The following is a 422430-nucleotide window of genomic DNA, read 5'->3' on the forward strand; positions in this document are numbered from 1 at the left end:
CCTCTGAATTGGCTTTAGTTGAACCATTTTAGTTGAGTGAGTTGAAACGGTTGAAATTCCAATATATTTTACTCTAAATAAACAAAGTATAGAAACAAGCAACATACAGTTAATATTGTCTGCATAGTCCACAAGCACATAGAGCCTCTTACTTGATATTCGTTAACTTTCGTTAAGCTAAAGCGTTCTGCCCGGTCTTAGCCTTCGATTCTCTGAGAACGCCGAGAACGATATTGCTGTTCGCGGCTTTTAAGAGTAATTCAGACTACTTCGGATTTTTTCGTGAAAAGGAATTCGTAGATACAATGACTTGCAGCTAACGAATGGGAGCTTTGGCATTCGGCTTCTCATCAAGTACTCCTGGGCCATGCAGACATTCTGACAACCTTGAGTGTCCGGCAGCCGTAACTGCCACATTTAATATTTAAAGTCCATCTTTTAATAAGTAGTTTCTAATTCTTTCCCTTACCATAATGACCGACTAATTACCGATCAAAGGGTCCGTTCTGTTTGATGTTTGGGTAAAACACTGCAAGCAAACTTTCACAACGTTAGTCGCCTAGTAACGTGTCATCGGAGCAAACGTCATATTTGTGTCATCGCAACCAACCCATTATCCCCACTATTATGAAACTCGAACTCGAAACACGATCGTTCGAGTGAACACAGTAAGAGAGAAAGCAGAATACAGCAAGCGAGAAGGCAGAAAGAGAAACCTACTGCAAAATGAACTCAAATGACCGTTCGAGTTCTCGATTCGAGTTTCATAATAGGGGGGTAAATCTTCGACCACGTCATGTTTTATCAGCATCTCGTCTTATGCATATAGGGAGTGGATGTATACAACCAACCACTCCGTCAACGTGTTAACGGGGAGCATGATCTCGATGTCGCTCTTCTTTCTGTTCTTCTGCGATTTGTCGGTGGTATTTGGGAACGATCTGTTCAGTAAAGCCTTCGTCATGTCAACCATCTGTTTCCCTTTCATCGGCTGCATGCGAATTTTTGTTTTTCTCGCCAATCGGCGTAAGCTCCCTAATCGTTTGGAAGTGGCCCGAGCCACTTATTTAGTCGGCGGACGACAACGAGAGAATCGTGTCCGTAATTGGTACACCGAGGTATTTCACAAGGTATTTTTGCTATACTTGGGAATTTTTCTGGTCGGTTGCCGGCCCGCCATCATCTTACATGCGCCGGACTGATGACCATCGACATGAAGCTTTTCATGAGCGTAAGTGAAATAATAGTAGCATAACAACGAAAAAGCTCTTGTATTTCACTGTTTCCTCTGGCTAATTCTCATCGTCAGGTGGTCAAGAAAGTTTACTCTCTCTTCATGATGCTAGAGAACATGTAAAAGCAGCCAGGTCGCCCACTGTCAGCCCACTATTCCAGAAACGAAGCAAAGCCAAGCAAAGCCAGAAGCAATGATCATTCAATCGGCACCGCTCGGCGATTGAAGATCATTTTGATTTTAGAACCGTCATTTTAGAAGGTTAAGGTTGTTTCGCGTCCACTGTCAGTGGTTTTAACGCTCATATTTACGGTTTGATCTGATATCAGCATTTACTGATTTCATTTGCAATATTAAAGTGTGTAACCTTAGCGTAAATAGTAAATGGAACGTCTAAGATGAAATTAAAAGATACATAATGCAGGGGAAGGCCCACTTACTGTTTAAATTGAGGTCCCATATTTTTAGAAAAACTTTTTTATAACAATTAATAAACGTACAGTTCGCAAATACTCTATAGATTGATTAAAACAATGTGTAAATTTGAATCCGCAAAAGATACATAAAATTTGTAACGACTGTGATACGTGAGAGAAACGCATATTTAAAATTCTATTCATCATTCTCGATGACCATCTTTGCAAAGCGTGCAGACCTTGCTTAATCGTAAGCCGTTTTCGCAGACACTTAATGTGCAAAAGATTTGCGCTTTTAATTTGCAATCGTAACAAATTTCTTAATTTCAAAAGCAATGGGGGCCGACAAAAAAAACCTCATTCCGGAAAGATTTATATGCGGCATCCGGCTTCGGGCAGATAGTTTTGGCAAAAACAAACGAGTTACTTCTTCGTGGAGCACCAGCCGCGCCGACAAGCTGCTCCGTGCAGCACTGTCGTTTCTCTTTAACTGTCGATTCTGCTTGACCACTTCGTTCTACCCACTCAAAAAGCGGTAGAAAAAGGAGCAAACCTCGAACGAATATCTGGGGTCAAACAAAAAACAAAGAAGCATAATTGGAAAAGTTTTGCAATAAAAGAATTGTCCGCAACTTAAAAAACCAATCGAACTCCAAGCCAGCCAAATGATGTGTTTGTGGGACAGGTTCGACTTGTTGACGATCCCGTGTGGCCACACGCCACGGGCTCGGCTACCAGCGATCGTCCACCATCGTCCGAAGGCCCCGCCCGTTATGCCCCGTGCTAATTGCTTCAATGTTGAGCAGCATAAATTTTCCCGAACACGGACGATTACAAAATGCCACAGCCGGCATGTTGCAATCGAAAACTGAGCCCGTTCCTCTGCGTGAGTGCCATGTCATACCTCGAAGATTTCGCTTAGAATTCCGAGAAGCTCCCTTTGGGGTGCACTCCCGGCGACAGAAACGCACGCTGCAGATCATTCAGATTCGAAGAAAAACTAACAAACTAATATAAATGCATTGGACCGCTTCAGCGTGCCAGCCCGGCACGCACACAAGCCGTTAGCGTTCCGTTCCTGGGATGGTTGCCGAGTGCCGTGTTCTGGGCCGGGTTGGCACGATCGAAAGTTCTTCAATAGCTTCAAAATTATTACTTTCCAACAAGCGCAACCCGAACGGTCACAATCAGCGCCACATGTGCCGATGAGGAGCAGCTGCTACATATTTGCTGCTGCCAGCATCAACATCCATCCGAACCGAACATCCTTCTGCCGTTCCGTCTATCGTGGATAATGAATGAAAAAAGTTTCTTCACTGCACACAGTCTGTCGGTGCCAGTTTTCCCGTCCTGCTGCTCGACGACCGTTCGCTCCGTTCGGCGGATGTGTTCCCCATACGAGAGAGAGCAAAAACGCGACTAATTCAAGTTCATTTTGGACCCTCGGGTGGTGCGAAGGATGATAAAACATTGAAGCGAGAGACTCCCGGCCACGATCGGTTTGAAGACAGCGGGACATGGTCTAAATCGGAGACGTTTGCTAAATCAGAATGCAGTTACAAACGCACGAAGTCAGTGTCGGTGTCTTAAATTATGCAAAATTTAGTCAACCTCGGCGACGGTGGCAAAAACCATCAAAAGTGCCCGTTTGGACCCACGTGCCCGGTGCCGCATCGGGAAACCGTCACGCTTCGGCGAACGATGCAATGCTACAACTTGTACGATGCCATCCTGCGAAATGTTTTGACTCTCCACACGGGACATCTGAGCCAAACGGAGCACCAAAAAATCAGGAACAGGATACGGCAAACATTTTGATGTTCCGGCGGAAGCAGTCACTCGGCCTAGAAGGAGTGAACATGTGACTGTCATTTCCCGTGAAGTATTGTAGTGATTTGGATCCCTAAGTTTTAAACGTTGTGTGTTCAACACGAATCAATTGTTTGAAATGACATTTCAATCAGCAGAAATTTACAAAATTATTGCCTGTATCCGATTATTAGGTCATTATCACGATCCCTTAAACGCGCAGCCAACACTGTTGTCCGGAGTCCTTTGCCGCCGTAGAGCAACGTGACTCGTTGCCAGAGCCAGACCGGCATCGAAATGCACTCGCCAATATGGAGAAACCCTCACATCCGCTCGGGTCCTTCATCAATCTCGTTCAACGGCAGCCACCGAACGGAGTCTTCCCTTTTGGCCGGCTGCCAGGGTTGGCCGCCCTTTGATGGTCGGCCGACCTGACACGGTTGATTTAGCATCGGCTTTGCGGTTGACGAATTCCTTTTGATACTCCGGCCAAAGCCGGCCAGCGACGTAAATGTCAATGCCAAACCGCAAAGACGCCGAACGAACGAACGAACGAACGAAGGAACGAATGGCGGAGTCACGGTTGAAGTAATACCGCCAGACACTCACCACACCGGGAGACCACTAAGTAGCGCCACATATTGGCACGGGCCACCCTCTAAGCCGTTGCCGCTCGCTCTTAAATGGTGCGAAACCGAGCCGCAAAGCCCTCCCGAGCGAAGTGCCAGCAAGCCCCAGCCCGGCCGGGCTCGGTCTGGAAATTGCAACGATTAATTTCGAATTTATAGCCAGCATTAGCGCTGCATAATTCCCCCCGAGGCCAAACTTTCCCACCGCCCCACTCCGTTCACACCTTGCCACGGCACGGGAGTTCGGCAAGCCACTGCAGTTTCACACTTTCTTACCTCGTGGCGTGGTGTGAAGTGGAAGCCCTTCACAGGCCCTGACCTCATCTTCACGGCTTCTCGCACGGCTTCTATGCTCGATGCTAATTTATTTATTGCCCTCGTCTCGTCGCGCAACTGCCTCGAGTGCGATCCGAGCGCATCGTTCCCGGTCGGTAGAACCCGTTCAAAAGAGGCGACAAAAATCTGGACCACTCGTTCGTCTCCGCCAGACGGCCGGCTGGTTTGATTTGTAATTTATGCATTTTTCATTGAATTTAAAATCTCACCTCAACCGTCCACCGAGAGACGAAGCAATGAGGTGACGAGTCCAAAACATAGTCCCTACTTCTTTCTTTCTCTCTCTCTCTTTCAGGATCCATCTTTTCACGGTGCTGCTTATTGGCATTTTTCTTTCGCCGTCTTCACCGTAAGGTGAAACAAAAAAAGCGACCACACCGCGCCACACGACCAGTTGGTCCGAACGGGAAAGCACTTTCTTCATTAATTAAACACCGATTCCACCTGCGAAAGGGCCGTATATTTCAATTAGGCACCCGCTCAAATACGAGCTGCGGTGCAGTTGGTGCACTGATCCTGCCGGGGCGAGATGGCTGCCCCTTACAGTGCCGTAAATTTTTAACATTCTAATGCACTCTACACGTTAGCCGTTTCCTTTCGACACTTTTCGTTGCTCCATTTAATGGTTTCGTGTATGCGTAATAAATAGTAAGGGTAGCTTTAACATAAGGCACCAAGCGTCTCCATTAATGTAATTTTAATGTTTCTTCTTCTGTTCAGTTTTGCCTAAGTCAAAGAGGTCATTGCTGTTCAACGTTGCATCAACGGCCACTGAACGCAACCATCTAGTCCATCCATTCTACCAAGAGACATTACCAACCGACCTTGGCCGTCTCGGTGCATGTCTCATCGACATTCAATCAATCAGAATCGGCTATCAATCGGCATTCAGTCGCTCGTAAATCAGGCGCTTAACACGCATTTTAATTACAGTGCAAACCGCGAGAGACGTTTCCGATCGATTGTATCGCGTCGATACGCTCCACCCAATTACAGGTTAATCGGTGACCGGCCCACGACAGCACGTTCGAACACGGTGTGCGTTCGCACGAAATGAAAATGGAAAATATTAATGGCACGCACGTTCCTGCATCGCCACTCTTTTTGCGCACTCGAGCACGTGTTCACCGGTACGCAACTCGCCAAGCGCCAGGCTTAACTCGGACGAAACTCTACCGAAAAACACCGGCAACGCTGAAACGAAAGTGGCGTAGAAATTGGGCTTTTCCGTCGCGAAGGAAGGCTGTGTTTAGATAGCATGTGAAATTTTCGGAAAATTGTGGAACACTTCATGGTTAAATACCAGGAAGACTCAGCAACTGTTGTGCAATTAGTAGAAAGCTTATTTATGCTTTACTATATCAGGCAGAGCTACATTATTAGATTAAGGTTCCTTTTTACAAGATTGAAAGCAAGACTTTCCAAATTTTTGTAGTCACGTGTTTGGAAGCTTTATCATATTTTTTAATTACCTCTTTCTCATCATTTGCATTTTCTATTACTTAGAGCGTTGCAATCTTTCAGCACAGTATCAATGTTACTTTCCGCATACCAATTCTGGACAATGCTATGTATGCTACTAAATAAAATACTGTAAGCCGCTTTTGTAGATACTCGTCGATGTAAACTTGTTGATTCCTTGAGCCAGAAATGTTTCGAGTTATTAAATACTAAATTTTTGCCCACATAAATTGTTTAGAAATTAAAATAACATTTAAGACTTTATGTATTCAAATCAAAAAGACATTTCACAGGATCTATCTAGTATCAAGGACAAATTTGGATTTTAAAAAAACAACTTAAACTATATACTTTTTGCAGATAAGATTATTAACGATGCATTAGAGGGGAAGCAATATTCTCCATTGAGCGAAGAAGTCATCTACGCTTAGTGGCCACGGATGCGATCAAGCAATACTCTAATAATCATAAAACTACGTAACACGCATTCTTGGTGCAGGTTAAAGTGCTTACACTGTCCCGTCCTGTCCCTACTTTTATGACGGATTATGTACCGCGGGAATTTCTCACTCGCACCGAGTCGCATCAACAACGGGGACACTGCGGACAAATATTGCAATTTGTTACGGCTGGATCCACGGGAGGCTTCCAACGAAGAAGCGCGCACTCCAACGAGCGGCCCGCGAGCCGGAGGAATTTTCTCATAATAGATTTCCACTTCACTTTCGGCCCGGAGACCCGAAATCCCGATGCACGTGCGCACATAAATCATGCATTCAATATTGCTTTACGGAGCCCGAGTGCCGTGGCGTTCCGTGGCTCCCGCTGGTGCCCGGCTCCACCGGAGTCACGCACCGTATTCGGCGAAGCGACATAATTGTTGCAATTAACCCATTCATCTTATCCACCCCCGGCCACCCGCGCGAGTGTGTCGTGAAACTTGTGCCAAGTGGCGCCTCCGATGATGCTGACGCATCCCTCGGTGCCCTCGGTGTCGCGGCCGGTTCTCGCGAAAAATGCACCCGGGGCGGCAGACGGCCAAAAACTTTGCCGGCCCGGCCAACCGGCACCGCTTCGTGGAGACAGCAAAGCGGTGCAAACCCCGCGCGGTGTCCCGTGGCCTCCTGCGGTCCGCAGGCGGAACTCCGGACTCCCGTAATCGTTACGGCTCGCGAAAGGTGTTGTCCTGGGCGACGATGAAATATGCTAAAAATTTATGCATAATTACCTCCACTCCATCTTGCCGGTGCCTGTCGTACGCGGCTCGACGGCAGAGTCGCCGGGCGCTTGCCATGACACCACGGTGAGCAGCAGAAAAATGGCCATCGGGTGTTCCGGCGTCCTCTGCCGACCTGGTCCGGTTTGTCCATTGGATTTCCACAATTTATGACCTGCCCCGCGCAGCACCGGGCACCGCGATGCTTTCGTTTCAATTTTGTATCCTTTTTGGGTGTTTGCTTTAATTTTTTCCTCCCTCGAAACTCTTTCTTAATCCTTCGCCCTGTCGCCATTCCGTGCGGTGCATCCGTGGCGCATCCAGTCAGCCAGTTTGACGTTTTCATTTATTGGCTCGCCACGTTACATCTTTATCGTCCGTTCGATCGGTCCCGCATCGAGCAGGTCCATCGGCTCGCTTGCTTAGGGGCCTCCACCGGATGGATGACATTGATACGGTCGAATCCTGGCGCATTTTTTGCTTCCTAATTGCGAACCGCCCTTAGAGGAATGAACTATGAAAAGGAGCCACTTATTATGTCCATTTTCGTCCGATAAAAGCTGGTCATCGATTTGCCATTTTCCATACCCATGGAGTTGGAATTTCAATTATCAGATGTCAAAACTTGTTAAACAATCCAAGAAACAGTATTTGAATAGAATGGCTCCAGGTGATTGTTGTAATTTGGACATTCCTATCGGGGGATTATGCAGCAGAAATACCCCATCGACAGTCAGTCAATGTACCGATAAATATTATTCTCCATTTAGGCCGCTTCTCTCCCGTACCCGGGGCAACATTCCACAGTGAGATACACGGGGGACCAATATTGAAATATTTCTAATTCCATTGAGCTTAGATTGAACTGAAAACAACGTTTTGGCGGTAGCCGGCAGATACCTTCTGTGCGGATGAATGACAATCATTTCGCAATGATTCGCTTACGCTCACCTTTATCTTTACCTCACAGAAGGTGCTTTTTCTCTCAACGCAACCTTAAAAATATTAAACTGACTTTCACATTCGTTCTCTTCGTTTCTAACTTCTTTCTCCAATCTTCAGTTTAATCAGTTTAATCTTCTCTTTTTTACAAAATTGTTAGCACGGCTTTGCTTCTGTAAACAATATTCAACAGTAAATAACAATTGCTAAAGCAAGAACATGTATTGGTAAGTATTAATAGAATAGCAAAAAAATACAATTAGCAAAATCGCCACCAACGACGCACTCATAAGTGAGCAGTTCCCAGCGTACGAAAGCGTTCCAGTGAAACAAACTCCCATAGAAAGAACCATTTCGACATATCGCCTTCTTTTCCCAGCGAACCATCCAGCCGCGGCCATCGACTGGTTCCGTTAGCCATTTTCCAGCTCGATTTCAATCGATTGGAAAACTAAACTTTTATTTCCCAATTATTGCCAAAGTCCCACGTCCACCGACGGAATCGCTCCGAAGGTCCGGCAGTCGCCTTGCGAGGATCCGGCGTAAACGGGCTCCGAACTGCAGCGTGCACTCAAACAAATTGAAAATTGAAACCCCGTACGCCTTTCTGAGTCAGCGTTCGATGGCAGAATTACGCTCAGCATCGTTGCTGACCCGCCATGGATTGACCCACGTACGGTTACTTCCGGTGGCAGATTACTGACCATGTTGATGTCTCGCACTGGCCAGTTCCCGGATTCTCGAGAGCGTAATATGTCCAATTTTCGTTGCACTAATATGACAATGTCGCCTGGTACATTGGTACGAGCACCGAGCACCGGACAAGATGGAACAAAAAGTAAACAGAATCGAACACTGTCCAAGTAATGGTGCCTCACGTGGGCCACCGCTCATTGTTTCTATTGTCGTCACCAGAAAAAACCGAACAGTGCAACGCAGGAATGCTTGGAACGTGGGTCCGGATATCCGGCCTCGTTACCCGTTCCGGGAACGACGCTCACGATCAAACGGATCCATGACGTTCATTAAACGACGAAACAATGCTTACGTGTGCTTGTGCTGAACTTTTTTTCCGATTGGCGAATTGTTGCCAGGTCAAGTTCACGATCACGGACAGGTCCAAGAAACGATGAAAGAGTGTCAATGGCATCACAAGAATGTATTCATTGTGAAATTAAGAAAATGTGGCATTACAATTGAATCTTGCTGCTCTGCCGACGTTCAAAGTATCATATAAGATTTCCTTGAAAATGTTACACGTAAAAGTGAAAGAAAACGTTGGAACAAAATTGTATCCAAAGATTTGAATTAAAAGTACCCTAAAGTAGATAGTTAACAAACGCACTTTTTGCACGTTCAATCCGTTGCTAAAATAGTGAAAACAATATTAAATCGTGACAGAAACTACACAAATGTGCAACACGAAATTTGAAAGACCGTTCGGCTCTTAATGGGAAACAATAATCAATAATTGTATTTTTTGCTTTTGTACTAGGTATAAGCAACTTCAGGCAACAAAGACGATGCGTATTTCAATGCTCTTGTACACAATGACAAAATTGTTACAGTGAAGATTATTTCAAGCAATTGGGCGATTACCGTCTAACTATTCTGGTGATTTTCGCTAGCACCAATTAATCCTTGAAAGAAGCCTATTTTGTACTGCTACTTAAAAATTCAAAATTACTTTTAACGATCGGTTTAAAATTCAAGATTATTTGCTTTTCGAAATGCTGTTGCAGTGCTGCCATCTAGTGTGACCTGCGCAACTGACGTTTCTGCGTTCATTATCAACCCTGCCAAAATGACAAAATGACGACTCGCCAGGTTCTTCCACTTTATTTCGGCTTAATTCAAAGCAATGTTCGAAAGATTTCATCGTGAAGTTCCGATGAAATCTTTCGAACATTCAAATCTTTCGATCCACAGTTTTAGCAAAAATGTACGGACTATTTTCGACGTTTTTCTGGTTTTTGATTGAATTCAACATGCTATGTGAAATACACTCGTTCAAGTATAATAAATAACCTTCTTTCACTATTTTAAGGTACTTAAACACATGAACTATGCAATCTGCATTACACCAAAATGTTTTATTGCTTTAATCGTTAATGAAAATATCGATTTTATGATAAAAATGTTAGGGGAGGGGCGGAGTGATCACCGATACCAACCGTCGACGAGCAGAGCATAGGGCAAGGCCCTCATATTCCATCCTTTCGCCTTCGGTGCTTCCGGTGTTAGCTATGGTCTAGCCAAATTTTCTCTAGTCACTGAACAAAACCAAGTAAGGCCACTTGCACCTCTACACGGTTAATAAAACTTGCAACGGTTGATCTTTGTTTAAATTTCAAGTGAACGTTGAAATGACTTTTTTCTTCTGCGAGTGAAGGAACTGCTAGAATTTGGTGCTCGAAAACGTAGCCGAGTTTTGCTCCTTTCCACACTAGCGCCACCTGTAGAAAATTTGGAGCATCAACGGTGGTTGGTGGTGGTTGGAAAAGTTGGTAAAAAACGGTGCCAAGGTAAAAAACCGATCCGCTTAAGGCTTATGTGGCGAAATCCGTGTCGTATGGGTAAATAATAATCGTAATTATAATTATATACTGGGTTAAATAATCGAGATTTATGAAAATGAAGAAGTCGGTCATTTAATTTAACCCGGTAAGTGACAAAAATCTGCACCGAAACGTATATATTGACGTATAGAAGGAGAATCAAGGTAAGTGTGGTTTTATCACCTCTTCGCGAATTTAATCAATAATAATACCTGAGGGCCGTTGAAAAGGTATCATAGGCAAAAACAAGAGTTCTTCGTTTAAAACTAAATGAAATTCGTAGTCTCATTAAAGAAATCTGAATAGTTAAACAAAATATACGCACGGACAGTACACCCGAGATGAACATCGCGCATCAAACAATAGTAGTAGTTAAAACAATATCTAGACATTTATAGATAACATTATCTATTTACCCCTTTTTTACAATTTAAATTATAAATCAAATGGCCGTAAATAGTAAATAAAATGGTCGATCAAACAAATTTCTTGCATGGGTTTCTGGATGCTGCGGTCATTTGCTCTAGGTTTCAAAAACTAAACTTGCGTTTGCTCCAGTCGAGGCGCTCGGTACATTCATCGTCGACGCGTGAACGCGTGTGATTGACTGTTAATTGACGGACTGTGTGTCGGGTGAGAGATAAGAGTGCAACTGTGGACTGCGGTGATAAGGATGCATTTTGTGGCAACTGACCGTGTGTTTCGTGTGTGACGGGAGCAGGTCCCGACGCAGGTCTCGAGAGCGCACAGCTCACCAAAGTGCAGAAAACAGTTTGTTGTGTGGCGATTCTCTCGCGCCCGTGTTTCGGAAAGCAGTTTTGCTGGGAACAGTGTGAACTGAGATGTGAGAATGGAGAAGAAACCTTGTGCGAATCGATGTTTCTCGTAGCTCCCCATCGTGAGATACTAAAATGGTTTGTTCACGTTCTTCTGCGGTTCTTATGCTGCTTTTTGTAACCCTTCGTTGGTTGGCTGGAAAAATCAACGCTTCCAACTTCTCATCGGGCGATCGTGATGATCGCTCAAACCCCGTGGCCGGTGGTCGTTTTTTTCTTCTCCGGCGATCTATTTTTAAACCTGGCGCCTACTGAAACGTCTTGCCGGCCGTCTTGTTGGCTGGCCATTAGCAAGCCCCTAGAGGCGTTACACTTCATGTGAAGCACTTCCGAACGAACTGAAGGGAGATTGATTGTATTTCCGTCAAATTAGCTTGCTGATAGGTAACTCCGTACCAGGCATATTTGAGTTTCACGAAGCTGAACATGTGCACAGGATTCGAAAGAAAGAGGCATACCTTTGGCTCCAAAATAACAAATTATTTGATTGTTTCAATTGAAACGACTTCTGAAAAAGTTCTAGCTTATTCGAATTAAATTTATACTCTCATTTTCAAACCAGGGTACATCCAATAACATCCAATTGCATAGCGAATGAACCCTTTCAAAGTGCCCTCAGTTGATCGCTTTCATTCGAAAACCGGTGGACAAAGAGTCATTTTTCATCAACCCATCAATTTTTGGCCACTTCCTCCACTGAGCCACACAGATTCCATCGCGAAGTGAACCGCTGAAGTATCGCGCATAAAACATGTGGCGCACCACCGCTTATGAAGGGACACATGAGTAATTAGCTGGCCCTGAGCTGGGGCGGATGTTCCATCGGAAGTGAAAAGCGGCGGGTCCAACGGATGGTGTCATTTCCGTTCCGAGCAACAGCACGCTTCGGTCACGCCCGTTAACAGCGTTTGAAGCAACTCGCGATGATCAAACCGGAACTACGTCGCCGTGCTGGGTTTAGCCCTTTAATTATTGAACGGCAACTAGTAATGGACCGCGAAGTGGTTATGTTGCGATCAGCCTATTTGGCGTTCCTTGTTAGCCAGAATGTTTTGTAAAAATGTCAGAAAGTCCACAAACCGATTAACCGCTCCACGGTGCGATAAAGCAAATTATCTTCGAATGCTCCGGTGTGATGGGGTGCGCAGAAAAAGCGTGTACGGGAAGTAGATAAATGGGTTTCCACTTTACAAACGGTGGCCCCCGCGGGAGGCATCGCATGCTCCACTGAATTCGTACTAGTTCCGAACCGGTTCCGGATGCCCGTTGCTCTTCTGTACCCGCTGCTCCCGGCCGTGGACCGTCCGAACCGGATGTAGAACATTGGGCCACACAAAAAATAAAGCAGCCACCGGAAACGGGGCACACGAGGAATCCTCAGCATCGTTTAGCTTGCCGCTGCGGGTTTCGTCGTCATTTTTCCCACTCCTCTCGAGGGCAGTGGGGAGGGGGGGAAGCACAAGCAAACCAGGGAACGCATTGGACCCGCGGTTGTGTGATGCGGAACTGCTGAACGTCGGAATCGATAACAGCAGAACCGTCCGCAGCTGCCGAGGGCGCCGGAAGCTGCTAAAACCCCGGCCGGTTCCATCTTTCTATCGCTCTCCGCTTTCCACTCTCCTCCGTTTTCTTCGCTTCATCCGATGCAAATTGCAAACCACTTCCGGTGCCCCGGAGGGTATTCGCAAGGAGAAGAGGATACTTGTGGCTTCGAAAAAGGCTTCTTTCGGAGGTCCTATTTCGGTAGGTAGAATGTTGATATTTAAACCAACCGACAGGTGGAACCGTGCTCCTCGGCCCCGGCTCACGGAGCCCCCTTTACCGTGCACGGTGAACTTAATTATAACATCTCTCGTCCGGCGTAATACGACCGCGTAAAACAACTACAGACGCACGAATGTCGGCCAAAAGGCAGAAAGGCCGCCTACATTTGCATTACAGTACATTGATACTACGGGCGGGCGGTGGTGGTCATGTGTGGGAGAGAGAAAATTGGACCCTTCCGGTTGGAGTTCAAACTCCCAGCTCCCGGCCCACGGGTAGTCCGTAGTCCAGGTGCTTTGAGAAGGACAGCAGAGTTAAAGCGTGGGCTTAACACGTTACATGAAACCAACGCGCACACACGTCCGTTGGCCACAGCCACGGATACACACGGATCGACGGCGCCACTAAGCGATCCGCGATCGAGGGCGCGTTGCCCGATCGATCGTTGCCGTTGGCCAACATCTTGGCACGTGCGTTGGCCTTTGCGAAAAGAAAATTGTCCAGCAAAAACGGATGGGTTTTTCGTGCCCGCGATCCATACTTGCCAATGCATACTTTCTCGCGAGGTTAATACGTTGATTGCCGTTGTTCCATTGCTTTGTTTGCTTCGTTGTTCGGTTCGGTTTCCCTCCGTTTCGCAGCCGTTGGCTGGTGGCAGGTAGGTGTGTTTTCACCACCGACGCGATCGATTGTTTTTTCACCGCGCAACAATGGAATGGCGCCGGCGGCGACGGCGGCTGCAACACCATTTCTCGGCCGGCCAGTTTCCATGTTCCGTGCGTGCGTGTTGCGGCACGGTAAAGTGTCTAAAGTAGGTTTATCGGTTTGAGCAACAGAAGTGCCTCTGCAACACACGGCCGGCCGGCCAGAATGGCCCTGAAGCATAATAAATTGCTGGCCCACCAGACCAATAACACAACGCAACTGCAGACGGAAAACAAGCGGAACACAGCGCAACATCGCAAGTGTGTTGATATGAAAGTACGGGAGCAAGGTAAAGGTTTGGCCAAAACAGAGAATCCTATATTTTATTACAAGCTAATTTTTTTTTTAGTAACATTTTGGCCTTGGGTCACTCGAAGCAACAGCCATGTTTCATCGGGATTGACCAAGTTCAATGTTCAATTTTATTCGTTTGCATAATGTAATAAGTCTGTTTTGTTACATCGCCTGGTGTAGCCCAATACAGAGTGATCCCTCGCCGAATGGGTTCACTTCCGGACGGTTCAAAGCCACCAGGTGCTTCGTTTCCTTTGGCATATGGCCCTCTCTTTTGACGTTCCTCCTTGGCATATGGTGCCCAAACCCGTTGAGCTGGAATGCAAATGATTCGAAAATCTGCTCCACAAAACATGCACTTTTCGGAGTGCGTTTTATTTGATAACCAACCAACGGGTAGACGGTTTTTTGTCAGTTGGTTCTCCCCTCTCGTCACCGCTTCCGCCGCCTATCGTGCAGTCAAGCGGACACTTCGAAAAGACAGCTGCCGCTCGCTCTGTCACATGGCACGGTCATATTTGCGTTGGAGTCATATGCGTCGCGCGGTGCACGGGGACATACCTTTCACATGACTGGCCTTCCTGGCCAGTTTTTTAACCCTGCTATTCCCTCAGCTGCACCCGCGCGCGCCACCCAGTCGCCCTAGCACCACCGAGCCGATTCGATCGGATTTTCCAATCCATCCGGGCACATTCAACGGACAAGCGGCGGCGGGGGCCTTTGCAGCTGGTAGCGCAGCAGACAGTGGGTCAGACGCGGGGTGGCAGAGCCGGGCGGAGCAATGTTTGAATTCCGCTCCGTCGCCTTGCCAATGCACGCACGCACGCACAGCAAAGCCCGCCGAGGGATGCAGTGAGCCCTGCGCTACGCGAGCGTGGGAAATCGAGAAAAAAGTGGTACACGCATTATACATGGTCCGGAGCCCGGGGCCGGAAGTAAGCCTAGCGACCCGAACGGCGGCGACGAACCAGGGTCCCTTCCAGACGGAGGATGGCGACGACCTAGAGCATATCGGTGGGCTGCAGCGGTGCAGTTGCAGTGGCCAGACTAGGCACGAATGACAGCGTGAGCGTGACGGCGACAAACGGACCGCTAGGCAAAAAAGGAAAAACGATCAGTCGGCGCAGGGTGCAAGGGTTTGCTTTTTTATATGTATAAGTATATAATTATTACCATTATTGCTCTCCCCATTGCTCGGATGCGGCAAACTGTGGTTGAGATGTTGACCACGAAAAAAAGAGGGCTGACAATGGCGCCAGAAACGTATGTTGGGTTGCTGTTGAAACTTTGAAACACCGAAGTAATGGTAAAGTTTGGCACAGCTAACTGAGGCAATTCTTCGAGCAAAACCGGACCTTTGAATGGCGGAGTTGTAGGGTTGCGATCGAAGTAGGTGTATTTTATGTAACTCGCTCCTTGAGCTTCGTGTTCGAGTGAGAAAGAGAGAAAGAGACAGCGAGACAAACTGCAGACGTCGCCAATTCGCGGTATCAGCGGCATCGTCTACACACGATTCGTGTGATTCGCAGCCAAGCTCAAAACATGCGGAAGTGGCGGACGGAAGTGGACAACGGAGAAAGAGAGAGCGTGAGGGAGAGGGGGAGGAAGGGAGAGCGCGCGCAGCTGTGGTTGCGGCGTGTTTTCAGTGCGTCGGAAGTATGTTGTGTGAGAAAGCTGAGCCATTCATTCATTGCTCAGCGAGACCGTCAAAAGCGAGAGCGAGAGAGAGCGCGAGAGAGCGTGGCGGGAGATAAGCGAGAAAGAAACTCGAAAGACCCACGCGCGAGAGAGAGTGAGCACAGGACAGCGAAGGTGAGCGAGTGAGTGAGACGCGAGTTGGGCAGCAAAAACAAAGGAAGCGAAGCGGCGGCGTAGAAAAAGAAAACAAACCGTACTAAACGGCCACGACGCTAGGGGTGGGTTTGAGGGGGTATGAATGAATTTACATGAATGAATGCTCTGCCGCCGCGTCCGTTGCCTACGACACTCCGCGGACCGGACCGGCGGAGATTAACCGGACGCGCGGGGATCGAATCGAAAAGGGGGCCACGATGCACGATTGACGTGAATTCGAATTTCACGACCCACACGGCACGGCACGGCATGAGGACCGCCCTGTGAAGGCGCCAAATATTTCATTCAAACGAACGTGTCTACGTGGTTAATTGGCGGATGGTTAGTGTTGTTGAATGCAGCACGTGCAGGGCAACGCCGGACGGGGCGAGAGAGATGCACCGGAGCGACAGACCATCGGAAGCACACATCAGCCTCCTGTGCACGGGTGCGTGTGTTGGTGTGTGCAACAAAAGCAAAAAACCATCAGAAAACAAACACATTATTGCATTCGCAGCCGAGTGTCACGTCGGGTGTGTTACGTGCCCCGCTCGGGAGGGGGGCACTATGGGGAAAAGGCGATCAAAAGCCATCTTTAAAATGTGAGGCTTTTAGTTATGCTTTCCTAAAATAGATAAGTTATCTGTGACCAATCCGAAGCAATCATCTGTCAAAGTCGAAAGAGTAATAAAAATTACTCATTATTGAATTACGCATCATTAGAAAGGTAATAGATCCTTGATAATAGTCAACTTAAACGTTTGTAGAGAATACCACCTCGTGCAGTTTTTATGCCTTTTCTATGTGCAGTGCGCTTCTTTTAGGGCATATGCATTTGATAGCAGTCGGTATATTGAGAGACTATGCTCAGATCCTGAGCGTTTTCTTAATCTAGATAAAGACGTGATCGAATGTTTTATGAAAATCAAGGATCTAGGAATTCGAGAAATACGAGCCAATAATTACAGGTTGTTTATCATACTTGAACGCGTATAGTACACATAAAACGTTGAAAGAAGTCCGTAGATTCTTCCTAAACCCCAACATGTCCGCCGACCCCATACAAATTCCCCACAGTGGTTGGGGTGAGGGGGGTCTGCTCCGAAGACGTCGCGCCCCTTACCCTTCCGCTTGTGACCTTCAATCGGACGTCTGAAGCTTTCGTTCGATGGCGCGCAGTTTATGTGAGCCGAGGCTGGCCCGGCCATAGGCATCCCACACCAGGAAGGAACTTTGCGTGGGCCGCGCGACGAGGCGACTGAGATATTCCAGGTTTGGAACGTTTATTAGGCGAGCCAGACATCACCCCTATGAGTGCCATGTGGTCGATTGCGCGACAAACGACTCCAGACCTTTAGTGTCCGGCCCCTTTCTGATCCATCCTGCTCCGAACAGCAAACACCGATCGCGGCTGATCCACCCGTACGTACTCCGCCCGGTTCGGCACAGCTAGTGGCAGGACGAACATTCCGGTGCAGGTCGTGGAATATTTGCGGTGCTAAGTGTCCGAGTGGCTTCGCGGCGCGATGAAAACATCATAAATTTTGACACATCCTGTCAGAAAGCGAACAGCAGGCCAGCCGACGCTCGTATACGCACGCTCGCTTACGCACACCATTCCACGGTGAGCGTGTGTACGTGAGCTTCGGTCGGTGAGAGAAACGCTCCGAATCACGGTGAGCAGCGGCCGGTGCAAGCGCGTGAGAGAGAAAGAGAGCGAACGTGTGAGAGAGCAGTGAGTGAACAGAAATCTTGGCATCGCGCTCGAGGCACAGTGAGCGGCGCTGCTCAGTCCAATTCCAGTGTACCTCGGCGAAAGAGGTGATTCTGCTGATTCGGGGGCTGTTGCATTCGGGCGCCCACCCTTGAGGAGAGCGACACACACTGATTGTGTGTCCCAATTGTTTTTCTGTTCTTTGTTAACACAGATGTGATTACGGTGCTGATGAGTGAGAGATTGCGTTAACTCGAGCGAGCAGATGAAGTGAAAGTGCGACTGGCTGGCTGGTGACCCCGCTCCTGTATATGGTGGTCCGCTCTCGAACGCTTTGACAGTGTTGGTGCTCCGATTTATGAATCAAAAAACGTTGTGGCATACCTTTGCGGCGGTGGGCGCGGTGGCGCGGGGAGCGTCCACCACAGTGGTGTGCTGTGTGTAGAAGCGAGCCGCTGGTTCGCCCGAAGATTTGAATGAAGCTCAACCGCGGTCACACGGGATTCGGCCTCCCTCTCTAGGCGTGTGCGTGCTAGCGGCCCAATCCATGGCCAGTAGAGGGATTTGATGAACGCAACGCAACCCCCGGACCGCCGTCGCCGGAACGGATGTCGACTTGAATGCGTGGGTACGTGTTTACGTGTGCGTGAGTGTGTGCGTTGCTGTCGGAACGAAATCCGTACCAAACGCGATCCGATTTCAGCAGCGGTGGCGAGAGTCGTCGTCGTTTCCAGCGCATTCATTCGCTCACTAACACAGTGACACCGACGCTAGTCGCTCTCGCTCTCGCTCTTCGTCACTGTGCTGTTCACAACAGGACCACAATATTCGTGGACGGTTCGGTTTCGCATTGGCAGCAGCAGCAGTAGTAAGCCCAGAGCACAGCAACATCAACCCTTGCACGCAGTAGTAAGTGACCGCGCCGCAGAACAGTTACCCCGTGGTGTAGTGCCCGTGAGCGAACAGAAAAAAGGGGAATTCGAACAGCAAAAACAAAATAACGCGACACAGCAAGAAGCGGCCAGCCTTCGACCGAGTCCGCTCTGGCCATCGACATCCGCCCGTTCACATAGTTATGGATTCAATATGGCTGACGATACACGTAAAGTCCGTGTCGAGGAGCAACTGAAGATCAAAATAGGTAAGTAGGCTCTGCGCACCAACCGACGGGTACGGGCGGGCGGGTGTACGTGCCAAAATATTGTCCACTCTGGCCATCGCCAGTGTTTTCGGCCGACGACAGCATCTACGGAGTGACGTTTGAGTGTGTATGGGTGCTTGATTGGCATGGTGTGCCTGCGGCCCTATCGCTCGAACTTCTCGAGTTTTCTCCGTGTTTGGTGGCCTCGCTGGCTAGTGTTTTGGAAAAAGTGCCTCTCTGTGGCGAAGGAAACGGAAGAACCGGTGGGGTGGGGTGGTGTATCGCGAACTCGGAAATGACCGCCAATCGTGGACCGCGGACCCCCGCGCTCCTCCGATGTGAAGCTATCAATGAGAAACATGGATTCGGAGTGAGCTGAAAGAAGCGAACTGAATGAGAGAGTGAGCTGAGTGAGAACGAAATGATCGAAATCACACCGTTTAGAGGTTCACAATTCCAGCGGTTGATTCCTCTTCTAACGAGTGTTTGTGTATGTGTATGTGTGTGCGTCTGTGTGGGCAGCAGCGGACAGTGAATAGGAAACAATACTAACACAGCGCAGTGCACGCACACTAACGCGCTGGGGGCCAAACGAATGTCAACATCCGCGGAGTGCAACGATCGTGTCTCACTAGCATCCTGCCCACCCCCCGACCGATGAGGGGGAGCAGTGGGAGTTTGGGGGATTCCGACACACCATGCAACCTTCACTAGCAGCTGGCCACGAGAACACTGGATTCCTTCGGCTGAATCCAACTTCCGGTTCGGTTTATGCTATGCTGCTGTCCCCAACTGCGGAGAGATTAAGGTTAGGCGGTTATAGCTGCCCGGATAAGATGAGCGATCACTTATCACAGCAGAGGACAAACCCTACAGGACACGGTTCGGAGTTGGCGCCCTGTTTTAAACCCTGAAACCAAATTTTCGGACTTTCACCCACCGTTTGGAAATGGAAAAATTAAAGCACCAACACACATTGATCACTCCGCCCGGGCGCACGACCCGTGCACTACCGAAGGATCGCCGAAAACAATAGTAACCCACAATGGTGGCTGTTGGCGGTGGAATCGGCGTGGATTTCGAGACCCATTTCCCAGGGTCCCTGGGAAAGGGTTTTGCTTTCTTCGAAATGGCCACCCCGCGCGCCCAAGGTGTAGCGCAGCGGTGGGACGCTTTCACGGGCGTTACGTTGTTGTAGATTGCAAGGCGGCAGGTGGTGGAGGTGGTAGTGGCGGCTTTCATAATTAAAACGTGTGTGAAAAGTGACAACCGTCGCCCCGCGCACCACGTCGGAGATAACGCAAAGTCTCTTCCAGCAAGCAAGTGAGGAAGGAATGAAATTAAAAACTGACGCTGATTGTGCGCCACGCCGCACGTCCTATCGGGGAGGGAGGCTCCCCACACACCCCAGGAATGGTGTCCACCGAAGGGTTGGCGCGGAATGGAGGAAATAGAATATCTTGGCCGAGATACTCCGTCAGCGCACGGGCTCGTCGTTATCGCTGCCGCGGACCGGGGAGATGATACGCGGAGAGCAAGCAGGATCAGGCGATGAAGTGCGCCGAAAGATTCCCCGGAGACTGTCAATTGTTGCAAACAGCTATCTTAAGACGCCCCCCATGCACACACGGGCGGGAGCACCCGCTCGTAGCACCGAATTCGTAATGATGGAAATTTCCCCACAATGCCTAGGGTTTTTCGAAATGTCGATCGAAACGGCGAGGAAAAGCAAAACAACCGATGGACTACAATGGAACGGGCGCCACCCATCAGGCCAGCGGACGACTGACCGTCGGGTGCCGGGTGGTGCACCGGAACCAGCCACCCCCTCCGCGCCAAAAAGATAATTAAGTTGAATGAAATAGAAAGTGAGTAAATTGTCGATGCGATGCCGAGAGATGCTAATTGCCGGCCGCCCGGCCAAGGCAGTGGCGGGCAGGGCCTTCAACCCCTCCGACCGACCGACGGCGTAAATTAGGTTTCGCGGATTCGCTGTGCTGCAGTGAAATCGAATTCGATGTCATTGCTAGAAACAGCTTACGAAATGATCGGTCTTGCTGCTGAGCGGAGCGGTTGTTGACGACGATTGGCAACGCATCTGCCCACCGGTGCAAGGTTCCGGGTGTTCCGCGTGGCGAAACGCTCAGTGAGAACCGTGTTCCGCACAGAATGCAACATCGAACCACAATAGTGACGGTTTCAAGACAATCTTCTTCGGGCGCTTCGGAGTGTTTCGTAAGTGCAGACATCCACCGCTGACAGAAGCCGGCCAGATGAGCGAGCAATTCTGAAACAAAACCCTGCCATTAGCTCTCTGAATGGCCAGGAAAATAGTCCATCGCGAATGATTCACCGTTTGGCTCTACAGCACCAGATAAATGGAACATTATGTTATCTTGCCCACTCGCAGCCTCTCGATCTTGTTGCGAAAGTATCCTTGGCCGTAACACAGGCGCATTGCGTTATGCTGCGGATCGGGAATTTACTTGGCCGCCTGTGTCCAGTGCTTTGGTGGTCGCCAGTGGCGCTATTATTAGACTCCGACTCGGACGCCTTTTCGCTCGCACCGGAAACGCTAATTAGCGGCCGCTTATGCGCAGGAAGTTGCAGTCCATCAGTGGCCCGAGTGTCGTGAAGCGATGCGCCCGCAGAGAGCGCCACGGAAACGCGTACGGAGATTGCCGTGAGTCATGGGAAGGCCAGTGAACGTCACGCACGCAAGATGGCCATTGTGACGGGTGCACCGTATTGGGATTTTGCAAAGATGATTCATCGTCGCGACGGTCAATCGGGTTCTCTGTGTTCCGTGGGGTTGCGGTAAACCCCTTACTAAATCGGGTGTCTTTCGAGCGATTTATCACCCGTTCTTGCTTGTGGCAGGATCAATGCCCGGCGGTCCCCACGGTGACACCGCAGACAACGGTACAGTTTCCCGTTGTTTTTGAGGCCCTTCAAAGTGTGCTAAAATTATGCACACACCTTCGCGAGTAGCACTCAGGTAGAGTGACTCATTACCCCGATGGAGGCCGCTCAATACGGGCTTTCTGCTCCGATTGACGGGTGCACCCGAATCACCGATGAGCAGCAGCACCTTAATGACTTAATTTAGTTTACTTCCCAGTGTAATTCGGGCCTTTCCGGGTCACCAGCACTACCCGGCTACCAAGTCAGGCCCCGGGAGATAAGCGATCAGCTCCTGACAGGGATACCCGCCCAACGGGTTGCGAGTCTATTTATTGGGCATTACAAACGTTACTGGGTTGCGCTCAATCTGTGTGCAGTTTAACATTTTACGGTGCGCCAATGGATCAAGCGGAAACAGGGAAAACCACCGCCACAAAGAGTTGATCGATGGATGGAGGGCAGCGCGACGCCTATGTAGGTAGCAGCAGGCCTCCCGTTGACCTCAATCGCGACGCACCACAACTTGCTGTGCGCCCGATCGCGTCCCGATCATATCGTGTCTCTGTGGTGCAGAGCCTTAGGCCTACATCTCTCGAGCGCTACTGCTGCCGAAACGGGGCTGCTTGCGGAACCTGCTCCGGTACCTGTGCGTGCGGTGCCATACCTTTAATGGTTTAATTAGCACATTCGCCCGCGTTCACCATCAACACCCGGGGGCCCCCGAAAGAGGTTGAATGATTACTCGAGCGGAAAGGCGTTTGCCCCACCGTGTGGCACGTGTGGGACGTTTATGATACAAACCGGCCGCGTGGACACCTCCCCATTTGCGAAACGTTCCCGCGTGGGACCTGAGGCGAGCTTTAGCGGACCGACTGGAAAACTCGACTTTAACAACTCGGAACACTACTTGCTGGATGCGATCTTCGTTGGCAGCGCTTGAGCCACTCCATTTTCCGAACCCGCCTCGGAGACACAATCAGCCCAAGTCACTAAAATGTCCCTAACTCCGTCAAACACCTTTTTCAGGCGGCCATCCTCTGCAGCCCATTGTTCAATCGGTGTGGGCGCTGGGGAATGTGTTTTATGCTCTCGGCGGCCAGCCCTCGTGCGACGACCACATCCCACGAGACAGAAGAAACTTTCAATTTTTTGAAAGTTACTCTCGCCCCGTCTGGCACGTTTCGTGTGGCGTCTTCTCGGCGGCGCAGAAAGACACTGATCCGGCCGCGCGAGACTCAGGGGGCTCGAAAACCCCGTGGAACAGCCCGCACAGACCAACCGTCGGAAGACGTAGTTAATGGCCCCGGATGACGGCGCGATCGATCGATCGATCGGCTGGCTAGCTGGGGAGCGCCTGTCCGCCTTTTTGCTTCGTTCGCGAGACCGGATTTGCGCGCGCAGTTCCGGTCGGTGCCGCGCAGTCGCTCGCCATCCTACGTAGATTAAATACCCCACTCGTTGAGTGCTGGGCTGGTGTGGCGTAATGCTCAAACTACGCGTGAGGTGACAATCGCCGTTTTGGGCGTGCGACTTAGGCTTAGGGTGGTAGGAGGGCACCTTCAGGCCCCCGCGGAACATTAGAAGATGATTGGCTTTTTTTTTCGCCGCCTTGCGTCGTCTTGCTGTTGATCGTTGTCCGCCCGAGCTCCGGAGCCGTTCGACGAGGTGGCTAGTTACGTGTGTCTTACGCGAAACCTCAGCGAATGTATCGTATAACCGATGGAAGTGTGGGCAAGATGTGCTACGGTGGCCAAAAACAGCCGGGAACTCGCTTTCAACTCGAAAACTATTTATTTTTCCAAATCTATGTCATTCCCTTTAAAGCTATCGCTATTATATGCAATACATCTACTCAACTATGGACTGAAAAAGCGGTAACGCATCCATGGAGCGACCTCTTGAGTTTAGCGAATAGACAGCAGCCGCATGGCGAATGCGATGATCACGAAATGATCATAAAAGTTTAATGCAACAACTTTCTCGTGAGGCAAGAAACAAGAATTGTCCCTCCACAAATCAGGTCTTGTTTCACTCACAGCATTATGCGAAGCACATCCCTTAAATAGTATTCTTTGTTGAGAGCTTGCCCTCCGTAGTTGCTTGTCTTGCCATTGCTATCGATCCAGTGGCAAACTATACTAGCAATACATGGAAATGAAGTGCTGAAGGAAATAAATAGTTCAACCGTTTATCCAATAGGCTTCGAACCGCTTCCACGAACCAACACCTTTCCAGAATGTCAATGTCTGTTTCAAGAATTGGTGACAGCATTAAAAAACGTGGTAAAGCAGTATAAGGATTGTCCCGTTTCGGTCGTGAGATTGCCATCTAGGTATTGGTTCCAAAAGATCCAACACAGTGAGTTTCCAACCCAGATTTCGTTTCATAAGCAAAGTCGTTGTGAGAATCCATCGTCATAGAGTCATGTTGCCAATACCACTTTAGTTTGGTTTGAAATACGTCAACGCGGAGTGTCACGTCGAGACCGGAAGTTCGCTCCAACCCATCAAACCCCGTCATACCAAAGAAGTACGTACTATCGCACGTCGCCGCCGCCGTCAGAGTCCTGAACCAACCTCCCTAGCGCGGCGTGAGTACGCGAAATACTTTGCGTGCCGCGAACGGCGGAATCCAACTACGCAACTCTCCATCCGGTGTGTGCGCCGCGTGGCTACAAGCGGAGAGTTCTCAACCGCAACCCCCATCCGGTGTGGTGGTGGTCGGTTAACCGCTCGTTGTGCGCGCGCTGCCTCTTAAAGGTTAACTGGACGGCGCGGAGTGTCACGTCCGGTCCGGTACTGTCGCGCCGCCGTCGTAACCAATATATTGGATCATCATTGCACTTCGCACGATCCGCCTTCTCTCTCTCTCTCTCTCACGCCGGTGGGCGCGCACACATACAGATAGTTGTCTACGGCGAGCGCAAAATAGCCCACCAGACTCGAACGGTGCTGGCGCGAGCGTCACGGGCCGGAAGTGGCGCTGATACAGACGTGGGATGATAATGGAGTGATGAATGGAGTAGAACAGGGTTTTCTGAGCGCCAGAGAGACAGCGCTAGCGGGAGATCCTTCCCCCTTTTGGAGAGAGGGGGGTAGGGCAGTAAAGAATGCTCCGCACGCGCGCGTCCATCACTTATCGGGCAGGAAATTACTCTATCGCTAACGCACGCTTGACAGTCACTTAACCTTAAACAGACACTCCTGCTCCGGCCCCTGAGCGGAGGTCAACACTATCAAGACACCACCCAGCTTCTCTGGTCCCATCCTGTGCTGTGCTCGATTGGGTCACGTTCGACTAGTCGCGCCTGCCCTACGGAGGATAGCCACTGCCAGAGTACACCGTAAATGGCAAACGGGGCGAAGGATGGGGCCGGCGTACCGGAAGTGGGTCGTTGAAGAGATTGTGTCAATGCTGTGCCAATGCTGCAATCGTACTCTCACCCATTGATGTGCATTTCGAGGCTTGCTTTCGTCCGGCATGTCGAGTGAAATCAAGAACTCGGTTGCCTTGGTTACCATTTCGTGTTGTTGTGTAATGGCGGACCATAAATGCTTCATTGGATGTTAGAATTGGACTTGAAGCAACACTTGTTTATGGGTTTAGTTGAGCCAATTCTTGTCCAAGCAAAACAGCTGTCAAAAATTGACTGATTACTAAAAAGGGGCCGAACTTTTCAGCATAAGTTAGTGACATGTGTAGCAACCGCAAAAATGCTTGAACAGCCCTCGTATGTCCAGTGATTGCGTTTATTTTACTTCGGGTTCATTTTACGTAGAAGAAGGACTAAGTCCAGACGAGAAGATGTTGTCATAACGAGAGCAGAACCAAACGTATAAGTACCATCGTCACAACAGATTGATACTTAATACTGCTCCCTTTTCCAGAGTGTTATTGCATAATGTTTGGTGTTGTGGAAACCCGCTTCCGCTGCCAGCAATCGAACCTGGCCAAAGGGTTCAGAACGTGAGCCCGACGGGCTACAATGTTTCCGAATCGAATGGACGTGATAACATTTGCTAGCGATTACCACCCATGTGTGCCATGCGCTTCGATCGCAACCCGAACAACAACAACAACTACGGTTGCGGCAGCTCAACCCCCCCTGGCTTGATTACGCGGTCGGCCAACGAACTGGTCGCGACCAGAAGAACCAGAAAGGAGGCCTCTCACATAGCTACCACACGGTTCGGAACTTCTGTTGCGGGAAAGAAGACGAGGAGTCGGAGAAAAAATGTCCCACAGGAAGCCAGACCGTGAGAGACAGGTGGTGGCGGCGGTGGTGGTGGGACCACTGCACCGTGTAACTCGATACACAACCGGCAGCCACTTCCTTCTCGCGCGTCCCGTCCCGGTTCCGTTCTCTTAAATATCCCTTAATGAGACAACGCGACCGTCGGGAAGGGGCTTCCAGGTCTTTTTTCACTTTCGTCCCCGACACACACTCGTCGTGTGGTTCTTTGCTTTTCCGTCTGCTTGTGTGCGTGGGTGTGTGTGTCTTCCTGCCACCTCGTACGTGTATGTGTGTCGGTGAAGCACCCGTTCCCGGCGGTCTCACGGTGCGTTGTCCATCGGTTGCGTTTTTTGCCTACTCAGATTTTATGCTTCGAAGCGTGAGACTATGTTGCGTGGCGAAGGAATTCACTTCCGGAACTGACACGCTACCGCCGCCACCGTCGCCACCGTCATCGTCGGGTCCGTTTCCTGTCGGGTCGTCCGCTTTGCGTTCCACACATACAGTTCTTGATCTCCGGTGGCGCTCCTACGCCCCGATGATGACATTAGCATTAACGCGTTCTGTGTGAGGAAGGTTAACATACTAGGCTGTTCAATAAGTTCGTAGCTTCGTTAACAGAGAGCGCAGCCCAGAGCCTGATTTTTGTGTTGTTACATTGGTACACTCTTCAAATGAACGTATGTGAAATTTCATTTCAATCGGTCACTTACTTGTTTTTTAACAAGCCATTTCGACATGTCACAGTATTTTTTTACTGCTGTTATGACGTCATCATTTGATGAAAAACACTTTCCGCGCACGATTTTTTTTGGTCTGAAAACAGATGGAAGTCGCTAAAGGCCAAATCTGGTAAATAGGGTGGATACTCCAACAATTCGAACTTGAATTCATGGATTTTTGCCATGATCAATATGCTCTTCTGACAGGGTGCATTGTCCTGATGAAAGAGGATTTTTTTCTTCTTCAAACCGGATATTTTTTCACGAATTTTCGCTTTCAGTAGGTGTTAAAGGTTAAAACAATAATCAAAATTTATTGTTTTATCAGTTTGCAAGTAATCCGGTAAAAACATTCCATTCGTATCGCAAAAATTGATGCTTACACCTTTTTGCGCGACTGCTGGACATGAACTCATTTCGGAGCTGAAGAACCGAGTTCACACCACTGTTTAGCCACTTGGTTTGATTCAGGATCATAGTGATGGACCCAAGTTTCATCCACAGTGATGATTCGATGCACAACTTCCACTTCATCACATCGAAGACGCTTTAAATGTTGCCAAGAAAGAGTTCCAGAAAGTTTCTCGCTCACAGCGGCACCCGTTTGAATCCAGGCTTAACCAGGAGTGAATTGGAAGCAGATCCATTCTTGCCTTTCGCAAAGGATTTCAATGCCGTCTCGAATGCGTGGACCAAAATTAGGAAATCAAGACCACCGCCGGGTGGTCTTGCGTTGTTAGGGGGTTGTCATAATCGTCTATTGCATCACCCTCTCGCTGGCGAGTGCGGCCGATCATCATCGTGCGGGCAACACTATCTTCTCGCCAGTTTCTTTTCATCGTCGCAGTCCGTCGACTACGAAGTTCTCTCGGTGCATCATTTCCGGTCGCGCGATAACCACCAGAGCCAGAGCCGGCGCGATCGGAAGCGGGTCAGGGCGAGTGCCCCTCGATGACAAGTGGGGCCAGTGTGTGTCTAGCGCCGCCGGGCCCAACGAGAGCAAGGATGTGTGCGTGTTTTTGCTGTTAATGAGCTTCATTCAGCTTCGGGCGGGCGTTAAATGGTGTGTTTAAAAATACGCAACCCAGAGTGTGAGAGAGAAAGAGAGCGAGAGAGCCCTGGCCTCTCTCTTTAATAGACCACTTCCAGGTCGGTTTATTTGGCGATGGCTTAGCGGCAGTGAAAGGGGTACCCGCACCATGTTTACTAAGTGGATTGATAATTCACGCGCCCTGATCAGAAAACGGGGCTCTGATAGTGAAGTTCAGCCACTATGCTGGAGGTTGCGCTGGGCAAGATAACGAGATGTTTCCATTTCCGAGTTCAAGTTGTCCCATAATTCCCGTAAGCGTTATTTATCAGTACCAGATCTAGGTCTGCGAACGATCGATTCGTTTTGGAACCGCATGTGTTTAACCGCAAGATTCGGAAGTTTGTAATCCGCGTCCAAATTCGAACTTCCTCAACATTCGGTCAAACGCCCGTGGGGTATGCCAGAGAGTTTAGCATCTTTTTCTTATGCTTCCTTCGTTCGCGTAACTCCCATTCCGGCTGCTACCGGGCACGTTCGCTGTCCAAACACTTGCTTCTCAGCCTCCTCACTGTGGTTCTATTCCTCTCCCTTATTGCGTAAGCAAAGGCCATGATTAAGCCACACGATGCTCGCTCGCGGTGTGTGTGGTTTATGCGCGTTGGGGCACGTTTCCTTTCCAACGGTCCACCCCGCAGCAACAGAAGTGCCTGTTACGCCGCGGAGCACCAACGCCATATGGGTGTGTTTGATATTGACGGCCGCTGCGTAACGAGCTCTCGAGGGGATGGTAAGTGAGGTTTTTCCCATTCTCTGGAATCGGCTTCGAATGAAGTCCGTATTTGCGCAATCGACGACTGGCTCTCTTCTGCGCCCAAGGTCACGCCGGGGTCCGTCAGCCCACGTTCGTTCGTGGGGCACGCTTTTCCGGTCGGACCACGTCAGACATCCGGAGACGATGGACTTCCTATCTCTCGGACATCTGGACGCCTCAGGCACGCAGCGTGGTGCAAGATATGAAAACAACCTTTTTCAGGTTTAAATTGGTATTTCGATTCCGCACGGGGAAGTTACCGCGAGCTGGTGAGCTTTTGACGGTGGCCCTCAAAGTATCCTCGATACAACCTTGAACTGGAAACAGCTCTTTAAAGACCCCAGCCAAACCTTCAACCCTTACAGACGAAGCAGAGTGTGCAGTCCGCCCCGAACGATACCGGCCGATCCGGGGGGGCCGCAGTGGGTGTGTAGGTCACTCAGCCAATCGTTATCGTTATGAATGAAAATTAATATTGACAGCTGAATGGGGAGCGCAGGACCGAACCGCCACCGGGCGCTGTGTCCTGCGGAACGTCTCCACGTTTGATTTCTTGTCAATTATTGTCAATCGCGTGTCGCATATGTGCATATCGCGCGTCCTGACCATCGTCGCCACGCTAACTAGCGAAGAGTAGCTCCCACAGCCTGACATCATTCGGACTGTGGCGGAAGAATGTCGGAACGGAATTGGCATGCGCCGGCGCACGCCGCGTTGTGGTGGTGGCCGCCCAATTCCCCCGGATGGGGTGATGAAGCGTTCATTCATTCACAACTCGCCTCATCAGTATCCGATTCGAGGTTGTTGTCGTCGTGCATTCGTTTCGCCTCTGATCGATTGAAACGAAGCAACCTATTTACTGTCGCGGGTGCGTCCTTGCTTTGGTCACGGAAATGTGTGGCCGTAATCGATTTCTGGGTGATCCTATCCGCCGATAATCGTTTGAAAGTGTTGCTTCAGAATTAAATGCAAGTTTCACAAGTTAATTATCACGAAAAGTAATGGCGGTTGTAGGTTGCAAACTGTGTGCGAATATATGGAATGATTAAAGGAATTCAACCGAGGGGAAGACACAACATTTTAATCGATCGTCCTTTCAGATGGTTACTTTTTTACCATTAAGAGAGTTCTGCACAAATCATAACGAGTGGTGCACAAGCTTCAAGCCATACTGTGGCTGCATTAAATCATCATTACTTTACTCAAACCGTCACCTTGAGCACCGTAGGTAATCGAATTCACCATTTCGTCAGGTTTTTGGCAGCTAATGGCGCACGATTCCCTTCCCACCGAACACAGCATAAACCTCGTTTGCCACTGATCTAGACTTTCAAGTCGTTCGTAAACGGTGTCCTGCCTATGATTATGATCACGCTTGCGTTGAATATTCTCATACGGACCCCACGTCTTCCTCGTCCTTGATTTGGTCGCTTCAAACCAGGTTCGATGTCGTTACTGTTGCCCTGTTTCATTAATTCAACGCATGGAATGGAGGCTATTTTTTAAAGGATGCTTTTTAATATGATTCCAAGATGTCGGATCGTGTTCCAGCAGTTCTGTTCTTACAGCATTTTCCTCTCGCGTTTTAAGCGCTAGTGACGAAATCTAAGGCTTGAGGCTTTACAGTATAAACAGGACCAGTTTCACGAAAACGTTGGAAACTTGTGCCGAAAACGACACACGATGCCAACTTTCGTTCGATCAGCGCAAAAAGAAAAGTTTTCTGCTGCGGTACGTTACGAGGCCCGGCGACGCGAATGGCCGACGGACCCGACCCCTCCCAAACCAGCCCGGTGAAAACCCGAAGTGAATTGAGCAGAGAAACTGTGGATATATCACCGAAATCATCGTTTTCTCGTTGGTTCGAAAACCGGAATTGTGGTGAATCTGCTCGTTACCTCGTTAAAGGCTGGTAGATGAAAATGAGTCGATAAACGTTTCACTTCCGGCGAAAACATCACAACCGTTTCGATCGGTTTTCCCTGTTTTCGGTGTCACACTATATGCGGCCGCGACTGGGGTGCGCGGTTCGTCGTTAGTTCAAGGTTGCCACGTTAACGACGTCGCACACATTATAATCCCTGCGATGACGGGTGAGGACGGTGATTTCATTAGCCCCGCCGCTCCTCGGGCGGAAGTAGAGCCTGAAAATGAATGCAAGACGCGGGCAGCCGATTGCGAAAGTTGGCAAACCGTGGCGCGGAACCGCCGAGTGTAGTTGGAAACGCCCGGCCCTATGACATCATGCGACGCGCGGCCGCTCTCTCTATCGGCTGTCGCCTGTGCGTCTGCCAGGCGACATACTCACTTGCCGTCCGTCAAACTCCGTTACGCACCTCGAATGTGCCCGCCTTATCAGTTGCTTATCGGAGTGGCTCGTACTCCGTTCGCCTGCACTTGACTGTTTTGCAATGTCACTTCAATGTCTCCGAAGTCGAACACGTAGCGCGTATATCTGTCCGTAGCACGCACGAGAGTCGCTTTCACTTTCTTGGTCAAGTTTTCAACCACCCGAACCATGTTGGAACCTGATCGAGATCCTGGGTGGTGGGCTCTTTCGCCACAAGTCATGAGCCACCGGTGTTTTAATGCTTTCATTGTTTCTTTTCTCTTTTCCGGATGACCCTCGGCGCCGCAGGAGAAGCGAAAAGTCTTGTGGGACGCAGCAATGGCGGAACCGGGTCGAAGGAGAACCGCGACGTCTACTGTACGATCGCGCTCGACCAGGAGGAGATCTGCCGGACACCGACCATCGAGCGGACGCTGTCGCCGTTCTTCGGCGAGGAGTACCAGTTCGAGATACCGCGCACGTTCCGCTATCTCTCGGTGTACGTGTGGGACCGGGACCGGCACTTGAAGCAGGACAAACCGTACGGCAAGATAGCGATCCGGCGCCAGGATCTGCACCAGTACAACCACAAGGACCACTGGTTCCCGTTGCGCCCGGTCGACGAGGACTCGGAGGTGCAGGGCATGGCCCACCTGCTGGTCACGATCGACGACGGGATCGGTGTCCTGAAGCATCATCAGCATCACGTCGGTAGTGGCGGCGGCGGCGGCGGCGGCAATGGCGGTAGTGGCGAGTTCGAGGACTATCGCTACTGCACGCAACCGACGGCGACGACGACACTGACGCGATTGCATCATCAGCAGCAGCTGAATCAGCACAATCTGTTCCATCACCATCACGTGAATCATCATCTCCACCACCACCACCATCATCATCACCACCACCATCATCACGGCAGTGAGGCGGGTGGCAACGGGGAGTCGAAGGAGAACAACACGAGCGGGAGCGGCTCGATCCTGTCGTACCCGCCGTCGCCGGTGCCCCACCCGAACAGTGGCACCGCTGCCCTGATGCCGTCGGTTCAGCTGAATAGTACAAATCTAAAGTTTATTTATCACGCGAAGGGAGGCAGCGGCAGCAACAGTTCGTCCTCCGGCCACGGCGATGTCGGCGGCGGTGGTGGCGGCGGCAGCGGTGGAGGGACGCTGCAGTTTACGCCGCTGAGGAAGATATTCGACTCGAGCCACACGGCTCCGCTCCTGCTGTCGATGTACAGCAGCAGCAACGGTGGTGGTGGCAGCACCGGGACCATCAACACGGCGGCCAGTGCCACGCCGAGCCGGATCACGATCAAGCTGACCGAGTGTATGGATTTAGCGCGCAAGAACGGACTGTGCGATCCGTACGCGGTGGTCGTGGCGCACTACGCGAACAAGAAGATGGTCACCAAGCGGACGAAGCCACGCAAGAAGACGATCAACCCGTCGTTCGACGAAACGTTCTCCTTCGACCTGTGCATCGATGCGTGCTCCGGTAGCGGCGGTGGCGGAGCGGGCAGTGGCGGTGACACGTCGTCGAAGAGTGACGCGGGCCACATGTACACGGTGGTACCGCTCGGAGGGGCCGACCTGTGCGAGGTGGTCATCACGTTCAAGCACGCCAGCCCGGGCATGGCGGACGACGTGTTCCTTGGCGAGATTCGGTTGCCGGTGCGCGGGAAGCAGCAACAGAGCGCCCTCCAGCCGAGCGCCTGGTACTTTCTGCAACCGCGCACCAGCCAATCGCGACCGATGCGCACGTGCGCGACGCCGCCCGGCACGCGCCTGTCCTGCGACAACTCGCTCGGGTCGTTGCGCCTCAAGCTGCACTACACCGCCGACCACGTGTTTCCGCTCGCGACCTACGACCAGCTGTACAATGTGCTGCTGCAGTCGATCGACCACCGGCCGATCACGGCCAGCGCGGTCCACATACTGGGCGAGATTAGCCAGAACAAGACGGAGGTGGCCCAGCCGCTGGTGCGGCTCTTCACGCACACCGCCGTCATCGGGCCGATGATTCGGGCGCTGGCGGACCACGAAATCTCGAAGCTGACCGACCCGACGACCATCTTCCGCGGCAACACGCTCGTGTCGAAGATGATGGACGAGGCGATGCGGCTGTCCGGGCTCCACTACCTGCACGCGACCCTGCGCCCGATCGTGGAGGAGATCTTTGCCGAGAAGAAGCCGTGCGAAATCGATCCGACGCGCGTCAAGGATACGGGCGCGATCGAGGGCAACCTGCACAACCTGCAGGACTACGTTAGGAAGGTGTTCGAGGCGATCACGCGCAGTGCCCCCAAGTGTCCGGCGATCCTGTGTGAGATCTTTCACGATCTGCGCGAGTGCGCGGCCCGCTACTTCCCGGCCAACAAGGAAGTCCGCTACTCGGTCGTTTCCGGCTTCATCTTCCTGCGCTTCTTCGCACCGGCCATCCTCGGGCCGAAGCTGTTCGATCTGACAACCGAACCGGTGGTAAGTGTCGAAGGGTGCAGTCCAAGGTTTTAAGGTTTTCTGTCCTTGGGGAGGTGTTGTCGCAATTACCTGGAGATATGGAATCGTGGATAGGCTACCGAGAACGTCAGTTCCTCAACGTTCCAGCATACCATGGAATAACGTCTATGTCTTTTAAATAACGCCTTTTTTTGTATAAAATACAGCCACTGATTGTTATTATCTTTTATTTAGTAGCATACTCCTTCAAATGCATCCAATTTCGTGCAAATCGGATGACAGACATTAAAACTTATGCACGTTTAGGTGTCATAAAATAATCCTGTCATGGACAGTTTGTGCTAAGGGTTAGGGAATACGAATTAGACACATGTGAGGGTGGTGTCATGACTTTCACATTCCGGAACGAATTCCCTGTGGGTTAAACTTTTTTGTATACTTTTTTGACACACGTCATAAATCTATGAAAATGTTCAAATGTTGTTCAAAATTTGTCAATCTGTCATCTGATTTGCATGAAATTGCCTGGAAACATTTTTATCTCCAGGGGAATTGGCATTCCATACGTGTCGAGCGTAAAATTAAGCGTATCTCAGGAATGAAGCGAGCAGATTTTTCTTGATAGCTTCATTGTTTTGTTCATTAGACCTTTAGTCTTTTGACATTTTTCGTCGCTTTTTCAATTGTTCCGAAGGATATGTCTTTCTCGTGTCCGCTGCGAGATTTACTTTTGACTATCGCCTCATGGATACGTTCGAAATAATAGCGACGGTGTCAGTCCCTTTCTGGTTTGCCGACCCTTCATGTGGCAAAATAATGAAGTATGACAATTCACCTACTATTGACAGATAGATTTGAATCGTGTCACTAGAATACTGTTCAAACGGGGAAACGGAAAGAAGTCGGCAAGTGACGGTTGTGAAGTCACCCCACGCCACCACGTAGAGACACTCCCCGGTCGGCGGCGGCAGCATAGGAGTGTCAATAAGCATGTTGTTCAACTTCCGCTCACTGTTTTCGGAATCAAACTGGCCAAGCGGCGCAACAGTTGTGTGGTGCTGCGTTATCGATAAGGCGCGGAGTTGAGTACACTTCCTGTGCCCGTTTGAAGTCGCCACGCACGCCCTGCCCTCCCGGGCTGCATCGGAAACCCGCCGTAAATCAATGGGCGGATGTGCTCCAAAAATAGCGCACTCCATTGGACAACAAATTAATCATGTTGCAAGCCGATCGCGCATGCTTTTTGGGGTGACTTTGACATATTTGCGCACGCTATCTCTCCCCCTGGGCGGGGGTTGGATTGAGCAGTCGGCGATAGTAATCTCTCGCCGGCCGCGAAGACAGCGCCCAGCAAGAGGGATTAGTAATTGTGTATGTGTACACTCGTCGGTCAATTAATTGACGACCGGAGGGCATACTCTAATTAGTTTTGCGCCTATCTTATCGCGCGTTTTCGGCAAATCACCTTCGTCGCCTTCGCGTGCGCAATGACGAAGGGGGCCGGTGCAAGGTGCAAGCCGGCCACGCACTCTCCATTCATGAAAGGAAGTTTGTGAATGAACGGCGGCCTCGCGACCCATGTCAAGGTCGCAGGTGAGGAATGGCTTTAAAATTTACCCCACAACTGATCGTTTTTCTCTCTCTCTCTCTCTGTGCAGGACGAACAGACGACTCGTACACTGACGCTGATCTCGAAAACGATCCAATCGTTGGGCAACCTGGTCAGCTCGCGCTCGGCGCAGCAACCGTGCAAGGAAAAGTACACCGAACAACTGTACAAGCAGTTCTGCACCGAGCATCACGTGGAGGCGATCAAGCACTTCCTGGAGGTGATCTCCACGGTGGGCGGTTCGACGACGAACGGCGGTGCGCGGGAACCGGCCACACTCGAACCGGTGGTGCTGAAGGAAGGGTAAGCCCATTTCCGGAATCATCCCTTCGCGCCCCCGTAAGGAACTTGATCCTGTAAGGATCGAGTCGAGTCTTTTCGATCTCCGTGCGATCTACGTGTGTCCGCGTGTGTGTATGGTGTGTCTTTCCACTCCTTTCGATTGTGTCATTCGCTCTAAATGATGTACTCTTTCGTAATCCTCCACTCAAGAGCCCGATTGTTTTAGTGTCCTCGTTAAAATTTGCATACGCAACACTCCGATCCGATCGTTCACTTCTCTCTCTTTCTCTCTCTCTCTCTCTCTCTCTCTCTCTCTCTCTTTCTCTCTCTATCTCTCTATCTCTTTCTCTTATTCTCTCTATTTTTCTTCGATACGTCTCCTCTGCTTCTTCTCTTCTTTCTACTAAACCTCTTCGCCTTCGCCTCTATCTGCTGGATGATCACTTCTTAACTGTTCCTCCGGACAGAGAGTGGTAAGTTGTGCGTTTCGTTAATGTGTCGGTGTTTAGCTTTCGCATTTTATCGTTTGCCACCGTCGTCTGGTGTACCCCTTTTCGGTGTGTTCAATTCCTGTTTTTCGTTTCGTTTGTATGTTATGCTAGTTCCAAAGCAAAATGCATTATTGTTCCTCGAAACCGCATGCTCTCCTGTTGACATGGCGATGGCAGCCCAAGGGAAGTCAACCGTGTAGGGGAAGCGTTATTGATTTTAAGCTCACCCTCTGTGACCCTTCTGCTCACCCGCATGTGACCGATTGTGTGGGGCACGACACGAGAAGAAAAAGATCCATTATTGCTATACACGGTTGCCCCTTTTTGAGGGCCTGCGCCTCTTCTGCGTGGTTGACCACGGAAGGATTAGGTTTCTGGCTGCCGAACATCGTTTTGATTTTGTTTGCCTTTTTCAAACTCATTGTTTACATCAGGCTCAGGCAAGCAAGGGGAGCGCGAGATTCTCCTTTCGTCACATTATTGCACCAGTGCTTTTCTTTAGTAGTCGTAGTAGTTTAGTAGTGAAGACGGACTAAAACTGATACAATGTTCCCCCCTTTTCCGCAGGATGGTGACGAAACACGCCCAAGGACGCAAACGGTTCGGTCGGCGGAACTTCAAGCAGCGCTACTTCCGGTTAACGACGCACTCGCTCAGCTACGCTAAAGCCAAGGGGAAGCGAAACATCTGTGATATACCGTTGGCTGAGATATTGGCCGTCGAGCGGCTTTACGAGCGGAGCTTCAAGATGCAGAACATCTTTCAGGTACGTGAGCTGCCGCTGTTCCGATGAAGATGGCGATAGTTCCGCGAACCGGGAATCATTACGAACACTGTAGTTCCCAATCGACACACCGTGTAGCTGTATGGATTGTTTGTCATTTTCTGCGTGTCCTAGAAAAGGGGAACAGCACCATTATTGGAACCCCTTCTGGTGTGCGCCACCATTGTTACCGATTGCGTGACACATTCGGAATGTAAAACGCAGCAGAGGAAATGGTTCGAGTGAAGCCGTGCGGGAAAGTAACCACCATGACCCCACCTAAAGGCACAGAGACACCCATAGCACGCACACGCACTCTATGAGAGGCGCATTAGGGCATTGGGCCACAAACGTGCCACTGAAAGGGGTTCCGTTCGTTTTTTTTTCTCTTACGCCCTGCCCATTATGCGCGGGGAGGCATATTTCCTAAGAAACTCCCTTACTTCATTAGCTTCACGAAAAACATCATAAGGCGCTGGTCGGCGGCTGCCACGGAGGGAAAACGCCGCATAATTGTGGGAATCGGTGCGGTGGTAAAAGACGCGCACAAATCATGCTTTCAGCCTCCCCCCGTTGTCCCATGGTCCACAAGAATGAAATGAGACGAATGCAGGTACCGGAGAGCGCAAAAAAGCGCGCACCACCAGCACAACACGGCCAAAGCGGAAAAGCTTCGGCCCGAGTGGGGTGACAGAATGACCACGCAAGCGGCGGGCGAGCGAGCGGCAAGAAAGGCGCGAAACAATGGTTGGAAAGAACAATGGAATGATCCGAAGGAAAATTATGGTGCGCATAAAACTCACACACACACTCACACAGTGGGGTGTCCATTGGGAGGGTTGACTCGACGCTGAAGTTTCCCTTTTATTATTGTTCTCATAGAGTGCCCTCTCGGCGCGCGTGTTTTTCCTCCTCACAGAACGCACCTCGAGCGGAGAGCGTGAAAATTGAGGTCATCCACGGGGCAGCAGGGCAGGGCACCACCGTTCGCTGCCCTGTCCTCCTGCGAGGTTGGCCGCGAGCCAGCGGCAGGCTGGGCATCATCCCTTTGCTGCCCGGGCTAAGGCGCACGCGCGCGCATATTGCGAGACACACTGTAGTGTGTCCACACCGTGTGGTGCTGGGGTTCCCCCATTGGTGGGAACTATCGTTTCTCTCCCCCATTCATGCCCGTGGTAGGTGTGGCCGGGGTCTGGCCAGTGGTGGGGTTCTGTTCACACGCGGCGGCGGCGGCGGCGGCGGCGGCGGCGGCGGCGGCGGCGGCGGACGAGCGAGAAACGTTCATTCATTTGGCGCGCGCGAGAGTTCATCGCACCACCAAAGCACCGAAAGCCGACAGAAATCCGATATCCATTCATGGATCTCAATGCTCCTGCTGGCTCGAGGCCGAAGGATGTGCATGCGCGCGACCGCACGACACGAACATGCAAAACCTACCTACACGCTTGAGAATCAGTTTCCTGGTGGGGTTATTTTGTGTCGTTTTTTACTTCCCAATTTCACGAAGGAGACATGCAAAGGAATCACACCGAGCGGAAGGTTCAATGGCCTGTTCTAGCCTGGCGTGGCATGGCAAGGATAATGGCCCCTGTTTCTGTTCGCGATGAGGCTTATTAGTGCAGTAAACGCTTGAAATGACTCGAACCCGTCGGCGAGGCCAGTCACGTCAGCCAAAGAGTTGCGAAAAGAGGTTGTGGCCGTAGGCGTTGACTTAGTAGGCGCTAACGACATATCGCTTTGTAGATTCAAAGTTGTTCACGGTTGCTGCGATTGAATCGTAAAACCTACCCCACAATTTGATGTAGCATTGGAGTGGGAAATAAAGACACGTCAAGTTTGTCAACTCTCTCGAACCAAGGTCAAAGAAGGCACCGTTTAGTATGTGCAAATGGCTCACTCCAGAGGTCGTTCGAGAATCCGATAGCGTCCGTCGGACAATTGCGTTTCTTCGTCCGTCGCGTGTGGTGCTATGAATTGTGGTGTATTCGTTGTGCATTCATCATCGATCTGGAGTGATGGCGGCGTTACGTATGCCAGTCACACTTGCGCTGCTGCAACAATGCCGTGGCGCTGGCACGTGCATTCTCGGATGATCGTATTCCCCACCTTTTGAGGGAGCGCGGCCTGCGCGAGGATTTAATGTCAGTGATATCCTGCTCGTGTCGCTACCTGGATGCGGCATCGAGATGCATAACGGGTGATGTTATTGGTGGAACGGAGTCGATTCGAAATTGGCTCACTGAACTACCACCGATGAGGGGCGCCCTTAACTACTAATAACCAACCAGCACTGGCATTTTAGCCATCCTCAAATGAATATGATTACACTTTTCATCACAACCCATTGCTTCGTTACAGATCGTAAGGAAAGACCAGCGGCCACTCTTTGTACAGACGGCAAACTGTGTGGAGGAGAACGAATGGATCGATCTGCTGAGTAAAATCTGTCAAAGCAACAAGGCCCGCCTGGACAGCTTCCATCCCCAGGCGTACATCAACGGGGTGTGGACTTGGTAAGTGTGTGCGAGACGATGTGCGGTGCCCTCAAACTGACCCGATCCCTTTGAACCGTTTTCGTTTTAGTTGCAACGAAGGCGACCAGTACGCTCCCGGCTGTGCGCCGGTGTCGCCCAATCCGCTCCAAATGGAGCTAGCATCCGCCCTTGATCCGGCCCGCGACCTTCAGCGGCTGCACTCGCTAATACTCGCCAACTTCAAGAACATCGAGGTGCTGGACCCAGCGCTGAACGGTACGGTGTGCGAAGACCCGGCGGCTGCCCGCCGCACGGTCAAGAAGCTGAACGAGATCGCCGAAAACCTCGAGGGTATCCATCGGCGCTACAAGCTGATGGTGGAGCGCGACTTTCGATACGGCAGCCGCCAGGCACCGATTGGAGACGACAACTATTTGCACATGTCGCGCGTCGGCTTCACCGCCATCGCCATGGCGGCCGCTGCGAGTGCTTCCAGTGGCACCGGCACTACGAACGGCGCCGCCATTCACCTAACGTCACTCGCCAACAGCAACGCCACGAACGGTGGCGGTGGCAGCGGCGGTTCGTCCGTGGCCAATGGTAACGCCACGGTGACGACGATCAGCGTAAGTGCACCACCGTCGCACTACGACAACGGAGTGGCACACTTTTACCCACACCGAAACCATCTGATGCGCAGCGCCGAACCCGATCCCGTGACGCAGTGCTAGACGAATGCGCGGGACAATCATTTCCGACTTAAGCTCCGACACTTCCAAAACTCCACATTTAGGAAGGTTTAATTTATTTATTTTTGATCCCTCTCCCCGCACCACCCGTCCCCGCTTCACCTTCTTCTTCTTTGTTTCCGCATACCGGTTCCGGTCGCATCGGATGCCGCCGGGGTTGCGTTACGTTTTTGGTTTTATTCTCTCTACACTTGACTGAGGAACCGATCCGGGACCGTTACCGCTCCGTCTCGGGGGTGTCCTAGGGCCTTGCGCACAAACTCATGGCCGATCAGCGGTCCCAGGAGAAGTAGCTTGTAGGGACTTGGTTCGGCTACCTTTTTCAATTTAGTGAGAAGACTCCTGGTTGAAGTGTCCCCGTAAACAATGTAAATCAATCATGCCTTTTCCCTAGGCTTTAGATTCTTAACTGCATAGAGGATATTACACGAATTGTACATAAAGAAGCACCTATGTTCCGGTTTGTTGGTCGTTCGAGGGCGGCACTTTAGTGAACCTTCCAAAACGCCCAAATCACTCACCCGCGCGTGTGTAGGCCTTCGTCTGTGCGGCAGAGAGCCGTTAGTGTAGTTAGTTGTAAGAAGACTGTGCTCATAGATACAAAATCGTTGGATCGAAAAACAGATGACGGAGACGAATGCACCTTCCCGCGCGCCAAATCCAATCGCTGATAACTCCTCGCTCTCTAACTTTTACCTTCGTAACTCCGTGACCGGCCCAAAAATCTGTGTGTTTTAAGGAAGGTTTTCGATGTATAAATACACTGTATTATGTTTTCGTCCATTAAGACGCGCAGTCATTAGAATGGCAGTGTTCTTTAGGGAAACTCATCATCTTCATCTTCGAACGCAAAATCCGTGTACAGGTGTGGAACATTGTTTACACAATGTTTCCTTTTAAGATAAGCCCCCTTCATCTTGTACCAATGCCTTTATCCCCACCCGTGGGTCCCGGATTCGGTTTCCAGCGGATGGAGGGTGTATTTTGTAATCTCACGGGAAGCTTCCACCGGTTCTATGTACAATATTGTTCAGCTTCACTCACTCATTCCTTGCCGGACTATAAGTAAGCCGAAACCGTTGTTTGTATAAAACCAAAAATCTGGAGAAAACGAAAGTAGGTAATGAAAACAGAAAAAAGTGAAAACTACGAAAGGGATGAAACAAATAGCGAACCAACTTCTGCGGGAGTCGGGAAAACTTACAGAGAGAGAGAGAGAGAGAGAGAGAGAGAGAGAGAGAGAGAGAGAGAGAGAGAGAGAGAGAGAGAGAGAGAGAGGTAGAATATGAAACCATTCGAATTTATGTAAGACTTTACACCACCCTAAGGCGCCACTAATGGAATGCGATCACCAGACACTACGCCTCAAGGAAACGCCTAAACATTCATTTCCTACAATTTACACTCTGTAGGCGGTAGCGCACAGGACAGGCTCACGCAGCCAACGGCATACTCGAACGGGAACCCTCAAGTAAAAAGCCAGCACCAAAATAAATTATGCATATTTAGTGTTAGGTAAAACAAATTCGTTCTAAAGATACAACATTTGTGTCGAAAGGCGAGTAGCTCGTAAGCGAAATGGGGAAAGCAATCGCATTCAGAACCGTGGGGTTCCCGGGCGGCCAGCGCATACCGATGAACTCCGGAACGTACAAGAACACGCGTATGAAGGCAGATTAGTATACAGCAGCTGCGCTACGGGCCTGGGTGAGAACGGAATGTTTTTTGTGAGGTTACATTTTTAAGATCTCTTTACAAACGTTTTTTACACACGCAAAAGAGAAAGAGAGAGAGAGAGAGCGAAAGAGAGGCGTTCAATGTTCATCACCGTATTGTGTCCTCTGTGTCCTCGTTGCACCCTTGGCATTCGGCATCACACACACAAAAGTGTGTGACCGGAAAATGACTCGTAAACTCCTCCATCAATATCCAATAAAGCTGAAGTTAATAAACAAATTCGGGGAAGCGAAACAATTAAATGGAGGAAAGACTGCAAGGATAATTAGCTGAAGATTCTACCCTCTCTGTTTTTCTGGATGTTAAAAAAATAGTGAAAATTTGGCAGTTCTTTTTGTGTTGCTACTACCAGGCCCTATCGATTTTACGTTCAATTCCGCTTGGTTGATTCTTATACATTCTTGGTCCTGTTTTCATTTCGAATGAACTTGGTTTGGTTTGGTTGTTTTTCGAACAAATGCTGTAGTCCGTTGAACAAAAGCACATGTGTGCTGGGTTGTAACGATATTTTGGGTTCGTAACTGTGCGCTGTAGGACGAAAGCGTGGCACGGGAAACGATATTACACGATCGGTACGCAGGTATTCTAACGCAAGGTGCATACACTCGCTCGGCGATACTACTTGTAAAACACAGAAGCATCCTGGAATACGGAACAGAACGACGCGCACTGTCCTTTCGCAGCAGCTGCTAGCGCGGTACCTTACGATGGTGTTCGTTTCGAATAGGGGGCAAAACCGTGATGCACTAGAATTGTGGAATATTGTAAGATTTGTTTAGAGGTTTAGAGACATATTATTACTATAATAATTATTACTAGATATACATTATTGTAAAACACTATAGGTATATTGAAATATTATATTATTTTTATCATAGATTCATTATTATTATTATTATTATGACATACTTTTTGTTAGAGACAGTATAAGAGCAGAACAACGCGGGAGAAAGATAACTTAAACCACTGGCTGAATTGATGTGAAAACACACACAATTCACCAATCCTGATCCGGAATAAGAAATAATAAAATCAACAAATATGAAAACTAACAACTTTATAAATGAACTCACTGCTTTCACTTTCCTTGAGAAAGAATTCCGATAGTTTCTTCGGTTTATCTGCGGAACTGGTAAAAGTCACGCGCCACAGGTAAGGTGTTTTTGAAAAGTTTATTCTGGTGAATAATTCGAGTTCTTCCAATTTCATTTCCTTCCTATTTTGCTAAAAAAGGCGACATAGTACTACAGTTTAAATGTACACGATCGATACATGCTTCCCAAATTAAACTGTTACTGATTGAAACCAATTTTTTGTCCACGATGAGTTCATTCTTCATTCAATGCTTATCTCAGAAGGACGGTTTGTTTTCAAATTATTTACCAACGAATATTTACGGCTTCACGCAATGTGCTCTCGAATCGAATGAGACAAACTACCAGGGCTTCATAACCGATAGGAGTGGCAATTCATCGTGTGGAGGCACAGATCATGACACCCATACGATTGCCATCGGAGATTCACTTATCTCTTTCATCGCATATCGATGGCACATTTCTGCTCTCCTAATCCTATCGAGGATATCGAGCTCTGCTGAAGGCTTTCTCAATGGCTTCAATGAAAACACAGCACCATTTGCGAACGATACAAACGAGATATCCGGGTAGCCCCGATTGCCGGGTTGCCCGTTTTAATGAATCATTTATTTTCGATAGTTCAAATTATACGTCTCTTCAGTTGCCGCCGACCGTTGTAAATTCCTGCAAGTTTCCGCCCAACTGACGTCCACCGTTTACATGGATCCATACTTAGTCTTTTATTAAATCTGTTTTCGCAATTTTAGAGTTTGATGCATTACAATCCGCTTCGCATCGCAAGGGACCATAAAAAAGTCGAACATACATCTACGCACACGCACACGTCTGTACAGTTTCCTTGTGAGCCCTTGCCGATAGACGAAGAATGTCTATCCGCTTTCTTTTGCTATAAAAAATATCGGCCCTTTCTACCGTTTGTTCCATTTTTGCTACTCCTGCTTCCTTCTCATAGCCCCCGTTTAGCCTTCGACAGTTGGCCAGCACGATAAATATCAGAATAGTCAACTAATAAGCTGTAGTAAAACTCGACGTCGACGTCGATAAAATGGTAAAGCGAAAAACAAAGAGGAAATTAAAAGGCGAAACGGTAAACGAATAGTAAAGCGTGATACTATGCCTAAAGACAGTGGGCAATTAAGAAAATATTGCCTTTTTAGACAACGGAGGCCCTGGCCCGGTGTTTCCAGATTCGTCAATCTCACTCGGTCTGTTTGACCGAGCTCTGTTCCGCGAAGATTTATTCTTATGCAGAGTTGATACTGATGTCCAATGTCCACAATTTTAAGTATTTTATTGTGTTTTAATGAATCTCGAAACGCTGGGCCAGAAACGCTTCGTCTTCCAAAAGGGCCAGTATTGCCTGGCCGGATCGTACATCGTATTTAACTATGCCTAATGAATCCCGTGTTTTAGGTTCCTATCTTTCTCTCGAGCGTTTCTCAATTGCGTCAAATTAAAAGAGGATACATTTTCAACAACAAAGTAATAGAATTGGTAATTGCGGTTGCAATGTGAAAACTATGAGCGGTGCGTTTCCATTTTCGTGCCCCCCGTCCCGATCGATAATGATCGCGACCATGTGCTGTAAGTTTCTTGCTTTCACTTACTTGTCGCCTTCTTAACACTTTGTAAAGCCAAACAAAATTTTTGTCCATACCCGTTCGTCTTTTTAACCCCAATTACTACGACAGCGACAACCTGTACGCCTAAGTCTAGTCTAAATGTAATTTATCAATTAAATGTGTTCTCTAGCTGACTTATATGATAAACGAGTTTCCCGATACCGGCACCGGGATGTTCGTTATAAATTTGCTAATTAGGTCCGCCCTGGCAGGGTGTGCCTGCGGTTTTGTGTTCATTTTTGTTCCATACATCCTAGCCCTGTGATCGATTCGACGTGAATCCTGTCAGCGTGATTTCGGAAGCAAAAAGTCCTCATTTGTGAAAGAGAAACGAGCCCGCCTGGCCTGCTGTGATTTGCTCCTTGTGCCGTTCTGTGTGATTTTGCAGAACCAAAGAAGCCACAACCGGGGCGCGTACGACGAGCGATCAACTCATCACTTCCCCATTCGGTGCCGCATGCTTATTGCCAGATGCCCGCATAGTTGCCAATCAATGTGGCCGGAAGTGGTCCGCCGGCGGTGAACAGTCTCGTTCCGCTACTGTCGTAGCAGTGGGTGTAGATGGCTGGCGTGTACTTGAGCTGCTGGAAGCCATCGATTTCCTCCTCTGGAAACTGTGCCTGCGACAGGTAATGAGGGATCATGCGAATGAAGAAAAGAATACAATCGACGCTGAGTATTTATTGTTCAACTGTTTGACATCTTGTCACTCGTTCGTTTGCTTACCACATAGCCGCGGCTTGCCTTTAGCACGACCGTCCGCGATGAATTTATGCAGGACTCCAGATACTTGCCCGCCCGAATGTCGTAGAACATTAGCATGCCCATGCCGGTGCCAATGGTAAGAATGTTTCCTTGGAAGCTTGCCGACCGGATCCCGCACCCACTGTACCGTGAGGCAATTTTCTTTACCGCCTGGTGGTGAAACGGAAGACGCACAGGTAAGTTGTTTAATCATGTGTTACTGGTTTGCTGAAGGGACAGGGCACGAAAGATACTTTGCTACTCCAAAGTTGTACATTAAAAAGGATTTGCTACACGAATACGGATGAGTTTTTTAATGTTAAAACTTATTTATTTCCCAAGGTTGCACTCTATGAGTACTAGATGAACTCAGTCTCAAAGTTGTCTCTTGGGAACTTGTCTCAAAGTTACCGTGATCAGTTTTACTTCAGTCTCGCTTGAAATGCAAAACATTGTGGGGCTAATTCCTATGTCCGTCTATTTCAACACCCATGCCAAGCGAGATAAGCTCATATCATCAATACTCACGCGCAACATGCTACAACAAAGCAATTAAACAAAGATCAACAAAGCCATTAAAACATTATCATTCTAAACATTCTGACTTCAGCTTGAAACTGATCTTCGGACCAACACTTCAACAGTAAGACCCAGAAGGTAAAGGAACTACTTTCCCCCTCACGTTCTTGGTTTGTCTGAACGATCACTACACGTTTTGGCCGCACACTTCCACAATTATTATACTAGATCTTCAACTGCTTTTTGCCAGATCCACGCATAGTTGCCAATGTGTACCATTCAGGATTATACCCGCCAAGTCATTCGTTAATTTACCTACAGATATGAAGAGAATAAGGAAACTGGCTGCCGTGGGTTCGCTTACCTGTAGCGTCCTCGGGTCCAGCAGCAGTGTGTAGGAGCGGCAGCCGACCGCGTACAGACCGTTCGGTTGGCACGCGATACAAACGTTCTCTTGGCAGTTGGGCAGCTTGCGGGACAGCTTCTGCGAGAACGTTTCCGCGTTGAACAGATGCAGATAACCGTTGAGTGACAGCAGTGCCAGCTCGCGGTATTCGCGATTGAAGCACACCGCCCGGATCTTTTGCGCCCCGCGACAGTCCTTCACCGAGACGGGCGAAATGTGCGCGTACCGTGGCACATCCTGCTCCTGCTCGTCCGCCTCACCACTTTCGGCGGCCTCTTGTTCGCTGCCCACGCCGTTGCTGTTACTGTTGCTGCCACCGACGTTGCTGGTGCTGCTGGTGGTGGTGCTCGAGGTGCTGCTACTACTAGCCCCACTGGTGCTACTGGCGCTGCTGGTGATGTTATTGTCCGCGCACCCCTTCGTCTCGGGAAAATCCATCAGATCCTCGTTGACGCGCCAGAGCGCCAGCTTGGTGTCCCGCGACCCAGACACCAGAAACTGATCGTCGAGCCAGCACATATCAAACACCCAGTCGGTGTGCGCGTTCTCGCCGATGCAGAGCGGATCGAGGGTAGGCAGGCGGTAGATGGCAATGTCGGCCGAATGGCGGGCCCCGGTGGCCAGCAAGCTGTGGCTCGGGTTGATCTGGCACGCGTGAATGCCGGACTGCGTGTCAGGACTGCCGCCGTTTCTGTTCGGTAGCGTCGGTATTGCATCGACCCTCCGCATATTGACGTCGTACACCATCAGCTTATTGCACTTGGTACCGAACACCACCTGCCGGTTGCTGAGCCACTGTGAGCAAAACACCTTGTTGATGTTACCGAGCGAGATCGGTGTCTCCTTGAACATGTCATGCGTGAGGATGTGACGGCTGGCGTACGCCGGATCAATCGAGCGCGATTCGCGCAGGTCCGACTCCCGGCTGCGGATGTAGTCGACAAAGTTGTAGGACGTGTTCAGCACCTGGTTTTGTTGGCATGGCGTTTCCTCTTCGCTGTCACTGTCCTCGTACGTGACGAAATCGTCCGGCTTGTCCGGCTTACGGCGCCGCTCCTGGCGGAGGGCTCGGTTGCGCGCCCTCCGCTCCTCGAGGCGGCTAGGAATGTAGCAGTGCGGATGCGTCCCAGCGACAGGGCGCTTTAGCGTTTTCGACATCACGCACAGTAGCACTGACGTGGGGGATGTGGACAGTAGCCGCGACAACCGACACTCTTCACACGCGAAAGGCTACGTTATCCGTCCCGTTGTGCACCTGCAACGCAAGGCCACAACGGGAGAACTCGACGAGTGGCGCGGGAACTGGCGGAATATGTACCGAATATGGGCGCACGGGAGCGGAACCAGACGCAGACGATGACGACGGAGACGGAGTGCGACGTCGAGCAATGGAGGACGGAACTACGGAGCTCACGGCCTACTTATTCGTGCCACTGTCTTTCACGTGCGCTACAATCAAAGCGTCCTTCGCGACATGTTCGGAATTGATAATGATCGGGAACTACCAATTACAACCAGAAATGCACAGCAACGACGGGAATGCAGTTTGTGTTGGGGTCAGCTTTTGTAATGAAAAATTCTTTCGACATTTTGACAATTATCTCTACTGCACAGGGTGTTCCGAAAAGCGCCCGAAGCCGACAAAGTCGGCGTAAGCGAAATAAAAAAATGAGGTCGCCGTAAACTATTCGAAACTTAACGGTTCGAAATTATTTCCCATACTAAATTATTTTGCCATAGTAAACAAAAGAAACAAGGAACAACAAAAGAATAAAATGAGCTTGTCTAGCATTTTCCCTCTTTAAAATTACTTTCTAAATTCAGTTTCGTACGACTGAACCGAAACAGGCTACAACCCTGGATTGTCTTTTGACACTCATTCTGACAGCGCGGTTAGCGGTTAATACTGATCCTGCAAACAACATAAATCATTTTTACGCAGAAAACATTCGTGAAAAGTAATTAAAAGTAAGTAATTACAATCCCAAATATTGTAAAAAAATGTTGATCAATATCAAAAGGAATCATCGCAACGTTCATCTACGGCAGAGGTCTTAAACTCGCGGCCCGCGAAACTGTTTTGTGCGGCCCGCGGCCACGTTAAACCAGTTAAACCATTACGTTAAACCAGCAGAATTGTCAGCAATAAATCACAAAAAATACTTCTTGTCGGTTCGGCTGCCGGCGTAGAAGTGACTGATACGACTTATCTCATATCCAAACCAAATCAAAGTGCGTAAAATTTAATGAAAAAACATGTTCTTTGTGTGGTGCGGCCCGCTGACTAGCTGATACTTTCCTCTGCGGCCCAGTAACCAATAGATTAAGATTATTTTCCTCCGCGGACTGCAAATTACCCAGCCGATGCCCGGGAACAGGTGAGTTTTTGGAATATCATTTTCTCGCTTATTCTGTATTTCCCTTTTGTCTAGAGGAAGATGTTCAATTTTAGCCAGCAGAGTGCTGCCGAGATAGAAGATTTCTTCGGCGTGTACCTTTTGGTGAGCAAAAGTGCGAATCCGAAATTCAACGGACGCACCTATATCGGCTACACGGTAGATCCGAACCGTCGAATAAAACAGCATAACGGTGGACGCGATGTCGGCGGTGCAAAGCGCACCTCAAACAGGGGACCATGGTGAGGCGCATTTGATGCCGATAAGGAGAACTTTGATGTTAAATGACGCATTATATTCCCACAGGATAATGGTGATGATCGTACATGGGTTTCCAAACAACATCTCGGCGCTACGCGTAAGTAACATGAGCTTGAACGCATAGGAAACATTAGGCGCTGACTGTTGATCGGAATTTTACGATTGTGTTTCAGTTCGAATGGGCTTGGCAGCAGCCTCGTGTTTCTCGCCGGCTAAAGCAAATACCGGAGCTGCAGAAAAGGCTCCGCAAGGAATCAAACTTCGAGTACAACTTTCGTATACTTTCCGAAATGCTACGGATAGGCCCGTGGAATCGGTTGCCGCTCACGATACGCTGGTTTGCGGATGATTTTCATCGGGATTTCGAGGTAATGCAAACCGAATGCTAGCCATTCTTGTTACGTATGTGTGAACGCTTTAGAAATTGTTTCGGTTCCCATCTCGTCTCAGGCCGGAAAGTCACCACCCTTGCACATGCCCATCTGCTTTGGTCGCGTAAAGAAGGTGAGCGGAAAGAAAGAAAAGAAAAAGGAGGCAAAAGGCACTGTAAAGAAATCGGACCGTCCAAAGAGTGGAAAAATAGACGTCAATTACGATTTCGACGAGTATGACTTGCTTGTAATGGGAGGTGCGAAAATGGGCGATGATGTAAAACTCAGTGCGCAAGGGCTGGGCGGCGGCGCTGTGGACAATACGGCAATTAGTTCCGAATCGGAAGATGATGGTGACGCTCCAACAGTGGAGAGCGTTCCCGAAGACCGTCGAACTGATTGTGTTCTTTGTCGCCAGCCATTCGCTGGCGAAGGAGGGCAAAAAGATGCGGAACTAGTTTTACGATGCATTCAGCCACGATGTCACCTCATTTCTCATCTTGCATGCCTTGCTGAAAGGGTATTAGAACCAGGTCAGTACGTTCCCGTTGAGGGTGATTGCCCCATCTGTGAGACACATTTTTTGTGGGGTGATGTCATACGAAAGTCGAATGGTTGTAGCGATTTGGTGGAAGACGTCGATAGCGTAGCTCCACTCGAAGTTTACGATGTATCGGATGAAGATGTACCATGAATTACATAAATTAAACCAAGAAGAAATAAACTATTTTGCCTAATTTAAAGTTGGATAAATGGTTTATCTAACGGTTGAGAGGTGAAGTACGCTAGACGGATTCGATGGACGTACGTATTTGTTAGATTAAACAAAAAACTTGCAATATCTTAAACAGAACTGTTTGGGTGCTATGTAATAGGGTTGATTAGTATAGTGTTTCTCCTTAAGATCCTCGGCCTGTATTTATTTCATTACATTTTCCTTTTACCCCCCAAGAGCCTTCGTTAGAATTTTCTTTTTTTTCGCTGAAATATGAAAGAATTTGGCCATCGAAAGAATTGGGGAAGGTAAGTAAGGAAATTCTCGTAGTAATGCACGAACTCAGTTTCCGTCGGAAGTTCCGGGGAAAACCCTACTCGCGCTTTTCTTCTCGACCTGGCGCAGAGGTTTTCACATGCTGCGCCACTTCTTAGCCATCACAGTGTCTTGGGTGGTTTCCGTAACACGTTGCTTCGGAAAAATCTGCTCCAAAAACGACGACTCGAGTAAATCGTTTTTGTGGAACCGTAGAACTTGTACACGAATCATGCACCAGATAATTAGAATACAAAATCTAGGTAAATTTCGACAAAACCCGGATAGCAGTTTGAGCTAATGCAAACGTTGGCATTAGCTGATGCAAACGTTGGCATGTATCCAACGGAAAGCAAGAAGGGAAACCAATCAGAATCAGAATCCAAAGCCGGGTTGGGCTTTTCAGAAAATTGGCACAGCAATTATCATAGCAATTACCACCTTGATGATCAATTTATTCAACATTGTTCTTGCTTCAGTAGCATCCTTGGTAAAGAGGATATCGATTTAACGCAGAAGTACAACCGATAAAGTAACATTTTAAGATAACGATCACTAGTCTAATGCTTATGATGCCTTATTCACAATAGTTATGAGTGAGAAAAGGACATCTCACAAGCCAACGTGGTCGGAACGCAATCTGAACGCTGTGAAAATGGCGATTTCCGCGCATCGAGGAAACATTTCAACCCTTTGAAACATTTCGCTCGTTTCGCACACAGGCGATCGTGCTACGAGTAGAAAGAGATCGGCGAAGGCGATCGCACGCCGTGTAGAAAAGAAATGAAAAGACTAGCCAAGAAAGAGATGCAGCACGCTTAAGACAGGCATCGAAAGTTTACTCCGCTGCGCGCTACGATCGTTGGTGATCATTTCTGTTTGAACGCCCAACGTGATCGCGCTGTGCCCCAACGACTGCTTTGCCAGGACCCCGGTTCGGTTGAATATCGGTTTTCTGCGTCTTGAGCTTTTATCTTCCGACCGGGACACTCTCGCCCAGTGGTGCTACGTTCGACGAACAACAACCGTGAATCAACCGATATTTTTGAACTCGTGCGCTCTAGTGGAAGTGTGTACGCGTGTAAGTGCATCGAGATCTAAATCGATCTGTACCAAGCACGGGACAACATTCAGAACGTCTTCAGATCTGAGACAGACTTCCGGTTTCCAGCACCAAAAGTGAGCTCGTCGAGCGTGCGTGACAGCGAAAATGAACACCCGTCGGATGTTGGTGATCGGGCTCGTGGTGGTGCTGCTTGTGGCCAGCCTCAGTGAGGCCCGGCGTCGGTTTCCGCACCGCCGGCGGGCTCCATCGCGAAAGACACTGAAGCAGCTGTACTACGAGTCGCGCGAAACAAACACCCCGAACTTTGTCCGGCTCGTCCTGATGCGGCTAGTGTACGGGATCGCCACGCAGATGGGGGTCGAGGAGCGACTGGACAACGTGTTCGGTGGGGCCTTCGTGCCACCGAACGCCGTGGACGACAGTTCCGACTTCTTCGACGTGCTGAGCGATGAAAGTGGCGAAGACTTTAGCTTCGGCCTGTGAGGTAAGTTGGCCCACCAATGTTCGTCTTTGCTCCGGAACACGACCAAGAAACGGCCGGCAGTGGCCACAACCCCGAGGTTCTCTGGTGACACAATTTCAACCCGATGCAACTCCCGAAAAGTATAAAGAAACCCAAACGGGTTGATTTTTCCCACCTTCCACGCGATTCCACACCAACCGTTGGCGCGGCGTCCGATCACGTTTTGTATGCGCGAGAAGTGCGCGCGTTTCGGAATATGTTCCGCCACACAAAAGAAAGTGCCCCCGGGAGCCGGCAGGCGACTTTCGGCCGTGGTCGGGGTCGGCCGAATAAACTCATTTCCTCCGTGGCCGGAGCCTCGTGCGATTCTGCCCGTGCATATTCGATTCCGATGCCGAACCGTACCCGACACGGTGGCGCTCGAACTGTGTCAGAGCCACGGAGGCCGATCGTCGGCCCCGCTGCGGAGCGACTCCGGACGCCGGTGGAACGCGAGGCTCAATTTTCATTAAAGACTCCCCCGGCCCCATCGGGATCAGTCCTCATTTTGAACGAGAGTAAAAATATGGCTGAAAACAAATAATAACGCGGCCATTCACTCCATCGCACTGAAACACGGTTGCAGCCAAAAAGCGGAGTTGTCCTCGTTGTGGGGCCGGAACCGATCGCGCCGGGGGACTGCATGCCGCATGCCGCGGTTAGCGGATTACAATTGTGTGTGCCGTTGCCGGTTTGGGCCACAAAAACCGCAGGACGATTAAAGCGATCCGAAAACAGACGCCGCGCGTCTTGTTCTTACACCCAGCCCAGTGAAGCCCGGCCACTTGGTTTGTTTCGGCGACCCAATTCCCTTGGTGCAGGGCACGGCGAACGGTACAATCGGGGAGACGCTGACGCCCGGCGGCTGGGAAGCTGGTGGGGCGCACGGCGGGTGGCCATTTATTCGTAAACCGGGACGTTTATTTATCTTTTCATCATCCGAGAAGTCCGTCCCGTGGTGTCAGGTGCCGAGAGAGATGATTTAAATGACACCTTTTTTCCCACTTTAACGAGACCCTTTCAGAAAGGCAGCCCGAGAGAGGGCGTCCAGCGAGGTAAAGTAAACGAGGCTAACTTACTGTTTACTGTTCACTGTTTGTCTAAAATGTGTGTCTCTACACACATCGCCCAAGAAGCTGATCGAATTCCGTGAAAGTCTACACGGGTGTGTTATGCGCTCTGCGTGAGTTATGCAGTTGGGACAGGTGAAGACACCGATTCCGGCCATTAATGATATTTATGCTATGGTATGATGGGTTATTAATCTTTGAGTTGGCATCCGACCATCCTTGCTACCATACATTTCGTGCCCTGATGTGCCATGAAAAGTTCGTACTTGCTACAGGAGTTGGCAACCAGTTTGCCAATAGTATCGAAATCTTTTTAGTTCGTTGACAAACGATAGTTTTTTAGGTAAGCAAATCTTTGGCGGGCTCATGTAGTAAGGTTATTAGAAACCTGAATCAGCCAAAAGATGTCCAGATTGATTACACTAAATTATTATGTTGTAAAAATTAGTAGCGAATATTTTTCAAATAATAGAATACTGTAGCATAATTTTCAATGGTTGTCAATAGTATTCAAGTATTGTGCTCAGGGCATCGCATTTCATATCGGCGAAATTAATTTGTTTGTTTCCACAATAATAAATTTACACGAAAATATTCGAAACCAGTCGGAAGTGTAGTAGAACATTAGTGCCTGTAGTAGGTTGTCAAGTCGTATACGATGGCAACATATTAAAATTAAATATCCGTTCGATGTTATGTGAATTCGAGATTCACTCGAGCTGAAGATGGCGAGTGTAAAGGCATTTAATTGAACCGCATAAATAGTCATAGAACATCCATAAAGCCATAAATTGTTTTTACTAATCACCCAATTGTTTCTAAAACACCCCAGTCGACGAATGAGCCGAGGAAAAGTTTGTTTTACTTTTCTGCCGCTACCGTTGTCTTTAGTTCTGTTCATACCGACATGAGTAGCAAATATCCCTTTGCCTTCTTAAAAGCTCTGATCGCCTCTAGGTGCTCGAGTTCAATTCAATTAAAGTATGAGTATGAAAGAATACGGCACATTACGGCTGCGCGAAGAAAGAACGCCCAGCACGCAAGCATAATTACTGTTTCACGCAGCATAGTTTCCACGCGTCGCGTGATTGAATTACGTTCTGCCATCCCCGGGGCGGTCCCGAGTTCAACGGCTCGGGCCAGACGGGCCCGATATCTAGCGCGCCGTCTGAGTCCGTTCTTCGCAGCATTGCACCCCCCGCATTTCATGGTCATTCCGGTGAAGCGAAACCACACGATTGGCGAAGCGCTGGCGGCCGGGCGTGAAACTTTTACGTTCCCCCCTCGCGCACGCCGGGCACCGATCTTGTTCTCAACTTTGTTATCGTAAGCGACTTTCTACGTTTTTCCACCGGCTACCCACGACCGGAAACGGTTGTTCTTATCGTCATTCTTCTGCACTCCGCACTCCGGGGTGGAAATAACATCAAGGCCAAATTGGGGGGAAAATTTCGTGCCCGTTCGTCTGGCGGCGGTTCGATGAGAAAGTGAGCAAAATGTCGGAAGAAACAGAACAAAGTGGAGTTTCATCATTTAAATACCCGACGCTGACCAACGCATCTGTTGTGCGGGTTTCTAACACATCCCCAATCCACACCCGTAATCCACACCAGAATCCGGCCGAGGCAGAGGCAAATAAAGCCACAGCTGATTTGCATTAAAATTGCCGCACGTAAATGAGTTTCCCAAAGAACGCACCAACGCGGCCGGGAGAAGTAATGAAACATCGGATTAAATCACCTCCGTTGGTTCGGAATCTCCGCGCGCGGTGAAAGTGCATTCGCTCCGCGCAAGTAGTACGGGCCAAACGGCCACATCCGGTGGCCAGCGCGAATGTGTGCGGTTAAAGTTTTGTTTTTCTCTTCTGCTTTGCATTTTACTTTAAACACACTTTTGGCGCGCACGTCCGGTTCGGGTTGCGGTTTTGTTTTGGGTGGTTTTTATTTTGTAGTTTAGTAGCGTATTTTCGGTTCTGAGGAGGTGCGCGAGAAAGTGAAACCTGTCGCTCGCTAAGTGATCGCACCCAGTGCCATCAACGGTCGTCCGGGCACCCGGTGGTCGCCTCCGTCGCCGTCGTTATCAGCCGCAGACGGCCACTCCTTTCAAGGCAACCGGAAAAAAAGTCAACCACCTCCGTTACCCTTTTTTTTTTAGTGCCACCCATTGTCGCCCGCTTTCGATCGGTGTCGATCGACGGTCGCCGATGAAAGGTGAAAATAATCGAAAAACGTGATCCAACCATCATCATTACGTTCGAGCGTTATGGCGGGCGAAATTTGCATATCGAATCTCGGCACCCCGGGCCGGCCGGATGGGTATGGAAATTCTCACGCACCGGCGGACACACCGATCGGTCGGAATCACCAAATCGATTAGGCACGTCCCGGAGATTCGGAGCGTATCGCGGATACCGGCCGATATTGTCGCCCTCGCTTGGAGCGCAGCACTAGGGTTCGCCGCTGCCCTGGCCGTTGAAGTCTTTCGATATCGAATCGGTTCAGATGAGACCGTACGGCGGAAAACGTGATGGCTCGTGACACGGCGGTGAAGGGAAACCTTTTCGGAAAACCGAACCATTTCGCACCGGCACCATGCAACTGTGGGGAAGCGTGAATTATTTTTAAAACCAGGTGGCCCTTTTACTGGGACCACGGTGGAGAAAATAAAGCGAGCCGAATTCCGAGCGAAAGTTGACCATCTGAAAGTTTGATGGATTCGTAGCAATATTTGAACGGTTTCGAATAGAATTCGCTTCCCAACCTGTTCTGCGGTTTTAATAATAACCTAAAGTTGCTCAGTTTATAAAATATTATTGAGTTTTATCGGCCCATTATCTGCACATCAGCATATCAGCTGATGCCTAACTTTCCCTTCAATACTTGGGCGAGAAAGTCATAAATTTATGCTAATTGGAAAAATCTATAGCCTAATAAAATGGTCCATAAAAAGGAACCCTTCGAATGGCTATCGTTACCGGTAATAAATCACCGGATTTCCTCTTTCAGGAGCCCGAAAAATGCAAATAAAAAACTCAAACGAACTCATCCTTCCGCTGATTACCACCCAGCCCGGCGTTTCTGTTCTGAGTTATCTGAGGCTTGTGGAGCGCGTGTGAACTTCCGGAACCAGGGTCCGGAGCTAGGAAGAATGGGGCACCCGCCGACCAGAGGTAGGCTTCGTTTGTGGTGGGTTTTTTATTTCTTCGGAAAGTAAAAACCCATAAAAGTGCTGGTTCGAAATTTTGGGTAAGCACCGAAAGTTGAAAGTTGGCCGAATTAGCCGAATCTGATCGGTCGGAGCGTCCGGGTGACAGCAAATATCGATTTCGATTTCTACCCCGGGTGGGAGCCCGGTGGGAGCAAATCACGCATCGGATGATGTCACTGTTTTACGCCTTTGAGCCCGGGTGCAGTGACCGGTGCCGCTTCGGGCCGCCACTACGATTAACCTAGTTTACACTTGGGCCCGGCCTACGGTGAAGCTGGTTTCGTGAAATGCACCTGGCCGAGTAAGATTTTACCCTTAAAGTCGAACTAAAACCGGTGGACAAATGAAGTCGTAAACATAATTTCGAATTCAGTTTCCCTTCCCGGTCCGGTTCCGGTTGGCCCTAGAAAATGGCTCCAGTTTGTGGGCGACCCAAGAAGAGTGCTTCGTCGTCGTTGTTATTGTTTTCGACGTGTGGTCCAGCAACAATTAACCGGCTGTGTGTACTAGCGGCTCACAACATTAATCGAAATTAGAAGCTACTTTCACTCGCAGACTTTCTTGCACATTTTCTGCCACAGCCTTTTTGTGGCGAGAAATTTGAATCTCGTTACGGCGGCGCCAACGGAGCCATCAGAGATAGAGAGAGAGATGAGTTAATAAGCAGTTTTCGCAAATTCCACTTAACCACGGCCCGGCGGCCGGGGCGCGTGGCTCGTGGGAGCTCCGGAACTTCCGAAAACGCTGTTTCGCCGAGCTCGGCGGAGCGTTACGAGGCGTAGCAAATTGGAAGAAGCGCCCCGGAACGCGTTCCTCTTAAAGGGTTCACTTAGCGTCTACTTAACCTATTGCCTCACAACATCGCGGTTGGTCCCACAGACAGAGAGAGCGAGGGGCCACGATTACGGCAATAACTTGACACATTTTCTACCGTGCATCGGAACAGGAACGCGGGTCTCGGGTTGGGCCTAGAAAATGGTGTATTGTGTAACGCGTTTTCTTAGACGTCCGGGGAAGATGATGGCGTGATGATGAAAGGCAGTTAATTTCTGAACCCGCAGTAGGCCGGAGGCTGTTGTCAACCGGCTCTCGGTCGAGGCTTCCGGTGATGGGGCTGGGATGAAATTAACCTCGATAACTGGGACGGAGCCGCCGGCCACGAGCCGACCGGTGAAGCGTCAAGCGGCGTAACTTCGTATGCAACACTTGAACTTGAACTTGATTGAATTAGCCACAGCCACGTTGCGAGTGGCCGGGGGCCCCGTTACGCTACCGTGCTCCCGTGAACCGCCGCCGGAATCCATGTGAAGCGGAAAATGACCGAATGTGTGATGAAGCGATTAATCGCCGCTTGACATCGGCTGGTCACTCTAGTTGGCCATCCTCACGGCCACGGCCATCGTTAAATGGGATCCCCTCGCTCGGTTCATTCGGTCCACGACAATGGCTGGAAATTAGTTTCTTTATCGATGGTAAATTAAAACCGCCTCCCGAACCTCTGTCAACCCGGGCGGACAGCAGGCACCCCGATCCAAGCTCCACGGCTCCCGCCCCAAAGGAAGATCCCGTTCGCCGGCGCGCAATGGAAGCGAGTCAGACCCTAACGGAACGTTTACCTCAATTTAGCCGGTGGCCCACCACAACAGCCGCAGGCGTCCGTCTGTTCTGCCGGTGTCCAGTGCCAATAGCCTCATTGTGGCCATGCCACGCGCCTGTGTGCCTGAGCATGTTTATCCGAGAGGTTATGTTGGGCGAATTTCCCAAAACGATCGAAAGAGTTTCCTGAGCAAACAAGCGTGCTGCGCGCACGGATTGTGCCGGTGTTTCGGCGGCCAATTGGCCTCGAACGAACGCCCCTCGGGCGGCTGGTGAAGTAAGAAGACGGCGGAATGCGGCTGGGAAGAGTTCAAAACTCGATTCTGCAGTTTTTTGGCAACGCATCGATCAAAATCGAACCGCACCGCAAATGACCGGTTGGCTGGCCCAATTTTGCGCTAACCTCATTAGACTCCTGGCATTGGCGGCCGGAGGCTTTTGGCGTCATCCGGCGGTACGGTGCGGTAACCTGGTAAGTGCCTGGAAAGAGCCTCGAGCCACTTACAATTACTTATCACCGACCAACCGGCCAGTGGCGGCAGGTGAAAATTGAGCCATTTTCTGACTCGCAAACGGTTCCGATTAATTCGGAATCCGGCAATTCCGTTAGCCGGTGGCACGGCGACAAACTGATAGCTGCGTTGATTAAGTCCAATTGGCACCGAGTGCTCGTAAATCGGGCTAATTGGACTGGACTTCATTAACGGCATTCCGCGCGCGTTTTTGTGGCCGATAATCACGTGACAACAGAAAGGCGGAACGGTGCATCACAACAATCGGATTCGATTCGAGCACCGCTGGCAGCAGGCGGAGTCCTAGCAAGTGTTCCACATAAGAACATCGAGATCGTGTACCATTGTTCGTATACCATTCTCGCATAAGTAGAATTTCCCCCGGGGTCCACCCAAGCTGGCCAGCATCATCATCGCAGTCTACTTCCGACGGCTCATTTGCATCGACATCTCCCGGTTCGGAATGCATAATCGGTGCCTCGTTAGGCTGCGGGGCAAGGATTTTCTTGCCACCATCGAGTCATCGAAGCGACACTTGTTTGGCCCACTTTTTTCCATCGGCTGGAATTTAAATGTTCTACGCACGGCGGCAGATCGGGGTCTCATAATCGCGGTTGATGGCGTAGGGCTTCTTTCGTTCAATTGTTTTGGGAAGCAGCATCCAGAAATTCATATCCACCGTTTTTTTTCCCATTCTGTTTGTTTTTCGCAGATTCACCCGATTCCGGCGGCTGAACAGGAGCTTTAAAACGGTGGGGGCCTCGGCACCGCCGCCGTCGTCATCGTGGTCGTCGGGAGAGGCAGATACAAACCGTGCCGCACAAAGAGCATAAAGCAACGGATCCCATCGAGCGGCGGAAAATAAAAAGCCCAACAATAAATTCAATCAGTATTTGCGGAAGTGGCCCCGCGGAATGGCGGAACGAAACTTCTGAAACCGGGACGACGGAATCAACGACGAGCAACGGTCTTCGCCGTTAAAGCAAGCAAAAAAAACACATCAAACCATCGGCACCGGTACCGTACTGCCGCGCCGCGGATTGCAGCCTCGATGGCGACCAACGATAAAAGCCACGCCAAAAGTAACGAGCCCCGGGAACCCGTCTTCAACCCGTATTGATGAGGATGGTGCCTGGAGTCCGCGTGTGTCGGTGGAGGGTATAGTTTGGCCTGAAGAAACGACGCTAGGTGGTGTAATTACAGAAGAAGAACTGCAACTGGGTGCCCATCATTGGCTGGAGCATCGAAAAGAAAAGTAAACCCACGGCGGGGCGGTTAGTCGCCAGGTTTGTGTTCGCCACAAGCATCCGCCATTCGCACCGGGACCCTTCTCGTCGGTCATGAGAAGGCGAAAACCGTGGCCTAATGGGGGCTCAAGACCGTGCTCAGAAATACTTCTATCTTGGGGGCCCACACTCTGGGGCCGGTATCGATGCGGATATTTATTGATTTATAGGATTTTTTTAGGTATACGAACCAAATCGGTAGGCTATTAGGGAGTGTTTGGTCGAACAATTGGTCTGTTAACTGTTTTTGGATTTTGCTTGTGTGGTGGCTTATGGAGACTAAAGGGAGCGAAGTGAGAATGGAATCCGTAGGGACCGTCGGGTGAACGGATGCTGTTGTTTCTTATTCTTTCATAACAGCCGGACGGGTCCGGCATATTCTTGGCGGGTGCAGAACGCGCTGGGACCCATTAGCCGTGCGATCTTTTTGTTTTTGCTTCCCAGGAACAACGTTGACCGATTGCATTCGATCGAAGCCGAAGCTATTTTAGTGTTTTGCTCGTTATTTTGAATCACTTCAACGCAACCGTTAACCGTTAATGGGATAAGTGACTATCGTATATTTATTGCATAGCGCTGTGTCGCGGTCCAAAGCTGTAAATAATGTACAATATAGGAAATAAAATAAGTCAATTATTTAAATAATAAAAACAAACGGATTTAAACTTTCATTCCAATAACACGCAGTCCGAGTGAAAGAACGATCATTTTGCTATCCTGAAAGAATGCGGGTGAGTATTGATAAAAGAAGGAACTCGTCTTAACGGTAAGCATTAGGGACCGACTATGTATCTGGCAAAATCCTGATAATCTAAGCACTGAAGCATCTGATTTGCATTTCTTTAGCATTTGATAACCAACGATAAGTGTGTCAAGTATTGGCGCAGTGTTTGAATCTTCTTCCGTTCGCATAGTAAAGATGCCCGCCATTCGGTTGGGGCCCATTAATAAAGAGTTTCACATAAAATATGATCAAATTCCGTCAATTAGCCACGTGCGTCATGCCACGTGAGTACATTTGTACCCCCGTAGAAAACGAATATGAATATGTGGCAAAAAAATGTAAAAGATAGTGCCTCATATATCACCTAATGAATGACGAACCTTGTTTTGCATTTTTAGAAACTAGGTACCCCAACGACACGGTGGCCTAGCATGTGGGACGACTTTCGAGTGGCTTGTGCTTGTCCATTCCCGACACTCAAGCATACTGATGACCTAGCCGAAGGTTTCCCCGCGTCTAAGACATTCGCCAGTGGGAGATGACGCCGTTGGGGGCCTAACGTTGGTAGTGACATCCGCAGGTGTAAGCGCACACGGCCCGAAAGTCGTGACGGAGAGTTGTTTTCTCTTTCACTTACCTAGAATTTCTCTGCCGATGATGATCGCAAGCTAAATGAAAAAGAGTACTTCACGGGGTTGTGCACGTGCACCACCTCCCGATCGTCAGATTGACACTGCTGCATGCCGTGTTAGAGGGAACCAAGCGAAGGTTGCGAATGTATGCCATCGCCAGGAGAGTGCCCTTCGCGCTATGGGTATTCTCCTTAATCTCGGACCGAAACGAATCGTGCCCAGTTGCATCGGCATCGAAGCGGACTAGTGGCAAAGAAAGAAAGAAAGTGTCATCTTCATGGACGAGCCTTTGGCATACTTACGGACTCTCCCGATCGGTTTAAACGTGACCTTTGCAGAAGCTTTTCCGTTGGAACGAAGAAATGTAAGCGGATAGTGCTGGCAAGTGAAAGCAAACATCGTCACTTTCGTTACGGCCGGGGCAACGACTATTGTTTACGTTAACTACTGAAATGGGCGAACATCGATTAGTTGCATGTCCGGTGTAAATTGTTTCGCTAATGACATGGTAGGGATTGCAGTATCCAAGAAAGTTTGTTGCTACTCCCCTAAAGTCCCAACAAAACTATTGTTTCCATTTCCAGAGCGTTGTGTCTTTTATTGTGGCTGTTTACAATCCAAAGATAATAAAAACTTCCGATTTATGCCAATTTTCTTTTGTCGAAAATACATAGTAGCACGACAATTACCAGACAATTTTCACTGTGTAGTCATTAGATTGCGTCAACCTTTAATCAGGTTGAATCTCTTTTGAGCCGATTATACGATTTCTTTAAAGAGGGGAGTTTTTTTCCTTTAATTTTGATGGGAACGAGCCGATCGTTCACCCGATCGAAGCGAGTCGATAAATATCGGGAACCCGTTAGATCTCGTTACTGTGCGGAGTAGGGCAATGCTTTGTTATCGAAAACTGGTCACTGCCCGTGGCATAATAAGCTAGACAGGCCATTGGCAGCAATATGTTTCTGTTTCGCCTTGAGTTTTCCCGATAAAGTGTGCTTCGAGCATACGAACGAGCTCATCGCCATTAAATGTTCGTTTACAGCACTGCGGCTTGTTGACGATAAATTTTCGTTTCGGTCGGAAGCAATTACTCAGATCGTTAGTTCAAAAGCATCTAACAACGGAGCGGTACAATTTCCATTCGATTTGTACCAAACAATTTCATTTGTGTTGCACATAATCTTAATGGCGCTCCATTATGAGCCACCTGGAGGAGGAATAAGTGGTCGGAAATGTATAACTTTTTGTCTTAATTAGCGCTACATCGAGGCAGCATTTTCAGGAGCGAGTGCTTTCAGAGCTAAAATATTCGGGTTTCAGTTATGAAAGATGGTTCCGCTGTTTTGTTGGGATGGTTCCGTTGATGTTTGGAAGCCGGTGATATTTACCCCGCACGGTAACGAAACACGTTCAAGTCTAAAGAAAATGTAGATCAGTGTATAAGAAAACTACATGCGGATTCAGTAACACACTGTTAAGTAATATCACAAAATATCGATTCTTTAATACAAAACCATAGACCAGAGCATAAAATATTTGCATTTGACAGCGCTCAATGGCCTCCATGGCACCAGTGGGAAATATATTACCGATGAAGCTGTTGGGTGGACAGGACAACGCCAACTACTGGCAAGACACATTGCAACAAGGTGTAGGTTTTACTATTTTATAATCTTCATTTACGTCTATAGTAAGCTATACAGTATTTATAAAAACAGTCTTTGTACACCAACGATTCATGTGAAAGTTCAGTGCTTAACAACGGAACCGTCATAAGTGCGCCATTCCGAACAGTGCAGGGATGACAGTGTGCGACATTAAGGAACTTTCTGGTTGATGCCACCGCCCGGCACACCGCCACCGCTTCCTCCTCCGCTGCCAAGCAGACCCAACGGGTTGCTCATCATACCGCCGCCACCGACACCATTGTGCTGTGCCAGCACACCGGCCCCGTTTTGCTGCTGAGGTTGTTGGGACTGCAGTTGTTGCGCGGCACCCGCATTTCCGACGCTTCCGCCACCAGCGACGGCACCACTGTTGGGTCCATTGTTGCTGACACTGTTGCTGTTCATGATACCCGCCGACGATCCGTTGTTGGTGTTGTTCTGGGTACCATTATTGCCACCGTTACCATTGTTACAGTTGGCCATAATCGTGGGTTCGTTCGAAAGCAACGTGCCTTGTACGCCACCACCGACCGGTTGTCCGCCAACGGCCAATCCAGTCAGACTTGTGGTACCTAGGGACGTTAGGCGCGTGCGTCGTCGCGTGTAGTGTTGCCAGAGCAGGATCGCCTGATCGTCAATGAACTTGCAGCACTGGGCGCTCACAATTTCGCGCCTAAAGTGCTCGTACTGTAGCAGGTCCAGAAAGTAGAGACACATCGGGAATTTGATGTACTTGGCGTACTCCGGTTCCTTCCAGTACAGTAAATATTTCAGATAGTTCACGAAGGCCGTATCCTTGAAGTAGCCACGTTGTGCAAGAACTGCGAATGGAACATTTGATCAGCTCAATGATTGGGTTGGAAAGCGATTGCGAAAGCAACTTACAGTGTAAATAGTTGGGATTGGCCAGACATTGAACAAACTCCAGCTCGACCTGAAATCGCAGCTTCTGTGCGTCCTCCGATTCCACGGGCACTACAAGCACACGAAGAAATATTGGAAGCGAAACAACTCTCGATCAATACAGTTCGCCGGCTTTCATTTGGCGCGGACTCGTGTTTGTGTATAGAGCCCCGAATAAAACGCAAAGGATGCAAAAGCGTTTGAGAGTAAGTTTAAATGTTACAACAAAGGGGTAAAATTGTCCGACGTACTGTGCTAAGTGCAGGGTGCAGAATAGGAAGCAAAAAGCTATGTCTCGTGGAGTTGGCAGGCTTACTTGTGCGTACCACTACTGCTGTCGGAGTAGAAGTTGCGTACATAAATTTGACAAAACAGAGGTAGAGGAAAGGCTAGGAAAAGTAGAATAACATAAAGTACTTACATTTACCCTTACCGACCATTTTATTAGCCATGGTATTGATTTGGAATAAGTTTGTTCGAGTAAGTGTATATGTGCTGGGGTGTTTTACTTTAGCAGAAAGGATGCTTTGGCTGGGTATCTAAAGAAAGGTAACTGTACGATGAAATAAGGGCTTGTGCCGTGGCCTCTGGTACGCCTAGCTAACGACGTGAGACAGGTGTGGTTGCCATAGAACGGAGCTTGGATTTCGGCTAACAGGCAAATAAACTCAAAAAGTAGCAAACCCAGACTAATCAGACTAACACGATAAACGATTGAGCAACAATCTCAACGGCTACGGATAGTGTGGGCGAGGAGTTTGCTAATTATTCGCTAGCCGCTTCTTTGCGCCGATTATAAGCTGGAGCAGAAAAAAAGTTGACAAACCGGACAATTAGAGGAAGAAAGAGAAAAAGAAAAAACAAAAATAGGAGCTCATTATTTACAACATAATCAGAAGTAGTGCTAGAAAGGAGAGACGATATATTTGGCGAAGGCGAATTTATGTACAGTTCACCGATCGGCTTTACTTTCCCCAGCACCGATGGTGAGTCCACAGCAACGATCAGTCCCGCTCCTTGGAACTCGGGGCATCGGTGCTGAGCCGAAAGGCGGCCGAAACGGTACATCACTGCGGCTCCGGCTGGCTTTGATGCAGCTTTTTCGTGTCAATCTAAAATGTCTATTGCCAAAACGGGGCCCATTCACAGAATTGAAGAGAAATTTTCATTACGGTCACTAAGTGCTGCAGAAGCGGATGGTGGTGACCTTTTAATGGATGGTGCCCATTTGGGAGATGAGAAAAAAAAAACTATTGGCATAAAGTAAATGGAAAACTATGTAACAATTAGAAATAACGACACCAATTGGTTCTAGGATTATCGTTGATGAGCAGTGCAGGATGTAGGATGTTACCACGGCCGGGAGCCGGATCCATCCGGAAAGAACTAACGAATGCATCAACAGGCTATGAGTGGAGGAACTTAATTTTGATCCGCCAACGCAACATAACTAAACCGAGCGGATGCAAATGGGGCTAGGTGCTCCGTGTGGTGCATTTTGTAGACATCTAAACACAGAAAATTATGGAAAAAAGATGATTTATATTGTTCACAGCAACCAGTACTCACAACCGTATGGGTTCATCATCAGAACCGGACGTTCCGTTACTATCCTTGGGCTAGGTATCGTACCGTAGTGCCAATATTCTTATGCCGCGCTATGTAAAGATTCGCATCGAACAAAGGCACTGGGAACGGGAAATAATTGAAGAAACGTTTGCAAAATACTATTTCTTTAATCACGATTCAGCCGAACAACTTCACTGAATTTTCTCATTTGACGCGTCTTCGGGTAAAGGGCAATATTTTGACAGCAGGCCTATTGACTGCCGCGAACTCATAGAAAACATCGCACCGTTAGGGCTCGAAGCCGACTGAACCAGATTCCTCGAATTTCCAACCCTCAATGCTGTGTGCTTCTAATCAGGCAGTAGGTGGGTCGTTTTCAAGAAAAAAATATCATGAACTTAACAGAATAACCACATTAATAATCTGATTAACAACATATTTTTTAAATCCACCGAAAGCAAAACATAGCCTGCCTATTGACGTTTCATACGTACGGGTGTGTGCGTTAGTTGGGAACGCTTGAGTGTGTGTGAGTGAGTCAGTTTCCGAAGAGAAGGAGAGAATTTACGAAACGAACGGATTGCCAATTTGTTGCTGCAGTTGACAATTGGAAAGTTCGTGGTCGGAGTGTTTATCTTTAAAGCGGACGGACGAAAAACGGACTGTAGTTATTCGATGCAATGATTAGCAACGGTCGAACCTCGAGTGCATAGCAGCTTCCGTCGGGGCACCGCGAACACGGTCGCTGCCTAGCACTCTGTGCAAGTAAACAAAGGATTTCTCTGCTCGATTGCCTCGACTGCCCCCAGATCACCATCATCTCGCCATCATCGCTGTGAAAAGTGCATTCTAGTCGCTAGCTGCAGCCCACGTCCTCATACGGGCATTCGATTGAAGGACAACGACTCGACGAAAATGCCACCGTACCGATACCCCACCAACAACTTCACCTACGTCAGTTCTTGCGTGAAGTATATGATATTTCTGCTGAACTTCATCTTCTGGCTTTTCGGTGGGCTACTGATCGGCATTGGTTTCTACGCTTTTGTGGATAAATGGCAGGCTACCGGGTTGATCAAACTCGAGACGTTCTACGACATCGTGCTGAACCTTTCGCTGGTGATGATAATTGCGGGAGGCATCGTGTTCGTGGTCAGTCTAGCCGGATGTCTCGGTGCGCTGCGGGAAAATACCTGCCTGTTGAAGTTCTACTCGCTCTGTTTGCTGATATTTTTCCTGTGCGAAATGGCTATCGCCATCACGGCGTTCGTATTTCCGCACAAGGTAAACAGCGTCCTGGAGGAGTCGTTTACGGACAAAATCATCACCACTTACCGCGACGATCCGGATCTGCAGAATCTCATCGATTTCGCGCAGCAAGAATTCCACTGCTGCGGGCTCAGCAACGAGGGCTACTTGGATTGGGGCAAGAACGAGTACTTTAACTGCTCCTCGCCGAGTGTGGAGAAATGCGGCGTACCGTACTCCTGCTGCATCAATGCCACCGATATAAGCTCCGGGCTGGTGAACATTATGTGCGGTTACCACATCCAACAGCAGTCGGTGGCGGCGGCAAGCAAGAAAATCTGGACTAACGGGTGCATCGAGATCGTTCGCGTATGGGCTGAGCGCAACTTGTACGTGATTGCGGGCATTGCGCTCGGGGCCGCCATCAGCCAGCTGTTCATTATCTATCTAGCCAAAACGCTCGAAGGACAGATCGATCTGCAGAAGAGTAGCTGGTCATAGTGAATTTACATCGGGTGGGGAGGCGGCGTTGGCCGACCAGTATGATCCGTCGCTCGGACACACGGATCGCGAGACCCGCAACAACATAATTAACCAACGCAAGGAGTAGAAGAACAACAGTGGAGCATTTGCGATCCAAAAGAGCTATGCGAGAGGGAGAGAGAGATTAAAATACGCGAAGGAAAAACAGAGCCACACGCTACAATGGAACTGTCCGCCAACAAGCAACAGTGGGCTTGGGCTTCAAACACTAAGTTGAAGCGCAACAACTCATAAACACACACATGCACACACAAAAAACTATTTACGCCATCGTTGGCTTGCATTTGGGTGAGTAATGAAATGGGAGTAGTGGGCTTTTGCAGTATGTGAGTTTTCCAGTTCACTACTCTTCCCCGTACCCGGCCCAAGGTTGCACCGGAGCACCACACGGTGTCGTGATCGTGGTATGTTTTTATGTGCAAACCTCATCAGTATTTTCATTGAGAAAATGAGGTAAAGGCGTAAAATCTTTCAATGACCTTGTTGCTCGTTGGGCCCCAGAGAGAGTAATTAGTAGCGAATTCAATTCATTCCGATACAGACCCACAACCCTGAGGAAGCATGGTTTCTCGCTGATGACCCCTCACATTTTCCTCAACCACCAAGCATAAGGTTTAGGTTTTCGAATTCCTTATTATAAGAAGCTGCTGTCGTTATCACTCGCATTGACCACAGCTTACAACTGTTCCATACTTGCGCAGTCACCGAGCGTCTCAATCCCACCAGAACACTGCTCCAGTATTCTCATGCTTGTAGCCAGTACTAGGAGTGGAGCAGCAAGATCTTCAACTTCGGCCACGATCAGGGACCAGCGTGGACATGGGCAACAGCGATTGCATTCCTCAACAACTTCCCTGCACAATAACGACTGAACTGCACAAGCGCGCGTAGTGAGGAAGAATGAGATTATCGATGGATTAAGAGACAAGCTTTGCCGAAGGGTTTGCATACCTAGGGTGTAATCTAGACTAGTTACTCCAAAATGCACCGTGTTGGTCGCAGCGTTACATTGCGGACAGGAGATTAGATGTGAGATTTGGCCACCAATGTATAGCGAACACGACGATGAAATGCGTCAACTTATTCAAAACAAAACCAGCGTGCAAAGCTAAGTAAATGAATGAAAGTTGGTTAGTAAGAATGGCGATCATGTGACAATTGTATCTCATTTGAAAATCTCAAATATAAGAACTGTACGGAAACTACTGAGCAGCAGAAGATCAAAAACAACAATGCGAATGAAACGGTGCATTTCGTGATGTTTCTTCCCGTTTTGTAGTCTGTAGGTAGGGGCCGGTTGCTATCGTTGTGGTTGATGGAGGAAACTTCCAATAGAACTGACTGCTGAACTTAACTACAAGTACGCCAATTCTATGTCATATATGTGTAAAGCTCAATAGAACTGTCTCGAATTAAAGACATTTGAACATGAATAAAGGCAATGCAACACGTGTCATATACCATTGAAACGGTGAGGAACTTTCTACAAAAATGGAATGGCGAAAAGCACCGATAAAAGTTAAAAAAGTTGGATTTATTTGTACTCCCAGCCACAAACTGTGCTGACGTTGAGCTCCTGTAGCATATTTTCAGAGATTTAGAGAACAAACGCACCACTACCTTCTCTTGCGGTGATGATCGTGAGAGTGATTCCTGTCTTTATCGCTTTTACGACGACTATTCGGCCAACGGCGATCGTCACGGGAGTAGGGTTTGTTGCTGTGACGACTAGTGTCGTGCCGATCATAATCATTAGTTCGATCGCTTCGGTGCATCTTTGTCCGCAACGAGCTCTGCTGACTTCCGCCGTCGTACGAAGGCAATACGGCACCAAGCATTTGCTGTCCCAACTGAGAAAGCATTTCGCCTAGGAAAACATCAGGTGGCAAGTTCATTGCCAGCGCCATGGCCATTGCTTGCTCGTTAACTACCGTATTTTGGGCGAATAGTACGTTGCTAGTATCGAGACCGCCAGGCGAAGGGCCACTGCTCGAAGGATTGTTGTCAGTGGTGCCGTACGAATATTGCCCCGTTCCAACACTCAAGTGCGATGGTAGAAGCCGGTTGCTGTTTGTTGACATGTTAAAGTTCGTTTGCGGCGAAACGGCAGGATTCGGACCGTTACGAATCTTTCTGTGGAGCGTCAACTTTCGTTGAAACAAAGCAGAGCCTTCAAATAGATTAATCGCGTAGTCCACACTGCAAGGATGAACGTAGGTGATGAAGGCGTACGATCGCTGGCGTCGGTCGCTGTCTCGGGGTATTTTCACCTCTTCAACGGGTCCTGCCTATGGGGCAAATGAAAAACGGTGAAGGCTTATAAAGGTGAATACAACTTCCTTATTATAGCGGATAGCCGCTTGATATTCTCGTACCTGCAGAAACAATTCGTACAGTAGCGCTTCTGTAGCTTTATCGTGCAAATTGCCACACCACAACGTTCTCTCGTCTTCGCTCATAGTATTAGCAGCGCAAAGAGCAGCCTGAAGAAGATTCGTCTTCAAAATTCTAGATTGATTCAATGCCGAACTGTTCGTGTACGTTGCTGGAATCCTTGATGCGTTTATTGCTTGGATTTATTTTTATTTTCTTCCGACTGATTATCTCTGACTCTTCAGGTAATGTTTTGTTTTCGTCGTCGCGCTTAGCTGTCATTGCCTCTACGAAAGCGCCCCCTACCAAGCGAAATGCGAATTAACGAAACGATAAGTTTTGAATTTCTACATTTTTGCCTGTTCTTTGAACGGCATTCAACCTTTTATTTGTCTCTAATAGTCGAAAACCACAATAAATGGTCATTTAATCGGAGTCCAATACCAGCGGTAGAATGAAGTACTGAACGTAATAAAGTGAATCCTCGAGAGTTTCTATAATTACCTGGAAGCTAAGCAAACCCTCGGTATTCGTACTAAGCACAACCTTTGTCGCGAGCGATAATGTACGCATGACATGCTTGAAGTGGTTTAGTTTGTATCGATTGCTGCTGGCTTCCGAGCAAGAAAAGCTAATGAAGATATCGCTGGTCTTTTTAATTTCTATCTCGGTTTCCATTTCCGGATCTCCTAAGGCTTTTAGTTTGAAGTGTGGTGCTGTAGGCGAAATGATAACCTCAATTACGTCTTCGTCATCCAGTTCACTGAACAAGAGGAAAAGCTCTGAGGCTTTTGCGGCGATCTTGCTAACGATTGGGTGATCATCGTCAAAGTCCAAATCCATACAATCGAACGGTTCCATCGTGCGCACTGCACACTCCGTAATCAAGTTGTCCTCTCGATGCCCCTCCAGAATAGCGACCAATGGTGTACCGGGACCTTTGCGCATGATCTTCAAACTTGGATCGAAGTCGCTGCTGGCGAACATACTCAAACAGTCGGTGAATACCTTCAGATTTAACCCAAACGAAGCAAATGGCTCGCTTTCGGCGCCGTCATCGCCCGCTGCCACCGACGGATACGCCGACAGGTTGTACTCGGAAAAGCATGCGCTTTTGACGAGGGCGACCACTTGAACACATTTTGCATCCTCAAGGGTCAATTTAATGCCCTCTTTGCTTAGCTGCACCATCGCACTCTAAAATGTAAGAGGCATAAGCCAGGGCCCAGAAAACTCTCCATAATCTAAACAGATACTACTTACATCAACAAAATTGATTCCCTTTAAAACCTTGTAGAACATGCTAACGTTTTCTACCACCGCCTGGAACTGTATCTGGCTGAACTGCGATTGGGTCACCATCTTGGGATTTGAAATAATCCCTTTTCCGAAGAGCTCCTTTGTTATTTGCATGAAAGTCAACAGCTTTTCGCAGTACGCTGCAGTGTGTGACTGATGCGATGCGGTGATTATTTCCTAATCTTTTCTATAAAATCGCTGATAAATTGCCGCTTCAGATCGACGATAGTATCGTTAGGCAATGGTATGACTTGAATTCGATTCAGTGCCAGGGCCAGGCGCGTCGCTAGAAGGTGTTTGCAAAGCGCTTGGCTCTTGTGTTTCACCACCGAGCAGCGGAAGGACTCGCAGCAGCAGTAGTTAGTTGAAGGAAAATGCTTGTAGACGATTGCAGCGTCTGATCCAGGAACTTCGACCAATGTGTTTGCTTTGTCCGGCGACTGGTAGATAACGATGGGCCGCTTTCCGTAAACAATCAGTAAGGCTCGTTCAAGGAGTGCTTTATTGAACAGGGATTCAAGTTGCAGCAGGTCTATTCTCTCAACTGAAATTGAAATGTGAAACAAAAGAAAACAGTTACTCTTCACAATAGTTTTTTTGCATAAATTTGGGCGAAAACGGCCGATTGACGAGACTCGCTCGCATTCTCCCGTCCAATGTGTGCACACGGATTCGTATTCGTATTCGTAGAATCTACTCTTTCTGGCCTTTGTTGATCAGCCAGTGAACTCTCTGTTGCTGTTGCATACCCAATACAGCACGGAACGCGTGTTTACAATGTATAAATCTTGCACCTGAACTTCCTGGACTGACCGCTGTTTTTTTGTGCCGTGGCGATGTGTTTTCTTTAATAAATCCATTCCAGTCGTAGTCAAACACGCGGCTCGTGGCCGTGTACCTTTGGCGACCGCACATTATGCGGCAAGGCTCTCCCGCTCGCGACTATCTCACGCACACAGAGACTGGCGGTGGCGAGCGAACGAAAATACCGTCACACAGCTGAGATGTACTGTTGTGTGTTTGTTGCCGATGGCCAACAAGGCGGTTTGATTGAGCGCGAATCCGAGGGTTTGTGTTTAGTTGCGACTCAACAAAGAGATAGATCGGGCCACAGTCACGCACGGGGCGACAGGCACAAGCTGGGTAGTGTGCAACGACTTGACGTGACGGTAGTGACAAAGTGGCATCCCAAGAAACAACTATCCGCAAAGTTAGTTAGTTAAATAGCCAGCAGGGAATCGCCCCGCTGAGTAACCACCTAAGTTACGAACACTGGTGGACTTTCTTGACAGTGATTGTAATCTCGTTATCATAGCACGATCCTTCAATCAGTGACAAACGGCGTACGCATATTGTGAACGGTGTTAGATAGCTTCTAAAGTGCCCAATCACTAAGCGAGAACGCGATCGTATCCATAGTGCTGCGATCGTTAACATATAGACTCGATAGCTGCGTGAAGTGCGTGAAGTATTTCGTGAGTGTTAAGCGCACATTCTTTATCGCTCCACTTTGGTGCGTGCGTGATCTCGGCTACAAGTCATCGCCGATCGCGCCCCTAGTGCGGCGGCAATCACAGTGATGTTTGTGCCACACATCAACAATGGTTTAGGGGCTACCCAGAATGTTATTGTCGTGCCGAAAAGGCGAAAGCAATCGGATCGGAGCAGAACTTAAGATAAAAAAGGATAGTGTAAACACTATGGGTGCCAAGAAGATATGCTTTCTTTCAAGAACACACAAGGTGATCGTCATATTTAACGATCACTTTGGTAAATAATGACCACCTGTTTACGACATCGTTATCGGTTAAAAAAGCACATAATATGAACAATTTTGTAGTCACTGGCGGTTGATGGAAGCTTTGACCCAAGTTGATGGAAGCTTTGACCACGTTTATGGATCAGCGTGTCTGAACCTTCAATTTAAATAGACCTAGTTTAATGGCGAATGTGGTTATGTGTGCGCATAACACCAGCAACATAAATACTCTCGTTCTTTCACTCTTGATTGGCAAAATTTAACCTCGGACCTTTAAAGAGAGAGAACAAAATGAGAGCAAAAGCCCCGGAAGATTGCAAGGCACTGCAGACGAGAGAGAGAGAGAGAGAGAAAGTAAAAGGGAAAGAAAATAAGGAAATGAAGTAGAAAAGGAAGCTGCATCTACCACGCGATCAAAACCACACGTACACAGCCACACATACTACTGGCGATCGCTCGCGGGCCAGCCGCTCTCTTAGCAACTCGATTCGCGCAGGTCGCGCCTCGCAATAGCAGAAACGTTGGCCGCGGTGCCAGAACAGCTCGATCCGTTGCGTTGAAACGTCCCGCATTGGTGCGCGCGCACTCTGGCTTAGTCCCTGCGGTTTGTGTACAGTGCGAAGTGCGAAGTGTTGTTTACTATTGAGCGTTCCGGAATAGGAGGAGCTCTCTTGCGACGTGCGCTACATTTGCCAAAGTAATAATTCATCCCTTTCTTGTGCATCGTGTTCCCACCGGTGCCCTCATCCACTCAAGCCCCGTATATTCTTCTTTGAACGTCTGGTCTGACGGACGTGTTATTATAAATTTCGCGACATTGAGGCGAATAAGGTCACCGCGAGTAGGGGAAAAGGGAGCCTGCGGGAAGCTGCGTCAGAATCAGCAGGGACTACGCAGTGTCGTCACGACTGCGAAAAAAAACCAGACAACAAGTGCCAACCAAAAACGCCCTCTTCCAAGCCACACCATAAACGCGCTGTTCGCGGTTTTCGCGGTCCCCCCGGGGAGAACTGCGCCACCTTCTCGAGGGGTTTCAGATAACATTGCTTTGAGGTTCCCTTACAGGTTTTTTTTGTTGCCCGCAGGCGCCAACGATTCGTGTGCTGCCGGGTAGTGTCGATCTTGTGAGTTTCTTTTCGGTGGTAGTGGAAAAAGTCGTGTGCTTTGTTCGGATCTCTTGGCCAACGTGCGCTCAGCGGCATCATCAACCGATATCACAGGTTGGCGCTTTGCGGTTTCGATCGTTTGTGGTCCTTTTCCTTGCCTGGCAACGCGTTTTCACTACCGGATCGACAACAGTAACGGATTGCGACAGCACGCGACACGCGATAACACCTTTCGCGAACAAAGTCGTCACCGGAGGGCATATCAAAACCGATCGGTCTGCCTAATTTGCTCCCACTTCACAACACATTCCTGCCTGCAACGCGAAACACCATGGCCAACGTGCACGAGGACGAAATGAAGCACTGTTACGAGAACCTGATCGTCGTCGACGTCGGTGCCAATCTGACCAACAAGAAGTACACCCGAGATCTCGACTCGGTGATACAGCGGGCAAAAGATTCTGGTGAGTTTTGGGGTAAGCTGAGCAAGGCGGAGGACTCGACAAAACAGTGGCAGTCCGGGGTAGGGGAGGCCCTAGGCCCCGACAGAAACTAATCTTATCGGGAAGTTTACGCCTTTAAAGGGGTGTCGTCAATGTGTAGTGCACGCAACACAAGAACCGTATCGCGGTGAACATGCACCGTTGTTCGGCCGACCGGTTCCGGATCTGGCGGCGACAGCCAGCAATTAACGTTCCCCGACCAAGTGAACTGCATCGGCAGTATGAAATGTGGTCCAACGGCGAAAGGCCAAGAAAGGGATCATTTGTAAGGCGAAGGCTCTGCAATGGTGCCCATCGCTCGTCGAAACACATAACGTAACGTGCCACGCAATGGAAAACTCTTTAACACATCCAAGAAACTGGCCTTCGAGGGCACTGGCTAGTCGACGTTCTCACTTTGCATTCTCCGTACGATTTTCACATTGAATGCAACAAATCGGAACAGGTATGACAATGTTAAAGTTGCGTCCGAAAAGGGCACGTTCATTTTAGCGAAGGCCACTCTCACGATTTCGTGGCCAATTATGACGAGTTCTGATGGAATCGAAAAATTCCATCAATCCAAACACAATCTAATCTTTTTCGCCATTCATGCCGGCCCAAGGCGAAAAGGGGAAACCGTGCTGTGCTCTTGATCGGTGCGCATCCACCCTCTCCGTAAGAAAAAGAAACCCCTCATAGGAGGCTTACTTTGCTCATGTAACCCAGAGCCCCTCGAGAGGAAGCTCGCGGGGAAACTATCGAAATTTTCTGTTGCTGGACACACTGGGAAAGTATTTTCATTTATTTTTCTTTCTGTAAACGATTTGGCCGATTGCGGGTGTTTCTGTTTCGTGCGCCTTGAGAGTTTGGCCGGGGAAAAGGTGGGGCCGTTTATTGCTTGGTCATTAATTCAGTCGCTTCCGTGTATGATACCTGGTTTTTGATCTCGCACAGTCGGAACCATGAAGCAGGCGACGCCCGACACGAAGCAATAAATGGCACTTTTTGTTGTTCACAAAAACCCGGAGACCGGAAGAAGAGCAAATCCATGGTGCTGGTTGGCCCGTGGCTGTCTTACCAGTATTTACACGAAGTCCACCAAAAAGAGTTGATGTTGAAGTGAATTATTTTAAGTATCCTCCTTTGAAAAGTTCAACAAATGAGAAAAAAAGGTTACAAAAATAATGTAGGAATCAGACGAAATATATGCTTAATATTTCGTCTTGGAGCTGTCTAATGCGTTCGCCACTGTTTAAATTTAATGCTTTACAAAAAAAGGGCAACAAATACATTACCGAGCAGTATAAATATCGTTGGAAGCGATGTAGAACGTAAACGTTAACAGTACCAATGGAACGGCTATACAACAGTGAGCAATGTTTCATTTGTGCAGTCTACTAGATGTCGGAGAAGGAACCAGTTATGAGTTGAACGATCCCTGAATCTACATTTTTTCATCGATCTACATTTGCCCTTCATTAGGAGGAACGATTAGGCTTATTGAACAAAACCTCAACCCTGAAAGATCACACACTTTTTAAATAATAAGCTCAAAATAACGATGTGTAATGAATATTTTCCAACAATCATAGTATCTCGTCTTTCTTATGACCGTTCGACTATACTAGTGCGAAGCTTGTCGGAGAAAGATTACTGCATTACATATTTTCATTGGAGCAGAAAAACCATCTGAAAATGGCTTAATCCAGATGCCTGGTATCGCGAGAGGAACTTTCAACGCAATGAAGCAATCGTCTGCGATGCGTTAGGAATGATAGGCGAGAGGCGAAGTATTTCACACTCGGTGGCCATTATGTTGTCGCTTCGGTGAGCATACGTTGTAAATGGAGATTTAATGGCATTACATTAGAACCTACTAACGTTTACACATCAGTTTACCGAGCATTGTGACCTTATTGAAAAAAAAAATGCGAAAATTATAAATGCGCAACGTTGTGTGAAACTATACTCAAATTAACTCTTAAAAGCATTGCACTAATCCTATATGACAATAATTATAGAATGTCTTGCTTTTGACAAATTCCTCTTAGACCCCAGAATGCAGTTGGGCCCCTTACTCCGTCCTAACGGGCCTTCTGAGCATCAAGTGCGCAGCACTGGACAGCTATGTCGGCAGAACAGACACTTACCACTCCACTAACAGATCGATGATGGGCGGCTACTGTTTATGTTGTGCTTCGTTTTATGCTCCGCTAGGTACAAAACAATTCCGGTTTGCCAGAGTGTTGTGCTTAAGAGTGTAACGCTACACAACAAAACTAACACGAACTGGCTGGCCAATCGATCGGTACCGGAGAACGAACTGGATGTTGTGCGGAGAAGCGAAGGTGGCAAAGTAACATTCTCCATTTAGCGTGGCATACATTGCCGATGGTCCGTAAACATTCCTTGCATTGTTAATTATTATGTCTGGCCCTCCTGGAGATGGTGGCAGGGCCCGATGGGGGTGCTAAAATGTTTTGCATTTTTAGCATATTTCAAACCTTTTTAGAAAAGCATTGCCCTGATCTCTCCCGCCTTAACGTCGACACTGATGGTTCAATTCAGTTGGGCTACTCAATCGGGCTATCGATCGTTTCGATACTTGCAGTGATCCGAATTAAAATCCATTCTAAAACCTGATGGTCGTTCGTCTCCGTCGTGAGGGAATTATTTAAATCTGAGGGCAGCAGCTCGAAAGTTCAACGTTTGCCATTTTCTCCATATGATCGGAGTCGAGTCGGAGCGAACACGAAACGAAAACGATTGTGTGCGATCCTCTGCGATAACTGTGAGTCGGGCGCACATCATAAAGAAAAGCTGATTTTCTTTCGGCCATTTTTACGGCTTACGTTTATTTCGAGCCACACGAACCAAGAAAAGGCGCATAGTAATGCAAGAAGGTGGTCTCGTTCCACCGATCGGTGTACTCGAAAGTGGTCAGTTTTCTTGTGTTTCCTGACCGGAACGTGACCATTTCCGCGAGTCAAAGCTCACTCACTTTCGGCTTTCCTTTCGCCGCGGTCTGCATTAGTGTGATACTCAAAAGTGGCATGTAATTGGGCACCGCCGAAGCGGTGAGGCTGAATGCGAGTGAGCATAAAATTATTCCGCGCCCGGGCAAAACTGTGGCCGATTTTTCACTTTTCAGCCTCGTAAACAGTATTTGATTTTCGCTTTCATCGGACCAGCCGGAAGTATGGTGAAGCCTGATTTTCATTTCACACCGAACACACCGTCTCACGGTGGTCGGTGACGATCACGTGTGTGAGCCTCGATCCATTTCGTCCACTTCGGGATCCCGCAGTGGCCACTGATTAATCACTTCCATCCTGCAGCTGGCTACCTGAGACGGTGTCTACATACCACCTGGGCTGCTTCAGGCGTTTTCTGTTCCAAAAATCGTAAAAAACGGAAACTTTTGATTGGTGGCACGTTACGCATTTTTCTTTTGACGTTGGGAACTATCATTTCAAGTGTGCCCCGTTCGGTCATTACAAGCCAACCCCAACCCAACCCAGCACGCCGCCGGGTTAAGCGGCGAGTGTTTGAAAACCATAAATACAGCAAATTAGCTGGTAAAACGCCACGGTGTGGCCATTGCTCTGTCCATCCCTGATGATGGCGGAAGAAAGCAATCATTGTTCGATTGAGTGATCGAATTGCAAATGGAACGCACGCGTGGTTAAAGATTTCGATTTTTTGTTTCTTTTTTTTCTTTTTTTCTAAAAAATGATCAATGCAAAACGGAAAACTTTCTCCAATCGAAATCGGATGTGCCGGCTATTAGAATTCAATGAGAGCGCAGTAAATTAAACGAGGAAGCTATTATCGCACCTCTGCCATGTAAATTAAGCTCTTCCATTTATTTTGGTTACGTATTTTCCTAAGCATAACCCGTACTAAGAATTATGTTAAAAAATGTACGAAAAGCATAGATCGACCTACTGTCAGCTGCGGCTGTTATGTGATAACAAAATTGGCAAAAAAGTTGTGCATAGGAGAGGAATTTCGAAGAACGAAAAATAGATCACTAAATGGTGTGTGCTAAATAAAGATCTAGTTTCCCAACAGCTGTACATTGCTGTGCGAGCGCGTTTGAAGCATGCTCTCGAAAAAGGTAAAAAATGCGCAATAAAGATAGGGTAAGAGAAGAGACCCTAGGCTTAGGCGCGCGTCTGCCGAACCGGTGGCAAAATGCGTCAGAATCGCGATGTCCGCAGGGAGCCTGCTTGTCCCTGATGAGAAAGGCCCTGATCGAAGACCGGAACGTCGGTTTGCCCCCGTATTCTGTGGCACCCAAGACGCCGCAGATGATGCGCGAGCAGTTGGTACTGATCGCATATGATCGCATTTCTAAAATTAAATCCCGTTTCGGTCGCAAACCGTGCGAACGCATCGAAAATACAACATACTACTCTGAAAACGGCCACTCTGCCGCATGCGCACTTGGTTTGTTTGGGACAACACTGGCGGCCGCCGGTTCCACCGGTGATGCTAATCGGTTCACGATCATCGCCACTGGGCGCGTTCTTCAAAATAAGTCGACCCTCGCGGTGAGCTCATCTCCTTATGCTCGTGAAGGCATACGTTGTTTAGGCGCTAGAATGCGTTGTTTTTCACGCTCAATTCGCGGCCGCTGCTTGATGGCAGAGATGGCTTACGCTGTGGTTGCTGATGCAACCAGACCCCAGCTCTATCGATTTAATCCACTCGACGACGCGTATGTTTGCAGTCGGAGCCGAAGAATGTTGAAGTATTTCGGGAAGGGTTCGACAATTAGAATTTTAAACATTTCCCCGGGGAATGGCCGGAATGGGCCAGTGTCGACATCTCACGAGGAAGCGGCGCGTGAAAAGAAACTTAACGCGGGACCACGCACTTGGGCCTTAAAAGTCGAAGTTCATCCATAAATTCTTGTAAACTGGTGCGTGCCTTTAAATGTGAGCGAAGCATAAACCTAAGCAAGAGCACCATTTCGTCGCTAAAGGCCAAATCCGTCGTCGTGGGGCCGTATAGTGGTCAGTGACATTGAAAGCGAACCGAGGGAACAAATTAAACTCAATCAAGAACGTGACACTCGACCAAAGGAATGCACTTGGGATGCAGCCGCTGTTTGAACGTTGAACTCATTGTTGGTGGGATTACTGCAAGACGTGCCGCGAGAAGGAACACTACCGATCGCCGGATGCATCGTTGGGTCGAAGTAGCCATAGTCATTATTTCGTTTTTCTTTTCAACTAATAGAACTTTTGTGTGACTTCAATTATGTAGTTCAAAGTCTGCTTGTTTTACATTTCGGTTACGTGGCTTCAGTCAGTACGACGTGAAAGTAACAGTATTGGCTTAACATTTATTTTCCATGAAACGAAGGTTGGCGTACTGAAGATATGAAATGAAAGTAGTTTTAATTCTACCGTTCGCTAGTTCATTACACCCAATAATACTGTATAATGTTCTGTGCAGCACTTGTGTTTGTAATGTGCCGATAATTAAACATGGCAAATTAAGCAAATATAAATTACATAATACATGATTAATTATTTATTGTCAGTTTATCAACACAATATTGCCGGTTGCCAGATGTTGATTTCGCAGTCCAACTTTCAAAAAATTCAACTTTCGAAACACACGTGAAATTCGGTGGGATGATTGGCCTAACGCCCACAGCGCGCGCTGTCTCGAGTGGGTCTTCGGTGTTCCTCGCAACATACCCACCATTTGGAAGCATTATGCAACCGTATTGCGAACCTGTGCTTCATCGCGAACAGAACATCGCAAACCGATGTAACGCTCCGCTACTTCTAGGCGCGCACAGGACGAAGCTGTTCTTCGGCGTGCTCCCTTTACCAAAAAACTGGTTCTCGCCGTGTCCATGAGCGGGACGATGCGCATGCATGATACCTGCTGCGGTGAGACTGGGGCGCGACGATGCTGCCAATTCCGCTGCCACTTCCAAATATGGTGTTTTGGCACTCACCGCACCAAGGGATGGTCGCTGCCTAGTGGCCCACATGTGACAGGTTTTTCTGTCTTTGCTTCACGATCGCGGCTCGGATCGATCCTTCGCCGTCACAAAGCCACAACCACCGCTCTTCGGCGGTTAATGGCGCGCGCGAGCGAATTGATAAATAATGATGTTTGCATGCCGCGTGGATTGCTTGCTACTTGGCCGTTCTTTATTACGCACTTCCCGCCGGGGTCGGGGTGGCGCGGTTGTAAACTTTACAAGTCGCTAAATCCGCACGGCGGCGGATCGTTGACTGATTGACCTCCGTGGCGATTAATCGAGCGAGCGATATTTGCGCCCCTCAACCTGCGGTCATTTCTCAGAACTGAACTGAACAATTTTCCGGGCCAAGCTTTGTGGGCGTTTGAAAACAATCACAAAACCGTGCACAGTGCGTGCGAAAACAATAACGTGAAACCCGCGACCCACGAAAGGAGTCAATGCTTCGGCAGTGCCATGCGCGCGGCGGCTAATGATGCGTAGCATAACGCAAAACTAATTTAGCGAACGCGCGGTCGATTGGGTGAAGGCCTCCGCGGCGAAGGTGTTCGAAAGTTAGAAATCGTCAGGATCAGAGCAGAAAGGCTTGAAATGAACCGCACTGAACCGGAGCGAACGTTTTGCTTCTTAAGCGGCCCCACCAAAAGCCACGGCAAACTGGAAGCCCAGCATACTCTGCCAGGGGTGGCTTTAAGCGGCGGTGAGTCGTGACACACGTTCCCAGGAAGCGTGGGGCGAAACTATGCTCCAAATTCAATGCCATCCGAAACACGCCACACCGGGCGGGTGTCCGTCTCTGTCGTGTCGAGTGGAGTTTGTGACATCGATGTGTGTGGCTTATGGCGCTTTTATGCGGTTTCCAGAGGAACACCACCGGTGCGGGCGCCCGGTGACCGAGGACACCGTCGAGTGCTCGTTTTCCACATTTTCACTGTCACCACCCCACTGAGGGTGGTGGTTTGAATCGATTGTGGACTATGGGGGCAAAGCAAGATTTTCCGAAGAAGAAAACGAAAATGTTTGAAAATTATTCTCAGCCATAAGTGGCTGGTGCAATATTTGGCCTGGAGTACGGTAGACAAAAGTTAGTTCGAAACTCCGTTCCCGGTCGGAACGGAGCCAGACAGTAAAATTATAACAGCTGTTAAACATGGCACTAACCTGGCGCTAGCACGCGACAAATTCAACCGCGCGCCAATTTATGGTCTCGCTCGCTCGGAGCGCCGAGTCAGAACCCGGACGCTCTACGGCGGGTCCCGCCGAAACAAGGTTTACAACGAACATAAATGTCCGCCGGTGACCCGAAGTTGGAGGCTCACTACACTGCCATCGACACCGAGGGCATTGGTCGGCGGGCGTCTCCAGACATCGTTCCGCTGTTCGGGTCACTTGGGTGGTGCCTGTTGCAGGGCACTGTAAACTGCAAACCGCACACCATAGAGAGGCCATTGATTTTTCGTTTCACGTCGTGTCTGCGTCCTTCAGCACTGTTCAGTTATTTGCATTGCCCAAGTACTTCCCCGCGGAAGACGAGTCACCAAGAACCGAGAATAGAAGTAGTCTCAAGGCCTGCATATTAGAGAATCTGATTGCTGAGGCCGCATAGACCTTAGCCATGCTCAACAAAGTAAGGCTAGGCGCTCAAGAAGGGGAACGTTTACCATCCAATTGCCCGTAAAAGTGGGTTAAACGGGGGTCCCAAATCGAATAGGAACACAGGGTGGTGTACGGTTCCTTCATCAAACAGAATGATAGTGCCCGCTGCTGGTGACACAACACTAATACCGTGAGAGAATTTTTAGTCATTGATTTTAACCGATCAGTCACGTTTTTCATCGTTTCCACCACAGCCTCCGAGTTGACCAGATGTTTGAAGAAAAATGGTCCACGTGCGAACTGGAGATCGATAGCCTCGTTCCTTGTTCAAACCATTCACGGGTCTAGAGTTTAAAAGCGTGGTGGGCAAGGCAAGGAAGCCCAGCGTAATATGCTTCATGTTCGATTCGCTTGAATGGCCCTCGATTGAGATGATGTTGTTCCGGGTGGTCGATGAAAATCATGTAACATCTTCGAGGCCCTTGTTTAGCGCCGTGCATCCAGTGAACGCGCACTACTGACGGCGTTAAATTTTATGCATGAACTAGTTTATTCGACCAATTTTTCACTCCCGACCTCGTTTTGTCGATATTCATCCTTGTCTGGTGCAAGACTATGCTGTAACACTACCAAGCATTGCAACGTTGTTATACTTTTACCGTACGAAAATAAGCACCGAGAGGTGGCAAACATTTGTCTAAACCTCGTCTGCGTGTGGAGTAAAAAAAAGAATTACATTATTAGCGATTCTGATGTACCAAATGTATAGGGACAGCACATGTCATTCACGGTTATGGTGGGCGAAAAGAAAAATTCCACTAATCCGTTAGGAACGTGTGCCTCGTTTCTAAGTGTCTGAGAATGAATGTCTTTCTTTTTGCACAACCGCGACCTCGTGGTATTGGCGGTCGCGTTCAAAGGCCACAGGCCCCACCGCATTACCGCCGGATGAAAACGATGAGTTTTTCTACTTTACTATTCCCAAAGGTAATGGTTGTGTTTCGAGAAAAAGAATGGGCCGCACAGCCACCTGTCGGTGCGTCGTTATTGGCTATTTGGGTGGGAATTAAAAATAGCTCCTTCCCATGTCGTGTTTACAGAAAAAGAAAACACAACCACCATCGTTACATTGCTCTGAGTATTAATGTATGTGACGATAAATCTGCCCAATTGCAGGCGTACAGAAAATTATGGTCCCCGGAACGTCGGTGAAGTCGAGCAAGGAAGCACTCCGACTGACACGCATCTATCCCGGCATCATCTACTCGACGGCCGGCATCCACCCGCACGACTCAAAATCGATCATCGAAGAACCGAGCAGCTGGCACGACTTCCAGATGATTGCCGGCGCACCCGAGTGCGTCGCCATTGGGCCCTGTGGGCTCGACTATCAGCGCGACTTTTCCGAACCCTGCACGCAGAAAGAGATTTTCGAACGGCAGCTAAAGCTGGCCGCCGAGCTCGGGAAACCGATACTGATCCACGAGCGATCGGCACAGGAGGATGTTTTGGAAATACTCACGAGGTAGGTGGTTCTTTCGAGCTGAACCGCAACATGCAACTGAACCTGCGTCAGGAATTGAACAACGAGGCTGTGCCCGCATGTTGTTCCGTCAGGATGTTTCTGCTATCATGTATCGGCCTTTTGCAGATTCCAACCAACACAGCCGATTATCGTGCGAGGTTTCATGGGCACCACGGACGAGGCCTTAAAGTACCTGGAGCGTGAATTCTACATCTCGCTGACTGGATACCTATGCAAGGTAAGGTATACTCCACTTCGAAACATGGGTTCCTTGGGAGTGGGGTCTGCAGCGTGCGCCCACCGGGCGAGTGATCTAACCTGTGTTTTCACTCTTCTTATTCTCGCCACAGGATAAATCCGACACTGGCGTGCGGAAGCTATTGGAAGACGGACGACTACCGATGGAGCGTCTGCTGGTGGAAACGGACTCCCCGTTCATGTATCCGAACACGCGCGCCTCGAAGCTACCGCAGCACGTCAAGGGTGGACTGACTGAGCGCTCGCTGCTCTACCTCCACCGTTACTGCACCTTCCAGCGCAATGAGCCGTGCAGTTTGCCAGCGATCGTCGAGATGATAGCGGCATTTATGAACAAAAAACCGGAGGACGTAGCGCTCGCCACCGCTTTCAATGCACTCAAACTGTTCGGGTTGTCGCAGTGAGGCGTTTCCCAGCCACGGCTATCGATCTATGGCGCAAGCATTAGCGCGCAAAGAGACAACTGAAAACAATCGAACGACGTCGAACCGCGCCACTACGCTGGTCGACGATTTTATATTTATCGCGAAACCATTCTTTTTTTGCTATCGAACATTTAATTTTCCCCCACGTTTTCGGATTGCGAAAGCAATCGAATCTACGAACTCCGTATAAAGTTAAGCAAGTTGTTAATGGTTTAACAGTTATTGTCGCCTTCTTCCTCCAATCCACATGGAAACCTTCAACGGTCGTGGAGGTGAACGGAAGATCGCCGAGTGGGTATTTGTTTGTTTTCGTTTTTGATAATAGGCAATCTATGGGTGATAATACTAAAGTAAAGCAAACATTTCATTCGATTGATTCCATCGAATGCACACTTCTTTTTCATGTTAAGCTGCCTTTTTCCATTCGCCTTCCGCATTAATAGCGTTACTCATCGCTCTTCTTTATTCGTTACTTTCTCGCGAGCACTGTCCGGGCTCGTGCTAGGTAGTATGTTACAACGTTCAGGATGTGTTAGCTGAAATTGTATAGTTGTTAGGCTAACTATGTTATTAACATGAAACCAAGTGAAAGACTGATCGCGGGAGAATCACGGTAGCGTGTATCGGGAGAAGGGAGTATATGATAAACGATCACGAGCGTGGAAGATCATGGAAGCGAACTGCAGAACAAGAAGCTTCGCCGATTTAAGAAGCTCATTCTTAGACGAGAAGTATTGCCGTGTGATCCAGGCGTAGGCTTCTGGGCCGCTTCGTACGGACCACAGACACGATTTCAACTGATAGGAGCGAGGGAACCTGGCCGATCAGAGCTAGAAGTGCCATACTTTATATGTCTCAAATAAGCTACGCTAATGTAACGTTTGATTGTATAAAGTGTAACACTGTTCGTGTAAATTATTACAAAACCTATGTAGTGAGTCAATAAATGAATCATTTATTTTTGTAAACATTGCTCGCTTGTTCCCTAATATCACAACATTTCACAGATAAAACGTGCGAAAGTAACGCAACTACGCTGGCCTACGAAAACTCTACTCGTTCAACAATCGATTGTGGATTGTCCAACCACAGTTGATGGTTTTTGTGGTTATAAAATCGCTTCGAAAACCCACACAGCTTACAGTCAACTTGCAGGTAGCACAGTTTCTTATGTCGATAATCGTAAATATCCGCCGTAAAGCCTGGATTCAAGTGGACACCGCAGCGCACACAAAGCGTACGCTTGATTGCTGGTTCCCTGCAAGCGAAGCGAAGGAGAAAGATCTACAACCTCACCCATCTTAGGCACGGAAAAGATACTCACATTCGCAGTACCGCTTTCTTGCCGACCGATTTGGTCAATTTGCCATAGTACGCAGCAAGTTGTGGGTTAGAGGTTGACATCAACGTTGCGGCCTGGTACAGAAAGTTCATTCTTTCGTAGGTCTCACGACCGGCACAAAGTTTTGCTTGCTTCTTTTTATCATTTGTTGCCACAGATGGTGTGCCGTTTTGAGACGCAGGCTTCTGCTCCCCAGTAGACATTTAGAGGTCAGATATCAATAAACTACGTTTAAAAGGACGACCAATTTGTTGTGTTTGCCGGTAAAAGGAAAACAAACAGCTGTCATATGCGCAAAATCTCACCACAAAATTAAAAACTCACCACTCAACAAGTGGTGGAGCGGAGCATAGCGGTTTGGTTTAGCTCACTTGGAAGACATTCAAAATTCCAATGTAGGAATTGGGAGAGAGCAGATTTATCTACTAAATTTATGAATTGTCGTGGTACGAAGTGATGATCACTCGAATTCAAAATGATGACATAAATAAAATCAATATGAAGACAGTAATCGATTCAAAATTTTGCATTGACAGAAATAAAACATCGAACATAAAATAACTAAGCTTCATACCCGATCTAAGGCTTTTATTTCCTTGGCTCCTTTTCATACCGACTATGCGTACTTATTAAGTAAAATAAAGTAAGATTATCAATAAATATACAACACAAAAAACCGTTTGCAGTTCTTCCGGAAGTAATCAACATTGGACGGACAACAATTGAACATAAAATTTGTAAAAAAACATAAATACACAGATAATGTACAACCTGTAAAACCATACACAAAATACTGTTTCGTTTCGACCCTGGGACCGTTTTGTCATCCCGCATGACACCGTCACGCTACACCACCCCAAAGTGGACAACTTTAATGTTGGGAACCTTTTTTTCTTCTTCCTTTTTCTCCATCTCGCCGTTACTGTTGCTGATAAGTTCTGTAACGATAGAAGACCATACCAAACAACCCAAATATAGTTTTCCATCAACAACTGGGCAGAATAATTTCTATCCGGCGGTGGTGCTACCTTGCATCGGTGTGAAGTCCTTCAAATAGTCCTCGTTCGGATGGCACAGCGGTAAACTTTCTGCCAGCTCACGTTTGGGATCGGCAATGGAAAACGGTCCGTAGCCTACCGAACTCCCACCGGTCGGCAGCATCATTGGTTGTTTTCGAAGCTTTTCGACAATCAGTTTCTCCTTCCGTGGTATTTCCTAGTGAATTGGGAAACTTATTTCAAATCGTGTTTTTTGCACGCACCCAGTGCCTAGCTTACCGGCACAACGGCAACCGTGACGGTGTCAGAGAATTTGACCTTATTCTTTTCGCCTCCATCGCGTTTCGTGATGGCGGACGAGGAGGAGGATGCTCCACTGCTTCCGCCTGCCGAGTTACCGCCGACCATTAGGTGTTGACTGGTGGCACCACTTAGACCTCCAGGACCGTTGCCAATGCCGCCGGGATTCACTGCCGACTGTGACTGTCCCGCGCCAGCGAGGCCGCCTCCATTCGATAGGATCGAAGCCGTCGGAGTGTCCAGCTTTTTTCTCGTCCCATATTTTCCCATCGCAGCCGTTGTTAGCTGCAACTCGAATGGTTGCTGATGGTGGTGCTGCTGTTGTAGCTGAAGTTTCGACGGAATGTTTCCCGAAATCAGCGGGTATTGGTGAATGATGGTGCGAGGGCCATTATTACTGTTCGAGCTGCTCGTCGGAGCTCCTCCGACGGCATTAAACCAAGGTTGCGGTTTTCGACCCGGTCGTCGAACAAAATCTGGCTCATCTTGTACCAGCGGAATACCGATCGTTTGATCGAGAATACTGACGGGTGCTGAATGCGATGATGCCCCACCCGACAGCATGCCGCCATTGGCTTGGACGCCTTGCGACGGGTATCCTACTGGGTGTGTTGGGATCCCACCAAACGCACTGCTCGCAGGAGGTTTAGGAACGACATCGATAACAAGCAGCTGCTGGTGTGGTTGTTGTGGTTGCACCAAGTGCAATGGATCTTGATGGTGATAAGCGGGTGGAGGTCCAATAAAGCGTGCAGTGGTCATTGGTTGCCCTCCGGTTCTCGCCTCGCCATAATCAGCGGTGTACAGCGGGGGAGCAACCGAACTCGGTAGTCCACGACTAACAGTTCGATTCGAAACGTCTAACTGATCCATCGATAGACTGTTGGCGTTGGACGAATAAAGCCGAAAGCGTGCCGCTTTTTCACGAGGATTCGCCAGCTGTCGGGGACGGTTGGCAGCTGTTACCATTCCGCAAGACCCTTCATCCGCCAGCAGTAGTAGGTTGCTCGAGCTGAGAGATTTGCCCCTCAACTTACTCTCTGCTATCCGTGCCTGCTGCTGTTTCGACAGCTTTAGGGCCAGGGCGGTTTGGCTTCGTTGTATGGCGAATGGGGTAATCCCAGCGGCCGACATATGGTGAGACGCGTTTTTGGCGACATACGGTAACGGTGGCCGATCTTGCTGTACGAAGTAGTCCGATTGTGGTTTGTTGACGTGCAGCGATCTACTCGCACCCATTGCCAACGGCGATCCGTCCACCATCTGCGGTAACGGAGGATGCGCGAGTGTCTTTCCTATTGCCATCCCGTTCGGTCGTTCGTCCTTCCGACCCCGCCAGCCGGGATTCTGATGTGTTTGTGATGATTTCGACGAGCTAGATGAGGTGGAGAATGTCCGAAAACTTCGTTCACCAACATCAGTCGCATTTGTTGTACTGACATGTGCCGAACGTGCGTCGCTTGATCGTCCTTTTCTTTCAATGGTTTCTCGACGAACTCCATTTACGGGCGGCCGTTCACTTCGTCTGGCAATTTCTACATCGAACTCCTCTTCAGCGTCTACTTCTCTGCCTGCTTCGCTGTCATCCTCTTCATCAGCACAACCGTCCTCCTCACCGTCACCAGCATCGTTGCCATCATCGTCCCCCTCGTCGTCATCGAAACTATCCGCACACATCGAACAGGATGAATTCGAGCATAGTGAATCTAAAACATAGCAAAAAAAACGGATGATAGTAGCAAGGTCCAAGGATCACTCCCCTTCTTCGTTTCCAGTTGTTCCTTACGTTCACTGTCGCTCGATCGGTCCGTGCAGATGCGATTAATATCTTCCACCTTCCGTAAAGCTTCTCGCGCCAGTTCCGGATCGCCGTCCACTTTCGCTTTGTCGTGCAACTTCAGAAACAGATCCGCATCGTTAATGTCGATCGCCAAGCTGAATGCCTTGTTGTACGATTTGTTGCGCAGCAGGTGATGAAAAAACTTTAACGTTAAGTCATTCACCTGATCGCCGAACTCTTGCTCCGTCTCGTAGCACAATGCCTTCACGGGCACCAAAAAGCTACCTAGGGCTTTCTGCAGCTGTAGTTCTCGCTCGGTGCCAAGGGGTTGTTTGAAGATATAGTTCGCTATCCGGTGTAGCGACAGTAAACACATTGCACCGTACGTGTCCCAGTTAAGGCTGAGTAGGATGTTGATCGCTTTTTCGACCTGATTCAACGAAATATATTTGTGCACCAACACATCCGCCGTGAGCCCGGAGGTGTGCACGTCACCTTTGAGTCCAGCGCCGCCGACAAAGCGTACGCATGCCAGAGGACCCTGCTCGAAGGCACACAAAAGGAACGAATCAGTCGTTGCGTACGGTTCACTGTGATCAGCGAGTTCCGGCTTGCGGGTCCAACACAATCGCGCTAGATTGAGGGTCGGGGCGTGCGGGTGACCGAAATGGTTCGACAAGTCGAAGGTACCGGACGGAATGGCGTCTTCGTCACTCAGCAACTGCATCCGCACGCAGGAGAGCGCTATGTCGAAGCACTGAAGTTGGCACTTTTCGTTCGCTATCACCACCACCGACGAGTCGCTGTGCCACGCAACGTACGTGGGAATCTAAAACGACGATTTGTCGATAAGCCGCTGGACTAGAAAGGATTGTTCAGATCGTCGTAACACTTACGAAAGCGGCCTTCACGAGGTGTGTGATACCACGACCCTCGTCGAAAAGGACGATGGAACCGTCGATACAGCCGAGCATAAGCTTCTCGTGGTCGGGACTGAGTGCGTTGCAGCAAACCTGCGTTTGGAGTGGAATGGAGGTGACCGCAACACGCCGCATCTTCGTTTTGTTGATTTGATAAATGCAACTGTCAATCGTTACCTCACCCTACGCCAGGTGCCCGGTGAAATGAATGGAAGAAAAACCGTTATTTAAGGACCTCTGCGTTCGACTTTGGGGGATCTACCTTTTTGGAAATCTTCTGCTCAACGCAGTGCACCTGGTAGTCGTTTAGCAGTGAAAATTGCACCGAAATCGGATCGTACTCGGTCCAGTAATAGCAAAGCAGCTCCATCCGTGCGCCGGCCAGCTTATAGACGTGCAGATTGGCCCGATCCTGATCCTTTATTGTGGGCCGCCAAGGGTACACCTCGTTCTGGGACGATTTCGTCCAGACGATCACCAGATTGAGGCTACTGCTACATACCAGCCGCTTGGGTACCTTGCGCGAAGTAGAGCTAGCACCGCTCAGCAGCACGTTGCAGATCTTCGGCTCCATCAGACTGATCTTCTCCGGGTGGTTTTTGCGGGTGGTTGGTTTCTGTAGCTGCACGAACGTTATCTGATTCTCGTGGTACGCTACCAGAATGTGATTCTGTGTTATAACCACGTCGGTGATATGCTCCGACACCAGCTTGCCGATCAGATACTTGTCGAAGTAGATCCGACATATATCGCCGCTGAATGGGTTGATCGAGACGTAAATCAGCAGCCCATTGGACAGCATTAGCTGCAGAATAACGTTGTTCTTCCATTTGCAGTATACGAGCCGCCGTTGTCGCAGCTCTTCCTCCAACACACGCAGCGAGTGGCGTAATTTGTTCGGTTTCTTGTTGTCCAGGCTCCATTTTAGGCCACGCGACTCACAGTACTGACGCTTTCCTTCACCGTACAGCGTTCGGCTTGATTCGAGCTTTTTGTCGTAATATCTACAAAAAGAAATAAGTAACGTGGACTTCATTGTAGACCATGTTCACCTGGTGCCAGTCTCCAATACGCTCTGAGGTTGCCGGATCTACGTGGATATTTCTCAGATTCACTGTTTCTTGTTACACGCAATTATGTCCATGAATTTGCATAACGGTTCCCTGAGCGGTACTCGTTTTGAGACACAAACAAGGTGTGGATAATATTGCACCGAATTCCGAACCTTTTGGACATATTTAATCATAAGTACAACGTTCTTCATTATTCTATTAATCCATTCGCCACAAATAATCCTGCAGATCATCGTGCTGATTATCGTGCTTTCACGCTCAAGTGGGGAAATGTTTTATGTTTTCAATTATACATCCCACTTATACACACATTGTTTCCACGAATATGCATGCCATGCGATCGTTCTTGGCCGATGAGCATGCCCGTAAATACGTGCTCGGGTGGCGATCGGTAGGTTCTGTCGGGTTGGTTGTCCGGGTATGTGCTACAATTATGATTACAGCCGCCCTTTTACAATGACCTTTACCGTGCCGAGCTCTACCACTGCGCCGGCGCTATAATAATGATGGACAAACGGTATATTTTAATTGCAGATCACGAGCACGCATCCCCCTCGTTCTCTTCGCGTGGAGGGTGTACCCACGATCGAGATGTTGCCCCGCAGGTGTACAAGGAGGGCAAGGTGTATGCACTTGCCCGAGCGAGTTGCATCGCAACCTGATTGATCATGCTATTTAGCATAAATCATTTCTTGCTACGAAGGCGGCACACGGCGCCGTGAACATAATTCTTCCCTCAAACCCACGCCCCGCGGTCTAGCAGGGGGAATCGGGAGCAGATATTTTCGATCATCGATCGTCGCAACGAAGCTCACGTTCCCTTTCGCGGTTCAGCTACACGTAACAGATAAGCCTTTCCATTTACACCCAAATTTGCATCGAAACAATGCGATGACCACCAGATACAACCACCAACCACATCATGTCGCCACTCGCGGTAAGGCCCCCGCGCAGATTGCTAATTGTGTGTATTTTGTTAGTTGGTGCGGGAAAATAATTATCGAAACACCTTGCGCCAAGCATAGCGCCTTCTTGTGGCCTTCTTCTCAAAACGCGCGGCTTCCAATCGGTGGGATGATCCCCCAGCGTGTCGCACCGTAAAGTGCTAGCATTTCTGTAGTGCTATTTTTCTCTTATTTAATGCGGGGGCTTGCATCGCCGCGCATAAAATCACCTGCTTCCCACTGTGGGGCCGCCGGGTGCACGATGGGAAGTCTCTATGGTAAACCGCAGCACCGTGAACAAGCGCCAAACCACAGCAGATCCTCCCCACCGACGACAAAAGACAATAGATTTAAAGCACCGCATTGCACCGTGCGACGACGACCAAGCCCCTCTTCATTTGGCGCTCTCGGAGTGGGGTTATATTTTTTTTTTGTTTCATCCTCCTCCGAACCCGATTCCAACTTTATTGCATTCGTAGCAATGAAGCACCGGGGACAGGCAAAAAAAAAGGCGATCCAAATTATGCACAACGAGAGCGGTACGATGGGAAAGTAAACTCCCGAAAAGCGCGTGTCTGGTCTGCGTTTGAAACGTATTATCTGTATGTTTCGGCGTAATCGATTAGGAAACTCATCCAGTGGTCTTGACTGCGATCGCAAGTTTGAAACGGAGTTGCCCATTGCAATTTTCGAACAATTTTTTATCCTTTTGTTTCAGGTTTAGTTTCCCTTTGGTCTTGATCATAGTGTTGATCCATAGTCCAATAGAAGCTTACTTCGTCGTGCCCAGATCGCTATCCTTGATGACGATGTCCTCTCTGGTGGACCAGAACCGCAGTTCGGTCAGTAGCGTAAGCATGATGCGCTTCGTCTGCACGACGTATTTCTGGTATGTAAACAACTGCCGCGCGTATGTGTGCGTCTTGGGCAGCACCCTTCTTTACTCCTTCATTCTGCTGCCGAGGATCGCTACGATGATGACGATGATGGTGATGACGATGCTGCGTAACGATGACGACCTTTTCGTTACCGCACCGCACAGTGCTGCCGACTCAAAAGCATAGTTGTATTCAACGTTTCGGCCACGAGTGGCCCTTGGCGATCATTATTACTCGGCGGTTGTACACTAAGAACACCAACACATCGGCACACTGGTAAGGCACAACACACCGATTTCGAAGCAATGGGAGCCACTTTCTCACGGTGAGAAATTCGCCGAAGAACCACTTTTTGCCGTGGTGCTTCGATCCAGAGACCACCCTTTTTCGGTAGATTTGTATTCACTTGTGGACACTATGCACACGACACACACTTCGTCCAGTTGCCGGGAGCACATCCGTTCAAAATTGAGTCTGATCCCTACAACGACAACCTGTTGATTGTTCGGCCAAGCGTGCGACTCAATTAGGGAGCCATCTTTCTACGTTCCACGGGCTAACTGAACTGGTGGCTGTCGAGCCCGCTGTCACTTTTGGCGTTTCACGATCGCGATCGCGAGCTTCGTCGGGCTCGACGCCGCGCCTCGCGCTTTGCCCCACCCTTCCCCAAGACCGTTGCATCATTCACAATGCGGAACAATACATACAGTGGATCGCACACACAGGTGTGCAGCTGTTTATGGTGTCGGGTTAAAGCAAGATTCACATTTTAGTGTGGAGTGATGTACAAGGTAGCTTATTTTCTATGATTGTTCCACAAGTGAACGACGAATAGAGTCAAATTATTGGTAAAATTTCAACAATGTGATCGAAAAGTTAAAGAAAAAGGACTCCTTCAGGAAATAATGGCTACGTTGGTGCGCAACTGATGGATCATTGTTTCTTGGCCACAAACTTATTCGTAAATCAATGATAAGCAACATAATGCGAATCAATGTAAGTAAAACAGTTGATGTAGATCGACTTACGGTTGGCTGGTTGATTAGGTTGATTCTTCGTGCGAACCGACTCGGCGATGCGCTCGAACAACGCATCGATGGCTTCGATTATCACACGCGAATTCATTGGATAAATTCCATAAAGACAAACAGCACTACTTGACACTGAAACGATGCAAGAATACACTTTGTCAGTTCAGAAGTACTGCACGAAGTAATTGAATATTTTATAACATTTTGCGCACCGCTCGGAAGGTAAACATTTGAATGCGCGCCTTCGACGGAAAGCTGTCAAATGTTCTCTACACTTTGCAATGAAATCTTTTGCATGGACCAATAGTGGAGAGTGGTGAAAATGGATTTTCCTGCCGAAATTTGAAAAATTAACAAAATTAGCAAACCTACCGAAAACGCAGTGAATGGTAGCTGTTTTTGCAATCCTTAATCATGCCATCGTAGTTTTCGAATCTTGTGAATATCCCTCCGGCTCAATCCTTCGGAGCGCTCAGCTGAGCCAGTGGTGAGTTCGCGCGACCGGTTTGACAGTTGGTGCTCTGTCAAATTGCCGGTCATCGTTCGGCGAATTCACCGGAAGCGTTCGACCAGTGCTACCAATTGCACCGCGTGAAACAGTTCGAGTCCGACAGCTCCTAGCAAAGTATAGTCTGTTTGCTGGCTCGTTCGACCGTACGGTCGAGATCATCAAGCCCGTCTATTTAATTGCGATTTTAACGTTTATTCTCGCTCGCCCCGACAGCCCGTGACTGTGCGTTCGATCGTCCATCTGTCCGTCCGATGGTTCGTCGTCTGTTCGTTTAATCGTCCATTGAATAATTTTCGATTCGATTCCTCGCCGACGACACGGTCACGGTGTGCCACTAATCCCGGTCGGGCCGGTCTGCCGTTCCGTCGATCGGATTGTTGTTTGCTCGCGTTGGTCGCGGACGAAATTCGTGCACATTTTGCAATCTGTCCTGCAGCAGCAACGAGCTGTGATCTCATCGTGCTCTCGGGATTGGTCGTGCTTGATGTGTGTGCCCTTGGCATGCGAAACGGGTCGTTGGTAGTAGTTGGGTTGTTCGTATGCTAAAATTTATTCTACTTGCTTCACGACACGGTGAAACGGTAGAACGGTAGTTTACACAACATCAGCAGCAGTCATCCTGCACCGCAATAAACTTTGCCAGCTTAAAGAATTCGACGGGACGCCAATTTACCCTTAAAAGGGCACTTTAAGCCGAAGCATCGCTAGAGGGATACGACCGTACGTGGTGTGTGTGGTGAAGTTGGTGAGAAAACCCACCCGGCTGCTAGGTGTGCGAAAGAGAGCTGCTCGTCAAAGACAAAGAGGCAGCTAAGTAGGCTTTTTTACAGCACAAAAAAGTCGTAGCCGAAGCGGAGGAAATAGAGCATCATCATCGCTCGGAAAAGCACAGTGCGCTCAGCAGTGGAAAATTCGTCTCGATCTCATCCGCAACACTCGCTTGAATTCAGACAGTGTGCGGTTATCTACCAACTCCGGACGTCCAATGTCAGAACCTCAGTCTTCGCTGCTGCTCAAGAAACAACTGGCAGGTAGGAAGCTCTCTGGGGTGCCGCGGGACGTGCAAGGAAAAACCCGATAGCCTAGCGCGTGGAGAAACTTCGCATTAGTCACTCCACAGTGTCATCCACCGGATGGCCGGGAGGCATGTCGTAAGGATGAAAATAATCAATAAGGAACCAGTTGTCATGCATCCGATTTGTCCGGTGTTCTCAATACCGTTTCGGTGGGGCTTCTTCTATATGCCCTTGGTGTTGTGTGTGTCTGTGTGCTTCGTTGTGTCGCAGGCATAAGCAGGCAGTGACGAAAGGGTTGTGGTTGCGGTCTGTTCAGAGGCCACTTGATGTCGGCGAGCAAGAACGCAGCTTTGTCGCTTTTTCCCGGATGATTTCCTTTCCAGCATGATAGGGATCGGTTTTATAGTTTTTTGGTTTTGTCACTTTTGTTTGATCGGCTGACAGACAGTTCTTTGTTGTGCGCTGCGGCAGATGTGTGGCCGACCCGACGACAGGCGTGTTATTGCCCTCTTGAATATATGCAAAGCCATAGGGAAAGGTACTGAAGAGACTAGCGCACGACAGATCTTTGTCATCGGGAATTTGTAAGAGAATTAACACGCAAACTTAAAAATATTTTTGCAAATTTTCGTACGTTGCCAACCACTCTGAAAGAACTGTGAAGAGCCGGCAAAGGGATGTCACACGCACACAGAAGCGAAGCGTTGCTCTAAACGTTTTTTTTTTGCAGTAAATTATCTGATCAATGACCTCTTGTGTGCTTCGGATGGGCTGCTGGAGTATATACGAAGGACTCTTATAATTATAATTATTAAAATCTTATAATTAGCATAAGGGTATAGTCTGACAAAATTTCTTATCTTTGTATTCTTCATTTCCGTTCTCATTTTAGAACTGAGCAAAAATCCTGTTGAAGGATTTTCGGCCGGTTTAATCGATGATAATGATATCTTTCGATGGGAAGTGTTAATTATCGGACCTCCAGATACTCTGTAGTAAGTATTTATTGCAAGTTTCAAACATGCGTGATCCATGCTACGGTAATTAATTGGTAGGATAAATAGTTGTAGTAGCTTACGTCATTATTCCGTATTATTCCAAAAAATCTGAAAAAAATTATTCCAAAAAAATTTGAACTGATCAATTTATTTATTTATTTATTTATTTATTTATTTAAGTTATGGCTCAACGGGCAATAAAGCCTAACTGAGCACCATAGTTGAACACATTGGAAAACGCATTAGTTAATGAAGACGAACAAAACGAATGCGATCACGAAATACAGATAAATTAACGTCAAAGTCGAAGAACTCGAACACAGAGTTGAAATGCCGGATGGCGCTCGTCAGCGGCATTTGAGTGCATTTTGCTCTTAGGTAAACCTTTCAAATGAAAAGAAAATATCAAAGTATAGTTCTGCAACGATTCTATGTAGAACACATAATTTGAAAATCCTGCATTGGATCTTTGAATTGAATTTTAATGAAGCGTATTGCCTTAACGAGAAAGCATTTGCAATTTACTCACATAGTGCAAGTGTTCTTTAGTAAAGGTAAAGTAATGTTCATTGTATATAACTATCGGTTGGATTCATGTTCGATCGATTTATACAACCGACAACAGTCAAACCATGCAAAGAGCAAATAATCAATATATGATGAACCTTATCTTTGAAAGCTTTTTAGTTGTTGAAAGTAGCTTATTTTGAACAAATGTATTGAATTGTAGTGCTTTAATCAATAAATCTGTTTGAATTTCTTCCAGTGAGGGTGGATTTTTCAAGGCACATTTGCACTTTCCCAAAGAGTACCCGCTAAGGCCACCGCGTATGAAGTTTGTCACAGAAATCTGGCACCCAAACATCGACCGCAATGGTGATGTCTGCATAAGCATCCTACACGAGCCGGGTGACGACAAGTGGGGCTACGAGAAAGCGTCGGAACGCTGGCTGCCCGTGCACACCGTCGAAACAATCCTGATATCGGTCATATCGATGTTGGCCGATCCGAACGATGAATCACCGGCCAACGTAGACGCGGCGAAGGAATGGCGAGAGGCGTATCCCGAATTTAAACGAAAGGTAGCGCGATGTGTTCGAAAGAGTCAGGAAGATTGTTAGTAGGATTTATAATGCTTTTTTAAAATTGTCTTATATTTATTGATTAATTATTGTACGATTACACTTACCTTAAATGAACGAAAGAAAATCATGGAAGTGCATCTAAAGAGCCGTTATCTCGTCTACCACCACTGTATCTATCCTTCTTATATATTACGACTATTACTAGAACTGCTACAGCAACGACACCGGTCGCTCTTAGCTATCTGTGGTTGAGTGCGAAGATTGGTTGGGGACACGGTTATTAGTTAGAAATGGAATGGCACTGAGAACAAAGCCACGGAAACCGCGGTGGTATTGATGGAAGATGGCTGAACAGATAAACGAATGATGGCGCTTCAGAGTGCAATAGCTATGCCACCGACCGCTACTACTGCTAAATTTGGATTATTGTGGGTCTGTGATCGTAAAGTAGAACCTTTAACGAATCGATTTACTTAGAAAACTAAGAACCGTCGGCTAAACGATAATAAGCGGTATCCTGCGGTGGGAGGCTACCAGACATGGTTCGTTTTCGCCAAAATGAAACGAGCAATTGCTTCTGCTGTCGAGGCGAGGATTCCATGTGCTCGTTTTGAATACAAAGTCCATTTTTCAGTCTTTGTTGACTGGAAAATAATAAGAACCGACTGAATGCTACCTTGAAAGATAGCATAATTACGATGGTCGATTTAGCTCAGGCGCCAAATAGGAAGTGACCAAACGGCAGGGCAACGCAACCTTTTGTTTTTCGTTTCCTTGCATCGTGATTTTGCTTACGTAAATGTCCCCTGTTACTTGGTTGCACTGTTTATGTCGAACCCCGGGCCATCCAATTTATCTACCGTCAAAAATCTTCAGAACCACATGTTTCAAACAAAAAAACAAACCCGTAATTTAGGTAAACGAGCACGCCTATCACTAGTAGCAACTGAAACTGACCGTCTTTTAGCCCAGAACGAGATTTGATTTTATAAAAGCTGCGAGCGTTCAACTGCATTCAATCAAGAATGTAAAAAGGTCGTAGTAAATTTGTAGCGCCAACATGGGCTATCAAAGATAAAGAAACATCCGAAAACAGCGCTATCGTAGGTCAACGGAAGCCTGCAGCGGGATGTACGCTTTACACAGGGATCGATACGACAGAAAGAAGTCGATGCCGTGCGAGAGGATTGTTTCCGTTTACGCAATCATTACGATCATGAATTAGCATGAGGAAGATGAGTATGTTTGAAAAACTCAGGAACCTAAATTTTTACATTTACTCAAATATCGTGCATGGCGAAGCTACGCGAAACAAGCATTAATAAAAACTAAAACATAAAAAACAAGTATCGGCGATTCGATGAAGAAAATGACCCAATAACGCTGACCAAAACCCTGGTATATGCTACCATTACCAACGGGGCAAACTAGTCGAGTGCAAGACGCTCCGCTTTTCTATTTGCATCTCCTGTTTTGCCACTGCAATCGAGTACAGATCACACAGTGATCTCATAGTACTGCGTGACTCTCAATCCATAGATTGGATTCATCTACGACTAATAGTGTAATTTATGTCAACCCTTTTGTATGATTTCCTTCGAACTGTAACTGCTGATGATTGGATACTGTTGCTGCAGTGCTCAAAACAAGATACAATATCGTACACCATCGTATCCATGATGAGCCAACTTTAGTCGCTCAATTGTGTAAATAGCAAAAGATTAGTAAAGCTTCTTTTATCCTTGATTTACTATATTATGCGTATAATATAACCAATGGTAATTATTAGGCAAAGAAATGTCAGTAAAATATTAGAACACAAGGATCTATCAACGATCTTAAACCGGAGCTGATCTTCACATTCACGGTAAGGCAACGCAGTAAAAATGAAAAGCGATAAAATCAGTGAATAGGTAACTGGTTGCGAAAATCAATCGGTGCCTGTTGAAACAAGTGTATGCTTCGTGGAAGATATGTACGAACGAAAGAAAGTTAACGAAAGGGAGGTTAGAAAATTTGAACAATTTTCTAACACAAGAAAACACGACTGATAAGCAACGACACGTGGCCAACCGTGAAAAATGATAATCGTCTGTGTGCGTATGATTCCTGTTGCATCAAGAATGGGTACGGGACAATGAGAACGTATGGGCAAAACTTGTTTCTGAAAAGATTGAGATTGAATATAGCATAATGTGTGCAGCAGTGCTGAGGGCCGAGGATCGCGTGACATTGTCACCAGTAATTAATGTTTGAGGCGACTAAATACCGTTTAAACTATGCGTTGGCATAGTAAAAGACAGCGTAGATAGGTTTAGGGCAAGGGAAAGAGAGATGCATTGCGGCACGTTCCTGATGGCAGTTAAGGTCGCTTGAAATGTACCACACTAGTTAGAGATCAGGAAGGAGTCACAGATTTTGTCTGATGCATGTGCCAGACTTTGTCTGGTGCATGCGTGCGTAATGAACAATATTCCTTTTAGCTCCACAATACCTTGTTTTTAGCGCGATATTGTCTCGGCAGAAGCTACTTTCCATTTCTTATCCTACCTTCGCACAGTTGTGGTCGAAGGAACCGTAATCCGGGAAGAACACCGAAAGATCAACCAATTGAGATGCACAAGGCGGACAAGTGAGAACATTGAAACACAATACAAATAAAGACGGGCTATAGCTGGCTGAGGTTAACTATACACAAAATGGATCTTCGTTAAATTGTTTGAAAGAAATTAGCTGGGGTTGGGGTTGGTACTTTCTTGGGCACTAGAGAAACGGAAATTATTTTCGTTTTACGTTGGACTTGATTAAGGGCGGATTAAAGGGTGCTTTACCTTTGATTTTAGGTTTTGTCGCATATTTTAGGCGTGAATTGTGAAACGTTTACTAACTCGTTTACTGTTCATTTCTTGCATCAACGAGATATGATGAATTAAATTTGATTATTGATTATTTGCCTCACTTTGGTCGGTTGTTTTTGCAATATCTTTGGTTGCTTCAACACTTAAATTCATGCTAATGACCATTTCAATTTAGTATTTACCGTTTCCCGCCTTGTATTTACCGTGCGTTTCTCAGCCTTAATTTTGCATTTTGAATATGAAAACATGTAAACAATCACGTTGTTATTGGTAGTAAAACTAGACGATTTCCCAAGCTTTTCCCGGCTGTTTCTCGTATCCATGAAAGCGCCAAGTTATCAATACAAACACATTGAGTTCATTCATCATAGTATAGGTGAGCTGCAAGGAAAACAAAAACCTCGCGAACGCACGTGCTCGCGGTTCAGCGTTCCGATAGGTCATTGCGTAGCCGAAGCTGTGTACTGCGTAGTACCGGCGGTTTTAACGGACCGGAAAATTGTCGCAGATGTCATTAAACTTCGCCTAAAATCAAATATTAAGTATTGTCGACACGATGGCCCTCCGGTGTGACAGAGTGTTGGCGCTTCGCTATCAAATCCGCCCGTTCAAGAAAGCAGCATAAGTCTTTCCGATATCCGGACCTACGATTCGTGCCATTCTACAGTCTGAGGAAACTAAGATCTCGTGTTGCGACGGTCGAAGCGCGGGTTTACAGAGCCTTCATAATCCCAGTACTCGGTGGGCCGATCATGGCATGAGAATGGTGTACAACGAACCAGCCCATAAAGTCCTCTTAGGTCGTCCAGAGGTACATAGGCCCACTTGAGATGGCGGAATTACAGGCCAAGACGGCGCGGCGGTTGTAGTAACGGCTACCAACGGATAAGTAAATTATGATTCAACAAAGTGTTTCTCCAAAGTAAATCTGTTCTCTTTTCCACTGAACCCGTAGACGAACGGGAAATCTGTAAGGGCACAAGCTGGTGAGGGAAAGAAAGCGATTCTTGCCGTGACTAATAGCGAGGAAACCCCACTTTCCCTGTAGCGGGTGTTGAACGTCTCGGGACGGCGCGCGTTTCAAAACATTGTCCACCCACCGGCGGAAGATTGGGCGCCTTCCCCTTACACACACACTCACAGAAGTCGCGATACCTGGCCACGAAGACGCTCCGGCTCCGAGAGCGTCGGAAGCTTTCGGCAGACCGCGGATCGGATGGCGTAGCATAGCCGAGAAGGGTTTTCTCTCGCTCCTGCTCTCTCGCTCGTTCGCGCTCTCTCTCCCTCTCTCTCTTGGGGCACCGTCGGTACCAAAACACGCATTCGCTCTCCAAACCAGCTTCGAATGCGAATCGAACGCTTGTGTATAGGGGCCGGTCGGCCCGCTCAGAGGAGACGGGTTCGATTAAACTCGATGAAATCATAAAGGCACGATCAGTCGAGTTTCGAATACAGCCGCGGTTGGGTCACACACCAGGCCGTACGGCGCGTGGCGTAATCGACGCAAACGCGCGCGGCAAGTGGACTAGGCAAGCACACAACAAACCGCACCATAAATATTCCCAACAAAGCCAAGTTTTTGCGGAGAACGCGAACTGTCGAGACCGCGATCGCGGTGCGTGCGTGCGTGCTCGAAGGGTTTCGTGTGTGGTCGCGTCCCAGAAGGCGCAAGCTTGCTGGCCGCGTGAGTAACATGTAGGCGCGCTCGGGGAAGACGCGCAAAACCGGCTGCGGCTCGCGGCTTCCAGTGCTTCACGCGGCAGGTATGATACGTTCTTGATCTTGTGTCAGGCTCTCGGGCCCCCTGTTATTGTGTACGAGCTGGTTTCTTTTGTCGTGGCGCCTTGTGGAGACGCTGGGTTAGGACGTTCCGGTGACTAGGCTCGGGCTTGTTGTGATTGCGATCGTAGCTCACACGGTAATCGCGGCGATCGCACAAAGCAACTCCGCGCGCTGCGAAACAGCATTCAAGCGAAACGGAAGACAGAAGCCCAAGCGAAGCAAAGTCCGGCTCTGGTGGTGTTCGATCGAAACTAGTTGTGTGGCTGCAAGATGAGCCCACAAGGGGGCGGCCTTTACGACGGCGACAGGTTTGGGGAAGCAGCGGATACAGCTCAGACGGATCTTAAGCTCGCAGCAGCAACAAAAATACCCCATCACTCTAACCATATGATTTCGTGTGGCGTGTGGCATTGGCAAACGCGGCGTGCGGCGTCTCTCGAGCGTGTCATCGCCGTGGCCGGAGCATTGTTTCGGTACTTCCTGATTCTTTCGTGAGCTACCCAATGCCACCTCAAAACTCGGTGGGGGTCGCGTTTCGGTAACGAGCTGTTTACGCGAAACACGAGCCAAGCAGCCAGAGCAGAAGCAGATGGGTTTCAGAGTTTTCGGAAGTTCTCGTCGGAATCTTCGCGGGGTGGTGAATTGAAAGTTTGCCAGGAAACATTCAAAGACCCCGCGGGGATCCGTGCGGCGACGAGTAAACTTCTGGTGAAAAATCTTGTCAACCAACGAGTAAATTCTTTGACCACCAGTTTGGACTCAAAATTCGCCACTGCTCCTTGGGAAGCGCCGCTATCGATCGGCCGGATGACCGGCAGCATCCTGCCGCGATTTCAACGCTCCATTTCGCTTCCATTCTGGGGCTCGGTCGATGTGCAGCGGCAACCGAGAAGTGCATGAAGCCATTGTTGCTCAGGGTTTGCCTGTAAGAACTCAGCTTGGTGGATTGCAATTAGAGTAAGCTCCAGTATTCTCTTCTACCCCGTGTGGCCCGTTGGCAGGCTGGCTGGCTGGCGTCTGCTTGAGAAAACAATAATCGATTGATTTGTGACCCAATTTAAGGGCCCCAAACAGCCCCAAATTGCAGCAGAACCGAAGCAGACGCAAACGCATACCCCTTTACCGCGATGATTGTGCACTGTTAAAAGTGCATAAAAACAACGGCGATCGATGCCGCCCGCTTTCGGGGAACTGCGGGTGAAGGTGAGTGTTAAGGGCAGCCGCACCGAACCCGTTTTCGTGATGTGCACCACCCCCGACAGGGCTGTGAAATTTAAATGCGGCCCATAAGGGCGCGCGAACTGAAACGGGCCCATTTGCCAGCATGGCTATGTATTTGAATTATTATACGCCGCGGTTTGTGACTTTCTTTTCGCCGTGGTGTATTCGTTTTACGTTCACATTTGCCCCTATTTCCGATCAATCCTTAATTTAAGCAGGGACATTTGATACCCAAAGCTGAGGACCCGGATAACCAGGGAGAATGGATAGCCAAGTAGTCGAAACGTTGGGAAGTTTAGAATTTTGTTTTGTGTAAATGGAACATAAATCCAATCGTTCGGTACACATTTTGAAGCTCACTGTGCGCCACTGCACGGTGTCCGATGGATGGCCTCTTCAACCACTTCAGTGTGCAGGGCGGGCATGCGAACGCTCATGCTGCAGCTGTTTGGTCACAGGGCTCGAATGAGGCTACAATATGCTCTGCAGGAGAGTGATATCGTAGATGAAAGCTGCTATTTTCATGCCCCGCGGGCCACAAGCAACCTTCCTAGCCAACGGGCCTTTATCTAAGTTTGTCTCTTCCAGGCGGAGCCCTTCGGAACGGCTCAAGCTTCTCGTCAGGACATCGGCTGATAGAAAATATAGTGTAAAAAAAATAACTCTACCAGTAGAGTATCCATAAATAAAGCAACATATTGCCAGCGTTGACACGAATAGAACAATAGCGAAAGGGCAGCATAAACGGCAAGCTAGAAGCAGCACGGGTTCAGAGTTTCCTATTTGAGGCTTTCGTTTTTGAGTTTTTGTTTTAAAAGCTCCGAAATTACTTGCCGCGCTCATCATACTGCAGGTTAAGCAAAACCTTCCAACAACAGGTCGTTCATTTTGAGATTTTTGAAACCTTCTTGGAAGACCATATCGTTTGCAGTCCGCGAACCTCACCGGAAGCGATGGAACCCGCGGAGGAACCAAAACCAACGCTCCTGCTTCATTTAGTAATTAGTTGACCAGGAAGAAAGCATAAAATGTTGCAATGTACACACTCCATTTGGTAGTTGAGCAAAGGAGGCCGAGAACAAGCTCCTTACGCTCATTAGCTCTCGGCAGACTCGTATCGGTTATCGCCGTTCAATGAGCGAAGCCCTTTTAATTCCAAAATTGTTTTCCCACCGAGTTCCGTGCGAGCCGAGGTAAGTGTTTTCGCTATGTTTGGTGGCTTTTCGTGCATCAGTTGCAGAAAAAAGGCACCAAAACAGAAGCTAAAAATAACGTGCTGAAGGTGAACAAAAATAAAAATGGAAAAGGCTCAGGGTTGCGCTAATGTTTGGCGGGTTGCTTTGCATTGTCATGGTTTTTGATCGATCAACCGCCGGCAGGAATCGGGGCTGGTCCTAGTAGTTCGGCACCGGTGGCTTACGCCTGCAACTGGTTCCCGGTTTGTGTGGCCAAAACTTTGGTGTTTTATTTTTTCGGTGCGGTTCTCGGTTCTGAACGCATAAAAATGTGGTCTGCCCGTAAGTTCGGGAATTAATGGAAAAAAGGAACACATCACGAATTCCCCGTTTGACGTCAATTCGTGATTACTATTTGGCAATGGCGCCCGTTTGTAAACTGAAAAGTACACTAATTCGAAGGGAGCAACTGGAAAACATTAATCAATTAATATTCAGTTCTGGTACACAGTACACTGTGCATTTGTGCTTAGAATGTGTATGTACTTCGGCTGCTTTTTGACAGTTTTTTTGTATTAACAATGTTGTAACAAAGTAGTCGCATAGAAATATGCTACAGGATGAATATAGTGATAAAAGGCCAACCAAAGGCGTAGTTTATTTATTTTAACCATTCAAATCACAAGTTGGTGAGTGGTGAGTATAGTGGTTTAACATATCCTGACACACTCCATTCTTCTGACGGAATGGAGAACCCTACAAAATCAAAATCCTTATTTTATTCGAACGAAACAAAGTGAAGTGCTGGCATCTAACAACTAACGAGGCTCTGTCTTTGTGTGTTGAAATTAGGATAAAACTTTGCAAAAAAATCAATCGGTTGAAGTGGAAAGTGGATGGCCAATCGTGTTAGATTTGGTTATTTGTGGAAGAGTAATGCCTATGAAAACAACATTCGTCAGTAACATAGATCAAAAAAGGGCGAGAAAAAGAAGCATAACTCATTCGCCACGCTCATCGCATCCTCGAGCATAGTCTCTGGCCTTGCCGTTCCTTGGCACACTTTTAATTATCCCCCCCGCACATCTCGGCCACATTAATTTACATAATTCCGATGTTTTTTTTAATGCTTTCGGATTTGAAAGCAAAACTCAATTACACCGGAGACCCCCAGGCATTACGGGCACCGTCCCGGCGAGAAGGGTTCCTTTGCAAGATGCAAGAGGTGCATTAGATTGTGAGGTCCGCGCGATGCACACGTGCGATGTTGTCGGATGAGCGCGCTGACGTGAAGATGTCAGCATGTCGCACCCGGACCCATTCACGCGGCAAGGCCGCCCGAGATTAATCTCTCGTCATCATCCCACATATCGGGCCCGGCCGCACGTATCCTGTAATTACGTGTGCCGATCCGACGATGGCGAAGAAACCGATGCTGGCGAAGGGGGTCGTTTTCCCTGTCCACCGACCTGCCCCGGCACCAGCACCAGCAACGGCTCGGAGCGCAGCGTCCACGGATAATTAGAATGTGCATGGTGTAAATCATCGCCCTGGCATTTGCCATTACTCACCGACGCCCGACACGCCGGCCATAAATGTTTCTTCGAATGTTGTTTCGCACCGAACGAGCTAATGAAGCATTAGTGCAGGCGTCGCGCCGTCCCCGGCACACCAGAGGCGTCACCGGACCCACGGCTCACCCTCGGTTTCTTTGCAAAAACCACCCAACCGCCTATGAAACGGCCACAACCATTTTCGGTGGACCGCTGGCCGCCGGACCAGCCGGTGTTAGTAAATAGGTACGCTTTGCTTGGGCGGCCTATTGGTTTCGGGCCGGCCAAACAGTTCCCGCCCCCCCTTTGTGGGAAGCTAATCAGTGGAATGCGTGTACTAATGAAGTATGCACATTCGGTTCCAACAACTGGACATGGTCCCACCACGGGTTTGCCATGCGGCAAAGTAGCGCATGATGATCTCCATTTTGTGCCAAATGACGGCCAATAAATGAAGCGGGATTTTTGCAAACGGTGAAATAAAATGCGGTGATGTGTTCCATGCCTATTGCTTCCACCTCAGCTAATCAGTTTAATTGCAACGGACACACAAGTTTTTCACCCACAATCGTACGGAAATCGTACCTTGCACAATCATTTGAATATTGACAGGAGCAGCAATAAGGAAGCAAATAAGGAGCCCTTTCTTGACGGCGATGCCCGACGGGGAAAGCTGAACTTGCTTCCGGAACTATCATCATGGAGGTCATTATTGATTGGCGCTAAATAATAAATACCCGCACCCGGTTCCCGGTGTTCGGGATCGATCGGGCGGCAGAGCTTTGCGTAAACATTTAGCCCCGTACACTGGAGGGCATAAAAAATGTTCACTGTCCTTGTGGCCATCTGTTCTGGCGCATCGGAGCGGAACAGCCGGATTCTAGGTCACGATGAGCCACGGCGAGGATTCACGTCGAAAGCATAGTTTGCCCGATATTTATAGACCCACCGTATCTTCCGTTCGAATTTGCCGGTCTGTGCCTCATGGTCCGAATTTCAATTTCGGCTCCCATTTATGGCCCACATCAAAGTTAATGTGAAACGCGTTTATACGACGTCCACCGGGAAGCTATCCGTTGCGTGGATGTGCCTAATTGCACCACGGTCGAGATAAATATTTAGCCATTATTTTTCCATTTCAGAGCCCGCAAAGGGGACGGCGCCGTTGTCAATCGAGGATTGCATGTGGCCGTCAGTCGAGCCGCATGACGACGCACTGCATCGGGCACGATTTATGTTTGCCGTCAGAATAATGGCCGAAAAAGTAGACAAGTGAATCGATAGGTCATCGTGGGGGTTTGTTCTTGGGGCTCGTGGCTAGCTTGTGATAGAAAGGGCCGTTCGGAAGCAAATCGGAGAAGAAAGTGAAGGGAAGCTGTAGAAGGAAGTGCAAATATCGCGTCAGCAAGAAACCCGGTCAACCTCCTTACTTGCCGCCAACAAGTTCAGAGTGCAGCCGCATTGTGCCGGCTCGTGCGGTGTTTACAAAGGGAGCAGTGTCTGTTGGCTCCGTGTGTCAATATAGGCTTGGCCGTATGATTCGCAAGATTTTCTAAGGGTCTGAACCGCCTCCGAGCCGAGGCGAAGGACGCACCTTTACGCGGAACGAATGGAGCGCTAATCGGCAATCGGTTTCCTTCCAGCGATCGATGCCGCCATCGATGGCAACTATAGATTCAGGTAAGTTCGTCACCGGTCTGATTTTCGAAGGGTTGGGCACGATGATGGCCGTTCGCGTTCGCTGCTCGAACCCATTGATTTTGTGATGGAATAACTTAATTTTAGATCCTTACTATGTTTGCCCACCGCAGCGGCGCTGGGTTGGTGCATTTAGTGGCATCAATGGGGGTTCGTTTCATGTTTAGTTCGTGCTGTTCGTTGTAAGTTTAAAATTCAAGGTATCAATCAGAAAGCGATAGGGGAAACAAAATCGGTTAGTCATCCGACAGGGTCTTATCCAATTTTGCAGTGTTTGAGAAAACCCATGGAGGCACTCTAAAACATCGATAGAAACTCATTGACGTGTTAACTTTAAGCGTCACCCTTTTGGTTGCTGTGCACGATCTGTACCGGCTTTCATAATCCTTATGATATTAACCAAACAGCCTCTCGCCTGGTCTTAACGATGTATCAACGATGTAGAAGTCAACGCTGTATCGGTCGCGTAAACTGAGCCGCCACTTTGCCGGCGAGTTTGCGACTTTTGATCTCTTTTCTTCCCGGGAATGCAAAGTTCCTTCGCGTCTGTGAAGCAGCAGCCGAGGAACCCCCTTGTGCGATGCTGGTGGCAGTTTTGTTTGTGGGAATAGCAGCTCGAAGCAGCAACATAGCATAGCTGCTGTCGTCGGTATTCCGCTGCTCGGCAAGTACTTTGGTATTCAACGTTGCTGTGCTTGAAATATTTTGTGTTATTGAAGCGCATTACACCGGTGCTTGTGGTATGTTTCATAACAAAGCGCCGAGGTAAATGAAATGTGATCTCGAAAAGATTCCTTGCTTTATGAAGAAATAATTTTATGGGGATTATTTAGCTAGTTTACTATTTCTACGCAGAATGTTCTCATTACGTATTGAGATCGCTTCGATGCTGTATTGTAAAGTATTGAAGAGGAAGAAATATTTCTATAACGAAAAGGGAAGAGCAAATGGCCACAGGCTTCAATCATCGCCGTAGCGGGTAGTTCTGAACACGCGATATAACTTTCTGACCAGCGTCATTCGCTGGCGCCGACAAGTAGGATAACTAGAATGGTACATTGTGCAATCGAATAACAAACACTCGGTAATATCCAGCATCGCTCAATGTCGACGATGTTGCAGAACTGCCAGGCAGGCCAGTCATCCGGGTGGCACTAGAACACGGAGTACTTATCAATACGTGGCTCAGTGTAACGTTTCCGTTTTTTTTTCTCAATCCCAACTCGTGCACAGAATTCACAATCAAGAAACTGTTACTGGCCTGGGGCTGCCCACACAGTGTAATAGTCCGGTAATAGTGATAAATTGCACCCGGCAGCTGCATACGAAATGGCACTCACCAGTCCAGTTAATACTTTCCCACCCATGGCAGGGACAGTTCATTCGACAGCGTTTTTATCTTGTTGCGGGTGCACGTGTTGTGGGCTTTTTTTACACAAAAACCGAATTGTTAACTCCTGTCGAGGGGTGGTGTATTAAAATGGCATCAACGCCGAGTGCAGCCAAAGCAAAATAAAAAAAGAAAATGATGTAAACTTCATCCTCAGAAGTCGCGCGATCGGTGCCGCTTGACAGTGGCAAAATGTCGCAGCTCAGTGATGTTTAACATGTAACGTTTACTAAATTTTATGGTTCTTTAATTTAAAGTGCCTATTGAAATTTTATATTTTTTTATTAAAAAATGCACACTCTCCTTTATCGTGGAAAACGTTGCAATTCCTAGGGATTCATGAGGAAAACTGAATCGCTGGTATGACTCGGGAAAATAAAATACCATTTTTATTGTTCTCGTCGAATCAAATATTTTTAACAGTGAGTTAGCTTCTGGATGTACCTTGTCGACGCTTTTTCCTGGCTCCATTCTCAAATGGTTCTCAACTCACCCAAGCAGCAACAATGTCCGACGTTAACCTCCACGAGAGCCTCTGTGCTGCCGGTATTCCGCGTAGTATGCGCTCCGTCGTCGATTCCGGGCTTCCGGACTTTTTGTTTGTTTGTCCATACACACAGTTTCATTTCACGACTCGTGTCACATCTTCGACTTCCACGCCAGCCATCGTTCAATTATCGGTTGTCCCTTCCGTTCGCGCGGCCGGTACTCTCAATTACCGGTTGGATCGATCGCCGACCCGCGAAAACCCTCGACTGGCTCTAATGTGTGCGGATGGATCCATAGTCGGATGAATCTGCGCCACTTGTTGACCAAGCAATCCCATTCACTCCAATTGATCGTGGCCTGACTCCGACGTGCTGAAGGTCAATTGCTGCTCACGGACCGGTCGGCTCTCGTCGAGAGTCCTCGTCTGCAGCTTCTGATGTGGGTTTCTATTGCTGTCGCTCGCACATTTTCAAATTGATACTATTGCATGCGAATAAGGCTGTCCTTTCCCTGTTAAGATGATTAATATTTTCATTTGAGTTTCGTATAAAAACTGCCCAATCTAAAAAAAGCGAAACGTGAGTGGAACGGTTGATCTACACACTCAATGTGCCTTTGCCGACTGGAACTCCATATGAGAGAGGACCCATCAACCGCGAAGAATAATTGAACCCATCGCGGGCCATGTAAGCGCTACCAAGAGCTGGATAAATCGATGCAACGGGACCCGGATCGATGAGACCCAGAACAAGTTAGTGATGTGACGGGTGAGTCGCGTAAAGTTTCTAACCCGGGCTTTTAACTCATCAACCGGGGAGGGCCGGTAGCAACAACACCTTGCCCAGGCATGCTAATGAATAGCCTGCAGCGTCTCCGGCGGCAAAGATAGATCGCCCTTCCGGGTGCAGCCCCCTCGGCGGTCGGCCATATTTGGTGGAAGTGCTTTGTAACCATCGCGCGTAATTGATGAACTCATTTGTCTCACTTAGATCCCCAGCATCAGCCCCATTCCGACAGGCTCCCGAAGGAGTGCCCACACGATGTTCCTCTCCAGAAGACGCCCGGTCGGGGTGGGGCGGGTCATTAATCCGACGCGTCTCGTGGGAGCTACGATATTAATTACCCGCTGGTTTGCAGCAAGAGTTCCAGCCAGGTTCCGCCAGTATTGGAAGTTGCCATTAGCATTGTCTCTGTTGGATAAAAATGCAATCATTTTTATCGAGCATATCGAGCGTCGGGCATACGACTAGCTCTGGCGTCTGGTTCCCTCCTGGGACTGTGCTGTGTGGTGATCGGACTTGGTTGGTTGGACGGTAGTTGAAAAGTTCAACAGTCTACGCAAGGAATAACTCTGTCTGCCAGGTCAAGGTCTTGCGATGCAGAAGGGCTAGGCAATTTGCGTTAATGTCGAACAGTGACCAGTGAGCGGTTTAATGATCAATCTCACGTTTTTCTCCAAATGAGCAATGATCATCTACCGCACTAGTTAGTGCTAATGATCCAACCGAGAAAGTTAGTTTTCTCTCAGCATCGACCTCTGTGAGTTTTGCTTTTAAGCTCCAGTGCATATTTTCAAAACTTTTGTACAGCCACTCTATCTGTTGGAGGCAATTTAGAATGTGTACTGCACCGAAGTAAAACACTTCAACCAGGAAGGAAGGAGAGGAAGAGAGGACGTCGGCCTTCAGAGTACTCAAACGCAGTCTATCAGAAAAGTAAAACCGCTCCAAACATGAAGAAGATGCTGCAACATTGCTGACCTCTTGGGTTTGCTCGGTACAAAGTGCATTCTTCAGCCAGCACGGTTGCGGCACGGTTGCAATCTTTGAGGGTTGTCCGAGAAGTGCCGGTTATAAATAAAATGAAAAATAAACTTAGGCAGATGTGCATTATTTTTATTAGGTAACGCTCTTAGTGAGGAAGTAGCAAAACATCGCATATGGCATATATGGCAGAAAGGAAGTCAGATCTTCGATAGGCATCGCAACAGTGCTGAATGTCGTCGATTGACTTAAAACATCACACAAAGTTCTGGGCAGGACGTTTCCCTAAACTTGAGCACGCTGCAGCCTCATGTGCAACCTTCCAAGCGAGGTCCAAAAAACCAATCAGTTAATGTTTGAATTGCTGCTCTGTGTACTCTGTGGGCTAGATTTAGCTCTACCAGACTGTGACTACTGAAAGCTGATTCGTTAACGCAAAAAATGGCAGACTGGCAAAAGATGAAGCTTGGCTACAAAATCCGGCTCGAAGCTATTGAACGTCACTGGAGAAACACTCAGCCAAACAGCGGCGTTGAGAAAAAAAAAATTCTTTTTTTCGAATTTTGTTCGAAAGTGTATTTGGCCCCGTTACGTTGGGCACTTCTGGGATAGCCCTCGCAGAGTTGCACTTTGGTCGGTTCTCGCTCGCCGTGCCGCGCGTGCCTGCGACGTTCTATTACCGGCCGGTCGTAAATCTTCCTAAATGCATCGAAGCCATTCATGGGGCCGCTCTGCAGATGCTCTGGCTCTGCGTGCTAGGTTCCCACTTCCGAGGCGTTCCGAGTAGACCTCGAGTTTACTGAGGCGGCTCACCTCTGCCAGGCTCCCTTTATCAGGGGCGATATTGAAATTCCAGAATAACATGCCGCAAGCGGAACCGTTTTCGTTTCGCCTGCTGCCGATGGCCTTTTTTGACCTACGATTGCTGATAACCGCCGCACAGTGTCCTGTGCACACAGCACCGAGATAACCTCTCCGTGCCGTTCTCCGTGGCAGCTTCATTGGTCCGGGTTGTTCTAAATGCGCACATCTACAGCAGAGGCACCATCTTCATCGGTCTATTTTGTAAGAGTTGGATGCCTATCCCGTGTTTATGTTTTCCTCGTAGATGCTTGATTATCTGGTGCACTGTCTTCCCTCAGAGAACACCGTTTCGCGACGATCCACAGAAGTAACTAGTCCCGAGTACAGAATCTGATGTTTATCTTCTTATGCCAATCGTTGGTTGTGCTGTAAAGCTCGACTTATGGCACTGCTTATAAAATGCCTCAAAACTCTCGATTCGAAAGTCACTATGGGGTCGTGTTACCGTGCTATTTTGCGATGGACCTTCAGATACACCGCAATTGCGATTAAACTTAGGATTAAAGTACGTCGGATTATCGGATCGTCGGAGGTCGGTGCGGTCGGTCGAGGCTGCACAATCACCGTTGGTTCAAGTTGGTGGTGTTGGCGCTTCCCCAAAGACGAGCCAGTGATGATGCAATCCTTTTTTGTTTGGTTAATCAACCCCATTTTCACTTTAGTTGATTTGGCAATGAACAGAAAATGTCTTTTTTGAATTGTACTCGACCATGAGAACTGACATAAAGGAATGTCAGTTTCTGTGACGGTGAACTGAATTGAATGGTGAGTCACTGGATGGCGGGTTTCAATCACTTGAAATCGGAGCTCCTTGAACGAATAAGATCAATAAGATGAAGCCACAGATGAAAGTAAAATCCGGCTGCTTGTATCAACAAATCGACTAATTGAAGGAGATTTACAACAGCAAATGCTTCTCCATTTAGTGGTGTCCATTTGGTGACAACATAGCAAATGTGATTTAGGTAGGATTAAAAGACAGTCTTCGGAAATGTCTTCGGAACGCAAGGCGTGACTCATTTGATTGCACCGGCCAAAGATGTTATACGCGGGAATCAAGTCGTCGGGAATCAGTCGGGAATCAAACCCTGAAGAAGTGGGTCCAAAACGAACCCATTCAGTATCCATATACTAACGATAACTAGTAACATCATAATCAGCTTTATGTAGCGTACAAACCAAACTTTCCAAATACGTCCCATTTAACGTAGTTTGTAGTATTTTGAGACGAGCATTTGCTGGAGGAACCCCTTGACTAGCTCCTTGTCTTAATTTCGTGTAGCTGGAACAATGCCCATCATGTTGGAAGAAATGCATCACTTAAACACTGCCTCAGTCAAACATGAGTCCAACTGGGGAAATACAGGCGGTACCCAGGCGTGGCGAACGACTTCCAGCCCAGTAGCGATGACCGTGGCCACGCACAGGAAATTGGGTCGAGGTCAGTACCATCCGCCGCCGTAATGGAGTACCATCCGTTCCGTAATCGTTTGCCAGTTGGGCCAAGCTCGCACGCAAGGAAAGTAACCACATCCGCCTCGGCAGCTCCCGGTCACAATGGTCAGTGGTTGCGCTCGTCCGGCTGGTGTCTGCTCTCACGCCACAGATTTGCTGCTTCTTGGCCGATCTTTTGTCGGTGCTTCCAAGAGATGAGCTGGTGGACGGGTTGTTCCTTCTGGTGCAACTCGCAACCTTGCAAGTTTGTAGAACCGACTGATCCGCAGACAGAGACTGACCGTTGAGTAAATGTGGCAGTAAGTTTGATTGAGTAAGTCAATATGGACAATCCATCGCATCGGCCAGGCATTAGAAGAATGACTTTACGAAGGTCGGTAAATGCACTTCAGAATCGGCAGCGGCCAAGGACTTCGCCAATACTAACATAATTTAGAGCGAAACGAGCTGAACTTCCTGTTGCTGGTGCAGAGTGGCGTGTGGCTCAATTTCCTACCTCAGTCGTCACGCGTTAGGTACGCCGTATTGACGCCAATCGTTGTTGATCTTGCTAACGAACTCACGTGTACGCTTTCGAACAATTTTATCTTGTTTGAATCTCATTCTAGGGGGTCTATTGGGTTTAGCTATGTACACAGTTAAAATATCCTGTTCGATAGGATTCATCAAATCACACAGCCGTTTAGAGAAGGGTGACATGAAGGACTCGTTTGGGATTTCAACGTTGAAATAAAACCGGAAACAGCTTAAACTGTTTCAATACGATAAATGTGCTTTCGTTTCGGTGGGATTTGGATTAGCTCGTGCACGTCATTATTTATATGTTTGTGACCCAGCACCCAGCAACAATATCACCTTTCGATGATACGGTGTTTGATGAATTTTATGCTCTCCACGAACCATTTCACAGCCTGCTCCGGTCGTCTGTCGTTCGTCAAAACGGTTGGCATGGCATTGTTAATTCAATTTACAGCGAAACTCTCTGACAGCTGTTTATCGTCAGTTAGCCCACCGCTTTGGGTGCTGTTTACTCTGCGTACCCCCAGTGACTCACCCCCGTGGTAGCGTTGACCATACCGCCAAGAATCAACGGGACGAACGTGAGCGAATGTTTACTCCAGCAGAGATAGATAGTATCCGCGCGGATCAAAACATAGCATCCCTCGTCGGTGTCACACCTCCCGGCGGACGACGTGTTCCGACGAGAGCTACATTTTTGCATTCTTCTACATAGCGACAGTTCCTTGCCTTATTTGATCATTCGCGTGTGTGTCCGATAGATCAATCTTGATCTTGCCCATCTCGGGATGACTTATGGGACGTGACCTGCGCAACGATAGCATTGGATTGAAGAAATCGCGGAAGACCGCCACCTGATAATGGCGAGCAACGGTATTGGAACTGCTGGTAGGGGTCTTTATTTATTGTCAATAGAAAAAAAGGTATCAACACAGCAAAACATAGCAACAAAAAAATAACAACAAAAATTCAATTCAATTGAATTTCAATCATGGAACGCTTCATCATAAAAAAGCAACTTTTATTAAACCCTTACGCAACCCTTCTACAAAGCAATTCTCGAACGTGTGTATTTGACGCATTTTCAGCTCGATGTGCAACATTTTGATAGTCTCGTGTTTCACTCCATCGTCCTGAGCACTCCGCTCCGAGGCTAAAATTCTCCGAACATCGAATCCAGGCAGTCGGCCTTCGACAGCATTTGCAAATCATGTGTAAATATCGACAGAACATATTTCCCCGACTTTATAATCATTTGTTTGAGGTACTAATGAGGTCTCGTTGTAGGAATGTTTTACGGCAGTATATTGACAAACGCAGGAATTGTTTATTGGGCCGAAGTTTGGCCGGGTCCACCCGTTACAATGGTAGTACACGAGACGCCGGTAAAAATAATTTCATTTAAAACCCATTCAAATAATTCCCGTGCCTCTGTGGCCATGTCATCCCTATGCAAATACCAGCATGGTGCCGCTGTGGATGGATAAAATAAATTTACCTTTATTCCGGATTGAAATTGCATGTTTAATAAAAACGCAGAAATTGAATGGCCAGCCAGCAGGCAACGCAACGCAACGCACCTCGAGAACTCGTCTGATTGCGGCCCAGAGCCGTGTCTTCTTCTGTTTTATTTGACTCAACGGTGTTGAAATGAGTTTTCACGCCCTGCAGGTTTTCGTTTCCAATTTCCGTGGCACGGTGCTGTTGATTTTGGCCGGCGCTATGAAACGAAGCGCAGACAGGCGTAGTTTTTAATGAGCGCATTCGGCGAGGCGATTCTATGCCGGGAGTTTGTAAGTGAATCGCGAGGCCATTTATTAGATCGGTCGATCGTGTTTTACCGTCCAAGAGTGTGGGCCTCAAACGTTCCGTGGTGTGATGTGTCAAGTGTCGATACATCTCAAACTCCATGCGATACCTGACAGGGGCTAGGTAGGGCTCTTCAAGATTAAGCTGTGGCCCCATTAGAGCCTCCATGGGCCAGTGCGTTTCCCGGGGGGCCACGAAACGATCCGCTGTTGACATGATCACCATCATCATCATCATCATCGTTTGTGTCATAAAAACGTACGACCATGGCCCAAAATCTCCGGTGTTGCAACTGAGTGTATCCTAAATCCCGCGTAAGTCACTCATCTCCACCGTCAGCGTTATCCTTGGTGTTTTTGGGCCAAAACGCAATAAATCATAAGCATCGCCCACCTCCCGCCGGACCGTCTGGAAAATATGGGCGGAAAATTGCGTCAAAAGATCCGGGCAAATTGTTTTCCTTTTCATCAGCTGAACCCGGGCACAAGATGGGGCGCGCGCGTCGGCGACGTTTATGATGAACCATTATTTTGATGCGGCACACTTCACTGCTCCACCGACAATGGTCCATTATCCGAGGTCCTTGGTCGCGGCAGGCGATTGGCATAAATTTTTAGCACCTCTTTTATGACTCGAGCCATCAGCACAGTGTGCGGAGCCGCGAGTAGTTCACTGTCGTCCTGGGAATTATCCCCGGGAATACCCCGGGTCCATTAATTTTTGGTGACGCCAAAAATCAAACAAGGGCCGAACTCACGCACCAAGCCTGCCTGGGAGTGTCTGTCGGGCTGTCAGATTAGTGGAAGAGTTTGACAGTCGAAAGGTACAACAACGCAGCACAGGATTCGCAGTAGCCGACGGTGAGATGAAGCTGCGGCCCAAGACGGGATGATCCCCGCCAACCCACGGCCCTGACCAAAAGGCCATGCCGAGTGGACGCTAAAAATAGATTATCGATTTAACTTCCTGCAGGCCGGCAGGACGTAGCCGTAGCCGATGTCACCGGAAGATGCTGACGGTTCCCTAAAGCACCTAGCCGGATTGGATACAGCTAGGTGAAATTGGATGCCTGCGAGAGCCGTGGAGTTATCGGGTGTCACCAAGGTCGCTCCTATCGATGAGCAGGTCCAGCCCTTAATCGAAACAAACATGGAGCATCGCGCCACTAATGAAGTTGAGGTTGAGCCGTAGGTGCAGAAGGATTGAGCGGATGATAGTTGTTGACTTTACTAATTTGTGGGACCAATGCGACTATATTCGTAATGCTCCAGTTTCGGAACTTTCTGGATTCCCCATTGGCGGTGTGTTAGAAAAACCTTAATGACGTCAATAATAATATCGCAGCCGCAACCGGAACCGCGGGTGGACCGGAATTTTCTTCATCTCTTCCTTGGTACGTGCGGCCGTCAGGAAAGGATAATCGATAAACGACAATCAATGGCGGGCACGGAATATTATTCAGTGTTGGTGGGAAACAGATTCCCTTCCCAACCCCGGACGTGCCGCGTAAAACAATCGCACCCCAACAGAAGACGCCAGGCTTGGGTCGTTCGCGAAAATTTGTGTGTCGCGACACCGCCAAGTACCGGCGGAAACCAGCACGGTATTGATGGAAATGCGGTACCAAGAAAAGGACGCTCAGCTGTCCCATGTTTACCCGGAAGTTCTTGTTTGTGTAGCATTAAAACCAAAGGGGCCGGCAAAGGAAAAATAAACGCCGCAAACGAGGGACCTCTCCGGACACGGACCCAGGAACAATATGCTTCATGTTTTAAAGTGAGCGAAGCACACATCACCGAAAGAGAGAGTTGGGAGGAAGTTCCGAGCGGTGTGTTTTGTTTGCCCCTGTTTTGGTCTGGACAGGTTTTCCTGTCGCTCTTTTTCGGGAGAGATTCACCCGAATCGATCCCCGTGTGCCGTGTTTGTTTTTCCCGCCGAGCTGCTCGAGTATTTGCGCACCAAGATGGTGGCGAATTTTCCCCACCGCGGACCCGAACTCGGACGGAGTCGGCAATAAATTTTATAAGCTGCTTTATTTATTTTTGGACAAGCCAACAAAACGGGACCAGCGTGGGGACGGGGTCATGCTTACCGCAATCGATATTAATAAGCCCTCTGTACGTGACAGTGACGAAAATAGCCAGACAGTTGTGAAGTTAAAGTTGTGATTTTTATTTTCCGTCCACTTCGTTGCCTCAAGGCGTGCAAGAAGCTGTGTTTTGTCCCGTAAATCAGTGGAATTTGCAATCGGGGACCCCACGGTTCGGAACACCGGAGGGCAGTATGGTCGGTTCCGATGGGCCCCCATTTGAATAATGCGAAATTGGGAAAGTACGCTCACCGGTGCTCGGCAAGCGATTTACGATTTGGTTATTGATTCCCCATTCCGGGCAGCCGGCAGCTGGTGGCGTCGGTACATAATGCCCGGTTATGATTATGTATAAATGGCTGCGCTGAGGTAATGAGCTCGTAATTTGACATTAGCTCATAAAAGGGGTGCGCCTTTTACGGTGCGCTTTATTTCCGATCGATTCCGATGGAAGACGATGGATCTGAGAGGCCAACCGAAGAGGCGGCGACGAGAAGCAAACTTTGTTTATGCTGGCACATTGAAACCGGAGTACCTCGTGCCTCGGTCGAAGCACTTGACTTGCTTGGCTGGTCATAAATCCGGCAACTCCGGCCAAACTGGAATGCGGGCATCAAAGTGAAAAGGGCGCCCCGATGGTTTGAATCCTTTGTCTAGTGGATCGGATTAACGGAACGGAAACGGAGAACAAGATGCCGGCCAGTGTACGATGAGATACTCCGGCACAGGCTCATCTCTAATCATCAGGGATCAAGGGCCAAGTTGCCCAAAGGAACCCCACTTCAAATGATTGGTCCGAAAAGATGTCAAACTTTATAGCGTTCACTGCCACCACCGGCATTAGATTGATGTCGCTCACTTACCGACCGATCTTACATGCGTTTGCGACGTGCTGTTCGCTTTGTGGCCGTCCGACTGGAGCCCTGGGAGTGGCTGTTTGATGTGACCACCATTCGCATTGAAAGCAGTTCGCGGACCAGTCCGTTCGGGAGAAGTGACATTTGATGCCAATTAGGCGATAGAGTGGTCCGCGCTCAGGCGAACAGCTTGGCTACCAGATGTGCCATTCGCTTGTTAGCGGCAGGCCGGGAGTGCGATATAACACTCGGACTGGGATACTGACCATACCGCATTAAACCGTTAAGTATGTGAAACGAATCAAGCAGCTCCACCTCTTGGTTTGGTTCTTCGTTTTGGCCCTTTGACCTTTAAACATATGGCCGTTTTGTGTAGAAGAAAGGCTGCGTAGATGGATTGCCAACAAGTAAGACCGGTGGAATCAATGGTTCAAAGGCAAGAAGAAAAAGGATTGAATGCAATCGGTAACAGGCGTATCGATCGGTTACCCACATCACATCACCATATTATACATTGTTCAAGCTCACGGCTACGCGCAACACGTAAACGTTGATGTTCATAATCAATTTCTGTTAACCAGCTCCTAATAACGTGACGGGTAATGGTACCGTCGACAGCGAGTGCGAATCGATTTCCGAACCGCACCGCTGTCTTTTGCGCAGTTCCTGTCTCTGGCTCAGGTTCGATGTTGCCACTCCGATGTTGCCTATGTGGCCTAGCTTTTTGGGCACACGGAACACGCGTCCCGCGAAAGATCCTGCGACCTGAAAGTGACGTCGTCTTGCGTTGCGTTCGGTAACGCGATACCATGCTCCGTCAGGATCGGAGGTTTTGCCGTATTTTTTTTTTCGTTTTGGTTGGGTAAAGGTTGTCTTCGATTTGTCTATCGCCCGAGCTCGGATTTTTCACGCAAACATGGTCCCGTTGGAATGTGCCGTACGTTACTGAGCGACGTACTTTCTGAATTCATCCTTACAATCGATCAATCGATGAATACGATTTCCTGGAGCACCCGTGACGAGTGAAGGTGAAGTCATCTGATAGGATGATGCACCGGGATTTTCCACATGGATTTCCATCGCATAACAAGTTCCCGGAAAGCGGCTCCCGTTGGATCTTTATGGACTCGACGGATCAAGTCAACCAAAATGCCGGTACTCTTTTCAAAGCTCACCTTTGCTTCCCCGCAGGGCACTCTGGTCTGCTGCGAGCTTATTGCCGTGTGGAACCGATTTATTTGCAATGTACGGTACTCGCGGTTTGTTGCGTGATCGATATCATGATAGCGTTTGGGGCGTCCACACTATTTATTATTTTACTACAACAGGCTCGGTTGACGTATCGTGAAGGAACGACGCAATCAAACGGTGCATAAAGAGTACCGAACCTAGTTTAGCGAGTTAGGAGCATCCGCCGCGTTCAGGCGCTGGTGGCCGATGTCAGCCCATTAAAAACTTTCAAACGATCGCTAACTTTCCTCGCGACGCTCAGCCGGTGTTTCGGTTGATGCTCGCGACCGGCACCACCTGCAGACCGGGGACGAACGGAAAACTTTTGCCGTGGAAACGTTTTGTGTTGCCCCGCGTGTTGCCTAATTTAATAAACCGTTTGATGATGCGGCTCTGATGAGTTGGCCAGAGCAGCCCCGAGTGACACGAAGCTAAGGCGGAAGCGCAAGAAGCTTACTCTACTACAAAGGATCCCGCCATAGGCTGTGTGTTCTCCCAACGGTCGGCAGTCGAAGCAGTCTCATCAAGTGGCCGGCCGGTCGGCCGCAGGACTTGTACGCGAGTGTATCCTTTTCTCGCGGTTCCGCATCGATGGCGAGCATTTTAACGCCAATTTTCGCCGAATTTGGTCGAAACTCGTCATCGCCGCCCGTCGTCGAGAAGCTTCGAAAGTGGCGTTTCCGGCGGCCTGTTTTTCGAACATTGGATTTTTTCCCAGAAAATCTGACCCTCGTTTTTCCTAGATTTTTCTCCTCTTCCCCGTTCTTAATTGGATCTAATGAAGAGCTTCGCAACAAGAAATGGCAAATGCCGTTAACGTGCAGCATCCTTTTTTCGCTCCGTTTTTGGCGACAAATTTCACAGTTAACCTTTAAGCCTGGAGAACGTCACGGGCTCGTGCGGAGTCCGGATGAAGGCGGTGTACCGTCGTTTTAGGAAGCAACCTTTTCCTGTTCTCGTCGCGTTTCGGATGCTTTTTTATTAAATTAGTTTGCCGAACACTTTCCGAAACTTTCACTGTGCTTTGTGGTTCGGTGGCTCCATTCACGGCGCGGAGGTCGCCTGCTTCAGGCTCACGCGTAACCGATTTGCGTCATTTGCGTCGCTTCGGAGGGCAGTTGTCAAAGCAAAAGCTGATATTTGGCACAAATATTGCCGGCGAAACTTTTCACAAGTTATGAAAACACTCAATGACCAGCTACTATTTTTGTGGGCAAAGTTTGTGGACCGTTCCGATGGGTAGTTCCCGAAGAGACCAAGAACACGAATTTCGATCTTCGGCGTTGGGACAGACTCGCATAAACCAAAACTCCACATAATTTTGTTGGAAAAACTGCAAATAAAACCGTTTCTACCGAAAATGGTGGCATCACATGAGTCGGTGATGGCTTTTATTGTTGGAAACGTTCCACACCGCAGCACCGGGTAAGCCAAAGCGGCTGTCAGCACAGTTGAAACGGTTGCATAATTAAATTTCCGGTGATCTTCCACCACCGAGGCAAATCCCGGCTAGCCTGGGCAGCGAGTCCTGATGGGGTTAAGAAAGTAATCCGAGGGTATATTAGTTACTTTGTGGTTGTTTGCTGAGGTTTGGATGATGAGGGATAATTATATTCCATGTTTGGGCTCTTGTGTGGCTCGTTCTGTGGTTTTGCTGTGGGCCGTCGGCTCCCACATTCCGTGGAATCGACGAGCCGGAAAATTGGTTTCCCCCTTTTTTCCGTGTACGATCCGTGCGTTCGTTCCGGAGTTGTGGACGGCTTTTGAAAAGGTTTGCGGTAGAAAATAGAGATATCTTTATGAAACTCGTAGGTACAGTGATGGCCATGAGTGTAGGATTAGCTTTGAGACTGATGTGAGACAAAAGCAGAATACTTCATGAAAGATCCAGACCTGTCCGGAGTTTGGTGCCTCTTAATCACTGCCGATTTGTGGAAACCGTAAGAACTGATGCGAATCTAGCGAAAATGTTCTCACTTTCTACACATCTTCATAGAGATAGACCTGCGGTTAGCATCGGATTAAGTTGTCCAGTGTGCCTAGTGCGGCTGGCATGAAACTGTGGAACGTGAGTCGCGGTTCCCAACCGGACTGATTCACTCCGGAACCTAGCATTTCCGGAAAAGTGGGTCAACCGGTTCAAGGGCCCAGCTGACCTGTATCGTCCGGAAGGAAGGATCCGTACGGGGGCACTATATTTTATTCGGGTGTCCTACCGTACCATGCGTGTGGCTGTGTGTGTTGGCGTGCTGGTGTGTGCCGTCTGAGCGTAATTTAAGACTGTAGGGTCATAGTTTATGTTATGATAATGCAACACCACCACCGGGCCACTGTCGCCGCTTGGTAGAGGGCCAACTGGCGTTTGTTGACTTCTATTACCGACCAGTGTCCAGTAGTTCTACGGACTACACGGACCAACAACGTCGGATATGCGAACCAATTTTCGGTTTTGCACACTTCCTTTCGCCATTATCCTTCTTGCCACGGACTTGGTTGTCCTCTGTCCCGGTACTTCCGGGGACGGGCCGACCGGTAGAGAAAGCTGTCAACGAGATACTTTGTGCTGTTGGGCTCGGAGAAATGGACGCTACTTTCTGCGCAGCGCCGCAACTGTGTGTTGGTACGGACCCGGAGTGCCCTACATCAATCGGAGAGCTGTGTACAAAAAGTAAGGCAAAACCCCGGAATGGATGTGGTGTGTAGTACACACAAACACACAAACACAAGCACAGAGTCCTTCCAACTCCGTGCCGTGCTGGATGTTGTGTGGGGGTTTGCATTTCGTTGAACTGTAATTTCTTAGTCACCACATTCTGTACTTTGCTTCTTCGAAAGGGATGCCGGCCGGCCGCTGGTTTTATGTTGGCGTACACACCAAGAAGGGCACGAACGCGCAAGCACACGGATGGATTTGCCGTCTGGGTACGATTTGAGATTGGATAAGGGCAAATGCAAATAGGATCCATTCCGAGAATGGCGAGCTGTACTTTTAAACAATCGTTTTCGCCCGAAAAAGGTTGTGGTGGTCAACAGCAGAAATAGAGCCGTCCCAACCTGGAATGGAAATAAATAAGGAATATCGACCATAAGCGGTCGCGTTAGGGTAAGTGGATCATCGATAGGCCCTCGAGTAAGCGATACCTTCCCCTGGTGCGGTTCTCGGCGGAACACGCATAAGGCACCGTCGATCCTCATCGCTGCTTGGAATGCACCTCCGAAGGCGCTGTCCAAACGGTGTGGCCTCACGGCTGGAACTATGCTGGGAATTTTCTTCCCCCCTTCGCTTTTATGCACATTGCTAACGTTGGCCTCTACGCGTTGGCAAAGAAGTTGAACACCGATTGGGCGACGTTTCTGTGTCCGGACAAGATGTGTGCCTGCGATAGCCGAGCGGGCGCCCGCGCGAAGGGGTATACCGTTTTTTTTATGATGCTTCGTGTAAAACATAATTCCTTGCGATAAGATTGCGACCGGCCCCGGCGGTCGCCCCGGGACCGGCGGGACCCACCGCTTCCCATGCAAATAGCGAAGAACTTGTTTTGAAAGGGCTTCAGCCACCGGCGAATGGTTCCACCGAGGGGGGCGAGGTTGGCTCGGCGGCACTCCGGAGGCAGATCTACGTGTTGCTTCGTGGAAACGGAAAACCTCGGTCATCATCGTGCCCAGAGACCCGGGCGATGTGTGCGCGTCTTTTCCATTTTGTCACCGCGTTGATAGGCAGTTCAGTTTGCTTATTTTCACGAAAAAGGGATGTTCGGTGTCTGCTTTTCGCTGGATGCTGCAGAATGGAATCGAGTGGTGCCAGACGATGGGCAACGAAATGAACGAAGCTTCGTGAAGATTGTTTCAACTTTGCTGCTTGTGTATCGAACACTTTTCGGGGAAAAAGAATGTTCCCAAAAGCATGTGTAAAGAAAGCATTCGGAGGGACGAGCTACATTTTCTTTCAGAGATTTCTATTGACGCAGTTTACCATAGACCAGGTTTTAACCTTCACACCACTTATACGTCGTTTGTCTGGCGTAGCTTGAGGGTTAGGATATCTTTTAAAATGCCTAAATATCTTGGGAAACTTTCAATAAGATACTGTATTGGTGAAGTAGCTACAGAATAATAACATAATAACGATTTCTACCATCGCTACGAAGTATGCTATCCACCAAGTCCAAACGATCGTATATGATATACTTGAAGCTCCAATTCAAAAGATCGAGATCATCTCTTTCAAGAGTGATACTATCTTTCCAATGACATTTTAACTTTTTCATGCTAGCTACGTGACACGATTTAACTTTGAGCTTAAAACACACTTCTTGTCTCTTGTCCTGGAACATTGGTTTGAGGTCTGAAAGCGATCACTAATCGTTGGGTATCAAACTCGGAGAATACTGTGCGAAAGAACTTCAATGTAAATTTCATACCATTCGGTCATAGCTTTTATTGGCTTACGACAATAAACGATTCAGAAGGTAACAAAGGGAACGTCACTGAAGGAAGCGTTTGCTGTATTTAGCAAAAACAAAGTTTCAAATATTTTAGCAGACGGCGTTCGAGAGTCGTCTCTTTCTCAAAATTATTTATAATTAAAAGCCAATCAGGGATATTGTAAAAGTACAACTCATCTCAAGTCAACCCATGTGTAGTAAGGCTAAGCAAGGGAACTTTTCCGTTAGTATTTTCATTAGTATCGTATACTTTTCATAAAAATTATAACGGAATCATAATCGTTGCTTAACAATAAGTGAAAAAATATTTTTTTTGGGGTGTTAAAATCTTATATTATCTTTGCTCGTAGTTCAAACTTACTGATAGCCGTTGAATAAGCAATCATGACAGGATGATCGGTACAGCTTCGATTGTGAGAATCCTCAAATAACGAAAAACAATGGCAACGAACTTCGCCGGATTCAACTTTTATAGAAAAATGGTTCCTTCATTTGCGCCGAAAGTTTGGTTGAGGAAATATTCTTCCAAGAAATTGCGTTTCCGGAGGTCTCTTGTTCAACCATGTTCAACGGTCTGTGAGCTTGCAGCTCCGGATCCGGTGGGCATCGTTTGGGTTGTGTTGATGCGGTCTTCGTCACCTTCGACCCCAAAATTATTCCGCACCAAGTGAGCGAGATTTGAATGGGTTGCAGTTGAAGGTGTGTAATCGGTATGTAGCCGGATATCGCACTAGGAGACGAAGGAAATTGAACCAGCCGAGGTAAAACACATTACGGAAGCACTTAAAGCATGGTGGTCCTCCAGCTTGCAGGAAAAACGGGCTCCCAGGCGGAGGATGGAAAACAATTACGCTCCGTTCGGCTTCTCTGTCTCACCACCTTCGAGCTTCGTTCGACGGTTGCGAAGCGACCTTTGGGCCGTGTTCGGTTGTTTTTCACAGTTGAGATGAAACTTTATGCTCCGTTGGCGTCCAGCATTGTTGTGTTGTGCTCATCTGCTAAGATTCGCATTCGCCTCCGTGGTGGGTAAACAGTAATCATCAACAACGGATGCCGGTTGGCAGTTGGTCGTTTCCGGCGAACGATGAAAACCAGTCCGGGCATGTTAATCACGGTCGTCTATTTAAGAGCACCATAATATGATCATTCAACAAAACCTACAACATCCGCCAGTCAGTCCGCTATTGGCTAACGCCATTACTGACGTGAATGTTCCGACGACACTCAACATTTCCAAAGTTATGCGTTTTCTTTTATTTCCTCGCAAAGCTGCATATTCTTTCGTTTTCTGGTCGCTTCTTCCCAATAGGTTCTCCATCACAGTGTCAGTGTCAATCAGTGTGCAAAGTGCGTAGTAATAGAAGAAGTAGGCAAACTAAGGTGGAGGTCCCGCTATCTGGAGTGTTCCGAGCGGGTTCGAAGATGTACGCGGTCCGTTTTAGGCAATCATGTTTCGATTGCTTTCAACAGATGGTGTGTGGTGAAACTTTACGATTCGAGAATGGGTTTTTATTGCGCAAGGCCCGTCGGTCGTGTTGTCTTTTCCGGGACGGACTGTTCCGTGGCAACGCGCGGTGACAGCTGACCAAACGGTACACGGCCTTTCGAGGATCCTAAGTGGGAGTTCGACAAGGGTACAACAGCCACATGTTGTTTGGGATCGATGTTTGCTTTTTGGGATTTCTTTACGTTGACTTGCCAGCCCTGACTTACAAGTTTGTGTTTGAGCTTAGACCACCGGAAAACAAACATTCCAGTAAACTGAATGCCGAGTCTGTCCGTAATGGTGTGCGCTGGCAGACTGGCAATTTGCTAAATTAGCATTCATCAATTAAAATTCCAAAAATCACCATAATGCTTTTTTGTAAATGATACAATGTTGAACTATCGTTAAACAGCAACAACATGGAGGCTGGAGCAGAACCCACCGTTGAAAAGAAACTCTTTAGTTTGTTTGATTGATCACTTTCGGCTGTCAACTGGCAATGGTAGATCAAATGGTTTGACTGCATAAAACAATTCCTTCTAACAACGCTTTTGGACGCTTTCGTTCGTTGGACGGACGCCGCCTAGTGGCTCGTGCACAAATCCAATCAAATATTCTTTCGCGCCTTTCGGGCACGTACAGCGCATCCATTCGAGGAGCAAATGTTCACCCTGGCGAGATTTGTAGCACCATCGAAGGGCTGTTAAAAATAGCGGCACCGGGAAGACGAATAACGACGAGTGGCTTCCGACCGGGGATCAATTGAGGCTTCCCAGTAGAATCCTCTGGTCCAGCGGGCCCCACTCACCCTTCGATCAGTGGAGGTCAAATATTTTCCGAGCCCGAGGCTCGAAGGTTACGGTGTTAAAGCGAAAAACGGACACGTTAATCCTTCCCATGAATGAACGGTGAAGGATGCCTTTTTTTGGAGTCCCACTCGTACCCACGATACTTCAGCTAGTGTTCCGAGAAAATGTACTTAATGTAATTTACCCTCTTTGGGGCTGCACAACTACACTCCAACAACAGATTACTTGGTGCTCATTAAACTGTGGGAATTAGGTTTTACAATTCCGAAACGGATGACCTTTCAGTATACCAATTTTAGGAAAATGAATTTTGGGCGCTTGGTACATCTCACAATATTTCAATATGGATCGCACAATATTTTTCTAACATTTCTAGAAATTTAATCTTATTTATATTTCCTTGTTTGTTCCAGGTAATTGACAAGCTCTGGAACATCATGGAACATCATCATGTTTTGCTAACAGTTTGCTGGAGCTGCATGAAGTTGATACTAAAAGTAAGTTCCTGGTTATTTACGTCCTTGTCTTCGGAGCAAATTCGTTCGATTCACCCCTAGACCAATGGACTGTTTTTTATGGAATTTGTTACATATCGGCTTATCAAAGAATTCACTTTTGCGTTGCGTTAGTTTGCCAACCATTATTCATTTAATTTAAAAATTCCCTGCAATGCTGAATCTGCCGCACAATATTGTCCGTTTTGCTATCCAAAAGTGCTCCAAACCAATTTTAACAGTTGTAATTTTAAATTTTAGTTCAAGTTGAACCGAACATTTCTAACATTTGCCCGGTTGTGGTCACACGCGCTCAGTATGCAGCGAATCTCAAGGGCCCGGCTACTTGGCAGTGCTGGTGAAAAACGAGACAAACTGAGCAAATGTTTCCATTTGCCCCGCATTTTTTACGCCTCTTGTTACGCCAACCGTCGATCAAAGGGATGCAAAGTGACGGTGCAAAATAATAAGGACGGCGACGGCAAAAAGCACAAATCTGAACGCGCGCGTAAACTGAAGTGCTCCGGTGGCAGTTGGCCAACGGGGAAGTACTTCAGATGTTGTTGAGGATGGTGCGCTCTTCTTCGGCGACGTATTTGACGGTGGTAGCCAAGCCGTTAATGTGAGGATAAGTCTACGGAAGACACCGTGGTGTGTTTGGAGTAGACTTGCAGTAGTGCGCCTCAAGCACGAGTAATGAACGAGCGCGGTGGCAAGCAGCAGATGCTTTGGACCTTGGAACGTAGTTCGAATGACGTTTCGAGCTCGCGTGTCCTTTGGGAAATCCTTTCATTACCAGGTGCCCCATGATAGGAAAACAAATGCGAAGTGGAGCCTCTAAACGGAAGTAACTCATTGCATCGCATTGTGCATCGTGTCAATTGTCACTTTGGGAAATGTAGCAAAACGAGCTTTGCAACACTCTTCCGGTGGTGCTAAACTTAATCTAAATTCGTGCTCGAACAACCGCTCAACAGTTCTTGCATCGAAAAAAAAAAGCACAAAATAAGCACGCATTAATTTCCAGTATCGTGTAAACTTTCATCGAACGTCTCGGATGGAGACGGTTCCTGTGAGCCACGGTCCCGGGTGTTCTTTCGCATGTCAAACTTTGGGGTCAGCAACTCGTTGTGGGAGTCGGGATAAAAAAGCCTGCTCCACTCCGAAGACAAGTTTAAACGATTCGATTTAATCGCTAGCGCCGAGGGCCACCACCGGGTTGGCCTCGGAGGTGTTCAACGGAAGAGTTCATTTAAAAAGTTTCCCACCATGTGGTGAGAGTGTGGGGAGCCAGGATCGACCGACGGGGTTCACGAAGACCGTCGGCCCAAAGGAAGGCCGGTTACCCTTTTTCCAAAGGCTTAAATTCCGTGTTTCCTTTCCATCAGTGACGCCGGCTTTCGGGGAATTGTGACGACACCCTGACTGTTGACTCTAGCAAACGACGACCCACACTGGCCACACGTTCCAACGGTGTAATTGGGTTGCGAATTTGTGACCTGCCTACGCAGGCTCGGATTTCGGCCCTAGGTGTTGGCCGGAGAGCGTTGGACCTAAGATGATGACGATTTTGACGTCCTTCCGATCTGTGTGGGCACGCGAGGAGATTTTTCTGCCCCGTGTCCGGACCGGTCGCGATTTTCCACCTTTTCGAGCGGCTCGTGGGTGGCCACCCCCGGGGGGCTGTGGCTACCTTCCGAGAAAAGCATGTCGAGTTTGCAGGCACTCAGCTCAACTGCAAACTGGAAAATAAAATGCTGCTTCCGACGGCTACAGGTCTGCGGACGTTAATTATGCATATTGGGTGGTTGGGTAAAGCAAATACGCCTTGCTGGGGAAGCCAGAACCGGAAAGTAAAGGGGGGCCATTAATTATGCACCTGGCGGCAGAAAACTAGCTTTTGGTCCCGTGATGGTCTGCGTCTCGGGGGCTCCGTGGGTTCAAATCTCAGCCCCGGGAGACGCGCAGTCTACGTATTAGGGCCGGGTCCCGGGTGTACGTGGGTTGACTCTGTGATTCGAAACAACTTCCAGAAACTTGTCCCTTTCGTCTTGTCTACGGAGCCTTTGTTCAAGGGTTCTGAAGAATGCGTCATGTCGGGTCCGATGAGCCCGCGGGCGATAAGTGCCGAATTTGGGCTGCAGTCTCGTAACTAATTTACATGGTCGGTTTGGCGTGCGATGATGAGTTTCTAATTGGATCGGCACCCCAATAATGAGCTACTTCGGTATGCTTACCATACGCCGGAGCGCCGAACAGACTTGTTCAATCGAAGTACTCAACAACGCGTCTTTTTACGATACTCCAAAGTGCGGTACTATGCCTTCCTGGTTCCGTTTCGTGACATCAAACTCGTGTGATGCAAACGGCACCCAAGAAGGTCCATGTTCCGGCGGTCCCGTATGTGGTTTGCCATGGTCGCCGTGTTGGTATAACACCGTTCCGGAGCAGGACCAGCACTGTTCCCTGGGGCGCATTGTTACGTTGTGCCATCGACGGTGATGCAGCTACCGTGACGAAGTGCCGTAGTTTGCAGTTGCAGTTTGCCGTTTACCGGTCGGTGAATGGTGATGGTCTCGGCCCGAAGTGCGTACGATAGGTGTCGGAGAAGTGTAACCCGTGGCCAAGTGTGTTAACCCGTGACTGCAGCGGGATTCGATTTGTCAGCATTTCGAAGCTTGTCGTAATGGATGTGCGAATTGTTTGTAAGCGGAGTGCACGATTGGCATCGTACTGTTTGGTGATGTTTCCAGTTCTTTCATTCACCAGGAAAACGTGTTTTCCTCTCGGTCAATATTTTTAAAATTTATGACTTAGTTAAGCCGTTTGTTGAATTTTTAAGCGTACTGTTATATTACGTCAATTGGTGAGATTTAGACATCTCAGACAATTTAGCACCATTTGCTAGACCCAGACCAGACGAATTAGATAATTTGTCTTTTATTTAGTGGCAACTTTCAAATATCGAATATTTTCCTGATCTTTATGAGAGTTAAAGTAAAGAATTTCCTTGTTAATGCATTACTCTTCAATAGTAAGAATAGATCGTTTGGTCGATCAAGTTTTGCTATGTTGGTAAAATGATCCCTCTCATTTATAGGACATAGTTAATCGTTTAAAAAGTTTTTACGTTTGGGAACAAATAATGGTCAATCTCATTATTTTGTTCGTCCTTACATATTCTCCTCCAAATTTAAAAGAAAGAAAAGTAAATTTTTTTTGTAGTGTTGATATTTAATAACATAACTCTGTACGTAATTCTTTACAACCAGTTGAGCGATCCAATCGACATTTTAAAAGGACTAACAACGCTGTATAACCTCAAGCAGCTATACCTTAAGATGACATTGGGTTGCTTTTATACCATTTGAATGACCACATTTGATATCAACAGAACGATACTATCCCGCTGGCATTTAAGGACCGAAAAGCTTCAAGCTGATATAAAGCAACTAAGACCGAAAACAAATCAGAAAGCACAACAAAGTATCAAAGCCCAACGAGGCGGGTGCCCGGCTTGACGTGCTCGAGTTCTTCTCGGTTAGTTGGGCGAAACCTGCGTGTAGGTTTCGTCGCGGCACGCACGCAAACCCAATGCGGCTGACGCAAGTTTCAGTTGCGCACTGCTCCTAACGGCTCCGAAAGGGAGCCGCATCCCACCTGAAAGTGCCAGCCCGAACAAGTTCCGTTACGGCCCACACTGCTGCATGTGATAAAGTCGTTGTTTTTTTGCGAGCCCTGCTTCCGAGATTGCGCAAGTTCCACGTGGCTTCGAGATGAGTGATTCGGAGAAATTCTCGAATTTGAAATCACCAAACTGGAACCCAGCCAGGGCTAGCCCACGTCGGGCGTGTTTCGGTACGGGACGTCGTCGTACGCATGGTTAGGCGTAGGCCAGCTCGGCTTCCTCTGCAAATCGCTGCAGCCTTTCCGAGGCATAAAAGATCAGGGCTCGGGGCTTGGGAAAAAGTGCAACGGCGATCGATGACGATCGATGGTGTCACCCGGAGTGCTTGCAGTGCCGGCGAGCCACGCAGCAAAACACTTAACGCTCCGGAGATTCCAACGCTGCGCCGCGCGCAAGTCACGATGGCTTCAACCGCTACGACCGGACTGGTTAATCCGGTTTAGCTAAGCAACTCTGTGCCACCGCATCGTTCGGCTCCTCTCCTGCTTCCAAAGCTTGCAGTTCCTTATTTTCGCCACCTATCCGAGTCATCGTTACATCGAACCGGCGAGCCGGCGACCGGCCGGCGACCGCCTTGCCCGTGATCTAACGGACGGCGTGAAAGGAAAGGGCGTTTCACACGGACGGCGACTCGGGGTGTCCTAGACTCCCGGCGACAAGCGCGATGCGGATGCAGTTAAGTCGAGCAGATCGAACTTTGCGTGAAGCAACGCAGCTGACACTGGGCACCGTTGGATGGGCTTATCTTAATTGAAATCCAAACCAGGGTGCACTTTTGTTGTGCACGCGCACGGACCCCTCCGAGACACTTGCATCTGCAAGACCGCACCCGCGGCGCGATAGGGTAATTTGCAATTTCTTTATGAAAAGAATTCATTAAATTAGCATACTTCGCCTATCACGGAAAGGGGATGGACAATGTGCACACACGACTTCCTCCACGTTTATCACTTATCTTGCTCCTAAAACAAACAGACGTTGTACCCGATTAAGGAAGCCGCCGGACGACAAAGTTGGGCTTAAATTTATGCGGCTCTTTCGCTCGCGATGCTTCTGAATCCCTCTCTCTCTCTTTCTCGCGCACGGCCCCGATGGTGATTGAAAATGGCACGGGAGTGACGCGAACTGATCGTTTTGAATCGTTCACAACGGATCAGATTGAATTCGGTTCGCGTCGCGCGAACCGCTCTCAGCAGTCACGGAGACCCTTAAGGAGGAATGCAAAACTGTGCAATAAACCGGAGCTCGTGGCACGCGGCAGAATGAGGCCCGTTTTCGAATGATCGAATCGGTTCGCATGATTAGAAGGTATAATTCAATTAACATCCCAACCGGGCCCAACCCGACTGGTCTCTGGGACTTTGCTTCGCGTTATCGGCCGGGTGATTACAGTGTGGGGTGAGCCGCGCGTGTGTTAAGATCCCAGGCCCCATCCCAAATGCGAGCGAGGTGTAAAGCATTGCGCACTGTAAATTGTGGGGCTTGCGTGACTGGCGCACGAAGCGTGGTGCCCGCCAGGGGGTCCTTCGGGCCGGCCTGATGGCCGAAGCTGATGATTAAGCTGTTAGAAGAGAAATGCATCGTTTGCGCTGGCGGTTGGCTGCACAGTTGCTGGCAAAGTTGGAGCAAATAGTGCTGGAAAGCGATTGAAATCGCTTAATCAATTAAGCGGTGCTCCCGGAGGCGACGAAAATAAAAGGCAGCGAAGCTGAGCCGAGTATTGCTGCCAAGCTGTCAAGCCACTAGGGCTATTGGGCGGGTGCAAAAGAATTGCCGTGTTGGCACTCTTTACGATCACTGATTTATCACTCTCATCAAACGATACGTTATTATTACTGCCACCATCTGCATCTCGTCGTGATTGGCATATAAACGAATAGACATTCGGACTCTTATGCTCTGGATTCTTCAGTTTCGAATGAACTTCGTTTAAGTTGTATCGGCATTGTCATAATATAGTAATAGTCATATAGTTTAATCGGCTTCAACTGTCAGCTCAATCGAATGCAAATGGCAGAACCTATCAAGTGCCTTTCGTGGAGACATTCGAACACGCCAAATGTCCGCAGTTTCATTTGCTCACTGAACGTATATTTGCCTGCCAACAGCAAACAGCAAAAGAGCCCACAACTTATGGGTACACCCGAAACTTATTTTTCAAATCAGAATCAAGCATTTCATTTCGGAAAACTCGCTTCATTTGCATCAACCGTGTGCATTGTGTGAAGCGTATTTGACCGGTTTTTCGTTTCCCAATTGTAGAAACATTTTTCCTACGGCACTCTGGGGATCCTTTTTCACGCGCCATTCCCCGGGATACCCTGAGGGGTGCCGTGAGAACAATACATTTCCATAAATTTTTCCGATCGGTCCCGGTCCCGCTTTCCTTCTGCCGTATTGTCGATCCACTGCCGTCGTCACGAACACGAATGTGCTCCTGCGACACCGACGTTTGCGGTGTGTGAGGGACGTAAATTTCCGCCATTTTCCGGACCGTGCCGTGCCGGCGAATCTTGATTTCTTCACGTCCATTATAGTATGTAGTTACCAGCGTTGGGTTTTAATTAAATTCTGTCGCTAATTTGTGGCACCGCCAGCGTATCGGTTTCGAAATCAGTTCGCAGCCACCAGCCATCGTGGCAATCGATTTTGAGTGTTTCACGAAAAACTCTTCTCCCATTTTCTGTGTGACCACCTCAAACCCGGGGTCCTTGGGCACTTCCAATCACCGTCGCGACAGCAGTGTATGTGTGCAGTTGGATTATGTGGCACGATTCGCATGCTTCACAATCATCGTCGGACCCATTATTTCTGGTTATCATTCATCTCCTTGTTTAAATTTTATGATTTAATTTGAACTATTGATTATTCGTCCTTTCCGTTTGTAACTATCTGGGTAGTTGGATTGACCCAAGTGCCTCATTGCCAATTGCTCTTCGTAATCGAATTGTTTGAGTTCTATTAACCGATTTGGATTCTTCGAATGTTTCGTCGATTATGATGTTGTAGTGTTCACAAACCTTACTCGATCTCAACACTCAACGGCTGAACTGTCCACGAACCTGACATCAATTCTTGCTTGAAGATTAATAATAAAACTTTGTAATAATAGCTTCAAGCAAAAACTTTAGCATAATGTCTACTGTTTGCGTAGGAAATACATTTTTGTTGTAGAAAGTTATCGATTCCAATCCAATCTCCAATGCAGAGTGAGTCGTGTCGAACCGGCGTTTCTTTCAATTCTCGCAAGAATCCGAAAAGTCTCGTTTGGGATGGCCTTCCATTCCTTTTTAAACTTTGCTTAATATTTTTCATTGACTCAAAACGTCCACGGAGCAGTCTCTTGAGGCCGTATATTGAATTTCTGCATGCTGCTATCAGGTTTTCGGCTGACCTGCAGTCGACACATTTTCAACATTTCTTCGTCGTTAATTCTTTGCTCTGTACCAGACATGCCAAAAGCCCAAATCTACAAACCCTCCGCTCTCAGGAACATGCTAATCCCATTTAAAGTAAAAATTCCCGATATTTTCAATCCACAGTAGTACGTTTATACCTTTGATTGGGGAAATAAAAGTTTCACCACTTTCGCTGGCGAAATGCCGCACTATTGATCTGCTATCGAGAGGAGCAACATTGGGAGGGAAATCGGCACAAAATCGTCGTTTTGCGAAACCGGTGAAGCAGTTAAAAAATTAATACAAAACCTTATCCTTAACTACCGCCATGTCATTAGCGTTGGTTTGCTTGCGTGTTACTGTTTTCTCGTTTCGATGGTTTTCGGGAAAACCAACAAAAAAACACCAACGCCAACCGGTACGGGCTTTTAATGGTGAACCGTCATATATATTTTGAGTCCCCGATAAGCCTTACCTGGAACGTGGAAGCATTGTTTTATCTTTTCTTTACCGTTGAAATTGTTACGAGTGAGTAACGGGTTTTTAATGACTGCGGCCCCCAGCAGCAGCCAGACGAGTGCAAGAACACTCTGCTTTATGTGCCGCCATAGTCAGCGTTAAGAAACGCGTTTTTACAATGGATTTACCGTCGTGCGCCGTGTCTCGCAAGGAAACATTATGCAGCCGCGATCCCAGCCGGCGGTGGCCTTTCACCGGCCACCGGATCGTTACGGACGAATATGGAACCGTTCGAATCCGTGTATGAATATAAATCTTGCCGCGTGTATCGGGGTGTACCTTCGCCGATTATAAGGACACAGCAACGGCATTAGGAGCGACACGATCCACCCCGCATTGGGCTAGCCGTCACCGCCGCCATATATGGCATTAATTAAAATGTTCGCCTATCCACGGAAGGGCTCCCTCGGGCCATCATCATTGTCGACGCATCGCATCGAGCAGGACCAAACACAATGGACGTCCACCCTGACGTCTTCGGCGCCGACCAAAATGCCAAAAACAAAAAACTCCTTTTTGCGCTTTTGAAATCGGCTCCGCGTTGTTGATCATCTCTCTGTTTTTTTTTGGCTCGCCTCATGTTTCGCTGGCTTTGCGTTGAGCCCGAAGAATCGACTCCCCGGCCAGGGTCCCAGGTTGTTTTTGTGTTGCGCGATTCAAACGCCCGTTTTGGCCTGAAGACCTGAATTAGTTAGCCGTCTTCTCAGTGGCCGCGGCAAACTCGCGGCGAAGTTTCGTTGCAAGTCGATGTGCTTCGCTTGCTTCGATTTCCCGATGGCGCTAGGTTGAGCGGCGTTGATTTCGCTTTCTTTACTCACTTTGGCCAGCGTAAGCGACCATTCATTGCCAAAAGTATCAATCATTGCCGGTAATTACGAGAAGATCCCGTTGAACGCCTGAGTACTGCGTCGTCGTCGTCGTGGCGCGCAGAAATGAAGCAATAAAAGCCAACTCCTCGATAATTAGTCAGATTGACGATTCTCAAGCCGGACGCATCTTCTGTTTGGGCCGGCCCAGCTTGACCGGTACGCTTCACTCGTCGAGTCGAGAAAGGCCGATCTTGCCTTGTAAGGAAAGACTGGTTGAGCACCCGACCCGAAAAGTATCCCCGTGGAGTGGCAATCGGACTGGACTCGAGAGCAAACACACGGATCACACTTTTGCGAGTTCGACAACGAACGCTCGCTCGTGAGCAGAATGGCCAATGGCAGCTCGGTTTTGGGGCCAGCCGGGTCGGTGGTGATATGTCCGGCTCACGGCGGCTCCGGCCGGTGGTCGATGTTAATTGGGCGGCAATTATGTGTTACTGTTTCCCACGGCACCCCGTCAATGCTACCGTCGCGTAATAATGTTGCCGAATTCATCTTCCGATCGGGTGGCCTTTTTTCTTGACCATTTTCGAGGAGCGCAACGCCGAGGAGCAATTAACGCGCTCCATTAAAGTTAAATCACGACAGAGTGACGATCGTTTGTACAAGGGACGAGAAACGAGCCGGACACCATGGGACAGGGTTGGTTCACTGTTTAACGATGCCCTTGCTGGAGGCTTAAACTGCCCATTTGTTGGGTGATTTTTTTGTTTTGGGAGAGAATCGAATTAAAATAACTTGAGCTTGGGTTGATTAAAATTCCGCACGGCTTGAGAGACGCAACATACTAATTAATGCTTCCGCGGCCGAACCAGTGTCTAATGTTGGCTTTCACTGGCCACTGGAGTGTGCTGGTTGAACAACAACTTCTCTCTCTGTCTCTCTGTCTCTCAGGTTGGTGGCAGCTCGACACCGTGCGTCAGTAATGGTCGCACAGCCCATGCAGCATAAATCCAATAAAACTCGCACTCCATTACACTTTTTCGCCTTTCGTAATTAACGCGCCGAGGCAAGCACGCGTCTGTAATTGATTTTTAATGCCCATGCATTACGACTAACAGCTGACCCGGATAAAAACGCGAAGCAGCCGCGCGGCCGGTTGTAAACATGAAAATAAAAACAACCAACCACGGTTCAGCTAAGCTGGCGGACTAAGGCCACGGCGAATGGCGAATGGTACGAATCATGCAGAGCTTTGCCACTGCCCGTGATGAACGTGGCCATAGGGACCACGGCAAGTGATCTTGGGCGGGCTCGACTTCCGGAAGGGTCAGGCAGACAGTTCCTGCAGTTGTGCAAACTGACCGCGGACGGACTTGGACTTGGTTACAGTTCTGACTCTCGGAAGTGACTGTAGATCGAGTGAAACTCCGATAGCAGTAGGTTGGGCATAGCCTCGGACTGACGGTGGGGTTTGCGGCTAAGGCTTGGCATGCTGGCCACTAATCGAACAGCTTGAACACTGGAACACTGGAATGTGGACTCTGTGGATTGTTTATTCATTTGAAGTATAACTTTTGTGTGTTCGAAAATTGGAAACCTGGTCATCTTCGTTTATTAGAATTTCCAGCTTCAAGAAATATTTGAGGCAACAAATGTCAACCACCTTTAGAATTAAATAAACTACATAGAATGCTTTTCCTGTAACCTGCAACATGGAATGCGCGCGTAAAATGGTATCGAGCGTAAAAAAACGGCGTAAAAGTCCGGCAATCTAATTGGATCGACTGACAGGAGAAAAACAACCATTATTAATTCAAGACCAGCCGGAAAGAGTTGAGCTGTAGGTTTTCAAGCTGCTGAATACATTCTGGTCAGCAATCGTCAGCCGTGGGCATGGTAAAGTCTCTGTCTGAGGGTCTTTAACCGTCCGCAGTGGCCAGGATGGTTGATAAAATTACACCTAGCGACGTGATTCCACTTCGGTTGATTGAATTGATCACACGCCACAGTAATTAGTGTCCCTAGAGCTGGTCACCGCGCTCGGGATGCGCAGGGAGTACGTTTTATGGCCGATGCCCCGTCCCCCCGAGGGTTTTTGGAGCTGCACGAGAGGGAGCTGCAATTGAGCCGGGCAGCGGTGCATCTGGCGCATGAGTGCAATTGCAATCAAACGCAATTACCGGTTAGTAGCCGCACGTGGCCACCATCTGTGGTACGAGCGGCGCAAGGCGACTTGCTGACATAGTAAACCACACTCCGTTTCCATGTTTTCTCCATTTCTTCCGAATTTTAAATCGATATCAATTACTTGGAGTGCGATGATAAGAGATGGCGAGTTGAAAGACACTATTGTTGTCATAGAATCATTGTCACTCGTAGAATTAATGCTATAATTATTGGAAATATAATAGAAATCTTTAGAAATAGTTTATTTGAATAATTTGTTTCGGCCTTGAAAAACCCGTTGAACATAGAAGATATTATTCAAAGAAACTGTTTATTATGTGCATCTTGAAATTCCAGTTAGGGTTTCAGTTTTTCAGTTTCATTTTTGAATGGTGTTTCAGTATTATGTTTTATAGGTTGTTACGACTTTGTTTGAAATCCATGTCCCAACTCAGGAAGCAGTTGCCTCTCTTCCTATTTTCCCGCATAACAATTTCCTGTGTTTCAAGTAGTTCAAGTTCAAGTAGTTCAATCGATATCGAACAGAGCGGACCCAGCACGTGTGGGTGTTTCCCTGCAAACAGTGAGCAACATTGCAATAATCATCATAATTACTATGCTGAGACTGTGCTGCGCCCTACACCACTGACACGGAGTCTGATTGAATGCGTACGAAATCATCATTATGATGGAAATTCATGCAACTGAATACTTGAGCATGCATTCGCTTCCTCCCAGGGGTCGTCCTGCGTCTGTTGGTTTCTAGTATTTCTGCTACTCTTGAAACAGGAAACAGTATCTAGATTTTTCAACGGCAACTTTTTTACCATGTTCCCAACGCTCTGCAGTACGGAGACGGGTCGGAAAATTAAAATGTCATTAATCCACAGTCAGACCTCCCAGGGTGGGGCGAACGAGCCTCAACGCTGACAAGCATAATATAGACCCACGCGACACATGTTACTCTGAGATTTTGCTAAACGGAACCAGTCCTGGCGCGATGGCAACGGCGCCGGCAGGCAGGGCCTTTTCACGATCTTGCATACTTTGTTGCAAACTATCGTCTCCTTGAATAATGATGAGCACACGCAGTGGATGTGTAACGATCTGGCCGCGAGCACTGGCGATGGCCAATAGAAGCGGTTCCGCTGATCACGTTTCTTCTAATCACGCTCACATCGCGTCCAAGTGATTTATGTTGTGTATCAATCATTTTGCTTTTCTTTCTAAGGTTTACGTTGTAATTCTGGGGTTAATACTAATAATAAGTAAAACTCTAAATAACTACAACAAATTATAACCATGATACGAAAGTAAGTTTAGTAACCTCATTTTCATGCGAAAAATAAGTTTCACTTTTAAGCGTGTGGCTCTGTTCATAATTGCAATAGTCTGGCTGCGGTGTTTCGTTTAATTTAATTTGCATAATGTTGGCTGTAATTTCGAACGGCGAACATCGTTGGCGCTAGAAGAATGCCGCACATCTTATCAAGTCGGTAGGAATTCGGGCAAATATTCACTTGTGAGAATTTAAGCTTCCCAAACTGACCTGCGACGGTAACAATATTCATGCTTCTTAAAAGTGAATCATTTTTCAGCGAAAATTGTCAAATGCTGCGCTATTCGCAACATTTTTCAAAACAGTCATCCGTACCGAGCAACAAAATGTAGCTGTTGGCAGCAAAAATTAATTTTTCATAATCTTCCAGATAGCGTCCGGATGTTTTCACTTTATCACATTCATGATTTTCAAACGCTCTCCATCGGATGGACGGCTGCAAATGTTTTACTGCAAACGCTTCGTCCTGAATATTGAAAGTTGTCGGAAAGAGCTAAAAGAAAACACGGGGCCGTTGAAACAGTTGCCATCATTTTTTAATAGGATAAGACCAGCACCCATTTGAATGCTTCGTCCTGCTTCTCGATCTGTTGGCAGTTTGTCTTTTGTGCGTGATTATTAGATTGATCCAATCTACGTTAGGAATTCTCTACCCAGCTTCAGCGTGGCCACGGTGCTACTAGATTGGTAACCATTGGATGCAAATTCTGCTCGACACAGCTGCGCAAGCATGGCCGACGTGTTGAAGGTAAACTTGTGTGTTCTGCCAGAGGCGGTTGGTCGTTCGGTTACCGACGTTAAGCCTTTCCGTTTCCGCGCCTGGTTACCGGTCTCCGGTTGAAATTATGGCTATGAATACTGGGAATTGTATTTCCCGCCGCACGGTCCCTATTCCTCGTGCAGGATAAATAAATGTTCTTGCCACTGCTCCGATTCGACCGGTCCGTATGGAAATGTGAGCAGTGCAGAAAGCCTTGATTCAGAAGCATCATCGCGTTGCACCATTTTACTTTCCCGCGCGGATGCTTCCTGCGGCCGAGTATCTGAAAATTTATGGCTCACTTTTTCAGACAATCGCCCAGCAGGAATTTCGCTCCCCGTTTGTGCTCCTTAGTAAATATGGCGGAAAATGACTGCGGGGATCTTTCGCTGCTTGCCATGTGCTCAAACTCTAGGTTCTACTAGGCTCGAGTATATTTTCGTTCATTCTTGCTTGTGTCAGTCCCTTGGCTTACGTTTTATGCAAATTTGAAAGTTTGTTAACGCTGGTTTCGTGGTTGAAAGTGTCCCTCTGTTATAGCAACTTGATTTGAAAGCTTTTTGAAATGTGGAATGCCTGCTGTTATTATTATACACCACACGCAACCGATATACAATTTTATTATGTTTAATGTCTTTTTCAGGTACTTTACGCTTGCGTTACGGTTACGAACAATGTTTGATTACTAAAGCGGATAGATGTTATGAATCCAACACATTTGACGTATACCATGAAATCGCCATGGGCTAATAGAGGTATGTGTTCGCAAACAAATTAATTATCGATCCTAGGGCCAGCGAAGGCAAGGTACAGTTTAAACTGCTTCGTCTATTGTTTACCAATTCCTTGCGGTTAATTAGGCATCGTCAGCCACAGGTTTACCTTTTGACTCTTTAATGCGGCAACCAATTGTGGCATGGCAAATAGAAGCAGCCAGATGGAGGAGCCGCCCAGTAATCCGACCAGTTGATAAGCTCATAAACCGATAAAGCTGATGATGAAGTTAGCACAACATAGTTAAGCGTTGCTCAATCATCAGTCTAGCGATGCGGAAGTCGCAACGCGATAATGATAAGCACATTCCTTAAACATTAATTCGTTTGTCCTTGTAATCTTAAACTGTATTTATTGATGTAGGAACATTTAATTCAAGATCAAGAGCCTTTTGTGCCATAAACGTGATCGTGCATGCTATGATATTGAATATCTTGATTTCTCAGAGAGGATAATACAGCTCAGGGACTCAATTAAGGCATTTAATACCTTCTGGTTGCAACAAGATTGACTCCTAGCAGTGGACTGAAGCCAGCTGCCAACACGCCCAGAATGCAAATGAAGTGAAACGACAAAAATTCCGTGGCCTAGTGCCACACCATGGAAAGCGGAAATTATCTGAAAAGCAAAGCCACGGGGTTGCGCCGCAAGGAAATGGATAAATAAAAGTACAGCCCTGCATGAGCTCACGGCTTTGTTCATTATTTTCCCATTTATTTTAAATTGGATTGAGATGGCACATAATTAAAGTTGTTTCATCATTCGAGGCTTCCGTCGTGAGCAGCTTCAAGCGTGCTGAATGCTTTCTTGTGGTTAATGTTTGTCTGAATAATGACAATTTGCCCTCAGGATACAATATCCGGTTGATTCGTACAGAATGGGAGATAGAATATCAGGGCACGAGGAAGTTGATTCAAATCTCAGGATAACGGGGGCAACGAAACCGAAAGGGACATGTTTTTTTCATTAAACACAATGATATGAATTAAACCAAAATAAAGATTTTACTAAATCTGCTCTAAGAAATCTTGCTGGTAAAAAGTTTTTCGTAAAATTAAATTAAACTTAATTATATGTTTAGCTTTAACACATAGGTACTGAAATTTCATCAAAGCTTATGAACTAGAATCATGTTTATAGGTGCTTCTATGCTTCTAATTTCATGAACTTCGTATTTAATTGACCGTAAATTAAAGCGGAAAACAGTCGCAAAGTGTTTAAATTCTTTTTGTATTGTCATTTTGACTGACAGGCAGCGTGTCATCGCACCGAAACGACACGCATGAGTAGCGCCGACCGTTCGGGGCTTGTTTCGTGTTTGATCCGGACCAAGTACGGTTGAACGTCGCTTCCGGTGAAACCGATCTATTTTGTAACAGTATAAAAAACCCTTTCTTTGCATGGACGATGGCTGGCCAACGATCCAGCCAAATAAGTACTATGTTACCGGCTGTTTAGGTGCGAAGTACGTAAAACAGACAGGTCGAGGCGAAGCACGACCGAAATTTATGCGTTGTCGTGCCACTCGACACATGCCAATTTTGCAAAAGCAATCAATTTTAATGAATTTAACATGATGACTTCACGGTTCGCGGTTGACCGCGGCCCGTGCATGATTGCAGGTAACAATGGAGGCGCCTGGTTGCGCCAGGTTCGTTACTGATGAATTATTGATTTTTCTTCATTCGCAACCTCTCTTCCGGACAAGCGCCGAGAATATTGTGCTGTGCAAATAATTGTAATAATGCCAGAGTACTTCTCTCAACCAGAAGGGTGCACGAACCGGTACGTTAAAGTCCTTTTCGTTGGTCATTAATTAGCTTTCGAACTATTTGAAACTAGATCGATGACTGTTAGGTAAAATTATCGATTAAGCCAAAGCTTTCGGTTCCAGAAACAAAATATGAGTGCGCTCGTAACTGGCGACACAATTTCTGATTGTTTTGCCATATTTGCGGTTTATGCTTCTTTGAGCAACTTGCTGATACTGGACTGCTGTGAAAGCATCTTCTCTACGGTTGATTGACCGACAAAACTCAAGCGTGGAGTTAGCATATTTGGCTGACAAGCTATGCGTAGTTTCCACGGGTTCTCGTTGGACAAATGTGCTGAACCTTACCAGCTGCAGTGTGTCATGACAGCGTGACATGTGCTGAACAGTCTTTTTACGAAGGAGCGATCTAGATGCATCAAATTGAAAATGGCTTCGTCAGTGTGTCACCGTTTTCCAACTGACTACAGCTGACGGTAAGCGGAACTTCGCTTATCGTCCGGAACGCTGTTGCTCCGTCTAAGGATGTTCGCAAGTGGCAATGTGTTGGTGTCGAAAGTAAAACGATGATAGCAATCTCGAACGTATCGATGCCGTTCGCAGTCATCCATCCGAAGCTAGTTTGCGGTTTTCCACCTTTGCGGTACGCCATTCAGGCGGACGCGTTTCCCTTTTTCATTTGCAAAGAACCGACGGAACGATGATGTGCCGTTTATCGTTCGACCGAGATCCGTGCCGTTTCCCTTTTCCATTTTACAATTAAAATATATTTTTGTGGCCAAAAACGAGCTGATCGAGGTTTCGCGTGCAACCTTTGATGTGTGTGGAGCTTTGAAGTTGTCTATGTTGTGTGCTGTGGTCAATTTACTAGCTGCTCAGCCACGATGCGTATGTTTCGGAGGGTACTACGAAAACTAAATTACATTTGCACGGCATTATTTCCCAACTGCGTCAGAGCATGATAACAGACACTGCCGGTACTGTTTTTACGGCTGAGCGGGCGTTTAAACAATCTACGCACGCTTCGAAATAATTTAGAATTTGCTTTGGTTTTACTTGGACTGCAGAGATTAGGAAAGCCCCGCTAGCTGCTGTATCTTCATATCTACGATATTTTACTTTATATTGCGCGATGTCACGCAAAAATCTCGTTCGATCGTTAAACGAAACAAAATTGTGTTTTAAAGTGGGAAGAAACTCAGCACTAATCTGCAATGCAGAATAGCTGTCGTATCAGGTCAAACTGTGGCTCGCTACCAGAAAATACCATCAAATTTTCAAACAACAGTTGAAAATATATGTAACTGTAAATAATTTGCGTACAGGGCAACATACTCTATATCTAGCACCAACTTAAACGTTAGTTAGACAATCGATAGGGTAGCAAGCCTGCCGATTGGCAAAACCATAATAGATATCTTCTTTTTTGGTCTAAATTATCAGCGACACTCCGTCAAAACTCGTTTCCTCGAGTCTTCTGGCGTAGCTCAATCTTCGCACAGTGCTGTGGGCCTTAAAGGCTCGCTGTAGGCCTGACAGGAGAAAGTAAAAGTAAGCCCTAAAAGGTCAGCGGCCAACGTTCCGAATTTCCTGCGGTCTGCACGGTTCACGTTGCGTGTCAACCCGATGATGGGCCGGAGTGGGTTGGGCCAGATTCGAGAAACGCACGAAAAAGCAACCATGAAACGCGGCTTCAGAAAAGATTATGAAGAATGACGGGTCCGTTGAGGCAAGAAATAACGGCCTAGGCTGGAAGAAAGTGCCGTAGCTACCTTCGTTCATCGTTCAAGGGCTGTATTGAAGGTGACAGATCCGTGCGACCATGGTCGGGCTGTTGCGAATAGTGAACCATTAGGGCCGTTCCGTTCGCCTGATTCGCCAAACGCAGCAGCAGAAAAACGAGAAAAACAGGCAACATCTTCCAATCGATGCTAATGAAAACGGCCTGAGGGCAATCTGTTTTAATCACAGAAACACAATTTAATAAGTGTGCCTTGTCGACCTGCCTAAGTCGATTTGGTATGGCTTCCTTTTGTGGGAAAGGTTGTAAAATGTGCGATTAAAGCAGATGGCTCTAGGGCCTAGAGATTGAGTTTCATGCTTTGGTAAGTTTGTTTCGTGCTACTATTGATTGCTATCATTCATGAGACGACCTGCGACGACAACAATGGAGCAGATCTCGCCGGTAATTGGCCAGAGGCAATCTTGTGTTTTGTAGTGTACTATTTTTCCACTCTTTTTTTCAGCCCGTGGCAGACTGAAGCTCGACAAAACGAGGATGATCTACTCAGAAAAATGTATCGATCTATTGCTGGAGGCAAGGTTCAGCCGTCGTTCAATCTTTGGCTCTAGGAACTACTCTCATCCGACCCACCGACTAACTGTTAGAAAGGAATCCTGGAAAACAAGCCACCTTTTAAAGATGGCAAATCTAATAAAACCACCTACCAGCACAAATCGAATCATGTTCCTTAGCCGCCTCTAAGGGGATTGCTTTCATGGTGCTCTCAAGGTTGAAACATCAACGCTACATCACTTCCAGAAACAAGTCTGCAAACGAGGTCAGAATGGGTTGGCTGGAGTAGGTTCACGGACTTGCACGGACAGGCGTACCTCAGCCGGTAGGGTCCGTTCAACATTCGTGCTATCCAAGGACTTCATGTAAATTCAGTGTCAGATCGTCACGCTGGCCACTAACTACCGTCTGCACGCGACTGACTGTGTAACGTTCGAGGTTGAAGTTCGCGCATCTACATGGTCAAGAGGTTAACCACTTGTTTGGATTGTTTGGAAGTCCTGCGATGTGTCTGGGTTAGGGGCCTTGTTGAACCACAAAAAAGGCCTAAGCAAGAAATGGTATTTGGTTTACCGATAATACGATTTGTGGAACTGTGTAACACGAAAGCTAACATGTGAAAACAACAAACTGTTGGTGTTTTTATGTTTCGTTTATTTTAACGATTTACGCTCAATACAACGGGTAAAACCAACGTAAAGAAATGTATCTCGGGTTATTTCCCAAAAAAAATTTCCATATAGGATCAGTCAGCAATAAGATGATCCTCAAAGTAGTTTGTTTCTTAATGGAAGAAAAAAATCGATTCCTTAACAAAATGGAAAAAAATGCGAACTAAGATTGAATTGTTGACTGACTCATCCAGTGTTTCATGTTTTTACTTCTTATCAAAGCTAAAACGCGTTTAGATGCACCTTACCGATGAGTAGGACTGGCCGGAGGGTAGGAATCGAGAGGATCGCTAACTACCGCTAAATTAGCGACGTTTAGCTTTGAGTCCTCCTGGAGGCCGCTAACTCGTCAACGGTCCGTCGTAACGAGATATCTTGTCCGAGATGTGGCTGTTCTAGTGACAAATTAGTGGTCCAATCAAGCGTCGTTGGTTTGCCCTATGTTGTCCGATTAGTTGGCCCGATTGGGCAGCCAATGAGGCCGGTTGCCGATGTGCCGTCGGCCGTCGGTAACGATGATGTCTTTGGCCGCTACACTACAATTTTCTCACGGTTTGTGGCGGCAGAGCTAAGCACTGCACCCAACTGTGCATTCCACTTTACGCACCGAAGTGCAGTGGTGGTCAGAAAGCATCTATTGCTGCAGTTACTTGTATGAATTTTAATTGATTTCCGAGTGCCAGATCAAAGCAGTAACTCAACTCAACGGAATCGTTCAAAAAAACCCAACACTCACTTCACAGTCCCCTTCGGTTAACACAATTACTATGCTGAGCGTAGCACTGGCCCTTGATCAAACGACATCACTTCGAAGGGGATGGGTCGTTGGACCGGCAAACTGCCAAGGTGAAAATGGGTTTTCCACCACCTAGCGCGCGTGCCGTGCGAGTTTCGACCCAACCACCGAAGGGGAAAATTGAAAACCCGATAAGCGACCCGACGGAAGGTGGAAAACTGCGAAACTGTGAAGCAAAAGGTCATCGCCAACCGTGTCGCTCCGGACGACCGTGTCGTTAGTTGTTGGTTGTGCTTCCATGTCTTACCAGAAGGAAGCTGATGATTTTTATAAGCAGGAAAGAATGACGAAGCAGAACGGAAACACCTGCATCCGCTTTAGGTGGAGTACGTTGTCCTACGGTGGCGACGTCAGACGATGGTCCGGATGTGACCAATCCAGTCATTGCACAAAATGAATGGCTAATCCCAAGATGGCTGCACCTAGGTAGCATGCACTACTACTAAATCTTGGCGTACAGTATTTAGTACTCCTTTTGTTAGCAATGTTTAGTACATTTTAGGTTTTCCCTTTATTTTATCGAATCTCTAGTTCATATTGGCAACTCATCATCAACTAACAAATCGAAAGGAGAAAAAGTAGATATTTTTGAAGTTCTTTTTTGCGGAAAATTGGTCAAGATAAAAGAAAATATGAAACGCATGTCTGACAGCAGAAAGATAATTCTTTTTAGCGAATTCGAATCATCTTCGAGCACCGGCTGAAACGAAACGAAAAACCAAACCGAACCTATCTAACTTCTGTCCCCGATCGGCCACTTAACTGTTTTTTCCGGCTTTGTGGAACCGGTCCCAAATCGATTCCGACCGGAGATACTTTTCACCGGCGATGGCGACCAAAATGATTCGCGTGGGAACCCCATTTTCCGGTTCCCCGTTTTCACCGGCCTTGCCACCTTCGAGAGAGCTAACTTGATTGAGTTGCATTATTCGATTCCGGTACACCCGGGACCCTGGTCGGCCCCAGGAGTCCGTGAAGTGACGCGATGGCAAAAACCGAAAAACTCGGCCGTTTCTTTGCCGCCAAAGTGAGACTCGCGCTTTCGCTTTGCGGCATGATTATTTTTTAGCAATTTCCGCGCACAACTGATTCTTCGGCTCGTTGAATCGGTGAACTACTATGACGGTACTTAATGTTCTTTTCAACAATCCTAGTTATCTTCAATTGAGATCGAAGTGTATCGAACTAAAAAGAACTTAGTTTTAACGAGACAAGAGAGCGTCTAACTATGTTGGCCTGTTTTCTCATCATACCGTTCTTTTTGAAGCTGATCTTTGCCGAAGAAGCATCTGCATTGTTCGGTTTATGCTAATCTTGTACATCGCTTTGGGGAAAATCGGTCTAGAACTCAGCATTTAAAAATAGATGAATGTCGTGAAAGTCAAGCATGTCTGCTAGTATCTTGTTTAGTATTAGAAACGTGTTTAGTTGTGTCATTCTGTGTTCAACAAAAAGAAAGGTTGACAACGGCCATACAATCCGTAATAGCTGTGACGGCAGAAAGGAGCATTGTTCTGTGCAGCATGATTTGTTAGCCTTCATCGAGTGATGCTACATTTTGTCGCACAGTATGTGTGCTCCATTGACCCTTAGGTGGGTGCTTTATAGGTTGACTCTTCTTACAGCGCGTGACTTACGCACGTAAAACGTAGAAAAGCAATAAACAGTACATTTCCGCACCATCGTGCATCACAAGCATCAAATTAACCCACGCTCGCCGCCCAATGTGGTGTTCTACAACAAATCGAGTATTACGCAAACTACGTGACGGTGATAAAATCTAATTCATTAGATAGTCTTTCGCCGGAATGAGCAATAGGTTCGCCACCGCTGTGTGATGTTGGGCCACGGGTAAATATACGCACCCGCAAGGCAAATACGCCTCAACGCAAGCGTTCCAATTTGCGTCCGAAATGGCGGGCGTTTCATAGCGCTGCCATTGCAAGTGCCATTGGCTGCGCGGACCGAGAGCCGACAGATCGGTTTCCTCGTAAACCGTGAAACCCACGGTGAATTTTCATTTCCTGCAAAGGTCTAATCGACTGCGAATTCTATGCAAACATTGAGCCGGGCTAACGTGGGAAATCAAAGGACTCGTGAGGAGAACCGCAATGACGCCGCGCATGCCACTTGCGTTATCGCGTCCCGTATGCCGTTAGTGGTATGAGTATATTGGTTTTACTAATAAATACCCGGAGCTCGGATCGCAGAAAGTTCATGCTCGCGTATCGATAACATATTTTGCACTTCAATTCAACCGGAAGCAATTTGCAAAATCTATCGTTTCATTGCACGCAGTGCCTCACTTGTGGGCCGCCAGCGTGTTGACTGCAGTTTCTAGTGCTTGCAAAATGCAAAAGTGCCTGTCAAAATATATTACCACTTCCGAGGGCCGAAATTTGCTGGGCCAATTTTTCACCAGCACGCCAGAGCCATGCATAAATTCCAACAAGCCATAGGTTCGTTGCAAAATGCTGATGTTGAACACTACAGGAAATTGTTAACCACGTCAAATTACGGGTTAGCTACTCCATTTACTCTTCGGTCGGCGTGGCAAGGCGATAAGATCTTTGCACGGGTCAGCTACATCCAGGTCGGTCCGCGTCTGAGGTAGCCGGCGTCGCAAAGCTTCTTCCACGAGCAATTGGGCGTGAGTTGAAGAATGTTAAAATTGCACACGTTTTGTTCAGGCACTTACCACCATTACACTATCGCAGCGCCGCCGGCAGACGTTCAGAGTTTCCGGCAACTCAGCCCATCACATGTTTGGTTGCAAGGGACGTTCTTAAGCCGCTCTCACGCCGGCAAGCCTTACGGGACCACGAAGGATTGACCGACGAAAGTTTGCCGCCGTCGGACGTGTTGGAGCCTCGTCCGAGGCAGCAAAAGGTTAGCCGAAACCGCGCGGTGCACCCGATGGTTGATATAATAATTGCCTGAAAGCTTTCGATGAGATTAGGCTCAAGCGCTAAGAAGATTAATTAAAATGTTGCATGCAAAGTTCGGAGTAATTGCACCACAATTGCACGTACAGGTGTTGCCACGAGGAGTATCCTGCGGTCTGGTGGCAATGGGGTCGGTGCCTAATTGGACGTACGCGCCCGGAGCTGGATTAGCGTTGATTTACGGCACTGTTGCTGAACCGTGAAATGGGATTAGGGCCCCAAGGCAAGGAAACAATCTTTTATCGGCTAGTCAAACAGTTGTTATGGTTTGGCAAAAAGAGTTCTCAAAAACAAAAGCGATCTGTACGTTTGCACAGTACATCACAATAGATAGCAGAAGAATAGCAGTGTTGGCAAAACATGCATGGTGAGAAAGGCATTTTCAAAGTATCAAATTTAAATTACTGTTAGCTGTTAGCTGTAAGCTGTTTAGTTTCTGATTGCACTGTCGTGGGGTCGTCCAGCACAACTAAGCAGACGACAGTCGCTTCGAGCGCCTCGTGGCCAAGTTGAAAACCAAGAATGGCCATTCCTCCACGGAAGGAACCAAAAAGGGATTCAGTAAAATACAATTCACTAAACTTTACTGTTCTATTGTTTTACCATACTGGGTTCCATTGTTTTACCAATAGAATCTCTAGCCACTGAAGACACTACACTTTAGCAGTGCAATTTTTCGAATTTTTGAGGAGAAGCAAATTGAAACTGTTAAATTAATTCATGGCATTAACGGACCGGTTTCCTGCACGTCAAGCACGAATTATTTCATAATCGCGAAATTGAAATCCATGGCGTATGCATTCTTGCTTGTTTACGGTTGCTTAATTTTTACGGATTACTCCTTCGTCCTCAAAAGACTCGTCGATGGCGCTCGCTCAGCTTTAAAGAGGATTTGAACTACGGGTTTAGCCGGCAATCATATTTGCGGATGTTCATCCCGAAAGAATGTTTGTGCACTTACCAAAAAAAATACACTCTTTTCTAAAAGAAGCCATACACAGAAAAAACCCGGGACAAGCTCGCTTTGCAGATAAAAACGGAGTTTTCTATCGCATGCCGTCGAAGCACAAAAAATGCTGCTGCGAGCGAAGCAAAAGTCGGTCCATTTTGAACGTCTCGAGAACGCTTTTGGGCATGCTTCAATATTCGGCACGGTCACTTACGGCTTCCGACGAGCACGCTTCTTCCGTTGGCCAGTCCGTTCCACCGTCTAATGTTCGATTTTACCTGTCTTCTGACATTCTCCAGCTTCTTGGTGGCAACCAGCAGGCGTTAGCGCTCCGAGCAAACGGTCATACCACGACCGTTTCATTATTCATGTTCATGTTTCTGGACTCTGATAAGAAGCTCGCCACAATCTGGGGCGGATAAAGCGTGAAAGGAAGCAGAGGTCCATAAAGGCAGTGTTTTTGTGGAACGAACTTGACGGCAGCAGTCGGGGCGAAATGTTCAGCGAAAGCATCTCCTTCCATAGCACGCTGTCCTTGGCACGGCTGCACGACCACAGCCTGGATGACCATAGTTTTACATGCCGGAAATAATTCCTCGTAATCTCATCTAACACGGGCTATAAATTTTGGAAGGCGTGAGAATATGTAGCCTACCGCAGCACACGGTTAGCCAAGAAACACACACCGGCACCAGTGTCTTTGGAGTGTTCCTGCGACGATCTACAGTTTGCTGTCACCGATGGCGAAAGCCCGATGGCACCAAGAAGTCGCTCCTTTGCCCAACCGCAACCAATATCCATTATGGCAAACGAAGAACTTTTGGCAACGAAAAAGTCATTTATGTGGCACGTGAATAGGTGACTAGCGTAACCGGGGCTTACGGCTTAAGTAGATGCCCGATGTTGGCCGCCGGTCTGTTACGATCCAAATACCACAAGCCTGCCAAACTGTTCTAGGGTTTGGCACGTGTAACCGATTTTTCAGCAAACACCCACAGCCCGGTTATCGACAGTCGACTGCCTGCGAAACAGCCGAAATAGAGTAACACTAGGGTGTCTGGACAGCAGCTCGGTTATTTGAACCTCTGCGAGTTGAGATCGCTCCTATATCTGTGTTCATGTATTCCTTCATGTATAAATAATAAAAAAGAAATACCTTGAACTCCGACGAAGAAATGAGAAACTCATTGATAGTTTATGGTGATTGTTCACTAGGCTAAGAGACTTTGTAATGAAGCAGAATTGGTACTTCACTTTAGACTGTATTGTACCGTTTTCAGCTGCATCTTGGGCCAAATTCAGAAAGACAACTACATAAATATAAACTTTCTACTTTCGTACACTGCTTTTGAAAGAGTTAAAGCACATTTTTTGTGGATAAAATGCTACAACACATCAATCCAAACGATAAGTGTCGTAAAAGTATACCAATATTGTTAAAGAGTTCCTAAAGAAGTTTACGAAGAACAATTTAGCAATCCCTTTATCTCTTCGAGATTGTAATTTTCACACAGTGTACTCTTATGATTATGAGTATTTGAAGCCTTAGCTATTATAATATTTCATAACGACCGTTTTACTTCCACACTAAAGAAGCGAATTTCATGTATTTGCTGACGGCGTAAAATTTAAGATAATCATCGTTATCAAGTTTTAGAAAAGAATTAAGACGTGATATATCATTTGACGATGCCCGTTTCAATTTCTGATGCATCACAATTCCTGTCACAATTCGTGTCGTAACGTATCTACTGCGGATGATGTACGATTCTATAAGAGTTTCACCGTTTGTGGTTTTGCAGAGCACCAATGAAAGTAGGAGACGGAGGGTATCCATCACTCGATGTCGAACAGACCTTATCCTTCGCCAGTAATCAATTTCAGTATCGATCTTAATCGAACTGGTTTAGACGGAGGGCTGCGCTAAAACAGAGCACGATCTGAATGAAGAGCAGACAACCGCAACCATTCATACTGCTACTCATATTTCTTGTCACCGGCGCTTCCCAGTTGTAGTGCTGTGCAAACAATCGCCGCCATCGTGTTGTGTAAGTGTTTAAATAAACCTTACGGTGAAATGTTTCATCATCAACAGTTAATGCACTGGTGCTGTCGGCATCTCATACTGAAGTTCACCAGGTCAAGGGCAATTTCTGTCGCCCGTCGAGGGAATGCCTAATCCGAGGGTTGGCTGTCGTGCATAAGAACGTAATCGCCCTGCTCACGTTCATCAGCTCCACTTGCTCGATAGTTGCCTCTCAGACGAGCTGCTCAAACGATGGCGCATCGCCTGAATTGTAATTGATAATATTGCCGCTTCCGTCCGTATTACCCGGTGCCCGGAGCCGTACATCCTGTTTGCAAGTACAACATTATCCAGCAAGCGTTACTAAGTCCGAAGCAGAAACAAACATTGAAGGCCGATTGAAGTACGTGCACGCTACGGCTATTTTGATTACATAAATAAGCTAATATTAACCTTTCGGTTCAATAGGAGGCGATAGTTGAAGCGTTCAGCTGTGAAGTAGGTGATGCTATGCTTGAGATAAAGGTCGATGCTGCTTTCATCTTATTCAATGAAATGATACAAACAATGAAAGAAGCGTTATAAGGGTGGTTTAGAAAGTAATCGATGAGAAGTAAAAGAAACATAGGATGTAATATTTTATATTTTTCTGCCGGCTGTTTGTCGAAAAATTCTTTCAATACCGATTTCCAATGAAATGAAACGTGATGCGCGTGAATTGATGGTGTTAATATGAGTCCGCTAAAATGTTTAAAAAAGTGTAAAAACCAACATTTAGCAAACGTAATATCTATCGTTTGCTTTCAATCGGCACGCCTCAACGCATCTGTTTTAACATTCGGCTAATAAGTTTATTAAACAAACATGTGTGAAAACGTGTACATTCCACACGCCAGGTTGTTTATTCGCACATGTTATGCAATGTTATTTGAACGACATGCTATGTGCCAAGAAACGGAGGCAACTTGGGAGGTGCCTCTATTGAGCTATTAATTCAGTTCACAAGCCACTACATGATTGGTTTTGCTGTTCCTGTGGGCCGTGCGTTCTGAGTGCGACGTCGATCGTGTTCCCTGCTGCTGGTAACGTGTATTACATTACCGCAGGTTTACAGTTGATTGCGACGTGTATGGTAATAAAGCTAGTTGACTTTAGTCGAAGAGAACGAATGTAATAGTAATAGGAATGGCAGGACAGATGCAAGTTAAACAAGTTTTGAGTCTAAAATGAAAACAACCTTTTTATTTGGCTCATAAACAAATTTTGCTTCATTAGGAAAAGGATACGATCACCGCTGCGAAAGGATTTCATGGAAGCTTTCCTCGGCATCTCACATCGCGGGTTGATTTTTTATCTAAACACTCACACGCGTGGGAGAAGTCGGGCGATGCTTCTCAAAACACGAAGAAAGACTGCGTTCGTCATGTTGTGAAAATGGCAAGGTTCAACTTGAGCGAGAGAAGGAATCGCAAAACTTATTGAAGTGAGCTCATAGACTCAAAGACCACCGCAAACAACCATATGCGACGACCGACCAAGAAGAAACAAGCAAAACTAGCCGTTCCGTTGGAGTAGATTCATAATTTTTGGTAGGAACGACAGCCAGGACGATATGGTTTTCCGTTTGCAAGTCTTCCGAGGATTTTGGGATTGCAACAAAAATAGCAATAACAATACCTTTTCCGGCATTTCGAGTTGTTAACTTCTGTTGTTATTCTTATGTTAACATGTAATTTTAAATCTTCAATCAATTGCGGATGAAATTTTTCCATTTTAGTTAAATGTAAATTTAAGGCCAAGCTTTAAGGATTGTTTTTCAACGTTAAAAGTAAACAGCCAATTACGTCGCATCCTGGATTGTTTTTCGTGCGACCGTTGGAACAATAAAGCTGGTCGCCGAAGGTTGTTTTCGCTGTTCAACACTCAATCACAATCTGTGACAGGATTTACAAACAAAAATACGTCGGAAATGATGGAACTGATTGACTCAGCTAATGCGACTAGATCAAGGCCCCTGGAAGGCGGGCCGAGCTCAGGTTTCCTTCCCATCGGAAGCCTTCACGTTGTCGGTTTCCGGTTTCATCCAGTTTCCGTGCCGTTGGGTGAAACGATCAGGAAGCGTGAAAATTTGCCATGAAACTGAAACGTTACGGCGTGTTGAAAGCCTACCATTTGATCGATGCACCCCATCGCCAGCAGCTCAATACGACGGTAAAAGATCCTCCTAAAGAGTGTAGGTGGCAGCTTTGGATGTTTTGCAATTCTCCACAGGACTTTACAGGACATCTTTTTTCAACGCCGTACTTTTTGCGGTAACATAATCCTGCAAAACACGCGAAGTGAATCTCAAAATATACTTACTTACAATTCGCTCTCCATAGAAGTGTGAGTTGATCCGAATCTGTTGCAATTCAGAACCCGTCGGATATCAAAGTCCGACAACCAAGTCACAAGTAGTATGTTGTTTCGAGACCGGGATAAATCCAGCGCGACCTGTCCACGTCGTAAAACTGCGTGTACTGGAAGGGGGCTACATGCATCAGGTATACTCATATGTTGCTAAAAATAGTTTATCGATCTCTCGTCCACTAGTTGGCAGGTTCATCCCCACAAACGAGTGCAGTTCCGTTTCCGCCGTTCCATTTGGTATCCGTGGAATCCATCCGGATCGGGTTGTGCAGACAGTGAGAATAGATATTTTTTATTTTTCATATATTAGCGGCATGTTGTCACAACTAAGATGATGTTTAAATAACTCTTTTCTTGTTCTATCCATGTCATAACTACGATGATGGCGCAACATAGTGTAACTCTAAAATGGTTAACACGATTATAGCCTGACACCTTAAGCATTGTGACAGAAACGGGCATAAGTTTCCAGCGGCCTAATTTGCTTGGCAAAAGAGTTTGCTAGTAGAGGATTCACTAACCTTCGCCACCTGGTCAGGAGATAGGGAAAGTTTTTCGTTCAACCATGCGACGCTTGCTGACGAAGGCGTCACTGTCCGATGCAATTCCCAACTTTTGCTCCATTAATCTAATCACGGTCCGCCTGGCGCAAGTGCCTGAGAAAATGTGCAACACGTCTTAGCGAAACAGCTTCATTATAATTCACTCGACCCAGGAGCGGTCCAGGTGTCGTTCTCTGCTCCGTCACGATGGAGGAAAGTTTCGCTGCAGCCCCAGATAAGAAAGGGTGCCATATTTGGCCTAAGTTCGTCCATAGCGGCCCAACACAGCCCCGGCAGGGTTTGAACGAAACTGTTGGCAACTCGGCATTTCTCGGTGGAGATGGATTTTTGTTTCTTCTCAAAGAAAAGTTTTTCATTTGATCTGCGGCATCGGAAAGTTCCTCGTTTCCACACATAATTAGCTTGGTCAACCGAGTTTGAAACTCATCCCCTACACACCGGGTTTTTGTTTCGGGTGATGCGGTCACTCGTGCCCTGGCCAGCTGCCTTTCAGCCCTTCACTATTGTTTGCCGACAGGTGCACATGAAAACAGGTTTCTTGAGATGCTTGTGTTTGTTGAGTTTGATGTCCGTTTGGGATGTGTTCGGCGTACAGGAAAAGTTATAAACTGAATCGTGTGGTTGATAACTATTTGCCCAGCTGCCCAGTATTATAAATTCGTCACTCGTATTATTTGCGTAAACAAACGAATGTATACAGAATGTACTGAATTATTCGCTTCAAGGAATACTGATTGAGTAACAGTGCGCCGTTTGAATTTTTATGCTCCACATTTTCAAATATTTGACAGTAGTGACAAGAGATGAGCGTGTGAATTCACGTTTCACTTTACGCTTCGGAGAAAACGGTGGCAGCTACAAAACCAGAAGATTTATGAAAATGGGAATATGTCCAACTGTGCTGCATCCACGAATAATGGGCGGTAAATAAGAGCGATTCCGGCAGTCGGATGCAGCAGTAAATCAAACCAAAGTGTGGTGGGCAGCGAAAAGGTACGCACAGGATGAGAACAGCAACTGGAAATCTGTAGAATCACGAAGGTGGCAGGTGATTTGTAGATCTTCGCCATAAAGATATCAACATGTTCCCCATCGGCAAAGTTGGTTGATCTACAGTGTTACAAAAAGGAAAACAAAAGCCGAGAAAATACTTCGAAACTGTCAGGAATCTTCAAAGAATGTCTCGTTCCAACATTGATTTCTAGGGATACAAAAGAAAAACAAGAATTGAGCAGATTACGCAGAATCCTCTTTGCTCGAAGAACGAAACGAAATGAGGAAATGGAAAACATAAAGCGCTGGGCGCTAAGCGCCAGTGTATCAAGTAACTTTTTTTCCTAAAAAAACGAGACCCCGGGAATCGCGGGGATTCTTGCTTTAAGAATTACCCGTAGCAGTTGCGCTTCAATAGAAAAGCGATTTTCGCGACCCTAAACAAGCGCACGCCAAACACTTGAACGGCATCCGCTCCCCGTTTACGTTACGTTAAGCAGTTTGAAGAGATTTTCGGGGTTGAAGGCCCCGAAAGTGGATGCTGTGTTTGCGTTTCAGGTTAAACACGGAGGATCTTCGAATTTTCCGTTAAAACGCCCGCAACACCCTTTAAATCTCAATAACTTTCATCTTCATTTCACTTTGCCCACGCCCGCACCTGGCCGAGTGGCGGACTTCAAACGGAACGGGCCTTCTTCCTTCTTCCGGTTGACTTATTACGGGACATCGGGGTTGGGACGCTCGAAAAGTTTTGTGACAAACTTTATGCGCGCTGTCATGCTTTGCGGAAACCAGGAGTGAACCCGAATAGGTGTAGCTGGTGGGCTGAATGGTGAACGGAACTGTTTGACATGTGGAGTAAAGATGCTCCTTACACTGTTTGTTTTTTAGCTACTCAAGAACACTAGTCGATGGGTTTTCTCTAGCATTGGGACACTTTTATATTTGTTTCCTCGCAACCCTATGTCAATAGAATCTGTTTGAGTTGGATGCATTGTGGTGCACCAACCAAAGAAAACACCCCACACGTTTCAACAGCAAATACGGCATCAGATTACTTCGGAGTACTGCAAATGTACATCGCACGAGGAACATGCTTCGTTGATATGCGACACGCATCATTTAGCGGCATTTTGATTGCAAAGCGAGAGCAGTACACATCTCAGCTCATAATCTTATTATATTCGTACTAATGAAACTGGAGACTCTTTTTCTTGGGCGTTTGATGTTGCTTTTACTATTCTAAGTTTCATAATCTTCTTAAGCTTAAGTATAGAAGATCATTTAGCGGCTTCACGCATTCAGCGAGATGGTAAGATTTTTCTTCGTACTGTTTCGGATCACTCTACTTTCAAGCCTCGCCTCAATGAGTCGCTCCGTAACAACCTGGTCGTACCTACTTAAATACAAGTTTTGAATGCCAGGTTTAATGGGAAAATCTCGCTTAACACTGTTTCTGCGTTATTTTTGTTAAACGATGCTCACATGATTTTCTCTTTGTCTCAATGAGAAGTTATTCAAGCTATTAGTTATACATACTAACCAACAAAGTTGACAAACAAAAGTCACATATCTATTATTATTATGGATTATTGTTCGATTTAATAAACTCCGGAGCCTCAGTGGAACCCTAAAAAAAAAGTTGTCTGAAACACTACGGCCGAAAGAAACTGAAATTTGCCAAAAAAACGAAATAAATTACAAATTAATTAATCAGTCAATAAATTTAAAGCATAGCACAAATTACATATAATTCTGCAACACACAATTCAAACTGAAACCAATCAAAAGTATAACATGCACGACGCAGTTTAGTATATTTCGATGTAGGAATGAAAAGGAACAATTATTTTCAAATTTAACTTTCATCTTCATTAATGTTCCTCATTTTACATCAAAATCGTAACGAAAAATCCCCTTGGAATTCATTTTTGTAATCAAAATTCACAAAACTGCTCGCCGAAGAGTTTTCAATTAAGCAAATACGACAAATGATTGAACACACGAATTCTTCATGTTTTGCCAAGAATTCGGCGGTTTGTGAGGCGCTGTATTTTATTCTTGGGGAAAACATCACCCGTTAAAATGGTGATATCTTTTGATTTTAACCAAATTCGCGAATTGCTACCTATTCAACCGACCTTTTGCTACGATGATTGCGACATTATTTACTAAGGTGATGCACTGCGGTCGTTTGTTACCCTCTCAAACGGCCCCTAAGCAACTCGTAGTGTGCTCACTTTCCACACCACCATTGATTGCACTAATTATTTCAATGTTTACATTACACTACAAATTGAGGAGCATCGCTGTAGCATCGTGGGTGTGGTATAAATGGGGCTCAATTTGCTGAACATGGCAGTTAATAATTGAGCATCGAAGCACAGCCACGACGCCCAGTGCTTCGAAGATGGGTTAGGTGATTTGTAAACTTACACTCTGCTACGGTTAGTCGTTTGCATAATTAAATTTCCGGTGAATACATCATCTGGTGGAGCGCTGCGTACAATCTACAAGCGGAAGCTGTTCAATAAAGGGCATATTTTATTCACGCACACACTGGTGCTCACCGAACCGAACCGAACCGAACCGAATTGGTTAGCAAATGTTCCATCCTGAAATGGTTACCGATTTAGCATGATTTACCAGTAACTCGAATTTTTCGTAGCAAATAGCGAACACCTATTGTTATTATTTATCAGAACACCTTAACAGAACAATCTCTCTCCAACACTCATTCGCATTGTTCACGGGCCGAACATTCCGTTGGTAGATTAGAAGTCATTAAGCCACGTCCGATGAGGATTCACGGGTCTCCCCCGGAAGTGGTTCCAATCAGAACAGGGTGTTGAAGGGTGTACAAATCACTATTGTCGGCATCGGAAACGTTATCGTTGTAATCTTTGACACCGTTGCAATCTTCGGTAGTCGTTACGATTACAGGAAGCCCGGGGATAATGGAGAATCGAGTCGCAGCCGAAATGTGGCGAGTAAAGGCTGGCCGCACCGGAAAAGGATAAGTGGTGGAATAAATTAAGCTAATCTCATTAGTGAAGTGCTAGCGAAAGACGTAGTTTCGGACACAAGCCGGCCACTAGAACTTAGTGCATTAACCAACATTTCCCTTACAACCAAAGCACGCATGGCGTCGGTTTCGGTTTTTTCTTAATTCGACTGTGGCTGCGGGTTCTTGAGCGTAAGATGGTTTTCAAATTTTAGCATCCATTTAATAATAAAATGCTTGTCCTATAAATTAAGGAATGCCATAAACATTTTTGTTTTCACGATGGGATGCCTGTTAAAAGCCGTTAAAAAGATTGGTTTAGAACGAACCACAGCACAACGCAGCGAACGTGAACATTTTCGAAACGGAAAAAGATACCATCATCATGCCGCGACAAAACCATTTGCGCCAGAAGGTACAGCCCAGGCCAGTGGTACGTGGCAAATGTTTTTTTTTTTGTAGAAAACGAAGCGGACCGAATTGAAACATCAAGATAAAACAAGCCCGGCCATTTTCGGTCGTGTATTTGGCTAGCATCGCTAACGTCTTTATAGTCGGTGTGCGGTTAATTCGTTAAGTGATTGCTTTCTGTCGTCGAAATGACAGTGCGCGCCCCGGGAATTCCTTCGCGTTGCGTGGGAGTTGCTCGATTAGTTTCAGCTAAGTTTCACAACAACAACCGGCAGATTGTCAGAGAGGTGCGTTAATGGGGCTCACTGATATTGGGTTGTGGCAGCGCGCCCTACGCCTGTTTTGCGTTTCATTCAAAGGGACTCAACGAACGTTAGAATTGAATTAACAGAATTTTTAATTATGCTTTCTTTGAATACTCCATTCAATATCATTATGTTGAATGTTATTGTTATGTCAAACGGGTTGTCTTATTCTTAGCCTCGTTACGCTAAACTTCTTACTTTAAAGCTGTTTGCTCTCATAAAAATCCCATGTGCAGAATAAAGCGGATACAAAGTGGTCGTCAAGTGCCCGTGAGTTTTACCAAGGAAATGGCAACGCGAGTGCCAATTCGCAGGAGCGGCCGTACACATTGGCTCAAATCAAATGGAAACTCCATCATGTGAAAAATTAAAGAATATCGTAGATCGTGAATATGAAAATAGACTGCGACAGGCAAACATACCGTTGACAGAATCCGTAAAATGGCCCAAGAAAAAGAATCCGTAAAGTTTGTTCACACCTGCTATGTGGGAAAACAAATCCTTATAAGACTGCACTTGTAATTGAGTTGTGTTTTTGCTAACAAATAGAAAGTATTCAACATCTCTGATGGTTCATGAAACAGTTTGTGTTATATTCACTGATGAGGGCTTCAACATTAATCGTCCGCGGTTGTATTAAAGGTGACTGCACAACATAAGCAAAGTTTATCGCACAGAACATAGGAATTCGTGGCATCGTGCGCAGCAGCATTTTTACTTTGAGCAACTCCTGCTCCTGGAATATCATGATAACGCAAGAATAATCCAACTGTTTACTTCTTCTGCTTTGTTTCCAGGTAAATGGTGGCGCGACTCTTGGCGCGTTCGTTCGTGGCATGGGAACGGTTCGAGGTGGAAGTCAACTGATTGATGTACGAGCGGTTAAGTGGGTGAGCCCATTTTCCAGGAAATTGATATTGGCACAAGCCGGAAAGTCGTTGTAATTAATTTGGCAAGACGAAATTGAAAAATATATCTTCCCGCCCGGCTTTCCAGATATATTATATTAAAGGACATAACAGGCAGTAAAACTGTCTGAGCTGACATTTGGTTATCGTCATGCAGAGACGTTTGATGTTATGCCGACATGATGGTTTTTATGGATCTTTGATCAATTTGGACAACTCATAACAAGTGGTGTACGAGCTATTAAATATTGCTCTTGCTCGCAAACATGCACATTGTGAGGCAATTACTATTTATGCAAAGCTTACAATGTGTCCTAGAAGCAAGGAGCTTCATTAACAAAGGGCGGTTGCGTTGCACAAGAAAATCGGAACAAACGATGAACGTGCCCGATGAAAGTTGCTTGACATCACCGATGCAAAGATCAGAACTCACGACCCACAGTGTGTAGCGTTAATTATGCATATCTGACGAATGACACGGCACATGTGCCTGGCCAAAGTATCGCAGCGCAGCTTAGTCGCGGGTTGGAGGGTCATAAATTATGCACGTCGGCAACTGGCAGTTCCAACGGATATCCGAAGCGACCGGTGTTCCGGTGCAAGCCACGCAAAGCTCGTAGGTATCACCTGGCAAATCACATTCATGCACCATCGAGTTTCTTGCGCCCACGCGATGGCACGCTCCTTCGCTAGGTCGCCAAGACCAGGTCCGTATAGTGGTTAGCTACGGAGCGGTCGTTGACGCTGGCGAAGAGTCGTATTACGATCATTATTTAGTTTTATTTCATCAAAGGTCTCTAGCCAGCACGGTGGTCCCACAGTGAGGATCACCGCCAGTGTAAAGCCGCCACGGGGTGGCCCGTCTTAGAGTCGAAATCTTGGAGTTGTTAGGAACATGTTTTCGTTTGGCGACAAAATTTACGTCTTTGGTGGGTTTTTTTTTTTTGAAGTGCATAACGTAACCGTTATGCCATGCACTTATTCAGCGTGCTTCCGATCTCTATCTCGAAAAATCGATGTTTGGTTCAGCATAAAATCATTATGCTGCGGCATAGAATGTATGCAATTGACGAGGATTGATCTACAAAAAAGGCGTGACAAAAATGTCACTACTCTTCGCCGTGGACAGTGGATTTCCTCATCATTCAGTATCGTGAACCGCGCCACGCAGCAAAACACTTAACGCTCCGGAGATTCCGACGCTCCGTCGCGCGCAAGTCACGATGACTTCGACCGCTACGACCGGACTGGTTAATCCGGTTTAGCTAAGCAACTCCGTGCCACCGCATCGTTCGGCTCCTCTCCTGCTTCCAAAGCTTGCAGTTCCTTATTTTCGCCACCTATCCGAGTCATCGTTACATCGAACCGGCGAGCCGGCGACCGGCCGGCGACCGCCTTGCCCGTGATCTAACGGACGGCGTGAAAGGAAAGGGCGTTTCACACGGACGGCAACTCGGGGTGTCCCAGACTCCCGGCGACAAGCCCGATGCGGATGCAGTTAAGTCGAGCAGATCGAACTTTGCGTGAAGCAACGCCGCTGACACTGGGCACCGCTGGATGGGCTTATCTTAATTGAAATCCGAACCAGAGCGCACTTTTGTTGTCACGCATAGTGAGAAAATATTTTCCATCCAAGGGTGTACGTGTGCACTGGCAATTTGCTGCTTCTTTAAGAAAATACATAAAATTAACATTTTTTCCATAAAGAAACGGATGAACGTTGTAGCTCGCTGTTTTATTGTTTCCTGCTTCACATTCCACGGTGGAGTAGTTTGCAAATTGCGCTCTATCGTTAGAAACACTTTTCCATACAATTGTCGCTGCGTGCATTGGTTAAACCATTAACTTGTGATGTTCATTTAACTCCATTTATTTTAACTAGCCATGTACTATCCATTATTCATATCCTTGCTACTGAATGCTCATTTAGTAATAACAATTAGTTTCACAGTTTTACTATAGATGTAGGCATTGGCGACACTTTTCAACTTTAAGCTTACATTATTCCTGCTACTTTTGTATTGCTATTTGTATTCTATTGTATGCGGTGCTATTATATTTTTAACAGGGCCGACCCCAGATGTGTGCATAAATTATTTGATTATAAATACCCCGTGCGCGTCATTTTTTGTAATTTTAATTGTGGAGCCCAATACGCACGATTGAATAAGCGATGCGAACGTTTCGGACGCGAACTGAAACAGCCATTCACTTGCCAACATTATTGGATACATGCCACTTAAAGTAAATTTATGCGCCACACTAAAGAACAGATTTCTGAGCTTCCCCAACATAAACTCGATCGCGTGAACGTCGCCCCGTGAGTCACCATAAATTTACCCAATTTATTGCACCTTTCGCAGGCTTGCGTTAAACTTTCTCATTCTATCCACCTGTGTTTGCGCCCCGAAAAGCCGCCGCCACAGTTGAGAAGTTCCGTCAAATTCGGGTCACAATGAATCGACGAACTTTGCAACTCGTGCTCGAGACTGTTGCCGTGGAGTTTTACCACGTCCGTCGTGGTACGGCCAGCCAACAAGGTTTGGTTTTAATTAGAACCATCCTGTGATTTGTGTTTACTTTCAAACTCATTTCCGCAACCGTGTCCTTACAAATTTATTCAACAACTGCTTGGTTGTTATTGTTAGAGTGTTTTCAAAATAATCCGGCTCTGTTTTATGTTTACTTGATCTTATTACCCGTCGTGTTTGAGATTTTATTCCTTGCCGATATCTACCCAATAAAAGTGATGAGTGAAGTAAAGTGATAAAACTTTCCATTGTGATCGAAAACGAATTTTTACCCAAAGAGAATGAATTTGAGCTCTTATCCTTTTTTACACACCTTATTTCTTATTTTGTATCGACATGAATATAGCAACTGTGCAATTTCCGATTTTAATCATTTCTCTTCATGACATTTATTGAATAAAAGTGTTTGATTTTGATGCTGCGTCTTACTAATCCAACATCAGGTTTTCAGGCAGGATATATCAAGTAATAATCGATAATCAAATAAAAGTCACGCTTCACAAGACCCCTTGATTAACGTGCCGCGAATGTAATTGATTTTAATGTTAGTCCATTATGACTAACAGCTGAGCCGAATAAGGCAACGTGCGTGCAGTCAATTCTGAACCTGTTTTGAGTGTCCTCTAGTTTACTGTGTCATTACTTCACTTCAGAAACCTATAACGGGATTGTGGCCGTTCACTAAGTAAAGAAGATGTCATGTAAAAGACTCAAATAACGCCACCTCATAGTCCCTAGTCCCTGGTGGAGCAAAGAAGCAATTTGTTTGAACACGCCGGGACGGAGCGCATTATTGAACCGGTGGACCCCTCCTAACGGGCGTCAGGACGCCTACCTACTATTATTATGCTACTGCCCTTTTATTTGCGAAGCCTGCTGATAGCAGCGGTGACAGTTCTGACAGGTTGGCTCAGGAGCTTACTAGCCTCCCAGCGGGAGGCTTATTCGAAAGGCACGTGTTAAAAGAAGTGAAGCTTCGATTGGAATTGACTTTTCGTCGCTCGACACTTAGCGGGTCATCGCGTGAAATTGATAATAGCGGCTATGGTGGTCATTGACGTTGCGATGAATTTGAAATTGTTCTCTACGAGTTGCTTGAACGCTTCGAAACACCATTAGCAAGGCAACGTATTTCAAGTACTTATTTTTCACCAACTTTACACGCCGAGTTGACGAGTTTTCCAACCATGATAACAAAAAACTAATAATTGAATAATGCTTTAACAGAAATTATATTATATAGTGTGAGAAGGTAGGTAGAGGACACGTAACCTTCCGAACCACGGAGATTTACAAACAAATCATGAAAATCACCTAAACGGAGCAGACGTCGTCTTTTTGTCGTCCAGCCAATGCTTCTCACAGAATCATGCAGCAGTGCAGTTAGTTTCGTCCCATTGCGCTGCACCGTTGCTGCTGAAGGATGAATGCTTATGTTGATTGATAAAATTGCACCTAGGGCCATGATTGCACCGGTCATCTGAAGCAGGCATTCCGCCCGTTGATTGAAATGGCCACACACGACGTTAATTAGTCGTTTGCGCCGTTTCATCATCGCCCCGAGATTGTGCATGAACCGTTTTATGGTGCGTTTTATGGGGGGGCACATCAATCGCAAAAAGCTGGCCCATGAATAATACGCTAGCAATCACACAGACACAGACAATTAAGCACAAGCTGCAGTTTCCAACATGCACTCAGCGGCAGAAGCGCATTCCGGCAGGTGATAATAGGAACATTAATAGGCGGTTTGGCGAGCGAGCTCACCTCCTTTCCTAGACTGAAGGTACCGCCTGAACGGTAGAGGTGCTCCATTCTTTATCATAAAAGACACTTTGCAATAAAATACTCGCTCAATTGCGCATCTGAAACTAACAGGACACCAGATAAGAAAAACGACCAACCAACCACCAAAGGTGAAAATTAAACTAGTCGACTTTAAAAAAGTCCTTTTCTTTTTTCTTTGTTTCGTATTTTTCCCAAAGGTAACGTAATTTATTTGGCCCAAACAAACAATTGCAACACGTTCCAAAGTTCAAGAAAAATGTAACAAAATTATAACGCAATTCAATAAGTAACTCAATATACGTTTTCGCAACCGCGATTTTCCCAACGAACAAACGCTTTTCCTGCAGCAGCGGTGGCCGGTGCCGCCGGTCGCTCCGTCGGTCGGTGGGAACGCGGATCGGTAGGAAATCATACTTTAGCAAGTAACCAGTTTCCCTACACCCGTCGCGGCGGTGCGTGGCAGTCAATCTACATTGTAGATACTTCACCTGCAGCTAGTCTGAAGCCAGACGGCAGGCGAAAGGCACTCGCATTCCCACGTTTGGCGCGAACCATTGACTGTTGCTAAAATTGAACATATAGCCCCCGGCAGCCCCGAGCCGTGTGTGGTGTAGACCGTCTGTGTTGAACATACTTTTTCCGGCCACTCCGGTTGCTGCCTTGCCTTTTAAGCTTTGCCAAGTCCGCGCTGTGGCAGTTTTGGGCCAACCGTAGGGGCGAAGCAAGCGTGTTGGGTTCCCTTAGGGCAACATAGTTTTTTTTAGCAAACACTAAAACGAACGCACGCTGAAGAAAAAAGAAGAAGCAGAAGTAAAACGGTTTACCTTTATTTCGCAGATTAATTATAGGTCTGCCGCCGCGCGTCATAGTATTAATCCAAGCGCCCTCGAGGGCTCAATTAAACTGCCAGCCTTGTATTTACTGTTGGTAAACCTTGTAACCGAGGCGCTTTATTTGCAATATGTTTGTACTAATGAATTTATATATGTACAAAAAAAACGTGTCCACTGCTTGGCAGCCCGCGGGCGGGATTATTAATTTAGACGAATCGAACCTTAACTCCCTTCCCTTGGACGGGCTCGGATTTTCGCCGCGATCAATCTTTGGCGCAGTGTTGCCCGAAGGCGGTGATGTGATGTGACATCATAATTATCGATTCAAGTTGAAACGATCCCGTGAGGCTCTTGTTCACCAGTTCTCCGTGCAACGCGTACGTTAAATTTATCTCTTCTTCTGTTTACTTATAAATCGATTAATTAAATATTATAAATTTCTTGGCAAAATTCAAATGATATTGTTTGATGCCGTCTGAGTCACAATGCAAAATACTGATCATCATTACAGAATCAATTTAAAGCATACCGTACTGGCTATCTGCAATGTGAGTGTACTGTCTATCTTTTGTCATAATTGCCACTAAAGTGTTAAAACATTGTAACAAGTCATTACATTTGTTCTGTTCAGTTTCGTCAAAAGCATGTGGCCTTTAACTTGCCTTAGGTGAATGAATGTTCATAACTATTCAACAGGATTACGTAAGTTTATTCATGAGCTTCAGCTAACGTACTCGCGACCTTTGTTGTGGATTCCGTGGAAGTTTCATTTTTACGTTCCAACGAAACGAAAACCAAAAACTCCTTCAATTTCACGGCAATGTAATGTACGGACATCAAAGGTAAAAGCGTCCGTTCATTCTCACCTTCTCTGGCTATCGGCTGCACCAGCAAATGAAACAATTCGCAAAGTTTCTGCGCTGTTCTCAACTGACATAGGCTTACCCAACCTGCTGATGTGAACGCTGACTAACACAAAGGTTGGATTTCAAATACTAAAACCTGACCCCAAACATCCTGACTCGCTGTAAAACGCTTGATGCTGTGGCTGCTTCTGGCACACTTAGCGATCTTGTTGGTAAAACTTTTACACCGAAAGTTAATGCTGACTATTTGGTTGCTGGTGCTTCGGTTTACTTTTCCTCAATTTTCACCAACCTTCTGTACGATGTTTCCACTACGAAGTAAAGACATTTTAAAAATAAACTTAAAGTTTATCAATCGCGCCCTTTGCATTATTCGAAAACTAACAAATAAAAAAATATGAAACGAATACAATTGAATCTGAAATGAATATGAAATAGTTTATGTTTTGTTTAAACTCGCCACTTAATCAATAAACCGTCGGACGGATGTATTTGTTGTGACGAGCAGAGTGATAATCAAAGATATGGAGGCGCCTGGTAATTCATTTGAAATTTAAATTTGCTAGCATATTTTACAAACAACGTTTATTTATTCATTTGGAGTGTCGCACAATGCAGAATATTGATGTCACTCGACCTGTAGCGAATTTAGTAATGATGGGAATTTGTAAAAGAATTACTTGCAACACACAAAGTTTTCTTGTTGTACGGTGCCGACGAAAGAATACATTTTTGGGGAAAACTTTTACAATTTCTTTCGTTATCGGAAGTTTTCATTTGCGTTCTTTTTGTCAGTTTCATTTTCACTTAGCACGTGAATTTAATATTGTTTCGAGACGACGACACAGTCGTTCTGAGCATTCTGAAAAATGGACCGACGCTCGCATGGTGAGTTGTGCTTCGCTTTGGACTAATTGAAATGCCCAATTTTATTCCCTTTCCGAGGGACGAAATATACCCTTCAACAATACGTGCGACCCCTGTTTCGTTTCTGACTTAATGAACAAAAGTTGAGCATAGTTTGCAGTACAGTTTTTCCCTTGTCAACGATAAATTTACACATCCAGCAGCATGAATTTAACCTTCGAAGTTATGCTGAAGCCTTCGTGACTTCGGCGTCACCAGAGTGCTTTTGTTGGCCCACCTGGTAATAAAATATATTTGAACAGTTATAGCTTTTGAGCGCTGACATTAACCCGGCGGCTTTTGGGAGGATGAGAGCACAGGAATGCAGAGCAGTAGTAAGAATACATGAATTGTATTCATAAATGAACAGTCTGATGTATGAAATTAAACTGTTGCCTGTACTACCCGTGAGTCAGTTTTCGATACTAATCATCACAAGGTTATGGTAAATTATGTGGTGCCATTCCAGGTTCGTCGACCATCGTCCTTGGCGAGGCCCTACACATAGTCCCATAGTTTACATAACGGACCTAGCTATGCATTTGATGCTTAGAAAAAGGATGGTTTTAAATAAGTATGTTTATTCGAAAGTGTTCGAAAATTTGCTTCTCCATCGCCCGGGAGAAAAAATGGAAAGCCCGAAAACGATAAATCACGAAAAAACCGCCAGAAACCAGATCCATGTTCCCTGACCTGTTCTGCAAGTCAAACGTTTCCGAGCAAATGAGCAAATGGTTGTTAACAACGCCACTGTTGAGGCCACCGAGCGACCCTACACCTGCCAGGGTCGACAGAAACGTGCCGCGAGTCGCGTGTTGGCGGCCGAGAGCTAGAATTCTTTCAGATTGATGTGTCCCGAAAAAGAAAGCGAAACAATAATAATGAAGAAAGTAAACATGAAAAATGACGGGAGTGATGAAGACCGGACGGCGTCTCTAGTAGTCGAGTAAAACAAGCCTTCGGCCGGGAGGTTCGCAATCTTCTTGGCCCAACATTCGTTGGTCGCATTGAAGGTGACAGGGCTTTTTCAGGGCCGAAAGGGCGCCCCGCGCGATCTGCAGAGGGCGGCCGGCCACTGAGCGAGGAACCGTGGAAGAGGCAAAGTCATTTCGTCGCTTTTCCCGTCAGCCAGCGATCGGCTGAAGGACCTGCGACCGCCGACACCGTCGAGGGCGGCTGGCAATCTATTTTAATAAGTGAAACATAATTTGCTGATTCCGTACATTTTCTTGCTGTGATTGCTGTGCACAGAAAGGGAAATGGAAATAACTAATGTCACGCGAAATGAGACACGGCTACGGTGGTGCGTGCTTATGGTTTAAGTACCCGACCCGGGTGGGCGAAGGAAGCAAACAGAAAAAAAACAACTCAAAAACCTCGTTTTTAACGAAGCGAAAGCTGAAATGCGTCAAAAGTGTAACCGTTCCACGATTTTCCGATAAATATTTCAATCAAACTCATTGTTCAACGGCTCTCCAGTGTGCGATAACAATGATTGTGTTGAAAAATTCCGCCACTAAAGCGTGACTCTGAAATGGATTTATTTTTCATCCATAATTATCAGGTTGAGGCCGCATATAATTGTGTCAACGTCAGGACCAGCCTTTTATTCCTTGCGGTATATTGCTGCTCTCAAAATTATTGTTGAATTTCCAACACTTACTCGCAAAACATTTCATGCGCCAGCATACTTTTGGGTTATGTTAAAAATATTTATGTATATTTATGTATATGTAACCCTTGACACTTTGTCGTTGAACGGCAGTTTAAATTCAAACTTGAAACTAACTAAAAAATTTGTTGTATGAAATTTCATACTTCGTCTTTCTAAACGCATTTCCTTCCTTTTCCAAACTTTTATGTAATTCATGTGAACAGATGTTTGATGTTTTGATTGAATATGAAATCGACAACCAATACTACTCACAATATCTTTCTTACATCGAACTACATATTTCGGGCAGACTTTATCCAAGTTTCACAATTAATTGAAGGGAAACTTGTTAGTTTCCTTGAACACTCCACGGACGGCTATTTGGCAGCGAAAACAGCAGATTTATTTATTATTACAAGAAAAAATAAACGGGCAGTATCCCCTTAATTGAGAATTGATAACTTAACATAACTTAGAACTAGCTGCTGTTCCATCTCGTCATTTGTTTACAGCTCCTCCGAAACATATGGAAGATGCTAAATTAGGGAGCCTCTTCTGAGTTGTTTATTGTTTCAATTAGGATTGAAAATTTGTGCAACAACTGCCATGATTCGTTGTTTTTTTCGGCTTTGTTTTCTCTCGCCCTTGACAAACTCGCTCATTATGTGCTCGACGGAAACGAGCTTGACAAGGGTCAGGCAAGTAATAAAATTATTATGCTGACAGTCTCGTCGGAACTTTATCAAACGACATCATTGTGGGCAGTTTGTACTCACATCGGTACAATAAAACTGCCCCATCCCCGGGCGGTGGATCTGGGCAATGGATCTTCCTGAAGCGCTCGACGCCCCCCGCTGTGCGCTTCGGAGCGAGGAAATTGAAAACCCACGGTCACACGGTGGGCGGAAAACTGCGAAAAATAGAAGGTCACCTCGGCTGGTGGTCGTCGTGCCGCAGCGCTCGTCAGCTTCGGCTCAAAGTTTCGCCTTCCAGAAGCTGTGCCACGCTAAAGATAATACCGTCGTGAATGGCCAACGGAATGGCTGAAGATTGAGCTTAAAAAGAAAATAAACGGAATACTTCAGTGGCACGGCAAGAGGTGGCTTCCATCCGATAAGCAATCGGAACGGAAAAACGCTGCATCTCGCTGGGGCCTGAGTGGGGTAGCTGAGTTAACCCCGCTGTACGGGGGACATTGTACAACTTGTTCACTGTCTGTCGACATTTTTCGAACGACTTCTGCTACGGTGACGGTGTTTGATGATTTTTAGATGACATGTCAGACGATTGTGTTTGTAAACCTATTTTAAGTGAACTCTTCGATGCGAAGGCATCACTGAGGTCCAACAGGGCCTACGTTAGTTTGACTGACAAAGTGACAAAAGTTTTTCTTTCAATCTGGGCAGCAAAAATGAACCTGAAGTAAGCATTAAATTTTAATAGAAACATCATGTTGCTGCCGACCATTTGGGCGAAGCTTTGCTTGTTGGCGACACTGAGCCGCTTGTCCAGGGTTTGGCAAGTTCGGTTGTGCTGGCAACTGTCCCAGTCCACGTCGATGCGCTGTGCGCCAGGATGGCACCGCACGCCAGGCAGCCTCGTCCTACATTTCAAATATTGCACTTTACGGGTAGTTCCACTGTGTGAGAATTACCCTGCTGCTCCAGTGGGTCTGCAGTGTTTCAAGGAAGTTTTCCGGGGCAATACGGCCCCGGAGCGGTGAAGCACATCTTTCGGTTTCGAACTTTATTTGCATTCCGCAACCGACGTTTGGCTTCCGATTTTACCGGAACACAAAGCTCGCTTCGCAGCATCTGATCTTCCGGTCGGAGGTCGGTTGTGAACGAGAAAACGTTCCGGGCTAAGGCCAAGTGCCCTGTAGATCTGTCGGGATAGGGGGCGTTTGATACCGAAGAGTGTGAGTGACACCATTGACTAGCTTCCGATGCGATCCGATGACAAAGAGTCCATCCATGGTCCCTTCGCAACACGGACGTTGGAACAAATAGCGTCCCCTGGAAGCTCGTGTAAGCAACCGAACTGTGATCCACAATTGACGAGAAATTTCAAAATTGGAGGTAGTTCATACACAAAGTAATATGGACTTTCACTGATTAGTAAAGCATTCAAAAATGTTCCTTTGCTGAACTTCATTTATAAATACGATTCGCGGTAGTCTATTCAATGTTTTGTTTTAGCTTGTGATTCATTCAGTTCAATCTGATGTCGGGCCCAAAATTCGTGCCCAGAACACCCCTAGCATGATGTAGTGGGTTCCATTGATATATGCTCCTCCAAATGTCAACCCATTCTGGCGTACTTGCCGGACTTCAAGCGGACGGATTTGGAAGGCTACGTTCGACGAACGATGGTGCTGTACAGCGCCCCATGGAATCTTTGTCATGGAGCCCCGTGGTGTAATGGTGTAACCTGACGCGTTTGTGCGCGGCACTTGACCTATCAATTTTACGCCGGCAGCAGATATTCATCATCCATCCATACATCATCCAGTTCCATACCGTCCATTGTAGGTGGTAAAAGTCTAATTATTCGACGAGGTTGCACCTGAAGTGGTGCATCCGTGATTTTGCTTTATCGCTGTTATTTATAGCAGGGCCGTCAATTTGTAATGAATATGCAGAAGCTTCGAGCAATGTGCCTATGCTGTGGATATCAGAAGTCGATACCGTGGGAGGAATGTTTTGTCAAAAGGTTCACAATTCAAGCGCGGAAGCACATTATGTAGTCGTCTATTGACCACCCAACGATGCAATTATCGAAAAGCCCAACAGCAGATACGACAGACACCCACCCCGATCGATGGACATTAAAGTTAAAAATATTGGTTTGTAACAAGACTGAACTATTGTGTCAGTTTGGCTTTTGCGTTTTAAGCGAACATGTTTCAGTGGATAAAAAAAATCAAGTGGTTGATTTTAATTGAACGGCAGCCATTTTCGTTTTTCACCTTCTGAAACACTTCCACCGAATTAATCTACGACATATTTGTTGTGAAGATTTTATATTATAACTCAGACGCTTCCGTAGAATGCAGAAAACACTTCCGTAGAATTTAGAAGTATTATAGAAAGCATTATATAGCAAGACATTTGCTTCGCTAGTACAATACAAATATCTCAAAGGCATCAAGATAGATGTTTGGTAGAATTTCAACATGAGATAAATTATTTATTGTTTACTTTTCGAGGCAGTTTTGGCTTTTCCATTACCGTTTTACTGTTATTTCAAAATACTTCAAAGTTATATGTTGGGTTTGGTGTTATTAGGACTTATCCTAGTTCTTCCTGCATTACACAGCTATCGCCGCGTAAAAACTCCTACAATCGCCGGAGTAGGATTCTCTGGAAAAAAAGTAGAAATAAAAAGCACCAATACAGTAAGCGGTATCAATACACCTCTTTTTTATATTTATTTTGATACTCAACAGTCACGTGCGAGTTAATTTTTTGACATGACGTTCCTATTGGTTTAGTCAATACTCTCGCACGCTTCTCATTAACTCATCAAAAGCGCCTTCTTTTTGACACGAAATTGACACGTACTGACACGTTACTGTTTCTACGTTAGATTTTGGCTGCAATTTCTCGTTTTTGTTTAATGTTTCAGCCGAATGAAACCTACCCAGTGAAATGACAGCAAGCCCCAGGGAGAGCCTCGCAAGCCTTAGGCTTTCCGAGCTCGGCTTCCGCGTCACATGTTTCCCGTTCGACAATGGGAAGAAAAGTGTGCCTAAAATAGAACCATTTTCCGAGTTGTTCATCGGGTTGTGCGAAAGAGAGAGAAGTACGGCAGCTAAATGGATGCCTGCAGGGGAATATAATTTTTATATTTTTGATGAAGGCTTCACGCGATTGTAGGCTTACTAAAAACGGTTACATTTTTTCCCAAACGGGGTGAACAAAGAAAACAACCTTTCAGCTTTCAACGGCCTTCAACATTTCTGCCATAGCGAGCCTTTGAAGACCCTTGCTCCGGGCGTATTGATTTCAACTCTTTTAATTACCTTCAAGGAAGGGGTCGAAAGAACTACGATCAAACGCACGCTTTAATCCCGGTTATCACAGGCAGTGTCACGCCGTACGGTAATTGATAGGCAGAGTGCTATGTAGTAATGGACCACGCAGTGAGTGCCTGGATTCTGCCGAAGGGTCTATTGATCTATGTGCTCATCGAGCTGTGTACACTAATATGATGGATCATGCTGTAGCTGGCCTCTGGACGAGGGCCTAGCTGAACTTTCCTTCTAAAGCGCACCCCAGGGCCTGGGCTATTTCCAATCAGCCACAGTTACCCGCGTTACCCGTTCTTTTCCGCTGGCTAGCAAATTTATATTTTGCCCTTTTCGAAGCCCAGCCGGTCAGCAATCGGTTTGGTCCCACAAGTTCATCAGAATGACTTTTAAAAGGGATTAAATGCTCTACGTTCGCCACGTTGGTGTTATTAAAAATGTCTTGTACGTTCGCACGTATATTGTTCCGCCCAGCTTCTCATTGACGAGAAAAGCACAAATTCCCGGTATTGTTTCTCTCCAACACGCAAGGGAAACGTTCGTCTAGATTGATGTCTGCCGATGTTTCTTTATTTACTTAACAAGCACCGCTTGACACGTGTCACTTTGAACTCCGGTTATTATTTATCCTTTTCCACGGAACACCGCCGACGCCGACCGGCCTGTACCGGGGCAGATCTTTGAGTGGTTCACTGAGTGGGAAGCAGCCTTTCATCTCGCATGTGGTGATGTGTGCTGTGGACTGCTCGTTGGAAATTGTGGGTGAAGATGTCCCACCGCTTCACTGCTCCGGGCAACACCAGTGGCCCTGTGGCCCAGTGAAGTAACCGCTATTTCTCTATGGGTGCCAAACTGGAGGTCGCAGCCCTTCAGCCAGACTCCATTTGAAAGAGTAGCCAATTAGACGACGAGTGAAACTTTCTCCTACGTAGATTCACCAGGCCGTGGGGCTAATCCTGTGAGGGCCAATGAGAAACCTCAGTGCCACAGCAGCGGACAGTCGGATCACCATCCACCGGAACCAGGAATGAAACTCTAGGTCCTCCCTATTGTAAGGAGTTGCAAGTCTAACTCAGGCACCTATTCTGGCGCATGGATCGTAAGGAAGACATAAGCAAAGAGCGACATGAAATGAAAGTTTTCCAAAAATTTAAATTACCTCATTTCTGTTTCGCAACGAACGCGGCCTCCACGGTGAGGCTCTTCGGCCCGCTCTAGCCAATTCGTGGGACGTCGAATTCAATTAATGGCGTTCATCTAGACGCGCCAAATGCCATTTTGGGAACCCCCAGGGGCCGTCTCCGATATTTGTTGAGAACAACAAACGTCGCGAACTCGCAGTCGCCGTCTCGTGGAACATTTCGCTCGGTTGCGTTTCGCCACTACGACGACGTTTCTGTCCTTCACCGTCTGGCTTCATGGTTCGCGTGGTAATACATAAGCTGAAATGTACCGAGCCCAAGAAGGAAAACCCGTTGTTTTGGTTGGCAAAGTTGGCTTTATTCATCAACGTCATCTCGATGGCCACACAATCATTCCACCGACGTTCTAACATTTCAATACCGATCTTTATTTTTTGCCTCAAAATAGGTCTCACTTTCAGCGATAACCTCTTTACTCGAGCGAAATTTCCGACACGCTGAGTCTGTCTTGATTTGAACGGTATTTTTCCCACCAAGCAGCAGTGTAAAATGAAAACACGAAATTGTGTTTGATCCAAACAAAAATAGTGTCAGTCTTGGCACAATAACTCACAAATTTATGAGTAGAGAATATCATGAAATTCTACCAGCTTTCTTTTGAAAGTTAGTACTAACTGAAAAAGCGATGAATGCAATAAGACTTGCGCCCTTTATGTCGGTAGGCACGGGACTTTTCCGCCCATGTGTTCCGGCTAACAGCTTTAAAGCGTTGAACGGTTTTCCCGTGGAACAAGTGCGTCTCGTAGGGTATTGCTCAGCGAGCGACACGCGCAGTTTGTGCAAATGAGAAATACAAATTTGATTTTGATAAATCAATTAGCCCGGAGTGTTCGCAAGCCTGGCCGGAATCCTGGCCGCGGAGCCCGCGATGCCTCGGAGGCCATGGAGGAGAAAAACCCATCGCTGCGAACGTTAATTTGGGGGATAAATTTCATCAAAACTAATAATAGCTCACGGTGCCCGCACGAATCGTTTCCATCCCAGACCGAAGGAGGTCCTATCCTTCCCCTCCCAGCCAATGATTGATCGAGCGTCGGGGCTGATCCTTGTCCGCTGTCTTTCGCTCAATTCCAGAAACACTACGGTCCTGCCATTGGAATGATCAGACGATTGGGCGCTGTCCATGTTCACCGCAGAGCGCAACCGTATCCACGTTTGGGTAAGTGGCCGGCCGGTTCCCGTGTGGCTCCCCGACCTCCCATTTCACCCGCTTTGCTTCCCCCCAGGCCGGCCGAGCCAACTGCTATGGCCAGTAGCACCGAGCTCAGCGAAACGGAAATGTCTCCTACGGTACAGTCAGAAGCGACGACGACCATCGAGCCAGTAACCGGATCGGACGGAGCAGCAGTCAGTGCCGGACCGCCATCGGTACCATCTTCACCGACCGACCTCGGTGGGCGGAAGTTCCTGGCCGGAAGTCCCGGTGACTTGCCGAGCGTTGCGCTGGTACCGGAGGAGAGCCATGCCGACGACAGCCGCAATAGCAGCAGCAGCAATAACAACAGTGCTAGCATGAAATGCCTAAACTTTGGCCGCCCATCCTCGACCCCACACCACCACCACCACACAAGCGACGAGCCCGCGGACAGTGAGAGCGGGCGGTTCCAGCCGACCCCAACGTTAGATAGCGCCGACGGTAATCAATTCGACGGCCACAGCCTTAGCTGCCGGAAGATGGGTACCAGTGGTTCCGTGATAGTCGCCGGCGGCGACGAAAATCCCCGGAAACCGGTCGCCGCCGCCGTCAGTGGGTTGGCGCGCGGGCTCGCCGACGTGGTCCGGGTGTCGACCAGCGTGCCGCAACCGGTGATCATCCGGACCGAGTCGCCGGCCGAAGCGCGGATGTCGCAAGGTCAAGGTACACATTTCCACTCCGCAACCGCCGCCACTACTACTAACCCCGACCACGCGCATGACCTCGTCCCCATGTCGGTGGCTGTCGGTGTTCCCGTACTAACCGCACCCTGTGATACGTCGGACCGAACCGTAGCTCTACCCTCCGTGTCCATTAGCGAGCCCGGCGACGATCACCTGGATGTCCTGGGCTCGCCGAACGCCACCACTAACGTCCCATGTTCCGCTACCCATCAACACCACCAGCTCGTTACCTCCAGTAACACCACCAACACCACCACCACAATCGCTACTAACACGGTGACGGGGCGGTGTAGTAAGCCGCCACTTCATAGCTACCAGCAACACTACCAAACCTACCGCACGGCTACGTCCTCGACGGCGGTGCCGGTGGTAGCGATGGCGGGTGGCGTCGGACCATCCTCCTCGTCGTCGTCGTCCTGTCGGCCGCACAGCGCCCGCTTCCTGGCGCAGCACATTAAAATACTTCCCAAAACTCAATCCCTCGATTTGGCAGATAACGACGACATGCTGGAGGCGTCGAACCGGTCCGAGTCGCAGCTCGAGATCGGCACGGCCTGCATCGACGGCGGTGGTGGCCGCGGCGGCGGGGTCGGCGGGCTGAAGGGGCGCGTGTTGCCCAAGCTGCAGACGCTCGACCAGACGACGCGCCCGATCTACCCGAACGTCCCGTACAGCCCGTACAACAGCCCGTACGGAAGTCCGCGCAGTGGCCGCCGGAGGACGCCGCTGCGGGAGTCGCGACGCGTGTCGATCGAACAGTCGGGCAGCTTTCTGCAGCTGAACCAGTACAAGCTGCTGGATCAGATCGGACAGGTGAGCCGGGAAGGGAGATCAGATCTGATCAGATCCTGGATCGGATGCGGCCTGTGGGGTCAGGTCCTGAAAATATTACAATTGAGATCGCTTGATTGAGCCTTAGGAAACATTCTACGAATCGTTTAGTCAATGTGTCGATCGACGAGTCTTTCATAATTTTTGTATTTATGAGGCTGTAGAGGACGACTTTTTTTATTGCGTTGTTCAACCAGTTTTAAGATGCGATAAAAAAAACACAGTTTTAGGGTTTGAAACACATTTGATAATACACTTGTTCCAACGGGACTCCAATTTATGAAGTCAAAATTTGGAAGGACTTCAAAATACGCTTTCCACGCGTCATATTTTTTTGGTCTGGAAACAGATGGAAGTCCAAAGCGGCCATTTTTTTTCTACAAATCAGATCTTTTTTCACGCATTTTTTTCTTCAGCTGCTCGAAAAGGTTACAATAATACTCAGAATTTATCGTTTTACCAGATTTCACATAATCCACAAACAAAATTTCTTTCGCACCTCACAATACTGATGGGATCTGTACGTATTACACCTTTCTTACATCTTTTTGGCCGATTTCTAGACACGAACTGGTTTCGGAGCCTTAAAACCCATGTTCACACCACTCTTTAGCCTCTTGTTTTGATTCAGGATCATGGTGATAGACCCAAATCTCATCCTTACGCTTGTACAACCACGATTAAATTCAGTAAACTTCTTTTCTATTGTATTAATACAAGGCGAAGAGTCCTTATACACTTTCATCATTCGTTCATAGATTTCCTTTCTTTTTAAACGTTCCATAAATAAAAAGTTAATGATTGTACGATACTTAGTGTTTCCATTGTAAAAACTACTCCGCTAATGAATGGCTTGTAAACAAAGAATGAATTGAAAAAGTGTTTTGAAAATTATTGAACAACCTGGTACTGCAATGGAGTCCATTTTTGAGGTACCGGCCAGCACTGTGTTTAACAAGCAAAGGAATGTTTTATTCTACAAAATCGTATGATCGCAGTTATACAGTGCCACAATCAGCAACTGAATATGCTTACTAAGGCAGTTCGCTGGAAAAATATTAGAAAGCTTAACGAATTTAAACACATCTAACTAACAACACATCATCTAAACAGCAGCACATTTACCACCAAATTTCTTTTTTTTGTTATTTGTCTTTAAATTTCGAGCAATGTGTCGATCGCATCATCGACAAAATACTGCCATCCATTTGTGGAGCCCATTTTCCAAATATTATTGATGAAGCCCATGCGAGCAAAATGTTGATGATGATCACAAGCGATCGCTTGTTGGGCCTGAGGAAGCCCCTTTAACGTACAATAAATTTCCAAATGTGTCTGCGTGATGGTTACGACGTGGCGTTGAGGTGCACATAATATCTCAATTCATCAACTCGTAATTTTAACGATTTTTAACGATCGATGACATTGATTTACGATACCTATAACGCTCAGCTGGATTGTCAAATTTAAAATCTCACGCTCAAAATTAAACGTACACCACTTCATCATCATATGATCATATGCCAATTATGTGTCAGAGCGGTTTACGTGAGTCAAGCGATTCACGGATCGTCCTTTACATATAAAAGTGGTGTGACCGTTCAGTGGGACGTCCACGACAAACTCTGCCACTCGTTTCGGGAGACCCTTCCACTGTCGTTGATAATGTTACTGCATTTAAAGGCACGGTGCTGCTAATGATGGCTAGATTGGAGAACTCGGCCGAGCGCCTCGGGCGAAGCGATTACGGTCCATCAGCAAATTGGAACGGCGGAGACTGATTTGCACAACTCGATTAACCGCACCGGTTGCCGGTGTCCCGGTGTCCCTTTCCAGGGTTCCTACGGGCTGGTGAAGCTGGCGTACTCGGAAGAAGACTCGACGCACTACGCGATGAAAATCCTCTCGAAGCGGAAGCTCCTGCGGAAGGCGGGCCTGATGCGGCGTGGCCCCAAGCGCGGCACCTCGCCCCTGGACCGGGTCTACCGGGAGATTGCCGTCCTGAAGAAGGTACGCACGCACCGAGCAGACGGTGGCCACCGTCTGCACTCTGGAGAGTGCAGACTGACCGTTCCCAAATTTCCCCCGGGCGGTGGTGTGATGTTTTCCAATTTTTCTGTCCTTATTTCCTTATTGTTTGCGCTGGCTGGCTGCAGCTGGACCATCCGAACGTGGTGAAGCTGGTCGAGGTGTTGGATGATCCGTTGGAGGACGATTTCTATCTTGTTTTCGAGCTGGTGCAGCAGGGCGAGGTACTGAGCATCCCGACCGATACGCCCCTGAGCGAGGAACGTGCCTGGAATGTGTTTCGGGACGTGCTGCTGGGTGTCGAATATCGTAAGTACAAATCCCCGAGCCGTACCCGGTGTACCGGTGTGTCCGTCCGGTCCGTCACGCCCCCGGGTCGGGTGTGATTGATTTTCGACCACCAGAGGACGAGGCCCGGGTGCCAAGGTTTTTTGGCCTCCGGGCGAAGCTAAATCACGCTCAGAAAACAATCAGCACTCACGATCCGATTACGGAGCGCTTAATTGGAGCACCCGGGAGCGTCGGGTTTCGGTATGATTGTTTGAGTAAACGCCCGACGCGCGCCGTTCTGTCCTTTGTGGTCTTGCAGTGCACTACCAGCGCATCATCCACGGCGACCTGAAGCCGGCCAATCTGTTGCTGTCGGACGTGGGCGGTGTAAAGGTGGCCGACCTGGGCGTTTGCAACGAGTTTCTCGGCGAGGACGCGGCCATGAACAATGGGTCGACGGCGGGTACACCGGCATTCCGGGCCCCGGAGACGCTGCTGCCCGGGCAGCACTTCTACAATGGCAAGGCGGCGGACATCTGGGCGCTCGGCGCAACCCTGTACTCGCTGGTCCACGGCAACGTACCGTTTATTGCGATGTCCGTGCCAGGCGTGTACGAGAAGATCAAAAACGATCCACTCGAGTTCCCGCCGACCAGCGGCATCAGCGAGGAGTTGCGCGATCTGATCGGCCGGATGCTGGACAAGGACCCGCAGCAGCGCATCACGCTGCCCCAGATCAAGGAGCACCCGTGGCTGACGAAACAGGCCACCGTCCGGCTGCCGACGGAGGAGGAAAACTGCCGCCTGGTACAGATCAGCGACGAGGATATGAGCAGCGTGGTCAAGAGCATCCCGAAGCTGGACACGCTGATCCTCATCAAGACGATGCTGAAGAAGCACTCGTTTCAGAACCCGTTCACCAAGGGCATCTCGGGACGGGCACCCCAGGCCGGTGGCTCCAGGTTAGAGCGGTTCTGTCGCTCGGGACGCTCCAACTCGGCGCCGGGCGATTACCACACGTCCGAGCGGTAAGTGCGGTTCTCATCACATTTTCCGTCCCTGCGGTCTACAAGATATACTCTAGTGTTTCCCCTTGGGTTTTGTAGATCGATAAAAGTAGCACGTACTGAATGGTTTTTTGTTTTGTTTCCCTCTAGTCAATCATCCAACGAATCACTGCTTCCGTCGGTTACCGAAGGGGTCACAAGCCCACTTGGGAGCCCTGAACAGACCACCATCAGCATCACCTCGGCGATGGACAGCCTTACATTGATATCGGATACTTCCAATCCATCCTCCAGCACTGACAATGACAGCACAACGGTAAAAATAGTCAAAGCTTCGCCCCAGTAGTCAATTGGTGATCTAGATTTACTCGCTGCGCCTCCTTAGACGTACTACACTTTCTGGATCCCAACTAGAAGTACTGGAGTGTGTGAAAGTTTAGCGCCCCTCCGTATTGGTTTCCTGCTCTAGTCTCCTGTCAATATCTGCTCTCTCTCTCTCTCTTCTCTCTCATGCTCTTTCTCTTTTTCTCGATCTCTTCTCTTTGTTTCTGATTGATGATTCTTTGTCTTTCACTTTTTTCTTCGTGTTTCCGCTTTTTTCGATACTTTTTCATTTCCTTCCTTTCTTAAATGCACTTTCAATCTGTACAACCTGTACCTGTAAACCCTTTCCTGTAGTCTCTTCTCAACACTCCGGATCCGGAAGTGTTGCTTTAGTTTAATTTGCCTGTTTCTAGTTACTTCAAGCACACGCGGGATCCACCATCGAGCGGAAGGACAGCGCACGTGTCGGCGATCCCAGAAATGCTCAAGCAATTTGAAAATATGAACTCGCATAATGGAAACCCAACCAGGCCGTTGAAGGTGTTGGCTCCCGTTGGCAAGCAATATGCGAACGGAGGCCGGAATAAAACTACTGTAACGACGTGCAATAGATAATCCTTGATGCAAACTTCCTTCTAGCGTGTAGTGAATGTGAAGAAGCATTACTGTTAAGGCTCGACTTAGATTACGATCGTGTTTCTCTACTAGTTATTCTCGAGCACAAATCACCGGGATCACACTATTATGTTAAAGTCCACCGGGAAGTAACGGGCCTTCGAAGCTTGGCGCCTTTTGGGCACACTGGCAGACCAACTGGCTACGGGAAACTGGTGTTGGGGGTTCGCACAAAAAGAAAAACATGTCCCTCAGCATCGCAAAAACAGTTTTTTATCGACAGTTTGGCGACCTAGTAGTTAACGCTTGATGCGCGTTATCGATGATGACACATTTTGTAACACGTAAAATGTTGTAACATATTCATTCGAGACATTCCAGACTGCGAAAAAAAGGCGGTTACTGAGTGTAATTCAGAATTAAATACGCTTTATTACGCTAAGGAAGGTTTTACTGAAATCCTCCACTCGGAAAGTAAATCTCACTGTCACACCCTATCGTACCTTTGATAAGGAGTCGTTGGACGGTTCTGAACTGAAGTTCAGTGTAGTTTTCAAGGATCAAGTTAATCGAAATGATGGAGCCAATAAATTGACGCATTCTAATCGTTCCACTATTGCATTCTTGTGGGTTTTAATTTTTTGGATAGCTACCTAACATACTCTGCTGTTGCTAGTGGTGCCTGTTGACAGCATAGTACAATTCCAATGATAGAGCTAGGCAAAATGGTTTCCCATTACTTGTGGGGCTGTTGGAATTCATAATAACAATTTTAAATTTAGTGTAATTAGATGTGTTTCCTCCAAAGAAACGGGTTTTAGTGTTAGGTTTTTACATTGTTTTAGTGTTAAATATAGAGATGAGTGGAGATCGTACCCTAAATTTTTGCTAGGAGATCCGAAAACGCACATCAACAACGCGCAGGGTACGCGCCGAGAGCAATAAGACTTTTGTTACGCAAATGCACTGTACTCTTGGTACTCGTTTTTGGAATGTTGCCAGAGGCATTAAAGGAGTGTTAATACAACTGAAACACATTGATTTATACCTTGCCTTTGATACGTCACCGTTTCATGTTGCTCTTCTGTTTTTTATTGTAAAATTCCCCTTGTAAATTGCATCAGAGCTTCTAGCTTAAGAATTGAACTGTTGTAGCTTGAACTGTTGTATTGCATTACAAACATGACCTATTGAGCATAAGCATGTGTTGCCCCGTGATTTAAATACAACGAGAAATTATGTTTTTGGAACCAAATGTTTTCTAGTGCAAAGAAGCAAACCGAAGGAGAAACGATTCAAACATAAACACGGAATGCAATTTATGCAGTATCACAAACCGTGGCACGACCAGAATATGAACCAAGTCCAATGCTTTAAATAGTTGATACATTGCATTGTAAACTAGAGTCAGTGTACCTTGCGAATGAGAGTCGTTGAAGATAGGAAAGATAGAAACATGAGTCATTGAAGATAGGAAAAGGGTACACGTTGTTAGATAAAACCGTTACATTTCAAAATGTTTTAAGAACTGTAGCCAATTGAGCGAAACGGTCTGGCTTAATACGAAAAATTGCAAACAAAACGGTATTGCTAATCATCTTAATGAGATGCTGATAACAATGGATCACAAATCACGCAAACACATGAAATGTGAACATTTTAGCAATTCCCACAATTGAACAACAAAAACCATTAAAAAGCGAAACACAGAGCAAAGCATTTGATCAAAATAACTACGAGTCTGCGGTTTTGTAAGTACATTTTGCTATCTGACCCACTAAAGCATATCACTGAGCACCGACCGAATTGGATTACTAGAAGGATTGAGAGAACAAGGCGCTGTAGAGTATCAGAACGCCCGGAACGGGACACAGGGGTGTTATGAATGAAAAACTTAAGCAAAATCCTACAACCTGAAAGCCCAATTATGAATTACGCTGACACTTTACATATTAAGCGGCAATGGATCGATGAAATCAGCCAAACAATCTAGTTGCGTGATAAGAAGTCCCGGAGAGGGGCGCAAAGGGTCCACGCAATTCTGGCTAAGCTTTCCTCTCGTTGGAACCCTTACGATAGTGATAGTTAAGCAAAGAAGTAAAGATAAAGAGAAGTCAAATATTCTTAACTTTTTTATAATACTATTGCTCTTTTCATATTTCTCCATTTGAGCGTAACCGTTAAGATCCAGATCAATACGCAATGAATTGGAAAATGCCAAAATGCACAAGAATTATAAAACAAGACGAAGAAACACATAAAACCTACTACCTAGCAAATGAAGCTCGTTGCAAGTTTAATCTAACATTCTCGATGGATATATAAAATCCCTTTTCAACGGTGCACGCGTGGAAATGCTTCAATACTTAAACATTAACGGCACACTTTTTCTCTCATCTGCACTCTCTAATTACTTGCACGATAATGTATGGACTTTTCTCTTTCTTCGCCTCTTGCCAGTAATTACTCTAAATACTAGACGCTGTTGCAATAGTCTCACCGGTACCGTGCAAAATATAATCAGTAACTAACTAGCAAACAGCAAATGCAATCGTAATCGATTTCCCGTAGCTTAATTAAGCAGACATTTTTTGCATAAGTTTATTTCAGTTTTAACTAATTGAATTTACTCTCCGTTGCAACTGGACAATCATGCTTGACTATTTTATTTGGCTTCTGGGATACGCGGACAGCCGGAAATTCAATTGGCCCAATTGTTAGTTCGAAAAGCATATGAGAACCCTATTTGTAATTACGTGGAATTGTACCGTAAACTCTACGGTCGCGGTGTGATTAAGAAATTCTGCATATAATTTTATACTATGCATTAAAGCACAGAGAACCGTTCAAAGTTGTTCATTTGGAATCGGCCAAGCAGATTGCCAGTTATTTGACAACCTTCAAGGCGAGCAATTTAAAGTTTAATTATACACAGTACCGAGCTCCTAGCTAAGCACCATGAAAGGTTATACAATCGATTATGCCAGAAAGGGTATATATTTTAAAGTCTACAAAAACTAACAAGGGTATAAGATTGAAGCAAATAAAATCATTCATTCTTCTATTTTCAAACATGTCTCTTCATTGATGGTTGTTGTTGTTTCCTATAGCAAACTGTAAGTATGATGATCGATATATAGTATGATGATCCATACGCATTTAATCGTATTTTAATATATATTTTTCTATTCGGTGGGTTGGCCGATTTCACGAAAAGTGTGCGCTATTACGGGACACTGTCCATCGCGCTCGTGATCAGCGATCCTCATTTGATCATGAAATTTAGATCGCTCCGCAATTTATTTGGAATTATTAAATTTAATTTAGCTAACCAAATGGATCCAAACGACGGATGTCCTTGTGAAAAATGTCTTAATCTCTTATGATGCATGTTAAGGGTTACATAATGGTAAAATCATCCTTAAATTTATCAATTGTTTTTGAAAATTTAACAGCGAATTTTGCTCGAAATCATACTCGAATTTTACAGTTTGCAGATGATGCTCGAAATGGTTCACGTCTTTGCTAATCGATGGACATTTGCTGTCATTTCGGCTTCGCAGTTTTGACAACGGGTTTGACGGAGCTCTTGGCTGTTCACAGTGAGTTTTGTCGTGACGGAAGTGCGGTAGTATTCTGTAGTTCGCTAGTTTCCGAGTTTGTTTCTTTTTGTTTGCTCGCCAACACCCGCATTCATCGTTTAAACAGCGTATGCTACAGCCATGCAGCCATTGTGAGTCTTGTGGTGCCCATAGGGGCTTTCGTTTACCAGCACCGCGCGACAGGTTTCTTCACGCATTACGGACCGTCCAGTTGTGTACACGAAAACGATGGGTAAGCATCTACGGAACCGGGCATCAAAGGGGAGGATCGCGCGGCGAACGGACTTCCAAGCAAAGTGTGTGCTGTTGCTTCCTCAACCGGCTACGATGCGTCACATTTACGACTCTACTAGTCATGCCCCGCGGAACGGGATTAACCGTGTCACTCGAATGCGCCGCAAATACATTTATCTGCGGATGTGGCAAGCGAGACAAGTAAACGCCAATCAAGCAGGATAATCAGCTAACGGGGAGGCAGCAGCCGGGCATTGGCAAGCAGTGATACGAAAGCAGAGGAAAGAAGGGCGTTTCTTCTTCCAAATTGGTCGATGATTGCCTTGTGTTATCAGAGCGGTTTTGACGTTTCGCGAGTGCTGTGGCATAAACAAACGAAAACAACTCCCTTTCAAGCAATATGGACGCCGCACGTGGCGGTTTGCAGAACTACCGAGGAATGCGCGCAATTTTGTGGTTTTGAATCTAACGCCAATCTATTACCGTTTCTTTAGCCACCGCTAATGACACGATCAAGCTGGAGAAACATCTCAAACTGCTGAAGGAAGAATACACGAAGCTACAGAAAAATTACGCTGAGTTGGAGCGTAAATACAGCAAAGCGGCCGCATCTAATGGAGAAAATGACGTGTCGGGTGAATTCAGCAGCTTCATTTCCCGGCTTGCTATGACTGTCGCGACGCTTTACGGCAGAACGACCTATTCCGATATTGCAATCAAGCTCAAGGACAAATCGATGCCAGCGCACAAATTTGTCCTCAATGCGCGCAGTGAAGAGTGGCGGGAGGAGGTGATAGTGGACAAAACGGAACTAGGTATGAGCATACCCCTTTTGATACATTCATATCCTCAGAAAACTAACTCTTCACCATGCGTCTCCCGTTTCAGATTGGTCTGATATGGATGCGGATGTGGGATACGCTCTGCTCCGTTGGATATACACCGACGTGGTTGACTTGCAGCACGATTCATTGGCTCTCGAGCTGCTGAAAACATCCCATCGCTTCAAACTGCCGGGGCTAATGGGGCTGTGCGAAAGGGCCCTTGTCTCCTCAGTGTCAGTACGCTCCTGTGTGCGGTTCTATTGCGTTGCAGAGGATGTCGGTGCCTCGAATCTGCTCGAGTATTGCTCTGGTTTGATTTCGACCCACTGGGACGATCTGACGCCACAGGACTTCGAGCACATGTCTGGCCCACTGCTGTACAAAATGTTGAAAAGTAAAACCAAACATCCGTTACATGCTGCCGTGCGGCTGCTGCGCGAAGACGTCGTGTTTCTGTGCCTCGTCGAGAACAACGGTTCGGTAAGTACTAACTGAAATCCCCACCAAATTAATCATGTTGAATGTTTAACGATGGCACTTGATTTCTGTAGAATGGGTTCATTTATCTATTTTACCCATCGTCCTTACCCACAAACATTTCGTAACCGTTTAAAATCGTTTCGGATTTTTTGAATTCAATTGAATTTTTTCTCTCACAAGAGTAAAAGGCATAGAACAGTTCAAAAGCTCTATTTATTTGCGAAATATTTAGATTCGAGAAGCTTTTGAGGTGCATCGTTCGGATAGCACACTTCAATATCACATTACGATCAGTTGCTGAAACCTGTCGATTAATTTTCAATACTCAATTTCACTATTTCCACTCATCCGCCGGCAGATTTTTACACATCTACCGGACGCGTACGCTCAGTGGTCGATTTTGCTAACGTACTTCATTACGTTAAACACTAGTATAACACCCATGATGTCCGTTGCATAGTTACTGAGTTCCGACGTTGTCGTGGCCGAGTTGCAGTAAGAACCCCGGCAGAAGCAGTACGTGGAGTCGTCTATCGTTTGGCAGCCCTCCGTGTACGGCTCCTCGATGTTATGCTCCGGCGTCCACGCACCGGATTTATAAACCTGGCAGAAAATATGGTGGAGACATGCAAGAGCAACAGTTTCAGAATGATCAGTGATCCGTGCCAGTGAAAGGCAGACGTGATGAACACTTATTACCTGTTCCGTGTTTTTCTGCTGTGCACAGTCTCGACTAACCGTTTCCTGCTCGGCCTTCAGAAGTTGCAGCTTGAAGATTCGCTTCACGCACATGGTGGACCAGGGGCAGTCGACCGTGTAGTAGTCGGACTCGTCAAATTTGGAACAAAGCTGTGTTTTGGTGTTGTTCTGATGCCGGCTCGGAGGAGCCACTGTGCAACGGTAGCATTTTATCGCAGAAACACCGTTAAACTCTATGGAAAGATATTTGTAACAAGAGAGAGCAAAAAAACTATATTTAATATATGGTTACGGAACATGAAGCAAGCCGCAAAGAAAGAGCTTAGCACAAGAGCGCTAAAATGTGAGGCTCGGTCAGCAGTTCGGTTTCGGTGTCTCCATAGGCACCTCTCATTTAGCGAAAGGAAATATATTTAAAAAAACCATTCGTGTTCCCAATTTGCATTTTGCGAGTGGTGTTACCGGATGATGGGCGTGAAAGTGAAATCTTACTTTCTACGATATTTCATAACGGAATGCAACTTGAGAAGTTTACTTTACTCCTCGCATCCCGCTACAAAAACCGGCTGCCGATTGGGATGCCCTTATTTTGCTAATTTATGATTTTTGAAACGCAGAACTGGCAAACTTGGTTGGTCGGTAAAAAATATTAGCGCGTCCTATCGGAAAGGCACAGCTTGAAAAAAGTTTACCAAAATATAATAATACGTCTTCTCAGAAATATTTCGGAATTAAAATTCCCATTTTTTTAAATGATCATCAATATTCATGTTTGACTGTATTTGCTCGACTCTGTAACCGACCGCTGGTTGAAATATTCATCATCTGGTCGACCGAAAACACTACACAGTCTGTTATCGTAGCCATAACACTTATCAGCAGCCAGCCTAACCCAGAGAATAGCCTCAAAACACTCGAAAAACTGCCCGTCCCAGGCCCGACTTCATTACAATGAATGTTTGTATAGCCATCACTATCGGCTCACATTAGCTCTGGCGTGAGCGATTAAAAAAATCTATCGCAGAAGGAAACAATGTAGAAAACCGACCACTTACTCTATGCCTTGGCATACCGACCTCGTAATGCTAGATCGTGCGTTGTGAGAACTTAACATGAATGGATGGACGAAAATCGCTTCCCAAACAACCTGCATGGGGATTCGAAAACATCTTTGAATGACGATTGCATTCTGGGTCTGCATTCATGGATGCTCCCGTTTAGACCGATAGCTTCTTCGCCGACCAACACAGACAAATGGAGAGGCTGTTGGAGGTCGATAATATCAACATTTCCGCCCGGAGCACGTTCGAAGAACTCACTCGGTTAGGATGGCACAAGTGGCCGGCACACTGTTTCTCCCGGCATACATGGTCGACACGCTTCATACGGGAATGCTTCCAGCGTGAATTGCATGCATCGACCTTATCCCATGGTCCGTTTGCGTATCGTCATTCACAAGAGGTTTCGCTCTTCCCGGCCACTTCCCGAACTCGTCGTACTAAATGTACATCCTGTTCAGAGAAGAACGAGAAAGTGAAAGATGGAATCTGATCAACAGCAAAGCCCTTCACTGTTTATGCTCCGGACACGCCGTGCTTGTTGGAAACACTTATAGCAGCCAAAGAACTGAAGACACCTCCCCAGCCACGAACTTGCCATGATTCGAGATCCAGAAGAGGGTTTAAGCAATCTCCAACGAACCACAAAGCCAGACAGGCGACACTTATGACGGCCATACACAGATAACGATACCGTCAGACTAGTGTGTGTATCCGCTTGCGCCTTGTTGTCCGTGACGTCACAAGGGGATGACGTCCGAACGGTTTTTGGGTGCTTCCATTGGAATTGCAAATCGTTCAATATTGTTGTCCTTTCGGGGTGGTGTCAATGAACCTAGTGCGGCTGAGGCTAAGAGCATGTGTGAGAGGGCATAAGAAACACAACCAGGTTTTTCGTGTTAACGAACCGATTATTTCGGATGTAACTTCTCCAATTGGGCCACATCGCTTGTTGGTCCTGTAGTTGCTCGCTGTCCGAAACAAACAGGATAAGCTAAATTTTAAGCAACAAGTAGCAGCTCCCAAGGGCATGTTGTCTATGAATCATTCTTTTTGGATCTTGAAATAAACAAGAACTAGTCGTTTGAGTAGCGTGCGATTTGGGTGCAAACCTTAGGCTGGTTACATGATACTCCGCTAGGGACAAGGGCAGCTCTAAGGCAACAAACCAATGATACTCCGTGTGATACTGTTTCACGTGGAACCACGCACGACAACGCGGTGCTCCACTTTAATCAAATTAATTGAATTCTCCTCCAGTTGCCCGGTAGACAGCAGGATAAAAGGGCTTGACCATTTCCCTGTAAGCTCGCGGCGGTTAGCGACCTGCGACAGAGACGTCTCTCTTTCTCCGATGGCGCCTATTTGCTTCTATCCACTCTGGGAGGTCTGTGTACAGAATCGCCCCGAACCACAACATTGAAACACGCTGCACACTTTACACCAGCGTCAAGTGCAAGCAGGTTATGACCCATTTCCCTAATTGTCCCACTTTAAGCATGGCAAACAAATGGGTGGAAGCCAACGGGCCAGTGGCGCTCTACGATCTTCTCCTTCATACAGCCCGCCGCCTTGTACCGACCAATGATGTCAATGTTCGAGGGTCTGCCTTTTGCGGTGTCGTGGCCCTTTTTGGAGCGCTACCGTTATGGTTAATGCTAATACTATCACGCGCTACCGTTAACAACCAACGCATCAAAAGTCTTACCGACGTAGTGGAAATATGTCCCCATGACACTTGCATTCTGTACTGTGCTCCAACACCTCCAATTGCTTATAATCACCGCTTTGCTGTCCTATGTGCGTCACTGGCACCCCTTTCCACTTGGCACTGGGGTTGCAGTCGGGCCGAACCCTACCGCGGAAGTCTCACTATTCCTCGGATTGTAGCAGAAAAACCAGTCTTTCTGCAAAACGGACCGCGATACAGCAATAGCACGTCACAGCCGTTCCAATATCCAGTGCAGTCGGTCGGTTCGCTCGCTACCTGGTACACCCTTTCGAAGAGAAGGTAGTTGGGCGTCCAGCAACTTTCTCGGACTGGATCGATGGAAAGTTTTGCACACCAGCCTGGCTCCTTATTGGGTGCGCCCGTTAAGGGTGCAAGGTCAAAGACACAGACAGTTGAAAAACGGCAGTCAAGGAACAGACTAAGAAAATTGAATTTGAAACGAATAATTTTTCAGCACTCAACTCGTTGGAAGCCACATCGATATTGATTGGTTCAGAAAAACAATGAAAATGGTTTTCAAAACTGGCATTCCAGTTCAAGCAGTGGATTCCACTGTGTGTCCCATTTTTAGCAGTGCTTGTTGTTCGCCTCCGCTTCCCACGGTTGAATTGGGTGGATCATTCTCGTCCCATGATGTCACTTGCCATAACTATCGCACCCAGTAACGCACTCTGCTCTCCGCATGAGTCACGGGGCAACACTGAACGTGGGTAATAAAATCGAACCTCCTACATATGATTACTTCCATTTCTGTGTCATGCACGGGAGGCTCCAATAATTTGACTCAAGTCGAATTTAATAGTTCATCTACGTGTCAGACACGTGTGCCTCCTAATAGGTAAGCGTATCGGGGCGAGTTGCTTTATAGCGCGGAAATTGAAATTAAAATTCAGCTATTTATTAGTGGACAAGCGTTAACAGGAAACGATACATACGGGTGGGGCAGCGTCCTCGGCGCTAATTTTCTCTTTCGAAAAGAAACCAGCAAACCGGAAGACACGTTACGTTAGTAACATTTTTCTCACACCTTTAACCGGTCGAAAGCGGATGATCATCCCAAAAATAACGCGTGCCTGTGATGAACAAAATCATAATGAATTCGCCACGTTCGGTCGTCGATCGTTCAGTCGTAGGATTTTTGTTATCAATGATCAGGGTCATACCTTTAAAGCGGCCGATACCGCGTCGACAGTGGGACGTCCGAAGCGACATGTGGTCGAAGGTTAGACACAAGGCTGTAGTTTGTATTTCCGCGTAAAATATGCTAATGCCGTTCAAACCGCGAAATCTTCTTCAAGCTAGTTAAATGACACTCGCTTGCGACGCTTTTACACCCTGTCGAGCCGAGCGTCAAGATTGAATCCTACACTAAAGCATCATACATTTCGATCGAAACGATGATCGCCATTCCGATCGTGAGCGAATTCATTGCCTGTGGCTGTCAGAAATGGTTCTCTCGTGCAATCGGCAACGATCGCATAAATAACGCATTCATTCGCATGAGTGAACTATCCACGGAGAGCAAAACAATTGTCTACAAACACAATCCCAATGAATCATCTGCCCGTAAAACGTTTCCTTGTGCTACGCACCATAATGGCGCAATTCTCGCGGCACACTCGGGTCGCATGTTCCGCCCTCCGACTGATCTACATTCCCTTCCGTGAACCATTCTGAAATCTTGTTCTGGTCTGCGCGCTGGCGCGGGACACGAGCACCAATAAAGTGATTATAAACACATAGCACCACGGCGCAAGTCGCGGTGGCATCCGGCATCTGAAAACATCATCATCGCCGCCGCGGATTGAATGGAGGACCTCGGTGGCCATTGCACACCATCTGGCCGCATGTTTGCAGAACGCAGGGCAAAGTGTACCGGGTGGGTTAATGTTTCAAAACAGTTCCGCAACTCCCATTTGAATGACCGCCGGCCACTGTTGCCTTTTGCCCAAAGGCCTTTTGCTTTTTTCAAGTCAAGATCCGATCGCCACCTTCCTGTGTTGCTCTGTATTGGCTTGTTCTTTCTTCTACTTCATCACCGCCACCGGCGCTGGCCATTTGGTGGCAAACCGGTGAGACGAAGGATAATTACCTGTAATAAATATTAGAAGTAACACCACCACCAACAGCACCACGGCCAACGGCCTGAACCGGAACCGGTTGAGCGCTTCCATGAGGTGAGGTCGGTCTGTTTGCAGGGAGAAACTAATCGGTGGTTGGATTCGAATGCTTTTCTCTTAGGCAGACAACCCAAAATCACTTCATCCGCGCGATTCCGCAACCCAGCGGGTATTTTTTCGCCGTTGGTGCGAATGTCGGTTTTTCGACTGCAGACACCGATCGCTGCCTGTCTCTAGGAGTTGATCTGTGCCGTCCGCCTGTTTCACTTCGCGGGAGCCACCTCTCCCACCATAGAGGGCCTGGTTCCCGTTAGCGCTGCGTCTGGCTACTAGTAAACCGTTAAAACAATGCTACACACTGTTTCTCTGCAGAGCGTCGTCGTCTCCGTTGCAAGAGGATGTACCGTTGCGGTCTGGAAGCGGAAGGCGTCACGGTCTTGAATGTTTGCGATTTCCCGAAAGTACTGCTTCCTCTTTGGGGTGCTACTTTTTCGTTCCAGGAACCAGCATGCTGCTACACACACATAAACACACACGTCGATCGACACCAAAACAATCGCCGTTCAAATTGTTGAACGATGGTTACAACGCTGGCCAACAACGGGTGCAGTCTCAGGCAATCGACAATCAACTTCTCCAAAAACTTTCATTAAAGTAGCCCGCGGAGAGTGGCATTAGAATGAAGCTTGAAAACATCATCCATAGTAGTCATGGATGAGAACAAACGCTCGCCAACCACCCCAATACTGTGGATACGAAAAGTTAACAAGGTCACGGTCACTCTCGGCGTCTTGAGGCGGGTAAGCGCCGACGAAAGGGAGGGTCCAAGACGCTTAAAACAACAGAAAATTCACATTCACAACGCGCGTGTCGCGTTCGGTGATGCACACTCTTTCGTTTTTTGCGGCGACTTTAATTTTAGAACTCTTCCACTGCTGGCGAGTTTGGCGCGCGATGATCGTGGGCCGAAGTCAGGACGAAATTCTGCTCCAATTTCGCGAACACCGCTTATTTGTTTCCCTTTCGGCCGGGCGATGTTTACGCGATATGACGAATGGGAGAGCGAATGCTCTGACCTCGCGTTTGCCGTTCCCAATTCTGCTGCCTTGGTCGTCGTCGTCGTTCACGCACTTTCACGATAGGTGCTTATCGAAGTCAGTGCGATGATGAACGTGTGCGAAGCCCGTAGATAAGAGCAACACAATAATACGGCGCGGTCCTGAGCGAGTAACCGAGACGTTCTACTATGCTGTCGCCGCGAAAGCTAACCAACAACTGCGAGCGCCGCGAGATCCGTCGCCGCTGACCGCAGCTTGGCGCTATAGGTTGTGCCTTCAGCGAGCAGAAAGGAAATTCCGATTTCAACGACTACACAAAAGAGAGAGAGAAACGTGCCGAGAGAGGTTGATTCAGCAAGCGGCTAAATATCGAAAGCTTGGCGAAAGGGTTTCGGAATGGAGAGAAAGCAAAAAATGGAAAAGATCGCCCCGCCGGCGACAGTGTAACGAACGGCGAGCTAGCGGATGGCAGACTCCGACGGAGCAGGAAACATAAACGGTGCTTACGAAGGCACCCGGTTCCTGAATGTTGGCCGACGATGAACTAGGAGAGAGAAGTTTTCTTCGAAGTGCAATGCACTCCGAGCGTGGTCGTCGCTGCGGCTCGTGATAAGTGACGTTAGTTTCGACCGCCCGTCGAGTAGCAGTGCCGGTTCTGCGGCCTTCCGACGACGCTGTTTTTTGTAATTCTGGTCATCTGTCGTTCAAGTCCTTCCGTGCATCCTTGACCTATCGATAATGTGCATCGTAAGGTCATCGAGCCTTGGAAATTATTCCAATTCCATCGGAAAATGCTCACAAACGCAAAGAGCGCTCAGCATCTGAGAACGATAAATATTTGATGCAAATCCTCACTCTATTGTAGTTACAATATTCTTAATTGCAAAATCGCTTGTGAACTTATGAATGTCGGTTTTGCCTGAGTTTCAGTTGCTGTTTTGCAAACGCACAGTCTATTTGAAACATTCTAACATTTAATTGATTTTAGATGTTTACTGATCGGGCAGATTAGTTTTGGTTTGTTTTTAAATAATGACCCTGATAGTTATCGGACATTTTACAAATGCATTCCGGAAAACAACACCCTGCACATGTAGGAACTGATAATTGAAATAAGTTGTGAAAATATGTCTACAACCGAAGACGCTCTGTCGGAAACTGGTATGGTCTATTCAACAGCTTCGACACGATTGACGGTCAAAAGACAGACACAGTTTTCTCATTTGAATTTACACAAAAGGGTGCCACATTCCGGAGCTACGGAACACATGCACGATCAGCCACGGACGGGCTAGGCTGTTCAGTCACTCGGTGAGAAACGCATGATGGCACAATTGTCGTCATGCTTTATGCTTCGTCAAAGCGCTGATCCCAACTTTTATGTTGCTTTTATGGACGCAAGTTAAAAGCACTTAAATCCAATGTGTGGCTTGAGCAATGTTACAACCCACGTAGAAAACGTAATACAATTGGTTTTTCTTTTTTCTACGGTTTTTACACAAACTATCTTTATTTCTATGTAACAACATGGCCATAACTTTCGAGTATCGATAAACATGTTTCTAAGTAACAAATGTTCCAATTTGCACCTCAAATGTTATTTGAGTCTCTTAGCTGAATGTGTGCCATGTAAAAACAGTATCTCAATAGTAACGAAGATTTCGTTCGTGTCCGCAGCTCCCGGAAATCGTCAACAGCCTTTCACCCCAAGGCCAGCTACCGCTGGGCCTAGCCTTGATGGGTCGGAGCACGGCGATCGCGCAGACCCTGCTGGAAACGGGCGGTGCCGATATGAACGCTTATACCCTGGAAGTAAGTGGACACGAAAGCTAGTTGCTAACCCCACCGTCATCACTCGAACTCCTTATCGTTTCACAGGGCAACACGCTGCTGATCGATGCGATCAAACGTAGCGATAGCTTCACAGCCCAGTTTCTGCTCGAGAAAAAATGCAATGTGGATCTGGCGACCCGAGACACTTCCGACACGGCTCTGCATCTTGTCTGTACGTACTCGGAGCGTAGCACTGATTCGGAAACGCACCGCGACATGCTTAGTATCGGCCGCCAAATCCTCTCCCAGCGAGCCGATCCGAACATGCAGAATAGCAAGGGCTAGTAAGAGGATGCTGAATTTGTGGGGCTTCGGTTTTTCTTGATTACCTTTGTTTCGTTTCTTGCTCTCCCAGCACCCCGTTGCACGTAGCCATCATGTCCCAGCACACAGAAATGATCGACGAACTGCTGCAGAGCGAAAGTGGTCCGAGCGTCGACACGAACGTCCGTACGAAGGATCAAAAGTGTGCCTTACAGTTGGCCCTGATGCCACCGCACACCGACGGGCCACCGTTCGAACTGGCCCGCCGGTTACTGGAGCGTGGTGCCCGTCCAAATGTTACCCATCCGGAGACAGGAGACAGTTTGCTGCATACACTGGCGAAGCAGCAGCTTGAAGAATCGGCCATCTTTCTCACCGATCACTGCAATCTCAGCCACATCAATCGAGCAGGGCTAACGGTGCTACACGTAGCCGCATCGCAAGGATTAGCAAATCTAGCCCGTGCCCTACTGGAGAAGGGTGCCCCTCCGAATGTGCAGTCCGGAGTGACCGAACTGAAATCGGCCATCCACTACGCGGTCGAAGAGAATCACGCTGCGGTTGTAGAAGCTTTCATCGAGCATCGTGAGCACAATCCTGACACGATCGATTTCAACCTAAAAAACGCCTTTGGTGACTCTCCGCTGAGTTTGGCTCTGTGCCTGGGCTATAATGATTTGGTTCCGCTACTGATCCAGGGTGGAGCGGATGTGAATGCTCGTAACGGACAGGATATGACCCTGCTACACCAGGCGATCCTGAAAGAGGACGCAAAGACGGCCGTCTTTCTGCTCAGTCAGGGAGCAGATATGAACGCGCTGACCGCCGACCAGGAGTCGCCGCTACAGCTGGCCATCCACTGCCGGCTGGTCGAGGTGGTGGATGCGCTGTGCTGTCGCGGCGTATCGTTGAGTGCCCCCGACAACAAGGGCGACTGTCCACTGTGGAGTGCTCTCGAATCGGAGCAGCAAGAGATTGCGTCAGTACTGGTCCGTCACGGTGTGGACACCGATTGTTGGGGGCCGGGGCCGGACGGGTGTCTCCAAACGCTACTGCACCGGGCCATCGATGAGAACAAGGAACAGGCGGCCATATTTCTCATCCGCAGCGGTTGCGATCTCGACTCGCCCCGTCAACCGGGCGCCCAGGGCCAGGGAGGGGACGAAGCAAAGGACAAAGCGTCACCGTTGCATCTTTGCTGCCAGTGGGGACTGCGGAACGTGCTGCATACGCTGATCGACCATGGTGCGAACGTGAATGCGATCGACTGCGAGCTCAAGACACCGCTACATATTGCGATCGAAAATCAGCACGAGGAAATCATCGGCATTTTGCTGTGCCACCCGGGCATCGATCTGAAAATACGGGACAAATCGGGCAACACACCGTTTGCGGCAGCTCTCCAAGTGCGCAACAACAAGGCCGCGCAAAACATTCTCGAGCGCCTGCCAAATGCGGCAGAGCAGATTGATCAACGTGGGCGTAACTTTCTGCACCTGGCGATCATGCGGGACGACCTCGAATCGGTCCTGTTTTTGCTGTCCATTCATGTGGACGTCAACTCACGGGTTCACGACGTCAACCAAACACCGCCACTGCATCTGGCGGCCGCATCCGAGAAGGAAATGCTGATCCGTAACCTCATTCTGGCCGGAGCGCGGTTGAATGATCGCGATGCTACGCAGAAAACGGCATTGCACGTCGCAGCGGAGCGGGGTACGGTCTGTGCTGTGTCAGCGCTGCTACAGAACGGAGCCGATTTCGATGCCGTCGACGGCGATGGTAACAACGCACTGCATATAGCGGTACGCGAGGGACACATTGCGGTCGTACGTGAACTGCTCACTGAATCGGAACTGAACGCCGAGGCGGTCAACTTGAAGGGACGTAATCCATTGCACGAGTTATGCCGTTGCGGGAAGGACAACACGGCGGCCGCTATTTTGGAGCTGTTTCTCGAATGTATGCCAAAGTATCCGATCAACAATCCGGACCTACAGGCCAATACGCCGTTACTGTTGGCGTACATGCGTGGTCAGGCACAACTTTGCCGTATTTTGGTCAAGAACGGAGCCTGCCTGGGCGCGGAAAATCGGGAAGGACTGACGATATTCAACTTCAAGCTGGCCACTAACCAGCTGCTGAACCGTTTGTTGGACGAACTTCCACAGGAGTCACCGTGGGCGTCGTCCGAGTTGTGCCAAGAATGTGGCACCAAATTTTCCATTACCATGCGCAAGCACCACTGGTAAGGCTATTATCGGGATGTTCGCACGTTTGATTAACCTAACCGCATCCCTTCTGTGTTTCTTCCAGCCGTCACTGCGGACGTAATCTTTGCAGCCGCTGTTCGAACAACGACGTGCCCATCATCAAGTTTGGCATCAACAAACCGGTGCGAGTGTGTTCGGTGTGCTTCGAAGTGCTGCAGATTGGCAGTGGCGGTGTCTGAAGAGGAAGCTGATGTGCGAAATTTGTCCTCCGAATTTGGCATACCGCTCATTCCCGAACAAATCCGAACTTCGCAGTCCGCGGACAAGGGGGCCAAAAGACAGTCGGCACTGTGGCATGTCAGATGACCAGCTTTCCTCCACCCATCTATTGGTTCACAATTTGATGAACGTTTCGTTACGATTATCGGACAGATTATTTATATACATAACACGACACAAATGAATACGTTGTCACATTATCAAAACGTATAAATGAAACGATGCGTCTACTGCCTCTCCTTTAATATCACTTGACCTGCCACGAAACCAAACGGGAGTAGTTTTGAAAACTTAGTTTTATTTACTATATTTTCCGTTGAAAAACAAACATCTTCCCGACGAGGCGCGCTGCGATACTTGTTTGTAGCGGGCTGATGTTACATTTTGCGCCATTTCAAATGTTCCGTAGTCGAAAGACACGATATTTCATCACTACTGGGAGAAAACTTCGCCGTTCTGATGGTAACCGTGTGTGTTGAATGTACTGCTGCGCCTCACTTGCGTCGACTCCACCATTTTACTTCAACTTTGAGAACAAAGTCTTCGAAACGCAGTGATCCAGCTCATGAAGATAATCGAACAGCTCCTCGACGCAGGTTTCGGTGGTTTGAGAGCGACCGCCGACTCGCTCATTGCATGCCTGGTACTTTTCCCACAAAACAGGAGCATGGCCATGCTGGGAGCACTTTTCCTGTGAAATGAACAAAACAAAAAGTGCATGAGTACTGAAGTTCGATACAAGAAGGGGGGAAAGACCTTCTTAGCTCACCCTCAGAACGGCCTGAGGATCAACCAAATCCTCCTCTTCCTGTGCCTTCACCGCCGGAAAGAGGGATGCGAACCATTTCCTAGCAGCCATTGTGTCGTTCGAAGCCTGCGGGTGGAAAGGTGCCAACGGGAAAGTTTATGAAACAACTTGGCAATGTTTTACCTCACTTCTTCTCTGGTCTAATGTAAGAGAGTGGAACCGAATGATTTTGTACAATTAACCCACATTCGTGGGCTGGAAGCACAGATATTACCGAAAATCTGCCGAAGTTACTACCAGGTGATGATATAACTCTTGACAAACTTTTAGCCTGACTTTTGACTGTGCCGACGAGAGACAGAAGGGTTGTTTGTATTGTCAGGAGCTGCAGGGCTGTCTAGATTGCTTCAAGCACGAGGTGTCCCGGTAAAAATGATACCGACTTTCGTTCCGCCCCTCTCTGTTCCTCTCTGACAGTAGGCGAGCGAGCAAGGCTTGCCAATCTCGCTGCACTCCTTTCTGTAGATATTTTGGATTTTAGTGTGCAATTAGTGCGTTTCATCTGCGGCAACTATTGCCGTCGTCAGCCGGGGGCTTTGCTAAGTAAGTACCACTCGCGGATACAGTCGATTCGACATCCGCGTGCCTCAGTTGCTAAATTATGTTTCACCTCTCGTTGCAGCGCTCTGCGGGGTGATTGTTTTGTTGTGGAGTATGTTTGTTCTGCGTACCCACGATATTTGAGCTTGAACGCGACGCTTCCACATATCGGGAGCGATCTTGAACAGCAATAAGGCAATCGTTATCCGCCCGGTAAGAATTATTTCCAAAACTTTCATCATTTTCGCAGTTTCCCTTTAGCTCTTCGTAAGACCTTAGACACAGCAAGCTGGCTCGTATTTTGACATTTCCTGGGCGAAGGGGAAATTGATGTCTTTGAGGTTAGAAAAAAGACTGCTTGCTCTAGGATTCATACCGAAACTTTGAGGAGTATGTGTAGGAGTGTAGGAGTGTGTGTATAAAAACAACGTGAAGAAAAAGAAGAACAACAACGAAAGAAAACAACGTAATCGACAATTGTCAGAAATATTGTTTTTACGCGCGTTTCTCTATGAGAGTATCAATAGGGGAAATGATAAACAAACTCCCCGTCAGCTGGATCAACCCTTTTCTGCATCTTCTCGCATGTTTTACTACCTAGTGTGAATGATGAATGGAACAATGGAAAGCAAAGCGATGGCTAGTGCTCCCGGGGCGGCTGGCAACAACAACATTGGACAGCAGAAAGCCGCGCGAAACTTTAAACTATTGGCCGACCCGTTCCTGCACAAGGGCGCACCGAAGGTTTACCGCTACGATGGCGTGGTACCGGGGGATTCGAACCATCCGCCTGTCATTCCGCGTGATCCACGGAACCCGCTGGCCAGAATACGGTCCCGGGTTGAACCGCTCGATATTCCGGTGCCCAGGTATGCCCAATTTGCAATGCATGAAAAAATGACCGAATGTAATGAGCTCCGTTTTCTGGCAGGTTCAAAATAGATCAGCATTACATCGGAGAACCGCCGGCGATTGAAATTACGATCACGAACCTGAATGATAACATCGATAAACTCTTCCTGACGGACATGCTGACCAAGTGTGGTACATTTACCGAGCTGTACATTTACTATCACCCGACGACGAACAAACACCTCGGGCTGGCACGGATTGTGTTCGAGCAGGTTCGTTCGGCAAAGTTGTGCGTCGAACGGCTGAACGGGACGTCCGTCATGGGAAAGATGTTGAACGTGTTTAAGGATCCGTTCGGAGAGCAGTGTAAACGGTTGCTGGAGGAAAAAACGAACGAAAAAAAGCCACAACCACCACCGTCGCCCTGTCCCCCCAAAGCGGCGCCACCAACGGCGGTGAAAGCGCCAGGTGGAGGAGGAATGTCAACCAGTGGTGGTTACCGAGGGTCGAAGGCACCGCCCGAACCGGAGCACGCCCCAGAACCATGGGAAAAGAAGTCGACCACCTTCGCCAACGACACAGAACTGTGGGATGGTGACGATTTTTCTGGTAGCGCTGGTAACAGCCAAGATTCGAGCTACTACAGCAAGGAGAAGAGTGCGAGCCGGAGTCACTACGATGAGTGGGAAGATGATAGCCGCAGTCGTGACAATGCGAAGTACTCCGACGAAAAGGATCGGAAGTATCACCATCACCATCACAAGGGCGGTGAGCGATTGAAGGATCGCGAGCGTGACAAGGAACGTGATCGGTATTCGGTAACCACCGCGAAAGACCGTGATCGTGAATGGGAGCGCGATCGTGAACGAGACCGTGATTGGGATCGAAGTCGCGAGCGACGAGATCGGGATCGTGACCGAGTGCGTGACCGTGACCGCGATCGTTTACAGGATCGTGAGTATCGTGATCGTGAATGGGATTCAAAGAAACGCAGCAAAAGTTACCGCGATTGGTATGGCGGCGAAACGAGAGAGACGTACTCGGGCGCAGGGCGTTACGAAGCGTCGAGTTATGATTATTACGGCGCTTCGTACGCCAGTAGCTCAGATTACGGAACCTACGGTTACCCAGTGCACGATAGTAGTGTCTATGGAACCACAACGACTGGTGCCAGTTCTTCAGCAATTTCCACTTCAAAATGGGCCCCACCTCAGCCACCAGCGCCACCGCCACCTCCGCCACCAGAGGATGATTGGGATGGTGTAGCAAAACCACCGGCGCCACCTCCACCGCAACCGAAAACCTTCATGGACGATGGGGAGCTGTGGGACTCGGAGACAGTCACCCCTCCGCCAGCCGCTCCTCAACCGTCCGTGTCGAAATCGGGGACCACGACAAAAACCCCATCAGTACCTGTGCCTCCGTCTCCCCCCTCGGTGGACATGAAGGTGAAAATTCCACCGTCCGGGGACGACGACAGTGGCAGCACATTGGATCTCGACACGCGAATAGCAATGCTGTTTAAGGAGAAGACATTCGGGGCCGCTTCTTTTCTGCAGCTCAGTGATGACGAGGACGAAGACCGCAAACCGGAAATAAAGCAGGAACCACCGGAAAGCATCGCCGATAGGCCCCCAAGTCCTCCACCCCCGGTGGACGGCAGTGTCGTTCCACCGCCGCCACCGCCAGAGGGGGCAGTGGAGGTTCCACCACCTCCACCGAAACCGTTGAAAGTGGAAAATCTGAAAGAGGAAGGTGCGAGTGATATTTCATCGAGCGATGACGAGATTCTGGCCAAGGACGAAGACATACCACCATCCGTCTCGATGCAGGGAGTTGTAACTGCTGCCGAAATGGAAAAACCAAGCTGCTCAGGACCGCTGCCGGTGGCGGAAGACTCGAAGTCAGTCGTTTTGCTTCCTCCCATGCCTCCTCAACCTCCGCTCCCGATGCCGCCATTACCCAGTGAACCTGCACCACCAGCTCCGCCACCACCGGAACCACCCATTGATACCGGTGCAGGTAGTTTCTCGTACCTCTACCCAACGGCCCCTTACTATAGCTACGCTCAACACTCATCATCAACAATGATTGGAGCTTCCTCTGGCACTTCCGGTTATCACCACGGGTATCCGGCTCCGGTTTTTCCGGGCGCTCCCCTGTTTCCGGGTACACCATACGGCAACATGTACTACTCGGCGGGTAAGAACACTGCCTATCCGTCGGATGATCCGTATGCTCCCGAGTGTGGTAGCGCAATGGCCGGGACCAGCACAATGGAACGTGCTCGAGGTACGAAGCGCAATCGCCACGAGATCGTGATCGATTCCGTAATCGAGCGTGTCGTGGCCGAACTGAAACAGATTCTGAAGAAAGATTTCAACAAAAAGATGATTGAAAATACGGCCTTTAAAAAATATGAAGCGTGGTGGGACGAAGAAGAACGCAAACACAAGGGTCAAGGAGGAGCGAAAAGTTCCCTGTTCGGTAGCGGAACGGATGGTCAAATTCAAGTGACTGCCGGTGCCACCGGAGTCAGTGGAGCGACAGTAGCATCATCCGGATTGTCGAAAGCGGACAAAGCGCCAGATATCAACCAGCTACTCAGCCAAACGTACGACACCCTCGATAGCAACGGAGGTTGTTTCGTTGGTCTCGGATTAAGGGCGACAATTCCTAAGATGCCCTCCTTCCGACGCATTCGCAAGCCAGCGAGCCCGGTGCCACAGGACGAAGACTCGCGGAAGAGCGACCAGGAAGACATGGTGCGTGGTTCGGATTCGGAAAAGGAAAACTCTCTTTCAGCGGCTCCTTCCATCTCAACGACAACGGGATCAACTTCAATTCCCACACAGGGATCCACCGGCGGTGATGGTGGTGGTCAAGAGGATGATTCAACGGCAGTGGAGGCTTCGCGTTCACGCATCGAGAAACGTATGCCGAGCGTTTCATCGTTCACGTCTAGCAGCGACGACGAGTCGAGTGGGAGCGATTCTGACGATAGTCTTGACTCGGGGTCGCTCTCCGAGACCGACGCAGTGCCTGTTGGTCGTTACGGTGCGAAGCGCCAACGCCGGGATCACCGCGACAATCGCATCTACTCCGACACGGACAGTGACGAGCAGCAGAGAAGTAACACCACGGCGTCTCGAACGGCGCCCAGCTTCAGGCTGAAGGAAGGTGCTAGTGCTGGTGGTTTCGGTAAACCTGCGGGGAAGATATACTCCGACTCCGATTCGGATGACGACGTCACTGGTCCACCGCGAAAAGAAGTTCTTCCCCCCATGTCGACGGAGAAGCGCCGAAGTCCAGAACGGAGTCCGCATCACTCCCCGAGCAAGAAGACCATCGACCCGTCCCAACTGCCGAAACTTTCGTTGCACGAACTGCACGAAGACCTGTCGCCGAGTTCCGAAGGAGACGAGATGCTGCTAATGGATGAGCACGAGAACCCTCCGCGGACACCAGGCCGAGAATCGCCAAAGAAGTTGGTGGTGGATGGCGGCAGCAGCAATAACGCCACTGTCGTTCCAACCTCCAGTAATAGCAATAACAATAATGAAGCTGCGGTGAAACAGGGCTCCTCGTCCTACGCGGTGTCTGACCGTATCTACAGTGATTCGGATGAGGAGCGCGAATATCAGGAGAAACGTCGAAGGAAGGCCGAGTATTTGCAGCAGATCGACCAAGAGTTCCAGGAGGAACTGGTGCGGATGGCGGAAGAGAAAGCACAAAGGATGGCGGAACGGAGCAAACCGTCGTTGGCGCCGGTGGTCACGGCTTCACTGGACCCGTCGTGCAAAAAAGCCAACCTCTCGTTCGTTGGCAACAAAATGTCGAGCCTCGATGATCCGGTCACGCCGAGTCTCTCGCAACCACCACCGACCCCGGGGGCCAGCCTCGGATTGGGTGACTTTCAACGAAAAGATCCTACGACACCGTTGGACTTCTCGCTGGACCAAGCGGATCAGGCTGCTGTGATGGCCGAATCGTCCTCGAAGCGCAAACGAACACCCGGTAGCGGAAGAACATCCGCCAAATCCACTGTTAAGGGACGAAAGGGTGGGGCTAAGAGTCAGCTTAATGGAGGATCGGGATCGGGAAGTAGTAGCATGACCGAGTCACCGTTCGCTAGTACTCCACCATCATCAACGGTGGGCGGCGATCTCATCCCGGAACTATTCCACGACTCCGTTACAGCTCCTGCCGCAACGAACGAGTTCTATCTCGGTGACGGCGAAACGGTGCATCGAGCGGTCAAAGCATCGCCAACCTCCTCCGACGGTGGTTCCAGTCAGGCCAGCCAGGTGGCCCTCGATCACTGCTATTCATTGCCTCCGTCTGCTTCACCGTCGTCCTCGTCGCCTCACCCGCAGTCCGATTCCTCGACGCCTGTGGCCTCGAATTCGCGTAACAAGTATGCACCTTCTTCGGAGAATGCTCTGGCCCACGATCACGGTTACACGAATAACAACGATGCAATTGCCACGGGTGAGGCCGCGGTTTCAGCGACGCCTCCAGCGTCTTTGTCTTCTACATTGGTGGCTAAGCAAATCGATGGGCACGTGACAGGAAATGGAGCCGCTTTTTCGATCGAGAAAGCTGATGCGGTTCCGATGAAAGCTCCTGCCAAAGACCGAAAGCAACGCACGGACAGTAAGCAGCACGGCCTGGTTAGGGCAGATGCTCCGGTTGTTCCGCGCGCCCTCGAGCAGTTCGTTCCGGTTCCGAAGTACCGTGCACGTAATCTGCAGACGGAGATGGCGTTGCTGTACGATTTCCTGACGCGCGGGATCGACAACGAAGACATTCAGTACATCCGCCAGAGCTACGACCTTCTGTTGCTGGACGATGCAAACAATTATTGGTTGAACGCGACTCATTGGGTCGACCACTGCGCCACAGATAGGAGCTTTGAGCCGGCGTTGTTGCTAGCGGCGTCGGCTGGTCCGAGCGCTGTGAAGCGACGGAAGAAGGACAAATCGGTAGATCGATCGTTGGCCGACATCAAGCAGCACCGAACGGGGAGCGCCCGAACGGAGGGCTACTATAAGATCGACGCGCGCGAAAAGGCCAAGTACAAGTACCACCATCTCAAGGGTACGACTGCGGCGGCCGCTAGCAACGTCGCCGGTGCAAACCTGGAGCTGGCGAAGGCGGTAGCCAAAATGCAGGGAATTTCGCGGGAAGCACGCTCAAATCAGCGCCGGTTGTTGAATGCGTTCGGGGCCAGCACCGAATCGGAGTTACTCAAGTTCAATCAGCTCAAGTTCCGCAAGAAGCAGCTGAAGTTTGCGAAATCGGCCATTCACGATTGGGGCCTGTTTGCGATGGAGCCCATTGCGGCCGACGAGATGGTGATCGAATATGTCGGCCAAATGGTGCGCCCCTCGGTGGCCGATCTGCGCGAAACTAAGTACGAAGCGATCGGTATCGGCAGTTCGTACCTGTTCCGCATCGATATGGAAACCATCATCGATGCGACAAAGTGTGGCAATCTGGCGCGCTTCATCAATCACAGCTGCAACGTGAGTTCTTGCACTTGTTTCCCACAACCATATGGTGACACCTTCTTTCTGGCATTTCTTACAGCCCAACTGCTATGCGAAGGTTATCACGATCGAGTCGGAAAAGAAGATTGTCATCTACTCAAAGCAACCGATTGGCGTGAACGAGGAAATTACCTACGACTACAAATTTCCGCTCGAGGACGAAAAGATTCCCTGTCTGTGCGGTGCGGCCGGTTGTCGCGGTACGCTCAACTAAGCCGATTGTCTTCGCGAGATCGTTCGCCATGTGGCCGAGAGCGCGGGCGGCCTTTCTTCATTTGTATATATGTATAAAATATTACGTGTAATTAGAAGGCGCGCATTTCACCATCTTTTGATCGTCGCCTTTATTCTACATTTTACTCTTGGTCCATCTGTTACGGTCCGTTGTGGCCTTTTCGGTTACATCCTCAGGTCAGATCTTTCGCCATTTTATGCTTAGTTCATTTGAATACTGGAAAAGCATTCGACTGGCTGCCCAATGCTTTTAGTGCTCAGGAGTTGCCGCGTTGTCCTACGCTTTTATCGGTTTTCCCACCCACTGTATAGTATGTTAAAATCCATCTTCTGTTATCCGTTTTTCCCGATGAAATGTTCACATAGTGGTTCGAATGTAGAAAGTGAAGCAATAGCGCATTGGCGGAGGAACGTGTATCAGTTTAAAAACCACGAAAGTGTGAAATATAATATAAAATTTGAAAAGGAGATTTAATCTTTGAACGATAGCTAAAATTAAACCAGTATGTTTAGTGAAATACTTTAAAACCAATAACGAACAAATCGCTAAACTATAAAAGATACTCCGACACCGTGTACGATTGCCGCTGCTTTCTATCTGGTTGTTATTTGAGAAACGGTTCCATCACGGTTCATTCTGAATGTTTTCAGCTTATCTTGGACCCGAACTGGCGATGCTGTTATAACGGATTGTTATTTCTTTGAATTTCTTTCACCGTTTCACACAAAAGTCAATGGTCATAAGAAGTCATAATGGTGATCAAACATCGATGATCATAAGAAGTACATTGCGTCCTTATTCTTTACAATTTTCCATCGACGGAATTTCTTACATGAACCGCACGCGCCGCAAGAGGTAACACCAGAGCCACCGAACAAAGTCGATCGGCAGCAGAAGGTAGAGCACAGCGAGCCTTCCCTTAATATCCGAGTCCCTAGAAGCACCACTGCACGCTACTTCTTGTTCGTTCGAATGTCTACGGCTAAAATCGTTTCCCAATTGACTAAATATCTAGCACACCGGAAGCTCGTCAGGCAGGAAGCAGTCATCCAGCGGGCGCCTGCCTAGGACGAGTACTGCATGTCCAGCTGCGACTGTGCGATGTCGCTGAGCGCGGCCTGAATCTTCTCCAGCAGCATCTCGCCCTTCCGTACGACCTCCTCCAGCTTTTCGGCCGACTCCTTGTTCTCGGCCTCGAGCCTCTGCAGTGACTGCACCTGCAGTTCGATGGAGCTCTCCTCGCTCGGCAGAGATTCGATGAGTGTGTCAATGTCCTTGGCGCACCGCGAGATGAGGGTGGAGAATAGTTGCGGGTAGTCTTCCTGCGGCTGGATTTGCTGCTGAGGCGTTTGGGATCCGGTACGCTCAAAACCGGCGAACTTGCTCGGTACCGAGCACTGTTGTAGAATGCCGATGCTGTTGCAAAAGTGTTCCGCTTGCTTTCGGGGTAGCGTGGAAATAAAACAAAAGGTCAGTGCCGTTGTACAACGGTGCGCCTCCATCTGCCTGGTACCTGGTTCACCGTGTCCTGTAGCTGAGTGAGTCGGTCAGCCATCGCTTCGAAGACTATTGAATAATCCAGCTTTCCGACGGTTTTGCAGAAAAGAAAAGGTAGAAAAAAGGAAAAAAAAGAAAGCAAACCGCTACGCCTTCTGCAAGGGCAGCTGGCACGGTTTCCGTTGGGTGATGGGCAGTGAAATACGGGAAAGAGGGTACAGAAGTCCGGACGCCCGACAGTGTGCCTTGCGCTCCGCTTTGCCAGTTGTTGCGAGTCGGTTCGTCGGTGATACGGCGCAGTAGCCTTTTTGGGATGGTTTTCTCCGCTTTGTCGGACGGACAATCGAGATCAGTGGACGGCACACATAGCGGTCCTGCTGCGGGTTGCCTCCGGTTACGGAGTGGAATCCGTCGGACGGCGACCGAGAACGCGACTTTAGTCGAATTATGCGTGGCAATACTTTACGCGGACGGATTCACACCGGAGCACGACGAAAATATTAGCAACCCCGCTCGAAATTTGCCAGAAATCAGCATTCGAGGCAACAATCAACAATCAACGAAGAGGCCTTTTCCCACGCTGACAATCCCGTTCCGGAGAGCTACGTTTATGCCGGCTGGTTGAGTTTACAAGGAAAAGATATACGTGCTTAAGGTTTTTAGATTTTCGGTTGAAAAGCGAAAAAAGAACGTGCCAGAGGAAATGGCTTTTAAATCAAAACAAACAACCGACAAACTGGCACTTGGTTAAAATTTGTTCAAAAATTGATGCTCGTTTGTTCAGATTTGTAGATCTGCGTATGACATTAACATTAATGACATCTCCGAGAAACATCAGTTATTCAGACATCGGGTCACATATCGTAGCGTCTGGACCGCCCATTAGACTTTAGATACGCGTCCGCGAACGCTGTGACGAAAAGGCCTATTTCAGCCTATTTCAATTTGCAACAGTCATTGTAACCGTAACCGAAATCATTGATCATTGCGCGCTTGTGTTCGACGTCATAACAATCCCAGTAATCATAGATTTTCGTTCGTTTTTGTGTTGGAAATTGTTCTTATCAAACGAGAAGCAACATTTAGGGAGTCAGATTAGTAAAGTTATCCCCGAACTGTGATCTTTGCTGAAAAACACCTGTAGAGAAGCCTAGCGTTCAACCAACGCAGACCGCACAGTGACGATGGAATCCAAAATACCGAAACCTTCGTTTCTGAACAAACCGGGTCCTCTGAGCCTTCCCGGCAGTGCGCGGTTACCGCTGAGCAGAGATTTGTTGAATCTGCCACCGATGGGCAACAATTCGACAATGTTTGCGGTGAAGATGCGAGGTTCGCCGGAGCCACGGCCCAACAAAGCGGCTGCCTTCAACCGCGCCAAACTACGTCGCAGCCGTTCAGCGACGGATTTGAACCGGATCGACTTCCATCGTCCCAAGTATGTGTCGTCGCTGAGCACAATCCCGTCGAAGTCGGGCACCATCACGGCCGCGACGGTGGCGATGATGACGAACAGTGAGCTGGTGCGTCCGGTAAGTGCCAACACCGGTCTAGGAAGGGGCGGAGGCGGATTAATGCGGAGAAGTCGTTCGGCGTGTGACATCGCCAGAAGACCGAACGAATCAACTACCTCCTCAACAACAACCACATCCTCGGTCAGCTCAACAACCGGCCTGAAACGTCAACCACCGTCGGCCAATGGTAGCTCCGGTGTTCCTGCGAAGATGACGAAGATGGGCATGATTCCACCCTCCCGTGTCGGTTTGACCAAAACTCCTTCTAATAAGATTTCAAAGCCTCCTTCGACCGGAGTTACTACTTTGCGCAAGGTGGCCCCTAACAGCAAGCCCGCGGGCCCCGTTAGGCGAGAAATCGGCGCCGGAAGTTCGAAAGTGGCTCCGGTAGCAAATGGTCCGAAAGCAAGCGGCGCGCCTCCTAAGGGGCCCAGTAAGACGATGACCAAACGGATTCCGCCCTACGACTATAAGGCGCGGTTTGCTAACCTGCAAGAGAAGCATAAGTTGCTGTTGGAAAAGTACGAGAAACTTCACGAGCAGCATGCCAGTTACGAGCAGGTACAGGAGCTATACGACGATTGTAGCCGTCAGTTGCACGAATTGAAGCAGCAGCATGAAGTGCTGCAACTGGATCTGCGAACGGTTCGAGAGGAACGGGACACGCTGGATCACGCGAACCAGGAGCTCACTACGTCGCTCCAGCGCACGGAAGCGGAACTAAAACAATACCGGGAAAGGTTTACGGCCACCAACAATGAGCTGGTCGAAGCGAAGCGGCTGCTGAAGGAGCTCGAAGATAAGGCAAACTTCCTGGAGGAAGAGAACTTTTCACTTCAGGAAACGAACCAGCGAAACGCGGAGCTGCTGTTTCATGCGAACATCGAGCGGAAAGACCTGCACAACATGGTGATGGATTTGCGTGGCAATATTCGCGTGTTTTGTCGTGTGCGACCTCCGCTGCCATCGGAGACGCATCGGCTGGAGTGCTGCTGGAAATATCTGGACGAACAGTCGATCGAGCTGATGGCCATGGACGGTAGCAATAAGCGGTACGATTTCAGCTTCGATCACGTGTTTCACTCGCGTACCCAACAGGAAGACATCTTCGACAACGTTTCGCCCCTCGTCCAGTCCGCCCTGGACGGGTACAATGTGTGTATCTTTGCGTACGGCCAAACAGGCAGCGGCAAAACCTACACGATGGACGGGGTTCCGGACAGCATGGGCGTTATCCCCCGGACGATCGATCTGATCTTTAACGCCGTCAGCGACTACAAACGCTTCGGATGGGAGTACGAGGTAGGAACCGAACTAACTGTGAGCGTAATTGAAAACTAATTTCACCCCGATCGTGCAGATACGCGTCAATTTTCTGGAGATCTACAACGAGATACTGTACGATTTGCTCGACACGACCGGAATGACGAAGGATCTGGAGATCAAGATGGCCAGCGCCAAGAGTAAAACCGAGGTGTACGTGTCTAACATTATCGAGGAGACGGTCGAGTCACCGGCCCGGCTGCATCAGCTGATGAACATTGCCAAGATGAATCGCGCGACGGCAGCCACGGCAGGTAACGAGCGTTCCTCGAGATCGCACGCCGTCACGAAGATCACGCTGATCGGCACGCACCCGGTGAAGGGTGAAACGTGTGTCGGGTCGGTGAATTTGGTCGATTTGGCCGGCTCGGAAAGCCCGAAAACGAGTACGCGGATGGACGAGACAAAAAACATTAACCGCTCGCTGAGCGAACTGAGCAACGTGATTCTGGCGCTTGTGCAGCGCAACGAACACGTGCCGTACCGTAACTCGAAGTTGACCCACCTGCTGATGCCCAGCTTGGGAGGTAACTCTAAGACGCTCATGTTTGTCAACGTTGCACCGTTTCAGGACTGCCTGACCGAAACGGTGAAATCGCTGCGTTTCGCGTCACAGGTCAACTCCTGCAAGATGCAAAAGGTACGCAAAAATAAGATGCTCAACAGCGCCTGATCTGACACCGAGGGACAACTGCGTTCTTTTATTTTTCATTTAACATTTGTATTGCAAATAGCTAGGTTAAGAATATTTTTTACTCTTGAAACATCCGCTTTAGCCGTTAGTTTTTTAAACAAACACATGCTTGCACTGCCAAAAAACGGACACGCTCTACGCGGGCATCATGTGGCTGAGACCAGACGGCACTTCGTTTCAAGAGACCTTAACGTTGTAATTACCGTAAACGAATGTACAATGAATAAAACACGTTTTACCAAAGGTGTTTCGTGTCTACTGCTGTCCGGTACCGCAGATGAGTGAAAGCTGTTCAAACACTCGAAGAGCGGTGTTAAGCATCAAAATCAGTAACGACAGTTCCGGTCCATCGCCAATGCAGAGCACGGTTGCCTCTTTGATCGTGGCCGGGTTACCGATCCGAAAGCCGATTATCCAGCAGCGGGCCGCAAAACGCATCAGGAGCAGTGAAATCGACAACACGACACCGACCAGCAGTGCGACCAGGACCGTTTCCGCGTGAGATGTGTTGTCGCGCGTTAGCGCACGTCGGAAGTAAACCACTTGGCCAACGTTGGCCAATAACACGGTATTGGATGCGGAAAACAGAGTGGTAAGCCCGACAAAGAATATTTCCCGCGCTTTGCACTGGTTTTGTGGCCTTTCCTGTGGGGATAATGCTAAATCAACTTTTTATGCTGTTTGAAACATTAATGACGCTGCCTTACCTCGTTCATTGTGTTTAAATGACTGCAGAGTGGCCAATAACGTAACGGATTAACGCAAAGTTGCTGCAATAAAAATAGTTTAATCAGTTTATGAACCTCATACAAATTTTACAGAACGAATAGTGAATTAGGATGCAGCAGAAACAGCGATCGTCTCGTTCCAATGTGTGTCTGCGTTTGAGTAATTGTTGGTTGGTAGTAATTGTACAGGGTGGTTTTTTCTTTAGCTGATAGCGCCGACATATCCGCCCTGAATACTGACCAGACCCAACACGCCATAACCACCTTATCCACACTAAATATGGAAACTTACGCTTACCTGCCAAGAGGATATTATAATCTAGTACAAAGTCGTAGCTTAATATGAACACTGGAACCGCGTTGTATTAGGAAGTCGTTGCATTCGGAGTCTGACTGCCGAGCGGCAACGGTTGGTTTAAGAGAATCGCGCACTGCGTATTCAGATTGGTAAAAACTTGCAGCGCAAGATTGGAAATAAAAATCAAAACCGTTAACACTATGCTAATCCATTCGAGCACCGACTTGAATCTGGGACCACGCTTTATGCGATGACTTGTCTGTATTCGTCGAATCAACAGAACCCCAAACTGGAAGAAATAAATTTGTCAGCTATGACCGGGTCGACTACCGGATCGAACCTGAAGTTTACCACGGACAGCATAGAAGTGACCAACAGCACCAGGAAGGCCCAGAACTTGGGACCCAGATCCGTACCGATTTGAAAGAGCTGCTCTAACTGATGAAGGTTGACTGTTACAATAGTCACAAGTCCGGCTGTACTCTCCGTGTCGATGTTGAATGACGATGACTCGTCTGGTGGCTGTACGGTTTCCCGATGCTGCTGTGTAGGGTTTCCCGATGGAACAAGTTCGAACGATTCCGATCTACGTTGACGAACTTGAACTTGCGACTCAATCATGCTTAAGACTCCGACAGTTTAGCGAACTCTGCAATAGGCGTAGTTGAAGACAAAGCAAACACTCAAATGGACGTTGCCAAAAGTGTCGAAAGTTCCCACCTCGCGAATGCATTCGACGTAGTCTGCAGTCCTGCATTGCGATAAGATAAGGTCCTAGATGAGATAGTCCCTTTATCGTCCTAGACGAGTGTCCAAAACTGCATTTAGGTTAATGACTGATATCGATATTCGTTTTTTTGCATTATTCCTAAATCAGGCCTCCGATTGTCGAATACAGGTTCAGTCAGCGTATGCCACGTTGTAACGGTTGGTGTTATGTTTTCTTTCATAAAACACTCAATACCAGCATGGTGCAGCGTCTCGATAAGGAATGCGTCATGTTATATTGCCATTAAATCAATTGCCGTTTATCGTGGGATTCTGGTGCTACGCCACAGTTACTGGGTCTGTTGGTCGGTGTTGGTGCTGGCCAGCACGTGTATTTGCATGCTTTTTGTCGCGTTGTAAATTTGTCCCGGTGGAAACGGCTGCAGCCGGGGATGGGCATCGCTCTTCGATTTGTTCGCCGAGATGTATTTCGATAGGCGAATGTTTGGCAGTGGCAGAAAACCGGCGGCCAGAGGCAACACATCCAGCGTGATACTGTGGCTTTCGACTTCCTCCATCGATATGACACCTGTGGGACGCGAACACGGCAAAAGATAAATTGAACTCCGATTAAAGGTAAACGAAAAGTCAAGGAACACAAACCTGCGGTGCGGCCAACGACGGCCCACATGTTCTGATCGGCCAGCACCTCGTACATCAAATCGGCGTACGGATTGTCGTGAACTTTCGAGATGCGCAGATTGAGGTGACAAACGGAGTTCACTCGGCACAGTTCCTGCGGTTCTACCTTCGCACAGATCGTGAAAAGTGTCGTGTAGTCCATCACGTCGAATGTGACACTGTACGGTAGATAGGTTCGTCGGTCAGCCGGCACCAGTGCATCGGCGAAACGCAAGCGGAAGTCCACATTTACGATCGGATGCTCCCGTTCCGCTTTGAGCGCTTCCACTTGCAGCTCGTACAAGTACGAGATGGACAGGGCTTTGCTCATGACCATTTCCTGTTGCTCGAGTGGATTGATGTCGATGATGGTGACCCCCTCGGCCGCACAGGACATCTGCGCCTCGCGCAGCACCAACCGATAGTCACTGACGCCCTTCAGCACGACCTGGAGGAACTTTCGTGTACCGGACGAATGCAGCCGACAGGAAGCGATCAGCGCGGGCATGAAGTGAAGCGGAATGTTGATCTCGTTGCGACTCCACGGCACCTGCAGTGAAACTTTCTGTTCGATTGCCCGTTCCTCCCGTTTGCCAGGCAAATCACAGATCGCTTCCAGCGCGATCGTTCGTTGCTCGAACGGTGCGAAATCGTTCAGCGGTACGGTTAGGTCACGCTCGAACGCGGCCAGCGGAACGGTGCCCGCCAGGCGCAAGCGGAGATTCTTCGAACAGCGCAGTGTAGCTGAGGTGTCCTTTGGAAAGCGAAAGCTTCCGGCTGAAATGAGCAGTTCCACCGGCTGCTCGACACCCGCCACGAGATTCACGAAGTTGAGCGAAGCGATCGACGCTTTCGTGATGGTTTCAAATGTTTCACTTCGAACGGGCAGGCTCTCCGAGAGGAACTCTACGCTCTGGATTTGCACCGACAGCTGCCGGAAGCTCCAGGTGCCGACACGAGTGGCTTTCGTTTTGAGCGTGACCGTGTTTGGTCCGGGCTGCAGTAAAACTTGCTCGCTACCGACACAGTGGGTGAAATCTGAACGCTGCGTCGGAGACACCTTGCGACGAGTGCTGCTGCTTCTGCGTACCGGTTGCTTCACCGGATTATCGCAAGCCACGGAAGCTCCACTCAGGGTGTTGTCCTGCTTGTAATCCAGATGAAGGATGACGGGCAGATGGGCACCGATCTCTGTAGCGCTTGGCTTTGATCCGGCCCCACCTGGGTCAACGCTTTGTTTGGCATTCATTTCGAACGACAAGAGTACCTGTTCGGCGAGCAGTTCCCGCGGAAAATGGCTCTCGATATCAAGCCTCACGATGACAAAGTCATCCTGCACGATGGAGGTGCTGTCCAGCTGGACACGATCGACGCGGAAGTGATCCTCGAGAGAGCAAAGCACGCTCAGTGCGTCGATGTCCTCGTTCCGAATCGTTTGCAGCAGGCGGAGCGATTTCATGAACTCATCAAAATAGAATGTACGCACCAGGAGCTCCAGATCCTGACAGCACGCGATCGCGCTGCAGGTTTTGGTGTAGTTTACGTTGTCCTTCATCTTGCGGTAGCACGAGGCGAGCTCGAGGAGGGTCTGGCTGGCCAGATAGTGCCAGTTTTCCGCCTTGAGTTCGCGCAGCAAATCGGTGAAGAAGTTGACCGCCTTCTGTGGCTCGTTGAGTGTGATGTAGAAGTTTCCCAGATCCAGCCCGACCAGGCGGGCCGAACGGAGGCGCGAGACGTGCTTGTATGTGCTGATGGCCAGCTCGCTAAGCTCGAGATACAGTTTGGTGAACGCCTGATTCGAACCGAGAGCCTCCTTTAGCGTATCGGTAGCCGATTTTTTTGGTTTCCTCGCCGGCGAGTGAGGCTTACTGCGCGATTCCCCCAGTTCCGGTTGCTCAAGCCGTAGCCCGACATTTCCCGACGCAGGCAGACTGTCACCCATGCCGGCTGAAAGATGAACGACCGTGTGCAGTTGCTCCGAAGTCGGCACGAACCCGGGCAGCAGCCCACACTGCTTTCCCAAACTGTGCAACTTCTCTTTGGCCAGATTCCAGATGGGAGCGGAAAACTGGGAGCACTTGTAGATGTCCTTTGATTCCTGCACCTTATCGCATAGGTTAAGAACCTCGAGCGAACACACAAACTCCCAGCAAGCGAGGGCCCCTTCTGGCGTTTCTAGCTTCAGGGCTTCGATTTCACGCAACGTGGCAAACAGGAAGGGCAGCAGACGTTCAGCAATTTCCCACGGTTTACCGGCCGCGTCCAACAGCATGCATTGGCGCTCGAAGAGGTAGCTGCGAAACTCGAGCAGTGTGACATTGCGTGCAACGATCTTCGCCCGCGTTTCCATCATTTTGGCCGGATTGAGCGAGATGCCGTGAAAAGTGTAGAGCGGCTGGTCGAAGATGTGGAGCCACTTTTGCTTCTCGCCAAACACCGAGTTCAGGATAAACTGCGAAAACATTGCGTCCAGCTCGTCGTACTGTACCAGAGCCTCGGAGTGCTGGCCCAGCATCTCCAGCACGAAGGCCAGCTGCTCCTGCAGCAAGAAATAATCGATGAAGCTCCAGTTTTCTTGGATACGATTTTCGCGGTTCGTACGAATGAGTTCTTCGTACTTGACGATGCTCTTATTGTAACCGGTCAGCATCAGGTGGCGGATCCGTTGCAACAAGCAGCGAAACGATTCCGTGGCCTTCAGCTCGAACCGGGCCGGGTTCAGGATGGACAGGCAGCGATCGCCGTTCTTCGAGGCGAAATCAAGCCGTATCTTATCCAGCACCGTCGTGCGGGGCAGGATGTTTTTCGATTTCTTCACATCCAACGTTTCCACCAGCAGAATCATCCAATCCGTCACCCCATAGTTGTTCAGCACCTTCAGCCACTGATCTATTTCCTCCTTCACCGATCCGCGGTACGCCTCGACGTCGCTACATTCGGTCACGTAGATATGCAGCACCGGGTGGTCCACGATACTCCACTTGCCCTCCTTGTATCGTTCGAGTGCTCCCTGATCGAAGGGTTTGAATGTGGCCTCTACGCGGACATTCTTTACCGGACGCCCGTAAGAACGCTTCCATTCGGCCGAGTCCGCCGGGAGAGCGGCCACAATGTGGGGCTCCAAAGTCTTGAAGATGCGCGAATCGCCAGAATCTTTGGGAAGAGAACGCGTGTTGTGTACGTGGTCAAACTTTCGGCCGAGGTTCACAAGTAGTGAACTACTCACAAGTCAGAAGTGGCTTGTCCATACTGGCGATGGGAGAATCCTTTGATCCGGGTCCTTTGAATGGTGTGGCCAACGGCTGCTACCCGAAGTCCACGACACCTACGATAAGCAGCGATAACCAATCATCATTTTTCCCGACCCGCTTGCTCGGGTTGTCGCTTTCACCGCAGGTCGACGATAATAGATTTGACACTTTCAGCTGTCTGCGCCTAGAGAATTGAAAAAAGAGAAGCGCTTGCATCTTTTCCAGACTCAACTATAGCCGAGAGGTGATTCATGCGACGATAGTGAAACAGCATTGGAATAAAAATGTTCGCAATTAATGGAATACATTTTCTATGATTGGCTGTTAAACAAATATTCACATAAACTTTCAGCATAATTTTGTTTCTCCAGGCGAGATCCATACCCGCTGGGCACCCAAATGCTTTCAAACTGTGCTGTGAGTTTTTGACGTTTATGCTGTCATGTGCTTAGCAAACGAAGCGTTGGTAGCTTCATAAACATTCGGCGTTAAGTGCAGAAACAATGTCGGAAAAGTGTGTAATATGTGGCGAAACCGTTGGGTATTTCCATCGGAACCTGATCAAGCTAAAGACGAAGTATTCTGGCACCTCGGTGTGCGGATTGCTGGAGCGTTTTATAGAGCATAGTTTGGAAGATCAGCAGGACATCTTGGCCGACTCGTCCGCTTGTCGGGAGTGCTATAGCAAGATGAATGAATACGATGCCGCACACACAAAGGCGAAAATAATCCAAAATGAAATGCTCGATTTGCTGAAAAACAACGACCTTGGACTGGTGGTCGTGTTCGAGGAAAAACCGTTCCAGGAGGAACTGCAAGATCACCATGAGAAGCCACTGGACGATATCTCTGGTGGAGCTCCGCTGGAGATTGTTTTGGCCGGAGAACAACACAACCAGCTGTACCTTTCATTGAAATGCGGAACATGTGGCATTGTCTTCGAAGATTTGATAGATGCGAAAACCCATTCTTATCAGAACAAAAACCACATCATAGAGGAAATTCTGCCAGCTCTCAAAACTGAGGAGGAATATGAAGAGGAATATATTGGTGTGGACTACACCGATGCAGAGTTTCTAGAAACTGATGTCGAAGGAGCGTCCGAGAAAGAAGCAGACCTCAGCGATGCGCAACGGAACGAAGAACAAGCCGTACACAGTATGCCTGTGGAATGCTTCTTTTGTGACATGACTTTTGAATCGAGGACGGAGCGGAAGGTAAATGTAGCGTCGAAAGATGCTTGCCGTTTGCGCCGGCAACAGTTCTTGAAACAAAAATTGCATCAAAACTTATCGTTTACAGTTTCACGTGGACGAGGAGCATTCGGCGATTGCGGAGAACAAGTGCAAGTTGTGCGGCATTGTTCTGAAATCACGAGCCGCTCTCTCTAGCCACATACTAAAGCACAATCGGCAGTCAGACCTAGTGTGCACGGTGTGCAGTAAGACGTTCACCGTGAAGGCAACCCTTCAGCGTCACATGGCAGTTCACACGCGCGAAACCGCTTACCAGTGTGACGAGTGCGGAAAGCGTTACATCCACTATTCGTCTTTCTACATGCACCAACTGGCCCACAAGAACATACGGTCCAAAAAGTGCAGCATCTGCGGCTACGAACTCCGATCATCGTCCCATTTGAAGCGACACATGCGGGTGAGTTTTTCATCTCAAACTAATTGCCGAGCCGAACAATACTGTATTGTTCTCTCGATTGCTCCCTATAGGCTCACTCTGGCGAAAAACCGTACGCTTGTCCCGACTGTGGCCAACGATTTGCTCAAAGGTATGACATGCTGTCCTTGGTTTCTGATATTCCTCTGTTTGTAATGCTGATCGTTGTGATTCTAGGTACAATATGAGGTCGCACCTGAATACCCATCGGGGAATCAGTCGGTCGCGATACGTGTACCTCTGCCACCTGTGTGATGAAACATTCGATCGTAATATAAATCGCAAAAAACACCTCCAGAGTGTCCACGGGACAACGGTGGAACCTTTGAAGAATACCTCTGCCGACAAGAAAAAGAAACTCGTACAAAAGAAGGTCGCTGTGGGCCCAAAGAAAGTTGAAAGAGCGGTTAACCCGTAATACACAGGCACCGAACACAACACAGAACAGTGCACAGAATGCGATTAAAGAAGGCCGCGCAGAATCTTACCAATGCATGCTTTGAATAAGGTACGGTGAACAGGCGAAGGTATTGTGCTGCACCTATTTTGAGATTATTTTTCACAGCGTTTTAATTTGACCCTATTCAAACTCGTTATCGTTACGCAATAAAAAATGTCTTACTACCTACAAGATCTTCTCCCTCTCCGTCTTGATGGGATAATTGATCAGGGAGATATTTCGAATAGAACAGTCAGGCATAGTTTCGGAATAGAGGTTGAATTCACCGGACTTTTGTGAATGACTACGACCAACGAGCACAGTTAAAGTAGATGGCAAGTTCTCTAATCCCTTCGATACCACAAAGTGATTGAACCGAGAGAACTGCTTAGCTTCTCTTCCTACTCGAACGCAAGACGTTCGCGCACCGGGTTGATTATAAACAAACGAAGAACTGAAGAATAAACATGCTCCATCGGGAGTTTCAAATGAGAAAATTCTTTTTACCGTGAAACAATCTGGGGCACAATGTAGAGAGTCATACGTGGATAGACTACACATAATTTTTTTAGGCGTACGTTTGAGATAATTGGTCTTAAGGAATTTACATTTGGACCCGCGTTGAAAGATAATCGGCACACAGTGCAAAAGACAACCATCCCGCTGTGCCCGCCTCTTGACGTTATCGTGTTAATCAAATGCGATAACTGGCGTGATAACGGCCGTGGGGAGTTTTACTACCTGTTCGATAGAAGTGTCAGCGTGCGGTAACAGTCGGGCGTGGTACATGAGTGCCGAAATGGACAGTGATTGGAACGCGGAGCCATACCGAACGGTTCCGCAAATGGAAACCGGTGACCCCATTGAGGTAGGTGACAAACTATTGATTTCATTCATGAGGCCTAATCGTTCAATATATCTCTCCCCTGTGTCCAGACGAAACCGGCACTGCCACGGTATGACGACACGGTCAAACAGAAGAGTCCCCAGGGGAACACGTTCGTACAGAGCGTGTTTGATATGACACTGATAACGGTGAACTTTTGCCAAATCTGCTACATACTGAAGGTTGGGCCAGGACTCGGGATGTTGTACTATTTACTGCTGGGACTTTTTGGTATTTCGCTCGTGCTGCTGGTAAGTTCTGATGCCAGCGTGCGTTGCAAGGGCACCAATGAAATCGCCATGCGTTTACCGTTTCTAGTTCCTTCACGGATTTATGGGCCTGTTCGAACGGTTAAGATGCAGCAAACCGCTGCCCAACGGATGCTTCAACTGTCTGTACAATGCGTCCCTGTTCATGGTGGTGCTGGTGTACCTGGTCAATCTCGTGGGGAATGTACTTATTTTGAAGGAAGCGGAAAACAAGTGCCACCTGATGCTGGAACATGGAAAGCCGACAACTCAACCTCCGTTGTTGGACACAACCACCGTGACAAATTGATACATTTGTATGTTGCGGACGAAGCCGTAGCTGGACGTTTATAATACTTGCAATAAAATCGTAGGATGTTCCTTTCAAAGGAACCAGAAGCCACTTCAAATCTCACTCGTCACACAGCGCAGCGATGGCGTCCTTTGGCAAGCGATAGAAGTGCCAGCGCTCGGTTTCGGTTAGATCCAGCGCACCCATCCGGCGGTAGAAGCTGGTAGCCGGATTCCAGTCCAGCACATGGAAGTCGATCCGCGAGCAGTTACTGTCCCGTGCATGGTGAGCGAGTGCCTTGAAGAAATGTTGGCCGTATCCGTGCCGTCGGTACTGCGGCCGAATGTAGATGTCCTCCAGGGCCAGAGACTTCCCTTGCCACGTTGAGTACGAGTAAAAGCATATCGCGTACCCGATCAGCTTCCTGCAGTATGATCGACCAACAAAACAAACAACATGGCGTTTAATGGCGTGTTTATAGGCATCGGCGGTTATTCTTTGTTTCACGGCAGCAGCATAAAAAGGGGCGTTTGGCAGCGACCTCGGCCGCCGATGTCACCAGCCTGGACCGCCGGTGGTGGATGGTGACCGTTTGTTGGGTTTCCGCTACTCTCTCGCTCGCCCAGCGAGCCGATTCGGAGTGCACCCGTTCACGGCCGTCGCCCAGCCAGGGATGGTCCATCCAGTGAGTGAATGGGAATAATGATGGGTGGCATCATGGTTAAATATGCTCGCTGATAAGATAAGGAGAGCAACTTTGGTGTGCTGGACGGGGCTGGGGACTGGTTGTGTCCAGCGCATTCAAACGCAGCGACGACCAAGATGGTGCGCCAGGGTAACGGTATGAAAACCGTCATCCGACCAATAATGTGTTATCTACAGCTGTGTGGTTTTTACTCGTAGGCAGTGTCTACGCGGCCCAGGACGTCTGCGGCCCTCGATGTCGATCCGTGGGCCGTCACCGTGGATTGTGCAAACAATTGCGCCTACCACCCAGTTGCGCCCAGTACATAGTCCGTCCGATTGTGTGTGCATAGGAGCGCTGGGAACCGGCACTTCTGTGGATTCGACTCGGCGACGAGCGACAGCTTTGACATCCGTCCAGGCAACGGAGCCACGGGGTTGTTCCCGAACTCCCAGCAACTCGATTGTGGGCAGAGGAAAATAGAAAATAAACAAACCGAAACTGATAGCCCCGGTGGCTCGGGCCCCGCAGGATGGGGCACCCGCGGCGAGGCTCCTCGTTGCGTGGCCTGAGATTAAAAATAAGGAATAAGGGAAAAAAAGGAGGCAACGAAACTCGGGACAAACAAGAATTACTGCCATCGAGCGTCTCGGGGCTTGCGTGGCGAACCCGAGTCCCTTATCAGCAGCCAGAAGCGGAGGCATTTGGCGCACCGCATTCGTCTAGCGATCGGAGAATGGCGGGAACGGCGTATGGAACTTTCTTGTTCGAGCCCTACGGCGGAGCCTGGCCTGGCCTGGCGGAGTGGGGGCACAGTGGTACGGTTGTTTGTTCGCCGACGATGATGGTTGAAATTAAGCTGCCTCACTCCGGGGCCACTCGGTGCGCTGTTTATAAATAATGTCTTACCGGGTTAAAGGTCCGCTACAGTCGGCTGACGTCGACGTGGACGGCTTCTGATAAGCGTCACCCGGCGGGTCGTGCTGTAGCTCCAGTACGAAACTGTGGTACACTGGCCCGTCCTGACATGATCGCGGCCCATCGAGGAATCCACCATCGCGCTCCAGGTCCTCGACGGTGAGTTGCGGTCCGGCTGGCATCTTCTCGAAGTCGGCTAGCTCCTGCGCATACAAGACACTTCCGTGGACATCCGGGTTCGCAACTTTGTCAGTGGCCGCGCTTTACCTGGATCATGGCGATCACCTCTGGTAGATCTTGGCGGACCGTTTTGCGGACCCGCACGCCGGATGCCATCGCTGCCACCGGGGGCCCTTTTTGCCCGTACCCGATGTACACAGCCGCTCCGGATCCTACCGTTTCTGCGAACGGCACACGACTGAACTGCACAAGCCGCGGCCCGACAAAACTCCCGTCCCGTTGATAACTGGTTGAATTGAGTGGTACTATCAAATTAGTTTGTAAATTAAAAATTTTATCTTATCAGTGCACGGAGTACTTTCCTCCGACCGCGGGCTCCGGTGCCCCGAGGCGCCTCACTAATCAGCCATCGGGGCCGGGCCTGGCCCTCGGGTAACCGGCAGGGTTGATTTGGCTGGTGACGCTCCGGGGATGGGATGCGATGCATCCCGTGGCGGTATCAGGTCCCCGGTGCAGCCCCTTCTCGTAGTTATCAACAACAGCTGGTTCGCGGGCGTGTCGTGAGCCTCTAGGTCTCTAGGAAGGCCAGGCCGTTACTCCAGAAAATACCGGCCGATTAACCCGGTGCTTTACTACTGATACCAAATCGTGGAACCAAGCTGATTGTGTAGGAACGATAGTACTACAGGTGGTACAGGCGATCCGGCTTCGAACGGGATTAGTCCTTTATTAGGCCCGGGGGAAGATTCGATGTCCAGGTCTCTTGCATTCTTCCAGCGACCTGCTGTAATCTAAACACGTACCGAAGATGATATTAGCTCAGTGGCAGCAGATCAAAGGGCAACGGGCATAGTGCAGGGGTGTCGATGCCCGCAAGAGCCTCCGGGTTGGCCCCGATGGATCGTCCACTATCTTAACGGCTCCCCTCCATCTTGGTTTGGCCGGTGGCTACAGTTAATTAGACGAAAGCGAACTGTCAGTTGTTATTCGTTCATCTTCGAAAGGTCGTGGATGTTGAAAAACGTGGGGGCCCCGAAAAAAACGGACAACCGAACGAATGATGAAATCCGAGCGGAGCGTTATCATTACACAGCCTCCACAGGATTTGTACCGGTCATTGCGGGGGGAATTACGCGGGAACTAGTGGCGGGAACGGGAGAGCCACGTTGATTCCTAGAATCCCCTAGCTCCTAGGTTCCTAGCTTGTTGACACCTCGACTACGACCTGATCCGTTCCAACAGATACAAAATGCAGCGGTTCCGGAACAGCGAAAGGGGAGTCATCCATCGTCCGGCACGCCTGGGAAGACGCGAGATCTTACTAACCGGACAAGTGGCGCTCTAGCACGTTGGGGTGGGACTGCACCGGGAGACAAACATCTCGGAACGGGGCGCAAAGGCCACAAATCAGTATTTGTGAGCGAGAAAGAACTGTGGAGACGGAGTCGTGGGGCCGCAGACCGCAGGCAGGCAAGCGATTCGTGGTAGTCGTAGTGCGCTGGTCGTCGATCGTCGTCATCATCGTCGTCGCCACCACCGGGGGCAACTGTGGGCCGCGCGTTGATCAGTTCGGCATTGAACGATTGCGACGCAAGCCGCTTTGTCCGGACGATTCCTTCCGCGCGGACTACGGATCCCGGTTCGGACCACTAGTCAGATCTTCCGAGCACTAGGCGCGCGCGTAGCTCAGGGACTTCTCAGGGAGGTTCAAGTGATCTTTCGTTTGGTGTTTGAGTCACAACCGCTATGCGCTGTGAGTTTTGAACAAAATACTCGGTATCGGTATCGTGGTGTGCTTGTGGGTGATTCGGTGGCGAGTTCCGGTATCCGGGCATTGTTTCTCCAGTGGTGTTGTACCAAAAAAAATTGATAAAACCAAACTGAACCCGATTGCAGGGTCCAGCGATCAGCAGGAATGCCGGAAAAGGATTCGTTCGGTAAGTTAGTTTCGCCTCCGAACCGAGCGGTAGTGGTTCCGTTATCGATCGTGTACCGGGCGCACCTCACCGTCGATCGACACCCGGGGAACTCCTGGGGCGATTGTGGCGCCGGACCCTGATAACGGGGCGATATCACCAATCGGGTTGCGCAGTCGCACCGGTGACCAGTGACGTTGCTGCTGCCGTCTAGCTGACACGACTCGGTCCGGGCTTCCGGATCGATCGGCACCAGACATAGCGAGCCACCTTGAGACGACACGCGACCCGCTGATTAGCTATCAGCCGGTGACGGAGTATACTCCGTCTCCCGATATCGGACGCGGTCGCCCCGTATAGGTTTCGGTTTCCGTTGCAACGCCGTCTGTCGGGTTCGGGTGCTGCTGGACGACAGTTCCCCCGGCAAGGTTACCGTGGAGTAGCGCGAGCGGAGTGTGTCATTCGGTGAGGTGAGCCGCGATCCCCAGAGGTGATCCCCAGAGGTCCGCCATGGTGACAAAACGGGTGAACGGGAGAAAATGTCCAGCGTCGAGTTTAGTGCGCGTATTTACACGCAGGTGTGGTTCCCGCGCAGTGGAGCGAATTGGAAATGGCCCGGTGCGGAATTGGAAACGCTCGGCTGAGCGTAGCGAATCGCTGCAGTTCGAAACAGTCGCAAGCCTTCTCCGACGGACCCCGAGGACGGCCTCCGTAGCGGTGCACTCGCCTTCATCTCGCGCTGCACTCGCCATAAAATGCCGGATCACCGACACGGCCATTCCCGTGCCCATATGTGTGCTGCTACCGTACGCACCGACCGATGGGTCGGCCTCAGTGGCGTCACCCGGCGGCGGCGGCGTTGCAGTTGCGCATTACCGACCCGACCCGTCGCTGCGGCATCTGGCCGTGCAAATGAAAACAACAAAAAAACGGCCCCACAAACATCTTCAACGTTCAACACCGGAAAGGGTGGCGGAAAACCGAGCCCCCGAACGTTGCCGTGCATTTTTTGTGCCGCAAATGTGATCTCGCGGCCCGGGGAGGCCACCCCATTTAGCCGGTGTTCCGAGGAATAACGACGGCTAGTTGGTGTTTCTGTGTACGGGATCGAGTTTATGTTTCGCTTGCAAAATGTTATGTTTGAAAAAGTGGCAAATTGCAACGGCAAAACGGCCGATTCGATGACGACGCCGATGGCTGACGAGGAAGTGACTCTTTCTTCCGCACCACGACCACGCGGGCGTTTATCGGATGCTCTCCGGATGGGTTCCGGTTCCGGGTTTGTCGGGGCATATGAATGCAGCCCATTCTGTGCTTCAGGAGTTTGCAGCTAGCGAAATGTTTATTATACAGGAAATTCCGCTTTAACTAGGGGGATCGGGACAACCGCGAACCTAATGACAACTGATCATTAGAGCCAACCGTTTGATTGTCCTTCAAATCAACTCGTTTGACGTCGTTAATAAATTAGAGCTTTTTTTTAAAATTTGTTGCCATTTTACTCACACGTGTCGCTAACATACTCTAACGAGTGAAACAATACGATTTCTCTATTAAATAATTGCCTTCAAAACACTGATCAGCCACGTTGTTTTTCACAACACGAAATGGGCCAGGTTTTGCTTCCTCAATTGATGCTCATTTTGCTAATGGGAAATGTTCGCGTTTTTGACAAGGTTTTAGAAAAAAAATGCTTGCGTTCGATTTTTTGTAGGAAACTTAACCGTTGCCAAACCATTTTTAGCAAACTTTTAGCAAACGTGTACTGTCTTGTCGTATTATACCATATTTTATGGGTGAAATAATTATAAAGGATCTTGCTTTTGAAAACTACATTCAGAGATGGCAAATTAATGCCATTTCAACTCAACGTCGTCCATTGTTGTTGTCCAACGCTGTTTTACAATGAAGCCCTTTGGACCAGGAGGGTCCTTTCTGTGAGTTTGGTGGATCTGTTTATTTGGCCCGCATTATGGTTATTGATTTTTCTAAATCGCCACGCGACACTTTCAAGCTAAAAACTGTTTACGACCTGCGGCCTCGAATGGGGCCGCACGGGGGAATCGAATTTGTTGGACGAAACCCTACAAATATTGACCCGGAATGGAGTTCCCACAAACAACACACGGACTCTTTGCACAGGATAAGTGGCGCAGGTAGAGCCCACCATTCGAATTTGTTGACGATTTGTCAGCCCGTCAGAAATTGGTATGATGCGTTTTTTTTACGGACTTCCTTCGTTTGCGTCACGAAAGCCACAAGGATGCAGTTGAGCGGTGGATGGATGGACACGCCAATTGGCCGGGCGATAATAAAATTGAAGAAACACTGGCACAGCAAAACGGGGCACGAACCGGGAAAGGAAGTCGGTAATGCACATTTTGTACTAACTTCCCGTTGCATTTTGTCGGGGTCTACGCTTCGTCGGCCGTTTCGTTGCGTTGCGCACGCGCATTGGACACGGTTTACCCCAGAGCAGAGTTTACTGTTCCGGGTCCCGAGGAATGGTTACGGGTAAATTTCCTGGCCTCCCGCTCGGCAACGGGAAGTCGGCTACATTTTTAGGATATTTTAAATATTTTTCGCTTCCCATTCGCCATCCGGTTGCGACCTGGTTTAATGCTTGAGTTTAAATGATCCGTAACAAAACTGGCAATAGAATGAGGAAATAAACAGAGGCCGTGGAAGAAGCAGTATCCCCGTTCAGATTGTGACACGTGTCGTGTGGATGAGGCTAATTCAAAAGCGAAAGCCTTGGGGACCTCTTCAAAGCTGAGAAACAAACACTCCTCATCAAGGGTTGGAAGGTTTCTCAAGGGCACTAGGTCCCTTCCAGGCTCGGTCTTCGGGTTCAAGTGCGGGCCGGTTCGGTTCAAAGGTCTCACATTTCCTCAGAGATGTTTCTCAGCCGCAAAGGTGGTGTTAATCGTAACCGAACTTAAGCCATTTCTCGCGGAACCTATCCAAAGCAAATAGCAAAGTTTCGCTTTTGAGGCTCCAACCTCTGATGGTTCTTGTAACCTTACGGGTTCTGGAGGAACAGAGTTAACAACTAATTGTGTAAAGTTTCGCGTCAAAACAAGAAACCACACCAAGCGTAACCTTCTGCCGTCACCGGAAGCAGCAAAAGAGCATAATAAGTACCTCATGACATGTTCGTGATTTATTACACTCTCCGAAAGTCATCTGCGAGCCATCATCGCACATCCGGCTCGCGGCGTATCGACGTAGGGAATGTGTAAACCCCTTTTTTGCCAAAACATCCGTTCTGCGGATTATTCAAATAACCGGCGTCCGACGGGCGGGTTCCGCATGCCATTTGCGGGCCGTCCTCTCCGTCAACAGGAATCCCGTGCGAAGGAATGTGACACTGCGCAGCGGTGGTCGGTTCTGCCCGAAGCGATACGACACGGAGGACATTCTCGGGCACAGCATGCGGCATATTGCGCCTCGGTCTCGGACGGACATCCGGTCGGACGGACGGACCGGGACCGACGGCGCGGCTGCGATATGATCGGCTGCGAAGTTCCGCACGCTCGTGTGCGGTATGCAAATGTTAAACCACAAGCGGGCCGAAAGATCGAAACCAGGCGCCTAGCCTGGGGCGCATCGTGTGTCCTGGGGCCGGCCGGTATACGCCCCCCGGAAAACGGTTCGCTGGAACATTCACTCTCCAGATGGCGGCTTTGGATGTGACACCCATTTGACGAACCTTATCAGTGTTCGATTAGAGCATCTCTCGGTGACTCACAATAAACGCATGAAAGATGACTAACCAGAAGTGTCCTTACTGGCCGTGCAGGAGGTAGGGTTCGGTCAAAAAATCTACCCACAAACATGGCGTGAGTAACACAATTCGGGCGTCAAAACAACAAAACAATACTCAGAGTCTCGGAGTTTGGCAAACAAAAGTGTACCCCGCTGTGAGGCCGATGATTGGAACGATAAAACTGAGAGTGTCCTTAACACACCGTGTACCTCTGATGCGGCATGAATCATCGGGCACCTACACACGAGCGAAGGAAGGACGCACGCGATAACGGCCCATATCTTTCGGTGGGAGTGTTCGAAGATAAGCCCCGAAACATCATGCCTCGACAAGGAACCGCTTCAAACATGCTCCATTCATTCGATTAGCGATAACGGAATGTGCTTAGTAAGTTGTTTTTTGCTTTCGAGTTCAAAGGATTGTTTCGAACCAGATTTTTCCTTGCTCTGGCCAACGGTCCATAAATCTTGGCGTGCTCTTATCATGGGCCTTTTGGGACAGTGGTATCGCCAGTAACTCTTTTCCAGTTAAATTATGCTGTCACACCATCTCAACATAATACGTTGATTACGAGGCGAGGCGAGTTCGATGGACATTGATTACTGCGTTCCCCTTTTCCACAGGGCTGATACGTATCGCTGGAATGCTTACTTCAGCCAGCTCGTTTTATTGAGGGCCATGCGTGAGAACAGCGTTTTTGAAGCGAGTCTCGCGAGTTCGTAGAGCATAGAATGTGTTGGGACGATGATAGACACCGATTTTGAAACGGGTGCTCCACAGAGACTGGCAGTTCTGGATGTGGTCCCAGGATTCGCAAAGTAATCGGGATGATTGAGACGATGCGAAGAAAATACCACGTCGATTCGAAAGTCCTTCTTTAAAGGACGGACTTCAAATACATCATCGCATCCAGTTTTATTAAAAAGGGCTGATGAGGCAACCATTTTAGGTAACGTTTGATAACATTTGTGCCTAGATCATGATCATTCTTAAATTTTTAAGCAACTCTACTGGACTGGACATGGCAATAGAAACATGATCTTGATTTGAAACACAAAGTTGTCGAGTAATCCAGAAGTAACATTTTTAAAAACAATAATACTGTTGTGACGGAAGAACTTTTTTATTACCTCCGATGCCGTAGCCGTAGTGCAACCCGAGAACGTGGTTGCCATTCAGTCAGATCATCCGCGTTGGTCTTGACCTATGTCCTGTCGTAAATCACGCCTGCCACAGCGTTTGCAGCGTTACCTAATATTTAACGGCGAGCGGACTTATTCACTGTACCGGAACTTTCGAACTGCTTCGAAGTCTATTAAAGTCCAAGTCCTGACATGACATAACAGGTTAACCACTGCTAGCCATATGGTCCCAACCGTCCCGAGAAGTAACCGAGATTCAGTTTTTGTGCTCAATCTCTTCCTTATTACCGTATCTGATACACGGTGATAAAAACGTTCCTCTGTCACGCATCGGTTTTATGACCAATTATGCGGCGGTTCTACTGCGGCAAGTGCACCTTAACTCGAGCTCCGCGCTCGAAGGAGTTCAGGGAGATAGACATCAGACAGGACATTAGGCAGAGCCTAATTCAGTCCGAAAGTTATCACTTCCCGGAGGGAATAAATCACTCATCCTAAACGCCACGGCCCGGTGCATCTTTTCGACGCACCCGGGCTGAGCCTTAGTTTCCTCGAGATTCCTTGCGCCTCAAGGAGCGGACACAAGAAACACTTGCTGTGGTGGGGCGCAAAATTTCGCTCGTAAATATTTCGTTAGTTATGGCCATCCTTCGAGCGCGCCGGAGAAAGTCCCGAAGGATGAAGGATGCAGGATTCACGCGCGGGGCCAGTTGTTTAGTGTAACGGAGCGTGAAATTTGAGCCACCGTGCCCCGTTGACACCGTGGCCGCCGGGTGGCTGAAGAAGCTGAGAAGCTGTACAGTGTGGAACGGTGTGAAAACGTTGCCGGACCCTTGTCGCTGGTCTGGTCTGGTTTTTTCCTCTTCGGTGACGCTCGGACTGTTTTTTTTTATTCCACTCTCCAGTGGGATTTACATTGATTAATTGCATCCTAAATGTAGGACATCCCGACATCGGCTACACTGCGCCGTGCCGTGGTGCACCCAACCTGACCAACAATTTGTTCGGTTTCGGTGAGCTTGTTGTGGAATTGAAAAATTTGTTCCCATAACTTACGGCACCCGTTAACGTTAACCCTGCCTATGCCTGGTCGGTTCTCATCATGGGTGCAATTACTGGTGCTCCTCGTTACGATAAGGAAGCCCTCAATGCTCCAGAGGTACGACTCGGCCCGGCTAGTCACTCGAGGTGCGCCAGACGGCGGCCGGGCCGGGCACATTGTTTCGCGTGTGGGCCCCACCGTTTAAGCATTCGTTTCGTTAGTTTCAATTCTCCACATCGAATCGAAGGTCTGATAGTTGGAAAATGCGAGACACAGAGGGGCACGACCAACCATTTTTTCCAACCTCCCGTGTCGGTGAAAGCCACCGGTGGCCTCCTAGCAGTGCCCCATAATGTATGTAATTGGAGCATGCAAATCACACCGTTTAAAAGCGCAACCGGTTGCCAAGAAGCACTCCGTTTCTTGGCACTGCCAGTTATCGTTCCGCTAGTTGACAAGGTAGTTGACCCGGTTCTTAAGGGTTGAGAGCCTTCCCCACCACCCAGAGGGGCTCTCTGACTCGCCTGAGCCCTTCGCCAACATGGCGGTGGGAAGCAGCAAACGGTAGAAGACCTAGCCGGCAGTTACCACATTGATGCTCGAATAACTCGAAGGTTCTGAGTCTCAGGATGTTATGGGTTTGAAAGCTGTATATTGTTGGCTTGTCCGTCCGATCCTTGAGTACGTTTCATGGTAGGATTAGGTACTTAGACTTGGTTTGTATGTATCGACTGGCGCTGTCTTCTACTTGGGCTACGATCATTCACTACGATAACAATTCCTCGTCATTTCTTGTCTCTTTAAAATATCCCTTGATCGGTGTCTTTATTGTTACTTTTTCTTCTTGTACTCGTGTATGTTACCCTTTAAATATCAGTTCTTTTTTTAAATGTCCCGCTTCTGCGTTCGTTTCTCTAATTGTGTTGAGAGTTACTGTTAGTTCCACATTAAGTTAAGTAGTCAATTTTTATTTAGTCTTTTTTGGTAATAAATAAATAAATAAATAGAAGCGTACGGGAAACCTTATCTGGTTTAGGTCACCACCAGCCAGCGAAGTTTAATGCGAGGCGACCCCAAAAATTATGGTGTCCAAAAATATTCGACTTAGTCACGGATTGAGTCTCCCGCACGGCGATAACCCCTTGGGCGGGCGACCACCCGATTGCGCAAACGGTTCCTGCTGCGAATCCTCGTGGCGATCCTTCACTCGGATCCTGGGAGACTTTAAACCAAATCGCCCACCGATTCGGCGAATGGACGCTCGGCTCGGAGCTGGCCGCCATTGCTCGGCCGCGAGGATCGAATCGAGAGCAGAGAATTATTAATTGAACTGCGCGCGCGCGAAAGAGATGGGTAGCGACCGAGATTGCCCTTTCTTAATTCCCACGCTTCGATCGAACGCGTCCATTATAAAGGGGCGGAGCCAACCGACCGATTGGCGTCTCTTTCGCTCTCTTTCTCCGTGTCAGAGAGAGAGTGTTTGAATGTGAAACGGGCGCACTGAATCATCCCGGACGTGTGTTGGTAGCTCGTCCTCGGGTAGGCAACCCTTCCCGGCGATCGATCTACCCGCCAGGACTCCGGGATGACTACCCGTCGCTGTGTATGGTCATGTTGCAGCATGCTTATCGGCCCGGGCCACTGTCAACGTGTTGCGTATCGAGCGTTGTTTGTCATGCACCGGTTACTGAGACGAAATGTTTTGGTGTGTTCTGTGTGGCCAGCCAGTTCCGATCGGATCCTTCCGTCCCGGTCACTCTCGGGGCCTCTGGGGTCTGATTTATGGCCGAAGGTTTGCTGCCCGGGTGCGCCAGGATGTGCTTGCCTGGCCGTTTGTTTGTTTGTTTTTTTCCTGTTCGATTCCCACTCACACTGCCGTGTTTGCTTTCTCTTTCACACTTTCGTCCATGTCCTATGTGGCTCTTTCCGTTGGGTCGGTTTCGTTCCACTCTAGCGATCACCGCTCGCTTTCTTTTCGTCCGCCACTTATTATGCTTTCTCTCCCTCTATCACTCTCTCTTTCTCGTTCTCCCTCTGCTCGGATCCGGCGGACGGATCGTCGGGCCTGATCCTCGAGCAGACGGTGCCGAGCCGAGTTATGGTGCGATCGTGTCGGCGTACAAGTCGGCAGTTGTTGTGTCACCGCAAACCAGTGCGCAACATCAGCTCAGCCAGCAGCAGCAGCAGCAGCAGCAGCGTCTCGATAACGGCCATCACTCTTCGCAACCGATCGACGGCACGAACGACGGGCATCCGGACACGTTCGGAACCGTGGACCAGGAACGCGATCGGCGTTTATCGGGGGCCGAGCCGACCGAGCGCGATATCGGCGGCGGCGAGCCGAGCCTGATAAGGGCGGCGACGCACACAGGTGAGCAGCCCTCCGCCAGTACCGGTGCCCTCACCAACACGCCCTCGGTGATAACGTCCTGCGCGAAGGTGTTATCGGGAGCCGGAGCCGTGAAATTGTCACCGTACGGCGCCGATCAGCTGGCCAGCGATAGCGGCTCACCTCCGCGTTTCTCCACGCTGCACACGGTCATCAGCAGCAGCAGCAGTAGCTACGGTCATTCACCCATCACGCCGTACCACCACCACCAGCAGCAGCAGCAGCAGCAGCAACAGCCACAGCCGCAGCATCACCCGGTTTGGCCTTGCGACCTGAGCTACAAGCCGGTGGTGGACAAGGCCCTCAACCCTTCGCCCGGACCAGGTGACCTGTCACCGCCGCCCCCGCCACCCCATTCATCGCACCCGCGCTACCTCGGCGAACCGGACGGTGGGTCCGATCCGGCGCTCCTGGCCGGAATGCGCGGCAGTCTGCTCGCGATGTATCCTTCGTACGCGTCGCCGAACGGTGCCGGCGGCGGGTGTCTTCAGCTGGACGACACAGCCGTACTCCACCACCACCACCACCAGCACCACCAGCTGCAGCACCAGCAGCAGCAGCAGCAGCGTGACGAGGAGATGGCCTCGCTGCACCACCATCTGCACCATCACCATCCGCACCAGGCGCACCATCACGAGGCGATGGCCCAACAGCATAGCATCGACGAGATGATCGCCGACACGCTGAAGGACGAGCAGTGCTCGATCGTGGACAGCTACCTCACCCCCCACGGGACGCTGTTGGTCGGTGGGTCGGTGTCGGCGGATCACCACCTCAACCAGCACCAGCAACAGCAGCAACAGCAGCAGCAGCTCGAGTACGCCAGCATTTATCACAACAACAACGACAAGAGCGTCATCAACTACAACCACGCGGCCCAGCATCAGCAGCAACACAACCACCACAGCCATCACGCCGGGACCCACACGCACACCACCAGCAGCGGTGGGGAGTCGCGCAGTCCGGACTACTCGCACGAGGAGTACGATGGCGGCCTGCAGAGCTTCACCCAGTTGATCAACGTGCCTCGGGCGAGCGATACCGCCTCGTCCTCGTCGTCGTCGGCGGCCGCCATGTACCATCATCAGCAGCATCAGCAGCATCAGCAGCATCATCAGGCAACGTCCGCTGCCGCCGCCGCATCGGCCGCGCTGGCCAACGCCGGCCACACCACGCCGACACCCTCGATGACGTCATCGCCAACGTCGCCCTCGGATCACCTGGCGCACCCGGGCGCGATGGTCGGTGTCTCCTCGATCCTGCACTCGGCCGCCGCCGCTGTCGCGGGCGCGGGCAACGGCACCGGCGATCCGGCGGGGATGTCGGCGCTCTACGACACGCTCCAGGCTGGCGTCCTTCCTGGCGGGTAAGTCCACACAGTTTCGTTGGGTGAATCGAGTCCAGTGTCCAGTGTGCCGGGGGGTTTAGGTTCTCTAAGGACTCGTGGAGATCTTGGAAACCCGAAGGATCACCTGGTGTAGCTGGTGTGAAAAAATGGGCTGAAATGTCCTGAGCCTAAGAAGGAAAATGTGTTTTTTTGTTGTTGGCAAAGTAGGCTTTATTGATCATCGTAAAGTCCTTCAAGAGAGACACATTCATTCGGGCACCGCTCTAGCCTTTTACAACGGATCTTTTGTAGAGTGATCTTTTGCCTTAAAGTAGGTCTCAGCTTCAACGAAAACCTGTTCATTTGAGGAAATTTTTTTACTAGTGAACATTACTTTGAGGTTCTCTGTGAACAGCCAGTAGTCGCCGGAAGCCAAATCCAGCGAATACGGTGGATGTGGAACTGATTCGAAGTCCAATACTCAAAGTTTGGCCGTTGTCTTGATTGACTTGTGATACAAATTTGAAATGAAATCAATTTGTTTGCTCTGACTTTGCATTCGTTTCTTTGCAATTTCAGCCTTCATTCGCTCCAACAATCCTATGTAATATTCGCTTTTGATGGGATTTTTTTTCTTAAGAAAGTCAATGAATATTACACCACGCTCATCCCAAAATACCATGGTGTCAGCTCCAGCCAATTATTGTGGTTTCGACGGCGCTGTGGGCGAGGTTCACCAGTTGCTCTCCATTCAGAAGTCGATCGTTTTGATCCCGGAGTGAAGTGATGGATGGCTAAACACTGCTCAGAATCATAAATACGTTCTGGTTTCTGGTCCACAGTGAGAAAACGTCAAAAGTTCCTGCAATATGCCAACACGTTTTTAAATATTTTTACAATGTCATCTAACTCACACAACTGTTCGATCATTCAAAACGATTGTGTGAATATTGAGCTCGTTTCAAGCCATTGCTTCGCTTGAAGTGCATTTTTCCGTTTTTAGGACAGCTGCTGCTCTTTTGAAGCTTAGTAGTAACTAAAAATGTAATGAATGCAGTAATACTAACATCCTATATGTGTTAGGCTCTTAAGGACTTTTTAGCCCCGGGTGTTGTTAGGTGTCGCTAGATTCTAAGATTCTTCTAATCAAACTACTTTGGCTGGACTATCACGGAGTCCGTGGAGCGTTCACAGCTCGATCAGGATAGTGTGCCCACCGATCGTAGAATCGGACTCTGTTTACGAACCGTTACTCGTTACTCTTGTCCATCGGTATCAGTGCAGTGCCGCCCCGGGGCGATCGAATCTCCTGTTGCGAAAGTGAAAGTTCTACACGCTTCTCTGACCTGATACGCTGATAGTCCCGCAGCATCAGCAGGGGCCGTTTATTTGATTGCACTGACAGGGACTCGCTCGTTAGGATGGGCCGTAGATTACGTGGGTCGTCCATGGGATCGATTTGCAGACCGCGGGAACTGTGGTCCCGAAGACGCACAAGACCGCTTGGCTGACCTTGGCGGCTGTGACCGATCGTTGTCTAGGCGATAGTCGATGGTTACCAGGGACGATTCCGCAGGACGGTGAGTCCTGTTTTTCTTCTTGCACCACCATCGCGGCGTATCAGTCGCGGGCCCTGTTGAGCAACAGGTCCCTGCGACGTGGCGGTTGTTTGGGGCAATACATCAATCGTTGGCTGCCAAAATGGCCACAGTTGATAAGTCGGTGCCCAGTAAAATAATCCAGCCGATCGACCTCGACACCGAGAGGTGCATGTGGCCAAATCCGGGCGCGTTCTAGGTCCGCGGGAACTGGGTATGTGCAAGGCAGCACCTCGGGCACCAGCTTATCAGGGACGAATTGTGTAGTGGAGAACCCACCGAAGGCTCTCCATCCGGTGGTTTATTACCAGTTCGGGTGCTACTAGGTCGAGTACGAACGTGAGTGTTACTTACCGGATCATGATAATTAGGAAAATCTCACTTTGGTCCGTTGTGACCATCTTGACTATGGTCTGTGAAAAAGACCAAATTTGAGTGGCACGTGGAACGAATGTTCGGAATTTTAGACCGGGGTGGAGGTAGGAGGTCTCTGAACCAGATAGAAATTGGCATCCAGGAGCATCCAAGAGAGCCCCTGGTTTGAGGGAATTGAAGTGTGGCTTCTTGGCATTTCGTTGCTCACGTAAGTTTTTTCAAGACTGGTCCTTTGACGGTCTAGTGGCTACTTGCTAAATGTTTACTTGCTCACCACTCTCAAGCAGCTTCCACGGTGTTTTCCCGCATCGTGATTAATCGTACTCGACTTTCCAAAGCACGGGAACGATAGTCCAAAGTGTCCATCGGCATAGGGCAAATGGGAAGTTTATCCCATATGCTTTGCTCTTTCTGGTGTTCCTCATTTGGACATTGACTTTTAAAGAAGTTGAACGTCGAGGATTTTCCTGGAGTTTTCCACCGTTTTCGCCGTTTTCCACATGGTTATAGACGTGCGAAGCTCACGACCAACAACTTGTAGGGAACTTCCAACTAAATTTAGCGTCCTCGTCCAGGGATACTGCCCTCGTCGACACGTCGACTTAAGCGTGGAGCTCTCGACCTTCGCCAGATCCTCACCTAACGCTGGTCTGTGAAGCGATGCGATGCACCTTTCCAGATTCAGCTACTGGCGCAAAAACCGTTCCCATTGCCCAACTCACCGCCGGATCTTCACACGCGAAGCTCGGCTGCCCGCCTGTAGGTTGTTGTAGCGACCGAAGCGACCGAATAGAGAAAACAACGGCCCACCGCACCCCGTATAAGGGGTTAAAACACTACACAAACGTGCCTCCGGACCCTACAGGCAGCCGCGTATGTGTGCGTGCACCGGGTACACGTGTAAGTGTGTTGCGGGCTCCGTGGCTTCGAGGCACGCTCCGGATGATCGTGCTTTTCGTGGCATTTGTTTCACGCGCGCGACTCAGATTCCGCGACTCCGGGGCGACCTCAGACCGTTTTTCGCTCGATTACGTAACGCGAGAGCGTCATCGCTAGGTGCACCCCCACAACACCCCCACCCCTCACCACCATCCCACACAAGGCAACACACGGCCTGGCAGCAGCAGGAATGCGCCTCTTCTCGATCGGATGGATCCCCGGCCCGGCCCGTTCTAGGGATCGTTTTTGGTGCTACGCCAGAACGTTGGCCACTGCGGCCCAGAGCGGGCCCGGTGGGGTTAGGGGAGGGGCACTTGAACTCACCACAAAGTCACGTGTGGCTCGCGATCGCGATCGGTTAAGTAAGACACACATCGCGGCGCGGGTCGTTGGGGCGAAGTTATTTAACGGTCGCAGCGCGCGTTGTTTTGGTAAACCACTCGCGACCGCGCTGTTATTGTTGTGCGCACTGTTCTCTATTTGGTCCGCCCGGGTCCCAGAAGAGCCCAGTGGGGATCACTCCCGGTCTCGCTCTCTCCTTCTGCGGAGGCCCGCTTGTGTAACAACCGGTGAACCGTGCCATATCGTGCAGGAGAGTTACGGGGACTTCAAAAGACAGAAGCCTAAATCGCAGTCACATATCGTTGGGGGTGGTTCCAAAGTGGCCAAATAAACCGGCTCGAGAGATACTGCACGAGTTGGAGGATCCTGGAGGAGCGCTTAAAAGTAGCTAGCGCCGGACGGTCACGGATCGGACCTCTTTATCGGTGAGCCAGCGAGCGCGATGACTAGCGGTGAGCGCGAAAATTAGTCAACAGTTGACCACTCACTGGCCGCCCGGGTTGTCGTCGCGTACCGCAAAACATCAGCTTGACGTGTGCTGTGTAGTGGTGGTGCCTTTTGGTCGGGACCGAGTTTTGTTCAGTGGCACTGGGCCGTGGTGCGATATTCGTTCGCCAGCGGTGGCCATCGATAGGTGTGCGGTCCTGCGGTTCCGAAGGACACTCCGCCCGTTGTGAAGCAAGTGCCAAGTTGGTTTGAGACTTTCTGTGTGACGGTGTGCTTTGCAGTGAAGTCACTGAAGTACGGCGGACAGTTCGATATCAGTGATCGTGATCGAGCAACGGCACCATGAACTACCGAATGTAAGTGGGAACGTTCGGGGTACCTGTTGGAGTTTTTGGATATCCTGGAGGCTTCGGCGACCTTGGACCACACAGGACCTTGTGCAGTATGGAGCGAACAAGGAAACAAGTTGAGGCAAACATCGCCGAACACTTCTTTTCAATCATCTCAACTGCATTTGAGATGTCTTTCGAGATTTAGGCCACCTATTTCTAATATGCAAGTGGAGTAACCAAGAAGTAGAAAAGTGTCTGGAGGGAGATCCGTTTTAATCGATCTTTTTTTATCCTTCGTGACGTAAAGAATCCAGACCTTCAGGGCGAACATTTTCGGATGCTGATTTCAAGTGTTTCCATGTTTGGAACATTTATATCCTCAGACTTGATAGGAATTGAAAACGGTCAAATGTGAAACCTAGTCAACTGAAGTGAAAGAGCTCTCACTCAAAAAATGTGAGATATTCAACGAAACTCCATCTAGTGTTTGAAATCTGCGAAGATGATTCAGTTTCGTAGAAGAACACATCACCCAACATTTCTCGGTAGCTCGGTACGCCACCGATGGTTACGTCGACTCCTTCTTCATTTTCGGAAGAAAAATGGGCCGATGATGTCACCAGACCAAACGACAATGTTACGGGTGTTCCGAGCCCCAAAGTTGGCCCCACTTTCGATTTCTCAATTTTCTGCCAGCGAATAGCGTCCCATTTCGCAAACGTCAAAATGTTTACTAAATGCCTACAATTTCCAGAATGAAGTTTGACTCTATGAAAGTCAAGTAATTGAGTAGTTTAAAATCCAAACACTAGATGGATCACCCTAGTGAACAAAAGTGTAGACAATGTGATCTTGAGAGTATCGGGATCGAGTAGGATCGGATAGTCACTTCTCTCTAATTTCGTACTTTCACTTGTTGGTCGACTCGGGGATCCTCCCAAGAACTGGTAGCTAAATGAAGTTGTGGTCCACTGGTTGCTCCATATTTCGGACTCAGGTCTCAAGGCGTTAACAAACATCCGTTTCATTCCCTCTGCTCCGCAGCCCATCCTACGGTCGGTGCTCGTTCTCGACGATGCAGTACTTCAACGGCAGCCCGTCGCAGGAAGCGGCCCACCTGTGGACGAGCGGCGTCGGTGGGCTCGACGCCGACTACATGAAAGGCACCCTGCCCGGGTTCCAGCGGATCGCTTCCGGAGCCGGCACGGCCCGGGGTAACCCGTACAGCTCGATCTCGGCGGCACCGTACGCCCAACAGGTAAGCCCAACGGCGGCCCCGACCCAACGGGAACAGGACCTTCTTCTTAACCGTCCGCCATCCATCGTCCACAGAACGAACCATGGTCGCAGGTGTACGACACCAACAGCATCGCGTACAGCGTGGCCACCTCCAGCACCACCACCCCGGCCACGGTCAATCGTGGCCGGACGACCGTCCCCACGACCGCCTCGTCCCACTTCCCGGCCGCCGCCTCGCTCACAGCCAGTAAGTATCCGTCCCGGCGAAACCGATTTCACAGGGCAGCAGCCAGACGACTTCCGGGCGAGTCTAGAGTGACGCAAGGAGCGCATCTTCAGCGCGCATCAGGACCACGTCACCGACGGCGGACGTGCGATTTTTGTTGCACTTTTCGTTGTTTTCGTTTGCCTTTCCCGGCGCACATATCGCGCGCACTGTGAGAGAATGGCGAACCCTTTTTGGTGCCTTTTTGTTTGTTGCCGTGCGTCGTCGTGGATAGCAAACAATAACAGGCCGACCGTTTTTGGGGTCGTTGTTGCTGCTCGCATGCGTGTGATAAGTTGGGGAACCTGAATTCGGACCCGATCTCTTATCATCACGTAATAGCGGGGATTGGACGTGGTTTTGGCCTTTTTGGCAGCGGCGGAAGTGCTGGGTTTTGTCTCGGTGTCGGTTGGCCACTTTTTGGTCCGGTTGCGAGTAGTGCATTTTGCGGGTCTGGCGGAGGTTACGGAAAGCTCACGTCCAACATTAGAGGGTGTAGCACCTTTTTGGGGACAGATGTCTTGTGGGGAAAGGTGGTGTATTGGCCAACAGACAGATCGTTGCCAGGAGTACGCTCCTGCTGCACTCATCATTAGTCCAGTCGGGTTACAAAGTCAGGAACAAGAAATCTTAAAGGGGATTTGAATTCTGTCAATTAAATCAGGATATCTGTATAGGACATAGTTTCAGTTAGACCCTATTTTATAAATTCCATTACGCATAGGAGTTTCCACTAAGGCAAAATTAAAACAAATTACTAAACTGTACGCAACAATCCGAAGACAGCTGCCAGTGTTTTTATATCCATCAACAAACGCATAACCGTTGATAGGGGGACAACAACGACGGGTCCGTACGGGCGGTGGCCAGGTCGTAACATTGTTTGCCACGAAGAACACAGTACGCGGTGGAAAGCTCCTGTCGGCAAGACGGCTATTTGCGGAATTCTGCACGTACGGCGTACGGACCTGGCCTGTCCGGGCCTGGCCGAGTGGGTGATAGGGAGCACAAAAACACCAACCGAAGAAACTCCCCACGATCACGGAACAACCACACGATCCACGATCGTCGTCGCGAAGTGGGAGATTTTTTGCCACCCTTGGCCACTCCTCCGTGCAGTTCCCGATGAATCGGAGCGGATCGAAATGGAGCTGTACGTGTGGGCTGCCAGGTCTATGCGGGTCACTGTTGTTTTTGTTTTATGTGGACCATAAGCGCAACACCTTTGGACATAAATTTCTGGTACCGCGCGCCGCGTGCCACGAACCGGAAGTGCACCGTCACGGAGGCCGCCGTCGATCCTGGTGGCCCACGGAAACGGGTCGGCGTGGGACGTGGGTTCGGTGCCTTATCGGGGCGAGAGCCTTCCGCTGGAAGACCACGATGACCGCGGGCGCTAGTTTGGAAACGAACCATGACCAAGACACACTCATTGTCTCCGTCCGGGTCTTATGGAAATGGTGTGGGCAAAGGCTCATGGGATGGGGTGTGCCAAAAGCGGGAACCACCAGCAGCAGGAAATCGCCACAGGAACTAATTACCAGCAAAGCACACCCAGCCATCGCACCCGGGACTCTATTGTTTGTTGATCTTTCTGTTTTGCTTCTGTTTGTTGGAAAAACCGCCATTTCTGAACTCGCACACACGCATACACCGAATAACACCGTCTTTTGAATTCAACCAGTGGGCCTCGACGCGGACCTGTACACGGAGGGACGAGAGTGCGTCAATTGTGGGGCCATCCACACGCCCCTCTGGCGTCGCGACGGAACTGGCCACTACTTGTGTAACGCGTGCGGACTCTATCACAAGATGAACGGCATGAATCGTCCCCTGGTCAAACAGCCAAGACGTTTGGTAAAAGAACCTGTAAACTAGCGTTTCTTTCTCCATTTTTTTTCTCTCTACGTTACTCGTTACCTACCTCTAGACCCATAGTCTGCCCCAGTCCCCCAAGCTATCTCTCTCCCACTCTCTTTCTCTCTCTCTTTCTATGTCCTGGTCCCTCCGTTTTTTATACTCTAACTCTCCCCATCTGGACGGTGGACTCAAGACTTTCAACTAATCCTAGAGGGACTCCCTTGACCGAGTGTGTTCAACTTAACGCCAAAAAGCCATATGTATTTGTATGTGTGTATGTGTGTGTGTGTGTGTGCGCGTCCATGTCCATCCGCACCCCCTGTTCTGCATCTACCAGTCTGTGGATCGTGTTGCTCGCGAAAAGAAATCCATTCCAATTGTGGGAAGAAGCATCCGGAGAGACATCCGGAGACTCGGACTAGAAACCGGGTTTTTTGGGGGAACCCGAACCCGCAGGGATCCGAAGCCATGTTAGCCACCCCGCCCGGCCAAGCTTTTTTGTCTCTCTCTCGCTCGCGCTCTCGAGCCACGTGTTTGGGGCATCTGCATTTCGGGGCCCCCTCCCCGCCCGGGTTCGTGCCATGATGTTCCGTCGCAGGCCAGTAGTTAGTTTGGCGCATTCGAGCGGACGCACTAATTGGTGGTTTTACTGCTGTCGATTTGTTTTGTTTGCTTGTTTTTGCTTACCCACCGTGTTACCGTAATTGTAATTCGTTAATCGCGAACTAATCCAAGTATATCCATATCCAAAATTGTAATTCCAGTGGCCGCAGAACAGGGCGGGGATCTCTATAAGAACAACTATGCCTACAGTAACTTGACCACTCGCACCACCGAGGAAAAGCAAAGCCGGCGCATGGTAGGTTTTTCTCTTCGACACACGATTCGGAACGGATTTCTCGTAGAGCTCCCTCTTCCTCCATTATTGGTTTGCGTCTAACGATCCCGCTCACCCACTCGCCTCATGCCCCCCCCTCTCTGTCTCTCTGTCTGTCTATCTCTCTCTCTCTGTCTGTTTCCTTTTCCGTCCCAAGTCCCGTAGTCACACCGCTTGCTTCCCAGGAGCCCTCACTAACCAACGGCACGATCCCTCACTAAGTGGCCCTTAGTACACCCTTAGACACTAATGCCCGCAGAAAAAGGCCCCACTCTAGTGGAGGTCCCTCTCGCACACACTGCTAATCCGTTGTTTTGATTGCCCACATCTGCAGAGCTCGGCACGGCGAACGGGACTGCAGTGTTCGAACTGCAACACTACGAACACCTCGCTGTGGCGGCGAAACCAGGTCGGTGAACCGGTATGCAACGCCTGTGGCCTGTACTACAAGCTGCACAACGTCAACCGTCCGCTGGCCATGAAGAAAGATAACATTCAGGTAATTGCCGTTTGGTCCCCGCCACGTCACAAGTATTGCTCCAGCGCTAACGCTCGTTTACTTTTTGCTGTTTGTAGTCGCGCAAGCGGAAACCGAAGGGAAGTAAGAACAGCGACGGAAGCACCACCAAAACCAAACTGAAATCAGAAGGTAAGGAACTCCCTTTCGTGCATGTCTTTCGAACTAGTCCATAGAACGCAAGCAAATGTGGCCCTGATTCCAAAAACATTCCGCCCAACTAGCTAAGGGCAGTTTAGTAAAAAGAATGATATTTTACGAACGGCATACTTTGAAACTTCCCTGAATGTGAGACAAGCTGTTCTGTAGTAATGAATTTTGGAAAGTGGAAAAGTTTTGCTATGTGAGGTCCAAATCAACATTAATTCGTGGTCATGTTGACTCGTAGGCTAACTTAAACTTGACGAAAGACAAAATCATTCAAGAATCCTTATTGGTTAAATAGTTCAGCAATCTACAAACTAATCCAGAAAACCTAAAATGGCTAAATTAATCAAAACAATAGCTGAGGATTGGATACATTTATTTTATTGTGTCAATGATCCTTAAATATTCCTTCATTTTCACGTATTTTTGATTGATTTTTGTGGTTGTGGATGATGATGATAATTTATCAATTTTCGACATAATTTTTTTAACTCACGCAAACTTGTTGATAGAACTACTTTTTGAAAAGTGTGAAAAGAGCCATAATGAAATAATGTACCATAAATTAAATAGTTGCTATAAATTTACCGAACGCTGTCGAAGCTAAGTGTAGCGCGGATTGCATACCGCTAGGCGCCCAACCGGTTACGAGTGGCCGTTGTGGAAGTTCAAATTTTTATGCTTCACTATCATGGTAACGGTCCTGCAAAGAACACATATTCCATAGCATTTGTTCCCGAAAGTTCTTCCACTAAACTGGATTCTTACCCTTTAGAGCTGAAAATTGTGCACATCGGCGAGGCGTCCAGCTATGACAAGAGCGTGCGATCGTCACCGTCGAGCGAGGGAAGCAACCAGTCTCCGTCGCACCACGGCCACCTGTCCCCGATCTGCTACACGCAGCAGGTACCGTCGCCGATCACGAGCACGCCCTCGAGCGTGGCCAAGTACGGTGCAGTGCAGCCGAAGAACAACAGCAGCGTGTACATGTCGATGTCTTCGCCGTCACCGATGAACTCACTGTTCGGTGGTGGCAGCCCACCGAACGCGGTGTCTTCCCATCAGTCTCCGCTGAGTCCGGACGGTGGCAGCTACTCGCTATCGGGCGTCGGAGGTGCAGGCCACCCCGGAAGCAACGGGTCAACGATCCCCAAGTACCACCACCAGAGCCCACCGCAGTCACCGGTCACCGACCAGATGTACTACGAGATGCTGCCGGCGGATGTGCACGATCAGCACCCGTTGGGTACGATCGTCAAGATGGAACCGATGGGCGGGAACCACTATGGCGGTGGCGGCGGCGGCGGTGCATACCAGCAGCAGCACGATCACCACGACGGCATCCTTGGCGGGCTTGGGCACAGTCAGAGCCGCAGCCCATCGTCGGTGGCGGAGGACGACGGCGAGCAGGCGCACTCGTCGCAGCAGGATTTGGTCGAGAGCAAGCACAACATCAACCGTCCCACCGTCGTGTCGATGTCCAGATAGGGCGGCCGCTGTCTGTCGCGCCACACCACGAATCTCGCTTCGTCTCACTCAGAATCGATACTTGCCAAACGCCAAATGAACTGAATGACGCAAAAGACTCTACAATCGTTGCCGACATAGATCTGAAGAGTAGCCGGGCAACGAGATACCCTCTTTTTAAAGCACAATTTATTTAAGCGTCTCGAATGTCTCTGAGCTCTTCTTGATCACGGGATGTGCTAAACATTTCACCGATAGGACACTAGGTAGGATCATACCGGATCTGTCCGATAGGACAGGCACTAGCTCTTAAGGTAGCAATAAGGGACATCGCGCGCGCGGTGATGAGTAGCTGTAAATAGGATACAGATTAAGGTGATCGAATCTCGAGCCCTGGTGCAGGAGCAGGCTGCCTGGAGGCTTTACATGTACAGCAGACCCCCTAGAGCCCTCTGATAGATACTTCGCAATCGTTCCAAATTTTAAGTTAGATCAATGCTCTCATGACTCCCGGACCCGGAGATTCGGAACGCGAAGGCTGATGTATCGGGTTTTACTAGAAATTAAAATACTTTGAAGCTTGTTCACCGACTTTTATAGATTTTAAATGTTGTACCATAAATAAATGTCTATTAACAGTACGTCACAGCTTTGTTTGTCAGTTTGGCGGTCGCCACAATTATTATTGCACACACTGGTTGTGTTTCGAAAGGCATTAAATGGGACCACAGCATAATGAGAGCAGCAGCTTGTTTATCGTGTAATCGATCTCGTTTGTTTGCCCACTTTTTGTCGCAGTAAAAACTCGCAAAACGACGCTGACAGAGTTCTGCAGAACCAATCGGCCGGTGAGTCATTTTTTTTTCTTCTCTTTCGCCCTTATCACTGTAATCGGCCGGACTCTTGGTGTGTGCGTGAGCGAACGCTGCGCCGGAGACGTGGTGGTTATCTGACGCCCATCGCACGTTATGGGGCGTGATATAGATAAGCGCCTTATGTGCCTCCATTTTCCTTATGTACTGTGGCCTGCGACTGGCCACCAACTGTGGGAGGCTTTCGCTTTCGCACACACGGAAACACAGAGGGTAACACGGGGTTTATTGGATGGTGAAAACAGCGCCGATCACTCGCTTGCGTACTGCGGAAAATGGATCAACGGCCACTTTATGGCCGCTTTATTGCACCGAAAGTATGCTTCGAATGAGAATCGATCTGCCTCAAACATTACGTTCATCACTTATTGCACCACTCGTGTGGTGTCCACTGGAATTAATCACACGTGGAATTGGGGTCAGACACAGATTTCACGTCGCGTCGGACGTCTCCGGGAGTATTTCACGTGGCACACCATTTAACGCGTCACTTAAGGTGTCCGATCCAGTCGGAAAAGCAGTGGGGCCCCCGTGGGCCCGAAAAAAGGACGCGCCGGTGAGCGAACCCTTGTGGGTCCCTGGTCTTGATCGAACTGAGACACGCGGCTCGGAGCTAGTGCTCGAAAAGTAGCACCACACCCGATAGGAAGCAGGAAGGAAATATTGTAATGAATATCTACGATAATCATATTATAAGATAATAAGTTTGATAATGTTATTTACCGTAGCATAGCGTGCAGCGGAACTGTGCCAAGAGAGCGGAGGCCAAATCTGACCGGCAGTCTTGGTGCGGGCCCGTCTGCCAAGCCATTTTATCTGCTTACCCGGCGGGGCCCCGTTCCTTGGAATATGGCCGTATCTGCCAGATATGATAGTGTCTATCTATAGTTATCTGCACAATCGCACTGATTGTCTATATCTTGGCTTACGGCTCAAAAGTGGGCCGGCTAAGCGAGCGAGTGCAGAGGGCCACCAAAGGGCCCTTCCGTTCCAGCGTAAATGCACTAAAGAAGCCCGGGCCCAGAACCTAGAGGGAATGAATCAAACTTCTTTCACTATCATGGACGAACGCGTTCTAGGAACGGTTTAACGCCACCAAAACGCGCCCGACTCCCGGCGTCCCTTACGTGGGACCCACAAAAAGGGCTTCGTAAACATATGACCCGAGAGCGATGACAAATATTTGCGTTTAGATTAAAAAGCGAAAAACTTGCATCGAGCCTCATTTTGTCGCTCGCCGTAGTTCTGATTCATCTTAACCGGGAATCGGTGAAACCGTTTTTTTCCCTACGATTCCGGACCGAAGCTAGAACTGAGATAGAACTGCAATGATTCACTTGTATGAGAGTGCAGTTAGAAGAGCGGTAGACAATTGACCCTTCAGAAATGTGTTTTATTAATAATGGAATTGGTGGGTTTCGTGGAGACGACATTGCTGATTCTTGGACCAATAAGAAAATAAAACTAAGTGCATGAAGATTTACAAATCACATCCGGATTCGGTTACGTCAATCGCTAACCGGTTCAGCTTAAGTTTTGAATCGCAGTTCGCAGTTACACTACATTACTATCGTCGATTGTGCTATCAACACCCTAGACCCCGTCAGCCAGCGATACACAACTATCCATCTAAGGCCACACTGCGGAAGATCGTTGAAAAATATGAAAGAAAGTGTAATCCTTGAAGATCTTAGGTCCCATCGTCACTACTCTCCTTTTGGCAGGGCCACTTTCCTTTCGTTGGGCTAACGACTGGGAGGAGGTTATTTGATCTTCGGCATGTACGGATAGGCCGGCCCAGAGAGCGGTCTCTTCTTCCAACAAGCAAGGGAGGAAGATCAAACCGCTACAAGCCCTGTCATTTCGTCATCATCACACAGTTGGAGTTCCGCGACGGAAGACGATTGATCGTCCTTGGAGACCTTTGACTGTGAGACTTAAGTCTAATAATATTAGAGCGTTTACAGTTGAATAAATCCAAACTGAATTGACCTACGTATGCAGGGCCTCAATCCGAGAGGAACAAACAGTGATCCGAGTAAGAGACGGAATCAGTGTGCAATATTTGGTCATTGTGTGTCGAGACATTCCAGAATTGGGGCAACATTCCTGAATCCCTGTGTAGAGTTTCAGAAATGAAATGTACATTTAGTCCACTTTAGTTTAGTGCTTGTCCTTAAGGTCCTAAGCTTTCAGGTCGAGTGCTTAGGTCAGTTGAAACAGCCAGGCTCTGTTCTGTTCCAGTAAGATTTCTTGCACTTTGGCCAGTCTACAAGTATTTGGTAATAACTACCCGTGAGCCAGTCGCATGCCACCGGATGTACCGCCTCACACTAACGACACGGAAACGACCAAGACGGGCCCGAGTTGCCGGTGCACCGTGGGCCATTCCGTTTGGTACACTACTGCCGCTCGGCGGACGGGAACCACTGGCCACCGGAACGTGTGGAGTAGTTAGTTGGTGGCCACCGGCCCCCTATCTGGCCACTTCGCCAACACAGCCCGAGATATAGGTTGATAAAACTGTTGTCAGAGATAGGGGAGTTATCATCCGTTTGCATGTAAGAAGCAATAAGGCTGGGCATGATAGGAGATAGGCTACAGGTGGCGCCTTCCCTCACCCGCCCTCCTTGCGGCCTTTTCTCACGCTTCGCCTCCCGGAGAGGGAAAACGGATTCTTCCACCTAGGTGAAAAGCGGGCCGAGGAAAGCCGACGATCCTGGCCCACGGCCCGAGTGGGGCGATTCGGAGCTCGGAACGTGACACGCCCGGGCCGCCCACAAGCGAAGGCCGTAACCGTGGCAAATCAAGGCACAACAACAAATTGATATGTTAACTTATCAACCGGCAACACACTTCACTATCTATACTGAGATATAACTTTTTCAAAAAAGACCCGGCCCGGCCCGGCCCTGCTAAATTTTATATTATATTATATTATCACAATATTACGGCGGTCCCACTCGGAACGTCGGTCTCGGTGCCGGTCGGTCGGACCGCCACGGCACCTGGGCCTGGGCGGAAGTTCGCGTTGCTCGAGTGCGGTCCGGAGGCTCCGGAGTTGGTGAAAATGTCGGTCAAGAATTGCGTTTCTGGCCAGTGTGTGACGAGAGCAGTGGAAGAATCAGCCCAAAGTTTTGGTAGTGAAGTGTTGTGGATCCAGGGCCTGGAGAACCGGGACCTGAGTGGAGGCAAGTTGGGCAACGGGGAACCGAAACGTTGCGGAAGAAGTTACAGTGTGTCGTGGGGACGTGCGCACGACTCTTCAGCCCCCCCAGACATGACGTGGAACGTGTTCATGGCCAGCCGCCGCCGGCGGTGGATTTACGACGGTGTCATATAATTTATTTCGCCCGCCGCTGGACGTCGCTGGTCTTCGGGAAAGAAATCGGCCGCCGGATTTGAAGGGTGCGTTCCGTGTGTGTCGTGGGGGACGGGCTCGAAGAAAAAAACGAAACGGCACCTTACACTCGCGACGCTCCGGCCTGTCCCTGAGCCTGTGATTCCCCTTGACGGCGGTTCGACGTTTATGATTTTATCGAGAACCTTTACCGTCCCCGTCCGATGATAGTCCGCGGGTCGGGTGGCAGCGAAAGGTGTTGGTGCGGTCCGTTGTGTACTCGTCGTCGTCGCAGCACAAATTGGACCACTTACCCGGGGTCGGGCCCGGGAGGTTCCACCCGATGGAAGCCCCGATAAGCAGCAGGCACCGAATGTACGCCGCCGTGGTTGCTCTTATCAACCCCCGGTGCTGATACCCGGTCTGTTCACCCTTACGGCTGTACGTGACGTGATCACTCGGGGGGTGATGTTGCAATATGGCCGACGATAAGCACGCGAGCCTATTCGTGGAGCGCTGGATCCCGATCCCCGGTGAGGATGAGTTCTGTGGGAAACACACCTCAGCGTACCGGAGTGTCCGCAATTCAATCGGCAAGATTGATACGCGCCGTGACACGCGATCAATAACCATACTGTCAGCCGAACGCGACTCTAGCGAGTCCATTGTGACGTCGAAACAATAGCCTCTCGTAGCCCGGAGATCGGGGGACGCACTTGAACCGGGGAAGTGAACATTCCAAGCCTCGAGATTCTCCGGGTCCTGGAGTGCGTCGCACATTTACCGGTCAGTCTGGGCCGCAATCCTTCGCTGGTGGAACATTCCTCCGTTTTTTTTCGGTCCACCCCGGGGAAGCTCGCGGAAGCTTCCAGTGCTGCTGCTACGGCGGACGGTAGTGCTGTTTGTCTCAATGGTTTGTTTTTCCATCGTGCCTGGCCGCAGAGCCCTAAAAACATACAGATAAGATAAGCGCTAGGTATCACCGTGCCAGGATCGATACCCGCGGACGCCGGGAGACGCTTTTCCTCGCACAGGTTGGGAAATGTGTTTGACACACTCGAAGTCGACCTCAGTCTCTCCCGGGGACTATCGATCACTCCGCCCGGTAGCAGCACCGCCGACTTGATCGCTCCAGATCGATGACTAACGGAGTTTGAAGTCCAGCGATCTGCTCGTGCCTCGAGCTTTGCTCAGTGCCGGGCCGGGTCGGGGACGCCGAAGCAGCAATTTGCAGGCAAATAACAAATTTCTGCCCGGCACGAGCCAGGCTTCGGTGCGGATTTTTTGGAAGTGGATTTTTGCCTTCCATTCCCAAACTAAAACCTCGGACGATCGTTGCCGTAGCGTTGATTAGCCGGCTGTGGCCTAGTTTGGCCCGGGCCCGGCTCTTTTTTCGGGCCCCCGGGACCGTCAATTTGTACACACGCAAAAGGCACAAACAGTGCGCGCCGTCCATCCTGTTGTGTGTTGCGCCTCGGAAGGGCCCCGGTCCCGGGGTCCCCGGTGCCGTGTGCTGTCGGAGAGGATGACAAAACGTTATGCCCGTCGTCGGTCGGTCGGTCGGTCGGTCGTGTGGAGACAAACAAACCCAACGGGGCCGGAGATGCCGGCCCGGACTCTCTCGGCAAGAAGTACCAGTCGTCGTCGTCGTTGCCGTTTATTGCAGTACCGGCTCGACTCGGGGACGTGATCGGTTTTTGGGTAGTGCGGGGAGATCTGCACCCCCTCTGGACAAACAGAGGTTCGCTCGCTCGAGTTCCCGTGGCCGTGGCGTGGTGCCGGATGGACCGGTGGTGTTGATGTTGATTTTTACGTCCCATATACGCTCTGCCGGCCGTGCTTTTTTGGTGTCGTTGCTTCAAGGGGTCCCCAGCGAGGAGAGGCCCTCGTTCCGCGGCTCGCAGATCCTCACGGGCCGTGGCCGGGTGCGTCGGTGCGCTTGAGAGCTGGTGGCTTCTGACAACCGCCGCCGCTGACAGATGCCTGTCAGAGTGAGCAGTGAGTAGCCGGGTGTGATCGCGGATCGGATCGCGCGCGATCGATCGGTGAGAGTGAGATCCCTGAGATTGGGCGAGCAGTTGATTGATCCACCAGCACTCCGGGACCGGTGAAGCGCGATTGCGACACCTCCTGTCGCCTGTGTGGAAGTGTGCGCGCGTGTGAGTGTGGCAAAGGGTGTTGTTGCTGGTGCTGGTTACAATCGGAAACATCGGCCGATAAGATAAGCGTGCTCGGGCGGCTTGGGCGGCGGTGGCCCCTGGGGGGGGGCGATGGCGGCCAACCCCCGTCGGCGGAACGACGACAGGCGCGCAGACAGCCGACACTCCGAGGGCACCCGATTGGGCTTCGGTCGTGTGGTGGACGCTCGCTCAGACCAACCTACATATATATATATATATGAATTTATATATATATGTTTATAGATTTATATAAAAAAAAAACAATTTCGCCTTTTTTTCTTTTCGCGTGCCTTGTTGTTGTTCAATTTTCCCCATCAATTCCCGCGCACCGCCCGGCCGCTCCCCCCGGGGTTCCCCCCCGTTCGGCTGTGTACATAATTTGTGCGGGGTGCGGTAGTCGCCACACGCGCCCCAGTGTATGTGGTCCTTAGTCGCAGTGAGATGCTCCTTCTGGTGTGATCGTGCGTGAGCGTGCACCACAGAACTGGAGCCTTCCGGAAATCGGTGAAAGTATTGTTTTTGTTGCGAACCTAGTGAGTGAGTGAAACCGAATCTAGAGCCCGGGGTACCATCACGACACGTGGTCTCCCTCCCCGTGAACAAAATGGCCGTTTCGTCCGAGAAGGTTGCCGATGTCGCGGGCACGACCAGCGGAATGTCGGCCGCCGTGACCGCTACGACCACGACGACGGTGGCGGCCTCCAGCTCGGCCGATCCTGGCCACCTGGGGCCGGCCACCAGCAGCGAACAGCCGGCCAACGATCCCGTCAAGGTACCAACGATCGCGATCGCGTTTTTGGCGCGAAAAATCACGACCCAGCCAGCCGGCGGTCGGCTGTCAGCGGTGGAATCTTAATCGCGGTCCTGGGAGATAAAACATTTTTATCGGACCGATGGCCGGGACCACAGATACAGCCAGTTATCACCTCCGGGGGCCGCGTCGGACGGGCTGGTCTATCGATGGTCTCCTATCGTCCGGATGAGTAATCTGTTGGGAGTGCCCTGGCCGGGTGATAAAGCGAGATCCCGGACGTGCGTGGGCCCCAGGCTCCCTAATAGAGTGGTTCGCAAGGCAAAAAACAAAGCGGCGCGTACGTCAAGGGCACCAACTCCAAGGGACTCCGGAGACTCCGAAGAAAGTCATTTCTCCCGAAATCTTTCACCTTCTGTTGTTCGGCAGGTTGTGCGCCACTTAGCAGGGCCATAAATCACATGCGGGCGAAGAAGACGAGGGACGACACCTCTCGGGCGCTTGTCCCTATGGGTCTGTTGCGTGTCCGACCACGCAATGGCCACCACCTCCTGAGGGCCGAAGACCCGAAGACGCAATAACCATAACGGGTGGCGCCACGGGAAGCGCAGCGGTCACTTTCCTGTTTCCTGTTGGGACCAGTCGAAGGTCAATGGGATTCTGCTGCCAGGAACCCAGCAACGGGAAGGATTGGCTCTCGGGTTCTTCGGTGACCTTTTTTTGCCCCGGATAGTCCAGGCGCATGCTTTCCTCCTATCGCCTTTAGGCTCACTTTTGTGCCATTAATGACTCGATGTCGAGCCGAGATTTACGGCGGTGCAGAATTGAGGAGGTTTGTTTATTGTGGCTCGGCACGGCCCGGTCCTGTCGGTCGGTGGGTTCTATAATTGGAGCAGGTCCCATTCATCGATGCATTGACTTTATTAGGGCTCATGATGTGGGCTTTTTTGTCGACAAGTAAACGGACTGAAATCGACTGAAGCCCTTCGTTTTGGTGTGTTCCGGTGGTCCTACGAAGCTTGTTAATACGAGATAGCTCAACAATGACTTTCCAATCTCAAAATTGCATCTTCGATGGCTTCAACAGGTGATCAAACGGGGCGATATCTGTCCGCATTAGCAGATTGTGAAGTGAAATGAAATCTCTTAAACGAAGTTGTGTAATCATCAAAGCTCGCGTTTTGCTATTTGAAGATTAGTGAACTGGTAGCTTGGTAGCTGCAAGTGGTCAGTTGCCTCACGGCCTATTTTCATGGGCATGAAGCTTTTCGCTACTTTCGCGTAAAATTTAAGGATCTCTAAATTGGGAAGGGACCTCAATCGTATCGATCATAAGCTTGCTCAAACTGTTACATCGATGCAGTTCAATTCAAATGGAGTTTTCATTGTTTGGAGTTCTGTGTTCATACGATCGGCAGTTATTAAAAATGAAGCAGATTCCTTCAAGTTTGTGCACAGTATTCTATATTTATATTTATTCTTTTTATATCTCAGAAGAACGGATCAGCCCGTATTTATTAAATTTACTTAATATTATAGTCAACATAATCTAACTTCACAAGACTATCTTAAGAAACATGAGGCATTTCCTCCACTTCAGAATAGTCGGGTTTGATTTGTTGTATATTTATTCATCCAACTATTGTTTAATTCATTTATTCACCTGAATGACTCCTAATATTAGATTTGTCATGAAAATCCTAGACTTTAGTCTTACATGTGTTTAGTACTCCCGAGAATAGAAACAACAACGAAGGCGTTCCTTTTAAAGACTTGCTGAACTCGGGTAGAACTCGATCGGATCATGGAATCCCCCGAATAATCGAAACATAAAGATTTCTCCACCATTTGTGTGCCTTCGACGTTTGCGTTTCTGTTGGACGCAAACTGCAAACGATTGTGCTGTTAAATTGTTCTTATTAAATGTTTGAGATAAAACTAACAACAGTTAAATATTATCAAAAGAGGGTTGTGTTTTGCTAAATGAACTAATATTATGAGCGAAGTGATAAAGCGAGTAAATTATATGCTAAGCTAGTGGGCCGGAGAGTAAGACGACTTACAAGATTCAGGGGCATGTTTTGTGATCTACTTGACCTAATGAAACATTGAAAAGTTGATCATCTCCCCTCAACTCATCACAGTTGATTTGATGTTTAAAATTACTAACTGAAACGAAGTTGCGGAACTCAGTCGAAACGGACGATCAAGAAACACGAGGCCTACGTCTCAGTCCATCCCAGGACCAGCACCTGCGGCGGGCTTGCGACATCTGCCACGACGCATTAGGCTCACTTGAGGTGCGTCCATCTCGTAGCTAAAGGTCGCTCATTGGTTCAGCATGTCCCGCGCACCTACGAACCTGCCCGGGAATTACACGCATCGGCCCTGGAACGGGTCACCGGCCATGCATAAAAAGTTATGTAAAATTGGGCAGATAACACGCTTGACCGTTCGCCCGTGTTCTGGCCACGGATTGATCCACTCAGCTCGGCCCAGGACGATCTATTTAGTCCGGGTTCCGGGGCTATTATCGGCATCTCCGACGGCGACACGCCGCAACCTCTGAGAGCATCTACGCTCTTTGGGGACATTCGAATTTCGATGCTCTTCTCGCCCGACGACGAGAACGAACGAGACAGAGGCGCAAGGGATCTTCGGGTTGTTTCGATATTTATAGCCCTCCGATAGTGATATCTTACTTGTTGGCGATCGTCCGGTCGGTGCATTCTTTCGGACGCCTCCGACGAGTGTCGCGCGATCGCGCACGCAGGTTCGTAGCTTGATCGATGATCTAATTCCTGGGCGCGACACCAGAGCTCCGACCGTTGTGAAACCCCAGCCGGCGAACATTCCAGCCGAACTGACTCATAGGTGAAAGTGCTGGCCGGGTCGGGGTGCCCTTTTCCCCTTATTGGTTGCGTTGGCGCCACGTCGCATCAGGTGTTCCTGCGACAACGCTCCGTGCGTCGGTGATCGATGGGCGATGGGACACTGCGGGCGAAGTGCGGTGCCGGAATGATATCGAGCGAACCATTTAATTAGAGCTCCATAAGCCGGTGGGGTCGATGTTTTTTTATGGAGCCTCGTCAACGGTATTAGACGTGGACAGTAATTTTCGGACGTGTCCGGGCAGCATGATTTCGGTGAGGCGTAAGGTGCCGAGGTGTGTTTAATTACCAGGCCCAGCTCCGGACACCCAATTCGCGACGGGCCGAAGTTTATCGAGTGACTTGGTTTTTTCTCTCTCTGGGCTCTGTTTTGTTGTTTTCTTTTTCCTCCTTGACTTCGTTGTACTGGGCCCCCGGAGATAAGGAGCAAGTTTTATGGTACGCTACCTGACATTTATGAGCCCCCGCGCTCATTCGCTGGAGGTGCCCGCGTTTCGGTCGGTTCTTCTTGGGCGATTCTTTCCCCCCGGGACGAGATTAGGGATCAGGTCCGTAAGCGCAGTGCCTTCAATTTTTGGCCGGCCGCAATTGTCGCGCGTCGATAGAATTGTGGAAATTTCAATTACGAAGTCACTCGCCGCGCGAATGACACGTCGCATCCGGGGAGCCATTTTGTTGGCGCAGTTTCGCAACCGCCACTGCCTCGGTGTGGACACTTCACGCGACGGCAGACACTTGTCCCGGCGGTAAATGGCGGGCGCTCGTATTTTGAAAGAGGTGCGTGGACACATACCCGGAGGTTATCGGGCGAGCACCCCGTAGGTCGGGAATTGGATAAGATACGGCAGCATCGATGGCCGGCGGCACCGGTATCGAGTCGATAGTGGAGCCTTTGGGGTGCGATAATCGGACCGTCGCCGTGAAGATCGGGTGGCCGAGATGGTGGCGTAAAGACGTAAACGGTCTGCGTGGTGGAAGGGAATTGTTGGACAAATGGCTCAAAATAGGATGTCGATCGGCGAGCGGGTATGATTTTGGGGTCCGGATCCGGATATTCAGCCACGCGCCGAGACTAGATTCCTTTCCAATACTGTATCCATGACCGTGGAGTTCCTTTATTTTCATTGGAGCCGTTGGAGGCGTTGTCATAAGTTTTGATAATAAGTTAACGGGAGTTATGCAAAAACTATTTTCTATCTTAAAGAAAGGACTTTGTTTGATGAGTCGACTAAATTAAGTCAATCACTATGAACTGGTTGAAACTACGACCGATCCGGTTCATGATGACCAACTCCATGCGGTTTAAAGCCTAATAACCGATAGATAGAAAGAGAAGAAAACACCGATTACATTTACGGCGGTTGACACATCAGTACTCGCTTGCTCGGATCCAATTTAGGACAACGGTCTTCTATTAAAAAAATTTGCTGAATGTTTTTTTTTTAAATTTCTTGATGAAACTTTCAAATGGTGCCGAGGCTGTGGAAGTTCGAACGCTACTTGGCACTTAGTTCGTTCGCTCAATTTGTAGTTTAGCACTTTTAACATTTATGTTTTGCGTTGCCTCGGTCGGGAATGAATTAGCATGGAGGAATTTGTTTGATGTGTTGTTGTGGATTTAACGCTACACAATTCCATACAAAACAATATCGGCAATATCATGAATGTCATATTCACCATCAAAAATAAAGATTGGTTTCAAGAACAGCTACAACTGGGGAAATCTCACTGCAACGAGGGACTCGGTGGTTCAAGTTGAAATATTTCCAAGTGTTCGACGTTTGATGCGAAAATTGATTAACAAAATATTGATAACTAAAATTGATTCTTCAAGGAACACGATTCGAGTCAGTAACAGCTTATTGCAAAAAGTTTGATTAATTGGATAAGAAGATCTTTATTATCATTTATACTTCACTTTCCTTTTTTGAGCATCATGTTTCTTAACTTTATCACCAATTTTGCCAGGCAATTGGACAGGCTGTTCCATCACGAACCTTACTATTTAAAAGTTAAGTAACTCCTCCATTTTTCAACCAATTTGAACAAATGAACAAGATTTATTTAAGGTATACGATGCAGTTTATGTAGGCAAAACAATTAGAATACAATATCGGTCAAATGACCGTCTTCATTAGACACATAAAAAACGGGCATTTATAATTGTTTTTGTGGATTTTTCTTTGTATTTGAGTGTATTTCGTTCGTAATAGCATTTCCGCTGTGATATTAGCTTTTAGTTCTTCAATAGTCTTCGGTTTGCTGGCATACACCGTAATCTTAAAATATCCCAACGGAAAGCATGCACAGTTTTCGCAGCTTTCCCAGTTTAACGATTATTTTCAATGCAGGGCGCTTCAATTTCAGCCCGCTTTTTTGGCGTAAATTGCTTCCTAACCAAAACGGTGTAAACTAACGTTTCAAAATGGCTGATTTGTAAAAATTGATTGAAAAATGGCGGAGTTATTTAACATTTCAATAGTATGGGTTGTGATGGAAGACCCTGTACAATACAGGATGAACCTACTCTCTGCCGAATACTTCTTCTCTGTATGTCTCTCAAACGGTGTGTTATTCGAACGCATTTTAGTTTCTCAGGCTATGTCAAAAAGGCAATGGAACTTTATAGCGATGGTGCCTGCCTAGAATAAGACAGTAGAACCAACGGAATCCCGAATTGCTTCTGATTGCTCGCCCAGTGCCTTTACTGGGTTAAAATATGCAGAGAAAGATCACCAAAAGAGCTTCATAAAGTCGTTCGACAATAATTCGTCCCGTTTCTGTTTGTGATTACAATAACCTTTTCATAAAGTTGGTTGATTACTTTGCCACGCTTTGCTATGCCTGGACTTTCCAAGACAGTACCATGTATGGGGCCTGCTTCATCCTTTAAATCCATTTCCTTCATCGTTTAATAAGAATGTGACAACAAATGCCTGCCTGCCTGGTAAACATCAATCGGACAGAACGCCTTTCGTGGAGATCCACCTTTCCGAGGACTGAGAATCGGACGTCGGAAATTGCGTCCTATCGCTTTTGGTCCACTCCAATAAAAAATAATTCCAAGTAAAGGTGGTTGCCGAGTTAAGCCCCGCGGTTGCGTTGCGAACGAACCTAGTGCCCTTTCGTCAACACCCGCTCACATCGGTCACCACGCGACACCTCACGAGAAAGGTCACCAAGGGACCCGCGGGCGAAAAGTGACCTTTAGCGTTTAGTGCGCCCTTATCTTCTGCCCCCCCGGGAGATAGGCCGCGAGCACGTGACACGTGGCCGGTGAAGGCGATGAGTGATCATCCCGCATAACGACGACTTTTTCGAATTCTTCGTCATTCGGGGGGCACCGAACGGCACCGAACGTTGCGCGAGAGGTGCGTTCGTCAACACTGTGCGCAACAACCGGAAGGGGTTGGAAGGAAATTGCAGTACGAAAATTGAGAACGGAAACCACGTACGCACAGCGCACCGCCGCCGCGCCGGAAGCGTGTTGTTTGGGCGGAAATGACCGCTCGTTGGCGCGTTGGTTTTGCGGGCGTTGCCCTGCGCGGAATCCCCGTACGGTCCGTGCGTGCGTCACACACCGTGACACACTTTCTTACACTCGCCCCCTTCTTACCGGCCTTCTTCCCGTCCCCAGATGGAGGTGTCGCACGAGCCGACGCAGGAAGCGGAACAGAGCGCACCGGCGACGGAAGTGGCGAGCGGATTGCACCAGCCGCAGTCCGGGACGGTGATGGAGCAGGAACACGTCAACGGGATGATCGTCGTCGGGTCCGAACTGCACCACCACCACCACCACCAGCAGCATCACCAGGCTGAGCGGAACTCCCCCGGCGGCCAGCAGCAGCAGACGGCGGTCATCATCAACCAGCATAAACAGCGCATGATCACGACGACGGGACAGATCAGGTAAGGGGACTGGGGTGGGGGCGGGGGACCTCACTGGACACTCGTAACACTCCAATAAGGGTCGTTTCGCGCAGGGAGATCGCTGAGGGTCAGGAGCCGCCGAACGAGTCCTCGGACTACGACGCCGCGGTGGAGTACCACGCGGCAGGGGCGGGCGCGGAGCACGGACACCCGCAGTACAGCTACGAGCCGGCTACCAGCCAGGAGCAGGGCGGCGGTGGCCCTCCGCAGGTGAAGCGAGAATCATTAATCGAGAAGGAAGCCCAGGCGCTAGCGGCTCAGGAAGCGACGGTCATTCCGATGCAAACCCAGACCATCTACGTGGAGTACAAGAGCGAGGGGCCGGGTGGGGACGGGGAGGGCGTGCGGTACGTGAACCCGTACGAACCCGAACCGAAGTACCACCACCGCTACCTCTACCCGCCGTCGGCGCCCCAGCCACACGCGAGCCTCGGTGGCCATGGCCACGTGACGGCCCACCACCCACATCACCCGCACCAACACCCGCACGCGCACCCCCACGCACACCACGGACGCGGCATGGGACCGACGGGGCACCACCCTGGACACCACCCCGGCCACCACCCGCAGGGCGGACCCGTTCAGGGCCAGTCGATCGAAGTGGTACGCTAAATCCTGTCAGCCACTTAGAATCGGCAACCATTGAATTAGCTCTATCTCGGGGTTGGATTGACTTATGAAACATTTCAATGAAGGTATTTTATTGTATGTTGAGAGAAAACTTTCAGAAATTTATTCTGTCGGTCTTCGGATGCGAATCGCGAACTTTCTTTGGAATGCGCGCCATAATTTTCTGCACAATTTGCTGGTCCACTTCAGCGGCTAATTTGTTCCAATTTCTCGCCATCTCTGCAGCATCCCGCATCACCTTTCCAGTCTTCTTCAACTTCCAATTGATTATTGCCCAATGCTTTTTGATTGGGCGGGGTTCAGGGCAATTTGGTGGGTTGATATCTTTGCGATGAAATCCACCTTATTGTAAAAGTACCACTGAACTACCTTCCTGCTGTAGTGGCAGCTTTCCAAATTGCTTTTCCAAAAGAACTCGCTTTTTGAGGCACTCTTCCTTGATGAGCCTATCGTCGTGTTTGTGATGAAAACCTTGGTTTTCCGTCCACAGGTGCAAATTTCTTGCAGATCATTAGTTTCCGTGAAAATTTATTGGCGAATACTAATTAGAACTCAACCGAAAGTCCAGTATTTGCCTTGATTGATCTCAAAACCTTCTAGTTCAGCTGCCGGTCGTATGTTTTACTACCACGTCTACTCTGAATCTTTCGATCTACGGTATTTGGTTTCCCAGAAACGGTAAAGCACAGCGTAAACGGTTAATTTTGCGATTTTTAAAGCAGATCACTTTCAGCACCGAAAGTCGATTTTTTACTGAAGACATAACAGTCAGAACATTTGAAATCCGATCTCCAGGGATTTCCGCCGCTTGAAGACATACAGCTTTTCCCGATTCTAAGTGGGACAGGCCCCCTTCCCAACCCCTGCAGAACCCCCCCTTTCATTCCTCCTCTTCCTCTTCCTCCACAGCAGCAGCTCCCGCAGCATTCGTCGGCGGTGGCCGTCGCGACGCAGTCGGGTGGCGGGGCGACGATCCAGGTGCAGGCGCAGGGCCCGCACCAGACGATCCAGGTGTACGAGACGCACGACGGGCCGGGGGGCGAGGTGGTGCAACACGTGGCGGCGGACGGCACGGTGGATGCGAAGGCGTCCCACTACACCAACCTGGAGCCGGTGCTGTCGTCCGCCCAGAACTACTACCTCACGCCCGACGTCTACACGACGGCAAGCGGTCCTGGCGGCCCTGGCCCCGGCGCCGGCAACTATACCACGTTCCTGCCCCCGAAGGAGGCCATCTACTACCACCCGGCCAGCCCGAACACGGTGCTGTACAAGAGCGACCCGACCCTCACCTCGTCCTCCATCGTCACCAAGCAGATCCAGTACACGTCCGCGCTCCAGGGGCCCGGCCCGACCTCCATGTACGAGAATCCGGGCGCCCACAGCAGCAGCTCGCCGTCCGGGGCGCAGCAGATCTACTCCAGCTACTGGAACGGGTCCAGCGTCGACTACAACCCGGTACGGCACCTCCGGTGATCCGGTCCAGATCCCTTCCGGTCTAACGCCGCCCTGTGTTCTACTCTCCCCACGCAGAACTTTGCCGGGACGATCGTGACGATGAACAATGCGGGCGACGGGGTCGGTGAGTACGCCGGCAACGGGCAGCACTGGCAGATCAGCTCGCTGAACGAGGCGTACGACATGCAGCCGGCGGCGGCGGCCGAGCACCGGGAGTGCGTGAACTGCGGGAGCTCCGATACGCCGCTCTGGCGGCGCGACCTCGTCGGCCACACGCTCTGCAACGCGTGCGCCCTCTACACGCGCCAGAACCCCGGCACCAACCGGCCACCGGCGCGCTCCCACAAGTCCAAGCAACCGGTGGTAAGTTACTACGGCTCTGACCTCCGGCAAGACGTGGTAGCTGCTGACGATGCTGACATTCGAGAAGTTCGAGGGGACAGTTGGGATGCACTATCCTCAACATTTCTGTTGATCCCCAATCGTAGGCTCTCCCCTTTCGATCTAGGGCCTCACTTTGCTTCTGGGTCAGTAATCAGGGATCAGTAATTATAGGGCCAAATACCGGGTCTGAATGCTAACTAAGGCTGCCTACTTGGCCTTTCTGGAGAATGTTGATTTTTGATGTTATTGTGATGAATGTTGGCGATGTTGAATTGTGTAGTTTTTGGATTTTTGATTCGGTTTTTGGTGGATTATAAAGACTACGAGCGTAGAGTTCTGAGTTCACTTACCGCGTGCTAGAATATGGTTGATCTCTTTACCCTATGTCGCGTCAACATTAGTTTGGAATTTTATTATTAGTCTTACTTTGCTTCGTCATAGATCCTATTTTTTGTGTGTTTTGAATCGTGGTTTGTTCATTCAAACTCAGTTTTCAAACATCCATCAGTTTGGTTAAACAGAAATCCATTATGTTTTCGTGAATTTTAAAACTTTATTTAAGATGTTTTTCTTAGGATCTGATTTACGTCAAATATGTACCGTTTTCTTGTATAATTTGTTGCCAATTTAAAGGTAACTTCAGAATATCTTTCTCATAGAAGTCTTGGCCCTTATAGGCGAAGAACTTCAGTGATTGATTCAATTGATTAATTGATTGTTTCTTGGTCCGAATTTCTTATCACTCGGGAAGTTTTGCAATGCGTGGAAAAGGGGATAATCACTTGGAATTAGGTCCGGACTATGTGGTGAATGCCGTAAAATTTCCAAACAAAGCTCGGGGTTTTTCTGGCCAGTAAGAGCTGTAAAATATACTGAATTGTTTTGGTTGACTTCTATTGTTAACACCCTGTAACTCACAAACGAGCAAAAATTTGAAACTGCATGATCGATACTTTGCGAGGTGGAGGCAGTTACCGAGAAAATAAGCGATTTCTTTTTAGCCAAACTTACCTTTATCAAGTCCATTGACCTTTCGTAATTTTGGGAGCTCTGGAGTTGATTTTGCTCTCAATTAGACAGTGCTGACCGACACACAAACGGTGGTCGGATAGTGTGCGATACGTGATGTACTCGTTAAGCCTTTCCATTCCACTCTGGGACGGATACAACGGATTCGAGCCTTCATCTGGCTTCTCTTGCTGAATATGTGTCACAATCAATGGAGCCACTACTGTTTTGTTTTCTCACAGGATGTTTTAACAAGATTTTTTCAAGATGTCGAGCTATTACATGTACATGATAGTTTCATGGCTTAACAAGTTCCACTAATTGCTAATAGAAAATCGTACCATCTCTTTAGTGTCCAAAAGGTAAAAGGACGAGGTCAAGCAAAACATTCACGATCACTTGCAGTATCAAAGTATCTGAAATATTCAAGAGAAACCACGAGATTCAGACAGATTCAAACAGATTCAAGAGATCACGAAAAACCGGCTCTAAAGATTCCGAAAGACAGTTACCAGAAATCATTTATGAATGTACTGTGACAGTTCTAACCAACTGAACAATGTTTCATTGAGTTAACGGCCAAGAACGGAATGACGTTGATATTTAATTATCGAATCGATCATTCGTTCAATTTTTTTATTCTTTATTTGTTTATTTATCCATTAACTAAATTAACATTATCAAACGCAAACAAACAAAACAGCAAGCAAAACATGGCCCTAAAGAACGCCACAATACAAATGATACACTTGTTTGATGCTACGACTGATGTCGGGCGAAGCTTAGACTTCAACACTGTATTGGAACTTTATTTTGCGTTATCCTAACGTTCCGAACGCCATTTAATGTCTCAAGTGTGCACCAATTTCTGCACTTGTTATTGAAGACCCCGGTAACACCGGTTTTTTTGAGACGTGTGATTATCGTTTGTAATTCAAAGAACAGGCAATATCTGTTTTCGGCAATAAATTAGGGGTAATGCTGATAGTTGTTTTGCTGAATACGAAACATGGCAATGATTACGTATCTACAACAATGGACGATTGGTCGATAGCTATGTCATAAAAGTCGGGCAGCTATTCCAAGAATTAGCGGTGATGGAAAGTATAATTTTATAAACCATTCCTAACCGAGTTACCAAAGGAGATCTCTCTGTGGAACCACTTACTCCTTTGGGCATCGTTGACTAGTCAAGGATTGAAGGACGCAGGTTTGGGTCATAGCTCGCAACTGACACTTTGTTTCCTTCCGTCGTCTTTTAGCAGAAAACACCGCCGGCCCAGGGTAACCGGCGGTCGGGAGTGACGTGCGCGAACTGCAACACAACGACGACCACGCTGTGGCGCCGCAACAACAACGGCGATCCGGTGTGCAACGCCTGCGGTCTCTACTACAAGCTGCACAGCGTCAACCGGCCGCTCACGATGAAGAAGGACGGCATCCAGACGCGCAAGCGCAAACCAAAGTCCGGCCAGCAGGTGCCCCAGATGAACGGCCTCAACACAGGTTCGCGTTCGCGCGGAGCTTCGCGCGCGTAGATCGGCTTCATTTCCGTTTCCGTTTCCGTTCCGTAGGTAAGCTGCTGCCGTCGATGATACCGGCCCAGTACCATCAGCTAGCGGCCGAACCGAAGCTGCTGGCCGGCAACCCGGTCCATCTGTCCACCCCGCAACCGATGGAGCTGAACAGTTCGCCCAGCCAGGATCCGCGCTACGTGACCGGCGGGTCGCCCGGTGGCAACGGCGGCAATCTGTCGCCCCATCTGTCCAGCCACGTCCCGAACAGTGCGCTCGGGCCCCGCCACATAGCGACCTCGTACGTTAGTTGCTCCTCAGCCTTAACCGACCCGACCGGACCGCAGCTAACGCTCTTCCGTCTCGTTCGCAGAGTGCCATCGTTAGACGCTAGTCGAGGAGCCAACGGGGAGATCACCAGTGTCATCACGAGCACCGCCGTGGCGGAGCGTTCCAGCAACTAGCAACCGGCCGCCGGTCGGATCGCAGCCAGCTGCCGCCATCGAGTGATAGGAGAGCGCGTCACCTTCTTGTACCAAATATTGCCAGACGAATAGTTCCGCCAAAGGGAGCTGGACTGGTTCGGGTTAGTTAATGTCGCCCGAACGGGCGTAACCAAAAATAAAACAAAGTGTCTAAAAAATCTCCACTCTGGTGCGTTTCATTAAGGCCTAGGGCACCCGGAGTAGGGTGCATGAGTCATACTCGGCTTTGAAGGGTTTTTGAGATCAATTGTCGTTTGCTTATCTCCCCGAATGGGATCGTTTATCTTGGATGCGTTTAACTAATTCGAGTGTAACGGCTTTTCGGGTAACGGCCACATAGAGATAGACAGAGAGAAAGAGAAAGAGAGGGAAATAACAGCAGAATGTCTGGAAGGTAGAAGATGAACAGAAATTAGTCTATGAGGTCGTTCGAGGCACACGGCACTGGAACTATGCGCCGACAGAGCCGGGCGTATATTAGTCGGCTTCGCAAAGGGATTTCGAAGGGCTCCGCGTACCTTGAAGGATCGTGAGCGATCGAATGATTCATCCTTCAAACGATGGTAAGGTTGCGTGTAAGGCGAATGTCTGTTCCATCTGCTTCGCTCGAATAGACGAGTTCCTTGGCGTTTTAGGGACACATAGTGCGACAAATATATTACACGGTTTATACACATTAAGAACTTATTGCGAAGTAGGTTCTTTGAGGTCGTTAGTACTTCCTGTCCTTGTTCGCAGTCGCGTAGTCTTAAACATTATTTCATTTCATGAAAGGTCTCCAGAATTGTCAACTGAAACGTTTCTTCGTCATGTTACAAACTGTTTGTTTGTTGATTAATATTCGTTGTTAGTAAATTGATTACTCATCGATTATTCCTAGTGATCACATTTTTTTTCTTTATTCTTCTAAATCAATGTCATTACCCTTAAAATGATCCGTACTCTATGCAAGACATCTATATCTACATTAGTTCCAATTTTCGAAACGGTTCTCACCTATTTACTGTAAAATCAATGAAGCGGCCTTTTTAGTTTAACGAAGACAGAAGTCACGTGGTGCTAAGTCAGGCAAATACGGCGATTGGTCGAGCTTGTAGCGAAATGATCGCGAAATCTATGAGCGAAATGACTCACAGTATTATTGGCCGGTTTGGAAGGAATTCATAATAATTTAATAACATAATAAACATTGTCTTCCGCTAGGTAACGTTATACGTCAGCCGAACTCTCCAACCATTCAGGAGTTGTCCTCGAAAGCTCAACCTACAAACGATATAACCATCAAATGAATGTTGCTACTCGTGGACGCACCGTGTGTAGATCATAATGAAGTGTCCTGGCGCTTTATGAGGGCTTAAAAACACTTCGAAGGTTCCCAAATGCCCATTGGATGGTGCCTTGGATTTGGACCCTACAGCGAAAATCACTAGTAACCCATTAATTAGAAGTGAACGTTAAATAGGCTTCAGTGCGATGCACGTTTCATCATCTTTTAACGATAAACGACACGGGAATGGTAAACTTTGGCGCAATCAATGGGCAGCACGAAATCGGTGCAGCTTGCGTTCCTTCCCGGTAGGCGCCACTTGGAATTGATCTCCGATTAATATCCCCGCAGTTTCCAGGGCCCGTAGACGATGGCTCCGGCGGAGAATCCAGAGGAGCAAACGGCCAAAAGGAAACGTCTGATACCAACGCCCGGCCGGCGCACGGGCTTCAAAGTCCTCAGCGCCAGAACCGCGCAAGATCGCGATTAATGCGCGATGCCCGGAGTTGGAGGGGTTTTGCATTAGCGGAGGTCGCTCTCGCATCCGCAACGGACGCAACAAGATCGGCTCCATCGGCACGGTTCGGTTCGGGAAGTTTAATCGCGAAAATGCAGTGCATCGCGGGCGCGGTAGGGGCTTGCGCCAGCGAGGAGCGGGGACGTGGACGCCAGTGTGGCGCACCGGCGCATTCCTGCGGAGGGCGCTTCGCCGGTACTTCGGAGGTTTACTTGATTTACGTTTATATAAGGAGCGGGAAATTAATCAGATAATGGTCGCCATGATGACCACCATGATGATGGCATTGTGATGGGGCCAGAAGGGGCCAGAGGTGGGCAGAAATGATGCATCGGGAATTATGAGAAAGGCGGCGGGCAGTCGGCGCCGCCTGGTCCACTTCTTGATTCGATTCTTCGGCCCCACGAATCGCTGCTGGGGCTGGGTCGGGTGACCGATGCGTCGCGACATGCTTTCAGACTACAACATAGAATGGCTTTTACCGGAACCGACGGAACCGACGGAGAGGTTCTGGAAGCGGAGGAAGCTGCACACACCACCTTCGGCGAATGTTGCGGCGCGGCTTGGCGAATACACGTTCTGCCGACCGTCGACGATGGCCTTTGCTACGACATTGTGCTGAAAGGACCGACATCTGGTCTATTGTGATGCTGTGCAGGCTGTGTTTGAGCTCATTCTCGGCCATTGTTTTCTTGGTTAGTTCAATTTGTTAAGGAACTTGAAGTCTAATGTTGAATTTGTGGCAAGTAATGCATTAAACAAAGGACAACGAATATCACGCAGATTTGAGGATATGATCCTTTGAGAATGGTTACCCGCTCGAATCGGATGCTAGTCTTTGGCCTTTGTGTCTCCAGATTTAGCTATAGCCATTTAGTTGAATAAATAACTGGCTACTTGTGTTCATTTTCTACATGTTTTTCAGTTTAACATCATCAACTTGAAAAGAAAACTATGCGTTGGTAACAATTGGTACTTTTACTAAAATAATATTTTAATGCAGAAAAGAAACTGAAGGAGATCCTAATAATAACAAGACCCAATTAACACTTGAATATGTCTCAAAACTAGATGGTTATCATTTCAAAAGGCGGCTACAACCACCGAGTTAATGAAATGTAATGGCTACGTCAAAAAATAAAATGACAGACACTGCTTAAATAATCTCCTAGTATTTTATATGATTCTGCCAAAAATAAAAATAAGATTTAAATCTTTTCGACTAATAACATGAATTAGGACTTAATCAAGAGTTAAGAACGTTCACCGTTGAAGGCTTTGAAGGCTCGTTGAAAAGAAACGCTTACATGTCGCTTTAGTTCACTTAATTTCTTACACCGGGTTTGAATGGTCTATATTATTGACTATCTATGAGATTGCCGGCAATGAATCCGCAAAGCCTATGTCGTTGCTGAGTACCCTTTCGTATGTTCCTTTATACATTTTCATTAAATTCAATTTCTTCAGAAAATGCTGGCCGTAATGATGGTGCTTAATTTTCCTATGGGAAGTTTATGGGGTGGTAGAGTAGATGGCACATAGTACAAGCCCCTGATGGGCCCCGGATACTGAGTGAAATAAAATTTTGATGGCCGAAAGAGTGATCGAGGATTGACCAAAGGTAATTAGATCTTCACATTCTTTGAATTGTTAATGTTGGTTCAAAATCTTTTCCCGAATGGTGACCGTGGCTGTTAAAAATGTTACAGTCTTATTGAGGCATGTCGTAAACAAATAATTGCTGAATTATGTTTCACTCAGCAGAACCTTGGAGCCACTTCTTGTGCGGGGTGGTCAAGCCATTGTGTGGTAAGCATTCGCGGCACAGCCGTGTGTACAAGTTTATGGACTTTTAAATACTTCAATTAATATTTATGGTGAACAATAGCCATAAAACTCGCGTAACCGGGAGTTCATAAATATTAATGGAAGCCGGCTGAAGGGATGCCGAGTTTCCTTGTCCCAAGCCCTTGCACTATCGAACGAAAATGGTGGAAAAGCGACAGTGGCAGCGTAAGGTGTATCGCGCAAAAGCCCAACTAATCAATAGGCATCCTTTTTTTCTGCTCCCTGTTTGATTAGGGACCTCCGATTAGGGGTTGGGCTAGGGAACCCTCGTTAGCGCCGCAGCAAGATGGATGGCTGGATGGATTTTCGGGCGAGCTTTCACGTTCGAATGCTCAATTCGACACCTCTAATAAAGTTGTGAGAATGTAATATTCATACGGAGGGCGCACAGCGCTGGCCACGGATAAGATAACACATTCCGCGGCACTCGCAAAGCGTGCAACGGCAATAGTGTTTTATTGGCATGTACTAAACCGGCGCGAGTCGTTTGAATAAACAACTGTCGGGCAAATCTGATGCACTCGGTCCTCGGTGATGCAGTGACCGGTGTGGTATCTCCCAAACTAGCATGTCATTAGGCTGCAATATAAAATAATTACCCCTGACAAGAGGCTGGTTTGGGCCCAAAAGTGGCGCAAAGATCCGCGGTGCTCCTTCTTATTGTGGCCATAAAACCAGCCACTGCTATACGTTTGCGTTGCGTTTTCATTTAATTCAATTCCAAGCTGTAAAGATGGACATCTGAAACATCAAACATTTATTTGCCGTTTTGTACAGCCATTTTCGCTGACATGCATCAGATGACCAAGAATCAACATTTTGCTTTAACATAGAAAATGAAACTGTGTCGTGTATCGCCAACATCGTTTGGAATAAACGACAAAATAAAACGTACGAGGTTTTCTTGTGGGTTTCCACCATTTCCCAGCCGCTAGGTCATACAGAACGTCCGGCAACTCCCTCGGTTGGTCTCGCTAACCGATATCTATACGTTTCCAATCAGTCACGCAGCCTGTACCGAAGGTCCTACATTTGGGCAAGCTCTCCCCGCAGCCCGCGGCGAAAGAAATGGTCGGCTTCGCCTTTTCCGAAACCTTCTTTTTGGCCGCCGAAAGAATGGTCTCCATTCTGTTTGTGGCGTAATAAAAAAAGCCAACCCGGGGAAATGTTTTCCATCTCATTACTTTCTTTCTTTCCCCAGTTTAATGCCAGCGCACCCGATAAGAATCCATTTTATTACGCCAATAGGCCGCCGAAGATCGGGTTGCTCGGGCTGGCCATTCCAGGTTTCGGGGCTTGGCTCGTGTGTGTCGCAGAAAGGGCCTTTCTCCGTGTGGCCGAAAAAAATGTGGCCCTACGGTAATGTAATCATCCTGGCCGGGCCCGGTCCAACCAACCAATCGCTTCGCATTTGTTGCATACCGCCGGGTGGTTATGGGCCACCGACAAAGGCCGGCTGGCGTATGAGGGTGGCTTTCCGGTGGCGCTAGAGCCTTTCGCTGGGGGAATCACTTTTTACGAGCCGTACTTGGATCGTAAAATTTCCGAAATAGAAATCTTTTCTTCCCTCGCTTGGGTCGGCTGGCTTCGGAACCGGTCCAGAGCATCTGACAAAACTTGGGACTTAATGCTTCGCAAGCCTTTCTGGGGGAAAAACAAAAGTCTCTTGAGGAACTGTTCCCAACGGTTGCTCGTAAATCAACGTTTGATGGTTTATTCAAATCCACCGCGAGACCGTTAGGAAGCTCGCCAAAATAATCAACGGCCGCGGTTTCAAACAAACAATACCCGAAAGCTTCCCCGGTGGGCCCATCCCTGCTCGGTGAAACAATTGTGCATGATTTCGCTCGTACACTTACGCCCCCCGAGAAGGAGTTAATCCCGCCACTGACCGGCTGCAGCCGCGGCCCCCGATTTTATGGCAACTTATCGAAAGAAATGGTGGACTCGCGATAAAGTAGCGCGTAGGAAGCCATCATAAAATGGCGCCATAAGCGGAGGAGTATTTCTGGAGGCCTGTTTCTGCGCTGACGTTGAGAACCGGTAAGCGTTCGGGGTGTGTGGCATTATCGGAGAATAAAACCAAAATTTAATTGACGCTGATACCGATACTCAATAAAACCGAGCCCGTTAATAGAGTTGCTACCGGCGGCGAAATGCAGCGCAAGGTTGACGGTTGGTTGCAGTGCACGATCGGCCATACCCGGCCGATAGCTGGCTAGCCTAGGTGCCGGGGTGAAATGTCTTACGATGATTGGACTCTGCAAGTGGCCTTTGGGGCCGCGTGCACCCTGTCTTCGAACGAGACTGTATTTACCGGCGACGATTAGATAGAGACCGATTGGTGGCCGTAATGAGTTCGTAAATCATACGGCAAAGGCGGATCGGCCGGATTCGATCGTGAAAACGAGCTGCAACGCGCACGGGATTCGAAAATTTATTTCTTAATTTGACACAATACTTTCCACAAATTGTTCAGCTAGCTTTCACGCAAAATTGTCATTACGATGGTTTCAGTTGTTGTTTGGTGGATTTCGATAAGAGAAAAGTACGTTAACTTCAACCCGTTGCATGTAGGGCTCTTACAGTCGTGACACAGTCGATGGCCTAAATTCGTTAACGAGCCTCCAATTGGCTGGGCTAACGTTAGTCTACTGAGTCTACTGAGTCCACTGAGGGCACCGTTCTGATCAATGTTCTTAATTTTAGAAAAAAAACAATGTCCACCATCGCTTGCGAGTTCATTGAAGTATTACTCACCAGCCTTCCGGCCGGTCTTTCAAGCGATAAATTGTGGGATAAACACCGTGGACAAAGCTAATTTCACGCTGGCGGCGCAGCGTCACCGAGTCGTGATCGGTCTGTGGGTTGGGCGCATTAAGGGTCAAGCGGACAGGGGACGAATAAAAAAAAACCTACACGGACCATTTGGTAGGGCACGGGTCGTTGAGTCGCAGTCGGCAGTACCAGCAACAGCCTTTTCTAGCTCATGCCATAAATACCGGCGATGTTGCCGTGTCGTGCCATTCCAAAAAGGATCCGATCCCTTCCGATGTCCTGATCCTGCTGGTCGGATGCGGTGCGAACGCCTGCGCGGCACCCGAATGGATGAATGGCCACTGGCGACGCTGTCAATGCGTTACGCAACATCCAGGGCACGGCAGGACGGACTCCAGGCCTTCAGGTGCGTCGTCGCTCGTTCTTCTGGACCTTCGAGTTCGAGAAGTTCAAGAGCAAGAGAGAGAGAGAGAGACGAGCGGGACTACGCCACGGAAAGGCGCCATGGGTTAGATGCATTTTTATGTGACAGTTTTATGTGTCTATTGTCTGCAATCTGACGTTTGGGATCGATTCGGAGGGGCCGATCCTGGGACGCTTCTGGATGGCGCCTCCGAATGTGAGTCCGCCGAAGTGACCTACCGGATTGCGTCTAGCCCGTTTCGGAGGTAATACGCTGGTGTATTAATTGATGGCGTGCGAAGTGTCTGAATTCCACTACAAGTTTTTGATCGACCTAAGGCTTCCATTGAAATTTTGGAATTTTTGTCGTCAGCATACATTTAAAAAAACATTATCGTCACAGGCACGAACAGGCGTGCGTATATCTTTCAGGAACAAGTTCCATTACTAATTGTCGACCTGCTCCTAAAGTGAAAGTGATCATGCTGAGCGTTTCGGTGTCGGTTATCACGTATCACGCGGCGTCGGAAGTTCAGGTCCGATAAGCGACGGATACGGTACAGAAGTAATGTGTCCGTTGATATGCTAAGCAACTGCCACGTGGCGGCTGTGCTGGCTTACAGCATCGAAGCCCAGGCTGCGGAATTGAATTCTTTTTGTTGCCCAACAAGAATTCAACAGAAGGTTTTGGTTGAATCGAACTGAAGTTGGAACTCGATAGTCGGTAGGCCAACGTAGTCTGATATCGAAATAATTTTAATAGAAACATGATTATCCAACATTGGTAGAAGTTAAGAAGTAATCATTATTCTTCTTGTCACGCAGTTTTATCAGTCGAAGAAACTTTCCCCCTGAATTAGACGTTTTCTCGTAATCTAAACGCAATTTGGGATTGCTTTCGGCTGGCTCCGGGCGATCGTTTCATTAGTGACGCGGTATTTTATGGAAAGAAACGATGAACCGCGCACCGTGTCGTCGGCACCGTTTGGTCGCCAGGCGCGGTGGTCGATCGTTGTTGGGTCACGAAAGATGACAGCACGTGCATTGTGCGATAAGCATCGCGGGCCGCGGACTTTTGGAGTAAACTTTAGAGTCGCCGTTTGGTCGTTCTCGCAGGCCACGCAGCCCTGCAGCGGTCTGTAAAGATAGGGCCTAAGTGATGCGTAAATAAGTGAACGCCGGAAGGTAAGTGCTCTTGGTGAGATTTATTAAACCGCCAGACCCCGGGCCGGCCGACGTTTGTCGGGAAAGCAAGCGTCGGGCAAGTCATCTAATGGCCATTTGTGCACTAGATGTCACGGGTCCTGACCTAGCCGCACGAGATCAGAATGCCAGTCCACTGGCCATCGTGATGTACTGAAGAAGTAGTTTCGGTCACCCACCAAAAGCCTATTCGCCTGTCCCGGGGCAAAGCTGTAATGGCGACACTAAGCTCCGCCCACCGCTGAACTGCGACGTTTCGCTAAAGCGAGAAAGTCAGCACGCACAAGATATGTAGCGGATCCGCTCTCTCCCAAGCGATACTACCGTTCTGCGGCTGCTGGATGTGTTGGTGAATTGCTTGCGCATTTTCCTTAGCAAACACTGAATGCGTTTGTTTGGTAGTGTTCGTGGGCTCGTCCTACTTCTTCAGCGTGGGGCAAAGAAGGAAATGACGGAAACGCGCACGCAAAGCCAACTTCGGTGACTCAAGCCGTCGGACCACTCGGACGACCGCTTTCAGTCGGTGGCCGTTATCGAGAGGGATAAGACGGAGTTTCGAGTTTCGGCGATAATCGATGCGCTCCTTTCTTCCGACCTCCGGGGGCTGTGCGGATCTTCACCAGCTGTGTCTAGGATCGATCGAAGATTGCGTCGAACGATTGGCGAGCGGATAATTGAGTTAGTGACTGGTAATTGGGCGACGGTTGAGTGACCTCCAGCCACCGGTACAGGGATCCGCGAGGTGCCACTGTGTTTGTGTATCTGTGATGGCGACACTTTAATCGGGAGATACAAGATTAAAACTCCATAAGTGATAGTATTTTATTGGTGCAATTTCCCGTGTGCAGCTACTTCCCGTGAGCATCGTTCACCGGCGAAACAAGTTGTGCAATAGAAGGTATACGGATCGTAAGATAGTGACATAAATTCGTAGTGCTGAAAGAAAAGTTTATCTATTGTGTAAATCAGAGAAGGTATTGATTCACTCCGTTTCTACATCAAAGTATTTAATGAAAGTATATGGAATGGTGTAAAAATTACCGTTCATCGAGAGTCGAGTTACGAGACGCTGTTGTAAAATAGACCTACATTGCAAGGGAACACACTGCCCACCACTTCGAAAAACTGTTGTTCTCTCTTGCGAAACTCACCTCACTGGCGATGCATTGCTGCTACTGCAGCGCTTCATGGTAAAACGTTCACCCTGCGGGGGTAAACGCCAACAGACCAGCGAAGCAGCGTGTCAATTTCATCTGGGTAAGTTAATTGATTTGTACCATTATGTGGCCAGTGGCCAGGTATTTTACTACGCAAATGACGGAATCACTTTGACACCTTATTTACGAAAATGGAAGATGCCTAAGCGACGGCTCCTACCATCGGCTGCACCCGGGGGTTGCGTGGTGCACGCTACACGAACGGCGAGACCGTGAAAACGGGACCAATAGAGTGTGCGAAAAAACGTTACCTTTTCTAACAACGAAACACGCAACGCAACGCTCCTGCAGCTCGTAGATCATTAACTTTAATGGCACCAATTAGGGGACAACATAGTTTGAACGTGGCGCTCGGCGAGAGAGCAGCTGGTGGTCCGTGTCGCCGTGCGGCCAATCAAGAGAGATCATAATCTGCGGATCTATAAGTATCCGGAAAATGGCTGCCGATGGCCAGTTGGTAGGCGATCTACTTTGTTGCTAATTGAGCTAATCCTGCTAGCCACGGCAAGGACCAAGAACCGTGTTTTATTGCTTAGTATATGAATACCTTTTTTCCAATGAAGAATTTCAGTGCCATGTCGTATTTGCTTCACACTTGCCAGCGTTAGTATTCTACGTAACAAATCATAAGTAGTGTTACTTCCTAATGTTACAGTGTCTAGAGTGTGACGGTTTGATTTTTATAGTCTCACAAAGCTAGCTGGAATACCTTTTGAAACGCTTTGGTTGTAGGGTTTAGTTGTTACAGTCGGGTTCAATATTTGAAAAACGAAACAAAAAAAAACAAATTTAAAGTTACATTGGCTTCGATCCTTTCTGGGTTCCTTCCAAACAAACTGGAAGTTATTTAAAAGAACGTTGATCAATCCAACATTATAATTGTTGCGTTTCATTGAAAAATGATGCAGACTCATAACTCTTATAATTGATTATTAACGCATGATGCCTTCGTTCGGAAAGGGGGTTGGTAGTCTTACTTTACTAAAATAGATAATTAATTCAAAAGCATCGAAATAGAATTTATTTAACTTATAATTTATTCATAACATGATAACTGATTAGGGACTTCAAAGTTACTCTGATCTCTCTCTCTTAAGAGACGAATGAAGCCCTGCGCTTAAAATCTCTATAATAAAACAATAACAACAACGACTTCAAAGTTTTTCGATTTTTCCAAAAATAGTTAAACAACTCCCTGTATCTAAAGAGAATTTCAGAATATATTTCAATAACGTTCAAAATAAGTAAACTATCTCAATCTCTGATCTCAATTTGTATGAGCTTTATAGCTTATCTTGATGCGCTTTAGTAACTCTTAATGAACGATAAATACTGTACTTATTTGTTATTGTTTGTTTGTCGTTCCCTTGAAGTTCTCGGTTCAATTGAATTGCACACACGACTCATAACGAACCCAGGAACACCCGTGCTGAAGGCTCTCTTGTGAGGTCGCTATTAGAGTGAAGATATTTATACGATCGATCCATCATAATCGGTCATTAGCAACATACCTTATCGTTGTCGATTAGCTCATCAAATGTATGGTTTAAATTTATTAGGCTAGTCGTGCTTGTACGTGATCAGGAAAAAAACGGATCTAGCGGTATAAGGCTAGAGCTACGTCCTGCTAAAATCCCACACTACTCTTACACCGCTCATTGAAGCCGCTTAATGCGAACGATTCATTCATCTTAAGCCAAGGCCAATCATCCTGCGCGATAGTAAATATATATATCGAACGATGATTCATCGTGTCAACCGTTTGCCATTTCCGTTCTTATCGCAAAGGATCGTTCCATTCATGCCCGCATACCCGGCGAGGAAGGAGTCCACTTCTCGGGCCGCGCGTTTATCGCTGACCATGCACGTGACAAGCAGATCAAAGCGAACTTACCGCGCCAACTTTGGGCAGAATGTGTGATGGAGTAAACAATACAATACTGGCGAAAGTTAAAGGAAACAGGCACATGCTCAGTGATGGATGTTGAGAACCGCGGTCCAATCCATCCTTAGCCCATGTTCTTAGTGAGCACAGAGAAAGAGAGAGAGAGGTACATAAGGAGCAGCTGAAAGGCTGACGAAACGGCGGTCCAAATAAAATCCGGGAGCTCTCCATCAACCGGACGCGACCACCGGCGATTGATCGTGTAGCGGGGCGGAGAGGAGGCCAATCTCGGATCCCGCCGCGGCAGGATCGCCCGCTCTCTAAACCTTTAAGTCGAAAATCGTGTATCTATTTTGGCGGCAAAAATTAGTCAAACCGTCGGCCGTCGCCGGCTACCAAGGAATATGCTCGCTCGTCTCGGAAACGTCTCTCGGTCTGGTTTTTGGCAACCAGTTTTCGCCCGATCAAGTGATCGTGCCGGCGGATGTCGTGACCAGTGCGCTGCGCTGCTTGTCCGTCGCATCGGATTTTAGCTTCAGGTGGCGCGTTGCGACAGTTGCGAGCGGTTGGAGTCGAAATGAATGAATTGGAGCTTCTTGAATGGTGACGGCGAAAGCGAACCTTGATTAGAACCACCGGCGTGGGGCCGTACGATCAAGTGGCTTTCGGTTGATTGAAGTGAGGGGTAAGAACCTTCAGCCCCTGATATCTGTAGCGCAAAGAGAGCATACTTTTGCTGCGATGCTCGATTTCAGTGCTGTAAAGTGGTTTATGGTTCATTTCGCATTCCTTTCGCCATGCGCCAACCTCTAGACGTGAAGCTTCCGCTGATCGTCAACGATCGCGGTGCACTAATGGATATCTCTCTATCTTCGCCACTACGGGGTCCACGCGCTCATCTTGGTCGCGCGAAACAGGTTGTGGATCAATCAAACCGAACGTGCGGTCGTAAAACTGCTTTACGACTGTTTACATTTTTATCTTCGTAACCTGTTTATGGTTTCGGCAGGTTGTGTGCCTGTGAGGTGTTAAATGTCCACCGGGTGGCCAGCATGCGTGAAACGCGCACGGTTGTTTCCGACGCTGTTTTCTAAACCGCATCATTAACTAAGCGGGAAATCGAAAATAACCTTCATCGATTGACGGTTCCCAAAATTCCGTTCCAGTCTTCTGGAAAGTTCACCAAACGCGCAGTTGTCGCTTAAAGAAAGGTCAAAATATACAAATTAACATAGCCTTTCTTTTACCTGGTCAGGCTAAGTTTTATCACCCGGCCCGGCGCGTGCACCGGAGATGATTAAAAAACCACGGCCTCGACAATTTAAGCATCGACCGTTGAGTGGAATGTGCTGTTCTCGTGGACACGGAGCATAAATGGTCGCGCGCTAAAACGCCGCAGAATATTGCTGCATTTCGCAGCGTTAATGCATCCTTTGGCAGCACACATCCGTGTGGCGCAGTCGAAGAATGCAATGCGTGCGTCGGTCAACGGTAATAAATCACAAACCAAGCCGACGGCAAGCCGGCCATCGGCTCGCTGTCGAAAATAGGCGAAGAGGGACGAGCCGGGGGCCCGGCAAGGCTGCTCAAAGTCCTTGATCCGGCACGATCAGATTAATGGTGCGCCGGCTAATGCATCGATCGTGCGCCGTGGTGACGAATTCCCACTGACGGGCCCGTCGGTGGGATTATTTTATCCATTTCACTCTTTCTCTCTGATTCCTTCGTAGTCCCGTCGACGGGGTCCCGATGATTGATTCTTCACCTCAGTTCCTTTCGCGGCTCACAGTGCCCGGCTCATCAGACACTCCATTTAGACAACATTATACACCCGGCACTGTCACAACAGTCCGGCGGCCGTCTCTGGTTTGATGTCACATGTGCCTGCCGGTCCTTTCGTCCGTTTCTTCCACCGTTCGTTTTATGCGCCACGACCGTCGGCTCGTAAAGCTCGGTTTTAATGCTCGGCCGAGGGAATCGTGCGAGAGCTAGATCGAGTTCTAGGCCGACATTTCGATCCATCTTCGTCGTCCGAGCCTTCCCGAGGACCATCAGATGACCATAATTATGGTTTTATTAGGAAATAAAAATTCACTTAAAACATTACGGTTTCGGTTCGGTTCGCTTCGCTTTGATGGCATGGCGGGCCACGCCGTGTGGATCGTGTGCCAATCGCCGCGCAAAGTGGCCGCGGTCCGCGGAACGACCGCGGACACCTGGCCTAGAGCGCGGATCGCGGCGCGGCGAGCATTAATATATTGTTTTTTTTTGTTATTGTTGGAATTTTAGTTTTGCGCCGATGCTCTTCTTCCATGCTCTCCGTCGGGATATCTTACCACCACGGAACACCTTCTCTTTCGTTTGATGTCCGGCAAAAGCGGCGCCCCTTCTTTCGGTTGGGCGAGGAAATTATTCAAAATACATTGAAATCCATCGGCTCGGACACGGCTCTTCGGCGGTCGCTGGCTTTGCTTTTTTTCTTTTATTTTTCGGTGCGATTTTCGGCCAGCTCGATTGGCCATTGGCGGTGCGGTGCTTTTGATTTTTCGCCCCACGATCCCAGCCCCGAGGACGCGTCCTTAAGAACTCCAGCCGCTCCAGGTCAGGCAGCCGCCGGGGCTCCATTAAGGCTGGCTAGGCTGGCCGGTCGGACGGTCGGCCGAAAAGTCACACTTCCTGCCGAACGGCCCGATTTCAAACGTCGGCCCTCGAAAGCACTCCGAGCGCGGTTTGCGGGCGGCCACTAATGTGTGGCGACGACGCCTCGGGACGCCGAGTGATTGTTGTGGTTGTGTTTGTTTTGTTACTCCTTTTTTCGGCCGGACCCGTCGGCTGTCGGCTACCAACCACTTTGCGTGCCGCCGTCGACGCGATGTATGCAAATTTTATGCGACAACAATTTGTTTTAATTGATCATTGATTGAAACTTTCAATTAAGCCCACTCGGTCGTGGCGGAATTTCGGAAATTTATGATTTTCCTCGGGGGTACGGAAAGGAATCCCTGGAATGGACGGGTGGTGTCGGGGGACCAAGAACGCCCCCCCAAAAACCTATTCAGGTTATTGGTAGAGTGTGTCGATCGTTTGAATGGAAAATTGGCCATCCTGGCCCCGAAGAAACCCATGGAACCAATCGTTTGCGCGGGATGTGATGGATCAGGATCTGGCAAACAATAGCAACACAATACGCGACACAGCGCGAAACATACTCCAATGTCATCTCTCTCTCTCTCTTTTTCTCATGGGTTTCCCTCGCGAAAATGGGGCGCGTGTGCAGACGCGCGCGCGCGCGGAATGCTGATGAATATTGAAACACGTAATCCGTGCGCACCACGCGACCGCAAAATGTTTCGCAAAGTAAAAGTGAGTTTCCTTCCTCGCTACCCAGCACGGCCAGGAATCCAACTCCATATTTCATAGCTCCCAACAGTGTGTTGCCGGGTGGTGGGTCGTTGGCGGTCAACAGGCGCCCCCCACCGCCCGGGGACGCATACAAATTACGTGAAAAATGTAATAAATTTAGATCAGTTTACTAAAAGCTTTTGGGGATTAGGCACGACCTGTGCTGTGTGTTGGCTTGGCCCGGTTTTTCTGTTTCTTCCTCGCTCAATGCGCTGTTGCGTGCACTGGAGGCCGCTGTTCGATTTCGGTGACAGCCAACGGTGCTTAGAATAATAGTTTGAGTTTTTAAATAGCAACTTCAACGATATTTGCATAAGCAAACATGAGCCTGGCTTAAAACGTTGGCCAGATTTCGAATGCACAGTTTTTTTCTTTCAATAAGCGTGTATTCAACAACAAGTTCAGCCAAAGTTCATTCTTATTGACGTTGACGATTTAATTGTTTTAAAGCCGAAAAAAATAAACAAAAAGGACAAACAGGTAAACCTAACTTAACACGAATCCCGGTGTTATCTACGAGGGTCACTTGATATGTTTCCAACCTCAACTAATTTGGTTGTCAATATTTTGACAGTTACTCACACAAATTGCAGACAGTTTGAACGCCCAGTTTCGTTAAGAGCTTGAAAGACGATGAGTGTTTGGGATGTCGAAAAACTGCAACTACCGGCGAGAATATCGCCAAAGTTCACCAAATGGTGCTAGAAGAGCACCGAATTGAAGTGAGAGAAATAACCGAGTCTGTGAACATGTACAAGATATGTGTTTGTTTGATTAAAAAAAAACATTTAGGCACGAGAAAGCTGTCCGCGCGTTGGTTGCCGCATTTGCTTATGTTTCCATCACGTTGCCCAGTGGTTGTCGTGGTGAAAATCCGCAAACTACGGTTTAAACTGCTTGACCATCCGTCTTATTAATCAGATCGGGTCGCAAGCAATTTCTTTTTGTTCTCTCATCTGACAAATGAACACGAAGGAAAAAAAAGAGATTTTCGTCAAATAAAGTGGCCCTTTCTGAACAATTATTTTTAAGAGAAAATGTACTGCTTTATCGAGTACTCCTTGAACGGGCAACAGAAATGGGGGCTTTATCCTTTTTTGGGGACAATCTTATGCTATGCAAAATAAACGAAATTCTTTTGTTCGTTTCAATAACATAGTTTAGTCAATTAAACAGAAGCTGCTAGTTAAGGTAAACGATTCATAAGTATTTTTAAAATAATTGATTAATGAGAAGTTGTAATTTACCTTCAGTTGCTGCAATCAAAACAAAACTTAAACAAAACATAAACCAAAAGAACCTTTGTTGACCCAAAGAACCGGTGAACCAAAAGAACATTCAATGAACGTCAATTTGAGTCAATCTAGAATGTGTAACAATACTCGGTTCTACATTTCTTTCTACCACGAATGATTCATATTCAGTTTGCCAACTGTTTCGGATGAAGTATAATCGACAAATTTAGGCGTTGCGTGTTTTGCTATTGTTTTGCATTTACTTCTAAATGGTAAAATTCAATGTTATGAGATTTTTCTGGTTTGAGTGATTGTTGAAGTGATTGTTTGAAGTGATTTAGTCATCGATGTGTAAGAATGCACATTCTGGTGGTAAACCAGTTAAAGCTACTATAACCATTCTTTGGGTGATATACTCAATCCAAAGGGTAGTCAATTGAATTGGTTATAAAATGCTTTTTTTTATGATCCTTTCTCTAGATCAAGCTGTAATCGCGACATGAAATAATAAGTGGGGTAAATGGATAGACGGTTATAGATATTATCCTGTTACTCTTCTGTATTCAGCGTATATTCTGGTTATTGATGAACGCGCTATACTTCATCAAATTGTGTCGTTTTTGTACCTTTAAAAGCCATAATCGAATAGAACCCGCAATGGAAGGACCGATTTCGCGCAAAGATAAAGATCATTGATGGACCGAGTTTTCTTCTTGGTTTGCGGCTAATCAATGTCACAACGTTATCCGGGTCCGGGATGCCAGCTTTCAAGTGGCGCCTCCGCGGTCCGGAGTGATCCCACCGGAAATCGACAGCCAAGCAACAGGCCTACCACGAAGCGGCGGTAGTTTAAATACCCTCATTTAAAGGGGGAAATGAAATCGGTAGCCAAGAAGCTCTGGCCCAGAGCGGCACTTAAACCGTCAAACCGTCCACGATCCGCCTGTGCCGGTACCGCACCGTGCGGTACTTTCACTCGACGGCGTAAGTGCGCAGCGGAGCACATGTTCATTATCATCGTGCCACCGGCCAACCAATCCGGTGGCCAATCCGGCATGTACCAGCTTGCGCGTCCTGAAGTGGACGGCCCCGGGCTAAGTGCAAGGACTAATTTCAATAATTGTGGCTCAAGTTGCGGCACCGCGCTTTCACTCACTCGCTTCGGTCGCTGATTTCGGGTCTCAGGGAATTTCAAGTGGCCTGCGCGCCAAGGAGCCCCTTTCTACGCCAGAACGTCAGGCCATAAAATCGCGCAAACGAGACACATCTGCGTCTTCAGTAAGGTGCATCCCGAAGAAGAGCGCCAATCCGGCACGGAGCATCGGAAAGAAAGCCCCCAAAAACAAAGGCAAAAACATCAGGGAATGTGACCTGATGCCGCTGCGTCTTGTGCGACAACGATGTCTGGCGTCTGAAATATGATACCTTTTCCGTTTGGGGCTTGATCCGGCGGGATGATTCGGGGGCACCGGGAATGAAGTTATCGATGTAGGACATCTTACTTTTTTGCTCGCTTCCGAGTGGTGTGAACGAGGCGCGCGCGCGCCTGATAAGCATCGGCGGCAGGCGGTTATCGATCGCCAGCCAGCCCGGATTGGAGGATCGAATTTCATACGAAGGAAGCGCGAACGAAGGAGCACCGCGTCGTGCGGCGGGCTCTTAACGGCCGCAGCCGACCCGCCGGCGGTTATCGCGGTTAATGGGAAGCGTAACGTTAGTTAAATTAATTATTGGCACACGAAAACCGCCAATCGCCACCGAATCGGCGGTGAGCCGCGGTTGAGCCGCCCGATTAGCGGGCAAGATGGCAGGACCCACCTCCAACCGGCCGCTTGACCCTTTCGCGGGGAAGGGCAGTAATTTATCATTTGCTCACGCGCACAGAGAGACTGAGACTCAGCGGGTCCAAAGGTCATAAATCATGCGGCGCTCATAAATCAATCAAATGCCGCCAAACGGAACCCAACCGGTTACCGGTGTGATCGGTGTGAGAGTACAGAGCTGGGCCTTCAGTTCCCCAAGCTCGCAAGGCGCGGAGGCTCCGGTACCGAGCCGATCATAGCCAGTCAGTTGGGCTCCCCACGCCGCCTTTAACGAGGGTGGGCCGAATGTGGTACAAATTGTAAAACTTTATTAAACCGTAATTAGGCTTTTATTGTGATCACTGTTGACTTTTAAGTACGCCTGCCCCCGGCGACCGTCTGTGTTTTCCGAAGGGATTTACTACTGAGGCCAACGAATACCGGGAATTTGCTGGTAACTCAAAAACAATATTTTTTTAAAATTCATCTTTCAGTCTTCTGCCGTTCGGTTTCGGACTCTTGAGTTTGGCGAATATAAAAGAAATCAAAAAAATTAATTAATAATTTAAATTAATTTTAGTAGAAATTACATGGTGCTAAGTCAGCTAAAATTACTTTTTTGGCACCAGCCGACATTTATCTTTTCCGAGGCCCAAATCGTCACTCAAAATGGATTCCATTGATCCTCTCGATAGCAGGATCAAGTTCAGCAAGAGCTCGGACTATCAATTGATGATTTTGGAGCACCAATTCTTCGATTTTATTGACGTTTAACTCGATTCTCGTTTTCTATGCTTTCTATGCTTTGACTCTTTTTGAACATTTTTTACCACTTATAAATTTTTTTTCCATAGAGCTTACTCACCGAAGACCTTCGGCAAAATTTTTGGGTAGCAGAAATTTCATTTCGCACCTAAAATTTAATGGAACTGTTGGAACTGTACACTATGAAATGCGAAGAACTCACATTTAACTGTTGACGTATCGTTAGTATTTTGACGTATAATTGACACACAAGCTGATGATTTGCCTCTATCGGTATCACAAAAAAGATAAAAAAAAATCCCGTCACTCTTTGGCCACAGTGTTAAGTCGTGAACCATTCTGGGTTTGTCTCTGTGTGGGCGCAGCGCATCTCGACGTCTCCGTCGGTCCGTGACGGACCGTGACGTGATTGTTTTTTTCGTTTATTATTGGTGTAACATAGTGAAGTCATTTGTTCGTACTTTTTTCTTCGCTTCTTCTTCTGTGGGCTACCCGGCCCAGCAGTCGCGCACTCGGAGCACTTAAGGCTTTTTAGAGGCTTCTGTCCGCCGGCTCCCAAGGACCGGGCGCACTTTTTATGCGCCCGGACTTAATGGCATTCTCCTATAACTCATCGGGCTCATCTGGCTCTGGTCTCTCTCTGCGTCTGGTTCTCCGCGCCAGGCCGGAAAGTCGGCTGCCACGGTCCGGACTCCGTGTGAAGCCATTTCCAGCGCTCTAGGAGGTCGGGTGCACCCACCGCGGCCGGTGTGACAAATCATTCACTTCCTTTGGGGCTCGGTAAAATAGAGACATTAAAGGAGGGATGCGCGCTCGGATGTTGACGATCGTGGCGCACCGATAATGACGGTCACCTCACGCCCAGCAACGCCCCGGATTTTATGGGCCGGTTGAATTGTCCATCGGCCGATTGATTGGAAGGACGTTAAACTGTCCGTTGGCCACCAGGGGGCACGCACCACACATACACACGCGGGGGTGTGTTTTCCAAGATGGCGCCCGGCCTCTATCGAAAATGGGGACCTATAAAACTGTCCACACCGTGGCGGGCCGATGGAAGAGTTATGCGTCGGAGGCATGCAACGGAGGCCATTCGAGGACGAGGTCCCCCGAATTGTGTACCACCCAATCGCCGAGAGGTTGTCATTTTCTCGGCCGGCCACAAGAACCCGGACGTCGGACATTTTAATTAGCCTTCGCTCGCGGGGAACGGTTTTCCCATTTTTTCCCCAGCGCCCAGCTTACTGGCCAGCGAGCAGCATAATTTGTGGCCTTTAATGGACCGATGGCATGTGGTTGGCTCGTTGCGGGACAATTTGTTGCCGCCTTTAGTTGCGAGGGTGGCCACACTCTGTATGTGTGCGAGTGTGATAGTTGCGTAATAAATTCCCTTTTTCGGGGGTGTTGTGCGCAACCGAAATCCAGACGCAGAAGCAGCAAGCTCGAGCTGTGGGGTCGGCAAGAGAACCGAAGTAGGGAAGAGCTTCCCAGCCAAACGTGCGCGGACGGGGCGAGGCCGCGGACGATTAATTAAAGTTTCTTTAATAAGCTTCCTAATTTGGGCCGTAGCCTCCGCGGGCCGGGAATTAACGTGATTAAGTCTGCGAAGGCGTACGAAAGAAGTCAACCTCGGCCTGCCCGGGCTGGGATGGTGTTTTCGGTGGCAAACCCTTCACTTCGAGCGATCCAGCGAGCTGAACCAAGACGCTTATTTGCAACCTACAAGTTACCACCGTGCCCGTGCCCATTATCGCCCTCCTCCAGGGGTGCTTTCCGTGCGGAAAGATCGATGGGAAGTTCGCGTTTGAAGGTGCAATTAAAACCAACCGCCCTGAGCGATGGGCCCGGAGTGATGACTGGTTCCTTGGATGGCGTTGTGCAAGCTGCCTTCGCTTCGGCTAATGGGCTGCAGCTACCAGAGACGCTCCCGAAAGGAACCTCATCAATTCTGCACTTTATTGGTGTCGGAAACATTGTACTCACTCCGGTCACTGTCGGGGCTCTTCGCCAGGAGCTTAACGTGACGAAAGGTGCACACTTTGCTTGTTCTTGTGCACATCAATTTGTAGCGCCAAGGTCCGAGCAGCCTTAGAACTGGCATCTCTTCGGAAGTTTCGGGCTTTCGTCCACTTGCAACAATGTGTTGGCGTGGCAACTGTAAGTCTACTGCGATTTCCTATCATTCATCTCGATCGGTTAACAATACGACGCATTTTGAGCAGCGAATTTGGTTGGCTAGAGACCCATAGTGCACACACTTCTGAAGTCGATAATCAAGAGGGGCTCTCTAGACAGAGACATTTCTCCGAATTTAGTCTTCACCAGCACAATAACGCACGTGTCCCTTAGAACTCCCGCCAACCTAATCTTTTTAATTCATTTTCAACTATTTTGAACGATTAAATGAACCAATTGCTTCGATTGATGTGGGCTGGATGCGGGGCTAAAGTAATGGCGATCCGTTGCACTTAAAAACCAACCAACATAGTAAAATTTATGAAACATGAGGATTTCGGTTTGGTTCTGTTCAATAGACTAGCTTTCCTAGGGATCTCGTCGGGATCACGGGATTCACAATAAATAGTAGTCCAGAAATTCGGTTTATTAATATCTTTGGAGCTACAGCAAGAAAAGGAGAATAAATATGTTGAAATTTACCATAAATATGTTGAAATTGTTAATACAGATATTAAGTAGAATATTTTGCTAATGACCTGAAAGTAGTTTCTCTACGATTAATGAAACCAACATTTGTTAGTCTAATATAAGCCATCTGACGACAGAATAAGGCTAAAAGATCGTTTTAAAATTTCATACAATTCCATTTTATTGTCTGTATTCACTTCAGCCAGCTGCGCTGTAAGGCGTAAGGTTATCAAGCTTATACCCAATTAGTCAACTCACTTTTCAGTTAAAAAAATGTGTGCCTTGAAGCACAAATCCTGTCGTTCGTGTGTAGCTCACCCGTCTCACTGCACCGTTTAATCGGTTAATTAATTGGTTATTAATCTATTCGAAAGACGTTAGTTCAAACTTTGATATAAGTGCAAAACTTTAAGTTGCTGCTTAATATGGCTCTGTCCGTTCTAATAATAATAGAGACAAGATCTTGAGTCTGTTTTAGACTTTCGGAACAAATAGTTTGGTTAAGCAAAGAGTTTATATGCGGAACCGTTTTAGATCTTTTTTTAGTCAATGCAACATATCACGTAAAATAAGTCCGGTATCGCTATTTATTTTCATGGCTGAACCGAGACCGAAAGAGGTTCTCAATCTTGATATCTGTTCAATCCTGTTCAATAGCTTTAATTGTTCTTTGCCTTTCTTTTAATTGACAGCCGTTGTCGATTTCCAAATTATTTTTCTTAAAAACCATGTCATCTTTCTCCTTTTTGTTTTCTGTCATTAACTACTCGAAATTTGTTTTCCCTGCGATATTTCCAAAAGCAACCTAGCCCGGTCAGTTTCCGGCCGTAACCGAAGGCTTCATGTCACAAACAATACGTCCATTTCCGGTCGGGACGAGCGTCATGTCACGTTTCCTGTCGTGTCTTGGGTTGGGTTGAGCATGTTTTAAAGTCTCTCACTGATCGGCGATCTAACAGGATCTAAATGAGCAAACAAAACCTATCACCTTGCTGACTCTGATCCGTAATTCAGGTAGCCCGACCGGTCCGGGGCCGGTAGTGTTCCCGGTTCGGTCCGATGGCGAACGCCTTTCTTCCCCTTTTCCCTCCAGAAGTATGGAATGGTGTCCGATATCTCGTCAACGCCATCGTCTGGCCGGCCGGCTGGCCGGGTATCTACACGGTACGATCTTAAGTGGCGGATCGATCGTACACTTGTGGCTCCGATTTATGCGATACGCGCCCCCTCAGATCCCCGGGACGTCGGGGCATCCTAATCCTCGTGACGTGGTGACGAAAAGGGGTTCAGTGTCGGAGGCCTAGAGTACCTGAGTATCCGCGCGCCGACGCGTTGTTGTTGTGGTAGCGAAGCGCTCAAAATATTAGCTCAATTAGATAAGTAACTTTCGCTGTTCGGAGCTACCGCTTCTGGTGTTCGGTTCTGGTCTCTCTTTTTCTCCCTCTCTCTCCCTGGATCTCTGGTGTCCGTGGGTCATATGATCTTGTTTTCGTAGCCCTAACAACCGGGAGTCCGGGAGCCCGCTTCGTCACGGGCCATTCATTAGGGAAAGAGATCAGCGGTGACGGCTGCTGACAGGTCACCGCTTGGCAACTCCTAACAGTGCCCCCGTTACACGCCCTACGCCCGGATGATTGATGCGGAAGACGCCGCTGACACCGGAGCTGCAGTGGAGAAGTCCAAAACGGACGCCAGAGAGCGAGAAAGGGCAAAGAACTGGCCGTCAGCGCCGTGGTGTTGGCAGATACGCTTTCGTCGGTGCGTCGGAATGCCCTTAATAGGCTTATGGAGATACCCAGCGGCCGCCGTAGCGCCGTTGCAGGCCGAGGGTCTGAGGGTCTGATCCTTTTGGGCCGTCGAACGGTAGCTAATCAGGACCCGGAGCCACGTCGGAGTGGTCGGACTCCTACACGGGAGCTGCCGAGAGTTCGATGGATGATTGATGGTGCGGTTCTGATCGGCGATCGGCCCCGTGGGTGCGTGGTTTTATCATCATCCGCGGTAATGAATATTAGGTGTAAATGTCACCCCAGCTGGTCGGGAGTTGGGAGCTGGATGCAACCGGATCGGGTGTCATAAATCACCCGCCGGCCAGCCAGGAGTCGCTCCAAATGAGTTGGGGGCCACGGCTGACTAATAAGTCACTGACTGCCAGCCAGCGACCGGGTTGCGTATGCGTTGCGTTCTCCGGTAGTGCCCGGTACTCTCGTGTGCACCTTTGGCCACCTCTGGCCGGGCTTGGCCTCGGATGCGCAAATTACCAAATGGTACAAAATTTATGGCCCTCGGCTCCTCGGCTCGCCGGAGCCTCGTGCGGTGCGATGCCAACAGGTTCGTCCGGCTCTTGCCAGGCCCCGAGCCTGCCCTGCGTAGCGACATACCGATCCCGGCTACCTGCTGATCGATGATGGCGTAATGTTGAAGCAGCGTGAAATTTTCTCATAAACCCGGACCCCGTGTGTCCTTCCGCTCAACCTGGCGCTGGAGGAAGGACTCCGAAGACACTCTCTCCGAACTAAAAACAAGACACACAGAAGAAAAAAGAAGTACAGTGTTGGCGCGGAAAGAGCAGTTTCATGTATATCATGCTGCGTGTGCGCCGAGTGGCGGCTGCGCTGCTGCGTGGTCATAACGTAGCGCCCCCGGGACGGGTCTCGGGCGTCGCTCTGGTTTGCCGTGAACAATTCGGGTTCGGCGCCAGTGTCCCGGTACCCCTTAGTCCCGACGGTCACGAGGGGTTTCTTCCTCTTCGGTCCGGTCTTTTACCCGTTTTGTTTTCTGGTTTTTGTGTTTTTTGTTTTTCGCTCGTTGGCTGCTCCACGGTCGCCGTGTAAGACACATTTTATGCAAAAGAACGCAATCGAAACGGCCGCGGCTCGAATGGTGAGCATAATTTCGTGGGAAACTTGTCGCCGTCGAGCCGCCGAGCGCGGCCCCGACTACATGGGGCGCGACTTTGGTAAATGTGTATGTTTCTGTATTTTCTACTTCTGGTTGGAGTTGCCTTTTTTTATGTGTTCGCGCTGGAAACGCCATTTTTCGCTGTCCACCACCCCGGTGGTGGTGGTTTTTCGAATTCGCACCGCACACCCGGACGGGCGCGATGGCCTGCGTAGAGGATTTTCATTTGATTTACGAGAGGCCATTTTCTTGTATGCGTGAAAATCCGATGACACGGCGCATTAATAATAAACGGCAGCGGCGGCGGCCGTCGTCGTCGTCGTCGTTGGCCGGCCGGTGCCGAGAAAATGGCGGAGAAATAAATCCCGCGTTTGCGGTTGATCGAGGATGAGGGGTTATTCCACAGCCAAAGGGTCTAGTTTTAGAGTAATGCATTTAATAATTCTATTGAAGTAAGTGCAGTTACTTGCGATGAACAGGCTGTATTAAGAACGGTACAGATCCATTCGTTTTATTTCGTTCAATAATTATTAATTTTGAGTGCCTTATGCTGGACCGGTAGTTGAAATATTCAACGAATTTAATGCAATGTAAAGATAAACTATTGATGGAGGCTATTGTGGCGATGTTTGACGATAGATTTAATTCTTTCTTCTGTATGAGAAATGCTTTTAGTGCAAAGGGATTGGTAAACTCCAAAAGAAACATTGCATTTTTAATAAGACACGAGCAGACAATTGGGTCGCTCAACAAGAAAAGATAAGCTAGTTTTAAACAACTAATTTTTGATTAGCTCTGTTTTATTATATTTTTTTTTTCACCACTTGGCGATTTATTCAAAATTTGAGTATAACCTTTAAAATTTTATGTTTGAAGTTTTTTATTTGGCTGCGATCAATTGATCTTTTTTCATTTTAATTGTACATTTTAAACTCATTATTCTCATTCTATATTATTCAACTCTTTTTTTAAAATTCAGCTGTTCTTCCCATTGCATCTTTTATTTGTGTAGTAACAATATCGACGAAGCTTTTTATTCTATCGCTTTGCCCTTAGTTGTCGGCGCTTTTACAATCTCTGGAGTTCAGGGGAAATTTATATGGGCAATTTGTATGCAATTAGAGCTTTGTTTCATTGTTTCGCCCTGAAAACGTTGTAAATTTGTACTTTAATTTGGTACACGTATCGTTTTGGTTTTTTCTTAAAGTTCTTCGTGTGTTAGAAAATATTTTCTAACCAACGGCAAGACATAAGAATTCCCCTAAAAAATCCATCAAAATCCATCAAAATAATCTTTACATACTAAAAAAACCGAAAGAACCAACCCGACTTGGTACGAAAATTATCATTGCAACGTTTGCTAGAGCTCACTTCCCACTGCTAGGGTTTGTTCAAATAGGTGAAACCTAAAAACGGACTGCAACCCCAATCATCATTTTACAAAACTGGAGCAATGGAACTTGGTTTAGGGTGTCTCTTCGAAACAGTAACGGTCTAGTAACGGCTAATTTTTGGGGCACCGCAATCGGCAGTTCACTAGAAAAAGCAAAGTTCACCGCACCATTACAAACCCTAATTTTGATGTTGGCCTAGAAAAGCACCTAACACTGGCGATGGCGAAGCTTGTTTCCTTTTCAAGCCTTCCATTTTTCCGTCTTACGGTAATAAATTAAAAAAGAATGGTGAACCACAGTGGAGCCGTTGGCTGTAGCTCCAGACGGAACACGCGGCTCACGGCCCCAGCCAGACAAACTCAAGTTAGTTCCGACGAAGAAGACCCGTACCGGAATGGACCATAATTCAAATGAAAATGTGCGCTGCTCGGTCCATCGCCAACGTGCGAGGTATTTGTAATTTTCAGACCACGGCTGACAGACTGACCGGACCAGGAAGACTCGCCCAGTTCGCCCAGACGTCTAGTGATTATAAATTTTAATGGAACATCTCAATAACTCCAGCCAAAAGTAAACGCCATCCATCCACTGGCCGGTAGTTCTTGTTCTTGAGCAACAGCAGCAGCAGCCAGTCAGACATCTGGACAAAGAGCACTTCTGGCCGGGCGTTGGGCGTTTTGCAATGCGAAGTTCCGCGAAGCCAAATGCCGTCGTGTGGTCGTGGTGCGTGGTGACCGGTGAGCTCATCGGCTGTGGTGATTAAAAGTGGTGCTTGTCCGACAACAGAACTGCATTTTGACAGTGTCTTCACGCCCGAAAGAGGCATTGCATTTTGCTGACTGATGGCGTTTTGGTATCACTTTCGCGGGAGCTCGCAGGATTAGCAGCAGCTCACCGAAACACCAGCGAAGAGGCACATAAATTTCCATTCCTCATCATAACTTAAAGCGGGTGAGCCAAATAAAGTGCACCAGAAGTGCATCGGCTGTCGAATGGTCGCCATCGGTTCGACCGGCTCCGGGAAGGGCGTTCTGGGAAAACCGGGAAATTCACCAAACCACTACCAGCGGCCATTCGAAGACATTTGTTCAAGACAACGACGTGAAACTGCCTTCCACTTGCCCATCATTTGTGGTGCGGAGCGTTGAGTGGATTTTTATGAATTGTCCATTTTTGCCTCACCCTATTCCCCCTGTTAAGAGATTCAGTTTTTAATTAAAAAATAATTGTAACAAGATGGACGCACACAAAACGGCGCCCGGATGTGATCCGGATGAGGACGGCACTTGGTCCATAAACGGAAGGTCCCCCAAATTCCGTTGCCCGCAGTGGATTATGGAAGTAAAATGTTAACGCTAATTGAGAATTAAGCGTCCAGCGCGTCACGTGCCCCTTGGGGATTAATTTGGGGATCATTGTGCGTAGGGCACTTGACGTTCCCCGTAACCACGAATTTACCCACGGAAAACTCATGGAAGTGTCGAAAAGAATAAAAAAATTAAACTAACATATAAGTTTATCTCATTGTAAACGAGGGATTTTACTTTTGCATTTTTACATCGGTTTCAATGAAATATCAAGTCAAAAAACAATGTAATGGCGAAAAACTGATTTAACAAATCATTTATGAATCATTCTCATTCTCTAATCATTCTTAAAATTGAGTTAATAATACTTAAATGGTTAAAAATGCGAAATGATGTTTGTGTCGGTAATTCGTAGATAGCTCGAACCGAGCGAACGAACGAACCGAGCTCTTACTACCTACAATTTACCAACTTTTGCTGTAATTTGACAATCTAACCTTCTTGGGAACGTTCCAAAAGCATATGAGTTCATATGTTTGAAAAGATAAATAACTGTTCCCTACATTCTACGCACGAATATCGAATGCAATGGAACCCTTATTGAAAATAGCTGCTCCTTTGAGTCGACCAATCTATTTCTTAATTGTAATCTTCTTCATCTTCCATAATCTTCATTTGTTAATTTTATTTACTTCAGATAGAATCAACATAACAAATAGCATACGAAAAACTTAAAGCTAGATACCAAGATACGTTTTTGCAATGGTAAATGGACATGTCGAAGTTCAATACAGGCGAAGCGTGATTATATGCTCTGGCAATCGGTCAAGTGGGTAGTCAAGATCAGAGGACTTTTGAATAGCCATTCAACTCAGATATAAGACGCCTTCTTATGACTCGCTCTGGCGCGGACAATTGAGTTCGACGTACAGTTTCCTCAGCCAACACAGTTACACGTATGACTGACGTACCGTGTGGGTCCTGAAAGCCTAACCGAAATATTTTGACAAATACCGATATAGCGTAGATTTTATTTGGTACATCACAAACAATGGAGTCGTGTAAGATACCTCGAAGCGTGGTAAGCTTGTTGACGTAGTTCTTAGGAATCAGTAGTTCTTGTTACTTCACTCAACTCCGTAGGCCTGTTGGTCAATATTAAATACTTTATGTGATCACAATTTCTTATGCCGATAACACAAGGGCCTGCTTAAGAGGATCTAGAATCCTAATAATCAAAACGAATAGAAGATCACTCAGGTCCTGGTTTTGTTCCGGACGAACACGTTTCACGGTACACCGAACGTATGGAATGTGGCTTCGAGGCTTCGTTTTCCCACCGACCGGGCAGTCTCCGGTGGTGGCTACTGCCGTTACTCCCGCCGGAAATCCGGCTCGCTCTCCGGGTCGCGTTCGGTGCGTTGTTCTACGACATTCCTCGGACCGCGGTGACGGCGCCACGGCGAGAACTTTCTCCGGCCCAAGACCCAAGTCCCGCCGGGCCGCGGAGAGATCGGCGAGATGTTCTGTGATCCCGTGACAAGATCTGGTGACGTGACGGTGAGGCGGCACTCTGGGCTGGCGGCGCAGATGGAGCCTAATAAATTAAAGCCCCCTGATTAACACGATATCGGAGCGATTTGTATCTGGCCTCCTACCCGTCCGGAGGCCGCCGCCGGCGCCGCAGCTCGGCTATCGGATGGTGACGCTCTGATATCGTCGGTGCGACCAGCCCGATGAACCCGTCGGTGAAGATTTTCCCGTCGGCAAACCACAAAGCCGAGCGCCGCTCTGGAGCCCTGGGAGTGAAGAAATGTCGTCGATCAGACGACACTTTCTTCGGTCTGGGTCTCCGGGTCTTCGATTTCCACTGTCGGGTGACACGCGGAGTCGGAGCGGGATGTTAGAGAAAAGAAAACAGATGCCCCGGACACGCACCCCTTCAGAGGGAACCGGGTTTGGGAACCAATTTTTCCCAAAACCTTTCGCCCGTTGCGGGAGCTGGAAGTGCGGATGAGCGGAGTAACATGGAGTTTTCCTCCGCCCGGAGGGGCTACAAGTCTATCGGCTGAAGAGAAGGAACGAACAGCGCGGCCCCGACACCGAAGCGGACCTCCGGGAGTCGGCTCGGGGAGAACCCCCAACAGCACTTTGGATGAAGCTCCAGCGGCCAAGAATTGATATATTCGGCAGTTTAACGATCTCCGTCGGACGACCGTCGGTCCCCGTGCTGTTACTTAAGTCGAAATCCGTTGGCTAGAAGCTTTGTCAAAGAGGTCTGCGAGGGCCTCTTTGGCCTTTGGCTCGGCGGGATGTTGTCACCAAATTTGGCTTTCCTAACGTCGCCTCGCCTGCTCTCTCTCTCTCGTTCTCCCTCGTTTTCGGCCCCGTATTGAGGACCCCGAATCGATCTTTCCGGGACCGACTGATTAGCGTCGTGGCCGTAAAAGGAGGAAGCAAGCGAAGAAGATCATCAATGATCACGCTGACGCCTCCGTCGGATGGGCCATCGCCGTGCGATCGTCGATTAAGCTTATTAGGGTCGAATGAGGCGAAAGGTGGTGCGCGTGTGTATGTGGCACCCCCTCTGAAATGGCCTGTCCGCGGCTGAATGGCTGAGCAAACCCGGAACGCATTAAACTGTGGCCGGCCCCCGCTATCTGGCAGAGGAAAACAAACATTAAGGGAAATTAATTGAAGTGATTTAGTTTATATAGATATACATATATACGCTTGGCGGCCCCAGAACCGCCGGGATCCTTGCGCTGGACTTGGGCGCGCATTCGCCCAGAGCCCCAGAGGGACCGCCGCCGCCGGTAATGGATTTCGATCGGTGCGATCGCGTCATCGATCGCGGCCGCAAGAAATATTTGGTAACATTTTTCAAATTTGTCGGCACGTTTGGCTGGCTCGTGGTTGGGTTCGTATTTCTTCGTCCAGCGGCCTACTGGGGTGCGTCTTTAGGGGGGTCGTTGCCTCGGATGTCACGTTTCGTACCGTGATTCCCGGGTACAGTGGTCCCGATGGCCGGCTTCGGTGAAGGACACTCTTCTTCGGGGGCTCCAGAATGAAGTGAAGCAATTAGGAGAGGTTCAATATTTTCGGCAGAAGTGGAGTTGTTGTATTTGAAGTCTTAGATAGGGTCCTTTGAGTTTGCCATCGAACAGGTTGCTATCAAAATTATAAGTAACTGAACACACTCACGGACTTGGAACTATCTGTTAACTCGTCTGAGAAGTAATAGCTCCATTAGCATTTAGCATTTAACTCATGTAAGGTTACACTCTACTAGGATTTCAATTCCACGGGGTAATATTCAGCAAGTTTCTTATCGTCATATGGATTTCATACAAATAATGTACGTTAGGTAGAGCTATGCGATAACTTGTAAGGCGAAGCACGATATCCTCTTGAGTTGTTTTTCATAACATTTATTTATTTTTTATTCTTTGAACTGACGGAGCCATATTAAGCACCAATTTAAAGTTTTGTTTGCTAATTGATATCTTAATTCGAAGTGACGTATTTCTTGAAAGAACCGGTGAATCGGTACAGCGCAGACGGATGATCTTCTATAGGTCAACTCCACGCTTTGAGGTTTAACCAAACATCCTATGGGTCGTCGTCTTACGAGGCAGTCTTGAAGGTAGCACTTTCGACTATCGGATCCAAACATACAATTCTTTGACTTTGTACACCACTTCAGGTGGATTAGCATTTAAAACGATTGAGAAAATTGTTCTAGGGGTAGTCCATTTAATGTTTGGATTTTAAAGTACCGACTTGACTATTATAAGTTCAAACTCCATTCTAGAAATTGTATACATTTAGTAAAAACTTGGACATTTACGAAATGGGGTGCTGAATGCTTGCTAAAAATTTTAAAAATTCTAAACTTATCGCCAAAGTGGTAAGTCTTCAACTCAAATTGTTCGAAATTTGAAAAGCTAATTTCTACCTCGGTGGTAAGCAGAGTTGTCACATTTGCGGGTCGGAAAACAAGCTCCCTTACACAAGCTCCGAGTTCCGGTTCGTGAATGAATTCCGTTTGACGGAAGCAAAAGCATAACCTTGCGGGATAGAATCCATAGGTCGATCCTTCAGAACACGTTCGTTTATCGACACATGTCGGGAACAGTTGTGGAACTCTCGGCGACCATCGAGACACGAGAAACGAAGAAGTGGCCGAGCCAAGAGTCATTGATGGATTCCACAGTTCCCCAGTCTGATGAGAGAGTCCTGGCGGGCGCGGAATCACGCGCCGGACGATGGCGTTCGGTGTGCACCCTTCTTGAGACAAGCCGCCTCGGACTCGAAAAAAAAAACCAAACCCGGCGGCCGACGCGGACGACAAAGTACGGCGCGAAAGAGTAACGGCTTCAAAGGAAACGACCGGCGGCGGCGGCGGCCAGGTGGGGGTGGATCAAGCATAAAACGCAGAACAAAGGAGAGGGACAAAAAGGCGTCCCGAAAGGACGCCGGCACTTACGGCGACAGCGACGCCATGCCCACCAATACACCATGTGACCATATAAAACATACAATTTCCATTAAAATCAATAAATGATCGAGTGCTAAATTATCATATAATATGCATTTTGTCGTTTCCGTCCGCGCGCGCCACCGCCTGGCCACTCCTTCGGGTGGATTGAGGCGAAAGAGCGAGCTGCCGCCCCGCCGCCGACTAGCCAAAAGGCGTTCTGCGGCCGGCGGATTTGTCGATAACTTTCGCTGCAGTGATCAATCTCGGACGCCGGACGCCGCCTCGGAATTCGCAGTATCGGGCGGATCATCGGACGCGAAGACGCGCCCGGGGACCCAGACCGGACCCGCTGGCCGGTTTATGATTTGCGCTTTCGAACCGAACCGGCCCGGACTCCGAACGCCGAAGGCTTAAGTGCGCGCTCTTGAACGCAGCCTAAAAGGCGTAGCGGCCCGCGCGCGGCTCGTAAAAGGTCCGAGTTCTTAAGTACGCCATAATATACGGTTATGGTGGTCGTAAAAATGTCTCATTTGCAAATGAGTCAACCTTGGGCGATGCCGGTGCGGCGGTGGGCAGCAGGGCGGCGTGGGTGTTCAAGCCTTGCGGGTTGGTACGGGGTGTTGTCACCACATCGTCTCGGCCGGGACGGATCACGCCGCCGCAGCCGCTGACACTAACGGGAACCGGCACCGGGTGAATTAATTAATCACAACACCCGAACCCGAAACCCGATCCGCACGGTCGGGCGCGAGGTGCGGCCCGCGGTGGCCACAATCGGCGAGGGAGGGCGTTTTATTTGGAAAAGGACCAGCAGCCGGATGGGATTAGCTGGGACAGCATCTGAGTTTACTCCAAAAAAGGATACTTCCGGTCCGCAGTTCTTTCGGCGAAGTTTGATCTTCCATCTCGATTTCTTCACTCATTTCGGTGCGAAAGTGAAACGCTAGCAACTCCATACTGAAATCGCACGTTTTATGTACGTCGTGATTTTTGGAATCTCGTTTGGCGATATTGGAAACTAAGAATCCAGATAGGATTCGGCACCAAGGGATCTCATCCAAACGACGAGGTCGCGCTGTATGGAACTCGTATATGGAGCTGTATAATAATCGAGAGTGAGACAGAGAGAGATAGAAAGAGAGAGCGAAGAGAGAAAGAGATAGAGAGAGCAAGAGAGAGAGAGAGAGAGAAAGAGAGAGAATGGAGAGAGAGAGTGAGAGAGGCTTTTATATGACATGTTATTTGAATAAAATTGGGTTCCAGGCCGATTGCGGATTGCTACTGTTCTTTCATCAGTTACTTTACTATTATTATTATTATTGTGTTAAGCATCGTCGGGGTCACCATTAGTGAAAATATCTTTTATCGAATTGTAATTTAAAATAAGTTCCCAAGACCCTCGAAAAAGCCGTTGCCGTGTATTTTAACCATCCCATCGACAACCTATGCCCACAGTGCGGTGGTTTCGGGAGCGAGAAGCAAATGCTTGGGATGCCTCACGAGAATCGTCTGGCATTCTAGGGGGTGTAGGGCGGGAGTGCGGTAAAGACAAAACAAGCTCCCCCCTCAGAGGGCAACAACAAAAGGGGAAAGCCGACACCTTGTCTTAGGCGTTCGTTCCTTTTTCTTTCCCTGTGTGTGTCGCACCCAAGACGCCACGAGGAATGTCAGCCGGCAGCCTCCCGGTACACTAGAGTGAGACGGTATCGGAAGTGAAGTCACCGGACAACATTCGGTCATTTTGTACCCCAAGGAGAAGAAGAAGAAGAGCTGGAGGATGGTGTGTCCGAAGGACACGCGGGTGACATACCCGGCGGTGCAATCGCTTGACGGACATATTTATGTTGCCGTGCCGGTGTGTGTGCGCCCCGAACGGCCGGCAAATTTGCATAAGGAATTGGCTGCGCTCGCTGAATCAATTAGGGGATTCGGTTTCGGCATTCGGCCGGCCGACCGGTGGACTGATTCCAGATGATTTAATTACCGCGTCCGCGTCGTCGTCGGCGGCCCGTTAATGGCCCTAGCCGCTGACACCGCCACAAGGAGGCTGCTAGAGGTGCGTGTCGCAACGGCCGTCGGAATGGATAATGTCTTCGAAACGGAAGCCACACTCGGGGACCGACCGATGGTCGCCGGCTTCAAACGGTTCTCTCTCGGGGCGCACAGTGACAAATTGGTGACGGATAAGCAGAGGGACCACTTTGAGTTGGAGTTGATAGCGCGATCTCTCGCGAAACGAGAGCGTTGTTGCCTCACCGTGACGCGATCGATTCGTATGCAGTTTACGAAACGGATGCACGGGCTTTCGGAGGCCTTCGAATAAATTGACGGTTTTGTAAAACTCTAAGCACGCGCCAGCAACGGTGCGGCAACAGCTAGGACATGGCTGGTCCATGTTTGGCCCACGGAGACCCATTGCGAGACCCGCGATTGATGAATGGCTGCTCTTTGGGTCGGCCTGGACAATGGCCGGCCTCTTGGAGTTTACTGACAGTTGTCTCCGTGTAGGAGAAAGGCCGTCAAAGGATAGTTGGTCTGGTGGGAACAATAAAGATGCAAACATTGAGCAGCAATTGCTATTTAACACATGGGCTAAAAAGCTTCGGACTTAACACATAAATGGCGCTAGTCTTATTCATTGTTCATCGTTTTCTTCAGTTGGTTCTAACTGTCAAAAGAAAACTGTTAATCAATGGATCAAAAAAATCAATTTAGTGGTTTACTGTTGGACTGTTGCTTGATGGGGAAAAATGCAGTTGAAGAGCAGCAATGGCTTTGAAAAGAAATAAAAATCCACAAAATCGTTTTGAATGATCAAAAAGTGAAGTAGCTTGCGATAGCTGACATCGGAAAAATATCAAAAAAATGTTTTAGCTTTATATTGCATGAACATTTGACTATGAGAAAGCTCTGCTCAAAGTGGGGGCCGCATTTGCCTTCTGTTGACCAAAAACAAGAACGTGTTGATGATTCTGAGCAGTGTTTGGCCATCCATCACTTCGCTCTGGGGTCAAAACGATCGTCATCCAATTGGAGTGCAGCTCGGTATTTTGGGATGTGCGTATTGTAATAATCAGTGTTATGAATACACGAGGGCCGTTTAAAATGTAGTACGAATTTTTTGTTTTTTTTTCGAAAAATATTGGTTTATTCGTTTATCCCCTTTAAAGTAATCCCCATCAGACATTATACACTTTCCCGCCAGCCTCGAACCCTCGAAGCACGTAAAAAATCAATTCTTATGATTTTCTTCATCTCTTCGTACGATGCTTCATGGTGCTCTTCAGTATTGGAAACAATAAAAAGTCACTGGGGGACAGATCTGTGGAATACGGTGGCTGTGGCATCATTAGTGTGTTGTTTTCGGCCATCAAGTAGCGCACAAGCAACGATGTGTGAACAGGGGCGTTATTGTTTTCCCACGAATTCGGACGTTTGTGGTGGATTGTTTCGCACAAATTGTGCATAACTAAAAAGTAATATCCCTTATTTACTGTTCTATCATTTGGCAACAACAACAACAACTCATGAAGCACCACGACCTTGCAATTTAAGAAAACTGTAAGCAAAACTGTTTTGAGGCAAAACAAAACTCATTTGACCAAACTTGGCTCTTCGTCGTTCACATCTTTTCGGCCCGCTGCTTTGGGCCATAATAGCTTCGCCATAATCCACAGTCAACATTTGGAATAACGCCCCAAATTGAATATACGTAGTCCGCGGAAATTCAAATGTCGCGAAGCTTTTTGAACGGCCCTCTTATAGTGAATATCAAAGTGAATATTATACAGTGTTATTGGAGCGTTTGAAGTCCGAAATTGCACCTCGTCACAAATCAATTAAAACAATGGCAAAACTACAACTACAAACTACTCAAAGACCTCAAAAGATGCTCACCGGTAAAGAATTTCACTCGAATAAAGAGGTTAGCGCCGAAACTGAGGGCTATTTTGAGGCAAAAGATAAATCGTTCTACAAAAGATCGGCATTAAAATGTTGGAGCGGCGCAGGAATTATTGTGTCTCTCTTGAAGGAGATAGCGTTGATGAATAAAGGCAATTTTGAACAAAACGCATTTTCTTAGACTCGAAACTTCTCAGCCCATGTATTATTCCCGGCTCACACGCGGAAAGCCCCCGGTGCCGGACGGTTGGTCGGTCGGTTGGTGATGAAGTAATGCCAGTCGGTTGGTTCAACTTCTTCTCGCGCGGCACTTTATGCTCCGGTCCACTTTCCAGCATAATGCCCCCGCGGAACGGCTCAAAGGCACCGCCGCGACACGTTATTGATGGGCGATCGTAAAAATGCTACGATTTAGTGTCACGATAACGATTCAATTTTCACGGCCACTTCACGACTCGGGCTCGTTCTTGGGTGCGCCCATTGTGTCTGTTAGAATATTCTCTCCTGCTTCATGGGCTTCATGGGCTTCATGGGCTTCATTCGGGGCACAGAAAATTGGCCAAACATAGAATTGTCCGCGAAGGCATCAAAACCCCACCCAAAAGCCCGAACACTCCATGCGGAATGCCAATCGACCCCGCCGGTCGTAAAAGCGTTGTTTGTTCACTTCCGCCAATCGGGCGAGCTCGGGCTTATTTAACGGTTCCGCGGTCCCCCTGGGGGTCTTGGGAAGGCCCATTTTTCTTCGCGCTACCGGACCGCGACACCGGCCACCGGGCTTCTAATTTTCTAATTTTCCAAACCGCCGAGCGCGCGGCCCAGGCTGGGTGAATTCCCTAATGGGCCAGGGGGGCAATTTATACGCCTGCGCCTAGCCACGGACCCTGTTCGGGGAATGAAGATCACACGTTAACGGGTTTGATTGCGTAGATTGGTGTATCTTGATAAGCTAATTGCGCTTTTCGGCTCGTAAAAATTAAGAAATCACTTCTCCAACCATCGCTGCTGGTGCTGCTGTGTGTGCCGCCGTGATAAGCGAGCAGTTTTCCTCCATTTCCAATTCCTTGGGCTTGATTGAGGGGAATTGGATTATGAAGTAAAAATGGCCGCCCATCCGAGTGTGGCCTGCCCTAGAAGCACCCATTTTCCGAATGTGTTATTCCCGAAACTCACTGGTGCTGAACACACAAAACTAAACTAGAGTGATTCTATTCTACAGCCGGGCCTTGTTTTGGCGTTTTACGATCCCTAGCCCAATGAGGGGGAGGCATGAGTGAACCACCGCCCCCGGAATAGGAACTCCGAAGCCCGAAGGGTAATAAAGTTTAGTCCGGCTTTCGGCGTCGTAAAACTGTTCCTTTCGCGTGTTGCGATGCACGCGGCGTTATCGGCCGCAAAGTTTTACGACTCTACACCATCGGCTGGCCAATACACTCTACGAATTCGGCTTCGACTACGGCGACTCCGACTTTCTCGTAGCACTCTTGGTGGAGGATGGATAGATCGTAAAATTATGAACACATTTACTGCGCAAATCAAATAACAATGAAATTTTGAGAATGCTCCAAAACGGACCCTTTGAGAGTGTGGTGGGTTGGTGGAACGGTTCGGTTCCGTCGCCATTGCCAGTGGGCCACTTTATTTAATTTCGTGAAAACACGATCTCACGATCCAGCCGCCTGTCGCCGGCTTTCTTCGGGCGATCGTAAAACACACCAAAAAGGGGAACTGTTAATGTTAGTCTGTGGCCAATGCTGCCTAGGAACGGCCTGTAGTCCTACGGCGGCGTTGCATCACCAGTGCATCCAAGGGCCCCCGGCATCGGATCATATTTTTCACCCACTTATAATTTATGGTCTCAGCCGCCACATGATAAATGGGCGGCTGATAGAGTGGCCCCCCGGGGCGGGGTGGGTTCGGGACCCGCGCAGAGCACTGCAAAAACCGCTCGTGTATCGGGAAGAAGCACCCCAAAAACGCGCCCCGGCGGTGATCCATTAGCGCTCCGGCGTCGGATTGGTCGCTTTTCGGGTTCGCCTCACGCCGCGAGGCATCGAGCTCACCGAGCGCGGCAATCTTCATCTTTCATCGCATTCGTATTCGGATCGCGCGCCTTAATCCGGTGGCTGCTATCTCGCTCGGCTCGCGCTGGCTGGCCCTTTCTTCTTGGCGCTGATTGGTCGCCCGGCCAGACCCCAGGCGCCGGTGGAACGAAAGAGAGCACCCGCGAGTGTGGCCGCGATCGGCGATCGGTTGATGGTGTTGGTGCCGCGCGGCGTTTGTTTTGCCATTTTTTGCTGGTCTGTTGTTCGCCTCGATCCCAAAAACCACGGAAAGGGCAGTCGGTGCGGGTGTGCATCCTGGCCTCCGGGGCCCGACGGGGCTCCGGGAGAGGCTGGCGCCTGCCTTGCACTCCGATAAGAACCCTAATGGAAAGAATCTGTTTTATGTTTTTCGAACCGAACCGCCGGCGTTTCTCCTTTCGCGACATCCGACCGTGCTGCTGCTGCTGCTGCCCCAGGGACGCTTATCGTTCCTGTCTCCGGCCACGATCGACTGCAAGAGGAGTGTGACAGAGAGAGAGAGAGAGAGCGGCAGAAAATGGAAAAGTATCTCGCACGAAAAACCGGGCCCCGGTTTTGGCCCTCGGCGCTGAACTTCATCCCGGAGCACGGATTCGGCCGAATGGAACGGCCGTGAGCTATTGGTGTCCTCCGACCGGAGTCTGACCTAAGCAGGGCGCAGCCGATTAGACGCCCATCGGGGACGTCTCTTACAGTGCCGTTGCAGCCACCGGAACAAGGCGAGCTCCGCGGGTTCAATGATTCATTAAGTATGATTAAGCGCGGATTAGGGGGAACTCTACTCGTCCGGGATGCTGTGGCCTGCAGCTCTCGAATTCGTAGGTCAAACGATAACGGGAGGCTCTGGTCCAGTGGCACACGCCTCGGCCCGGGGGTGGTCACGGATATCGGGCCGATAACACGAGAGGGTTTTGATATGTTCCGAGACCAACGCTGTGCGCTGCCCCTTTTGTTCGCGGCTTGTTACACTGTGCAGGGACATTGTGTTTGTTGTTTATCTAATGCTGATGACTCGTTCATTGTGTTTCGGTAGCGTAGAAGAGCGTTTGGAGCTTCAACTCCTTTATCACAATGCAGAGCGCATGATAATAAGTAGTGAGACAAATTTATCGTACAAGCGTACGGGGCCACTCTGAGGCGCACTTTATTTAAAACGAAAAAGAAACTCCAATCATCTTACGCGCAACTTATTAACATAATGTTTACAAAGCGAATAGCATATCGGTTTCTAAGTTTTGTTTTAATCCATGATCCCCGTGTAAATTACTCTAAGATCGGATTCTATTAAAAATAGGGATACGGATCTAAGCCACGAGTTGCCATTTGGAGTAGGAGATAATGAAAAGATTTATTCAAATCGGTTGATCAGTTTGTTTAGGACAAATACCATACAGAGTCCAAAAAGCCATACTTGGGACAGTAGAACCCTTAAAAGTGGTGCAAAAATTGTAGAAGAAAAACAGTTACATCAGAATATGGTAATGATTGCGATTCAAATGATGCAAAAAGGGTAAGAATTGGTATCCAACGATCGTGTAAACGTGGATCAGTAAGATCTATCGAAAGGGCAAAGCAGCACTTTGCGAGATTCAGAAAAACCTTTCAAGGAGTATTGAGTCAAATCAACGGACTACCATCTCCTCGCCACATGCTTGGTTTAACACCTCTTACTACAAAAATGGGGTCGACACAGAAAACCATAGCCGAATAAATACTCACAGTCTAAACTCACTTCAAATTATTTTCAAACCTTGAGTGATTCATCACAAAAAGGGGTCATTTGGGTTCGTATTTGGATCATGAAACATTTATTTCACCCTCCTACAGCAAAATTCTCGAATATTATGCTTTAGGGCTTCCAAAAGGATGCACAATTTGTGGTTTGAAAACTTCATCTCACAAATCTTTATTCAAATGATTATTTCCTTTCGACATTCCAAACGATTCTGGGGTTTTTAAAGGAATTTAGTCTTTCGACACAATGTTAATGTTAATTATTACACGGTGATAATTATAGATTTTTTTAACTTGATATCTTGTCGTATTGTTTACTGTTATGTCCGTCCTAAACAGAGTCTACCACTCCATATATGGTTTAGTGAACTTCATACAGTTTTTCGGTCTTAAAATGAGCGCCGACCTCGCCCCAATGTGATAGTGGTTAAAATAAAAGGCCGGAAAGCTGAATGAATTAATTGGAATTGGATTTGCTTTAGAAAATGTTTATGATCTTTACCCGTCGGTGTTTTTCACTTTTCGAAAACATAAATTTGGACATTTGCACCTTTTTGGCAACATTCGCTTAACGATTCTGAGCACTGCGGTCCGCTTTGGTTCAGAGTTGTCCTGTCAAAGCGAAGTCATACGATCGGGGAAATGTTCGAGGATGCAACTTACAGTCATGTCGTAATGATGGATTCAGGCTACTCTAGTCTATTTACTGTGACCGAATTTTGTCGTGTCCTTGCCTTATGATTAAAATCCCACAAATTTGATCATACATTATCCACATTTTCTAGGAGCACCCTCGAACGATCTTTGTTAGAAGTGCTTTGGATTCATTAGGAGATTGAATCGTTGAACGAAGGAAACGAAACAAGTCCCTTCGTTCCAATTGGCCAGTTAATTGAAACATACCTGTCGCCTTGTGTGCACTTGTGAAGCGATGTAGAACCGAATATCATCTGCCAGAAACACGCAACATACCACGGAGCCGATCGATAAGGAATCCGAACGCCAAGCTTGCTTTCACGAGAAATTAGCCGGGCCACCTAGGCCACTCCTTTGTCGATTCTCCGACTCCGACCGGTAGTTACACGATCTATCTACCGCAGCCTGCCTTCTTTTCCTGGGGCGTATGAGGCGGCCGAGGTGCTACCAAACACATGTCACCTGTCAGCCCGGGAAACGCGGCGGCAACGGTCCGAAAGCCACCGCAAGAGCGATAGCGCGAGATATTTATCGGGCACACCTTGATAAAGATCTCGTAACTCTGATCACGCCCCGTCTGGTCTGACGTGACGCGCCAACCGAGCACAACTCAGATGAGCCTCTGAGCGGCATTCGATTGACGACGCGCAAATGACACTCGTTTCAATAGTTTTCGTGTCACCGAAAGTGTAAAGTTGTTTTACAATGCGTTCGCGGTTGGGTTCATTGACCCTTGGCGGGTACAGGCCGGTTCAGCTGCCTATCCGCTCCCGATAAGCGGCCCAGGTGCAGGTTCTGTAACGACGTAACGTTGAGGAATTAATTTGAAGGAAGCTCCGGAAACAAGGCCCCGGAACAATATCGCGCCCAGCCGGCCAAAAGTCCATAAGGAGTTGTGGCCGCCCGTAGGTTTGCGCTTCGTTGCGTTCGTCACTTGTCACCGATCGGAGGGCTTCCGCGCGATAGCCGCGCGAAACCGGTGTCGATGGTGGCCAGGTTTACCCAAGCCGCCCAAAACTCACCCATCCGTGCAGGGCGTCAGGCTCGGGACACGTCCGTCCGCATACGCCACGAACGCCAGAGCCAGCGCCAGCGCCTTATCATAATATGTTGTGTGCTGGTTAGGAGCCGCTCCGTACCCGGGGGCGGAAGTCGAGACCCCACCTCTTCACACCCATCGTTTATCCGAAACATGCGCCCGGCTGATATGCTGGTACGCTCGGATCTGATCGCTGTACGGCCGCGCACACAAGAGGGTCTCGTGCCGGGGCGGGTTTGGTGGCCAACGGTTATTATTCATCTTTTGGCCCGCGTATCAGCATGGCGTGCTGTATGGGTTCAGTTTCTCGTGAACGATAACGACCCCTAACGAGCATCAGCGAGAGCCAGCTCAACGAGCCAGCTCTTCTCGGTGGAAGCGCCGCCAAATTGACAAGTGGGCCCAACAATGCTATAATGACGGCATAAAATTAACGCAAACAATTACTGCTGGGTTTGCTTTTTTTCTACTTCACCCGGCGGTTGTGTCCGATAAGCGGAGTTCGTGTAGTGAGTCTCTTATTTTTAGTCGCAGGCTTCAATACGACTTCAACACGTCGGTTGAAAATTGTCGCCTCTCGATCGGGTTTTGAGTGTCCATTGCGATAGTGAACCAATCGCCGGGACCATCGAGAGACCGTATCGAGGCTGCGAAATGAACTGTGATCTTTCGAGAGGTACAGAGCAACAGAGCCGAGAGAGAGAGAGAGAGAGAGAGAGGGGATATTTTTTCTGTTCGGTGGTTGGCCGGAACTTTTCGGGCCGGAATTTTTGGCGCACTAATCTTAATTCCAATTTATGTGCCTTTGATGAGTGATCGGAACGCTTTCGGCCGCAAGGTGCGAATGTGGCCGCAGTGCGTTCCGCCTTCCTTCCTAGCGATCTAGCGGTGAATCCTGCTGATAGAACCAAAGGAGAATAAATTGGTTTCTTATCACTCGGTGGCTTGAGGCTGGTGGGCCTCACCGTCGTTATCTAAAAAGCTCGCTGTTTTGCAGATGGCCCGGGATGGATGTAGGTTAACGGAATGGTCCAAATCGGATTTTCATCTTCGTCTTGGAGCATTCCTTTTAGGCCCTGTGTGTGGGGGGGGTCCCAGTTTGAGAACCATTTTTGGATTTTAACACATTTTCCACGTGCAACAAATGGAAGAGCTGATACATTATTTTTCTGATGAACCAGATGTATGGTGCTGCACCAATGCTGATTAGAATAAGAAAAGTTGCCCAGTGTTCTACGGAGAATCTTTCCTAATTTCAATTCTTTCCGATCCGAACAACTTATGAACCGTAAAAACATGAAAAGTAGATAACTGTTTTGCTAAAATTGATCGGACGAGATGAAGAGCTCGCTTGGCTGATTAATCGCTTGTAGAGAGGAAAGCGTTTAAGACTTGAAACAGAACCTAGAAACTCATTTCACCATTTAACTCAGGTTGAACCAAAAGAAAATACAGTGGAACGCCGCTATTACTAAAGATAATACGGCCTGAAATGAAGATATAATATTACGAATTAAATAATATGGAAAAGTTGAAACATTTTTGGCGTACGACATGACGTTTCGACTCTGTTTGAAAACATCCTATCTCAGAAAACAGTGTTCAAACAATTCAACAAAAGTTGGTTACGCTACTTCAAGAAAAAGTTATGGGATCGGTTTGCAAGTATGACTATCCAAAAATGTATTGAATTGCCCCGATGTGTCTTAATGTGAATGTTGTGAATTTCAGTAACTAACCAAGGTATTTCGCTTTATAAAAATTTAGCTTGGGCAACTCAATTGTTTGGTGTATTACATGACTTAGTAGGACGCCTTTTAGTCACAAATCAATATAAATTAAATCAAACGCTCCAAATTCGTCGTCCACCGATGATTCAGACCTGAACGAACCCTTTCGTGAATAAAAGAGTAAGATTTAGTTGTGGCGAAAAAAGTGATTGCAGAAACTGGTGTTTGATCGCATCCCTGAGAAGAGGTTTTCCTAAACGAACTTCGGGACTTAATAGCCCACGTTGGCTACGTAGATAGAACAGAAAAATGCCGTTGAGCCGTGGAATGCCTGAAGGTTACGCTGGCTGTCTGGTTACCCAGCCTACTGCTGGGGTTGGCATGGTATAGATGTGCTGAAGAGTTCGTCGTGAGCGAAGAATTTCTTGTTATGGATGTTGATTAATGTTAACAACCGTTCTGACGTCCGAGTAATGCCTGGAACGCATAATGGGGGCATTTTCCCCAAATTTTTTCCATGCCACAGCCCACCGCCCACAGGTGCAGGCAACGACCAACGGGAGGGCCGCTTGTGAAAATAGTTCACATTCTTCACGCCACTAATTTGTCTTCACTGCGCGTCGTAGTTCGGAGGGGTTGTCGGTTGTTTGCCACGTTCCCGGTCGTATTTTGTCTAATGAATGTTTTTCCCGTTCTCGCTCGTGCAGGGTGATCCCGCGATACTAGCTGATCCGCTCGTCGCCGCGTCGGACCCACGTGGAGCTCCCTCCGGCGAGGATCATGTTTCATACGTCCGCCGCCTACTCCGACATGACGGCGGCAGCGGTGGTGGCCAGCGGCAACAGTGGCTCCTATCATCAATCGGCAGCTGCCGCGGCAGCCGCGGCGGCCGCCAACGCACCCGTCTACGTGCCCTCGAGCCGCGCCGCCCTGCCCCACTCCCAGTACGGGGCCCATTCGGCCAACTTTTCCACGCAAAATGGCTGGCCGACCGACGGTTTCGGTAAGTATCCGCAGCAAGTCCGGTGATCCGGTTTCGCTCGGTTCCTGTTTTGCGACATGCAATTGCATCTCATCTCTCTCTCTCTCTCTCTCGCTCTCTCTCGCTCGCGCCAAAACCGGGCGTCCGCCATTTTCCTTGAATTGACCATTTTGTTTCGCTTCTTCCCGTTTCGACTCCGCGTCCGCCAGGCACGACCCACACGCAGCTCCCGCCGCAGTTCTACGCCCAGAACGTGATGATGGGGTCATGGCGCGCCTACGACCCGACCGGCTTCCAGCGCACCTCGCCATACGGTAACTTGAAGAAGGTAACTAGAAGCGCCTAGAACTCGGAAACTAAACCACACTTTTCTCTCTCCCTCCCCGCCGGTTTCGTCCTCTCTCTCTCTCTCTCTCTCTCTTTCTCTCTCTTTCTTTCTATCTGCGTCCCGGTCGCTCGCGCGCGTTTTTCCATCCGCTTCCGTGGCGATTCGATGGCTCCACACACACTTGACTCGTGTTTGACACATGCGCCGATTGCGGGTTGCGATTTTCCCTGCGAATCGACGATTTTCCTTGGTTTTGCGGGGTGTGGTCGGTGATGGTCGCCCTACACGCCACACACACAGACAGCGCCATGGATTTTCAATTCGGCGAGGGACGCGAGTGTGTGAATTGTGGGGCCATTTCAACACCGCTCTGGCGTCGGGACGGCACCGGTCACTATCTCTGCAATGCATGCGGGCTCTATCACAAGATGAACGGCATGAACCGTCCGTTGATAAAGCCCAGCAAGAGACTGGTGAGTGTGAGTATTCCAATCCAACCTTTGCTTTCTTGTTTAACGCCTAAGTTTTACGCCCCCTGTTTCCGGCGCCTACCTTCCTGTCTTTCCCATCCTCGTCTCCCCGCCCACACTTTTCCTCCACCGCCCCTGCGAAAAGTGTCGATCGCACGGATCGATTCAAACTCGTTCTCGAAATCACTATTTAAAATCGTATAAACTTTTGTTACACACTGTAACCGCATTTTTGAGTTTGAAAAGCCGAGCCGAGTTCGAAGTGGTTTGCGTCTCGGGTGGCGGTGGCGCCATCTGGGCGCTAGTTTTCGAAACTCTCCGCAGCTCGTATTCGAATTCGAGCGAGTCGAGCAGTGCGGGGTCGAGCAGTTTGAATCGAAACGATCAGAGCACACACATTTAAAAAAAAAACGCCGAGACTGATATTGGGACGCATTTTTTCTCTCTTTCTTTCTCCCCATCTCTCTCTCTTGCTTTCGCTCTCGCTCTCGCTCTCCCGTTCCCGTTCTCCTCCTCGCCCCGCGCTCTTCCAGCAGACGGCCACGCGCCGGTTAGGGCTGTGCTGTACGAACTGTGGCACCCGGACGACGACGCTCTGGCGGCGGAACAACGACGGGGAACCGGTGTGCAACGCCTGCGGGCTCTACTTCAAGCTCCACGGCGTTAACCGGCCGCTGGCCATGCGCAAGGACGGCATCCAGACGCGCAAGCGCAAACCGAAGAAGGCGGGCAGTGGTGCCGGAAGCGCCTCCGACGTGATGGCGCTCGTGGGCGGCAAGAAGGACGACGTGCTCGGCGGGGACGGTAAGTGGAATGCACTCCCGATCCGGGTCGTGGAACCGACTTCAAGCGCATCTCTTCCTCTCTGTAGGGCTGCTGCACACCACCGACCGGAACGGCAACTCGAAGGCGCTGTCGGCGAGTCCCAAGTCCCAGAACCTGACGTCACCACCGATCCGTTCGTTGCACCTGTCGCCCCACCATCACCACCACCACCACCATCCTCATCACGCGCAGTCCTACAGCTTGCCTGGGTCGCTGGGTGGGTCCGGAACCCATCACCACGGAGCCGGCGGCGGATCCTTGGGATCTCTGGTCGGGAAGTACGATCTGGCGGCCCTCTCTTCATCCGCCGGAGGTGGCGGAGGCCTATCCGGTGGTGTCGTGGCTTCGTCCGCCTCCCACCAGCACCTGGGCGGAGGGCTCGGTGGATCCCACATCTACACGAGTGGCACGTCACAGCACACGTCGGCGGCGGCCAACAGCAACGCGGGTTACCCGGGTGGTTCAAGCACGCCGGTCAGTGGCCTCAGCAACAACAACAACAACACTTCCGGTACTCCGTTCGGCTCGGGACAGATCAAGTCGGAAGCCGGCAACGGGATCCTCGGTACGGCCACCACCCCGACGTCGGTGGCGACCGGCAATGGCGGATACGGCGACTACATGAACAACTGTCTGCCGAGCGGGTACTTTGGGGGTGGGTTTGGGTCGCTCCACACGCATCACAGCCCCCACCACCACCACGGAGTGACGGCCGGCGTCGTGGGCTCGGGGGGCTCGGTGGTGAACGGGGCCTCGCTGGCCGGGGCAGCCCACCATGGACATCCGCACCATCACCACCACCATCACCACCCGACGGCGGCCGATCTGGCGGGGTACCACCACCAGCACAATGTCATCCAGGCGGCCAAGCTGATGGCTTCGTCCTAGGACGGGTTCCGCTTCACATCCGCTCCGAGTACTTACGCGGCGGCTGGTGGCAAGTAATTCCACTACAAGTTCCTCGCTTGCCGCTCGCCTTTAGTCTAGCGTTAGTTAGTTAGTAGTAGCTCTAAGACCGCAGCAGTAGTAGTAGCTGTAGTAGCTGTAGGGCCGGAAGCGCTTCGATTCGTGTCCAGGACGCAAAGTGGTTAGCAGAGCGTGGACACCTCCTGTACATACGGCAAGATAGCGTCAGATTTTAGGAACTAGAAGTCGCCACCAATTCCTATTGCATTCCCTGGGAACGGTGGGCAACAAGGGGCGAAGTGCAGAGAGTGGTGGCCACCGGTGGCGAGTATTGCTTTCTAGGACCAGACTAGGCCCAGCTGGTAGTGCCGGCCGGGCAAAGGGCGAATGCCAACCTAGACTCGTATTTAATATACCTTAATCTGTAACCAACGAGCAGGCATCTCGGGAGCGCCGAGAGGATGCCCGTAAGATACCGAATTGTAATTGAACGTATTACGTAGAAGTATTAAAAATAAAGCACAATCAGACATGATGGAGTGTGGATTAATGCCTTTTTGTTCGCTAGTTTGAATCCACTTTTGAGGTTCTTCCGGGAGATTGCGGGTCCTGCGCCGGAAGTTCGTTCTGTTTGAGAGATAAATATTTGTCTTTGTTAATTTTGTCTTATTTCTTGGTTTTTCTTAGAACCTCGAGTGCAAATGACATTTAAATGACACATTTAACGAGAAATTTTTAAACTTGAATGAATGATTTCAAATATTTTCGAATTTCGAAAATATTGAAATTTTAGACAAGTTCGAAATTATCTGTCACCAAACCTCTCATAGCACACTTGACAGATGGATGCTTGTGTTTAGCACTGCGGATTCAGCGCAGGTAGCGAAAACATTTCGGCGGTAAATCCATTCTGCAAAAACCAAGCGTCGTGCTAAAAGAAGCGGCTTCAGTTTACTGTGTTTTTATCGCTTCTACCGTCAAGCTGTGTTATTTAAACGTGTATCTTTGTTTGGTACTGTGCATATCGTGCTGTGTTGACAATGGAATCCTCCAGGAAATCAAACACCGGGGCGAGCGACAGTTTTAAGCGAAGAGTGGAACAGCGCAAAGAAGAACTGCGAAAAAAACTGTTTGGCATCGAAACAGATAACGGTCAAAGTGCAGCGGGTCCTAGCAACCGTCCACATCCAATTGATGTGGCCCGGTTGCAGGATAGCCTTGACAATGAAGGTGCAGAAAGTGAAGATGGCTATTACAGTCCGGACGCTGACTCGAGCTCGGACGAAGACACCGTTAGTGTGCCACAAAATACAGTTCAAGATGGTTTTGCCGCCTGTGAAACTATAAGGAATTGGTCGGTGCTAAGCAACGTCAGTCAACAACAGCTTCGCGGGTTGCTCCAAGTACTCCACGGACCATTTCCTTCGCTGCCCCTAAGCACAAGGACGTTGATGGGCACGCGTCCTTCGCCCGGAACATTGTTCGAGATCGAAGGCGGCAGATATTGGCACTATGACTTAGGTAAGTATTACTTGGCTGTAGTTCACTGTTCAATAGGCTTATGCTTTTTCTACATTTTAGAAATCTCCCTTCGCTATGTTTTTCATTTGTTGGCCAACCCCCGTACCATCTCGTTAAATATCTGCATAGCTGGTATGAAGGTGTTCTACAAAGGAAAAGAGCAGATGTGGCCCATCCTGGCAAACGTCTACGAAGACCCAAACCTAGTCTTCATAGTAGGCGTTTTTTCTGGATTGGAGAAGCCGCGCAGTGTGCAGTCTTTTCTGGGCCGGTTTACGGACGAGTACGCGAGATTGATGGAAACAGGATGCACCATCAATGGACATTTGCTGACCGTCAAACATCGTGCATTTATCTGCAATTTGCCAGCTCGATCCTTTTGTAAAGGTAAGTGTACAATGTAAAAAAATAAGAGTAAGGCTCGGCAATAATAATGCCTATTTTGTAATCTTTTTAGGAGTTGTATCGTGTAATTCTATTCATGGATGCATTAAATGTATTGCACAGAGGCGAAGACATTTAGGAACGGGCACTATCACATACCAGGTGGAAGAAGCGGCACTCAGGACAGATGCCGCATTTAGAACGCTAAGGGAGTATGTCGGTCACCACCAAGAAGCGCCAGTCTCAGGTTCCGTAGAAGCTCATACCGTAGAATCGCCATTAACGCAATTAAATGTAGACATGATTAATAGTTTTGTAACCAGTGATTTGTTGCACCTGTTTCATCGTGGTGTGATGAATCACTTTTTGACTGATTTTCTCGAGGGTAAAAGGGGTAGAAATAAGTGGCAGGAGGCCCAAGTAGTTAGTTTAGATAATAGATTAGCAAAGGTAGGTTTACCCTGTGAGCTTAAAGGACAATTTCGGCCCCTTTCTATAATGGGCGATTGGCAAGGGATCGAATTTGACTCGATTTTAAATTACGCGGGTGTTGTAGTGCTAAAAAATTTAATACCTAATAATGATTTGCTATTGCTAAAATATTTGCATGTAGCCGTAAAAATTTGTTCTAATAATATTTATAAAAATCATTTACATTTAGCTAGACATTATTTTAAGAAGTTTGTAGAAGGTTATTATAATGAAACTAAAACAATTAGCAGTAACATTCATTTATTAACACATGTGGTTGATGAAGTAGAGCGATTTGGACCCTTACCGACAATATCAGCATATCCATTTGAAAAAATATTAGCTCTGTTGAAACGCAAAATTAAATCTTGTAGACGTCCCTTACAAAAGATAGCAGATAGAATTCAGGAACACGCCCTACGTAAAAATAGAATTCCCCCAACTCTCCACGTGTATCCGGAGATATTTAATCGTCAAAATAGATCACAATATAACGTAATTAAATTAGCAAGTAATTTTACATTAAAGCAGGCGGTGCCGGGTGACAAATGGTTCTTAAGTTCGCAGAAAAAGGTTATTGCCATGCATTTTGCAACTGATGGCAATATAGTTCATGGTTGCGAACTGCATAACACAGAACCTTTTTATGAGGACTTAGAGGATCTGACTGTAGATTTAAATGTATTCAAAGTTGATAGTTTGCATGAGTTTAGTAGCCTTAAAACTTTTAGCATGGATGATATTTTTTGTAAGTTAGTAGCGATAGCGTTAGATGATGGATTTGTGTTTTTCCCTCTGGTTTCTACGTTAGGCTGGCGCGGATAATAAACAACTGCTAATATGACGCACCGATAATATTTATATGATATAAATACCGATATAATATAAAACTCCGATAATTTATGATAGTAATGCTGCATTTGTCCTGCGTGCCGTTAGCTTAACTAGGGCTTTGTTTAAGTTAGATAGGTTTTGTTTTGTTAACTAGGCTCTGTTGCCGTTTGTATAATTTTTATACTAAATAAATAAATATATTTTGTATATGCTTCGACGTTTCATTCTTTTTTATTCTGTTTTAGAAGTAACATAAGTTGCTTGACAAACGGTAAGTTAATAATTGGTAATGAACGGTGTTATTTACACACTTGAATCAATAGCAGCCGTTTATTACTTTTATTACTCCTACCCTACGTCCTCGTGGTGCCAACCGGGATGCGATCTTCAATCGTATGCTGACAGATTCTACCACTATTCGAAATGGTTCGAAAAGTTGTTTTTCGGCATAGTCTTCAACACATTCTTTGTCTCGGCACTTATCTCCACCATCGACTCTAAGCGATGTCCATGGAGAGCCAGAAGTCGCATGGTGTCTAGTCAGGTGGTTGATCATGTGGGTCGAATTTGTGGCGACATGATCACCGAATGATCACAAAATTGTCAAAATGGCAAATTTTCTTTAAAATAATTAATTACGCTGATTCTGGTTAGTAGTATGCCCTAAACTTTAAAGAGCCTTTTTTGCACTCATTCAATTTATAGGACGAAGAAAAGCAAATTACAGAACACTCATCTGTTCGTCACTCGTCTCGTGTATTGGCCATCCCGCGAACACAAGAACGCAGAACACATGATTTGAAGCATTTTGCCACGGTCTTCAGTGCACATCCTGCGTTCGGTTTTGAGTGCATCCATCAATTAGCAACTTCGAAAGTGAACTTTTACCCATACAACGCAATCTTCGAATAGATTGAAGAAGGTACTTCCTGCACGTTCCCGAAAGTGTAAGGAATAACTCCCAAATCTGGCTGTTATTGTTAAACGATGACTATAAAAACGAAACCTGACTCGAAGTGTGTTGAATGCGTAGAGAGGAAGTGCTCTAAGCTACCTGCTGAACACATCAATCACTTCATAACTTCACATAACTTCATTTCACACCTACTGAAGAGGAACCTCGACATTGGTCTTCAGTGATCGGATTCAAAGAATCGTCTGATTCTTGAGGGAAACGAACGACAGAGAATTGTAATTTGTATTTGAAAAGAGTAATAGCAACGCATTTTTTGACGAAACTTGAATTCTTATTTGGTCATGTATTTACAACCACGTCTAATTGATATGAACCTTCGAAATGTTTCGCGGCAATGAAGAATGAAGAATTGCATCGCTACAACTAAAAAGGCCGACAATTGGTGGGATTCCCTATTTTGCCAAAAGCTATCCTTGTTGGCTGCAACTTTTGCAGTGAAAACCTGCCTAAGAAAAGAACGCTGATGAATGTCTGCTGCATCTACCGCACAAACCACCGATTCAAGTGACCGATTTGCTACCCCGACAGCGGCGATGCTATCGAGGAAGGTGACACGTCGTTCGACACACGGCCCTCATCAATCGCGGACATCGCTTCGCTTCAAGAGGGTGGTCGTCTTTGTTGGTATCGCTCTGGTTCGGTTGGTTCACCGGCCAGACCCAGAAAGATTTAATCTATCCATCGCCAGGACCGGTCACCGGACGAAGGCCGCGGTGGGACGACGACCAACTTGACCGGTCACGACGGCTGTCTGCAGCCGATGATTGGCGCGCAGTGGCCAGGATCTCTGCCACGGGCCGCTTTCGTTAGCGACGGCTCGGATCAAACGATAACGAGTTCCAGGGAAGCTAAACCGGCCACTGGTGGTGGTTCTGGAAGGCCAATGGCGTATTCACGTCCGCGTTCAATGAATGACGCAAAGCGTGACCGGGACTTTGAAGCGGAAAAGCCGAATCCAAAAAAGGGAAAACAATCATTCTACGTTCCTTCCATAAATTTCACCGTCACGGTTGATGCCACCCCGCTCGATGGTGACAATGGCTCGACGACGTTTCCGTTTTTCCGGTTGTTTTCCCCACTTCCGGTGGTCAACAAGTGTCCGTGGCGTGGCGTGTGTAATTGTGGCCGGCAGTGGGTGGTCACGCCGACCGTGTCAATTATGTCGGACATCCGGTGGCGTCTTCCGGTGGTCTGCCTGACCGTTATGATCGTCGCTTTTCACCCTTTGCCCGCGGCATGACTTGTCAGGTTCGAGTGGCCGCTCAGGCCGCTGTTAGGGCTTGCGGTTGGCGAGCGTCTTTGATTTAACAACGGATAACAAGGGGACACGTGTAACGTCGGCAGGTGTGGAGCGAACCCCCGGCGCACTCCGGTGGTCACTTGTCGATGGGAAGGCAAATAGTGATTAGCGCTGTCCGCGGTTGCCGAAGGCTGGCCGGAGTTGTATAAAAACGGTCGGTACCGGCCACCGGGGAGCTTAGTGTAATTCGGGTAAACCAAACCGGCTGACCCGTGGCGCGTTGTGACCGATGTCCTCGCCGGCGCTAGTTTGTCGGGTTTGTGGTGACCGCAGTTCCGGCAAACACTACGGCACGGTTTGCTGCGACGGGTGCTCCTGCTTCTTCAAGCGCAGCATCCGCAAACGGGCCATCTACAGCTGCATCTGTGAGTCGCTAGCCGTGGTGTGGCGAGTAGGTGCAAACAGAGTGTAATGTGTTCGTACAATCGTCCTCCCTTAGCTGGACCGGGTGGCTGCTCGGTGGACAAGGCCCGACGCAACTGGTGCCCATTCTGCCGGCTGCAGAAGTGCTTCCTGGCGGGTATGAATGCGGCAGCGGTGCAGCAGGAACGCGGACCTCGGAAGGCCGCTGGCCGAAGGATGATGCTGGGTGCGGCGCTCCACCGAACGGCGAGGAAAACGCCGGCCGAACGCACCGAACGCCCGGTGCCCGCGGGAGCCTCTGCAGGTAAATCGATTTGAGGCCACTTGCTCCCGACTTGTTGGCGGGGCGACGGTGGCTGTGTTCTGTGAAGGGTGCGGGGTGTGTGCGTTCCTGTTCGTCGTATGATTGTCGTAATTTAGGATGTCAGGCTGGAGTGACCGCCATGGGAGTCGGCCTTGCGAATCACTGGAACGACCATTTTATTTGTTATCGTGTTTGACAACTTTTTACTAAGATTTATTGGTCATCAATTAGTTTCGATACAATTTTGAGCAAAAGAGTGTTGAGCAGAATGTCGGTAATTAAGGAATGTGGCCCTTTTATACGCAGAATTTTATTCAGTTGAGGTAGAATTTTGGCAACGTTGCTTGGTGGAAATCTTCCGCTTGCCACTTTCGGAGCCTGTGGTAAAACTCGAAACAAACGTGGAATTGTCGTTGTTGCCATATGACACTTGATAGTTTAAAATTTAGTAACGTTTAACATGATTGATGAATTTTTAAACCACGTTCGGTATCATTATAGCTCAAAAAATGCCGCCTTTCCAACAAGTTTCCTCATTGGAACACAATCAGAACAGTGTTGCTCGAAGCATTTACTCGGATATAAATTGAAGTAAAACTTTAAATATGATACTTGTCTTAAATCCACATACCTAATTCGAATGCATCAATCACCTACAGTTGAATGAGGAATAGAATTTTTTTGCTCTAAGCGTACTAATTCAACATTGGGAAGCAAATTATAATGATGTTATGGCCTAAGGATGCATATTTCTTCAAGAAATTGGCAACCTCACTTGATCGTGTTGACTCAAAATGGGACAAAAGAGAAAAAAAACGTTCATGAAGGAATACGTCTCGAGAACGACGGTATTCAGGATTGAAACTATTCGCCTCAATGCTCGGACCAACCAACCGTTGGAGAAAATGTGGGCATTCACAAACCTTTGATCAACAGAGAAGACCCCATGGAATTAAACAGAATTAACTCAATTGATTAAAACAATGTGATCAAAAATAATATCTGTGGGCTGTAGAATGGATCGAATTTGGCTAGAGTTGGTTAAAATGTTTAATGTGTATCACTGATGCCCAAAAAACGGGTAGTGTTTTTGAACATAAAAGATTATAAAAGATCAATGCGACTGTAGTTTCGTCCGTAAGTCATTCGCCCGTATTACACCTGGATCGGAAGATGAGATCCGGATTCTTTTCGTTTTAATGAATTCAAAAACCTAAGGACAACATGACGTCATTGTACCGTTGATGAGTATCATTGAATTATGTAGAATCTTTCCTCCTGATTAGCTATGGTATTACTACCCTACAATTTTAAACAACCATACGGTTTCCCTATGCTTTCTAAATTATTTGGAATACTCGGATTACTAAATACTGGAATACTATTTGTCTGCTACCAACTCCTGCTAGCACTATAATGCAGACTACAAAATTGGATATACCGTATTTTTCCGTGTATAACGCGCACCCGTGTATAACGCGCACCCATATTTTAAGAGAAAAAAAATGGAAAAAAAGTTTTTTATTATACATTTTTCAGATATGTGATATCCAACAAATACCCAATGTTAATAATGTATTATGTATAAAAGTAGACTAAAGATAAAATGCGTATACATTGCAAAAGACATACTAGTATTTTATATTTCGTAATAATCTTCAAACTCAGATTCACTGCTGTCTGACAAATTGATATTCTCTAATTGCTCTTCAATGTACTCCTCATTGTCACTCTCTGAAGAGTCCTCAAAAATTGCGACATCTTCAGATCCATCCATAGTGTTGCTGATGCCACATTTTTTGAATGATTTCACAGCAACATCTGTTTTAACTCCCTGCATGACTTAATGACGATATTGTAAGGATAATTGTATTCCTAACATATGTTTCATTTCATAATTTATTCAATAATACCATAAAATATGTACCTAAAAGGGCATATTTGTAAGCTTAGAGGAGCCAAAATTTGTACTCCCCTTGTATAACGCGCACCCAGATTTTAGAGCTAAAAAAATTGGGAAAAAGGTGCGCGTTATACACGGAAAAATACGGTAATCAACATTAATAGGGTTGGTTCTATCAGCTGTCAAAAACATTTATAATAAAAATAACAGTATGTTATGTAGCCACAATGCACGACTGTTTTAAATGTTTGCAAGTAACAGAAGCTTCATATTTGGAAGTAACAGTTCTCACTGTTCGCTGAAGTAATTTTACTTCCTCGTTGGTTGGTCGTATGATGGTATGATGGTGACCAAATGGTACACCAACGAATGCTCATGTCGAAATAATGGCAGTCCTAACACCCGATGACCATAACAAAAATGTACGATGGACACCGGTTGCGAATAATCTCTAGAAACACTTCCCAAACAGCCAGGAATTGGACAACTTAAATCCAATCTGTAAAAGGCTGAAACAATCTTCTTCTTAATCTCTTCAATCCCCATTCAAACCTACTATGCTGAGGACAAGTTGAGACCTCACAAATCTCACCAAAGGAAATCACGTTAATCGCTTTCGTTTCGTAATTTAATTTCCACGCGATTCGTGACAACTTTCGCGTGGTTAGTGCCACGCTAATGTGTTTGTGTCTGGTCCCTTTCTCCTTCTCTGTCGGATGAGGGACATTTGCCTTTCAACTCGTGCACAAACGGCACCCGTCCCGTGGGAAGGATGCGATCGAGCGCAAGTATGCTAATTAGGTTGACGGGTGCAAGGTCGTGGCGTAGGTGGCATTCTGGTTCGTCTTCATCTCGTCCCATGTTTGCCAATGAGTTTCACCCACTCGTCCATCCGAGGGTGGGATGAGCCATCAACCGCGTAAACGGGGCACGACTGAACACGACTCCTGCAGCAGTCGAGTGCATTTCCGCTTGGTTTGCAAATAATGCTAATCACATGGCAGTTCTTTAGCTCCTTCGACAATCTTATTCAGCCCAACGCCCAATCTCTCTCTCTATCTCTCTCAGACGGACTGTCGGTGCAGATCCTTTCGCAGGTGTTGGGGGCGTGCATTCGGCAGGCGCACCACAACGAGCACTTCGCCATCCTGAGCCGCACGCAGCAGGACGAGATCCTGCGGCACGTTTGGTGCGAGTGCTTCCTGCTGCGGGTGGCGAACTGGTCCATCGACATATCGGCTCTGGTGGATCGGTGAGCACATCGGAAGGCGTTTGCTTACCCATTAGCCGCCGTAACTCCGATTCCGTTTCAGATGCTGCGACGGCCATCTGCGGTCGGTGTTGGACGAGGTGAGGGCGCTCCGAGTGGATCTCATCGAGCTGTCGCTCCTCGAAACGCTGATACTGTGCCGAAAAGGTTGGTCGGGCGAGCCCGAGAAAGCGGTTCCCCTTTAAACGCTCGTTTGATGCTGTTCCTTTGCAGAGTACGCCCTCAGCGAGCGGGAAGCGGAGCAACTGGAGCACTTGGCCGAGCGAACCCTGATCGCCTTGAGCCACTACAGCGTGCAGCAGCTGGAGGGACCGGTGGAATGCAGTAAGACTGGCCTCAGTTTCAGGTCCGGGCGGCACGCCGCAGGTGTCCCTATCGAAGGCCGAGCGGACAGTGCAGTGAGGGCCACCTCTACAGCCTCACCGCCCGCTGACCGGCAGCCCCTCGGGTGGGCCGCAGCTCGGCTCGGGAAGCTGCTGCTTGGGTTGCGTACGCTGACGCTGCGTTTTAACGAATTTTCTGTCCGCTCGATGCTGCGGGATGTAATTAGCGACGGGCTGGCGATGGAAGGCATCCTGGCCAGGCTCTAGCTGTCCCGCACCACCGCCCGCAGGCGACTCACAACGAGCGTTCGCTTCGCAGGACGCGACTTCATCGGCGGAGAAGCTAATTAGTTGAGCGAAAGTGCACTTACCTGGCGTGCCTCCGGGCCACAGCGATGCGGCCGAGCGGCAATATGACGACAGGATTTTTGTGCTTACCAGCTGAAAGGCCCTGGCGTTTCCTGGCTGGATTGTGCACCGGTCGGCTCGGTCACGGTCTCCTGGGCAGAATAGAACAGTGGTAATGTGTTGGGGCGAACCAAACACATTTGTAACAGAAGATTATTCTGGTAGGAGGCATTCGACAACGACGACAGAAAACAAGTAATTCGATACGAAAATAATTACACGAGCTTGCTAGTGAAGATAGAGTCATCTCAGAATTCTCACATTTTACTCATAAATTACTTCGGCACCGTGGATACATTTATCATTTTAATTATTACTTTAACTGTGGCGACAAACGTTTCCTGCCCGAACGCAATTTTCACAGATTCGAGTACCAGAGATTATTCTGTAAGTTTGAAAGTTTTCGTTTAGTTTAGTTTTACTTTTCCATTTTCGCGATTAAAGTAGCTGGATTTTCGTGAGTTGCGTTCAACTATTCGTCTCTTTTCCCGTATCATTTGTCTCGCTCGTACGAGCCCAGATTTTTCTAAAACATTTTTAATTTAGCATTAATTTCGAAGTGGCCCGTTCACATATTGTTTAATCCTCGTAGCAATAGTGATTAGTACTAATAAATCTGCCTTATTACGCACATGCAACCCTCTCTGAAGATTATTGCGTAAGAAAGGATTGTTTCAGGATAAGGAGTTCTTGCTCTGCCGACGGGTACCCGTTGACAGTTCCCATTGACAACCAAGAGCAGTAGATGACGTCATTAGCAGCGGTAGCTTAGTTGGTGATGGTCGTCTTCATTTATTTAACTCCAAATGGATGCACAAAGTGAACGGCAAGTGAAATCTTATTGCATGGTCTTCAACAACATTCTCACGCAATTTTCTCATCACAGAGAGTGCGCTATCTGCTTGGAGCTCTTGAAGAAACGGTCACCGACGCTCCAGTGTGGCCATCAGTTTCACGGTACATGCATCAACCTTTGGCTCGGGAAGTACAAAAGCTGCCCGATTTGCCGAACGCCAATGGAAGAAGATTACGTGAGTAGCGTGGGTGAAGATGAACCTGAAGATCCGGACACCAAGGACAGTGCGGAAACGGTTGCTGCGATCGACGAAACGCAGGTGACAACAGAACACCAAGAAAATAATGTTTCGGAAGACGAGTGCTCGGACGACGATCCAACGGGAATCGCTTCACTGTTCTCAGCCTACGGCCTCGGCTACGTAGATGTGCTGCCTTTGAATGAAAATGTTGAGATCCGATCGGACGATGAATTTACAAGTGATCCAGAAAGGATTCCAGTTACACTGTGTGATCTTATTTCAACGATAGCGCTGGAATAAACTCATGGCCATAGAAGAAGTGTGAAACAGACTGCAGTACACCGTTACTTCAATGATTAAAAGGATTTTAATTGATTTCAAATAAAGAAAAAGAAGTCCAAGATAAGTATTTGTTATTGATGCTGTCCTTTTAGTTGTTATTTGTCGATTGCTACTGCGATCTCTACCCTCACCCAACTGCAATTGTCGCCTCGAACTGTCGCGATGCATATTAGAACATGGCTGTTTAAGTGAAGGCTGTTGCGGTGAAGATACGGACGGCTTTTCTTTTCTCCCGTCCGGTTCACTTTAACGTTCAGTTTAACGGCCATTTCACTTTCCTGAATAGTCAGGGCGCTATTGCAAGTGCAAGTCGCGTATTCTCAGAAGTCGTCTTTATCTCTTTCGCGCATGTCGTTTCTATTCTGTACGTCGTAGATAGTTTATAAGTCGTGATTTTTCAACAATGTTTAGAAAATGGAATCATTTCCTGAAATCCTGAAGTCCATTGTTCCATATCACTCTTTTCTCTCAAGTACTGAATATTGTGTGAACATTTTGACTCAATCCGTATAGTAATCTCGACATACGCTAATAAATCTCCCTCATTCGATTATTGCGTAAGTTTTTTTTTGCTAAAGAAGCCTTGCTCTGCCGACAGGTACCTGTTTACACTTCACAGTCACTATTATGAGCAACATGCTCAGCAGCAACGCAGCAGAAGTGAAAAAACGGTCTTCGAGCTTGTCGAGTCGAGTCGACACTCGACTCTCTAAATTAGTCTCAAGAAGTATTATTCTTACAGCTGAATATCTGAAGCGCAGTGAAGTATTCAATTGCACAGTGACAAAGCTGATATAAGTTTCTCTACGTCAACGACTCTCGTCACAAAGCAACTTAATTGCGATCCTTGATTCTTCATTTCAACCTTTCGCCGGACGATTGTTCCCACACTTCTTGTGACTTCCTCTCTGTCTTGCTCGATAAAGATTCTCACAATAGCGCGGGGACGTTTAACCGTTTTTGGCTTAACCGTTTTTGGCTTTGGTTTTTGGTTTAACGCGGCGCTGAGACCGACGGACCTGCGCATCATGCCAAAACGGGGGCATACTTCGCTGCAGCACCTTTTTTTTATTGGGCAGCTACAATCAATTGAAGTGGTCCTTTCGGAACCGTTTTCCATAAAACTTTTAACACACAATGAAACAAGAATACACAATGGATGCTCAAATTGAACTGACTTTGACAAAAAAGTGCATGCTTGAATTGCTATAGATACACATGACATCAGCTGTGAAATGTAAATTTAAATGTTGTGTAAAATGAAATAAGTGCTTCTTGAGTCTCAGTGGGGCTTTGACGAAACGTTACAAGGTGCTTCTGATCCTATAACTTTAAGCGAAACTTGTAACGCGTGGATCAAAATGGTATCATTTAATTGCAACACCCAATACAATATCAATGAAAAAGCGAAATAATTTGGAGAACTAGGAACTGGTTGGAGCCAAATCGAACATATCGTGGTCTCTTAAGTGTCAACTCTTAATTTCAGGTTACAGATAAGTAAATAATGGCTTACCACACGAACTTGGTTCCGCACCAAGCTGATTTTTGCAAACAATGACTGATGGGTGATCGACTGAAGCATATTAGTATCGTTTACTACCTCGACCTTTGGCTTACCTGCTTGTGCTTCAGTGATATTTGCCACTCAGAAGAAACGGGTACCGTCGGCAACGCAACTTTGCACGGTTGATGAACTACTGTAATATGATTTTCTTTATTTTCCTTCCAGGTTCGGAAAATTGTAAAATAATCTCTAACATTCATATAAACATCTGTGAATAGTCGGCCGCTTGAGCCCTTTCGACGAGGCGCGTATCACACCCTTCTACCTAACATTCAGTTTGATTTGAACAGTAACTTTCTCTCTCTCTCGCTCTCCTCTTTCCTTCACTATTTCCCTCTGTTTTTCATCTCACGAGGCAACAAACCCGCTCCGCTGCTGCGCGCGCTCCTGGCCCTCAGTTCCACTACACAGCACAAGATGATATAAATTGTCTCCGCTTGGAGATGGTTTCAGCTGTACATTGCACTAGGATAACGGTGTTAATTCGTTCAAAATGGGGGGCTACACGTACACGCTACACTGGCTGGGCTGCGACTGTCGACGAAAACCAAACAATAGTCAACCGCTACGTACGCTGATGCTCTGGCAACAGTCCCAGGCTCCCGGCCCACGGTTGGCCACTTACGGTTATGCTGTTGCGCTGTCGCGTCGCTACTCCTAACATGGCATGTCGGAAAGGGAAAATGCGCACGATACGACACATAAATCGGGAAAGTAACAGCTCCAACGGTACAGTGTGTGTCTTGAACGTTTTTGGGGATTGTTCCCCTGCTTAAATGCTATCGATATCGAACGGAGGAGTTCAATGGCCTCTCCTGGCTTGGCTCTTGGCTACGTGTATTTGGCCGGTGGCGCTGTTCCGCGCTACGCACAGGGGAACACTACTTTTGGCGCTACAGATATTTGCTACAGTTATGGCGAGAATTTTACAACTAAAATATCGTTCCACTTGAACACAAACACATACGGGGGCTGGAGAACCGAAGGCCATTTTGCATCTTTCACCTTCGCGGAAGCGCAATAAAAGAAGCAGATCGTGACCGGAAATCATTCACAACGCTCTCTGTGGGTCGTGCACCTTTGCGACCCTTTTGCGATGCTGCGCAAGGCATGCAAATTGGAGTGTTCCGACGAGTCCTCAAATGGGACCACCCGGCGAGGCCGGGCCGGAAGGTATTGATTGGGGTACGCGGAAGGAAAAAGTTTCTTCTCGGACTTGGGAGGAGGGTTTTTTTGTAGCTCGACGCGCGGGCTAATCGTCCGCTTCCCGACTCGTTCCGATTTAATTTAATGCATTCCTCCACAAGCTCCACGCAACCACGAGGCCCGGGGGCTGGGCGAAGTGCTCGTCACGGCACCCGAGTAACGACCATAACCCAGGCGAAAAGCGGGTCCGGAGGTGTCCGGGTCACCCACTAGTTGGGACTAATTAATTCCTGCAGCACCTGGTGGTGGCCAAAAGTCGCCCGGTCGTTGGAAACCCCCGGGAGGTTGCCCACCGTCGCCCAGGACTTTTTGGAGTGTCGTGAATAAATGACTTGTGTGGTGGAATTAAATTTCCACCACATTCTCGTTTGGGGCTCTCCAATTGGGATCACCTACCTGGCACACGGGGAAGGTGTAAAACGGTCCCGGCCTGACACTGGTCCCGGCGACACCCCAACAACGGGCTGCGGCCGACGGGGACGGTGAAGTGGTTGATTCATAAATGATGATGCTGACCGGGACCGTGTGGCAATCAGCGCAGGTCTCTCGCCGGCCCACCCGCATGTGCGTGACCGGAAGTGGGAGGATTTTGGGAAGGTGCCGGCCTTTGACACGGGCAGCATCCGGAGCACTAGCACGTGGGCTGAAATGTCCCGAGCCTAACATATAAATGTCGCTATTGCAATCATCACATTTTCAGTCAGTACTAATGAAAGAAAGCTGTTAAAATTTCATGATAATTTACCTATAAGTTGTTTATAAGTATACCTAATAATTTGTGAGTTATTGTACTGAGAGTGACACTACTTTTGTTATTTTCAGAACCATGCATCAAAAGCAATTTCGCGTTACACTGCATCGTGGTGGGAAAAAGTGCAGTTCAGTCGAAGCAATGGCTTGAAAAGAATTAAAAATCCACTAAATCGTTTTGAATGATTGAAAAGTGAAGTTGCTTGAGTTAGCTGAGATTGTAAAGATATCAAAAGAACGTTTTGGCTTTATGAGCATTTGACTATGATAAGCTCTGTTTAAAATGCGGGTTGGGACGGTTATGGCCACGGTATTTTGGAATGTTTGTGGTATAATATTCATCGACTGTCTTCAGAAGGACCTTCAACAGTTTGGATCGTTTGAATAACGGAATTGCAAAGAAACGACCGTAATGGCAAAGGAAATAAATTTGTTTCATCAGGACAACGGTCAATCAGTCACAGGTTGGTCAGTCACAGGTAAATTAGGACCACTACAAAACTATATGAATTGTGCTTTGAATTGCTCCCACATCCACCGTATTCGCCAGATTTGGCGCCCAAGGACTACTGACTATTCACAGACCTCAACAACGGAGACCGCAGACCTCAGCCCTATTTTGAGGTAAAATATAAAGATCGTTCTACAAAAGATCGCTATTGAAAAGTTAGCGCGGCGCTCGAATGCTTCTGGGGCTCTTGCTGAAGACGTCTGTTTTCCTTCTTAGGCTCGGGACTTTTCAGCCCATGTGCTCACTGCCCTCGGCTGACCACTGTCCGGTGTGTGTCCGTGTCCGTGTGTATGTGTGAAAGTGGTTAAGCAAATACTTACACATACGCATTCACAGGCGATAGGAGATTGTCGAGTCTGCCGTCCCTGTGGATCAAGTGCTTAAGCGTATCGTATTATCGTCCCACCTCGTAAAGCTCGTACAGTGATTTCTCGCGTACCTGACCCAATGCTTATCGTCTATTGCGTGAGTGTGTGTGGGTTTGGTTCACTTACAGCTACAGGGCACAGAGAAAGAAATGACACATCGAGGATACGCTCCGATCGCTAGCTCCAATCGGCTACACCAATCGCAACCAACTCTAACCTCGGAGTCACTCTTGGGGTAGCGCAACCCCCACTCACCCCTACTACTGTTAACACTGGTCTGGGGTCTCCAGCTTCGACAGGGACGGCCACACGGACTCTCGGTACAGGGTGGTTCGACTTGACGACACGTTGACGTCGCACCCACGTTTCATGTTTGTTTGCCGCCGCTGACTTCCGGAACCGGCGGGGCCACCCGGGCACGGGTTGTAGGACGTGTAGAATATATTTATGCACCCCGATTGCAACACATCAAAGATGATGGACAACTTCATTTCGCCCGTCCACGCTCTGGGACCTCCAGACTCTGACTGTGCTTCGCGGGGTTTGCTTTGGTCCGGACCGGGTGTTTTCGTGGAATGTGTTTCGGCGAAAGTAAACAGCCCGGACTGTGAAGTCGGATCTGTTTACGAACGGCGCGGGTTGTCGTTGTCTCCGCGTAAGACACGTGGCGTTTGGCGTAAACAATGCGGACTGCGGAGTTGGAATGGCGGAGTTCCTGGCGGTTGGGGAGCTCACCGAAGCCCGAGCGCTTCCACGCTGAGCCGTAGCTCCTTCCCGTTCGGCGCCCGCTCGATGGCCCCATTCCGGATCGTCGCCGCCCGGCTGCCCGACCTTCCCGGATGGTCGCCCGGGAGTTCCGACTGCAGGCTGGACGTGCTGCTGCTACTGCAGCCGGTGTGGTTGAGGGCGTAAGCCTGCGGCGACAGCGGGATCTCCTCGATCTTCTCCAGGTCCTGGGCCACGCTGGCCGACTGCTGGCGGTGGTGCATGGTGAGGGTGCGCTGCTTCTGCGTGCCCTGCGACCCGATCGAACCCGATGTCGAACCTGAGCCGAGCGACGGTATCGACGTGAGCGTACCCATCCGGGCCAGCTGCTCCCGGTCGACTGACATCGACATCGAGACGGCGTCGAGGGTGCCAGTGCCGGACTTCTGGCCGGCGGCCACGTCGTCCTTGTCCAGGCTGAACTGACGCCGCAGGAAGCGCGTGGATCCTGGCTTGCTGGAGCAGCTGGCGTCCGACCGCAGCTGGTAGCTACCGTAGCGGGACTCCGTGCACTGCGACAGGTTGCTCTCGCTCGGGCTGAGACACTTGTAGTAGTTGTACGGGGAACTGAGATCGATCAGCTCCTCGATACGCTTGAACAGGCGCGTCGAGTTGGCGGTCGGTGACGGGTTCAGCCGATCGAGGTGGACGTTCGCGTTGAGGAACGAGCCGTCCGAGATGACCTCGGACAGCTTGCGGGGCTGTGGGCTCGCCAGTGGCGTCGCCTTGGTCGTCTGGAAGTCGCCCAGGTTCAGCGTGAACGTGTTGTTGCTCGAGCTCGAGTCGATGGAGAACGAGGTCGAGAGGACGGCATTCTCGGCGGCTCCGGATCCCTCGCCCCCTGGGCCCTGGTCGCCACCGCTCGTCACCGGCACCGGGGGCGTTATCTCCACCTTCACGTCGATCGACTCCCCGGCCACGGACGGCGAGTGGCTGGACGGGCAGCTGCCGACCTTGCCGTTGGACTGCTGCGACTGGAACAGTGAGTTCTTCAGGATGGCCACGTCGAGCCTGTTGGTGGGCAGGGAAGGATTTAGCATTCATTCATGGACCCCAGAAACTTGGCGGATGAGTCGAGGAGCATCGGCCAGGATGTTTGCTAAGGAGGATGGATTAGTTGAAGAAACTTACCCGTGCGACTCCCTGTCAGCCGGGACGAACCGTAGCGATGGCGACGATAATGCCCACAGCGGTCAGAGAGAGAGACAGAGAGCGAGATAGAAAGAGAGAGGAGCGTTGTTTGTGTTGAGAACAGGTGAGTTTTCAGGGGAGGCCGTAGAAGTTTGGAATTGTTAATTTTCGGCGCCCCCCCTAAGACGAGGGACGGACGGGTGACGAGGGATCGGGCAAAGTTTTGGCGAGTTTGTCTTGGAAATTGTCTGCCACCGATCAAACAGCAAACCACGCGGGCCGGCCGGTGGCTTAAATCGTTCGCCGGAACCAGGGGCTTAGGTGTTTAATTATTCGCCTGAGCTTTGGTCTCCGGTGGTCGGCTGGCCGGCCGGCCGGCGGCTTATTTGGTGTTAGGCAGTGGGCAAAGTTTTGCGCAAACTTTTAATGCCCGTCTGTTATTTTTAAAACTTTGGACAGCCCGTTGAGAGCGGTCCATTCAGGAATCCTGTGGGAGATTCGGTGGTCATTGCAAGTGTTCATAATAACTAACCGATGTTGCGTCCGTTTTGATTTATCTACGGGGTTTTTGTCATATGTGATCGTTGCATTCAATCTGGGAGCATCTGAAGCGCTTAGTTGCAGAATTCGTAAAAATCATTTACACGGTGTGGCAACTGTATTCCAATACTGTGGTTATAAAAACTCTCATCTCTCAATCTGAATTTACTATTAATTCAATATTCAACCTATTTTTGTGGTATTACATTTAGAGTGCAAGGTATTAATGGTCTTCAAAACTGTGTTCATGAAACGATCCTTTCAATTTTGGGGATACATTCGATCGATAAGGCACCTAAATTTGGTGGACTGAAGATACCAGAATTGATTCAATCAATTCTGTTATTTTAACCTCAATCGTGTGGAATACTGATTCTTATATTTGTTGTGCCGATTTGAATAATCTTGTAGCTGGTGGGTCAACGTATAAATTTCATTCACTGATACAAAATGGATTCCCATGAACGAAATGCCATAAAACGCCATATTTTAACCGACTTTATAAAACTTTTGGCCATACAAATATAGAACAATTCAATTGCAACCAACAATCCATAAGTTTTACCAACAATTCATAAGTCCAGAGCATTTTTGCCCAAAATAAGAGAGGTTTCAAAGTATGTCGATCGTAAAATTCAGTTCTTTTTCTCAAATCGGCCCTAGTGGGTTGCGGAATCGTTTTGAGAACATGGCCAGATTTGCCTACATCATATCTAGACAACGTCAGACGCCATGCTCAAAAAGGATGTTTGGCTTTTTGATTGAAATTATTGTTGAATAGTTTTAGCGGATGGATTTGTAGTTAAGATGCCCACAAGTTTTTGAGCGATTCACATGATCTTCATTTGCATAATCCTTGATTATTTTACCAACTGCCGCTTTTTATACCGGTTGTGTTATTTTTGTCACAAAAGCATATATTTATGACCATTTAACATTCTCATCGGTTGGTTAACAATATTGCAACCTGCCGTCTTACAAGCTGAGAAAAAAAAGCATCCTGTAAATTCTTTGTCGTGCATTTCTCACTCTCAATTCTTCATTTTGGATTAAAAAAATGTGTGCACAATTACTTTTTTATCATTCATTAATAACTAGATCGACTGTAGTTACTTCACTACCGAGCAACAATCAAGACATCAAAATGTCATTTAATCGCCATAACTTTGCTGATGGAACCTCAAACTAACATTTACCACCTCAGAAAAGCGATTCAAAAAGAGACAAAACCACATTTTCACAAAATATTCAAATGTCGTTGAGCGTTGTTTCGCTAGCTAACTGTAATATTTTAATATTTGCATAAGAATTGTGAAAGGTACTTGAACTTATCACACTAATACTCCAACCGACAACATCAAATAAAGTTTCTGCAGTAGTTTAGTTGATGCAACCAAAACACTATGCCGTTGGAATTGTCTGAAAATAAAGTATGCGGCGCAAGAAAATAAAATTATGCAAAAACGTAGACGCAGAAGCAACGAAATTTACATAGGACACGCGTTCGGCATCCCCGACTAGCCTTCGATCGGCCGGCCTGGGGAGCTCACAACCATACTTCACATTCGTTAGCCAAATTCGAATCGAACAGGGAAGAAAAGGAAGGAGGGAAAAAACATGTGACGTTCTCTTACCCGATCGGTGGCGGCGGTGGCAGCGTCTTGTCGAAGCCCTTCTTGCCCAGCAGCCAGTAGGTGTGCATTTTGCCTTTGCCCTTGATTTCGATGGGCCCCCGGGGCTCGATAACGTAGCCGCCCGCCTTCTCCAGCAAATTGCACGTCTGCTGGGACATGTGGATCCTCCAGGACGAACCTGACCGTGTTGCGAACGGTGACCGAGAGAGACGAAAAGGGAAGAGAGGGCGGTTGAGGGCTTTTTTCCGCTTCGATCCATTTCATTTTTATTCGCCATCCGAATGGCGTGGGTCGGGAAATGATTGCAAAGGTAATTGCCATCATTTCTGCCCGACGGCGTGGTGCTGTGCATATGAGTGAGGATGTGGATTTATGAATGATGGTGGACGGCCGGTTATTGCGCGTGAGAGAGAGAGAGAGGAAGAGTGCGCGCTGAGTGCGAGAGACGCAGTTCGGGGCGTGAATTGCCGATCGATGGAGGCGCCTGGTGCGCGGTGCGAAACTTAGCGGCAAAACGTGTTCTCCGAACTCCGCGGCACCGGCAAACTTTGGTCCCAGCCCAGCCCAGCCGGTGGTGCTAAGCTCCGTTCGGTGGAAAATAATGGCATCGCATTACCTGCTGCGATCGAGTGCTATGAGCTGGTGGCCATTTTTTGTGCTGTTTTGCGCATTGCATTTATCGCCGTGAATCGAGCACCCTTTTACTAATTAATGTGATTGCAATTTCATTACCACGGCGATAAGATAGCCGAGCTCAGCCGTGTGGCTGTGACGTGCATTTTAATTGATTTCGAACCGTGTTGCGTGGGGTCGCGCATCGATCATCGCACAATGTTGACTTGCCCACGCTGGCTTATCTGGCTGGAGGTGCACCCATGGCGGCACGATGATTGATAGGAGAGAGATGGTTTGATCACGGTCGCGTTGGTGCTCTCCTGACAGGACGTTTTGTTAGTGGGTCGTCGCGGTGAGCAACGCCGTCGAGCGAGTAATGAGCTGGGGTTAAAATAAATCACAATCCCCCGAAATGGCGGTGGGCGTTGATGTCAACATAAAATCAATCAGCCGAACAGTCAACAACAGCCAACAAACAGTGCGTGCGACGGGCAACCAACCGGAGTCGGGGGCCGTGAAATCGCTTTGTCAACTGGCGATTAGTAATCAATACCCCATAAAGGCACAGGTAGGTGAAATGTGTCCAGTGCAAACCAGTGCTTCGATTGTGAGTTAATCCACATTGACTCGTAGTCATTATTGGAAGCACCTCTTCTATGCTGTATGCTGTTGATGCATCAGTTCGCACCAATGGACCGCTCTGTCTAACTGTCCCGTTTCGTTTCGTTCGTTCGGGAATTCGAGAAATTCGATTAATTTGTGCCAATTGCAGATAGCGTTCATTGCATTTGACACCGTTGGTAGATTATAAAATTGCGGTGACATCCGTCAGTGATCCGTCCCTTGGGGCAACAACAAGTGTAGGTGTATCTCGTACCCATGGCCGTATCACTGTCATCGTATTGATGTTATCCATAAAAAGCTTTTTGAAACAATAGTCCAACACTCTTATTTGCTTGAGTTTCACTGCTTAAACTAAATAAATCGAAGTCATTGCGCAACAAGTCTGGCTACAAGTGAAATATCTGTTGCACTATTGACGTTTGTAAATATTGATTAAACTAAATAAATCAAAGACTTGTAGTAACCTTAAACTAGTATTAAGGGCAGGGTTCGTAGAGCATCGGAAAACAATTTGGATAAGTTTTTCGCTTAAAACCACACAGTTATTGCTATTCTGTTATTATAAATGTGATAAATTATTTATAGGTTGTCGTTAATAATATTAAAAGGAAGTGAACAGAATAATTGTTTCAAGGAAAAAAAGTTGTTGTTTAAAAAACAACTAATCAAAGTTAGGTAATAAAAATGCAAAAACATAACTCAATTGACCTTTTTATGAGTTATGTTTTATATAAAGGCGGCGCAATATTGAATGTCAGCATTAAAAAAGTTCATCCCGCATCGGGTCCATCATCATCGGATCAACTAAAACCCACAACTGAAATAGTTAAAATTCAACGAAGACGAACTCGGTTCGATCGCGACCTGTCACAATTCCGCGAACCATTTGGCCGCGCCCGACGGGAATGTAATCTTTTGCTGTGGGCAAGTTACGCCATTAATCCATTGCCTTGGCACCGATTCAGCGCTGAAATTGACCATTGTCAGCGATTTATTGACAGCTGGTGCGAAGAGCGTTAGAAACACAAAGGCCCCGCTAAAGCGTACGGCTTCCGGTCGGTTCGGCAGCGGCCGCCATCGACGCGACACTCTGCGAGTCGCCGATGAACGAGGACCCCGCAATTTACATATTTGATGGACGTACATTGTTAACCGGATTCGATCGCTTCTCGGGTCTCCGATGGCGGGCGGAACCGGAGGCCAACCGGTGTCAAGTGTTGGCAAAGAAATCCCGTTCCGTTTTCTCGCTGCACCGAAGCCCTCGGGCTTGAAACGGGTTGAAAGGTCGCGTGAAGAAATCTCACCAGCGACGGATGGCATCTGTCGGAAAATCACATTTGGCATCGGTCTCCCCTCGGGGGGAGCATAATCGTTCTCCCAAATCTAATATGTGGGCCACCGAATGATGTTGATGATGATGATGATGATGGTGGTGGTGGTGTGATCCGGACCGGACCCGATCGTTTTGCGGAGTTTAGCCAAAATGCCGTCCCCGGGAATGGACCGGTGCCCGGTGGCTACGGACTTGCGGATGAAGGCGAAGGTAAACTATGAATGATTGATGACGTGATGGGTGCGGACGGCCCGCGGCACGCAGGCATAGATCACAGAGAGAGAGAGAGAGAGAGAGTGTGTCAGTACCTGTTGATTCCATCCGGGAGGCCGTGTTGACCGTGTCGCCGAAAAGGCAGTACCGGGGCATCGTGAGGCCCACGACACCGGCACAGCAAGGACCTACGACCGGCGAGGAAACGCGAGCCGTCAAGCCATCGTCGGCAAAGTGTTAGAGAAGTTACGCATTTGAGCAGGAGCGGCAGGTGGGGCAGGGCGGCAGGGGTCACTTACCGGTGTGCAGTCCGATGCGAAGCTGGAGCGGAACGCCCGGCAGGTGGCGCACCTTGAAGTGGCCGCTCTGGGACAGCAGGTCGAGGGCCATCGTCGCGATCTGCTCGGCGTGGTCCGGGGTGCGCACGGGGAGGCCACTGACCACCATGTACGCGTCGCCGATCGTCTCCACCTTGTAGACATTATACGCGTTGATGGTGGCGTCGAAACAGGTGTACAGGTCGTTCAGCAGATCGACGACCTGCACCGGCGTGCAGTGGGCGGCAATCGTCGTGAAGCCCACGATGTCACTGAAGTAGATCGTCACCTCGGCGAACTCCTCCGGCTCTACCGCTAGCCCTAATTTTAGCTTCTCTGCCACCGAGCTGCGCCCGTTGAGGAGACCAAAATGGCGTAGAGAAGTCAGTCAAGGTATTGTTATGAAATATGATACATGAACCCATTCTTCAATAGAAAACTTTTCGTTTCAAACTAACTTGAAGGTATTGAAGGTAGCTTGAAGTTAGTAGAAGGACATGGGGTAACGTAGGAATAACAATGAACAAGTCAGCGCGATGAGTTAAAACACAAAACTAACTTTGAACGAACAATGAACCATGTAAATAAATAAAAAATGATATAATCTTTTATCTTTAATGCTTTACTTCTTACTTATTATTTCAACACAAAACTATAAACAAAAAAGACGCATTAATGTCTGAGAGTTTGAAGTACATAACAATATCAACGTACAATACACTATCGCGTTTAGTGGTATACTAATGTGGCCAAAAGATATCGAGTATTCACTAAAACAATATTTGTTTATTCTTCTAAATCTATATCATCATAATTAAAACAATCCCTACTCTATGTAATACAACTCCAAAAAGTTCTTTTTCAACACATTCTTCGTTTATGCTCCTTCTGCGTTTGTGAAAAGTGTCCTCGGATCGGTTTCTTGAGTTTAGTGGTCAGTCAAAAGTCACAAGGTGCTAAACTAGGTGAATACGGTGATTACGGGACGATGTGGGAACGATGACTTTGTAACGAAATGATCGCAAAAATGAAACGCAACGATTTCCTCGTGATGTAAGAATTAATAATTGTCTCTTCACAAATCAGGTCGTTTTTGGCGTACAGCATTACGCAAACACCCAAATGGTAATCTATGTTGACAGTTTGGCCAGTTTGGAAGGAATTCATGATGCAGCACGATAATCAAACAATTTTTTTTCCTTGGTTTTTGGTCACAGTAGTAAGTAGTGGACATAGTTCTTTGAGTAAATCTTGTAAGAGGTCAATGGTACTGGGAGATATATCAAACTGTTTGGCATACTCTAGTCTCGTTTACCTCATTAACCCAATAAAAATTTGAGCAACACCGCCCCGGGTTTAAGGGTCACTTACCTCGGCAGCATTCTATTCAGTAATTGTTCAGTCTTTTTCCGCTCCACGTCCAGCTGCTCGGTGCGCTCGCGTATCAGTTCCTCCAGGTTGTTGGAGTACTTCTCCAGCATTTGGAACATCGTATCTACAAAGTTCACCTTCCGCCCGTGGTTCAACTGCTTGAACCGTTCACAGATCCTGCGTGCGGCCGGTGTCGGGAAGACCAAAGGGGCACATTAGAACTGAGCCGACGGCCACAAAGATCGAGCTCCGATCGGACGGCCACTTACGCTGCGAAATCGGGTCGCATTTCGGGATTCTCCGCCCAGCACTGGCGCATAATGTTGATCGCCTCCGGTGGGGCCGCCCCCTTCGAGACCGAGGGCCGTATCAGGGGCGGTGGTTTCTTGATTTTGGCGATAATCTCCTCCGGTGACAGGGACAGCATGCAGTACGGTTCGCCGCGCACCACGACCTCCTGCATGATGATGCCGAAGGCGTACACGTCCGCGGCCTGGGTCCCGCCGCGTGGGTATCCTTTCGAGTCGCGCAATGCTTCGGGCGCCGTCCACAGGAGCTCTTTGGCCGTTCGCGCCGGCGGCGGGATGCCTTGGGCTTCGTAGAAGCTCAGCATGCCGTAGTCGGTGATCTTCAGCACCCACCGGGCGTCGACCACGCAGTTCCGGGACGAGAGGGAGCCGTGCACGCGCAACGGCGACGCGTGCAGGTAGCGCATGCCCCGCACCAAGTCCGTCAGCAGGCTCAGCCGGAACGACCAGTCGAGCTTGATTTCGTCCATGATCAGCACGTCCTGTAGCGAGCCGCGCGAGCAGTGCTCGAACACCAGCGCCGTCCTCGCAGGCTCATTCAGCCAGCCTGGGAACAGTGGGGATTCGTTTTATTATTTATTTCTTCAGTAGCCTAAAAATGAAGTTTTTTGAAACGGAAAAACTTCGACTTGTTACAAAGTACCATGCGTCTCCATCGATTGGCGCCTTAAGTAGGGTGTGAATCTCTACATTGCGCTGCAATCGATAAACTCATAAGAACCAGAAAGCATTCTGAGAACCTTTTAAATGTGGAGCATCTGACTATTGTTCTGTTTTGATTGATTGCATGCTAAACCCCAAGGCGATTCTGATGAAAGTTTGACAAGAAAAGCAATAAGCGAAGGTCCTTATTGTATGAAAAATCACTCCTGGAAAGAGAACCAACCACAAGCAACCCATTAATCTGTGGCTGCACCCGACGGTTCTGTGTGGGATTACTGATAAATCCTTCGTATCGTGCACTGGTAAGATACAGCATATGAAGCCGTACCGGAGCGATAGTTTGTGGAGAGAGAGAGAGAGAGCGATAGAGAGCGGAAAGTAACGTGATTAGATTGGGTTGATGGACAGGATTTTCCCAGGCCAGGAGCCAAGAGCTGGAAGAAATTGAAAAAGAAAATCGATGCAAAACCAACCGACTTTCTGGCATGCAAAGCACACTCGACCCGGCTCTCGTTGGGGCTCTTGGCCAGCGATCTGATAGAAACCCCCCTGAGAAAGGACCACAGAGAGGGAGAGAGAGAGAGAGAGTGAGAGCGGGAAAGTAGTTTCATCAACTGTAACCGTAGATCATGAGCGCGTCTACCGAGCAATGGGCAGTCGTTTGGAGGGAGAGTTATTAATTCAGATCCAGCGTGACCTGTTCCGGTTCTGCGGCCCGGTTGCCGGGCGGGGCCGGGCAGAGAGCGGTAGTATGATTGAAATGTCGACGGTACGGGCCGACAAACCGGGGGCACGTGAATATTTGAATGCCGGACGAACGGTGCAGCGTGCGGATTGTTGCACGTGTTGATTTCAATGCTTCAGCCAAAGGATTCAAAGATGGCGTGTTTTTTACGTTGCCAGAATTTAATATAGGACGCTCGCTGGCACTTCAACAGCGAAAGGAGAGCCGCTCGAGCTGCTGAATGGTTTTTGGAAAAGTTTTTGGAAGCAACAGCAGCAGTGGTTTGGTTGAAAATTTTAATATTCTATCGCCCAGTAACCGCACATAAACTGTGGGCAAACGGGTGGGAACCCGGTCTCGGGGGCGTTTGCTCGAACTTTATTCATTGTTTGAAACGGACATTATATTTTTCTACAAATTTTGCTTATGTAAATAGAAAGCCACAAAATCTTTTCTGTTCGTCCGTGAGTTGATTTAATGAAGAAGAAAAGGATTCAAACTGAAGCAACTTCAAAAGTGTCAGAAACGCGTCCTCAGAATTCAGTTCTGATGACATGTCCTGATGATTTGTTTATACGAGTGATCCATCCAGTCTAGAACTTATAATAAGAAATGTTTCACTAGGTCGTCACCAAGGTTCGTATTGGTTGAAGAGTGAAAAGAAACCAGTGGAACTGAGGGTGAACTGTAGCGGATTTAAGTGGCCATGGCAAGTCGCCAGTAATTCACATCGTAACACTGAACATCGCATCGTAACGAACGAGCTTGCCGCAAAGTTTGTTGATAAATAAAGTATTTAATAAACACAGTTTTTCGTAATGAAAGTTGCGCTTCTGGACCGGCCATTACGTTGGCACGTAGCACGTAACTCCTGCTCCGTTGTGGCCTGGGAGGGTTTCACCCAGCCGGCCCAGTGTTTCTCGAGTTACCTAATTGTTGCTTTGTTGTTGCTCTAAATTGGATTAGTTACGTGCAGTTCACGGTAGCAGCAGCCGCCGGCTCGACTGAGCACTGGTGCAATGGCGTTTATTTTCACCATTACCGCTTAGACCACGGTGGACCCGATGATGGTTTGCAATTCTTCGCCCGGCCGGTACCAGCGAACGAGTTATGCTCATTAAAAGTTCCCACCCTGGCCATCGTTGTTGTTGTTGCAACGGCACAACGGAACAGCAACTTTAAGTGCCACCGGTGCTCTGTTGTTGATTGTTTGTGTTTAACTTTCGCTCGCAACCTTTTTTATTCAAATGTGCGTTGTATAGCAGAATGATAATGGGTTGCGATCGGAGGTGATATTTTGGTTTACGATCTGAACGATGTACACCAAAATGGGGGGGTTAACAAGAAGCAAAAGGCCTCGCATCACGAGCACGCACCCCAGAAAGGACTCGTGCCGGCGCGTTAGCAGAGTTTTAATTGAATTAAAATTGGAAAATGGTGTACCGAAGCGAACCGGTACCGGTGCGGCCCAGAGCCCACACAAGCCGGCCACTACCGAAAATTGGTTCATGTTTGTGTGCTTTTGATGTAATTAGGTACCGTTTCGGTGCCAAAGTTCCCGGGCCCGGGCAAAGCGGGGCCGGAAAACGAAAGCGGAAGCGAACGTTATTAATGCTCCGTCAGCGAGCACCATCCGGACCAGCGTATGGGCCGGGCATCGTCTCCGGAAGAAATCGAGAAAATCGAGTTCCCCCGGTGGGCCCGAGAGAAAGGTGTGTATGCAAATGTCGTGCCCCCCGTGACAAGCATACGGCCGGTGTACAACAGTCCATTGGCCGAGCTTTCCCTTTTGCCGGAGATTTATGGAGCGTCAGCACCGATAGAGGACCATTGCGTCGTGCGGAGTAAAAACCAAAAAGGGGCTTCGGGTTTTCGAACACGGACGGGCTCCGGTAGTTTGTGTAGGTAAACGGGATTATGTAGCTTTTCGCCCGGCACCCGGGACAATCACTTTAAAATGCGGTGCACGATCCATTGGCGATGGAAAATTAAAACATGCAATCACGGGTGCCCGGAACGCACGGACTCGGGTGGCCACGGCAGCAGCAGCAGCGTTTGGTGTGTCCTGTACAGACAAGTCCGCAGTGGACAACGATATTGACTCTTGGCGTGTAGTTAGCTCGTTTTTATCAGGAGTCAGGAGCTGCAAAGCGGTCAGCTTGGGCCAGCATCCCTATGCGATCGAGGCAATGTAGAATGTAACGGCCGTCTCTGCTGTCAACACGATACGGCTCCATCATAGGCGGCATCGGAGCAACGGGCTTGGTCCGACCATTTTCACGTGTCCCAGTGGACCACCTCCGAATTCGGCCGCCTGGTCGACGAATCCTTCCGATAGCGAGCCGATTCATGGCACAACCGAGCGCACCGGGCCCCAAAGGGCCCCGGCGGGAGCCATGCTTGCGCTTACGCATGATGTAATAAATACAGGGTCGACGGAGCAGCACTATCTGCCCGTCGGTACCGGTCCATCTCCTGATAATAATTAAATGAAAAGATACACAAGTTTCCCTGGGCTACGGCCTCACGGTCGCAGGTTGGGCGAAGCGAATGACACCACTGCGAAACTGCGAAGCAATTACCGCCGGTGCGACCGGACCGGGTCCGGTTTGGGGAAGCGTTCCTTCATCGGACACTGCAGAGCGGCCCAAAAATCTGAAGGCCAAATCATGGCGAAAGGAGCACGGCCTGTGCATGTTTGGTTTGGAAGGTTGTTTGGTTAAATACTGCCCGTTATCGGCAGGGGCGACGATGCAGGTTGTGCTTTGATCAGCAATCTGGAACATTGCGTGCTACATTGGGTTACGTGCGTAGAACGTGAAGTGACACCGCGTTGTTTGGCCGGAGCTTAGAGCGTTTCGAGAGATGATGGAACGGTGGTGCCCTCGACGTGGGCCTTGATTCTGACTACTTAAGGCCGCCTTGCCTTGGGGGGTATTACAGCCAGAAAACATTCACTAATCAAGGCGATTTGTCACATACGAGTGTTCCGCACCGGACTGACAAATCCAACCTAATCCTCTCCGCAACATAATGATACTGACAGATTTTGTTACCGTCCAAGGCACGTCTCAAGACACAGGACACAGGTTTCTCCACAGCAACTCCAATGAAAAGAGGAGTAGCTAATTTGTCAGCTCGTAAGTTGAGGAACTACGAGGTCTGTTCAAAAAGTATCACGTCACTAGAATTACAGTTTTCTTGGATTGCAGGAGCGTGGTACATGATGAGTTTTTACCACGAGCGAGGAACGGTCAATAAGGAATACTACCTGCGAGTTATGCGCAATTTGCGAGAAGTAATCCGCCAGAAAGACCGAATTTGGGGAAAAACAATAATTCCCCTGTTGTTTGTACGCCAATATTTGGCTCAAAACAACACACTAATGATGCCACACCGTATTCCCCAGATATGGCCTTAGAGACTTAAGATCTGGCCTTAAAGAGGACCATGAAAGGACGACGCTACGCTACGATTGAGCAGATAAAGACGAAATCGAAAGAGAAGTTGAAGAAGATCACAAACAATGATTTGTTGAAGTGCTTCGAGGATTGGAAAAAACGTTGGGATAAGTGTATCAAATCTGATGGGGATTACTTTGAAGGGGACAAAAGAGATATTTATGAATAAATAAATAATTTAAAAATAAATAAGAATTGATGATATCTTTTAATACACCACGTATGCTTTCATGAAACATTCATTAACCAACGAACTTGTTATAGGAAAATGCATCCGAATTAACGCGATTGCTGGAGCAGCAGACTCTCAACAGGTTGGCCTTTGATGCATTCACTGGTAATTCTTATTTTGTAGTCCTCAGAGCTCTAGTGTATTTGCATCCTCATTAAGCAACTAAAGCACAATGCGGCGTTCATCCTTGGGAATTCCTACACGCTGCATTACTTTGCGATTGGATTGGTAAAGGACACCGAAAGACCGACCGTTCACAACAATTCGCAGTAATCCCCAAACGAACCTTAGTTGCATTTCAAACGACCCGAAGCTTGAGCAAATGCTTCGCCGTAGAACCGTCAACAATGTCAACACTGACCGAGGCTGCACAACCGGACGTGGCTCGTTTCCGGACATTGTTTGCCCACGTCCACAATCGGCCGACCCGGAAGCTGAAGCTATTCGATCTGTCTCAATAACGTGCCAACAATGGCCCTATTTATTGTTCCCGAACGCAACGCAACACTTCTAATTAACTAGATTTACATCTGCCAGGCTTATCCTGGCTCGGCTCAAGGTCACCCGACCGGAAGCCTGGGTTGCTGCTTCCCCGCGGAAGGAGCGGGTCGGACGGACGCTCCTATCCGGGATGATCGGGGCCGGACCGAGTTTCTCATCAAAAGCCTATTGTGTGACCGAACACAGTCACTTCCGTCAAAGCCCAACGAGTTGTGGCGACACGGAAGATACACTATCAGAGGTCTAATGTGGCGAAAGATAGTCGTTTTACGCCTCCCATTCACCGGTCGGCGTACAAAATTAATAAACCGGGATATTCACGGAAACCAGGAAGCAGTGACTCGGGCGATCGGACACGAGTTGCTTCCTTCACGTTTCCCTCAGGCGTATCCTGTTGTTGTCCCCAGGGGCTGGTGGTCGCTTCCGGTCGGTGTCGGACTTGTCCATGGTCGCTCAGGTGGATAATTTCCCTATTGAAAATAATCGGAATCAATGACGTATCGGTGAATGGGGGCTTCGAAACATCCCCGGATGAAGCTGTGCGCTCGTTTTCAACTAATCGGCCCTCAGGTTAATCAGGGACTGCGGGACCGAGTGGCTTTAATCGTGCGAAGATTTTGTGTGCTGATCACGTCCTGCTAATTACTTGTTAATGAAGCAGCGCTTGAAATTCAATTCTCGCCACTATCGAGATTCACCGGCCCAGCCATAGAAGTCTATCACGCCGTGTCCTAATTAAATCCATCAGTCAAAGACCTCGGAACGCTACGGGTTATATCTCAAACGGTGTGACATTTCATCAACCAAGTTTTATGGACGGAAGCGGGAACCCTTTCTCGCGTAGTGACAAGCGTAGGACACAGCATAAACAAGTGTCACCGTTATCGCCAGAAGTCAGATCTTAAAGCTCAGTGGAGCCTTCCGGGAGCTCCGGACAGCAGCAGCAGCTCGCTAGAGAATGGCGCTCGTAGGAGCAGGTTAATGATGACAAATAGATCGAAAGAGATGATCCAAGTTTATGTGTCGGCTGTGTGTTAGCGGTACCCCCGTTAGCCGGGGAAGGTTTTCCGAGCCATAATGGCCATCCACCTAGGCACACTTAGCCTCCTTTCGGAGCGGACCAAGCTCGTAAATCCTCCGTAACAGGACCTACGAAAGACCTACGACCTAGGGACGGGCAGCAGCTGTTGTTTTGGTTTGACTTTAGCGAAGAAGAATCGCAGGTACGTCATAAAATCGTGACTGTTTACAAGGCACTAAACTTGACACCAGCCGGAACTGGAAACCGAGTGGAGCGAAAATGGGAAACGGAGCGGAACTAGTCGAAAAAATGCCAGAAAAATAGACGGGAACACTGGGTTAAGGGTTTTTTGGGGTGGAGTGAATTACCGATTAGTGGATTTATGTTCTCGTGTCGTAAACCGTGGGCCATCACGAGCAGATCCATCGCCTTGGTTTTCAGCTCGTGCGACGCCGAGCTGGACGGGATCTCCTTCAGCTGCACTAAATCACCCTGCGATGAAAGAGGCCGACAGAGAGAGAGAGAGAGAGATAGCGTTTGCCGAACGCCGGCCATTAGCCCCGGATCGGGATGAGTTATGCGTGTGTGTTGGCGTAAAAGAACAACGGTGCGAATGGCTTACATTGTAGCGCGCCTTGTGGTCAATGGCGGCGCTGCTGTGACGGATGAGCGTTTCGCTGCCCGAGTTCGGCTTCGTCGGCACCGACAGTCCCAGGTTCTTGAGCGATCCGATCGAACCCTTCAGCAGGTCCGGCTTCTCCACCTCGGGGCCACCGAACTCCTGGAGCTGCTGCAGCCAGCAGCACAGCATCGCCTCGATACCCTCGTCAACCTGCAGAAGTGTGTTTTGGGGTGGAAAATCCATGGAGAAATAGATGCAAATTAGACCTTCATTAACGCGCTGCGCTCCTCAGGCTGCGTTCGCATGTCCTTGAACCGCGCGGAAGTTCGATGGATGTTTGTACCCCACACTTACCCTTCGCATGTCAACCGGAAACACAAAGTCCGACGGCGAGAGGACGATCTTGTTCGGTCCCTTCGACAGCCGGGTCTTGATGATGTAGTTCCTGTTGGGGGAGAGATGGCAAGCGAAGTGAGATATGTTCATTAAAGGGTCTACCAATTGGTGCGAATGAGGCGCTCGGGCTACTAAACAGGCAGGACGATGATGATCCGTTTAATTAGCTGCCCGGAACGTCGTCGCCCAAAATGGCTCCCGGCTCCCGATAAGCAGGGTTTTATACTCTTTATTGCGCTCTCTCTGTCTCTGTCTTCGAGGATGGGCATTTTTTACTTCAGAGTCCCAGCAAGGACAACAGAGGAATTTTTTGCTGCTCCGCGAGGCGGAATAAAACGCGGACGAAATTGTTTCCTCAATTCTCCTTCTAAACGGTGGCCTTCGTAGGCCGCGGCGTTGAGTACCGAGTGGCCGCATAAGATTGTCGATTGGAGCAGTTTGTGACAGTGGAGTCTGCCTATCTCGAGATCCACCTTGTACAGTGTCTGTGTCGTTGTCTGAAACCACCAGTTCCCTCTTGAAACGTGAATAGTTATCAAGTATCGCGTAGCTTAAAGTGAATATTATGAAATGTTATAAAAATAAGCCAAATATTTTATTTACTCTCGATTGATGAGAACTTCAAGTAAAGTAAACCAAAAACCGAATTCTTTTGTATCGACTCCCATAGTCTTTCCTTTTGTTACATTGTTTGTCGATTTATTGTTTTTTGTTTCATAATTAAACCTAGATAGGTCCAATCGTTGCTAAGCTGTTTCTTTAAATATTATTCGTGAATGTTTAGTTTGTTATTCAATGATAGGTGGGTTTTGTGTATAGCTATAAAAATTAATGTCTCTTTTTGTATGTTTGTATATCTGTTTGTTTGTCCGCTCCACTTGCATAGAATCAACCTTAGATTCGAACGGAGCGGACATGCGTTTTACTTATTCTGCCTCTCATTAAAGGCTTGGTACTCAAACGGTTTTTCTTGCCCAACACCAATCCGAAAGATCGAGGCGATCAGCTCTCCCTTTCTGCTGCATAGGTTTCCGAACTACAAGAAGCAGCTAACTGGGAGCTAACAGAGAGCCAGAGACCTCCACAATCACCTCGGACAGAGACCCTTTTTTATTGTTTCTGAGGCGACCGGGCAAACTAGAAAGTCCCTTCCTTCACGGGACATTCAGCAATAAATGGTTGCACACGACAGTGATTATTATTCGGATAATGATGATAATGTGTGAATTCGACCGTGTGGCCGGTCAGCCACGAGAACAATCACGTGACCACCGCGAACACGCTACAAATGCTATCAACTGCAGTATTCTAGGGAAGGTATGACTTTCATGTCAATCGATTCTGCGGTAAATCAGGAAGCAGCAGTAAATTATCCAACAGAATTTCGGTTCGACAGAACAGAAAATGCGCTGATTTACCAGGGCTTCCTCCCCATATTTTGAAGTCGAAGGTTGGAGCGATGATTATTCTTTCGAGAAATATTAGTTCAATCCGCCGAAACTTTGTGATGGGATTGGGTTTACCATAAAAAAGATACAACATCATCGAAGTCACAAATTTACAAAGAAAACATAAAGTGGAAGATGTAGTATTCCACAAAATCCCCATCTAGGATCTGGAAAAAGAGATACCACATTTTGAAACGCGAAGTAACACTCGCGCTGGGTATTGTTATTAGCTATCGTTTATTTGAGAGTTTCAACGATCTTTGTGATAAAACTTTTGTTGTTTTCACGTACATTAAAGTTAGTAGTAACAAAATGGCATCAGCTGAACCATGGTATTTCTCAAAGTTTGCTCCCCATCGTCTACTGGCAATTGGTAGACCTCCAAAGAATGTTCCATGACATGGAATTTCGCTACGACGAAGAAGTTATTGCCAAGGATGCTAAAATACCGAAAAGCGTTGAAATGTTTGTATAACTTTTAAACGAGTTGCTAACGGTTTAAAATATTCACTTTCCAGATCCAAAATTAGCGTCCGGTCAAACATTTTCTCCGACTATCAGCTTAATCAACGTAATGTAAGCTATAAGATGGTTGACAGGGTACAGTAAACAAGATATAATTTAATCACCATTCGTCAACCCCCGAATTGAGCCGGTGCGCGATCATATTTCTACGGTTGCTCCGTAGTACCGAGAGGCAAACTGGCAACCGTACCCAATCCACGGTCCGAGAAATTGCCCACATGAAGAAGGTCCATTTTCAGGGTTGTTAATGCCGGAGAGTTGAGTCCCTTCATAAATCACCACAGTTTGGCTGCCGTGACACGGGACGCTCGGGCTGTGCGAATCGGTCCCACAGAGACCCCGCCCAAGAACCGTCGACCCCCGAGAACGATGACAGCGAAAGGATGAAGAAAGCACCGTTCGCCGGCCATCCTTTTGACTTTTATCGTGAAATTCTTTCCCATCGATGAAATGCTTTCGTCCCGGCAAACCGCCCTGAGTGAGGCAAGTGACATCTGAGACGGAGCCGTTGGTTCGCCGACACTGGAAAAAGGACTTTCTCTGACCGGAAGTGGTCCGCTGAGCCGGGTCCGCGAAACATTTATTTTCTCCCTCGATGAAAACTTAATTGAGTGAGTTATGCTTTGTGTTCGTCCCCCGACCGGGGCCGGACTACGCTTTCCAGCACGTGGCAACTTCCGGCAACTCATAACTGTCGTCACAACTGGACTGACCGAACGCCATCGCTTACATCATAGTTTCGACATTCTTCCGCCTGAAACGGTGCCGGTGGCGTCCGTCTAATCGAAGTCAATTAATTTTCCCGTTTTCGCAAACGTTTGCGTGGGGTGGGGCCGTGGCCGTGGAAAGTTCGGAATTAAAACTTTGCCCTAGTCCTGTGTGCACCCGCGTCCCGCCAGATAGTTAACCAACGACGTCCCAAAAGAGATAAACACTCTCCGAGATCCGGGCACTTATGAGTAGCGCCGATACGCTGTTGACCATCCCCGGACACGGTTCTGGAGCAACAGAGCCGAGCCCGAGTGGACAACGTTATCCACTGATGGCCAGAGTACTTGGCCAGACTTTTCCGCAGGGAGGGGACGGTCATAAATTTGTAGCGTTCGCTTTTGGAGTGGATTTCTCGGTATCGGATAAGTTTTGTTGGTAATAACTTTGCGATATTCGGCGCAGCTTCGCTCGACTTGATGGGACTCGTTTAGCTGCACCACCTGAAACTCCGACGACGATGGCGGCTGCGGCGGTCTGGGTGGCCATTAAATAGCGGCCAAGTAATTTGTTATCGCCGGGCCCGGGTCCCGGGGCCAGCCGGGTGCCGACACCTTGGGATGGGGCCGAAATGGGTGCTTGACGCGACGTTAATGCTTCTTTACCGAAGTAGTTGCCCAAAGCCAGCCAAATCCGGTCGAGCGATCCGTTTTTCTGATCCTGTTTGCTGTCACGAACTTCGCTCCGGTATCAGTTTCTTGAGGGGCACCCTCGGAGCGGAATTCCGGATCAAACTTGCAGCATATTTCATTTCACTGCCTTTAAAGCAATAATAAAAAAAAGTTGACCATTCGACCATGCCGCCATGTTTGCTTGCTTTTACTTGTTGAAAGTCGATCGGAACCGTTTCCACTGTTTTGTTTGTTGAGATAGATAAAAAAGTGAGTGTCCACTAAGCGAGAGAAACAGGAGTCAACAGGAGTGTAGGAGTCTTTCGGTCGAGTTTGATTGCCGTAAGATTCACTCAGTTCAGTGAGTATAATATTACACATTGAAGAATAATTTTATTTTGATGATAGGAAAGTCTATCGTTTATCAAATGCAAAATTTTGTAATAATGCTGTTAGTTTCGTTTGCATAGTTAACTAGTGAAACAACCGGTTGGATTAGGTGATCAGATCGGAACCGCCGCAAATACTCTCATAGTTGATTATGAGAATTAACAAATATTTAACCTTAAAGAAGGAAGCATATCTTTCACTAGTTTCAATTATTGACTGGTTTGAATATTTTTTCGTATAGGAATTATTGAAGTATTATTAATGAAGATAAGCAAAAAGAAGCATATTCGCAAAGGAAACTATTATAATACAGATCAATTTTTTGCAATAGATTACTTATTGGCTGAGTAACTTTATTGGGTTTGGGAAGGTTTAATTCCATTTAAACCTTTCCGACCAAATATAATAACGCTTAAATTTCTCTCATTATGGTGGTGGTGAGTAATATTCTTTGAAGCCAAAAATTGAAATGACTTACTTTTTAAGTGGCTTGGACGTAACAGCTTTAAGTAGCAATCAAGCTTGACTAAACGTTACAAAATCACGGTCTTATGAAATGCCTGAAACAACCGAAATCTGATTGATGAACTTTTGGCTTATCAGCTATGCAAATGACTAATTACGTAAATCTTGTAAATTGCGTTCCGGCAGCAGCCGAATCATCAGTCTTTCAATCGAGCAGTGTCCGCACCTAGGGCACGTCCGCTTAGGCTCCTCCAAGCAACAACCTTCCGGAACATTGTGGTAAAGCAATCGACAGACCTGCCTGCCTTGTATCAGTTTGTCAGCTTTTGGGTGGATCGTTTTACGACCTTCCCGCATCCGTTGGCGCCAGTCGGTGGCAACAGGTCTAGGTCCCGAAGCCCCCCGGAGCCCCGGTGCGCATTGCATTATTTATCATCATCATATTTCACGGGATGAATTTGTGGCGTTCGGCGCGCGTTGGACAAAAGTTTTATCTTGGGCTGGTGCCAGATGGGCTGGTTGGCCGGGCCGCTGATTGAATAAATAAATTCCCAGTGAGCCCAATGCCGGTGGACGATTAAAATTACGCCCGCCCGGAATACCGGGGAACCTGGGTACGCTTTCGTGGAAGGTCCCCATCGGGGAACGGGCTGTGTAATTAAACGGAGGCCCCAGGCGGAAATGAGTCGATTAGAGTTGTGGTAATCTTTTTACTTCTCCCGTGGCTGTGCTAATTGCTGGGCACAAATCGTTTTCCTGCATGGCGTGTTGATGCGGGGTGGAACCGCCCTACCCGGTTGGTCTGTTTTTGCGGACCTTAAAACGGTCCCGTGGCTCACAAACGTCTTGAAGACGATAATCTTGGTCGCAAGCGCCAACTTGCCAAGTGTTTGCCAACTTTCCCGATTCCCGAGAACACCGAATTTCCATCAGCCGGGGCACCGGTTGTATGCCCAAATCGACACCGAAAGTTACGGCAAGTGCTTCGCAGGCAAACGGAAATCCGGTCCACCCCAAAAAATCCAGCCCGGTGTGAGAGAGAGAGAGAGAAAGCGAAAGGCCAGAGGAAGGAAAAAAGAAAAGATCACACGGTGGTTAACCAGCGATGTTTTTCATCGCGCCGGCCTTGTCAATCAACTGCGAGTCCAGAAATAGACGTACGGTTCGGGTTGTGACAGGCGAGAGCTAGGTTGACGGCACCAGCTTGAAGTCCCCGGGAGTACCCTCGAAAGCAATTTCGGCCGGACTCGGGCACCCCAGCGTTTTGGCACCAAGGAAAACACGGCCCTTCGGCCCCGTACTCGAGAAGTTGAAAATGTGCCGACATCGATGGAAACGTTAAACAAATCAAAAGGGCCGCACCTTGGTCCGGAAAAGTGGGAAACGACACCGTCCAGGGCCGGTAGGAGGGATCAGATTCATCATCATACTAATGCGCGGCGCAGACTGTGTGAGTGGGCGAGACCACGGTGTGCTGAACCTGGTGGACATTGCGCGTTTTTTTCCGGGGGTCGATACGGATGCCCTGACACTCTGTGTCGAAGTGGACAAAAAGGTTCCGAAAGGCTGTCGGTCAAGTGCGGCGAGCTGTAAAGTGGATGGAATGGACATGGCTTCAGGTTGGGCCAGTGGGCGAAGTGCGTCCAGTGGTCCGAATGTTCGGGCCCGGTGTTGACGCAATGCGTATTTTTTTATCCTGATGAGGCGCAGTGCAAAGTAAGCGATGTAATGGCAAGTGGGCACCGACCTACATCGGGCAGCATCGGGTGTTAAAGCTGACCGCGTGATGAAGAACCCAGAACCCTGTAGATATTTAGAATAATTTGCTAGAGTCCTGACGCGATACACGATACTACTTCAGTGACAGCTTGAAGGTAACATAAAAAGTAACAAAAAAAAACATATCGAGAGAGACGCCAGAAGACTTCTTGGCCATTTACTCAGCAATGTATGGAGCGTCATGGAACGCTCATCAAAATATCGATTCTGACTGTCGCTGTATGGCACGTAGCGCCTTCCTATTGAAACCAAATGTGGTCCAAGTTTTCAGCTTCAATTTTGCCGAAGAACCGATCAGCCGAAGAACCGATAAAACGCGTTTACTAAATTTATACAATTTCCAAAATAAAGTTTGACGTTTGTAGAGTCAAGTAATCGATAGTTTAAAATCAAAACACGCGACCGATCACTCTACACCAGAGCTCTAGCTAGAGGAAATAAATAACAAACGCAACATACAGGTATTGGACATCGAGGACATCTGTCAGGAGCCCGAGATGGGAGCTCGGGCTCGGTACTTACCGCACGGCAATGCTGAACACGATGCTTCCGACCACCATCGCGACGGCAACGAGGGCCACGAGCCCGACGACGGCCCAGCACAGCACACCGCACCGCCAGATCGTGCCGAGGACCGTGCCCTCGACCGTGACCCAGTCCGCGTAGCCGGGCGGCACCGGGTGCATGTTGAACCGGTCGCGGTGAAGCTGGTTCTGCTGCAGGATCAGCAGTGGCCGCCACACGACCGACGCCGTCCGGTGATGCGAGAAGTTCTTGAAGTCGAACGCAATAAAGTCGTACTGTACCGGGTGCGGCCGGAGTTGCCCGGCACTGCCAGCGGCATCCCGCATCACGGCCACCAGGAAGTCGAAGAAGTAAAAGTGTTCACCGAACAGCAGGTGCCGGGTTGTGCCATTGGCCACCACCGGGTTGGCGTCACCGAGCAGTGAGGCGTAGCTGGCGAGGAAGTGGTCGCAAAACCGCTCGATTTCATCGACGGCCGCCGCCTCCAGCGTCCGGTTGGAGGCGTCCGGAGGCCACGCGGAGCCATTGAGGTAGAGGCTGGTGTCGAGGTCCCCGGTCCCACCGGCACAGTAGCTAGCGAACAGGGTTCGGCAGCGGGCCGAATCGACGGTTTGCGACAGGATCTCGTACCAGTTGGCGACCTGGTCGAAGAAGTAGTGGAAGTCACAGCTGGTCCGGTTGGCCGCAAGCCGGAGTACGCTCTCCAGCACCAGCGCCTGGCGGCGTTCGGCATCTTCAGCGTCAGCGGTCGCACCATCGAGCGCTGGCTCCTCGTCCGAGGACTCCGACGGCTCGGTTAGCCGAATCTTCAGCAAGTTCTCGCTGATGTGCTCATAGTCGCCCAGGTCGACACCGTGCAGCCGGTGCAGGATGGTGCGGAAGTTCTCGGTCAGGATCGTCAGGACGAGCAGCCTGCTCCGATGGGCAGCCTGCTCCGCGTCCCCGTCGCCTTCCGCGGCCAGCCGCCGGTACAGCGCGTTGTTGCTGTTGAATATCGTGCCGATCATGTCGACGAGCAGGATTTTCGTCCTCCGGCACCGGGGGCACAGTTGATTGATTACGCTGATTGTTTGTGGGGAATCGATCGGCGAACAGACGATAATGACTGCGGGCGAAAGGAAAAGGGGGGTGTGCGGGTGAAAAAGGGGAGTTTGAGAACTGAAGCTATCGGAAGCGGATTGCAACCCAGGAACGCTCGGGCGCGTGTAATGACGCAGCGATGCAATCACTGGATGGATGGATGAAACAGGCATGGACTCGAGAATTTCGGGCGTGGGACGAGTTTAAAATGACGGATTATGATGATAAGAGGTGAAGCTTTCTCCCTCGGAAACTCCACTTAGCGGAGCTAAAGATGGCTCTCGCTCGCTTCTCAAGTGGCCAGGTGCTGGCATGGAAGAGGCATTACCCGAGTCATCGCGCCGGGCGTATCGGAAGTTTTAACGAGATTAGCCGCGAATTAAGAAGTGAACATCTGATGAGTATTTCTTTCGTATTCCCAGCCGGAAACTTTGCCTTGGAGCATTTCCACTTACGTAATTGAGGCGTGCGCCTGGCACACAGCGCCGGCACCGGTGCCGGGTCGTAAGATGATCGTTGAGAGTGAACCTCCCCAAAAAAACAGAACAGAACAGAACAGAACCGAAACAAGGCTGGTAGTGTAGTCCTTTTCCCCGGACCAGACACGCGCCTAATTAAATGAGCTTCACAGCGCAACGGAGCGTGCCCATTCCTTATGGCGAAAGAAAATAACAAAGTCTAAGTTGAAACGCTGGGAAAAAAGCAGCCGAACCGGACAAGGGCGCACCAAATTGGCAAATGCGCGGAGGCGTTTGCAAATATCAAGTTAGGAGCAGTCCCAGGAGTGGGCAAAAAACCACAGCCTTTACAAAGAAGCGGCCATCGGAGAGCAAAAAAGGGCGAAAAGGAAGCAGAGTAAACCGCGCGTTCGCCAAGTTGCCAAGACGCTGGCCGCGTAGCTGGCGCCGGCTGCAGTGCCCGTAATCGGACCCGACACTGGGACTGCGGGCGGACGGCTAGCAGGAACAGGAAGCGCTGCGAACTTTCACTACTTCGAGCTCATTTGCTCCACAGTTGTGCCACCGCTGCCGAGTGGCCTGCGAGTGCTTCGGAGTAGGTCAAATCGGGCGCACCGACGACTGGCGCTTTTTCCCCCTTTTCAGAGTTTTCAAGTCCAGTTTTCATCGCTGCGCTTGCCTTACACTTGGAGCGCTGGGTTGGGAATGGTTTTGGGCAAAGTTGTCTGCAGCAGCACCCGGACCGACCGAATAGAGAAGGCAATGCCGGGATTGGACCGAGCGAAGTGGTCAACGTGTTTATGCTATCGCGAGACAATTTGATCCGTGTCGGAAAATGCCAGATCCATGAACGGATCGGATGCGGACCGGAATAGATTGATAACTTTTCTAGGAATATAAACTCCTTTCGAGCGGGGATTGGTCGCGGGGATTGGTTTTATTCCTGTCACGCCACTCGGCCTCTCGGAGACCGGATTGTGGGAGATTGAGGCCGATTGGCATATGTAAAATATTAAAGTTTATCGAAAGAATTGAATCGAATCTATTTGGAATCGTCCGGATGTAGTGCTTTCTGTGAAAATCGTGGAAGGTGGAGTAAGGCAAAGATTTTCCATTCGAAGCTGAACTTTTAGAATTAGAAACTCTGGGGGTCGGAATCGTTCGAACTGTTGCGTCGACTCCGTTTTATTAAAACCACAAGCGCTTTGATAAACTGGGCTTGACAAAAATTTCAAAGTAGATTAAATGCACCAGAAACATGCCTCATGGCCATGGCTTCAAGAGAGAATATAGAGTTGAAATCAATATACTGAAGGAATTGCTAACCGAAAGTTTTTGGCTCTGGCATGAAAGAATTACCACAATTTGTAACAAACAATCCGGAAAACTAGGAGCGATGTCTTTTGTCAACAAAGGTTTGCAAATTCGGACGGAATATTAGACCAAAAATATCATCAGAAATGGGTCGGAGCGTGCTCTTTGCCTTTTGGTTAAATTAAAATGGTTTTATCGGGGAATTAGCAGTCAATGCCAATTGGAGATTCGATAAGTTTAGCTGATTAATATGAATGTTGTAATCAAATTTTTTAGTTGTTCGTATATTAAAGGTATGAAATGATTCAGGATTATATTGCATGTTATACAATTTTCATGAAACACTGAGCGAATTAAAAAAAAATCTTTTACACACTAATCATTTGCTATTGGTGAGCCAAAAATAGCAATGAAGCAAACACTAGAGTAGTTTTATGAAAAAAAAATTAAACAGTTACGGAACTCAGGATCATTCATACAGCACTTTTATCTCCGCAGGTTAAAGCTGCACGAACATCAGCGTTACATGCTGAGCCCCGATTTTCCTTCCTTTTCCGAAGACTTTTGTAGCAAGACCTTCGAAGGAGAATGGCGGAGAATGGTTTCTGTCTTCGAGGAAGCGAATCGCGTTGAAGCATTCGATCTGACAGCAGAAACTCGATCTACGTTCTTAAATTCAAGCCCACCATCGAGGATTGGCCCGTTCGGAGTGAGTACACTTTGGCTTGAATTTTGGCAGCGTCCCAAGTGGTTGGTGCTCGCTAAAGTTTACTTAGGCTCGTCCTTCCGACGGAATTCCGACGGTTTGTGCGCTTCCACCCTCGGTGGGCTGACGGTGGTGGCGGTGATTCCGGCGAGAGTCACGCGACCATCTTCCACCGGGATATCGGGATAATTTGATTGGGGTCGAAAGTTGAGATTGATGTATGAAGTTGGCGCCGGGAACGGGTTTGGCTTGCGTTCCGGGGGGGCACGGAACACGCATCCGTTCCGTAAGCGCCTTTACATGGTTTCTTCCCCGGCTACGACCGCAACCGCCGGGGCCTTTGAGAGACACACGCCAGAGGCACCATTGTTGGATCCGGCCGGAATCCAATTTTGATTATGGTAATCATCGTTTCGCGATTGTTGGCGTACACGCAACGCCTGAACAGCGCAAAAAGACAGAACGAAAACTCTGGAAACTGGAGGCTCTGGAGGCGCAGGAGTAACCAGCAGCAGCTACTCGGTTCCGGCCAACTCCGGTTCTGGAGCGTCGGAATGAAGTAGGATTCGGCCAAATACCGTTTGACATTCGAAAGCCCGTGAAGGGGCTCATCGAGAGAACAAATTGAATCGCTGGCGGCGGAAGAAGCTCAAGGATATGCGCCATACTACGGCAGGCCGTGGCGTTGCGTGTGTGGTCAAGGAGCATGGACACACGCAAGGCAGCTGTAATTGAATTTCGAATTTCACATTTCATTCCATCGCCGTGACGCGATCGTTCGAACGCGCGCGTCAGCAATATGGCGAATTCGTGCGCACCCCTGCTGGCCATTCCGATGCCTGATGATGATGATGATGAAGCCGATGACGATGATGATTGCCGCCGGTAGACATTTGTGCGGTACCGGCTCTTTTGGCCCGCCCGAGTTTGTGGCTTACGAGTTTCGATTTTCGATCCGATCAGGCTTTTTTACTCGTTAATTTCATCCTCGACGGCGGCACGGGGGGCAACAGACCCCGGCCCGGTCCGGATGAGGATGTCTTGAGGCGGACGAGGATGATGACGTTTTCATCCATCATCCGGCCACGCACCGCATCGAGGCGGGCGCATTAATAGGGCGTGAAATTATGTTCACATTGATTTACTGCCCGCACCGTGGGAGTCTATTTCCCGGAGTTTGGCGGATTTTAATGGGGAAAAAAAATTAAAAGACCCCCCTCTCGCTTACCTTTGCCAACGCTGTCGTTGAACGGTCGGGACGCGTCAGGGCTGGCGTGCAGAATGGTGTACGGGATGTGTAGGTTCGTGGCCAGCGCGAGCGCTAATCCTCTGTTGGAGTCTGAAAATGAAGGTTGGTAAATCGATGTTTGAATATCAATCACAAGCCAAGTGGAGAAATTCGTTCGCTTTTCCATCATTTTATCATATTCCGGTTCATAATCAAGTCAAATGTAATTCATCAATGCTGGTTGAAGCGTTCTTCGGTATAAAGAATCCACAGTAACCACACCTTCGGTTCTTTTGCGAACTTTGTTTTGTCTCATAGCCTCATATTTTTGTCATCTGAACCAACAATGTTTACCAAAAAGGATAACTACAGAACAAAATTATTTGCAACGAAATCGTGTATCTAATGTTTTTTTTGAAGAAATCATTGACAAAATTTATGTTGCTTATAGCGTATATATTCAATTGGAGAAACAAAACAATGCAAACCATTTGAATTGAGACTGTTTGTTTGAGATCTAATATTGACAGCATCAGAGATTGAGGAAAACTTTCGTTTAGTTTAGTTTTTTTCAATTATCTTTGAATAAAATAACAACTCTAGAAATTCATAATGGTGATGTATTGAGTAATGAGCTCCACATGAATTATATGATGATGATAAGTCCCACCTCTTACCCCTGCATAGGTTTGAGAAGGACGGATTTATCTATCGATAGTTACATATAACAATAAGCGAGAGGGGGCGTGGGAGCAATCTCTCCAGAACCGTGGCATCTAGCTTTACTCCTTTCGTACAACGGTCGCCATCCCTTAAAGTGTTGGACCATGACAATGCATGACATCCTCCACTGAAGGGAGGGTCCACTCTCCGGAGCGCCGCAGGTTTCTCTTGCTCTGTTTGTAGTGCACAGTTGCTCTGTTGTAGTTGTTTGTAGTTATATGGAAAAATGAAGGATAAGAAAAAAAGGCAAACAAAAAAACTGAGATATTGAATCCGTGTTTAATCAGACAATAACCATGGAATGTTTGTAAAGTGACCCCAAACCAGAGTAAAAGATTTGCCTATACGAACTAGTCTCGATCCTATAGGAACTCGACAAGTTTAGTTGAAGTTGGAAGCTTAAAGTTTAATTTCCTTCATTTTGCTCGATAGCGACGCAACTAGAGTCGAATTAGTTTTTTATCAGTAATAATAACTTGATCTGGTATATGTTTTCTTATTCAAAATACAAAATTGAGGCAGAGAAACGCACAAAGAAAAAATCACAAGACATTATGCGGTGTCTCAGCTTGTAGAACGGCAAAAATCTTGAAGCTCGAAACCAACTGATTAAGAACGTCGAAAGATTATTAGTATGAGTTTTAGTGGTGAAAAAAACTGTGGTAATGCCAAAATATTCTATTAAAGTAAGGCAGAAATCCGTTAAATAATCAAGGAATATTAAAACGAACTTTATATTCATCACGTTTAAGCTCTTGGGCGCAAGAAATTAACAGCAAAACGAGTTGATAAAGGCATTGTGAATATCTCCTCATCAATCCCTTTTCAATCCGTCCAAAGTATTCAACTGAAACTAAAACTTTAAGGTAAAGAACTCCCTGCCGTGTATGCCATTCGACGAAGTCTATAAAACGAAGACAAATTTAACCTAGTATTTAACAAAATTCGGCACCTGACTATGAAAAGCTGCTCTGGCTGATTTTTTAACTAAGCTTCTTTTCGCTTCTTCTTAACTATTTCAATGATAGACAGTCCAGTGCAATTGCCATCTCAAATTGAGTCCTAATCAATTGTTAATGATTCAGTGTTCGTGGGAAAGAATTTACATTAGGACGATGGCACAGAGTATCGAGCAGTGAGTGAGCATTGATAACTGGTCAGTTGGCATTCGAGACGGTGCGTAAGCTGTTGGTTTAAGAAAGTATGTCGCAACTCGCTCGATGCCAACAGCCAACACCAATCAGCTTAAAACACGCCCCATCGTTCCGGGCATCGGCCGATTTAAACACTTGGCCACCACCACCAAAATCCGTTTTACTTCTCCGTACCGTTCGATACGCGCGTTTTATAGACTGTAAATATTTGCTGCGCCAGCCGATCGACCTGGTGCCTCCAACATGCCCCGCCACCACCGCCGCCGACGATATGATTTATGTGGATTCCGTGCCGTTTAACAGATGCTGTTGCCAGCGCACGGGATCGATATTAGTCGGAGGCTGCCCGAGAGTTGCTCGTTTGCCAAGCAGCGTTGGCCGCCACCAATCACTTCCGAGGCGCTTCCGCCGTAACAACCACTTCCACCGTAACAATGTGTGCACGGGAATTGGGAAAGGTGGCAAATAAGAAGTCGCTGCCGAAAGGCGCTTGTCAAAGTCGAGCGTACTGGCCGTGATTGGTGTGATAACCTACGACGGGCTTTTCCGATCTCTCTAGCGGCGGAGCAGAATCCGGAAGCCGAGCATATTCGTGAGGAACCGCACAGAGCCCGTTCAGGGTTGAATTGAAATTGCAAACGACGGCGATTTGCTCAACCTAGAGCTGGGCGTCCCGGTTGGCATTCCGAAGTTCCAGCGGGCACCGTCCACGGCAACGTCCGGGCGCTCCGTGTCTAATTCTTGCTGGTTGTAAATTTGTATCAATTTGTCACCTTCCGTCCGATCGTCGGTGTGGCCGAAGCCGTAGAGCGCGCCGGTTCGCAGTGCGCTTTTCCCGGAACCGAACCACGCATTCGGCGTCGGGGACGCGTCGGTCTCGTTTATGGGCTCATAATCTTTCATCCACGAGTAGGAGCGTAATAGAGCGCCCGGCCGGAGCACCGGGGCCACATCATCAATACGTGACAGTCGGGGAGCATAAAAATAAATTTCAATCAGTGGAAATTGTTTTCCACGCCGTGTTGGTCGTGCGGATTATCGCTTACGTCGCTCACGGGGGTGGTGTCCTGGGGTGGCTGGCCACACCGCACCCGGTATCGATTCGATTTCGTCCACACGTCGCCGAAATGCCGGTGTCAGCGCAAAGCCGTGCCAAGGGACGTTGACAAGCCAGTGACCACGTGCACTGCTTTAGGGTCGGTGGACCCGACGGACATCACGTCTCCTGGCTAGCGCAACCGGAAGGACCAATCCCACGGTGGCCTGACTGTGGGCGACTTTGGGCACGCGGTCTTCAAAGGCCACCCACCATATCGCTGGCATTAACTCGTGGCCAAAGGGATAAAAGTATTACCCATTTTTTACACGGCTGATCCGTGTGGACTCTGCATTCGTCATCCCAACAGCCGGGTGCTGGGTTGAAAATGGGATTGGGATTTTTCGTTCAATTAACTGATTGACAGCGCAGGTATTGTAACTACAAAAAGGATTAGATCCTCCATAGCAGGGTTCTACAGAGAGAGGTACCTACAACGGCCAAGCAAAGCCACCCGTTCGAGAGATGGATTTAATTTCCATTCCAGTTCCGTTTGTTAGTTTCCATTCATTTTGCAACCTTTGGAACCTTTGCGACTCACGATTCGATAGTTCATCTGCCCAAATGTTCGTCAGGAATTTATTCGGATCACGATTCCGGATGTGGGACTGATATTTGCGGAGCGTTGAAACTACCGACTTCCGGGATCAGAATCAGACTCGCTGATGGCTCATGTGGAGACGCGGTTTTTGGTGACTAACCAACGTACTGGCTCTAATGGCATAATTCAATCACACCTGAAGCACCGGACAATCGAATTGAGCGCCAGGGTTGAGCGCCGGTCCACAAACCAGCGCGAAAGCCAATCCAATTGACCATTTAACTTATTGGCTATTCACGTCCGCCCAGTAGCGCCACGGTAGCGCCGATAAAACCGGACCGAAACAACCGAGAGCCGACGTCTTCGCCGACGGACGAGATAGTGCCTTCATGTCATGTTTTGGGTGCGTGGTGTTCCGTTTCTTCGCCGACTTCGCCCCTCAAGGTTGGAACCGACAAACAAGAAAGTTGTCCTTGCTCCTACGTCAGTCGGAGGCGTTTTTTTTTTGGCTCCGTGCTACTCTGCCCGCTATCTCTCTCTCTCTCTCTGGTGTTGGGGTTTGATGTCCGGGGTTTCGTGTTGGTTTATCTTATACCTCGTCCCGATGCCGACACTGGAATTACAGTGTCGTAGGACGAGGCGTTCCCGCGGGCCGGCTTTGGAGACGATCCAAGTTCTTATTTTCCAGCCGGTTAGTTCGCCACGCTCCGCCAGGACGGTGTGTCGGAGGATGGTCGCTCGGGCATCAGACGACGGATTCGGCTTGTCAGGCAAATGAAAATGAATGCACGTTCTGGGGTTAGAGCGTCAGCCGGGTCGAGGTGCACCGGAAACGGTTACGATGATGGCGCCGCTGACTGGGGGCGCTTGGGGAAGCATAGTTTTCGTTGGCTGATTGACATCCCACGTTGTGATTCGATAACCTCCTCGTGAGCCAGTCAGAGAGGACAGGGCAGGACGGCCGTCGAGTTATGCATCTGTTGGACGTGGGTAAGTCGAGCCGTGTGCCGAACGTGGGTTGGCTGTGGATTGAAAGCCCCCGGGGGAGGTATTGCTTTTTTCCGGAAGCTCCCACTTGGGCGGCCGGTTCCGGTTGACGTCACGCACTATATGCCCCAGGAGGAACTGAAATCGGGCTGTGCAGATGACAGGTACGGGAAGTGATTTCCATTCCACTCACTTCGGCCCTCCGTTCGGCGCAAATACTCGACGTCGGCGGCACCGTATGGCCGCCCAGCGAGCGGAGGGATGCTAAATCGACTGTGATTTGTATTGGGCACATTAGTTGGAGAGCTCGCGATTGCGTCTCAATCATGCTGCCGCTGAGCGTTCGGGGCCATTATCGGGAGTGGCGTCGAAAGTAGGACCCCAATCGATGCGCCAGCTGATCGATGGTGGCGGGCTTGAGAGCGTCATGAATATTTAAATCGGAGCGACACGGAGTGACTAGTGCCCACTTGTTAGTCGCAAGTTAGGTGCAAAGTTGCGCCGAGCGTTACAATCGTTTCTAGACTCGTTAACGCGAGTGGGTGGAGTTTTTGGCGCTGCTTCAAACTGATAAATCTGAGAAAAGCGCAATCTGTGGCCATCGCTGTAAAATGTAAATTTGTGAGAAGACCAATATTTGAACTCAACCTATTTGCTGAATGTTGTTTAAGCATTTCAAGAATTGCTGGCATAAAAATCTGAAGGAGGGTAAGAGACAAAAATCACTCGCCTCGAATTATCGGAAAAAGGTAGGTTCTACGAGTTAACTTTACTTTAACTTTTTTTCAAATTGTTTATGTTATACCCATTTTTTAATAGTATATAGTTAAATTATGTAATGTCTTGTTTCATATAGTGTTGATTGTTGATAGCGCTTGATTGACATTTTTATGATTGTTTTAAAAAAATTTCTACATAGTCGCCTTGTAATTTTACATACTTCTGCCAGCGATGATTCCATCTCTCTCGTCTAATTTAAATAGTACTCGGAAAAGTAGTATTTTTCCCTTCAAAATATATAAAACATATTGAAACGTATTCACGAAGGAAATAGTTTCTTTATTCGACGAAAATCTCTGTTATCCGAGCGAAATGATCAGATTGGAGAACAAAAAGAAGTACAATGTTTACACAAAAACTGCCCGTCCAAACTGGCTGAAACTTTGGTAAGTAAGTATCAGAAGATTGACAACCAAATCCACTAGCTTTCATTTAATAGTGTTGCCATCTTCATGTTGAGGACGGAAACTTTTCAAACCATCCTTTTTGGTGTGATTTTTTTGGTAAATTTGTTGAAACTATTCCCAATTGAATGTTATGAACTTAATATATAGAAACCAGTTTGTTTTTCATTGCAACATTTATCATACACCCAAAATGCAAATATAAGTTCATTTGACACAAAAAGTATAGAGAACAATTTGCGACAAAATGCCACACCACAAAGGAACGGTGTACGACGAAACACAAACATCAACAGACACGGGTGAAATAAATAAGCAAATGTAAAACAACAAAGCCACGTGCTTATAACAACCGCGACCGGTTGTCAGAAAATGACGCCGACGCAACGAAATTACGACCGTTTGAGATAACGCTGGCAGTAACACTTTTTGCGAAAGGCTTCAAGTTGTAATTGTAATCAGGTCGGGTGAACGTAAATGTGATGCGAAGAGCTTAGGAAAACACTCCATTCCGACATAAACTCATGCCACAATGCGTGCGATGTGCAATCAAAACGTGCACATTACTCCCGGGCAGCAGCATCCGTGGAATCCGTGGAAATGAAGAAAAATTGGCAGCGCCGGACTGGGTCGTTGGTAACGTGCCTTCCAGTGACCAGAGCTGGGTATAAATTCTAACAAACGCGGCACGTACGTAAATAAACAATGGCCACGTGCGAACGTTCTCACCGGCGGACCGGGGGTCCTTAAGGCTTTCCGGAAGCCCCCGGGAGCATCGGCTAGTGTAGTGACCTACCACGTGACCCCCGTGGCAAGTTTGCCTCCCTCGACGGTGCCTTTCGCTGGGGTGGTTTATGCTAAAACTTGAAGAAGGCTGTCCGTTATCGAAAAAAGATGCCACCTGGGCAGGGGTCCGTAGCACAGGCTCCAAGCGGTGGTTAATTTTTCATGCCCAGCAACTTCTCGCCGTTTACAATACTCTCCGAATGGGATCAAATTTTCACGCCGGGAAAGTAAACTCCTCCCGAGTTCTCAAACAACTCCCGGGCCAAATCCCGGGCACCGTCGAGAGGCTCTACCGGAGCCGTTCGTAAATAATTTATCGTGGTTATCGGAGCCTGTGAAGGGCACTAGGTACACCAGGAATATTTGTTACATTCATTTGGGTTGTGTTCTTTTTTCTTTAACGATCCAACTAGTCCACTTCACGCTGCTCTTTGCATTGGGCCGGTGCCTGTGCCTGGCATTACGGCAAGGTACAAACGTTTCACGTGCCTCACGAGGACGGTCGTGCCGCTGAGCCGGCATCTCTTGACCGACCCGGCTACTCCTAAAGGCCAACCGACGGCCGGGCATGTACCATTGGGTTTGACCAGGGCTAAGGGTAGACGAAAAAGAAAACAACGAAAATCCCCATCTAGCGGTGGGCTGCTGTTTGCCCACCGTCTTAGTGAGCAGTCCGCGGGGATTGGCACAAAAATGTAAGTCCGTACCTTGGGCTCCTTGGCGCTCCGGAGATTTTCACGTGCCGCTCTACCCGGCCACCGGGCTTTAAATGGGCTCTCCCGGGGAACCTGATGGTCTGGGCCATCAGTGTTGGGCGGCTTGCTTAATTTGTGTGTTTAAAGGATCGGTGTCATCCCCACCCGGCCCGGCCGAGGTCTGGCAATTCCACGGGAATCTGCTGAAGAGCACTTGGGTTTCAGTGGTCACTGGCAATCAACCGATCGGCCCAGATCGAACAACAATTGACGCGTGTTTGCGTGTACTCGTGTAACTTTATACTTTCTGCGATGAATTAGATGATTCCATGGGCTACTTGATATGGACTCATTTTTGAAATTTCAGTTCACCAATGCAGTCTGGCATAAATTACTTTCCAAGAATCATAGAATGCCATGCTAGGATGATATCTTATAACTTTTATTGATTGTAATGAGATGAACCCAATTTGATTGTCCTTCGTCGCTGAGTTGCAAGGTTTTTTTTGGAAACGTAACTTTGTAGCTACTTAAATGAGTTAATAGTAGGAAATAAAAATACTTGAACTTGAAATATTATACCAATAATGTCTACGCTGCACCCTACTACGACTAAACGAAAGATTAAAATCAGGCACACAGAAAAAAAAAATATTGATCAAACATATTGCCATGATAAGAAATAGCAGAAAAGAAAAAAGATAAGTTAATTCAAGTTCATTGAAACTGCGAAAAGACGGAATTAGATAGTGGATAGAGATTATTAAAATTCAACCTGCTAAATAGGAATTCATTAAAACCGAAGTTAAATTTCTTGGGTTTTAAAATATTTTCAAAAATACCCAGAAATGAAAAATCTCAGAGACTTGAGAGCATTTTGAGAAGTCTCCGACTATTTCAGGCGTTTTGTGAAAAGTTACGCAAGTCTAGCGAAACCCCTTACAAAACTTTTAAGAGGAGACAATTGTCAGTTGTCGCGTCATTTTGATGAACAGAATGTCTAAAATTTGTCTATTTGAATGGTTAAAAAAATTGTTATGTTCAAATGATGTCTTAACAAATGCCCCCATTGATAGAGCAGTCGGTAACGTTCGTCACTGTCACACAGCTGTCCTGGGTTCGTTCGTTGTGTCCCGTTCGTTGTAAGCTCAGCATAAAACATATATTCTGATTCGGCTGCGATTTGTTGGTGACCGTGTAACTGCTTACATTTATGTTGGGGTTGATGCTAAGTCATCCAAGCTAAGAGTGGTCTGTGATCGTATGAATGTTTATTCTGGATGTTTGCTGTAATGTTACTTCTTTCGATCTGTTGCAGTGCCGCCTCGTTCTGATGTGTGCTAATAGTCTGGGGGGTTGCATGCAAACCGGTCCCTTACTGCTCGATGGACGATAGTTTTCGGATGGACGATAGTTTTCGTTGAAAACTACGTCCAGCACCTGTCATTTCGGGCCCCGCTTGAACTAACCGGTGGAATGTTTCGAGCTGCCAAAGGACACTTACCTGTCGCCAGCAGGGTTGCCTCGGTCCAATTAAGCTGCTGCGCGATGCTCTTCACTGCAAACGATACTGTTTCGTAGGAGGGAACGAACTTTTCTGTTTTCTGGAAACGAGAAACACGGAGAATAGTAGAAGGAACTGTAATGTCAGCGCGTTGATAGCTTCTCCCCGTCATGGAATGGGGTGGCATGGGAAATTTGAACCCTCGAAGGGTGGCGCCGATGACGAACCGCCAGAACCGCCAGAACCGTTAAACTTTTCACTCCCAGTTGTCCCTGTTGGCCCCAGCACGCGAGTAAGGCGAGCTGGAAGTAACACCAACTGCCACTATTTCAGTGTCCTCGACACATATTTTCTCCATTCGGTGAGAGCCGTTTTCCGAAGCCACCGGTTGGCAACGACGACATAATGTTTCATTTATTGCGGCCCGGAAACACCCTCAGTGACAGATCTCCGGTTGCGGAAGAGAGTCAGTTTTATATGACCAATTTCATTATTAGATTCAAGCTGTACATTTTATATTAGATTGGTGAAAAAGAACTCAATTATTTTTGCGTGAAATTCTAAACTTTATTTCAACTTTTTCTCACAGTATTGTCATTGTCGTTTGGCCAAAACTTCGCTGATGGAAATTCAATTCATCATGTGTTTTGGTTTTTAATTGGCGTGGCCCCGACACATTGAAATTCTTTTTAATCTTGCTTTGCTTAAACTGTTTGGACTACTAATATGCCGATTTTAGCGACATTTATCCTCTTAAAAAGAATAATGTAACATTTGAATAAAACGCTGCGCTCCGAGTACAGCAATAACGAGCAAGTATGTTCGATAGACGTTAATGGAGAATTGTACAAACCACCGGCAGACCTTCCCAGAGGTGTGCTCGATGATTGAATCAGCAAGTGTGGCCAAGATGCCCAATCGGGGGCGAGAAACCACGGAACATTGGGTTAGCGAACTTTGTGTCGCACCACCCGTTTCACATTTCGAGCATGTTCTCGGCGAACCATTTTCAACTAGCCTATGATTAGATTGCGCCTATTTTCTGCGCCTTTACTTCGGCTTCGTCAGCATTGCGGGTTGATGGTTCGGAAACGGTGAACGAGAAAATACTTTAAAAGCTTTGGAAAACTTTTTCCCAATCAAAAGTAACTTCGCCCGTGGGGGCAACGTAGGCTACATAGCGTTCCCGCGCAGGCGAAACCCGCCACCGGGCGAAACAATCTACAGCTCAACACTTCATAAATGTCACAAAACCCACAAGCGGTTGTCTCTTAAGCCTGCCTGTGTGGCAAAGTCATACGGCCGAATGGTGGTATTGCAGCGAAAGATGTGGTTGTTTTCGTTACAAAAGCTTACTGAACATTAAATGTTGGAAGTTTGCAATTTTTAGGATGCAATGCGTAGAAGAACAGAACAAAGGCAATGTTGAGTGCCATTGTTTTCAAAGACTACGCAAGAAAAATTTAAACAAACAAAACCTGCGAGCTCATTTATGATGGAGGTCAAATTGTAAATTTTCGTAGTTAAACTAAAGCACTTAGGTAAGTGTAAGCTCATAGAAAGACCCACGGACGATTGTTTCGTGTTACATTCGTCGTTTACTTATTTTTTACCAACAAAAAGTTTAATTAACATTCATAAACAGTGGTTTTAATGAACTTTTGGCAGGCACAATAAACGTTACTGAAAACCGTTTGTGGGCGTTCTTCATGGGCGCGAACCCAAAAGGGTCCAACGTTGAAGCATAGATATAACTTCTGGCGCCACGTTTCTTCGATGCAGTATTCTTGTTGCGGCAACAAAAAAGTTCAACCAGAAAAGAAATATTATTAAGAGCGTATTGTTTATTCATGACTGTCTATTGAATCAAATTACATTACTTAACACAAAGTACACAAGCAAAACAGTGCAATTATTGATCAATTAAACAGAGCATCAATACGAATAATGATCAACTGATAATGTTTGTATCCAAAGAAACACGAACTTCAAGACAGTTCATAAGAAACCTTCATTAGATTGAACTTTTGAATATATTAATCGGTGCCGTTTTACTGCGTTTCGAGATCATTTTCTCAACATTCAATCGTGTACATTTGCATTGTAAATATAACATTGAGGAAACGAATTATGACAGTGCAATCGTGTCGGTGTAGATGGGGAAACATCTTAATATCTTCACTACAATGTCTAAATAGCATTCACTCTGTTCTACGTAGCTTGTCAATTGTACAGAAACAAGTGTTAGTTGTTTCCTTCATTTTGGAAAGTGATGAAATAATAATATTCCTTTTTAATGAATCAATAGGTAAATAAACTCAAATTGCCTAAGAAACCATGTTTCAGTTTTACGCGCACCATTATGCTAGATAATCAAAGAACGGAATAATCTGACGCGTAGACTAAGAAGACGTAACTCAGATTAGCATTCCACCAAAAACAACAGTCTGCTGCGAAGACGTTTGATGTAAAGCATTCGTCTCTCGTTTCTCGTAGCGCACGATATTAAAAATACATTCTTCTACATATTACCAGAGCACTTCTGAAGGACCCGGTGCTGTCTGAGACGTGCCCTGGGAACGAAGATTTTGGGTTGCCTATTTTTTTACTCAACAGTCCTCTCGAACCGCGACCGGCACCGAGCATCGTAATGAAAATTATCGTTATCACCGTTGTTTTCTTTCTTTCCCTTGCCGTGCCGCCTATTTCCGCCGTCAACCTTTGGTCCGGGTCCGACGGTGCGGCTTTGATACAGCGCTGATTGCGGCATGGCAACGCAAATAAAACTGCATAAATTATGTGGCGCTTTTAAATTTTCGTCCCCGGGTCCGGTCCCGGGTGGGGTGCCAATTGAGCCGGGCGCCGCTGCTGCCGGGTACCTAATGCGCAGTCCTGGCGCATTATTTGGCGAGGATTCCTGCTTTCAGGACCTCGCTTTGCTACCGATGAGCAGAGAGCGGGGCGGCTTTGGAATGCTATGGACATAAAATATGAATATCGATCGGAGGTGATATAATCCATCTGCCGGTTACAATATGTATCATGTTCAAGGTGCCAGAGAACGACCGGTTCGCACTATAAGCGGCTGAGTAAGATGATTGCACCAAGCCAAGCACCATGTTTTAATCAACTTTTCGGCCGCCTTTGAATGGTCCGAAACCCACGGATCGCACCGTACAATGGGGACCGTATTTTGAAAGTAACCAATGCCACGCTTATTGTGGCATCTTTAGAAAGCAAACTTCCAAGAAATGGTTTCTTCTGCGGACGATACCTTTACTTTCTAATTTCTTTATTCTTATCTTCCTCCGAGAGCTCGAAATATGTGGCGAGATCCGGTCGAGAGACAAGGACTGCTCATGTTATATAAACTTAAACGTTTACGTGTCAGCTTACGTTTCTAGGTGATAAAAATAAATAGAATAAAGTGAGTAGTGAGAAGTTCTAATCTTCGAAATTCGAAAACAAGGTCCGAAGGAGTTACAGCAACATATCCTCTGTTTCCCACTGACTCGATCGTTACTGGCGTAAAATAAAAAATAATTCGAAGTGGCTATCATTTCCAGGCGCCACCTAATCAATGTTCGGTCACTCATAGGACATTCCCCAACGTTCGATGACCCCGTTGATTAGGTACGCTAATGAATTCATCCACGAGGGAACGGCTTTTCCGAACCACGTGCATCTTATTTTCATGATCTTAATAAAGTCTGTAAGAGACGACACCTCGGACCAAAGGTGTGGCCACAGTTGCCGATCGTGCGGCTCGAAACGTGACCGTAAAGCTTCTTACCTGCGTCCGTGGGCACGGCCAGAAGAGCACCGACTTCCGGTAGGCCATCGACAAGTGCGCAGATAAGCTGTCACAATATCCGATGAAGCTGTCACTCTCGTCCGCCGACAGGTAGAGCACGGTGGTGAACGCAGGATCCCCGAGCCAGCGCTCGAACGAGGCCATGTCTGCAATCGAAACGGAAAGGGACTGGGTGAGTGAAAAAAAAAAACCGAACCATTCCCGGACGCTCCGGGCCGCTGAGTCGACGGAAAGCATTAAACAATCCCACACCACATTAGCTATCTTCGCGGGGCCATTGGGGGAACCGAAGGCCGAACGGCCGGTGGGTGAGTGATCTCGAAAATCGATTCGAATGAAAACAAGCCGCCAACAACGTGGAGGTGGGAGCTGTGAAGGGGCATGGTGGATGGTGGTGGCGCTCGAAGGCCACAAGCTGAGTGGTTCGGTATCCGACGTTGACGGAACGCGCGTTGACGGATAAATTGGATTACGTCTTCGAGGAGCAAACGCAAAAAAGGCAGGCAGCAAATATATTAGATAGATAAATCAATTACCGGAGGATCTCGCTTCCCGAGGTTGAACCAGTGCCTGGAGTTTTTCGGCAGGCCCGGCCCGGCCACTGCACTTTCCCTGCCGGCCAAGGTCACGGTCGGTTTTCCACAATCTCCGTCCATTAAAGGGGTGCACCGGGATCGGGGCTGCAAAGTTCCGCGGATGGTCTCGGAATGGCTTCGGAAGCGATTCAAATGAACTCCGGCAGCCAGTTTGGAAAGTGTGGAAAGGGTTGGAAGAGTCGGGGCAGCGGCAGGGGTTGTTTTCGCAAGCAGCGAAAGTTATTCTCCGGATCGGATCGTAGATAAAGTCATTATTAGTTGACGTCAACAGTCGGCCAGGGGCCCCGACTTAATCGGGGTTGATAGATATCGTGCCGTTAGTGAGACAGTTTTAAAATAACCATTACTTCGGAATTCGGGCTGATACTTTGTCTTTCGTTTGCTCAAGCAGTGAGTTTCGTTTCGGAGTGTCTGAAGAGGCTCGGAACTATTCGAACACCGTCGGAAATACGGCGAAAATACCACCCGCGGCGGATGTTGGGCACGTGTCGCTTTCGTTTCGAACGCTAAACCCTCCCAAAAAATGCTGCCATGTAAACCAAGAAGCCGTCAGAAGTTAGTTTCTGTTTGTTCGGTCGCATTCCAGTTTGTTGGGCACGCCACCGATACTACGTTGGTTGAAAAGTCTCGCAGCACACGCTTAGACACCTAGGACTAACATAGGAACACCCATTGCTGTGGTCCGATAAAAATAAAATGTGATATAAATTAGGCAATAAATTGGTGCCTTGTTTTCGTATTATGATATTTCAATAGTTATTCTAAATTTTTCGAAAGGTTTCAAATTCCAGAGACATAGCCAATTGGCGGTGTTGAGTGTCGTTGTTGCAAAGGTGTATTGTCGTTTAAAGGATGTTTTTCTGATTTCATCTATCTATATATATAAAAATGGATGTCTGTCTGTCTGTCTGTCTGTCTGTACTGCTTTTTCTCCAAAACTACTGAACCAATCCGCTTGAAATTTTGCACAGCGTAGTTTTGTGACCCCGGATTTTGAATAGGAAAGTTTCACCCTCCCACACCTCTGGGGAGGGGGGGCTCCCATATAAACGTAACGTAACGTAACGTCTCATAAGTAACGTCCCTTTCCAACGTTTTCGAGCAAATCGAACCAAATTCGGTAGGCGGCGGTTTTAGGGGTGGGGAAATGTTCTGGTGAATGTTTGAAACCCCTCCCCTCTTTAGAAAGGAGGGCTCCCATACAAAATCTAAGCTCATTTCAGTTAAACTCGGATAGTTTTCAAGCAATTTGAGCCAAATTCAGCTGGTGTGAGGTTTGACATGTATCCAACGGGAAGCGGGAAGGGAAGCCGATCATGTACGTCACCGGGAATAGCGATTGTCTGAAAAGGATGAGTAACGGAAAATGAAAAGAGAAGCCGATCGTTCGAAACGCAGAAATAACGGGAGGCGGGAAGGGAAGCCGATCGGACGTCATCTAGAAGTCCGATCTTCTGAAACGCCGGGTAGTCGAGAAATGAGAATGGAAGCGTGGCGAAGCTCGCCGAGACCAGCTAGTAATGAATAATTCCTTAAAAGTGTTAGAACTGAGTGGTAAGTTTAATCATCTGTGTGGAATAAGTTACAAGCGATCTTGTCGGTTGGAGATTCCCTCGGCATCTTACAGCGCTACTTCGGCGCTACCTTACAGCAAATATTTTTTTATATTTTGTATTATTAATTTATTCATTAGTTTTCTAACTCATGCAGTCATATGTAAGAAACTTAAAAGTAAACATAAAACCTTTTATAATTTAATAAGAGGATTGATGCTTTTTGCAAAATTGGCGGATTGTGGAGGGTTCAGTCATGACTGGTAACAACGATGACTGAATAGACTTATAACGTACTGGAATTTCAACCATTCGGACCTTGTTTGAAATTGACACTCCAGAGGCAAATTCATGAGATTAAACATCAACATCACGCTAAGAATGTTCCGTTTATGTCAGCGACCATTAAGCGATGTAGTGGAGCTACCGAACATTGGAAGAAGTCAACGGAGGCAGAACTAGTAGAAGAATTGGAAACTTTTTCCCAAGGAATGTAGTTAAAAACTTCGCTACACGTAAAATGTCACCCTCTGCCGGCCGGCGGAGAGTGCACCATTTTGCGTAACGAAGCCCACACCGAACCGAAACGAATCGGTGACGGAGAACTCAAACGAAAACTGCTTCAGACTGTTCCGTGTGGGGAAGTGGTGGTGAAGTGAAGCATACGCTTCGCACAGTGGCCACACCCGGGCCTCTCACCTCTTCCGTTGCCGAATGCAAATGACAGTTAGTTGGAGCGCTTACCGTGCCAGACCCGAAACTGGAGTGTGCTGTCCAGCGAGCTGGCGTCTTGCAGGTCCAGCTCCAAGTCGCTGCCCTGCAGCAGTTCGGCAAAGTTGCCAAACTCTCGGCGAAGCTGAACGGTGGAAGAATTGGCTGGAAGCACTACCAACACCATGCTCCTGAGGCTCGGCCCGAACGAAGTCGTGGTCGTGGCAGTGCTCTCGGACGGACTGGGACTGGACGTCGTGGTGGACGAAAGGAAGCGGTACGGCGACGAAGTAGCGGTAATGGCCGTGCCGATGGCGTCGATAGAGTGTGGTTCCAGGGCACCGGTGCTAGTGGCGAGAGGGAGAAGGACGTGACCATCGATAGCGGCGAGATCAGTGATCGATTTGAAGAGGAAAACTGCACAGATCAGCAGAGTTTGTCCAACGTTGCACCTTCGGTGAAAGTGTGGCTTCATGTGGAAATCTAGATTGTTCACATCGGGTTCACTTCTCTAACTGCTGTCGTGGCGTTGGCTGTTGGGCTCCAACCGGCGGAAGCTTGGCAGTGGCAACGCTCATAACCGCTCAACAGGTTCGTCGATGGTCCGAAACGAGCTGCCTCGCTGTGTAATGAACGGCGCTCAGCATCTCTGACGGTTCCTTCGCTCCGATCGTTCAGCAACTCAGTGTTGGTGCATCGCACGGTGTTGACGAGGGTCCACTTAGCACCAGATATGCAGCACTGCACCCTTATCGCCTTCTCGACGGATGGAGTTGTGGTGCCAAAACGTTACCATACTTTGTAACAACCTATCGAAACGTAGCAAGAATAGAACACTGATATTAGAAGGTCTTCTTTTGGGGCAGAGGAAAAAGATTTAATTAATAGGACTAATAGACACATTTAAGAAGATGTCTATGAGGCAGACTAATGAAATGCTTATTTCCTGAACAACATTTGGGGTCAGTCGAAAATAGCAAACCAAATTAAATTATTCCCATCTCTATTCAGAACCATTCACATTAATTGTCCCCGTGGATGCTCGTTCGCTGTTTGACATTTATGCGACGTTACATGTAGCAACAACGGTTGTGTAAATTGTACCAGAATTTCTGAGAAACCCTCGCTACTTTTCACGCTCGTTTTGCTGCTGTTCTCCTGTGTCTAATGAAATTTTAATGAAGCAGCGTGGATTCAGCCTTTCGGTTGGCAGGGTAGCTGTATTTCGAACTAGACTTCGGCCCGCTGGTGGAAAAGTGTATCGTACATCGCAAACTTTGTCGCCCGGCAGTTCAGTTCGTCACGACTCCTGTGAAGGTGGCAAACAACAGGCATCCTACTGTGTCATACGTATTGCATAACTTCAGGCAGCTGTGAGAGCTTTGGTTTAGTTTGTTTGATCAAGTAATAGGAGCAGATAATCAAGCACACCAGCACCTAGCATTTCTCCAAATGGAACGGTTTTTCGAACAAAATTATTTTTCGCGATTGACCACCAGCACTAAGTTCAATTATTGGCTCTGTTGGTGCCATCCTCGCTATGATCTTTGTGACATCTTTCCTACGGAGCGGGTGCTTACGCACTGTACCAGTTCATCAGTTTCGAGCTTTTACATGATGCGCTGTTTTAAGCCTTCAAGTGTACTGTAGACCCAGCAGTTACGCACCCGAGCATAGCGGGCGTGCAATTACTGAGGTGAGTGGCCCTTGAGGAGTGTCTTTGATTATTTCCTTTCGAGCGTACTTTTGTAGCGTGGCGCGGGCAAAAAGTGAGAACATAAACGGATTTTCAATGTCAGCAGTTCGCGCGGAGCTTCGGCGGCAGCGAAGCGTGCGGGAACCCATCGAACCAAAACCGATTATGGATGGAAATTGGAATTTTATCAAGCGTTTCTCCTTGGCCGGCGGAACCCGGGGGCCAGCGTTGACAAGCGGAGCTTTCCTATTTTTAGAATGATTCTCCCAGGCGCGCTCGCGAAAGCTTTGCGATTTGTCCGCCCCGGGGAAATTCAATCAAGGTTGTAGTGGTGTGTGTCCGTGTCCGGGTGTGTACAGAAGCAACTAGAAAATCATTTGCAACAACTAGACGCGAAGTGGGCGAAAAAGCAACGATAAATAAAGCCGATGATGGGCTGAAGTGACGATGGGCGAACGGAAATGGTAGCGAAAATGGCCTCGCCTTCGGCGTCGCTCGTTCGGAGTTGCCTTAATTCTATTGATTTAGCAGCAATAGTTAACGTGCCAATGCACGGTGGAGGCGTATCGATAATGGCCGAGTTGTAAAGCGAGTTTTGCACTGGTGACGGCGTGAACGTCGTCATTTTATGGCTCGCATTTGCGAGGGAAAATTAAATCTCTGGAAGAACCATCGCCCCAATTCAACGGTGTTGCTACAGTGACCAAAAACAAATGGGAAACAGTTGCCTTTGATTGGCGTGATGCATCATGAATTCTTTCCAAATCGGCCAAACTGTCAACAAAGAATACTATTTAAGTATTATGCGTCGTTTGCAAAATGATTTGCCGTTCTTCTAAGACTAAACATATTTTTGGTTCAACTTCCGCGCAATGTTTTCGCATCACATTTTTAAAGCGTTTCATACCCACCCGTGCATACCCAAAGCGTTTCATAATTTCAATAATAAATCGAAATACTAATTTGTTTTTGATGGGAGTACTTTTGGAAGCAGTTAAAAGTGAATTCTTCGTTTTTAATTATGTCAGAACTTGTTTAACAACGTAGTTCCATCAAATTGGGTGTGCGGAATTAAAATTCCATTGCCATAAAGGTTGAAAATGTTGCACAACTCCTTGGGTGAGTGAGCTCTATAGTAAACAAGAGTTTATAAGTGGTACAAAATGTTCAAAGAGGTCCAGGAAAGCGTTGAAAATGAGAAACGAATTACACCTCAATAAAGTCACATAATTGTTGCTTAAAAATCATCAATTGACAGTACCAGATCTTACTGAGCTTACTTTGAATATTTGAAGGAAACCATTGAGGGAGATTAAATGAATTTAGAAGAACAAAACAAACATTATTTTGATTTGTAAACAAATTCTCCATACTTGCTTTTGCTACAGTAGTATAATTATGGAATCATAATTTTGGGTTAATGAACCCTCGCAGTCCACAGTAAACCATTGCCTGAGTGCTGCTGAGTGGGACAGTGACTTGTCAAATCTTTTCCAAACCAAAAAAAGGGTTTCGTTCTGAAGGACAAGGTTTCACGCAAATGAGTAGCGGATGCGTCACTGCGAAGGCTCATAATCACGGGCCGCCGCGATGCTGGAGCTCGTGTTTGTCTAATGCCTCGCGGCCTTGTAGCAGATAACCTTCGCCAGCCCAAGAAACCCTCAATGGCCGAAGAAAGAGAGAGGCAGAGCAAAAGAAGCAGACAATTCCACACAATCCGGTGGGCGGTGGGCAGGCAGGGTACCGATCAAATGTTGAAATAATTACTTTCCTCGCGAGAAGCTGCCAGAAGACTTTTAATTAATTCTACGACTCGCAAAGTCAGATTCCGCCGCTCGCGGGTTAGCAGCGTGGCAAGGTTCTGTTTTCTTTGCCCCTTTACCGCCCCACCACCACCAGTACCATCTTTTCTGCTGAGGGTTTCATATTTTCTTTACGCCTCCGGTGCCCCAGTAGAGGTCCTTCTGCGAGAGTGTAACCTTCGCCGGAAACTTGATGTTGACGCAGCGTCGACAAACGCAAAGAATGACAGACGATGGATGAATAAGAGCCCACCACACATACAGTGGCATGTAATAGACACATACGCCGGGGCACGGTGGTATGTGGCAACGGGGCCCACCGAAGGATGCTATCGCTCCCGGGGGTGCCGGTTCCGGTGCTTCACGCAAGGACCTTGCCGGCAAATGGAATGCCCGCCCGGTTACGTAAAAATAAATGCATATGTAATGAAGCGCATAATCGCTACTCCTTCGCCACACTCACAGCATGCCTTCGGCCAGGGCAGGGCACACGATTCTCGGCGTCCTCCCCGGGGGAGGGAGTTCTCGCCCGCTGAAGGATGCTGCGCGCGCGCGCGCACGCTGCAACTGAATGCGTTACGGTAGGTTATGTGCTGGTTGCCCCGGCTCGGCTGGTGATGCAATTCCACTCGACCGGAAGCCGGAATTTGTAGGGAAAATGAACTTTGATAATTTCCCCCACGGGCTCCCCGGGCCCGGCGCCGAGTAGCAAAAAATGGCTCAGCGGGAAACGTGCTCTGTGTAGTGCCGGGGAGTGCATAAAGGAGCGATGCTCGGGTTGGCCGGAAAAAATGTCCCCCGAGTAAAGCGTATTGCAAAAGGGCTCGTCGTCCCACCTTGGCCGGTTTTGACTTTGGGCCGGACGGGGCGGCACGCATCAGTGAGAGGCAGGTCGCCTTGCACGACGTGTCCTAAGCACCGGCACCGATCCTATTAATATTAATAAGCAGTTGATCAAAGCCCAATGCCACCGGCGGCACACAATGCACCCCGGCGCCGAGGACGGCACCGTGAAGGTGTCGGTGCTGCCCGTAAGGAGCTGAGTTTCCTCAAACCAGGAGACGAAGGATCAGGAAAACTTTGCCGGCTGTGCAACTGGCTCTCTGGCAGGAGGCTGCTACCTGCTGGCCACAGTGACCTAAGGATCCTTAGGAAGGATTGATTGATATTTTAGCATTTACGACGACTGATGAGTGGATGATGATGATGATTAGCTGGATAAGAAAGCAAATGTCACAAGCAGTCAGGTGAGCAGCTGTTCTGCTTTCGTACCAAATTCAATCCCTGACTGAGCGCACTGGATTGGCAAAGGTACATTTCAATGATTTTCAACTAACGTTGGTGCAGATGTTTCGGTATGTTCTTGTGCTTTAAACTGTAACTACGATAACGGTACGCATAATCAATTAGAATCGTTAGGCTTTGATCACTTTAATTGAGCCCTTGTCTGAACTTTTTACTTGATTCAAATGAATCCATTTTTGATATTTAAAGGAATTTGTAAGAGCCACCATATTTGTGTTCATATCGTTTATGCTTCCGTGGCTCGGGCGTAGAGCAGACCGTGCATCGGCATCAACTTGAGAGCAAAACTTTAAGTTGGTGCGACGAGAATATGCTGATAAATAATGCATACAGGCTTGTAGAAGACGAACCAATACAAATATTAAGATTGACTGAAAAACAAATTGAAGTACAAATCATAACCTTCAAAATCATGTATTACACAGTTCTCCCAAAGGAATACATTTTTTTTCATTCAATGAATGATTCTTCTAATTTTTCTCGCATCCAGCACGCGATAGCAGCCCGCACCTCATTGTCCGAGCTGTCCGAATAGTTCGAAAAAGAAAAACGATGCACTCCAAAATGCATCGGTTTGCAATTAAAGCATATACGAAGAAGAATAACGAGCAAGAAATCGGCCTGTTTTTGAAAACTAACTCGTCATAGCCACGGCGAAGATGAGTAACGCCCAAAGCATGGAAAAAAGACGAAGCGGTAGATAGGTCCGCTGGCATAAAGATTTATTGGAAAATGGGGAATCGGGATCAGCCCAGCATGCAGGCGGCATGGATGAGTCTCTTCAAATTTCGCTCCAATAAGCAAAACTGGGACATACTTTATTGCTGGCTTAGAGTTCGTTGGCATGTGTTAGCCAATGAATCGGTATCGTACTATAAATTAGGAGCAGAACATAAACTTAAGGTGCGGATACGAGATTCGAAGTGTAAAGGTTCAGTCCGCCTGGAACAACATCAGCTCCAGGCGGGCTCGGGATATTCCTATTCGGTTTGGGATTCGGGCTTAGCAGCTAATACCAAAAAAAACACAACTCCTAAATACGGCTCCGTCCACAATAATTGATAAATGTATGCTTCTAAAGGTATTGTGGTTGGTTTGGTAATCCGTAGTTGTTGTGCGGTTGTGGTTTAGTGTCGATATCATCTTTCCACGCCATTACGACCGGTTCGGGGGACCATTAATCATGACATTAGCACGTTGGGGTCTCAACTGAATCGCAAAGGATTGGTGACATAAATATTTAAATTAACGTTTCTTGTGCATAACTCGGATACACGTTGGCAGCGTTCCGATGGGCAGCTAATCGGAGTTTTATTCCTGCGTGTTGACATGTCTGTTCTCGATCATCATTATCATTAGGAAGCAGCACTTAGAGCTCGGCATCAAATGTGCCGTGTTTAAATGGTTTAGATGTCGGCATCGTAATTTATCTCCCAGCGCTGCTGGTCGAACATGTGTCGTTCCGGTTAGCCACGCTCCAACCCTGGCAGCCATTAGAATAAACCACGCTCCACATGGAGAGACTTTTCCTTTCGATCCATCATTCCGGTTTCGATCTTTTATCGCCAGCCTCGGGCGGCCTTTCAAGCTGCAGCCGGCTGCAAAACGCAGATATTGGTTCCGGGGACCGGCAGTGCTGCACGATTTATTGCACTCAGCGCACCGCTTGGACCGGCTTCCGGGTGAAATTGTAATAAAACTCGCCATAAATATAAACATGACGTTTTAAGCGAATATTTTACTGCACTGCCGCGCCGCGATAGGGATTTTGTGCCGTTTTAGCCCCACCACCGCTTCCGTACGTTCGCCCGTTCGCCCAACCTGAGCGCGTCCTGAGCGTTGTTTAGCTTGTGGTCCGCGAATGAGTCGACTTGTGGCACACCGAATGGCAGACGCCACCGAGAACATCAACTGTCAGTTTTAATGTCCACGGTGCCGGTGCCTATCGTCAATAGTTGAATTTAATTTTCGTCACATTCGTCCGGGCCATTAGGCGGGGGCCCCGGGGTTTTCAGGTCCCGCGAGCGCACCAGTACGAACTTAATTGCCAACGGGGCCAAGTGAGCGTCAATATTTACGGTGTGGTGTGGAACCGCCATTAGCTGGTGGTTTGAGAAACTTCATTGCACAAACTGTTTACTCGCGTACGACAAAGTAATGATGCTGCAAAGCGGGCAATCGAAGCGTTTTCGCCACGTTTACATACTGCGCGCCATTTTGGGCAGTGGTCGCTATTTACGGGTCAATTTAAAGCTCGTAAAGCGTGCCGGCTTAGTGCCGTTTGGTTCTGGTTGGGAGGACTTAATAATAGAGCATGCACTAATCAGTCGTTAAGCCTACCGACGAAGGGAATTATTGAAGGGAGGTCAACGGGTTTACGGTTGTCGATTCCAGTTTAATGCTTTGTTGGTGGCGTGCATCGTACTTATGCGCACCTCCACTCACGAACACATGGATAAATTTATTGGATAGGAACTATCTATGAATAACACTTTGCATAATTTAAATCGTTTTGGAGATGCGAAAAATAAAAGAAGCCTGTCGTTGATTTAAGTAATGCGTTAAAGGAAAGGATGAGAAGCTGGTGATAAGCAAGGTGGAGAGGAAAAGTGAAGAACGAAATGGTGATAAAATTTTCAAAAATGATCACAATGATTTGAACCACTACTCTTTTTGTATTTAAATACAAGACACATGCGCAGCCATTAACCTTCCAATTTGAGCAATATGTTCATTAATATAAATAAGCCAATGGTTAACGATTTGACTACTACTGAAACAACAACATGTTCCGATTTTCATAATAGGTTCAAAAAGGGTCGAAGGCTTGCCCTAGCTACCTAGCACCATGCGCCTCCATCGCTGGAAACGCAATGATCGACCATGCGTCTCCATTGAGCGACGTTTGGAGTTCTTTATTCTACTTTACCTCTTGATAGTCTTTTTTTTATTCTAAAAATCGATAACCTGAATTTAAAGTAATCTTCAAATAACTAAGACAGTAATTGAAATGTTTGGACAATGAAAAAAAACATTTACATTGTTATTCTGTTGTTGATTTCTTCGATTAACCTTTTCCTCTAATAATGCTCAGCTGCTCAGGGCTTACACTTCACAAACATGCATCCTCACATAACATAAATTCAAATTAGAACATTTTGTCAATGGTTTGATACGACGGAGCGTGGATGAAGTAAATTCGAAAAGCAATGACAAGCAAAGTTCAAATTCCATTGAACATGGTAAATGGTTGATTCTGTTTGTTCTGTTATCGCATGGGTTTTGTTTCAACTTCTGTACGTTCCTGTTAACAATATTAACAATTATCAGAGTTAGTTTATTAAGGCTCACTGTTCTCTAAGACATTGTTTTGATGGAGCCCACTTTCGAGTTCGTGTCCAAGTATTTTCCTACAAAACCATGGTTTTGTAAACCACAAGCCTCTTTCTAGCTGATTGACGAGCAGCAATCGATTAGACAATTCATAATTGTTCGCTTTAATTTCCTTCCCGTGACAAAACAAGATGAACCCAGGACCGGTGTGCGGGGTCAAACATGGGCAAATGTCGAACATAACCGAGAACCACCACACCGTCTGTGCGTCGGCAGCGCGTGGTATGTTTTTAAAACTGTTTTAATGGCCGGTTTTTGGTGGCGTGCGTTAATTATCGTATCCGTGGCCGATGGCCGCACTCAACGGGGGTTTCTTCGGTAGACTGTTAACTAAATTGGCATCCACCTCCGGACGCAGCGACGCACCCGCCGACGCACCAGTGCCGCGCCATCAGCTGTCGGTGTCGAAGGCGGTGGTTGATATTTTTGAAATATTACCCAGTGCTAACAAGCAGCGACCTCCGGCTCCACCACCGGCTGTCGCCCGTGATTTGGGCCACGTGTGACGGAAGTGCCGTGGCCGGGGGCCCTCGTTTCGCCTCTTCATCGTCTTCCGCTACAGCAGACGGAAGCGGCAGGCCGCAGATGGCAGATCCGGGAAGCAAACAAACGACAGCGACATGATGATGCTTGTTCCCGAGTGGGATCAAAGGTGGCACCGAATCGACTGCGATGTGGTGCGTTGTGTTCGAGTGTATACACATTTAATGAACAGCGCCATCTTCAAGCCGAATGGGAACCGGAAGATGGAATGAATCGTCGAAACGGAGCGTTGCGTTGGGTTGAAGGCAGTAATTGGTGTAGCGTGGCTTCGCTACACGTCTTTCTGGTTGAGAGCACGAGGGATTAGCAGCACACCATGGGCTTAGGTTTCAAGTAGCCAGCCGCAATCGACGTGTCCGCATTGCTCAACGCTTCAACCCGATCTACTGCTCTCTCTGGTAGACTTGGCCGTCTGTGAAATCTTCCCCGGCGTTCGATCGACGAGCGCCACGACGCAACCAAACGGATGACGTCAAATCTCGGTATGGCCACGTCGACAGCGATCACCCGGTTCGACATTTCACTCTCGTCGCGGATAAAAATAAATACCAACATGGCGTGCCGCTCTTGAAGTTGCACCTGCTTTCGTCGGTCTGCGATCGGAGAGATTCCGCGAACTTAGCACGATCGCCGAGCTGCATCCGGTCGTCGTCGTCGCTGATCCGATCGGGTCGTTGCCATTGGACGGGGCCCAGCACACGACTGCCAACTAGCCGACGGCACTTGTTAGGTGCAGCGTGGTGTGACTGAGTAATTGCAAGTGACGAGCGTTACTAACCGTCTGCTTACCTCTGCGTTGTAACCCAACACCGGTGGCAAGCGAAACCGAAAGCGAACGGGCTAAATGGTTTGGCATGGACCCAACACCGGCCACTTCCGCTCGAGTGGCACCGCGAGGAACGCCGTCCGTCTTGCCTGAGGGGTCATACGACAAGGGTCCGGCGTTTGGGCTGAACGTGAAACCCCCGGCGAAGGTTGCTGAAACGGAGTAACATTCATCGCCGCATCCCCCGGTATTTCAGCGCCCGGTGTGAAGGCCGCGTGAAAGGCCCGTGTTGATGTGTGAAGATTGTAAAGTTGGCGATTGGACCAGGTGATGAAATGATTGCAGTGACGGTAGTTGCCCTGGGGGATGCAACTTGGGGGTTGGCCGTTCGACAGAGCTCTCGGCGTAGTCTGGGCGTAGAGATTGAGCAGCAGACCCAACATTGATGGCTTCATTGGTGTGAGAATTTCGTGAATGTCGGCGTTTTACGCAAGAAGTAATGAAAAATGATAAGTCAGACTATGAAAGACTTGACGTTGATACGTTGAGATGGACATCGGATAAAAGGATCACAGAGCTCAATTGAGCAAGATTTAAAAAATGCATGATTTGGCCACGGCTCAGCAGAAAGTTAAGGTGCAAATATCCAACGAAAGAATCCTCGCTTCGACGTGTGGCTTATCAGCTACCGAACTTGTTGTTATCTCCCAAGTCTCTAGGCATAAAGGACAGATCAAAAGCAGACTAGTTGAACTGTTACAATAGATCCGAGCTGTGCTACCAGCACCATAACCATTCATTGGCATACTACACTCGCCTATGAACCGTGGAGTCCTCAAACAGTTACTTCAGAAATTTACCAGCATAGAGGAGCCTACAGAACTGTTGATAACAATCTACAGGATTTAACTCGAATCAAAGGAGATAAAATATGGAAACAATGAACACAGTTCATTCTGCACGTTCCCATAGTATTGGACAGCTCTACCAATATGACCTAATCACCGATGAGAATGAATGACGCAGCTGAAGTAACATGGAGACATACCGTACTATGACCTCATCATCACGCTTTCCATTCACAATTATTTTTAAATCTGGAAACTGATGGAAGTCGCTAGGGACCAAAACTGGTGAATGCGGTGGATGATCCAACAACTCGAACTTTGATTCGTCGATTTTTGCCATTGTCAAAATGCACTTGTCAAGGGTGGATTGTTCTGATGAAAAACGATTTTTTCATGTGAAAAATTTTACTTACACTACCCAATGAGTCTCTGTCAATCACTTGGCGATTTTTTAATACGATATCCGGTATTTTTTTGTACGATTTCAGGTGTTGTGTCTGTTTTTGGATATCCTTGAAGTGGATCGTCCCCATGGCTTATACAACCACGTTTACGTTCCGTTCATATGAAGAGTGTACCAACATAACGAAAAACTAGCTTAACTACAGCTACCCACAGCTATTGGGGCTACAAAGTTATTGAACAGCCTGGTACATTCAGCTTCTCAGGTATACCTCCGTGCAGTTGGTGTTGACGCCGTAATGGATCGGGCTACAAGCCAGGCACTTTGTGCGCAGATCTGCCAGGAGAAACCCCGAAGCTGTGTAACCGGCGCTAAACAGCTGAAACCACTTAATGTCAGTCGCCTTATCGACCGCTCACAGCTAAGCTTGCGGCAGACACGGTGTCCAATCATCGAATAATACGCCTACATCCTTTACCGGGACCGGAGATGAGTACAGGACTTGTTGCTTTCGCTGATAGCGCTGCTTCCAGCCGGGCAAGGAAATCTTCTTTCAATTATGCCCATGCCACGCACGAACGGAACGGCTTTTCTCCTTGCCACAATAAACTCATAACAATAACACTGTTTCTCCGTCTCTCTGTGTGTGGAGACAACCCACGCTACGAAAACGTGCCGCTTCCTGTCCGGGTTTTATGTGGAAAAACGGAAGCATCCGGGCCCGGTTAACAAGGACAGCCGAAGAAACGTAGAAGAAGCCCAAGCACCGGTCGGGTCGGTAGACATTATGTAAACTTATGGCCCGGGCGAAGCATTGGAACTAACAATTACATACCCGCCCCACTACGGCACCCCGAGCCCCTGTCGGAGATGTAATGGATGCTTGATACGGCCGCGACCCAGGGAAAGGTGTGGAATTCATCCTTGAACGAGGGTACCGCATTACACGGTCCCTTCTCTGCCTCTGAGACAGGACGCCATCTCGCAGACGAGCTGGCCCTCAACATTTATGGGTCTATAAAATTTATCAATTTCGACTCGGCGGAAACAAAAGTTCAAACATCGAACATCGGGTCCACCGGGAGCGCTCGGTTCGCGCCGAGCTCAGCGGATCGTCTTAAAAATAGCGCCAGACAGCGCCAGAGGCCTCCGAAAACGCCAACTACTACTGCTGCTGCGGCTGGGTACTGCAATTCTCACTCGGGAGCTCTCGGGGTTTAGGCCCACGCGCCAAAAAAAACCCAAAAACAAACTGCAGACACCGCCGGCCATTGCCGAAGGCGTGCAAAATTCCGATGTAAACAGACGGTGCCGACGCACCGTGCCAGATCGCGTGTCCGGAGCTCTCCGGTGTTAGTACATTACTTTCTTTTTGTTTTGACAGCTTCGAAATTTACGGGGCGGCCCTCCGGACTCGGGATTTCTCGGGAAGCAGAAAAAAACCGCGTCACGGCGTGAGTTGTGGAGTCTAAACACGGCGTGGCTCTTCGGGCCGCAATCGGTTGATGACCGATCGATCGATCAACGGGGAAGCATAAATAAGGTAAAAACTAGGTTCCATAAACGTCAGGTGAAATGATGAAATGGCTGACGGCTGCGCGCTGGCCACTGATTGACGGACGGCCGAGCCGCCAGGGGGCGGCGATGAAATGTGGGACAGTTTAATGTGCTCTCCGCCCCGTGCCCGCTGTCAACGCGATTGCCAGTCGGTGCGCTACCGGTTACAGTTGCCACACAGGTGTTTTGCTAAAATTAGAACCTCTCCGAGTGTTCCGAGACCAGAACAGACGTGGCCGAGCCGAAGATCTCGCCCGGACTCCGACCCGTCCGGTGAGATGCCTTTCAGAGAAGGGCTGTAATCTAAATAAACACAATCAACCTGAAACGTCGGCAGAACGTCGGGGAACGTGGCCCCGCCTGAGGGTAATCGAATTATCGGCCACAGAACGGTTGTTTTAGAGAGCTATCGGTCCCAGGGCGCAGCGCTGCAGTTGATGGACGGATCAAACGAAATCAATCGCTGACCCCCACAGCCCTTGGACTCTTGGGTCCTCCGCACGGCTCAAAGGGTGACCGGGGGGATGGGCTGACACAGTACACGCTGACGCCGCCGTGCGGCGCTGGGTGTTGATTTATTTTCTCGCCCCATCTCAGCGCCGACTGCGGCGAGTAAACCACAAAACCGATTTCCAATATCACGATCGCCGATTGCTTTGTTTGATGGGTGCCGCAGTACCCAGCCCAGCTCAGGACTGAAAGGACTGTTTTTTCAGGGATTTTCCGTTGGTCCGAACGGCCGAATGCTCGCCTGGCCGTATGCGGGACGTGTGCTGGGGCAATAGGTAAATATTTTGACATCGTATTACCCGTGCGGGTTACGAGGTTTGATATGTTGAGCGAAAATTAAACCGTGCTCCACACATACTCCGTGCCTAATAAAGCAAACAGAGCAAAACCACGTAGCCTGGGGCAACGACGGGCAACTTTATCGGGAAATTAATTTTGGAACGTTTCCACGGAAAAAGTTTTCCAATTATTACTAAGCGACTGTCCGGGTGGCGGGTGGATAGTGGTGGGCGGGCGATAGCGACCGAATGTTGGGTCGTGTGGGTATTTTATTTCCTCTCAACAAATCACCGCTTTGACGGAACTGCCAATGAATTGGGTTTTGCAGCGCTTTAGGCGATGCGATTTGTTCGGGCGGTAGTGTCCTAGCTGGCACTGGTGCTCGTTATCGGCGTACCGGTGCCTGTGGGTTTAGTTCCTTAGCAATAGCTACGAAAAGAATCAGGTATGCAGAATCAAGGAGTGAGTGAGTCGGTGGCGGCAGCGGATATACCAAGTGTTATGAGATGAAAAACTATTGGTTCGCATGTTTTGGATGTTACTAGCAGGGTTCTATGAATCCTTTCGATTTGAGGATACGTACGTTATTTTTTATTTGGCTTTAGACTTTAAAAATATGTTAAAGTAATACTGCAAAAATGGAAGTAACCTGGTTGTTCAGTGTCGAGTTTCGTTCCATAATTCCTTTAAGGGATTCATTTAAAAAAAATTTTCCGATGCATATCGTTCGCTTGTGTTCAAACGCTTTCATTTTGATTTGAAAGACAACGACCATCCTGGCGTAGTGAAAGGGTTAAAAGATGAGGAATCGCGGAGTTATTAGATGAAAACCCATTCCAACCTGAACAACAAAAATGGGCAAAAACAATGAATGTATCCCAAACAGTAAATTTACAGTGTTTAAAAGTGTGTTTGTCCCGAAAGCCCCGTGATAATCTATCACCTCTTTGCTTCAATGGAACATGTATCAGATGGTCCAAGACGACGGCTCTTTCTTCACTTTCCGAAGAGAAATGGGCCGATCATGCCATCAGACTAAAACCCGCACCAAACAATCACTACATTGTGGATGCATTGACTTCTCTTGCACGACGGTGTGGATTTTCCGGGCCCCAAATACGAAAATTCTTTTTATTGACATAACCACCGAGGTGGAAATGAGCTTCATCAGAATAGCTTCATCAAATTAAACTTCACCATCATCAGCCAAACGTTCTTTCGTCGAATTTCGTCCATTTGCTTACTTATTTATCTGGCTACAACCGCCGAGCGCTCTTTGCCTGCTTCAGGGAACCTTTCCACCGCTCGAGAAATTTCGTCCATTTGGTAAATGTCAAAGTTTTTACTAAATGTTCACAGCTTCCAGCATGCCAAATTTTAATTTAATTTTACTTCGCCGAACATGAGTTTGTCCGAAAATGGGTGGACGAATGGTTTTCGACGAAACAAAAAAAAAAGAGTTTAATGGAAAGTAAACCACAATTTGCCTGAGAGACTGTACGAAATGTGTAGCATCAAACGGTGGTTACTCTGAGTAAACACATTTGGATAAACAGTTTTTCCTTATAATTATTGAAAAATCCCCTGTATTTTTTTCTTACAACCCTGGCGTGCCTTTCTAGCTGAGAATGTCGTGGCAGTGCTTCAAGTATTCATGGAACAAACATAGAAGTTCCACACCCCAGTTGGATGGCTTCATTCCAGGTCGCTACCTGGCTTAGACCAAACGCAGAATACGGTGTCTTCGACAGAAGAAGATGCATCTATAGACATTCCAACATACGAACGAACGGTCTCTGAACAGGAGCAAAAACAGTGTAAACAATTGCTAAAACCCACCGGGCGCCTCCACCGAGCGATTAGCTCAACTGTCAAAGCTCTGTCATCGAATCGCTCGTCACCGGTGCACGGGCACGGTTGACACACGAGTGACCGCCGACTTGCGGCTCCCCTGCGCCACGCCACTCCTCGCCCCGCCCGCCGCTATCATCGTCGTCTCCGGCACTAATGAATATCATCATTTGTCAGTTAATTACGCCACGCCGCTTTCAGTTGAGTCATCCCCTGTCACGTCCTTCAGCGTGGGGCACATGGCACTATGGCACGCGATATCGGCACGCACCCCCGCGTACAGTCGCTCCAGAGAGAGAGAGAGAGAGAGAGAGAGTCGTCGAGCAAGCGAGAGAGACAGTTCGGACCGACCATAAATCATGGCCGTCGACGGGGCCGCGCGCCATCCGGCCGAAAGGGATACTCACCGGGACCTCGGCGAAGGGCGAAAGAGAAGGAAGAACACTAATAAAACCCAGATGTGAAAAGAATGGGATAAAAAAAGAGGGAAAATCGGTTGTGGACTAGATAAAGTGCTCCCATTTCATCGGGCCTCTCGGCCATCGATCATGGCGGTGCGTGCCTCTCTCTCTCTCTCGCTCTCGCTCGCCGGAGCACCGTTGACCGCAATCCAATAGCGGGCCCGTGGCCTCCGGCCGGCCTACAACGGTTGACACCGCGCGGCACCAGGAAATCGTCAAACGATTACGCACGAAATCTCAATTTCGCGCTGGCAGGCGAAGCGGGGCGTGACGAGCCAAATGGCACGGCTTGATGGGGGGAGGCAACGGAGGGAGACTGAAGGGGACGGGTCTCGGCCGGGCAGGCGGCCAAGTCCCGGCCGCGGGCTGCATTTAATTATTTCTCATAACAACGACGGCACCGACGACGATGGCGGCGGTGGACTCCGGCGCACCGTGCGGACACCGTCCTCCGTGGGAAGCCAGCTTCTGCTTCCTGTTGTCCCCTCCCCATCCCTTGCCCACCACCAGGTTGTTGTGTTTCGCTATTGTCTATGAGCGATCGTTTTGTTGAAATTACCAGATTCTATTCAAAAATAAATACCATTTCCGTTTTCGATTACCACCCGCCCCCTCCCAAGGGGGGCGGATACAATTTTCCCGATGGAAAGAGTTGTTTTCCCCCGGCCATTGTATGTGTGTGCGTGAGGGAGAGTGAAAGCAAATAAAAGCGGCCGGCAGCGGTTCCCCTTTAAATACCAGTGCGCCCGCCGATGGGGAACGCGGTCGGAAAAGGTTACGCGCGCGCGCCAGGCGTTGGCCTTGGTCGGGGTGCGGTGGAGGGGTGAGCCGGGGTGCCGACTGGGGGCGGTAAGCAAATGTTAATCAACGTCCCGGGGCCTTGACTTTGAGGGCGCCCGCGTGTGTTGGGTGGTGGGAAAATTAATATCAGGCGCATCTCGCAAATAATGCTCGCGTGTTTGTGTTGCACGGACTTTTGGCTTCTTTCCTGGTTCTATCTGCGGCATGGGCTTTTTTCTTTTCGGTTTCCGGAGCCAATGGTGGCCAATCTGGTGCCATTATATTGACTTGCTTGGGGTTCAACAAGTTTGGAAGGCGGCTCACTGATGGGATTTAGATCGTGGGGGTCCTCAGAGTCGTGGGTCTGGGACGAAGCAACGGGTTGCACTCGACATAGGCTCTTTCAATATTACGAGATGTCTAGCACTTTTTTAACAAAGAATTGCAATAGTGAAAAGTGTTTTAAATAACAGCATCAAATATAAGCAGAGTGGGTTACAGATGGGTAACCGTGAAATGGAAACACCGTATCCCTAGTCACGCAGCCGTCCGTTGCAATTGGTTAATCTTCGGACGCGAACATATTTAAGCTTGCGATCAAGTTGGATAATCTGAACTTTAATTGTTTGAGCATGCTGCTATAGAGATCTAATAGTTAATATTCTATATTTTAGCTGAATGTCAGTCAGCTAAACTATTGATGCTTCTTTGGTCGAAATTATGTTCCAAGATTTGAAGGCAATAATGGCAATAATGGTGGGGTGAAACAATATGCCAGTAAAGTTGCTATCTACCGCGTGAGTCGGCGGTTAAGCTTCAAACGACTATTCTTTTGTTTTGACCAACCGAGATGTTCCTGTGGCACTGAAGAGAATTTAACGCTGCACAAAAACAAATTTGCTAGAAACAACACGAGTCCAAGTGGACGTTTCACAGTAACTGCGCAACACATTGAACAACTCAGTCCCGGAGACCCTCTCCGAATGGACCAGCCCTCGAATGGACGCGTCCTTGGGGGGACATTTTCCGTTTCACTCCCCACACTAAGTGCCATTTCTCGACGAATGTGGCATTTTTCACGCTCTCCATCGAATCGAATGGAATTATAAAGTTCAGTCAAAAATCCAATGATATGTTAGTGTAGTAAAACTGTTTCCAAATTACTACCCAAACTTGAATGTACTTTGGTTGATGGACCTTGCATAGCTTAGCTACAGAAAATTCACTCCAATTCACTACCATGTTTGTTGATAAATTCAGGAAAAGATGCCTATAACAAAATCTCATTTAATTTTTAAGGTTAGCAAAAATGGTTTTGTCAACATTTGCACGTGGTTTTTTTAGATGGAGTCGAACCCCCAAACTGTATACGAAAAAACCTCTACCAGTGTGTTTCAAATTCATTTATGTTTCCTTGTGCTCACAAATTGCATCACTCAACCGTAAGTGAAGTTCTCAAACATTCCCTTCTTCGTTGGACTTGGCCAGTGCTCAGGTTGATTGAGCGAAACACGTCACTTTCCATCAAAGATGTCGCCAGGAAGACGAAAATGTCCCACTGTTCTGCCCAAAGGGTAAATAAATCATCAGAAAATGTGACGTATAAGGTTTTTAGAGAAACATGAGCAAAACAATTGAACGACACTTTATTACCTTTATTACCAGTATTACCTCGTGGTAAGATCAGCGATCACTTTGAGACCAAACAGGTGTCGAAACTCGCTTGCAAATATATATATTTTGGTTAACTCTAAGTATAGTGAAGTAGAACAGTCAGCAACTTCACAAGTTCTAACAAACCTATAACAAGCCTGCAATCAATTCATTCAAAAACGAGCGATCCGAAGTGCTGCTCAGTATGCACGACATAAAGTCTATATAGTGCTGAAAGGTTGTGCCATCCTCCAAACACTCCACAACTTCATTCGGTTTTTAAAGTATTGAAAATTGTGGATCCATCATGAAGTAATATCATGGAGAGTAGGACTTTCGATAGTAAAATACGAGGAAGGTTTCACCAAAATAAAGCTATCAATTCGAAAAGTTGTCTTCAAGGGGTTACATAAAAGTTTCTTAATATTTGAAAATAATTTGAATTTAATTTTCTGCTGTGAGTTTGTCGATGCCATCCTTCAGTGCCATGGGCCATTGAATTATTCGCCAAACGCTGCCCAGAACGAATCCGTTACGTCCGCTGAACGACGGCTGGCCAACGCAGAGCTTTGTGGGAATGTTTCAAAACCCGACACGCGCCCGATGACTGAGAACCTCCTTGCGAAGGACTATTGTTCGGACGCCCATCACCCGATTCCGGTCGAAGAATATTGAGCTGTACGTAATTCTCGTTAATCATGCTAAGCTGGCTAAGGCCTCCGTTCATGCGTGGCTAATCGCTGGAAAAATAGTCCCGCCCCGCTGCCGATGTTTTTCCCGTTTCCGGGACGGACTTCGTGGGAGGGTGTGTGGACCCCGAGGGGGCCGAGTGTTTTGAAAGGGCCGCTTCTTCTGCTTCTTTGTGGGTCACTGATTCGACGACAGCGTTCCTGGAAGGCCCGGCCGGGAAAAAGGGTTTCCGTGGGAGAAAAATCAACCCCCGAGGCCGCTCAACTATGAAACGTCTCCGGTCCGGGGCCGGACCCCAGGCTCCACAAGTTTACCTACCGGATTCCCCACACCCGACTGACAGAAAGGAAACATCTGTCAAACTGTTGATCACATCAAGCCGGGTCGGTTTAAAAATTACTGCACGCCACGGGGCGAGCGCCCAGCGCGCTTCCTTTTGGCCGGAAGCCCGTCGGACGCACATTACAGGGCAGCCGTGCACTTCCGCTTCATTGGTTCGAGCGAGGATAACAAATGGGACGATGTGTGGCCCTCCCGCTCCGGGGTTTGTTTTGTTGGCTCAGGATTTGCGGTCCCGTTCCGTTAGGGGAGGCTATTTCCAGCCGGAAGCTTCGAGGACGACGCCGACGACGTTGCCGATATTTTCCGTTCAATCAAGCACAAGACGATCAACAACAGTGGCTCCAGTGGTGGCCCTGGTTCCGGGCCCCGGGTTGCGGAAATCTCTTTCCCATTCACGTCCACACCCCGCCCTCCCGGAAGCCCGGCCAGGAACGGAGCCCGCTTCCCGTCGGTCGGTCGGTCGGAATTGTGTCGCACTTAAGTGTTTTTCCCACTGCGCGCCCATCCACAGAGCCCATCCGTGTGGGAGTCCGAGCGCGAAAGCACCGACAGATAACCCAGCCAGAGTACTGGAGGCCACCTGCCACCTACAGGACCCCGGGCCGGCCGGGTGTACAACCACTTAACGTCCGGCCAGACATCGGGAGTCCGGGCATCGGGCACGCTTTCCGTTCGGAAATGGACTCTGTTTATATGACCGAGGCGCCTGTGCGAGCGAGAGCGAGAGAGAGAGAGAGAGAGAGAGAGAGAGAGAGGCAGTAGATAGGTCAGCGAACACGCTGGCTCCCCATAGTTCTGCAAGTTGCCCTACAAGCATTGACCCTTTTCGCACTCTCGCAGGACGCAGGAGCTCCGGGGCCGGCGTGTGAACAACCCCGAACGGAACGCAACATAAACATACCGCTTGCTCCAGTTACGTCGGCCGGGGAGGATCAACCCTGGGGGGGGGGGAGCCTGAACACACACGCAGACGGACACGCACGGACACAAACACAGATTCTTCTCTCGATTGGAATGGCAGCTATGCAGCGTCCGGTACACAAATCCCGTCCCGTCCGTCCGACTGAAAAGGATGCTTACAAAACAATCACGGCCGCGCGGGCAGGACACGGGCGGGCGATCACTGAGGGTCTGGCGGCCGGCGGCCGGAGCTACGTGCTGCCTGGTCGTTCCGGAAACGGTGCAAAAGAAGCGACTCATCCGGTGCGCCGTCCTCCGGGCCGCGCCATTGTCTCGGTGCGCTTTGATGTGGCAATAAACACCACCACCAGGCGCGGAACCGCTGCTTGCCACCCACCGGTGGGAGGGTGTTTAATGCGCGAACAGTGTCTGTGTGCGCTCCCGGCGGAACTGGTATTGTAACTGGCGCGAAAGCATTCACCTTATCCTGGCGTCGTCCTCGTTGCATCAGGCGAACGTCGAAGCTCCCGTCACTGAACACCCCCCGACATCACATCGGCTGGGCTCGAACGCCCACACACATACACAGAGTGCGCACAGACCGAGACACATACACAGGAGCCAACGGTTGACCAACCTGTGGCCCAGGCTCAGGACGTGAATCCGTCCGTCGAAAGGATAAATCAATTAAACTTCGCTCGTCGTCCGCCTTCCATCGTCCGCCCTGAGCCAGCCAGGCAGCCAGCCAGCGGCACACGGGAGCAGAGGACACTAGTCGCAGGACTCTCGCACGCACGCACGCCACTCAGGGTACAAGCCCGGGATCATCCGCACTGCACGAGCTTCTCACACAAACTGAACCGCCGAGACTCCGACACCGACGCCGTGCCGTGTGGGGCTCTCCGTCGATGGCGCCGCCGACGACGACGACTCAGCAGCCGACAGGATGTCGGGCGGACACGGCACGCCGTGCTCGCCTGTCTGTGTGGTTGGCTCTCGTCCTGCCGAGCGAGGGCTTCGACGGTGGCCTCTGTTGACATCGAAAGCTCGCTCTCTCTCCGCTCTCGATTTCACTCCCTTTCTCTCGCTCTCCCAATCTGGTCTACGTGGATTGTGTTATCCTTTCGGTGCTGACCACGCTGCTGGTGCCACGGCGTTACCGATTTCGGCCCGAAGGCGCGTGGCTTCGCCGTTAACCCGTGTTCGCGAAGGCTCGTCGAATGTTGGGGTTCTCCCAACATGGACCACCAGATGGGTTAGTCCTTGCCTCTCCAGCATCCCGTCAGCGCTTATCAGAGATTCAACCGGACGGTCTAGTGTCAGACCAGGCACAGTGGTTGACCGACGATGCGCAAATCGCAGGAGGAAACAATTCGTGTAAGTAACTTTTCATTTGGGAATTCTCTTATGATTTGAAGCTTACATAACATTTATTAGAACCAATTTTTTATTGTGCTTTTGAACTTTATTTGTTGAATTTTCTTAAATATTTTTACATTGCGAAGGACAGAATCATCTTCTGGTCAATCTTCAGACACGTGTAATGCTACAATAGACAGGAAAAAGTAATTCATCAAAACGACATTCGTGGCCTGTTTCTTCCAGTTATTTTTGCTCTCTTGCGATGTGTCAAACATAAAGCTTAACTGCACTTTAAAAAATTCCTCCAAAGAAATTTTAAAATGAATTCTTCGTATTTCTTAAATCCATTAAATTTTGTGTGCGAAATGAGCTACCGAAAAGGATGAAATTTCTGCAAAACGTCTCCGGTGAGTAAGCTGTATCGAAAATAAGAGCTTATAAGAGGTACAAAATGTTCCAAGAGGTTCAAAGAGAAACGACTTACACGTATTATACATAAAATCAAAGAATTGGTACTCCAAAATCATCAATTGACAGTCCGAGATCTTGCTGATCTTGTTGGAATATCGAAACGATTAAAGGAATCCAATTTGAGTGATCATTTGGGCCTCGGAAAGGATAAATGTCGGCTGGTGCCAAAACAGTAGTGGTTTTGCCTCACATTTTCGTGATCATTTCGTGATCATCAAGAGACTATCTATCTATGAGTTCGGCTTAACCGATAACCTACAACTGTAAGATAACCATTTCTTTGATTGATAAGTTGTTAGAATGTTTTTCTCTAGGCGCAAGCAGGAATCTCAAATAAAACGCAATAACAGACTCTGAAACATTGAAGTTCAATTTGAATTGATTGCATTTAGATAAGTTCAAATAAAACAATTGAAATTACATTTATTTTTCAGACAAAATTTCATGAAGATGTTAATCAAGTGTACATTAATGACAATAAAAGATGTTGAGGAATTACGGTGTCTTTCGTGAAAATCCGTGATCCGTAGTGCTAGTATTTTTCGTATACTTACATTCGGACAGCTCGACTTGCGAAGCAAAAGTTTATGGCATCACCATCCTGAGCTTTTCCTCGGGATTGCGTTCCCGCTAGCGAAAGCTCTCACCGAAAGCTTTTCCACTGTCCTGCTGTGTTGCTGGAGTGGCGGGAAAAAAGTGCTTCCTTGGAAGGACGCTTTCCGTGCGGGTTCGGCCCGGCAAGGAAAACGAAAGTCATCGCGAGACGGCGGTGCCATTGACAAGGCATTGAATGAATCCATTTTGAAGGCGCAATTTTAACACCTCCAACACGCAGCATCATCCGGCCCGGCCATTGGAACGATTTCCCTCGTCTCTGAGTGCTGTGGAGACATTTTCGCCAAAGGCCGACCGACAGGCCGGGGTTCGGGAGCACGGGACGGGTGGTCTGTGGTTAGTTCAACAAAAACCCGTCCTTCCGCACGTCCCACCGCATGGAAACGAGAGTTTTCTTTGATCGATCAACCAGATGTTACACGGTGCGGTGGAAAACACCGAACGTTTGTTTTGTGCCAGTGGCCCACGGTTTCTTCGCCACTCGGGACCGATCGCTCGGCCCGTGATCCCGGGGGGGAGGGCAACCTTCCCATTTCCTCCGCGCCACATGTCACAACGAAAAAGTGTTCCAAACCAACAACCCCGCTCGCTGTGCCGGGGTGTTGGCCGCCCCCATAGCCGCGTGGGCAGAAAACAAACAAATGCACCCGGCCAGGCACCGACTCTAAACACCACGTGGCCGGTGGGAGAAAGTGGGCGAGAAAACCGGTCCCCGGCCCAGGCGGGGGCCAAACTTTTCCTCCTCAATGAGCCAATTTGCCGGACGATGAATCGCTCACTGTGTGTGCCTGTGTGTATATGTGTGACCGGGGGGCCAAATGGACCGACGCCAAGTTGGGCGACCGGAAACGGTGCCGGTGCCGGTGGTGGCAACCCCGGGAATGGTTTGTTTGCTTGTTTGTTTGTTTATTTGTATGTCGGCTAAGGAAAACCGTTACACCCTTGCCCTGGACCCCGATACCCCCGCTGCGCGTTCCGGACGCCACGATCGCTGTTCGGGTTCCAGGGCGAGCGGTTCTCGCTTTGAAGAGCTGTGCCGTGGCGAATAATTGTGTGGCAAGGACACAATGTTATTCTCGGGCCCTGGCTTTCCCTCTTCACAGAACTTTGCTTTCTTCCGGTGGCCCTTTGGTCTGGCGGGCAATAAAAGCATAAAACCATCGTCAACAACTTTGACGATGGACGGCCAGGCGGTTGAGGCATGGAAGTTGCTGGATCCGGGACGTGTTTAAACCCACATTGTAGCAGCACACCCGGTGCAGCATTCGAAGCAGCGAAGCTTGGCTTTCGGGACGCAGGCTGGAAACGATGCTGCACCGAAAGGCTGGCACCTTGCGAGGGTAATTCTCGTAAATCATTAGCCTGTTGGTTACAAACATGCTGCACCCAGAGCTCCGGTGGACGGGCGTTTACGTGCTGAAACCTGGCGTACCATTCCCGAGAATTGGCAATTGAATGTAATTTTATTAACTTCCGTTCCGTTTAATGAAATTGGAGACGAATGTTTTCAGTTTCACTCATGTTTTATGCTTTTCTTGCACGTGACGCTTCTAGCATTACACCGTAACGTAGCATTAAAATAAAATAACAAGTGCGGAGCATAAAGGCAACATACTCAACCGTATCGCCGATGCGTATGCTCGAGTTTTGATTAAATTTACGATCGTCACGTTCGCAAACCTTGAAACATCAAACCGGTCGGGGATGGCGGTCCGGGATGCAGATGTAAAGTAGTTTCAAACTACGTGCGGCTGGTTAAATGGTTTCGCTGGCGTTTTTGGTGTTCGACGCAGACCGGAATGGTCCGGTGGAAAACCATCTGCATACATTTGTGTGAAGCTATGTCACGAAACGATTCATTGCACCGTTGCAATCGGAAATAAGGTCGCAGCCGCCGTCGACTCAAAAAGAAATGCATTGTTTTCTCGGTCGCGATCGATATCTCGTAAAGTATTGATCAATCAATTTATGGTTTATGTTTATTGTAAAAGGTGGCATTTTATATTAAAAAAATTATTTCCAACAAGCGATTGAACAAAAACGGCCAGAATTAGTTAACAGAAGAGATGTTGTGTTCCATCAGGATCACAAAAGGCCATACTCCCAAGAAACTCAAGGAACTTGGAAAAAAAAGGAACTTGGTTGGGAAACAAAACCTATTTCTTGCATTTCAAAACATCCTGAATCATATTAAGTTGGGATCAAGAGAAGATCAACTACTCGATCGAATCAATTAACAAAATTCTTCTCTAATTAGAAGAGTTATTACAAGAGAGATATTATGAAATCACCTATGAAATAGTAACAAATTGGACCATCGGAACCATCTTGTGTCGGGTTTTCAATTTTCAGCAAAAATAATTGAGCTCTTTTTCTCAACCTTATGTAAATCCCAATTCAAAATAATTCAAGCCCGGATATGGCACACAGAATGGTACATAGTGAGTGGTGTGGAAACAATTTTCTAAATTGGACAAGTTTAAATCATGTCCGCCGTGGCCTTCCCCAACACAAGGACAACACTTTGGGAATGGTACTCCAAGGCCAGCAGATTAGAAGCCACGAGTGAAGTAACGTCCTCCGTAAAGATGCTGATGAATTGAGAGCCCGACCCCGGCTTGCTGAAAAACGGAAGAAGCATGCCATAAATACGTGGTGGGAGTTTTTGGGTGAAACTGGGTCATTGTAGTAAATCCGGCACCTTTTCTTATGTTCCCGCGTTTCGCAATATTTATCGCTTCAAGAATCGCGATGGCACAGCCGGAGTTCTTTCGCTACTTAAAAAAAAGCCTTATTACGGTGGGGCTTTCGGAAAGGGATTAAAGCGGCGTTTGGACAGCAGAAACAATAGCCAACAGTTACCGTTGGCCTCCATTGTCAGTACTCCGGCCAGTTCAGTTCACGAGCCACCGCTACCGCGTGCCTCCAAGGCCTTTAAGAACTCGCTACCAGCGCTCGAAAAGTGCTCGAAAAAGTGTCCTCCAGCCAGCGAGTCGAGCAGTAACCAGATTTAAAGTTCGCGCTTCGCGCCAACGAAAACCGGCAACGACAAAAGCCAGCGGGATAAATTATTCATCAGCCTTTTGGTGCGCCACAAATTCGCTCGCTGCTGGTGGCCAGTCGGCAGGTGTTTTAGTGACAACGGGTTTTCGCCCTATTCGGCGCCACGTGGCCACGGCCGAGGCTAAGTAAAGCCACGTGCACGCGCGCGCAAGAGAGATAGAGAGAGAGGCTTTCAAAACCGCTTGCTTCCGGTGAACGGAAGGGCCCAGCCGGGTAACCATAGAGCCCATGGGCTCAACAGCTCTTGTCAGCCCTGATGGAAAATATTTACTGATATTTTGCGTTTTCAGGCCAAATCCTTCGCAGGATGGTCGTGCACGGGATTTGCTCGTTGCTCAAAACACGCACACAACCATAGCTGTTCACCGATAGTTCTCGATAAGGTCTGCCAACTTTCACTACGAAAACAGCATCACTTCGTGAGCGTTTCCGGTTCGATAGTTTTCCTGAGCATTTAATTTGTCCAGAAGGCAGTGGCCTGATTATGTCGAAACAATGTGGTACGATTACGTTAATTCATATTGATCGTAAGGACACACGCAAAAAGTGATGTGGTGCATTGTGCTCGTAAAATTATTAACCAGATTATGTTTCAGTACTTAAAAATTCCCTGTTGACCGTCTCACCTTCAGAAACGAATTCCTTGTGAACGGAACCCTTCGAATCATAAAAAGTGACTAGCATAGTCATTAGACTTGACTTTGACTTGACTTTGATTTGTCTTTGACTTGACTTTGACTTGACTTTGATTCACTTTGATTTGACTTTCACATGACCTGAGACCACACAAAACAGCAACAGCTGATAGCTCATAAAAAATATCGAAAAATATCACTTCATAAAAAATATCGAAATATAAAACATAAAAACATAAAACATGAAATTTATGTAGCAAATTCCTTTGTTCCTTTGTTTACTTTTTTGACACACGACTTAAATCTACTGACACATAAAACGGCAAAACATTTTAATCTGTTATCCGATTTGCATGAAATTAGATGCGTTTAAAAGATTGGAATAGTAAAAATTAAATTTCGATTTAAAAAAAATTTATTTTGTTTATTTGTTTATTTGCAAAAGAAAACAGTCAACGGTCAACTTAAACTAATTGACAATAATGAACTTAACTTAGCTCTTACAACTAAACTAATCACAACTGACGAATCGTAAACGCAGAAGCATGTAATCGATATTTTAAAGGAAACATACTTTAACAAAGCCCTAGCTAGCCTAACGCAGCGACTGGCGAAGACGAGGACAAAAAACCGGTTACCAGACATTAAAAGGACGCGAGATCAAGTAAACTACGACACTGACGAATAGACATGTTATGGTCAATCTGAGACGAGCAAAGGTTATACGTACGACACATAGACAAAAAAGGATCGTTGTGACCCGCAACAGTAACTCGTGGAGCAGTTCTGATCTCCATGTCATGCCGACGTCTTAAGTGGCGAGCAGGTACAGATAGATCTACAGATTTTATATTTTGAATATTTTATTTTATAATTATGTTTTTTAAATTTTTTTAAAGTAGGTCAAATAGTTAATGTCCTTCCCGAAGTCAGATCAATCGGAGGAACTTAGCTGATTCAGTTCAACCAAACTGATACAACTCTGAGCAAGTAAACAACTTCCGGTGGCACAGTGACTGTCGGCTGGCGGTGGAATTGGTCCTGCAGCTATATCTGGATATCTGGAAGCGAAACTAATGGGTCCATCATATTCGCCACCGACTTGCTCCGGCACGGACCTATTGATTAAGCGACAATCCTGCCTGGCGTCGAGCTGCATCGCCGTGCCGGGTCGAGGTCGTGTCTGAGGGACGTGTTTATAGGACGCCACATTTCAGTGCCCGATTCCGCTCAGCATAATAATCAACACACAGACCGCCCGCCGGTGGGTGTCGCAGAAGGGAAAAAGAAAAACGAACGCAACGCTCTTCAGCTACCGCAGTGACGGGCCGGGTCGGACCGGGATGGCCGATGGATTGAATATGAAGAATTGCATCTTGCCGCAGCGCCCAGCTCGGTCGCCTCGGTGGAGCACACTTTTCGAGCGTTGGCGCGATTTAATGAGTTTCATGAATTTCTTATCTGCTCCACTTCGGTCGTTCGGGCGTCACGCCGCCCCCCCCAGAATGTTACCTGGCTGGGTCGTCCTGGTCGGGTCGGGTTGTCGATGGAAAGTTTCGAGCCTCGCCCGGAGACGGGTGCGATAGCATGTAATTTTATCGGCGCCCAGAGCACGGCCCTCACGGGGAGGCTCACTGAAGGGCGGAACGACCTACACCAACTTTGTGGCTGGTGGTTGGGTGTATGTGATCCCGCTTGTGTCTCGGGAAACATAAATGCCTAAGGCCCCCAGACCGACAGCATCTCCTTCGACAGGCGGCGATAATTTTCACCATCTCAACACAGGGGGCCCTTTTCCGACGATTACCTTTCATTCACGCGCTTGACGACGAATTTCGACTTCTTCGTAAGCAAAATGGGTGCGAGAAGTATCCGAAATCATACGGCGGTGTTATTTATGCTACAAACCATTTTTCTCGCCCGCCAACGGAAAGCGAACTGGTTCGGATCGGAAAATGAACTCGCGCTTCGGGAGTAACTCACGCGCGCTGATGAGTTACCCCGGTTCGGCGTGAGTGCCTTTCGGATCCGGAGAAGAAAAAGATTGAATGCGATGTGTTAATAGCAGGTTTAGAAGGTAAACTGTAATTATATCGATGGAAGCTGATCGGCTGGTTAACGCTGGTAAGTGAACGAACCGACAAACGCTTCGACTAAACCCGCTAAACGCTTGATGGAATATTGAAACCCACGCAATGGCCGACATATCGAGTCCTGGCGGATCTAGCCAACCAACACCTCGAACAGAAACAGATGGGGTCGCCCACACTTGGGCCGATGTTGAGAGCAGGAAAGGTCAGCACCGGTCAGCAGAATACTCGGAACGCCTCTGTCGAACTTCGGGCGAACCATAACGAAATTTGCATGTCAGCTAGTGAGGCATCTGCCGGCGGATAATATCATTACGGCAAGTGTCATAATTATTTATTGCTCACCACCACCACCACCACCACCGGCAATCGAACGCCTTGTACTCCTGGTCGGTGTGGTCGTTCCGGTCCCGGCATGTCCGGCATGTCCGACACTTCATTAACAGCCTTAACCGGCCGCCGCCCAACCTGACGGTGATGCTATCAAACATTACGACGGACACTTTAGACGAATGGGCCGACTGGGCCACATACATTTCGTGGGGGGAAATTTATTGTTCCGGCTTCCGTCAGCTGCCGATGACCATCCGCTGTGATCCGCACAGAAAAAAAACGCGACCCTCGGGAACCCGTTCCACGCCACTACCCGGATGGCCATCGTTACGGGATCGGTTGGCGAAAATGCTTCATCAATGGCAGGACACTCGTAACGGGTTCGTTAAAACGAACGACCAAATGGTGGCGGTTCGGTTTGGCGTGCGCGATCCGCATCTCTCGTTTACATAACGGCCGCCGCCAGCATCCGGAGCCGGGTGGCCATCGTTAAAAGCCGGCATATCGGCACCCGGGTTCAAGTTCGTAAAATCGAAACTTGTATCGGAACCGAACCGGAAACGGATCGGAGTGGCGAACCGCAGCCCCGGCGGTCATGGTCGGCGTCGGCTAAACGCGCAATCGACACCTATCTGGCCGGAAGGGTGGCCAGCAGCCGAATCTTATGCCGATTAAAAATACGACCGCCACTAATGGACCGGCCGGAGGGATTTGTAACTCGATCGTAGTGCGCACTCGAAGGCCCCAGATATCATCTCCGGGAGAGCCGGTACGTTAGCGGAATGCGCGTGGAAAACGCGTTTTTCGACTCCATTTAGGGACCCTAAGTAATGGTCTCGTATCACGTGGATGTTGTCCGATTTTGGTCCGCTGGCTCAAACGAATCATCCACCGGAAATCGCGCATGGCGACTAAATGTTGCCGACGGCACCGAACCGATTCACGATGGCCCAGCCCCCTAGGAACCTTCCAGTGGGTCACTGACCACGCGGGGCGGGCCTAGGCCAATCGCCCTGCGATGTTCCAGAATTCAATCAGCTGAAGGTCGGAAATGTGCTGATCCGTACGACATTCGCTGGCGTCCGTGGTCCTTTAAAAAGTGGTTCCAACGGCCCAGCCGAGGTGGAAAAGTAAAACAAACTACAATCCTCTAGGCTCGGATCTGATGGGGCGATGATGATCCTATCAACCTCAAGTGGTCAGCACAGTGGCCTAGGCCCAGCATAATTTCGCATCGCACCCCGAGGCCCCGAGTTCCAACGCGGTGACGAGCATATCTCCGTCCAGGCATCCCGCCGGAGACGGACCGGGACTGAAATGGCGTTAGGAAACGAAGAAACCGAAAACAGAAATGCGAAAGGTACACCAGTGGGTGCGCTGGCCAAGCCCACCGATTAGAGCACTCGGGCCGGGGCTTGCTCGTCCTCGATTTCTTCGACTCCAGAAATTCGTCCGCTCGGAGGTGAACCTGAAGCGAAGCGGGCTCCACCACTGCCGGAAGATAAAAATTGAGTTACGTCTTCATTTTCTGGAACCGTGCGCGGTTACGCTAGCAAATGAGGGCGACTCCGGCACAGTGGACAGTCCGAACACTTCGCTTATCTTCCGCAGGATTTTTGCATCCAAACTCCGGCAATGGCCGTGCAGTGGCCGAAGCAGGATCGCTTTAAGATGGACGCACCGAGGTTGGGCAGCGAGCCGCAACTTCATCGCAACCATCAATTATGAAACTTTAGGCTTAGAATTAAACGCGCTCTCCCAAGAAACATCCTTCAACTCAACCTCCGGCGTTTCCGTTGTCTGGGAGTCTCCGCTCCTGGGCTATCTTTAGTATGGCAGCTTGTCACTTTCTTAGCGCAATATTACGGTCCACCGTTACCCCTCCGACGCAAATTGCTTCTCGGCGAGGGTGAACGTTACGCAAGCCCAGAGTTAACCAGAGTTAAATTAAGTTTCCACGTGCAGATCCTTGGTGGACCTCGGAATCAACCTGTGCACGCAGCGGCCGCGTGGAAAAGAAATTTTAATTTTTCAATTGACACTGCCATTTTGTAATTTCTTTTCCCAATCCTGTTCGCTCTAAGAGTCTCTTTGCCAACGATGTCGGGACGAAGAAGTGGTGCAACTTGTGCTTGACCATTCTATCGCCACCTTTCGGGTGACTTTATGCTGGGCACACTCTACTACTTCGAAGATCCAATGAACCACGGTAACATGTGCTGGTCTTTCTTTGTCGGCACGTAAATGTAGCTGTTGCCGGGAAGCCGACATACCAGGCTGTTCAATACGTTTCTTCTGCAAAACGGATCCTTTCCTTTGATTTTTTTTCCTTCAGCTGATCCAAAAGGATATTCAGCATTAATCGGTTTACCAGTTTGCGAGTAATTTACAAACGAAATTCCTTTCTCATCCCCAAAACACTCGAGCTCGTTTCGGAGCAGAAGGACCAGGTTCACCCCACTCTTTGGCCTCTTGTTTTGACTGAAGATCATGGCGATGATCATGGTGCTTGTTGGAATTATCGATTCGACGTATATACAGGTGGACTGATCGAGACCTTGGTTGGAGGGAGACACCCCGAGTGTCAGGCAGATGATCTGAATAAACAGTTGCTATTGAACATTCACTGAAACCGATCATACTTTCAACATCAATTCTGGAACGCATTTTTCCTACGATTTCAGGTGTTGGACGTCCTTGATGTGCATCGCCTTCAAGGCTTTATGTTTGAATTCACCAACCTTCGTTTTATTGTATTAATGCAAGGCGAAGAGTTTTTTTATATTTCCAACATCCGTTCATAATTTTACATTGTTTTTAAACCTTCCAAATCAACCGCATTAAAAGTCAATCAACCGCACGGTACTTGTGTTTTTTCCATTTTAAAACGATATGGTGACACGACGATCCTAATGGTTTGTAAAAATAAAGTAAGTAACCGATTGAAATGAAACTTTGCATACGTTCATATGAACAGTGTAACAACGTAAAAAAGTGAATTTATGCTAGCAACGGCGCCCTCTGTTATTGAAGCTTAACACTTATTGAACAGTCGCTGCCATACATGCCGATAGTGAATGGGTTAGAACAGAATTTCTCACAACGTTCCAACGTAACATGCGGTCCGATAACCTTTCCGGCTACGTACCGCCCCACCCCTCCCACCACTACCACCAACAACTTCGAAGAGGTCGAACATTTTGACGAGTTCTACGAATGAGCTCGATCGTTCCGAGCCAAATGCACCCTTCTTGCGAAAACTCAAACAACTCTCCCACGGAGGCTTTACAGAATCCACTTTTCCGTCGCCCACTCTCCCACCCCCTTCCTACACCTCCCCCTCGCATCCACCGAACCAGTGGTCCAGTCTGCCTCGAGTGCCATCTTGGACGCCCGGCTCGGGAAACTGAAGCATATGATATATAGGATTATGTGTCAAGTGGACACTGTTGACTCCCATCACGCATACATTTGCTCGCCGATCCCCCGGCCAGAGACCACTTCCCCCCTCCTGGACCGCGGAACGGGTGGCTGGGTGGGGAGCAAAAATAAATAACCAAAACAAAACGCAGGAAGTGGCCCGTTGTCGGTGTCGGGCCCTGGAACCGGAACTAACGCCCATGCGACCGCATGCCGGCAGTGGATGTTCATCAAGGATGTGCCGTGCCATAAACGTTCGCCACCGTCCGTTCGCTCCCCGTTCCTTGGCTGGGGCTGGCGTTCCCAGGCCTGGCGTTCCCGACGTCCGACCGAGCGACGGCCGGAAAGCTTATTACCGCTTCATGTCCGTACTCATCTGGCCATGTTTCCGTTTCCTTCATCAATCATCGTCTCCCTGGCAAAGTCAGGCCGAAGCCAAACAGAATCCCTCTTCTCGAATCACTACGCGCAGCCCACTCGGATGGTGCCGTGGTTATGACAGCCACGATAGTTATCCACCATCCTGCCCCCTGCCGTCCGTCCATGTGGGGGCCACCCACTGGGGACCTACTTCTCATATGTTTGACAACCCATACAGAAGATTATGGGCAGCTTTTAATAGGACGTTATTACGACACCTTACCGTGGCTCCTCCGCCTATCGGATGTGAATCCGATCAGCTCAATCCGGCCACTGCTCCCAGGCACATACACACATAGATTGCCTCTTTTACTCTCAGGACCTGCTCTAGGGCCCTACATCAAGCGTGCTTACGCCTTACCGAACGGTTCCGGGCTGCCAAAACGCTTATCGCGTTAGTACCCTTTGGAGACCGGTTCCAAGGGAGCAAAAGAAGCGCCTCCTTTTCTATGGTTTCCTGGCTAAGCTGGCCACCTTGACAGGGTGCCCCAAGAACTATCGCTCGGGTTGTTTACTTATCGCGCACGGGTTGGCAAAGCTATTGAAAATATCATTTTTATCTTCTTTTCAAATATTAAAAGAACAATAAAAATACTTAAAATACTTTTTAAATATTGGACATCACCAAAACACAATTGACATCACCAACACTCGAAATTATACGCCCTTCAAAGCTCTCGCTCAGTGTGGCTCGTTGCCCCTTCTTCTTGAAACCAGCTATCTTCCAAGTCCATATCTTCGATTGCACGCCAAAAACATTGGATATCATCATCGATAGCGCTCGGAATTGACGGTAGTGGTCTTCCTTTAGTGTGTTTCCAAAAATAAGGTCCTATGACCCCGTCAGCCCATAATGCGTGCCATACAGTCATCTTTTCTATATAGAACGGCCTCTCCTCAATCGATCGATAGGGTGTTTAGTGTTCAGTGCAGGAAAAATGAGCATTTTCGAATCCCTATTTTTAAAGGACGTTTTAATAATTTTAACGAGTTGTTTTGTTGTTAAACGATTCATTTTCTAAACGAACAAACGTTGAACTAAAATTTTGACACTTGAGTTTGACAGATATATTGAGAACACATTATAAAGTGCCCGTCCCCTGTGATTTCAAAACTAGAATATGGATAATATGGATAAATATGGATAACTAACAGGAATAAGAACGCTTCTCGCTCACCTCACATCGTAAAAATATTTAATCTTTTATTGGTTGCATTTTAGTTACAGAGTAGTTGGCGGCGGTCCATGAAGCATTGTAACGTTAAGCGAAGCGGTCTCAAAAGTACATGGCAGTCCAGCCTGATGGCAGTCCCACCTACTATCGGTGTTGGATTTTGGTACACGCTTTCACAAATCCCTGTCATTCGTTGCGCACGCCACCGAGACTTCTAGGAAATTGCAATTGCAAAGAACATGGCGTCTCATGGTTGTCACTGGATGGAAACCGATAGCCCCTCTAGGAGAATCGAAACCGGTGGCAATTTTATTAAACCACCCCGTCGGAACTGTGGGCTATCTGCCGGGGCCAGACAGGAGCCTTTTATTTATTTTATTTTATTTAATTCCGGTCAAGCCGGCGCTGCGGAACCCCCCGCTGCCTCGGGGGGCCAGACAGGAGCCTCCGATTATCATTATGTCATCGTTCTCGCTGCAGCCCAGCGTGTCCTCCGGGTGCCCGGTTCGCAGGCGACGATGATCACAAAAGCGCCAGGATATGGCTACGGCACGGAAAGTCGGGTGTCCCGTACCGCAAACTGGGCTTCGCATCATCGGGTGAGCTGGCGATGGGAAAAGCTTTTCCGTGTCCCTAGCCAACCACAGCCCTGCGTTCGCGGAGGCGAGTGGGAAACTCAACTTCGCACCTGTTGGGGACTTTAAGATCTCCAGTTCCGCTAGCGCCACGATGTAAGCAGCTAATCGGAACGCAAATTTCACCAACAACACTAAGAGGCCTAAGGGCGTGCTCCGGTGCTCATCTGCTTTAATAGCTATTCAATCGTCGGACGTTTATCGTCGTCAAGCGCCATGTTCGGGCTCCACCGGTCGAAGGCCAGTTTTTGACAGTCAGCTCGAGCAATGGCCCGGTTTTTTGCTCGTTTCTTGCGCAGAATTCTCCGGCCGTGTTTGCTTAATAACTGTGAACGGTCCCGGTCCAAACTGCTTGGGCCCTGAGCCGTGATGGGAAAAGAATGAATTTCAAGCATAAGCGACAGTTGGTGAACAAAAACACGTCCCAAAGTATGCCAACAGCGACCGAAGTGTACTTGAGATGTGCTGCGTTGTTTGTTTTTTGCTTTCCTAAATTCCAACAGGAGGATCTCATCCGCTTACTACTTCAAGCTGTGTTCTCTCTTTTTTTACCGATCGTACGTTTCTATTTATGTATTTTTTTTTTCAATCATTGTGTTGGGTTATTGTTCGCAAACAATCACCAGCACTATGAACCGCTGCCGGTGTCAAGATAATGAACATTAGCTTACACTATGCCGCTGGAAGATGCTTGGGTGCCGGAAACGATTGATTCATTAATGTCCAACTCTGATTTATCGCATGTGTTCTGTGTTCATAGTTTATAATGCTGTCGAGTAACCAAATGATGGAACAGATAAAGATCACTCAAAATAATGACAATAAAGAGTAAATGATAAAAATACACCAACAATTATGTGCCGGCAGTTGTCAAAATTAGTGTCGGTTCAGCTCCTCACGCGCCATGGCGTTTAAAATGAAGGTCATAAAATGGCGTACCAAGGTTCGGAGCGTCGAATGACCGGAGCACCCGGGCATGCAGCAGCCGCGTTGCCTTGGCGACGGCCGGCGACCCGCGTACTTGAAGTAAGCGACAACTGAAACTGAAACTCATCTGCCCGCCACTTTATGCTGCGGCACAGCATAAAGCGGTACGCGATCGAACAATACACCGACCAACACGTGCGAGCGTTTGTGTGGAGTTCAGCGGAACGAATCACGTACGTAATTTGCTTCAATGACGCCACATTGAGCTGGCCGCTGGCTCCTCTGTGGCGAGCGGGAGCTTTCGGCTCCACGTGCTGTGCTGGCTGTGGAGCTGGCGGGTTTCTTGCGCCGTTGTTTCCCTCCGATTAGCATGGCACCGTATTTCTCAGCGCCGAAGAGCTCGCCTGATCGAGGTGATTGGCACCACCGGTGACATCGGCGTCCTTGAGACGATCAGATCTTGTACAGCTCTGTACTTTAGACATAACTATTCTATTACTTATTCTCTTTATTCAAACGACGATTTCAGTTCAGAGTTCAGAAAATAATAATTTCCTCCTTTTAAGGCATTTTGAATTACTGTATGGTATTTTATAGTGTTGCATAGGATAATCGTTCACATAGTAATTACAAAACAATATTCAAGTTTCAAAAGTAGGATATGTGAAGATAAAATAATACATTTGTGATGTAAAGTCTCATTGTCGTTTTTGTTCAAGTTTCGCTGCCTCCGGATTCGATTGCGACTAACTCATAAAAATGTATGGGATCTTATCGGGATGCTTTGTGTTGTTCACTTCACAACAGTAAATATTATTTCTCTTGAAATACCATCGATTTAATCGATGCCTTGTCTCAATGGTTCGATACATTTGAAGACTCGTTTTCCCCGCGAAAATACGATGCTGAACAACGTTTCCGTACGCTGCTCGGAATCGAGCCGAACCGAAGTTTTCAACTCATTTTGAAGTCTTCCATTTTCTTCCATTCCATCGGGTCGTCCGGTTGGGTTCGGCCGTTCGGTTTGTTGAGTTTTTGCCGCTGACGAAAAAACAACAACATTTTTTCAGCAATCCCCGGGCCCCCACGTGGCCGTCTTGGCCGTCGTCGTTTGGACGCTGAAGTGCTCTTCACCTTCACCTTCAAGTTCAACGGCAACCGCGGCGGCAACGAGCCCCGGCACGCTCAGTCAAACGAAGCTTCTCGCAGAGCGAATGAGACTTCGAAACGCTGGCAAGACATTACGGAGCGAATGGGACAGAAAAAAGGGGTTTCCGAATCCCTTCACGAGCTTCACTGTATGAAGCAATAGGGATAACGCAGAAGATAAAAATGGCACACACAGCCTCGCAGTGACAGTGGGATCCACCGGAACCGGTCCCCTTTTGCCGGGGCACACGTTCGTCTCCGTTTGGCCGGGCGATGGCAGGTGATGAAAGCAACGTTCCGTTCTCAGGGAATTTCGCACCCTCGCCGGATGGCATTGGGCCCTGGGGGCCACTCCGTTTGGCTTCCGGTTGAGTAAATTAGTGAATCCTTCGAGTGCGGGTTCGGAGTGTGTTTTCTTTGCACACCTTTTCGATGCCCTTGGGGGCCACATCGGCCGCGGATGGAGTATTGTAAAATCTAACAACCTCAACAAGATCGGCTCACCGCAGGGTGTTTCCACATTAGACTTGGACTTGGAAGTGACTTCGTCTGATCCCTATTTTTTTAGGAACGACTTGTTCCACCCTGTTAAGTGCGCTGTTCAATCGAGTATCTCGAACGGTTTCTTTGGGCAATCATCCCCTTTTAGTGAAACGTACGACACAAGCAGCCGCTTAACTAAATTAGTTGGTAAAGGGTGAATAATCCTCTTTGTTTTCTAACCAATAGCTCTTAAATTAACAACCTGCACTCGCCAACTGAAACACAAAAAGAAACACTTGTTCGGACAAGACAAGATGATGGCTCGAGTAAATTGGGGATGACCACGCGGCGGACACAAAAACTAGACGTACATCCCGAACAACCACACGGTTGTAGAAGGGCTCCCCAGGGACCAGTATTTCTTCGCGCACTGCACTTGGCAGACAGGAAATTACCACGCCGACATCGCTTATCTCTTGCCAACTATTGCTTTCGCTTGGTTCGCCTGTTCTTGCTGAGCGCTCTTCGGTGCGATAAAAAGTGTCTAAAATTGTGTTTGAGAGTCAGAGCGTGACGTTCTTTTCAGAGAAAGTACTGAATCCGGACAGCGAAAAATGTTGGAATATAACAACAAAAATCATCCGAAAAAGGAAACCTGCAAAACAAAGAAAAAGAGATTAAAATAAAACACCAACAAAAAGGAAAAGAAAAAGGCTTCTAATCATAAAAACTCAATAAATGTCACAACAAACTAATGTAGAAGATATACGAGAAAAATAAGTTAAGAATAACAACAATAAACTGAAGACCGAAAAACCAAATCTTTTAGCAGGCAAGTAATTAATTTATATTGGATTATCTACTTCACTGGAATAGAACGTCTGTTGCCCTTATTTTCAGGTTCGTTAGGGAAGCCGTGAATCAAAGTAAAAGAAAAAAACACACGGATGGGTTCGATTGCACCGGTAATTGAAATGTTGGTTGCCATTCGGCCAAACATTTCGCTTGCAACATCGTTTGGAGTTTATAGAGATCGATCTCGTCACGGACAACGATAAAGTTTCTAGACAGCAATCGTAACAATCAATCCCGCATGTGAACGCTTCGTTGTTTGGGCGCATTGAAAAATGTAAGATCGCCAATGATTTAATTAAAACCTAATCACATTAGGGACCACTTTGGTGGATCGATCCACAATTTCCACGAACCTCTCTCGCACCGTGTCAGGATCGGAGCAAAGTTTCAACCGTTCCAGTGAAGTGGCCACAAACAGGGCCGAACTTTTGGCCAACTTCCATGAACCATTATGCTTTGCGATTCTTCTGCTGTTTACTTTCACGCTTGCTCGGTGCTACATAATTCCTTTTCCAGCGCTGGCCAGCCGCCCTGGGAAAAGATGCTTGGCTGGAGAGAGTCTTTTGGTTCGGAATCTGCGCACTCCATTCGATTGCGAACCGTCGTCGGCGGCAGCGGCCGATTTCCGGCGTGGCACGTTTTGAAGATTTGCCCGTTTGTCGGAAAGGGGGCACATAAATCAAACATCAACAATGGGTCACCTCCCGCCGGAGCGACGCGATGATGACCATTTGCGGGATTTGGATAAACGATCCCCATTGCTTTCCCATTAACCGCGAACGGGGGCCACATTAAGGGCGGTTTAATTGAATTTCCTGCGCCGACCCATTTCTCGACAATGAATCGCCGTTACGCAAAAGCGCGCCAGGGAAGTAATCGAAAGCTGTCAGAACCACGGGAACCGGGAAGCGGACGCAGGCCGTTTACTCCGCCCGCCGATGCGGTTCGAAACATTCCGGCGAAACTTACTCCTCTTGATGTCGCTGTTACTATTATTACTAGTAATAGTGTTGTCGCTGGTGCCAGGACCTGGCCAAATGGAAGGCGTCGGCTCTGGTTTCAGCCTCGGTAATGATTTGTTTCATCACGACGTGCCGGGCCTCATTACGCGAACATCTCCTGTTATTACGAGCCCAACTCGCAACTTGCTCGCAGGGTTTCGTGATCGGTTGAATCCGATTCCATCGGTAGCCCGCGCTCGGCCTACGGTAACGAACCGTGTCGTGTCGGGTGATGGCCCGACCCCGGATTACGACGCCCGTATTGATGGGAAAACGTGCTAAATTATAGCAATCGGATTAATGGCGATTGGGAAAATAAGTACGCCCAACCTGGTGCGTCCGGATGAAACATTTTAATAAAAGCGATATTCTGAATATAACGAGTGATGGTGGCCGCGCTCTAAATTCGAACTGTGCCCCACAGATAACCGATGAGCGGCAGGATGCTGTGAAATTGCATTCGACTGGGGGATTAATACGGTATATCCCTTGAATGATGAACGGAAACGTTACAGCATACGCTATCCAATTATGAATCTTATTAACGAAGTGTTAAAATAGGATGTAATTCTATGAACCCACCGACGGGTACTGAACGCATAATGCTGTTTATTTGATATTCGTGCGCATTAATTTCTCTTGCATTTCGCATCTCATTTCTTTCTGCTATTCTTTCAATTTATTTATTTTTCACACATAATTCTTAGTACGATAAATTGGCTAAAGCAGCAGCAAAAAAAAGCCCGAAACCGCAAAGCAGCAAATTTTAGAACAAGTAAAACTTGACAACATAACTCTCTCTCTCTTTCTCTTTCTCTCTCTCTCTCTCCCTCTCTATCTTTCTTTCTCTTTTTCTCTCTCTCTTTTGGAAACGGAGGAGCAACGGAAAGTAAAAAGATACGACCATCGGATACAGATACGTCACCAGGAAGTTTGATCAGGGAAACGCCGGATCATCATGAAATGGGAATGAAATGGTGCGTGGCGACACACGCCGGGATCAGCTAGTATAAGCGTTCAAATCGTTAGTATTCTGTGGTAGTATTCAGTTACCAATTACATAAGGTAGAGCTTCATTATGGACTACACTAGCAGATAACAAATTCTGTTTTAAGCAACACCAACTAATGCCTTGAATTGATAGAATATAAAGTAAACAAAGGTTCATCGAAACATCCTTGTACATATTGTAGTATTTTTACAGTTAGTACAAGCGTTACAATAAAAACAATAGTTTTCATGCTAATTTTAAGACCATTAGACCATAAGGCCACCAGAAAAAAACGACATTTTTCAATCTTTCTTTGCATGTCCCCTATCCTGACGCGATTATAATAAAAAACGCGATCAAAACTGCTTTTTATCCAATTTTGCTCTACTGCTTTTTAACCTGCCTGATAATGCATAATGCGACTCCCATCTATACCGATCTAAAACATTATAGTTTTTCTTCCAACCTCTTGGCAAAGCGGAATTTATGATTGAAAAAAGGGCTTCGAAATTGGCAGAAAGGCCGCAGAAAGCCGTCCCGTCGTTCGCGTCTTAGAGCACGCGCTCCAAGATATTATCTCGGGCACATCGGGTTTGCTCCGCTGCCGACCGACGAAGGCTTGGCCGCGACTCGCCCACGTGGCCACGGTTGTCGGTCGAATACTTTGTGGCAAATGATCCGCAACCAGGGCGGGCAGCCAGTGCAGCGTTGCTGAGCGGGTTTAAAACGGCGGGCAATTAATCAACCGGCTCGGCACCGGCGCGATACTTTCGGTCGCCCTCTGGCCGGATGCGGCACCGTAGCACTCCGGAATGAATAATCGCATATGCCAGAGCAAATTACAACAAATGTGCCCTGCTCTCGAGAGCCTCAGATTGCGACGAAAAGAGGCGAGCAAAACACACACGTGGCCCGCGTGACCGAACTTACGCAAGACTGCAGCACTGCAGTCCGCAAAAGTTCTAATAGGTGCATCTCGGGCCGGAGGACGGATCACGCCCCTGCTTGCCGACACGCTTCTGGGACACGTTTCTTTGGCGGGCGCTTTTTGTTTTTCGTTGCTTTTCGGATTGAAACAATTTTCTCGCCTCCGTTTGTCGGTGCAGATATCGGAGTAGCGGCCATCGATCGGAAAAGTGGTCTTTCGCGAAAAAGAATGTCTTTGAAAACTGTCGAACGGCGGGTGTCGGATGACAGGACTGGAAGAACTAGGAAGCCGAGTTCGGGCGAGAAAGCCTGCCAACGCATTTATCTCTGTCAGCTTCTCCTAAGCGCTCCTCGTGGAGCTCTCCGTGGCGCCTACATCATCGGCAGAGGAAGCAAAAAAAATGGAATCAGTACCCAAAACGAGAATCAATAGTGCCGATGCCGATGGCCGATGGAAATAGGAGCTCCAGTTGGATCCACGCTCAGCTCAGCCAAGGGCTACAAATCACCGGGGCTTCGGGGCGTAGGTCCACGCCGAATGATGGTAATGGTCCTGGATCTCGGTGAACCGCCGTGTAGTGCCGTCGGCAGAACTTCCCTGAAGCTAATAAGCCGAACCCGAAATTGGACTGTATTCGATTCCGGGTCGCCGGGCCCCGGGCTTCAGTCAGCTCCACTCCGGCCACTCCGGCCACGGGGAAAAAGGATAACACACATCGTTACGACCAATAAATCGTAGTTTAAACTTTTATTGCTCCACCTTCGGCCACATCTGTTGTTGCTCCGGTAGATTTACGTCCGAGGCGTGCGGCAACAGGCGATTGGACCGGCGATCGGTGGAGTGTTGGCAAACATTCCGCCACTTCGGCCGGCTCGTAAGCCGACGGATTGGAGTTGTAAAATGAGTTCACCGTCGGACGCCCAGCTCCAATCAAGAGACCCTCCGGTGGAGACCTTTAGCTTGTCTTTAGCGGCCCGAGGACCACACTGTTTACCTTAGCATCCCCCGCCGGGGGGTCCCGGTGACCCCGGACGTTCCACTTGCGAGATCCGCCCCCAGCGAAATCGGTGGACGGAGCGCGGGTCTAATCAGTGTCGCTTTCGCTACCGTGTTTCGGAGGACTTGGACCGGCTTTTCGGCGGTACCTTTTGCTAATTATGGGTCCGGTTCTAGTGGAGTTAAGGCCCACGGTGGTACTGACTGGGGCTTACTGACACACCCTACTCTCGGCCCAAAACCTGCCCCGCCAGCTATCGACATCCAACCGGTGGACCGGTGGTGTGCCCCATCTGCCAAGTCATCAGAAGGCAATAATGGCAGCATACGGAGCACAGATACACATGGCATGATGTGCTGATGGTTTTTTTCTCCGGTGACCAATCTTCGGTGATTCCCAAACATCCCGTTCTCGTTGGGACGAGCGAGCGTCGCGTTTTTTATCATTCCGTCGTCTTTTTGCCTATCGCGGTTCCACGATAATTGCCGGCCGTGTTGGTCGCGTCGTAGTGGCCAAATCGAGCTATCGGACAGAAGCAAAAAAAAAACGCCAGTTGTGTGCCTTCGGATCCAAGGGGAGCAAAAACCTCGGAAATCTCAGTACCGGGCCGACCCGACCCAGCTACATGTGCCGACACACAGTGTGTGTCCTCCAGCTCACCGCTACATCAAAAACTTTTGGCATAACAACTATCGCACCGAAACTGTGGAAACTTTCTGTGGGAAGCGCCGTCGGAAGTCGAAACCGATACGTTACCCGATCCGTGGCTCCTTCAATCACGTTCACACTGATGAACCGGCGTTCATTAGCGCCAACGGGCGCTGCCGGGTTGGTCTGAGTCGAGTTGCAAAGTTTCCCGCCAATTCCAATGCCCAGAAGGGGCTGTGGATTAGGGCGGGAAAACTACACCACGCCCGGAGCAGTAATGGCACTGGGAAGACGTCGATTATGGGGCCAGATGATACGGGGCACGGACGCATTCAAATGTTGCTGCATACTGTACGAGCCAAGGTTCATTCCAAGGTGTCTAGCTGTGGCACCCGATTCCGATTAGCAGCAGCAGCAGCAGCAACAACGACATCCGTTTACTTCATCCTCGTCATCAATCATCCGGATGGTCCGACCGTGTTTGGCGCGCAATTCACGCGAACCTCGGTATGCGTGGCAGCCGAACCCGACGCACAGTGAGGATTTTTTATCGGAAAGGCGGACATATTTGTTTTCAGGAAGAATCTATGGATTTTTTTCAACGTTTTTATTTTCTTTGCATGTGTCTAGATCAAATTCAACTTTTTAGGTGTAATACACACGTTCACGTATAATAAATGGGCATTTTTCGTTATTTTAAGGTTTTTAAACGCCTGAGCTATGCAATCTGCATTACACCACAATGTTTTAATGCATGATCTTCTGCAAATATTGAATTTCTGCTACAAATCGAACATTCTGAAAGTGGTGAAAATACGTATTAGCTGTAAAAGGTACATTAGGTTTTGGAATACAAGAGAGATATTTTACTTAGTTTATCTGAAAAATGAAAAGGAATAAAGGCAATATATTTTGTGTGTCCATTTCATAGACTACGAAAGACCACGCGCCTCCTTATGGAGGTGTTTTACTATCATAAGCCTAGCGGACAGGGAGGGATCGGGCCGGATGCAAAACTTACTGAAAATAGTTTAAAATTACCTTAATTTTCCTTCAAGGACTAATGTCAATGACAGAAGGCGACACATTTTTTTAAGCATTATTAAAGTATTTTTTCGTAGATTTCTATGTTAATTCTCGATAAAAATGTACTAGCAATACAAAACGTAAACATTTGATTATTTCATATGAAGGAAAGATTCATTACCTTTTGAATGATGTATAATAAGGTATATTACCGTTGCAGAAATGTGCTAACGATCGCGTAACAGAAGCTGATAACAGTTGGTTGTAAAGATCCATTTCTATCACTCTTTCGATTTTGACAAATGAATTCTGGGAACTTACGTAACATGAAATGCTTCTTCGGATTGGTCATGGATAACTTATCTATTTTAGGTTAATATAACTACAACCCACAGTTTTTAAAGTTGCCTTACGACCGCCTTTTCCTCATAGTGCCACCGAGCGATCGTCGCTGAGTGCGACCGAGTCACTCACGGGGGCACTCACCGAGCCGACCGACCCAGTGACCGTTTGTCGCGCACGCCGCGATTCACAGTTCGGCGAACGAGTCCATCCGCTTCGGACGTGTGTGCGCGGAACGCGAGCCGGAAGTGTCACAGAGTGTCAGAGCACGCGCCGCCCGGCCCCCGAGACCCTCTGTCAAGTGGCCGTCGCATGCCGCCACGATCGCGACGAGAAGATCCGCGAAAAGTCGGCAGTTACGAGTCCGTTCTTTTGCTGTGTGGAGTGAGGTACGGTGCGAAGGGCAAACGGTGGTCAGTTGGGGGTCCGTGCCACGTGACAGCATCCGCCGGAGCCGCCAGAGCCGTAGTTCGCAGAAGAGCCGATTCCTTCTACAGTAACTCGTCCTGCGATTGAAGCAGTGCATTCCTCACTTCGCCGTCCGTGCGTGGGTGTGTGTCTGGGATTCATTAAGTGCGTCCCAGATTGTGCCGCGGGTGAGCCGTGTGATGTGTAGGTGATTTACCACCGATTGCCGGTGCACTTTTTCGCATTCTGCAGTTGGCAGCGGCGCACCCCGAAAGCGCACCGTCGGGCCAAGGCGCGGTGGTGCAGCAGCTGACGCCTGCCACCCACCACCCGGCCACCCACACCCGGTGGGTGTTAGATGAAAGTGAGAAAAAGCGAGTGCAGCGTGCAGTGCACCTTATTGAATCCAAATTCGTCCATGTGTGTGCGGCAGGTGGATCGATACTCGAATGCAACTCGAATTGATTGAAAGAAAATAATCCCTCGCGATTCGATTCTGTCCCTGTGGGTGTGTGTATGGGTGGTTTAAAGTGGTCGTTGAAGTGGAACTAAGTGCTAGTGCGCTTCAGCGACAGGATCCAGCGTCGGTCCAACGATCAAAGGCAGACCGTTTTCGGTGGTCGGACTAAACGGAGATACTCCGCACGTACGACCGCGGAGTGTAATGTTGGCCGCCCGTAACATAATCTGATTCCGACGCAACACTTTCGAGTGGTAAGTGAGTCGCCGACGGGTTGATCGGGCCCCGGAAGGTGCCAGGTCCGACGCGAAGCCAGCTGTTTATCCGGCGTCCGGTTGTGGATACAGGTTGTTTGCCAACGAGCAGACGGCCGCAACTCGATACGGGTGTTGATAAATGCATCTCGTTGCAAACTGCATCACCGAGATCGCCGATCTCACTCGGGTTGACTTACTTGCCAATTCCACGTGCTACACAAACTGACTTAAATACAGTTGACTTGTTGTTGGGTTGGGTAATAAGCAGTCCCAATATGAATTCGAATTCTTCATCCACTGGGCTCTTCTGAACGTTTGGAACTGAGGCTTAATGATCGGTTCTACGATCCACGATCGGTTTTTTCTTTCAGCCGTGGATTTTCCTTCCTTTAAATGGTGATGGAAAAATTTTAAGCGAGTTTATTTCAAATATTTAGCTTTCTATGGGGTGACAAGTTAATGATGCAACATTTGCGTGAAAAACGTCAATTGCACTTAAAATGGAAAAATAAAAATAAATTGTAAATTGCACGTTGGTTGCCCTTTCATGGAATCCTGCGAACTCAGCGCGACAGGTTGTGTGTTTGAAGCTTTTTAATTAACTTCAAGCCTTTCTCGTTTTTGTTTCGTCTCTGAGAGGCTTCAATAATGCGCGGAAATTGAAACCAACATCACAAACGCTCCGTTACATGTTGATGTAAGCGTTTTCAGGTTCCGGTGTGCACTTGAAATACCGCTTGCGATGAGTACACGAAGCGACTACGAAGCGACACGAGCAGTTTACGTTGAGTTGATTGCAGAGATAGTGTTTTGATAACAACCTGAAATACTGATTTATGAAATGATATATTTAATGAAAGAAGTTGAACAATTGAAACAATAAAGACAATTTCACTCAAAGCTATTCCACAATAGTAGACCTTTTAAAATTAAACTACACCGCAAACAGGCACCACGAAAATTTGGAAATCAAACCAATATTGACTGAAACCAACGTACGGAGAACATCGAATAAAGATCGGCCCCGAAAGGTTCATTATTTTAAAACAAAATTAAAGCTAATAAGTTAATTTTTTCACCACGTTCGCTCTCTGTTCATGGGTTCAAGTGTTCGTGCTGAGTGCGACTGCCAAATGACTTTGTATACATTCGAGGATCGATTTGATCGATGAACGGCTTAACGACGTCTTATTCGATGGACTATCGGTTTGCTAGAGTAAAGAGTTCTCATGTACATCGGCTGCTCAGTACTTAAGGCTTCCGATTGCGCAATTTGCAATACCAAAGAGCCCAGTAAAACATAAAATCACGAAAGCCTGAAATGAACGGAAAACAATCGACCGTAAATTGAACCCTGCCAACGAACGCACCGGAACCCGTGGTCGTAGATCTTCCGGCCAACCGACCGGCCAGTGGAGCAAACCATTATTTGGGTTCTGATTCTGGCTCCGGGGCCCCAAAATCCCCCGGACCAGGACCGTTCTCATTGGTGCGAAAAAAAAACAACATGCACATCGCCATCGGTAAGCTCTCCGATGTTGGGCAGCTACGTGTGTGTTTGTGTGTTGATTTTTTGTCGATTTCGCAACAGTCAGATTCGAAAAACTTATTTTCTACGCAATTAACCTTGATCATGGCTGCCGATAATGGCCGACAATGATTCTTCTGTCCACACGTCCCCAGGCGGAACCCTTTTTGTTGGCCCTTTGCACGTTTGCCCTTGGTGCTCGTAGGGCTCCCCCCGGGCGGAAGTGTCCCCGGGAATCCGATTCCAAAGGCGAGCACATAGCAAATGGCCCCGATAAACGGATCAGGATTCTCGGGGAACGCACCGGAAACGGTTGTTCCGTAGCGCAATAAATTGTTTCTTATTTGCGGGTCCACCTCACTGAAGGGTCCCTAGCTTCGAAGGTCCCTAACGCGACCGGTCACGCTGACCGACTCGTCCACTAACTCGGTTTGGCAGGTTTTTAATGAAAAAGCTGCGAGACCGGTCCACTCCGATTGTTGGCGTTGTCGGAAACGCACCGCTCCGGAGAAGACTTTGAACTTTGCTACCAGTCAAACCACTTCGAGATGCGCTGCCTCTGAGTGGTTGAAGCGGCAACGATCGGTTTTGGACCCTTCAGGTTCCGCGAAGCGCTCCGCGCGGACGCCAGATAATGCTCTGATTGGGCCTGCGGAAGGCACCGGTTGCTGGCAGCTCCGTGAACTTTTAATCACCAGACAAGGGTTCTGCCGGGCCGGACGAACCTGTCAGACGGGACCGTCGGTGTTTTGCCGCCTGCTAGGCGAACCGAACGTTGGTGGAAAAGCCGCATTGTTTCCGATTCCCCGCCAATGGACACAGTTTCGACAGGGCTTCGACTTGAGACGGACTTTCGCGACGGACAATAAAAATATACTTAAGTAATAGGAATTCTTGGCGGCGTCTCGGGAGACTGCCGTAGCACTCAATAGATTGGCGCGGACGTGTCGCGGAAAAATGCGACGTAAAAATATTGTTGTGCAGCGTTGTGTTGTGGTCGCCTACGACTCGGGAGTTCCGGTTTCCTCGGAGCCTTCGCCAGCTTCTTAGAAACCGACACCGATGACAAATGGAAAATGGAACAGACGCAAATCCTCAAATCCTTCCGGGCTGGCCCTTAGTTTTAATGGTGGTTCGGTTTAGGGGGCCATGGTTCAGTTGGTTTGTGGGTCACCCAGCTCCCTGCCCAAGTTTCGGTTGGGCTTTGTATTCGCCAGTTCCAACACGCTACAGAAGATTCAGACGCAAATCCACAATTCTTTCCGCTGAACTCTGTGCCCTGGGCAGCCCCAAAGGCAGCCAACTTGCTGTGCATGGGATATGTGTATGCTTCGCAGTTTGGAGAAGGTTTTTGAGTTTTGTTTGCCAACCATATTGTCCAGCCACTTCCGTAACGCAGCGCACGGTACCCACGGCCCCACTTGAAGACTGCCGATGTTCCACTCGTTGGAACAGCGCTGGAGGCGGCAAGAAACGACGGCAAACAACAACCGGTAAGATGTTCTTTCGCCATTCTTTGGCCAAAACCGAACCAAACCCGATTCGGGCTTCAGCACAAACAAATGGAAAATCGAGTATTGTCCGCACTTGGTGCCGCTCGGTGGTTCCGAATTCCATTACGGGCGGAAGATTGTTTGCATGAGCAGTGCCGGGGAAAAACAATATAGGGACATAACAATCTCCGTCGACAATAATCCCGCCCTCCAATGGGATGTTCGCCATTCGTTCGGCGTATTATTCAATTAAATCTGATCGTTTCACTGGAAAATACACAGAAACGTTGAGCGCCGGTGGAAAGTATTTGAACACAGGTCGCACAATCATGTTTTCTTTGCCAGATTAGATTCAATTGCCGATAATCATTATCGGAATCGATTGCGCAAAGGTTAAAATTGCGGATCAAATGAATCTTTAATTATTGCAATGGCACGTTTGAAGAGTTTTGTTTACCAGGTGTATCAGGCTCGTCGCTGTTAACACGTTACTTCAGCAAAGATTTGAGTTTACTAAACATGGTGTTTCGCCTCGTATCAGATGTTGATGTGTAAGCTTCTGTGTATTGTTTTACACATTTAAATATCTTGAAAAAAATTGGAAACAATTTAAATATTTAAAATTATATTCAAACTAACGGGAACCATTAGTACGCTACATGTTGGTCACTTTGAAGGGATATTTTTTTGAGAAAGTTTTTCAATTTTGAAACCCCGTCATTGGATTAATACTTCTGTGCTCCAGTGTACAGACCATTTGCTTATTTAATGAGATAGGGCGGTGCCTGGCGCACATGCGAGGTTTTTACGGGCAAAGCCAGCGCATTCTCCGATCTGATTCCGATCAATTTTCGATCTGCCAAATGTTCATCACACCACTTTAAATGGTTTGGTTTTTTGAAGATCGTTGACTTCGTCCAAGAAGTTATTAGTTCTACTGATAGATCGGATAGGCATGATGTGCTTCAACTCACATCCTCATAGGATCACGAACAATGGGACTCGTATAGTCATAAAAATTATTAAATCGTGAAAAGGGGCAACATTTTAACTGCGATCGTAATGAATAACTATATTAATTCAAATCATGGGAACAGCATTAATGCCGATTTGTTATTCATGTTGAAATTATCCATCCATCCATTTATTCGTTTTATCCATCCACTAATCAATTCCACATAGGAAACTATTGATTGTGGATAATTTATCTCTTTTCATCTCGACGCTTTGCTTGTTTAGTGCTCCGAAGGAAGTTATCAGAATGCTATCGCTTCTGCTTGTGCTACTCTAGTGCTTCTGTAGCCTTCGTCCACATAGCCTGAGGTAACATAAAACGCAACGAGAAGAGGCATGAAAATTTAAAATAAAAGTGATTCACTGATCGAATACTTCTGTCCGCCAGTGTTGCGTACGGAAGAAAAACGTTGTCGTTGTCCAACTTGCGTCGAACAAATCAATACGGCCAATTTCGACACACAACATATTTCAACATATAACATTACACACAACACAACAACACACAACAACTCGAGAGGTCTCTTTCGGCCCTCCGTAGTTCCCGGCCGGGGGATGCCTTCGGTGATATTTCGTTTTTTCCTCCACGCGCAAACACTTTGTAGTGGCTGGGGCTGAGGCCGACTTACGAGCGCTCAAATTTCACATCCCTGGCCCTAGCGTAATGGGTCTATTTATAGTTTTGCGTCAATTTTACACGGTTACACGCTGATTCAACGCGCTGAAAAGCGAGGCTAGACCGAGGTCCAGCCCCACATTGTAGCTGGGTTGGGTTTTTGCAATCAATACGGTTGTTTGTGTTTCAAAAGTCTGTCATTTTGTTGTAACAAAAGGACCCTGAACGAGAGCGAGAAGCCTCTATTAAAACCTGCTCGCTGCGAGCAAGGATTCCAATTCCGTTGGATCGGAAACTTTTGTTCCGGTCCACCCCATGGTCGCAACACCGGTACGTGGATTAATTAATGCCGATCCAGCGTCCAGTGATTTTCCTGGCCCCAGCCAACTGTGCCGGGGTCATTGTTTTGATGCACCGGGCGAAAACGCTCCAGTCCAGTCCATTTGACGTTTCCACGACACTACGGGGGTGCTCCTGCACGCTCCGTTTGAAGTTTGTCCTCGGAACGAAAGCCAGCCCCCACCTATGGGACGGGACCACAATCAACGCCTGATGGTCTGATTGACAGATGCGCAAACCACGCACTGTCGGTGGCCCACAGTTAGGACCAACTGCTACCACCGAGAGCGAGAGAGAGAGAGAGAGAGAGAGAGAGAGAGAGAGAGAGAGAGAGACAGTGGAGGTCTGCAAGGGCCGACATCGCGACACCGGCAAACCACAACCACGCGACCCAAAACGGTGGTCCCAGGACTGTCCCGGACTTTCATCCGACACACTCTTCCCGTAGCTAATCGGCGGTGTCAACCGGACCCGAACAGCTATACAAAGCGGATGCATGCTGGTGTGGCCTTCCCGAGCACGTTTTCGCTGGCTCACTGCCTCTGTCATTGGCACGGACCGCAGCTTGAAACCTAAACGGGGTATTATACAACCCACCTTCATGGGCACCACCAGCTGCAAACCTCATCATATTTGGCCGGCGTGCAAAACAATATCACAGCTGGATCGCTGGAAGTGTGGCTTGCCGGGGAGGAGGCGTAGCGGGGCTCCAACCACCCACCCGCTGGGAGTGCCCGCTGCCGGCGTGAATAATCTGCGGTTATGTTACCACTTTGTACCCATTGAGAAGGTGTAGCGCATGTGGCGCAGAACGGTAAACATGATCCGACACATGTACTCACCAACACACACAGGGGGTCCGTGGAGGTCCGTGGGCAATGCTAGGTCGCGGTTGCAACAACCGGAGACCTCGGACGCCGGCTGCGCTGGGCTGGGCAGCACCGGCTTCGCGTCTTCGGGTTCGGGCGTCTAGAGTTACAACTGCTGCCGTGGCGGCGGGAATGGCGCACATTCCGACGGAGTCCGCCGAGCGGGAAAACGGCTCTTCGATTTGCGAACCGTTTGTGGTGGCGCGATTTCAAGCATGGTGGCCGACGCAGGCTTGCAGAGGCCGTGGTTTGGCGTGGGTTCTATCGCTTTCGTTGGGCGAAGGCTGAACGGATTCGTATCGGAGCCGGGTCCGCGAGCCAGCCAAGTAACACCGGCTTGCAACCGGAATGTGGTAGCCTCTTGGAGGCTAGGAGCCGGAACAGGGTGGCTCAAACTGTTCCGGCCACAGCAGAAGCAATGGTCACCGACTTGATGGTCAACTCGCAACGCAATCACTGCGATCGGTCAGTGGGCTGCGATAGCCTTTACGTTGCGGTAATAATACTTCTGAAGACTCGACAGATTTCAGACTGGTAACCCGTCTGGAGCTCTGGATTGTGGTTGGTTGTCCTTTCCTTTCGTCCTTTCCCTGCAGGGACAACACCACATTAGCATTGAAATGTCGAAAGCTTAAAATAAATGCACGGTGCGTAATCACGACAAGGAATATTGAGATGTTGAAGAACTTCGCCACTTGTTTGCCGATTTCAACAAAGTAGCGAGATTTCAAAACTTCAGTCTATACCGTTCTAGTCATGAATCGATTTACATAAAAAGTGGGCTGATATTGTAGCACTATACATTGGAAATAATCGTTTAACTGTGAAAACTGTGCCTGCTTATTGTTGGCGAAATTATTCCGACTTCCATTGGACCATTCCGAAGACCATTGAAGAACTGAAAGCTAGCATCACAGTGGAAATTGCAGCTATTATGCCCAAATTATTATCGAATACAATGAAAAATGCTCAAAAACAATGGAAAATGCCGGCTTTCTGTGTGCTTGGCGGTCATCTGAACGATATTGTATTCTGAAAGAATTATCAATAAACGGCGTTCTATACCCTAAATTAATCTTGTTCCTTTGCCAAAATCGATTTAAAAACGGCGAACTTATCCAACACTTAAATACCCCCTGTCGTAATTACGCACCCCGTACATAAAGGAATAAATAAACAAATAGAACAATAAGCGAACAAATAACAAAATAAATAAATTGATTAACTAATGCAAAGTAAAGTAAATTAATGCCATTTATTTAATTGCGCTTCAACCTCTGCGGCGCGTGTCTGATTTCGTTACAAAGTCTTCGGACTTGAATTTACCAGGCTGTAGCTCTGAACCTCGGTGCCTCACCGCGTTCCCTTAATACATTGTAGTTGAGGAGACGTCTCATTTCCTTATCAAACGAATAGGAATACAAAACCTACAAGATCAGTTCAACAGAGATGATCAATGTTGAATGAATTACCTCTGTAACGTTCGCATACGAGCTGTGTTCAGAAAGATGATAATTTTGCATTTACGCGGCCTACGTATTTCCGATTTTCGAGTTTTTTACGACATTATGTTGTTACACATGTTAGTGACTTACGGTGAAAAGTTTGGCCATTTTGAGTAATCAGTAAATTTTTGACAACTGTTTTACTTGGACACGATTTGGCTCATCGTCGATTTTTGTCTCTTCCAACGATGGCAAAGAATCTTGATCATATTTTGTGCCAAAAACGAAATGAAGAGTTCGGACGCAATTGAAATATTGACTGTGACGTTCTACTGACCGGGACTTTCCTCCAATGGTCTGGATCTCTTATCGGCCTTGCTGAGATTATCAGAGCTGGACGTGAAAATGGCGGCACTAGCAACAAAAAAGCTGGGGGATTTGGTTGTCAATCTTCTGACGGTTACTCACCAACTTTTCGCTCAACATGGACGGGTAGTTTTTGTGTGAGGATCGTGTGAGTGAATGGGACAAAATTGAATATCGAAGTGTCATTAAATATTGGTTTTTCAAAAGCAATACACATATGCAGGGTAAAGATGAGAAGGGTTCGTTGTAAGGGGGTTCTGTATCACCACGTACCACTTTGAAGTTTTATGGCAGCTAAATTTAAACGTGACCGCAAGCGCTTGGAAGGCAACGAACATTCGGGACGTCCAAAAACTGCAACTATCGGCAAAACATCGTAAAAGTTCAACAAGTGGTGCCGAAATGAAGGGAGAAAAATATCAAAGGCTATGACCATCTTCAAAACATATGTTCGTCAGCTGTAAAATCAATATTAAGACGCGAGAAAGCCATCCGCACGTTGGCTGCCCCATTTTCTCGCGTTGCCATCACGTTGCCCAGTGGTTGTCATGGCGAAAATCCACGAATTCAGCTTTTTCACCAGATTCACAATTACTTTGCAGAGAGTCAAACGATTTTTGCGCTAAAACTGGCCGTCCAAACTTATGGTTTCAACTGAAGTGTAGTAGCTCAAGCACCGAACGAATCGTTTCGCATTTTTATACCATTTTTGATAATGATATTCAGATTGGAAACGTATCGTAACTATTGGGTTTCCAGGCTTCGGAGGGTTTCAAAAATATGACGTTTCCGTTGGGAGCTTCACCAATCAGCGATCCCTGTAGTAGGGCCGAGTTCAGCGCCACGAATGCAAATCGGAACCCCTGGTTTTGAATATTCGACTGCGGACTCCCGATAACCCATTCGCCCATCCATAAGCTATCAACTGGCTGGCAACCCGTTTCCCGGGAGTGGCATCCTGGAACTTTGAATTTCGGAAATCGCATAACGAGCGAACTGGGAAACTATCGCCGAAATTGGCCGCCCCGGACTGCAGCGTTGATTAGTTTCGAATATTTTAGGTGTTTCGCAACAGCGCCAAGTGTTTCGTAAATATTCATCAGTCGCTTTCGTGGTTCGTTACAGACGCATGGCCACCGGGGTCGCCGCAGTCGCCGCTACCGATGTTGCTGCTGCAGGTGGCCATCAACAACAGTGACGTGTCCTCGGTCCGGGCGCCATTAGAATGGACAGCAGTAGCGCCAGCTGCGCGCGGATCGTTTGGCCCTAGCCCCTGCGAGGAGACCGAGGAGGAAGACCGGAGGAGGGTCGCCGGCTCCCGGGGTCGAGTGGACGCGCCGACGCCGAAAGTGACGCCCACCAAGAACCGCTTCTTCCGGCGATGGAGGTGGAAGGCGGGCTGCTGTGGCCGGGGGGCTGGTGGTGCCGCCACTGGCAAACGTTCCGCTACATAGTGTCCTGCGCCAGCTACAGCAGCAACTCGAGCTCGCTGCTGTGGGGCCCCGAAGTCCTGTGTCGGCTGGCCACCAGTGGACCCCGCTCGGTGCGGTCGGCCGTCGACGAGCCGCCTACCACCACGGACGAGGAGCCGGGTCCTGGGCCCGCTCTCTACCGGCTAGCGACCCAATGCTACCAGAGCTTCCGGTGTGGACTACAATCGCTGGTGAGCTCGGACCCGGATGGCCCTACGCCCAGGTGGAACGACGCACTGTACGAGTGTATTCCGGAGCTGCTCCGGGATTCGTCCTTCAGCGGCTCGGATGCCTGTGACACGGCGATCCAGCACAACGTCACGCTTGTGGCGCGCCACGTGTTGCAGCCCGTGTCGGAGTTGATCGTGAAGCTCCCGAAGCTGCTGCTCCAGCTGGCCGGTGGGAACGACGCAGCGATCGAGTCCGACCTGAGCGGGGCCGGTGACTGCTGGAACGCCACCGACATGGCCGAGCGGCGGCTGGTCTGCGGTGGCGGCAACTACACGTCCCCAGGATACGGCCCGACGGCATTCTTCGAGAGCGACGCCTTCGAGGCGCTCAACGCGTCGCTGGTCGAGCCGATCCAGTGCTGGATGAGCGTGGAAGTGCTGCAGACCGTACTGGACACCGTGGACCCGATCGCGGCCTTCACCGACACCGGCTGGAACCAGACGCGGCTCTTCGACGAGCTGCCCGGCGTCGGTGCCGCCGGACGCTACGAGTGGAGCTTCCTGTTCGTGATCCTGTTCATCTTCGCCGGCGGGCTCGGCAACATCCTCGTCTGCCTGGCCGTCGCCCTCGACCGGAAGCTGCAAAACGTCACCAACTACTTCCTGCTGTCGCTCGCCATCGCCGACCTGCTCGTCAGCCTGTTCGTGATGCCACTCGGAGCCATCCCCGGATTTCTCGGTGAGTGTCGGGTGTTAGCCGGACACCGGCCGGCCCCGGTATGTAATCGACACAAATTTAATTAAGTGAATCCCCGTGAAGTACCTTCGTGGCGAGGCATCAAAAGGTTCGGCGACCGGCATCATCAATGGGAGACTTATTCCGGCCCGGCAGCGTTTGCCGGCAATCGGTGGTATTTGATGTTGTTGAAAATTTATTCCATCCATTCACCCGGTTCCATCAGCTCAATCGGCGGCCGAATCAGTCGGCTTACGGCTAATGTGCGAAGAGCAACAAAGTACCGCTTTGATATTCGGTCCTACAGTTGAGCTAATGGTAATGAACCAGTGGTTCCAAACTAAATGTTCATAAAATGGATGGTTGGAAATGTCTTGGCAACGAATATTCTAAGGGCTAATGCAAATGCTAGCACCGAAGAAGATAAAATGCCCGATTCGTATAGACCCTATGGTGGCTCCATAGGTCAGTTGCCGAATTTACTGTACTCACTGCGCGTAAATTCTCAATAGGATGTTTGCAGGGACACTTTGAATCCGCGAACGATAGGACGTTGGTCCTGGCACAAGAATCCATAACTTTAAAGGGCATTATCAAATGATTTTTCTTTATTATCTCTTTTATGACATACTTTACTGGAGATGCTCAGAACATAAGTTGCACTTTAACCTAGAGTTGTAATTGTTGGCACCAGAATAAAACTGATAAGCTTTACACTTTGAAGATTCTGAGAACTGCATAATCCAATAAGGGGATATGATAGAAAAATAATTCACTACGTATTTGTCACCGCTGAGATTATTAACCCAAAACGAGCCGAAAGGACACCTCTTTGACTTTTACATTATTATGGAGGCACCTGATCCATTCTAATTGATTTGAAGTAAGTTTTACTTCCAATTCGTTTCTGGTCATGGTTCAAATGTTTCTTTTCGTATTTTGAATAAATCTGTTGCTCCCTAGC

The 422430-nt window shown here is 48.3% G+C and overlaps 32 protein-coding genes across 41 annotated transcripts in view; 18 read left to right on the plus strand and 14 right to left on the minus strand.

Moving 5' to 3' along the window:
• The window catches only part of LOC131207449 (uncharacterized), a 2193-nt gene extending 836 nt beyond the window's left edge, over positions 1 to 1357 (plus strand). The window contains exons 2-3 of the mRNA XM_058200062.1: positions 1131 to 1231; positions 1310 to 1357. Coding sequence (XP_058056045.1) covers positions 1131 to 1231; positions 1310 to 1357 — 149 coding nt within the window. The remainder of the gene's footprint in view (positions 1 to 1130; positions 1232 to 1309) is intronic.
• Positions 1358 to 18803: 17446 nt separating this feature from the next.
• On the plus strand, positions 18804 to 39875 carry LOC131210114 (GTPase-activating protein-like). The gene is made up of 7 exons (XM_058203314.1): positions 18804 to 18888; positions 31231 to 31621; positions 31670 to 33398; positions 35036 to 35289; positions 36327 to 36525; positions 38881 to 39035; positions 39106 to 39875. The coding sequence occupies exons 1-7, from the start codon at positions 18834 to 18836 to the stop codon at positions 39725 to 39727; spliced, it is 3405 nt and encodes a 1134-aa protein (XP_058059297.1). The 5' UTR covers positions 18804 to 18833; the 3' UTR covers positions 39728 to 39875.
• A 3274-nt stretch (positions 39876 to 43149) lies between these two features.
• Positions 43150 to 47320, minus strand: LOC131208915 (DDB1- and CUL4-associated factor 12 homolog). 2 transcript variants are annotated; one of them, XM_058201856.1, is made up of 4 exons: positions 46282 to 47320; positions 45829 to 46113; positions 44928 to 45116; positions 43150 to 44815 (listed from the first exon to the last, which is right to left on the minus strand). In XM_058201856.1, the coding sequence occupies exons 1-4, from the start codon at positions 47026 to 47028 to the stop codon at positions 44663 to 44665; spliced, it is 1374 nt and encodes a 457-aa protein (XP_058057839.1). In that variant the 5' UTR covers positions 47029 to 47320; the 3' UTR covers positions 43150 to 44662. The 2 variants fall into 2 exon arrangements, with proteins under 2 accessions (XP_058057839.1, XP_058057838.1); XM_058201855.1 differs by having other exon boundaries at positions 43150 to 44821; positions 45829 to 47320.
• Positions 47321 to 48085: 765 nt separating this feature from the next.
• LOC131207451 (structure-specific endonuclease subunit SLX1 homolog) lies at positions 48086 to 49592 on the plus strand. The gene is made up of 5 exons (XM_058200063.1): positions 48086 to 48248; positions 48323 to 48508; positions 48573 to 48624; positions 48701 to 48895; positions 48978 to 49592. The coding sequence occupies exons 1-5, from the start codon at positions 48235 to 48237 to the stop codon at positions 49590 to 49592; spliced, it is 1062 nt and encodes a 353-aa protein (XP_058056046.1). The 5' UTR covers positions 48086 to 48234.
• Positions 49593 to 51138: 1546 nt separating this feature from the next.
• Positions 51139 to 51477, plus strand: LOC131211199 (uncharacterized). Its single transcript, XM_058204587.1, has one exon. It carries the CDS (start codon positions 51139 to 51141, stop codon positions 51475 to 51477), a length of 339 nt encoding a protein of 112 aa, XP_058060570.1.
• A 10737-nt stretch (positions 51478 to 62214) lies between these two features.
• LOC131209587 (mediator of RNA polymerase II transcription subunit 31) lies at positions 62215 to 64850 on the minus strand. Of its 3 annotated transcripts, XM_058202684.1 has the most exons (4): positions 64666 to 64850; positions 63518 to 63896; positions 63079 to 63168; positions 62215 to 63014 (listed from the first exon to the last, which is right to left on the minus strand). In XM_058202684.1, exons 2-4 carry the CDS (start codon positions 63546 to 63548, stop codon positions 62344 to 62346), a joined length of 792 nt encoding a protein of 263 aa, XP_058058667.1. In that variant the 5' UTR covers positions 63549 to 63896; positions 64666 to 64850; the 3' UTR covers positions 62215 to 62343. The 3 variants fall into 3 exon arrangements, with proteins under 3 accessions (XP_058058667.1, XP_058058669.1, XP_058058668.1); XM_058202686.1 differs by lacking the exon at positions 63518 to 63896; XM_058202685.1 differs by lacking the exon at positions 64666 to 64850 and having other exon boundaries at positions 63518 to 64144.
• Positions 64851 to 65271: 421 nt separating this feature from the next.
• LOC131208506 (tetraspanin-33-like) lies at positions 65272 to 66637 on the plus strand. The gene has a single exon (XM_058201281.1). The coding sequence runs from the start codon at positions 65581 to 65583 to the stop codon at positions 66412 to 66414; it is 834 nt and encodes a 277-aa protein (XP_058057264.1). The 5' UTR covers positions 65272 to 65580; the 3' UTR covers positions 66415 to 66637.
• A 1357-nt stretch (positions 66638 to 67994) lies between these two features.
• LOC131212586 (RNA-binding protein 7) lies at positions 67995 to 69061 on the minus strand. Its single transcript, XM_058206505.1, has 2 exons — positions 68832 to 69061; positions 67995 to 68744 (listed from the first exon to the last, which is right to left on the minus strand). Exons 1-2 carry the CDS (start codon positions 68913 to 68915, stop codon positions 68073 to 68075), a joined length of 756 nt encoding a protein of 251 aa, XP_058062488.1. The 5' UTR covers positions 68916 to 69061; the 3' UTR covers positions 67995 to 68072.
• On the minus strand, positions 69056 to 70242 carry LOC131210888 (cell cycle checkpoint protein RAD1). Its single transcript, XM_058204198.1, has 2 exons — positions 70093 to 70242; positions 69056 to 70026 (listed from the first exon to the last, which is right to left on the minus strand). The coding sequence occupies exons 1-2, from the start codon at positions 70240 to 70242 to the stop codon at positions 69256 to 69258; spliced, it is 921 nt and encodes a 306-aa protein (XP_058060181.1). The 3' UTR covers positions 69056 to 69255.
• Positions 70243 to 70298: 56 nt separating this feature from the next.
• On the minus strand, positions 70299 to 92706 carry LOC131212587 (zinc finger SWIM domain-containing protein 7-like). Its single transcript, XM_058206506.1, has 2 exons — positions 92556 to 92706; positions 70299 to 70672 (listed from the first exon to the last, which is right to left on the minus strand). The coding sequence occupies exons 1-2, from the start codon at positions 92650 to 92652 to the stop codon at positions 70299 to 70301; spliced, it is 471 nt and encodes a 156-aa protein (XP_058062489.1). The 5' UTR covers positions 92653 to 92706.
• Positions 71217 to 83667, plus strand: LOC131210890 (3'-5' ssDNA/RNA exonuclease TatD). Of its 5 annotated transcripts, XM_058204201.1 has the most exons (6): positions 71233 to 71297; positions 72355 to 72584; positions 72973 to 73457; positions 82261 to 82609; positions 82736 to 82847; positions 82960 to 83667. In XM_058204201.1, the coding sequence occupies exons 3-6, from the start codon at positions 73325 to 73327 to the stop codon at positions 83269 to 83271; spliced, it is 906 nt and encodes a 301-aa protein (XP_058060184.1). In that variant the 5' UTR covers positions 71233 to 71297; positions 72355 to 72584; positions 72973 to 73324; the 3' UTR covers positions 83272 to 83667. The 5 variants fall into 5 exon arrangements, with proteins under 5 accessions (XP_058060187.1, XP_058060182.1, XP_058060183.1 ...); XM_058204204.1 differs by lacking the exon at positions 72355 to 72584 and having other exon boundaries at positions 71217 to 71297; XM_058204199.1 differs by lacking the exon at positions 72355 to 72584 and having other exon boundaries at positions 71218 to 71338; positions 72953 to 73457.
• LOC131212588 (ribonuclease P protein subunit p21) lies at positions 84075 to 84854 on the minus strand. The gene is made up of 2 exons (XM_058206507.1): positions 84617 to 84854; positions 84075 to 84550 (listed from the first exon to the last, which is right to left on the minus strand). Exons 1-2 carry the CDS (start codon positions 84835 to 84837, stop codon positions 84334 to 84336), a joined length of 438 nt encoding a protein of 145 aa, XP_058062490.1. The 5' UTR covers positions 84838 to 84854; the 3' UTR covers positions 84075 to 84333.
• Positions 85323 to 91548, minus strand: LOC131210887 (WD repeat-containing and planar cell polarity effector protein fritz). Its single transcript, XM_058204197.1, has 7 exons — positions 91426 to 91548; positions 88895 to 89636; positions 88609 to 88815; positions 87719 to 88541; positions 85912 to 87638; positions 85663 to 85849; positions 85323 to 85572 (listed from the first exon to the last, which is right to left on the minus strand). Exons 1-7 carry the CDS (start codon positions 91506 to 91508, stop codon positions 85481 to 85483), a joined length of 3861 nt encoding a protein of 1286 aa, XP_058060180.1. The 5' UTR covers positions 91509 to 91548; the 3' UTR covers positions 85323 to 85480.
• A 467-nt stretch (positions 92707 to 93173) lies between the features above and the next one.
• Positions 93174 to 98847, plus strand: LOC131211258 (ubiquitin-conjugating enzyme E2 G1). 2 transcript variants are annotated; one of them, XM_058204663.1, is made up of 3 exons: positions 93174 to 94100; positions 94978 to 95080; positions 95850 to 98847. In XM_058204663.1, exons 1-3 carry the CDS (start codon positions 94055 to 94057, stop codon positions 96202 to 96204), a joined length of 504 nt encoding a protein of 167 aa, XP_058060646.1. In that variant the 5' UTR covers positions 93174 to 94054; the 3' UTR covers positions 96205 to 98847. The 2 variants fall into 2 exon arrangements, with proteins under 2 accessions (XP_058060646.1, XP_058060647.1); XM_058204664.1 differs by having other exon boundaries at positions 94978 to 95077.
• A 1637-nt stretch (positions 98848 to 100484) lies between these two features.
• On the plus strand, positions 100485 to 183468 carry LOC131208561 (calcium/calmodulin-dependent protein kinase kinase 1). The gene is made up of 10 exons (XM_058201353.1): positions 100485 to 100789; positions 105900 to 106437; positions 174542 to 174626; positions 174694 to 175325; positions 175839 to 176158; positions 178013 to 178186; positions 178333 to 178513; positions 178794 to 179502; positions 179632 to 179797; positions 180219 to 183468. Exons 2-10 carry the CDS (start codon positions 106407 to 106409, stop codon positions 180300 to 180302), a joined length of 2382 nt encoding a protein of 793 aa, XP_058057336.1. The 5' UTR covers positions 100485 to 100789; positions 105900 to 106406; the 3' UTR covers positions 180303 to 183468.
• A 581-nt stretch (positions 183469 to 184049) lies between these two features.
• Positions 184050 to 197009, plus strand: LOC131211911 (rabankyrin-5). Its single transcript, XM_058205590.1, has 7 exons — positions 184050 to 184254; positions 184751 to 185071; positions 185145 to 185560; positions 193905 to 194039; positions 194106 to 194344; positions 194416 to 196572; positions 196641 to 197009. Exons 1-7 carry the CDS (start codon positions 184251 to 184253, stop codon positions 196774 to 196776), a joined length of 3408 nt encoding a protein of 1135 aa, XP_058061573.1. The 5' UTR covers positions 184050 to 184250; the 3' UTR covers positions 196777 to 197009.
• LOC131211912 (uncharacterized) lies at positions 185774 to 192417 on the minus strand. 2 transcript variants are annotated; one of them, XM_058205591.1, is made up of 3 exons: positions 191142 to 192417; positions 186260 to 186492; positions 185774 to 186163 (listed from the first exon to the last, which is right to left on the minus strand). In XM_058205591.1, the coding sequence occupies exons 1-3, from the start codon at positions 191221 to 191223 to the stop codon at positions 185948 to 185950; spliced, it is 531 nt and encodes a 176-aa protein (XP_058061574.1). In that variant the 5' UTR covers positions 191224 to 192417; the 3' UTR covers positions 185774 to 185947. The 2 variants fall into 2 exon arrangements, with proteins under 2 accessions (XP_058061574.1, XP_058061575.1); XM_058205592.1 differs by lacking the exon at positions 191142 to 192417 and adding an exon at positions 189026 to 189086.
• A 212-nt stretch (positions 197010 to 197221) lies between the features above and the next one.
• On the minus strand, positions 197222 to 197950 carry LOC131209943 (cytochrome b-c1 complex subunit 6, mitochondrial). The gene is made up of 3 exons (XM_058203116.1): positions 197839 to 197950; positions 197586 to 197690; positions 197222 to 197507 (listed from the first exon to the last, which is right to left on the minus strand). The coding sequence occupies exons 2-3, from the start codon at positions 197673 to 197675 to the stop codon at positions 197334 to 197336; spliced, it is 264 nt and encodes an 87-aa protein (XP_058059099.1). The 5' UTR covers positions 197676 to 197690; positions 197839 to 197950; the 3' UTR covers positions 197222 to 197333.
• An 823-nt stretch (positions 197951 to 198773) lies between these two features.
• Positions 198774 to 205325, plus strand: LOC131212474 (histone-lysine N-methyltransferase SETD1). Its single transcript, XM_058206352.1, has 3 exons — positions 198774 to 199033; positions 199096 to 204544; positions 204609 to 205325. The coding sequence occupies exons 1-3, from the start codon at positions 198774 to 198776 to the stop codon at positions 204780 to 204782; spliced, it is 5883 nt and encodes a 1960-aa protein (XP_058062335.1). The 3' UTR covers positions 204783 to 205325.
• On the minus strand, positions 204897 to 206802 carry LOC131212475 (mediator of RNA polymerase II transcription subunit 21). Its single transcript, XM_058206353.1, has 2 exons — positions 206317 to 206802; positions 204897 to 206242 (listed from the first exon to the last, which is right to left on the minus strand). Exons 1-2 carry the CDS (start codon positions 206356 to 206358, stop codon positions 205868 to 205870), a joined length of 417 nt encoding a protein of 138 aa, XP_058062336.1. The 5' UTR covers positions 206359 to 206802; the 3' UTR covers positions 204897 to 205867.
• Positions 206803 to 207358: 556 nt separating this feature from the next.
• Positions 207359 to 210006, plus strand: LOC131209980 (protein claret segregational). The gene is made up of 2 exons (XM_058203160.1): positions 207359 to 209116; positions 209175 to 210006. Exons 1-2 carry the CDS (start codon positions 207485 to 207487, stop codon positions 209808 to 209810), a joined length of 2268 nt encoding a protein of 755 aa, XP_058059143.1. The 5' UTR covers positions 207359 to 207484; the 3' UTR covers positions 209811 to 210006.
• Positions 210007 to 210924: 918 nt separating this feature from the next.
• LOC131207452 (uncharacterized) lies at positions 210925 to 211478 on the minus strand. The gene is made up of 2 exons (XM_058200064.1): positions 211209 to 211478; positions 210925 to 211146 (listed from the first exon to the last, which is right to left on the minus strand). The coding sequence occupies exons 1-2, from the start codon at positions 211476 to 211478 to the stop codon at positions 210925 to 210927; spliced, it is 492 nt and encodes a 163-aa protein (XP_058056047.1).
• A 378-nt stretch (positions 211479 to 211856) lies between these two features.
• Positions 211857 to 215610, minus strand: LOC131209065 (trafficking protein particle complex subunit 10). Its single transcript, XM_058202042.1, has 3 exons — positions 215473 to 215610; positions 212229 to 215399; positions 211857 to 212154 (listed from the first exon to the last, which is right to left on the minus strand). Exons 1-3 carry the CDS (start codon positions 215492 to 215494, stop codon positions 211916 to 211918), a joined length of 3432 nt encoding a protein of 1143 aa, XP_058058025.1. The 5' UTR covers positions 215495 to 215610; the 3' UTR covers positions 211857 to 211915.
• Positions 215611 to 215979: 369 nt separating this feature from the next.
• LOC131210346 (zinc finger protein 624-like) lies at positions 215980 to 218031 on the plus strand. Its single transcript, XM_058203578.1, has 4 exons — positions 215980 to 216714; positions 216800 to 217150; positions 217222 to 217280; positions 217346 to 218031. The coding sequence occupies exons 1-4, from the start codon at positions 216001 to 216003 to the stop codon at positions 217584 to 217586; spliced, it is 1365 nt and encodes a 454-aa protein (XP_058059561.1). The 5' UTR covers positions 215980 to 216000; the 3' UTR covers positions 217587 to 218031.
• Positions 218032 to 218256: 225 nt separating this feature from the next.
• Positions 218257 to 221073, minus strand: LOC131208962 (thialysine N-epsilon-acetyltransferase). The gene is made up of 3 exons (XM_058201912.1): positions 220904 to 221073; positions 220628 to 220839; positions 218257 to 219457 (listed from the first exon to the last, which is right to left on the minus strand). Exons 1-3 carry the CDS (start codon positions 220970 to 220972, stop codon positions 219154 to 219156), a joined length of 585 nt encoding a protein of 194 aa, XP_058057895.1. The 5' UTR covers positions 220973 to 221073; the 3' UTR covers positions 218257 to 219153.
• On the plus strand, positions 218376 to 219399 carry LOC131208963 (uncharacterized). The gene is made up of 3 exons (XM_058201913.1): positions 218376 to 218475; positions 218544 to 218744; positions 218812 to 219399. The coding sequence occupies exons 1-3, from the start codon at positions 218395 to 218397 to the stop codon at positions 219049 to 219051; spliced, it is 522 nt and encodes a 173-aa protein (XP_058057896.1). The 5' UTR covers positions 218376 to 218394; the 3' UTR covers positions 219052 to 219399.
• A 1544-nt stretch (positions 221074 to 222617) lies between the features above and the next one.
• LOC131211166 (box A-binding factor-like) lies at positions 222618 to 243294 on the plus strand. Its single transcript, XM_058204539.1, has 8 exons — positions 222618 to 222753; positions 230766 to 232440; positions 237479 to 237692; positions 237767 to 237920; positions 239623 to 239807; positions 241010 to 241174; positions 241252 to 241324; positions 242067 to 243294. The coding sequence occupies exons 1-8, from the start codon at positions 222732 to 222734 to the stop codon at positions 242825 to 242827; spliced, it is 3249 nt and encodes a 1082-aa protein (XP_058060522.1). The 5' UTR covers positions 222618 to 222731; the 3' UTR covers positions 242828 to 243294.
• A 6555-nt stretch (positions 243295 to 249849) lies between these two features.
• LOC131211167 (protein pygopus-like) lies at positions 249850 to 262308 on the plus strand. Its single transcript, XM_058204540.1, has 8 exons — positions 249850 to 249970; positions 256478 to 256749; positions 256824 to 257373; positions 258316 to 258858; positions 258934 to 259221; positions 261516 to 261756; positions 261825 to 262065; positions 262138 to 262308. The coding sequence occupies exons 1-8, from the start codon at positions 249854 to 249856 to the stop codon at positions 262226 to 262228; spliced, it is 2343 nt and encodes a 780-aa protein (XP_058060523.1). The 5' UTR covers positions 249850 to 249853; the 3' UTR covers positions 262229 to 262308.
• A 42959-nt stretch (positions 262309 to 305267) lies between these two features.
• LOC131208742 (GATA-binding factor A) lies at positions 305268 to 307980 on the plus strand. The gene is made up of 5 exons (XM_058201580.1): positions 305268 to 305490; positions 305679 to 305783; positions 306098 to 306276; positions 306801 to 307071; positions 307139 to 307980. Exons 1-5 carry the CDS (start codon positions 305268 to 305270, stop codon positions 307978 to 307980), a joined length of 1620 nt encoding a protein of 539 aa, XP_058057563.1.
• Positions 307981 to 313713: 5733 nt separating this feature from the next.
• LOC131207453 (nuclear hormone receptor family member nhr-96) lies at positions 313714 to 317914 on the plus strand. Its single transcript, XM_058200065.1, has 5 exons — positions 313714 to 313849; positions 313924 to 314046; positions 317117 to 317306; positions 317368 to 317471; positions 317706 to 317914. The coding sequence occupies exons 1-5, from the start codon at positions 313714 to 313716 to the stop codon at positions 317912 to 317914; spliced, it is 762 nt and encodes a 253-aa protein (XP_058056048.1).
• A 6653-nt stretch (positions 317915 to 324567) lies between these two features.
• Positions 324568 to 367423, minus strand: LOC131207454 (uncharacterized). The gene is made up of 15 exons (XM_058200067.1): positions 366982 to 367423; positions 364068 to 364234; positions 360275 to 360374; positions 351605 to 351715; positions 346816 to 347923; positions 340266 to 340356; positions 339912 to 340121; positions 339658 to 339781; positions 332649 to 333234; positions 332380 to 332556; positions 330991 to 331355; positions 330787 to 330879; positions 327907 to 328084; positions 325733 to 325744; positions 324568 to 325612 (listed from the first exon to the last, which is right to left on the minus strand). Exons 1-15 carry the CDS (start codon positions 367421 to 367423, stop codon positions 324568 to 324570), a joined length of 4809 nt encoding a protein of 1602 aa, XP_058056050.1.
• A 53046-nt stretch (positions 367424 to 420469) lies between these two features.
• The window catches only part of LOC131207455 (D(2) dopamine receptor A), a 19367-nt gene continuing 17406 nt past the window's right edge, over positions 420470 to 422430 (plus strand). Inside the window, exon 1 of the mRNA XM_058200068.1 lies at positions 420470 to 421469. Coding sequence (XP_058056051.1) covers positions 420470 to 421469 — 1000 coding nt within the window. The remainder of the gene's footprint in view (positions 421470 to 422430) is intronic.

Source organism: Anopheles bellator, chromosome 2 (assembly GCF_943735745.2).
Source record: "Anopheles bellator chromosome 2, idAnoBellAS_SP24_06.2, whole genome shotgun sequence".
Taxonomy (NCBI): domain Eukaryota; kingdom Metazoa; phylum Arthropoda; class Insecta; order Diptera; family Culicidae; genus Anopheles; species Anopheles bellator.

Excerpts from the sequence above, each read along its gene's own strand:
- LOC131210114 (XM_058203314.1), top strand. The coding sequence starts at position 18,834 with ATGGCTGACGATACACGTAAAGTCCGTGTCGAGGAGCAACTGAAGATC. Across the intron at positions 18,889-31,230 it reads GCAACTGAAGATCAAAATAG|GAGAAGCGAAAAGTCTTGTG; the intron begins GTAAGTAGGCTC and ends TCGGCGCCGCAG. Across the intron at positions 39,036-39,105 it reads ATCAACGGGGTGTGGACTTG|TTGCAACGAAGGCGACCAGT; the intron begins GTAAGTGTGTGC and ends TTTTCGTTTTAG.
- LOC131208915 (XM_058201855.1), bottom strand. The coding sequence starts at position 47,028 with ATGTCGAAAACGCTAAAGCGCCCTGTCGCTGGGACGCATCCGCACTGC. Across the intron at positions 45,117-45,828 it reads TGGACCCGAGGACGCTACAG|GCGGTAAAGAAAATTGCCTC; the intron begins GTAAGCGAACCC and ends TTTCACCACCAG. Across the intron at positions 44,822-44,927 it reads AGGCAAGCCGCGGCTATGTG|GCACAGTTTCCAGAGGAGGA; the intron begins GTAAGCAAACGA and ends TACCTGTCGCAG.
- LOC131207451 (XM_058200063.1), top strand. Across the intron at positions 48,625-48,700 it reads ACAACATCTCGGCGCTACGC|TTCGAATGGGCTTGGCAGCA; the intron begins GTAAGTAACATG and ends ATTGTGTTTCAG. Across the intron at positions 48,896-48,977 it reads ATTTTCATCGGGATTTCGAG|GCCGGAAAGTCACCACCCTT; the intron begins GTAATGCAAACC and ends ATCTCGTCTCAG.
- LOC131211199 (XM_058204587.1), top strand. The coding sequence starts at position 51,139 with ATGAACACCCGTCGGATGTTGGTGATCGGGCTCGTGGTGGTGCTGCTT.
- LOC131209587 (XM_058202684.1), bottom strand. The coding sequence starts at position 63,548 with ATGGCTAATAAAATGGTCGGTAAGGGTAAAT. Across the intron at positions 63,169-63,517 it reads AATGGTCGGTAAGGGTAAAT|TGCCCGTGGAATCGGAGGAC; the intron begins GTAAGTACTTTA and ends GTGTGCTTGTAG. Across the intron at positions 63,015-63,078 it reads CAATCCCAACTATTTACACT|TTCTTGCACAACGTGGCTAC; the intron begins GTAAGTTGCTTT and ends TTCCATTCGCAG.
- LOC131208506 (XM_058201281.1), top strand. The coding sequence starts at position 65,581 with ATGCCACCGTACCGATACCCCACCAACAACTTCACCTACGTCAGTTCT.
- LOC131212586 (XM_058206505.1), bottom strand. The coding sequence starts at position 68,915 with ATGAGCGAAGACGAGAGAACGTTGTGGTGTGGCAATTTGCACGATAAA. Across the intron at positions 68,745-68,831 it reads TGTACGAATTGTTTCTGCAG|GCAGGACCCGTTGAAGAGGT; the intron begins GTACGAGAATAT and ends TTTGCCCCATAG.
- LOC131210888 (XM_058204198.1), bottom strand. The coding sequence starts at position 70,242 with ATGCAAATAACAAAGGAGCTCTTCGGAAAAGGGATTATTTCAAATCCC. Across the intron at positions 70,027-70,092 it reads AGGGAATCAATTTTGTTGAT|AGTGCGATGGTGCAGCTAAG; the intron begins GTAAGTAGTATC and ends CTTACATTTTAG.
- LOC131210890 (XM_058204204.1), top strand. The coding sequence starts at position 73,325 with ATGGCCAACGTGCACGAGGACGAAATGAAGCACTGTTACGAGAACCTG. Across the intron at positions 82,610-82,735 it reads GTTTTGGAAATACTCACGAG|ATTCCAACCAACACAGCCGA; the intron begins GTAGGTGGTTCT and ends GGCCTTTTGCAG. Across the intron at positions 82,848-82,959 it reads TGACTGGATACCTATGCAAG|GATAAATCCGACACTGGCGT; the intron begins GTAAGGTATACT and ends TTCTCGCCACAG.
- LOC131212588 (XM_058206507.1), bottom strand. The coding sequence starts at position 84,837 with ATGTCTACTGGGGAGCAGAAGCCTGCGTCTCAAAACGGCACACCATCT. Across the intron at positions 84,551-84,616 it reads AAGAAAGCGGTACTGCGAAT|GGAACCAGCAATCAAGCGTA; the intron begins GTGAGTATCTTT and ends CTTCGCTTGCAG.
- LOC131210887 (XM_058204197.1), bottom strand. The coding sequence starts at position 91,508 with ATGCTTACGCTACTGACCGAACTGCGGTTCTGGTCCACCAGAGAGGAC. Across the intron at positions 89,637-91,425 it reads AGCGATCTGGGCACGACGAA|ATATTACGACAAAAAGCTCG; the intron begins GTAAGCTTCTAT and ends TTCTTTTTGTAG. Across the intron at positions 88,816-88,894 it reads AGCAGAAGATTTCCAAAAAG|GGTGAGGTAACGATTGACAG; the intron begins GTAGATCCCCCA and ends CACCTGGCGTAG.
- LOC131212587 (XM_058206506.1), bottom strand. The coding sequence starts at position 92,652 with ATGAATTCGCGTGTGATAATCGAAGCCATCGATGCGTTGTTCGAGCGC. Across the intron at positions 70,673-92,555 it reads ACCTAATCAACCAGCCAACC|TTGAGAGAATAGACCTGCTG; the intron begins GTAAGTCGATCT and ends TTTCAATTTCAG.
- LOC131211258 (XM_058204663.1), top strand. The coding sequence starts at position 94,055 with ATGTCAGAACCTCAGTCTTCGCTGCTGCTCAAGAAACAACTGGCAG. Across the intron at positions 94,101-94,977 it reads GCTCAAGAAACAACTGGCAG|AACTGAGCAAAAATCCTGTT; the intron begins GTAGGAAGCTCT and ends TTCTCATTTTAG. Across the intron at positions 95,081-95,849 it reads GGACCTCCAGATACTCTGTA|TGAGGGTGGATTTTTCAAGG; the intron begins GTAAGTATTTAT and ends AATTTCTTCCAG.
- LOC131208561 (XM_058201353.1), top strand. The coding sequence starts at position 106,407 with ATGCCGCCATCGATGGCAACTATAGATTCAG. Across the intron at positions 178,187-178,332 it reads AGATTGCCGTCCTGAAGAAG|CTGGACCATCCGAACGTGGT; the intron begins GTACGCACGCAC and ends GGCTGGCTGCAG. Across the intron at positions 179,798-180,218 it reads CTGACAATGACAGCACAACG|TTACTTCAAGCACACGCGGG; the intron begins GTAAAAATAGTC and ends GCCTGTTTCTAG.
- LOC131211911 (XM_058205590.1), top strand. Across the intron at positions 185,561-193,904 it reads TCGTCGAGAACAACGGTTCG|CTCCCGGAAATCGTCAACAG; the intron begins GTAAGTACTAAC and ends TCGTGTCCGCAG. Across the intron at positions 194,040-194,105 it reads TGAACGCTTATACCCTGGAA|GGCAACACGCTGCTGATCGA; the intron begins GTAAGTGGACAC and ends ATCGTTTCACAG.
- LOC131211912 (XM_058205591.1), bottom strand. The coding sequence starts at position 191,223 with ATGGAAGCGCTCAACCGGTTCCGGTTCAGGCCGTTGGCCGTGGTGCTG. Across the intron at positions 186,493-191,141 it reads ACTTCTAATATTTATTACAG|AGTTTAACGGTGTTTCTGCG; the intron begins GTAATTATCCTT and ends ATCTTTCCATAG. Across the intron at positions 186,164-186,259 it reads AGCAGAAAAACACGGAACAG|GTTTATAAATCCGGTGCGTG; the intron begins GTAATAAGTGTT and ends ATTTTCTGCCAG.
- LOC131209943 (XM_058203116.1), bottom strand. The coding sequence starts at position 197,675 with ATGGCTGCTAGGAAATGGTTCGCATCCCTCTTTCCGGCGGTGAAGGCA. Across the intron at positions 197,508-197,585 it reads ATCCTCAGGCCGTTCTGAGG|GAAAAGTGCTCCCAGCATGG; the intron begins GTGAGCTAAGAA and ends TTCATTTCACAG.
- LOC131212474 (XM_058206352.1), top strand. The coding sequence starts at position 198,774 with ATGAATGGAACAATGGAAAGCAAAGCGATGGCTAGTGCTCCCGGGGCG. Across the intron at positions 199,034-199,095 it reads CTCGATATTCCGGTGCCCAG|GTTCAAAATAGATCAGCATT; the intron begins GTATGCCCAATT and ends GTTTTCTGGCAG. Across the intron at positions 204,545-204,608 it reads TCATCAATCACAGCTGCAAC|CCCAACTGCTATGCGAAGGT; the intron begins GTGAGTTCTTGC and ends CATTTCTTACAG.
- LOC131212475 (XM_058206353.1), bottom strand. The coding sequence starts at position 206,358 with ATGGCTGACCGACTCACTCAGCTACAGGACACGGTGAACCAG. Across the intron at positions 206,243-206,316 it reads TACAGGACACGGTGAACCAG|CAAGCGGAACACTTTTGCAA; the intron begins GTACCAGGCAGA and ends CTACCCCGAAAG.
- LOC131209980 (XM_058203160.1), top strand. The coding sequence starts at position 207,485 with ATGGAATCCAAAATACCGAAACCTTCGTTTCTGAACAAACCGGGTCCT. Across the intron at positions 209,117-209,174 it reads GCTTCGGATGGGAGTACGAG|ATACGCGTCAATTTTCTGGA; the intron begins GTAGGAACCGAA and ends CCGATCGTGCAG.
- LOC131207452 (XM_058200064.1), bottom strand. The coding sequence starts at position 211,478 with ATGATTGAGTCGCAAGTTCAAGTTCGTCAACGTAGATCGGAATCGTTC. Across the intron at positions 211,147-211,208 it reads TCACTTCTATGCTGTCCGTG|TTTGGGGTTCTGTTGATTCG; the intron begins GTAAACTTCAGG and ends TATTTCTTCCAG.
- LOC131209065 (XM_058202042.1), bottom strand. The coding sequence starts at position 215,494 with ATGGACAAGCCACTTCTGACTT. Across the intron at positions 215,400-215,472 it reads GGACAAGCCACTTCTGACTT|ATTCTGGCGATTCGCGCATC; the intron begins GTGAGTAGTTCA and ends CTCTTCCCAAAG. Across the intron at positions 212,155-212,228 it reads CGTCGTTGGCCGCACCGCAG|GTGTCATATCGATGGAGGAA; the intron begins GTTTGTGTTCCT and ends CGCGTCCCACAG.
- LOC131210346 (XM_058203578.1), top strand. The coding sequence starts at position 216,001 with ATGTCGGAAAAGTGTGTAATATGTGGCGAAACCGTTGGGTATTTCCAT. Across the intron at positions 216,715-216,799 it reads AATCGAGGACGGAGCGGAAG|TTTCACGTGGACGAGGAGCA; the intron begins GTAAATGTAGCG and ends TATCGTTTACAG. Across the intron at positions 217,281-217,345 it reads GGCCAACGATTTGCTCAAAG|GTACAATATGAGGTCGCACC; the intron begins GTATGACATGCT and ends TTGTGATTCTAG.
- LOC131208963 (XM_058201913.1), top strand. The coding sequence starts at position 218,395 with ATGAGTGCCGAAATGGACAGTGATTGGAACGCGGAGCCATACCGAACG. Across the intron at positions 218,476-218,543 it reads AAACCGGTGACCCCATTGAG|ACGAAACCGGCACTGCCACG; the intron begins GTAGGTGACAAA and ends CCCTGTGTCCAG. Across the intron at positions 218,745-218,811 it reads GTATTTCGCTCGTGCTGCTG|TTCCTTCACGGATTTATGGG; the intron begins GTAAGTTCTGAT and ends TACCGTTTCTAG.
- LOC131208962 (XM_058201912.1), bottom strand. The coding sequence starts at position 220,972 with ATGGCATCCGGCGTGCGGGTCCGCAAAACGGTCCGCCAAGATCTACCA. Across the intron at positions 220,840-220,903 it reads AGGTGATCGCCATGATCCAG|GAGCTAGCCGACTTCGAGAA; the intron begins GTAAAGCGCGGC and ends TTGTATGCGCAG. Across the intron at positions 219,458-220,627 it reads TGTAGCGGACCTTTAACCCG|GAAGCTGATCGGGTACGCGA; the intron begins GTAAGACATTAT and ends ATCATACTGCAG.
- LOC131211166 (XM_058204539.1), top strand. The coding sequence starts at position 222,732 with ATGCCGGAAAAGGATTCGTTCG. Across the intron at positions 232,441-237,478 it reads GCTGGCGTCCTTCCTGGCGG|CCCATCCTACGGTCGGTGCT; the intron begins GTAAGTCCACAC and ends TCTGCTCCGCAG. Across the intron at positions 237,693-237,766 it reads CGGCACCGTACGCCCAACAG|AACGAACCATGGTCGCAGGT; the intron begins GTAAGCCCAACG and ends CATCGTCCACAG.
- LOC131211167 (XM_058204540.1), top strand. The coding sequence starts at position 249,854 with ATGTCGGCCGCCGTGACCGCTACGACCACGACGACGGTGGCGGCCTCC. Across the intron at positions 249,971-256,477 it reads CGGCCAACGATCCCGTCAAG|ATGGAGGTGTCGCACGAGCC; the intron begins GTACCAACGATC and ends TCCCGTCCCCAG. Across the intron at positions 262,066-262,137 it reads CCCCGCCACATAGCGACCTC|AGTGCCATCGTTAGACGCTA; the intron begins GTACGTTAGTTG and ends TCTCGTTCGCAG.
- LOC131208742 (XM_058201580.1), top strand. The coding sequence starts at position 305,268 with ATGTTTCATACGTCCGCCGCCTACTCCGACATGACGGCGGCAGCGGTG. Across the intron at positions 305,491-305,678 it reads CTGGCCGACCGACGGTTTCG|GCACGACCCACACGCAGCTC; the intron begins GTAAGTATCCGC and ends CGCGTCCGCCAG. Across the intron at positions 307,072-307,138 it reads CGACGTGCTCGGCGGGGACG|GGCTGCTGCACACCACCGAC; the intron begins GTAAGTGGAATG and ends TCCTCTCTGTAG.
- LOC131207453 (XM_058200065.1), top strand. The coding sequence starts at position 313,714 with ATGTCCTCGCCGGCGCTAGTTTGTCGGGTTTGTGGTGACCGCAGTTCC. Across the intron at positions 313,850-313,923 it reads GGCCATCTACAGCTGCATCT|CTGGACCGGGTGGCTGCTCG; the intron begins GTGAGTCGCTAG and ends GTCCTCCCTTAG. Across the intron at positions 314,047-317,116 it reads GCAGGAACGCGGACCTCGGA|TCTCAGACGGACTGTCGGTG; the intron begins AGGCCGCTGGCC and ends TCTCTCTATCTC.
- LOC131207454 (XM_058200067.1), bottom strand. The coding sequence starts at position 367,423 with ATGAAGCCACACTTTCACCGAAGGTGCAACGTTGGACAAACTCTGCTG. Across the intron at positions 351,716-360,274 it reads GGCAACCCTGCTGGCGACAG|ACTCCAACAGAGGATTAGCG; the intron begins GTAAGTGTCCTT and ends CTTCATTTTCAG. Across the intron at positions 332,557-332,648 it reads ATGCGACCCGATTTCGCAGC|GATCTGTGAACGGTTCAAGC; the intron begins GTAAGTGGCCGT and ends GGCCGCACGCAG.